General features: G+C 43.3%; 3 protein-coding genes and 1 long non-coding RNA gene across 8 annotated transcripts; 1 reads left to right on the forward strand and 3 right to left on the reverse strand.

Moving 5' to 3' along the window:
- Positions 1-639: 639 nt before the first annotated feature.
- On the reverse strand, positions 640-35,195 carry OTULINL (OTU deubiquitinase with linear linkage specificity like). Of its 3 annotated transcripts, none has more exons than XR_008651665.2 (9): positions 35,024-35,195; positions 15,792-15,951; positions 15,673-15,704; positions 15,475-15,566; positions 14,582-14,731; positions 9,262-9,390; positions 7,702-7,971; positions 6,602-6,903; positions 640-2,079 (listed from the first exon to the last, which is right to left on the reverse strand). XR_008651665.2 is itself a non-coding variant. In XM_055246043.2 (8 exons), the coding sequence occupies exons 1-8, from the start codon at positions 35,085-35,087 to the stop codon at positions 6,730-6,732; spliced, it is 1,071 nt and encodes a 356-aa protein (XP_055102018.1). In that variant the 5' UTR covers positions 35,088-35,195; the 3' UTR covers positions 5,952-6,729. The 3 variants fall into 3 exon arrangements, 1 of the variants encoding a protein (XP_055102018.1); XR_008651666.2 differs by lacking the exon at positions 640-2,079 and adding an exon at positions 5,952-6,554 and having other exon boundaries at positions 6,676-6,903; positions 35,024-35,172; XM_055246043.2 differs by lacking the exon at positions 640-2,079 and having other exon boundaries at positions 5,952-6,903.
- Positions 4,841-5,318, forward strand: LOC129464684 (cytochrome b-c1 complex subunit 7-like). The gene has a single exon (XM_055246044.2). The coding sequence runs from the start codon at positions 4,850-4,852 to the stop codon at positions 5,183-5,185; it is 336 nt and encodes a 111-aa protein (XP_055102019.1). The 5' UTR covers positions 4,841-4,849; the 3' UTR covers positions 5,186-5,318.
- A 74,880-nt stretch (positions 35,196-110,075) lies between the features above and the next one.
- TRIO (trio Rho guanine nucleotide exchange factor) lies at positions 110,076-475,514 on the reverse strand. 3 transcript variants are annotated; one of them, XM_055245954.2, is made up of 57 exons: positions 474,867-475,514; positions 347,276-347,350; positions 337,733-337,847; positions 331,122-331,314; positions 326,887-327,399; positions 325,000-325,122; positions 320,860-321,051; positions 313,821-313,952; positions 301,361-301,591; positions 287,381-287,503; positions 281,574-281,765; positions 260,068-260,237; positions 258,885-259,059; positions 254,504-254,699; positions 253,626-253,792; positions 251,472-251,591; positions 249,448-249,639; positions 248,821-248,970; positions 243,727-243,841; positions 239,915-240,030; positions 236,873-236,995; positions 230,694-230,888; positions 230,479-230,594; positions 229,626-229,692; positions 228,916-229,025; positions 228,013-228,082; positions 227,320-227,409; positions 224,214-224,306; positions 221,218-221,329; positions 219,284-219,474; positions 217,245-217,346; positions 213,463-213,605; positions 212,780-212,879; positions 199,439-199,682; positions 159,146-159,438; positions 157,565-157,735; positions 154,824-154,919; positions 149,002-149,150; positions 147,811-147,877; positions 146,071-146,174; positions 143,242-143,311; positions 140,854-140,943; positions 140,191-140,283; positions 139,075-139,125; positions 138,747-138,824; positions 137,608-137,799; positions 135,200-135,377; positions 132,203-132,996; positions 127,589-127,836; positions 123,236-123,374; positions 122,379-122,406; positions 122,002-122,164; positions 121,613-121,734; positions 117,614-117,692; positions 115,657-115,857; positions 113,014-113,152; positions 110,076-112,396 (listed from the first exon to the last, which is right to left on the reverse strand). In XM_055245954.2, exons 1-57 carry the CDS (start codon positions 475,021-475,023, stop codon positions 111,854-111,856), a joined length of 9,291 nt encoding a protein of 3,096 aa, XP_055101929.1. In that variant the 5' UTR covers positions 475,024-475,514; the 3' UTR covers positions 110,076-111,853. The 3 variants fall into 3 exon arrangements, with proteins under 3 accessions (XP_055101929.1, XP_063475650.1, XP_055101930.1); XM_063619580.1 differs by lacking the exon at positions 474,867-475,514 and adding an exon at positions 473,737-473,884; XM_055245955.2 differs by lacking the exons at positions 110,076-112,396; positions 113,014-113,152; positions 115,657-115,857; ... (16 more) ...; positions 149,002-149,150; positions 154,824-154,919 and adding an exon at positions 154,936-155,955 and having other exon boundaries at positions 474,867-475,059.
- Positions 389,650-461,349, reverse strand: LOC134732768 (uncharacterized). Its single transcript, XR_010116256.1, has 2 exons — positions 440,999-461,349; positions 389,650-436,753 (listed from the first exon to the last, which is right to left on the reverse strand). It is a non-coding gene; the product is annotated as an uncharacterized lncRNA (long non-coding RNA).
- Positions 475,515-576,716: the final 101,202 nt, after the last annotated feature.

Raw genomic sequence — 576,716 nt, forward strand, 5'->3', positions numbered from 1 at the left:
TTTTTTCTGAGGGACTGGAGAAATCCATGAATGTCTTCTCAAAACAGTATCCTCTTCCTGCAATGTGCACCTCGGCAGTGGGACTATCTGGCTGATCCAGGGACCTCCTGCCAATACAGCCCTTTATGCAAATCAGGAAAAGGCATCCCCACTGGTGCAGGGCTTGGCCAGTAGGCTGAGCCTTATTGGTAGAAAAAGACAATTCTTCCCTTGGGGCAGTTGATACCTCAAGCCCTCCATGGCTTGGAGAGATCTCAGCTTCATTCACCTCCTCAGTCAAGGACCACTAAGCAAGATGCGTGTGCAGAAGCCCACATGGTGGCCCTAGTTGGAACAGCAATAGCAAAAACCCAAAATCACTGCCCTCCTGCTCTAGGCAAAATCTCAGCCACCAAGTAACAGAATCTGCTGAATCTTGCCTGAAACTCGTATTTTAGTGCTACTAAAGTGTGGAAGTCTTTATTACCACACTGCAAGATTAAGTACAGAAATTGAAAGTGTTTAGAAACTTTTATAGCAATCTGATCTTGGTGCTATATTTTTATTGTATTTATAAAACTACCAACCTGCAAAGGATTAGAATTTTTAAAGCTCATTCTTTACCAAGAATAGTTTAAAAAGCACTGTTTGACAATGATGTTTCAAAAGGAAAAAGCTACTTTATTACCTGCTTTAAAAAGGATCTGTGGTGTGTCCTTCCATATAGTACAAAGAAGAGCACATCATTTCAATTTGCTTGTAAAGACATACAGGAGGAATGGTCCCAAATGCACTACTAATCTAACTGGTCTCACAAGCAGATTGGAGCACTTCATTGTTACCCTGTGAAATACACACCAAATGGAAAAATTAATTTTACTTACTTAACCATTTGCTGATAGATGAGTTAACCATAGATCAGATATACTCCAGGGCTGAGTCTTCTTTTAATGTTTATGGCTAAAGGTAGCTTTTCATAAGAGATGTAAATATTTGTCTGTTCTACTTACCCACAATGATACCAACATGTTACAACAAACACCATTTTCACCAGGCATCCCCTCATCTCTGCCTCTTTTTATTTAAGGGAGTCACAGATGTGCCTACTAGGAATCACATTACACTGAAACTTCCACCACACCCAAGCAGCTTTTCTGGTCCTCTCCTTTGTCATCAGTCTGTACCAGCTGCTTCTCCTCACCTTGCCCTGGGGTTCTTTCCATGAATCTCTTAGTCCAGCAGAAAAGCCAGCACCCAAAGGAAGTCCAGGTACGTGCTGGGCAGCGGACGAAGCCATGACCTGACATCTACTTGAAGCAGTTCCCAAGTTGTTTCCCAGAGTCTGTCTTTGGGGATGGCAGCGATGACAAGAAATGGGGCCAGGAGTGTCTCAGCCATTTGTGTTTGGCCCAGTAAGTTTGCTGACAAATGATAAGGCACAATGGGGTAAAGTCAGAAACCATCCTTAAAGCATTCCAGTGTCACTGATTGGTGCCTCATGCACCTTTTCAAACTTGTGAACAAGCAAAACAAAATCATGATTGCTGACACCTTCATGTTTCTGTTTTAAGTTTATACTCGTGTGGAAATGGGTTTAACAACCCATCTAGACTACGATGAAAATACTTAAAACATGTACTTCTTTATTCAAGGATATTCTCTCGACTAAACTTCCCAAGAATCATTACAAATAAGTGAGTGACTGTCACTAGTCTGGTGGCAGCAAAATGACTTAACAATCTAAGACCTGATGGTACTGACTATAAGGATCAATACGTCAATTAAATACAGAAATTTGATTTTTTTAAACAGAACAAGACACCAGCTAGGATTATAACTTTAGCATTCTACAGCAGTCTGCTCACACAGCCCTCCTCCATGCTGGCTCTTGGTCCACACTGTTCCCACATGGAGCTCGAGTCTCCTCCAACACATTCCATGAGCTTCAAGTGCAGAGACATGGTGTACACTTCGGGCTGTTCTACAGACCACTCCAGACCATAGGTGGCTGAATACGTGAGTGAGTGTTTTTCTGTCCACTTATAAACCATGTTGATATTAAGCATAAATATAATCCAAATGAGCTTTCATTTTCTTGGCCTAAAGGAATATGATGGGATTAAAACAAAAGTGAATTAAGCAAAGATCCACTATTCTGAACAAATAACATAGAAGTGATTGAACAATTTGGACCCACTAAATTTTGTGTGTAGCTGTAAAATGGACATTGTGATAAAAATAGGATTTGAGGGAAAATAAATAGCTAATTTGTCAATTAAATAATTAAAACTTTAAAAAAGTGAATGGCTATAGAGAAAAGTATACCCACATATAGTCAATAAGTTAATTAAATAATGTTCAACTATGACAAGCAACCCTATAGACAGTTAAAGTTTCAGATCCATGAAAATACATATGATATATATATATTTTTTCTTTGTTTTACACATTAACTGGTCTTATTAAGCAGTGTGAAAAACACTCTTGCAAACAGAATCATACAGCTTTGGGAATTTGCTATTTAAGAGAAAATTATTGCTAATTCTGGAATTAGTCATCCCTTTATTCATGCTTGTATATATTTTCACATATTGGGTTAGTCATCAGTTTAAAACAGTTACATACTTTGATGTGGAATTCTAACATTTCCAGAGCATTCAAAAAAGTCAGCTTGGACAGAATTAAAATTGTCTTTCTTTGGTCTCACTAAAATAGGAGAAACTCATCTGATTGAGAATAACAAATATTTCCATCCAATACCCATTTGCAGAAAAGTCCTGGGAAAATTAATGTTAATGCCCCCTGATCCGGGCTGCTCTTCTCTCTTGGAGGTTGAGCCCATCCTCCACCAGCTTAGTCTGGAGGTCTCCTGTCCCCTAGAGAGGGCCCTGGGGACCCTTTCACCTGACTCTCCCTTGGGTGGAAATAACTTTGGTTCAAGACCATGAAGACATTCGAGAAATTCAAGTCACCAGGGTGGCTCTGAATTAATAGTTTCTTGGGGACTTTTCAATGATAATATTCTAAGTTGAACCCAGAAGCCACCCATAGTTATCGTTTTACTTTGGAGATAAAACACGATTTTCCTGATCCATTTGGTCACCTAACTCCCTCTTAGGTTGTACTTCTCCACTGAGATCTTTGAAGCCCAGAGGAAATACTCAGATTAGAAGAGTATGATGAAAAGATAGCATGAAAAGGAAAAGGAATCCAGGTACCAGGTAGGGAATTAAAGTTGCCTGCTTTGAAAAAAAGTCAGTCTTGGAGAGTTTAAAAAGTTCTGAGGGTGGATGGTGGTGAGGGTCACACAACAATGTGAATATGCTTAATGTCACTGTCACTTAAAAATTGTTAAGGCCGGGCGCAGTGGCTCACACCTGTAACCGCAGCATTTTGGGATGCCGAGGCGGGCAGATCGCCCAGGGTCAGGAGTTCAGATCAGCCTGGCTAAATGGTGAAACCCCGTTTCTACTAAAAATACAAAAAATTAGTCGAGCGTAGTGGCGGGCACCTGTCATCCCAGCTACTCGGGAGGCTGAGGCACGCAGCCTCACCTGAACCCGGGAGGTGGAGGTTGCAGTGAGCCGAGATTGTGCCATTGCACTCCAGCCTGAGCAAAAAGAGTGAAACTCCGTCTCAAAAAAAAAACTGTTAAAATATAAACTATATGTTATGTATATTTTACCACAGTAAAAGTCAGCCTTGTACTAATATTCATACAACCCCTCAGTATGGACACGTAAGGCCGAAATTTAAGAGAGAAACTTATCCTAAAATAAAAAACCAACAAGGGCTTTATGTTTCTATTTTTGCTACAGTTCTCTCACCATTTAAAACATATACGATTAGAAAGACATTTAAATGTTGGCATCACACAGGAAGCTCACCTCAAGTTTATTGTTGACATTTAAAAGTGGTGCTAATTTATATGCAGCTCCTTCTGGCTACTTAATTTGTTATATTCATTATACAATTGAATAAAAACAAACAAAACAAAACAAAACAACACCTCATACCTCCTCCCTAAAAACCTGTTTTGACATCTTCCCAAAATTTAGCAACTATCTAAATGTCCTCTTACTTTTTACTTTCGCTGGATTGAAACCTTTTTCACAACTTGGTTCTCTAAAGAATTCTTGCCCCCCGCCCACAACACAACATGATAGGTTGAGTGAGGTCACAGAGCCATAGGCTGCCAATCCTGGTGAAAAAAATTTTCCTTTCAGTCCTGGATTTATGTGGAAGTAATTACATCAGTAAGGAGATCCAAGGTGAGTGGTAATACACAAATGCCAGGTACACTTCTGGACAGCTCAAGTGGAGCCAAAACTTCAGAGCAACAATTCTATAAGTATCAGCCACAGCAGCCCATGGCAGGCCATCACCAGAAGGGGTAGCGTTCATGCTTTCTTGGTTACAGTAACACATCAGGGGGATATCTTCTAACACTGTCAGTTAAATGACAGGAGTTATGCAAAACCATAGATGTTTCCAAACAGGCAGGGACTGTAGAGGTCAATGAAGAACTCTTGTTTGTGTGGCTGAGCTCATTAATCTTCAACCAGAAAACAAAATGACAGTGGGAACAAGCTACCGTCAGACATGGTTCACGTAGCACGCAAGACTGATCATCTCCGTTGCAAAAGAATATGAATGTAAATTTCAGACATGACAGCATTTGACACACTCCCTTTTAATTTACTGCAGAAATAATATGAACATCTGGGAAAATGTTAGTGCTAAATATCTTGTGAAGTAAGCCATTCTTAGAAAGGGATTTGTGACTTTGAAGTAATATATAATTAGCAAGATTTTAAAAATTATTCTTATGTACTGAAACTCAAAACAGACCAGCCTCTTTCTTGTCAAAATGGCTGGCAAGCAGGCCGTTTCGGCATCAGGCAAGTGGCTGGATGGTATTCGAAAATGGTATTACGATGCTGCAGGATTCAATAAACTGGGGTTAATGCGAGATGATACAATATACGAGGATGAAGACGTAAAAGAAGCCACAAGAAGCCTTCCTGAGAATCTTTATAATGACAGGATGTTTCGCATTAAGAGGGCACTGGACCTGACCATGAAGCATCAGATCTTGCCTAAAGAGCAGTGGACCAAATATGAAGAGGAAAATTTCTACCTTGAACCATATCTGAAAGAGGTTATTCGGGAAAGAAAAGAAAGAGAAGAATGGGCAAAGAAATAATCATGTAGTTGAAGTCTGTGGATGCAGCTGTTATGAAGATGGTTAAACTTGAAACAAACAATTTTAAGAATTATTTGGTCTGCAGATGTTTTACTTTAAATAAAAGTCTATTGTAATGGCTGGAAAAAAAAAACAGACTAGCAAAGTACCTCCAAAATAAAAATTATTAAACTAGAAAAGTATTTCCAAAATAAAGACGACCAAAAACTAGCCTGAGAATACTAGTTTTCTGTTGCTATAACACATTATCACAGACTTAGTGGCTTAAACACAAATCTATTATCTTACGGTTCTGCAGATTAGAGGTCCAACACAGGCTTCACTGGGCTAAAATCAAGGTGTTGGCAGGGCTGTGTTCCTTCTGGAGGCTAGGGGGAAGTTTCTGTTTCCTTTCCAGTCTCAATTCTACAGGCTGCCTGCACTCCCTGGCTTATGGCCCCTTCCTCCATCTTCAAAGCCAGCAATGGTGCATCTCTCTCTAACTGTTCTTCCAGATTTCACATTTCCCTCTGACTCTGGCACTCTTCCAATTCCCCCTTCCACTTTTAAGGACCATTCTGATTACACTGCGCCCACCTGGAGAATCCAGAAAAATCTCCCTATTTCAGCATCAGTGGATTAGCACCTCAGTTCCACCTGCAACCTTAATTCTCCTTTCCCATTTAACCCATTTAGCCCTTTACAGGCTCTGAGGATTCAGACACAGACATCTTTGGGGAGCATGGGGCATTATTCTGCCTGCCATAATGAGATTCCACACATTAAATACACATTAAATGTACCACAGTTTAATATTTTTGTGACAGTTCAATAACTGTCATTTGCTTTAATCTACAGAATTTTTAAAAATCTAAATAAAACTATTAAGCTGGCCAGATAAAACAGTAACAAAAAAATGTAAAGAGATATAAAACAAACTGTACAATATTACAAAGTAGTGGTTATTTCTCTGTATGTCTATGTGTGTATATGTATATATAAAACTATACACAGATACATGTGTGTATATAAACATACATATGTATATATACACACATCTACTTAATCAAATGGTTATCAAAAATTAATATACAACAAAGATTCCTGGGAAGGTAATGCTTATATAAAATAAGGCCATGTTTCTAAAAATACCCCAAATTAGTCCAAGATAAGATTTTTAATGAAGAACATAAAGGTTAAAGAAATTCTTTCTCAACAGGTTAGCCGTTTTTCCCTACTTGTTTTCTTCTTGCTTTTTCCTGTTGTTGTCCATATTAAACTTCTTTGTGCTCTTAAAGGCCCGCCATCACGTGAAGTGGCCACACCTCTTATGGACAAAGTCAAACCACCAACACCCAAATATATCAGTGCAGCTGCTTCAGAGAAATCACTGAAAAATAAAGAAAAACCATCCATGCATGGCTGCATCCAGTGTACCTGTAATCCTGGAGAAAAGGTCCTAATTCCTTCCATGCTGAAATGCTAGCTTTGGTTTCAGAGAGATACTTTACTTGCAACTGTGACCACTGTCACTGGTGAGCACTGCTGTTCAGCCCCCAGCGGACTTAAAAGACTGGAATGTGGTAGTTGCGGTCGTTCTCGGTCAGCAGGGAGATCTCCGGCCAGTCCCTGAGAGGCTCCTCTGGGTAGCAGACTTCAAAGTCTCTGGAGTTAAACTTGAACAGCCTGAACACTTTTATCTTTACTTCAAGGGAGTATCCAAGTATAAACATATCAATCTGTGGATGAGATGAAAGACAGGTAACAGATACACACTTGCAAATTCCTGCCTCCCACCACGGTGGGGGGAAGTGTTCCTCTGCAGTTTATGAAATAATCTGCTTGTTGACAGACCCACCCATACACCACTGAGTGGGCACAGAGTTCAGAACAAATGCTCATTGTGTGGAAGGAAGGGGACAAGCATAGGAACAACTCTGTAGACTAGCATGTAAAAATCACAGGAAAAAGCTACTTGAAAAAAAATTAGTGAAAAAATAAAAGAACACTCACGATAAAACTACATTATTTTCCAATCAATTTTATATCATTTTATAGCCATTTGTTTAAAAATGTCAGATAATTTTGTTCACCCTCTAGGAAAGCAAAACAAAAAAGAAACTCTTTTCTAGAGGGATAAAAGCATTTTCTGGCTTTAAAAAGTTTCAATTAATTTATATTTATCTGCAATGAGTAACCAAATGCTTTCCCAAAATTATCTCATTTTCTAACTGGACTTTTTCCTGGTGAACGTCTATGTGAGAGAACCTGTTGGCATCTGGGAAGCAGTGTGAGAGGTCAGAAAGGGCCCCAGAATTGGTGCTCTCTGGCCAGAGGTCTGATGAGACACAAAGCAGCCAGCACAGAACAATGAATTTATTAGTCTTTTTTCCTCATTTGAGGGGCGATAATATCAATAAACCACCTCTGTGCAGTTGCTTATATCACCACTGAAAAGTCAACCCCAGACACCTCTGTGTTCAAATAGTGCCACAGCATCCTTAATCAAATACAAGCAGTTCTTCCTCCCCGGTTACCTGCTCTAGTCCACACGTGTCGCCTACAGAATTCAGGTGATTCATCATGAAGCTCAAAGGATCAGAGGATGTCTCCCTGGAAAACAGGAGTCTAAAAAGACTGGGAATGGCCTTTTTAGTCTTCATTTGTTCATAAACTTCAGTGACTTGATACAGCATGATGAACTTTAAAGCTTCATAAAGTTTATATTCCAGAATGGCATCTGAAAAAAGGGTGTTGCACATACTTCCTCTCTTGTGATAATCTCTAATTCCATTAAATTCAGTCCACTAAAAACATAGATGTAAAAGTGAAATTCAGAAGGATAAAGGTGAAGACATATACCATTCCATAACTTTTAATGTATTTATAAAATAAACCAAAGATTAATAGAAAAAAGTGGAACTTTAACTCTTCACTTTTTATCTTTTGGCACTGTTTGATGTTTTTTTAACCATAAAAGTATACTGCAGTAGACTGAACATGTCTCCCCCAACTTCCTATGTTGAAGCCCTAATCCCAAGGTGATGGTATTAGAGGGTGTGTCCTTTGGGAGGTGATTAGGTCCTGACGGTGGAGCCCTCATGAATGGACTTGGTACTCTTATAAGAAGAGGCCAAAGAGCTAGCTAGTTCTCCTTCCACTATGTGAAGACACACCAAGAAGACAGCTGTCTATAAAACAGGAAGAGGGCTCTCACCAAAAACCCCACTGTGCTGGCACCCCGATCTCTGACTTCCAATCTCCAGAACTGTGAAAAATCAATGTTTATGGGTTAAGCCACCCAATTTATGGTATTTTGTTATAGAAGCCTAAGCTGACCATAAAATGTTTACAATAAGAAATTAGTTTAGATAAAATATTTTTTTCAAAAAGTATCACCTACTAGGTAAAATACAAAGCAAGTCAGTTTTCCAAAACTGCTTAGGACGGATGGGTTATACAAAGGATATTCCAGAGAATAGTGCTAGCGTGCTTTAACATTCACTGTGGATTCTGCACAGTTTAAGCACTCTGTGTATTACATCATTGACTCCTCACAATAATGGTACAGGATATACACTATTGATGTTTCTCTTTAATACATAAGAAAACTATGGACCAGAAAGGTTATTTCCCAAGGTAATCCAGCTAGTGGTAGGCTCAGGATTCATTTTGATCATCCAAAATCTGTGTCATTATTGAAAGACAGGAAGTCTTAGTCAAATTATTACATCTGTGCCATTACCAAGTTATGAATGGGGTGCATTCCAGAAGAGCATTTCTGAGCACCTTGCCTGGAACTTGCACCACATTTTTCTGGGGAAACGAAGGTACATGATTGGTAAGGTTTGCAGGCCAGCCCATAGAAGCCCCCGACCCTACAGGGCCTAATTATCATGTAGAACAATGTTGCTCTCATTCACTTCTTGAAGGAGAAGGAAGAATAAGGAGGGAAATCATCAGTTACTAGAAGCAGTTCTGCTTGCAGTTCTTACTTTCCTAACATAAAGCAATGTCCCTGACATCAGAGAAAACTGGCCCTATCTGGGATATGTGCTTTTATTCCTTGTCTTTTTATTTCCCCCGCAAACACTCACCTGTGTTTTCAGTAATTCCACACATTTCCGTAATTTTCCAAACACATTCGAACCTGTATACTTCTCAGGACCAAAACTGTATTGCTGAATCCAATTACAACCTTGTGAAAACAGCAGTTTTTCAGGAAGCTTGAAAAGGAAGTAGATGCCAACTATGATTACCATATGAATGTTTATTACACACAATTTGGTGTATAGCACAGCACACAACCTTATCTTTTTTTTTTTTTTCCGAGATGGAATCTCACTCTGTTGCCCAGGCTGGAGTGCAGTGGCGCAATCTCGGCTCACTGCAACCTCCACCTCCCAGGTTCAAGCGATTCTGCTGCCTCAGCCTCCTGAGTAGCTAGGACTACAGGCATGAGCCACCACACCCAGCTAATTTTTTGTATTTTTAGTAGAGATGGGGTTGCACCATGTTGGTCAGGCTGGTCTCGAACTCCTGACCTCAAGCAATCTGCCCACCCTGGCTTCCCAAAGTGCTGGGATTACAGCTGTGAGCCACAGCACCCGGCTCAACCTTACCTCATTTAGCAATCTTTATTTTAAAAGACTATAGCAACAGTAAGTATATTGCCTTCTTTTATATTTGTGCCTAGGTCTCTAGGCACACATTCTTACAATTTCCCAAGTGATGAAAACATAGAATTGTGTCCATAGAAACAATCTTTTTTGTTAAAATAGTTACCAAATTTACTATATGTAGCCCTTTAGAAATTATTTTTAACCAAATGATGTTAGGGCAGTATATTACATCAGGGAACAGGTGGATTTTAGAATGATGCACTCTATGGTTCAAACCTGGCTGTCACTTACCAGCTGAGAGATTACTTAACCAGCATGGATTACTTAACTTTTCAGCCTCATCCTCCATTGTAACATACCAATAATACAGTGCATTTTATAAGACTCTTGTTAGGATTAAATAAGATTATGGTGTATGTAAGAATCTAATCCATCATAGGGATCCAATACATTTTCCCATCCTACTCAGTTTGTTGAGCCTGGGAATCTCCGTTGTGGTTGTTTTGTTTTGTTTTCTTTTTTAAACACAAGATCTCACTTAATATGGTTTGACTGTGTCCCCACCCAAATCTCATCTTGAATTCCCATGTGTTGTGGGAGGGACCTGGTGGGAGGTAATTGAATCCTGGGGGCAAGTCTTTTTCCTGTGCTGGTCTCATGATAGTCAATAAGTCTCACAAGATCTGATGGGTTTGTTTGTTTGTTTTGTTTTTTTTTTTTATTATTATACTTTAGGTTTTAGGGTACATGTGCACAATGTGCAGGTTTGTTACATATGTATCCATGTGCCATGTTGTTCTGCTGCACCCATTAACTCGTCATTTAGCATTAGGTGTATCTCCTAATGCTGTCCCTCCCCCCTCCCCCACCCCACAACAATCCCTGGAGTGTGATGTTCCCCTCCCTGTGTCCATGAGTTCTCACTGTTCATGGTTTTAAAAAGAGGAGTTCCCATGCACAGGCTCTCTCTTTTTGCCTGCCACCATCCACATAAAATGTGACTTGCTCCTCTGACTTCTGCCATGATTGTGAGGCTTCCCCAGCCACATGGAACTGTCCCGAAGTCCAGTTAAACCTCTTTCTTTTGTAAATTGCTCAGTCTCAGGTATGTCTTTATCAGCAGCGTGAACACAGACTAATAGAGTAAACTGGTACCAGGACTGGGGTGCTGCTGAAAAGATACCCAAAAACATGAAAGCGACTTTGGAATTGGGTAACAAGCAGAGGTTGGAACAATTTGGAGGGCTCAGAAGAGGACAGGAAAATGTGGGAAAGTTTGGAACTCCCTAGAGACTTGTTGAATGGCTTTGACCAAAATGCTGATAATGATATGGATAATGAAATCCAGGCTGAGGTAGTCTCAGGTGGAGATGAGGAACTTGGAAACTGGAGCAAAGGTGACTCTTGTTATGTTTCAGCCAAGAGATTGGTGGCATTTTGCCCCTGCCCTAGAGATTTATGGAACTCTGAACTTGAGAGAGATGATTTAGAGTATCTGGTGGAAGAAATTTCTAAGCAGCAAAGCATTCAGAAGTGACTGGATGCTGTTAAAGGCATTCAGTTTTGAAAAAGAAACAGAGCATAAAAGTTTAGAAAATTTGCAGCCTGACAATGCGATGGGAAAGAAAATCTCATTTTCTGAGGAGAAATTCAAGCTGGCTGCAGATATCTGCATAACTAATGAGAAGCCAAATGTTAATCACCAAGACAATGAGGAAAATGTCTCTAGGACACGTCAGAAACTTCAGAAACTTTAACGGCAGCACCGCCCCCCACCCATTACAGGCCCAGAGACCTAGGAACAAAAAACAGTTCCATGGTCCAGGCCCAGGGTCCCTCTGCAGTGTACAGTCTGGGGACTTGGTGCTCTGCATCCCAGCCACTCCAGCCATGACTAAAAGGGGCCAAGCAAGGTATAGCTAGGGCCATGCCTTCAGAGGGTGCAAGCCCCAAGCCTTGACAGCTTCCACATGGTGTTGGGCCTGTGGGTACACAGAAGTCAAGAACTGAGGGTTGGAAACCTCCAGCCAGGTTTCAGGGGATGTATAGAAATGCCTTGATGTCCAGGCAGAAGTTTGCTGTAGGGGCAGGGCACTCATGGAGAACCTCTGCTAGGGCAGTGTGAAAGGGAAATGTGGGGTAGGAGCCCCCACACAGAGTCCCCAGCGCCACTGGGGTGCTGCCTAGTAGAGCTGTGAGAAGAGGGCCACCGTCCCCCAGCCCCCAGAATGGTAGATCCACCAACACCTTGCACCATGCACCTGGAAAAGCCACAGGCACTTGACACTAGCCCGTGAAAGCAGCCAGGAGGGAGGCTGTACCCTGCAAAGTCACAGGGGCGGAGCTGCCCAAGACCATGGGAACCCACCTCTTGCACTGGTGTGACCTGGATATGAGACAGAATCAAAGGAGATCATTTTGGAGCTTTAAGATTTGACTGCCCCGTGGATTTTGGACTTGCATGGCCTGTAGTCCCTTTGCTTTGGCCAATTTCTCCCATTTGGAATGGCTGTATTTACCTAGTATCCCCACTGTATCTAGGAAGTAACTAAACTGCTTTTGATTACAGGCTCATAGGTAGAAGGGACTTGCCTTGTTTTGGATGAGACTTTGTACTGTGAACGTTTGTGTTAATGCTGAAATGAGTTAAGTCTTTGGGGGACTGCTGGTAAGGCATGATTGGTTTTGAAATGTAAAGATGTGAGATTTGGGAGGGGCCAGGGGTAGAATAATATGGTTTGGCTGTGTCCCCATCCAAATATCATCTTGACTGTCTTTATCAGCAGCATGCAAACAGACTAATACACACTCTATCACCCAGGCTGGAGTACAGTGGTGCAATCATAGCTCAGTGTAACCTCAACTCCTAGGGTCAAGCAATCCTCCCATCATAGTCTCCCAAGTAACTATGACCACAGGCATGACCACCATGTCTGGCTAGACTTTTTTATTTTTTGGTGAGATGGGGTCTCGCTCTGTTGCCCAGGCTGGTCTTAAACTATTGGCCTCCAGAGATACTTCCAACTTGGCCTCCCAAAGTGCTGGGATTACAGGCATAAGCCACAGCACCCGGCCTCTGTTGTATTTTTATATCTTTGTCCTCAGCAAGCAGCAACTGGGCTAGCACATTGCATATATTGGACAAGCATTTGCTAGATGAAATGGAACTAATAGAAACAAGTTTAAATAAAAGATATTAAGAAAATTGAACATAAACACACACATACACACACACATACTTTATATTTTTTTGCACCTCTATCCTTAAGTGTAGTTCCTATATTAGACATACTGCATTTAAAATAAATACTCAGGTTACTTATCAAGAATGTACTGCCTTACATTGTTAAGAAAATCAGAAATAAGCCACAGACTGGAGAAAATATCTGTAAATCATACATCTGACAAAGCACTGTATTCAGAATATATAAAGAACTCTCAAGACTCAATAATAAAAATAAACAATAAAAAATGAGCAAAAGATTTGAATAGACATTTCTCCAAGAAGACAACAGGGATGACAAATAAGCACATGAAAAATGCTCAACATCATTACTCATTGGGGAATGCACACTAAAAGCACAATGATACCAATTCACACCTATTAGAATGGCTAAAAAACAAAAACCTGACAATATCAAGTGTGGAACAACTGAAACATTGCTTATACATTGTTGGTGGGAATACAAAATGGCTGGGCCACTTTGGAAAGCAGCTTGGCAGTTTCTTATGAAGTTAAACATGCACCTAGCATATAAGCAGGCAGTCTCACTCCTAGCTACTTACCCCCTCAATATGAAACCTATTGTTCATACAAAATCCTGTATGAGACTATTTATAACCACTTTATTTATAGTTGCCCCAAACTGAAAACAATCCAGATGTCCTTCAACCGGTGAATGGATAAACAACCTATAGTACATTCATGTAAAGGAATACCACTCAACAATAAAAAAGGATGAACTACAAATTCACAGACACATTCATGGATGAATTGGAAATGCATTATGCTAAGTGAAAGAAACCAGATTCAAAAAGCTACATACTGAATGATTCCATTTATATGACATTCTAGAAAAAGCAAAACTATAGGGACAGAAAATAGATCAGTGGTTTCCAGGGGCTGGGGTAGGAGGAGGATGGACTACCAAAGTATACAAGAGAATCTTTGGGGTGGTCACAAACTCCGCATTTATTAAAACTCACATTAACTGTAGAGTAAAAAAGTGAATTTTGCTTGATCACCTTATTTATAAAAGAACAGATGCCCCTCAAGAAAAGATGGTGGCATTAAAAACAAACACAGAGAATGACTATCTTCTGAGATGGTTTATTTGCAACTGACATGAGAGACAGAGGACTGGATTAAATGGCCTCTTAAAATTCCTCTGGCCAGACACGATGGCTCACACCTATAATTCCAGCACTCTAGGAGGAGGAAGTGGACATATCGCTTGAGCCCAGAAGTTCAAGACCAGCCTGGGCAACATGGCAAAGCCCTGTCTCTACAAAAACATACAGAAATTACATGGGCGTGGTGGCATGCACCTGTGGTCCCAGCTACTCAGGAGGCTGAGATAGAAGAATCACTTGAGCCCAGAAGGTCAAGGCTGCATTGAGCCATGATCACCCCACTGTACTCAATCCTGGGTGACAGTGAGATCTTGTCTCAAAAAACAAAAAAATCTCTTCAATCTCATGGTCATCTGAATACAAAGCCCCCAAAGACTAGGAGCCTCTGAGTTGCAGTTATTGTCAACATGACATTTCCCACATTTCCAGTGGGAAGACATACCTTAACAATGTCCTTTTCTTTCATCCATGATGGAAAAGAGATGCCCTGGCTGAATATCTGAAATAACACCGATCTGAGAGCATCATAGTTATCTCTCCTCACTTGTCGAACACATTTAATGTGATGCCGCCAAAATAGCTCCTCATAAGCCTAATAAAATAAAAAGAGAAAGTTGTTTATTAATTCCATTGGACAAGAAAATAAAGAAAGTGAATTCACTGTATTTTCAGTGAGGTGTTCTTCCCAACTAAAATGGACAACGGAAACAATGATAAATTACGAATATGACCGCATGGAATTTTAAAGTGACTCTCATTTGTGCAGGTGTATTTTAGATGATAAATCCTAGAAGCAGAGCCAGGGAATGTCACCTTGGGCAGATAAGGTATGCGACCTAATCACAGTGAAAAACTCTGTATACTTTTAGGACCATGCTAAGTACTTTATATGTACTCCCTCCACCCTTTTTTGCTTTTGCTAGTGGCAAGATTGGGCAGCACTTCTGGGGATATTTACCAAGATAGGTCCAATGAAAATTCTAAAAATCCTCAAAATATTTTATATCAGGGTGCCTGATCTTTTCAAAGACAGTCTCCACTGCACATGCGGATGTTTAATAGGCCTGGCCAGAGGGCGCTGAAAAGGCACAATGCCTGAGTTTCCTGGAACTACAGACCTCATCAACCTGAGCCCTTGAGGGCACGAGCTCCAGGTAAAAGCCCAAAGCCAAGGTCTAGCAGCCATTTGGCTTTTGAGTTAGAGCCACAGTTGTTACTTGATTCACATTTTGGTACTGATGGATCTCTGGATTTAGTAAAGCAGAAGGGAATGTTTGTTTCCTGATTTTGACAGACAAATTCTGTTTCTCCCATACCCTCTAAAAACAGACACACCTTCCTCATCAGCTTGTTACGGGGTGTCTCTCCTTTCCATTCTCTTGCACAATAACTGAGTAAATCAACCTCTGCCTCCACACTGAGGTTCCCTGGACCAAATAAAAAATAAAAAGCTGTTAATTTTCCCTTTTTTCTCCCTTCTTGAACCCTCTCTGCACCTTAAAAATAAAGAAATAAATGAATGAAAATATTTACTTTTGAATTTTCTCTGCAGATATCCAATCCACCTGAAAGATAAAGGGAACAATAATATCAGAATTCTGCTTTGAATAGTAAGGATATATTTGAAATTTAAGGATGATACAGTGACCTACCATTTCAGCTTGTGCCCTGAATATAAATGTAGCCTCCGGAAGTAGCAGACAGCAGCCACCAGAAATGAAACTGCCAACATCACAAAGCCTTTTGCCATTCTCCAGACAGTGTCTAAGGCTTGGCTTGTAGCTAGCGTCCAGGAGTGAACTTGGTCACTTCCTATGAAAATTACAAAAAAAAAAAAAAACAAAAAACACATCACAATTACACAAGTTTGATTTAAGAGAAAAAAAATGCAGAGAGAGACTGCATAATTTTACCTGCAAAGTATCTATCACTGATTTACATAAATATTTTTAAAGTATTTAAAAATTCAATCCAAAAATTAAAGAAATGTCTGGTTCTCCCATAATCAGCATCATATATAAGAACATCTTTGTTCCACAAAATTAAGAAGAATAAACATAAAGAGTATGGGCTTCAGAATCTCTCAAACTTGAACTCAAAACGTGCCTCTACTACCTGATGTGTGACTATGGCAACCTAACTCCTCTTCTGAATTTTCTTGACTGTACAATGAGTGTGAAAACACTGACTTGGCTAGGGAAAGGTGGAACAAAATTTTTAAGCAGTAGCACAATGCCTGCCACACACTTGGTTCTTGCTGAATATCTGAATTGGATCCCATGCACAATTACAGGGATTCAATCCAGACCCAAGTACACTGCAGGGAATCAAACCAGGTGACGTCTAACGATGCCTCCAGAGACGCCTCTGTATTAGTCCATTCTCATGCTGCTAATAAAGACATACCCGAGACTGGGTGATTTATAAAGGAAAGAGGTTTAATTGACTCACAGTTCAGCATGGCTGAGGATGTCTCAGGAAACTTACAATCATGGCAGAAAGGGAAGCAAACACATCCTTCTTCATATGGCGGAGGTAGGAGAAGTGCCAAGCAAAAAGGGGGGGAAAGCTCCTTATAAAACCCATCAGCTCTCGTGAGAACTCACTATCATGAGAACATGAGGGTAACCAGCCCCATGATTCAATTACCTCCCACTGGGTCCCTCCCATGATACTTGGGGATTATGGGAACTATAATTCAAGATGAGATTTGGGTAGGGACAGAGCCAAACCATATCAGTCTCCAATATCCACTTCTGCCCATTTATATATTTTTGATTCATTACAGGCCATAACATATGGCATCACTTTAGCAGCACAGAGCAAGTAACTTAGACAGCAGGCACACAGATATCATTTCCAGAAAGTAGACCACTTAAAAGGAGTCATGAGATCTATTTAGTGATGCTGCATATGATATACACTGTGATTCCTGATTTGACAAGAGAGAAAACTAACAGGCCTAGAGAGTTCAAACAGTGCACTTGTAATATTTTGCTATGTTCAGTAGATTCCTTATTATATTATGTTTGAGCACATAAAATGCTGAAGTACAAATAAGAAAGAGGACTTTAAATAATGACCAAACCTCTGGGGTTCATTGCAAAATAATTTCCTCCACAGTACATCATTTAGTAAAATTCCAGTGATTAACTGCAGTAAAAGATTCATCAATGTAGAATCTAAAATTTTGACATTTTTTATCATCTGGATACTTGATGTGATATTTACACTTATAAAGAAATAATTTGCCAGCAAATAAAGAAAAAAACACTACCAATTTTTTTTTTCTTTTTTTTTTTTGAGATGGAGTCTCATTCTTGTTGCCCAGGCTGGAGTAGCAATGGCGCGATCTCGGCTCACCGTAACCTCCGCCTCCCAGGTTCCAGTGCTTCTCCTGTCTCAGCCTCCCCAGTTGCTGGAATTACAGGCATGCACCACCATGCCTAACTAATTTTGTATTTTTAGTAGAGACAGAGTTTCTCCATGCTGGTCAGGCTGGTCTCGAGCTCCCAACCGCAGGCAACCCGCCCACCTCAGCCTCTCAAAGTGCTGGGATTACAGGCATGAGCCACTGCGCCCGGCCAACACTAGCAAATTTTAAAGATACATTTACAATTACTTAAAAGGATATTTTCAAAAACAAGTTCTTATCTGTTTAGAACGGTTAATTAGCTATTCAAATCATTATATATTTATTCCCACCTAGACATTTAGTAAAACTTTTTATGAAAGCTTAAAAATGTAATGCTATATTGCCTTTACATCTATAATTTAGATTTTTATTAATTCGGCTTGATTTTTCAACTTTAAAAATTCTGACACATGCAAATATTTTTAGTGAAACTTTAAATTCATGGAAGAACTAGAATTTTACCCACCTGATACATACTTTCTTTTACTGTAGGTACATTTTTTAGAAAAATGGACTATAACATGATTTTAGTTCCTATTACAAAAGTTGGACATCTTTTCATATCAGTACACATAAATCTACATTATTCTTTTTAATGATGCATAATATTTCAGTATACACTGTCCTACATGTAAGCATTGCCTTTTTTTGAGACAGCGTCTTGTGCCGTTGCCCAGGCTGGAGCATGGAGCACAGTGGCAGGATCACAGCTCACTGCAACCTCAAACTCTTAGATTCAACCCATCCTCCCGCCTCAGCCTAACACTGCCTTATTGATAAACACTTGGATCATTTCCCATTTCTCACTTTTACAAACAATGCTGTGGCAAATATGCTTTTCTAACAGTCCTTGTGGTAGCTTTTAAGGATAATTTCAAGAAAAGAAAATTCTAGGTCACAGGGTGTGCACATTTTCAGTTTTGACAGACACTGCCACAGACTCTCATCACATATACAAGAGCACCTATTTCCCTAAACCCCAGTACTGGTGTGATTTCTCACTTTAGGCTCCATTTACGAGGAAGGCTCTCCTGTACGTACTGGCTGTTCACATCCCTTCTTCTCTGAAGGCCTTTTGAAAGCATCTGCCTATTTCCCACAGGGTGGTGCTCACTTGTGGGTGGACAGGAAGGGCTTGCAGTCACTGAAGTGGGGATGGCTGCTGCCCCCTCCACGGACACATGCTCTCATCCGTCACAGGCTCCATCTAACCTGCTACAGTTACAACCCAGGAACCTACTAGTTGGCAGTTACCAACTAGCCCCTGTGGAATTTGAAGTGAGACCCTGAAGCTGGGCCATCTCACCTGAGCACAGGGCCTCTCTGGTAGCTCCCGGGCCTCCATGGGGACCCGCTACAGACCACGGCTCTCCCCACTCACACATACTCTTCCTAGCACATGCCCTTACCCTCAAATCTCAACCCCACCTACAATCCAAGAGATTGTGATATGATCAACCTGTCAGAAAAAAACCTAGAACACATGCCTGCACTCCTGGTCTCCCTCTACCCAATGTGTCCACACTGTTTTGTCAATTAACTCCAGCCAAGAAGGGCCAGGGAGCCTATTCATGCGGGTGCTGGTGTGGGTACCACAGAACCATCTGGACGTGGATGGGAGGGTACTCTGTAGGACTTGTGAAGTCACGTGGAAGCAGGCCATGGCCATTTAGCCATGTATAGGACCTATACGAGCTGTTCACTGATGACATTAGGAGTGGGGCTTCTGTATCAAAGGAGAAATACATTTTAGTAAGAAAGAGTATGACTTCACCAATAGCTACAATAGCTACAGTTTAAGCTTTTATTATGTTCCAGCCCCTATGTTAAGTGTTTTACAGGAATTAATTCATTTACTCCTGTGACCATGCCATGGAGCAGGCAGTAAGAAGTCTCTAGAGTCTAACAACATGGTCCCCATGCTGGCCCTGCGCATTGCAGCATGTGATATGGGGCAAGTGATTTCCCCTCCCTAAGCCTCAGTTTCTGAATCTAGGAATGAAGACAGCACATAGCAGAGCCTGGTGCACAGTGAGTGCTCAGTGCATGGTTTCTCTTACTATCATCACTGCATCACAACACAGGAGGCACAGCATGATCCACCTCTCAGGGCTGCTGTGAAACTGAAAGTAAATGTTGGGAAAGCACTTTGCACCATATCTGACACACACCGTAAGTACCCAATAAACATGAATTATTGTTTTTATTGTTATTACTCTAGTAACCCTTATTTTGCAGAGAAAACTTTGAGGGGGAAAAATTAAATAATTGCCCAATGGGACTCAGCCAGTAAGTAGAAGAGCCAGAATTCAAAAACAGGAGCAATGTGGTATGCTATGGTATGAATGTGTCTCCAATGTGTCCCACATGTTAGTTTTATGTGTTGGAAACTTAATCACAAAACTCATATGATGACTGGAGGTTGGGCCTTTGGGAAGTAATTAGGATTAGATAAGGCCATCAGCATGGGGCCCCCATGACAGGACTGGTGGCTGACCTGCATGCTAATAACCTCTCACCACACGACGCCCTCCACCACATTACAATGCAAAGAAGGCCCTCACCAGATCTGGTGCCTGCTGTGCTCTTGGACTCCCCAGTCCCCAGAACTGCAGGAAATAAACTTGTTTTCCTGATAAATCACCCAGTCTGTGGTATTCTGTTATAACAACAGAAACTGAACAAAGACATGATGCCAGAAGTTGCCTCCTTTACCACTTGGCTGTCCTGCCTCTGAATTAGGGAACCGTGGAAATCTTCAAATTAGTATTGCTATAGCAAGTAAATTAAGACTCTTTAAAATGAAAATTTTTAAAAATTTATCCTTCCTGGGCTAATAACTGAATTACAACTAAAAAATGATACAGAAGAAAACACCATAATGAGACATCTTGCAAAATAGTGTCATAATGACGGTTCTGATGACCTCCAGCATCAAATCTCATTTCCCCAAATACAACTGAGATAAAATTGCAGACATCAGAAGGTTCATAGGGGTCCCCCTTCCACCAGCCTGCCAAGGAGAATTCTGCAGTCCCTGGCCCAGCTTTCCCGCCTCATCCCTGGAGAGGGATGCCTGTGGAAGGCTTGATGATTGGGACCTTGAGAAACAGGAAGGGAGAAAAGGTTTCACCTCCACGAATTCAGTCATTCTACATAAAAAAAGAACAAAAAGGAGTGTGCTGGGAGGGGGGTAAGTTTTGGCAAAAAGAGTCTCCAGAAAGTCCACAAGGGAACTTCCAGGACAGTAGGAGCCTCAGGTCCACAGTGAAGTTTCACAAGTCCACAAGGAAGTTGCAAGGGGAAGTGGAAAAGAGCAGTGTTGCCAGAAATTACGGATTTGATCCTCTTTAATGCCTGTGAAGAGATACAAAAACATGAAATTTCTTTTCAATACTTTTGGACTGAACCACTTGGGTGGTGGCTGAAATGAGACCATATATACAGCACAATGCAGGTCTGTTATATTGCAAAGTGTATTACCTAGGTCTCATACATCCCCCTAGTCATCAGCATAAATGCATGCTGGGACCCCGACCCACACAAGCAGAAGTAATGCTTCAGCAGTGAACATGTCCTAGAGGAATTATACCAGGACCTCCTGAAATCAACAAAGTGAATATCAGAAACTAAAATCTGACCTGTGATCACTCGAACTATATTATATATGGCAGATGAGACTGGTCAGAACTCCAAAAAAAAAAAAAAAAAGGACCATTTTTGGTGATAAAATTCTAGTTAGTTTTTTTTTTTTTTCCATTCTCTACAATACACCAAAGCTGAAGTAATTCAAACATTAAAACAGGAAACCAAATACACACACACATACCCCAAAACCCTGAAAACAAAACTAAAAGACACTGAAGAGCCGGAAACCAAGTGATCATGCAAACAGCAGTTCTACCCCAGGAGCCTGAGGCTCCTATTGTCCTGGACATCACAGTCTCCCTATCTCATGGAAACTCAGCAGCGTCTGGTTTGCCGCAAACTTCCAGAATCTGTACTATCTCTACTTCCTAATGGGCCAGCTGCATAGTCCTCAACCTTGTCTACTTCCTCTCCTGATCTTATTCATGGTATATACAATATCAGTACCTCTACACTTTATCTCTACACACAGACTCTGTCACCTGCATCTGGCCCACTGACTTTCTCCTGAAGCAGAGGTGGTCTTTCAAGGGCTATTGAGCAGGCCAGGGAGCGGGGACATCAACTCTGAGCTGGGAGGACATAAAGGCAATTTAATTTAGATGTCTGAGGTAGCAGAGAAAGTGAAGAAATATACATACAGTGAAATCATCTGGCTAAAAGAACTTAAGGTAGAAGTACTACATTTAATAAACACAACAGGTATTTCTATCTGCTTCAATGTCCTATTATGGTTAGTTAGCAGACGATGGAAGAGAGAGTGGTGAAGAGAGGCTGATGGAATAGGAAGGAACTCAAGGGAGGGGTGAGAAAGGACACTCTCTGTGGCAAGAGAGGTAGGAAGATGGGGGTGGGTGAGCAAGCAGAGGACACAGACACTTCTGAGGTGCTGCGGAAACTTCACACTTTTCTGAGCTGTGCCATGGAACCCTGCTCCCTTTGAAAAGGTGAATATGGCTTTTAGGTCATTTGTAATCAAGGGCAGGAAGTGCTGCACAGAGGAATAAACTGAAGCCAATGGAACAGGCAGACAGGGACGGGCTGGGAAGGGCTGCCCCCTCCCTTCCCCAGACCCCTCACCAATTCCTCACACTTCTTCCCCCCAGGCTGGATGCCAGGCAGGGAGGCAGTGAAGTGCAAGACACGCTCCTTGCCCACAGGGAGCCCCTGGCCTGGGGACACAGTGTCCTCCTGTCAGCTGGTTGGGTGAGCACCTCCATTCCCCAGTAGGTCACTTCTCTCATAGGCTTTTAGTTTCTCCTTAGGCCTCAGTGTGACTGCAGGGAAAGGCTGGGAGCCTTCAGTGTGGGAACTGATTGTTTAATTCTGAGAAACTCAGCTCAAGAATAAAGCAAAATATTGTACGTTAGTCTAAACAAATAAATTAAGCACTACACAAACAGAAGGAAAAACACACAGAACAAATCCAGTTAGGCCATCAAGCTTTCTACATAATTTGGAGCACGTGGAGATTCAACAGATTTCTAGAAGTTAGCACAGCAGTGTGAAAGAGTGAGTTTAAATTGTGTTGGTTCTTGCAAAATCATAGATTAGTTGGTTGTTTTTCTACCAGTTATGGGGGAGATATTCAGAAAAAAAAAACACCCTCTTAAATCCTTGAAATGGTAAACTCAAAGGACCTTCTGAACTTCTGTATTTCAGGTATTAATTCTGCTCAATAAGAAATGACAGTCTTCCACTTAGTAGAATACAATAACCAACAACTACAAGATCAATATCACTGAGAAACAGAACCACCAAGTGGGAGGATTTTATCTTGAAAGTCATGACCACTAAGACATTCAACTGTAGGCTGTCATGCAACTCGCTTATGCTGTCAGCACCATCCCCCCAGGATGGGGCACACTGCCCCCAAGGCTCCCACTAAACTGAAAGTATCAATAAATATGACAGGAAGCTGCTCCTGGCCAAACACTGAGAGGATTGTGTGTGTGTTTTCTTTAATGACATCACAGCTCAGAGTCGTTTTTCTTTTTGACTGGGCCCATCTTCTAGAGATGTTGAATGCAACCCATCATTTTAAAGGTAAGTTTCATTTTCTAATCATCGCATTTTAAAAATCCACCCAACTATAAAACCACAAAAGCTATAGATGGGATAGGCTACTACTGAAGAGGAAGTTGTAATTCCTTCCCTGTGGAGTCACAGAACTCCAGCACTGCCACTGCTTTATCCAACCACACAGGCCTCCTCAGCCTGGGAGAGACAACTCATTTGACAAAAATGAGCAAAGGACTCTTGTCTTCATTCTGTCATTTTCTAGCTAGAGGACTAATCACTTAGCTTTGATGACCCCAAGAAGGTACTCCAATGGCCGAAAAGTGGTGACAGCACAGGGTTGGAACAAAATTAAACAAAAAAGCACTATCCGAATATAAACCATTTGGCTACCATCTCCCACCATCTGTCATCCAACCACTGCTTACACACCTCTCAGCTAGCAACTCGCTCCATCCGTGGAAGTCCATTTCCTTTTTCCCTTTTTTGGAATGTTTCTCTCTTTATTGATCAACTTTGATCATTATTCTACGAACATAGATTAAACTCCTCCCGCAGGCCAGGCACAGTGTCAAGAGCTGATGTTACAATTATAAATGCAACCAACTGGATTCTCCTGGCAGGGACTGACAGACAGACTCCTAGTGGGAACAGAGCACCACTGAGGCAACACTCCAGAGGAAAGGAATGCAGGTCCACAAGCACTGTAACAAGGGAATCTGAGCTAAACGAGGTTGGAGAATGCTTCCCTAGGACATGAGGCTGAGCTGAGATCCAAGGTTGCACAGGAGCTTGCAAGGCAAGAAAAGTGATGGGAGGCTGGAGAAGCCTGAAGGTCCTGTTCAAGAGACTGATGTTTAACTGAAGAGCAAGGGAAGGCTCTGAGAGTTTTAAGCAAGAGACTGAGGTGTTCAGATCTGTAACCACCCTGGAATCTATTGCTTGGGGTTATGAAGAACAAGTCTGATTCCTCTTGCATATGATGACCTTTTACATCTTTCATGGGATTGCAGAATGCTTTGGGCTAAAGGCAGAATTCTACTTGTTCTTTTAGGCTTCCCAGAGTGTTCCCTCAGCAATATGTCCACACTGTAGGCTAGTTCAGTGTATTCATGACTGTTTCCCACTAGCCTGCAAACACCTCTAAGGCAAATGCTGAATCTTAATTCACTGTGGATCTGATCATCTGATGAGCTGTCACAGGAATGCTTCATTTTTGAGGTGAAGAAACTGAAGCAGAGAAAACAAGTAGAAGTCTGAACTTGAACCCCTAGGTTGTGATGTAGAGCTGTGCCCTCTGAACTAACTACTGTACATTACTGCCTTCCCAAGTAATTATCTTCGAAGTTCTATCATTTCCATCATTTCCACTCTGCATCTTTCTCTCTTCTAGTCTAGACAGCTCCTGTTTTCTCAACTAGTCCCTACATGGTATCTTTGGGGAGTCTCTTCGTGGTCCTGGTCAGTCTTCTCTAAACTCATTCCACACTTAATGTGAGACCCCAGGTCAAACACAATGTCCTGTGTGTGATCCCCAGGACAGAATTCAACAAGGTGACCACCTTCTTCATTCTACATCGGGGTAAGTCTTCTGAAAAGGGTCAGAGAGTACATATTTTAGGTCTCATTGGCCATGTGGTCTCTGTCTCAACTACTCAGCTCTGCCCTTACACAGGGAAAGCAGCCACAGACAATACACACAGGGCTCCGATCCAATAAAGCTTTACATATGGACACTGAAATTTATATTACATCTAATTCTCACATGTCAGGAAGTAGTATTCTTTTTTTTTCTCCCAACCATTTAAAAATGTAAAAACCACTCTGAGATCATAGGCTATGTAAAAACAAACAGCAGGCCAGATATGACCCATGGGCTGTGGCTTGCTGAACCCTGTTTTAGATGATACATTCACAGCAATGCAGCCTGTGATTGTATTGCACAGCTACAAACAAACAACCCAAAAGCCACTGACTCACATTCAACCTGCTGTCAGCTTAAAGCCCTTTGGACCTGTGCTGGGGTGTGTCTCCCCATCTTCTGAAGGGAAGAGAGGGCCAGGGGTTTCACTCACACTCAAGTTTCCCAGTGGAGAGACCTTCCTGGAGGTGGGGTTCTGGCTCCCCTACTACCGCCTTTACTCCTTCCTGAAGGTGAGAGATTGATCTGAGTGGCAGAGTTTTTAAAAATGGCATGCCCAGCTCAGCCCCTTTCACCCCACAGACCTGCCCGCACAGAAGGAATCCTTGGGCCTGCCCTCTCCTTGGGAGGGAGGCCTAGAACTTTAGGACAGAGTTCAGCTTGGGCACTGCTAGCAAGCCCAACTGGCCACACAACTAAGACACGTGGATTTTATGTCACTGAGCTGGCTTAGAAAAATATATTTTTAATCTCTGACATCTGTATCTACCTTTCAGTTCAGAACATGGGCAGGGAAGCAAAGGGTTATCCAGATCATGTGGGCCAGTTCTGGGATCTTTAGACCCAGGCAGGACCTGACATTTATCTCTGCTAGGTTTCATTTACTGATTTGGCTCACTGCTTTGACCTGCCAGGGCTTTGGTGGCACGTGGTCTGGTTCAACTCTCAGGCCTTTAACATTAGACTCCCATATCCTAATAGAAATCATTTATGAACATGTTGACTAAAGATACACTTTGAGATAAGCCATTCTTCACTTTTGCCCTGGGGGTGACTTTTCCATTACTCAGAATCATTTGGGCATCGTCACTAATAGTTACTAATCCTTCTGATTGGTCTCCCTTCCCCAGTTCTGTTTTCTACTCCACAGCCAGCGTTGGTTTGTTTTTTAAACATTCGATGGATGTATCATCTCCTGTACAAAACTCTACAATGCAAAACTCTTTACAATGTAAAACTCTTTCCATGGCTTTTCTCATTTGTAGGAAAGACCCACATCCTGCTAGCCACTGATGTCAGCTGGAAAGGGCCCTAACAAATTGTCAGAAAGGTAAAAAATGGTCATTACCTATGGTAGCATCCTAGCCAGAGACCTCAGGAGCTGGTTCTTCTGGAACCAAGAATACTAGTGACAGTCAGTGGCTTATAAAGCCACAAATCACCCCATAACCTCTCACCCATCCCCTGGGACCAACTGAGAAGTCAAGATTTGCCCCCTGGGTTCAGTGTGATCTTGCTGATGGGACCACACTGCCGAAGCCTCCTTGGCCACCTCCCAGCCCTAAGTCTTTTACCCGTCTCCTATCATGGACTCATATACCTTTACGTGGGCCTGTAGATCTGCTCTCCTAAAGGGAGACCAGTGGCTTCAAAAACAACCTCATCAAACTTTATAGAACATTTCTACTCAAAGTCCACAGGACAGCAACACCAATACCATCTGGGACTCCTTAGAACTATAGATTCTCAAACCCATTGGAAACAGAATCTGCATTCCATCAAGACCCCCAGGACCCTGGCCCTGGCTCCAGTAGATTTTCAGATTTATTAGGCTGGGGCCCAGGTATCTTTTTTAAGCTCCCCAGTAATTCCAACATTGCCAGTGTTGAGAAATCCTGCTGTGGAGTAAGAGCATCCCCTACCCTTAGCTGCTTCTGTTATCTCAAATACATCATCAGATGCCAATTAATTTCCAAAGTTACCATCAGGAGAAATCAGGCCAGATAAGGAAAAATCTTACTGGTCAAGTAATCCAACTAAAAGTAAGTGTTGTGTCTGTTTTGTGCCCGTTTCCCTTTGGCCAAAGTAAGCGGTTACTTTTACTAGTCACAGCTGTTGTTTTTCTATGGCTGGAAGCTATGACTATCTAAAAAGGAACTTTTCTGAAAAAAATTTTTTTTTTTCAGATTGAGTCTCACTCTGTCGCCCAGGGAGTGCAGAGGCATGATCCGCAATCTCTGCCTCCAAGGTTCAAGTGAGTCTCCTGCCTCAGCCTCCCAATAGTTGAGATTACAGGAACCTGCCACCACACCTGGCTAATTTTTGTATTTTCAGTAGAAATGGGGGTTTCACCATGTTGGCCAGGCTGGTCTCGAACCCCTGACTTCAAGTGATCCACCCACCTTGGCCTCCCAAAGTGCTGGGATTACAGGCATAAGCCACCGTGCTTGGCCAACTTCTCTGAAATTAATGAAGAAAGGAACCTGGCCATTACCCTGGCCTCCAAGGAAGGTGGCCAACTCCTCCTGGTTTGGCTGGGACTCTCCCAGTTTTAGCACTGAAAGCCCCACATACTGGCACATCTCTCAGTCCAGGCAAGCTGGGACGGTTGGTCACCCACACCCAGTCCCCCTCATGGTCTGACCCTGACCCCTCCCTCTTCTCTCACCTCTTCCTCTTGCTCCAATATGAGGAGCGCCTTCACTTCCTCCTAGAGCTCACGCTTGCCTCCCTGCCTTGCTTTGCCTGTACTCTTCCCTCTGTCTGAAACATTTTTCCCTGTAACCATGCTCTAGTTCATTCCACTCATTCTCCAACTCTCAGCTCAAACATCATTTCTCTGTTTCTAACCCCCAGGCTTGAGAAAATCCCTGTTTTCCTCTCTCATAGCACACAGTGTCCTTTTCACAGCACTTGTCACAGTTTACACAATTGTGTTTGTGTTTGATTAGTGTCTGTCTCCCTGTGTAGACAGTAAATGCCTTAAGGACTGGGACTGAATCTGTTTTCACTCTGCTTTCTGAGTGCCTAAGTACACAACAGACAGTTTATATTTGTTGAATGAACGAAATGAATCCATGTAATCAGGATCCCGTCCATGTGTCTCCATGAGAGAGACTGCCAGCTTCCCCCAGGGTCCGTTCTCTCCTCCTCCCACCGAGATTAAGCCCTGACTTTGGGCTGGGCGCGTGGCTACTCAGACAAAGGCTCATTCCATCTTCCCTAGGTGCTGGGTACTGCTGTGTGAGTGAATTCTGGCCAAGAAGTTGTTGAATGTGCAACTTTCAAAAGGGCTTGTTAAGAGGGGTGTGTTCCTTGCCCTTTTTTCTCCCTATTAGCTGGAGTGTAAATGTGATGGCTGATGCTCCAGCAGCCATCTTGTACCCAAAAGTGACAGTGAGCACTGAAGCCAGGCATAGTGGAGAAACAAAGTGGAAGGAGCCTGGGGCCCTGACACCGTCGAGATCATCCCAGCCCTGGGGAGCTACCTCTCTTTGACATGAGAGAAATAAATGTATTCACCTATTTGGGGCTGTTCTGTTACTCCACCACACTTATCCTAACTAAGAGCCTCTATCCTGGTGGTCCCTTCTGACTTTTAATACGTATGTCAGAAATAATGAACCACCAGTGTGTTTTCTCTTCCCTTAATTACACCATGTAAATATAAAGCAGGAAGTGAGAATGTGAAGTGGTCATCTAGTAGGATGGTTTCAAGGTAGTGAAATGAGGAGGGAACTGAGGGAGTCAGGAACTCAGGGTCCGGTCCTAGACAGCTGAGCCATCTGGACCTCAGCTTCCTCCCCTGTGAGCAAACATAAGGAAGCCAGGCCATTAACTGCCATTTCCCTTCATTCTCCAAAGGCCTCCTTATTTTAATATGTTTCAGAGTTATGTTGGAGGAATAGTCACGTTGGGGCCAGGATTGGAAATAGTTGTGAAATAACTGACATTGAACTAAACTCAAAACATTACTCAAAGCTTGCACCACAGAAAAGATGCCCTAAGTGTGTATGGAAGATACATAAGATCTTGACAAATGCCAGCAAATACCCCAACCCTTAGAAGTTCATGCTGGGTCCTACAGATCTATTAAACCAGTTGACCCAAAAGCTAGTTCTAATAAAGAGCCTTTTCCACAAGGGCCTCCATGGTGGTAATCAGCTTCAAAAAGGCTGCTAGATGGGGAGGAAAAAGGAACATCAAGGAGACTGGGAGGGAAAGGGAGATGTAATAGGCTCCAAAATTCAAAATTCAAACAAATGAATCAATTACATATGGGAGAAGATGCAGCAAAGTGTGAAGAACAAGACAGTACAAGGTAGATCACCAAGCACAGACTCTACAAGTCCTCTATCATGACAGTCAACTAACCAAAATTGAGTCTAACAAATATTTAATAGTTAAAAAACAAAAATAGAGGGATATACCACGGATAAAACTGATCTAATAAGCTCTCTCTTGGTTCAAGGGATTTTTCTTTAGATCTCCTAGGAAGGAATCAATATGCCCAAGCCTTGCACTGCTTCAGGTACAAAACTGTGGGACCCAACATGTATATTAATCATTTCATTGGCTATGTTTCCATTTCAAGCTGAGCAGCCAACCTAACCTTAGCTACAAACCAAACTCCAAGTTCATTTTGTAAATGCCAAGTAAAATGACAAATTGCTGATCTCATCCACTGACATGAGTGCCACCAGCCCTTCCTATCTAGACGGTGACTGGTTACATTCAGCCCATGCTGGCACTGGCTTGCCATCTCTTCCACTTCCCCTTCCTATCAGCCATTCTGCTTGCTCCGCAGCATTTTGGCCTGTCCAAGTGGTGCATTCGGAAGACACAGAGCACCCAGTCTTTCTTAACTCTGGAGAGTTCACAAGCAAGTTGAGGCCTTCTTGTCACAGGTCAAAAAATACAACCCCAAAGTATCAGGTGTTATTCTAAGACCCAGGGACAGATTCTCTCATTACCAGGCAAGAAGGAATTTAGTTCACTTCTCTTAAACTTGGAGACTAAATGCTACAGAGAACAGTCTACGCCCTGGCTTAGAGGACAGACACAGATTGTTCAAAGTACACGCTCCGATGAGCTTCCACCATCATCAGCTCCACTGCCCACCTCCATTCCTGAGCCATTTGGAACTGGTTTGTACCCACCGAGGCTGTCTGAAGCCTAGAAAGAGGTGAGAGCTCGTCTCCACCGTGGTGGGTACAGGACAGGGAGGTATGCTTTTTTTTTTTTTTTTTGAAACAGTGAACGCTTGATGTTTAACGAGATTTTCACTTCTGATTTGAGGGAAGACTCTCTTGAGAATGACTTCCAACTACATTATCACTCCCTCTCCTAGGAGACTAACCCTAATATTCATTAACAACCAATAATATGGCAAGAAGAGAAAGAGCTGAGGTATTTATCACTCCCACTGCTAGAAGACTCACCCTAATATTCATTAATAACCAATAATATGGCAAGAGGAGAAAAAGCTGAGGTATTTTAGGTAACTTTGTGTCTATTTATCCAATAATTCTACAGACTCGATATCATAGTAACATGGTTAAATCAACAACAAAAGATTTACTATTAAATTCTTAATTTAGAGATTCATCAAGCATAGCATTTTATGTGCTACAGTTTCTGGGATTTTTGTTTATTACCTAGGAATCCCAGCAACGGTACTAACAGGCAACAGGCTTTTGTCTCCTAGAAATGAACATAAACATTTTATCATCCTCTTAATTTAAACATGAGGCCACCTGTCTATTCTGGCTCCAATTAAATGGGAAAGTAGAAAAGTGGACTATTACTAGCATAAAAGGTTATTGGAAAAATGAGAACATATACAAAAACTTTCTGTTGATTTATTTAGAAGTACCATTTAAATGTTCTTCCACTAAATTAATTACAAATCAGATAAATGTGTATGCAACCTCATTTTGAAAACAGATTGTCTTACCAAGTAGCTGAACATGTACCAGAGGACTCACATGGACAGGAGAGAATGGAAGGATTTACTAACCAAACATACTAATCCAATAATTCCTCTAAAAATTAAGTAGAGACTTTAATAGCCACGTATGGGGAACCACTAAGCTAGGAAGTTTTAGCCCAGTAATAAAAACTTTTTCATAATCTCTCTCCTGCGTTACCCAGACCTGCAAGAGTTGTCTCAAACAATAACAACAGTATACAAATGTTAACCCAACCTTAATTCAGAACAGCTTAAATGTAATAAGGTAACCTTGAAAACTATGGAGAGCTCTCAGGTAGAAGCTAGAACTCTGTTTCAAGTGACAGAAGCAGATAGATTGTTAAGAATCTGTTATGAGTGGAGTCCCATGCCAGGGCTTACCCTGGCCACCGCTTACTAGCGGAAGCCTTGAGCAAATTCTGTAGCCATTGTGAGCGTCACAGAGTGGTGATGGTAAAGATTATATAACACTATCTATGGTCAGTGTCTCCACATTTAGCACCCTAAAGAAAATCCAAATGTCAACTGTTTTTGTGACAGGGACAAGCACTAGGTGCTACAGGCACATAGGAGAGCACACCATTCCAGGCCAGGGAGGCAGCCAAGGCCTCCCAGATGAAGCTAAGTCTACCTTGAGACCCGAGCCAGAGAAAAGGTCATTTTCAAGTTAATAATTATACCCAGTCAAGACTTTCTACTGAGATAAAATACTTGGTACCAAAAAAGTTACATTCTATTTGATATTTATTCATCTCATAGAAATGTCAGAGTAGAAGTATAATAGGGCAAATGGGTGGCAAAACAACGACAACAAAATCAACTATGGACCATTTGGTTTTAAGCATTCTATTGTGGGTGCCTTTAACTGCAATGCTTTTTTCCCCCACAGCCCTCAAACTATTTTTTAAAGAAGGGAAATATTTCTCTCGACAGTTACAACTAGTTGTAACTAGCAGCTCTCAGGCCTCTTTTCCTTGGCACACACTTTCTACCACCAGCGCCCCCTCTACTCCTCCTTCTCCTCCTCGAGAGTAAAGACCTTGAAGGCACTTGTTCTAGAATAAGGTCACAATTCTCAGCACACTTTCGGCAGTCCATGTGGAGGGAATGCTTGCGCCCACACTTCTCATCACTCCTCTTGCCACCCGACCAATCACTGGGTTATTAACAGTTCCATCTGCCTACTCTCCTTTTGAACACAGAAGTTCCACCAGGTAAATTCACCTGCCTGCCTAGTGATTACCTGCCACTGCCCATGGGAACACGCCAAAGCCTGCTTATGGTGGCTCAGGAACATCTGCTTCATACATACAGTTGTGCCTGCTTGAATGGCTTTGGATTAACAAAATCCAGGGTATCGAGGAATATACCTTTCATTTAGCAGACACATCTACATAGGAGGTGGGTAACCTTGTACAAGTTTGTGTGTGACTTGGTTTCTTAAAATAAGGTTAAAAAATAACAGCTACTTCATAGTAGAAGGTAATATTAATAACAGTAGTGGCAGCTAACATTTGAGTGCTTACTCAGAACCACAACCAACCAGTTCTAAGCATTTTCCATGTAATAAATGAACTAAGACACAAGAAGCACCAAAAAAATTAGCCATTACCATTATTTTTAAATTTTTGATTTGGCATTAAACTCTTTCCTCCAAACAAAACCTTACCTAGAACAGCAAAAAACAACAAAACAAACCTAAAAGTATACAGAAACGAAAAAGCAGAGCAACTCCAAGTATAGCTGGAGTGGGTCCGCCGTTCCACACTGCGCATTCCTATTCCCCCAACACCAGCCCCTAAGAACCTCCAATGAGTCCTGTGGTTCCAGAAATCACGGTTGAAATGTGAATGCTACCACTGAACAGATGGACAGTAGTGGAGAGAACCACAGCAGAGCTGAGCCAATCAAGACAGTTAATGGCCCGAGTCTGGCCAGATGTGGGAAGAGCAAGGAAGAGTGTGGGGTGCACACATTCTCCCTGCAAACACAGTGGTCTGCCTAAGGTGTACTGGCGACTGTGAGCTTATTTCACTCTGTGACCACCTCTCCCTGCCTTCCTAATAGATGACAGCGTCTTCTCTGGGCACTCCACTAAGTGATCTTCCAATGCTTCTTCGATGCATCTAACATTCTGATTCAGACAGTCTTTCTGATAATATTATGCAGAGATGCTTAGTCCATGATTCTCAATATCCTAACATACCCTAACACTTTAAAAAAGAAATAGTAAGAATCAAACAAACAAAAAAAACCTCTTCTGTGGGTTTTCTTCTGTTGTCTGGTTTTATTGTCAAGTGTTACTTGCTGTTATTTCAAAAGCTAAAAAAGTTGTCCCTATACTAGCTTTGACAACTGATTTTAAAACTGGTTTTATTTTTGTTTTCCCAAACACCACTGGGCAAAGAAGAGAAACTATGCTTGTAAGTCATCAGAAGTTATGTTTTGGAGAAAAAAGTTTTCCATAATCTGATCCTTGAATCACATTCTTCCTCTGCTGCACACCAACTGCAAATCCCACAATTGGAGCAGAGGAAAGAATCTCTCCCTGGGCTCGCAGCGCTGGCATGCATTGAATTTGGTGCAAAGAAAGGAAAAATTCCGGGTGATGATGTTAACCCTGAAGTAGGCACCTTTCTGCCTCCCAAACCAGCCTTTCCAGCTGTGCTCCTGCCTCCATTTCCAATTTTTGTTTCTCTGCCAAACTAAGGCAGGGAGGAGAAAAGAAAATAACATAATAAAAAGTTCAAATGAATACACCCATAGGAAATATGTGGCTAATTTTATAATAACCCAAGGTGCAGAAAGGTTGAAAAAAATGAGTTCATTCTCCAAACTTTTGAGAGTGGGAGGTAGGACAGAGTTCTTCTCCACTGGGAGGGGCTGCCTGGATCCGCTAACCGGAGGCTCTCATTTTATGGATGAGGACACATCAGAATGATGTCCTCTGACTCCCAGAAAGGTGCTGTTTCCACTGCACCCAACAGTTTGCTGTGGGAATTAAAAGCTCATGCTGGGACCAAAAACAGCAATTCATAAGCAATCCCCGCACCTGCCAATTTGCCATAATCACTGCAGTTCCTGCAGCCCAAACTCTGTGTTTGGGAACCGGCATCCTCCCAAAATTCACTAGCGGGATCCAGACAAATACAGACACAGGAATGTGTCCCTTCAAAACCAAGCAGCAGCTATGCTCATCTTTTTCGGGGCTGGTAAGGAAGACATCCTTTGTGGACTTCAGAGGGGGAGAGGACCCCGCTACCGAGCCAGCGGGTGGAGACATCGAGACCGAGCGCCTGAACTCCCAGGCTGTGCTGCTGCCCTTGTTGGATGATTTTTTTTTTTTTTTTGGACGGAGCCTTGCTCTGTCGCCCTGGCTGAGAGTGCAGTGGTGCAGTCTCGGCTCACTGCAACCTCCGCCCGCCGGGTTCAAGCAATTCTCCGGCCTCAGCCTCCCAAGTAGCTGGGACTACAGCTACTCGCCACTATGCCCGGCTAATTTTTTGTATTTTTAGTAGAGACAGGGTTTCGCTATGCTGGCTAGGCTGGTCTCGAACTCCTGACCTCTCGTGATCCGCCAGCCTCGGCCTCCCAAAGTGTTGGGATTACAGGCGTGAAACCACCGTGCCCGGCCCCGTCTGGGTGAATTTTTTTTTTAGCCCGAGTATTCTGTTGTTAGCAAGTCTCGACTGCCGCGAAGGTGTGCGCCACATCCTCTGCCAGCAGGGCGCGAAACCCAACTCCCTCCGTCAGCGAGTCGAGCTCCCAGAGAGGATACGGGGCCCCGCGGGTCCACGCGCCCCGGGCCCGCTCCCAGGCGCAGGGCGCGACCTCCGCCGCTGCCTGGGCTCCCCGCGCGGCTCTGAGGGGACCCAGACCCCAAAAACCGGCTTTCTTCCAGGAACCTGCGTTTCCTGCCCGGGCAGGCGACATAAACAGCTTGGCCTCCTTTATTCAAATACTACTCCGTCCCCGACAGGGGCTCGACCCCCGAGTGGGGGTGCAGCCCCGCCCCACTCCCGCCCGGCTCAGGGGCGCGCACCAGCTCCCGGGCTCCAGGATTCCCAGCCCCCACCAGGCAGCGCCGGTGGCCGCCGAGGAGGACGCGTCCCTGGCTGCCTGCGACCCCGCCCGCCCTGGCGGTCCCTGCCCGTGCGCCCCGCCCCGCCCCGCCCCGCCCCAGGCTCACCTGCGGCAGGAGCTCGAGACCGCTCCCGCTCCCTTGCCCGCGTGGGGCTCCTTGGCGCCGCCATGCCGGCCGCGCTGCGGACGGGCGCTGGGCCTCGGCCCGTGGTCTGCAGTGGTCTGTCAGACGCGACGGCCGCCCGCCGGCGCCCGGGCTCGCTTCCCCGCGGCGGGCTGGGGACGGCGGGGGAGGCGCAAGGCGGGGATGGGCACCGACTGACGCGCCGGGCAGCCAATCAGAGGCCGGGGAGGGGAGGAGCGGGGCCTAGAGGGGCGGGGCCTCCGCACGCTGTCCGGGTCGCTGGCCGGAGAAGTGCGGAGGCGTCCGAGGCTCGGCAGCGGAGCGGGTAGCTACTCCTGGGGTCAAGGCGCGTTCCCGAGGCTGCTCCCCGGGAAACATCTTGGGAATTCCACTTGGGCGGATCCGGCGACCTCCATGGCACTTTTCATGGAAGGCTTGTTGATTGGGAAGCACATTGCCGGTGGGCCGGCTGATGAGGGCGAGGAGCCAGTGTGGTTTCCCCCCGCGGGCAGGTTGCTGCGTGATCCTGCTCTGTCACTGCAGGGGTGGGCGAGCCTGGAGTCCAGATGCAGCTGTCGGCCCAGGGCCTGTTCACCTGACTGGGGAGATTTTCTAATCTTTCTTCCCCCCTGGGTCAGCAGAACGGGGTTACGCTTACTTAGAACTCACAGTTTACTTTGGGAGCACGAATATGTGCATTATTGACAAAACTGTCGTCTTATAGAATGATTTATCCAAAGGAAAAAAATGTGGGAGTAGTTAACAGTAGAATAAACAGCCCAAAAAATGAAAAGGCGCTCACAACAAAGTTCTCCCCCCACTCTGCCAGTCAGATGGGCCTTTTCCAGAAGAAAAAGGAAGAAAATGAAAATCCTGTTGAACACTTCCTCTTTCTCCAATATACACAGTTCCAGAGACAAACTGACTGCATGGGAAATGTTTTGGCATCTTTTGAAAGAGAAGTTCCATAACTAAAGATGTGAGAAACAGCCTGGAATTTTGTGTGGCTTCAGTAGCCTGAGGGCAATGTCCACAAGTAATTGGATCGCTTTCCTCCCTTTCCCTAGTCTCAGAACACAGGTCTTTGGCCACTCCAGTGAGATTCTTTATCCCAGCAACAACAGTTAACTTAATGCCAAGCATTTACTGACAGCTGGCATCCAGCCACATGCTTTGATACGTGGCTTTTACATGCATTGCTTCATTTAATCCTCACTTGCCCATGAGGTAGGCACTGTTATTACCTCCAATTTACAGACCAGGAAACTGAGGTTCAGGAAGTGCTAGTGCGTAGTTTGAACCTAAGTCTGAACCCTCAACCGCCCAACCATTCTTCAATGCATGATTCACAGAAGATAATAAAAATGTTCCCAAACTCTACTGCATGTTTAGAAAATAATCCCTTTTATCTAAATCAGATTTTTAACATTGAGGGGTAGTTTTCTACAACCATAAACCATCGCTTGCGTGTATAGAGCCACGTTACTCATACAAAATAAATGACTTAAAATTGTTGCGCCTAATTAACCTAAACAAGCATATGAGCAGTGACAAGTACAAATTGTCTATTCTAGAAACTGAAAATACCAGGACTAATTTCTTGTGGTATAATAAAACAAAATTTACTTAGTCCTTTAACCACAAAACAAATTAGCCAGTTCCCCTTCCCTCCTCCCACAAGATAATATTTATGAACACAGCTGTTTGTACTTGGCCTAAAATCCTGTCAATTAATTCACATTTAGGATTTTGGTTGCCTGTAATGTTCGTTGTTACTCCAAAAGCTGAATGAGAGGCCTCTTAGTGTGGTACTTAATGACCAAACCTTGGAGCCAGACTGCCTGGTGTGCCTTCATATAAGCCGTATGGTCTTACATAAGTTAGTTAACCTTTTTGTGCGTGTTTCCTTATTTGTAAAATGGAGCGCCTAAGAGTATCTACCCCATGGGATTTTTATGGGGGTTAAATTACTAAATATGTGCAAAACTCTTACAATACTTGGCACATAAGCATCATATAAAGACGTATATACATGGAGATTTCTAATTGGCTTTCTGGTCTAACCATGAGTGATTACATGTCTGCACAATTACGAAGTTATTGGTTTTTTAAAAATACCTAGATCATGAGCTCTTTGAGGGCAGGAACTCTGACCTAGAATCCCTAGAACCTAGCTCAGAGCTTAAATATTTATGAATGGGTAAATTGAGAGTGTGGTGTGATGCCAGCTGAAAGTCATGCTAAACAGAGACCTCTGCAGCAACAGTCTCAGCTGAAACGTGGACACAAATCATCACACTCGCCAAAACATCCACCTTAGAACTGCCAGAAACAGACAGTGCCTAGCATTGTGCCCAAAAGCCACCTGATTGTGACTCTGGAAAGCTCAGAGTAATGGTTACTCCAGCTAGTTGCATGAGGATTGTAGTATGACCCAAATCAGAAGAAAGAAAAACTGGCCAGTAGTTCCCAGCAAATATTTAATTGGAGTTTTTGTTTTTATGAGGTTTTCTTGACCATTTGAACTCTGAAAATGGAATGTGAACATTCAAAGCCTTTCAAGGTTCACATTGCAAAATGTATTTTTTTTTGGCGGGGGGACAGAGTCTTGCTCTGTCACCCAGGCTGGAGTACAGTGGCACTATCTCAGCTCACTGCAACCTCCGCCCCAGGTTCAAGCGGTTCTCCTGTCTCAGCCTCCAGAGCAGCCGGAATTACAGGCGTCTACCACCATGCCCAGCTAATTTTTGTATTTTTAATAGAGGCAGGGTTTCACCATGTTGGCCAGGCTGGTCTTGAGCTCCTGACCTCAAGTGATCGGCCCACCTCGGCCTCCCAAATTGCTGGGATTACAGGCATGAGCCACCATGCCTGGCCCATTTTAACCATTTTTTAAAGTACAGTTTAGTGGCAGCCTGAAGGTCCCAGTGTGGGGATAGACAGAAGCCCCTGCCAGGGCCCACTGGAAGCTTCAGGGCTTTTTGCATTACTTCTGTGCCGGCCCCTTCTTCAGGGGTCTCCTGTTTCTCCCTATTTAGGCTTCACACCTTGCCCCTCACCATTCCAGCCCTGTCCCATTTGATTTCTTAGCATTGCCTGTGAAATGTCAACTTATCTTGGCCTCATACCACTTGTAGCATTTGTTCACCTTCACACTGGGATGCTGGAAGTGTGGCATCTCACCCATGCCCTGGACTGGCATGTAGCAGGGTGGTCCACACTTCTATAGCCTCTGCTCATCCAAGAAAAAGATCATACTGTGTCCAGAATTGGCGGGTTCTTGGTCTCACTGACTTCAAAAATGAAGCCACAGACCCTCGCTGTGACTGTTACAGTTCTTAAAGATGGTGTGTCTGGAATTTGTTCCTTCTGATGTTTGATGTGTTCACAGTTTCTTTCTTCTGGTGGGTTCGTAGTCTCGCTGGCTTCAGGAGTGAAGCTGCAGACCTTTGCAGTGACTGTTACAGCTCTTAAGGCTGTGCGTCCAGAGTTGTCCATTTCTTCCGGCGGGTTCCTGGTCTCACTGGCCTCAGGAGTAAGGCTGCAGACCTTCACAGTGACTATTACAGCTTTTTTGCAGTGCGGGCCTAAAGAGTGAGCAGCAGCAAGATTTATTGCAAAAAGCAAAAGAACAAAGCTTCCACACCGTTGAACACCGCTGGAGCAGGTTGCCACGACCACTCAGGCAGCCTGCTTTTATTCGCTTATCGGACCCCACCCACATCCTGCCAATTGGTCCATTTTATAGAGCACTGATTGGTCCATTTCACAGAGAGCTGATTGGTCCATTTTGACAGGGTGCTAATTGGTGCATTTACAATCCTCTAGCTAGAGGTAAAAGTTCACCACGACCCCACTAGATTAACTAAACACAGAGCACTGAGCTAGACACAGAGTGCTGATTAGTGTATTTACAATCCTCTAGCTAGAGGTAAAAGTTCACCACGACCCCACTAGATTAACTAAACACAGAGCACTGATTGGTGTGTTTACAAACCTTGAGCTAGACACAGGGTGCTGATTGGTGCGTTTAGAATCCTTTAGCTAGACACAAAAGTTCTCCAAGTCCCCACTTGATTAGCTAGACACAGAACATTGATTGGTGTGGTTACAAACCTTGAGCTAGACACAGAGTGCTGATTGGTGCATTTACAATCCCTGAGCTAGACACAGAGTGCTGATTGGTGCACAGACAATCCTCCAGCTAGACATAAAAGTTCTCCAAGTCTCCACCAGACTGAGGAGCCTAGCTGGCTTCCCTAGTGGATCCTGGGCCCGGCCGTGGGCGGAGCTGCCTGACAGTCCTGCGCAGCACACCGTCACTCCTCAGCCCTTGAGCGGTCGATGGGACCCGGCGCCGCAGAGAGGGGATGGTGCCCCTTGTGGGAGGCTCCGGCCACTTGGGAGCCCATGTGTGGGGCGGGGCTCGGGCATGGCGGGCTGCATTCCCAAGCCCTGCCCCAGTGGGTAGGCGGCTGAGGTCCCGCAGGAATTCAAGCACGGCGCGGGTGGCCCACAGTGCTGGGGGACCCCGCGCACCCTCTGCAGTTGCTGGTGCTAAGCCCCTCACTGCCTGGGCCGGCCACTCCAAGTGTGGGGCCGCTGAGCCCCCATCCACCCGGAACTAGTGTGCAGCCCCAGTTCCCACCCACGCCTCTCCCTCCACACCTCCCGTGAGCAGAAGGAGTAGGCTCCTGCCTCTGCCAGCCCAGAGAGGGGCTCCCACAGTGCCGCGGCGGGCTGAAGGGCTCTTCAAATGTGGCCAGAGTGGGTGCCAAGGCTGAGGAGGCGCTGAGAGCGAGGGAAGGCTGCCAGCACGTTGCCACCTCTCAATACGTGGCCTTTCAAAAATCGCTGGGTTCTAGCTGGGCATGATGGTTCATGCCTATAATCCCAGCACTTTGGGAGGCCAAGGTGGGCAGATCACCTGAAGTCAGGAATTCAAGACCAGCCTGGCCAGCATGGTGAATCCCAGCTGTTCTGGAGGTAGAAGCACAAGAATTGCTTGAACCTGGGAGGCAGAGGTTGCAGTGAGCCAAGATTGTGCCACTGCACTCCAGTCTGGGCAACAGAGTGAGACCCCATCTCAGAAAAAGAAAAACAAAAACATCACTGAGTTCCTGGGAGGTGATTTTTCTTAGGGGTTGGTTTCCAAATGGCCCCGGAAGCTGGGTTCGAATCATAGAATGTCATTTATTAGCTGGATGACCTGGAGCAAGATACTTTAAACCCTTTTTGCTTCCATGTCCTTACTTATATATTAGGAATAATAATAGTACTTACCTAAAATGGGGCTTGTAGAGTTGATTCGATGACTACATGTAGAGGCTGGCCGTCTGTAAGTGCTCAGTTAAGTGCTGTCATTGGCACCTATTGACGTCTATATACTGTCCTCTATTAGAAAAGTTGACACTGACTGATTTTGGTATTAAAGTTTTTGTAGTTATTCAGGGGCTTCGTGTGAATAAGAAGCAATGTATGCTCAGATACAACGCAAGAAGGAAGTGGAAAGAAGAATTTCTCAAATTCTAACTTTTATGGATATCAACAATGATGGCATAATGTTTTAAGGACAATGGATGGTCAAATAACCTGCATAGCTGCACAAGGTGGCTCAAACCTGTAATCCCAGCTACTCAGAAGTCTGACACAGGAGGATCACTTGAGTCCAGAGGTTCGAGGTCAGCTTGGGTGATACAATCAGACCCTATCTCTAAAAAAAAAAAAAAAAAAAAAATTAAAGTTATCCAGGCACGGTGACATGCATCTGTAGTCCTAGGTACTTGGAAAGCTCAGATAGGAGGATCACTTGAAGCCAAGAGTTTGAGACCAGCTTGGGCAATACAGCCAGGCCCTAACCCTAAACAAAAATTAAAAAACTAGCCAGCAGCCTGGTCAACATAGCAAGACCCTGTCTCTACGGAAACTAAAAAACCTTAACTAGGCTTGGTGGCAGGCACCTGTAGTACTAGCCACTCAGAAGGCTGAGGCAGAAGGATTACTTGAGCCCAGGAGTTTGAGGCTGCAGTGAGCTATGATCATGCCACTGCACTCTGGTCTGGGCAATAGAGTAAGACTTTGTCTCTAAAAATAAAAATAATAATAAAAAATTAAGACATTTTTCTAAAGAAATTATGTAAATGGATAATGAGCACATAAAAAGATGTTCAACACCTCTAATCATTAAAGAAATGCAATTTAAAACCACAATGAGATACCACTTCACACCCATTAGAATGGCTACTATAAAAACAAAAAACAACAACAAAAATAAAATGAAAAGTGTTAGAGAGGATGTGGACAAACTGGAACCCTCACTCATAGATTGAGAATGTTTTCCACTGTGAAAAACAGTATAGTGGCTCCTTAAAAAGCTAAACGTAGAATAACCATATGATCTGGTACTCCAGCCTGGGCGACAGAGGGAGACTCTCTCTCAAACAAACAAACAAATAAAAATAAATAAATGTCTTTTGAATTTCATTAATAAAATAACTGTAAAATGTGTTTTGAATGTGTACCATAATCTTAGTCAACTAAATTACAACACTGTCCTCTCAGCCATTCACACCTCAGTGCCACCCAACCTTGGTACTTTCTAAGAGCAGATGTTGACTGGAGGAGTGCCAGGAGGGCTTAGGAGCTGCCAGAGAGATTGAGGAGGTCAGCTTAGAGCCATAAAGGGAACTGAAAGATGTGGGGGTGTTGTGTGTGGAAAAGAACTTCATGATTTTGAGTAGGTCCAGACCAGAACTTAGCATTTCCTTAATTTTTCAAAAATAATTTTAGCAAATTAGATGGCTTCGCTCCTTCTCACATTCTTGACACCTGTCCAGCCTGCAGTTTGCATAGAGCTGTGCTCACTCACCATCTCTGACCTTTGACCTTGTGTTTGCACTGCCTGGGCTGTGCTTTTCTCTCCCTTTACCTGACTGGCTCCCATTGGTCCTTCCTCAACCTGCTCTCCTTGGGGAGGCAATTCTGGACCACCCAAGACAAGCTGGAGTTCACAAGCTGGCTTCTCCGCCCTCCCAGTTCTGCCTACTATTCTCACTGCACCTAGTACCCTGCACTTAGTACTCTGAGACATAACTTGTTCAAATTCTTGGCCGGGCATGGTGGCTCATGCCTGTAATCCCAGCACTTGGGGAAGCCAAGTCGGGCTGACCACATGAGGTCAGGAGTTTGAGACCAGCCTGGCCAACATGGTGAAACTGCATCTCTACTAAAAATACAAAAATTAGCTGGGCGTGGTGGCGGGTGCCTGTAATCCCAGCTACTTGGGAGGCTGAGGTGTGAGAATTGCTTTAACCTGGGAGGCGGATGTTGCAGTGAGCCGAGATTGTACCACTGCACTCCAGCCTGGGTGACAGGCTGAGACTCTGTCTCAAAAAAAATTAAAATTAAAAACAAAAATACTCCATGCTTGACTGTGAGCTCCTAGAGGGTAAGGACAAAGATCTCAGCCTCCCCTGGGTGTCCTGCACAATGCTTGGTAGCCATTCAATGAGTGCGTGCTGAGTACAGGAATGAGGTCTCTTCAAGGTCCCACTGCCCGCTTTCCTCCTCCTCACCGTGCTCTTGAGTCTGCAAATATATTCCTTGGCTTCCTGTACAAGGGGACTCGGTACACAGACATCCTTGTCAACAAATTCGCCTTCTGAAGGATGACACTTCCTCTTTCATGCTTGGTAAGCTGGTTAAGATTTCAGGGACAGCAGGACCCTTGCCAAATGAAATGTACAAATGAAAAGACAATTTTGCCAAATAATCTGACAACTAAGTAAAAACACATGGAGAGGTACAATCTCTAAAACCTTTTGGTTACTTTATTGGGCTTGCAGCTCCAATTAACCAACAAAACAAATTTCTTATGTTTTTGTCAAAGCAGAACCAGTAGCAGTCTTTCTGGCTTTGCCACCCCCACCCCACCCATTTTTAAAAATAAAGCCAAGAGTGGGAAAGAAAACCAGATTGCTCTTTTTTCTCTGAGTTGTCTATTTGTTTTTTGTTTGTTTGTTTGTTTGTTTGTTTTGAGATGGAGTTTCACTCTGTCCCCCAGGGTGGAGTGCAGTGGTGCGATCTCGGCTCACTGCAAGCTCCGCCTTCCGGGTTCACGCCATTCTCCTGCCTCAGCCTCCCAAGTAACTGGGACTACAGGTGCCCACCAGCACACCCGGCTAATTTTTGTATTTTTAGTAGAGACAGGGTTTCACCGTGTTACCCAGGATGGTCTCAATCTCTTGACCTCGTAATCTGCCCGCCTCGGCCTCCCAAAGTGCTGGGATTACAGGCATGAGCCACTGCGCCCGGCCTGTTTGTTTATTTTTTGTAGTGACTGAGTCTCACTATGTTACCCAGACTGGTCTTAAACTTCTGGCCTCAAGAGATCCTCCTGCCTCAGCCTCCAGAGTCACTAAGATTAGAGACGTGACCCACTGCACCCAGTTAGACTCATTTATTTTTGAGGATCCCAGGGGCTGGCACTCTTCATTAGTTGACTGCTTTTCTAGTCTAAAATTTTGCTTCAGGTTTGATCTGTGAAAGACAGCTGGCTGAGGAGAGTAAATCTTGGAAATGATTAGTTCTGGCCCTCCACCATCAACTACTTGAATGACAGTGGAAAATCACTTATTCTATGGGGGCCTTCATTTCTTTATCTGTAAAAAGAATAGAATGTCCTGGATGATTTCTCAGACTCCATCTAATCCAACGATTACAATTCTGAGATGAACATTTTCTCAAACAGGTTGCTTTAAAAACTTGTGGTGCATTTAAATGAATAAGTACCAAGCAACAATGAAAACTCATAGTCTCAAAAATATTGAATAACACTGTGCTATGGTCTGAACGTTGGTGTCATTGCTCCCGTAATTCATATGTTGAAACTTCATCTCCAATGCAATAGTATTAAAGGGTGGGGTATTTGGGAAGTGATTAGGTCATAAGTGCTCTGCCCTCATGAGTGGGACTCAGCCTTTAAGCGATTGAAGAGAGTGGCCTAGTCCCTTCAGCCCTTTTTGCCGCATGAGGCCACAGCAACAAGGCTCTATCTATGAAGCAGCGAGTGGGCCTTCACTGGACACAAATCTACTAGCACCTTGATCTTGGACTTCCCAGCCTCCAGAACTGTGAGAGATATTTTCCTATTATTTATAAATTGCCCCATCTGACGTATTTTGTTATAGCAGCCTGAACAGACTGAGACACGTTGGAAAGATGTTTTGTTTGTTTCCTTTTAAGAAGAAATGCTATTTTCTTCCATTTCTGCAGACTTTGGTCATTATGAGGAAAAGAGTCTGCCTGATGAGGAAATGTGCATGGAGGAAATAGAAACAAGAGATGGGGAAAAGGCCCTGGTACATTGTTTGAGCTCCTGGATTTAGCCATACCTGAAGCAGTATTACTCTCTCAGTTGCAACTGACATAATACTAATATAGTGTGAGCAGACAAATTTCATACAAAAATATTTCTGTACAAAAAACTTAGAAGAATAAGCCCCTAAATATTAATTATTATCTATGGGTAATGGGGTAAAACGCTATTTTTACTTTCTTCTGCATACTTTTCAGCATTTTCCAAACTTTCTCAAATTATTTACTACTGGCTTAATTTTTAAATGTTATTTTAATGCACTGTCCCCTAAGAAACTGTGGGAACTTTGCTGTGATGTAGAGAATCCTGCCTCCTCTGGTTTGACCCTTTTCACCGAGTAATAGTTAAGATTTGATACACTATTGTGTCTTGTGAAGTGGGTCTTTGTTCAGCCCCTAAATGCTATAATGGTGTTGGCAAACTTTCTGTAAATGGCCAGATTGTAAGTATTTGAGGCTTTGCAGGCCATATACTCTCTGTGACAACCAGTCAACTTCACTGTTATTGTGGCACAAAAGTAGTTGTAGATAATTTGTAAATGAATGAACATGGCTGTGCTCCAATAAAACTTTACTTAGGAATATTGAAATTAATTTTTTTTTGAGATAAGGTCTTGCTTTGTTGCCTAGGCTGGAGTGCAGTGGTGTGATCATAGCTCGCTGCACCCTCAAACTCCTGGGCTCAAGCAGTCTTCATGCCTCAGCCTCTGTAGTAGCTGGGATTATAGGCATAAGTCACTGTGCCCAGCTTAATTCTAATCTTATATAATGTTCACATGTCATCAGATATTATTCTTCTTGTGATTACTTTTCAACCATTTATAAAAGTAAAAACAATTCTTAGCTCATGAGCCATACAAGGGCAGATGCCAGGCCCCATTTTGTCCTCTAGCCATAGTTTGCTAAGGCCTATTCCATACTACTAGAATTTCTCATTGTATCAGCCATCACTGCATTTCAAATTTCTATGACCTTCTGGGCTGAGTCTCCAACAGGAAATTAGGCATGGTTTTTCAGCAAGCCTCATGGACTTGGGGGTTGTTTATGATGTCTGTGTCTCCACTGGATTTGTGCTTCCTTTTACTGAGATGCTTATAGGATCTTCCTCCTTTTCAACCTTTATGTTAGAGTTAGCATCCCTATACCTTTGCTCAAGACAGCAGCCATAGTCAATTCTCAAAGTTGTCAAAGCCCTATTTTGGCATCTGAGGTTGAATATTCCTATTTTGAAGAACTTTAAAGGATGTTTTGTTAATTGCTGCCAGACTGGCTTTCTTCTCTATGACCTCTAGGTGAGAGAAGTTTATTGCTCTGCCAAAAATATTAAGTAAATGACAAGTCAATGGCAATTTATATTTTTAGAAAATATTCAATTTCAGAATACTTTTGAAGTTTCATTTTAAGAAGGAAAAGAAGAGTGAAAGAGTTTATTTTGGTTGCTATCTTGTGTCAGTTAATAATGTTTTCAGCTATGACTTTTTATTTTTATTTTTTGAGACAGGGTCTGGCTCTGTTGCCCAGGCTGGAGTGCAATGGTGCAATCTCTGCTCGCTGCAGCCTCAACCTCTTAGGCTCAAGCGATCCTCCTGCCTCAGCCTTCCAAGTAGCAGGGACTACACGTGTGCACCACCATACCCATCTAATTTTTGTATTTTTTGTAGAGATGGGAATCCCACTATGTTGCCCAGGCTGGTTTCAGACTCCTGAGCTCAAGTGATCCACTTGCCTGGGCCTCCCAAAATGCCGGAATTATAGGTGTGAGCCACCACACCCAGCTCATTTTCAGCTATGACTAACAACAAACCTAAATTAAGGTGGATAAGCAAATACGGGTTTCAGGTCACAGAAAGTCAAGAGGCAGGCATTCTGGTGTTGCTCCTGCTTTTCAACCCTGTGACTCTTGGTCCTTCCAACATGATGGCTGTTGAAGCCAGGGAAGGAAGAAGGGGAAGAGTCAGCATTGGCTACATGCATCCTTCCATCAGATACAGCAAATTCCTCCCCAAAAGCCCTCAGCAGACAACTGATTAAAGTAACGTTACACAAAATGGTATCATGTGACTATTCTGGCTGCAAGGGAAGATGAAAAAGCAGCATTTAGCTTTTTCAGGCTCCATGGTGGTGGGGGGGCAGAAGCTGGCAATAGAGAAGGGAGTTGGGAAGAGCTGTTGGGTTGATATAACATTTACATGATACCGAATAAAATTGCCCATGTCAGGCAAAGCTTTTTTACCCTATACCATGGAATGCACAGACTTCATCTGTCTTGCTGACTGTCCAGCTCCTGGAACGTTGCAGTCACTCAATAAATATTTGCTGATTGAATGAATGAGTGAGTCAATGACAAGATCCCTGGGAAACTCATTGTTGACATTATCAGGTCATGATGTGACCTACTCTTTCTAGGATAATGCACTAACAAAGAGTCTTTTGGTTCACTCAGCTCCCTCCTACTTTCAGCTATGGTTTAATGCTGCACCATATGACAAAATGCCCTTACACACAGCCCCACCAGTGGTCTCTGCCCCATGGCTTAAACCAGGGGTGTCCAAACTTTTGGCTTCCCTGGGCCACATTGGGAGAAGAATTGTCTTGGGCCACACATAAAATATACTAACACTAACGATAGCTCATAAGCTAAAAACAAAATTGCAAAAAAAAAATCTCATAATGTTTAAGAAAGTTTATGAATTTGTGTTAGGCCGCATTCCAAGCCATTGTGGCCCATGGGCCAGGAGTTGGACAAACTTAGTTTAAACCCTTGTGAAATGCTACCTGTTTCCTAGTGCCTTTCTGGGGGGTTAAGAGGAGATGCACTGCTTCCATCACGTTGCACAGTTCAGAATGAAGCTTATTTAGTGGCTACCTAGAGCCAGAAATCCTGAGATGTATTAAGATCATAAGATGATCATAAGATGCATTAAAATCATAAGATGTATTAAGAAGATAAAGATAAAGGTAGGGAGGTGCAGAACAAATATTCATTCAGCCTTTCCTATGTTCCAGACACCATACTGGAGATTATATGTGATTATTCAAAATTACTGAAGAGGAAGAAAAAGCTCACACAATGAACTGTGAGCCTTTTAGTAACGTCATAAGTTAAATAAAACAAGATTAGGAAAATGTGTAATTACCAAATACTAAAAACTGGTCGAAAATGCTTAACAGTGCATTGAGTGCATTAATTACCTTTTCTACCCTAGATGACCAAAGCAATTAAAAAAGAAGGACATGGAAAGTCAAAGAAGAAACACTAGTAGGAAAAAAAATTGCAACACATTTTTGGATGAGAGAAGATAGATAGAGAAGGAGTAACTGAGCAGAGAGAGAAAGCTTCCTCACTAAAGTGGCCACTATAGAGAAAACCAACAAGAAGAATAGCTAATAATAATCATCATAATATTTATTGGATGGTTATTATATCCCTGGCACTTCTCGATGCTTAATATGCATCATCTCACTTAATCTTTGAGATACAGATAAGTTTATTGTCTCCATTTTATAGATGAGGAAACCAAAGTACAGAGTTGTAACAGAATGCTTTGAAATGGACCAATTAGAAAACAAGAAAGAGGCCAGGCGTGGAGGCTCATGCCTGTAATCCCAGCACTTTGGGAGGCCAAGACAGGCAGATTACTGAGGTTAGGAGTTTGAGATCAGCATGACCAACATGGTGAAACCCTGTCTCTACTAAAAGTACAAAAATTACCAGGGCATGGTGGCATGCGCCTATAGTCCCAGCTACTCGGAAGGCTGAGGTTGGAGGATCGCTTGAACTTGGGAGGTAGGGGTTGCAGTAAGCCAAGATGTCACCGCTGCATTCCAGCCTGGGCAACAGAGCCAGACCAAAAAAAAAAAGAGAGAGAGAAAGAAAAGAAAGAAAGAAGGAAGGAAGGAAGGAAGGAAGGAATGAAGGAAGGAAGGAAGGAAGGAAGGAAGGAAGGAAGGAAGGAAGGAAAAAGAAAGAAAGAAAGAAAGAAGAAAGAAAGAAAGAAAGAAAGAAAGAAAGAAAGAAAGAAAGAAAGAGAAAAGAAAGAGAGGGAGGGAGAAAAGGAAAGGAAAGAAAAGAGAAAAGAAAAGAAAAGAAAACAGGAATGAGTTCTTAAAAATGAAAAATGTGTTAATTCAAGTGAAGCCTTTAACAATGCCTGGCCCATCCACAGTAAAAATTTAATCAATATTAACTATTGTATTGGACCATTTACTTTCTGGTTCCACTTTTATTTTCCATCATTGTTTTGTGAACTATGCCTACCGTGAGTTGGACAAGCTTCTAACAAAACAACTTCCATCATTTTTTTGTGACATATGCCTATGTCTAAATCAGAGCAGCCTTCATATTATAGTCTCTTATTGGACAGAGGGTAGGACCTTAGAATCTTCAATTCTATTACAAACTTGAATCTAGATCCTTCCTTGGAAAGGAATTAACACTGAGGCAAAGAGGCCAATTAATTTTCCTAAGGTCATGCAACAACTCAGTAGGTGCAACCAAGAGTAGAACCCTGGCCCTCTGGTTCCCAAGAGAATGCCCCTCTATCTGTCTTTTCTTGGTCCAGCCCTGAAGTGGCCATGCAGGGGGAGTCTGATCAGCCTCTTTCTTTCAGGGAATGCCCACCTCTCCCTAGTTCCATGTCTTCTTACAGGGGATGCCAGTCATGGGTTCACCAGAGCACCCCTATTTCTTCTGGTCAAGAAGGGGCCATTGATCCACACAGGGCCAATTGGATCCTTCCCTGGGGTTGGAATATGGATGTTAGAAGACAGAAGTTATGGCCGGGCATGGTGGCTCATGCTTGTAATCCCAGCACTTTGGGAGCCCAAGATGGGTGGATCACTTGAGGTCAGGAGTTTGAAACCAGCCTGGCCAACATGGTGAAACCTCGTCCCTACTAAAAATACAAAAATTAGTGTGATATAGTTTGGCTCTGTGTCGCCACCCAAATCTCATCTTGAACTGTACTCCCATAATTCCCACATGTTGTGGGAGGGACCAGTGGGAGATAATTTGAATCATGGGGGCAGTTTCCCCCATATTGTTCTCGTGGTAGTAAATAAGTCTCACGAGATCTGATGGTTTTATCGAGGGTTTTCACTTTTGCATCTTCCTCATTTTTCTCTTGCCACCACCATGTAAGAAGTGCCTTTCAGCTCCACGATTCTGAGGCCTCCCCAGCCATGTGGAACTGTAAGTCCAATTAAACCTCTTTTTCTTCCTAGTCTCAGGTAAGTCTCTATCAGCAGCATGAAAATGGACTAATACAGTAAATCGGTACCAGTAGAATGGGGCATTGCTGAAAAGATACCCGAAAATGTGGAATTGACTTTGGAACTGGGTAACAGACAGAGGTTGGAACAGCTTGGAGGCCTCAGAAGAAGACAGGAAGAGGTGTGAAAGTTTGGAACCTCCTAGATATTTGTTGAATGGCTTTGACAAAAATGCTGACAGTGATATGAACAAGAAGGTCCAGGCTGAGGTGATCTCAAATGGAGATGAGGAACTTGTTGGGAACTGGAGCAAAGGTGACTCTTGTTATGTTTTAGCAAAGAGACTGGCAGCATTTTGCCCCAGCCCTAGAGATCTGTGGAACTTTCAACTTGAGAGAGATGATTTAGGGTATCCGGCAGAAGAAGTTTCTAAGCAGAAAAGCATACAGGAGGCAACTTGGATGCTGTTAAAAGCATTCCATTTTAAAAGGGAAATAGACCATAAAAGTTCAGAAAATTTGCAGCCTGATGATGCAGTAGAAAAGAAAAACTCATTTTTTGAGGAGAAATTCAAACTGGCTACAGAATTTTCATAAGTAAGAAGTAGCAGAAGGTTAATCCCTAACACAGTGGGGAAAATGTCTCCAGGGCATCTCATAGGTCTTCACGGCAGCCCCTCCCATCACAGACCCAGAAGCCCAGGAGGAAAAAATGGTTTAGTGGGCTGGGCCCAGGGTCCCCATGCTGTGTGCAGCCTAGAGACTTGGTGCCCTGTGTCCCAGCCACTCCAGCCATTGTTAAAAGGGGCCAAGGTACAGCTCGGCCCATGATTCCAGAGGGTGCAAGCCCCCAACCTTGACAGCCTCCATGTGGTGTTGAGCCTGCAGGTGCACAGAAGTCAAGAATTGAAGTTTGGAAAGCTCCACCTAGATCTCAGAAGATATACGCAAACGCCTGGATGCCCAGGCAAAAGTTTGCTGCAGGGGCAGGGCCATCATGGAGAACCTCGGCTAGGGCAGTGCAGAAGGGAAATGTGGGGTCAGAGCCCCCACACAGAGTCCCTACTGGGGCACCACCTAATGGAGATGTGAGAAGAGGGCCACCGTCCTCCAGACCTCAGAATGGTAGATCACCAACAGCTTGCACAGTGCACCTGGAAATGCAACAGACATTCAATGCTAGCCCATGAAAGCAGCCAGGAGGGGGGCTATACCCTGTGAAGCCACAGGGGCAGAGCTGCCCAAGACTATGGGAACCAATCTTTTGCATCAGCGTGACCTGGATGTGAGACATGGAGTCAAAAGAGATCATACTGGAGCTTTAAAATTGACAGCCCTGCTGGATTTTGGACTTTTCGTAGGCCCTGTAACCCCTTTGTTTTGGTCAATTTCTCCCATTTGGAATGGCTGTATTTACCCAATACCTGTACCCCCCATTGTATCTAGGAAGTAACTAACTTGTTTTTTATTTTACAGGCTCATAGATGAAAGGGACTGGACTTGTCTCAGATAAGACTTTGGACTGTAGACTTTTTGGTTAATGCTGAAATAAGACTTTGGGGGACTGCTGGGAAGGCATGACTGGTTTTGAAATGTGAGGACATGAGATTTGAAGGGTCCAAGGTCAAAATGATATGGTTTGGCTGTGTGTCCCCACCCAAATCTCATCTTGAATTTTCCTCCCATAATTCCTTTGTGTTGTGGGAGGGACCCAGTGGGAGATAATTGAATCATGGGGGGCAGTTTCCCCCTTACTGTTCTCATGGTAATGAATAAGTCTCATGAGATCTGATGGTTTTATTGGGGGTTTCCGCTTTTGCGTCTTCCTCATTTTCCTCGTGCCACCACCATGTAAGAAGTGACTTTCACCTCCCTCCATGATTCTGAGGCCTCCTCAGCCATGTGGAACTGTAAGTTCAATTAAGCCTTTTTTTCTTCCCAGTCTCAGGTATGTCTTTGTCAACAGTGTGAAAACAGACTAATACATAGTGGGATGTGGTTGAATCCAGGAGGCAGAGGTTGCAGTGAGCCAAGATCATGCCACTGCACTCCAGTCTTGGTGACAGAGCAAGACTCAGTCTTAAAAAAAAAAAAAAGAAGCGAGAAGTCACTTTCCACTGGGGTTGCTAGTTAGGGAGAATGTTTGGCCAAAATGGCCACAGCCATCCTATTGTGTTTAGTGTGACACCAGGCAGACCCAGGTAATGAAGAGAGAGAGACAGAGAACCTTGATAATGCACAGAGGATGGACAAGGGGAGTCCGCAGAAGACAGTGGCACAATTGGTACAGGAAACCAGAAGGGTCTGGAAGGCAGGGCTTCAGGGAGAAAAATAAAGTTGATTATTTATTAATGCATTTGAGCATTTGGAAAATAATATCCTGGGTACCTGGTAGAGCTGATGACACACACTTGGGATAAAAAATTAAATATGGGTACATAGAAAACCCAACATGGGAACAAAATGAGACAATGAACTCCAGGAAGAACAAACAGTTGTACAAAAAGGGAAACATTACATTACGCTTCTTGGCTCACCAATGGACAATATTGACATAGTCATAATAAGGTTAAAAAACTTGTGACATACTACATTGGTCAGATGAAAGGACACCAACATGTGGGAAGGGAAGAGTAACAGAGGCAAATTTTCATCTATTGTAATAGGAAGTCAAAAGATACTGTTTAAAATGATAAGGAATAGGGCTGGGCACGGTGCCTCATGCCTGTAATCCCAGCACTTTGGGAGGCAAAGACAGACAATTACTGAGGTCAGGAATTCAAGACCAGCCTTACCGACATGGTGAAACCCCGTCTCTACTAAAAATACAAAAGAATAGCTGGTGTGGTGGTTCACGCCTGTAATCCCAGCTACTCGGGAGGCTGAGGCAGGAGAATCGCTTGATTCTGGGAGGCAGAGATTGCAGTGAACTGAGATCACGCCATTGCACTCCAGCCTGGGTGACACAGTGAGACACCATCTCAAAACAAAATAAATAATTAAATAAATAAAATAAATAATAAATAAAATAAATAATTATTTTTAAATGATAAGAAATAGGGTATATTATGTAGAAATATGAAAAGAAATACCATAAGAACTAGGTAAAACAGGTGAAATTTTAGAGCAAGAAGCTCAGGGGTTTTCTTGTTATAAGGTTTTTAAAAATGATGTGGTTTTAAAAATCATATGAACTATTATTTTATATGTATAAAAGTATGTATATAAAATATATGGCATATATAAAAATTTCAAAAAGTATTTTGAAAATACTTTTTCAAATTTTTTTCAAAGTATGTATTTTGAAAAAAAATAACAGATAATTAGGAGTGGCCTCCATGACCTTAAGAATAAATCAATTATTTTATTCCTCTGTTAAAATTAGTCAGCAGATAAGCATAAGAACCAAAATATGCCTCCCTCAAGCACCAGGCTCTGCAAATACAGTGAAACTTAATGATACAGAGGAAAGAAAAGGCAAGAAATAAAGAGCTTTTATTAAAAGCCACTTCTTTGCAGCTTCATAGAAATGCAAGGAGAGGTCTTTATCGCAACGGTGGCCCTGGAACTTCCAGCTGATGGGGAGGCAGCCTGGGAGGTGGCCGAGGCAAGTGTCAGCCTCATACCCCGCACATCATGTTCACAGCAGGGCTGAGACCTCATTACATAAAAATTTAAACATCTTTAAAATAATGACGATGAATGTGAGTGCATAAATCTACACTAGAGAAAACAGTTTCCATTTTTAAGGAACTTGATATTCTCAAGTCTTTTTTCCTTGCCACCATTTCCCATAACCCTTTATCATCCCAGCCCTCTAAAGTCCTGCTAGTAATGCAAGGGACATTTGTAACTCTATCAGCTCAGCTCTGAAGGCCAAGAGCATATTCTCGAGTTGCTTGAACCCTCAGAGAGGACTGCCACTTGCCTTTCTACCGAGGCTGAACTCCAGAATCATGCAGGCATTAGGACATAGGAACACACTGGTCTAGGGCACCATGTCTCACTACACCAGGAGGAGAAACCAATGAGGGCAAATGATTTGAACGAGAATGGCAGAATCCACACTGTGGAGTGTTGCTTATACAGTAATGTGGAAATTAGGACCATACGGATACTAGTGACAGAATCCCATTGGGAACTAGCCTAGGTTAAAAAGACAATGCATTGATTCGATTAACTGAAAAGTCCAAGGGGTAGCTCTGGCTCCAAACAGAATTGTTTCCCAAAGTTCAGACAATGTCATGTCATTACTCTTGCAGTCTCTGTCTCTCAACACATCCAGGTTCCTGTGATCCTTAGCACACACACTCTCAAAAAAAGAAGATTCTCTCTCCAAGCAACCATGGTAATCTCCAAGAAAGGATTCTGGTCCCCCATTAAACATCACACATACACACACACACACACACACACACACAATTCTGAACTAATCATTGCATATACCATTGTATGAAGCTAGCCTGGATCGTGAACCCAGAGGAGGAGAGGGGTGGGCCCTGCATTTGACAACTCACCAATCAACAATTCCCAAGTGGACAGCCCAGTTTGTTACCAGAAGAAAGAGGGAGGTATCACAGGCAGGCAGAAACTGCAGAAATCCATGTAGTCCTAAAAAATATAACTTAAGCATACTTATGAAGTCAGCATAATTACATATTTAATAGAGTGTTATTCTTGTATTAAGTAATAAGTACTCCTTACTAGAGAATCAGTGAAATCCATGGCCAGGAACACACCTCTATCCTGGGCCTGTTCAGATTGTCATCTTTTGTCATTCTGACCTGGTAGCGTTTTCTGATTTTCTAGTCATTCTCACACAACCATGTTCCAGGCCATCTACAGAACTCTCTCCTACCAATACTGGGGCCTGAGATTTCTCAGTTTCTCTGTCTGCAATTGCTTGAAGTACATATTTTAGGGCCTCATTTGCTGTATTTCTGTGACTCTTGTTCTACCTATTCTGTGAGCTTTCACAAAAAACCTTACAGAGGTCAGAATAAAGGAAAGCTGGCTTTTTCCCAAATATTTTAATGAATGATTCTGTTTGTTTTTGGTATTGAGGCCATTGGTTTTCTTAGCAGGCAAGTAGATCCTGTGATTTCTCATTTCTTGGACCCATGGCACATTTCCAATGGTGCCACACTATCTCCCATCCCAATGCTATTCTACGATGCCACCTTGCCACCTCCTCTCCATCCCCCCAGCAAGAAGTGTAGTCTAATCCCACTTCTTGCATCTGGGTGGGCTGGTGACTAGGTTGACAATACACACAGTATTGAGGATGTGATGCCATGTGACTTCTGAGGCTGTCATAAAAGGTGATATGGTTTCACCTTGTTTTCTGGAATACTGGCACTTGGGTTGCTGAGCCATATTGTAAGAAGTCTGACCAACCTGCAGCTAGCATGCTGGGAGTAGGCTGGGTTACTTGGAGAGGCTCACGTAAGCACTCGAGTTAGCAGGCCTTAGTCTTTGGAAACTACCCCTGCCACCCCAACCATGCCATGGGAGACACCTTCTTATAGTCTGAATATTTGTGTCTGTCCCCAATCCATGTTGAAACCTAACCCTCAGAGTGATGGTATTAAGGGGTTGGCCCTTTGGGAGATGACGAGCTCATGGAGCGGGGAGCCCTCATGAATGGGATTGTGCTAAAGGAAGCCAGAGGGAGCTTCTTTGCCCCTTCTACCTTCTTATTGCCTCAGTTTCTAACTCCACAAAATGGGGATAATAGCAGTACCTACTTATAGGATTGTTGGGAGTTAACTTATGTAAACTTATGACTGGCACATGATCATCATTCAACTGTGTGATTGTTAGCTGTTTTTACTATAAACAAGTCCTATGTTTTACATTTGGAAGCCTTTCCTGGCTCTTGATAACTCAGATATTGCTGCTAAATCTAAAGGAATTGGCTTAAATTTAAGGCTAAATGTTAGAGTAGTGAGGGTGTGGCCCTGGTTTCCATCCTATAGGTGTGAGGTCATGAGGCTTCAGGGACAATTTATGTCCTCCCAGATGCTGCCACTGAAGTCTGCAGTCTGTAGTATCAAGGCTTGGATCCTTTCAGAGCATTGGAATGGACTCAAATCACGCACGTTTCCATTCAATAATCTCAAAAAACAGTTACACACAAACAACCTCAATATTTAAATTGATGCCACATACCATAAAGCAAGGCCCAAAGAAGTCCAGACTCTTGACCCTTGAGGGAGGTGAGGTTGCCCAATCGACACCCTCCCATTCCCCATGCCACACCCCTGTGCCCATCTCCCCTCTTAGCTCACAAAATCAATACCCTGGCCCTGCTTCTTTTCTTTTTTGAGACCGAGTTTTGCTCTTGTTGCCCAGGCTGGAGTGCAATGGCGTCATCTCGGCTCACCGCAACCTCCGGTGCCTGGGTTCAAGAAATTCTCCTGCCTCAGCCTCCTGAGTAGCTGGGATTATAGGCATGCACCACCATGCCCGGCTAATTTTGTATTTTTAGTAGAGATGGGGTTTCTCCATGTTGGTCAGGCTGGTCCCGAACTCCCGACCTCAGGTGAGCTGCCCACCTCGGCCTCCCAAAGTGCTGGGATTACAGGCGCGAACCACCAAGCCCGGCCGCCCTGCTTCTTTTCAACCTTCCTACATTTAAATTAGATCACTGCTTCCTTAACCCATGTGTTTCTCACCAGCTCACATTTCATAGAAGTTTTAGGATGTAAGAGACGTCAGTCAGTCTCAGCTACTGGGGAGATTGAGAGTGGGTAACAGCAACCTCACCCCCGACATGGGCACTCCTGAGCGGATTGTGAATGAGGAGGGTGTAGAACCTAGGCTTCATGTGGTTTCTACTCTAAGGTGGCAGCGTGAACTTCTATCTTCTGGTAAGTCAGTCTGTCCACGCCCATTCCGGATTCTACTTTACAGTTCGTTCCTCTCCTCATTGCCACCTCTGCAGGACGAAGCTATTGTTCTGGCCCGGACCATCTGCTGTTTTCCAAGGGAACAGCTTGGGCAAACAAAAGAGATAGCAGGTGGGGCAGGAAAGAGACCTAATTACCCCCCTAATAGAAAACACAGGGCAAAGATGAAGGACTTCAGGCTGGGTTTATAATAGGATAAGAGCGTCACTGATGGGAGGGAGCGGAGGCGACAGGGGTCTCTCCCTGAAGGGCCAACAGGAAACCAGAGAGGAACTGAATTTACCACACTGGGCACAGTTGGCTCTAACTGGTTTGCTCTGAAGCAAAGTCTTATAAAACATTTCAGCAATGACAAAAAGAGAAGAAAAACAGTGTAAGTTTTGGAGTAAGTATTACTATCTCCTGTTGCCGAATATCCTAGTTATGCACAAAGGTTTTTTTTTTCTTTCTTTCTTTGCTTCCAAAAAAAAAAAAAAGACAACTGTCAGTGACCATAGAAATTCAACTTTGTTTTGGGGGTGGATTTCAGGCTTGTTTTGGCAAACTGGGCACAATCCCAGAAGTCCCTCCTATGGCCACCTCCTCCAGTCAGTTGGAGCCCTCTATGTACAAAGACAAAACTCACAGCATCCACTTGCACAGGAGGAAATGTATTCTAAAGGCCTCTTTTCTTTTTGAAGATCTTGCCTCCAAACCTCAACAGATGAAAAGAATGAGAACCATCGTGACTGTACTAAGTTTGAAAACTACGATCTGAGGATTTTTTTTTTTTTTTTTGGTGGAAATCCACCCATGCAACTTGAAAGGTCAGAGGTAAATGGGCAACTTCTGTAACTTACAGACTTTCAATGTAACAGGGAGAGTCTGGGAACCACATAATTCCTCATGTGGTTAGAATTTCCCCAGAGAGACGCACAGACCTTCCAAGGGCTGACATCTTTTTTTTTTTTTTTTTGAGATGGAGTCTCACTCTGTCACCCAGGCTGGAGTGCAGTGACATGATCTTGGCTCACTGCAACCTCCACCTCCCAGACTCAAGCGATTCTCCTGCCTCAGCCTCCTGAGTAGCTGGGATTACAGGCGCACGCCACCATACCCGGCTAATTTTTTGTATTTTTAGTAGAGATGGGGTTTCCGCCATGTTGGCTAGGCTGGTCTCGAACTCCTGACCTCAAGTGATCCGCCCACCTCGGCCTCCCAAAGTGCTGAGATTACAGACATAAGCCATTGCGCCCAGCATCTAGGGCTGCCATCTTTGATCTCTGCTGGGGAAGAGAAAGAAAGAGGAGAGGCTCCAGGTCTTCAATCCCAGGCAAGGAGAGGGGCAGGGTCCCGACACGTGAGTGTCCTCTCTCCTTCCCCCAAGCCAGCGTTACACAAGTGCAGTTGGTCAGAATATATGCAGCAATTGAAGGGGAAAGGGGATCTTTAAGTGTAAACTGAGGCTGGTATATGGGAAAAGGAGTGAGGAGACCAGCCCCATCTCGGAAACGATGGGGGTTTTGTGAGCCCACTGTGTCCATAACCAGTGATGGCATTTGTGATAGCTGCCTGGCCTTCTGCTGCTCCAGCTGCTCCCTTAAATACCCAAGGTGGAAAGGAACAGACGTGAGAGAAGGAGCGTCCTAAAAGGAGTCTGCCATGTTAACTTAAAAAACGACATCTATAAATTTAGAAAGAAGAGAAGACTGTATTTATCTCTCTCTCTCTCTCTCTTTTTTTTTTTTTTTTATCTTGAGACAGAATCTCATTCTGTTGCCCAGGCTGGAGTGCAGTGGTGTAATCTCGGCTCACTGCAACCTCCGCCTCCTTGGTTCAAGCAATTCTCATGCCTTCGCCTCCCAAGTAGCTGGGACTACAGGTGTGCACCACCACACCTGGCTAATTTTTGTGTTTTTTTGGTGTAGACAGGGTTTCACCATGTTGGCCAAGCTGGTCTCGAACTCCTGACCTCAAGTGATTCACCTGTGTTGGCCTCCCAAAGTGCTGGGATTACAGACATGAGCCACTGCACCTGGCCAGAGACTGTGTTTCTGTATTTCTTATAAGGGGTTACAGCCTGCAAGGTGGCCATCCCACAGGCTAGGAAGCACATTGGGCCAAGACCAGAGACAGGTATTTTCAAGGAGGAGCGATTGGGGTAGGAGCTTTATGCTGAACAAGTTGGCCAACAATACATATTCAATGGGAGCTATGAATATTCATGACGGTGGTCCTGGCACATGTGTATTGAACAAACATGAATGTAACAGATGGCCCACGTTCACTTGGTGGTGGAGACTTAACATTTAAATGTATTACAGTTAGGCTGTGTATGTCAAAAGGTCTTTTCAGGACATGAAGATGTGCAAGAACACCATATCTGTAACCCAGCTAGGACCATTCATGGTCGGTGGTCTCTTATCAGATGAAAGTTTCTGAAATCAGTCTCTTGCTCAATCAAAACTGGAGTTCTGGCTGGTGGAACAGGAGTCAGTCAGTCAGCATCTCCGAGCTGAGGGGCTGTGATTATTCTAATGTTGCTTATCTCGAGGCTGGTGCTTGTTTAGCTGCTAGAGAAAAAGAAAAACCTTGGAGCAGTTAGAACATAGTTGACTCTAAGTGTAGGGGGTGCGTGACTTAACCCTTGCCTGGCATGGCCTTAGGTCCTGTTTATAATTTGGAATCTTATTCTTACAAAGAGTCTGTTCAGTCATCCTTATTGTTAGCAGTGGCAAATCCATACGGCCACCTCAGTTCTTGCTTCCTCGGAAGAAGGAATTCTACCGAGGAGCATAAGGCAGAGTGAGAGACAGAGGCAGGTTTTAGAGCAGGAGTGAACGTTTATTCAAATGTCTTAGAACAGTAACAAAAGGAAGTAAAGTACACTTGGAGGAGGGCCAAGCAGGCAACTTGAGAGATTCAAATGCGACTTTGACTTGGGGTTTTTTATGTTGGCATGCTTCCAGGGTCTTGAGTCCCTTCTCCTCTGATTCTTCCCTTGGGGTGGGCTGTCTGCATGCACAGTGACCTGCTAGCACTTGGGAGGGGGCACATGTGCTGTGTGTAGTACACAGGCTCCTTTGAGGCATTCTTCCCTTACCAGCCAAATGTCCCTAGAAAATCATATACCAGCTGGGCATTTTGGGAGGCCAAGGTGGGCAGATCACAAGGTCAAGAGATCGAGACCAGCCTGGCCAACATGGTGAAACCCCTTGTCTACTAAAAATACAAAAATTAGCTGGACATGCATCGTGTGCACCTGTTGTCCCAGCTACTCGGGAGGCTGAGGCAGGAGAATCACTTGAACCAGGGAGGCGGAGGTTCCAGTGAGCCGAGATCATGCCACTGCACCCCAGCCAGGTGACAGAGAGAGACTCTGTCTCAAAAAAAAAAAAAAAAAAAATACAAAGAAAAAAAAGAAAGTCATATAGCAGTTAAACTCCGCCATTGTGCCTTTAGTGCATATGCTTGAGCCTACTTGCCCAAGTCCTGTGATCTTATCTGAAAGCTGCTGATCACCAGCTTCAGATGTTTTCCATTTATTGGGATACTGCCTTTCTCTGGCACTGGCTGTGATCAAATATTATTTTAGAGAGGTAGTTTAACAACTACCTTACCATCGCCTGATGGTTGCCTGACATTCCTGGTGGGGGCAGGGGTCCCTTCTGCCTTGCTCATGTCTGACTAAATACCTACTGTAACATTATGATTATTTATTTATTTATTTATTTATTTATTTATTTATTTATTTTTGAGACAGAGTCTCACTCCATCGCCCAGGCTGGAGTGCAATGGTGCAATCTTGGCTGACTGCAGCCTCCACCTCCCAGGGTCAAGTGATTCTCTTGCCCCAGCCTCCCAAGTAGCTGGGATTACAAGTGCCCGCCACCACACCCGGCTAATTTTTGTATTTTTAGTAGAGATGGGGTTTCACCATGTTGGCCAGGCTGGTCTTGAACTCCTGACCTTAAGTGATCCACCTGCCTCGGCCTGCCAAAGTGCTGGGATTACAGGCCAGCCCCCAAAATATATTTCTTTGACATACTTTGAAATGGCTCTGCAAAGCTTTCTCTTGTGGGGAAAAATCTGCATTCTGTAGAGAATCCCCTTCCCTTTCTATGTCCTTTTTCTGATCCAGGAGAGAATTAGCTAAGAGTGTGGTACCTTTTTAAGTCTGATAAGAAACATTTCACAATCTATTCTCTTGGAAGCCTGCTACCTTCATGTGCATAATAAAACCTTGGTGTCTACATCTTTTTGTCTTAACCCAGACACTCCCTTTTATTGACTCCAGGTCTTTAGATAAAATCTTTGAACCAATTGCCAATCAGGAAATCTTTTAATCCACTTATGACATGGAAGCTCCTCCCCCACCCTCTCCCCACCCCCCTGCTTCCCCCACTTTGAGTTATCCCACCTTTCTGGACCAAGCCAGTCTTCATCTTATATGTATTGATTAATGTCTTATGTTTCCCTAAAATGTATAAAACCAAGTTGTAGCCCAACTACCTTGGGCACACTTTCTCAGAACCTCCTGAGACTCTGTCATAGACATGTCCTTAACCTTGGCAAAATAAACTTCCACATTGATTGAGACCTGTCTCGGATACTTCTTGGTTTACGACACCCATGATGGATCCGTTCCTGTGCCCTTCAGGTGTCTGGATACATCCTCAGCACCACCTTTCAGTATCAAGGAAACCCCAGTTGGATAGCCTTAAAGCAGCTTTAATGCTGCAGACTTTGAAGGCACCCCACAAGGACTGGCCCTCTGTTTTACCAAGTCTTCCAGTCTAAGTGCTTCCCAAACTGGAATCATCTGGGGGTTGGGCAATCTTTGGAAAACCAAAACCAGATTCCAGCCCCAGAGATTCTAAGGTAGAGATTGGAGTGGTACCAGGGTTTCTGTGGTTTTAAGTTTCTAGGTTATTCTGATAGGCAGATTCTCTGTTTAGAAAGTGTGAACCAGACCGGATATGGTGGCTCACACCTGTAATCCCAGCACTTTTGGAGGCCAAGGTGGGCGGATCATGTGGTCAGGAGATCGAGATCACCCTGGCTAACACAGTGAAACCCCATCTCTACTGAAAATACAAAAAATTAGCCGGGCGTGGTGGTGGGCACCTATAGTCCCAGCTACTCACGAGGCTGAGGCAGGAGAATGGCGTGAACCTGGGAGGCAGAACTTGCAGTGAGCCGAGATCGCGCCACTGCCCTCCAGCCTGGGCAACAGAGCGAGACTCCGTCTCAGAAAAAAAAAGAAAGAAAGTGTGAACCAAAGGTTAGTTGTAACTCATATTCTTTAGGCTTATTTTTCAGGCAGCTTCAGATTAATGGCTGGGGTGGGGTGGGGTAAATGTCAATCAGGTGACTAATCCTTTTGAGATGGCCAACACTTCTGAGAGGATCATATCAATATTAATAAAGATGTACACACAAGCTGGCCTGTGTAAGGAGGATGAAGAAACCAGAAAACTCAAATTTACCACACCACACAGGCTATTTCCTTCACAACTACTATAGATCTGCCATCCCCCTGAGGATTATAATTTACTCATCAACACAACAATGAAATTCAATGAAAAACCTTCATAAATACACATTCTTTTTCATTGACCAGAAGTTACAGACATAACATGCAACAAATAAGATAGTACAGTATCCTCAAAAAGGAGATTTTATTAAGTTGGGATATGGCATTTGGGTATAATTTCATTCTCATAAATAAGAGTATTTATGTGCAGGAGACTTAAAATCAATTTTTTAGGGGCTGATATTCCTCTTAAAAAGGTAAGATTGTTTACACAGATGCTTGTGGAGTTTGTCATACCAGCTGTATTAGTCAGTGTGAAAACAGACTGATAAAGACGTACCCAAGACTGGGTAATTTATAAAGGAAAAGAGATTTAACGGACTCACAGTTCCATGTGGCTGGGGATGCCTCACAGTCATGGCAGAAGGTGAAAGGCACATTTTATATGGCAGCTGTCAAAGAGAGAATGAGAACCAGGTGAAAGGAGTTTCCCCTTATAAAACCATCAGATCTCATGAGACTTATTCACTACCACAAAAATAGTATGGGGGAAACCGTCCCCATGATTCAATTATCTCCCACAGGGTCCCTCCCGAAATATGTGGGAATTATGACAGCTACAATTCAAGATGAGATTTGGGTGGAACACAGCCAAACCATATCACCTGTCAAGATGATGAGAACATAGCTGTTTTTAAAAAGCAAAATCCTCACAATAAAGAACAAAATCATGTATCCAACATTGTGCTGGATGTTACTTTTCAAAAAGTGAGAGTTCAAAAAAATCCATTTAATTTTTATTAATTGTGATTAAGGGGGCTAAAGAGACCCCGTTCCCTTCCCCCTTAACAGACAAGGGAGTATGGATACCTGCACTGCCCAAATTTAATATCACAGTGAATTAGGACAAAGGAATTTTTTTTAACTGAACCTGCTGTTTGTTTTTGTTCTTGTGTTTTTCAGTAATGTCCTCCTTAATTTTCACATTGGCTAAATGAATTTTCAAATACAGATATGTGAGTGTAAATATTCTAGGCAAATATATCGAAAAAAAAAAGCAGGCAGGCATTGCCCATCTTGAACCCGCTTCTAATAGAATGCATCTTTTAGACTTGGTATTGGCTACACTGCAGGAGCAACATCATGTGAAGGCAGAATTTTAAGACCAAGTTTGGGTAGTTCACCTCTTCTTTCCATGTTTCTTTGTGAACTTGTTCACCATCTCCAGCCCAGTACAGTACAAGCTCTCTCGTGAGTGACTTACTGGAATAGCCAGTGCTCTCATTCCTTTTAAGACACACAGATGCTGCTCAGTGTGCCACACACTCGCACTGGCTTGCCACCCTCCAGAACACCAGGCACTTCTGTCCCTACAAAAGGAGTTGAGTCACACACTTCCCAACTGTCAATGTCAGTTCTGGTTATCGTAATTTTATAATTAATTTTTTTTTTTGATGGAGTCTTCTTGCACTGTTGTCCAGGCTGCAGTGCAGTGGCGCCATCTTGGCTCACTGCAGTCTCCACCTCCTGGGTTCAAGCAATTCTCCTGCCTCAGCCTCCTGAGTAGCTGGGACTACAGGCACCCGCCACCATGCCGGGCTAATTTTTGTATTTGTGGTAAAGATGGAGTTTCACCATGCTCGTCTCAAACTCCTGATCTCAAGTGATCCGCCCACCTCAGCCTCCCAAAGTGTTGAGATTACAGGCAGGAGCTACTGTGCCCAGCCAATAATTCAATATTACAGAGCCACTGAAACATGATTACAGAAAGAGAGTTGCTTCTATGGCAACTAAGTTGGATGCTGTTGCTACGAATGAATGAGTCAATTAACAGGGCTATTAATTTGGGATGGTAAAGGCAATGGGATGAAGGGTTGGAGGGGAGAGTCCAACAAATCTATAATGATGCTATACTTAGACTGCTTGATAAATTCAGATTCTACTAAAAGTCTGAAAATGGAAGACAGTGCATTTCAGGTGTGGCTATTTGGGAACAGTGATTTAGAAGTCCAATTAGCAGACCCAGGTGCAAAGAAAGGCCTTTGGTCTCACATCACAAAATGGGAGAATAAATAGATATTTACATTCAGTTAATGTAAAATGTATAAGCCATGGATACATCTTTCTTTGTTTCAATTCCATGCTTTAACTAGCTTTTACAATAGAAAATGGCTACTCTTGTAATTCTGTCTTAGTCCATTTAGGCCCTTATAATAGAATACCCAGAATGGGTAGCTCATGAACAACAAACATTTATTTGCCAAGTTCTGGAAGCTTGAAAGTCCAAGATCAAGGCATCAGCAGGTTTGGTGCCTGTTGAGGGCCCACTTCATGGTTCATAGACAGCCATCTTCCCTGTGTCCTCACGTGGCAGAAGGGGTGAGGGAGCTCTCTGGGGCTGCTTTTATAAAGGCACTAATCCCATTCACAAGGGCTCCATCCTCATGACTTAATTACCTCCCCAAATCCCAATCTCCTAACAGCATCAAATGGGAATTGGGTTTCAACATACGGAATTTTTGGGGACCCAAACATTCATTAAACAGCAGGTTCCAAGACTCTTCTCTAGCTCTGTTCTCACCTGTTCTCCTGTTTGGTATTTCCAACACCACTAAGACCACCTCAAAGCTAACTCACTATGGGTTTGAATGGGAGGCAGATAGTATTGATAGTTGCCCTTTTACAATCAGACGGACATGGCTTCTATCCAGGTTTCATCATTCCCAGTTGCATGGCTGTGGGCCATTTACTCACTTCTCTAAATCTTAACTTCTTCATCAGGACAGAGAGTAACAACATTTCCTACTTCATTGTATTCTTGTGAAAACTAAATGAAATGGTGTGAGTAGTGTTCAGCAGTGCCCAGCACCCTGTAAATGCCTAATATATGTCAGTTATAAAAATAATGAACTACTAATTCATATTAAAAATATTATCTTCATGAGGTCAAGAGATTGAGACCATACTAGTCAACATGGTGAAACCCTGTCTCTACTAAAAATACAAAAATTAGCTGGGCGTGGTGACATACACCTGTAGTCCCAGCTGCTTGGGAGGCTGAGGCAGGAGAATTGCTTGCACCCGGGAGGTGGAGGTTGCAGTGAGCCGAGATCACGCCACTGCACTCCAGCCTGGCAACAGAGTGAGACTCCATCTCAAAAAAAGAGATCTTTAATTATTAATAATCCAACGACCTGTTATAAACTATTATTATCAATAATCCCAATAATTATTGATTATTGTTTATTAATATTATTATACATATAATCAAATGTGCATGTCAGGAACTATGAAGGGTGTGAGATTTTATGCTACTTGCAAGCTAACAAGTTAGCTTAGTTTCATAGATGCTGGCAGAAGACACAATGCTCCTGGGTTAGAGACAAAGGACTTTATTATTCACAGCACTGCAGGAACTATGAGCTTTATGTTCACACTCGTTCTTGTCCCTCCTAGTCTCATGGGGATGATGATGGCAGGGCCAGGTGGATGTCATATACACCTGAAGGACTTTGAGCTATGTCATAGCTGAGGGACTTTGAGCTTGAAAAACCTTGATTTTTATGAGGGGACTGCTAAAAAATCTGCCCAACCTTTGCTCCAGCGGAAGATGTTATCTTTATAAGCCTGGTCAGGAAAAAAATCTGCCTTCTGACACAATGGGAAACACTGTCTTTATTTTCCAAGGGTGTTCACTATACCAACATGCCAGAAAAGATTATTCAAGATAAAAGCTATCACGAAACATGTAGAAACACCATAGGGTGCAGCCACCCAACAATGTACAGGCTGTGTTTGTCATCTTGGTCTCAAAGACATTGTCCTAAGCCTTGTGGTAACTGTGGAATGTTGTGTAATGAAGTATGTGGGCAAATAACTGGAATGTGATCTCCTTGTCACACATGCAAAGCTTTCCACAATATGCCTTTCACCTGTCTGTCCAGCCCTACCCACCTGAAATGCACTCTCAGTGTTTCCAATTCTTTTATGCACACACCCCATTTCAGCTTGATGAAACCTTATGCAGCCCTTCAAACTCACTTATATGCTACCTCCTTCATGAAGACCTCTCTGATAGCCCCACTGCAACCAGATATTCTTTTCCATCACTGCACCTCCAAATCACTTTGTATCTCTCTTAAGACTCTTACTTTGCATTCATTGTGGTTGATTATCTGTACCTTATGCCCTTTCTTCAAGAGTTTATACATTCCTTTAAGGATAGCAACACGTAGATGCTTGGGGTCCAAGTTTTGTTCAGGAGCTCTGTAATATCAAGGTTTTGGGATGGTGTCTGTCATTCTTTTGGGTTTTCCTCCTTAGCTGCACAATGGCTTACAGAGCATTAGGTATCAAGTCCTCCCATAAAAGACCTCAGGCAAGAAGGATTATGTAGAGTTAAAAATTGTTCTGCTCATATTTCCTTATTATAGAGACTCTCTCCCCAAAACTCAAAACAGTGAGTCTGCCTCCAGTGTTCTCTCTCACCTGCTGTTGAAGATTTTTAGAAACTATTTACCACAGAACCATTTTAATTTTCTTTCAGCCCAGAAATATTTAGCAAAATACCTGGTACTATAGGTGGCCAACAATACAATTACTATACTGCATTTACTTGCAAACAAAAAGAGCATAAGAAGAGATACAAGGATACCTCGTTTTATTATGCTTTGCTTTATTACACTTCTCAGCTAGTTCATTTTTTTTTTTTTTTTTTGCAAATTGAAGGTTTGTGGAAACCCTGCATTAAGTCTCTTAGCACACATTTTTCCAATAGCATTGCTCTCCTCATGTCTTCTCTGTGTCACATTTTAGTAATACTTGCAGTATTTTTAATTATGCCATTCTTTATCTGTCAAAATAAGACTGTCATGTTCTTATTTTATGGTCATGTTACGGTCATCTATGATCAGTGATCTTTGATATTACTTACTATTGTGATTATTTTGGGGACACCACGAACCATACTTATATAGGATGGTGAACCTAATAAATGCTGTATGTGTTTAACTGCTCCACTGATCAGCCATTTCCCTGTCTCCCTCCCTCTCCTTGGGCCTCCTTATTCCCTAAGACATGACAATGTTGAAATTAGGCTAATTAATAACCCTGCAATGGCCTCTAACTGTTCAAGAGAAAGGAAGAGTCACGTCTCTCACTTTAAATCAAAAGCTAGAGATGATTGAGCTTAGTGAAAAAGGCCTGGAGAGCCAAGGTCAGTCAAAAGCTGAGTTAAACCAAAAGCTAGATCTCTTCACCAAATAGCCAAGTTGTGAATGCAAAGGAAAAATTCTTGAAGGAAATTAAAAGTGCGACTCCAGTGAACACACAAATGATGAGAAAGTGAAAGAGCCTTATTGCTGATGTGGAGGAAGTTTGAGTGGTCTGGATAGAAGATCAAACCAGCCACAACATTCCCTTTAGACAAAACCTAGTCCAGAGCAAAGCCCTAAATGAAGAGCAAAGCCTTCTGTGAAGGCTGAGACAGGTGAGGAAGCGGCAGAAGGAAAGTTGGAAGCTAGCAGAGGTTGGTTCATGAGGTTTAAGGAAAATAATCTGTCTCCATAACATAAAAGTGCAAGGAGACACAGCAAATGCTGATGTCGATGCTGCAGCAAGTTATTCAGAAGACCAAGCTAAGATCACTGATGGATGTGGCTATACTAAGCAGCAGAGTTTCAATACAAATGAAACAGCCTTCTATTGGAAGAAGATGCCATCTAGGACTTTCATAGCTAGAGAGAAGTCAGTGCCTGGCTTCAAAGCTTCAAAGGACAGGCTGACTATTTTGTTAGGGACTAATGCAGCTGGTGACTTGAAGTTAAAGTCAATGCTCATTTACCATTCTGAAAATCCTGGAGTCCTTAAGAATTATACTCAATTATCTCTGCTATGCTCTAGAAATTGGACAACAAAGCCTAGCTGACAGCATATTTGCTTACAGCATGAATATTTTAAGCCAACTGTTTCCACCTACTGCTCGGAAAAAAAATTTTTTTTCTTTCAAAATATTACTGCTCATTGACAAGGCACCTGGTCACCCAAGAATTCTGATGGAGATGCACAGGGAGGTGAGGGTTGCATCCATTCTGCAGACCATAGATCAAGGAGTAATTTTAACTTTGAAGTCTTATTATTTAAGAAATATATTTTGTAACACTATAGCTGCCACAGATAGTGATTTCTCTAATGGTTTTGGGCAAAGTAAATTGAAAATCTCTGAAAGCATTCATTACTTTAGATGTCATTAAGAACATCCCTGATTCACGGGAAGAAGTCAAAATATAAATATTAACAAGAGTTTGGAGGAAACTGATTTCAACTGTCATGGATGATTTTGACGGTTTCGAGACTCCACTGGAGGAAAGAACTGCAGATATGCTGGGAACAGCAAGAGCACTAGAATTAGAAACAGAGCATGAATATGGGGCAAAACTGCTGCAATCTCATAAAATTTGAAGGATGGGGAGCTGCTTCTTATGGACTAGCAAAGAAAGTGACTTTGTTTTTTCCTTTCTTTTTTTTTTTTTTTTGAGACAGAGTCTCGCTCTGTCTCCCAGGCTGGAGTGCAGTGGCCCGATCTCGGCTCACTGCAACCTCCACCTCCCGGGTTCTAGTGATTCTCCTGCCTCAACCTCCCAAGTAGCTGGGACTACAGGCGTTCACCACCACGCCTGGCTAATTTTTGTATTTTTAGTAGAGACAGGGTTTTACCATATTGGCCAGGCTGGTCTTGAACTCCTGACCTTGTGATCCACCCTCCTTGGCCTCCCAAAGTGCTGAGATTACAGGCGTGAGCCACCGTGACTGGCCAGAAAGTGACTTTTTTGAGATGGAGTCTACTCCCTGTGAAGATTCCGTGAACATTATTGAAATGACAATACATGATTTAGATGACTACATAGACTTAGTTGATAAGGCAGCAGCAGCAGGGTTTGAGAGGATTGACTCCAGTTTTGAAAGAAGTTCTACTGTGGGTAAAACTAGTAGCACTGCATACTACAAAGAAATCTTCCCTAAAAGGAAGCGTCCAACTTCATCATTGTCTTATTTTAAGAAATTGCCACAGCCACCCCAGCCTTCAGCAACCACCACCCTGGTGAGTCAGCGGCCATTGGCATCAAGTCAAGACCCTTCATCAGCAAAAAGATCACGACCCACTGAAGGCTCAGATAATTGTTAGCATTTTTTTAGCAATAAAGGATTTTTAATCAAGGTATGTACATCTTTTTTTTTTTTTTTTTTTTTTTTTGAGATGGAGTCTCTCTGTCGCCAGGCTGTAGCACAGTGGTGCGATCTCGGCCCACTGCAACCTCCAGCTCCCAGGTTTATGTGATTCTCCTGCCTCAGCCTCCCAAATAGCTGGGACTGCAGGCACACACTACCACGCCCGGCTAATTTTTGTATTTTTAGTAGAGATGGGGTTTCACCATGTTGGCCAGGCTTGTCTTGATCTCTTAACCTCGTGATCTGCCCACCTTGGCCTCCCAAAGTGCTGGGATTACAGGCGTGAGCCACCATGCCTGGCCGGTATGTACATCTTTTTAGACATAATGCTATTGCACATTTAACAGACTGCAGTATAATATAAACATAACTTTTATATGCACTGGGAAATTTTTAAAAATTGTGACTCACTGTATTGTGATATTCACTTTATTGTGGTGTTCTGGAACCAGATCTGCAATATCTACAAGATATGTCTGTATTTTAAAAAAGTCATTGAAATTCAAAAGCTGGAGAGTTTGATTTTGGCTGCAGTGGTCAGTCTAGAATAAAGTAAGTAGCATTTGAGATATGCCTTGAAGAAGGAGTTAGAATTCAGTTGTTTGCACAGGTGAGGTGAGGGTTATAGGCATTCCTCCAGGAAGAAGGGAGAAGAATTACCCCCAGTCTAATGCAGTCACCCGAACACCTCAAGCCTTTGTTTACTGGGATCTCTCCTCCAAAACCTCCTGTGGCTTGCTGAGTTGTAACATTTAGACATCTGCTGAGATGTCACCCGCTCAGAGAAATCTTGCCCCATCATCCTATCTAAAATAACCCCACCCCACGGCCATTTCTTACCCCCTTACCCTACTTACAATCACCTGAACCATATTTTCTTATTCATTTGCCCATAGTCTCATAATACAATGATTCTTTGTATCCATTTGCTAGGGCTTCCGTAATAAAATACCACAGTGTAGGTGCATAAACAATATAAACGTATTTTGTCCAGTTCTGGAGGCTGGAAGTCCAAGATCAAGGCATCAGCAGGGCTGGTTTCTCCTGGGGCCTCTCTCCTGGGCTTGCAGGTGGCAGCCTTCTGGCTGTGTCTTCACCTGGCCTTTCCTCTGTGTGAGCACACCCCTGGTGTCTCTCCGTGTCCTCATCTTCTCTTCTTGTAAGGACACCAGTCATATTGGATTAGGGCCCAACTTAATAGCCTCATTTTCACACAATCACCACTTTAAAGGGCCCATCTCCACATAGTCCCATTGGAGGTACTGGGAATTAAGGCTTCAACATATAAATTTGGGGGGACACAATTCAGCCCATAACACTCTTCTTTCATCTTTCCAAATATATTATCAACTCCCCTGCAGGGATATGGGCCACACAGGGACAGGGACTTGGTCTCTCTCATTGCTGAATCTCCAGTGCCTAGAATAGGGTCTAACACACACACACACACACACGCACACTAGGCACTCAATGCATATTTGTTGAAGGACTAAACAGTGAATTAAAGGGACCCAGGTTCTTCTCATTTGACTACAAATGGTTGATCTAGCTTAATACCGGAACCTCCCCACTCATGTCCAGACCTGCTTGATGTGTGTGGGGTGGTGCTGGCATGTGTTTCTGATGACTCTGGTCCCTGCCTCTTGCTTTGGGTTGGACATTTCTGCATTCTGCAGCCTCCTGCCCTACTCATCTGGTGGCTCACTGGTCTGTCAGCCCTCAGTGTCCTCCCATGGTGGCACACAAAATAGCCTGGGCTGACATATGCGTCTCTCAGGGTTGGTGCACTCCCCAAGAACTTTCCATCTGAATGCTTCCTTCTGCCCTCCCTAGGCTGAACCTGGAAAGCCAGAAACAAGCTTTCTGCTCAGGGATTGCCTTCCCCACCTGTCTGGCATACTCTGGAGTTTCTATTCATCCTGATGCCCCTGGAAATTTGACCTCAACAAGCAATGAAGTCTCTCTCCTTCCCCTTCTATCTGTTGGGACTTCCCTCACACCAGATCCTCCTTGGTTCCCTGCTTCAGCCTCATGGCATGTTCTCGGTAGAGGAGAGGCTACCAGAAGGGAAGGAGGAGGAGGAAGGGGAGGAGGATGTGGATTAAGAGAAACAGGAGGAGGAGAAAGAGGAGTGGAAGAAGGAAAAGAGGAAGCAGAAGAAGGGGAAGGAGGGAGGGGCAGACGGGGAGGAACACCAAGAGGAAAATTCTTCAGTAGGCATTTCAAAAATTGCTTCCTTGTTTCATCACAATGGATGGAAACTTTCCTAATTGGGAGGCAGAAGTTGGTAAGGAAGAAGTGCAAGAGCCCTGAGCTACTTCTGTATCTTTCTCTTGTGGACCCAGCAAGGTTTCATGGGCAGCTCAAGCAGGGAGATCAGGCACCATCAGCCATTCTGACCACCCCAGTATTAGGGAAATTGTGAATGTCCCACTTCCAACACCTGGAAGCACCAGCCACTGACCAGCTACGGCCCTCAGTCACCCGAGACCCAGAATAAGGCATGGAATTCCAACGTGAACCATGTGTATTTAAATGAGAAGGGAAGTCACTGAATCCAGATCTTTCTTTCTCAGCTAATGATCAGAAATAAGTTTTATGTGAAGCTTCAACAGTTGTAAATAGTAAAGCGTCATTGCTCTGACCTCAACCTGCTCTGAATTCTTCTTCTAATTAGATGTCTCTGGTTTATTCTTGTGGCCAAAGCAAGATCTCTCTCCAGATTTTCTAGGGTATTCTCCACCTTCAGCCTCCTGGCAAGTGTCCCACCAAAAGAAAATTGAAAAGTATTATGTAATGTTATCTTTGTTGAATGTCCTCTTTGAGGGGCTGCTGCCCATTGATAGGCAGTAGCGGTACAAGGAGAAGCTCATGGTGCTGTTTGTACCTTTCCAAGTGTCCCTACCTAACTTATCTAGGCAGTCATTGCAATTATGCTATAAAATGTCTGTAAAAGGGGGAAAATAATAAAATTTCTAGCTATGAATGAGCATCCCTAGCATCTTTAGGGATGCTCATTCATAGCTTAACAATTTGCATGTGATGGGAAAATGCATTTGTAATTTTATATAATACTATAGCCCACAGAAGACTGGGTATATAGCAATGAAAGTTGACTTCTTTGCCCCTGCCGTTGAGAGGATGCTTAAAAGTGTTACCCAGAATATGACACAAAATAGCCCAATGGGAGAGCCATTTTCTGCACAAACATTAAGGAGAAAGTGGTCCTGCAAACCCATGTGGTCTTAGGCACACAGAAGAAGGTACAAACAGGACTAGAATAGAGTCTGCCTTTTTCTGGGCACACTGGTTATCATCAGTCTTCCAGGTTGATTTATAACAGGCCCCACTAAATAACTTGTGCAAGTTATTGTTTACGCATGTGTGTGAACTACTTAGGATTCTTGCAGCTGTGAGTGAGAGACATAGAGACATAACTCAGACTGGCATAAACTAAAACAAAAAGGAATTTATCAGCTCCTGTTACTACTACATCTGGGTTACTTCTGGCTTTAGACGGAGGTGGATCTAGAATTTGAACTGTGTTATCACCACCCCTATCCCTCCCTCTTTAGCTCTCTCCTTCTCTCTCTCTGTTTTTCTCCACTTCACATCTCACATGGCTCTTCTTGGCCTCAGTTTTCAAATAGTTGGGGACTCTCTATATGGCTGCTCTAGACTCAATTCTCCTGGTTAAGCAACTGCATAGAAAGAGCTGTGCCTATTAGCTCCGGTACAGAAATCCCAGGAAGAGGCAGGCCTGTTTCAGTTTCCATACGTATCCTGTGGTTGCAGAGATAGAATACCCTCATTGGCTAGGACTGGGTCACCCAGGTGGAGAAGGGAGCTCTAGTCACATGGAGTAGACTTCCCATAGTAACGAAGGGTTCTGTTTCTAGAATAAGTAGAGATGGCACACTGGGCAAACAAGAACAATATACTCACTACAAATGTCTATATAAAATTATTTGTTTACAATTCTAGGTTCTGGGTTCAGATAGTCTCAGCTAATCCATTTTGTTTGTTTTCTTATTTATTTATGTGCTTTATGAAGACTCCATTGAGAAACTGTTATTTTAAAATATACATCAGGGACATCCTCAAAGATGGCTGACTAGCAGTACCCAGTGCTTGTCTCCTCCACAAAGAAAGAACAAAACAAATTAGCCAGGTGTGGTGGTATGCACCTGTAATCCCAGCTACTTGGGAAGCTGAAGCAGGAGAATCTCTGGAAACTGGAAGGCAGAGGTTGCAGTCAACCAAGATCGTGCCACTGCACCACAGCCTGGGAGACAGACAGAGACTCCGTCTCAAAAAAAAAAAAAAAAAAAAAAGAAAGAAAGACCAGAACCACAAATAAATAACTGCACTTTGAGTAGGGTGTCTAAGGGAGAATCCTGGAATTCATCAAGGAAGTGATAAAAACTGTCTGAAACACAGAAACTTGGGATAGTAGAAGCATAGAGATGGAAGCAAAGCACTCAGCCAGGATTGACTCAGAGTCAAGAGGGACTCCCTATTGCACAAAGGTAAGTGAGAGTTACCCAGCAGTCCTCATTACCAACACGAACAGCTAAAATCCTAGCTACAGGAGAGCCCCACGATCCTCACAGTCCCTGCGCCCAGTAGAATGAGCTGCCTGGAGTCCATGAGGCTGCATTGCTCTAAGAAGGAACTCATGCTACGTCCCTCCCACTCCCTGAGACCCAAGATGCCATTTTGAGAACAGATCTATGCTAGACTGCATCATGTCCTGGGGCCTAGTAGCCCCTGTATCTCCACATACCTGGGGTCCCACTGTTATCCCACCATGCTCACACGAAGTGTTGTGGTGCTACAACCACAGCTAGACACAGTGGTATAGCCATGTCTGCCACCTGAGACCATGCACACCACAAGGAACAGGAGGCCTAGCACAGCAGGGAGGCCACCCCTGAGATGTGGGGAGCCAATACATATGCTCCTCAGGGCCTGAGAACCAGCTTCCTGGTGATCCCACACCCTCAACCAGCAGAGCTGCCACATGTACTCCCAGGGCAGGGACCAGCATACCTGGCACCTGCCACAACCAGTGACCCTGTCCCTTTGACTGGCAGAGCAGAACGACCCAGAGAACAGGTACTGCCCTACTCAGCACCAGCCATTGCTGGCAACATCACCCCCATGACCAGAAGAGCTGCCACACCTGGTGTATGTCCCCCTAGATTCTGAGAACTAGCTTGCCCTGCAGCCCCCATCTCCAGTAAAAACACACCACTGCCACCATCTGCAGTCTAGGACAATGAGACCACACACCAGTGACATTGATTACAGCAGTGGAAATCACATGGAGACAATGCTACTGCACTAACCAGAACAAAAGCCAAAGGAAGGGATGGATGTGATAACACAGTTCAAACACTAGATCCAGACCTATAGAAAACTGGAAGTAACCCAGACACAGTAGTAACAAGAGCTGATAAATTCCCTTTTTGTTTTTGTTTATGCCAATCTGAGTCTCTATGTCTCTGTCACTCACAGCCAACACTATAGGACACATCTATGCAAAAAAGTCTTTCCCTGTGGAAGCTACTCCCTTAAACTGGAAGAGGTGACTGTTCCACCAGATGCACAGATATCAACATAAGGACACAAAAAACACAAAGAAGCAAAAACAAAACAAAACAAAAAACACACAAACGAATGAAACAAAACACAACACTTCCAAATGAACATAATAATTCTCCTGTTACAGACCCTAAAGAAACGAAAATCTATGAAATACATAAGAACTTGAAAATAATGATCTTAAGGAAATTCAGTAAGATATAAGAGAATACAGAATAATAATTCAACAAAATCAGAAAAACAATCTCTAAACTGAAAGAGAAATTCAACAAGGATGGAGATATCATTAAAAAGAATCAAACATAAATTTTGAAGCTGATAAATTCAATGGATAAAATGAATCCAAAGCTTCAACAGACTAGATCAAGCAAAAGAATTTTAGAACTCGAAGATAGTCTTTTGAAATAACCCAGTCAGAAAAAAGGAAAGAAAGAAAAAGAAAAGAAAAAAGAATAAAAAAGAATGAAGAAAGCCTATGGGGCTTAAGGGATACCATTAAGCAAATTAATATTTGGAGTACAGGAATTACAGAAGAGGAGATGGAAACAGGCATAGAAGACCTAATTAATGAAACAATAGCTGAAAACTTCTCAAGTCATGGGAGAGATATGGACATCCAGATCCAGAAAATTCAACAGTCTCTAAATAGATTCCACCCAAAAATGTCCTCTCTAAAGTACATTATAGTGAAACTGCCAAAAGTCAAAGCAAAACAGAATACTAAAAACAGCAAGGGAAATATGTTAAGTCACATGTAAGGGGCTCTCTATTAGACTAACAACAGATTTGTCAGCAGAAACTTTATAGGCTAGAAGAGAATGGGATGATATATTCAAAATACTGAAAGAAAAAAAATCTGCCATGCAAGAATATTATACCCAGCAAATCTATCCTATCCTATATGAAGAAATGAAGTCTTTCACAGACAAGCAAAAATTGAGGGAATTCATCACCACTAGATTGGCTTTATAAGAAATCTTTAAGGGAGGCCTACATCTGGAAGTGAAAGGACAATTACTACCATGACAAAAATATAAAAGTATAAAACTCATTGTAGAGCAGATATACAAAACAACCAGAACACAATTCACAAAATGACAAGAGTACATCTTCACCTATCAATAATAACTCTAAGTGTAAATGGATTAAATTCACCAATTAAAAAGGTATAGACTGGCTGAATGCATTAAAAAAAAAAAGACCCAATTATATCCTGCCTATAAGAAACTCACTTCACCTATAAGGATACACAGAGACTGAAAGTAAAGAGATGGAAAAAGATAATCTACAGAAATGGAAACAAAAAGGGAGAAGGACTATCTATACTTATATCAGATAAAATGAGATAAAATGGGCTTTAAGTAAAAAATTGTTATAAAGAAAAAGATGGTATCGGTTTGGCTCCATGTCCCCACTCAAATCTCATGTTGAAAGTTGAATTATAATTCCTAGTGCTGGAGGTGAGGCCTGGTGGGAGGTAATAGGATCACGGGGGTGGTTTCTGATAGTTTAGCACCATCCCACTGGTGCTGTTTCGTGATAAGAGTTCTCAAGAAATCTGGTTGTTTAAAAGTGTGTAGCACCTCCTCCTTAGCTCTTTTCCTCCTTCTCTAGCCATATAAGATGCCGATCCTTCCTCTTTGCCTTCTGCCATGATTGTAGGTTTCCTGAGGCCTCCCCAGCCATGCTTCCTGTTTAGCCTGCAGAACTGTAAGTCAATTAAACCTCTTTTCTTTATAAATTACCTCAGGTAGTTTTTTATAGCAATGTGAGAATGGACTAATACAGCTGATCATTATATAATGAAAATAGATCAATACGGCAAGAAGATATAACAATTATAAATATATATGCACCCAACACTGGAACACCCAGATATATAAACCAAATATTATTAGACCTCAAGGGAGTAATACATTCCAATATAATAATTGTTGCAGACTTCAACATCCCACTCATCATTGAACAGATCACTTAGATAGAAAACCAACAAAGAAACATCAGATTTATTCAAGACCAACCTGGCCAACATGGCGAAACCCTGTCTCTGCTAAAAATGCAAAAATTAGCTGGGCGTGGTGGTGCGTGCCTGTAGTCCCAGCTACTCAGGAGGCTGAGGCAGGAGAATTGCTTGAACCCAGGAGGTGGAGATTGCAGTGAACTGAGATTGTGCCACTGCACTCCAGCCTGGGTGACAGAGCAAGACTCCATCACGAAAAAAAAAAAAAAAGAAAGAAAGAAACATCAGATTTAATTTGCACTATAGACTCAAATGGCCCTAACAGACATTTACAGAACTTTTCATCCAACAGCTGCAGAATAAACATTTTCTCATTAGAGCACAGAACATTCTCCAGGATAGACTTCATGTTAGAGTACAACACAAGTCTCAACAAAGTTTAAAATAATGAAATCATATCAAATATCTTTTCTGCCCACAATGAGATAAAACTATAAATTAAGAACAAGAGGAATTTTGCAAATGGTACAAATACATGAAATTTAAACAACATGCTTCTGAAAAACCAATTGTTCAATGAATAAATTAAGACAGAAATTTAGGCCAGGCACGGTGGCTCACACCTATAATCCCAGCACTTTGGGAGGCCTAGGCAGGTGGATCACCTGAGGTCAGGAGTTTGAGACCAGCCTGGCCAGCATGGTGAAACCCCATCTTTACTAAAAATACAAAAATTAGCTGGGCGTGGTGGCACTTCCCTGTAATCCCAGCTACTCAGGAGGCTGAGGCAGGAGAGTCTCTTGAACCCAGGAGTTGGAGGTTGCAGTGAGCTGAGGTGGCGCTGCTGCACACTAGCCTGGGTGACAGAGCAAGATTCCGTCTCAAAAAAAAAAATAAATAAAAATAAATAAATAAATAAATAAATAAAAAATAAAAAAATTTTTGAGACAAATGTAAACAGAAATACAACATACCCAAATCTATGGAATACAGCAAAAGTAGTACTAATGGATGGTTTATAGCAATAAATGTCTACATTGAAGTATAAAGATTTCAAATAAACAACCTACTAATGCACCTTAAGGAACTAGAAAAGCAAAAACAAACTGAACCCAAAATTAGTAGAAGAAAAGAAATAATAAAGATCTGAGCAGACATAAACAAAGACTAAAAAAGTACAAAAGATCAATGAAATAAAGTTTGTTTTTGAAAAGATAAAATCAACAAACCATTAATTAGAATAACTAAATGAGAAAGAGAGAAGACCCAAATAAATAAAATCAGAAATAAAAAGGAGACATTACAACTGATACCAGAGAATACAAAGGATTATTAGAGACTTTATGAGCAACTATACACCAACAAATGGGAAAACCTAGAGGAAATGGATAAATTACTGGATACATACAACCTACCAAGATTCAACTGGGGATCGGGTGCAGTGGCTCACACCTGTAATCCCAACACTTTAGGAGGCCAAAGTGGGTGGATTACTTGAGGTCAGAGTTTGAGACCAGCCTGCCCAACATGGTGAAACCCCGTCTCTACTAAAAATACAAAAATTAGTCAGGTGTGGTGGCACATGCCTGTAGTCCCAGCTACCTGGGAGGCTGAGGCAGGAGCATCGCTTGAACCCGGGAGGCGGAGGTTGCAGTGAGCTGAGATTGCACCACTGCACTCCAGCCTGGGTGACAGAGTGAGACTCCATCTCAAAAAGAAGAAAGAGAGAAGAAAGAAAGACAGACAGACAGACAGACAAAGAAAGAAAGAAAGAGAAAGAAGGAAGGAAGGAAGGAAGGAAGGAAGGAAGGAAGGAAGGAAGGAAGGAAGGAAGGAAGGGAGGAAGGAAGGGAGGAAAGAGAGAGAGAGAAAGAAAGAGGAAAGAAAGAAAGAAAGAATGAAAGAAAGAGAAAGAAAGAATGAAAGAAAGAGAAAGAAAGAAAGAAAGAAAGAAAGAAAGAAAGAAAGAGAAGGAAAGAAAGAAAGGGAAAGAAAGAAGGTTCAACTGGGAAGAGACAAAGCCTCAACAAGTCAATAATGAGTAAGAAGACTGAATGAGTAAGAAAAAGTCTCCCAAAAAAGACAAACCCAGGACTAGATGGTTTCAATGTTGTATTCTACCAAGTTTTTAAAGAAAAAATAACACCAATTCTTCTTAAATTTTTCAAAAACATTGAAGGGGGGAATTCTTCCAGACTCATTGTATGAGACCAGCATCACCCTGGTACCAAAACTAGACAAAGACATAACAAAAAAGAAAACTACAGGTCAATAATACTGATGAACACAGGTGCAAAAATCTTCAACAAAATATCAGCACACTGAAGCCAATAGCACATCAACAACATTATACACCAAGATCAAGCGGGATTAATCCAAGGGATGCAAGGATGGTTCAACATATACAAACCCATAAACATGACACATCACATCAGTAGAATGAAGAACAAAAATCATATGAACATCTCAACAGATACAGAAAAATCACTTGATAAAATTCAACATCCCTTCAGGATAAAACTCTCAACAAATTAGTTATAGAAAGAACATACCTCAACACAATAAAGGCTATATGTGACTAATCTACAGCTAACATTATACTGAATAGGGAAAAATTGAAAGCTTTTTCTCTAAACTGGAACAAGACAACTGGATGCTCATTTTCACCACTCTTACTCCACATAGTACTAGAAGTCCTAGCCAGAGCAATTAGACAAGAGAAAGAAATAAAGGACATCTGAATTGCAGAGGAGGAAATTGTCCTTCTTTGCAGATGACATAATCTTATATTGAGAAAAACCTAAAGGCTCTACCAAAAAAACTCTTACACCTAACAAATTCAGTAAAGTTTGTCAGGTCTAAGAGTGTTTTTGGTGGAGCCTTTAGGTTTTTAGGGTATGAACTCAACATTACCTAACATTAAGAAAAATTAGTAATGTTTCTATACGCCAATAATGAACTAGCTGAAAAATAAATCAAGAATGCAATTCTGGCTGGGCGCGGTGGCTCACGCCTGTGATCCCAGCACTTTGGGAGGCCGAGGCGGGTGGATCACGAGGTCAGGAGATCGAGACCATCCTGGCTAACATGGTGAAACCCGCACCTCTACCAAAAAAATACAAAAAATTAGCCGGGTGTGGTGGCAGGCACCTGTAGTCCCAGTTACTCGGGAGGCTGAGGCAGGAGAATGGCGTGAACCCAGGAGGTGGAGCTTGCAGTGAGCCGAGATTGTGCCACTGCATTCGAGCCTGGGTGACAGAGTGAGACTCCGTCTAAAAAAAAAAAAAAGACAAACTTTTCATATGTAGTTTAATAAGCAGAATAAATCCATAAAGCTGAGGAAAGGAAATATCACGTAGAGAAAGATCAAAGAAACCAGCAACTAGTTTTTTTTTTTTTTTTTTTTTTTTTTGAGACGGAATCTTGCTCTGTTGCCCAGGACGGAATGCTGTGGCACAATCTTGGCTCACTGCAACTTCCGCCTCCGGGTTCAAGCAGATTCTCCTGCCTCAGCCCCCACTAGTAGCTGGGATTACAGGTACACACCACTATGCCCTGCTAATTTTTGTATTTTTAGTAGAGACAAGGTTTTGCTATGTTAGCCAGGCTTGTCTTGAACTCCTAACCTCAGGTGATCCACCTGTCTTGGCCTCCCAAAGTGCTGCGATTACAGGCGTGATCCACCACGCCTGGCCTAGATTTTTGTTTCTAAACACCAGTCTTCAATAATAGGAATCAGGGCTCCTTGGAGAAAAGCTGATTCTAGGGCTGGGGAGGGAAAAATATATGATGGAGCATATATCTTTGGAGCATCTTGTAGTACCAGGAAGTAAGGAAGTGCTCAAAAACAAAAGAATGTGCACGTGCCAAAGGGAGGCAGAAGCCAGCCAGAAAGAGCTCCACATGAACAAAGCTGGGACAATCTGAGCAGCAAATTAGGGTATGTTTAGTGGCAATACAATAAGCAGTCACTATAATTATATAGACCAACATTTTATGTATTTATTTGTAGAGACGGTGTCTCACTCTGTTGTCCAGGAGTGCAGGGGCACAATCCTAGCTCACTGCAGCCTTAAACCTGGGCTCAAGTGATCCTCCATCCTCAGCCTCCCAAAGTGTTGGGATTACAGGTATGAACCACCACTCCTGGCCATAAATATTAACATTTTAAAACACGTGGAAATAATTTACATTGAGTGAGAAAAAATAAACCGGGTTTCCAAACTGTACATCTATCTATATAAATATACATATGATTAATAGGGAATGGTCATAAATATTCAAAATGTCAAGTGTGGTCATGTTACTGGCAGAATTATTTCCTGGTTTCCATAATGTTGTATTCTTTTTGCATAGTTTTTATCATGATTAACTTTAACATGCAAATAACCACCCTCTAATGTCTTTTAAAACTATAGATTTTCTTGTTGGAGATTTGCTTAAGACACATTTATCTATAATTTCTTCACACTGCAAACCTCAGAGTCTAAATTTATGTCTCTCCATATGACACAGCAAGGAACCCCAACAGTCTTTAGTATCACCTCTGAAAACTGCCATCCTTATAGTTGTACAGATGGGTACCACTCCACTTTATTGTTTTTATTTTTTAGAGATGGGGTCTTACTATGTTGCCCAGGCTAGCCTGAAACTCTGGGCTCAAGTGATCCTCCCATCTCAGCCTCCCAGGAAGCTGAAACTGTAGGCATATGCCAGCACACTGGGTGTTACTCCACTTTGAGGGTGTAGTTTTTTATCATAAAGAATCTTTGGGCCGGGTGCAGTGGCTCATGCCTGTAATCCCAGCACTTTGGGAGGCCAAGGTGGGTGGATCACCTGAGGTCAGGAGTTCGAGACCAGCCTGGCCAACATGGCAAAATCCCGTCTCTACTAAAGATACAGAAAACATTAGGCAGGCATAGTGGTGGGTGCCTGTAATCCCAGCTACTCGGGAGGCTGAGGCAGGAGAATCACTTGAACTCGGAGGTGGAGGTTGCAGTGAGCTGAGATCCTGCCACTGCCCTCCAGCCTGGGTGACAAGAGCAAAATACCATCTCAAAAAAAAAAAAGAAGATGACTCTTTGGAAGTGAAGACAAGCATGTGGTAGGAACCAGGTAAGCAGCTGTGCTTGAACCAGACTCCAGAGCATGGGGAGGGGAATGTGAGCCATGGTGTCGTGTTGTGGAGACAGCTGTGTTCAGTGGGCGTGCCAGGCACAGCAAGGAAACATTCTCTTCGACCTTCCCCAGTGAGAGGATAATATAACCCTGAGATTTCCCTTCTATGTCAAATGCCAGGAAAGGAAAGCCACATGAGCTATCTTGTTGACATTACTAGTACGTGAGGACAAGTCCTGCCTGGGCATGTTAAGGGGAACGCGTTGTAAATAACCCAATCTGTGAACTTCGGGGCTTGGCTGGCCCGAGCTTCCCCCATGTTATGCTTGGTGAGTTTGGCTTTTAAACCAGCAGCACACCACAGGAAATGCAAATAAGCATTTTAAAAATCCACTGGGACAAAGGAGATCTCTAACTTACAACCTTCCCAGAGCTAGATATTTAACATTCTGAGCACATTTGACCATAAAAATAATGTTGTGGCCAGCCACTGGGACCCAGGCAGCCCACAGACGTCTACTTACCCCACCTGGAGCTGAACGCAGGCCATGGGGTGTCCTTGCCGTGGAAAAGGCCAGTAAGGAACCAGGAGAGTAATAAAACAGGACAACTCATCTTTGTCTCTTTCTCTGGAATCCGCACATTTGGGATGAATTAATGGAGAAAGTAAATGGCGGAAGTAAACGGCAAAACATTTTTTCTTTTACAAATCTGAAGGGAATTTGCCCTTGCAAGGACCTTTAGTAACCAAATCACCTGTTCTTTATGAAGTGTACTCTCACTTGAAGGAAGGCATGTGTGCTGTATGCAAATGGATATAGTTGTATAGATAATATACAGCTGCCCACACACACTCAGCTGCAATAAATGCTGCTCTTCATTTTCTAAATCATATGACTAATTTGGTCCCCCCCTGTATCAGTCTGTTCTCACGCTGCTAATAAAGACAGATCCCAGGCTGAGCGCGGTGGCTCACACCTGTAATCCCAGCACTTTGGGAGGCCGAGGCGGGTGGATCATGAGGTCAGGAGATTGAGACCATCCTGGCTAACACGGTGAAACCCCATTTCTACTAAAAATACAAAAAATTAGCCAGGCGAGGTGGCGGGCGCCTGTAGTCCCAGCTACTCAGGAGGCTGAGGCAGGAGAATGGTGTGAACCCGGGAGGTGGAGCTTGCAGTGAGCTGAGATTGCGCTACTACACTCCAGCCTGGGCGACAGAGCAAGACTCCCTCTCAGAAAAAAAAAAAAAAAAAAAAAAAAAAAAAAAAAAAAAAAAAAAAAAAAAAGAAATGCCTTGAACTAATGCTAAGAACTATAGGCAGAGTTTCTGGCACTCCCTGCAGGTAATACGAGTAGCAGTTGTTCCTTCCCAGGGCTGGATAGTGAACATGGTGAGCACATTTTATAGAGAAATCATGTTGAGGTCAGCCATTGGGTTCTAGGCTGACACTACGTGCCTGACAGTTTTAAAGAGGTTAAGGATGGAGCTTAACCTTAGAGATAGAGTTGCTCCATCTCTAAAGAGATGGAGAGGCCCCCGGCTAGGCCAGGATCTTCATCCCACCCTCCCCTGTTCTCTGCTGACTGGATCAGGAATCTCCTGACTCAAGGGCAACCAGTGATGTGGCCAGATGTGAACAGATGTGAGGCTTCAACCACATTGTCTTGCTCTTGGAAACTTTAACGTGGGAAATGTCGGGAGACTGAGGCAGTTAGAGGTGGGGCAGCAGCTTCTCTAGCAAGCTTGAAGGTCTGGGAGTCAGCCGATGGAATTTGTGCAGCTAAGATTGGGTGACCAACCTGAGGAAAAGAAAAGCCCAAGGGCAGAATAGGGGGCCTCAGGAAATTGCATCAACTGCAGAGTCCCAGAGAGGAGGTCCCAAGGTCTCACTGCTCAGGCCTTAGAGCTGCTAGGCGTTCCAGGCAGCTTCTAATTCCAGTCTCCACCTGGCCCATCTCCATGGATTACCAGGCAGTGCCGCCATGCTGGAGCCCCCGTTGCATGGGAAGACTTGAGTTCCCTGCATGCAAAAGCGTGTGGCTCACACAATCCCAGGTGTGGCCTTTGTTGAGACTGGGAGGGACCACAGGCCAGGTAGCCTGAGGCTGGGCTGAGCTCATTCTGTTCTTTAGTGGAAAGGTGTCAAGCTGAACTCAGTAATACAACCTACAGGGCCGGGGTGATGTCTTGGTTTTTGTTCCATTTTTAATGTGGTATGAGGATAAAAGAAAAAAAAAAACTCAACTAAAACAGATGCTATGAAGGCTCACGGAAATGTTCTAGAGATCTCCTTTATTAAAAACAGGAAGCATTTTCCAGGATTTTTCAAGAAGGCTTTGTCCAAATAAAAGCCGGGTTTCAAAAACATAACCTTCGTTGGAAGAGTTTCCATCGGGGACTAGCGGCTTGTGTGTGGGAAATGACACCCCAGCCCTTTTCTTCTCTAAAGTGCGCACTTCAAACAGCATCCAGCCAAGCACCGTGGATTTGCAGACAGACCTGGCAATGTCTGCAGAGTGTCACTGGGCATCAGGAACCCGGGAGCCATTCTGCACAAATGCCAGTTATTCCCAGTTTACAGGTTAGTAGGGTGACCAGATGTTCCAGTTTGCTCTGAACCGAAGGGTTTCCGGGGCATTAAAACTAACAAAATACCAAAGAAAGCAGGATGAATTGATCACCCTAATATGAGACGGAGACAGAAATGACTTTCTCCCTTTCCTCTTGCCTGTTCCATCCACTAGACCCACCTGTATGACTTGATCAAGAACACTGATGCCCCTTTTGACATCCTGGTCTCTCAATTCCTTCCTTGTCTTAACTCTAAGAAACTTCCTCTGCCGGATTACATCTTGCTGCTAGTGGGACTTCCTGCCAAATAAGAACATGAAGCTCCAATTATAATTGATAAATGAGATATTTCAACATTAGATGTTTTAATTTGATTGAGCACTTGGCTTTCATTATCAAACATTTAATAGCAACTCGATCACCAGTTCTATAGAGAAGGGATAGAGAAAGAGAGGGGCTGAGAAGCCTTTCGCTGTGTTTTGGGGGTGAATGCCAGCATCTTATGATTAACTTCCGAGGTCCTGGATGTCTGTATATTCCGGTAACATCATTCTTGAGAGTCTCGTCCCTGGCTAAAGACCTCAATTTGCTCCCAAGTTGTTGCTGTCATTTATGGATTAAAAACTCCTTCCTCTTTTAAGACATTGTTCGATGTGCTGTGTATAAGTCCTCTGGTCTGTTTATCACTCAAGACTAACAAAGCGTGGCGTGTTTACCTCACTTGAAGGAACATGGCTTTACAGAGACAGGACAAAGGGAGAGGGGCTCCAAGTCCATCCTGACTCACCTCTGCTCCCACAAACTCTGACTTTGTTCTATTTCTAACCCCTGTTTAAAAAAAAAAAAATCTCAACGATTTATACCCGGACATGTACACTAGGCATGCTTTGTGTTATGCCCAGCTAACTTTCCACTCTTAGCTTTGTCTTTTTTTTTTTTTTTTTTTTTTTAAGGCCGAGTTTTGCTCTTGTTGACCAGGGTGGAGAGCAATGGCGTGATCTCGGCTCACCGCAACCTCCACCTCCCGGATTCAAGTGATTCTCCTGCCTCAGCCTACCAAGTAGCTGGGATTACAGGCATGTGCCACCAGGCCCAGCTAGTTTTGTATTTTTAGTAGAGACAGGGTTTCACCATGTTGGTCAGGCTGGTCTTGAACTCCTGACATCAAGTGATCCATCCACCTGGGCCCCCCAGAGTGCTGGGACTACAGGCGTGAACTTCTGGGCCCAGCCGTCTTTGTCATTTTTAAAACTGCATTTCTGAGTGAGAAGTAAGCGTTCATCTTTGTGTTTCTTTTTGATGATAATGACCTGATCCTGAGTCTCGTGTGACCGAGCAACACAAATGCCAGTGGAGTTGCCTTTCACCCACATTGTGCCTTTCTGAGACTTTACTAAGCATATGCATCACCTGCAGATCTTGATAAAATGCAGATTCTGATTCAGTAGGTCTGGGGTGAGTCTGGCATCTGTATTTTTTTTTTCAGGTTGAAATACATTTTATTTCTTTATTTACTGTAGATATGCATGGATAGAAATACAAGGTCATGAATGAAGTAATGAAAAGACCAAGCGCAGATGGATCCTTTTGTGTGCGGCTCTCTTCCATCTCCATGGGTTTGATGGATGATAGGTCTCCTACAGTCTGAAATCCTAAATTCTTTTTCACCACATTGATTTTTACATTGACCACTAAGCTTTCTGCAGGTATCCTACGGGTTAAAGACAGCACAGTGGGGCCGGGCGCGGTGGCTCACACCTGCGGATCACCTGAGGTCAGGAGTTTGAGATCAGCCTGACCAACGTTGAGAAACCCCGTTTCTACTAAAAATACAAAATTAGCCGAGTGTGGTGGCACATGGCTGTAATCCCAGCTACTCAGGAGGCTGAGGCAGGAGAATCACTTGGACCCAGGAGGCGGAGGTTGCAGTGAGCCGAGATCACGCCATTGCACTCCAGCCTGGGCAACAAAGAGTGAAACTCCGTCTCAGCAACAACAACAACAACAACAAAAAGACAGCACAGTGATCTTTACTTCTGTTGAAAGAAGAAAATAATGGCTGGGATTAATAATCCAGGTAGGAAATTACCTTCTGCATCTTTAACAAGCTCCACAGGGAGGCTGATGCTACTGGTCCAGGGACCACATTCTGGGCAGGGGAAGGAGTAGAGGATGACAGATGTCCAGGATTGGGGGGGTGGGGTGGGGGGCAGGATGATGTTAACAGTCAAATTCTTCGTAAGACTCCAATAGAATCATATTGCCTAGGTTTTCTTGTAGGATTTTAATGGTTTTAGGTCTAACATATAAGTCTTTAATCCATCTTGAATTAATTTTTGTATAAGGTGTAAGGAAGGGATCCAGTTGCAGCTTTCTACATATGGCTAGCCAGTTTCCCCAGCACCATTTATTAAATAGGGAATCCTTTCCCCATTTCTTGTTTTTGTCAGGTTTGTCAAAGATCAGATAGTTGTAGCTATGCGGCATCATTTCTGAGGGCTCTGTTCTGTTCCATTGATCTATGTCTCTGTTGTGGTACCAGTACCATGCTGTTTTGGTTACTGTAGCCTTGTAGTATAGTTTAAAGTCAGGTAGCGTGATGCCTCCAGCTTTGTTCTTTTGGCTTAGGATTGACTTGGCGATGCGGGCTCTTTTTTGGTTCCATATGAACTTTAAAGTAGTTTTTTCCAATTCTGTGAAGAAAGTCATTGGTAGCTTGATGGGGATGGCATTGAATCTATAAATTACCTTGGGCAGTATGGCCATTTTCACGATATTGATTCTTCCAACCCATGAGCATGGAATGTTCTTCCATTTGTTTGTATCCTCTTTTATTTCATTGAGCAGTGGTTTGTAGTTCTCCTTGAAGAGGTCCTTCACATCCCTTGTAAGTTGGATTCCTAGGTATTTTATTCTCTTTGAAGCAATTGTGAATGGGAGTTCACTCATGATTTGGCTCTCTGTTTGTCTGTTATTGGTGTACAAGAATGCTTGTGATTTTTGTACATTAATTTTGTATCCTGAGACTTTGCTGAAGTTGCTAATCAGCTTAAGGAGATTTTGGGCTGAGACAATGGGGTTTTCTAGATATACAATCATGTCATCTGCAAACAGGGACAATTTGACTTCCTCTTTTCCTAATTGAATACCCTTTATTTCCTTCTCCTGCCTGATTGCTCTGGCCAGAACTTCCAGCACTATGTTGAAAAGGAGCGGTGAGAGAGGGCATCCCTGTCTTGTGCCAGTTTTCAGAGGGAATGCTTCCAGTTTTTGCCCATTCAGTATGATATTGGCTGTGGGTTTGTTGTAGATAGCTCTTATTATTTTGAGATATGTCCCGTCAATACCTAATTTATTGAGAGTTTTTAGCATGAAGGGTTGTTGAATTTTGTCAAAGGCCTTTTCTGCATCTATTGAGATAATCATGTGGTTTTTGTCTTTGGTTCTGTTTATATGCTGGATTACATTTATTGATTTGCGTATGTTGAACCAGCCTTGCATCCCAGGGATGAAGCCCACTTGATCATGGTGGATAAGCTTTTTGATGTGCTGCTGGATTCGGTTTGCCAGTATTTTATTGAGGATTTTTGCATCAATGTTCATCAAGGATATTGGTCTGAAATTCTCTTTTTTGGTTATGTCTCTGCCAGGTTTTGGTATCAGGACGATGCTGGCTTCGTAAAATGTGTTAGGGAGGATTCCCTCTTTTTCTATCGATTGGAATAGTTTCAGAAGGAATGGTACCAGTTCCTCTTTGTACCTCTGGTAGAATTCAGCTGTGAATCCATCAGGTCCTGGACTCTTTTTGGTTGGTAAGCTATTGATTATTGCCACAATTTCAGAACCTGTTATTGGTCTATTCAGAGATTCAACTTCTTCCTGGTTTAGTCTTGGGAGGGTGTATTTGTCGAGGAATTTATCCATTTCTTCTAGATTTTCTAGAAAACCTAGGCAATACCATTCAGGACATAGGCGTGGGCAAGGACTTCATGTCTAAAACACCAAAAGCAATGGCAACAAAAGCCAAAATCGACAAATGGGATCTCATTAAACTAAAGAGCTTCTGCACAGCAAAAGAAACTATCATCAGAGTGAACAGGCAACCTACACAATGGGAGAAAATTTTTGCAACCTACTCATCTGACAAAGGGCTAATATCCAGAATCTACAATGAACTCAAACAAATTTACAAGAAAAAAACAAACAACCCCATCAAAAAGTGGGCAGAGGACATGAACAGACACTTCTCAAAAGAAGACATTTATGCAGCCAAAAAACACACGAAGAAATGCTCCTCATCACTGGCCATCAGAGAAATGCAAATCAAAACCACAGTGAGATACCATCTCACACCAGTTAGAATGGCCATCATTAAAAAATCAGGAAACAACAGGTGCTGGAGAGGATGTGGAGAAATAGGAACACTTTTACACTGTTGGTGGGACTGTAAACTAGTTCAACCATTGTGGAAGTCAGTGTGGCGATTCCTCAGGGATCTAGAACTAGAAATACCATTTGACCCAGCCATCCCATTACTGGGTATATACCCAAAGGACTATAAATCATGCTGCTATAAAGACACATGCACACGTATGTTTATTGCGGCACTATTCACAATAGCAAAGAGTTGGAACCAACCCAAATGTCCAACAACGATAGACTGGATTAAGAAAATGTGGCACATATACACCATGGAATACTATGCAGCCATAAAAAATGATGAGTTCGTGTCCTTTGTAGGGACATGGATGAAACTGGAAAACATCATTCTCAGTAAACTATCGCAAGGACAAAAAACCAAACACCGCATGTTCTCACTCATAGGTGGGAATTGAACAATGAGAACTCACGGACACAGGAAGGGGAACATCACGCTCCGGGGACTGTTGTGGGGTGGGGGGAGGGGGGAGGGACAGCATTAGGAGATACACCTAATGCTAAATGACGAGTTAATGGGTGCAGGAAATCAACATGGCACATGGATACATATGTAACAAACCTGCACATTGTGCACATGTACCCTAAAACCCTGAAGTATAATAAAAAAAAAAAAAAAAAAAACTCCAATAGAATCAAACACCCATAATCACTCTTTAGGCCATAGATTCTACAACCCATGAGCTTCCATTTGTTCACCAATTCACGGGATTAATTATATGTCATTATGAAGGTTAAATAAAAAATAAACATTTGAACTCCTTCCCTACATTCAGGGTTCCATACAAACTGTCTTGTGCTCTGCCTTAAAAAAATTATTTTATTTATCCTAGTGATTTTTCCAACCCAAGCAGAGAGATGACTTTATTGATTTGATAAATAAACAGTACAGTATTTCCTTGTATGAATGTACTTTGATTTATTTAACTGATCCTATCTGAGTGATCCTTTAGTTTGTTTTTGATTTACCTTTGGAGGTTTTCGTTAGCATTATCAGTGTCCAATCAGTGACAGCCTGGGCTCATCGGGCCCTCTTATCTAGGAAGCATAAGGAACACTTGAGTATTGGCCTACTGCTGGGATCACACAAATCAATGCTAATCTAGTCAGCTGGTACAAACCATACATCTCCCAAGAGGAAGTTAATGAGAAAAATAGAATAAATATTCTTAAAGTAATAGTGATATCACTTTCTGAACAAGCTTATGGCTTCAGCCCTCTCTCTCTCTCTCCACTGCCTACCACTCTCTCTGCCTTCTTTCTTAACAGGAAAGTTTAACCATTCCGGGCTTCAACATTCTGATGGTTCACTGACCTATAGCTGCAGCCCAGGCCTTTCTCCCAAGTGGCAGTCATTTGCAGGGTGATGTTAATTCTAGGATCTTCTTCCAAGCAATCATGACTTCTTTAAATTTTAATACAACCTGGGCTGGGCACGGTGGCTCATGCCTGTAATCCCAGCACTTTGGGAGGCTGAGGCAGGCGGATCACTTGAGGTCAAGAGTTCGAGACCAGCCTGACCAATATGGTGAAACCCTGACTCTACTAAAAATACAAAAAATTACCCAGGTGTGGTGGCGGGTGCCTGTAATCCCAGCTACTCTGGAGGTTGAGGCAGGAGAATGGCTTGAACCCAGGAGGCAGAGGTGGCAGTGAGCCAAGATCATGCCACTGCACTCCATTCTGGGCGACACAGACTCCGTCTCTAAAAATAAATAAATAAATTTTAATACAACCCGGAAAAAACAAAGACAAATTATGCTGTCCCATTGGGTTGTCTGTCCTTGTATCAACACCATGTCCTGATGACTGAAAGTTGATAATAGGTCTTGATAACTGGTTGTATAATTGCTTGCAGCTTCATTGTTCTTCAAGATTGCTTTGGCTTTTCATGCTTTTTGCATTTCTATTCAATTTTAGAATCAGTTTGCCAATTTCCACAAGAAATCCTGTGAGGGTTTTGATTGCAATTGTGTTGAGTCTGTAGGTGAATTTAAGGAGATTTGACATCTTTATAACATTGAGCCATTCAATCTATGAACATAGTATTTCCCTCCATTTATTTAATACTTTAAAAATTTCTCAGCTGGGCGTAGTGGCTCATGTCTGTAATCCCAGCACTTTGGGAGGCTGAGGCGGGCAGATCACGAGGTCAGAAGTTTGAGACCAGCCTGGCCAACATAGTGAAACCCTGTCTCTACTAAAAACAGAAAAAATTAGCGGGGCATGGTGGCACACACCTGTAATCCCAGCTCCTTGGGAGGCTGAGGCAGAAGAATTGCTTGAACATGGGAGGCGGAGGTTGCAGTTAGCGGAGATCGTGCCATTGCACTCCAGCCTGGGCAACAGTGCGAGATTCCGTCTTAAAAAAAAAAAAATTTGTTTTCAACAACATGTTGTAGTTTTTAGTGAAGAGCTCTTACACTTTTGTTAGATTACACTTTATGTTTTTGTTATATTTTCCTAGGTATTTTATTTCTTAAAAACATTATTAGAATTGAGCCAGTTTTCTTTTATGAAGTACCCTAGCTACTACTCCCAAAAGCATCGCCTTCATGATTATCATTTCGATTGGCTTAAAACATGTTTTGGTTAAAATGAGCAATATATTCCTTAGTTTGGGCTTACTCACCCACCTTGAAACATGACTGCCTTGGAACACCAGGAAACATTGATGGAGAAGATATTTCATGATATTTCCTTGGCCTCAATTTCTCAATCCTTCTTAGAAGTTATTCTATAGGCCGAGCGCAGTGGCTCACGCCTGTAATCCCAGCACTTTGGGAGGCCAAGGCAGGCAGATCACGAGGTCAAGAGATTGAGACCATCCTGGCCAACATGGTGAAACCTCGTCTCTACTAAACATAGAAAATTAGCCGGGTGTGGTGGCACGAGCCTGTAGTCCCAGCTACTCAGGAGGCTGAGGCAGGAGAATCACTTGAACCCGGGAGGCGGAGGTTGCAGTGAGCCAAAATCACGCCACTGCACTCCAGCCTGGGCGACAGAGTGAGACTCCATCTCAAAAAAAGAAAAAAAAATTATTCTATAGAAACATCTTTAGATTTGCCTGGCAAGCAAACTTGGGAGCATTTTAGGATGTGAGGAGCAAATAGGTAATCAATGCTAGGGAGTTGGAAATTCTTGCCCAGAGTTAGGACTTTAATGCCACTGTGCTCAGCGTCAAGCCCGGGATCTGTCTGTTCTGATCATGGAGCAGAGCTCAATCACTGTGACTATTGCTGGGTGATTATTGCTGGGTAGAGCGAGCAAAAATTTCCCCCTGGGGTGAGACGAGGCTAGAAAAGTGTAGGTGCAGGAAACTTCTAATGGATGAAAACTTATTTCCAGGTCTCTATTTCAGAAACTGAAGCTATTTGCTCAAGCTTTTTTTTCTTGGAATTAATTTGCTTATATTCCAGGCATTGTCTTCACTCATGGCCTGGATAATATCAGTCATTTAACTAACAGATGACTGCCAGCCTTCCTGGCAAAAGACCAAATGCCAACTAAAGTTGATGCTAGGACAGATTGGTTCTGCTGAATGCCATGTCAAAGGGAAGGGCAGTGTTACTCATTAAAATGCATATGGACCCCACTGCAAGGAGATGGTCTTTTCCATTTGGTGTTATGGATGTTAATTTTTTTAAATTAATAAACCCATGCTCTTATTTCCCAGCACCTGCAAAACAATTACTAGCTCTATAAAAAATCTTTTTTCAAACATGGCGATTTTTAAAGCAAACATTTAAGAATTTTAGATCACTCATATAAACAAGTAACAAACAGGCCAGGTGTGGTGGCTCACGGATGTAATCCCAGCACTTCGGGAGGCCGAGGCGGTCGGATCACCTGAGGTCAGGAGGTTGAGACCAGCCTGGCCAACATGGTGAAACCCCGTCTTTACTAAAAATACAAAAATTAGCCAGGTGTGGTTGTGTGCGCCGGTAATCTCAGCTACTTGGGAGGCTGAGGCAGGAGAGTCTCTTGAACCCAGGTGGTGGAGGTTGCAGTGAGCCAAGATCTTGCCATTGCACTCCAGCCTGTGTGACAGAGTGAGACTCCATCTCAAAAAAAAAAAAAAAAAAAAAAAGAAGAAACAAGTAACAAAACACAAACACAAATATAACATTCAAAGCTGGTGTCCTCGTTGAAAACAACCTGCAGAGCCACTGTGCCTGCAGGATCAACATGTGATACATGGCTGGGGCTGCTCTGACGCTTGGAAGGCAGTTTCAGGAGGTTTACTGGCAGGGTTAGGATGAGTACAAGACCCATGATTCTTCCACCTCAGCAGAGGACAGCAGATCCCAACTTCTAAGCTGGGTTGTGGTCCCAAGGAAACGGGGAGCTGTGAACAAACTGTCCTGTTCAAGCAATGCTATAGGGATGGGGGAGCTTTTCCCAGAGGTCTACAGCCGCTGAAGTCAAAGGAACTGGAATTCCCTTTCTAGCCAGCCAGGGGGAGGTGGGTGGAAGTCTTTTTGAACCACAGGTTTGAACTCAGCCTGCTGAAGTTTGGCTTCTTTTTCCACTGAAAAATTTGTCCTGGCTGGGCTTTGCTGGAGTTGGGTCTGAAATAGGCCTCCGGGTGTGAAGTGCAAGGGATCACAGAGGGGTGGGTTGCAGCCTGGGGCAGAGGCTGGTGTGCGCTGGCATAGAGGGGGCAGGGGCCCCGCAGCTCCTGGGGACAGACATCCCGTGCTGGACTCACACTGGCCTAGCCATGGGAAGAGGGACGAAGAGGGAAGGAACTGGGGTTGAACGAGGAGCTGCTGTGGGCTTTAAGGTGAGGCCCAGAGGGAAGGAGAGGGAGGCTATTCCTGGTGTGCCAGTCCTGGCAGCCCTTTGTGGAGTGTTCATCAGTTTCGGGAAGCTTGGAGAGAGAAGGCCGCTCCCAGAACTAAGATGAACGTGGCCTAGAATTGTATCTGGGTAAGAATTACAGGCACAGAGGATCATTCGATTTAGTAGAATTCCCTGAGTTTGCATTGTGAAGAGCTTTGGAGTGCCGTCTGTTTCTACTTTTGCTTGCCATTTCTGGGATCCAATATGCTCATGCTTGCATTATTTTTTTCTAAAAAGAGATTTTATTTATTTATACTTTTTTGAGATGGAGTCTCGCTCTGTTGCCTATGCTGGAGTGCAGTGGCCCCATCTTGACTCACTGCAACCTCCGCCTCCCGGGATCAAGCGATTCTCCTGCCTCAGCCTCTTGAGTAGCTGGGATTACAGGTGCCTGCCACCATGCCCGGCTAATTTTTGTATTTTTCGTAGAGACGAGGTTTCACCATACTGGCCAGGCTGGTCTCGAACTCCTGACCTCAAGTGATCTGCCTGCCTCGGCCTCCCAAATTGCTGAGATTACAGGTGGAGCCACTGTGCCTGGACAAGACTACTTTTTAGAGCAGCAAAATTGAGCAGAATATACAGAGAATTTCCAAACGCTCCCTGCCCTCTCCCCGACAGGCACAGCCTCGCCTATGGTCAACATGCAACACCAGAGAGGCACATTTATTACAATCAATAAACCTACGTTAACACATCATTATCATTCAAAGTTCATAGCTCACATTAGGGTTCACTCTTGGTGTTGTACATTCTATGGTTTTTGACAAATGTATAATGACAAATGTACAACGTTAAGCATAATCATCATTATAGTATCTTACAGAGTAGTTTCACCGTCCTGAAAATCCTGTGCTCTGTCCATTTACCCTTCCATCGCCCCAGCCCAGGCAATCGCTGACCCCTGTACTATCTCCACAGTGTTGTTTTCCTGGAGTGTCATATAGTTGGAATGATACAATATGTAGGCTTATCAGATTGCTTTTTTTCCTTAGTAATAGTAAGTTTCCTTCCTTGATAGCTCATCCCTTTTGTTTGTTTGTTTTTAAGACAGTGTCTCACTCTGTCGCCCAGGCTGGAGTGCAGTGGTGCGATCTTAGCTCACTGCAGCCTCCATCTCCCGGGTTCAAGTGATTCTCCTGCCTCAGCCTCCTGAGTAGTTGGGACCACAGGCGTGCGCCACCACAACTGGTTAATTTTTGTATTTTTAGTAGAGATGGGGTTTCACCATTTTGGCCAGGCTAGTCTCAAACTCCTGACCTCAAGTGATCCACCTGTCTTGGCCTCCCAAAGTGTTGGGATTACAGGCGTGAGCCACAGCACCTGGACTTGACGCTGATTTCTTTTTAGTGCCAAATAATATTTCATTGTCTGGAGTCTGGATGTACTACAGTTTATTTATTCATTTACTCACTGAAGGACATTTTGTTTGCTTCTAAGTTTTGGCAACTATGAATAAAGTCTATAAACTTTCCTGTGCAGGTTGTGTGGACATAAGCTTTCAGTTCCTTTGGGTAAATACTAAGGAGGGCAATTGCTGGATTGTATGGTATGAGTATGTTTAGTTTGGTAGGAAACTGCCAAACTGTCTTCCAAAGTGACGGTACCCTTTTGCATTTCCACCAGCAATGGATGAGAGTGCCTGTGGCTCCACATTCTCACCAGCATCTGGTGGTATCAGGGTTCTGGAGGCGGTTGTTCTAATAGGTGTCATACTTGCATCTGTCTGCTCTTTCCTGTTTTCCTGGTGTCCGTCAGATGCACTCTGTGTCCCTCTCCCTGCCCTAGAGGCTGAAACCTGAGGGCTTCATCAAGGGACTCTCCTGTCCTCTGGCTTCTGGTTGGAATTGGCCAATGGGAGCATCAGCAGGAGGAGGGAGGGAGGGAGGGAAGGAGGGAGGGAGGGAGGGAAGGAGGGAGGAAGGGAGGATTATAAAATGTATTGCCCTCAGCACATGGGAGGAGCCAACCCTGATATCCCTGTCCATACCTTTCAATGGCCCTTTCTGAAACTCTCAACTTCCCCAAGGTGAGTGGGCTATCCGTTTCCAACAGGACCCTGATTGACAGGTGGCAATCCCTGCACCCCCCACCCCCACCCTCCAAGAAAGGATTTTGTATATTATTCACTAACTTTTGGTGTTTGGCCAGTTGGTACATTCCTCCATATGGTCATTTTAAAATTTCATTTCTAACAGTGGACTCCATTCATTCATTCACTTTAAAAATATGGAATGAAATGCATTTGCCTTTGGCAGCAGTGGGTATTCAGATGTATGTATCTGTGTGTTGGGAACTGAGCACAGGGGCAGAGCAGGAAGTATTGTCTTCTACCCCTGATGGGGTCAGCCTGCCCTGTCTCTGTTGGGTCCCCCATGGCCCCCTGACCACCTGAAAGAGTCTGGGGCAGACAACAGATGAAGAGCTCTGCCCCAGGTGGATGAAAGGACAGGACTGAAGGAGTCCAGGTGGACAAAAGGAGTTTCTGGGAAATCTGTGGAGCTCGGGCTGAGTGCCCAGGAAGGATGTTACGGGGTCTCAAGAAAGGCAGAGGAACCCACAAGAAGAGACCTTATTGATTATGCACTAATGTTTGCTGCTTGGCCATTGGTATATTCCTCTGTAGCCTCCTTTAAAACCTCCTTTCAGCCAGCTTGGTGGCTCACATCTGTAATCGCAGCACTTTGGGAGGCCAAGGCAGGTGGATCGCTTGAGGTCAGGACTTTGAGACCAGCCTGGCCAACATGGTGAAACCCCATCTCTACTAAAAATACAAAAATTAGCTGGGTGTGGTGGCGGACGCTTGTAATTCCAGCTACTTGGAAGGGTGAGGCAGGAGAATTGCTTGAACCCAGGAGGCAGAGGTTGCAGTGAGCCAAGATTGTGCCACTGCACTCCAGCCTGGGCAACAGAGCAAGACTCCCTCTCAAAAAAAAAAAAAAAAAAAAAAACCAACCAAACAAAAAAATTCTCCTTTCATACTGTGGACTTCTTGAAGCTGTGAGGGAGTCATTATCTATTGGGCAGGAGGCGCTGGGAAGAGTGATAAGTATGACAAGCAAGATCCCTACCCTCATGGAGCTTATAGTCTAGGAGGGACACAGACAGGAAACTAGCAAGCCACAAACGCATCCCTGAAAATAGGGAATGCAACACAGGTAAAGAGGGGGATTGTCAGAGAGACTAAAGGGGCACCCCTGAGGGGGTGAGGAGTCAGGGGGGCCTTTGTTTCAAGGACATTTGAGGATAAGGAACATCGAAGGATAAGGAGGCAGTCAGGTCAAGACTGGGGGAGCAGGGTGTCTGGGTAGAGAGGGGATCATGTGGAGAGGAGACAGCAGTGTGAAGTGGAGGACTGAGGAGAGAACACGTGGGGCGGGGCAGGCACAGCACAGCCACATCCTCAGGGCCCCGCTGGGGTCCTCACAGCCACGCTGGGCCCCATGAGGTTTAGGCAGAAAGGGACATGATCTAGTTTCCCCTTTCTCATGCTGACCCTGCTGCTGAGTGGGTAACGGAGTGAAAATGTGCAGAAGTGGGAGAAGGGAGCCCAGTCAGAGGCTTCTGCAGACACAGGGGGCCCTGGAGTGTGGAGGTGTGGGGAAGGGGTCGTTTTGAAGGTGGACCTAGAGCTGGATGAAAGGCAGAAGGTAGGTGAGAGGCAGGACGATGGCTACTAAATTTCTGGCCCAGCCTCTGGGTCAATGGCTGCCCTCTGGGAATCAGGAGAGACGCATTTGGGATGTCCATGTAGAGCGGGTAGTGACCTGGGGCACAGGAGCGTGTGCTAGAGCCATCAAGTTAGGAATTGTTGGCACAGAGATGGCTTGGGAGGCCCCAGAAGATATCCACAGCTGAGTCCCTGGAACCCATGAAGGTTACTTACCTTCTATGGCAAGAAAGAGTCTTGGTGGATGTGCGTAAGGATCTCAAGACAGGGAGATGACACTGGGCTATCCGGCTGGGCCCTAAATGTCATCACAAGTGTCCTTAGAGGAGGGATTCAGAGGGGGATTTGACACAGAAGACAATGTGAAGAGGAACAGAGGGAGACTGAAGATGTTGGCCTTGAAGACTGACCTGATGTGGCCACATGCCAAGGAGCAACAGCAGCCACCGGGCACTGGAAGAGGAAGGGATGGGGCCACGGCTGTGCAGACACCTTGCTTTCTGCCTCCTGATACTGACTTTGGGTACTGGCCTCCGCATCTGTTAGGGAGTTTCTTTTGTTTTAAGCCACCACATTTGTGGTGATTTGTAACAATTCCACAGGCAACCAATGCAAATACAAAGGCACCAGACCAGCTGAGGTCACCTAGGGAAGGAGCTCATGTTGTTAGAGAAGGTGACCAAGGGTTTCGGCCTAAGGAAGTCCCAGGGGAGAAGAGGTCTCAAAGAAAAATCCAGTGCTCCAGAGAAGTACGGGAAAGTGAATCAACACCTGCACAGTTGCAGTTCTTTTTGTTTTTGAGACAGAGTCTCACTGTAGTGCCTAGGCTGGAGTGCAGTGGTGCAATCTTGGCTCACGGCAACCTCTGCCTCCTAGGTTCAAGTGATTCTCGTGCCTCAGCCTCCAAGTAGCTGGGATTACAGGCGCCTGCCACCATGCCCAGCTAATTTCTATATTTTTAGTAGAGACGGGGTTTCACCCTGTTGGCCAGGCTGGTCTCAAACTCCTGACCTCAGGTGATCCGCCCGCCTCAGCCTCCCAAAGTGCTGGGATTACAGGCGTGAGCCACCATGCCCAGTCACACCTGCGCAGTTCTAAGGCCTCCTCTCATGTCTGTTTCCTATTTTGTGCATTTGGCCATAAAATTGAGAAAGGAAATCAAGGAACACTGATCTTCTCACACCTTTGGCTTACCCACTGTGATAACTGCTTGGAGAGCTTAGTGCTGGAGGTAATTTTCATGTTTGCAAAAAAAAAGTGATACTTTGCATCTTTTCTCTTTTGGAGTAAACATTTAAAAATAAATATGGAAACCAGGTCATTAGCATATCTTAACAATCCAGCAGTGTTGGCAATTCTCAAATTATCAACAGGGCGTGTCTCAGAAGCCTGTTTTAATGTCACTTGTTCTGACATACACTTTCCTGTAGATGCACATTAATAGAAGATAAATGTAGTCATAAAGACCAGTGGAACAGAACAGAGAGCCCAGAAATAAAGCCACACACCTACAACCATCTGATCTTTGACAAAACTGACAAAATCAAGCAATGGGGAAGGACTCCCTATTCAATAAGTGGTGCTGGGATAACGGGCTCATCATATGCAGAAGATTGAAACTGGACCCCTTCCTTATAGCATATACAAAAATTAACTCAAGATGGATTTAAGACCCAAATGTAAAACCTAAAACTATAAAAACTCTGGGAGACAACCTAGAAAACGCCATTCTGATCGCAGGAACTGGCAGATTTCATGACAAAGATGCCAAAAGCAATGGCAACAAAAGCAAAAACTGACAAATGGGATTTAATTAAATTAAAGAGTTCCTGCACAGCAAAAGAAACTATCAGCAGAGTAAACAGACAACCTACAGAATGCAAGAAAAGATTTGCAAACTGTGTTAATATATAGTAGACCTGGCAAAGGTCTAATAAATATCCAGAATCTATAAGGAGATTAAACAAATGTACAAACCAAAACTAAACAACGTCATTAAAAAGTGGGCAAAGGACATGAACACTTTTCAAAAGAAGGCATATATGCGGCCAACAAGCATATGAAAAAATGCTCAATATGACTAATCATTAGAGAAATGCAAATTAAAAGCACAATGAGATACCATCTCACACCAGTCAGAATAGCCATTATTAAAAAGTGAATAAATAGGCCGGGCGCGGTGGCTCACGCTTGTAATCCCAGCACTTTGGGAGGCCAAGGTGGGCAGATTGCCTGAGGTCAGGAGTTCGAGACCAGCCTGGCCAACATGGTGAAACTCCATCTCTACTAAAAATACAAAAATTAGCTGGGCGTGGTGGCGCATGCCAGTAGTCCCAGCTACTCAGGAGGCTGAGGCAGGAGAATCGCTTCAATCCAGGAAGTGGAGGGTGCAGTGAGCCAAGATTGTACCACTGCATTCCAGCCTGGGTGACAGACGAGACTCCGTCTCAAAAAAAAAAAAAAGTCAATAAATAACAGGTGCCGGTGAGGTTGTGGAGACAAGGGAACATTTATACACTGTTGGTGGGAGCGTAAATTAGTCTAAATTAGTTCAAACATTGTGGAAAGCAGTTTGGCGATTCCTCAAATAACTAAAAAACAGAACTACCACTCGACGCAGCAACCCCATTTACTGGGTGTTTACTCACAGGAATATAAATTGTTCTACCATAAAGACACATGCATGTGAATGTTCACTCCCGCACTATTCACAACAGCAAAGACATGGACTCAACCTAAATGCCCACCAATGACAGATTGGATAAAGATAATATGGTACATATATACGACGGAATACTATGCAGCCATAAAAAAGAATGAGATCGTGTCTTTTGCAGGAACGTGGGTGGAGCTGGAGGCCATATTCTTTGCAAACTAACCCAGGAACAGAAAACCAAATACCGCATGTTCTCACTTATAAGCGAGAGCAAAATAATGAGAGCCAATGGGCACAAAGAGGGAACTTGAACAGACACTGGGGCCTACTTGAGGGAGAGGGGTGGGAGGAGGGAGAGGATCAGGAAAAATAACTATTGGGTACTATGCTTAGTACCTGGGAGGCGAAATGGTCTGTACAACAAACCCCACCTGACACAAGTTTGCCCGTATTAACAAACCTGCACGTGAATCCCTGAACCTAAAATAAAAGTTTAAAAAATGTAATCATAAAGAAATGGATGGATTGGATAAAGCTGAGTAAAAGAGGTTTCTAACCTTCAAAAATGGAGCAGACAGGCATATGTTTTCTATTAAATATGCAGTAATTATAAACGAGGCAAATAGTTTTAAAGCCTCTACTCTTCTTGGACTTTCTCTTTTGATTTTTTTAAATTTTTTTATTTATTTTTTATTTTTGTAGGTGATTTTTTTTACATCATTTCTTTTTTATTATTATTATTATACTTTAGGGTTTTAGGGTACATGTGCACAACGTGCAGGTTAGTTACATATGTATCCATGTGCCATGTTGTTTTGCTGCACCCATTAACTCGTCATTTAGCATTAGGTATATCTCCTAATGCTATCCCTCCCCCCTCCCCCTACCCCACAACAGGCCCCGGAGTGTGATGTTCCCCTTCCTGTGTCCATGAGTTCTCATTGTTCAGTTCCCACCTATGAGTGAGAACATGCGATAGTTTACTGAGAATGATGGTTTCCAGCTTCATCCATGTCCCTACAAAGGACATGAACTCATCATTTTTTATGGCTGCATAGTATTCCATGGTGTATATGTGCCACATTTTCTTAATCCAGTCTATAGTTGTTGGACATATGGGTTGGTTCCAACTCTTTGCTATCGTGAATAGTGCCGCAATAAACATACGTGTGCATGTGTCTTTATAGTAGCATGATTTATAGTCCTTTGGGTATATAGCCAGTAATGGGATCTTCTTGGACTTTCACAGGAGACTTTGCCTTGCAAACTGTTTCACTTTCCTAGAGCAGGAAAATGCTCTGGGAATCTCAGCAGTCCTGAACGCAAGCCCCTGAACTTCAATAGGATGGTGGACACATCCTGAAAGAGAAACCCTGGTACAATTTTTGAATTGTAAATAAGAAATGGCCAATGGAGAAAGATATTCGTGGAAGCAAATGTTCTGTTGCTTCAAATTACATGAGAATTATGCAGTCCTCTGCCACCATTTGCTGTTGCCAGAGCAATTGACACCTGGACCTAACCTGAGCTCACTGCCTGGAAATCCTGCTCTCTCTTTGCTTTTTTTGGTTCTTTCAGAACTTCTGTTAGACAATTCATTGAATCCCCTCTTTCAGAAGTTATTTGGGTCCATTCTTTTCCCCTCTGGCCTTTGCATCCCCTCTGATCCTGCCTCATGGACCGCTCTGCAATGAGTGGCTAGGGCCTGCCCAGGCCACTGGCTCTTGGTAGCCTGGCCAGTCTCTTACTTACCATCTGTCATCAGTTACCTTTTTCTGGATATTCTGGTTCGGTTATTGTGGAATAGTAGACGAATATTATTACTGGTAGTTAAGTAAGACGTCGGCAAGAAATGAATCTGCAGAAAATGTACAAGACAGTGAAATGTGCAAAGAACTTACATTCTGACAGTTATTGGTTGTGTAGATTCCCCTTTCTATAACTGATACAATTGATCCCTTTTGAAAACAAGATCAAGCAGTTGTTTTATACCTATCTCAGGAAATCAACGTCACATAATCCTAAAACTAGCAAATAGAAAAAGAAGCACCGATGCTGGATTTCTGCTTCTGGGAAATGGAGTAGACATATTCTCTCCTATTCCTCCCACTACCTACAAGAAACAGCTCAATGTTACCTATGAAACAAACATAAGGAGACTCTGCAAGGTGAAGACAGCAGATCCATGTGGGGCTTTAGGGACGAGAAACCCCAAGGATGGTGGGTTTGCTGGGATTTCTTTTTGCCTCATGTATCCCAGACATAGAGCTAAAGAAGCCAGCAATGTGGAAATGCCATAGCTGCAGACAAAAAAGGTCCCAACTAAACCTTGCTCTCTTCAGACAAGGGCACAGGAAAGGGGCAGACTGCAGGACAGAAAACCCTTAGACATTAACTGCTGTTCTCCAGCCACTCATCACAGAAAAAACAGTGGCTCCCACCCTCACCCCACCAGCAAAGACCAGTGCACAGCCCAGACTTCCACTCTCACCCAGCTGTAATGGGGCACCTCTGCCGACGTGGTGTTAGAGAAGCCCAAATAGGGGGAAGCAGAACTTTCATCTCTGCTGAACAGTAACAAGACTCTCCATCCCCTTTGTTATTGGAGGGATCGTAGTTTCAGAAAGGATGAGCTGATCTTTCTCTTTCTGCATGTAGTAAGCCATAAAGATTCCTCTGGGAGGGGTACTGTCACCATGCCAGAGCAAGAAAATAGCTCTTATCAATAAAGGCTTGGAATTGGAGGCTGCAATGAACCTGAATAAACATACTTAATGAAGTAACCGTTACCTTCCACCTGTCTTATACCCACACCCCTCCACATATATCTCCTAGCGACTCCCTTAGAAAATTTATTGCCTCTGCCAGATTTTCTTTTCGAGACAGGGTCTTGCTCTGTCACCCAGGCTGGAGTGCAGTGGTGCAATCCTAGCTCACTACAGCCTTCGAGATCTGCCACTGCACTCCAGCTCAGGCGACAGAGCAAGACTCTATATCAGAAGAAAAAAAAAAAGCCTGGGCATGGTGGCCACGCCTGAAATCCCAGCACTTTGGTATGCCAAGGTGGGTGGATCACCTGAGGTCAGGAGGTTAAGATAGCTTACTACAGCCTTGAATACCTGGGCTCAAGTGATTCTCCCACCTCAGCATCCCAAGTAGCTAGGCAAAAGACATGCCAACACACAGCTAATATATACATATATTTTCAGAGATGGGGTCTTGCTATGTTGCTCAGGCTGGTCTTGAACTCCTGGCCTCAAGTCATCCTCTTGCCTCAACCTCTCAAAGTGCTGGACTTACTGGCATGCCCAGCCCAGATTTTCTTTATCCTGCCTGTCATTTCTTCTCAAATTTATCATTCTTTGTCTAAAAAGTATAAAAGCATCTTGCTTTGGCCGTATCTTTGCACTTAACTCTCTCGCAAAGGTCCTCACATATATGTAAAACTAATAAAATTTGTATACTTTTGTCTTGTTAATCTTCCTGGGGTCAGTGTGGTTTCTAGAGCCAGCTGAAGAGTTCACTAACAGCTAAAAGGAGAGGGAGGATTGAAGGTAATCTCTGCCTCCCCTACAACTGTCAGAATTTTATACCCAGCAAAATATATCCTTCAAAAATGAAGGGGGAGTCAAGATGCTCTCAGAGGAAGGAACACTAAAAGAATTTGTTGCCAGGAGGACTGCCTTAAAAGAATGACTAGAGTAAGTTCTCTAAGTAGAAAGGAAAGGATAAAGGAATCAATCTCAGAAAATCAGGACGAGAGAACAATGGAAAGAGGAAATGTATGGGTAAATACATTTTCTTTTTCCTCTTTAGTTTTCTAAATTAAGTTTGATGGTTGAGGTGAAAACATACAACCTTGTGTGATGTGTTTCTAAATTTATGTGGAGAAAATACAGATGCTCCTCAAATTATGATGGGGTTACATCCTGGTAAACACCGTAAGTCAAAAACATTATAAGTTGAAAATGCATTTAATGCTCCAAAAAACCCATTGCAAAGTCAAAAAATACTAAGTTGGCCAGGTGCGGTGGCTCATGCCTGTAATCCCAGCACTTTGGGAGGCTGAGGTGGGAGGATCACCTGAGGTCAGGAGTTTGAGACCAGCCTGGCTAAAATGGTGAAACCCTGTTTCACTAAAAATACAAAAAAATTAGCTGGGCGTGGTAGTGCACACCATTAATCCCAGCTACTGGGGAGCCTAAGGCATGAGAATCACTTGAACCCGGGAGGTGGAGGCTGAGTGAGCTTAGATCGTGCCACTGCACTCCAGCCTGGGCGACAAGAATGAGACTCTATCTCAAAAAAAAAAAAAAAGAAAGAAAAAGGAAAATCGAAATCCAAAAGAATCTACAAAAAATACTTAGAACTAGTAATTCAGTTCAGCAAATATGTGGGATAAGAGATGAGCATTCAAAAATCAACTGTATTCTGTATTTCTATATAGTGGCAATAAATGCATGAACACCAAAATTCAAAATAAATATTTATAATTGTTTAAAACAAGAAGTACTTAGGCATAATTCTAATAAAACATATACAATATATGAACTTGTAGAACTACTGATGAAAGAAATCAAAGGAAATATGAATAAATGGAGACATACCATATTCATGGATTGGAAGAGTCAACACAGTAAAGATGTCAGGTCTCCCCAGATGGATACACAGATTTAATGCAATGCAAATAAAACTCTCAGAAAGATATTTTGTAGATATAAACAAGGCTATTGTAAAATTTGTAAAGGCAAATGAACTAGATTAGCAGAAACAATTTTGAAAAAAAATAAAGTGGGGGGATGTCTACTTGCTTTCAAGACTTACTATATAGCTACAGTAATCAAGACTGTGTGCGTGATATTGGTGGAGGGATAAATAGATCAATGGAACAGAGTAGAGAACCCAGGAATAGGCCTACATAAATAGTCCCAGCTGATTTTTGACAAAATAAAAACAAGGAATCTTTTTTTTTTTTTTTTTTTTTTTTTGAGACAGAGTCTTGCTCTGTCACCTAGGCTGGAGTACAGTGGCACACTCTCGGCTCACTGCAACCTCCACCTCCCCAGTTCAAGCGATTCTCCTGCCTCAGCCTCCCAAGTAGCTGGGACTACAGGCATGCACCACCATGCCCGGTTAATTTTTTGTATTTTTAGTAGAGATGGGGTTTTACCGTGTTAGCCAGGATGGTCTCAATCTCCTGACTTCATGATCTGCCCACCTTGGCTTCCCAAAGTGCTGGGATTACAGGCGTGAGCCACTGCAGCCAGCCAAAAGGAAGCCTTTTTAAAACAAATGGTGCTGTAACAATTGGACATCCATATGCAAACAACAACAAAACCCTCAGCCTAAACCTTACACTTTATAAAAAAATTAGCTCAAAATGAATCACAGACTTAAGTGTAAAACGTGAAACTTAAAAACTGTTAGGAAAAGAAGCTTAGGGAAAAAAATCTTTTTTTTTTTTTTGAGACGGAGTCTCGATCTTTCACCCAGGCTGGAGTGCAGTGGTGCAATCTCGGCTCACTGCAGGCTCGGCCCCCCGGGGTTCACGCCATTCTCCTGCCTCAGCCTCCTGCATAGCTGGGACTACAGGCGCCTGCCACCTCGCCCGGCTAATTTTTTGTATTTTTAGTAGAGACGGGGTTTCACTGTGTTAGCCAGGATGGTCTCGATCTCCTGACCTCGTGATCCGCCCGCCTCGGCCTCCCAAAGTGCTGGGATTACAGGCGTGAGCCACCACACCCGGCCGGGAAAAAATCTTAAATATAGAACTAGGTAGAGTTCTTAGACTTGACACCAAAAGCTTGATCCATAAAAGGCAAAAGCATTAAATTGGACTTCACCAAAATTTTTCTCTGTGAAAGATCCTGTTAAGATGAAGAAAAGACACACTACAGAGTAGGAGAGAACATCTGCAAACCATATCTCTGACAAAGGACTAGTATCTAGAATATGTAACAAATGCTCAGAACTCAACGAGTAAAAACCAAACAATCCAACAAGAAAATGGGCCAAAGATGTAATGAGACATTTCAGGGAAGAGAATATAAAGATGTGCATATAAGCACATGAAACTAGAGATTCAACATCATTCGCCAACAGGGAAATACAAATTAAAACTACAATATCACTTCACGCTTGTCAGTTTGGCCACATTAAAAAAGTGACACCATCAAATGCTGGTAAGGAGACAAAGAAACTGGATTACTCATACGTTGCTGGTGGGAATGTGAAATGGTACAGTGTAGAACAGGGGTCCCCACCCCCAGGCCGTGGACCAGTACTGATCCGTAAAAATTACTGGTCCGCAGTCTGTTAGGAACCAGGCCACACAGCGGGAGGGGAGTGGCAGGCGATGAGCCAAGCTTCTGTATTTACAGCCACTCCCTACTGCTTGTGTTACTGCCTGAGCTCCGCCTCCTGTCAGATCAGCCTGGGAGTTAGAATCTCATAGGAATGCGAACCCTACTGTGAACTGTGTATGCCAGGGATCCAGGTTGCACGCTCATGAGAATCTAATGCCTGGTAATGTGAGGTGGGACAGTTTCATCCCGAAACCATCACCTACTCCTTCCCTATCCATGGAAAAACTGTTTTCCACAAAACTCGTCCCTGGCGCCAAAAAGGTTGGGGACCACGGGTCTAGAAAACAGTTTGGCAGCACCTTAAAAAATGTAATATGCGACTACAATATGATCTTCCAATTGTCTTATCCCAGAGAAATGAAAACTTATGTTCATATGAAAATCTGTACAGTGAATGTTCATGCAAACTATTTCTTAACAACCCAAAGCTAAAAAAAACCTGAGATGTCCTTCAATGGGTGAATGGTTCAGTTGTGGCACATCTACACTGTGAACTACTACTTAGTAATAAAAAGACAAAAAAAAAACTCTTGTTACAACAATCTGGATTAATTTCCAGATAATTATGCTTGGAGAAAACACCTATTTCAAAAGGCTACATACTGTATGATTTCGTTTAAATAACATTCTCAACATGCCAAAGTTACAGAAATGGAGCACATATAAGTGGTTGGCAGGGGTTAAAGAAGGGTGTGGTGGCAGAAGGGAAGTAAGTGTGGCCATAAAAGGGCAACAGGAGGGTCCTGGTAGTCGTGGAAATATTCTGCATCTTGACGGTGTTAGTGTCAGTATCCTGGTTGTGATAATGTATGATCGTGTATGTTATCACAGGTAAAGCTTACATTTCTTTTGTTTTTTTGAGACAGAGTTTTGCTCTTCTTGCCCAGGCTGGAGTGCAGTGGCATGATATCGGCTCACCACAACCTCCGCCTCCCGGGTTCAAGCAATTCTCCTGTCTCAGCCCCCCGAGTAGCTGGAATTACAGGCATGTGCCACCACGCCTGGCTAATTTTTTGTATTTTTAGTAGAGACAGAGTTTCTCCATGTTTGTCAGGCTGGTCTTGAACTCCTAACCTCAGGTGATCTGCCTACCTCGGCCTCCCAAAGTGCTGGGATTACAGGCGTGAGCCACTGCACCCAGCTTAAGGGTACCTTTCATAACAATTGGATGTGAATCTACAACGGCCTCAAAATAAAAGGTACGACCTACTTTAAAAAAGTATGTAATACATGATTTTTACTTGAAAGGCAAACATATCTATGAATGATAGAAATCAGAACAGTGATTACCTTGGGAGGGAGAGATTGACTGGGAAGGGGTGAGACAGACCTTCCTAAGGGGGATAATGGATAACAGAAACGTTCTATAGTTTGCTTTGGGTGGCGACCACAGGTATATACATGTATAAAAATTTATTGACGTGTGTAGTTTATTTTCTGTAAGTTAAATCTCACATAAATAAATATAATATGGCCAGGCACGGTGGCTCACCACCTGTAATCCCAGCACTTTGGGAGGCCGAGGCAGGCGGATCTCAAGGTCAGGAGATTGAGACCATCCTGGCTACAGTGAAACCCCATCTCTACTAAAAAAAAAAAATACAAAAAATGCAGCCATAAAAAATGATGAGTTCATGTCCTTTGTAGGGACATGGATGAAGCTGGAAACCATCATTCTTAGCAAACTATCGCAAGGACAAAAATCCAAACACCGCATGTTCTCACTCATAGGTGGGAATTGAACAATGAGAACACATGGACACAGGATGGGGAACATCACACACCGGGGACTGTTGTGGGGTGGGGGGAGGGGGGAGGGATAGCATTAGGAGATATACCTAATGCTAAATGACCAGTTAATGGGTGCAGCACACCAACATGGCACATGTATACATAGGTAACAAGCCTGCACATTGTGCACATGTACCCTAAAACTTAAAGTATAATAAAAAAAAAATTAGCTGGGCGTGGTGGTGGGCGCCTGTAGTCCCAGCTACTCGGAAGGCTGAGACTGGAGAATGGCGTGAACCCAGGAGGTGGAGCTTGCAGTGAGCCGAGATCACGCCACTGCACTCCAGCCTGGGCGACAGAGTGAGACTCCGTCTCAAAAAAAAAAAAAAAAAAAAAAAAAAAAAAAATATATATATATATATATATATGGAGAATTGATCAGTTCCAAGAATTACTCCTTTCTCTACAATTGTCTCAAAAATGTACAGGAGAAAGGGTCTTTCCTTCTAGTGGTCTAATATTTGTAGATATAAACAAGGCTATTCCAAAATTCATAAAGGCAAAGGAACTAGATTAGCAGAAACAATTTGGAAAAAAAATAAAGCGGGGGGGATGACTACTTGCTTTCTAGACTTACTGTATAGCTACAGTAATCAAAGACCTAATCGAATCTAATAGATTATTGCTTACTCTAAGATGAGGTTCCTAATTCTGCTAAAACACTGATTTCCCTGACTTGTTAGGGCTAAAGAAGATCCGAGTATTTAAAAGATTAGAATAACTTGCAGAATGTAAAACATCTTGGTATCTGAGAAAAAAAAATCTAATGATGGCGACAGACCAAACATCTGAGGCCCCTTCACTGGGCACACTGAGTTCTGCTAATCTTACAGGCAGAACCACTCCATTCAGCAAGTGTCCCGTTTAAAGGACAGCACCACACACCCCTCGCCTCCTTCGTGTTGCTCAGGTGTGGCACTGTGGTGGGCCAGGCAACTCCCCCGGGGCAGGATGCTGTGCTGGGCAGGTAGATTAGAACCAACTTTGAATTTCTGCTCCCTCCAGAGCCCACTGAGCCATGGGTACTGCTGGGACTTGGGCGGGCACACAACTCAGGGAGTTAGCTTCCCATGTCCTGACTTAGAGACTGCACAAGTGTCCTTTCATGTTAGCCTTCTATTCAGGACTTCAGCAAACAGATGAGAAAGAATACCTGTTCCTGATGGTGTGTTGAACAATGAAAGTCATCAGCCCAGAATGAAAACCAGAATCAAGAGAGAACATATGGTCATTGGAAAAAATAAGCTACTGTCAGCAGGGTGGCAGAGCTGTGGAAGCCACTTGGCTGCAAGTCCCCCTGGACTCGGTGTGCCCAGGGCCAAGGCTGAGGCAGGGCCACCACTGCGCAGTCTTCTCCCAGGTGCAGGATCTTTGGTTTGTTCTTAACCAAATGAAACTGTTTCATTTTCTTGAATCTATCTGGACATTACCTTTGCTTTTCTGAGGCCAGGATGAACGAGCTTTTCCCTCGCTCTAATTCTATGTTCATCAGGCAACAGGGTGCCTTAGCTATTCTAACCAGGACAAGCTACAGCCTCGCTGTGCACGGTCAGTCGACATTCTGGCACATACCAGGGTCTCGAGTGTGGTGTCTGTGAACCAGTCTGCAGGAGGCTGAGCAACTCCCATTTCTGACTGTGTACAGAGGGTTCTCAATCCTGTACATTCTGCCACCTCCCACCCACAAGAAGTCTCTGCATCAGTCTCTCCCTCAGCCATCTGTCTTTCCGATTCAACAGTGACCAATTTAAATAAAAAGCCTAACACAAAAATCAGGCAAATATGTTTAATTTTTTAAAATAACTGATGGCAAAATAAAATATTTACATCACATCATACTGTGTAAACATGTAAGGTCTCTGTACAAAGAAATATACATGCAAAATAATGTAAAAATTTAACTGAAATAATAAAAGAAACAATACACAAATAAAAATTATGAGGTTACGAATACACATCCAGTTTCGAATCCAATTTCTTTTAAAAAGTTTCTGTACAATTTTACAAGAAGAAACAAACAAAAACCCAACAAAAGAATAAATAAAATACATTGGAAGCTGCAAAGCTTAACTATGCCAGTTTATGGCTCAAGACCCAGGTGTCTGGCTGGCTTGGCAAGCAGGCTGGTCTCTTTTGTAGTGCAGTTCACACAAGAAAGATAAAAAGACATCCAGAAACCTTCGAGGGTGCCCAGAAACCCAGCCTCCTTGAGTTGAAAGGACTCCCCACACCAGTGTGAGTGCTGCCACAGTGACTCGGGCATTGGGTACCAGCCGCGGGGTGGCCAGTGCTTAATCGGCTTTTATTTCTTACCAAAAGCTCAAAACCCAGCCAATTTTTATACAGAAAGTTGAACGTCAAAAAGTCTAAAAAGTAGTAAATGTCCAGACTGATTTTGGGAAAAAAAATACTTTGGCATTCTGAATAATAGCATAATAAATTTTAAAACATTACCCTATTATCCAGTTTTATATTCAGAGTATGAAATCACTTTTTACAGTCCTCAAAACCAACAAATTTCACGAAAAGTCTCCTTGAACCGATGGCACAGGGCTACGACCCTACCCACCCACCCGCCAACCCCAACACACACACAAAACCATAAAGCTCACCATACGAAGTATGTGCTTTTTCTATATATTTATTACAGGTACAACAGAGGTCTTCATAAATAGTTGCATAAAATGTTAAAGCCACAACATTGCACATGATATGAAGTAAAACCAAAAAACCCCCAATGAGTGCATTTACAGTATTTTCATCTGACTGTGTACTGCTCAACAATCTGATCGACGGCTTGGGGCAGGAACAAGGGGAGGGGCAGTGGGGCAGGACCCAACCTGATGTCTTCATTTGATGGGCAGACCCTGGGACCCCCAGAGGAAGCCCCAGGCAGTGGGTGGGGGGTAGGTAGGGGAGGCAGGTGGGAAAATGACAGACCGAAGGCAGAACAGTCTTATATACAAGTAAGGCCTACATTTCATCAGAGCAAAACGATTCATTCTATTTTATGCAAAAGTTTGAGGTTGAATGCACGTTTCAGAAGCCACATCTGGCGTGAGATGCACACAGACGAGGCGCCTGGAAGCTCAGAGCCGAGTGGACTCTGAGCCCTAGACAAGGCCATGGGAGTGGCCGCCACCTGGGTGCGTCTTCCCCAGAGACGCACAGTATCTTTGTTCGTTAACACCAGTGGTTGAACATAGGCATTTTGTTTCCTTGAATAAATCTTGAAAACGTTAAATTTGCAAAATTCTATTCATGTTTGTTTAAAAAAGTATCTTTTTATTTTTTTGCAGAAACCTGAATAAAATACTGTGATACAGCAATGCGACCTCTGCCTTGGGCAGAGTGTAAGTGACGGTCCTCCACCCCAGCGCAGCTTGCAGCTCTGTGTCCAAGCACTGCTGAGCACAGCTCACTTGGAATGCAATTTCACACGATGAACATACCGGCAGCTGATCAGTTATGTTTGCTTGTTTTCTCTTGAAAATTCAGATTAACAGCTGATTGGCAGGTGAAAGAGAATGAGAAAGAACTTCTGGATAGGTCAAACTCTAGGCAGAAGCCTGCTCTGCAGAAAGTTTTTAATGCTACGGATAGGTCGAACATCATTCTGGTGTTTGCGCCGCTCAATGAAGGAAGTCAGTCTGGACGTGTCGAGGACGCCCGTGCTTCTGCCGTTGCCCACCTGCAGCCACTGCTCCTGGAGGGCCAGTGCAGCCGAGGGACGCTTGGCGGGGTCCTCCTGCAGGAGGAAGCACACGAACTCCTTGGCCTTCTGGCTCACTCCTTTAAAGTAGTCATCTGGGAAGCTAAAGTCTAAGCGGCAAATGTTCAGGCAGGTCTCTTCCACACTGTCGTCCAGGAAGGGGGACACGCCACTAAGAAGTACGTATGTAAGCACTCCAACACTCCACGTATCTGAGGTCAGGGAGACAGGGTTCCCGAGGATGATTTCAGGGGCTGCGAATTCAGGGTTCCCCAGTAATTGGTGGATGTAGTAGGTCGTGTTGAGTTGAACAGCATCTCCAAAGTCAGCCAGTTTGATGGTTGGCTTGGCTAAACTCTCATCCACCAGGATATTCTCAGGCTGGAAGACAGAATACAACTGTCATTTTCAGACCATCCAGTCTTAAGCTTACTCATGACGATGGGCGGGACTCTATGGTCAGGTGGAAGGAATCTATGTTGTCAACTAGGACAAGCCACGCATGTGCAAAGCCGGCAGGACCACGCAGCTGGCAGCCCAGGGTGAGGAGGAAGAGATGACACAGTGGAGCTGCGACCCAGATCCACACACAGCAGCTCTCTCTGGAGATCTAAGTGCCAAGGAGCCTAATGAAACCAGGCTGCTTTATGAAGCTGGGTATTCATTTTCCTTCCCAGCACCAAGGGGAATACTCTCTTTCCTGCCTAAGCTACCACTGCACCCGCCACACCCACTGGGCAAAACTCATGGGGACTTTCTGAAAGTCGTGGAAGGCTGGGAGGGCTCCAGCGTTTTACCCAGTGTGCTCCTGACCGTGTGCATCACTGAACGCAAACACTTAGAAAGAGAGATTAGCAATCAGTGTCTGCGCTGCCCCACCCACCCTTTTTGTCCCTAGTCACTTGGGGGCTCCTGGCCTGGCTTCAAAGGGGGCTGTGTCCCGCATGGCCAAGCCGGCGTGCTTGGACCCCCCTTCACCTGCCCGGGGCCTCACCAACCTTTAGGTCCAGGTGTGCTATCCTGCAGTTGTGCAGGTACCGGACAGCTTCCAGAACCTCCCCCAGGTGCACCCTGATCTTCCCTTCGGTGAGGCTTCCCCAACGCACCACGCAGTCCAGGAGGCGACCCTGGTCAGCCCTACAGAGGCAGGAACGGGTGACTGTTATGATGCGCTTTGAAGACCTCTTTGGGCTAGTAAGAAGCAAACACATCGGACCTGTCACCTGTTACGAATGTGTCATCAGGATCTCAGGGCCGTGCCTCTAAGGCGTGACTAGACAAGGAGGGGGATTTTGTAAAGCTCTGTTGGGAAGATGCGAGTGGGGAACGGGGTGTCTCCATCTTAAGAGGGAAGCCGGGGGTAAAGCGGCACAGTCAAGGGTCCAAACCCGCCTGCTGCGGGGGATGGCGTGGCCCGGCTGCCAGCAGTGCCAAGCGCAGCAGGCATCCTGCGGTATCTGCTGAAGGAAGGCATGTAGCTCATGCTTCTCGGAGCTGTAGTTTCCTCACCTGTAATATGGGCCACGGGAAGACTCACCGAGATCATGTAACCGCAGGCTGGGCAGGAGGTGACACACTGAGTGCTCAGTGTTGGACTCAGAAGGCTTCCTCCTCTGGAACTATTGTTCATACTAAAAAACCACTTACCCAGCACTGCCAAGTGCCAGGGGCTCAACGCCTTCTAAAAACTCATTTCATCCTTATGACTCTCTGTGAAGTGACCCTTAGTGTAGCCATTTGATACATGAGGAAACTCAGGCAGAGAAAGCATGAAACTTTCCCAAGGTCCCACAGCTCGAGTGGAGAAGCCAGGATTGGACTGAGGTGGTCTGGCCCCCGCCTCTCTCAACACCGGCCTATGCTGCTCTCTTTGCAAAACAGAAATCTGTAGGAAGATCAGCTGCGTGTCTAGTAATGGGGAGTTGCCGGTGAGAATAGGAGTAATCTGTCATGAAAACGGATCCTGTTAACAGGATGGTGAGGCCAAACCATGTTGTTTCCCAGAAATGACAGCTGAAAGCACTGAATTGTCAGTCCAGAAACGAAGGCCTTTAGGAGATTTGTGACAAGCACTCAAGCCACAGGCTTGTTAAAACTCCCCAGGGAAGGTGAGCAGTGGCCGTTGGTAACCAGCGTCTGGAGCCAGAAAGGAGACCTCCCAGGTCCTGAGGCTCCCAGGCCAGGCCTCAGCTTGGACGTCGGCTCGGCTCTTCCACACACATCGCCCCATTTCGGCCCCACGACAACCCTCCGAAGCCAGTGTGACTTTTAAGGATACCCAGGGTGAGAAACGGGCCGATGAGAGGCAGGGCAGGGACTGAGGCCAGGCCCAGGCCAGTGGACCTCCTCTCCATACACACTGCTCAGCCTCACTGCGCCCCACCGTCTGCCCTTCTGCCACGAGATGTGTTTTCTATTCTTGGGAGAGGGGTTGGAAGCACGTCCCCATGCTCTGGGGGAGGTTCTAGCTGTGCAGCCATGGGTGGGAGGCCTTCCTGAGACATCCACTGTTACCCATGGCACATGGGCTGCCTGAGGAAGCTGGTAAGGCTGCATGTGGGGCCATGTGGGACGCTGTGGCAGCCTTGCCCTAGGAAGGGTATGGGGAGGCATTTATAGTTTCTTTAAGAAAAAAATGGCAATAACTACAACATCAGGTACAGGGCCTGGAGGGAGTTCCTGCTGGCGAGGGGCCCCGAGCTTGAGTCTGCCCCTACGTGATCCCACGGGGCGCCCTGCTAATCCTATCCTTCCCACTGAAGAAGCTATGCCAACTTTCCGAACAGTGGCAAAAGGTTTTACCCTTCCCCATGGAAAAGCAGCTGTAAATGCAAGTAAATGTATAAAATGACTCCCCTAAAAAGTAGAAATCGACATTTTTCAAAGCTAAATGCATAGATGGTTGGGGCGGATGCATCCGTGGGGGCGTCCCTGCCTTGTAGGAGGTTGGGCGGCATCCCTGGCCTCCGGCCGCTCCCTGCCAGATGCACCCCCAGCCTATGCGCTCCTGACATTTCCACGCGAACCCACCCCTAGATGAGAACCGCTCCTGTGGGACACGGGTTTCAAACTCTCTTCTTTACGTGACTGAATTATTTTCTGATATTACACAGGAGCCCAGTAAGTACAACAGGGACCAGTGGGGCAGCTCTGGTTGGTGTGCCCGCGCCCCCTCTGCGGAGGACATTCTGCGGGGAGGTGCGTCTTACCCTCCCATCCAACTGGCCTTCACTTGGCAGGAAGCCTGAAGGGCAGCGCTGATCTGGGGTGAACTGGCCCTGCACGGGCTTGGGCTATCAGGTCAGCCTCCAACCACTAATGGGGGCTTGGGTTCAACACAGAGATGGCCTGGCCTCGTGGGACCTTCAGAAATGGGCGGGGCGTCTCCGGGTTGGCCGAGCATGTCAGGTTCCACACCAGCAGTGACTGCCCTTCATCAGGCAGCCGCCCCGTGGAAGGCCACACTGCTTTCTGCCATTACTGGCAGGCTCGAAAACTGCGGGCTCTGACAGTGAAGATGTTTTTTAGTTCTGTAAATTCTAAAAACCCAATTTCTACCCTTCTTAGAGAACAAACGGAACAACAAAACCCCGAGGTAGAGGCAGAGGGCTGGGCAGAGGGAAGGCCAGGTGTGTACGCACATTTCTAAGACCAGGATGTAGCTGGTGGGGGTCTCAAAGGTGTCGAGGAGGCCGACGAGCAGGGGGTGCTGGAGGCTCTGCAGGATGCCAAGCTCATGGGTGACCTGGTCGCGCTTCATCAACTTCTTGTTCACAAACTTAGTGGCCACTGCTCGCTTGGTTCCTTTCTGATCACATTTCTTAACGACAGAGAATCTGCCCCTGTAAAATATGTCAGGGGGACCATTTGCAGAGGGCTGCTGAGGTCAGGCACCGAGAAAGACTCTGTTATCCTAAAGGGACTGGCTGTGTGGTGGCCCAGCCCTGTCCAGAGGCCCTGCTCTCCCGGCCACTTCATGGAGGGGCTGTGGTGCCGTGGCTGTCCCCCAAATCTGCCCTTGTCCCCGCCGCCATGCGATTCTGCTGGTCCTTCCTCTCTGGCAGCCTTGGTCTCCTCACGTCGGTGGCTGCTTTCTCAGCACTGCGTATGGTGGAAGTGGCGGGAAGATCTCTGAGCCCCGGCCTTGCCAGGCCACTCCCTTCTGCTCCCTACGACATGCAGAAGCCAGGATGGCTGCTCACGCCTCCCGTCAGCCACCCTTCCCTGCACGTTTGAAAGGGGCATCTGCTGTGGTCACTGCCTCAGCCACGCCCCTGTGGGTGTGAGTGTGGGGCAGCCACGAGGACCCCGGAGCTGCCCCTGATGACCCACTCCTGGGGACTGGCCACACCTCAATGTGATCTGGACGAGGCCTTGGACCTCAGGTGGGGGCCTGGGCTGGGGGCCTGAGGTGGGTGAGTGCATTCTGCACACGTGAGGACCAGAGACGCGCCTGTGGCAGGCAGACTGTGTGGTTAAAGGCCACGGCTTTGCCACATCTCTCTCGGAGGTGGGGGCTGTTTGTCGCCTTGAATCAGGGCTGCCTGGGGCTGGCTCTGGCCCACAGGATGTGGAGGGCGTTGGTTGTTGATTTCTGAGGCTGGGCCTTCAGAGGCCTTGACACTCCCGCTCCTGCTGTTCTGGGATGCCATTGCCCTCACGTGGGGGAGCCCAGGGTGAAAGTCAATGTGGAAAGAGGTCAGTGTCCCAGACAAGGCCTCTGACACGCCTGGGGCATGGTGCACCAGCTGACCAGGCCAGGAGAGGCCAACAGAATAACGGTCCCATCTGCCCACTGCACTGAAGAAGGCACACATCACCACTGTCCTAAGATAGCATGTACTGGTGTGATTTTTATGCAGCCACAGACAGCTGACAGAGACAGCAACAGGAGCCACGTGACCAGTTATGGCCTCAGGAATGAACGCCAGAGGGTGCTGCTGGCTGGAGTTTCTGGGGGAGTTCTTACCAAGGGACAAAGGACAGCTGTCATGCTCCTCTGACCTTGCTCTTCCTGCCACATGGGACACAACACCTGGATGTGAGTGCTGTGTGGCCCTGGAGGTAGAGCCAAGAGAAGCCGGGCTGTCTGATGGCACTGCCAGGCCACCCCTGGCTTGGCTGCCTCTCATGAAGAGAAAGAACCCCTTTGATGGGGAAACCTCTCTCTTAGTTTGTGCAAGAGGACCCCGATACCCCATCTAATTTTGCTGTCACTCCTTGAAGTCTCCACGCACAAGTGAAACGTGAAGGGCACAAGAGGATTAAGAACTACAAGAAGCGTTTGAAAGACTCCTGAACTCTCCCAAGGATGGCACAGAGCTACCGCTATTCCACATGCACAGAGGGAAGCAATTTCTCCCCATTGAGGGGTGACTGGTGGCATTCGGCCCTCTCTGCTGGAACCCGAGTGGAAAACGGCTTCCTTACTTCTCCAGTGTTTAGCGTCTAGAGGCAATGAGAGTTACGATTCAAATGCAAGACACACAGCTTCCAACTGCTGGCAAGATAACACTGCTTAGCTTTATCTCTGCACTCTCTGCTATGTCTTCCCTACGCTCTGCTCTTTCAGAAGGCGTTCTGGGTTGTACATCATACCTGCCAAGCTCAGCCACTTCACTGTAGAAGGAGTCAAAGTTGTCTTTCCAGGTCACCATGATCCCATCCATCCCTGGACCTGCAAGAAGAACAGCACCTCCCTGAGCTTGTTTCCCGTGGAGCTTCTTGGGTAAGAAGGCTATCGCCACGGACTGTCCCTCACAGCAGCTGCGCGTGGCCACCGGGCGCCTGCCACATGGCTCACGCGAGAGGAGATGTGGTGGCTGCATAAAGGACACACAGACACTGGAGCTTAGTGTGAAGGAAGAATGCAAAATATTTCACTCATAATTTCTCAAATATTGATTTCATATTGAAATCTAAAACTTTGGATGTATTTCATTAAATTAAATACATGTTAGTAAAAACTGCTTTTACTTTTATTTTTAAAATGTGTTTACTAGAAAAATCTAAACTTGCGTATGTGGCCTCTTTTTGCTTCTATTGGACAGCATTGCTACAGATGGTCCTTTCTGTTCACCTGGCCGCACCGCCTCGAGGCTAAGTTGCTCTCCCCTCCCCATGCCTCCTTTCACAGCCGTGAGAGATCAAGAGTCCACAGTATTTACTTAATGTTCACAGGGTTTTACATGGTTAATACATCATAAATACACTACAAACACAAAGAGTATTTTATTGTAAAAGTGCCAACTGTAAATCACCTGTTAGTAATGAACCCTGTGTACACGTCCACAGGAACAGAAAGCATCCTTTCTAGAGTCTTCCTGTGAAAAGAAGCACTAAGTGGGGGAGCCCCACGTGGCCCCGCTGCCAGGCAGCCCCTGGGAAGCACAGCTGCCACTGTGATTCTAAGCCTCCACGGGAGCCTGGCCCTCCTGACCCCACTCATCCAGCCTCCTTTCCCCACTTAGTTCCTCTTTCGGCCCGCTCACCTGACCTGCAGTCCAGCCCAGGCCGAGCATCTGCCCATCCCTATCTTCACCTGGGCTTCCTCACCTCTCCCCAGGTTGTCACTGCAAATGCGTTTCCTTAAACCATGTCCAATCCAAGCTGACTTGTCTAATTGGGCTCCCTGGGGTGGTGGCCACCTCCTCCACGTGCCTTCCCTGACTCACTCATGGCTGGAAATCATCTCCTCGCATAGCAGTGGGCAGTCCTGGTGGGTGCCATGTGCTGCCAGCTAGCACTGTTGTCACAGGAGTACTGCTGACCGCTACACGACTACAAGTGAACCTGTGTCTGATCCACCTCTGCCGCCTCCCAGAAACCAGAAGAGTGCCTGGCACACACAGAGCCTCAAATCTTCACTGAAGGACACACGAGAAGCAATAATTTCACATCAATCACTTAAACCAAAGGCTACGTTTTATTCTGCAGTCATTTTGCTAATGCTGGCACATTTGCACCCTTAACTTTAAAGTGCTTTATAAATGGTAAGGCTAATTCTGACTGTGTAGGTGAAGGAGTACTGAGAGAGAATTATTAATAAAAATAAAATTATTTCACGAGGCAGATTTGAAGCATCTACCAACTCACATTAAGAAATATTGGACTATTACTTACATAAAAATATTTTTTCTTCTTTTTTTTAACTGAAAGGGCTTGTTTTTTTTTTCTTTTTTTAAATAAACATTTTTATTCGGGCATTACATATATACAGAAAAGTGGACCAAACATAAATGGCGACTCTGTGCCCACCAACCAGACCCAGAGACAGAGCATCATAGTGGGCAGGTGCTCCCTGGCTCCTCTAAAACACACCTTTCTTTTTCCCTGTGTGTTTTTTGTTTTTTTTTTTTTGAGGCAGCGTCTTGCTCTGTCACCCAGGCTGGAGTGCACTGGTGCAATCTCGGCTCACTGCAACTTCAACCTCCCAGGTGGCAAGTGATCCTCCCACCTCAGCCTCCAGAGTAGTTGGGACCACATGCACACGCCACCACACCCAGCTAATTTTTTGTACTTTTGTAGAGATGGTGTTCTGCCATGTTGCTGGTCTCCAACTCCCGGGCTCAAGCCATCTACCCGCCTCGGCCTCCCAAAGTGCTGGGATTACAGGCATGAGCCACTGCACCTTGCCCCCTTTTCTCATCAACAGAAACCTTGGCCCTGGCTGGTGGGATGATAGGGCTCTCTTTGGATGATTCTCTTGGACACAATTTGGGGGCCTGCACGTGTCCTCAGGGTGCAGGGCCAATGCCTCCAGCCTGGGGACTCCTTCTCGTAGCCCAGACTCTGACCAGCTCCCTGCCTTGAGCCGGAGCTGGACTGAGAATAAGCCTTTGTTTCCTGAGCATCTGAGAAGTGGGGCTCTGCAAGGCAGCCAGGGCCGGACAGAATGAGGGCACACACCCCAGACAGCTCGTAGGTGCAGGAATAGCCTCTGGCAGACAGGAGTGGAGCCAAGGGTAGGTTTAAAACAAAACACAAAATTACTGATGCCTGCAAACAAAGTGGCTTCTCTCAGAGAACAATTTGGAAATGGTTAAGATCATCTTGGAATAGTCCACATAAGGTAATTCTTCTGAAGACCTTCAGGGGTGCAGCTGAATTTGTGTGATAGAAGTAACCACACACTTGGATTATTTTCCCATTTGCATTTCCAGGGTATGAATAGTCTTTTTTTTTTTTTTTTTTTGAGACAGAGTCTCGCTCTGTCACCCAGGCTGGAGTGCAGTGGCATGATCTCGGCTCACTAAAACCTCTGCCTCCTGGGTTCAAGTGATTCTCCTGCCTCAGCCTCACGAGTAGCTGTGACTACAGGCACGTCCCACCACGCCGGCTAATTTTTTGTATATTTAGCACAGATGGGGTTTCACTGTGTTAGCCACGATGGTCTCGATCTCCTGACCTCGTGATCCACCCACCTCGGCCTCCCAAAGCGCTGGGATTGCAGGCGTGAGCCACCGCACCTGGCTGAATAGTCTGCCTTTCTAAAGTCCTTTAGCCTTTGCTAGTGGTTTATTAAAAAAAAAAAAAATTACCTGTGTGATTTCTGTGTTATTTAAAAATTAGAAAATCTTTACTTTTTATTGTTTACTGCCAAATTCTAGATTTTTAAATTTCTTGTTCCATGATCCAAAAAATCAGAGCATGTCTTCTGATTTAATGTTGTTAAAAACAGGAAATTAAGATATCTGGGACAAAAGTTCTAAGACAAATTCTGCTTATTGTCTACACACAGGGTGCTCCGGGACTCAATTTATCTTTTATTTGTCCTCCGGAAGCACCTCCATCTGTGGCGCAGCCCAGTACTGCACCGCTGGCCTTCTGCAAGATGGCAGCAGAGAACAGTCCACACCTTTCTCAGCAGCTATCTACATCAGGCAACTGCAGGCCGTTTTGAAACAGCCTAAGATATGGGTTCTGCCCCAGGGAGCTTGTGGTTTAGCTGAGGAGAGAGAACAAGCTCTTCACACCGGAGCAAGCAGGCCCCATGGCAGATGCCTCCTAGCCAGATGCTCTGGACAAGCTACTGAGCCGCCCTGGGCCTGGCTCCTCCTGGATGGGGTGAGGAGGGCGCTCATTCATCCAGAAGGGTTGCTGTTAGGGTCTCAGACAGGCACGGTGCCTGCGCAGGCCCAGGACTCACCCACATCTCCTTTCCTGCTTTTCCCATGCACATTCTACGTGAGACCAACCTGGATCAGATCCAGATTCAGCTGGGTAACTGGATATGAGTGTTTTGAGCACTACGAACACAGAAAGCACCCTGCTCCAACTCAGAGGCTGGTCGTGGGGGGCCCTGGTGCCCCATGATGGGCAGCCAGAGGCCTTCACCAGGCAGGCCCCCATCCTCCTCCCAGCAACAGGAGTTCTGGTGTCTCCCCTGACCTTACATAAGGTGCCAAGAGGTCACTCGCCTGTGACATCCCAGACACTCTGGTCTGCTACTTGCAACTGTCTTTTGAAGCCCCACAAATGACTTATTGTTCTATCTTTCAGGCCATGTGGAGTGTGAGGGCAGATTCAGGACTTCAGGAGACTCCTGAAAGACGTGCCCCACTGGGTCACGTAGAATCCTCGCTGCATGGTGCTTACCTAGGACCCTCAGGCTGGCCGACGATGAGGCTGAACCCATGTCATTGACAGCGATGCATGTGTAGATGCCGTCATCTTCCGTGGTCACGCCCACAATCTTCAGAGTGGCCTCTCCCAGGTCACTGCGGCACAGATGGGAACATACTGGGCGTCAGAAAAGCTGAGCAAGTGGCCATCAGCGCTGGCCTCCTCCTTCAGGATCAAGGGAAGGCAGGAGCTCAAGTGCTGATGAGGAGCTGTACACCCAGGTGTGAAATGTGCTCTCATGGAAGAAGTGGAGTGCCGAAGGCGGCCAAAGAAATCCATCCGTGAAGGAGGAATTTCCAGTTGCCAAGTGACAAGACGGTGCTCCCAGCCAGCGAAACCCACCAGGAGTGGGCCTCCCTCACCTGTAGGAGATGCTGTAGTGACCATCGTTGTTCAAGGTGTTGTGTTCAGGGCCCTTCCAGGTAATTGAGGCTTTGGGGCGGCCACAGACTCGACATCTAAGAACAACGGTCTCCCCTGTCTCACATGTGACCTCACTCAATGGAATGACGAATTCTGGGGGAACTGCATGGGAAAGGAGTCGGTAAAGGCCCATCAGCCCTGGCTCCTCCTCCCCACCCACCCACATGTCCCCGACAGACTGATAGGACCTAACCTGCTATGCACGCCTAGAGTGCCATGGAAAACTCATTTCCAGAGGCCACACTCAAGTGCTCTGAAACATGCCCCACAGATCTAGAATCATCTCTAGGACTAGAAGAAAAAGAACAGAACTCACCGTCATAAATGTAGTTGGGATTGAGAAGCTGAAACGGAAACAGCAAACAAGCATTAACTGAAATGAGCTACTTTAAGGTGTATTACTTTCATTCCAGGGCTACAATTATTGTTGAAAGATTTGTAGAAATTGACTTGCCTTGGCATCAATCAAAACAGACCACATTTTCACTGCACTCAAAAGCTTCATGTCACACTAATTTGGGTGGGTCTTTTTCTTCCTACCCACAAACACAAAAACACTGCTTAGACATGTGTTTTTCTCATGCTACAGGCTGAGTCCAGCCGGTCCTCAGATGCCTTCCTAATGCAGAGACGCCAATGCCCTGGCCCCTGGCACTCACAGCCCCTTTCAGGAGATACCTTCTTTTTCTCCAGGCAACCCCCGCCGCAGGTTTCAGGCAATCCGATTATAGGACTAAAGCTGACTGAAGTTGTCCCCAAGGGGATCTGTCACAGCCGGGGAGCCCATATGCGCCCCCACATCTAGCCACTTCCCCTCGGCTCTAAGGCAGGAACACTGAAGGAAGCCTGAGCCATAGCTTCTCTGCATCTTCGCTGCTTCTGAGAACCTAGGCTCTGTGCTTCATTTGCAAACCTAACCATATTCTTTAGAAGCCACATGTGCAGCTGCGGAAGTGTGCAGGGGTCTACCTGGTTCCTTGTAGGACGCACCCATCCCTGTGCCGGCCAGCGTAGTGCCCCTAACAAGACCCTACAGGACACGCAGGGCACGGGGCTGGTGGGTGGGAGGGAGGTCATAAGCAAGCCCAGCTTCAGGTCTGCAGAGTCTCTGCTCTCCCTGATCCCTTCTCTCATGCTGGGATGACACAGGCTCCTGAAGACCCCTGAACACACCTTCACAGATACCTTGTTGCTGAGTCCTTCCCGTGACTTCCGATAACCGTTCTCTAACTTGCCTTCCCTTTTGCCGTCTTTATCTTTTTTCTCAGATTTTTTCCTTAAACGGAGTGCTGTGTGCCAAGATGTTGACTTCCTAGGGGAAATGAACACATTGTGGGTATTACGCCTTTCCAACATTCACCAAGTGCTGCCTGGAAGCGTTAAAGAAAAGCTGAATATTCAACTTATGTGTGTGCAGGGGGATGGGAAATCCTCTACGAACAGTGACCTCTGTTAGAGAAAACATTCCTTTTTTTTTTTTTTTAAGAACCAGGAGATAAAACCAATAATCTCTTAAAGTTTGAGGATGAAAATATAAAGGTGCCTGTGATAACTGATTTTATGTGTAACTTGACTGGGTCACAGGATGCCTAGATATTTGTTCAAATGTTATCTGGGTATTCTTGTGAGGGTGTTTCTGAATGAGATGAACATTTTGATGGGTCCAGTAAAGGAAAGTGCCCTTTCTAACGTGAATGGCCCTCATCCAGTCAGCCGAAGGCCTTAAGGGAACACAAAAAGTCTGGTCTCCCAAGCAAGAGGGCGTTCTCTAGCAGACTATCTTCAGGCTCAGCCTGCACCACGTGCTCTCCGGGGTCTGAAGCCTGCTGGTCCACACTGCAGATTTGGACTTGCCAGTCTCCGTAACTATGTGAGCCAATTTCTTGTCATAAATCCATTTCTAGACAGGCATACCTTTTAGAGGTACTGGGGATTTGGTTCCAGACTACCACAATAAACTGAGTCACAATAAAGTGAGCCACATCAATTTTTGGTTTCTTAGTGCATATAAAAGTTATGTTTATACTATACTAGTCTATTATGTGTGCAATAGTACTATGTCTAAAAAAATGTACATACCTTAATTAAAAACAGTTTGCTAAAAAAAAAGCTATCATCCACGCCATCAGTGAATTGTAATATTTTTGCTGGTGGAGGGTCTCGCCTGGATGCTGATGGCTGCTGACTGATCAAGGTGGTAGCTGCTGAAGGCTGGGGTGGGTGTGGCAATTTCTTTCTTTGAGACGGAGTCTCGCTCAGTCACCCAGGCTGAAGTGCAGTGGTGCGAACTCGGCTCACTGCAAGCTCCACCTTGTGGGTTCACGCCATTCTCCTGCCTCAGCCTCCCGAGTAGGTGGGACTACAGGCTCCTGCCACTTCGCCCAGCCTATTTTTTTGTATTTTTAGTAGAGACGGGGTTTCACCGTGTTAGCCAGGATGGTCAAGATCTCCCTACCTCGTGATCTGCCCGTCTTGGCCTCCCAAAGTGCTGGGATTACAGGCGTGAGCCACCGTGCCTGGCCTTTTTTTTTTTTCCTAGTAGAGATGGGGTTTCACTATGTTGGCCAGGCTGGTCGCGAACTCTGACCCTATGATCCACCCACTTCGGCCTCCAAACATGCTGGGATTACAGGCGTGAGCCACTGCGCCCGGCCTGGCTGTGGCAATCTTTTCTTAAAGTAAGACAACAAGAAGTTTGCCACCACTCCCCTTGGTACAAAAGACTTTCCGGCAGCATGTGACACTGATAGCATTATACCCAGAGTAGAACTTCTTTGGAAATTGGAATCAATCCTTTCAAACCCTGCTGTTGCATTGTCAACTAAGTTTATGTAATATTCTAAATTCTTTGCCAATATTTCAACAGTGTTCATAGCCTTTTCACCAGGAGCAGATTCCATCTCAAGAGACCACTTTCTTTGCTCGCCCCTAAGCAGCAGCTCCACATCTGTTCAAGTTTGATGAGGAGACTGCAGCTCTTCAGCCACAGTTTCAGGCTCCACTTCTGATCCGATTTTTCTTGCTGTTTCTGCCACCTCTGAGTTATTTCCTTCACTGAAGTCTTAAAATCTTCAAAGTCATCCATGAGGGTTGAAATCAACTTCTTCCAAACTACTGTTAATTAATGTTAACATTCTGACCTCCTCCCATGATTCATGAGTGTTCTTCATGACATGTGGAATGGTGAATCCTCTCCAGAAGGTTTTCAATTTACTTTGCGCAGATCCACTGGAGACATCACTGCCTATGGTAGCTACGGCATTACAAAATGTATTTATGTATTTCTTTTTCTTTCTTTTTTTTTTTTGAGACAGAGTCTCACTCTATTGCCCAGGCTGGAGTGCAGTGGCATGATCTAGGCTCAATGCAACCTCTGCCTCCTGGGTTCAAGCAATTCTCCTGTCTCAGCCTCCCAAGTAGCTGGGACCACAGGCACACGCCACCACGCCCAGCTAGTTTTTGTATTTTTAGTAGAGCCTGGGTTTCACCATACTTGTCAGGCTGGTCTCAAACTCCTGACCTCAGGTGATCCACCCGCCTTGGCCTCCCAAAGTGCTGGGATGACAAGCGTCAGCCACCATGCCAGCCCAAAATGTATTTCTTTTTTTTTTTTTGAGACGGAGTCTCACTCTGCCACCCAGGCTGGAGTGCAGTGGCGCGATCTTGGCTCACTGCAAGCTCCGCCTCCCGGGTTCACGCCATTCTCCTGCCTCAGCCTCTCCGACCAAAATGTATTTCTTAAATAAGACTTGAAGGTCCAAATTACTCCTTGATCCGTGGGCTGTAGCATGGATGTTGTCTTAGCAGGCAAGAAAACAACACGAATCCCCTGGCGCATCTCCATCAGAGCTCTTGGGTAACCAGGTGCATTGTCAAAGAACAGTAATATTTTTAAAGAATTTTTGTTTTCTGAGCAGTACGTGTCGACAGTGGGCTTAAAATATTCAGTAAACCTTGCTGTAAATACATGGTGTACAGATGTGCTGTCAGCCAGGCTTTGTTGTTCCATTTCTAGAGCACAGGCAGAGTAGATGCTTCGACCACAGCAGGCATTCCAGGGAGATGAAGAGTTGTAAAAACCACCATCAAATTCAGTAAAATAATACTCAGTGCAGCAAAATCGGCTTCATGTTTCTTAACTGAATTCACCTTTTGGTATATAAGGTGTGATGATAATTAGCATGGTTCTTAAGGACCCCAGGACTTTCAGAAGCGTAAATGTGCATTGGATTCAACTTAAAGCCACCAGCTGCATTGGCCCCTAACCCTTTTATGTTACAGGATTAGCTTTCCTTAAGCCTCATGAATCAACCTCTGCTAGTTTGCAACTTTTCTTCTGCAGTTTCCTCATCTCTCTCAGCCTTTATAGAACTGGAGAGAGATGGGGCCTTGTTCTGGGTTGGGCTTTGGCTTAAGGCAAGGTTGTGGCTGGTCTGATCTTCTATCCAGACCACTCAAACTTTCTCTGCCTCAGCAAAGGCTGTTTCACCTTCTTACTATTTGTGTGTTTAGTGGGGTAGCACTTTTATTTCCTTTGCATTCACAATTTAGCTAACTGTTTGGTGCAAGAGGTGCTTAGTTTTCGGCCTACATCCACTTTTGACATGCCTTCCTCACTAAGCTTCTGGCTTTTGATTTAAAGTGAGAGACATGTGACTCTTCCACTTGAACATTTAGGGGCCACTGTAGGGTTATTAACTGGTCTAATTTCGATATTGTTGTGTCTCAGGCAGGCCTGAGGAGAGGGAGACACATGGCAGAATGGACAGTTGGTGGGGCAGTCAGAACACACCTTTATTATGTATGGCATCTTGTATGTGTGCAGTTCATTGTTCCTCAAAACAATCATAATGGTAACATCAAACATCACTAACTACATATCACCATAACAAATACAATAACAAAATGCGTGAAATATTTGAGAATCACCAAAATGTGACACAAATACAGAGTGTGAGCATACGTTGTTGGACAAATGGCACCGAGAGACTTGCTTGACATAGGGCTGCCACAAAACTCGTGTAAAAAAGGCAATGTCTTCAAAGCACATTTAAAGTAAAGCACAAAAAAACCCAAGGTGTGCCTGTGTCTGCACCGACATCTCTGCACACTCCCTACTGGTCCCGCTCCTCTGAAGGGCCCTAACTAACATGGGGCCTAAGAATGTATTTCAATGAAACAAAGATAGGGGACATTTTCCCATTAGGTTTCTTAAAAAACAAACAAACAAAAAACCCCAACACTTTCTTGAGTTATGACTAACACAAAAAGCTGTCAAATGGGATTCCTGAACAATGTGCTATAACAGACTATTTCTAAATGCAGATTATTCAAAGACCCTGTGAGACTGAGTGTGTGAGATGGAAGGCCACCCATCTTCCCATGTGCTCAGAGCTGAGCCTGTTCTAACATACCAGCGCAGCTCTCCCTTCCACATGCTTACCCCGTCTGAGGTCGTGTGCCTCATGGGTGCTGTGCCCCCTCCCTCTGCTGCCTGCCAGGCCGCCGTTACTGTCAAGCACTCACTTGAGAGTCCCGTCCGGGTTCTCCATGATGACTGCACTGGTGTGGCCCAGGACAAAGCCCGGAATCCAGCCCTCGGCTGCGGGGCACTGGTCAGTGGCGGCTCGGAACACCAGAAACATGTTCTGCTGGTTGCTGGCCAGAATTTGAACGACCTCTCCTTGGTAGACGTTGATCTCATCCTCCTTCACTGCCGTGTAATCGTGTGTCACCAACATGGTGGAGATGTTGCTACTGCTGCTGCTTTCACTCTGCAGAGGGGCAGATGAAGACAGAGAAAGGCAGGGAGGAACTGAAACGAGACCTGATCACATGAAATACCTTGTCAGTGTGCCCCATGGCACCATGACCCCGTGCAGGGCTCACCAGGCAAGCACCGAGAAACTTTCAACATCTCCTTTACCCTCTGGCTAACTGTGTGCATCTATTTCAATAACTGAAAATGCAATTTCTCTAGAAAGCAATTTAGGGACGCTCTTAAAAAATTCACTGCAATAATGACTCGTTGGTTTTGGAAGCTCGTTCCACTGTGGTCTTCCTTGCACCCTCATGGGAACATCTTAGTCCTCATGCTGACGCCATGTTAGGTTACTCCTAAGCAAACACAGCCACATCACTGTGAATCTCATTATCAGTTAAAAAAAGGTATTAAAATTAACTGATGCAAAATTAATCTTCGTTTCACGGACAGATTAGATAACAGAGAAGTCCCTAAATCTTCCAGATAGGATGTTATTGGGAATGCATACTCTAGAATCATGCTAAGTTGCTGACATGCCTAATCATTTCTACTTCTTCTCTTCAAAAAGAAGAACACGGAACCCCTGAACGTAAATCGATCACTATTCTGCTTGTATGGAGAGTGAACTCTGTCTCCAGCAATATGAACTTGCTGGGTGTCCCTCTTATGAACTTGCATGACTCAAGTGTCCCCAAGGCTCTGCTGCCATGGGAACACATCACAAAGCATCCCAGTGCTGCTCGCCACAGGTGCTGTGACTCAAGCTTTGGGAACGGACTCTGGTGTGGGATGCATACCCCCACCCTTATGCGGCTGCCCCCATGGGACCTGATCTCTTCAGTCACAGGGCTGACATGAAGCAGGAACTCAATATATGGTGAGTGACCCAGTCAGTGAGGCAGGATTGCAACAGCAAGACAGAGAAGATTTCTTAAGGCCCTACCCAGGCCACACACAGAGTGGTGTTAGCTGCTGAGAAGAAACACAAACGGCAGTGTTTGTCCCAGACTCTCATCTAGCGCGTGGCCTATGGTTCTGGGTGGAGAAGAAATGCAGATCCCCTGCGAACTCCTGAAGCTGCATCTTGCCCAAGTCCCCTCTATCGAGTTAGGATGTGAGAAACGGCATCCGGTGCCTCGTTCCCGTGAACTTGTGATCAAAGGCTTCCACTGAGGGTACTGTCGGGATGTTCATGGGTTCCCAAGGCTCCAAAGGTGCTAGCTTCTGCTGGGCTCTCCGACGCCCTGGGCAGATCCTGGGTCAGTGCAGATGCAATTAGTCAGACAACCCTGCTCTACCGCCTCTCAGCCCTGGTCTACTGAGCCAGTATCAGTACATGCTGGAGCAGGTGGCGGACTGCTATAGCTGGCCAAGAGGACCAGAGGGAAGAGAGACCTCTGGCCCTCTTCCATGAGGTCAAGCCTGAGAAAGCCAACAAGCCAGCCACTGGGAATTCCAGGTGCCAGGGCTATGAATCTAGACCTGTGATGCATACTTAAAAAAAACACGGCGGTGCTGCCCAGCTCCTGTTCCTTGTCTCTGCCATGGAGGAGTCTGCTTCCTGTTCTTGTCCCTGTGGGTGCCCACTGTTTGCCTGTGGCTCCTCAGCAAAAAAGCATGCTGTACAGGGCAGGCTTTGGCTTGTGCATACTCATTTATGCATTATACTTTTAGCATGGACTTTAGTATTCTGACTTATATGGCAACGTCCAGAGTTTTGAGATTACAAAGCTAAATTTCCAAGAATATGTAAACAAAAAACAACTTCTGCAGCACAGCTGCTTTTGGTAATATACCAGGCTACAATCTCATAATTAGAGTATTTTGCTACTATAATCGTAACTATTAGTATTTTCTGGGCATCTCCTATGTACTAGGCATTTCAAGTCTATTCTGCTGAATTCTCACCACCACCCCACCAGTGGGCGTAGTTATCAGTCTCTCAGAGTGGAAAGTCAGTGAGCTGGCACTGGCCACCTGGCCTGTGCAAGAAAGGCAGGGCTGGAGTGACTCCAATGTGCATGCACTTTTATTGCTGCTCAATAAAGCAGGCCAAAAGGCCAGACCACAGAGCCGCAGGAAGGACTGGTGCAGTCATGGTTTGGGTTGATCCACATCCATGTCACTCCTGCTCTCAGCAGAGCTTTGCAGAAGCTGCTCATCTAAAGGGGGAAGAGGGAGCTGGGCTGTGGGCTGGGCACAGCTGCTTGACTGTGACCACAGACAGCTTGACAGAAGTGATCAAGGAGGAAGGAGGCCTTTGCAGATCTCCAGGAGGACAGAAGTGCAAATACATAGGGGCTGGGCAGGGCTGCAGCCCCTTTTAACTGATATACTTCAGAGTCCTGGAGGATTTTTTTTTTTTTTTTTTTGAGACGGAGTCTCCCTCTGTCATTCAGGCTGGAGTGCAATGGCGTGATCTCGGCTCACTGCAGCCACTGCCTCCTGGGTTCAAGCAATTCTCCTGCCTCAGCCTCCCAAGTAGCCGGGACTACAGGTGCGTGCCACCATGCTCAGCTAATTCTTTTTATTTTTAGTAGAGACGGGGTTTCACCATGCTGTCCTCAAACTCCTGACCTTGTGATCCACCAGTCTAGGCCTCCCAAAGTGCTGGGATTACAGGTGTGAGCCACCGCGCCCAGCCTGGAGGGCATTTTTAAAGCCCCGCTTTGGAGCTCTGGAGTCTTCCTAGGCCTCTAGGGCATTTCTGTAAGGCATCTTGACTTGTCTGAAATCCTGTTCAGCAAGTTCCCTTTCCAGGTTCCCTGCCACATGAGAACAAGTAGGACGAGGAAGACAGAAAGCAAAGGCAACTTTCCCAACCTAAAGCTCGCGGGAACACGTGCCACTTGCAGATTGCGCCTTGGCCTCAGAGACAGCATTCGGGATGCAGCCAGGGTGTGGCCATTTTTCATGTCTTCTCATGAATGTCCAGAGAAGACTGGCATTGGCTCCTGTCTTGGAGCAGCTGAAGTGTTAATTTTGAAACACAGACTCTGACATGTCCTCTCATGCTGAATGGGAATGTGTCCAGGCTATGATGAGCTCTAAATGCGAACTGGCAGATTCAGTGAGGGTCACAGCTATAAGGCCACATCTGGAAATTGAGTATCCAACTAAGTGCTGATGGGTATAGCCCGTCACTGGGTTGACTGCATCTCCCTGCCACCCCACACCGGACTCAAATCTATGCTCACCCGCCTACCTAGCATACCTGCCTACCTGGCATGTCCAACCTAACTGAAAGGCCACCTTGCCCTGCAGGACACAGTACGGTGGCCATGACAGCGGATGCCTACCTGGCCACTTCAATTGTAAATAAATGTATCAAGACCCATTTATTAATTTCTTCCCCAATTAAAGTTTAACAAAATACATAACAAAAAGTAGTAGGAAAGGGTAAGACCAAGTCAAACCAATTAAGGCATTAATAAGTCCAGAGGAAAGAGACATGCAAAAGCTAGATTTTTTTTAATATAAAGAGAGACACAGACCCTTTTAGAGAAATGTATTTAAAAATTTATAAAGGGTTCAAACATACACTCATTAGAACAGTTCTATTCACTCACGCATGCCTTCAGGAAAGTGTTACGGGCCAGGCCATCTGCCCTGTAGGAAACAGGCGGGTAGGACAGTGAGGAAGCAGGAAATAGAGGGAAAACCCACCACAGCAACCCTTGTGCTTGAGACGGCAGCATGAGTGACGGGCCAAACGAGGCCAGAGCCCAGCAGGCCGCAGGGACCGGCCCCAGCCTGCACTGCAGAGCCGCCTCACCAGGTGCCCAGAGCAGTCTCTGTCTTCCAGAGCAACACGGTGACGTAAAGCGTTCCCAGTGGACAAGATTCTTTCCCCCCATTTTGTCATCTTAGTTTGCTTTGAGTTGCTGTTGGAAGTTTTCTTGAGGGAATGGTCTTCCCCAGATGAGTCAAAAATGCCGCAAAGATAATTTAAGGCATAAAAGAGCAAAACCAAGCGATGAGCAAAAAGCTTAAAGTGTACAGGTTTCAATTTAAACAGGAGGTAGAGAGCAGGGAAAAGGACCCCTCCAAAAAATAGGTGCGTGAGGAAGGCAGAGGTTAAAAAAGAAAGTTCCAAGAAGATACTCTGCTGGTTGGAAATGGAAGAAACCAAAAGACGCTGCGTTGAGAAGGTTAATGATCGGCTTGCTCTTATTAGAAGACACGAACAAAGCAAGGAGTAGTTAGTAGCGCCGTGGGCCGGCCCGCAGGAGGGTTAGCCCGGTCCCAGGTAGAGGCCGCAGCGGGCGGCGGAGAGCGCCGGGCAGCTAAGTTAGTGAGAACAGCCGCGGCGGCGTTTAGAGCTGGCGGGACAGAGGCAGGGGGGCGGGAGGGCGCGGGCCCCCCGTCGCGCTTACCCCGTTGCTCTGGGTGGACTGCACGGACTGCTCGCTGGCCGAGGAGCACGTGCTCATGCGGTCAGTATCCTTGCCAGGGGCCGCGTGGCGGGGTGTCTGCCGCTGGAGGGAGTCGCTGTCCCCCGGGAAGGTGAAGGAGCCCGGTCGGCTGGCGGGGGAGGCGGGGATGGAGCTCCAGAAGGAGCCCCCCTTCTGCAGGGGGCTGCTGGGGGGAAAGGGCTCCTTGCCGAGAGGAGAAGGGACCGCGCTGGAGAGCGGCGAGTTCAGCGGCGACGCGGCCCCGGGCCGGGGCTTCCCAAGCGGCAGGGTGCCCAGGCTCGCGCGCGCGTCCTTGGCGGAGGCGTCTGGGCTCGGCCCCGAGGCGTTCGCGGCGCATTTCCTGGGGCTCTCCAGCACCTTCATCTTGGGGATCGGCTCCGCTTCTCGCTCGGACCCCTCGGCGTCCGTGCCGGGGGGCCGCCTGCTGGGCGCGCTGGGGCCGGCCTCGGGGGCCGCGCCGAGGGGAGGCAGGGAGGGCCCGGGGGTGGACGTACCTGACATCTTGTCTGCCTCTGCCTGGCTCGAGGCTGCAGAGGAGACCAGCACGGGGGGGTGGTGTCGGACAGGCTGGGGGATCCGGGAGGGCCGGCTCCTGCTCGTGCTGGGGGCGCCGCCGCAGCTGCTGGGGCCGCCACTGTGGCCGCTGCCGCCACTGGGGGCCCCGCCGCCGCCGCTGCCCCCACCCCCGCCGCTGCCCCCGCTGCCGCCGCCGCCCCCGCTGTGGTTCCTCTGGTACTCGATTGGCGATGTCAAGGCTGTAAGACAAGACAGCGGGAGAGACTGGGTTAGGGCGCCAAGGAGCACGCTGCGGGGTGAGGGAGGAACAGGGCCCACCCTGGGATGGATCATGGGGCAGCCACCAGTGCAGGGGCGCACAGCAACCCCACCCATCAGGAGAGCTAGAAGAGGCCCCTGCTTGCCAAGGGACTGGGATGCCGGCTGAGTGCAGCGGGTGGAAGGGGCCGCATTCCTCAGCACATCCCGGACAAAGGGCCAGTGTGGACAGGAAGCCCAAGGCAACAGATTTGACTAGCACCCCTCCAGCTACCAACTGGCTTCCGCAAAGGTCTTTCCTAAACCAGAGTCCTGGGGTGAAAAAGAAACCCTGGGGCTGCCGTGAAAGCGGTTTCATAGACCACCTCTGCTCTGCAGGCTGAACACAGCCCCGAGGGAAGCTAAGGGGATCCTAGAGGCCCCTGGGGTGGGAAGCTGTCCGATCTCTTGACTTGGGTGCCTGAGTTTTCTTACATCTTCATTGTAGAAAAACAGAAATCAGGCCAAAATAACATATATAGAAACATGAACAAACTCTTGAAGTGTTAAAGCCTTTGAAAAATACAAGCAGATGCAGTCCCCCAGCCCCAGCCCCAGGCATGTGTGAGCAAGCGTCGTGGAGCCAGAGGCAGTCTACAAACTCTGTGCTGACCACAGCCTCTTCCAGGAGTAAGGGGGTGCAAGAAGCAGGTGAAAGGGTCTCAAGCTCCCACCCCATTAGCGATCTCCTTTAATCCTCTGGGATAGGTATTACTAGTTACTCAACTGAGTGGGTGTCAAGTAAACTCTGACATCATAGACCATGCGTGCAATCTGGGGGCAGTTCATTCTATTTTAAAGACAATGATGAAAATCTAGAGCATTCTCAATTCCAAGCTATGGATTGGAACTCAATGCACCACATAAGAACACCACATTAAACCTCTTCGCGCCTGAGGAACTGTGCCTCCCTATCCTCAAGCGCCCACCCCTAGCTGCAGATGTAAATGATTATCAGCTTGCAAGCAGGATAGAAACTTGGAGTTAACACCCAGGCAGCACATAACACTTCGCTAAAAATGCCATGAGGCTTGAGATTTTTCACTGAGTGCCTATGTTCCTGGCTCTTGAACGTCATGCAAGGTGTAGAGGTGGCTTTCTTGTGACAGAGAACATTACAACATCCTATTGAGCTTGGGCAGGCATAGATGCAGAACATGAATATGAACATGAAGCAAAGGACCCAGAAGACACAGATGACATGGGCACATAGCTTCGGACTGAATTCTCAAAGTTCTTTGCTGATCACCAAATTAAAAGCTAGTGTTGAAGCCAACAGTTGCAAAGAGATCAAATACATTAAGAGGCAATGGAAGGGTAGTGTGGCCACGCCCGCTGTGTTTTGCAGCATCTCTGCAATCCCTCAAGTCACGGAAGCAGGGAAGGACTGAACCGTCTCTTTTTTTTTGAGACAGAGCTTCACTCTTGTTGCCCAGGCTGTAGTGCAATGGCGCGGTCTCAGCTCACCGCAATCTCCGCCTCCCAGGTTCAAGTGATTCTCCTGCCTCAGCCTCCTGAGTAGCTGGGATCACAGGCATGCGCCACCAAGCCTGGCTAATTTTTTTGTATTTTTAGTAGAGACAGGGTTTCTCCATGTTGGTCAGGCTGGTCTCAAACTCCTGACCTCAGGTGATCTGCCTACCTTGGCCTCTCAAAGTGCTGGGATTATAGGCTTGAGCCCCCATCCTCAGCCCCCGTCTCTTATTTTTTTAATGGGGAAAGGAGGTGTGTGCAAGGCCCTCGTGAATGTCTCTGGCTGATGCCATCTCGTGTTCGCAAACTCCTCTTCCTAGGACTGGGCCCTCATACATGTTATGTGTGGGACAGTGCAGCTGTGAGGGGCACAGACCAAGAGCCAGATGGCCACTCTGCGTCCTGACTCTGCCCTCAACAACTTGTGGGACTCGAGGCAAATTACTAAGCCGTTCAGTGCCCCAGCTTTCTCATCTGTAAAGCGGGGATAATAATAGTACTGGCCACACAGGGTGGTTGTGAAGATGAAATAAAGCAATATCTAGGCAGTGCCTGAAAAGCAGTGAGTGCTAAGTTCTGTCATTACTATGGATATGAATGGGAGAGGGAAGATAAATACAAGTGAGTACATGAGGAAAGCAAGCACACATCTAGTAACAGAACACACATTACCATTTAAAAAATTGCGCTGATTTTCTAAAATTTGGTTGATTTCATGGATCCAAGTTTGCCGGACACTTGGACTAGATGAATGCAAAATGAAGGTCTCTACCACGTCACCCGTCCTTGATGTCAGAGCAAATTTACAGGGATCATTTTCCACATTTTCTTCCAGGCAAAGGCAACTCACCTTAAAAAAAAAAAAAAAAAAAAAAAAAGCATTATTCATAATAGCTAACAGGTGGAAAGGAACCAAGCCACGTGTCCACTGACTGATGAATGGACAAATAAAATGTGGGCTATGTGGACAGTTTTTCAGCCTTAATGAGGAAAGAAATTCCGACACACAATACGACATGTATGAACCTTGAAGACGTTATGCTAAGTGAAATATGCCAGTCCCAAAATACAACTATTGTTATGATTCCACTTACAGGAAGTCCTTAGTCAAATGTGGGGATAGGAAGTAGAGTGGAGGTTGCCAGGGGCTTGGGGATGGGGAAGTGGGGAGTTAGTGTTTAACGGGTACAGGGCTTTAGCTCTGCAAGATGAAGAGTTGTGAAGACAGATGATGGTGATGGCTGCACAACATGAATGTTCTTAATGCCAAGGAGCTACGTAATTAAAGATGGAACATTTATGTTATGTGTATTTTACCACAATAAAAAATTAAAGCACATTGATCCCCACTGGCCAAGTGCGAAGTGAAGTTCATCCTACCTCAATCCTGAAACAAGCACTTTTCAGTTGAACTGCCATTTTTACTGCCTCAGAAAACATCTGAAGCTTTTTTAATGCCTCTTAACTCAGGTACATGGGGATTACAAGGCTGTTAAACTAATAGTTGGAATTAACAGCCTGAACAATTAACTAGAAATATGGGTCTGGGATTACCTGTTTCCCAAACCCCTCTATGATGCCTCAGTATTTATCCTTACTTACTTTCTAGGGAGTAAATGACACCATTAAACAAATCTCAAATATCAATAAAACCTATGTTATAAAAGTGTATGTGATATCATGATTAAAATGTGTCAAATAATTTTATAAAAACAATATGTAAAAAATATATACGAAATTCCTACAGTGCTGGAGTGATTTTCTGCCAAAAGACTTGTGAGAAGAATGGGTAGGCAGTTCTCAGGGGATGGGTGCAGTGCAGGGGATGGATGGGTGCAGTGCAGGGGATGGATGGGTGCAGTGCAGGGGATGGGTGTAGTTCAGATGATGGCTGCAGTCCAAGGGATCGGTGCAGCTCAGCGTATGGGTGCACAGTTCAGGGCATGGGTGCACAGTTCAGATAATGGCTGCCGTCCATGGGACGGGTGCAGTTCAGGGGATGGGCGGAGGCCTGGGTGTAGTGGTGAGCCCAGAGGGTCTGTGCCTGACATGGCCTCAGGGTGAGGGGCCTCAAAAGGTGGAGTCTGGAGGGGCAGGGAGGTGGTGGGAGGTGCGAGGGCCCGCAGCGCAGCCTCATGCAGAGGCAGCCTCCTTCCCCACTGTCTGGCTCCAGAGCCCTCCTAGGTGCTGGTGGGCAGAGGCCCCCAACCTGGCATCTGTGCCCATGGACAGACCCACCCCGACTTTAGGCAAATGGAGGCTGCTGGGGACAGCCAACAAAAGCCTGAGCCAAGGGTCGGATGGGGGAGGATGCAATGTTCTGCCTATGTGCTGTGACGCCCGCAGGTGTGCAGAGTCTGAGAGTTCCCTGTCCCTGATGGCGTAGGGCAGGAGGCCCTACCAAAGGGAAGTATATCTCCCTTCTGACCTCAGGGTCTGCACAGCTGCAGAGCCAGGAGGACCCTGGCAGGGGCATGTATCTCCCAGGAGTCATCTGCTGGGACCTCAGGCCTGCCCTCTGCTCTTCTCTACTTCACCTTTGGTTTGTCCCTTTTATAGACTTGAGGGCCATTTGCAATTATTTTCTTTGTCCCTCTGTCTTCCTTTCCTATTAGAGGATAAGCTACGTCAGGGCAGGGAGGGCATCTAGCTGGGCCACTCCTGGAGCCCTCACAACCTGTTGCTGAGTGCTCAGTACCTCCTTGGTGAGTGGAGGAAGAGAAGAAGACACCGAGTTAGCTTTTTCTCTGATCATAGAGCCATCCCCCAAATCTGTGCTATCAAATTTAAACCAGTTTTCCATGGTCCTAGAGAAGGGGGTGCATAAACACTACCCATGACCAGTTCTCATAAGGTAAGAATGAATGGCTGTGGTCACATAGAGGTGTGTACAAGACATCAGCCACTCAAGAACACAGACAGTAAAAAGAGAAATGGGGTGAATTCAAAGACTCTGAAATATACTAGAAAATTCTCAAATACTTAAACCAAGCAGCAGGGTATGTCATCATTAAAAGGAAACAGTGTATCAGTGTGACGGGTACATGCGCTGGCACAGAGAAATCACAGACACACATTACCTTGATACTGTTCTTAAACAGGAATCCCGGCATGGAGAAGCCCTTCTTTTTATCAAGTGGCTCGCTGAATATGACGATCTGCTCAAAGAGGAAGATGCGCCTCTCTCTGCAGCGAGGCAGAAGTCCTGCATCTTGGTCTGTGACCAAGAATGTGTCCTGCAAGAGCAGTTTACCCTGGGCAACGATTTTCCCCTAAAACAAGAAATAAAGGGGGAAAAGGAAGGGGAGAAGAAAACATTGCATTCTAAGTTATCTGAAGCTCTGTTTTCTTTAGATTTCCTCCTATAGAATAATGTATTTTTCTTTTATTAATTTATGGAGCGTATTTTTTCTTCTTTTACTGTTCTTGGCTCTAAACAGAATAATTATCTAAATAAAATTCTTGCCAACATTTGTACAGACCTCTGGCGCCTCAATTACAGTCACAGATTAAAAGTGGAATTTTAAATGTCTGGTTTATACTAGAATGGTGGTTCTCAAAGTGTGGCCCCTGGGCCGCCAGCAGGAACTCATCAGGCATGCACAGGAGTTTTCGGAAGCCCTCCAGCGGCCTCTGTGTGTGCGCCAGAGAGAACCATAGCACTAGAACTTTCAATGCTAAATTCTCTAGCAAAACAGTAGGCAAGAAAATAAAAACTTCTCCTGCCTCCTTAACTCAGTAGTCACATTTTAAAAAGAAGATTCTGGACCTGAATTCATCTTGAGAATATGTAATAGGTAATATGTAATATGAATAGTCTAGCAACTCATGCAAACATATCTTAAACTAATGAGGAAGTATCAAGTCCCAGAGATGAGAGAATGGGGATCTCCGAGGTCCTACTACACAGCTACCATGGTCTTCAGTGCTGAGGAAAGGAAACTCAGCTCTTAGAGTACGGGGCCCAAGAGACAAAGCCCGGTCCTGCTTGTTTCTGCCATGAGACGCTGGGCTTTGAGCACAGGCAAGTCCCAAAAAAGCAAATCAAATGCACCAAAAAAAAAAAGCAAATAAAGTATCAATCAGATTGAAGTAAAGTGAGAGAAGCCAGAAAACCAAGTGAAAAGGATCAGCTTTCTCCATGTGGAGAGAAATAATCCAAGACAAGAGAAAGAGATGCAGGCAGAGGAGCTCTCTTAAAGAACAAGAGCCGCATTACGTCGAATCCTTGCAGCCGCCCCACGTTCATCATGTCGTTGCACCGCCTGGGTACTATGCACATGACTTCCACAGCTCTCTGTGGGAGGGGAGAGAGAAGAGGAAAAGCTCAAGTTCCTCTAGGGAAAATCTGACGTCCTCTGACCTGAAGAAGTTCTGTTCTTCTTCCCCACCCTCTAGTGTGCAGGGTTCATGGAGATGCACTGGAAAGACTCTGTCACCCACTGCTCTGACCTCCTCCCAGGGCCAGACCACTGTTAGGAGACACTCGGGGATTAGGAAAAGAGGCTGGTGGGGATTTGGGTGGGCACAGCTGCTGATGCACGTACCTCTAATTCTGATGTATCCAGGCTGGCCTTTTTGGAATACTTGAGGAAGTCCTGCAAGGGAAATGGAGAGGACATGATAATGGTGACAAAGACAATAGCAGCTGACCTTTTATTTATTTTTTTTTAAGAGACAGGGTCTCACTATGTTGCTCAAGCTGGTCTTGAACTCCTGGCCTCAAGTGATCCTCTTGCTTTGGCCTCCCGAGTATCTGGGACTACAGGAATGAGACATTGCACACAAGCTAACCTTTTTGGCCACTCACACTGGCCAGACACTGGGGTTCAGCACTTTAGTTCTGAAATAATTTTTTTTTTTTTTTAATAGACAAGCTCTCACTATGTTGTCCAGGCTGGAGTATAGTGGCTATTCAAAGGAGCAATCATAGCTCACTGCAGCCTCCAACTCCTGGCCTCAAGCTATCCTCCTGCCCCAGCCTCCCAAGTAGCTGGGGCTACAGGTATGTACCACCACACCTGTCTGGTGCTTTAGTTCTACTTTATCATATTATTCTCTCAGTAACACAACAAAAAGGCATTCCTATGTGGATTTCAAGCTGCAGTACACAGAGTCACACCAGATCTATCCGATTGTTCCTGTTTAATCCAAGACAAGCTCTTTGTCCCTCTCTATATCCAGATCCTAGGTGTTGTACATGAAGGAATCTCAATACACTTGAAGTCACTTTTATCACAGAAAAACATGTGACTCTGCCTTCAGTTATGCTTAAGAATTTAACTCAATCAAGGGCTAGTGTTAAGCCAACAGAGAGGAATACAAAGGGATTCCAAATTTACTTTTATCCAAGGTTCCAAGAAGATTAGAAAATAATTAAAGTTGATAGAGCAGAAGAAAAATCATTAGCATTCCAAGGTCTGTGGTGGGGGAAAAAAAAATTGACTTTTACTGATATTTTCATTCTGAACTTGATGTAAATAAAAAATTGAGAAAATTGTTTGAAGTATTTTCTTAAATTTTTAAGGATTAACTTATCAGAAATAATATACTTGTTACACAGATGATTCCCCTGTCCTACCAAATCCTTCTTTCCCCCACTGAGTCTTATTTTCTCAGCAAACTCACTTCTGACACCAGAGTCTGTCCCGCCACCTCCTCACCTTCAGTAACAGCTGATACTTCATGATTCTCTGCACTGGTTTGATCAACAGATCTGTGAGCTGCAACCTGTGGCCAAGACGCTGTTTTAAGTCCTGCAGTTTTAAGAGACAGAAAAGATCGTATGAGCTGTTCATTAAAGGGCAATTTTTTAGTCTTTGTAATTGTCAGAAAGACTACAACATTGGCAGTAAAAGCAACAAGGAAAAAAAGCACTAGACTAACTAGAGCTTTGCTAGTTCACAGAATTTCCAAGTTTTACACTTTCACCTGAGTTGTTTTTCAAAGCAGTCTTTTATGCTTGTTCAAAGGCATTTTTTCAATTGCATTCTTTTATTCATATAAATATATATATACTATTTTTAGGCTACAAGTTTAGATCATAAATTATTCTGAATTTGTAATGAGACTTAAGTGTAACACTTATAAAAACCCTTATTTTTAACAATGACTGCAGTCTTCTGAATGCCAGGGGTATGACCACAGACTAAATTCATACTCATTTCTCTGATTTACAGGAAAGAAATAAAGGTTCAGAAGTCTTATCACTGAGGCTAATTTTCTTTGGAAATTAGTCTCCTGGGAAACCGATGACACTTTAATTTTTGGAAATCAGTTGGAACGAAAGATTCAGAAATACTTTCTGTTTGTATCTTAGGTCTTACCTCAAAAAAGGTATCAATGTATTCTGAGACAATGTGCTCAGACTTTGGTTTATTTTGACAATAAACTATGTACATGTGCAACCTTCTCTCCTAGGAATAAAAAAGGCAAACAGTTGGGTTATAACAATGGGAAGTTCGATTAGAATACAAGAGTACACGCACATTTCAGCACATTCATAAAAGGAATCGTCGTAAAACCCAGCTGCATAGCAAAGGCTCTCGGGAGTAAATTCCAGATTCAGGATGTAGATCAGCATTCTACGGTGTGGCTCCAAAACCAGTCCTTCCCCATCACTCCCCATATACACCAAACCCTTCACTTTACAGTACCAAATACCAAAGGTAGCAAAAGAACTTTTTTCTTTTTTTTTTTTTAAAGAGACAGGGTCTCACTCTGTTGCCCAGGCAGGAGGGCAGTGGTGTGATCATGGCTCACTGAAGCCTTAAACTCCCGGGCTCAAGCGATCTTCCCATCTCAGCCTCTGAGAAGCTAGGATTACAGATGTGTGTCACCATGCCCGGCTAATTTAAAAATTTTTTTTTTTTTGGTAGGGATAGAGTCTTGCTTTTTCGCCCAGCCTGGTCTCAAAACTAGCCTCAAGCAACCCTCCTGCCTTGGCTGCCTAAAATGTTGGGATTACAGGCATGAGCCACTGCACCTGGCCAAAGCACCCTTCTTAATATTAAACAAAGAATTACTGCCATCACTCCAAACCCTGCCAATAGCCCTAGTAAGCCTGGTTGGTTTTAGTAGAGAAGAAAAAGCTCTTTAATCTCAAATCCTAAAGGCAGAGGAAAAAAAATGTAGACAATGAGCCTTCCCATAAATCAGTGATCCTCAAAGTATAGTGTGCAGATCCTCAGGGCCCCCTGAGGCCTTTCAGTGGCTCCATTCGGTCAGAACTATTTTCTAAATACCACTAAGATGTCAGCTGTCCTTTTCATTGTGCTGACATCTGTGCTGAAGTGCAAAACCAATGGCGGGTGAAATTGCTGGCACCTTGGCAAAAACTCTTCACTGCCACAAATATATAGAAAAAACAACAACAACAACAACAACAACAAAACTAGTTTTACTTAAGAATGTCCTGGATGAGTAAACATTATCCTTTGTATTAAAACTCAACCAGGGAGTATATACCTTTTTAGCATTCTTGTGACAAGATGATGTCCACATAACACTTTGCACTTGTTAAATGTCTCAAGAAAAAGCACTTATGTAACTGAGTTGTGAGTGGAACTAACCACTTTTTTTTATGGACCACCATTTTTACTTGGAAGAATGATTGACACAAACTATAATTATTTATTCTTGGGTATCTGCTAGACATTTTCTTGAACATGAACAAAATAAGCCTGTCATTTCAAGGCAAACAACTGGCAGTGTTTGTTAGTGAAAATTACAGCTTTCAAGCAAAAAATTAAAGTTTTGGAAAATATATATCTGCCACTCTGAACTTCACAACACTTACAGACTTCAAAGAGATGGGTGGTCAAGTTCAAAAACTGGATTTTTGGATACTGTGTAATGAAACGTGTCAACTTCTGGAAGATCTGCCTAAGTCTGTGACTTGGTATCTTCCAGTGGACTGATGCCTGATGTCACAGGACCACGCATGGCTGCAGGAGCCTCGAAGCCCAATAGTTCAATGTATTTAATGTCACAGCAAGGGAGAAGTTCATGGGTAGGTTTTCAGATTCCATATTGCAACTAACCTTTAAGAAATGACCAGTTGTCAAGTTTTGGTATAGTGTCTAAGAAAACTACATAATTACCTGAAAAGGCTATTAAAATACTCATCCTTTTCTAACTGTATGTGTGTGAGGATGGATTTGTTTGGATACTTTAACCAAACAACACAGCAATGAGTTGGATGCACAAGCAGATATAAAAATCCAGCTGTCTTTTATTCAGCGAGACATTAAAGAGACTGGCAAAAATGCAAAAACTCCTGTCACTAACTTCTAAAAATATATCGTGATTTTTCCAAAAAACAAAAAACTTTAACGTTAATACACTTATTTTCGATATACACACTATTTGGCTGTTATGTTAAACCCACTGCAGGTATAGTTACATCTCCACTCAACAATACCTGCCTGTTCACAGATACCCCAGATCCTTCTGTTCAGGCCTGGCTCTGCTCTTCTCTAACCAACTTGTACTGTTACTAGCCAAACAGCCAGCTTCAGCCAGGTGACTGGGAAAGCAGATAACTCATGTTGAAGAAGGGATTTTAAATCCAACTCATTAACACCATGCAGTTTGATTTTATCTTAAACATACGCACGCATGTAATGTATAAGTGAGTTCTCCTTTAATCTGACAAACCAATGACTAAGGATGCCACCATCAGAACAGGATAGAAGCAATGCTATTGTACTTACGTGTTTAACAAAAAGGGATCCTAGTTTTTCTGGATCTTCAAGGCACTTCTCTAACTCTCCTAAAAAAAAGCTGAAAAGAAAGGAGAAAATATTAGAACTATTTCCAGTGTTGCCTTCTAATTTCAGATTTAGGTTTACATTTTTTCTTTTTTTTTTTTTTTTGAGAGAGTGTCACTCTGTCACCTAGGCTGGAGTGCAGTGGTGTGATCTTGGTCCACTGCAACCTCCGCCTCCTGGGTTTAAGCGATTCTCCTGCCTCAGCCTCCCAAGTGGCTGGGTTACAGGAGTGCACCACTGTGCCTGGCTAATTTTTTGGCATTTTTAGTAGAGACGGGGTTTCACCACGTGGGCCAGGCTGGTCTCGAACTCCTGATCTCAAGTGATCCACCTGCCTCGGCCTCCCAACGTGCTGGGATTACAGGCGTGAGCCACCGTGCCTGGCCAGGTTTACATTTTCAATAGTCTGTTCTGACATGAGCAACTGTGAAGTGTGAAGTATATATTTAACAAATATATGGAAACTTAACCAGTACAAGGAAAACCTTTTGTTAAGCTACAAAGCATAAAGGAATACAAAGTCACAGAAGATGAGGCATGACTGTGCATCCCTTGGCTGGGGTAACCTTCCTGGTCTTTGGACAATAAACATTCTCATCTCTGTTCAAGGGCACAAGTGCTAATATCCTAGGCTGAATAATTAGTGAAAAACAGATGTTTCAAAGTACTTGGACATTTTTTATTTCTGAATACTTGGTCTTTATACCTGCGAATTTCATATTCATTCTAAGATAATTTTTAGAGACTCAAATTGGACAGCAGATATACAAAACTAAATATGTTACCTGTGCCAGCTTTATGAAGTTTTCTCAAATGTTATCAAAATCAACTTCTAGGTTATAAATATCAGCTCCCTTTAAGATTAAAATTAGGTATCATCACAGTGACAAAATAGCTGTAGGACAACAATGTTCACTGTTTTCTGGGCTGTAGTTGTCTTTTAAGATATATGTCCACCTTAGTTATCACTTAAGTATATTTTTATTTATGTTAATATTTGGTATTACATTAACCTGCAAACCACCATGCCAATCAATGTTTTACTAAGGGATTTACTATCCCCGCTGCGGCGGACAGCATCTCTGGATGCAGTGTCTCTGTCTGGACATCCCAGAAACACTGTGTCATTTTCAGCTTCCCTTCACAGCCTTAAAAACTAGCCTTGGAAGTAGGAGACTAAATCATAATACAAAATATCCCTTTTTGAATTGGTTTCACTGTAGATGTTCAGTAAGTCTACAGCACAGAGCTATAAACTGGAGTGCTGTTTCTAAAGTTTACCAATAATTTATCTGTAAATCCAAATAATTAGACATCACAGGGGATATGAAAATAAAAACCTCTCTGACCTGGGTTCAAGGGTTTTACATTCTATTAGGAGGGAGAAGTACAGAAATAACAACACTACTTCATACATGCCATGGTAGTTCCTCCTCATATCTGTCCAGTATTTCATAGTTTAAAAGAGCATATTCCCATCTGCTTCTGCAGAAGAGAAGGAGTCTGACTGGGAATACCCAGGCCTAACGGAGAAGCATGTATTGGAGCTCAGCTTCAGAGAGAGGCCAGAGCTTTGGAGGTGATGACATCGTGCTCCACCCTGTGCAGAGGGAGGAGCAGTTGCATCAAGACAGGAGAGCAGAAGGCCCAGCCAGGTAACCGGAGCAGACAGTGCATCTGGAACATTCCACTGGAAGACCAGTGGCCAGTATTAAGCAATCCTCAGATGATTAAGGATTTTTAAAGTTTAAGCGAAGTGAACTAAAGGGACAGGTATGTTGACAAGCTCTGGTAGCCAAGGTGAGCTACATAGCACCAGCACCCAGATGGATCGCCTCCTGATTAGGATAGATGTGGGGAATGTAGCGGGATCAGAGTTGAATTTCATGAGCAATCATGTCTACTTTTTCCATTAAAATTGAATTGGGCCAGGCGTGGTGGCTCATGCCTGTAATCCCAGCACTTTGGGAGGCTGAGGTGGGAAGACTGCTTGAGCCCAGGAGTTCAAGACCAGCTTAGGCAACACAGCAAGCCCCGTGTCTCTATGAAAAACAAAGTTAGCTGTGCATGGTGCCGCGTGCCTGTAGGCCCAGCTACTAGAGATGCTGAGAGATGCTGAGGCGGGAGGATCACTTGAACCCAGGAGTTGAAGGCTGCAGTGAGCTATGATCACACTATTGCACTCCAGTTTGGGGACAGAGCGAGACCCTGTCTCTAAAAAAATAAAAATAACATAAAATAATTGGACAAATGAGTATCTTCAAGGTCCTCTAATGATAACTTGTATTTATTCTAAAGATGGCTGCAATTCTAGTTAGAAATACTTATTGAGGCTTATTCTATGCAGACGTTGTTCTAAGTGCTTTGTAAAAGTATTAACTCAGTCACTCTTCACAAAAAACCCATGAGGTGGGTAACATTATAATGTGGGTGTGCAGATGAAGAATGGAAGTGTGCAGTAGGGAGGCCGCGGGCTCAAGGTCAGGACCAGGCCAGCAGCTCCGGCAGCTGGCTCCACGCTGGTGCTTCCAGCTACTCCCTTCCACAGACTCTCAACATGGACCAGCACGAAGAAGAGATGACACTCTCTCCATGCCACCAAGTGCTACTGCAGAACTCCTGGGTACATCAATATCTCCTTTGCACCAGCTCCCTCCAGGAGGCTACACAGGTAATACAATGAACAGAACAAATTCCCTTTGGCCTGGCCTGCCTCGGTTTAGCAAGCGCGGGCGCTTTGCACACCATCGGGCACAATGCATGTTTACGTACTCTCTGTGCCAGTCGTAAATCTGATGGATGTTGCCAAATACAATTTTGTCTTTTCCTTTCATGTCATCAGGAACACCATCTTCTTTCATAAGTGCCATGTAGCCCTACAATTAAACAGTTATGATAAGTGTATTTCATGGAATATGTCTGAATCAACTAGTGGCTTATTGATTAACAGTCACAGAGGGCAAAATGGACACATAACTGTCTTGTAACCAGTTCTTTGTCTAAAAACAAACAAAAAACCCGATATGAAAAGTATCCTTAACTGATACTTGGAATATACCCATTACATTCATTGCTGTAATTTTCTTTCCCTGGACTGTTCAGCATTCACAGATCAAAAATCTTCTAAGGAATTAAAGAAGTTTAAACAAATGTAAATGGTTTCATTAAAACAGTTTGAAAATATTAAATATTTGGTCAGAATCGTATCTCCTGTTTTCAGCATTTATCTCTAGAAACAAAGATTTTCTTTTCTTTTTGGATTATTTGTATAATCTGTTAAATAAGGGTTTAACAATATTCTTTTTATAAATTGATTTTTAAACAACAGTTGATTGAATATGCTGCTAAAATGTGGCTTAAAATTTCTATTTAAGTCTGTACAAGAACCTCTTAAGTACCCAGGTTGCTTATCTCATTGTGAACAATGACTGCAGACAAATCAAGCATGTTAAATCTTTTGTGTTACGCAATTAACTGTAATAGCTGGTACTTTTTTTTTTTTTTTTTTTGAGACGGAGTCTCACTCTGTCGCCCAGGCTGGAGTGCAGTGGCGCAATCTCGGCTCACTGCAAGCTCCGTCTCCCAGGTTCACGCCATTCTCCTGCCTCAGCCTCTCCGAGTAGCTGGGACTACAGGCGCCCGCCGCCACGCCCGGCTAATTTTTTTTTTTGTATTTTTAGTAGAGACGGGGTTTCACCGTGGTCTCGATCTCCTGACCTCGTGATCCGCCCTCCTCGGCCTCCCAAAGTGCTGGGATTACAAGCGTGAGCCACCGCGCCCGGCCTATAGCTGGTACTTTTAACGGGATGTGTAACCAAAAAGTATTGTCCTATACAAATTTGCAAAGATGAAAGAATACACATAAAATTTTATACCACAAAAATAGCTTTTTGATGAGTTGAGTTTCTTAATCTGACTAATCCCCAAATTGACTGGCAGGGATTAGCCTAGAGATGGCTCTTGATCTAGTATAAAAGGCAGCGGTTTGCTATGGCTACAGTGCTTGGCAACTTCTGTTCAATGGAAATGGCAATGTATTCTGTACGAAACTATCAGTAAATGACCTGGTGTAGCCACAGTCCAGGCTCTGAACCTGGGTGGATTCAGGATGGAACTGAACCCACAGCTGGCCCACACTGACTTTTTCAACCAATAAGGTCTTCATTTCTGTAGTGATACAATTAAGGCAAGATTCCTGTCTACTAACTACAATATACTTACTTAGTATCATTTAATAATAATATCAAATTATTTATAATAATTATAAATTTCAATTGTTAAAAAAGATTATGTCAAGATACACTATGCGAAAAAGAAGCATTTACAACCGAATACAGATGGTAAAGACAATTGGCTAAACTTGATTTTTTGGAAATACTTCGTTGGTCATTTTTTATTTTGGGTCAAAAATGTTTTTAAAGCTTTTGAGAGGTGTTCAACTGTCTAAAATGATATTACTTTGGACAACTCTTGGAACTGATACAAAGTTACTAAATTTCTGGCAATACACACCTCAACCACATAGCCAAGGTCCCGCACATAGTCACGCTCTGTCTCCACTAATTCTTGCAAAACGTAGCTGGAGAGAGAAAAAGTGTTTATCACGCAAACTCTGTTTTCTAAATGAATTTTTTTGTACCTTTGCTCCTGGTCAGGACAGACTCCTTCCAGGACTGAATAGTAATGTATCAAATTTGTACATTTAGGTGTTAAATTCTGGAGAGTCCCAAATCACTTACAGGTTCAAGTGGGTAACCCACGAGAGCTCTGGAGGTCAAAAGACACTTAGGTACAGTGCATGAGGGCAATCAGGGTGAATTCACCCTTCTGGATTCTGATCGCATACAGGGACAACAATGAAGCTTAGACATAACTTTCTGACAAAGCCATGACAGTAAAGGAAGTAGCTTTTAAAAATGATTAAGTCATTTTAACCTTCACTGGCTATACAAGAAAAACTTTTAAATCAGATGTTTAAAGCCTTCGGTCTAATCACATCACTCACAAGTATTTCTGTTTGTAACATTCAGAAACCGTTTAAGGCCGCTCAGATAATAGAAGACAATCATTTGATCAGTATAGTAAACAACCTCAATCGGCCTGAAAAGGTTCATCCATGTGTTGTTCAGTCATTCATTCAACCAACATCAACCTGGCACCTCTCACGCGCCCAACACCATCGGAGGTGCTGGGATACAGTGCTGAATAAAACACCAAGTCTCTGCCGTTAAGTAGCTTGCGTTTTTTTTTTTCTTTTCCAAAGGCAAGTTTAAACCTTTTGTAACACTTTTCAGGACTCTTTTCACCATATGCTGCTTTACTGGCATTGAGAAACCAGTAAAGTATGTTCAAAGAATATTCAAGTTTTGGGGACTGGTTCTAATTTTACATTACTTTTTCTTTCATAATCACATGTACAATAAAAAGTCTAGGAGTTTCTCACCAGATGTGGCAGAAGACATTTTTGTCTTGCATCATTCTTACTTGTGAAGTATCATATACAAATAAAATAAGAAACTGCAGCTATGGAATACTGTGCCCTTATTAGGTCCTGAGTCTTCTACATACGTACGGTTACTCAATGAGAGGCCCTGGAGCTTCTCATCTCAGTAATTCAGAGCTGAATCTCAGTCACATTTTTGAAGGCACCAAAGACAGGAGAGAACCCGGAGAACAATAAGAATGAAAACATTTCTGTCTTACTGTCTTCTCTTTAAAGAGCTGGATTTCCTTTCTTCCATCTCATCAATGGGCGAGGAGGAAGAGAGAAGGGAATTATCCGAAGGGTTGAAGGAAGGGCTGCTACTATCTCCCTGGTCAACAAGGAGTGAGCTGGGGCGATCCTCCAGTGCCTGGAAGAAATTGAGATAATCAACAACACTTACTGCCCACAGCCCATGATTGGCTGAAACTAAGACAAGAAAATACCCAAACTCAGAAAATACAGAAAACCTATTTGTGAAATTATAATATCTTTATGTTTGTGAAATTATAGTATTTAATAACACAAAAAACCCAACTATTAATAAAAAAATAGAGTCAAAGGAGGTGGAGAAAAGAGGAAAGTTGGAATGAAAAGGATAGTGAATTTACATACATTAATATATTCTATTTCTTGTTATCAAATAAGTAGAAATGTTATACTTGCTTACGTCAGAGTGCTGCACCCATTTTTGGACAAATCACACATATTTAATATCTAGCAATTTTCTTACTGGTTATATTCCTGCCAAATGAGCTGCTGGGATGTGCGTGGGTTCAGGCCAGTGTGGCACCTGGACATGATGCCTGCATTCCCTGTTGGTGGACTATGTAGCAACATCAGCAGTCCAACAAACTTGGTTTCCTGATTATCCTGTTAGAGCTTTGACTCATACTTCAATGCATACAAATCACCCAGGTAAAATTAATCTCCATCTAGCAACTTGCATTCTATCCCTCTATACAAAATAGTAATCGTGCTTGTCTTAATTACTTCTGCAATACATTCTTTCCCCCACTGGCTTTTGGTTTCTATAGGTGATTGTTTTCATTGCTGTATCCCCAGTAGAACCTCATGCAAATCTTTGCAAGTATTCAGCAAATCTGTAAGTTGAATATTGGTGACTTCTCTCCTTGGATTAATGTGACAATGACTGGTGACTGATTGCTTTTAATTTGGTACATATTAATCTCGTTGTTTTACCTGGATTCACAGAACACCTAAGATTTATAGTTCTTTTAACATTCCCAAAGCAATAAACTGGATATATAGATATGATTGAACTGGAAAAAAATGTGATGAATTTATTCTTGGTTTGAATAGCACAATACAAAATGCAAAAAATACCTCACTTAAAACATTTGATATTAATAAACTAAAATCTCTAATACTTGTTCTATTTTCTCCTCTTAACAGTAACAGACTGAATCTGATTTCATTGTTAAGCAGAGCTTTGAGGACACAAAGTATGTACTGTACACGCAATCTTGTTAAAACCCATGGAGCTATAAAAAACACACCAACTGCTAATCTTATTTTTGAAAAACAGGACATTAAGTTAAGGAGCAGAGTTTGATCTGAAAAATAAATGCACTCTTTTAAATAAATAGCCATTGAGCTTTACCGGAAGCAAACATTTTGCCGGGAGTAGCAGGGCTTGTTTCACGCTCATCAGATCACATCTGTTTTTGAGAGCGAAGGGAGGACGTTCTGCACCCACCCCCCATCCCCCCAGCTGGACAGCTGAAGCCTGTTAGATTGAATTCTGTTCATTTGAACAGCGAGAAAAAAAGAAAAGAAAGAGAAAGGCTCCAGATGCCCCTGATGCTGCAGAGGGCAGGGAGGTAAAGTCACGGACTTCATCAGTGTCCATGGGGACCTGTCTTCCAGCTTTCTCAACCTGCAACAATGGAGTCTCCAGGCCCCTCGGCTGCCTGTCCTAGATCTGATCTTTCCTGACAAGATGGGCTGCCGAGAGGGTGCACACACCCTGAAGCGGTGCGGTTGTGGCTAGACGTCCTTATCGCCTTCATGAGGCCCATTTGCCTCTTCCACAAATGTGTGTGAGAAGGCTGTCACCAGCATAAGGCTGTCTCAAAACTGCAGCCACTGGGACTTCACAGATTTTGGATGAATTATTTGTGAAACTCTCTTGTTTTTTGTGTCCTTGTCAACTTCCTCTTTCTTACATGAAGATAGGTCTACAGAAATATTCTACCTCTGATGAGATTAATTTTGATAAATTATTTTTTCTTAGAAAATTGCCCATTTCATTCAGGTTTCATTTTAAATTTACTATCAAAGAGATGAACAAAATAACATCTTATGGTTGCTTGAATTTCCTCATTTTTTCCTCTTATAATTTCTTAATTTTGGGAATTTGTGTTCTCTATTTTCTTGACATGGTTACCTAATGCCTATATTTAAAGAACAAATTTTTGGTTTTATTACGCTACCGTTTTCCAGCTCATTAATTTCTGCTTTTATCTCTATAAATTCATCCCTTCTGCTTTTCTTTGGTTTATTTTGTTGTTTTTCTAACATCTTGAGTTAGATGTGATTTCATTTATTTTCATTCTTTCTTGTTTCTCCCTTTATATTTTGATTAGTGAAGAGAAGAAAACCCCAAAGTCAAGTTCACACAGTCACTGTGGTGGCAGGGAACTATTACTCTATTGCCAACATGCAGGAAAAATGCACAGCCTTTAAAATAACCAGCTGCATCAAGAATGTGGAGGTAAGCCAGACGAGTGAATCCAGGGAACAGTTTTCAGGGTGGCTTTTATTTTTCGAGTCAAATCCTCAGGTTTTAGGTTTAGGTAGGTTCAGTTCCTTAAACATCATACTGTGTAACCGCTGAACACCTTCTCTCCTCTCCTCCCTAACCCAATAAACATACACAGCTTCTGATGAATAAACAATGCAGTGTTCAAATCCAATTATGAATGAGCGACAGCCTCAGAAATCACCCACAAGAAAACATATATGGATGCTTAAGGATCTACTGCAGAGTCAGTATAAGCTGAGGATATTACAATGATGCATTAGTATTTTCTGACAAAAAGTAGTTCCCATGTGATGTTAGAGCATTAGTGACAGGAAACCAACACAGCGTGATGCTCCTCTTGAACCAGAAAAAGAGGGGAGAATTTAGATCGCATTCCCTGGCAGAATGAAGACGGGATGAACCTATCACATAAAGTACAAACATGGTTCTCCAAAGGGAGGGGAAGGCACCAGTGAACGCCCATGTGGATGGAACCTGGTTGCGAGCTCCCATGTGTAGCTGAAAGACAGTCTCCGAGGCTGAAGGACTTGCCTGGTGGAACTCACCGTAAGGAGACTGTGAACCCAAGTCTATCTGACTCCAAAACCTATGCCTTTCCTATGCCAACAGCTTTATGCCCACTGAAGTGAGCAGAAATAACTCAGTTTCACTGAGTAAACTGAGAAAGTTTCATTCCTCAGAATTGAAAAAGGAGATGAAGCCAGTAAGAGTCAAAATTGACCATGCCACAGACCACCTCTCCATTTGGAAGTCCACGGGAATTAATTACAAATGAATCACAGACCACATAAAATGCAATACGATTTAAACACCTGCAGAATAGTGGCCAGATCTGCCTCACAGCATTCCCTGGGAAACCATTTCAGCTATTTGGTAAGAATGATTTTAATGGTCATTTAACTGATGTGTATAAATGGCTTTTAAAAAAAAAGTTTAAGGATGCTTAAAAACTCACTGGATACAATTTAAGCACCCTTCATTTAGACAGTTTTATCAACTTGTCTTTTAAAGAGATACCAAGGATGTAGCTGAACTCAGTACATACTGGCATGGTTCCAAGCTCCTTTATTTATTTATTTATTTTTGAGATAGGGTCTCACTCTGTCACTCAGGCTGGAGTGCAGTGGTACAATCTCAGCTCACTGCAGCCTTAACCTCCTGGGCTCAGGTGATCCTCCCACCTCAGCCTCCTGATAGCTGGGACTACAGGTGCACGCTACCACATCCAGCTGATTTTTGTATTTTTTTGTAGAGATGCAGTCTCATTGTGTTTCCCAGGCTGGTCTCAAACTCCTGGGCTCAAGCAATCTGCCTGCCTTGGCCTCCCAGAGTGCTAGGATTACAGGCATGAACCACCACACCCGGCCTGATTCCAAAATCTTAACCAGTGGAGTCCGAATTCGCGAGTTATCTACCACGCCCTAGCAAGCTTCCTGTCCAATTTCAAAGCTCACTGGGTCTTTTCCAGAACACCACATGATTACCTGGGGAGAAATTTCTAGCTATGGCAGGGTGACACGTCAGTCCAAATTTTTCTTTATATAATTCCCATTTGACTCAGTCAATCAGTTTCATTAGAGGCTGTCTGTGGATGAAAGAAGAAATGGGAACGATATATCTGGTACCTAGTTAACGCCCAAATGCAGGAAGAGAAACTTCTAACTTTAAAGAAGTATACTCTGATTTAGCAATTCCAGTGTTGAAAATTCACCTGACAAATGTAATCACAAACATGTAATGGATGTTTAGAGAAATATGGGAAACAAATATATATTAGGAATATATTTAAATAAATTATAGCATAATCTTGTCTCTGACCCTTAGTGGCTAGTCAAGTTTTTAAATGTTCTGTGTGCCTCAATATCCTTATCTGTAAAATGGGACAACAATAGTGCATAACAACCTCATAGGGTTGTTGTGGGAGTATATAAATTAATACGTGCTCAGCACTTAGAACAGCGCCTCGCTTAGAATAAGCACTCGGTGGTGTTATTATCATAGAATCCACGTAAAGGAATACTATACAGTTATTAAATAAAGGAAAGAGGTAATCTGTATGTACTGACGTGAGAAGATCCTCAAGATGTGTTAATTTAATTAGAGTCTTAAAAATTGAATGAATCCATTTGGAAAGAAAACGCACACACATATATATGTTTGCACCAGCAAGGAAAACGTCTGGAGGGAAACGGAACTATTCGCAGTGGTTACCTCTGGAGAATGGATTGCTGAGACAGACTGAGGGCTTTTACTTTGGGAGGAGTTGCTTTTAAAAGATGTTGTCTTTATAGGGATAGTAGGATATACCAGTCTAAAAAGTCGTTACCATTGGTGGTTTTTCCACTTCCCAGTTAGGCAAACTACAAAAACAGAAATTGATTGATTTGAATCAGAAGCAACATATGCCTGTCTTACTTCAAAGAACCAACATTTAATTTGGAGCTTTTATCAAATGAACCCACGTTGGCCAACTGGCAACAAAGAGATCACTAAGAAAATAAAGCCCTTATATAATAATGCAAGCCCTTCTCTCTTACACATTGTAAACCCAAATGAAAGATCTCAGGGGTTGCAAAACAAAACTGAGAGTCTAACTGTGGGTACCACTGACCCTGGCACATCTTCAGACAGACTAGAGCTGACCACATTTGCAGTGACTGCAGGCAGGGTATGTGCAGCGAGGTTTGCCCCCAGCTTCTAGGAGGGAACTTGTAAGTCCTTGGAATGTTCTGCTTGATGAGAATGTCTGTTTACCTGGGGGCCTGGACCAAGGCAAATAGTCTATGCTAGCAATGTGACAGTGTCTTGATCTCTGGAGGGGCAGGAGACTACCTAAGGTCAGCCACACAGAGCAGTCAGCCATGTGTGTCTGAGCCCAAACAGACACTCAACACCAAGGCTCAGGTGAGCTGCTGTGGTTAGCAATCCTCTGTCTGCCTGACTCCATTGGAAAAGCATGGCTGGCAGCTTGAACCTGGCACTCCCTGAGACCTGCCCTATGCAGTTCTTCCCTTGCCTATTTTGATCTGTGTCCTTTCATGGGAATACACTGCAAATGTGGGAATAACGGCTTTCCGAGTTCTCTGAGTCCTTCATATCAGTGAACCTGAGGGTGGTCATGGGGACTCCTGAGATGTGCCATAAGCCACAGCCACATTCTGCAGCCCAGAGCAATACAAAGACAAGCGCAAATCCATCTGCAAGTAGCAACACAGAGCAGCTTCCAAAAGTCAGACTTTCTCTGGGAGGCCTCACCATCTTGCTTTTCACGAGTTCCTCAATTGCACTGACGAGCTCGGCTGCACTTGGTGTTTCGGAGCTGGTGGGGCGGACTAATAACCGAGAAGAGGCCTACGGAAGAAATTAAGAAAAGGGGGGGTGGGGCAAGGGCTCACATTAGTAACTGGTCAGACAGTAAATTCCCCTGCAAGCTCCATCTCTTTTTTAAGTAATTCCAGACAAAAAGACCACAAGTTTGTCTTTGTTTACATTTATTTAAAGTTATCCTTTTGAATTTACAATATTCTGACAAGAAACATTAAATAAAACCTGTCTGAGATACATGTGGGAAGCAGACAGTGTCTGATTTTAATCGCAGTCATGTAACATCGTAGTGTTTTTTTTCAAAGAGGTGACTAGGCAAGGGAACGTTCTAACCGTAACTTTCGCAAATGCTGGCAAGGTTCTGGGCTAGGGAGAAGGAATAGAGAATCTGACCTACGGCAGAATGAGAGGCTTAGGGTCTAGTGAGAGAATCCTGGAATAATCAGGAAACAAAACAGGATACTAAGAAATGGCTTTACTGTGTTTATGGGATTAAGAAAAAAAGAAATGAGGAAGAGGAAAGGAGCGGGGTGCGGTGACCAGACAGGGAAGGAGGGGGACGAGCTCACCATTTTCTGTGCCATCCATTTCCCCATGATTAGTGCAGAGTACAGAAGAGCTGAGGCCTCACAAGCTATCAGATGCCACTTATGGCTAGAATCGAGGGCGTAAAGGGGTTGACAGGAAATCTGGGGGAAGGGCTACTAAGTTCGAGTTTCAGTAATTAGCAAACACGATGTGTTTGCAGATTACTTGAGCCGTTAATTAACTGAGAACTAGAAGGGGCATAATATGAACCTTGCTTCATATTAAGGACAGCGGCGAGGCATGCGACCCACAGCGGGCTGTCCTGGCCATGCGTGTCTCACAGCAGACAGATACAGGCTCATACACTCACAACAAGGCTTTTACACGTGTGGGTCAAAATATGCACTTTGCAAAACAAATGTTGGTTTGGTCTAATGACATTTGGAATATGGGGTGAAGAAAACAAAGAAAAAATTCAAACGGAAAGGTAAGGAAATTGAGCCAAAACAGACACAGAACACAAATCAACATAATGCTGCAGTGAAAGTTTACAAAAAGAGAAAACAGAACAAAACAAAAAATTAGTCACGAGATTATATACTGTGTGGGAAAATCACTACAGATTTTTGTAAATGAAGAACTGCTACTGATAATACTCAGCGAGGTAACATAGTAACCAATAAATGGTTCTAGCAAACAGAAGAATACAGTGCAGGTCACTCTTTAAATGGAGAAAAATGCTCCCTTATTGAGTGAGTAAGTCGACAAGGCCCAGCCCCTCAATGTTTGGATAACCACCCAGATTTAAGAAATGCCAGTTTTCTGCTTTCAAAAAGGCATGGCTTAGCGTATTACAAAATAGCTTAGGAAATGTCACAGAAACCACACAGCCCCATGTCATAGCCAGGTAGTCCGTGCACTGGGTGGGGTGGGGGGCCGTGGTCCTCTCACCTCAGGCTCCCTGTTCCTTCTCCCCCACACACACGGCGGGAGCCTGAACCTCAGATGCACACAAAACCCCAGGACTCCAACCTGTGCTCAGTCCTGCAGCTCACAGCCATCATTGCAGGTCCCACGGCACCCTTACAGTGTGCTGGCCTCGTGTTAAAAAGGGAGGAGGGAGTAGCTTTCCACCAACAAGGGGCGGTGGACAGCTCTGCCTCGGGTTAAGAGGAGTGCATGATTTGACTTGGCCTCACAGCTGCCAAGCACTGGCTGAGGCCAATCCCAGGTCGTAAAATAGAGGGTGATTAATCTGGCAAGTGACTGTGCAAGTACTGACAAGGGAGTCAGGGAAGGAAAAAGGGAAGCCTGGGGGAAAATGTTGATAAAGTTATGTTTTACTCAGAAAACTTAGTTACTGCCAAAAAAAAAAAAAGCATCACCAGTAATGGCTTCATAGTGTGATTTTCAACACCTGACCATTTTGAGGGGCACAACGGGGCCAGAATGCTAGAGGATGCGCAAGCCACACTGAGCAGGTTTCCTTTCTGCTATTTTATTTTTTAGGGCTCTATAATTGGGCTGACAAAATAATTTTAGATTACATGAGAACTCAAGAAAACAAATGACTTTCGTGGCTTGAAGCCCCTGGGTAGACCCAAAGAGCTTTCAACTGATTCCTACACTTTGACAACTATGCCTGCACTCTAGTGTAGGGATCCTACAAACTAATGTCTGGCATGTTGGAAAAAGTAACTGGACAGTGATGTAACCTCATCTCAAACCAGAAACCTGCATGCAAAAACCTCACAGAGGGGAGATGGCCAACTCTTCATTTAGTGATGCCTTCAGGCAGACCTGCATGGGATATCTCTGATTGTTCTCTCAGGGATTCAAGTCAATACATTAGGAAACTTTAAAATTACTTTAAAAGCAGCAATTACTGAAGCATCATTAAAAATGCATTGAGCCACATGTGTAGGAAAAACTGCACCCGCTGGCCTACTGCTATTCTAAACGGCTTTGTTACTCATACTTTTGGGGTACAACCAGGCTGACGCTGCCTTAAAGAGCAGTGCACTGCCCTTTTCCACAACTTGGGGCCTCCTGTCTCCTGAAATGAGGCTAGTGTGGAGCAGCTACCGAGCGTGCCCTGTCCCGGCGCGGTAGGCATGGATCCCCCAGCCCTCATTCCCCTTTACCTTGTCATCCTGTGAGTCCGGCTGGAGGAGGCTGTGCTGCTGGATGGCCATGGGCGGCGGCAGGGGCACGGCGTCCGCCCCCTCTTCGCCTTCCTCTTCTCCACAGCTCTGCATCCCCGAGGAGGAGGATTTGGAGAGAGTACCGCTGCTCAGGCCCTCGTTCCGGCCTCTCTGAAATCCAATCAAGATTTGCTCATTATATTCCAGGCCAGTTCACAAACATGGACCAAGGGTTACTTGGAGAAACAAGGTGGGGAGAGAGACTGGGATGGCAGAAATCAGCAACAAAGCTGTTCTTGACCTTGATGGTAACTTTTCCTCTCTTCCTGCTACCCAATGGCCTTGCTTGTCAACTTGGATGACAGAATGGCCACTGAATGTGTCATGCGTCATATAAAGGGACTGCCAATGTGATCTGTTAGGCTCTGAACACAGCTCATCTTTGAGAAGCCAATTTTTAAAAAGGTTCAAAAATTTGAGCTACAACCCTCATGTTGATTTAGTTCCTTTGGTCCAGCTGATTTCACTTTGGGTATCTTGCTATAGAAAAGTTCACTGAAATAATAAGGGCATAAAAAATATAACCCAAGACGCATTTTAAGCACTGGATTTGAGTATCCTTTTCCTCTATTCTCACTTTTAGAAACAAATTTCAGTTTTAGTTTTCCCAAGAGGACAGATGTTTATCAAGCAGGTACATAGTACATCCCAACCCCTACACTGCAACAAAATCTCATGGCAAAAATATGCCCAGGAAAAAAAACAGCAGAAAACAGCTATCTGCCAAATAAATCAAATAACACAAATCTCTTCCCCACTCTCTGCCTTTTCTTTTTCGAACCTGTGTGGGACTTGAGTCAGGGGTCGATCCAAGTTAAACACTCTGAGGACCCCTCACTGACACCACCAGTGCTGAAGGCCATCTCCAGCATCCTGAAGGAATTCTGCTTCTTGCAATATAATTTAAAGCCTCCCCTTGTCAATAGGACATAAAAAATCCCTGGCTGACCTACATGCACTTATCTTTGGTGACATGGGAATAATCCAATGTTTACTACTGGGTCAACAAAGTAAATTAACTGGTTATTTTCTACTCAAGACAAGCTGTAAGTATAATAAATATTGGGGAAAAACAATTGGAAAATGCAAACACTCCACAAGTCCTTCCAAATTTCCAGTTTGAGCTTTCTCTGCAAAATGCTGCTACAATGATCAGCTCAGAGACTGCCCAAATCTTCTGCAGACTACACAGAGCCTCTGGCTTTGCCTCATGGTGGAGTGGGGAGGAGAGGGTCCCGAAGCCACAGTCTGGGCTCCCTCCTGGCCCAGGCCTGGGGGCTGACTGGGCCTGGGGCACATGGTGGTCTGTTTTGTTTGTTGGTTTTAATCAGAAGCCACACGTGGTCCTGAATGTGCTTACTGGGTTCAATTTTCTTTCAAGGTGCCCCCACTAAATCACAGTCTGCGAAACAGAGACTTGAATGGTAATTTCTGAGTAAGCGTGGAAAACAGAACCAAACCAGTTTACTCATAAGATAAGCAACTATTCTTGCAGCAAAAGCCCAGCAGGCAGAGCCTCACCTCCTCGACCGTCTCGTCCTGCGGGGTGGCCGCACTGTCGTCAGAGTCCTTCTGCGAGCCGGCGTCGGCGCTCTTGCGGACCTCGCGGCTCTTCTTGTGCTTGTGCGCCAGCTTCTTCACGTGCCCATCGGCCTTGCCGCTGCTGAGCCGCCGCACGGGGCTGGTGAGCCACTTGCGGAGGGTGTTGCCCGGCCGCTTTGGGCCCGGCGAGCTCTGGGCCCCGATCATGTGAGGCTGGAGGGAAGCCACGGATGCGGGTGGACTGGCATCATTGCTGGAGACGGAGAGTGAGTCTGCCAGGGAGAAGAAGAGGGAGTGTCACTGACTCGCACAGACTCTCCGGTGGGGAGACCGTGCCATTAGCCCGCAGGCTGCAGGGAAGCCAGTGGGCTGGGACGCCTCGCCTGCGGGCTTTGCCTACGGGGTGTGAGATGACGGGCTGATGCTTTACACGCACTCTCTTCTCAAATGTGTAGCAAACCTGAGTTCTGCTAGAGATGATCATTCTCAAGATGCACTGTCCTCTCCAAAATCACCCATGTCACCAATCCTGAAGACCAGCATCGTTACCAGCCAGATTTAAGATGTCATTCATCACATAAAATACTGTGGACATTGGTACTGTGGACATTGGAGAGCAGAATTTTAAAATCATTTTCACCCATTTTCTTGACAAAAGCCAAGAAAGAAGAATGAATTTAAAGGAAATTTTGAGAAGTTTTAGCTTTGCCAACTGACATGCTTACTGTAAGCTAATCCTGTCGCAGAAATGCATTAGTTTGATTCTCTACCAGTGAACAAAAGCAGAATCGTGTAATTATTACGGATAAAATGACAGTGATTTGTGCTGGTGAGACTCTGACCAGCAGCAGCCTCTGGGAGACCAGCATCCAGGACAAAGCCGGTGACTGGAAAGCGGCAGAGCTGGTGGGGCTCTCGGAGGAGCGGCCCTCAGCCTCTTTCCTGATCACGGCCAGGCCACGGCGGCACACAGGGACTTTGCTCATAGCCTTGACAAACTTACCGCATGTGCCAAAGTAAGTATCAGCAACAATGAACAAAAATGCCACCACATTTTAAAAGAAATGTGAGGGGGCTGGGTGCGGTGGCTCACGCTTGTAATCCCAGCACTTTGGGAGGCCGAGGCGGGTGGATCACAAGGTCAGGAGATCGAGACCATGGTGAAACCCCGTCTCTACTAAAAAAATACAAAAAATTAGCCAGGCGTGGTGGCGGGCGCCTGTAGTCCCAGCTGCTCGGAGAGGCTGAGGCAGGAGAATGGCATGAACCCGGGAGGCGGAACTTGCAGTGAGCCGAGATTGCGCCACTGCACTCCAGCCTGGGCGACAGAGAGAGACTCCGTCTCAAAAAAAAAAAAAAAAAAAAAAAGAAATGTGAGGGGCCAGGTGTGGTGGCTCACGCCTGTAATCCCAGCACTTTGGGAGGCCAAGGCAGGTGATCACGAGGTCAGGAGATCGAGACTATCCTGGCTAACATGGTGAAACTCCATCTCTACTAAAAATACAAAAAATTAGCTGGGCGTGGTGGTGAGCGCCTGTAGTCCCAGCTACTTGGGAGGCTGAGGCAGGAGAATGGTATGAACCCAGGAGGCAGAGCTTGCGGTGAGCCAAGATCGCACCACCGCACTCCAGCCTGAATGACAGTGAAACTCCGTCTCCAAAAAGAAAAAAAAAAAAAAGAAAAGAAATGCGAGGAGGAGAAGCCTTCCTCAAATAACCAAAATGCTCTATAGAAAATATATCCAAATCAGCTTCTCATTGGATCTCAAAAATTAAATATAGTCAATCTGGAGTGGATGACATTTCGAGAGAAAAAAAGAAAAAAAATCCAATTTTCCTTTGTTTTGTTTTTCAGACGGAGTTTCGCTCTGTCACCCAGGCTGGAGTGCTGTGGCACAATCTCAGCTCACTGCAATCTCCGCCTCCCGGGTTGAAGAGTCTCCTGTCTCAGTCTCCCAAGTAGCTGGAACTACAGACGCCTGCCACCATACCCAGCTAATTTTTGTATTAAAAATCTGAAATTTGGGTGACAGCGGACACTCAGCCAATCCACGGACTTGTGTGACGTCTACTGTACAACTTGCAAACCAGTGAGCGTGAAGGCTGCTGGGCCCCTTCCTGAGCTCTTGGCTCAGGGGCTCCACCATGGTGGCATGGAATGAAGTGACCAACTTTAGAAAGCAGAACGGTGACGATGGTGGTCATTCGCTGTGCTTGCTATCTTCTCAAGTCAAGTAATCTTGCGAGCTACTCCTTTGCGCAGATACCTGTAGGGGCTACACTGCCTCTCTGGCTCTGGATGCCCTTCCCTGCTGCAGGTGAACCCTGTGATTACAGGAGCAAAGTCAGCAGCAGTTTCCCACCAAGTGCTCCCGAAACTGGGACTAGACAGCACACGCCCGTCACTGCTGTCCCGTTCCTTCCTTCGACCAAGACACAGATTAGTGAAGGGTATAATCTTCCAGAAACAGATGATGTGTTTTAGGCAGGATCATTCATTCTTCAAAATCTAGATTTTTCTCAGAGGCAAACTCTGGTTCAGAACCCATCGATATCTGTTAAAGAATGATAACCCTTTCCCCTCTGTATGTGTGTCTATATTATGTTTGTGTACATATATGTATATGGATTTTCTCATATATTTACTCTATTTTTAAACAAGAGTTACTAAAACATTTCCCTGTCAGTCTCACTTTCCTTCGGTATGGTCTGGAAGAGGTAGGAAAAGAATGAAATCCATTCCCAGGGACTTTCTCGGGTGCTGATTTAAGATAAAATGCAAATGAGGTAGACACAGTTCCTAGCCTCAGGAAGGACAAAGAGAAGGCGAGGGTTTGGATAATCTCTATGTCAGATGACAATTTATTCAATGAATATTTTTTAAAGCACCAACTGCTAGCAGAACCCTGCACTGCTCACAGCAGGTGGAGTAGGTGGCAGATTTCACAGTCACTTACTGTGCTGTGACTTGGAGCCGAGCCCCCGATTTCCCACTGGACAGAGATAAGGAACACCTAGTTTCTTCATCCATGTGACTCACCACACAGTGGTATTTGGATCACAAAATTATCCTGTACTATAGGCGAGGTACAAACCCTGTTAGGGTTGAGAAGGGGCAACAGGAGGAGGAATCATGGAAGGGTCCCTGAAGGAGATGGCACTGAAGCTGGCCTTTGAGGGAGGTGGGCACAGGTAACCCAGGCACTGGGTCAGGAGAATGAATAAAAGCTCCAGGAAGGCAGGGGCCTCCTCTGTCTGGGACCTGAGGTACTTCCAGGGCTCTGCACAGTGACTGGCATACAGTAGGCACACAAGTATTACATGGAAACATCAGAAATCAATAGTCTAAAGAAACAGCAAGCTGGCCCACAGCTCATATTTTAAGGACAGTCTTTTCTTTGACATAGATTCACAACTGCACAAGACAAGGAACTATGAGTGTGGCCCGTGGGGAGGTCGGGAGACACCCCGGATGCCTGAGATGTGGTGAGGTGTCACCACGGAGCTCCGCTGTGCCTTGGAAAAACTGATGGAGGAAAAAAAAAAAAAAAGACCCAGGCCCACTTATTTTAGTAAAATGAAATCAAGTGCAGGTCTGAACATTCATAAGCAGAACACTTACACATCACAAGTAGTAGGACTTCAGCCAATAAATCAACCTCACGGACATTTTTGGGCCTGTAAGTTACAACTTGCGGGGAGTTGGCAAAGGAGTGGTATGAAGCCTAAGTGACTCCTACCAAGTGTTCTGACCTGGTCCCTCTATCCATCCAGACTTGCAGGGCTACAGAGAAGCAGGCGTGCTCTTGGAAAAGAGCGTGCAGGGCAGGAAGGGACGCAAGGCAGCCCTGAAGCACACAGACCTCCCTACTGTTCAGCAGATCCAGCAGCCTCTGAATGCATGAGAGAAGGAACCACAGCCAATTAATAATGCTTTGTGGCACCCAGCTGGCGTTACGAAGGATTCCCAGGACTCTTAGCCTTGCCTGGGAAAGGAGCTAGTTGTTGTAAAAATGGTTCAAGAAGAAAAGGAAATTAAATACGTCATTCCCCAGCTTCTCTCTGTAGGCTCAGCTGCAAGGGATTTGGTTCTTTGCACTTTGGGAAGCTGGTTTGAAAGAGATTTCCTGCTTACCTGGCAGGTTAAGCATTAAAAATGTGGCTATAGCCTAAATGATCCCTCCTAGTATGGGGCAGGGGGAGGTCAGGGCTGCCCAGGCGGGAGCTCATCAGTGCCACAGATCAAATGCAAAGGACTGTGTGACAACTGCCATTGACGAGAAGAAGCAGTTCTTGCCCCGAGTTCCTACTTACCAAATGATGGAAGTGACATTCTTTCATTTCACCAGAATATTTATGACTTAGAAAAATGCTAGCAGTGTTCATAAATTATGAGAAAAATTTTGTGGAATTTAAAAAATTTTACCTTGAAAAAAATTTTGTTTCAGAAGTCTGCAAATATAGAGGGACAATTATGACCCTTTCTCTCTCTTTTTTTTTTTTTATTTTAACAAGAATGCTCAATACTTCATGCTATTTGACTCTCTCTGGTGGAGAAAAAACTCTTTTTTTTTCTTTTCACAATAGAAATTCCTTTGGCCTAAATCGATGGAATGTAATAGCCCATGTCTATGCTCTTTGCTGGGTTGTAATACAATGTACACATTAGGAGTTTAAAAAGCTTTAAAATTAATACCATCATTAACAGAATGAAATAACATATCTATTATTTTTAACTACCTGAAAATATAGACTTTGCCCACTAAATCTGCTACTCTGATGCGAATTTTGAATTAAATCCCATGTCCTAATGGTATCTTGAGTAGAATTAAGGTCTCCAAAGTTGCTAGACACAGGATGATACATCACACCATAAACACAGAGCTCTAGAATTCTGAAGTCTCCGTGGGAAGATCTTAAATTACTTTTGTGCACACAGTTGCCTTTCCCCAGAAGAGGCCTTAATGGCTGTGAACACAGGAGCATGAAGCCCCCTGCCTAGACGCCCACACTATGCAGGCATGCTCCTGTCCTTTTGGCACTGTGTCCTTACTTTTTTGCTCAGGATTTGATTGTGGATGGCTCAAACCCATAACAAGAGTAGCCCTCAGGAGGAGAGCCCTGTGGTCAGAGCCCTGTGGAATCGGCTCATGATCACACTGAGAGGTGACAACGTGCTGGCGGACCTCGCTCGCTCTCAGCACCGCCTTGACTTCTGCTCTGGCCACGCCTAAGGAGCCCTTCAGCCCACTGCTGCACTGTGGGAGCCCCTCTCTGAGCTGGCTGAGGCTGGAGCAGGCTCCCTCTGCTTGCAGGGAGGTCTGGAGGGAGAGGTGTGGGCGGGAACTGGGGCTGTGTGCAGTGCTCTCAGGCCAGCGAGAGTTCCGGGTGGGCGCGTGCTTGGCCGGCCCCGCACTGGTAGCGGCCGGCCAGCGACGCCGGCCCCGGGCAGTGAGGGGCTTAGTACCTGGGCCAGCAGCTGCAGAGGGTGTGCCAGGTCCCCCAGCACTGCCGGCCCGCCTGCACTGTGCTCGAATTCTCGCCAGGCCTCAGCCGCCTCCCTGTGGGGCAGGGCTTGGGACCAGCAGCCTGCCATGCCCGAGCACCACACCCCCTCCCGCGCTGGGCCTCCGCATGGCCCCCGGTGCCATCGACCGCCCCAGGGCTGAGGAGTGCAGGTGCGCAGTGTGGGACTGGCGGGCAGCTCCGCCCGTGGTCCTGGCGCGGGATCCACTAGGCAAAGCCAGCTGGGCTCCTGAGTCCAGTGGGGACTTGGAGAACTTTTATGTCTAGCCGGAGGATTGTAAATGCACCAATCAGCACTCTGTGTCTAGCTCAGGGTTTGTGGATGCACCAATCAGCACTCTGTATCTAGCTAATCTGGTGGGGAGTTGGAGAACGTTTATGTCCAGCTAAAGGATTGTAAATACAGCAATCAGCATTCTGTGTCTAGCTCAAGGTTTGTAAACACACCAATCAGCATCCTGTGTCTGGCTCAAGGTTTGTAAACGCACCAATCAGCGCTCTGTGTCTAGCTAATCTAGTGGGGCCTTGGAGAACTTTTACTTTTACACCTAGCTAAAGGATTGTAAATACACCAATCCACTCTGTGTCTAACTCTAGGTTTGTAAATGCACCAATCAGCACCCTGTGTCTAGCTCAAGGTTTGTAAACGCACCAATCAGCACCCTGTGTCTAGCTCAAGGTTTGTAAACGCACCAATCAGCACTCTGTGTCTAGCTTAAGGTTTGTAAATGCACCAATCGGTGCTGTGTATCTAGTTAATCTAGTGGGGACTTGGAGAACTTTTACGTCTAGCTAGAGGATTGTAAATACACCAATCAGCACTCTGTGTCTAGCTCAGGGATTGTAAACACACCAATCAGCACCCGGTCAAAACAGACCAATCAGTTCTCTGTAAGATGGGCCAATCAGCTCTCTGTAAAATGGACCAATCAGCAGGATGTGGGTGGGGTCAGATAAGGGAATAAAAGCAGCCTGCCCGAGCCAGCAGTGGCAACCTGCTCGGGTCTCCTTCCACACTATGGAAGCTTTATCTTTGCAATAAATCTTGCTGCTACTCACTCTTTGGATCCGCACTGCCTTTATGAGCTGTTAACACTCACCGCGAAGGTCTGCAGCTTCACTCCTGAGGCCAGCGAGACCATGAACCCACCAGGACGAATGAACAACTCCGGACACGCCACCTTAAGAGCCGTAACACTCACCGCGAAGGTCTGCAGCTTCACTCCCGAAGCCAGTGAGACCACGAACCCACCAGAAGGAAGAAACTCCGAACACGTCTGAACATCAGAAGGAACAAACTCCGGACACGCCATCTTTAAGAACTGTAACACTTACCGCGAGGATCCGCGGCTTCATTCTTGAACTCAGTGAGACCAAGAACCCACCAACTTCGGACACATTTTCCTAGCTGGGCAACTGTGAAGGCAGGAAGCCAACCACGATCTTAGACTCCAGGGCACCATGTCTGGTTGTTTCCAACTACATGCCCAGCTGCCAGCAGGCAGCCTGGCATACACCTGGAGCTTAATGAGTATACACTGAATAAATGACAAACAGGTGAGCCAACAAACCAGCTGCAAGCTATTATTTCTCAGCCTATGCATACTGACTGATAAGTCAACCACTATGAATGGTGATGTCCTGAGTTACTGGTATATCCTGATCAGTTTTGAAGTGAACACAAGTAACATCTAATTTTAGTCAAGTTCATGAGTTTGTGAATTATTTATTCAAAGATGATAATTCAAAGCAAATAAGGCAACCTTTCTAGAGACTCATCTCTCACTTGTGTTACTGCTTTGCTGTCTCAGAAGGCAGAGTCCAGACTAAGTGTATGTGAACACTGCCTGTCAGGTAAAGCAGTGTGGGGGTGGGGACTCAGGACAGAACTGACCTGAGAAATACCATGAAAGATCAATCTGGGCCAGGTGCAGTGGCTCACGCCTGTAATCCCAGCACTTTGGGAGGCTGATGCAGGTGGATCACTTGAGGTCAGGAGTTCGAGACCAGCCTGGCCAACATGATGAAACCCCGTTTCTACTAAAATTACAAAAATTAGTTGGCATGGTGGCGCACGCCTGTAGTCCCAGCTACTTGGGAAGCTGAGGCAGAAGAGTCGCTTGAACCCAGGAGGCAGAGGTTGCAGTGAGTCAGGATTGTGCCACTGCACTCCAGTCTGGGTGACAGAGTGAGACCCTCTCTCAAAAATAAAATAAAAGACCCATCTGTTATGCAAAGAAATAGTTACTCATCTCTTGCCTTTCCCTGAACTCCTACCACCTTGGAAGAAAAAAGTCAACTAATTCTCAGTCCTGCTTTTTCACCCCATCGCTAACTTTCTCATCAGCAAGAATGCCTTCAGTTCCCACTAGGCCTGGTTTGGGAATGTGCTTCGCCCTTTTCAGCCTGGGGAAACCCACTGATCCAAGGCCCAGAGGGATGATCCATAAGGGATGTCAGAAAGAATGCTGGACTCGTCAAAGGGCCTGAGTGAACTTGGCACTCCCACTCCACAGCAAACATCCTGGCATGTGAGTTTCCACATCTCACAGGGTTATAATAGGATTAAATGAAATAATGAGAACAAACAAACTTTACAAACTGTTAAGTGCTGTTTATAAATGTAGATGGCTGAGGCACAAAGGACTCTATGATAGCACAGAACTCACTATATTGTATTTATATCAACTATGAGTACCCAGAAAACGAGAATTAGCTTTCATCACAATTAGATTTGTAACTGCAGGCCGAACATGGCGTCTAGGACGTACTAAAAATCACTTTTAATATGAAGGATGAATGAAGCAATCTAGATGAATTACTTCAATTCTATTTCTATTTTTAAAATAGAACAAAGTAAACTTGAGCACAAGATACTATCAGCACATTGCAGTCACTTAAAAAGATGTTCAGCTGTGCGCATGAGAAAGCCATCTGTGATCTGCTTGAAGCACCAAGAGAAAGTCAATTCAAGTTCATTCCTTCTTATTTTGAGGAGGGAAAAATCCTTAAGTAGATGGCTTCCTTGCTGAAATAAGAGTTCAAAAAAAGTCCATGCTAGATTTCTTTTTAAATAAAAAAAGAAAAAAAAGGTAAAGAAAGAAGAGAAAGCAGAAGTGCTGACATTCAGCCCCACGCAGGAGAGAGTTTCACCACGTGAACACACAAAACGCGGGGACTGCCGGGAGAAGAGAGGCTGCTTTCTAGGCCCAGTCTGTAAATTTGAGACATCTGTGATTAATAAAAGCCTTAAATTTTTTTTTTTTTTTTTTTTTTTTTTTAAAAAAGAGGGAAAGGACCATATCCTGCTCGTCGCAGACCAAGGAGGATCATGTTTCACTTTAACCCTCCCTTTATTTTCACAATGGTAAAAAAGTCTTAAAGACTTCTGAGTGTTCTAGAGTAACAACTGCATTGCTGAGTAGAGTAGTAAGCCTCTGAATTTGAAAAGGTTTCACCCAAATCTCTGCATGTCTTCCATTTCTCAGTCTCACCAGCATGTAAGCACCAGGAGAAGTGGCTTTTGCTGCCTTGTGTGTGCTGTATACCTGGAGTTTAAAGTCTGCCTGGCACATGCAGCTGTTTAATAGGTATTTGCCTGGTGTGGTCTTTACAGAAGAGTGGACACTAGGCCACAGGGCCGGGGTTCCACTAACACCCCTGCCACCTGCTGGGTGTGGGTTCTTATGAGTCAATGACCCCCTTTTTGCTTCAGTTTCTTGTGTAAAATGACAGTGATTCCTCTAGCCTTAGCAGGCTGCTGGGGGGAAAAGTATGAAAAAGGTCTTTGTAAACTTACAGCCTAACACAATATGAGGCAATACTCACATTGATGTGTAGGAAAAAGCTGCAAAAGGCTGAGGAAGAAAGCAAGATGAAGCAGAGAGGCGAGATGACGAATCAAGGACAAGCGCCCCAGGCCCAGAGTGGGAAGAAGAGCCAGGGCTGTGAAGGCCGGGCCTCCTTGGACAGCCGGGGTCACAAATCCCACAAGGTCACCATGCCTCTGCTGTGACTGGCAGCCCTCATGCCACATAACGTCAGCCAAACATGCACACATGTGGGGCTGCTGCTGACTGACAACCAGGGCGTTTCTGATGAGGCAGAGCCACCACATGGATGCCCTGCCCAACAGCAGGACAGTTCCGGTGAACATCTGTCTTGCATTTCAAATTCTCCACGCTGTCTCCCCCAAACGATTTTAGCTAGCTTATGTTAAAGACAGATATTCCCATCTTACTGTCCATTGTAGGTGTTCAAAAACATCTGCCAAATGAACAATGAAATGATGTCTTGATAAAAACTCTTAACCAGGATAAAGCACAGCTCAGAGGCAAGTTCTTGAAGCAAAGGGCTAGTTTAAAATTATAGTTGTAAGGACTTAAAGAAATGTCCACTTAGCAGTTATTGCTGTGTGCTGATGAAAGCTAATTCAAAGACACTTTGCAGCAACTGCTTCTAATGTCTGAAAATAACTCCATCGGACTATTTGAAAAGAGGGCAGTCACGGTGTAATCAGGTATAACCGCCCTATAGCAATTTCTCAAACTTCTGTCTTGTCAAGAATTTGAAGCAGTAAATCATATTTTTATTCAGGAAGTTCTTCCACCATACAAGGGAGGTTGTAAGGCAAATGTGAAAATCAGATCTATAAATTACTTAGAAAGAATAATCAAATTCTTAGCTTATGACTGTTGACTGTGTTTGTTCAAATATTTTAGAGCAAAATTTCTGAGTAAATGATTGTCATCTCTACACTTTCAAACTGGATTTGAAGTCCATGCTTTTGGAATCAAGGTGGCCTTTTTTTTTTTTTTTTTTTTTTTTGAATAAAGAAAAGACCACAGTGCACTAGAAATTCTCTTGCAGATCACATAAAAACTGAGTTAATCTGTAAATTAATCCTCTGGATGCAACTTCCAGGGACTGCATCTTCTCTTCATCTTACATAGTGATTATAATCATCCCCTGGGCAATGCATATTAATTTAAAATGATGATGATGAGACAAAGCTGGGGTATTACTTGGGAAATCTTAAGCAACTGACTTGCCCAGTGATACAGTTACCCTTTTGGTGGTTCGGAATATACAGGTATTTTTAAAACATTTCTCCAAACTTAAATCTATATTCTATTTGTGAGCAAGTATCTGGAAAGGTTTCTTGGCTGACTTCTACGTGTTCATTCCAGTTACCTTGCTCTTACATATGTTTCGTGTATCGTCTGTCTGTGAGTACTAGTGAGTCTTAATTTGTTCCTCTGGAAAAGAAAGATTCATCGGGGTTGAAACACCAGATTTAGAATGGACACTGCATCCCCAGGGGTTCTCTGCTTCTCTGCACATACCTGGGTTCCAGGGCTTTATTCTGGGCTGCAACTGTTTGTTATGCTGTCATGGGAAATCTTTACAACAGCCAGAGAGGCACTGAGCGTGAGTCTGGAGAATGGTAATGACTGAAAATGTGGCAAAAGACTATTAAAAGCAAATTTTACATATTGCACAGTGGGTCCTAAATGCAAAAATATGAACTCTGTCTTTGCTTTCAAATATGAATTGAACACAGAAAACATGAAGGAGAAAGTTAAATTCCCCAGCTTTTTTTTTCTTAAATAATCCCAAGATTCAACCAGAGGCCCAACACAGCACTGCCACGGCTCATGCTGTAATGAAGAACACATGGTCTTTGCCGCCTGAGAAGGGCCAACACTTCCACTGTTCTCTGCGCAGCCCCCTCCCACGAATTCAGTGAGGAGCTTTCACCAGCAGACACCTCCAGGTGACCCTGAATGCCAGAACACAATGTAATCACTGGCATCAATTAAAACCAACCCAGTGAAAAACAAATGCTCTTCTTTGTGAATTCTGAAAATGAGAACACACAGCAGTCTCCTCATTTTGGGCTAGTCTTCATGAGTCATGTCATGAGAAGAGAATGGCCTCATCACCGCTCAAGAGTGAGGAGTCCTAGAGATACGAGGCTGGCCGCATCGATCTCACCAAACAGAACAAGCCAACGGAAGTTGCACGTACACACTGGCTCTCTCACTCTTATTCCCAGCGTCGTTTCTGAAAACACTGAAAACATGACAATAAGCATTGGAAAATGTAGCTATGTAGACAAATGCAAGACTTTGAGCATCATTTTTTCTCTCAAGCTGATTCTCGGAAGGGGAATGCTAATCTATCAGCATTTCTGGTCGGGAAACCATTTCATTTTAAAGGTCTTTCTTTTTATTTTCACCACTGAAATTTCCAATAAAGAAACGTGAAGAAATTAAATGTAAATGAAAACAGACGGTAAGATCCTTTGCTTGGTTAATCAGATGCACAGGATCTCACATATTGCCAAAGTGAAAGTGTAAAACACCTCAGAAATAAAATAAATGAAGAAAGAGTCCAATTACTGATAGTGGATAACAGTAAAAATGGGCTAGTGTGGATCAACGTAAGGAATTAAAACAAGGCTAGAGACTTGAGTTATACATGTCTTGAACGGAACAGGACCTGGCTGGCCTGAGGCTCAGGAATGCTTTAGAAACACGTGGTCTGCAGCTGGTGGACAGTTGATCACTAGGCTGTTGGCTTCCAGGAAAAGATGAGCCTATAGCTGTTCTGCCTTGTGATCAGCAGCCGAGCAACAAGAGGCCAACATATGAATCAAGTGGTGGTTGTTGGGCTAGTCTTAGTGAGTCACGTCTTGAAAGAAAATGGCCTCATCACCACCCAGAGTGAGAAGCCCTAGAGAGAGGAGGCCGGCCGCATCGATCTCACCAAACAGAACATGCCAGTGCCAACGGAAGCCGCCTCCTGGGACTTTCTCTGCTTCCCACTACACTGCCTCCCAGCAGAGATGGGGCCGAGAGGGTGTCTTCATCCCACCGGCTGCGGAAGCAGTCTGTTCTGCCTGCCTCATCTCCCATTTCCTTCCAGAGGTGAGATGGGGTGAACCAGGCGGACCCAGGTTAATGGCTCGCCTGGCAGACAGCCACACATTGTTAAAAACCACGATGCCAAAAAAATCACTAGGTTGTAAAAAAGTCTTTTTTAACCCAACTCTGTAGGCCGAGGCTTACTTTTTAATGTGATCTTCCTCTACTCTGGACAAATACCGACTTGACTGGAGGAGAATGTCTAGGCCATATTGCTGTCTTGAAATGACAGGGCTATTTTCACTGCTTTTTAAGTGAGCCAGCCCCTAAAATATATTTTTTGGGAAGATGAACAGTATGCTTTTTCTGTAACCAAAAGTCTAAGCTATAACAAAAGGAAAAAATCCCCAAGGAACTATGTTACCAGTGATTACTGGGAGGGAACTTGGACTCATTCCTGACTTTTACACAAGGACAAAAGCAGATAGCCTTGCTGGGTGAAAGAGAGACACTTAAAAAAAAAATCCATATAAATGAAACCAGAAACACACACACACATCCTGCCAGCTGAAGACATCCACGCCCAGTAACTTTCCGCCCCCCTCCTAATGCGCAATCCACATGGCTCTTTAGCACTGGCTGGGGGTAGTGGGCCATGGAAAGGTGATGTCGCATCAGCCCTCGTGGGGAAAGTTCTCCAGCCAGGGAGTGGCCCCACTGCCCCCATTGAGCCCCAATGTGGCACTGTTCCAGGATCCTCTTTTCAGTCTGACAGCAGAGGTCAGGGGAGATCCGGTTCCCTGTGCCTCTCCTGCATGACAGAACAACAGGCATAAGGCCACGTCTGGGCCTGCTGTGAGACAACCCATGCTCTGATGGAGGCTGAGGGCGAGGATGCAGCATGTGACCCCATATTCCCCCAGCTCCCCCCACCCCAGGCAGGCAAGGAGCAACAGCCTGCTGCAGCACTCTGGGCTCTGGTCTGTTTAAACGCTCAGAAAGCAAGAACTTCTGAATGCTCCTCTAGTTGTGTGGCTTTTTCAGATGTTTCTGATCCTCTGTGTTCCCAAAAAGTCAAATGGCTGCTCTTTTCACAAAATTACCCAAGATTTGTATTACTCATACAGAGAAAGATTATTAAAAACAAAACAAAACAAATTCAACATGCGTATGAGACTATTATTTTGTGTACTGCTGACTGAGGGATAATGAAGTTCTCTCTGTTATAAAATAATGGGTTCTTGATTCTTAATTTCTCTATATGGGAAGTTATTCCCAAGGCAATACAGTACTTATTATTGTCCTGAATAGACAACCATCATGTAAAGAAACAGAAAGTTAATTTTGGGGGAAATAAGCAGTCCCACGGTGCTCACACACCCTTCTGTCCATCTGAGTCTGCCTTCCAGAGGTGCTCACCCAGCTAAGAAACACGAATGTTGAACCCATGGGCATAATAGTTCTTGACATTAAACACGGAATGTTAGCAATGAAAGACCTAATCTTATGTGAAGAAGGCATATGGAAGTGTATTCTTCATAATGAATATTTATTTTTGGCTAATGTCTTCCTATGATTTGTTGAAAAAAATGAAATCACTCTGGCTGCTTTGTTAAAGAGGATACCAAAGACGGTGGGGGCAGGGGGCTATATACAGATTTTTTAAAAAGTTGAAACATGTCTTTAAATGAAGCAGGTGTCATAAAAATACTCTCCCAGGCAAAATGGCTTTAAAAATTGTGCAATTAGTGGTTTAAACTATATGACTGATTTATTTCAGGGGGTGAATGATTTCTCTTCGTTCATGTATACATTTATTATTATTTTAAAAAATTTATACCAGATTCAGAATGCTAGCATGGAAACATCTTTTACCTACATTCAAGAAAATGTACTATAAACCATGCTAACTTATACATGTTTTCACAGAGCCCCATGACAACATACTAATTTTAATACAACATTAAGGGAAAAAAACGTGGCTTTGGAGTATTCCGCAATGAGCCTGTCAAGTACTCTCTCTAATTAATTAATTAATTAATTTATGGGACGGTCTCACTGTGTCACAACCAGGCTGGAGTGCAGTGGCTTGATCTTGGCTCACTGTGACCTCCGCCTCCTGGGTTCAAGTGATTCTCCTGCCTTAGCCTCCCGAGCAGCTGGAATTATAGGTGCCCGCCACCATACCCGGCTAATATTTTTGTATTTTTAGTAGAGACAGGTTTTCACCATGTTGGCTGGCCTGGTCTTGAACTCCTAACCTCAAGTGATCTGCCTACCTCAGCCTCCCAAAGTATTGGGATTACAGGCGTGAGCCACCACGCCCAGCCACTTTACATTGTCTACAGCAAAGGTTAGCTAAAGTTTCAGAGTTTCAAGGGATGGAATATTAGCTTAGAAAGAACTACAGCTATGTTGAATGAGGAACCAGAAGATTATTTCCCCCCAATAAACCACAAAGCAAATATCTAGTACATTATATTATACAGTCCCTGGTTGTTTAATTCAAAAACAAAGAAACAAAAGATGTAACCAATTAGAAATTCCTTTTACAATTATATTTGAGTAACTCCCCCATCAAAAGCAAAATGCTGCTCAACTAAAGCTAATAAGTACTTGGAAACAGGATGAAGACATGTCGCACAGACTGGAGGAGGTAAAGTGCCCCCATGTGCATGCACCCCGCAGGTACCGTCTACTCCCAAGCACACAAAGCATTACGGGATGCAACGCCAAGACCTGAACTAATTTGATTTTATGACATCTTGTCTCCCTCTCTTCCCCCTGCCCACCCACATGCACTGAATGGCACTGCATTTTATTTTTCAAATCACCATTTTGTCATTGAGGGCTGTCTTCCACTTTTTTGGGATATCACATACTAAAACCACCACAACAATAAAGGCCAAAGACAAAAAGAAAAGTGGGCTGGAGCAACTGCTTCTGGAGTTCTCCATGTATCCCACACGGGGTTCAAACGCTGTCTCTCCCATGCTGCCAGTGCCTCGGGAGAAGGCGGCTTTCTAAGAATCTCCTGCACCTTCCCGTCGTAAGTCTTCCTGTGAGGAACTCTTCCCTGCCTGTCAAGCCTCGGAGTAATGACAGTGAGGAGAGAGGAAGGGAGCGAGAGAGGAAGGGAGCGAGGGAGGGAGGGAGGGCTGGAGTTATTCCAGGCAGAAACAAAGCAGGCTCGGAGATGGAGACAAAGGGAATGAAAGGAACGCCTCTGCTAAGAACACCAATTAACAGCACGGATCTTGTCCTTGGCTGAATCAGTGCCCATGGTGTGATGAAAGGCACGGCCACGGACCGGCGGCGGCAGTGGGAAACAAGCAGACCGCCCCTGCGTGGGGCCGGGGCTCAGAGTGCCTGGGGTGGGCACTGTGCTGTCTTTCTTTTTAACTGGAGAGAGACAAAGGGAAGAACATTCCATGTTCAGTTCCTATGTCATAATAAGCACATCCCCTTTTTATTATGGAAGAGTTCCTTACTCAACTGCACGCCTCCTTCTGTGCCCTTGGGCCACTTCTTACCATAATCCATCAGCTTTCAAGGATAAAAGAGGAAGGGGAAGTTAGCTGCCTTAGGGCTAATATATTTTGTCTCAGAAGTTTTTCAAAGACTGTATCCTTAGACAGAAGAATAACTCTAGTCTTCTCATGTTGATAGGTACAGGTCCATTTCACCACAGTAGGAATTGTTGATTTTAACAAGAAGTAACAATAGCAAGGTTTCTCAACTGCGCATCTGAGAAACTGGACAATGGATATGATTGAGATGGTTTCTTATAGTCAAATATTAAAAGTATCAACAAAAGAAGCCTCATTTTACATATAAATAGACTAGAAGATGTGTCCAATGTGATTAGTGGCTGCCTAAGGGTGCTATGTTCCCTTCTGCTGCTCGCTCTGTCTGGGAGTTTTCCACTTAGCACACAGTTTCAGAGAAACTAGGTATTTGGCAGGGGATATGTGGTTTGCTCATATTTGTATGGTTTTATATGAGAATTGCAAAAAATTAATAGGAGCATCTTTATGGCTGCCCAGCCCCCACTGCTACTCCTTGGAGACAGGAAGAGGAAATGAGGAAGCCTCCATGGATGAATTCCACGGCTTGTTACCCAGCTCCCAGGCCGAGTCACTCTGTTTATGGACTTGCTCACGTGCCCCTGAGGCCAACTTTGAGCACCTGGAGGAAATTTTTCAGAATGAAAAGCTATAAATTTGTGTTCCCCCGAAATCTAGCTGAAGAGATATACTTAGAAAGAGCACATACCAAAGACAGATTACAGTTAAACGAGGAGGGTGCCTGCTCCTTGCCTAGAAACAAGAAAAAAATTCCAAAACTAGGAAAAGCCACTTTGCCTGAAGGCTCCTAACCTGGGACCTGTGGGTTTCTTGGGGACTTTTGGGGGAGGTTTCAGTCTAATTTTAGTGTTAACTTCAAAAACATTCTAATATTTCAACATTTTATATTCACTCTAAAAAAGGCTATGATACCAAATAACTTCAAGTTTCTTTGCTTCTTGGCTAAAAATATATACAAATTCAATGTGTAACACTCTTTGTTGTTGTTTAACATGGAAGCAAGGGAACAAAATTATTTTAAAAATGCAGTTTGCTTAAAATGAAATAAAAAGAACCTTCACTGTAGATTTTGGAGAGCATAATAACCATAATAGCGAGCATTCTCTATCTTTTTTTTTGTTTGGTTTTAAACAGATGAGGAAACTGCAGCTCAGTGAGATTATCAAGAACTTATAAGATCACACAGGTAGGGGTGAGCAGGGACAAACTGGCTTCTACAGCAACACACCATTCCCACTATCCTATAATGCACATCCTGTCTTAAACCATTCACTTAAAGACACTTAAAGGGCAAAAAACGATTTGAGATAGAATTTAGTTTGCACAGCAACTTGTGTGAAACAATCAGTCTTCACAGTTGAAACAATCCAACATTGTGACAAGTACTTCTGTGGTTTTTGTTTATTCATGTGAAACTGAATATTCCATGTACTGACAGCTTTAATTTGAGGCAGTACTGTTCATCCACTTGGATACTTTCAGAATAGGTTCATATTATGTATTTTTTCAGCAAAGAAATTTCTTTATCCTATATTTAGTCTTTGGAATGTTTCCCTTTAATTTATAAAAACAAAAGTTGCAGTGGTGAGAATCCATATTCCTAACCAAAACAGAAAGAAAAAAAAAAAAGACTTCAAGAGAATTCAAGAATTATAAAGCACACAGTTCACTTTGTATAAGAGTCTGTTTAGTGTTAAGAAGAGTCACCAGATTATGTTTTTCCTGAGCTTGAGTCAGGGGAATACGTATAGCACTGGAATAGATTCCATCTGTCCTATAAAAGGGCATACTGATTTCAGAATGAGAACCAACCCAATAGTTCCACTCTCTTATCCATAGAACTAGGCTCTCCCATTGGAAACGTCATAAAAGAAGATTTACAGTTCTTCTTGACCTTACCTTCTCTTATTTTCTTAACAATCGCTTAGCCGTAAAACTCCTGGCTCATATCTGTGTAAGTTATTGACGATGGCAATGTCAGCAAATAAAACAGGCTTCTGTGCAGATTACTCCAAGCAAGACTGGTTCACATTTGGACAGGGGGATGCCCCACTGAACGTCAGGAAGTAGGAAAACTGCCTTTTCCCAAAGTACTCTAACACATGAAGCCCCAGACTGCTTGCAGGTGTAAGACGGGCTTTGCAATCACACTCAGTGATTTCATGGGCACTGTAAAGTTACTTTGGGATTTATTTCTTGGATATTACCCAGAATCATTCTTCCTTTTAAAATGTGATGCATATATATTTCCCCATAATCAATTTAGTAGGTAAAATCAGAATATTAAAACATCACTCTGATATAACAGCATTCAGGTAATTGTCTTGAAATTACTATAAGGGTTAGAAAAGGATGGGCAGGCACTTTCTACACACACACAGACACACACACATGCATATGCACGAATTTCGCTTTGTCTTATCTATCCTTTATGGTGAAGTGATCATTTTTTGTTCAGGAAATTCCACACGGGTCATCAATTTTTCTTATGAATTTTTGCTAGCTTAAAAATTCTGAGGTGACAGCTTGAAGAACATCACCTAGAGCTTCTTAATAGTTTAAGAATTACCAACAAAAATATATAGAAAGAAACAAAAAATGTAACAGCGCAATTATCCTCCAGTACTTTAAAAAGCAAATTTAATAATGTCCCTTGAGAAGAATTCTGAAGGAATTAAAATACCGCTAAGATTCAAAAATTCCCTCTACAGAAAGAATGCTATGTCTTAAGATCCATTACTCTTCAGAAAAATTGTTCATTAAAATATTTTGTTCTAAACTTTGGGGATGTTTATGGTATCCCGAGGGGCATGCTCTATTGTTACTCCCACTTTGCAGACAAAGAAAAAGTTCAGAGAGAGAAGGTAATTTACTCAAGATTCAGAGCTAGCTAGCGGCTGAGGCATCAAATCAGACTTTTCATGTGACCAGTTGTTCTTTGCACTGCACAGAAATTACTACATTCAATTAGGAGAGCAGACGCATCATCTACTTTAACCCACCCAGTGCAGGAATTCCTAGTGCACAGGGTCCCCGAGGGACCTACCCAGCTTGCACACCTGCAGACAGGGAGGTCACCATCTTTGAGTGGTAAAACAATTAGCATAAATATGACAAAAAGAACCTAGGGTCAAAGACTTTTTAAATGTTTTGTGAACAAAAATACAATGAGTATTACTGAAAATGTTGAGAACCACACATGCAACATTCACACAGCCAACTCTTACCTCCTAGTATTCCATGAACAAATGGGTAGAGTTAAGCAGCGCCACTTCCCCTTCTGATGCCCAATACATATTTTCTGTGCCCCCCTTTTGATCCAACACCCTACCCCCTTTCTTTGGGGGGTCCCTCCACCCTGAAAGACCCTTCTCCACAGAGCTCTTAATAAACTGGAAGTGCCCCGTTAAGTCTCAGCAGATCCCCTTGGCTCTCTACGTCTTGCCGCCCACTTCCGAAGCACATAACGCGGATAACGGCTGGCAAGAAAGTGAAGGCAAACACTGCAAGTGACCCAGGCCACGACCCAAATTCTGGTAGAGAGCGTTCCTGCTGGCATGCAGGTGGTGCCCTGTGAGAGACTCCTTTTTTCGGCTCTATGGTCTGGACAGAGAGCTGTCAAAGGTTACTGAAACAAAGCTGGCCTCTGGAACAGGGCAGCATTCCACGGGCATCTGCAGACCCAACTCCCCTCACCTTGTCTCTTTTGTATCCTGTTGCCTTTTCCTCAAAGTGAAGCTTACTGACCTCTCAAATAACCTTTGCAGGAATCACATCTTCACGTCTTTTCCCCAGTTCAGCAGATAAAGCCAGAATCTGGCACAGACACTCCCTTGAATACAATGGCAATGTTGGAAGCATCCCTCTCCCCAGCTAACTTTGTATTATCATATGGCTGTAGTTCTCATGGAGAGCCAGAGTCTAAATGTGTTAGGACATGTCGTTTTCTCTAGTCTGAAAAACTCCAAACAAAATTAAACCTGAAACAGACATAAGCCAACTAAAATCATAAGGCAATTTGTAGCATAGATTACTTTAGAGTGTTTACATGCCATTTATAAAAAAAAGGATAATCAGAAGCAGTCCCCAGATATCAAAAAGGTCTTACAACACACAATGGATGTGCAGTGCTCTGTTCCCAGTTGCTCCTCACATTCCCAGTGGCCCCCCACAAACCATCTCCGAGACACAGCCCCCTCCCAAGGTGGTCAGCACAGAACACGTTTCAGGTTCCAAGCACAAAACATTTCTGTTTTCAAGCACATGTCAATCACTGAGCAGCCACCGGAAAGAAAGCAGGCAGAGAGAAAGCAGCGCCAGCCCGAGCATCTGCAGAGAGCTTGTGTACCTAGGTCGAGGATCCAGTACTTGCAGGTGCCCGGCTGCCCGCCGCTGCAGTAGGCTGAACTGACAGAGGACAGCGAGTCCAGCGTGTCCACTGGCTTCAATCCGTTGGGCATGGTGACCGGAGCCGACTGGAGGCTAAAGGTGCAGAACCCCTATCCTACCTCTCCCTCCACAGCAGCTAGAGCCACCCGCTTGGCAGCAAAAGCAGAGACCAGCTAAACAGACACTCAGACACAGACTGGGACGCGACAGGGACAGGCACACAGACTGGCAGTGTGTAGCTCGGCCGGCGCCAGCCCACGGCCCGGCCCAGCGCGCGCCTCTCCCTCGCTGGCGCGCGCGCGCACTGCAGTTGGGTTTCACAAGTGGGAATACCCAGACGCGGTGGATTTCATTCTACCACACTGACTCTAATTGGAGCTCAAGAAAATTCTTCAGGCACCCTGGAAACCAGATGTCTCTCCCCGCCTGCACTAGCCAGAGCTGCAATTGCCTTACTCAGTGAAATGTGAAGTGACAGTTGCCCTCCCTACACAGGCCGTTCTGAATGGCTTCCCTGACTTGGGCTTTGTGTACATCTGGAGGGAGGTCCGCCCTGAGACTCACACACCAAACAGCACCTCCTGATGTGACTTGATAAAAAAAAAAAAAGAAATGTAATGCGGTCTAATAGCCAACTGGTTACATCACTGTGCTGTAATGCCGCTCCTCACTTATTAAAAACATATCTTCATTCTTCCTCACAGGAAGCAGCCAGAGAACTGAAAATGTAAATTGCTGCATGTGAACTATAAGGAGTTTTTAGGAAAGCATATCTTAGAAGTTCTTTCTTGTCTTCCTTGGAAATTGGATCTTTTCCTTAGCTGAGAAACATTCTTACTCTCTTTGAAAGTTTCCTTATGTTCGCTCCCTTGTCCCACACCACACAATGGCTTCAGAGGAGAACGTCCACTGCATGGGAACTGCCGGGTCTGACTTCCAGCCTCTGTGGTGTGTGTGTGCTCCCCTGTTCCTCGGTGCCCTCCACGCTAGACCTGGATGCCCTTGCCTTGGTCTGACGAAAAGTCACCTGGAACATCCTCCACATATCTCAATCTGTAATGTGGCTCTGAGCTGCTTACAATTTCTTTGAGGAAGTGCTATTTGTTGAACCTTAAAAAACATGTACTATCTTGAATTCTTTATATTAATAATTCTTATGTCTGCTTTATCTAACTTGACAGTATAAACAATTTTATTTGTGCTGTTTTATATGGCTTTGCTAAGAAGAATGTTGCCTTTTTTTTACTTCCTTAGTTTAAAAAAAAAGTTAAAATTTTGGTTTTCTCCCCACCCCCACATTTGTTGCAAAATAAAATTTTAAAATCCTCAAAGGAAAAAGAATGTGAAAACAGCACAGACCTCTAGTTTCTTTCTGAGTTTAAGACAATTAACTACTATAAAAATCAAGATGCTATATATCCAGGGCACCCAGAGAAAACTGTCTCAGGTACTGCAACGGCTCTCTCACAAACTGCTGCAGAGGGGAGTCTGGCATTTATGGGCCCACGTTAGGCTTCATATTCTTCTTTAAACACCAAAAGCAAAGCGTAAGGTTGTTTTTCCCTTTAAATGGTCCCATGATAGATCCAGATGGTGTACTTATGCCGGGACCCAGCGAGAGGCAGAGTTCTGCACAGAGCACATTTTATGTAAGAGAAGAAAACTTTATTGCCAAATAAATAACCTCCTCTTTTGTTAGCAAAAAGCACTAAAAATTATGACCTAAAGGAAATCAAGTTAATTGACATTCTAAGGTCTCAGTTACTACAACCATTATTAAAAAGTTGACTTTGTCCCTTTCCAAAAATATGGACTGCCAACATGGGCCATTAATTTAAAAACTAAAAAACAGCTGTCAGGGAATTTAATTACTTTATGTGTAATATAAGTTCTCTATGAAAGAAAAGAGGATTAAGCTTAAAAATGAGTACAATAATTTTGGCTAAAGATGTATGGGAAATTTCCCTAGGGACTGATTACTTCAAATCTCAAGTTTAGGCCGGGCGCAGTGGCTCATGCGTGTAATCCCAACACTTTGGGAGGCCGAGGCGGGTGGATCATGAGGTCAGGAGTTCGAGACCAGCCTGGCCAACATGGTGAAACCCCATCTCTACTAAAAATACAAAAATTAGCTGGGCATGGTGGCACATGCTTGTAATCCCAGCTGCTCAGGAGGCTGAGGCAGGAGAATCGCTTGAACCCAGGAGGTGGAGGCTGCAGTGAGCTGAGATCGTGCCATTGCGCTCTAGCCTAGGTGACAGACTCCATCTCAAACAAACAAACAAACAAACAAAAACAAAAAAAACCCTCAAGTTCACATCTGTCAGAGGTGTAGCATCGCAGAGATGAGGGAGTGAGGAAGGAAGACGCCTTCTGGGTCCCCTCCCTCCTTCCAGTCATGTAGGTGAGAGACTGCGGAGCGTGTCAGATGGGACAGGGCATTTTATACAGTAAGTAAAGAGAAATTATCTCAAGGGCACGCCCTGAAGGGCGACAACCTGAGCCACTAGACAGAAACATGGAACCAGCAGAAATGCAGAGGTGAGTAAATGACCGATGGGAGAGGAGGCGAGGCAAAAGGAAAGGGGGGAAGTCCAAACCACTGGCAAAATTTCCCTGGAAATAAGTTTTGATGCCAAGGCCTATTTCTACCATGGTGGCATGGCCAGGGATCTGGTCTCAGAATCTGAACAGACTCGGTTCAGGAGAAGACGACACAGGGGTTAGTGACCTCAACAGACCGTGGGAAGAAACGCTGGTTCAAAACCATGGCCATGAGGGTGGGAAGGAGAAGGAGGTGAAAACAGATGGGTGACTCGGTTAACTGGGAACAAATTACAGAAGCGACAATGTGATGTAACCAGAAAGGAAACTGGAAGCTACTGAAAGGCTTGAGAAAGGGGAGAATGAGGTTAAAGCTTTGAGTCTTTAACCTCATTTGATCTGCTGAATGAGTCTATCTGCCATGTCAGAACATTAGCAAGTAAGTAAAGGGGGTCAGGAAATGATGACAGAGGCCTGAATTGTCAATGAACAGGACCTAAAAAAGGAATGAAACAGTGAGACAGGTTTAGTGCAGATGGAGTCGAATTTTGCAAAGAAAGGAGAGAGATGTGAAAATGGAGCGAATGAGGTGGGTCAGAGACAAACGTCACAGGCACTTGGTGGAAGAGAATACGTGTAATGTACAAATTTAACGGAGTTTGTGAAGGAAAACAAGAACTTCTGTTTTTTGGTATTTTTGATAATTTTTGGCATTTTAATTTGATGGCTGGACATACAATTTAAAATGTCACAGAGAGAACAGAAGATCCATCAAGATAGTGCTGCTGTAAGGACACAACGTTTGTCTCTGAGGACCAAAGCCAGAGATGCTGGGAAGGAACAAAAGGGTGATATCTATGTCAAGCAAATTGGGCACTGACTCTTAACATCATGGCCATATTTCACATCCCCCCAAAACAAATCATTACAATCTACCAGGATGGTGGGGTTACGGGCTGAACTGTGTATTCCCAAATTCCTATGCTGATGTCCCAAGCCCTGGACCTTGGAATGCGACTGTGTTTTGAGGCGGAAATTTAAAGAGGTGAAAGAGTTAAAATGAGGTCCTTAGGGTGGGTCCTCATCCAATATGCCTGGTGTCCTCACGGGAAGAGGAGATGAGGGCACAGACATGCATAGAAGAAAGTTCTCGCCTCTGCAAGCCAAGAAGAGAGGCCTCAGGAGAAACCTACTCCGCTGACACCCTGATCTCTAACTCTCAGTCTCCAGAAAATAAATTTCTGTTGCTTGAACCAGGCAGTGTGTGGTACTTTGTTACGGCTGCCCCAGGCACAGCTCATCAGGGCATGAGTGTGTGAGGGGTACTATACTCCAAATGGAATATAAATACACAGAAACCAATGAACGCAGCTGAACGACATCACCCCGAGGTGGGTGGGGAAGAAAAGAACTAACCTAACTTTGAAAAACAGCTTTTTGATTGTATACTGTAGAACCAAAGGAAAAAAAATCTGTAAGTTTCTTCCATGAGTATGGGTTAGCAATTCTGAAACTACTATAGTGAGAATGGGTGGAGTTGAGTCTTAAAGTCATAATTAGTAAAAAATTCAATTTCCAAACAGGAGAGGGAAAAAAAGAACTTTTAGAATAGGACGGAACAAATAATCACATTCCAGAGAATAAAATCCAAGTGTCTTACTATCAAAGAAAGAGGTTACAAATGAGGAAAGGAAGAAGGTTAGAATACAGCCTTTGTTGACAGATTGCAGTTGGACATTTCAGTATGATGTCAACTCATACACACACATACAGGAGCCTAGTGGAGCTGTGAGAAGAGGGCCACCACCCTCCAGACCCCCAGAATGGCAGACCCACTGACACAGCTTGCACTGTGAGCCTGGAAAAGCTGCAGACAATGCCAGTCCGTGAAAGCAACCAGGAGGGAGGCTTTGCCCTGCCAAGCCACAGGGGCAGAGCTGTCCAAGACAGTGGGAACCCACCTCTTATATCAGCGTGACCTGGATGTGAGACATGGAGTCAAAGGAGATCATTTTTGAGTTTTAAGATTTGACTGCCCTGCTGGATTTCAGACTTGCATGGGGTCTGTAGCCCCTTTGTTTTGGCCAATTTCTTCCATTTGGAATGGCTGTATTTACCCAATATCTATACCCCCATTGTATCTAGGAACTAACCTGCTTTTGATTTTACGGGCTCATAGGTGGAAGGGAACTGCCTTGTTTCGGATGAGACTTTCGACTGTGGACTTTTGAGTTATTGCGGAAAGTATGATTGCTTTTGAAAGGTGATGACATCAGATTTGGGAGGGGACAGGGGTGGAATGATACAGTTTGGCTGTGTCCCCACCCAAATCTCATCTTGAATTCCCACGTGTTGTGGGAGGGACCTGGTGGGAAGTAATTGAATCATGGGGGCAAGTTTTTCCCATGCTGTTCTTGTGACAGTGAATAAGTCTCACAAGACCTGACGGTTTTACAAAGAGGAGTTCCCCTACACAAGCTCTCTCTCGCTTTGCCTGCTGCCATCCATGTAAGATGTGACTTGTTCCTCCTTGCCTTCCATCAAGATTGTGAGGCCTCCCCAGTCACATGGAACTGTAAGTCCAATAAACCTCTTTCTTTTGTAAATTGCCTAGTCTCAGCAGTGTGCAAACAGATGAATACAAGAAGAGATGGAGATGGGAGTGGGGAGGATGGAGGAGGGGAAACAGAAAATACAGATGTTTATGTACGCATGGGTTGGTACACACACATCTGCTAAGAGGGCCTGAAGCCATGGCAACACACAGCAATGAGCATACCTAGCACCCAAACCTTAGTTTCTGAGACCATTCTCCAATAAAAGGGACCAGGAGGGCTTCTTGGAGAAATGGCTGACTCCAGGACTGTGGCAGGCAAAATACAATATGAGCCTGGAACATCCTATAGTGCCAGAAAGTAAAGGAGTGCTCTAACACAAGTTGGGAGCATGTCAGAAGTTCACAGACAGGGCTCCTGATAGCCACAGCTGGAACAATCTAAGAAGAAAACAATGACAGCACTGGGTTATGATCCACACAATAAGTATCCAGGACTCCAACTGATACAAGTAAAGAATGGAATAAACTAAAAATGAGGCAGAGGGACAGCTCTTATAGAAGAATTCCAACTGATAAATTCAGAAGGAATGACGAAACTATGAAATACCATTAGGTAAGCACTACAGTGTTGTAGGCAAGAACTACTGAGGGATGCCAAAATTAGAGGGTAAAGGTAGGATGAGAAACAGTATTGCACAGTTCAAAAATATTTCCCCATAAGGTATTTATTAATTACAAAGAGAAAAACAGTAACTTTACAGTGGGGGAAATGCTGCAGATGCTACTGTGACAGCGAGGTGAAAGGGGGTCCCTGGAAACACTCTAACCAGCCTGCACATTGGGGTGGCGCTCGGGAAGTCTGCACCCTTTGCAGCGGGGAGGAGCCCAGCTTCTCCTCTTCCTGTATGGAACCTGGGATTCAAACTGCGGGTGCTCTAGCAGGGAGTCCAGCCTCATGGAGGATCCTTGTTTCCCCCTTTTTTTCCCTTTTCACCCAATAAAACCCTGCTTTACTCAGCCTTCAAACCATCTGCAAGCCTAAATTTTCGTGGCCGTGGGACGGACGCGGACCCTGTCTTTAGCTGAACTAAGGAAAAGTCCTGCGACACTACTTTAGCCAGGTGACCAAGGTCCACACACCGGCAGGGAGACGTCTCAGGATACCCTGTACCCCTGAAGTAATGCACGGAGAAGGGCACAATAGCATCAGTGCTGTTCTTGCCCAAAATGCATGAGCTGAATTTAAGAGAAAACATTGCTTTATTTACTATTAGATAAACTCAAATTGGGAGGCATCTTATGACAGAAAGGACCAGTATGCCTTAAAATTGTCAAGGTCATGAAGAAGAAAAAAGACTGAGGAGCTGCTACAGATTGGAGGAAATTATTAGGTCGGTGCAAAAGTTAATTGTGCCTTCTGCCATTGAAATGGCAAAAACTGCAATTACTTTTGCATCAACCTACATAAATACAATGTGGATTCTTAATTGGATATTAAGCCAGAAAGAGGATATGAAAGCAAAATCCAGGATAAAGCCCAGGGCTTAGTTCAAATGTTTTAGAGCAAAACACTGCATTCGGGTTCATGCCCTGATTTTCATCACTGTATGTGAGATGTTACTATTGGGGGAGCTGGGTACAGCGTGTATAGAAATTCTCTGAACTATTTTTGTCACTTTTATGTAGGTCCAAAATTATTTCATAATAGTTTTTAAAAATAAAAAAAACTGAGTGTTGTGTTATTTAAACACAAATAGCTGAAGAAACTGAGAGTATGAAAAAGTTACCAGAAAAAAGTAGGTAAAGTCAGAGAAGATCTTTGTAGAAAAAGAAACATATCAGACAAATTAAAGATCTGTGAATAAAGGGGTTTATGATTATCGAAAAAAATGTACTGAAGGAACACAATACAAAATGTATTATTTCCACATACTTCTGTGGGGCAAAAGAGTGAACAAAATTACAATAGTCAATCTTATTTTCGTGAAAATAAAAGTATTTTTATTTAGATTAGTTGAAAAGCAGCTCATATGGTCATGGTCAAAGTTAATGCCCATGAAATTTACTTTTTACGTAGCCTTCTCTTGTAATAATTATTTCTCAAATATTTAAAATTTGGACTTCAAGTGTCTGTTATTAATCTGCCCATAAATAAAAATGAGACAAGTCATTTTGGCCAAAAGGAGTCTAAAACAAAAGCAGTGAAAAGGATCAACATACAAATGGTGCTTTAAAAATGAAGACTAGAAATATACTTAAGGCTAAAATTAAGATGAGCCAAAGGACCTGAAGTCTTTCTATTGAAATTATGATGCTTTTTGAGTAAACATATATTTATAATTAAGCAATTAATATAGAATGAAAAGATCCTCAAAATCAAAATTGAAATACTGGATATATAAAACAACATTAGCTGAATTCTGGGATTAGATCTTAAATGATATAATGATTAGGAATATTATAATTTCCTCTAAAAATCAGAAGTGTTTTCTGAGACTTGATTAATACTGATAAAATTTCAGTATTCTACCTTGAAGTCAGTCTTCAAACCCCAATTATTAAAAGGCGCACACAGCTCTGCAGCTGAGGATGCTGGGCCTCTGAAATGCCATACCATTTCTTTAAAGTAGCAATTCTGGACTGTTTTCCTTTCGCCACCTCCCCGGCCCTCGTTTTCTTCCCCGTGCGTTTCCGCTCTGCACAATATGTCCACAGTGCTGGCTTCAAGCACAGCTGCACCACCAGGATTGAGTCTCTCAGGTTCCATGCACAAAGATACTCCTGTTCAGAGGAAGTTTTCTCCGGTTTCTTTACCCCATAGATAATACCTCCTGCTCTAGAGGGAAAGGGATGACGAAACCCCTGCTTCTTAGGGCTCCATTCAGCACAGGAGTTCCTGCTGCTTTCTAGCACAGTCGCCAATCCACAAAAGCACCTTTATGGAGGCATTCAAACTCTTCATGTGGGTGCCAAGAATTCGATAGGCTCCTTTTCATTGCTTTATTTACTATCTTTTCACAAACTATGTGAGTTTTTCTCTTTCTTTAACAAACCAAACATTCAAATAGTCCTTTTTTACATTTCACTTTAACTATGTGACATTCTCTGTTTGCACCAGCATTGTGGATTATTTGCAGAACTGCAATGCGATATGGTAACCTCACAAATCATGTTTTTCAAAAAAGTAACAAAAACAACAGTGCTCAAAAAATTAAGAGCCATGTAGCTAACCCTTGACTGCCAATATGTGCTTTTGATGTCCCAATTCTGTTAAACTTCAGCGAATGAGAGATATAGGGCGCAAATTCACAGGGTTGATGGCGGTGGAGAGCTGACAGGAAGTTGAATTCTTCAGCTCCTTTAAGGAAGAGCAAAGGAGAACAAGCAGCTGATTTTGATTTAGGGAAGGGGGCAGAATAACAGTTTTGGGGCAAAGATCTTTTACTCCTGGATGCAAACTGATAAAGAAAAAATGGCTTTTCCTTTGTGATTGCTTTTTCCATTTATTCACTCATACATAACACACTCATTGTGAGTAAAGTTCTGTAATTAACTAGGGGAGTAGGAAGAGGAGAAATCTGGCCCCCAAAGATGAAAAAAAGATTTCCATTAAGATGACTTCTCTGGGCAGTGGAATGCATTTGGAATTATTAGATCATAATTCAAACTGGAAATCTGAAACTTGATCCTTTTCGTAGAGACGAATGGTTGGAGGGCCCACGGCCTCTCAGGAATGGTCAAAGCCAGAGTGCAGCAAACTCAGGACACCAGGTTCTAGAACTAGCTCTTCCATAAGTGATGTCTGGCCTTGGGCAACTGAATTTGTCTCTACAGGCTTCAGCTTCCTCCCTGCACCAAAGGTTTCTTCCAGTGTGCACAGACAGCAGTATGTACAGTGGCTAAGAACTTGAACTTTTAAGTCTGACTGCTATTTTGAAAATCTCACTTTACATCCCCTGCTATGTTTGGTTACGTGATTTTTCTGTGCTTCCCTTTTCCTACCCTAAAATGGGGATGATAATGGTGTATGTCTACGTTGTCATGAGGGTATGTTGAGGGTGGAACATAGAGAACAGCACTGTGGCTGGCAATGGCAAGTCCACACCCCATGCTCTCTGTTACTACTGTTAATTTCTTAAGGCTCCAATGGCCCCCTGCTATAGGCTGAAGTGTGTCCCCCCTAAAATCCATGTTGAAGTTGAAATCCCCAGTATCTCAGAATGTGACTGTATTTGGAAACAAGGTCTTTTAAGGAGGTGATTAAATTAAAATGAGGCTCTTAGGGTGGATGCTCATCCAACCTGACTGGTGTTCTTACAGAAAAGGAAATAGGGAGACAGACAGCCATACAGAGAATCGGCAAGAAGGTGGCCATCTGCAAGCCAAGGACAGTGGCCCCAGAGGAAGCCAACCCTACTGACTCCTTCTAGACTTCTGGCTTGCAGAACTCTGAGAGAATAAATGGCTGTTGTTTAATCCCCCGGGCTCTGGGATTTTGCTATGGCAGCCAGCAGATGAATACACCCTTCTCCCCCTTCTGTTAATAATCTTCTCCATGATCCAGGACTGAAATGATCTAAATGTTTTTGAGACAGTAGGAAACACATCTGTATCTAAGAACAGAACTTTAATATTCTTCCCCTCTAGCATTCAAATTCTACAGACTCCTGAAAAGGGGTTGGGGAGAGAACAGATGAGACTGAACACACAGGGCTTCATTTCTTGACAAAAATAATAAAGAATTCCAGAGCCGCCGTGCAATGCAGCCAAGGCAAACAAGCCTGTTTACTGTCCTCTCGAATGTTTGAAAGGACCTTCAAATAATAAACACTTTGGGGGCCCTGTCCTATGTTTGGCTAGAAAGGTTTCAGGAAGATGATGCCCCCCTGAATAGTCTGAGATGTGGAATGACCAACTGCCTGAAGTCTGAGGTGTTCCAGCCACTGCTGGTCAGACCACGATGAAGCAGGGCAGACCCTGAACACGTCTCAGAAGCCCCAGGCAGCCAGCCCAGCGTGAGCCACGCAGAACCCCAGGAAGGGGTGTGAGGACGTTCTCCTGGGAGAGGTGGCCACAGGGACAAGAGCTCAAAGGGTAGCCTCCTACCCCCCTGCCTTTTTCTGTCCCCTTCAAAACGCTTCCACAATGTCAGGAAGGAAGTTAGATTTGGGAGAGCTTAAAAACTGTCTTATTCAAAATTCAGGCCAGGCGCAGTGGCTCATGCCTGTAATCCCAGCACTTTGGGAGGTTGGGGCAGGCGGATCACCTGAGGTCAGGAGTTCGAGACCCGCCTGGCCAACATAGTGTAACTCCACCTCTATTAAAAATATAAAAATTAGTCGGGCATGGTGGCGGGTGCCTGAGGTCCCAGATACTCAGGAGGCTGAGGCAGGAGAATCCCTTGAACTTGGGAGGCAGACGTTGCAGTGAGCCAGGATCATGCCACTGGACTCCAGCCTGGGTGACAGAGCAAGAATCTGTCTAAATAAATAAATAAATAAATAAAATAAAATGAAATTCACTGTGAAATGTTTGTGGTAAGAAACTGAATCCTTCAGAAAGAGCGGAGATTATACGGAGACTCCAAGGCCCGCTAGGAGAGCCATCAACAGCCCAGCCTTGTGAATGTATCTCTCACAACTGCATAGCTTGGATTCATGAAGAACTTTGCAAGGATGGAAGGCGTACGGGGCACCATGAAAGCTATTTTATATACATACTGAGGGAAGAGAAGTTACTTGCTCTTTGGAAATCACTGCCATTTATTTTTTATGTGGAGAATCCCTAAAATAAAAGTGCAAAAATGTTGATGAAAGATTATTTACATAAATATTTCATTGCATGCTCTTGTAATTCTGTGGGAAAACATCCATCCAAACCTCACCTCCCAGACAGGTCAAACAGAGACTCAAGATTTAATTTATATGAATGGATTTAAAGTGGCCCATTCAAAATGGACAATTTTTTTTTTTTTTTTTTTTGCTATCTGGGTAAAAAAAATAAAAAACACACAAATATCATTACACGCAAAGTTTTATACTGATTTTTTTCCCTATAAATGCATTTAACCCATCAATTCTACGTCTAGAATTCTATCTTCCAGACACACCTGCACGTGGACCAAACAATACACACGTGAGGGTATCTCTCGCAGCGCTGTATATATCAGTGAACAAACTGGTCCCAGCCCGATGTCCCTGCACAGTGTACAAGTTAGTCACTAAGGCACATGCACACATGAAGTACTACACATCTAAAAAAAATGAAGCAGGTCTCTAGGTACTGGAATGGGGTCAAGGGATAAAAGCCAGGGGCTAAATATGCCATCTCTCATGTCAGCAAAAGGAGGGAGAAATGCATATCTATTCACTTATTTACATATGCCTAACAAACATTGGAAGCACAAGCTAGAGATGAATAAAAATGGTTATGTGTACCTGGCACATGGGGTTGTGGGAACAAGACTTCTCAGTTTATACCGCTTCATGTCTTGTTTTTTGAACCATGTAAAACACCTAAACATAACTTGTAAGTCTTAAAATTTTTCTCTCTTATTTAGAAAAAAGTTCTCCATATGGGTGGGGTGTGTGAAATGGTATGTAGAAGTTTTGTGCCTATGTGCATTTTCTGGAATAGGTACCAGAGCTCCCATAAGATTTGTTCAGGGACACATGACAAAGACTTCCAAGGCCTGCTGCTCCTAAATTAGCCAGAATAATTTAAGGCATTTTCCCTTCTCTTCGCATTTTCAGCTCAGCTATCAGGATCTGTAAAACATTCTGTGCATGGGAAAGTCAGCCCAAGGAGTACAATGTAATCACAAAATCTCATCTCACGCTTCTCTGAACAGAGAAAGGAACGTAAGGCAAGAGGCAAGCCACACTCGGGTCTGTTCGGCACACACTTCTCAATCAGCGCCTGGCTGCTGTGTTATCAGGTGTCCTCAGAACCATGAGCTGCTAAATACTATCAGAAAACAAGTTTAGACCCACCCTGCGGAATTATATGATTGTTCCCCTCCAGGAACACCACTTACTCATTTTCAAGACACTTAATGAAAAACAGCAAGCTGGACTTTTAAACCATCTCTTACCCAACAAATCATCTCTCTGTAATTTTTCACAGCTTCTGCAAATGCTAACTAGAATGAACAAATTTAAAAGGGAACCCCGTTTGTGTAATAAGTAGCAAAGTCTGATGTCTACGAAATGTCAGAAAGGAGGCAGTAAAGGAAGTCCAGTCTCCAGAGAGTGAGAGGCAGGAGGGGATGCAGCGGCCCGGTACCTGTGCGGCCCTGCTTGGCCGATAAGTCACCCCCGCAGAGCCCGTCTCATTTTTCCCACGAGCTCCTCGCTGATTTTACTGCTTTCCCTAAACACTAGGTCATGGCCATTTAACGAAAGTGTGGGAAGACCGTTTCTCATTGTTTATGACTCTGCTATATATATAATTTTGTGATGATCTAATATGGATAGTGTCAATACCTGCTCGTGGATTTTTCCTGTTTTAATAAACACTTTAATGTAAAGTTGGAACATGAAAATACCTCAAACATGAAGCACTCAACAGAGTAATGGCCCACTTGTGTGGCTCCATAATTATATGCTACGTAGAAAACACTCCTTAATCACAGGTCTCAGATTGATCTCTCAGTCTTGGCTGCACGGTGCTCAGGAAAGGGACAGCGTCTTTGTTTTAAAATTCTTGGTGTAACTCCATGTTCTTTGGTCTTTCTTCCCACAGGAATTGACATTAGCAGCTGTTCAAACAGAATACAACTGCTCTTTTCCAAGCTAATTAAAAAAAACCTGTATATAGATTTCTCAGTATATGTATTTTTAAGAATGTGTGGGCAGATACGGGTTTGAAACATCTAGGCATTAATGTGCTTGGGGTGTGTTTTCTGATAACAGTGGCAATTTGGCATGAATCAAATGTCTAAATATACCTGAATCATGATATTTTCAACTAAACTTTTTAATGTTATTAAACTCTTCTTAATACCCTACATTTTTGGAAAACTTATTAGGTCACCGAAATGTTACAAGCAGTTTCAGTCTCATATGACTCTGAGGAGACTCAGATTCACCTCTGGGGCAGATCATTTCATGACCCGGGAAAGACCACATTTGGGGTGAACAAATTTAAACCAAGTCCTCTGAAAAACACCTGGAGAAATGCTAGAGGCCTCAGAAGGGCGAGCTCTGTGTTTGGTCACAGAGGCTTCTGTGAAGGTAGAGGAGAACCTTGGTCTCTGCAAAGCTGGAGTTTTTGGGTGATGAGGTGACAGGGACTTTCTCTGCTCAGTGTGTGGCTGGCTCTTGTGTTGGTGGCTGTATGTGTTGTTGCTCCAGAAGGTGGGTCTGTGGCATGAATCCAACTCAAGTCAGAGCAGGCACCAAAAAGGCACCCAGGCCCGGCTTCCCTGGCTCAGCCTGGACCGCCCGCAGGTCATTTCAGAATACGTGACCCCCACCAAAGAACTGGCTGACATGGGACTCCTCCATCCTGACGTGACTGCCCAGGTGAGAATCCAGGACAAGGCTGCAGCCCTGTGGGTAGAGGTGAGGCTCCCCTCCAAGGAGGGCAGCCCTCTGTCAACTGCCCTGGGTGGGCCAGTGAAGGGCTCCTCTGTCCTGGCACCTTGGAAAGTGGTTGGAGGGGTGAGGTTGTCTCTGGTAACTGGTTGTATTCTGAGCAGGGAAACAGCACTGGCGTATCCTCCATGCTGGGGTTGGCTGGGAACACAAGCAGTGAGGCCTGGGCTGGGGGTTCCTGAGAATGGACACACCTGGCAACCTGGAGTCTTCTCTTCCATCATCTGCAAACTCTGTGAATGTCTCATCTGTGCCATGGGGGGTGAAGGGGACATAGGAGCTAAGGGGAGAGATCTGGCCTCCTCCGATCTGCACGGGGGAAGGACGGTGGTGGGGCCACTGGCCAACAGGCTGAGCCGTGACCTCACCAGGCCAGATGTTTAGATGAGGAGCTGCAGAAAGGGGTGGGGTGAGGAGGCAGTCCTGGAGGGAGGACAACAGGGGCACATAGGCACTGTCATTTGGTGTTGATGGAAACACACCCTGGCTTTGCAGTCACACAGTGCTTACCCCAGTGGTCACCTGTTAGAATGTGATGTAGATGAAGCTCCCAACCTCCAGGCATAGGGCCTGGCACATTCATTCATTCATTTAAAGAAGTGACAAGTGATTCTGAGGAGTAACCCCAGTAAAAAAGCTGTGTGCATTTCTAGGAACTCTGAGTAACGGTCCCAGCAAATAAATAAATCTATATAAAGTGTATACCTTTAAAGTTACGAAGCAAACCAAAAAACCCCAGAACTCAACAACAGGATTCAAATGAACTGCACTCACTTCCCCATGACCGTCTGTGCTGAGAGTCTCCCGCTGAGCAGTTCTGCCATGTTTACAGGGCTCAGTTTAAAGCTCCCCCCGCAACCCTCTGCTCAGGGCCCATCTCCTCCGCTTCTCGCTGGCTCTCAGTGCCGGCCATCTGTGAAGACTCGCTGCTTTCTCTACCGAGCCTACTGTCTAAAACACCTGTGTTGTCTGCAGTTCCTCTATGACATTTTTAAGTTCAACAGTATATCTGCAATCATCATTCCTGTTACAATCTGTTTAAGGTGCTTTCAGTGAGTTCCTGGACAGTTCCTTGTGGGTCTCCAGTGTTCCTTGGAGTTCATCTAACTGGACTTTTTCAGCTGCCCTGATGGGAGCCTCTGTGTGGAAATACTTGCTAACTAGACCAAGATTTATTCTGCTCTCTACTCCCCTCCATGAGCTCATTGAATACATTTATTTTTTCCATGAGGATTTTGTATTTGTATTTGATGAGATGAGATGGGGACTGTTAGGTAGGGGTGAGTGAGAGGGAAAAAAGCCCCTATGTTACCCGATGCACAGCTCCAAGAGGAGAAGGTGTATAGGTGTGTGTGTGTGCACGTCTGTGTTTGTGTGTACATGTGTGTGTATGAGACAAAAGGTCTTTTTGGACATGTGAGGAAGCTGAATTTTATTCTCTGACCAAAAGAAAGTCGCAGCAAGAGAGTATGGTAACATTTATGTTTTAGATGAAACGAAAAAGGGCAAGAAGTGAGGTCGGGTGATCAGGTGGTAAGAGTAACGGTAGAAATCAAAAGAGAACATACTTGAAATATATTATTGAGATAAAGTTAACAAAACCGAGTGGGCAGCCTCAAAAAATTAAAAATAGAATTACCATATGTCTCAGTCCATTCCTGCTGCTATAATAAAATACCTTAAACTGGATAACTTATAAAGCACAGAAATTTATTGCTGACAGTTTTCGAGGCTGAGAAGTCCGAGATCCAGTCGCTGGCAGAGTTAGTATTTGAAGAGGGCCTGCTCCTCAAAGACGGTGCCTTCTGTGCCCTCACATGGTGGAAGGACAAAAGGGCTCCCTGGGCCTCTTTTGTAAGGGTAGTAATCCCATTCTCAAGGGCTCTGCCCTCATGACCTAATTACCACCCAACAGCCCACCTCTTAATACCATCACATTGGGGGTTAGATTTCAACACACGGATTTTGGAAGGACGCAAACATTCAGACAACAGTACCATATGATCCATCAATTGCATTTCTGGGTATACACCCAGAAGGACTGAAAGGAGGGACTTGAAGAGATTACTTGTAGACCCATGTTCATAGCAGCATTATTCACAAGAGTCAAAAGGCAGAAGCAACCTGAGCGCCCATCAGCAGATGAATGTTGAACTCAATGTGGCATCTGCATACAAGGGGATGCTATTCAGCCTTAAAAAGAAAGGAAATTGTGATGAATGTTGAACTCAGTGTGGCATCTGCATACAAGGGGATGCTATTCAGCCTTAAAAAGAAATTCTGACACAAGTCAGAACACGGAATCTTCTACAAGAAATAAACAGTCCCAAACGGACAAGACTACATGACTTTCTACTCACATGAGGCACCTACAACAGTCAAACTCATGGAGACAGAAAGGAAAGGGGCAGTGCCAGGGGCTGGGTGGAGAGAGCGGAGGGTTTTGTTCCATGGGCACAGAGGTTCAGTTCTGTAAGATGGAAAAAAGAATTCTAGAGGTGAATGTAATGACGGCTGCACAACAATGTGAAGGTACTTAATGCCACTGATCTGTAGACTTAAGAATGGTTAAGATGATACATTTTGTTATGTGGAGTTTACCAGTTTTTAAAAACTGTGGTGGGCAGTGGAGAGACCCTCACGTGTGTTGGCCATGTTCTTGGGTGAACAAGTGGGGAGATGGAGGGAGAGGGAATTTGAATACTTTAGATTTGAAAAGTTGCTAAGACAGTCAAGTGGAGAAGTAAACTATTCGGGTGGACAAGAAAATCCTTGGGAAAGAGCTTGGAGAGAAGCAGGGTGGACCCAAAGAAAAGTCAACATTTCGGATAGTTTCGAATGAAAGTATGTCTCTTTCTCATTTTTAACTTGAGTTAGAGAAAATGTCCCATTTGATTAACAGCAATCATGTATCACTACACTTAGGAAAGACAGTCCCTGCGTCTTCTCTTAACTACTGCAGCCAGTCTGGTCAAGCCTGAGAGCTGATCTTGCTAGTGCCCACTGGAGTTGTGGTAAACTATGGGGGACTGTTTTTGGCACAGATTTTACCATAGTAAAAGGTAGCATCCTGAGTTAAAGCCCCTGGGTTTAGAGGCTCAAGTCACCCATAAGCAAAAGGTTTTATTTCTCATGCTTTTTTTCCCCTTAATTTTCTCATTCACTGCAGATGACTCATACTCTGAACTTCGAAATAAAATGCAGGTACTGAACCATACTTTTTCTCTATCCAAAGGAGAAAAAAAACTTTAAAATTGTGAATGACTTTTAGAGTGGTAAAGGTTAATTTTTATAAGTGAGTGTTTTCTTCTAGACATATTTGAAAGCACCAACAAAAAGGCCACCTGTCATCACATTATGGGTTGGTGTAAGGAAATGGCAGTTTTGAATCGGCCTTTGCTCATAAAGCCTTCTAAGAAATCTGAACTCAGAATGTCAGAGCTGGCAAGGCCCTGGGAGGCCATCTGCGGCCGCCCCATCTCAGGCCTCCTGACAGGAAGAACGTACCCTGCAAGCTCACCACTCACTCCTCCCTTGCCACCAAAAGGTCTCTTCTTAAAGCCCATTTCATTTTATTTATTTATTTTTTAGAGATGAGCTCTCACTCTGTTCTCCAGGCTGGAGTGCAGTGGTTTGATCATAGCTCACTGTAGTCTCAAACTCCTGGTTAAAGCCTTATTTTAGGAAAACAAAAAATAAATAAAAAAACAAAAAACAAAAAACAAAAAACCAATTCCATGGGGGCTGAGAGGGGCCTTCCAGATTTAACTACGCATGGCAAAGGCTCTGGGCAACAGTAGTGCGGGACACAGGCCTTGCGGTGGTTTTCCAGATGTCCTGAGTGGGGAGTGTGACGGAAGGCCCTCCCCAGGCCAGGGTATGAACTCCTGTCCCACCCTCAAAACACTATCAGTCAAAAAGATTCATGCCAGGCACTCCGGAAATGCATCCGGCAGAGAGTGAGAGATGCTCATTTGCCCAGGTTAGCGACAAGACTATTTTGCTCTTTCCTTACTTTTCCTTCTGATCACACTGGAGCTAAATCCCCAGGGACCATTGTGTAGGGCGACTCTTGGTTGGGAAGAAAGGGAAAAGGTGAAAAAAGCAGGGCAGCGTAGGGCAAAGAGGATGTTTTGAACTGGTCTCACTGGAAATATACACATTCTTGATATTTCTGTTTACTTCCTGTGACCAAGACTGTCAATAAATAGATAAAAGTGGCAAGTTTTACAAGTTGAGACAATGGGAAGGGAAGAGAACTTGGATTTACTGAGCCATCAACAATGGTGACGTGACACCGATTTCAACAGTGAGCCCATGTACTACACGCTCGAGTGGAGGAGAGTGAAGGGAGGTGAGTGGGCCTCAGCCCGGAATGCACCAGAGACTCGCTGGGGGCACAGACACAGTCTCCAGGCCTAGGCCCCAGCCCCAGAGCCTCTGAGGTAACGGCAGACAGCATAAACGACAAACACAAATAAGACTGCTGGAGCACAAGGGTTTGCTGAACCCTTATTCAATCCTGCTATGCCCGGCGTCTGTTTAATTCATGACCAAGATGCTAAGATGGAGGAAGGACAGCCAGAGCAAGAGCAGAAGGAGCCATCAGACACGAAGGCTGGCCGGCCCAAAGGACACCCGGACATGCAAGCTTCCAAAGCAAACTTTGTCCACAAAACAGACGGCATCTTTTAAAGAGACTGGGTCTCACTATGATACCCAGGCTGGTTTTGAAATGCTGGCTTCAAGCGATCCTCCCACCTCAGCCTCCCGAGTAGCTGGGTGTCTGCCACCACGCCTGGCTAATTTTTCATATTTTTAATAGAGACGGGGTTTCACCGTGTTGGTCAGGCTGGTCCAAACTTTTGACCCCAGGTAATCCACCCGCCTCAGCTTCCCAAAGTGCTGGGATTACAGGCATGAGTCACTGCGCCTGGCAGGGAACAATCTTATGAGTTTCCTTGCATTACAGGAAAAAAAAAAAAAATTATAATAAATAAATAAATAAATTAACAAATAAATAAATAAGGGAAAGAAGAAAAAAATGGGATACAGTTCTGAGCCCCTAACCACTGGCTGGCATAAGTTCACAGCAGGTCTTGCTCATTAAGAAACACCTTCTTGGTAAAAATAGTGCACTGGAGGGTTTGTGAGGGGCAGAGTGACTTTCCAGGTACAAGAATGTCAGACAGTATCATAGGGAAAAACAAAATGGTACAACGTACCAACATTAAAAAACCCAACCTCCACCAGAAGTTTTCCGGACAAAGCCAAGTGTGATGAATGCCTAGTTCTTTCGTCTTGGCTAGCCTGCAATTGCGAACACCAGGAAGTAAGAACACACCACAGGAAAGGCACATGCGGAAGAAATCTTTCAGAGCAAGTGTTATTTTAGGCATGCTTAAGTTCACCAGGGCTCCTCTGCAGAACAGACTAATTTCAGGAAAAGCTGTACTTTATTTTCAACTCAAATTCAAGGACTTATGCTGATGCAACTTTAGAAGCATTCTGGCAACAGGCTAAAAGCCAGCATGGCCCAGATCTCTAAACGCAAAGGCTCCACGAGAGGAAGCCCACCGCTGTTCCGAATGCACGGGCACCTTCACCAGAAATGGAAGTGGACACCTCTGGCTTTTGGCCAAAGCCTGAAAATCCTCTGCCTTTCGCTTCAGATTTCTGGAGAAACAACAGCCTAATTCTTCCTGTTTCTTACCGAGGTGACAGTAAACTCACATTTAGGCCCTGAGAAATCTGGAACATGGCTTGGCCTATAATCAATCAGGGGAGCTGATCAGCAGCTGTTTTCTCTTGCAGCTTCATTAGCTCCCTGGAGTGACTAACCCTCTGGAGCCAGGGGATGGCCTCCAGGAGGTGTCATGACACACAGAAGAAGGCACAGATGATAAAGGAAGGAAGCAACTGGAATGTTCCAAAATCAGTGTTCTTCTCTAAACTGATGTCGTATCTCACTACACCACCCTGGAAGTGAGGAGATCACTCATTCTTTCTGAGTCACGGGTGAAATCCTCATTTCCTCTTCAGGTGCTGATGGACTAGAAATGCCCGGACAGTCAGTGACCATGTGCTGAAGGCATAGCTGACAAGGAAGCTCACGCACACTAACAGGCAGCAAAGGCGTGGAGACAGAGTGCTCCAGGGCCACTTCCAGTAGGCGTCTGCCACCCACACCCTACTGATTCCTACCTTTGTGGTTGAAGATGCCCTCCATTTCCATGCTACTTCGGGAGTGGGCGATGCACAGTGAGCCACAGGGGACCAGGCCTTCTGCCGCCGGGGAGCGGTCAGTGGTCCGCACTAGACACCAGTCAGGCTTGTCATGCGGCCGCTCTAGAACTTCCACGGTCTGGCCCCGTCGGATGGTCAGCTCATTGCTGTTGCAAGCGGTGAAGTCATGGATCACCACTGTCAGCTCACAGCCACCAGAGAGCTGGGGGGAACAGAGGAGGAGAGGACAGGTCAGCCAGTGTGAGCCACGGTGTCTTCAGGTACAGCTGGGGACTCCTGCAGGTGGGTTCCTGCCACCCTGCCCCAGAGTGAGCTGAGTGCTCCGAGGCTGTGCGATCACTGCACTCCCCATATGAAAATATGATTTTCATAAGTGCTTCCAAATTTCTTGAACCTGAGACATTCTATTTCCTTCCTCACAAAGTGGTATTATATATACACTCGTTTTTTAACTTACAGCAAACTAAAAAAAACTCTGCTTGAAGGCTATCTGGGGGATTAACATGAAATACGGTGATAAAATGAGATAAAGTTCTGTTCCAAATTTCTGTTCTGACCCAGTGTTGGGCGTTCCATGCTTTGGAGTATGTGGACTCTTTAAGCATCCCTTGGGTCAGGAAAGAGGCAGCCACAAGAACGGGACTGAACAGGCAATGGGCTGTGACCCTGAAACCGAAGCAAAGCACACCTGTCTCTCTTCAGAATCCTTCAAGCGCCCCCTCCTGCTTGTCCAGGGCTCCCCTTGGTGTGGCTCCGGAGGCCCTCTGCCCTCTGCCCTCAGATTCCTTCTAGGCCCCCCCACTCCAGGCCTCAACACGCAGCAGGCACCACAGCCTCTGCAGACATCGGCTCGTTTCCCAGAGGTCCTGGATTTTCTGGCCTTCTGTTCCTCCAGCCTGACGTTCCTTTCCCTCCTTCTCTCCTTCTACCACGCTCACTCTCACCTATGCCTGCTGAAACTCTTCCAGTCCTTCGAAGCTCATCCATCAACTCTCTAACAACACACACCCCATGGCCTCTGCTGGTAAAACAAGTGCACGGTCTTCTCATGACTGTCTGCTTCAGATGGCCTGAGCCCTGGTGTGTGTTCCCTGAGACAGTAAACTCTGTGGGGACAGGGCTCATGTGCTCATTCACATCCCTCCTACCTAAGAATCTCTTCATTTATTTTTCTACGTAAGAATCCTGAGAGCAGCTCCTGGTCTCTGGACTGTCCCAGGTTCTGTCTCTGCTGTTTCTCCACTTGTCCCGCTGCACGGACTCTTCAACCACACCCTCAAGCTGACTCCTCCCCAGCAAGCGTCCCAACCGCAGACTACTTCCGATCCCTGCTGGGCAACTGGATGCTTCCCTGTCCCCACAATGCAGAGTCTAGGACATGACTCATGATGCCCTCCCACCGCCTAAATCTCTTTTTCTTCCGGTGTTGTCTTTTGGGTAACAGTATCACCACCAAGTCACTCAAGCTAAAAAAACCCCACTCTTTTCCCTCCAAATGCTGTCGAGCAGATGCTGGGCAGTGCTCCGATCACTTCCTTTCTCTGCACCCCCATACCAATCACTTCACTGGGTCCCGCAGGGGCTCCTGAGCAGCCTCCCTGACAGACTCCAGGTTCTCCTTCCAAGCCATCTAAACACTGCTGGCAGGAGACCTTCTAAAAACACGTCATCCTCTTATGCAAAACCCTCACACACAAAGGCCTTGGCATAGGATGCAAAGGTCCCCCCAGCGGCCAGAAGCACCTCCCTCCTCCTCCTGAGGGGTCCTGCCTGTCAGTGGCCCACACCATCCCTCTTGCTGAAAGCCCCCATGTCCCCTCTATTCTAAGCTCCCCACTGGCTCCGAGAAGTCCCTCTCGTGCCTGTCCTCCGTGGCACCTCAATTCTGAAGTGAGCCATAGCTGGAGTTACACGTGTATGTGTCTGCCTTCATCACCAGAAGCAGGCTCCCCCTGCTCTTCTGTGAACTTTCCATCCCTGGCCTGGGAGGGCGGAGATGGGGCTGGGCACAGTCACCCTGAGTCCGCCAGTGCCAATGGTGGTAGGCATGTGACTTAGAGAAGCTGTTAGGAGTGGGGCTCCTCCTCAGCCTGCCTCGCACTGTGCTCTGCATCTGGCTAGCATTCAAGTATTTGTGAAATGAAAAAGAAAAGATACAAATGCTCTAAAAATGAAGGCACTGCATTTGAAAACCCGAAACAAAGCCTGGATTTTCCTCACTGGCTTCAGGAGCTCACTCTGCCTGTGCTTAGCCTGCAGACGCTCAGCTCTCCCCTGTCGCCTCTTGCTAAAGGGCAGCAGCCCAGACAAACCACAAGGACACAAGAGTGTGCTGTGGGCTATGGGGCTGGCTGTGGGAGTGAGAGAAGGGAGGAGGAAATGGCCCAGCCTCCTGCTGGGAAACATTCCTGTTGGGAGTCCACTGAGCACAAGCCCACACCCAGAGACCCAGGAGCCCGCGCATCCTCTGATGGCTCACACTCCCGCTGTGTTCTGGGGCTGCCCCCTTGTGCTGAGGACCTCTGGGAGCCTCTGCCATGCTCTGTGCTGTTGATTATCCTCCTGTTGTAGGAGCCTGTCTTTTAAGAGAAAGTTCAGATATTCAGAATAAGAAACACATGTCCACTAGACAACCACAAAGATCAAAACAAAACCAAACTCTTCCACCATGAAGCACAGTATCGACAAAGTGAATCAGCTTTGCTAGGCCACAAGGAAAATTTTCATAAATCCCCTTCTCAGTCTTACAAACTTCTCTGTGGAAAACCCATGCTAAATTTTACAGGTCTCTGGACAATCAAAGATGCTAATGTTAAAAGCTCAAAGGCAGAGGCCCAGCCTAGAAAAGAACTTTCCTTATAGAACCACACTCGTGGAGTGGTTAGTCCTGTGACTTAGAGCTGGGGTGCTTCCTGTTCTGGGAACACAGGACCGGTCTGCAGGCTGTGAAGGAGGGTCCAGATTGCCACGGCCCCTTGGACCTGCCCTTCCCAGGCCTCTGGGTCTGGCTACAGCTCCCCAATGATGCCACCCGCTGCTTCACTGAACGCATGTGAGAAGCTCCCAGCAGAAACCCACTGGGCTTCCCTGACATTCTTCCAGCAGCCCCCACTCCCAGACGCTGGGAAGTGCACTGTCTCATCACCTGCCCTCTGGCTGCCTCATTCTCCAGAGTCTTATTAATTTTCCAGACAGCTCAAAGCCATGGGCTGCGAGTGGGGGAAGGGTGGGAAGGGGAGAGAGGGGCTGCCCAGGAAGGAGGATTAAGCTAGACTTTATTTCTGGCACTGACTTTTTAGGCCCTTAAAGAGTAATCAAAAACTATTGGAAACATCTGTGTACTTGACAGGCCATAAGAAATAAAAATCAAGCATGTTCTGCCAAAGAATCATATACAATATTAAAATTCCTTTTTAAAGGCTTTTGAGAACTTGTTAAGAAAATCCAACAACAGAATAATATTTCAAACGGCGTTACAATTATTTTAAAAATCTTCCTATCTCCCAGTAAATCAACTGGCTTTACCCGAAAAGAGAGGCCCCACACCACTAAGGGGAGGATTAAATGGGTGTTTTCTAGCCCAGAGAAGATCTGTCCTGTGGATGTGCCTCAATGCTCACATTTGAATATTTTTAACTTATTGCTGCAAAACATCTTTGAAACCAGGTTTGCTAATTTAAAAAAAAAAAACTTTGTTGTGTACAAAAGACTTGTAATAACTATTTTGAGGAAGCAATGCAAATTGTTACTGCTTTTTAAGAAAAATTAAACTCCGAACTAGAAAACATTCAGCCACTATCTTGTATGTTGCGTCTGACAGAGGTCTTGGCTTTCAGAGAATTTCTACCCCCAGCTGAAAGAGTTACCATTTTATTTATCTAGTTTAAAAATTCCCTTTTCTTTCTAACCATATTTTGTGCAAGTTCTCATAGTATCTTTGTTGCTTCTATATATTTAATGGGTTTCTATCATGGGCCCCCACCACATGCATTGAATTTAGGATTGCAATTTGTGAAAATCTCACTTTCCACGACTCACATTAACACTTGCAAGATTCATATCAGAAGACACATTTTTTTAAATCTTTCAACTTTTCACTATTAAAAAAATGAATGTGGTGACTAACAAGCATGACAACAAAACAGCCTTAATTAGACCAGGGGCCAGGGACCCACCACCAATGTGCCTCCTCCAAAGACTACACCACGTCCCTCTTTAGGCCCAGACATATGGACAATTAGCAAAATCAAATCGGTTCCTTTTCCGAATTCTTCCCAGAATTACTGAAAATAAACAACTTACTGTGTTTCACCAGAGAGAATGAAATACTCATCTCTGGTTGCAAGCATGTGAACCTTCAACAATTACCACACAGAATAGAATTCTACTTTTCATGTTTTCCAAAGAAACCATGTCATATCACTGTCTTGGACGAACGTAGTTAATGGCTGTAACTAACAAGAATGTGGCTGGGGACTTCTCACACTGCGAGTTGTCACGTCTTCCTTTGCTCCTTCGAACACCCCCGCCCTGGACACTACAATGAGGCATGTATGGCTCAAGAACATATGGCTCTCGATAGACAGCGGCAACACCTGGTTTCAATTACCAAGCTCTGCCTGAGGAAGAGGGGGCTCTCTCAGACTGGTGTGGTGGGTGATGCAGTCTTCGCTGCAAACAATTCTACTTCAAGAACAAGAGTCTAATGTGGTAAAGATCAATTGCAGGTGGGTTCTGACCAATTTTCTGAGAGCAATTCAAAAGCAAAAGGGGAATGTGGCCTAATAAAAGCCATTTTCCCCTAAAGAACAAAGTGTATTAACTCCCGTGAACTGTCACATCCTACAGCCCACTACAGTTCAGTCATTCAGAAACCTCACAAAAGGGTCTTGCAGTTCCGTGAAGGTTTCACACAGAGTAGGCCAAAAAATGATTACTTGGTTAAAGGGAATTAGAGTACAGTGCTATTACTAGCAATGGTTACAAAAAAGGGCAACTATAAGCAGCCAGAACAATTTCCCTAATCAATGCTATTATGCCCCAGGCTCTCACCCACCCAAGCTTCTCCACAGGGCAACTTCACGGAGACTGGGGCTGATCAGCAGCTGTTCTAACGTGAACAACAGGCCCTCCGTGCTCACGCCAACGCCCAAGCTGCTTTACATATGGCCAAATTCCAAGAAGAAGCGTTCACTAAAATCTGCCACTTAGAGTTTAAAAGAGGAGGACTATTGTGATAGGCTCCAACACACTAGGGGTACAGAAAGAAACCTGTGAGGACATAAAAATGGTGAAGACAGTAAACTTTATGTTACTTTTTTTTTTAACCACAATTAAAGTAAAGAAAAAAAATCTGTGAGAAAAAAGTTTTCAAAACCAGCAGCTCACCATACTCAACACTGTACCTGGAAAAGAATGAGTGAAGACAGTGTTTGAGGATGCCAGTCCCTCCACTGTCTACTCACATGCTCACACACTGCTGTTCTGATGTGAAAGTTGATCTTGGAAGACTTGAGTGTGTTATGTTATATACATGAATTGGAATGAAATAGATGAAAAAAGGCTGCATTTAAAAGATACAACTGAAAAATTTAGGCAAACCAGAGACATGGCAGCTCCCATGCATTAGGCTTCGAGGGTTCACAGAAGCTCACCTGGACCAACGTTGTATTCTTGCTTTTAGCATATCCCAGTGAGAAATGCCGGAGGTGCTGTGCAGGCCCTACAGGCGGCCCTGCGGTGTGCCAGGTAAACGCTTTTTGGCCATGAAGTGGAAAAGGGAACGAGCACGGGGAAGAAGCAAACAGTTGAAAAACACCTGCCTCACTTAGTGCACTCCCCTAGGCTCTGGAAAGCAAGAAACTTCTTAGGACAATTTAAGAAGTTTCTTAGCCAAAGAAACCTGTTGGCTGTATTTCCTGAGTGACCAAAGCCATCTTTTATTCAGGAAACTTAATTTGAAATATCTCTTTTTGTCTTTCATGGAGGGACAATGATCTGAGATCTAATGTTAACTAGCTGACCTCAACCAGCTAATGTTAATCAGCTGACTGGGCCCTCACCAGGAAGACCAACCAGAATAAACACCTGCTTCAAGTCTGAATCATAACTTTATCACTGTCTCCAACTGTAACTTTGATCATGTTATGTAAAATTTACATTAAATAGCACTTTTCAGTGCTCTACTATTTTACAAACACTTAATTTGTAATATTTCTAACCAAACTTAAAAAAAATCTGTCTTTTCTTAGAACTGAGGCTTTCTAATTCTGCCTGGGGGATTTTGTTTTTCTGATTGGGTAACTGAAATGATCAAAGATAACATTCAGTTTGTGGTTTTATGAGAGAACTTAAAAACTCATCTAAAAAATACTACAAAAAGCCACATCACTTAGAAAAACAGAAAACAAAGATGAGTAAAAGAAGGAAGCAGACGTCACATGGAACCCATCACTCAGAGCTCGCCAGGGGAGAGGGGCTCTGTCTCCTTCATTCATTCTTGTGTGCTGAATGCCTATCAAGGGGACGGCACCCAGTGGGTGGCCAATACATATCTGAGAATAAATGAACCCACCCTTTGAATATTAGGTCACTGTATACGCATGCAGCTAGATGAAAGATGAACAGCTGGAAAGATGCTTTACGCAAGACTCTCCCCCTTCTGCAGTAATTGTGCCCATTCTACACACAGAATTTTGCAGTTGAGCCACCACAATTCATCAGGCCAGGCACTGAAGTAGAGCATTTCATTCTTAGGACAGCTTCCAGATCCTAACAAGTACAATACGATCAACAGCTAAATCCACTGTAGCCCCACGAGTGTGCAGATGAAGGAAGGGGAGGCTGAAACTGACAGTAACCTGCAACAGCAGCAATGCCGGCCAACAGCCCGAGTGAGGCAGGAGGAAGCCATCAGTATAACAGAGACGCAGAAACTGAATATTTATTCAGTGCTTAGAACATGCTAGTCACTGATCTAAATATATTATACGTGAGCAGTACTATCATCCCCATTTACAAGTGAGGAAACTGAGGTTCAGAGAGGTGAGGTGACTTGCCCAAGACCACCAGCTGCTGAGGCAGAGGCCAGAGGTTTGCTGGTAGGTACATCCTCGCTTTTGATTGCCTGCTCTTACGTGTGTTGTATATGCTATGCCACTGCCAGGTACACTCTGAGCAGAGGAAGGTCAATGCGGTTGGTAGTGCTCTTTATAAAGGATGTTAAAATAAGCACCATCCTATGAAAAAGGCTTCTGAATTAGATGACTCAATTTCATGCTTGCATGGGGCAAACTTATCTGAGGTCCTGGGAAACTCGGATCCCTGGGCTGGCCAGGAGGCAGACAGCATCCTCTCTGAGCAGCTGCAGCCAGAGGGGAGGGTGTGGGGCACCTATGTGCCTGGCCGTGCAGCCCTATGCCTTCCATGAGGTGAATAGAGGCAGAATGCAGGATTCCAAGACAACCTCGGGAGGCTGAATGCAAGCATCATTAGATATATACCCTTACCCAAGATGGTGAATGAGGCCATATTTCAAAATGTATTGGTATTAACTACTTTACATACTACCTCGACGCTGCAATTTATGTAAGTCCAACCAAGTTCCTGGAGTGTAGAATGTCACTTGACAGAAAGAGCTGATTGCTTTCCTAAATTTGAAAATACACGAAATCTTGGCCAGGCACGGTGGCTCACGCCTGTAATCCTAGCACTTTGGGAGGCCGAGGTGGGTGGATCACCTGGGGTCAGGAGTTCGAGAGCAGCCTGGCCAACATGGCAAAACCCCATCTCTACCAAAAATACAAAAATTAGCTGGGTGTGGTGGTACGTGCCTGTAATCTCAGCTACAAGGTGGGCTGAGGCAGGAGAATCACTTGAACCTGGGAGGCAGAGGTTGCAGTGAGCAAAGGTCGTGCCACTATACTCCAGCCTGGGAGACAGAGCAAGACTCTATCTCAAAAAAAGAAAAAGAAAGAAAAGAAAAACCAATACATAGAACCTCATGTCTCCAACACAGTGCTAAGGCTTCATTAAGAATAACTGAAACTGGCTGGATGCAGTGGGGCTCACAACTATAATCCCAGTGTTTTGAGAGGCTGAGGTGGGAGGATTGCTTGAGTTCAGGAGTTTGAGGCCAGCCTGGGAAACACAGTTCGGTCCTGTCTCTACAAAAATAAAAAAAAACTAGCCAGGCATAGACCTTGCCTGGTCCTAGCTACCTGGCGGACCAGGCAAGGATCACTTGAGCCTAGGAGTTCAGGACTCCAGTGAGCTCTGATCACACCACTGCACTCCAGCCTGGGCGACAAAGTGAGATCCTGCCTCAGGAATTTAAAAACAGAGTGACTGAAACCAGTTATGTTTTTAAATATGTGAATCCATATATTCATGTTATAAGCTTGGGACAGGGGTTCCACATGAAGTTATCAGTCTCAATGGAATTTCTCACTCATTAGAAATAAGAACCATACGGCTTAAGATTCGAAAGACAGCTCACACCTGGGCTCTGCTGGCTCGGGCCAGCTTTTCCACAGGATACCTCATCTCGCCTCGGCCATTTTTCCATGTTGGCCTCAAGATGCTTTGTTCTACAATACAGTTTGAGTCCCATGTTTTCTATTTTCTTTGTAATATGGATTTTAGTTTAATGATTATAAATCACAGACTAATATGGAAGAGACAGGGAAAAATTTTTAAAGATGTTTCTTCAGTAAAAATACTGAGCTCCAAATTCAGCTCTTGCATGAAATAATAAGGCCTGGAAAATGACAGATGATTAAATGCATGTTCTGTGTCTAGCTGTGGCCCTCTGCTGCTGGGAGGCCTTGCAGAGGGCCTGGATCTTTGCAGTGCCCCATGCCTGGCTCAGCGCTCTCCTCCCTACCGCAGGGAGATGCACTCAGGACAGATGAGATAAGAATCTGGAAAGCGCTTGATTTCTTTGGAATCCAAATTATATTTTCATAAGATCATTGTATCAGGCTAAGTACCATGGAGATCAGCAAGAATCAGTACTAAATTCACTTCTGGAACAAAGAGAAGGCATATTTTAAAACTGATGTTTTCGAAGTAGGAAACGTGCTGCTGGGGCCTGTGGCTCACGGCCGTGGCCTGGCTAAACCCCGCTCTGCTGACAGTGCTCCCTGGAAAGAGAGTGTCTCCAGGGCCCCTCCTTCAGACTCTCCCTAAACCTTGTGTGCCTCATCTGAGAATTACTAACAGCCCTGGCAGATAACTTTTGCCTTCAGAATTCTCCAAGAGGCCGAGTCAAAAACATCCCCCCGCCCAGTTTCTGAAATGAAACCAAATTCCATGATAACAACTAACTAATAACAGACATCATAAATTAAGTCAAACAGACAGAATGTCGTTAAGTGATTTCCCTTGCCAGATCCATCTGCCTGCATTATCAGAGGCTGCTTAAACTTAAACTACGTAGGGCAGAAAGAACTTCGAGACTCAGGAAAATTACCGTCACCGGAGATGGGGTTGCTGGTTAAGCTTAGTTCGGAGGGACAGTGCATTTTGCAAACTGACTAGGGAAAGGATGGAGTCCTTGATTTTCAAAATGTATTCTTGAGTCATCTAATGACCCTCAACTGTTCTATTGGAGAGGCATAAGGAGGGAGATGGCTAAGAGAAAACCTCACAGAAGCAGAGCACACACAAACGCAGGCACATGTGGGCAGCAAACGTGCACCTTCTTGTTTGTAAGGCCGCATGGGTACGTCCTCTCCAAATTCTGACTGATTGGCAAGTCTCATACGCCGTTTAATCCCAAATGCGGGTCTCCAGGACAGAATAAGACACCTGTTGTGGTTCTGTTCTCACGAGACGACATTTCATCCTTTCTGTGCTTTAGAGCCTACTAAGGACCGATGCTCTCAGCAAGTGGCATTAAGAAAATTCGCCAGGTCTGTTTAAGAAACTGAGTCTGGAGTGTCATTCCTTCAAGATGGTTAACAACCATGAGAATACCAGGGTGAGCATCGCTGCATGGCAGGCTGCGGTCCTCAGTAAGAAAGAGCCTCCCAGGAGCGGGGCTGGAGAGGCGATGGCGGAACTGGCAGGAGAGACCCTTCAGGGATTTCTTTTTCTTTTTATTTTTATTTATTTATTTTTTTTGAGAAGGAGTCTTGCTCTGTCTCCCAGGCTGGAGTGCAGTGGCCTGATCTTGGCTCACTGCAAGCTCCACCTGCTGGGTTCACACCATTCTCCTGCCACAGCCTCCCGAGTAGCTGGGACTACAGGTGCCCGCCACCACGCCCGGCTAATTTTTTATATTTTTAGTAGAGACGGGGTTTCACCATGTTAGCCAGGATGGTCTCGATCTCCTGACCTTGTGATCTGCTCGCCTTGGCCTCCCAAAGTGCTGAGATTACAGGCGTGAGCCACTGCACACTCGGCTGACCCTTCAGGGATTTCTGAGCTCAGGAGTGAAGTTTAGGGACAACACATCAGATGACGTCAAGAGAAACTGGTGAATTATCTTCACAGATAAAGAGTATCTCATAGGGAGTTTTCTTAACATTTTCATACCCTAGTGGACTGCTAGTGTAAAATTATGCTTTTTTTTTTTTTTTTTTTTTTTTTTTTGGCAAACCTATACTTTTCTGGTAGATTTATTCTTCCTCTCTCATTGGATACAAATATAATTCGCTGTATTCCCAGTTCACGTAAGCCCTCCCTAATATGCTATAACAGATGTGAAGTCGTGCTAATTTCACTACTCCTAACTCCAGGATAGAGACTTATTTCTGTTCAAGCTGCTGGGGAATCCCAATCAGCCATGAGCCTTAGGGGCCAGGGCTGTGCTGGGGCTGAGAGGAGGTGGGTACCAGCCAAGGAATTCTCCACACGCAGGAGATAAGTCGTGGCACCAGCAACTCTGTCCGGAATAATGAACTGGAGACTCCAGAGCCCCTTCCTGGATAGAGGGGTCATTTCCAGACTCCCAGGCACCCATTTATCCGTAAACTACGCAAGGAAACAAGTTACTCTTGCCTCTTAGACCAACTTCCAAAAAAGGAACCCTCCAAAGCTAACTTTTCCACTTAGTTCTTTAGCAATTTCATTCAAAAAATTTACTTTTTTTTTTTTTTTTAAAAGAATAAACTTTTGAACTCATGTCTAGGGTAAATCCAGAGCAGACCCCTAGGAGTTTATCTTAAGAATGGGAATTTGGGGCTTAACGGTGATGTCAAATGGTCTGGAAATGCCCTGAATGCAGGCCACTTTCCCACACACTTGAGCAACTATGATTCAACTTTCCTTTCAGGTGGCAGCCTCACGTAAATTCACCAGATAATCCCCTTGATAACTTTATTAAAAAGTAAAATAAAATAAAAAATTTATCAATATTACTCTAACAAAGTGTTTCCAAGCTCAAACTTTATTTCTTTAACCTCAATGGCCATAGGTGGGGTCTCGGGGAGAAATGCTATTAGGCATCAGATGCCTGAACATGTCATTTATCTTATTTCTTTTTACTACATGCCAAGAAATATTTGCTGAATGCCAATACATAGGGCCTTGAACAAAATAAAATGAGAAATTCTTTTTATTCTCTGGTCTTGTCATTCTAACCACTCTAAGTTCTAGGACCTATTGTTTAGTGAACCCAAAAAGTATAATGAGAAAAAAATCTAATCACTTAAACTAGGATATTGAAAATGGAATCACTGCAGCAGAGCAAGATTTTAAATCTACTGACTCCTGTCCTAGAAACTAGAACACTACGTATCATGAAACCTTCTGCAAAACCAAGTCAGAAAAGGCCAGTCTGGGACTAAAAGATGTGCCATGGAAATAACCTTCCAAATACTGGACTCTGTCGTCTGTCTGAATCAACTCCTAAGGACGGTGAGGTCAGGGCATTGTTCCCTCCTACCAATGAGTGGGCTGCGGAAATGATGTGCAGAGAATAGACTCCCGGGTCTCATGATGGGGACAAAGATCTCATGAAATGAGGTCTGACTTGTATTGGAGAATGAGAAGCTCAGTAATTCTGGGCTCATAAATAAACCCCCTATTTACTGTCAATTTTTAACAAAAGAATTCAGTCTAGCATTCTAGGAATATAACAGAACACACTAGTCTTGGCAGGAACAGAAGACTTCATTAAGATCTACGTTCCCCACTGGCTGACAGAGAACATTTTGTCTTTTGTCCATCACGTAAACCCAGGATTCCAAATTCTACTAGCAATTTACTTTGTGGGTTTTTTTATTATATCAGACAAAATCATGAGACACTCTAGGCTGCTTCTGAAGAAGATATACCTATACAAACTTTTTTGATAAAAATCAGATCTAGCTCACAGTGGTCATCACTGTTGCCAATTCCAGGGCAGGTTTTCTATGTTCTGCTGCACATTATGGTTCTGAGAGGGCATCTCAAGGCCACAGCCCCCACTTCCATCAGAGCAGCTCCGCTTCTACATTGCCATGAGTTCTTACTATTTTACGCTGCCTTGGCATCACTATGAACCCCGAGAAGCTGGACTTTCTCATAACAGGAGCATCTCCTCCCAGGCCTTCAATGTGGTAGGTCCTGATCTCTGCTTCACAGAACTTCCTTCTGGTGACCACTCCTCTAAGGGATAGCCATATATGACCTGCTTAACTGGCCCTGCTGACACTCACACCTCATGTGGACTGTGCAGATATGCCAGAGTGACAACTTCCTAGTCACAGCATGACCTCCTGAAACTCGTGCCTGCTTGCTCTAAGCCCACTGATTGAGATACCCTGTGCCAAACCTGTTTGGATAATGTCCTGGACACAATAAGGCACCTGGCCCAAGGACTCCTCTCTCCCCACATGCTTCCTGTCCTCCAGGGGTGCCGTGTGATCCCCAGAACCTGTAAGCAACACTCTTTATTTCCATCTTGTGTCTCTCCTAGTCACTGGAGGGGTGCTGTCCATCTTAAAGATCCTAAATTAAAACATATGCTGGTGTTCTGTGTAGGATTTTATTTTAAATGATAGGTTCTTCTGCTTAGGAGTAAGATTAAAAAGTCTAAGTATGCTGCCCTCAAATGTCCCGTAACACCCTTGGCACCGGCAAAGGGCAGGATGGAAAGAGTTGAATGATTTCTCCTGAATCCTCAGGGTTCAAGTCTTCTCACCCCAATCCCCCAAGTCTCTGCCCCACCACGGGATCCTGGCACTACTCCTGGCACGTATCAACTGCTTGAAAATGTTGAGGACAAACTGTGAGTAACAGAAAGGAGGGGGCTGCTTTGACCAGAGACTAGCCACATTCCCCTCCACACACAAAGTGCCGTCAATGACTCACCTTATCGCTGTCCAGCGTGTTCTGAGACGTCCGTGAGGCGATGGAAATCGTATCAGGCTGGCTGCTGCCGTCTCCTTGGCTGTCCAGATCCTCTCCATCCCTGGCGGTGCAAAGAAACCTTTAGTTCCTGACGCTGCTGAGCTGGCAGTCACTGGAGAAGCAACTGATTTGTTTAATGAGGTGCATATCAGCCTTCACGAGTGCCTGCTGCTGCCAGGATGTGGACAATGGTTAAGGCACCCTTCACTGAACACAGGCTTTCTGCTAGGCACTGTGCTGAGTGTTTAAAATATATCATCCTGTTGGATTCCCATCACCATAAAATATAGTTGATATGATCGTTGCCATTTGAAAAATGAGAAAACAACAACATCTCGATGCTTTATAACTTATCCAAGGTCATGTGCATGATTTACACATGTGCCCTGTATGATGCTCGGGGTGAGAAAGGCAAAAACAATGAGAGGTTTGCATACAGCCCTTCATTTACTCTAAAACAATAGAGGCTCTTATCTCTGACAAAGCAGTTTCATTACTAAGAATGATGTTATCCACAAATGGCAGTTTTAAAAACATATTCCTCAAAATGTTTGAGAGAAAGGATTTTTGAAGCAGGGTGAGCTAACACCGCCTCGCCCCTCTCTCCCACATCCACAAACCTCCAGTGGCGCCCAGGCACGCACCTCCTTCCCTTCTGTCTTGTGGCGGGAGCAGTCTTGGGGATGTGAATGGGCTCCTTCAGGGCTCCCTTCAGGTGGATTGTCCGCTCCTGGATGACTTCGCGGATATGCTTTATCCAGTCCTGCTTGTTCTCTATACTGGAAGCCTTAACAAGGTGTTAGCGTTGCTTAGGATACGGAAGGGCCCTTTCCAGATCTTGCACTAACCACACCCAGGTTTCCTGCATTCCTTGAGTTTCTATTTTCAAAATGACTTTTCAGCAGAAAAACAACCACATCCGATGTTTAATATGCTACCAAATAAATGACTATTTAAAAATGTTTTCATCAAAACCTTTTTTGTTTTATAGCACGTATATTACTCCAGATCTCTGACTATTGCAATAATCCATCATTCTCCAGCCCCAAGACCTTTTAAGCAGCCCTGGGCAAATAAACCAACACAGCCAACCTCACTGCCACCAAAACACCTTTGAGGCTATTGAGGCAAACACTGTGCACTGGTCAGCAGCAGGCAAACTGCCAGCAGGAAACTGAACAAATCCCCACAGCCCTGCGGCCTCCTCTGCTGGACTCAGGGAACAGCAGCGCAGCTGCCGCCACCTCCAGCCCCCTGTGCCTGGCCGAGGGCTTCCCGCATGCTGTCATCCACTCCCATCAGGACGCTCCGGGTGGGAGACTCCCGCAGCCCTGACTTCTAAATGAGCAACTGAGGTGTGGACAGAAGAAATGTGCCCAACATTCCAAGCTCACCAACTGCCAATCCCTGATGGCAGATTCACCTTGACTCCATTACAACTCTCAAGAAATGTCCTCTGAGAACCACACAGACTAGATTCTTAGCAAGCACCTGCGGACTGAGCATGTGCGGCATCACTTGATCCAGACTTTTTTTTAACTCTGCCTCAAAGGAGTTATTTTTTTTTTCTTTCTGCATGTTCTGGGCCTTACTAACAGCTTTCTAATTTCCTCACAGAAGATATCAACCTCCTATGATATAAGCATAATTCCCTGCAGTTATAATTAACCTAACTGTCATAACTCATCGTACATCAGGTCACAAAGTGGGGAGCACCCAGCATTTCTCACTGTGTATCCTGTTTTTGAAAACAGAAAATCAAAGCCCATGTTGGGAAAGGATATTAAAATTGATCACCCTCTTTCTATAGAAACCGTTTTAACCAGAGGACACGTCTTCAACGTTACTAACAGGTAGTGACAGGGAAAAAAATGATGGGTAAAGGCAGCCTCTTGCTCCCTCTTCCTCGGGGTGACATAGGACAGCAGGAAAACCAATGTCTTCTGGCGAGGGGACAGGAAGGAGGCAGGGTGACCGGGCAACGGGTGTGCAAAGTAAGTGACTCAGGAGAAGAAACTTTTCTAAAAACTACAAATCGGTTGGAATTTAAATGCCTGATAAAAGTATTTGGAAGGTCAACTAAAGAGAAGTACCTGCAAAAGAACATCTGGCAGAGTTGGGCAACAACTGAGGAAAATTGTTAATATGGTTCAGAAATAAAGAAAATTATCATATGAATTGATCGTTACGCTTAGAGAGAGTAATTCTCCTAACCTTAAAGAAATTAAACAAGGAAAAAGGATGTCAGTTTTTCAGAAATAGTAAGAGAAAGGTAATTGAGGTAAAGTACTAAATACCAAGGTCCTACCTGGCTAAGAGAAGGGATAGTTCATTTCATACTCTGGGTAGTCGCAATCTGTTTAAGACTTAAAAATAAAATTCTCCTTTCCAAAATTTTGTTTTACAACTACTGGGACATCATCATCGCCATTACCACCATTCCCATCACGTTCTCCACCACCATAAGCGCACACACCAGCAGCACGGTACCTCTACTTCCACCACTGCCTACACCTTCACCACCACAACCTGTACCCTCACCACCAACTCCAATCTTACTACCATCAAAATCTAAATTATCTCCATCTACATTCTCACCACACCATCTAGACCAACAAAATCTGTACCCTCACCATCAACACCTAAACCCTCACCACCATCTACACTACCACTACCACCAAAATCTACACGATAACCTCCATCTACAACCTCACCACCACCAGCACCACCAAAGTCTATGCCACCACCATCTACACCACTGCCACCACCTGGACCAATACCCCCATCACCAAATCTATACCACTACCTTCATCTACACCCTTACCCTCTCACCACCATCTATACCACTGTGACCACCAAAATCCATACCACCACCATCTCGACTCTTACTGCCACCTAAACTTTCACCGCCACCACCACCGCACCGTCTCCACCACCTCCACCTACATCATCATTACACTACCATCCCCACCATCACCATCACCTGCCTCACTACACCAACACCATGCAGCAATCCCTGAAATTAATGAGAACATCGTTTCCTTTACTTTCTCCTTGGAAGTCAGAAAGGTATTACCCAAAATTCCCTAGAAAAATTCTACCTGGCGAAGCCTGAGAAGAGTCTTATTTGTCAACTGTACCATGAGCATTTTATGACATCCTAAATGAAAGTCCACATCTGGCTAAAGTATCTGTCACTATTTTTTGGAAGCACCTTTTGGCATCTGCCACTGTAGCTAGTCTGGATAAGCGATTTATATAAGTTGCAAGTTTTCAGGTTTCGAGTATACCTTAAAATGTTAGACCTTAGGAAGAAAATACGGTTATTTAAATTTAGCTATCGGTGCAATTGATATCAAATAGGGCTTTATGCCAGTACTAGCCAGAACACATTGGGCTAGTAATCACATATTCACTGCAAAACAACCCACTATCACATATGAACAAAGATCTTATGAACACAATGGCTTCCACTGAAGAACAGGCTCTAGAAGGCTGACGTACAGGGGAGTAACCCACAGTCACTGAAAATACCAAAGAGATGAAAAGGCATGCAAGAGACACAAGGGATGACATGCAGGTTCATACACCAGAGTCCCATTACACTCTGGCTCATCTCCCAATGCTTGACAAGCCTTAGCTCCACCATCCCCCAAACATCCCAAAGCCGCTGATGGCATTTCCAGATGGCTCCAAAAGTTCCATCTGTATTTTCTCAAACACAGAGGAGGGAAGTACATAAGACAACCTTAGAGCTCTTGACCATTCCCAGGAGAGGTTAGTATAATCAAAACAGAGTTCAAATCAAATATTCCAAGATATTTTTCTCCCCCAAAGACTATATACCCTAAAGCATCCCTAGTGGTTTTGAATTTTAAATCATAACAGTATCAAACCCTGTCACTAATAATCATTCCTCTTTCCCTCTGTCCCCAAACTATTATGCCACACAGAGCTGAGGACCCTGTAAGGACTGTGGATACGGTTGGCCTCGACTTCCTGTCGCAGGTCCTCAGAAATGCACCAGGTGACCTTTTCCCTTCGAAAGAGAAGGTCAAGTGCGCAATGAGAGTTGTTGGTCAGTATCTCATTCCTCCTGTACCCTGACTTCCTGCATCTCTTATAGAGTCAATGAATTCAAAGACTGGAAAAATGGGAGAAGTATAAAAAGACCTTGCTTCATTTGCCCTTTCAGGAGTCAAGTGAAAGTTTAGCTCAAATTGTTTCATCACCAGAACACCAAACTGAATTCATTCCACTATTCTTTTTGTGGTAGTCACCAATCTGAATAGAACACACACACACACACACAATAAATAATAATAAAATAATATGAAAACCAGTATACTTTAACAACGGAAAAGCAAGCATGGATGGCCACAGTAAATGTTTCAAACAGCACATTCCCAGCTTCAAATGAACGTACCTTAAGGACAATTTTATTATCTGAAGTTGGTGTTCTCCCCACCCACAGTGCAAATTTGCAAGGGTCTCCTTCAACATGTTCTGTGACACCCAACTCTGAGGTCTGGATAAAAAGACAATTATATAATTAGGTGACAGTAAAATTCTAGAAGGATGCAGAACAGAGACCAAGGAAACAGGTTTTGGTTACTTGTGGCCATTTTAGGTTATAAGAATATCACTAGTGATCTCAGCTCTCATGTGAGTTATAATGAGGACATTGTGTTCTTAGGCTACAGGTGACTGGTTTCATCCTTCACTTGCTGTGAGTGTCCCTTATTGGAGACCCCAATGCAGGTCAACGAGCAAAAAATTCAGGGGAAGGAAACCAACATGTGAAAATTCTACTATCTGACAATCTAGATTTGACTATTTAAAATCTTGCAAGCAACAAACTGCAAAATGAGTCTTTCCTGGTTGCAAAAGGGCTGCCACCATGTTCTCGTCAGCATTAATGACGCAGCTTCCCAGAGGGCAAATGATGTTTTAACAGCTTAGTTATTTTCCAATTTCCTTACCAATAGCATTAGCTTTTAGTTTTTCATCAATAATTTTAATGGCTAAGAGGCAAAATCCCTCTGTAATATATGCAGAACACGGAAGCATGCAGAGAAAGGTCAATAGCTTCAGCCCCTCCCCCACAGTCAAGGTCCCCCTGATGCATTCTCCACCCCAGCAAAGGAAGTGATTCATCATTCAGAGCTCCAGAGGTAGCCTCTGAGGGAATCTTAACTTCTAAAAGATAAATTAAGTGAAGACGTATTGGCTGCTAAAACAGATAAGCTTGGTCTCTAAAGGCTGATTACAGCCAGCTAACGAAATTACTAGCCAGCAACGTTGCATTTTTTTCTTTCCAGTCAGAATGTGACCTAAAATGATGTCAGGCAAGCTGTGATCCAAAAGACGATCTCAAGGAGGACATAAGCCAAACAAAATGGTATGAAAACCATCAGTTGGAACCTGTGAATTCCAGATTATTACTCAGATGACTTCCATACTTGGGGACATTTTATTACTTGAGGAATTTTCATTATATATGGACGTCACAAAAAGTATGATGTGTAAGTTGTCCAAATTGCAAACATCTACCAGTATTTATAAGAGATCTGCCATAAAGAAACCCACCTTCTTGGCATTTTCTATTCTTTTCTGGATGATGATTCCTCCTTAGTGCCACCCAGTCATCCCCTCTGCCCGGCCCTGCCCAGCGACTCTGCATGGATAAGCCTCTGAGAAACAGCCCACTAAGTTAGATGGAAGTACACTGGATCCAGAGACGATGCTGCCCTTGGGGAGGCTGGTAAGGCTAGCTAGCGGTCACAAAATGGCAGCAGGTATGTTGCTCTTGCCAAGAAGTACAATGACAGGTTAAGTATGAATTAAAATGCGTCACCGGATCTGCCAAGCACTCAGGGGCAGCTGTCTCCACATAGCTGGGGCTGTGGATCTTTCAAACTGTACTTTGGCTTACATATATTTTCTCTAATAATGACATTTCACTGTTATAAACAACCATAAATTTACTTATGCATTTATATTTCATACATTTATTTTTAATGAAAAAAAACATCAAACCTCAGCATGGTGAGTCTACAGTGAGCCACCCAGTAAGGCTGTTTCCATATACTCCAATGTTGATAGTTGAAAAATTAATTATAATAAGAACTTAGTCATAGACATGATTATTTTATTTATAAAGCTAGTTAAGCACACCGGAGATAAATGATTTCACTTATGAAATGTTTTCTTATCCTGCAGTTATATGATATGGGATTTAAGAAACGCAAGTTTCCTAAGTCTATAAACTACAGAGCACCCTCTAGTGGACTTGAAGGTGGCAAATAATTTCACTGAAGATGAAAACCCTATCACAATTCAGACTTGGACATTTCAGGACAGATTAGGAGGTTAAACTGAAGACGATGAACAATTCTTCTCTACCTACAAAAAGACTGCAATTGTGTTACCTTTAGACTTACAATTCTAAATGCCTATACTTACAAACAATTTGCTTTTGTAAAGGTACTTGCTTCTCCCACTGGAATCTTTCACTTCTTTACTAAATACTAAGGACATTTCAAAAAGGAAGAGATGCCGTTCTCGACCCTTTCGAATTAAGGTTTTTGGGTCCCACACTTGGAAGGATTCCTGTAGGATGAGTTCTCCCTGAGACTCAATGTTTTCATCAAACCCTACAACATGAAAAAAGGGAGGCAAATCAATTTAAAAGGAAAATAAAAAATGATGCACAAAAAGCATTATTACTATTTTCAACATTTTAAAAATGCCCATCAACCAACCCTAGATAAGAGTTTCGCATCTGATCCTGACTCCACGCCACTGACCAATCCTACAGAGGATAATTCTTCCTAACACACGACTTTACATACATTTTCCTTTGTTCAAAAACATTCTGCGATTCCTCATGGCTTTATTCTTTGAGTTCTACCCCTCTGGTGGGCCTTTGCAACAGTTGAGATCTGGTTCCACCCTCTACTTCTCTTCAGCTCTCTCCTGCAGCATCCCACCACATAAACCAACTCCTCGGGAACAGTTCTGAGTCTCCTCTAAGCCCCCACCTACTTCCCAGCTTTGGTCTTGATTCTCTCTGCTTCCTCAGCCCAGAGCATCCTTCCCAGACATTCTGCTCAGGTCCAGCCTTTCTTCAAGGACCTGTCCTGGTCTTGCTTCTTGGAGAAGTCCCTGGCTGCCCATGCTTGGTGCACCCTCCCTCCTCTGAATGTGACACTGTGCACGTGAATCAGTCGTGCTCTGGACTTCACTACTGCTCCTCTCTTCATGGAAGTGGCCTGCTTTATCACCTGGTTATGAAACCACCAGGGCTTAGTAAAGCCAGCCCTGGGGCAGAGGCTGCCCATTACCTCCTGACTTCCACTCTCTCCTTTTTCTCTCATAGTAGAAGCTCCCACTAGGGCTGCTCAAAATAAGCACTCCATTCCCCGGCCCCATGCACAGTTAAAAGCAGCTGGGTACCTACGCTCTGGGGAAGTGAGCACAGCAGCAGGTACCACTGCTAGTGTCTGCCCATCTGGAGTTCCCTCCCTGACCTTCTTCCCCACTTCCTGCTAGATGCAATGTTGGCATGGTCTTGAAACACCCCGGAACCTAGCCAGCCAGAAAAACAACTAGAATGGAGAGAAACTAGCTGGAACACAGCCTGAGTCCTGGATGACATCATGAAGGGCTGCCATACCAGATCAGCATTTTACATCAGAGAAAGAAAAATCTGTTTTGCTTGGCCTCTGAGTTTTGGGTCTTATTACCCACAGCAGCACCTATGTTCAGTGTTACCCATAAAGACACAGGCTAGCGAAAGCATTTGGGGCAGGATTATAACTTATTCTGTGTAGCCTGGCAAGAACCAAGCTTTGCACCACAGGAAGAGCTTTCTTAAACAGAGGCATTTATGGAAATTATAATTGCTATAATTCTGAAACATATTTATCTAATTTTCTCTTGGTACCATGTTACACACCAAATTCAACGACACAAAGAAATATCTGGTGCCTACTATGTTCCAGGCTCTAGCAAGTGATGCAATGGATACAGAGATGGGGAAGCAACACATTCTTTTAAGGATTTTACTGTCCTGGGGTTTGATCCATCCATACACCCACCTACGCATCCCTCCAACAGGGAGAGCAGGTGGCCTGCAGCAAGTAACACAAAGTGCTATTGGAGTCCAGAGTGTGGAGAGGCTGTTTCCCAGTGAAGGGACCAGAAAGGCTTTCAATGAGTATAGAAGCATTTTATGTGGTCTTTAAGAAAGGCAATGACACCGATTCTTTAAGAAATGTTCTTAATCACTAACATAGAGACATAAAGCTGGGATTTTTAGGGTTCAGGAAATCCATTTACAAACAGTGTCATTAGAAACTGCATAAATGCACATTGGGGTATGGAGGGTCCTTTACCTTCCAGCATGCTGAGGTGCATGGCGTCATTGGCTCGCTTCGGCACGCTGAGCATCACCTCCAGGCCATCTTTAATCTCTCCCTTTCCTTCCTCACAGCACGTCAGCAGCTCCTGCAAAGATAAACAACAGAAACTAGGTAAAGACTGCAGAATGCTCTGCCGATGAGACCTTGGCAGAAACAGTTTATGAAAGCCCATGGCTTTCAAGATAAGAACAGAGTGTGGTCAACTGGGCATATGTTCTCATAGAAATGAACTACTACCTCTTTATTCAATGGATGGCAGGGTTTGTCCTGTTCTAATCAGAGTAAGCCAGATGTATTCATAGTTTTAGATGGAATTAATACACCTGTTAACAATCAAGCCTCAAAAATGATAAACAGAGGATGGGTGTGGTGGCTCATGCCTGTAATCCCAGCTCTTTGGGAGGCTGAGGTGGGTGAATCACTTGAGGTCAGGAGTTCGAGACCAGCCTGGCCAACATGGTGAAACTCCGTCTCTACTTAAAAAAAAAAAAAAAAAATTAGCTGGGCGTGGTGGCATGCGCCTATAATCCCAGCTACTTGAGAGACTGAGGGAAGAGAATCACATGAACCTGGGTGCACCCTCCCTCTTTGATTGTGCCACTGCACTCCAGCCTGGGGGACAGAGCAAGACTCTGTCTCAAATAAATAAATAAACAAATAAATAATGAACAAACAAATAGAAATATTTAATTATTATGTAACACATGATCAGCTACTGGTTACAGCTGATGGCCGTGCCAGGTCCAACTGTGCGTTTACCACACAATCCCAGCATGACTCTGCACCCTGGAGCCACGAATGCAACACCCCATCTAAACTGGACCAGCCAATCCATGCAGCAGGAACAGTAACGCCGCGTGAGTACTTACAGTCAAATGCATTTCCTTTTCACGTAGGATGTTTAGAAAAGCTCTAATGGTTGAATTACATCTCTCTGGGGAGCCCTATGTGTGTGATTACATTGCAGAGCTATTTAGAGAAACATCCGTAATTAAATGAATGATAGCAGGAACAGTAAGTTCACCTTCTGGTGGGCTCCAAGATACTTTTTTTTTTTCTTTTTTTTGAGGTGGAGTCTCACTCTGTCGCCCAGGCTGGAGTGCAGTGGCGTGATCTCAGCTCACTGCAAGCTCTGCCCCCCAGGTTCACGCCATTCTCCTGACTCAGCCTCCCAAGCAGCTAGGACTACAGGCGCCCGCCATCAGGCCCGGCTAATTTTTTTTGTATTTTTAGTAGAGACGGGGTTTCACCGTGTTAGCCAGGATGGTCTCGATCTCCCCACCTCGTGATCTGCCCGCCTCGGCCTCCCAAAGTGCTGGGATTACAGCCAAGATACTTTCTTACCGGTGTATTAATAATTACTATCAGTCAGTAATAGCAACAGCAGTGTTTTGTGTCTTGGTAGTCAACAAAAGAGAGGTATGACACTGCAGCCAGCACTGGTCTCCCAGTGGCTGCTTGAGAGGAATTCAGCTGCCCGATGGGCACCTTCCCTCATCACCAGATGGTGTTTACCTGTGATTCTAAGCAGCATGGCAAACACTGCTCACAAATGCAGTGTACTGAGCCTACTAACTAATAACTGGCAGAAAACCTTCCTTGTTGGGGAGCTTAAGGGAGCTTATTACTGTTCTCCTGAAGAACCTCTGGCAGAGTAAGGTGAGGTTTACAAATTTAAGCACCAGTTTAGTAGAACTACATGCTGAAAACAAAATCCTTACATCTTGAGGACACTAAAAGGTAAACTGCCTTTGCAGAATTAGATAGCAAAGGACAAATTTGAATACGAACAAATTAGCCTCCTGACTTATTTTACATTCATAGTAACTATATATTTCTGCGGGGATGGTCACAAAATCACTTAATGGAATTTTGATATGAAAGTACAGGAGAGCTTTTCCAATTGAAAAATCCCATAATAGTATCACTTTCACAAAACAATGTGGCCACTTGTTACTGTCTCTAGATTTTTCCTACTAACAAAAAGGGTAAAGAAGAGTTTCAGGCATTCGTAACTCCATCTTCTAAATTTCTTTTATATCTAGACAAATTACATAATAACTTCCCGTTGTCGAGCCTAGGACAGTACCTGGAACACAGCAGGATTCATAGAATACCATCACTGGGATGAATGCATGGTTTCTACATTTTAATGCTTAATAACATTCACCAGCTGAGAAAATGGTATGCTGAACATTACCAGACAAAAGCGGTCAATTTTTATGTAGTCAAGGAAATGTGTATTGATTATATATAATACATTTTGTGACAACTCTTAGCACTACTTCTGTTTTGTTTACCTTTCGATTGTCAAGACTAATTGCTACTGTTTCCTTAAATGTGATTTTAATTATAGTCATTCACAACTAATAAAAAGCAGAGGTCAGCCTGACTCCAATACTTGTGATCTGTATGAACAAGGTGTGCTGTGAGGGGTGTGACATCAGGGACAAACAACAAGACAGAGGAAGCCTCCTGGGCGTGGGTTCTCTGTGGCTTCAGTGGAAGCCCTGGGCATCAGCCAGATCTGTGTTCAGAGCTGAGCCTGTTAACAGGTGTGAGTGATGATTCTGGGCACACTCCTTACAGACTGAGGCTAGTTTCCATTCCTGCAGACTAGCATTGTTGGGAGGTCAACATACGCGAAGTGTACCAAAGTGCACCATGCCTGGCCCGCAGTCAGCAAGCCACAGCTGGGAACTGAGGGTACTAAAATATCAAGAACTGATGATTTCTCATTTTACGTTTAGGGTCAGTCAGTGCAGTTCAGATGCATAATCATGACACACACTCTCATTTAACTCCTGCAATGAGAAATTAGGCAAGGTAATAAATACTAATGAATTAAAAAGTAAAATTAATTGACTAGGTGTTTCAAAAAAGTCAGGGTAATTATATAAATATATAGTAAATGTCAAAATAATACATAATTCATAAAATTTCACAGGCCGAAGATGCATTATACATACTTTCAAAAGCAGCTGATACTTCGTTATTCGCTGAACCGGTTTAATAAGGTAGGAAGAAATGGAATTGGCTAATCCATGTCGCTGCTGTATCTCCTGTATTAAAATCAAACAAGAAACAAGCCTTATCATAGGGCTACACTATTAAATCATGGCCATAAGACACATTACTTTTCCAAATACTGTACCTGACAACTGTTTAATCATGCTGAAATGATAAAGTTTCCTTTTCCTAAGAGGCTTTTAAATTATTAACACAAACTTCTTTGCTTCTAAAATGTTACTTCTGGTGAGGAAGGGGTACTTTGGAGCAGGAAGATCTACATTACTGTTCAGTCCCACATTTAATGCCACAATTTGCACTTTGCATTTTGTAATTATGTCCTTTACATGCAATGATCTATATTGCATGTAAAGGTTGTATTCCTTTACAACTGGTTGTATTCCTTGCTGTATTCCTTGTTGTGAAGACAGGCCCTGTCTGTGCTACTCACCACTTTACGCTAGCACCTAGGACAGAGCTTAGAGTTAAATGAGCACCATACAGATGTTCAATAACGTACTGGCAAGAAGCATAATCAAAGGTTATCAGATAGCCTAGAGAACAGAGGAAGCTGTAGCAGAAAGCCTCTAAAAAAAAATAAACCAACTGTACAATGAATACTGAAAGCATATAAATTGTGAAATCTCTCAGGCATGATTTCTCTTATTCTTGAAGATATGTTTTAGGGCATAAGGGTTTCTTTTTAAGTTCTGGGATACAGGTGCAGAACATGCAGGTTTCTTACATAGGTGTACACGTGCCATGGTGTTTTGCTGCACCCATCAACCCGTCACATACATTAGGTATTTCTCCTAATGCTACTCCTCTCCTAGACCCCCACCCCCCGACAGACCCCAGTGTGTGATGTTCCCCTCCCTGTGTAATGTATTCTCATTATTCAACTCCCACTTTTGAGTAAGAACATGTGGTGTTTGGTTTTCTGTTCTTGAGTTAGTTTGCTGAGAATGATGGTTTCCAGCTTCATCCATGTCCCTGCAAAGGACATGAACCCATCCTTCTTTTTTTTCTTTTTGAGACGGAGTCTCGCTCTGTCACCCAGGCTGGAGTGCAGTGGCGCGATCTTGGCTCACTGCAAGCTCCGCCTCCTGGGTTCACGCCATTCTCCCGCCTCAGCCTCCCAAGTAGCTGGGATACAGGCACCCACCACCACGTCTGGTTAATTTTTTTGTATTTTTAGTAGAGACGGGGTTTTACTGTGTTAGCCAGGATGGTCTCGATCTCCTGACCTCGTGATCCACCTGCCTTGGCCTCCCAAAGTGCTGGGATTACAGGCGTGAGCCACTACGCCCAGCCCAAACCCATCCTTTTTTATGACTGCGTAGTATTCCATGGTGTATACGTGCCACATTTTCTTTATCCAGTCTATCATTGATGGGCATTTGGGTTAGTTCCAACTCTTTGCTATTGTGAACAGTGCCACAATAAACATGCACATGCATGTGTCTTTATAGTAGAATGATTTATAATCCTCTGGGTATATACCCAGTAACAGGACTGCTGGGTTAAATGGCATTTCTGGTTCTAGATCCTTGAGGAATCGCCACACTGTCTGCCACAGTGGTTGAACTAATTTACACTCCCACCAACAGTGTAAAAGCATTCCTATTCCTCCACAGCCTCAAAAGCAACTGTTGTTTCCTGATTTTTTAATGATCGCCATTCTAACTGGTGTGAGATAGTATCTCATTGTGGCTGATTTGCATTTCTCTAATGGCCAGTGATGATGAGTTTTTCATATGTTTGTTGGCTGCATAAATGTCTTCTTTTGAGAAGTGTCTGTTCATATCCTTTGCCCACTTTTTGAGGGTTTTTTTTTCTTGTAAATTTGTTTAAGTTCATCGTAGATTCTGGATATTAGCCCTTTGTCAGACGAGTAGATTGCAAAAATTTTCTTCCATTCTGTAGGCTGCCTGTTCACTCTGATGACAGTTTCTTTTGCTGGGGCATAAGGGTTTCTAAAATGGCTTTGATTCCAAACATTATATGTGCTATGTGCTCTCACTGTTTAAGTGAAATACTTAATACTAAAATATTTCTAACTCCATATACAGGTGCTGAATTTCGTCTGATGGCAAAGACCTAGAATCATGCGAAATATTAAAAAGAAAAGGCCACTTTGGCCTGGGAGAAGGCGTCCTATTTACAAGACAAAGGCAGTGATGTGTAATGTGCAATGTAATGATCAAGAGAATGACAATTAAAATAGGGTCATCTACAGGTAGGGCTTCATCTCAAAGATAGAAACTGAAAAGTTTATTCTACTTCCCCAGACTTTCAGATAAGAGCTGATGATCCCACCTGTCCATGCACAAGTGTAAAGACAGAAAACAAGTCCAACATCCTCACAACCTTATGCACCAAACTATGCACACTATTCAACAGCACCTTATCCTTCAATCAAAATGTACTGACACATATTTGACCAAGTTCTGGAAACCCAGAAAGCACTCTGTGTATCACGTTCTAAAGCTCCATCCCTTTTGTGCTGAATAATCTGCTGCAATAGCTTTCAAAACACAGATGACCTGTATCTACGTTTACTCCAATGAGAACACAATTAGTTAACCTTCTAATTATCCTAGTTGTTATGGCACTATTTGTAAAACTCTACTGGTAGGTTGTTTTTGAAAATCCATAACATCATGAAATTAAAATAGGAAAAATATAAAGATACACAATTATTTTTGTTTTACTGAGGGGGAAAAGAAGCTTAATAGTTTATACCTTCTGTGTACAATATTACATGTGAAAAAATGTATTGAATATAAATAGTAATGACATTATAAATGATTGAATATAAATAATATATACACACACACAAACATACATCTATATATTACAATCTGAGTTTCTTACAGATATAAGGCTTCCAGTATTTGTGTAGGATCTTTTAAAAACAGAAGACAATAGAAGAATAGCCCAATATAAACATGATAGACAAAAATGAAAATATTGTACTATCAATTAGATGAAAGTTATGAGTAATGCTACATTTTATGTACACAACTTGGAAAATTATGGTCTCTTTAGGAATCTATTACTCACGTCAAAATAGGACCCTGCATGTTCCAATATTAGCTGAGTAGAATCAGGCTTATTTTTGCAATATGTGACATACATCTGAAACTTGTCTGCCTATAAGCCAAAAAAAAAAAAAAGATCTCATTTAAACCATAACAAGTCAACGCATGATAAACTTTCATATAGAAAAGCAGCAGTATGGATAATGGAAATTTAAGCCTCAAGTTGAAGACACCCTATTTTAAAAAGAAAGCTACTGAAATAAGAAACACATCGTTCTGACAGCATGCAACTGCAGTAGCCTCCCCGACCCCGGCACGTCAGGCTGAGAACCTGTCCTCTCTTTCCATAGCGGCGTGTGCAGACCTGGCTGTGGGCTTTGGACAGCATGACCGCACGTTCACCTGTCTGCCTCCCCTCCAGACTTGACGATCCCCCAGAAGGACTGGGAACTCACCTATCAGCAAATCCCCAGGGTCAGGCGGACGCCTGGCACACTAAATAGTCTATTTCAAACCATCAACAGGGCCAATAAAAAAACTCACTCCACAAAAACAATTAGTTGAAGTATGCAATTCTTTGAGGTAAAGTCTATTTCTCTGCAAGTATGGATATGAGTAGAAGATAGTGACTTAAAGGAAATGAAGACCATCCCTCCTAACTTCCTTCAACGTCACCTAATAGCTGGGAGAGAACAAACGGTTGAAGCTTCATTACCCAAGTAACAAAACAATGTCCAACATCCTCTGGCAACTGTTCATATTTTTCCAGCTCCTTTAGGAATATGCTGCAAAGAATAAAAATGGTATCATATTATGAAGGTGTTTTAAAACATTTTACTAGTGAGATATGCCAGAAATTGAGAAATCTGTGCCCCCTAAGGAATGAACACAACATGTAGCTCTTAACTAGGGTAAGTTATTGTGACTTTCAAACAGCTAGCCAGTTTAGCCTTCAAACACTTTCTAACAAATTTATTTCTGGGAAAGTGCTAGTGTGTTCACTAAGGATATACTTTAGAGATGTGAACATTTGGCTGAAAACCCATTTGGTCTTTTCTGCCTTCTGCTGAGGAGTGAGGGGACTGCGCTCTCGCTGACCCCAGCATCATCTCACCACAGGCCACCTAAAGGAGCTTCTGCCACCACTGCTTTTAAAAAATTAAAAGAGAATCATGTACCTCCTGTGGCCAATGGAAAGTGCATTTTATTTTGGTCAGAATACACTTCTGTTGCTTCTTCAGTTCCTATCTCTTACTATTAGAGACCAAACAGCACAGGCCTGCAGTCCCAAGGGGGCTCCACTGTCTCTCAACCCTCAGAAGTAACTCACAGGGGCACCTGACAGCTCAGCTTCAGAGAAATCAAGCTTCCTATGAAAATATTTCCATAGTTTTCCTGATCTTATTTCTGTAGAAGATAAGTACAAACATAAAGTTGAGTCTGTATTAAAAGAGTTTCTAGAATGTCAGTCTTTTTGGAGAAAGTCTGATAGGCTTCATTCAAATGGCAACAAAATCACTGAAATCTGCTTAATTCAATGGGAATGGTTCATTTCTTGTGATGAAACTTCAGCATGTGGATTTCAAGAGTAACTGCTTCAAAAGAAAAAGCCACTCACTTATTATGAAATTCGTAGATTTCCTGCATGTTTCCGAAGATTATGAGTTCTTTGTTTACAATGCCAGGTGGAATCTCTTCCACACCACTGGTCATTTCCCACAGGTAGGTCTGGCCGAGAGGGAAACAGGAGTTAGACAAAAATAAACACCACATTTTCAAGAAACAGCTGTTTCTGACATCTGTAAATACACAGAGTTAATGTATAAGTGAAAGTATAACTGAGGACTGGACCCTTTTACAAAACATAAAAAACCCTCCTACAAAAGGCCCTCAGTTGCTGTTAATACTTGAAAAGAGTTCCTATACTTTTCAACTGTAAAATGATTCCCAGCTTCAAATTTTGGAATTAACCTACTCCACAAGTACAACCAATATTCCTGATACCACTGAGTATTAGTTGCCAGTCATAATTAGTAGGCACATTTCTCTGAAGCTGCTGTACAATTCTATACAAAGAGAATGTCAGCCAGGCCATCATGTGATAAACAGAATGAGAGGATTAATGCTGTATCATCTCTGTAATGAGTGAAAAACAAACCTAGAACTCTACAGAAGTGCAGAAACACGAAACCGGCTGCTGAAGCATACTTTACATTTAAAAAAATGACAGAAAAAAATTGTGATTATTCTAAGGACTACCAACAGGTAAGAATAAAACAGCAAGCTTATGCTCAATCTAAATAAACAAGCAAAAAAAAACTTACTTACATCCATACATTCCCGGAGGTCTCTTACATAAGCCTTTTCAGTTTGAATGAGCTCAGCCATTATGAACCTTCAAGAGAGGAAGACAGCGAGGAGTACAGTCAGGGTGCAGCTTACTTCACTATCTACTTTTATGGATTTATGAAATAACAAGAGTGGGTCTAGAAGTATTAGTCTTAGAGTGATCATTTTGGAGAGGTAAATCACGAATAGACAGAACAACAGTATCCAGCTGCTAATTCAAAGGGGAAAAAATATTTCTGCACACATTTTATTGAGGTACCGACAGATCAGGGTTTCCCAACCTGGCACTGTGGACATTTGGGGCCAGGTAACTCTGCTGTGGGGCTGTCCTCTGCACCGGAGAGTGCTCAGCAGCTTCCCACTAGAAGCCAAAAGCACTCCCTCCCCCTCCCCACTGTGACAACCAAAGTGTCCCCTCGCATTGCCAAGTGCCCCTGGGGGACGAAACTGCCAATTGAGAACCACTGGATTAGAGCACTCTTTTTTATTTATACAGAGTTTACTAACTGGCAACTTTCACACACCTACATTTGTTTTAGGTGTGATAAAAACTATTAATTTCCTCTCCTTAGTATCACTATCTATCAATGACAATTCATCAACTCCACATGAAACACAGGCACAGGGATAAAAACTAGATGCTGTTTCTGAACCAGGTGATAAGAGGACAGTGAACCCAGTGAAGTCTGTGCTGACACAACTAAGTCTACCCAGAGCAACACAAAGCCTGGGTGCCATGTGACTTCAAAGCACACACAGCAGCATGTCTGTCCAAATGACATTCTCTTCACTTTTCCAATGAATCCTGGTAGATTCTGAAAGACTGGCTTACTCTTTTCTGCGGGCAGATTTCCGCTTCTCTTCGTTAAGTTCATGAGCAGCATCTCGAAGTTTCACCTCTGAGCCAGGGATACTGGCTGGAATGATATCGAGCTGGAGACTTTTACTCTGTGGAAAAAGAGAGCCAATGAACTCAGTTAATTAAATCAGCAGAGAGGGCGTTAGGAAGAAGACCATAATTTATTCAGTTTGCACAAGGCCATTTACCGATTTGTTGGAATCTGAAGAAATCCCCAGGGCTTTTTCCAAAGAGGTCCTGTACTTCTCCATCCGCAGAGAGAAATCTCTGTACCTCTTATCCACAGCAGTAACACATTTTTTTATCTCTGCCGCATGGGCATGCCCTTTTTCACAAAAGCCATCAGCCAGCTGTATCAATAGCTTCACTCTCTCTTTGGTTTGCTGCAAAAAACAACAGGAAAGTATTGCATGGCAAATGAACCCGACTGCCAGAAACCTGAAACACAGTGGCGACTTGCCTCCAACTCTGAGCTCTGAACAGGAAAACCGGCTGCTGGTAGAAACTGAGACCAAAGCCCCAGGTCCACCCACTCCATCTCCTGGATTCCTGACCAGCTATCTCTCCTTAGCTCTTCCACAGTGAATGGCACTTTTATGACCTCAAAGAAGAAACTTAGACTATTTTTCAGCAACGTCTTCATCTAGGAGGTGCTTAGTAAAAACGTGTAGAATGGATGCATGAAGGAATGCATGTGAAGAACGCGGTCTTCACAGCGCCGTTACTCTCCTCAAAGCCGCTGAGCAAAGACAGCTCCTCGCTCTATGCACGTTTACTTTTTGTACCCAACTGGACCCACGGCTCTTTCGGGGCAAGCAGCCATCTGACCTTTTGGTTTTCCTGAAGCACATGTGGCCAAGGCTGTCCCCACAGCAGGCACTCAACAAAATCCCTCATGAAGTTCCTCTGCATCATGCTGATTGCTTTTTTAACTCTTAGAAAATGTGAAGGAAAATTCACTAGTCAGGAAATTATCTATATAGAGGTACTGTAAATTTTGTTTCCCTGTTTTAAGAGCTCTCTCTAAAATTATCCTATTTTATATGTACACAGAAAAGATCTTTCATTAAGTTAAGCATAATTTATTATTTTTCACAGAGATACATGGACAACCATACAACAAGTTATATATACCATTTGGCAACCTCACTCAACTCTGATTTCTCAACAGCTCTCTCTCTTCACATTCATTTCGATGGTTATTACTATTAGGCTTCTTTTGTTATAGTGTTTTCAAATAAGTGAGTTACTCCTCTTCTATGGAACCTGCTGTTCTCCGTTAAGTTTTAACTAGAAAATCTTTTTAACATATATTCAGGTAACTGACTTTAAAAATCCCCAGAAGAAAGAAGGTCAGAGTTCAAAACCCAGATAAATGATCTTAGCTTGTAAAATCAAAGTTCTAAGACATAATTCACTGCGTAACCTGTGAAGTCAGCCGTCAAGATCCTCCAGACTCTACACAAATAACCCCAACACTCCAGCCAGTCCCCAGCCACCCAACAGCACCCCATCCCCCAGCTGTGGCTCACCAACTCACCCCTCCAGGCCAGCACCCTCCTCGGGGCCTCTGCACTGGTGCTTCTGCCTGGAAAGCCACTCCCCCAGATACCCCTATGGCTCCTTCACGTCTCTACTCAAATAAACGCCACTCTCTTAGCGGGCCCTCCCTGGACCCCCTTAAACTGCAGCTTGCCTCCCTGCCTATTCTTCTGCTCTGCTGCTTCCGATAGCATGCATGGCCCTCTGACAGAGGGTGCAAGTGATTTTTTACAATCATCATCTGTCCTTCTCCTGTGAGAACGTCACCTTTACAGCCCAGAAATCTTTGCTTGTTTCGCTAACATCTCTTACGTTGCCACAGGGGCCATCTGTGGAAGGCATTGTAAACTACCTGTATGTTTATCTTTAAGGGGTTAAGAAAGCTATTGAGTGTTTTAAGTGATGGGGACACAGAAGTGAAGATAAAAAGATAACGCAGCTTGCCAAAATTAAACAAGAATTATCGAGCAACTGAATGGTGTGATAAAAACTAAGTACCATAAATCTGCTAACCTAAGAACTTTAAAAATATCTCAATATATTTTTACTTGCATTGGTGATTTTTAAAATACATTTACAGGATTCAAAATTCCAAAGGTAAAAAAAGATACAAAGTAAAAACTCTTCTCACCCCACCTTCCACTGTCACCAGTTCCAATTACCAGCTTCTTGCTATCACTTCAGAGACATTTTATGTGCATGTACAAGCAAGTGCACAAATGTACATGGTATTTTTCTCTCTCATATTTCTTACACATGTGCTTGCATACAACAAACACTGCTCTGTATTAGCATTTTCTACTGAACAAATCCTAGTTGTCCCTCCTGATCAGAACTAAAGTCCTCGCCTGTGTTTAGAGCTGGGTAATATTTCACTATATGGATGTGAACTGTATGGATGCACGTAAGTTAACGTCTCTCTATCAATACGTCTCTGTGTTGTTTCCAAATTCCGTCTACCACGGCAACAATGCAAGAAATCAATCAGTTGCATGACCAGTGGTTAAGACACGTGCCTGAGTGCTGCTGCCGTAACACACATTGTGAGACCTGCAACTGCTGGGGCAGACAGGAAGTGCAGTGCGAGCAGGCAGGGGTGCGAGCGGGCAGGAAGATGCCGCCAGAGGCCTCTGAGGGGCTGCCCTGCTCCATTCCCCCAGCAACGGAGCCTCGTCCACGCAGCATGGGGTCCACCTTTTTGATCTCGGCTAATCCACTGGGTGAAATGAACTCAGTGTGGTTTTGATATATGCTTTTCTTATATTAAGTAAAGTTGATGATCTCATGGTGAAAGCCATTTATTCCCTTCCTATGACATATGTTTAATATCTTTTGTCCATTTTCTTGGTCTTTTTTTTCCTTATTGATTTGTAAAAGTTCTTTCTTACTGGGAAATCAGTCCTTTGTGATATGAGTTGCCTATATATCTTCTCTATTTGACTTTTATCTTTAGATGTTCCTTATGGTGGACTGTCTTGTGTAAAGTTTTACATTTTTTTGTGTAGGTGAATTTATTAACCTTTTCTTTCATGGATTTGGATTTTGTGTCATTTAGACAAATTTCTCCATACGAGGATATAAAAAATATCCTGTTATTTCTTCTGGTACTATTAGGTACCACTGCTGATATTTAAATCTTCTTCTGGTATTTATCTCGGTATCAAGGTGAGATATAAATCCAACCTAATTTTTTTTCCAAAGCCATTTACCTTGGAAAACATCATTAAAAAAACTATTCTTACATCTTTTAAAGTGAGATCTTATAAGGATTTTCATTCTTATTCTATTTGTTATCTCTAGAGATTGTTACAGCACTTAAAAAGCACATAAACATTTTAACTGAACAACCTCATCTGTAGGCATAATCGAGGAACTGGAGAAAAATAAAAGCAAATTGAAGTCCTAAGTCCACAAGCTCAAGAAAGCTTTGCTCATCATGTTCTTAGACAGAAATTAAATGGTGTTAGACACTTTCTAACAAAGTACGGTATTTGGCACTGGGGACGTTGATGATTAGGACCACAGGAAGCCCTATAGGAAGAAGGTTGTGGCGTCAGTAAGGCAAGGGCTTCCGGACCTCAGTGTGTGCAAAAATCACGTGGTGAGCTGTTCAAATGCTTATCCGCAGGCCTCACTCCAAGAGAGCCTACGTCAGTAGGTTTGGAGTGAGGACAGAAATCTCTCTTAAATAAACACCCACAACCTGGATGCAGGTGGTGCCTGCAAGACCCGTGGAGAAATGACTGCACTGAGAGCTGCAAAGGGACCCAGCCGAGTCTCAGTGAGCCAGTGATGGGAGACTCTTGTTTAGCCTTCCAGCTTCATTTCCATCAACACTAAAAATGTTATAACATCGTAACAAGTGCGCTGAAAGACTTTCCTTTCAGAGCTAAGAATTCTCTATACGGTAAAAGCAAAATGGTTTCTTAGAAGATTCTAAGGTCGGGTGACAGAAGGCAAGTGAGGGAGCCTTAGCTCATGATGAAAAATCAAAGGACATCTCCAAACACCAAAGTAGGTGTTTTCTGATTAAGGGAAAGGCAGTCAGAAACCAAAGAAAAAGATTGCTAAGAAAAGGAAAGGTGAGGGGTGTTCTTTTCAAAATCTACCAGTTCCTCTTAGTAGAACCAATTCGACAAACCCAACAAAAGAAACAGTTTTACATATTTGAGGATCAGAAAGGTCATATATCACTCACAATTTTAGACATTTCTTATAAAATACAAGAATAAAAATAAGCCTATCATTGCCCAATCTTTCAATAACCACACATCAAACTTGAGGAAAAGGAATATTCAGGAATGGAAGAATTCTTTCATATACACTTTATTAGTGGAGCAGGCCGCCATGTTACTCAGTTCCAGACAGTGCACATCACATCCCCCACGCACCGCACCTGGAGCTGGGCAGTGAGCAGGCTGTCTGGCCACACACAATGGCCTGCAGAGTGGAGCAGAGGTGAAAGATGGCAAATCTTAAATCTGGCTTTCAGTGTGGTATGCGATGTTAGGCATTTTCTTAATACCTTTATAATCAAACAATATTCAAATAAGCAAACATAGCTTGGGAGTTTAGGCACACACACCACCACGCCCAACTAATTAAAAAAAATTCTTTTTGTAGAGACAGGATCTTGTCATCTTGCCCAAGCTGGTCTCAAACTCCTGGCCTCAAGCGATCCTCCCACCTCAGCCTCCCTTGAGCTCAGGAGTTTGAAGAGGATCCCTTGAGCTCAGAAGTTTGAGGATGCACTGAGCCATTATGGTGCCACTGCATTCCAGCCTGGGTAACAGAGCAAGATCCCATGTCTAACACACACACAGACACACACACGCCCCTAAATACAGATCATATAATGTGCATAACTATTACTTAATATCTAAATATTAACAAAAAGTGAAAACTGTCCAGCCAGGTGTGTATGTGGAGGTGGAAAAGCCATGATCCTTACCTGCAGGGGAGGGTGGGGCGGCCCTCCTTAGTGCTCATTGTGCCTCTGGGGGCAGCTACTGTCCCATGGTCCTGCGCCCTGCCCTCCCCCAGTGCTCACCACACCCCCACCCTGGGCCGGGTCTTCTTGCTGCGCCCCCCATGCCTGGTCTCTCTGCAGCCCTGCGTGCCTGTGTGAGCCTCCAGGATAGGAGCCGTGGAAAAGGAGAGAGCCCAGCACCTCAGGGCTGAGGGAAAAGAGAGCTTTGGGGACCAGGAGCAAAGGGTGGCAAAGAAGAGCAGGAGGAGTCAGCAATAGTAACAGAAAACATAAACATGGACAAATAAACATAATACAAAGTAGCTGTCCTCTCTCTACATGATTGAAAAATTCCTGTTATGTTTAAGCCAGGGTAGGGGCCACAGGAGATAACCAATCTTGCTACTTTATAGATACACTTCTTTTTAACCAAAAATATTATCCCACTTGTAATTTATTTCCCACTCTTATACATTTGAAATAACTGTCAGATTTTTCCAAAAACTCGAACTCTGTCATCAACAATAGAGGCACTTCAGAAAATACTACAAAGGACGTATATTCAGACTTTGAAAAACAAAAACCCCACAGGTTGCAATGGTGACTTGACAAGAGTCTCAAAACTGTTGTGAGTTCTTGGAAGGACTCAGCCTCTACAGGTATAAGCCTTAATTGGGACAACATTCAGGTCAATATGCAGATTCTTATATTTTTCCTCAAAAAGCCATATTTACTCACATATATGGCATATGCCATAAAGATAATTTGATTTCATAATTTTATTTTTATTTTCAGGAGAAAAATGAAAATGCCTCAAGTTTTAGACACCTCTGAACAAGCACTAACAGAGGCGATGACACAAGACTCTGCCAACCATAAAACACACAGACAACTGCAGGCTGGACTGAGCGTGAGCAAAACGACTGTAACAGTTTTCACCATCTAAAGACGGTGAAACACCCCCAGGTGTAGGAAAGGAAACACCCCGAGAATACATAAAGGTCAACTTGGGGACACCAAATAATGTTTCACAAAAATAGCAAGTCCTGGGAAAACATCTTAGAGAAGTAAACAGGAAGGGGAAAGTGTAGAAGGGAATAATGGGAAGGACAAGGAAGAAAAGGAGAGAGATGGCAGTATTCACAGACATCAGAGGGACAAAGGACACAGATGAAGGGAGGAGGTGGAGGACATGGAGGGACACACGTGAACGGAAGGAGGAAGCATCCCCCAGTTAATGTGGAACAGCCCACTGGGTCATTCTTTTCTCCAATCTCATGAGGTATTTCTTTATGATATTTTTGAAGACTCACTTTCGACTTAGAGGCCACTACACAAAGTCCACTCTGAACCCACCTTTGCAGTTATCTGGAACTCCTCGTGCTCTTTCAGGAGCTCCTGGGTGTGCTGTATACTGGAGCCCGTGGAGGTGTGCGTGGAAAGGTAGAACTCGCCATTATCATGGATCCATTCCAAAGCCTGGAATGGGGAGGAATGAATGGAGTCAGAGGGCTAAACATTCCTGAGAGGAGCCTAAAGCCCCAAGCACCTCATTTAAAGGTCAAATCACAAACCAAGGCTGGCAGCATCGAGAAGCATTCCCTCCCAGACAGACAAGTTTCTGAAATAAAACTGAAGTCTGATCACAATTACAAAATTTTTAAAAAGGACATTCTAGATGGTTATGATGGTATCGCTTATGTTGCAACAATAAAAAGTTTGAGTTTCTTAGTATTCCATGGTGTGTATGTGTCACATTTTCTTTATCCAGTCTATTGTTGATGGGCATTCGGGTTGGTTCCAAGTCTTTGCTATTGTGAACAGCGTTGCAATAAACATACGTGTGCATGAGTTTATAATAGAGTGATTTATAATTCTTTGGGTATATACCCAATAATAGGATTGCTAGGTCAAATGGTATTTCTGGTTCTAGATCCTTGAGGAACCGTCATACTGTCGTAATGAACTAATGTACACTCCCACAAAAAAAAAAAAAAAATACTTTGAGTTTCTTGTAACTGTGAACCTAAAGGCACAATAAAAGTACAATCAAAGAAACCACTACTATGAGCCTTTCTCAGGAAGGGACTAGAGTGGAGACAGAGGGGAGGCAGCCGCCCTGGGGAGCGCCCTGGAGCAGACGGGCAAGGGGACATGGCCAGGGCAGCAGCGGGAAGCAGGACGGGATGGGACAGGACGGGGCTGAGAAACCCAGAGGTCTGCGCCTCCTGGACCTGGTGCAGGAACAAGGAGCGAAGGAGGAGGTGGGGCGCGGGGAAGAAGGAACTGAGAACACCACACCTAGTTGTTTCTAACAACAAGTAAGACAAGAGGGACATGGAGACAGGGAACCGAGAGTGAAGTTCTGCTTTTCATAAAGTCACTGTGGAGCGATGTCAAGGATGTAACTGGGATTTATGAATCTGGAGACCAGAAATGGAGGCCTGGGCTGGGAGACAGCACACAGAAAGAGACAGAAGAGGAAAGAGAGATGAGAACAAGCCACAAATGAGCGCCAAGAAAGGCAATGACCAGAGTGGGAGATAGGAAGGAGAGCAGCGAGGCCTGGGGTGGGTGGCCAGCAGGGGAGGGGCCTGCACCAAGGCAAGATCAGCGAGAGCCCTGGAGGCCAGTCTGCGGAAGCACTGGGTATCCGCTGCATATTGTGACAGTGAACAGAAGCGGAACGGCCGGAAGGCAGACGGGGCACCACCTGCAACAGCACGCACTTCAGGATTTTATTTTCGGTAAATAAGCAGACTTTAGGAAAATGCAACAATACATTCCATTATCTTTCTCTGCCAACAGAATTATGTACAATTTTGCTTCTCTATAGCTGAGGGATTGTCTTTCAATGGAGAGATAATATAGTTATGTGAGAAAAGAACCTGAAACCATCTCTAATTAGAAATCCAACCGGGCCTCCAATGATCTTAAATATGGTTAAACTGTCTAATAAAATGTTAAGAGAGTGTAATTTACCAAACATGACTGCATGCCACCTGGCTGTTGGGAACATGCTGGCTACACCTGGGAGGAGAGAAGGGCCAAGGTGGGGCGCCAGATCCCTGGCCTAGGAACCCAGTTCATCCAACTCTGGGAACTGAGCCGTTCTGAGCACAGGCTGCGTCCTTCGAGACTTACATTTTTCAAAATGGAACAAAAGCTGTTCCTTAAGTGGGAAACCTCTGCTAAGAAAGTTAATTTTTCTTCAGCTAAAAAGCATGTATCCAATGCCTGCTCTGGATCAGCTGCATATGAGGCTGCAAGCTGGATTCAGAAGATGGGTCCGTGTCATAGTCAGAATGTGGGTCAACACCAACTGTCATCACAGAATTGCCCTGGGTGACTTTAAGGCACCCAGACCAGGGTCGGGCCACACACAGACGCTGGGGGAATCACCTTCTCCCCTGTGCTTCCCTCCAGATCCCCCAAATTCTGGATGAAAGTTTACGGATTCTTAAGCTATCACTAAGGCAAAACAGAAGTGACAGGAATCTTAATATTTAAGATGGGGTCAGATTTTACAATAAAATGATCTTCTTCCATGACTGATGATACAGGCAGAAGCACTTCATCCCAAAATGACTTAAGAAGGGGATACTCCAAATGTACCCCCTTGATACATCAACACTTTTTGACTATACTAAATTATTAGAAATTCTGGGCCAGGTGTGGTGGCTCATGCCTGTAATCCCAGCACTTTGGGAGGCCAAGGCGGGCAGATCACCTGAGGTCAGGAGTTTGAGACCAGCCTGGCCAACATGGTGAAACCTCATCTCCACTAAAAATATAAAAATTACTCAGGCGTGGTGGTGGACGCCTGCAATCACAGCTACTTGGGAGGCTGAGGCAGGAGAATCGCTTGAACCTGGGAGATGGAGGTTGCAGTGAGCTGAGACCACGCCATTGCACTCCAGCCTAGGCAACAAGAGCAAAACTCTGTCTCAAAAAAACAGAAAAAGAAAAAAGGGAAGATATTCTGTCACATTTCCTACTTAGTTTTAACTTTATTAATCGGAAAAATAAAAACTTTGTCTTGAAAATATAAATACATCAATATAAAAAAAAAATCCATGGTATTTACCTAAGTATAGAACCAAGATTCCCCAATAATTTTTAAATAATCCTCATCATTATTACTTGTACTTTGCTGTCTTAGAGATGAGGTAAAGACAGTAGGGGAAGGCACATTTGCTGAGGGTCAAAATCACTGAGTGACATGCTTTTACCAGGCTGTGGGGTTTTCTTTTTATAACAAACTTAACTAGAAGGCTATACTGTTTGTCATTAGAAAGTGGTTTTCAAGATGGCAGAAATGTCAAGCTCGGCCTCTCTGTGGAGACAGGTGTGAGCACGGGGGTGTGGGGGGAGGCTGGGCACCAGGTGTGCACTGACCTGCTTGGCACTCCTCTCAAAGACCACGTACTGCTGACACTGGTCTAGCCGTCTCTTCCTCATGGTCCAATAATGCAATACCCTGTTCTCCCGTTGGAAGAGCTCATTCAAGATATCTGAGAGGAAAAAGAAAATGATGTATGTTGGTGCTTGCAATCAATTAAAACACCTGCAAAATTCCATTCATTTTTATTTAGACTTTAATGCAAATGCCATGGCAAGACAGCGCGATAAATAAAGAATCACTCTGCTTTCCTGTCTCAGTGAGCATGTCGACCAGACCTCTTTCTCACTCTCACCTCCATTCGATCATCTTACGATAAAGAGACCACTGGAAATTTAAGATCAGTCTATAATACCTCTGGCTGGATGGATTTGTGGGATATGTGTATTTTGTAATATGAATTCGACATAATGCACGATTTTATAATATGCAATTCGACAATGGCTGAAAAAAAAATCAGCATTTTTTTCAAGACTATTAAAACCTTGTGTAGATGGAGTTTTATACAGATTAAAGGTTGTATCAAAATGGTGGAGTAATAATCAACAAGGGTGGATTAAAAAAAAAAAAGAAAAACCAGGCCAGGCACGGTGGCTCACACCTGTAATCCCAGTACTTTGGGAGGCTGAGGCAGGCGGGTGGATCACCTGAGGTCGGGAGTCTGAGACCAGCATGGCCAACATAGCGAAACTCTGTCTCTACTAAAAATACAAAAATTAGCAGGGCGTGGTGGTGGGTGCCTGTAGTCCCAGCTACTTGGGAGGCTGAGGCAGGAGACTCGCTTGAACCTGGGAGGCAGAGGTTGCAGTGAGCCAAGATCACGTCATTGCACTCCAGCCTAGGCGACAGGGCAAGACTCTGTCTCAAAAAAAAAAAAAAAAAAAAAAAAAAAAAAGAAAAGAAAAAGAAACACAAAACCATAACCCCTTAGGAGAGGAAAGGACATGAAGTGGGGAAGCAGAGAAGCATGAAGTTATAAAGGCAAAAAAAAAAAAAAAAAAAAAACCCTCATTATACAAACATTTAAAATGTCATAACCAAACAAGAACCACCAAAAACTGGTGCACAGACAAAAAATTTTTAAGAATTGGGAACATATGACACAGAATAGTCAACAGAAAAATGATGAACAATTCTTTAGAAGAATGAGCAAAGCCTACAAATGTGAAGTTCACAATTTAAAAAATACAGTCACTAAATATACAGGAACACATTTAACCTCAAAGGATGAGACCATCTTTCACTGCTTTCCTGGCAGACGGATAAGATCCAGTGTTGGAAAGAGTAAGGCAACAGGTAATCACGATCCTCTATTATGGAGGGAGAAAAACTGAGTATGATGACCCCGGGGAATGACACTGAAAAGGTGCATGCATACCTTTGAACTGGGAATCTATCTCTCAGATGAACAGTGCTCACACAAGTATTCAAAACTGTTTGTACAAAGATGTTGGAACACTGACGCGCTGGTTAGAACAGTGGAAAATGGGCAGCAATGAATGACCCATCAATTGAGGGACAGGTCAAATTAACTTCAGAAATGCTATACTGGGTATTATAAAGAATAGCAGATCTTTAAATTCTGACATAGAAAGATGACTAAGATATATTATTAAGTGAAAGATGCAAGTTGCAACGTAATATAGTCCCATTTTTGTAACAAATTAAAGTGGGATGGGTGAGTGAAATATACATGTTTATATAACATATTTACATTTATATGCACAGACAGGTTGCACAAAAGTCTTGACAGTGGTTACCAGTAGCTAAGGAATTAGGTAACTTATATACATTTGTACACTTTTTGAGTTTTTGACACTAAGTCTGTTTTGCTCTAGAAGTTTATGAAACAAACAAAAAACTTAAGAAAAAAATTCCCAAGACTGAAACTGCAAATCAAATAAAGGGCTCCTGGTAACTTTATTGTATTGGAAAACCATTAATATAGGAAGTTTTCCACAAACACTTACTGAGTTCCTAGCAGGCTATACTTTGTGATAAGTAAGAACAGAAGAGCAGCATTTACATCCAGCCTAACAACAGACTCTCTCAATACTACCTCCAAAATGAACCCCAGATTTATTGACTATTCTCCATCTCTACCGTTATCACCCTAATACCACCACATTCTTCTGGTGACAATATGGTGTCATCATTTTTGATAACAATAAAAAATGCCTTTAGACACTGCCAACTATCCCCCAGGGACCAGTGGTCATGCTGTTATTTTCACTCCACTGAAGAGGTAAACTAGTTTAGTGAAATAAATTAAAACTTTGAAATCTGAAGTCTGCTAAAAAATTAAGCTATCACTTACATGAAAATATTGCACATGAAAATGAATACAAGCTAACGCATTTTTTCTAGTCTCTCATTTCCACAGTCTCTGCCTGGGCCAGTACTGATTTTGGGCAAGTGGGCAGCCAACAGTGCTAAGTGCCCTCTTGGATATGGGGCTTCCTCAAGCTCCTGGGGGTCCTCTGACCACGTGGTCTGAGACTCTTCCTTGCCTGTGCCCTGGGGTTATACTGTCTCTTCTGCCACCATTACTCTTACAGGAACTTAGTGCACTGATTCGAGCATAAATAAACCTCTCACCCCCAAGTAGGCTCTGAGGGAAACAGAACACTTCTGTTTTAATTCTTCACAGCATCCAACATTAGGATATACAACAGCAAAGGCATAATGAAGATCTAATGAGGGAATAAACGAAACACAGTCTCCCTCTCACACACAAACGTGTGTCAAACTAGCGCAACCTAGAAAGGACAAGATCTTCAATCAGAAAAGACAGGACACAACCAACAAATAAAAGCAATATTGAGAGATGGGTGAACTTATTTCTATAGGCAATGAGCCAAGTAAACCAATTATCAATGCAAATAACTTGCTGGCCCAGAAGACTTATTCATGCAGAAAAATCGTTGCTTTTGTGAGCTGCACATTTTTCCGGAAGAAAAAGCCCATCAATAAATATGTTTTACTGAACTTAGAGAATTATAGTGGTGTAACAAAATTATTTTGTGACAACTAACAGATGAATCAGATGAGCAGACAGTAGAATGTAACGTAGAAAGTTTTTGCCAATCATATTGTTTTGAAAAGTGTGAGATGAATCATTTGCTAACTGATTATCACAATTTTTTTCCTATAAAACTAAACTCAGGCTGTGCAGCCCTGGTCAAAGTTACTTGCCTTGTGCCTTAGTTTCTTTATCCATTTTCCTTCCACATCAATCCTATTACGATTCAGTATACGTTTTCCCAGACCTTTTTCTAAACACTTACATATATGCACATACACACACAAACATGGTTTTATAGGTTTTTATATTCAAATGATATAACCAATAGATTATTATTTTTCAATTTGTTTTTATTAACTATGCCTTAGATATACAAAATTAATAATACTTTACAGTGATAAAATTGGGATTATTTTCTCTATTTGAGCTTTTAAAATTACTTTGCCTATAGATAACTCTGGTTTTCCCTTTCCCCCTATTTACTTTTCACTTACTTTAACAAAATAGCCAATGGCAGTAAACATCATCCTGAATTTGCATTTTCTCCCTGTTTATATTCTTCAACTTATTCAATAAATTATCAACCTATTCAATATAATATCAGCCTATAAATGTTTAATCTTTTTATTATTAAACTAAGATCATTAGTAAGGACTTCATTAACATGAAACGGACATTTAAAATGAAACTGAAGTTGAGAGTTCAGAACACATCGTGCAGGCTCCTTTTGTCTCTTGCCAGGCATGCACTGGGCCACCCCTGGAGATTCCCAGCTCTACTCACTTTTCACTTGCTGTTCAGGAGCTTTGATGTGCGTCACCATTCCTGGCATGTTCACACTGTTCCTATGCAGGTATTTCAGGAAGACATCTGCATTCCTCCGAGCAAGGGTGCAAGCCTAAAAAACAACGGAGAGCAACATGTTGCTAATTTGACTTCTACAAATGTGTATTTGGAGTACACATCACTGGACTCTAACATATGTCTTTACCTAAAACATTTATCTGGACACCTTCTGGTTTAGAAAATGCATAGGAAAAAACCTAATTCAATTAAAAAAAAACTCTCTCTCCTGAAGCCCTCGCTCTGATGACACCTGCTGCTACATTCTGCCCTATAGAGAGGCCCATGGGGCAGGAAACAGAGGGCAGCCCCTGGCTTATGGTCCCGGAGGAAGGGAAGCCCTGTCTCTGTCCAGTCTAGAGAGGTTTGCACATCTGGCCTGCCCCTGGATCACGGCCTAAGGAGCGACTTTGAGCTGCAGAACTCAGCTGGGCTGTGCCTGGATTTCTACATAGGGTAGACAGTAAACACTTTCAGTTTTGGGGGGGTCATATAGTCTGTTTCTCCGTCACAACTCAAACAAACAACAGATGAAAGCAGCCACAGGTGACAGGTAAACTGTATCAATGCCCAACCTTAGCCCTCAGTTCAGAGTTTGCCAACCCTGGTTGAAACTTTGTTATGTGATGTTATTGTGGTAACAGACAATATGTGTTTATGTTTATGCAGCAGGATAAACCAAACCAGTTTCATTCATATATTTTAAAATAAGGGTTTTAGATAAAAGAATACAAATATAAAATCAAAGAAGGTAAGGAAAAAACCTTTAATTACATGTGAATTGGAAACATCTTGTGCATTTCCTGTTTTGGGTCTGGAATTAATCTTTTCTCCAAAGAGCTCTATCTCCTTCTAGTGTGAAATGGTATTTAGAGCCCACAGTCTAGTCATTCGGGATGATCAGGGCTTTGGGGTTGGTCACTGTTTCCAGACTTTTTCAGTAGATGGAGCGAGGCTATCTTTTTTTCAATTAAGAGAAAAACACATCATGAGTCTCCACTGATCTGTGTGAAATTTCAAGTTGTCTGATATGGCCTGGCTCTGTGTTCCCACCCAAATGTCATCTTGAATTGTAATCCGAACTGTAATCTCCACATGTCGGGGGAGAAACCTCGTGGGAGGTGACTGAATCATGGGTGTGGTCCCCATGCTGTTCTCGTGCAGCGAGTGAGCTCTCACAAGATGTGATGGTATTGTGAGGGGCTTTTCCCTGCTTCACCCTGTACTTCTCTCATTCTTCTCCTTCCCGCGCCACGTGAAGAAGGACGTGTTTGCTTCCCCTTCTGCAGTGACTGTAAGTTTTCTGAGGCCTCCCCTGTCCTATGGAATTGTGAGTCAACTAAACCTCTTTCTTTTATAAATTACCCATTCTCAGGTATGTCTTCATAGCAGCATGAGAATGGACCAATACACTGTCAAACCAAACAACAAGAAAGATGCTGAAGACTACGAGGGTGATGGCTACGGACAGCTAAGCAACCTGCCTTGAAAGGGCTCCTATGGATAGGATGAGCTGCGTGTTAAAAGATAAATGACAGTGACTGCTTTGAAACACACCAAATATATTTAAATCCATGATGATACTAAAAAAAAGTCATATGTAGAAGTTGCTATGGCAACAATTCATTATCCTGAAAATAGCAAATAAAAAGGATCAAGAAAGTATTTACTCTGCCTTTTCTGGACAAATTCTATTTTAGAATAACCAAATAGCTGAGAGGGAATAATTCTAGCTAACAGAGGCCAAAGGAAATGATAGAATTAGAGTATCACCATTTTGCAATTTCTAAAAAACAGTTATTACCACTGGGTACTAACCCCATTAGCTGAAAGGCTGATGGGAAGTACAGAGGGATGAACTGCACTCACCATACTTGAACCACTGATCAATCTTCTTACCAATCACGGAGACAAAAGAGAGAACTAGACATTATATGTCTCCTGAGTAACCCCATAGGAAGTACAAGCACCACTGGCAAGGTTTTCCAAGCTCGCTCGCACACTCTCTCTCTCTCACAGCCCTGCCTCTCTTTCTTCCCCCCGCAACTTTCAAACCAGCTCTGATCAAGGCTCACAACCTAACAAAAATCTAGAAATTGTGGATGGTGCTAAATGACCCCACAGGATGTAATTACCAATCTGGAATGGGGGAAATGCCTCAATCTGAGGAACCTATTTCTTCAATTAATTAAATAGTAATGAAAGAAGGGAGTATTGTTTAGATTAAAAGTGATTCAAAAGACATAACCAACCAAATCAATTTTGTGGATCCTGTTTGAATCTTAATTAAAACATGTATAAAAAGACATTTATAGGCCAGGTGTGGGGGCTCACGTCTGTAATCCCAATACTTTGGGAGGCCAAGGTGGGAGAATCACTTGAGCCCAGGAGTTTGAGACTAGCCCGGGCAACATAAGGAGACCCCATTACTACAAAAAAACACAAAAATTAGCCAGGTGTGGTGGCAAGTGCCTGTAGTTCTAGCTCCTAGGGGGGCGGAGGTGGGATGATCACTTAAGCCCAGGAGTCTAAAGCTGCAGTGAATTATGATCACACCAGTGCACTCCAGCTTGGGTGACAAGGCAAGACTGTGTCTCAAAAAAAAAAAAAAAAAAAAAAAAAAGACATTTACAGAACAATCAAAAAAATTTTTAACAATGCTGGATTTCAGATAATATTAAAGAATCACTATTAATTTTAAAGATACGATAATGGTATTTTATTTTATTTCTGAAAGGGAGAATTTAATGTTTAAATTCACAAATAAAATGATATATCTAGAATTTTAAATAATCCACTGAAGGTGAATATATGCCCATATATTGATAATCAGTATAGCTGGGTGAGGAGTAAAATAGGAGGAGAATCCATTCTCTCTCCTTTTGTACATATCTTCAAATTCCCATAATAAAAAGGTACTTAAATATCCTATACACAAACACCACAAAATTCTAGTTGAACAAAGGGATCCAAAAAGGCTTGTGATTACAGGTGCTCCTTGATTTACCCTGATAAACCCATTGTAAGTTAAAAAAATCGTAAGTCAAAAATGAGTTTATTGCATCTAATCTACTCAACATCACAGTTTAACTTAGCCTAGTTACCTTAAATGTGCTCGGTTTAAGCATACAGTTACCTTGGCCTGCAGTTGGGCAAAATCATCTAAAACAAAACCTATTCTATAATCACATGTTGACTATCCCATGTAATTTATTGAACACTGCACTGAAAGTGAAAATCAATGGTTGTACAGCATTTGACGTACAGGTTCTACTGAACGCACGGCGCACTGGCACCAACAAGTTCAAAAATCACAAGTCAAACCATCGTAACTTGAGGACCGCCTGTATTTTTGTTTTGTAATTTTACCTAAATAGCTATCTTAATTATATGAACTAAGTGGCATTCATTTTTCTTTCATACTAAACAGATCCTGGACAAAGAGGGGAAAATTCTAATGATTCCACCTCGAAATCCTAACAGTGGTCGGCATTTGGTAAACTTAAGCAGTAAGGCATGTTGGGGGCAGGGGCTTTAAAAAGGTGTTGACATAGTTATAATGAATGACCGTGGAAACTGTGATGGTTTTTTCACCCCTGGAGCTTGCTTAAAAAGAAAATCACGGCCGGGCACGGTGGCTCACACTTATAATCCCAGTACTTTGGGAGGCCGAGGCGGGTGGATCACGAGGTCAGGAGATCAAAATACAAAAAAAAAAAAATTAGCCGGGCATGGTGGCGGGCGCCTGTAGTCCCAGCTACTCAGAGAGGCTGAGGCAGGAGAATGGCGTGAACCCGGGAGGCGGAGCTTGCAGTGAGCCGAGATTGCGCCACTGCACTCCAGCCTGGGCGACAGAGCGAGACTCCGCCTCAAAAAAAAAAAAGAAAAGAAAAGAAAAGAAAATCACTATGGTGGGAGCACAAAGTAAGTTACCAGATATAATTTCCAAAGAGTTACAATGTATCCTCCCAGACTAAACAATAACTCTGTCAGATGATGGACTTCAGAAAAAAACACAAAAAGTGTTAAGTATAAAAGGAAAGTGGTCAGAGAGGTGAGAACGCTGAAGCAATGAGAAGGTAAGGAGGAAAAGTGACCACCACCCCTACTTTTAATGGGTCTGGGTGGTGATAACAAGCAGAGCCTCAGAAATTCTGTAAGAGCCCAAGAATGCAACATAGAACATTCAGCACCAAATGTTGCTACATGTTTCAACTACTTTGAAAAATTTAACTGTTCCAAAGCACATCTGTGACTATATATGACTAAATGTGACATATATAAAAATATGACAGAGCACTGTAGTCCCAGCTACTAGAGAGGCTGAAGAGGGAGGACCGCTTAAGCCCAGAAAGTTCAAGGCTTCAGAGAGCTGTGATTGCACCACTGCACTCCAGCCTGGGTGACAGAGTGAGACCCTTTTTCTGAATTTTAAAAAAAAAGAAAGAAAGAAAAAGCAGTCTTGAAAAATTCCTCATTTAAAGCTTCTCTGAGAGAAAACTCCCAGCCTGGTCTGCATGTGACACATTTCTCGTCGGAAGCGTTTCCTGAGTAGGTATCAGTGACTGCCACCACAAGCCATGTGGCGCTCACACCGCGTCTACTCCATGCTGTGCGTACACCTCTTCTGAGATGCAATCTTCATTCCCTATGAAGGGAATGAGGAGGCTGAGTTTCCAAAGGAAGATTATTTTAAGTTATAGGTATTGTTTTTCACCAAATCAATCAACCAATCAATCACTCTGTCTCCAGAATCACTTGGTATTGTGACTTCCAACCAATCCTTATTCATACAGATCTCTAGCTATTTCCCTGTGAAAACCAGAAAGACAGGGCAATCACACATGAAAAAGATTTTAAGGTTTTCTTTCTTCAGCTGACTTCTCACTGACGCGACACTGCCCCTGTTACATTCCACAACAGGCAAGAGGTGTGGGATGGGGCAGGCTCCCTTGGGAAGTGATGACTGTGCCACGTGCGCCTGGCAGGCAGGAAGCCTCTGATGGGTGCACCGTCCCGCAGCACTGCCCCTACCTTCAGGAATGCCTCCTTCTGCTCCAGGTGCTTGCTGATCATGGGCGTCACGTGGTCTGTCTCAGAGTTTGGGCCCAGCTTATCCGCCCCGCCACACCAGTCTTCTTCTCTCTTGTACTCCTGTTCCAGGCTCTCAAGGACGCTGCAGACCTGTGAGCAGGAAAAGTTTGAGGCTCAGACTTGGCATCTGCCATTGCTGACTGGTTTCCCTGGAAAGCCCTTTCAGTCGGGCTCTGGGGATGAAGGTGCTGTCAGGAGGATCAAGACCATAAGAAGAAGCCAAGGGCTCTACCTAGCTGGAGAACAACTACAGGGTCAAAAGCAGCCAGATCTTTCAGAGCAAGAACAAAACCAAAGCAAATATCCTGTCTCTCTCTAATGTGCTTCAGGTCCTATGTTTAAATGACAAGAAGAGAGGTGTCTTCTCAGCTACTTTCTAGCTTATTACTCTTTGACATCTAAGGTGCGCAGGAATAACTTTAACTCCAGAATGCCTTTTCCCTGCTTGACTTGCAACTGCTTGGTTCAGTAATGATGAATATGTTAACAATGATTGAGTTGTCCAATAAATTAAGCTCAAAATAAAGTATCAGTGGAGAGTTGAAGGAAGGGAACCTCTCCCCTGACCTGCTCTGAGGTTTTGTAGAAAGCGACAGAGGCGTTGACGAGCTTGAGGCGATCTTCCATCTTGAGCATGAGCTGCTGCCAGTGAGACGCCACCTTCTCGGCGCAGTCCCGGATCATGTCCATGTCATAGTGGTTGGCCTGTAGCATGGCTTCTGCCTTCTGCTGCACCTGCAGGGCGCTCTGATGGGTCTTCTAGAGACAGAGAAGAAAAGGGAAGGCTTATTTGTCAGTGTCCCCACTGACTAGAAAGGAACCAGGATGGCTACAGTTACTCTGTTCTTCATAATTTTGTGGAAATACCTTCAGTTAATACTCACTAGGCCGCTTCTAAAAGCACAGCAGACAGTTTAGCAAAAAAGGTTTTATGCCCACAAACAACTAGGTCTATGTTTAAATTAGCTAATGAAGGATGAAATTCATCAGGACCTCCCAGAATGGGTCTCAGTTGTAGGGTTCTCAGTCTGAGAAATAGCAGGAAAGACCCTTAACAGCCAAAGAAGCGGTTGAAATGTTCCAAGTTTATTATTCCTATTGATCCTTCTCATAATAGCTGATGGAAGCAAATGAACAAGTAGAGAAAAGGTGGCCAGAGTGAATGCTTTTTATTTTCACTTGCAACTTAAACTCTGGACTCCAGTGAAAAGTTTTCAAGAACTATTGATTTTAAAAAGGAAAGAAAAAACAAAAGGCTAAGAATGAAACAACTGTGTTCTCTGGAGGTCCATGCCATCTGATAAATCTATGCAAATGGCATGGCAAATGCAGTAAGATTTTGCTCATCTGTCTTCACTAGAAGAGCCAGGATGGGCTGAGAGGTCAGCTTCTCTCCAGTGAGGCCATAGAGCCAAGGGAGGGGGTGGTCAGGGAGAGCCAAGGGAGGGGGTGGTCAGGGAGAGCCAAGGGAGGGGGTGGTCAGGGAGAGCCAAGGGAGGGGGTGGTCAGGGAGAGCCAAGGGAGGGGGTGGTCAGGGAGAGCAAAGGTCTCTAAGGACACATTTTTTTTTAAACAGTAGCAAAACCTCTCATTTCACCTGAAAAAGTACAAATGATCCCATAAAACACTACATACAGTATATTCTAACCCTTTACCCAGACACAGTGATTTATTAATTGCAATTTAATTACTAGAAATCCCTTGGCACAGTATACAGATGCCCAGAGTCTGCACCTCAGGAAGAGGTGTTAATGCCTGTCCAATGGCACCAAGCAGTTGACAATAAATTAATCCAGGGAATACATTAGTGGCAACTTCTATAGCTTTCTTCTCTGGCTGACAACATGTATGTGAGCAGAGCAGGAGATAACATTTCTGTAATTAAATGTTCTTTTTCCTTTGACATTACCTCGCCACTACCAATCAGAACCATTACCCATGTGCCCTACCCATACCAAAAAAATAAAAATAATTAGTCCACATGCTGACAGTGAATTGGATCAGGCCTGGAATTGGCCTGAGTCATTTTGTGACAGTTCTGGCATGGCAGTGACCCTTGTCAAGGTGAACGAGGCTGCTTTTAAGCAGGAATCTGAGGAGTTTTGCTGTGGGCATCGTTTACTGACTGATAGTGAATTCATGAAATACACCTGGTCTTGCTGAGCTCTCTGCTTGGTTGAGGTTGGTAACATAGCAGAAATATGCTTATAAGACCAGCAAGATTAGAAAACCTCAGCTGAGACTGCAATGTGGGCTCTATGGTTCTGAGCTGTTCCAGATCAGAGAAAGTGCATCTTGCCAGGGCTCCTACAATAGGAGAACAGGGACCCCCTAGCCTCCAAGACCTTTGGGATCCTTGCAGTGAGGCTGTCTGGCTGGGATGCAGATCCTCATCTCACCGTGGCACCACACTGTCTCCCTCTCCTGCAATCAACTGCAGACTTAGAAGCATTGTCAATTTGGGTCCTCTTGAGTCGTCTTTACCAAGCCAGCCCCATGTGGTTCCCATGGTCAGTGCCATGTTGGGGGATTCAGGATATTTGTCCTAAGGAATGAAAGAGCCAACACACAGACAGGCCTAGCGCCCTTACCTCAATGGCATGCTGGAACTGCTCGTGCTCTCGTTGGAGCTGCTCTGCCTCTTGTAATGAGCTGGCTGTGATAAGTCCGGCATTTAACATGGACTCTCCGTTGCGGATCCAACCCAGCACCTGAAACATTACACAGGATAACTCCAAGCAGGGGACTTTCCAGAGAATCCTGTGGACCACCAGGGGTGAGGTACGAGCATGCAAGATAGTCCAGTTGCTCCTGGAAGGTACAAGGCACTGATGCCTTCATCATCCTAAAATCCTGGCAACAGCCTGATGTTCTTCCATGGTACCTGACTGCAAGTGCTGCATCTTTTTAATTAGTTCTGCTATTTTTAGTAGCAAATGGGAAATGAAAAGGTGGAGGGTCCAGTGGATTGTTGATAATTAGTCCACGAGTCAAAACAGATTATGGGCCACATTTTAGAAAACCTACTGACACCAAGAATTCCCTGATAATCAAGAAAAGCATTTTTCATTCCCTTCTATTACTTTTAGGACTGAAAAATTGGCAAATGCTTGAAAAAGGGGAACTAATTTATTTCACGAACTCATTTTCCAATTTAACTGCAGTGTTGAATGGCATAATAACCAAGGCATGAATAACACTGTGCTGCAATGATCAGGTTCAAACCATGGGCTTCTCAACTGCACACACACTCAGAGGAAGTAAATTCTGACAGTGGAAACCACAGATTGCGGGAGGTCTTCTGGAGAGTTAGGTATGGCAGAGACCTCAAATAACCTATATAATACCTATTGCCCTCTCGTTTACTTAGCACAGAAGTACTTTTATTGTCTAAGCCCTCTCCCAAAGTTGGGGCTTTACTTAGAAAAACTCCAACTAAGTAAAACCCCAACTTTGAGAGAGGGCTTAAACAATAAAACCACTTCTGTGGCTGGGGTTTTCTAAGTAAAACCCCAACTTTGGAAGAGGGCTTAAACAATAAAACCACTTCTCAGCTCCTATTACAGCTTGGCTACAGTAATGTACAAGTCTAGCCAACGAAAGCAAAGCAGGAGTCTCTGGGGAAGTTTGTGAAAATATTTCTTTTCTGATAGAGGGGCTGCCTCTTTCTCATTATGCGTTCCCCTTCCTGATAATTTGGGATATGGAGGTGATGGCTGGAGCTACAACAGCCACTTGGCAACCAGAAGGGAAAGGCCAGCCATCACCAAGATCTCAGCCTAATGTACCATGCGACCACTAAATGCAGACAAGCAATCTTCTATATCCTGACTTGTCACATGGGGAAAACACCTTTTCAAAGTCACTATTTTTTAGTCTCTGTTACAGGCAAAGGTGAATCCTAAGGGATACATTTATTTATTCCGTTATTTCTTAAATAAATTGTATTGTGTTTTGGCAAGAAGGAGCACTTTGTTAGCAGGTCACAACACTTATTTATATGTAAAAATACCCACACTACAGATGGCATGTGGGAGACTGAAAGGTGCTCTTTTCAACAGTTCTGACTGAAGAGGCTACCTGCTCTGATGTGAGTGCCACCTACTTCTGCACCACCTCCTGCTCATGCTTCAGAAGCATCTTAAGTCCCCTCCAACCAAACTTATTTTCTGTTTGCTTTCTCTGCATCTTTCAGGGCACCATAAGCTTTTCTCTCCCTCCATCAGGCCAGTTAATAAAATGTCATATCCATGCATAGAAGCCCACTGGCACTGAGCCAAAAGCAATCCCTTCCCCATGTCCCATTTTCACTTTGTCATGCCATCAGGGTGTAGTATTACGGTAACCTGATAACACAAGAAATGCCCCAGGCATCTGGAGTCTGAGAAGCAATCCAGATCCTAGCAGTACTGGGCAGAAAAAGTCATATAAGAAGCAACATGCTCAGGGTTTCAAGCAAGAGACAGACTATCAATACTGAAAGAAGCCAAGGGCTGTTACCTTCAAGTGCTGCCCGTGCTGGGTGAACAGCCAGCCAGCTGTCCTGGCCACTGGCTCCCTTTTCACACATTAGGGATGGCTGTAATGGAGGGTGTGTGTATGTGCGCATTATCTTACATGTCAGGACAGCTGTGTTCTGAGCCGGCACAATGCTCCCCAACGCTACAGGTCAGAATTTCCAGGAAGTCAATGAGGTATCAAGCGTCTGCAGCGCAGCCTCCCCAAGCATCTAGTTGTTTGCTCACCTGTTTCACTTCTGCCTGCAGGTGGCGCAGCTGCACGCACTGCTCCAGGTGTTTCCGATGCTGCTCTGCGGCTAAATCCAATTCCTGCTGTTTTTCATGAAGAAACTCCAGCAGGTCCTGGACCCGAGTTGCCATATCGACATCTCTATCACAAAGCAGCTCCACGCCTGTGGACATTAAAGGGAGATCCTAGAATTCAGCTAGCACTTCAACCTTCTGTTCTCAAAGGGCAGATGGCACAAAATCTGCTTTTGTGAATGATCTGCCCAGCTGGGGGCCAAGCCATTATGCTGAAGAGCAAGTTCAAGGAGGGCAATGTGTGTCAAAGGATGTATAGGCAATCAATCCACATCCACATCCCATCCGTTTCTACTCCTGCACTGATAACTGGGAAAGTGTAGCATTCTTTACAAATGAGCGAATTTCAGGGTTTTTTTGTTGTTATCCTCATTACATGCAGTTTCCTCTTTAGTAAGCATTTAATTTGTGTAAAATAAATAATGCACTATGCAGGTTGTTGCTAAGTTTCTAATACATTTCTGAACCTATAGTGACATCTGCTGGTAAATAATAAACTAAAAAAATAAAGAATGTGAAAATGTTTTCCTGGGATTTATAGTTCATTTACAGAGATACAACATATCATTGTGTAAAATTAAAGTTCATGATACTTAAAATAGTATGTGAGAATATCATTTAACCATGTTAAATGTGACTGTATTACATAAAAATGCAAAACATTCTTTTAAAGAACAGGTATCTATAATACCTATATCATAGGAACTAACAAAATTTGCAGTCATCCCACTGAAATAAGCTGACTTGCCATGACGACATGAAGAAATCACAACGGACACAGATGGAGTGAGCCCTCTTACCAGAGGCCTGGACCTCATTGACATACTGCAGAAGATCTTGCCCTTGGTGGATGACATCAAAAGTCAAGTTGTTCATGGTCAAGGCTTTGTCTGCATGGTGCTGGAGGCGCTGCTCTGCGATCGTGAGATCTTCTGTGTCGAAGTCATTCATCTGCTGAGAAAGCTCATCATTCCAAGACTCGAGGTCTGAGATAATCTGAAAGAAGAAGGTATTTAAGATCAAGACGAAAAATAAATATACGCAGCCACCTCTCACTCTGTACCAAGTAAGGAAGGAAGAGATGTCTCTCTGCCAAAGGACAGAGACGTCGAACACTTAAGATGCATGAGTTTGGTGGCATAAAAATCACACCTCAATAAAGCTGTTTAAACAAATTAAACATAAATAAATAAATGGATACAGAAGCCAGATGAAGGGGTTCCCAATGGCCAAAGATACTGAAAGAGAAGATAAATAATTTTTCTCTTTGGGTATCTAAAGAGAAAAATTACCAAAACTATGTAAAATATATTGTATATACAAAAATCCAGTAATATTCCTAATGGTGTTCAAAAATAGTAAGAGAAGCTAAAAGTCAAAAAAAAAAAAAAAAGAAAAGAAATATTTGGTCTCTACTAGAAGTAGACAGTAAATCGGCTGGGGGTGGTGGCTCACACCTATAAACCCAGCACTTTGGGAGGCCAAAGTGGGCGGATCACTTGAGGTCAGGAGTTCAAGAACAGCTCGGCCAACATGGCAAAACCCCATCTCTACCAAAAAATACAAAAATTAGCTGGGTGTGGTGGCATGCGCCTGTAGTCCCAGCTACTTGGGAGGCTGAGGTAGGAGGATCGCTTGAACCTGGGAGGCAGAGGTTGCAGTAGGCTGAGATGGCACCATTACACTCCAGCATGGGCAAGAGTGAGACCCCGTCTCAAAAAAAAAGTAAACAGAAAACCAATCATTATCCTAAATATTGGTACTTAATTAAAAGATAAAAGAACATTTCATAATGAAGAATTCCTCTTTATAGATGAATCTAGCTATTAAATGCAGAAAGAATAATAAAATTGGAAAATTGTTTTCACGTTCTCATAAGCAATGATCATCAGCGCATAGTAAACTGTCGTGAGAAAAAGGCTGAGGGGATTTAACCACAGAAGGCTCAGCATAATGGTGCCTGAACCGGCCTCAGGGTCCCAAGGGAAGTGGGATTAGACAGGCCCAGCCTTCACATGGGGAACTACGATGCACCACCTCGCAAAGACTCGTGCACAAAAACAGAACCAGAATCAGGTCTTTGCATCTAACTTCTAAGTTTAGAGGAAACGCCAGGGAAACTAAAAGTTACACAATCTAAAATAATACAAGTGAACAAACACTGAATGTGGGATCTGGTTCCTTTGACAACCGATCTAGTTATTTCAGCAAATGATGGCATGAAAAGAAGAGGAGGAGGACAAAGGAGAGACAATTCTAGATTAAGAAACTGACCATTAAACACAAAAGCCAACCTCACGTGCCTCCTAATTGAAGCACCCACATCAAAGATCTGAACACGCTGGGAGTCGATGACAATAAGAAATGACTGTTAAATTGGGGAGATGTTTAGTTGATTGTGGGGATGTAAGAAAATGGCCTCATCTTTTAGAAAAGCCATTAGGAGTGAAAGAATAAGCTGGCAATGATTTTCTCTAAAATACTATAGCACAGCCATAACCAAAGAAGGTTAACCAGGCTGGTATAACTATGCTGAATTTGTGGGACAGGCACACGGTAGTTCCACTGTACTGTCCTCTGTACTTCTGTATAGCTTTGAAGACATTCATTCATTCAGAGATGGAGTTTCACTCTTGTCACCCAGGCTGGAGTGCAATGGTGCAATCTCCCCTCACTGCAACCTCTGCCTCCAGGGTTCAAGCAATTCTCCTGTCTCAGCCTCCCGAGTAGCTGGGATTACAGATGCATGCCACCACGCCTAATTTTTGTATTTTTAGTAGAGACAGGGTTTCACCACGTTGACCAGGCTGGTCTTGAACTCCTAACCTCAGGTGATCTGCCCACCTCGGCCTCCCAAAGTTCTAGGATTACAGACGTGAGCCACCACGTCTGGCCATAATAAACTTAAAAAAAAATTATAAAATCTAAAAAGCAGGAAAAGCTTCTTGCGAGAGATGATGACACCACCCACTTCAGTGGAGTGACATTTTCCGTGGATCCTATGCACCTTCTCCAGAGGAGGACTGTCCACACTGGATCTCCATCCACTTCTGAGATGGAGACACTACTCCAATTGAAAGACAAGAGACATGAGGGACTTAAAATAAATTAACCAGGTAACAGATCAATTCTACCATCGACATAACTCCACAATCCTATGGGCCGTCAGATGTGGCATCTTCCTGGATGAGAGGAAACCCAGCCAAAGCCTGAACTGCTCAGATTTTCATTTTTCAGGATTAAAGAGAACAGAGGTCCTCAGGCTGTGATCTTCTAACAGCTTCTGAACCGTATCTGAAGCTGGCCTGAGACTGGACTGCAGGTACAGCTTCCTCTGCTCAGGATGCACTCCCCCAGGCTCTGGCATGCTGGCTCTATCTAGGACACTTGTAATTCTGTGGCTTCGTTGGGGGAAAAATGTATGTTTTTGTTTCCTAATCTGGTTCAATGAAAGGGGAAGTACTTTCATATACTTACGATAAAAACAATTTTTTAAATATTAAAAATTTTTTTCTCTTTAAAGTAGTATTAAGATAAATGAATTGATTTTTTTTTTCAAGTATCAAAATGTCCTGGAAGAAAAACTGCAATTAATGCTTCTGGTTGGTGTGTTTCCTGGCTGAAAATATTCAATATGCAGCCAAGTTTTACAAAAGCGAGACCTTTGAAGTCAGAGAGGAGAGTGGGCCTGGGTGGCCTCCCGCTTATTCTGTGCTGCTACCTTGGGGAGGACATGGCAGGCCCTCACAGGGCAGAGGCTGGCGTGCAGGTGCCTCTTCTCTGCATGGCTTCACGTGGATCTAACTGTCAAGACTTTGAGAGTATCTGAGCAGGTTTCACCAAGCCATGTGTTTAGGGTTTGACTCTTTTCTTGTTATTCACTAACGATGAGAATGAGCAGAGCCAAGAAGGTCTGTTGTTGTTAATGAAAACAGTGCCGGAGATTTAGACAAGTGGCCAAGCAAAGGCACCCAGGAGAGTACTGTGCAGGGCTGGTCTGGTCCTTGCACCACAAACCAAAACCACTCCCCAGGGCAGGCCTATAGACAGGCCCAGGAGAAGCCACACGGCCCACTATGGGCAGAAGGTCCCTCCTGTACTGAGGTGACTGAGGGCAGGCTACGCACAGCCCTGCCATCCCCAGCCCAAGTGCCAAGGACTGCTGATGAGTTCTAAACCAGAGACAAGAAATAAATATTGAGAGGGTGTGCTCTACAGGTGTCCATCAGCAGTCACAGAGGACCCACAGGGCAGCCCAGAGGTATGCGGAGGAGGCCTTCGGGCTGTCACAGCCACCAGCTGTATGAAGCGGCCAGACTCCAGGAGAGCAGGCTCACCCGCTGAGGGGAGCTTTGGCTCCTTTCGTCATGTTCCCAGGTAAATTTGCGTTCATGCGATTGGACTTCTGCTCGCACGGTGTCAAAAAAGCAAGCTCCTCTTAAGCACAGAACCCAGAGCCACTCTCTTTTTGTTGAAGAACGATAAAAGACACCTGTAAGTTCCTTCTCCGGTTCACGTATAAGGTGCAAAAGTCCACGTTTAGGTAAGAATTATGGACAATCTAAGAACACCTCTTTGGGGGGAAATTGGGTTTTCTATTATCTAAAATGCTACGACCACAAGTCAGGATTATTCCCACTCTGGGAGAGAGAAGGACAAGAGAAAGATGGAAAGAGAAAGGGAGGAAGCAAGGAAGATAGAAGATGGGAGAGAGAGAAAAGGGGAGGGTGAGGACAGGAGGAGAGGGGGGAGGATGAGAAGACGACAGGGAGGAAGAGGAAGACTTGCTGCCTGAAGCTGATGCCTGTGCCTAAGCTGAGGACAAGGGAGTGCTGTGTGTGACCCAAACAAGGTTTAAACACCCCAAGGCCGAGAGAAAGCTGTGCTGGCTTCCTTCTGTTCCGCTCAGCGCTTGCTGGGCTCTGCTCTTGCCACGTGAGCTGCCTGCTCTATAGTTTCCAACATTAGCGCCCAGGGCTGAGCATCCCCCAGCCTCACAGGGATGATCCAATTCCAGCCTCCAGGGACCCTCTCTCCCTCCCACACCCCCTCCTGGTGCAGAGGGTGGGGGTGTGGGTGAGGACACAGGAGCTCAGCGGGACAGAGACAAGAGGGCGCCAGTGCTGTGGAGGAAGCCAAGGGCTCCCACAGGCAGGCAGGCGCCAGCCACGGGACACTCACGTCGATGGCGTCCCTCTCGAAGATGCGCAGCTGCAGGAAGAGCTCCAGCTTGATCTTGCGCTCCTGGAAGAGCTCCTCCATCTGCGACTGCGCCTCGTCCAGCTGCTGCAGCACCGTCTCGATGTGGTTGATGGAGCTGTTGTGGGGGGTCTTGTTACTGGAGATGGCAGAGTCCCTGCGAGTGCACACAGAGGAACAGGAATTGGATGAGAAAGTCACACATTGTTAGATACCAGATCCGGCCACGCAAATCTTCAGGGGAAGAAAGCTGGCAGGAAGCTGCACCGCTTGTCTCAGAAAATGGAATGGGCTGCTCCCCTGCAAAACAATATTAGGCTTCCTCCTTGGAGCAATCCTGCTGAATCTGAGGATACACTGAAGAATTTCTCTGGCATTTTCTGAAATCACTCGGTAAGAAGGCTAATAATTATAGAAAATTACTTTAGAGTTGTATTTTTAGCCACTTTTCTTCTTAAGTAAAAAATGGATGATACCTGGTTAGTATAAATGACAGAGTCATATTGGACATGAGAGGTTAACCTTTAATGCAATCAATTACGCCTTTATTAAGTAACTGCTGCCTGCCTCTCTCAGCAAAGTGAACATCACGTAAAGTTATCAGTCAACGATCTGATAAATTTTCCTGAGTGACACAGTAGGGGGTTAAATGGTCCCCCTGACCCAATAAAAAAAACTTGCTTCCAGAGGAAACAAAACCAATCCTGGCTCTGCCTCCATATCCTGCTTGGAAGAGCACTTGGGGGTGGGCGTCCGCCCCATGCAGGCCTGACTGAGTCTGGACTTTGGGAGGTGAATACTGCTCTGCTCTAGACCAGCCTGAGGGCGCAATCCTCGGAAGCTCACATTAATCTGGTTTATAAAGAAGTGTCAATCATTACTAGCTGGATGTTAAGAGAAAATATTAAAATTAAATTATGTGGTTTATTAGTCGATGTTATAATGAAAACTATTATGAAGTTAAACTGTAAGGAGGGAGAGAAGGGAGGGGAAAAGAAGAGAGAGAAGAGAGCCGTTTCTCTCTCCTTTGCCTTCACAGACACTACTTGCTCTGCACTCGGCTGGACAGAGAATCAGAGCTGACAACTCACAAAGGTAAAAGGGGAAGGGGAGTCACAGGCAGGGTTTCAGAATCTGTTTGGACCAGGAGAGGGGCGAGGCCCACCTGAGCTGCTGGATGAGGTCCTCCCCTTCCTTGATCACGTTGACAGTCACCTGCAGGGTGGTCTGCTGCTGCTGGCCGAAGCGCTTGATGAGGTCCTGCACCGCCTCCACCGACTCGGCATACACGTCGTCCAGCAGCTCCTTCTGCAGCTCCTCCAGCCACGTCCACAGCTGGGGAAGGGGAGAGGTGGGTAAGGCCGGCCGGTCTGGCTGCACCACCAGGTGAGCCGCCCGGTGTCCAAGGGGCCCCAGCAGAGATGGTGTATGACTTGCCCTGGGAGGGGACTGGTGACAGACCGCTCCCAGAGGGAAGGAAGGAAGGACAGGAGGGAGGGGCATCCAGTCCCACTGCCAGCGGAACACATGCACAACAAAAGCAGCATGCCACCGCTGCAGGGAGGAAAATAAACAGGCGAACTGCGGGCAGCACTGTCACAAAAGAGAAAAAGGAAAGGGAAGGGAAGCTGCTCTTTCCCATTCTCCCGAGGCTCAATCCAGAGTGCGGTGGAAATAAGAAAAGACCCTCAGTCCGCAGAAACATCTACTGACATAAGACAGCTTCTCTGACATGAATCGGGCTCTTACTTAGCAGGTGGACACTTTTATTTCAATTTTTCATTATTAAACCACCGATTTCCCCCGGAAGCACACAGAAGGAAGTGCACAATGTGGTGAAAGGAATTCACCACCGAGCCTGGCCAGGGACCAGGGTGTGGAGCTAGGGAGGTGACAGCACTAGCCCAGGCCCCACGGTCAGGCTGCCAACAGTTCAGGCCTTCGACAGAAAGAGTGTGCATGCTGAAAAGACGCAGACACCTCCACTGCCACCACCATAAAACAGGCTGCTGGAGACCTAGATGAGCAAAGACACCCTGGAATGAGAGCGGCAAGAACGACTTTGGGCCTGGTAGGAGCTGGGGAGCAGAGCCTACTTCCTGAAAGTCCATTACCTCCTGCAGATCTCTGGGGTACTGTTCATGGAACCGAAAAAGACAATTAATTACACTAAGTGGGCCCTGGTGGCTTGGCAGTGGTTTGCATGTAGAGAAAATGCTTTCAGCCTCCTCAGGGACTAAGAGTCAGCTCACGCATCTTCTGTATGTCTAGTGGGGACAGCCGGCTCAGCTGGCGAGATGGGGCAAGTCGGGACCTCCCGCTTGACACCCCGTCCAATGCCTGCTGCCTCAAGGCTCATAAGTCAAAACCGTACTTGCAGAAAGAAACTGTGTGTGCATGTGGTCTTCTGTTTCCAAGCCAAGCTTTTTACAAAACGGCTTTACTGAGGACTAACTGACATACTATAAGCTGCACAAATGTAAAGTGTCCAACGTGAGTTCTGACATTTGTCTACACCCAGTTCACCGTGAGCCTCTCCCTCACCCTAAAGCTGGCTGATGCCCTCTGTCATGCTCCTTCCCTGGCACTGACCTGCTCTCAGCCACTGGAGATTACCTTGCATTTTCTAAAATAATTTCTAGAACTGGAAAGCGACATTATGTACTCTTTTTTTTTTTTTCTGTCCAGCTTCTTTCATTCAGCATAATTACCCTGAGATTTACCCACCCTACTGTATGTATCAAGGGTTCATTCCTTTTTGCTGTCGAATAGCAGTCCCTGTATGTGTGAAACCACAATTTACCCCTTCATCTGCTGGTGGACATCTCGGTTATTTCCAGTTTGGAGCCACTACAAATAAAGCTGCTATAAACATTTGGGCACAGCTTCTGTATGAACTTACGATTTCCTTTCTTTTAGATAAATACCTAGGTGTAGAATGGCTGGATCATATGGCAGGTGTATGCTCAACTTCTTAAGAAACTGTCAGGCCGGGCGCGGTGGCTCACGCTTGTAATCCTAGCACTTTGGGAGGCCGAGGCGGGTGGATCACAAGGTCAGGAGATAGAGACCACAGTGAAACCCTGTCTCTACTAAAAATACAAAAAATTAGCTGGGCGTGGTGGAAGGCGCCTGTAGTCCCAGCTACTCGGAGGCTGAGGCAGGAGAATGGCGTGAACCCGGGAGGCGGAGCTTGCAGTGAGCCGAGATTGCGCCACTGCACTCCAGCCTGGGCAACAGAGCGAGACTCCGTCTCAAAAAAAAAAACAAAACAAACAAACAAAAAAACTGTCAAGCTTTCCCAAAGTGGTGTATCATTTTTTACCTTCCCACCAGCAGCGTATGAGAGTTTCAATTCCTCCACTTCCTCACCAATAACTGATGTGGTCAGTCTTTTTAACTTAAGCCATTCTAAATGAGTAGTATATCTCACTATGGTTTCAATTTCCAATTCCCTAATTACTAATGATGGCAAATCCAAGCTAAGCTTTTAAGTGTTCTTTTGCTGTCAAACATAACTTTAAAAACACACTATTACCAGATGACTTTGTTTCTCTGAAATATGCATAGAGAAACTGACTTCCATTTTTAACACAGAAAATCTTAGTATCAATTCCATACTACAATTTGTTCACTGAGCAATATTTACATACACAAAATATACTTTTATTGTTATGTGCAGGTCAATACACATTTAAAATATAGCAGGCCAATTTTAAAATAAGAAAAGTGCTGGCAAAGAAGTTATTTTTCAGTCCTGTTACCCAGGGTCCTAAGAATTTTACCGAAAATATTAAAGTAAATAAAACATTTGTTAACTTTTCTCATATTATCTACCTATTTTTTGAGTCTAAGTTATCAAATTTCATACAGTTAAAGAATTTTAATCAATGGAGTTTTAGAGATAGGCTAGTTCAAAATTTTCATTTTATAGATTAAGGAAGAGAAGCCCCAGGTGATGAAGTACTATGCCCAAAAGCTGGTATCAGAAAGAATACTCAGCCACAGTTGGCATCAATATTTAATTCCACATGAAAATACCACTCACCAATTCATCAAATTTGAACTGATGCTCTGCACCATCTATAAAGGGTTTATAATCAATAAGATGCTTTCTTGTTCTTTTGTTTTCCTCTAAATTCTCATGAACATGGCAACTGCATTTATAAATAGGAAAGATCATAGCATGAAGGACTCTTCCAATTTGCACTAACATTTCCCATGAAAAACATTCTAAGTTGCTAAGTCACATAGTATAGTAGTAACAGTATTATAAGATTTAGAGTAAGGCGATCTGGATTTAGGAAATGCTTTACAAAGCATTAGCTGTGTGACCTAAGAGATCACTTAATTTCTCAGAGACTCAGTTTGCTAAAACAGGGATCCTAGGAATACCAATGCCACCTAAAGGCGTCGTTACGAGGAGCAGATGAAAGAGCACACAGCAGAGGGCTTCACATGAACAGCAACGCTCTGGACAAAATTATTACCCTGGTTATAAGGATGGAATTAAATTAACTGAACAGGCAAGATTTGCTCAAAGAAACCAAGTATGTGCCAACTTGGCTGCACTGAGCTATAACCAACCATTTACCAGAGCAAGGTTGTAATGTTTCGTGAAAGAGTCAAAATATTTAATCAAAAACATCCATGACATTATCCAATCCACAGACATTTCTACTTAAGATGGTAACCTGCCTTCCACATGCAGGTGGTGGGGTGGAATGGGCAACTGGCCACACACAGAGGGTGCCCACTCACTCCCAAAGCAAACCCTTTGAGTCGCACAGAGCCACTGCAGCCTCCCACCATCCGATTCCTCTCCTCAGTTGGACACTGATGAAAAAGCAATGCTGTGCAACTGCATTGATTCTGCTCACAAAGAAAATAAACCATTTATTTCACTCCTTTCTCTCAAAAATCTCAACTGTGGAAGGGGGACATCACACTCCAGGGACTGTTGTGGGGTGGGGGGAGGGGGGAGGGATAGCATTAGGAGATATACCTAATGCTAAATGACGAGTTAATGGGTGCAGCACACCAACATGGCACATGCATACATATGTAACAAACCTGCACATTGTGCACATGTACCCTAAAACTTAAAGTATAATAATAAAAATAATAAAAAAAAATCTCAACTGTATCTTCGGCCTGAATACATTTGCTTCACTGAAGCTGCGCCCTCCCTTGTCACTGTCCAATGGGACCTAGGAAATGGAGTATTCCTGGGTCTCCTGCCTGTGATAACTATAGTACTAATCAATGGACGAAAAATGGAGAACACTTAAGGAATCAACAGGGGACTCTGCACAGTCAACTTATTATTCTGTCCCACTGCCAAGACGCTAGCAACGGTGCTGCCTCTGCACTTTATGTTCAAACCTGGAGCAGAAGTGAATGATTTAAGCAAATGCACATCTGAAAAAAGTCCTCAGAAAACAGGTGACACTCTACCATCCTGCAGCCCATTGCTCTCCTCTCACTCCAATCAAATTGGAAGAAATGTGGCTGAAAATAAAGGTAAAGGAGCCAACTCTGACCCAAATATTGAACCTGCAGCACAGCAGGAGGGCGTCTGGCTCACTCGGTGACAAGCTGCCCTTCTGGGCACTGAGAAACCAGGTCCCCTGCTGGCAGGAGCCAATGGTGGCCTCTGGCTGTAGCTTTACTCCCCCCCTTTAGCTAGGTTCTTATGCCACTAATGGAAATTAGTATCTCTTCTTTTAAATCTGTTGAGAAAACAAAAACACTTTTTTAAAAAAAGCCTACTAGAAAAACAGCAAAATCAGCAAAACAGAACAAAATTAATCAAGGCAGCAGTAGAGAATCTGCATACCCTGGACAGGACACACCTCATAACAGGGCCCTGAAATACAGGTGTCCCAACCACCCTCCCAGCCCTGCTCAGACAGTAGGGGTCAGGCCCCCAGCACTGCTGGGCCCTCTCCCTGAAGCCCTGCCAGCTGAACCTCGGGGATGTCTGGGCCCTGAACTGGGAGATCAGCAGCCTGTCCCCTGACTCACTGTGAGGCCTCACTCAAGGACCCAACTTGTGGTACAGGAAGGGGGGCAGGCTGGCTGTTTGGGTGAGGACCTCTGCAAAATTCCTCTTCTCCAGCAAATACTACCAAAAATACCATTTAAGATACAAAACCATTTTACTAAGTCTTATTTTTATACTCTGGTGAAGAGAAGATGAAAAATGACTCGGAACTGGCCGGATGCACGATGCATAGCTGTGCTTCTATACAACTCCACTGCAACAGCCTAAGAGTTACTATTAGTGCTTCTTCCATAAACGATCATTCAAATCAAACACTTCTCATAAGAGGTAATAGACAATAATGACTAAGAGTGTAGGTTGCGAAGCCAGACTGCTTGCGTTCAAGCATTGACTTAACACTTCCTAGGGTGTAACTTTGACAAGTTACCTGGATCCCGTTCTGTTTTCTCACCTATAAAATGGGCATGGTAATAATGCCTGCCTCAAAAAGTTGCTTGGGGCTGGGTGTGGTGGCTTACGCCTGTATTTCCCAGCACTCAGAGGTCGAGGCGGGCAGATTACCTGAGGTCAGGAGTTTGAGACCAGCCTGGCCAACATAGTGAAACCCTGTCTCTACTAAAAAAACAAAAAAATAGCTGGGCGTGGTGGCACATGCATGTAGTCCCAGCTACTTGGGAGGCTGAGGCAGGAGAATCGCTTGAATTGGGAGGCAGAGGGTGCAGTGAACTGAGATCATGCCACTGCACTCCAGCCTGGGCGACTCAGTCTCAAAAAATAAAAAAAGGTGCTTAGAAGTTTCAATGAGAAGACAATGCAGAGTGAAGAAATAAGTAAATGCTAGCCACTGTTACTGTTTTTGTCCTAAGAAAAACTCTTCTCATAATAAGAAAAATCAGTTTTAAAATCTTCTTTCTCTAGATATTTTTCAAAACACATTCGGGTTCCTACCAATTGCTCAAAATATGTCACTAGGTCTAGTAAACTTAACATCATCCCATATTTAAATCTTTTTACTCCTAAAAATTGTACAGTATGAGGAAAACGTGCTAGAATTAGTCTGTTAGACTCTATAGAAATCACTTCCTCTCAATTCTAGGGGAAGTGCCATGAATCTTTAGGGGTCAAACGTTTTCCCTTCCACCTGGTAGTTAAAAAAAAAAAAAAAACTAGCGTATTCCCCACAACATCCTGGATATTTTACCGCACACTGGATGTGCTCACCCTCCTGCTGGCCGGTGAAACCGGTGCGGGTACTGAGGAGACCGCGAAGGAACTGATCCTGGGATCATGACATTAAAAAAGGACAAACTAAATGAGGCAGAGGGAGCAAGGCTTCATTTTAACCATTTAAAATATTTGCCCCTTTGGAATTTTTCTGCCTGGTCCTACAGGAAATATTCTCATTCAATCTGGAGAAAAACGTCTTAGATAAAGGTCACTTCTCATATCAACTGGGGATGAATGGGCGCACATCATAATGAAACATCACTCAAGGAAAGTCTGTTTTTAAGTTTTTAAAATGGTGTATATGATGCCTAAAATATCCCTGAATAAAGAAATGAGAAAAAACCTCTAGGATGCCTATAAAATTCTTACCATAAACTTCCTAAGGGAAAAAATTGTACTTCTGGGCATGCTGCAAATTTATAATAAAAAGACAAACCTTTGCCCAGCAGCAAGAGAGTTGTGTCCTACGGAAGTTCACAGCAGTCTGGATTCTACTGAGAAACACGAGCAGGTCTGGCAGCAGCAGGGTTAGGCAAGGCTGCCCCCTGGAGGCCATCAGAGCTATTGCTGGCCATCTCTAGTGCTGAGAGGTACCCAGAGGATCTGCAGGCCAGAGGGCTGGGTGGAAGAGGACCTGAACTCAGCCCACAAGTGGGCTGCAGGTGTGTACCGGACCTGGCTCATGGACCAGGATCCACACAGAAGGATGATTAGGAAGGGACATGGAGTTCTGTGGTGAAAACCCGAGTGATTAAGATGTGGGAAGCCTCCCACAAGCCTCTATGGGCCCCGCAGCTCTGCTGGAAGAAATTCCCTTGAAAAGCTAGCTTTGAGATGAAAAGTCCCCCCTCACTACCTGGAAAGGGAGACCCGCCACAGAGGACGCCTAGAGGACCTGGCTGGTGTGGGGGACCCTAGGAAAGGACCAAGCTTCCAGTTAAGTCGAAAGTAGGATCAGGGTCCTAAGCTGGGAATTGTTGTAGCTGCAACCTCTCTGTGCTCCCCAGTGGGGTACATGCTGATGCAGTTTGAACCCAGGCTAAAATCAGTGCCTGTCTGGAGGTGGGGTATGGAAGGAGGGGCCCAACACATCTCCTGGGGTCCTTATCCCATGTGTGGCCTTGGGAAATTCTTGGAGCACTCTATCTTCAGTTTTCTCCTGTATGAAATGAAAGCATTTTACTATATGCATCTTCTCTCAAACTGGGAAGCCAGAGTGAGAATCCACATGTTAAGTATTCAACTTCTACAAGCACTTGGTGAACAGATGCTGTTGCCATTGGTATCTGTTTCCCTACTCTTGTTTTTGACAAAGACAATCATCCGGGTACTTGTGGGAATGGGCGAGCCATAGGGCCAGCAGGGGAAGTATGAAAGCCACAGCTTCCCAGAGCTGCTGCAAGTCAGAAGCAGAAGTAGAAGTTTCAATGGCAACTTGCAGGTGGAATCTCAGAGGACAACGACTATGCACATAAAATGTGACTCAGTTTCAGGTATAAAAACCAGGGATAAAAACGGAACTGCCTCATCCATGTGCAGCATGTTCCTCTGTCTGAAATGACAAACTGTACTATGGGTCCACATGCCTGCTGTCCTGATAAAAAAAAGAGTATGAGTTCGGGAAGCACCTTTTCATTCTTGGGTAGGTGGAGTAAAAGATCCCTTAATACAGGGGTCACCAATGTGTGGGCTGTGGACCAGTACTGGTCCGTGGCTTGTTAGGAGCAGGGCTGCACAGTGGGAGGTGAGCAGGAGGTGAGCAGCAGGCGAGCGGGCATTATCACCTGAGTTCAGCCTCCTGTCAGATCAGCAGTGGCATTAGATTCTCACAGGAGTGTGAACCCTACTGCGAACTGTGCATGTGAGGAGCCCAGGTTGTGCACTCCTTATGGGATGAGAATCTAACTAACGCCTGATGATCTGAGGCAGATCAGTTTCACCCTAAAACCATCCCTGCCCCCACTACCATCGCTGGTCTGTGGAAAAATTGTCTTCCACAAAACCGGTCCCTGGGGACCACCGCCTTAATACGATCAAAGACAATTTATGAAGGATGTATGGGATGGAGGTGGGGAGGAACAGAGGGCAAATCAAAGTTAGCATCATGAAGTAATTATCCATGCAAATGTATTACACGTAACAAAGGAGGAAAAAGCAGAAGAAACACAGGGGCATATTCAGGGCAGCTATGCATGTTAAGATGGGACAGTGCGTGGACACTCCAGCACCAGAGGGTGGACGCCCTGCAGAGGCGCGAGACTGAGTACAGATGAGGCACAGGGGATGTGGCGATGACACCCAAGTAGGACAGAAGATGGACGTGACTAACCTGGGGCCAAAGCTCACAGAGGGAACAACATGGACTTAAACTAAATCAAATAGTATCAAGTCTAAAAGAAGAATTTGACTTTGGGAATTTTTGACTTTCTTTCCATTGCCCAACATCCTCGCAAGATAAGACACTCTCTTCAGCAAAAGTTGTTATCCAGGGGTGTCAAGTTTGGGAAATGCTGCTCCCCCACTCTCGGGTCATTTGGAGAGCAGCCATAGTCTCTCACCGCGGTTGGCCAAAGCGTAATTCCTCTTTGCCGTGACAAGTCTTCAAGTACCTGCAGATAGTGCCCATGTTCCTGCAGCCTGCCTGCCTTTCCTTAGGGTGACATTTTATTTCTTGAACTCTGCAGGCAGAGCATGACTTGGACCTCCTTTGACACCAGCTCACTCTCCCCCCAACACTCTCCCCTTTCAGAGTATACTATGCAGTCATAAAAAAGAAGGATATCGTGTCCTTTGCAACAACATAGAGCTGGAGGCCGTTATCCTTAGCAAACTAATGCACGAACAGAAAACCAACTACCCATGTTCTCACTTACAAGTGGGAGCTCAACAATGAGAATACATGGACACAAAGAGAGGAACAACAGACACTAGGACCTACTTGAAGAGGGGAGGCTGGGAGGAGGAAAAGGATCAGAAAAAATACCTATTGGGTACTATGCTTAGTACCTTGGTGAAGAAATAATCTGTACACCAACCCCGTGACATGAGTTTATCTATATAACAAACCTGCACATGTGCCCCTGAACCTAAAATAAAAGTTAAAAATAAACATTTTTTTAAAAGATGGATTTTGGTTTATATTAAATGGAGAAAGGTAAAAGTTCAACTCGTATGTTGAAAGCAAAAGATGGAAAACAGGATTGGCTTCTTCAAAGGCTCAACTTGTAGAACTGCCTCTTGGAACTTCCTGGTAATGTACTAAAGAGAGCAGTCGCCATGACTGTCAATTCCTAAGGGAAGAGCACAGCTTAACCTTCCGCCCTGTGGCTTCGGTGGGATTCCTAAAGGTTTAATAAAATGACTCCTCTAAAAGAGTCTGAAAGTAAAAGTCTTTAACATTTAAAAAAAAGAGCAAGGAAAGAGATATGGAATAATGGGGTAAAACACACACATGCTCACATGTGTGCACACACATGCAGGAAAAACACATGCTCGTGTGTGCGCACACACGTATACACACAGGAAAAACACACATGCTCACGTGCATACACACATAAACACGCAGGAAAAACACACATGCTCATGTGCATGCACACATATACGCACAGGAAAAACACATGCTCACGTGCATGCACACACATACAGGAAAAACACATGCTCACGTGCTTACACACACATAAACACGCAGGAAAAACATGCTCACGTGTGTGCACACACATATAACAGGAAAACACATGCTCACGTGCACACACACAAACACACAGGAAAAACACATGCTCACGTGCATACACACATAAACACGCAGAAAAAACATGCTCATGTGCACACACAGGAAAAGCATACATGCTCATGTGCGTGCACACACATATACACACAGGAAAAACACACATGCTCATCTGCATACACACACAAACATGCAGGAAAAACACACATGCTCATGTGCATAGACACATATACACACAGGAAAAACACACATCCTCACGTGCACGCACACGTACACACAGACGCACACGCACACAAGCAGGAAAATGGAAAGGGCATTTTCCTTGCCAAGGAGATGTTTCCAGTAGAAATAAATAGAACTGCGGCCAGTCCTTACTGAAAATGAAACACAAGCATGACTCCCCAGAAATGACATTTCATCAATTGCTGAGCACTAAGAAGTCTAAAGAGTGTATCAATAACCAGTGTAATTTGTTCAAGGATATTATAATTATAGTTTCCAGGGCATGTTCTTACTAGATGATCATTCTGGAATATATCCTGTTTTTATTACTCTCACACTCCTCCAGTCAGTTCTGCCCAGTTTGGACACATTAAATTGATCTGACATTCATTAAGCAAAACAAAATGACAAAGGGCTGGACAATTGAACACAATACCCACGTGATCCAAACAGCAGCCAGAAAGCAAGACGACAGCTTCCCTTGGTCACCACAGTGGAAGGAGTTATTTGGGGGCATGACAGCATTGTGGACTCAATCAAATAACATACGTAAGCCCATTTCTTCGTTAAACACATGCTGTTGCCACCTGTGTGATTCTTATTCTGTACTGATTCAAAACACTCATATATTAAAACTGATTAATGAAACTTTCTGTGATTGATTTGGTGCTGAGATCTGTTGGGATCTAAATTCTAGCACCTGACATATCTGACAGGCCCTTGTCTAGATTTGATGCACACACCTTCCAAACCAATTCAACCACTCACAGGCTTTCTGCATGAGAACAGACATCTGAAACATGATGCTGGAAACTCCCTCCAGCACTGCTGACGTCATCCACTCACCAACCTCTGCACTGACAGTCTCACTTGCAAAGCTTTTAATGCAGCAACAATTATTTCAGCTATGGCACTAAGCCTGTCCTTGATATATGCTGGAAATTTGCCCATTTTTAAGAAAAATCACGCTGAACACAGCAAAGTAGTTTTCTGGACGCCTGAATTGGGATGAGCAATCTCTCCAGATGTCACATACAGACATAAAAGTTCTGAATAGGTTACGTGGAGTCAGTTAAAAGGCAAGACTACATTCTTCTCCCCTACAGGAGGTGACACCAGGGATTAAACTAGCCTGTTCTGCAGGACGTCGGGTCCACCTGAGATAACTGGTCTATCATCGCCCATCACTCCCTTTGTCGGTCAGCATGTCTGATCTAAGTGGCTCTAGACTGGAGGTGACTTCCTTACTGACCTGTGGGGTATGAGGACTGTCTTACTATCAGAAGCTTGCCTCCCGCCATCTTCTACCTGGAGATCAGTGTGGGAGGATGAGGAGAGTTTTGGTCTCGTGCTAACACCCTTGGTTGGTTCTTTTGTTATAGCCATTCAACAGTCTAATTCTAGTAACTATACTAAGAGATAGCCCATAGTTTCCTTTCTTGTCTACAAATTAAATGTTGAAAGGCCTGGTCAAATGCCCGCCCACTAATTCCACCACATGTCCTTCCTCAAGCCAGAAACCTAGTACAGAACAAAATGAAGTTAACATGTTATAACTTGTTCATTCACTTTTCCTGACCAGCGGTTTAAAAATTGTCTCTAGAACTCTGCCTAGGATTAACCTCACTCTGAGTAATGCGTGAAATCCACCTTCTTTAAAAAGCACAAGTGTGTTTTCAGCTTCTGGCATCCCCTCACTTTCCCACAGTTGCTTGGACTGATATGCTCAATATGGTGATATAATTATCAAGTTCTTTTGGTACCCAGGGATCTAATTTGTCCTAGAACAGAGGCTTGAACGTGCTTAGATTAAATAAGTCTTTCCTTACAAAGCCTTCACCATCTGGGGCTTTTGCTTCTTCTGGCCTAGGTCTGGAGAGTGGTCCCCTCGAGGAGACCAAGAGGCAAAGTGAGAGATGATGGGGTCCGCTTTCTGCTTGTTGTCCATCAACATCACAGCTCTCAAGCAGAAAGCTCAACCCTTCCTTGATCTTCTGGTTCTGAATTGTGTACTTCAACAAATGGAAGGGAAAAGAAACAAATGATAACAAAACCCAAAAAGCCTTACCAGTCTCTCCAAGCCTGGCTTATCTGGAGCTTTTAAGCTGTCCTGGCAAAACTCTAGCTAATACATTGTTGGCCAACCTTCCTCCCTATTCAATAAGAACGGCAACGATCAGTACAAACGTGTCAGAAATACACACGAAAATACATACAGGTAAGTTTACCTCTTTCCTCACTAAACCAAAGACTTGTGGTTCTTTGATAATAAAATACTTAGTTTATGAAGCTCAGTATCAAAATAAGAAATAGAGAATCATAAAATGCCCTTAAAAACAGAAATTTAACAAGTAAACAGGGCTGGGCGCAGTGGCTCATGCCTATAATCCCAGCACTTTGGGAGGCTGAGGTGGGTGGATCACTTGAGGTCAGGAGTCTGAGGCCAGCCTGGCCAACGTGGTGAAACCCTGTCTCTACTAAAATGGTGGTGGGTGCCTGTAATCCCAGCTACTTGGGAGGCTGAGGCAGAAGAACGGCTTGAACCTGGGAGACAGAGGTTGCAGTGAGCCAAGATCACACCACTGCACTCCAGCCTGGGCGACAGAGTGAGACTGTCTCAAAAAAAAAAAAAAAAAAAATCAAGTAAACAGGGCTATTCATGTACACCTATTTCCAACTGGGCATTTTAAGGCCTTAACACTGCATCTCTTGACCTCGTGTTGAAGTGCCTCACCTTTTACATTACATTAATCAAGTCCTACTGACAAACAGCTAATTAAAGCAGATATTTACAACCCTCCATTTAGAAATGACCCTCAGCAAGAAACTATAAAATCTGAAGTCAGTGGACAGTCTTATATTTTCAATCAATCCCTACTGAAAAACTGCGTTACAAATGAAGATAATATATTGTTAATTCCTTCACCCGATAATCATCTACTTGGTGACTATGATGTGTCAGGTATATCAGCGCTGCATGATCTTCCACCATAACTTCTAAGTTGTCTGTTGGCATAAAACTTTTCTCTACTTGAAAATATTGAACCGATGTTAACAAATAAAAATTGTATAAATTTAAACCACAATTTACATCACCTTACAGAAAAAAATTTAGTGTTTTAAGTTATTCTGATAAAAGGACTTTCCTTTCAGATAATATTATAATATCACTCTCTTCCCACTGGCCAGTACAAATGCTTTATACATGTTTATTTGGAGGAAAAAAAATCACTTACTTCTGTTGAAACTTTAGCTGGGATCTAAGATCTAAATACTTTGTACTTAGTGATATGTACAAAATTATTTTTGCCAATACGAATGGAACCATGGGTAAGGGTTCTTCCCAACAGTCTACTCTGCTCTGAGGGGCAGCAGCTAGAGATGGACAGAGTTGTGTATATCCCACGAAAGCTTTTGGTTTTGATGTTAAGAACAGGATCAGAGTGAGGTTAGTACTCGGAGGAAGACAGGAAGTAGATTAAGCAGTTACTGTTGCTCAAAGATTAATGAGGTAGAGACAACATTATACCTAGATATTTGTATCTTTGCCCCTTACCTTAAAGTCTGCATTATTTTATCTATATCGGTAAGTTACAATCAGGGTCGAGACAGGAAAAAAGAACACTGGCCAGCAGCTACTCTAAGAAAAGCATTCTGAGGTGCTTTCCATGTGTAATTTAATTTGTCTCACATTCCTTAGAGATTGTATTATTCCTATACTGTAGCTAAGGAAGTTGAGGTACTACACAGTAACTTATCCCAGATCACTCAGCAAATTTAGGGGGGGTGTTTGTTATACTATATTTTCTCAATTATTTCAATAAAGATTATACTTTTATAATTGACTAGATCTATTTTTTTGGATATTCCCACCAATAGGAAGGCCATCTGCTTTTTAAAATCAGTATGCCACACTAGATACTGCAGTCTATGTAAAGACATAATGCTATGCCAGTAGGTGCCAAGTGATGCCAAGGTCAAATCTAATGCTCAGTCACACAGGGGCTGATGATGCAGTCGACAGCCCTAGGCTGTTAGTTTCCTCTTGCTTTCACCAGCTGGTGGACATATTTAATTACTCATTTGTATCCATGTCAGAAAAATAAGTTAAAGAAATCAAATGTGTAAGAGCATATAGAGAGTTTAATGCACTAAAGAGTGCAGCTAAATAATTCATATTAAACAAAAATTACTGAGGCTTGATCACATACGGTGAACTTTCTACTCTAAAATATCACATGCTGGATTTTAACCATTCTCACTGACAAGCTTAAAGCAATCCTGGACTTGTGAGATGCTAGAAAGCTGAAGATCACTCATACATTTCTGGTGGTAATGTAACATGGTACACTCATTCTGGAAAACAGTTTGGCAGTGTCTTTTAAAAACTAAACGTGTGCTTACCAAAGGACCCAGCAAACGCACTCCTGGGCATTTATTCCAAAGAAATGAAAACCATGTTCACGCAAAAACCCAGACAGGACTGTTCATAATTTCTGTATATTTCCCTGTAATAGCCAAAAACTGAAAATAATTCAAATGTCCCCAATGGAAAAACAGTTAAATAAACTGTGATATATCCAGACCATGAAATACTACTCAGCAATAAAGAGGAAGGAACTACTACGGATACATGCAACAAAGTGGGTGTATCAAAGGAATTATGCTGAGTTAAAAAAAAAAGCCATCTCAAAAAGTTACATGCTGCATGATTCCATTTATGTAACATTTTAGAAATAACAAAATAATAGAAGCAGAGAAGAACAGATAAGTGGTTGCCAGGGGTTAGAGATGGAGCAGGGGTTAGATATGACTGAAGGAAGCCAGCGCAGGGAACCCTTTGATTATGGGAACATTCTGTATGGTTCTGTATCTTGAAAGTGATGGTGGTTACACAAATCTATACACGATAAAATTGCATAGGACTAAACACACACATACACACGGGCACATATACACATCTAAACCTCGCGGAAAGTGAATAAGCCCTGTGGGCTGCAGCAAAGTCAGTGTCCTGGTTTGACTGTGTACTGAGGTTATGCAAGATGCTACCGCTGTGGGAGGCTTGGTGAAGATGCACAGGACCTCCTTGTCCATTTCTCTCTCTCTTTTTTTTTAGCAACTTTCTGTGGTTCTATAATTACTTCAAAATAAAAAGTAAAAAGAAAAGCTAGGGAGTATGTTTAAAGATATGACATCTTTGGAGGTACAAACAAACGGTCCTCAACCTAAGATGGTTTGACTTTGATTTTTCAACTTTACAATGGACTTATTTGGGCATAACTCTATCACACATGTAAGTCGAGAAGCATATGGACTTAACAATCGTTCAGCCTGTGAATTTTCATCTTTGCAATAGTATTAGTGCATTTTCAACAAAAGATTTATTGGGATGTAACCCCCTAAGTTAAGAAGCATGTGTATATATGTGGGGTGGAAACAGGAATGAATGAAACAAAAAACAAATCATTTTAGAGAATAAAGACAGACGACTCATCAACAAAAATACTTCCAGGAAGGCCAAAGGAAAAGGCTTAGAAGCTGGGAACCAAATTTTAGACAACTTTGCACAACAGATATAAGGCATCTGGAGGAATCCAGGGCACATGAGAGACTGGGATAATTCAGAAAACGACTGTGTTCTGTGGCTGCGGAGAGTCATTCCATGTAGAGCAAAAAGCCACACCTCCCCTGGGAAAGCCCCCAAGGAGGAAGTCAGGCCTGCTTAGTGACAGGCTCTGCACTGGAACCACTGATAATCAGAGCACCCATCGGAGGGCAGCTAGTCTACACAATGAGCACTGTGGACCTTTAGTCAGTTTTCCTGTTTAGTTTAAACACCAGATGCCCGATGCAGTCTCCAGCTCTGCAAAGGAAAGAAGGAAAAGAAATCTGGGCCCTCTAAGCAGTGGGTGCTTGAGAGAGCACTGGGTATGTTTTCAGAATACTCCTGGAGCAAACTCGGTGAGGACCTGAGGGTCAGAGGAGAGGCAGCTCCGAAAGCCTCACACACCAAGAAGCCAGAGCGCACCTGCTTCCCAGGAACCCTCCCCCGGCCCCAGTGCAGAAGCCTGGCAGCTCTGGCTTTCTCCCTCTTCTCCCCTTGCAGAGCTGAGCAATGGTCCCAGCACAAAGAAGCCTGGATGCTTAAGTGTTAGGCATAAAGACAGAGCCAGGCTGGTGTCTGCAACAAAACATCTCCAGGTGGCTGGGAGGCCTTTGTTTTTGACTTCTGAATAAAATGAAAGGTTCCTCTTTTCCCAGCCATTACTCAAAACAAAAACTTGTCCCAGTTCAGTGTGTAAGTTTGCAGAAACAGAACTAAGAGGCTTCCTTTACTTAAATCCAGCAAGAATCACAGCCCAATTCAAGTGGGAATGATTTTTCCTGGGAAACCTTGGCTTCTGAGAACAAAAATCAATGCAATGGCACTGAATCAATTCCAGAAACAAACTGGCTGAGAGCTCAATGTCACCACCTGGTTGCCTCAAATAACCCACACATTTCAAAGGTAATTATCAGTTAACTCAGGACCTAATTTTGAGAATGAAGTTGACTGCATATGAATGAATGAAAACAGTTATGCTTTTGCTGTATTTGAAAATGGAAATCTCATTCAATCACTAAATCTATCGTTAAATCTCAGAATAATGTGCTAGAAACAGACATCACTTATTTCACAGGCTTTCACTGAGTATCTGCCAATTCCAGGAGGTAGACTAGTTAGTGGAAACACAAAGGTAAGTAAGACATGGTCCTGGGCTTCAAGGCACTGAAAGGCTACCAAGAGAAACAAACAAATGTCTAAAATGTAGGAGACACACAAAAGCGGAAGCACGTTCCTCTGGTCATTCATTTAGTATCACCTCCTTGCACATTACCATTGCCTTGAGAGACCCTTGGAACGAATGAGTGAAAACAGTGAATGAACAAATAAACAGTGACAAATGAATTCAAAAGGAAAGGAGGACAAACAACAAAGGACAAATAGCAGAAGCATTATCAACGGAACTGATGTGAATAAATGCCAAACACAGGACTGAAGAGAATGCATACTGCAGGGGGACTGAGAGTCGATGACAACGTGTAGGAGGAGAAAGATCCCCCTCAAATCAAACCCAAACTTATGTCAGGCCCATCACCATTCCTTTCAAATACTTAAAAAACAAAACAGAAACAGAATAAAGCACCAGGCTACAGGCATTCTGAAAGGAGGCTACGAACCTCAGGATTCTTTTTAGAGAAAACGGCGTCTTGAAATACTTCCAAATCTGGGCTTGAGGGGCAAATGGGCTGAAATTTCTATCAACCACCTGCTGCATTCTACCTCGAGGTAGAAAATAAGTGTCCCCTAGGTAAAATGTATCCCCTTTTCTCTCTTCTCAGGAACAAGTGTCTATTCTGTTGTCTGGGGTAAAAGAATGAGTCCAGAGGTCTCAGCTTTTGGAGTCTAAGAGCTTGGTCTTCAACAAGACTTCCGGCAGCCACCTTCTTCCAGGGGTTTCTTAAAGAGATTCCTGAGCTAATGCTCAGTAAACATCACCTTGACTTCGCACCTTTTTAAAGTGAGTTGTTATGACCTCATGTTTGTATTACTTGTTCATCAGAGGGCCAGGAATTTATTGCAAAAAGAGATGGTGACAACTATACTCCAGATCAAGGGAGGACGAGAGCCACTGTGGGATACAGGGCAGTGGGGAAGACTTCTCACTGTCAGGAGAAGCCCTGGGCGGGCAACTTCTAAAAAAGCTTCATGAATTTGCCTAAATGAAAAAGACACGCTACTTTTTCTTTTCTTTTTTTTTTTTTGAGATGGAGTCTTGCTCTGTCGCCCAGGCTGGAGTGCAGTGGCACGATCCTGGCTCACTGCAAGCTCCGCCTCCCAGGTTCATGCCATTCTCCTGCCTCAGCCTCCGGAGTAGCTGGTTCTACAGGCGCCCGCCACCATGCCTGGCTAATTTTTTTGTATTTTTAGTAGAGACGGGGTTTCGCTGTGTGTTAGGCAGGACGGTCTCGATCTCCTGACCTCGTGATCCAACCACCTCGGCCTCCCAAAGTGCTGGGATTACAGGCGTGAGCCACCGTGCCCAGCCAAGACAAGCTACTTTTTCTATCTTCCTCTATGTAATTTTTAATTGTATGATCTGCTTAAGAAAAACAGATTCAGATAATGTGTATCTTTTAGGAATTTTTTGTTCATCTGATATGTAAATACATTTAGTGACTTTATGCAAACACCTAGCAAATTAGCATGATTTCCTCTTCTTGGCCCATCTAGCTTTTCATTTTAAACTAATTAAACTTGTTCTAAGCTTATCTTAGTTTTCATTCAATAACCAGCTTCAAAATACGATGACTGAAGAAACCATTCTTTCCTGCATGGAACCTACCAAGGATTCCTGGGAGTTTTAGGGCTTTTGTGCAGCACAGAGAAAGAACTGAGGGAAATTCTCAGGCTGGTCAGGGAAATACAAACCTACTGAAGAAAGAGGCAGCATTCCAGCCTGCGGGCAGCGTCCCTGAATGCCAATTACACGGGCACACGTGTGTCCTGCTACGCCCTCCCTAACTGGGCCCCGATCCCTCCTTGGTCCCAGGTTATGTGAGGTGCAGTAGACGGAGCAGACCAGGGAAAACATGCCAGTTTCTCTGCTACCAAGATGGCCTTTCATAGATTGCACTAAAAATCCTGCAATTGTAAAAGTGAACCACTTAGTCCTTAAAACTGATTTAAGGTCTCCTTAGTCTACAAACTCATACATACTAGAAATTCCTATTGTATAAGTCAATGAAAACAAAATGTATTTTTACTTTTAAATAATTTCCAAACCTAGTGACAATACGGACTCCATGGTCTTATAAGTGGATGTTCTTATTAGAAGATTTTTCCTTAAAAACGCTACTGTTACGAAAGTCAATGAGCCCAAACGAAGCCTCTGGACAAGAGCTTTGTTTCTGTGTTTGAGACAGGGTCTTGCTCTGTCGCCCAGGCTGGAGTGTAATGGTGTGATCTCGGCTCACTGCAACCTTCATCTTCTGAGCTCAAGTGACCCTCCTGCCTCAGCCTCCCAAGTAGATGGGACTACAGGTGCCACCACACCCAGCTATTTTTTTTTTTTTTAATTATTTGTAGAGAACATCTTTTGAAAAAGCACTTTCCTTCCAGTTATCCTTTAGCGTCTGGTTTCTGAAAACCACTGCTGAGTTGAAAAGGTGACTTAAATCACAACTACTGCTTGGTGCGAAGAGTCTTCTGTCCTATAAGGAAGCTAGATCCTTACCTCATACTGCTAAGCTGCTACAGAATATGGCCAGGCATGCCACACAAATACCAGCTCCAATCACCTGGCTCCGGAACGTGCCACAGATACGAGGCCCTCTGCCCTCTGCCCCTTCCTCTCGATTTGGCCTCTCCACCACTCCCAGCTGCCTGACACTCTTCCTGCCTCTCCCTTATGGCATCTATGGCATCCAGGGCAACTGTGGTCACTGGGCCCCAAATGAGGAACCTGCAGACTGGACATACCTGCCCAGGCCCCTGCCCTCAGAAGGGTCCAGTCTGCCGTGGTCCTGGCCCATGTTCTGTCAATGTCACGACTTAGTGAACTATGCCACAATCTGTTTTCATACACAGATCACCTTAACCCTTTCCTTCTCTCTCAGCTAGGGTGTAAAAACATGTAAAGTAACACACAATCACATGCATGACAACTGCCGTTAACAGGTGCATGTGGAGGGAACTCTAGAAGGTGCAAGGGAGAGCAGCTAACTACGCCCATCCTTGTCTCAAAGGTGCCAGAAAGTCCTGGATCGGCGGATACTGTGTTGAGCGTGAGGGGCCCTGGAAGAGGACATAGCACAAGACAGGCTGCAAGGAAAAACGTGGTCTATGTTGTGAGGACACGGAGGTATCAGGCTGCTCCCCACATACAAGAAGAACCACTGATAGTTTAAAAGCAGGGGTACGGCCTAGTCAAATTTCTATTTCAGAAAAATTACTCTGGTAGCGGTGCCACAGGGAGGCTGGGGCAAGGAGCTAGCAGAGGCTGGAGGGCAGCAGGAGACAAGCTCGGTTCAAAGTGAGTGGGAAACTTACAGTCTAGTGGCACATGCAGCAATGACTAGAAACTGCCACAGAACAATGTCCACTTAATGTGTCTCCTCAGAAAAAAATAGCCTCTTTGTAAGAATTTTCAAGAGCAATCTGAGTGATGGCATTCTGAGGAGCAGGAAAAGAAGCTAGTTGTGCCAGTTTCTATCCTGATGACCATCTCGGAACCAAGAAGCACCAGCCCCTTGGCAGAAAGGACTGAGAGAGCCAGCTGCCAGCCCGGGGCAGGACTGAGCGTAAACCCCAGGGGTCGCAGTGGTTTGCTGCGTACTCGCCTCCACTCCTTCACAGCCTCACAGGGTTTCAGAGGGAAACCCGCAGTCCAAACATTCCAGCGACAAATGATCCAACTGAGGACTAACTGCCCAAGATCTCAGAGCTGGTAGTGCCGTTCTTTTCCTTTAAAGGAACTGATGGGTCTTCGAGCGCTGATGCCTTGAAATGAGGCAAGTCAGGCCTCGCCCTCCCCTTTTTCCCCAGTAGTCCTACTCTTCCAGATCCTTCTTCCCATCCTATCCTATGAACACAAGCTTCCATGTGCATAATCCCCAGTTACCCAGAAGGGCCCCTCATTTCCAATTCATCAAGAGCTGCATCAGAATAAGTTATAATCCTCTGTGAAGGTCCTCGGTGAAGCAGGGAATTTTCTTTTTTACACAGAAGTAAGGTGTGGTAAGTTGACATCCCTACTCAATTTGTAGTCACCCTGAATATGAACTTTTATTTTAAATTCTTTTTTCCTCAAAAGCTACACAGTAGTTTCTTTCATGTAACTTTATATGATTTCTACCAAGAACAACATATATATACAAGGTATAATTAGTACCTACCTATTTTTCACACACCAAATAACATTATTTCTTATCATGAGATGGGCTGATTAACAGGTGCATGCCTATGACATTAGCTTTAGTATTATTTGTACCAGGTTGGCTCTGGCACATTTAAACTCAATATTACTCAATATTAGGTAACACTCACGTTTACTAGCATCTGAGAGAAGTCTCATAAAATCCAGAGGCAATCATGACGGTAGCCATGTGACAGGTTCACATCCAGGAAGGAAACCCAACAGCTCTGACCAACACCACACAGGTCCCCTACTTATGGAAATGGACGTTCTCTGTCTCTCCCAATCCTCATGGGTCCTCTCGTTATGGACAGCCCCAGCAAAGGCAGCCATGCACTCATACAACAAGGAAGGCCAGCACAAGGCTGACTTTTCCCTGTCCACGCAGACACACTCAGCACTAATGGGCTACATCTTACAACTTGCCACCTTTGTCCACTTTCTCACATTATGACCAAATTCAGGTTCCTCCAAAAGAGTTCAAAGACCCTTTCAGGCACAGATCATGTTTTGGTCTCCTGGTGCCTTACCTCTTTCACGTGGGTGTGAAAGGACACTGACATGTCCAGTAGGATCTTTCGCTGCTCAACACGCCGAACAAAATCTTGAATCCGGTCTTCCAGCTGATGGGCAGCCTGATAAATCTCTTCAGGGTCACATTCTCCAGTCTGAGCCAGCTGTTCTGCTGCTTCTAGTAATTTATCCGCGTTGGTGTATGTGTTCTGCACAAGAGAACATCCCAGAGAAACAGAAGGTAAATGAAAAGCAAACCGGCCAGGCTGGGCGCCATAATATATAGCAACACAGTCAATTTGTGGTATTTCTGATCATTCAGATGAATCAAACAGAAAAATATGATGGGGAGAGATGATTTTAGGAATGCTACGCAGAATTCCTTTCCTGCTGTTGTTTTAGACTGTTAAACTTTGAACCCCATATCAAAACCCTTGTATTGAAGGTAGCGATGGACTATCTGCAGGCAATTGCTGGCTGTCTTATGACTCAAGAGCTTTCAGATTTTTGCCAAGGTGGAGTCAGGAGACGGCCCCCAGCAACAAATGCCTGCTTCACTTTTTCTTCCAGTTTTATCACCAAGCAGAGAGTTCCAGTCTGTGTCTTTCCATATGATACAATGCTTTATGATAATTCTCGAAGTACAAGTTAAAGGTTAAATTCCAAACAAACATAAGTTGCTATCCCTTTTCACACATTTCTACTCGTTGGTAATTCTGTGCTCGTCTTCTTTCTGCTTAAGGCTATATATTTTTTATCTTTCTGTTTTGTTTTCCAGCTTGCATGACGGTCTCTCCCTGTGGCCCAGGCTGGAGCACAGTGGTATGATCACAGCTCACTGCAGCCTTGACCTCCTGGGCTCAAGCAATCTTCCCACCTTAGCCTTCCAAGTAGCTGGAACCACAGACATGCGCTACCACGCCCGGCTAAATGTTGTATTTTTAGGAGAGACGGGGGTTTGCAATGTTGCCCAGGCTGGTCTTGAACTCCTGGGCTCAGGTAATCCTCTCGCCTTGGCCTTCCAAAGTACCAGGATTCCAGGCGTGAACCACTTTGCCTGGCCACATTTTTTGAGAAAAAGGAAATAATAACTATAATGGCTCTAAAGCAGCCAGAGTTTTAAGGAGCTCAAAGTGTAAACACATGTCTAAAAATCACCTTAATTCCTAATCATCTGAGGCTGTAAGTGGGTTCCTCCGACAGGAAGGCATGCAAGAGCCCTGATGCTGTTACAGGAAGCTGCTGCGGAGGGGCCCGCGGGTGGGAGGGGAGCCCCAGGAGAGGCTGGGGGATGGCAGGACAGGAAAGAAACGGAGCTCAGGCCTTCTAAGAAGGCCCCAGGAAGTCAGCTTCTGGTTTCCCTTGAGAAACAAGGTGAATCCTTATCCTTCTCAGAGCTGTAAAGTGAGCAGGGAAGGCGTCTCATTGGTGAGGGTCTGAGCAGGATGTGAGGGCGTCATGTGGGGAGGGGCGGCCTCCAAGTTGGAGAATGGTTACATTAGCAGAATGGAATTACACAAGTAAGCCAATACCTGAGGGATAATCGGAGCAGGTTTCTCTGTTTGAGAAAAGGGAGTTATAAATATAGAGAAGGAGAAAACTTGAGTGAACTCTTGGCATTGGGCTGGAATTGGAGCTATTCATGTGAATACATGGTTTTTAACAGACTGATGTGAATGTGCATGTGTACACACACACACACACACACACACACACGAGACAGATCTACAAAGCAGCTTTCACCTATGGAACAATTCCTGACTGCTTTCCAGGGCGTCTCTCATCCAGGCCCTCCCCTCCTATGGCTGCCACCTGGGCCTCTGGGCACAAGAGTGGGTACTCCTGTGACCGTGGTCAGCCATGAGCACCAAGGGCTCTGCTGTGGAGGGTCTGCATGCGCTCTTGCCTACAAAGGTTCTCTAACCATCAGAGGCCGCACCTGCAGGTGGCTTCCTTCCAGGGAAGAAGGCTTGGAAGTCCCTGCTTACCCCCGGCTGAGCGTCACCTCGGAACTCCTGTGTCTGCATCCCTATCATGGGCACAACGGGGCCTCCATGCTGAATGAAGCTAACGGTGTAGCAAGCTGTACCGAGAACCCAGAGTGCCACAGACACACATTTCTAAAGAGCTGAATCCTGTTTTCCTACGATCACCACTACAGTTTTGGAATCGTGAAATTCTCATATTTGATAAGTGGATCTAAAGATGACAGAACCTCCCAACAGCCAAGTATTATGTTTCTGAAAGCCTTCCCATCTCTATTCCAACAGGTAAAGATATTTTTTTAAATGTCCCAAAGAAACAAGTGCATTTCTGAATGAGATGTGAAACAGCCATCGTTTATTTCCCTTTTCATGAAGGGAAGAACTTGAAGAACACGAGGCAGCACAAAAGGTGCCAGGGCTGGTGGGGCCTGTGTCAGCACTGGCGCCTCTGAAACCCCTGGCCAGGTTTTCCCGGGAACGAGACCTTCCCTGGGTCCTTCTGCGACTGGAGAACGGAGATTTCCTCATGCTAGCATCAACCATACTCATCAGAAATGCTACCTTTTTGGCACTTAACACTGTGCCTCACAAAAGCGGTGGGACATGGATACTACCTTATTCCCATTTCACAGGCGAGGAAACCGAGGCACAGAGGGGTGCAGTAACTTGTCCACCAAGTCAGTCAGTAGAGCTGGGATTGTTATAACAACCAGTACCTAAGCCATAGTTCCTCATACGAGGGGAAACTGAGACACTGGACTAAAGTGGGGAGGGCATCAGGGTCGGAGAGCATTTGAGAGTCTGAGCGACTGGGCTTCTCCTGTCCAGTTCCTACTATCCTGTTTCCGAGGCATCTCATGCTGGACCCGTTTTCTGATCTGTGGTGTGGGGGTCATCCCTGCCACAGGGATTAAAGGGAATAAGGTAAGGCCAGGCCAGGCCAGGGTGGGGGCCTAACCGGTATCCTCTTTTTCTTGAGAACTTGGTAGGACTCAAGCAGACAGAAAGAGCCACTAGAAGGCAAATGTGCATGAGACTTTGCTCTTCCTGCAATCCTTGGCTGCAGGGCTGTTTCTCACTAAAGATGACCAGAGGCTGTACTTAGAATTCAATGGAAAATAAGGGATTTTGGGATATTAGAACAGATAGGAAAAAGAAGGAAAATGAGCATTTGAGGCCTAAATACTTTCATTACATTTGCTTGGTTTAAAAGAAAACAAAGTCTGCATATTGAAAACCTCCAAGTTATTTTATTAATACAGAAATGTAATCAGAAGAATGATGGGCCAGTACATCTACAGTGCAAATTAAAAGCCCCAGGTAACTTAAATTATCACCTAAAAGGCACACAAATTCCCAGGGATCATCTTTTCATCCGTGAAGGGAAAACACAGCATCCCAAGAGACAAGCTCACCGCCCCTGCAACATGTGTGCACAGGACAGAGTAAGCAGCACCACAAACGCTAACTAACAGTGGACCCAAGAAGTGCTGTGGATTTCTCCAGACACAGTAAAACACAGACAACTGTCTATGTCTCTCACCATTTGACCAGACACACGCTGCTGTGTAGTGTGGGAGTGGGAGGGTTTTAGTGAAGTGAAGTGGCCCGCGGGTGATACAACTCCAACATCCTCTGGTGCTGCTTTCCAGTGCTGCTGAGGATTGCAGGAAGAGCCAAGTCTCATTATTTTCCACTAGATTCCAAATACAGCCTCTGGCAGTCTTTAGTAAGAACTGGTCCTGCAGCTGAAGACTGCAGGAAGAGCAAAGTCGCAGGCGCATTTGCCTTCTAGTGGCTCTTGTCCCAAAACGTAAACACAAGGCTAGTATTCACCAAAAGATCTGAATAATCTGAATGATCGTACTGTTCTAGGCAAAGACAGCACCACAAGCGCCTGCTGAGTGTCAGGCATTTCTACATGTATTCTCATCACAGCAACCCGGTGAAGGTAGGTGTTAGGCATCATTTTACAGCGAGGAAAACAGGCTCCGAGAGATAAAGTTTTCCACTGTCTTGCAATCAGAAAGCAGTGGAGTCATACTGGTAAATTTTAGAAGTATTTTAATAAGGAAAAATAAGCAGATGAGAAGATTTGGCATGTAAATACATGCCAGTATAAAGGAAATGCTTGATAGCAAATAATTTGCCCTGCATTTTCCACTAGTAATTTATTTTAAAAGATTAAAAACAATACATCTTATATTAGGAACCAAACTTATTGCAAAACAACAGCCTATTTTGTACATATGCATGCTGTAATGGCTGTCACAAATCAGAATTTAGAGCATGCTACACATGTGGGGACATTCTGTATGTCCACGTGTTACGGAGGCAGTTATCCTCCTTGCAGAAGATGAATGAGTTGAGTAATGACCAGGGAGTCACTGGTCTGCTTTTCTTTTAAAAATCAAGAATGAACTCAAGGTCTCCTGCTTTCCTAAATGACACACTCTTTTATCCAAGAAGACAAGATAATTACGTGGCACATACGAAAAGCTGTTGAGAGAAATGGCTTCCTGGATAATAACTTTGTGACAGGTTACATCTCTGAAAGGTAATTTGAATCCAGGGGGATAAGCAGAAAAGAGCGACGGTGGTTTAAGAATTCACAGAGCAGGTACTTAGGAAGGATGCTATGCCAAAGATTTACTAATGATAGTAAAGATACCTTCTGTGCTCTCAAAACCAGATTCTTCCTTGAACCTGAGTTTTCTGGGCTTTACTGGCTGTTTTAATCATAACTTTTTAAATCTAAGACAGGAACATTAACATGAAAGAGTATCTTCCTTTCTGACAGTCATTTGCAAAAAGCTTCGCATGAAAAGTATTTTTTATTTCTTTTTTTACACTAGCCCAAGAAAATGCACGACGGCTATTCACACCACACATACACATCAATTAGCATGGATTCATTCAACAGGATAGAGCTACTCACAATCACTGTACAAAATTAAGGAATGGACCTTCAAATTAGTCACGAGGAAGTTCTTGACTCTGCAAAACTGCATGCAAAATGGATCCAAGTGCTTCCTGAGGCGACTGCAGCCATGTCTAAAACAAATTCTGAAACCCAGGGCTCCTGCAGCTAGGTCTTGTGTCTGCAGAAGTTACACTGTATGACTCGCTTCCACTACCTAACCATGAAGTTCGAATTTTGAGTTCCTCCTTCTCAGAACACCAGAATTGTTCTATATAATAAATCTATATTTAGTACATTATTAAATGAATTCAACCATAACATTTCACCACTTCCTTTCTGAATCTCTGCTGTGTTACTTCATCAAGCCGCAACTCACTAGTTTAAAGAAGTTGACTATAAGAAAAATCTTATTAAATAAATTACTGGGCTTATTTTTCAGATCAGAAAGTCAATCTTACAAAGGTTAGGTGGCTTGTCCAAAGTCACGCGGCCAGTGCTCAAATCCCACAAATCCCACATTCGCAACACCCTGGACTCCCGGCTCCAGTTCCTAAGCACATACATTTAAAGAAATGCAAACAGGACAAGTAAGGCTTAGCCTACTATTATAGAAACGCAGAAAGAACTGTTATTTCCTGATTATAAACTGGAATTTCACAAAGTAGTCAAAAGGCACTGGTATAATAAACAAGACAAAAACACCCAAGCCACATTTCTGTTCCAAGAACATCATCTTTTAGAAAGGGTCAACTTACCAAATCATGTTTCTGCCTAGGCAATGACAACTTCACTCTGAAATCGGAGGTGTCGAACACATCGAGCTAATGCTAACTTATCTCAAATGTGGTTAAAACTGTAATCCAAAATCAACCACATGGGTATTTATGGGATAAAATAATAGAAGCCATTGTTTTACCTGTGCCACTTCTTCAAAATCTTCATGACGTTTCTGCAACGCTCTGGCCCGATGAAGAGATTTCCCCACACCTGTATGTTTGCTCAGAAATGCTTCTCCGTGGTTCTCGATCCAGTCTAGCACCTACAATGAAATACAGGTACATATGCCATAAAAACAATGTCCTGCCATGTTCAATGTTTAAGGTTATCCAATGAAGACACCTTCTGTTGTCAAAACTCTGTAAGAAACAAGAAGCAAACGAGAAAAAAAAAATGGGAAGAAGTAATTGGATACTAATTTAACACACTTGATAATTACAAGCTGATAATTACATCAGCTTTCCCACCAGGACTTTAATCATCTCTTACATTAAAAGTGTAAATCTTTCTATGTATAAACGTTACATGCAATAATGATTAAATTAAATCTCAACTTATCTATGCACCACTGAGCCACCAAACTGACTGGGTTTTGTATAAGACAGTCATTAGGAAGTCACACAGGGCCAATTTAACTCAGCAATTTTATAAGGCTTAAAGCTACACTACTAAGGCAATTCAAGTTTAACTACAGTCATTTTTTTTCCATCTCTTCTTTGGAAGACTCAAACACATGAAGTAAAACCTAACACTTACATGCCTCAGTCTTGAGCTTGGATAATTTATTCTTTAAACTAAGATGCTGCAAAAGCTAAGCATTTCATGAATTTAATTACTTAAAAGTTCTTGCTCGGTGAAATCCACCACACCAAAGAAAAAGTAAAAGCAAAGCAGTACAATCTGATGTTCTAAACTTTGTAGTTGGAACTGAGTAGTTCATTGGGTCTCACACTTAAATCACAAAACACTGACAATATCTAACAAACCAGAGTTGAGCCATGAACAATATGGGTTTGAAATACACAGGTCCATTTTTATGTGGTTTTAAAAAATAAGTACAGTCGGCTCTCCGTACAGAAGGGTTCTGCATCCACAACCAAATGCGGACTGAAACTACGGTATTTGCAGAACGTGAAGCCCACATATACAGAGGGCCAAATGCAGGACTTAGGCACCCATAGATTTTGGTATATGTGGGCGGTCATGCAGACACTGAGGGACAACTGCATTTACGCTACATCAAATGACCACTTTGTCCTCTTTGATGGATAGGAGATAACTAGCAAAAAACTAAGTCAGTGATGTCTTTAGCTAAAAACTAAAAACTTTAAAAGATTTTAAATATTTAAACATATTTGTTAATGCACAGCTATAGTATTGAAGGATCACTCATACTTTGCATGTTATAACTCTGGTGCTCTCTTTGTCCATTCAGCCTTCTCTAACAAAACACCTTAGGCTGAGTAATTTATAAACAACAGAAATGTAGGGCTTCATAGTCTGGACACTATGAAGTCCAAGATCAAGGAGCCAGGAGCCTCAGTGACTGGTGAAGGCTTGTTCCTCGCTGAAGGCACCTTCTATGTGTCCTCACATCGAGGAAAGGGCAAACGAGCTCTCTCAGGCCTCTTTTGTAAGGGCACTAATGCTATTCACAAGGGTGAGGCCCTCATGGCCTAATTCCCTCCCGGAAGCCCCACCTCTTCTGGAGCATATTTCAACGTGAATTTGGGGGGACACAAACATTCAGACGATGCAGATCAAAATGACCCTGGACTAAAGAACAAATGGGCACACACAGCAAAGACACTGGTCTAGAGGGCAATTTGGGAAGCCAACCAGCCATAGCTCTGCTAATGGCAAAATAAAAGGGGCTTAGCTTGTGGTTCCTTGCCCTTGATCAACTGTACTGTAGAGAGATCAGCCATGTTCATAGATACAGGGGAAAAAAAGCAGCAGCTGGTGAGCATCAGAGCTTGACATGTTCTTCATTGCTCCAAACCACTGACCTTCACACCTGAGGGCCTGGCAGAAGGTCCTTTCTGCTCAGGGTCTAGCAAAGTTGGTATTACAGGTAAATTGCAGACCTTAACAAACCTCTCGTGGTCCTCTGTACAGACCCTTCTAGAATTGGCAGGCACTGAAATCAGACGTGTGGGAGGTGTGCGGTGGGGGTGGAGGCCGGGCCTGGTCTCATTTCCACCCCTCCATTTCCAGCCCCCCATACAGAGACATCGAATTTAGCTGTGTGCTCTTGGGCAAGTTCTTTATTCCTTCTCAGCTTCAGGTTCCTCACCTGCCCAGTGGTGACAGTCACAGGTAGTTGTCAGCATTCGATGCCTCTATGTCAAGCATCTTAACGTCAATGTGGCAAATGGCATCCCCGCCTCTAACCAGAACTCATGGCAAGCTTCCATCTCATTTCAAGCTCCTGATGGCACAGGCTGTACATATGCCATTTTAACTAGTGTATTCAGTACATTATTTTAACTAGAGTATTGAATGCATTGTTTTAACTCGTGTATTGAGCGCATTGTTTTAACTCATGTATTGAGCACACGAACTAGTGTATTGAGCACATTGTTTTAACTAGCACATTGGGCGCATTGTTTTAACTAGTGCACTGAGTGCACATTACTTTGACGAGTGCATTGTTTTAACTAGCGTATTCAGTGCATTGTTTTAACTAGTGTATTGAGCACATTGTTTTAACTAGCGTATTGAGCTCATCGTTTTAACTAGTGCATTGTTTTAACTTGCACATTGTTTTAACGTATACTGAGCACATTGTTTTAATTCATGTATTGAGTGCTCTGTTTTAACTAGCGTATTGGGCGTGCAGTTTAACTAGTGTATTGACTGCATTATTTTAACTAGTGTATTGAGCACGTTGCTTTAGTGTATTGAGCACATTATTTTAACTCACGTATTGAGTATATTATTTTAACTCATGTATTTAGTACATTATTTTTCTTTCTTGGGATTAAAAAGAGAGTCCTATAAGGTATTGCCAAATTCACCACCTGATTTCGAGGCAGACAAAGAGTTGCTGAGTTGTTTGTTCCACAGTCTATTATATTATAAAACACAGGTCCATTCCACGGCTAAAGAAATGTCTCAAGGACAACTTCTGGACCTCTCAGCCTTGAGAATGGATACATTTAATGGAATGTGCTCCTGGGCATGAGGCCAAACCATGCAAAAGAGAAGTATCCAATATTTCTAGCTTGAAAAGAATTTAGAGGTACATAAGTAACACCTCTGCTACAGTTCACCTGCCTGTAAGATCTACAGGAGGGCTAAGGAGACTTTTTTAAAACTATATAGTATATTCCGTATATTACTCAACTTACGTAAAGAGAAAAATTAGGTCACCCGTAAGCAGCAAACCTGATGATTACTGGAAAGTCCACAGAGGCTTGAAATAAGGGCACAATTTCAAAAAATAAAAGATAAACATTATTTGGTAGAAAGGGCTAGAGGAAGCAAAATGCAATATTTTTAAATTAATAAAAATTTGTTTCCGGCCAGGCACGGTGGCTCACACCTGTAATCCCAGCACTTTGGGAGGCCAAGGTGGACAGATCACCTGAGGTCAGGAGTTTGAGACCAGCCTGGCCAACATGGTGAAACCCTGTCTCTACCAAAAATACAAAATTAGCCGGGCGTGGTGGTGCATACCTGTAATCACAGCTGCTTGGGAGGCTGAGGCAGGAGAATCGCTTGGACCTGGGAGGCGGAGATTGCAGTGAGCCGAGATCATGCCATTGCACTCCAGCCTGGGCTACAAGAGCGAAACTCCATCTCAACAACAACAAAAAAAATAAAAATAAAAATAAAAAAGAAATTTGTTTCCAAGTGGAAGTTTAAAGTTGGAAATAAAAGCTGCTATAAACCAACCACTCAGGATTATAATGGGCATTTTTCTTTTATCGGTGATTCCTTCAGACAGAAATGTAAATACTAGGTGAAACTGTATTTCCAATAAACATGAAAATAATTCAAAGGAATATGTACAAATTCCAATAATAATTTCCACTTTATTAAAATATTGCAGAAAGCTATGAAATCCAGCTAATATTCAAAACCAAACTCCCCATGAGGCTGTTGATTCTAAGTATGGGTAGATTACTCAGATTACCCAGTGATCCTGAGTCAATATACCTGGTCTAAGTAACATTTTAAAGACATGCTTGTGAAATCTTCCCATTTAAAACATACTAAGATAAGCAAATTACAGGCCTTTATCTATCCAGTCCAGCCAGCTGCACCTCCGCCCCCTTCCCAGACAGTCCTGTCATCTATTTGCTCTGTGTCTTCAACTCCACTGACAATAAGGCTGGTCTGGGGCTTGCTGCTTCCCTTCCAGATGAAAAACACAAAAGCTGATCCCTTCCCATGGCTACTCTGCACAGAGGCAGAAGAGCAAAGCTGGAGACCACCACCACCTTCCTCTCTGTTCAGAGGGTGTGGTGTGGGCTCATTCCTCAGTACACCAGTGCCCTCTAATGGACAAAATGACAGTCCCAAGGTCATGGTTTTTCCAAAGTGGACCGCCCACACTTGAAACAGCTACCATCGCTCAGCACCTAAGTCAAACGTCAGAAGGCAGAAAGCTGTTCAGAATGTTTAGTTTAGCTCCCTGTTTGTAATGAAAAGGAAACCAAGGCCCTAATTGCAAGACTGAACGTGATGGTGGTATATGATTATGATCATTTGACTAGCAATCATCTCGCCATCCAAGCACCTGCTGTGGAAGCAGCCCCTGACCTAAGGCTGTGCATGCGGTGAGCCATCCACCCTCACAGTGAGCCAGGGGTAGGGCGATCCCTATCCTCTTACAGATGAAGACACAGGCAGGGCCCTCCGTGACTTTATGAGAAAGCCTGAGTGTGCACTAGAAGCCAGGATGCCTGCCTCAGGGCTCATCCTCCCATCTACACTGCCTCTGCCCTGACATACAGGTGAGATGAGAAAGGAAAGAGCTCCGCTTTTATTTCAGAATGGTTCAGGCTATTGGGTAAGCAACCTCTTAGGAAATGACGCTGTTACAATGCTCAGCAAAATTGAGTTAGGGTAAATCTGCGAATAGTTACCAACCCTTGATTAGATGCAACAGGAACTGGCCACAGGTAATGCTTCCCCTGAGTCCTGCTGCAGAGTTCTGGCCATCCTGTATAAGCTATTTGTAAAATTATTTTCTGTAGTAGGTCCCTACTATCTAATACTCAGTATTTGTGGACTTGTAGAGTATTTATGGATTCCTCTCTCTCAGTAATTACTATTTAAAAATTTGTTTAAAAATTTCTCTCTCTTTCTCTCTCTGCTATGGTTTGTTTGGCCCCGCCAAGTCCCACACTGCAATATGATATCCAGTGTCAGAAGTGGGGCCTATTGGGAGGTGTTCCAGTCATGGGGGCAGATCCCTCATCAGTGGCCTGGTACCACCTCAAGGGAGTGAGTTCTAACTCTTAGTTCCTGGAAGAGTTCATTGTTGAAAAGAGCCCAGCACCTCCCTCCTCCTTCTCTTGCTTCTCTCTTGCCATGTGTTCTGCACACGCAGCTCCGGCTCTCCTTTGCCTTCCATGCTGAGTGGAAGCAGCCTGAGGCCTCCCCAGAAGCACATGCTGGTGCCGTGCTTCTTGCACGGCCTGCAGAACCGTGAGCCAAATAAACCTGTTTTCTTTAGAAATTACCCAGCCTCAGGTGTTCCTTTATAGCAACACAGACAAAGAAACACATACTAAACCCTCATCAAATAGGAGAGTACTTCAAAGCCTACCTCACAACAACATACAATGTGAAAAACAATGTAAATGATATTTTCCCTTTGAAATGCAGAGGTGTTGATTGCAAATACTTCCTAGAATGGTTTTCTATCATGGTCAAGCATCGCGTCATTGCCATCGGCTCCATTTATTGAATGACTGTTCTATGCTCTGCTTGGGAGGGCAATACAGGTCCATGATCTCAACCACAGAAAGCTCTGACATTCCAAATATTTTTTCAAAACTTGGTTCTAAAAATTCATCTGTCAATAAAACCTAACCTGAGGGTACTTATAGTCTTTACTGAGTCCTTAATAAGTGCAAGTCCTTGAACATTCAGCTACAGAAATAGCCATGCATTTGATTATGGGGGGCTGTCTAGATGCCACTAGAAGTGTTAGTATTATGCACTGTGTTACATTTCTAATCTTTGAGAAATTCTGAATTCTGAATCACAAATAAAAGCTACAAATAAAAAGAGAGCAGACTTTTATCATTATTTCTATTAAGCAAGAAATTGAGGCTCGGATAAATAACCTGCCCAAGAAAAGAGATTCAAATGGAGGTCTTCTCAACTCCAAGCTCACCACATTCCACTTCAGTTTGTAAACACCGTCTTTAAAATATTTCTAAAACTAGAGTTCCATCTCTAGAACTGCCACTTGAAAAATTACATAATACATCTGACATAAAGCAACCAAGAACATACTAAGCTAGTTTGTTTTTACAGGTAATTCTGGATCCAAAGAGCACACAGAGAAAATAGATAATCACCTGTCAACTGCAGCCACTGTCCTCAAGATACAATACATAATGAATTAGTGTGTTTTAAGTCAAAACAATGAGAACCCTTCTAAGTCACATCTTACACACACAAAAATGAAAATAAGCTCCTCTGATTCTATAACCCATTTAAAGAATACATGACACAAATGAAAAAGGTAAATCTAAAATACTCTGAATTTGTTCTTTTTTATACAAAGTCAGATTTTTTTTCCAGTTGAAAAATAAAGATTTCCTCCCTGCCAGCCCACATTCTCTATAAAACCAAAATTAACAACCTGGTTCCATTTACTTTAGTTACTCAATCACTGTCTTTTATTTAAATCACTGGGGAAACTGATAGAGAAATGAACATATTACATTCTGAGCTTTCTTGACTATCAAATCAATGGTATTTTACGGATATACAACAAAAGATGACTCACTGACTAAGCAACATCATTTCGGATCGGTTAAACAGAAGTAGGTGGCCATAAAGGAAGACTTTCACGTAGATAACGTTAATTTTTATTAAAGGCTGGTGTTTGGCAGTGCTACATGTAAGGACAGTCAACATTATGCTACTAATGAAATTTACTTACAAAGTGAAAATCACAAATGAAGGAATCCTTCTGAGTTTACATTACTGGAATTCATATACTCATTCTGTGTTAGTCTAGCTCACACTTTCTTTCCTAGTACTCTGGTGTATTTTACTCATGAAATCCCTGGTCTTATTTTTCCCTCTCCCACGGAGGCCAAGCTCAGGAAGACCCCAGACTGCATCTTTCACCCCCAGCTGTCTAATCGCCATGAAGCAGAGCAAGGGAGGCCTGAGATAGCTGGGTGGGGCTGGAGAGTGGTCATGGGAGCTCCTTTTCCCTTTCCATTGATTCCCTCCCTCCTAAAGGACTAAACTCCTCTCTCTCTCTCTCTTCTTAAGTGGCTGTTCTCCTTCATAGTCGCGGGCAATTGCAACTTCTAGGAAAGCCTCTTCCCTGTGACTAAAAGCACCACTCAAAGATTCTTTCTTCAGTATCATGTTGATTTTACTCTTTGCTTAGCTCAGAAGGTAGGCATCCTCCTCAGACCCAGAGCAGTGACACAGAAAAAACACCAAGAGGTTCTCGGTGCTTCTGCCAAGCCATTCAACTTTTCCAAGGCTTGCTTTTATTACCTGGAAAATGAGGTGGCTTCAGCTTCAAATTCTACTGTGTGTGTGACTACTTTTAAAAGTGAAACGAAACAGACACAGAATTCAACACACATTTGTGGGCTTTCGGGACTAGGGGAAGAGTGGGAACTTCTGAGGTCTAGCATTCACCACGGACTGACAATGAAGATGTTTTAGGTGAGGGGTGTGTGGGAGGGAGCCAGCCCTTTCCCCAGCCTTTCTCCTCTCACTGTTAAATCTGCAGCTCCTTCCCGGCTGTGGTTCCTGTGATGGCTGGATTCCAGTCCCGCCCCCTCTGTGCTCACTACTGCAGAAGGTAATTAGGAGCTGGCTCCAGACCCACCAGAAGATCAGCAGGCGGCCTCTACCTGCGCCCAGTGGTTCCCAATCCAAAACCAAGCCTGTGCCTCCACTCAGCACTCCCTAATTCTAACAGAGAACTCAGAGAAGATGGCAATCCTGTAGCCATTCTAATTAAGAGACACAATCAAAACTGCAAGTGTGGGAGTGTAAACAGAAGCAAGTGTTAAACAGCTAGGGCTATATGATTCTGACGAGTGGAATCAGAAAACTCCCTCCTGACTCAGTGAACAGATGACAAGGGAGTTCAGGAACTCAAACTTCACTTAAAAGCTAGGTCTAGTGTAGGTGATGCTAAACCTAGAGCTCCTGAGAGTCAGGATTCCTGCAGAGCTGGCTTTTGCAGGCTGAAGGAATAGGCTGGGACCCGAAGCAAATCTGTGAAATGACTTCTCTATAGACCTGGGATGTGTTGCTATGCCTCTTAGGCATATGCCAACTTCCCTCCTGCAGCTGGAATTCAGCGTAAAAGACCCTCATTTTGCATTCAAATGACCGAAATCCTCATGAGAAATCTCACACTTCCAAAATTCCCATGCACTGAAATTATCACTTCCTTCCTTGGACACCCCTAGTTCCCCAACACCAATCAAAGATTCCATTCCTTCAGGCATATCTCCCAGATATAAGACCAACCCTCCCCCATTTTAGAATAAATGAAGCAACTTTTAACCCCAAAGATTCTTTAATTAGCAAAATTGGGGAATTCCTTAAATTCCTTCAACTACTCATTCAATCATTCACAAATACTGACATCTGCTCTTCCAGACACTTGGGAAACACCAGTGAATGAAACACTGATGGCTGTCTCTGTGGTCCTCCCGTTCTTACTCTCCAAGACTTACCCACCCATGACTTGCAGGGGCGTTGTATTAGTCTGTTCTCAGGCTGCTAATAAAGACATACCCGAGACTAGGTAATTTACAAAGGAAAGACATTTAATGGAGTCACAGGTCAGCATGGCTAGGGAGGCCTCACAATCATGGCGGAAGGCAAAGGAGAAGCAAAGGCACATCTTACATGGCAGCAGGCAAGAGAGCTTGTGTAGGGGAACTCCCCTTTATAAAACCATCAGATTTCACAGGACTTATTCATTATCATGAGAACAGTACAGGACAGACCCGCCCCCATGATTCAATTACCTCCCACTGGGTCCCTCCCATGACATGTGGGAATTATGGGAACTACAATTCAAGATGAGATTTGGGTGGGGTCACAGCCAAACCATATCAGGTGTCCACATGGGAACCTAATGAGGTTCCTGGCCTTCAGGTTTGCTCCTGCTATCCACCCTCCATGGCCTACAGCATCAAGTTAAAAGGCACAGAATAGGAGATCCTTCGAGCTTTGAACTCAATGAGGTGAAATGGGTAAAGTTCAATGGGCCAGCTGTGAGCATGCAGAGAGGAAAGACACATACATGGCAGTGAGCACCCACGAAGCACCAAGATGAGCTTGGTGCTGTTCAGACATCACACACAGCCCTGGCACCATGCACTGGCATTCAGTGCAGGTAAGCAAGAGCTCCTTCAATAGGGGCCCAAAACCCTCATCATGGGGGCCACGTTTTCTGTGCCTGACCCCACGTTTTCTGTGCCTGATCCCATTTTCTGTGCCTGACCCATGTCACCTTGCCGGCACCAGCCCCACCTCATACCTCCCCATCCACACTAGGCACTTGCTGCTCCTTGGATGGGTCCTGCCTCCTCTTTCCTACTCTTGCTGGAATTCCCATTGCCCACTCCTCAATCTACTGACCTTCTCATCCTTCAAACAGCTGCTCAAACTCCACCTCTTCCACGAAGATATTCCTAGTAGCCCTCAATATGATAGCTGCTACTTGCCCCTCTACTGTAGGACCTTTCGTTTTTCCTTGTGCATTAGACCCTTGACGTTTGAGAAGAATTCAGAAAAAGCTCTCAGGAACACCCAAATTTGCACAGATCACTAAAGTGTAGATATGCCCCATCAAAATGTGTATGCTGCAAGGCAATCAGACACCACAGAAGAGGTCACAAGTTTCATTCACTCCTGATAGCATCTCACTCCTGATAGCACTTTGACAGGCAGGATTCAAATTTATGCCTGAGCAAATTATACTCCACATTAACCAAAGACATGAGTGTTGCAGATGAGCCTGACAGAGTCAAATTTAGTAGACTACAAAACTATCTGCTAAAAATAATCTGCTCTTATCAGATTATAAATTCCTTGAGAAAAGGAACTTGGACCCTGTCAACATATTTATCTCTGAAACTTTCAGAGTATCGCACATTCAATTAAGGTATTTTGGAAAGAGAAAAAAAGAATAAAGTCTGGACAAGAAGAATTTAGAGTGGACTAGGTTTGCCTGATCATTTTTTTTAAGAATATTAATTAAAAAATGGTCCAACATGGCCCTGGAGGGGCCTGCCAAGAGACACTTGCAAGGAGGTGGCGCTCACACATGAAGGGCTGCAGGGGAATGGGGGCTTTGCAGAAGGCATCCCTGCTGAGGGGCTTCCTCTAGGGGACTCAGCCAGCTTCAGGAAAGCAAACCTATGGGGCCACTCACTGCTCCTGACATGCTGGCATAACTAAATCTCAACAATCCAAGAAGAGCCAGGACAGCCGAACAGGTGAGGCAGAAAAACAAGTCTGATGGCATCCTCTTTGGACCACTTCTACCCATCTGAACAGGTAAAGCAAAAATAAGTTACCTTCTTAGAGAAAACTAAAGCATACTCTAAACTAGAAAACAGTGTGTAGCAGTAACACAGCTATTCATTCATTCATTCAACCAAACCTTCGCTGAGAGTTACTCTGATAATAAACATAAGGCAATGGAGAGATGTATATTATTTGATCATTAGGAAATGTGATAAAGAATTTCCATTTTCTTTTTAAGTGAACAATGGCAAAGGCAGCCAGCACGTGCATCTGGGAAAGTCCTCAGCAGGTCTTCCCAATTCCCCGCCCAGCTCTAAATTGGAAGCATGGTAAGTGTGCTACACACAGCAGCTTCAACCACCTTTCCTGCCATGCCCGACTACCATCCAAAATGCCTTCTACACAGAAGTTATGAATTGGTCCCCGTTTATTAAGAGGGGAAAAAATTAACCATGAAACCAAAATTAACCATGTTTTACAAACCAAACTCCCTCTGTCATCCTCCCCCATTCAGCTCCTCAGGGCCCACTAACAGACATATTTGCTCCTTCAAATATTTCTCAACAGACAAGCATTTACTCCTCTGGGGTTGCTTTCATAAAACTGTGATCATTCCATGCCTCGCCTATTGTTCAGTAACTTGCTCTTCCTTTTTCTCAATGTATTTACAGGTGCTTTTGCATCACTCAAAACAATCAAATGAAAACCACTGTGGTGTCTCTAACTGGCTTACTACGTTCTTATGGATTTCGGTTACTACTGTCTTTACAAATTTATCTTCTGCTGGTAACGTCCTTCTAAAACACTACTGTTTTTCTTTCATTTATTCTTAACTTGCCTCTCCTACTCTATGCTTAATATGGCAAAAACTTCCCTATGTGTCATTAATTCCTTGAGTTTCAGAAACACGTTTTTGGTTTTGACATCCTAGTGTCACAGTACTTGCTTTGATTAATCTTATCAGCCTCACTCTTTACCTCACAATTTAAAGCCTACAGAGCAATTTCTTGTTCACACAGCAAGTTCAAACCATTCCAGATCATTCATCAACAAAAATATTTACCTTAATGAGCAATATCTGTTTTCTATAGAATGCTAACAGGACCATATATGCATTATGTGTATTGCAAAAAAACACTTTCTCCTGCTGACATCCAAGCTGTTTGAGAGGGGAAAAAAAGCTAGCTTAAAGAACTGGCCTCATAATTATCATAATTACCTTTCTACATGTTTGCTGTTTTTAAATTCAAGCACATTAAGTATTTGGCACCAAATTAGATGGCCAGATTCAGCCTATTCCCAAGGGCTTCCTTACCTTGTGCCCTTTTCTAACCTAAGCATGAAGTTAGAGAAAGAAGAGCCACGAGAAATGGGGTGTGGGGGGAAAGGAGGGGGTGCCCTTGCTGCTGCTCCCTCAGAAGAGTTAATGCGGCCCCCTCTTGGGAAGTGCATCAGTCCACGGATGTGGAATTATGCTCGACCTAAGGGATACAAGGAATGTGGGGAATTTTTCAACAATTAGATTTAAACTGCCAACATTTCATGGTTTGTAGAAGTTTTTGGACAATTCAAAAACACGATTATTCATGATTTCATTCCCACAATGTCTGTCCTCTCAATCCCTCTTCACCACTGGCTCCACCCTCTTCTTTCCTGCACTGTATTCTTTCTCTGGCAATTATCTTCTTGGATTAAAACAACATTGTTAAGAAGTATGAATAATAACAAAATGATCACTCCTGAAGCACTCTGTATATGTAACCTTCAGAGAACTCAAAAAATAAAATTAGAATCAAAGCACGGTATATGAAAATTAAAAATCACAGGGCCACTCAGAGTCTTTTTTTTTTTTTTTTTTTTTTTTTTTTTGAGACGGAGTCTTGCTCTGTCACCCAGGATGAAGTGGAGTGGTGTGATCTTGGCTCACTGCAACCTCCGCCTTCCGGATTCAAGTGATTCTCCTGCCTCAGCCTCCTAGTAACTGGGATTACAAGCATGTGCCAGCGCGCCAGGCTAATTTTTTTTTTTTTTTTTTTTTGAGACGGAGTCTTGCTGGAGTGCAATGGTGCGACATCGGTCCACTGCAACCACTGCCTCCTGGGTTCAAGCGATTCTCCTGCCTCAGCCTTCGGAATAGCTGGGATTACAGGCATGCGCCACCACACCTGGCTAATTTTTGTATTCTGAGCAGAGACGGGGTTTCACCATGTTGGGCAGGCTGGTCTTGAATTCCTGACCTCAGGTGATCCACTCCCCTCGGCCTCCTAAAGTGCTGGGATTACAGGTGTGAGCTACCTCGCCTGGCCTGATTTTTGTATTTTTAATAGAGACAGGGTTTCACCAGGTCAGCCAGGCTGGTCTCAAACTCCTGGTGTCAAGCGATCTGCCACCTCGGCCTCCCAAAGTGCTGGGATTACAGGCATGAGCCACAGCACCTGGCCCATTCAGTGTCTTTTGAACTTACCAGATTCACGTGAAGAATGATGAGAGTGACGGTGAATGACATAGAATCTCACTCTCATTAGAACACAGGGCGACTCTCCAAATTCCCAGCCCACTCAGCAGAAAACTCACTCATCTTCGCATGACACTCAGGGAGATGGAAACCTGAGATCCTGAGAGTGGCTCTCCTGCAGGCTTATCACTGCGGTTCCCTGCCAACTTCCTGAGGCCATGGGCTGCCCTGCACACTCCAGGATTCCTCCTCCCCCGAGGTGACACCTCATTCATTCCTTTGTCTTTCCCTCTATTTGGGGGCAAGGACATGGCTATTATCTTATTTATCCCTAAAGCTATGTCATATTTTACTCCCACAGCTTTAATCCTGAAAACTCTTATTCTGTAATAAGGAAGCAAATCAATGGGGAACTGGACTTAGTCTTATTTTTGTTTCTTTAAAACAAAAGAGATGTCAACTGCTTAGAAATGAATAGTCATAAAAGTCTACCTTTCATCAAGGATGTAACTAATTACAATACACCTACTGTGTGCCATGGACTGCACTATCTACCATGTGGGAAGTGAAGCATGACCACCTCACTGTTTACATAGTTGGAAAAGCAGACAAGTGTTAACTAAATTATAACAATACACTGGTGTGAGCACACCAGCATTATTGTCACAAATAAATATAAATGAGAATGATCCGATTCCAGAAGAAAACTAAGACACTTCCCAGTGCAGGCCCCACATCCACTCCTGGGTTCAGTGCACAGGAGCTACTGGCTGAGAGCAGCCTGAACATGCGTTCTTAAGCCCAGTTTTCACTTACAGTCAACAAAAAAGCTCCTCTCCTTACCTTCTAGTCATCACTCCTTAAGCACAGATCTTCCCAATATGATGATGTATTCAAACTCTACTCAATACAAGCCATTTCCCATGCAGAAGGGCATGAGGCGAAACTGACCTGCTGAACGTCCTGCTGGAAAACACACAGCTGCAGCCTCTGATGAAGCCGGACCTTGCGGTGTTGCCAGATGTTCTCAAGCTGCCGCTGGTGGTGCAGTACCTCATGGATGACATCCAGGACATGGTGCACAGCCTTGGAGTAGTTGGCAGAGGCCGTCAGGGAATCGGAGCTGCCGGGAGTCAAGGGCCGCTGGAGCTTGTCAAGGAGCGACTTCCCATCTTGGCTCACCTGCCCACAAAAGAAATGAGTGATTCTTCACGATCTGAGGTTTGGCCTAGGCTGTGCCACAGATGCTGTCCTTGGATACATGTGTGTGCACCTATAGGCACACACGTACATGTACACACATTACACACACACCCAGACATTCACACACCACAGTTTTACTCAGAGGCAGTTTTATATAGCATAAAATTTAAAACAATCCATCAGCTATCCAATGACATCACAAAGCCAAATGATGCAAAACACTAGGTGAAAATAAAAGAACATTAATTACTACAAAACACTGTAGTAGATACTACTCAAGGAATAGGCATACTATTTGCCTTAAATGCCATAAATCAACGAACAGAAACTGCATTCCTGGGATATCTGCAAATTAAAATTTAAAAGTAATAATTTTATCTTGAGGCACGTTAGAGAGAATACAACAGATCATCACAATGGAACAAAATTGTTCCTTAAAGCCTCAGTTAAAACAAAAAAATCAATTTAGCACTAGGCAAAGAATATGTACTTAAACTTTCTCACATAGCTGGAGAGCAATTTAACTTCACAAAAGAAAATTTAAAATGCCATTCTATTTGGTTCATTAACTTTAAAAAGTAGTTTTAATTAAAATGCCATCAAGTGCTATATTACGGCAATTTATTATCAAACTACAATTAAATGAAAGCATTTGGGTTAATCAAAGAAAGAAGAAAAGGTGAGGGCGCAATTTAGAAAGAAAAGCATTACGTATTTTTCCTACTTAAAAGTGGCTCATAAGACTTATGAGTAATTAATTATGCCAGATGTTATTGGGGAAAAAAAAGTGACAATCAGACAACACAAACTGTGTGTGATGCATAAGGTAAACAGGTGTGGGATGCAGGTGTCTTAAGTAGGGCCTCTTCACATGATCCTTCAGCTTAGATACTTCCAAATCTAAAAACCTCCTTGGGTTTCTAGTAAGAAGAGCAGGCCGGGCACAGTGGCTCACGCCTGTAATCCCAGCACTTTGGGAAGCTGAGGCAGGCGGATCACAAAGTCAAGAGATCGAGACCATCCTGGCCAACATGGTGAAACCCCGTCTCTACTAAAAATGCAAAAATTAGCTGGGCGTGGTGGCGGGCACCTGTAGTCCCAGCTACTCGGGAGGCTGAGGCAGGAGAATGGCATGAACCTGGGAGATGAAAGCTGCAGTGAGCCGAGATCGTGCCACTGCACTCCAGCCTGGGCGACAGAATGAGACTCCATCTCAAAAAAAAAGAGGAGCAAGTTCAGGGGCACTTTTAACAGACACAAGCCCAGTTTAGAAGAAACCCTTAGAATAAAAAAGAGCACACAGAGAATAGGTAAATGGGAAAAGCTAAAACTGAGAGCCTTTAAACCAAAACCTGGTGGCAAGTGACCCTGCAGAATTTCCTAATCGCTTCCTTTAATCCTCTTCTAACTGTAGTTGTGCCACATTGTAACACGTTTACTTTTCAATACCTGAATTTGAGACGTTGGGAATGCTGATTATTCCTTACGAAGGCTTCAGGGTTTAAAATTCACTTAATACAGCCTTACAGCAAAACTTAAGAGGAAATGAGCTCAGCTGACATAACCAAAGATAACAAAGGAAAAACGAATCAAGTTAACTGCTGGGTTAGTGTCAGTTAAAACAAAAATGGAAAATTTAAAGAGTCTTCTAAAGCAGGGTTCTCACTTGTGCCCAGAAGTCACTGAAATTGGTGTGGACATTGTTGATGCAATGATTTTGAAGAGAGGAGGCACCATGATTGATTTGGGTGGTGGATTCAGAGAAGCAAGGTACTCTGAAATCAGCAGGGTATTAGCACATGGTGGAGAAATGTCCTGCTTTTTGTGATCATCTAAGCAAGGCTGTTTTTAACAGATAAATACACAGTTTTTCTCTTTTTGCCCAGTTTTAACATCACTGATCTTTCCACAAATCCAAAAACCATGTTAATCAAAGAAAGACAGTGTTTGGTTTTCTTTGGAACTTTACGAGAGCTGTTTTCCCTTTCAAAATATCACATGACCACAATAAAACCATTCTCAATACTTGCATCACCAAGATGCCACATGACCAGGCTACAGTTGTAGTTGCTATATTCACAATGGTTTTATATATATGACCAGCATCTGAATATCTAATTTTTTCACCTACAATAGATGTATTTAGGCATTTATCGACTGAAAAACATTTTATCATAAATCACCTTTGTCTCCAACTTACACTGTAGCATATAATTTTTATGTACACATATAAAATATATGCAAAGGTAGATTAAACTACATATGCATTTTATTTCAGGATCATAAAGCAGGTGTCATAAAATTTGTGTTATATCATTGGAGTGCTGCATCTCTTAGAACTGAGAGCTACTGCTCCAAGTCATACATTTCACATTGTGTTGACCCTAAGAAGAATTCCTTACAAATAGTTTCTCTACATTTTACTCCTTGCAATACTGTTGGAAAATGCACACCGGAGCGTATGATTTGGTGAACATGTGCCAGAAACTGACAGCTGCTTCCCCAAAGTCCACTTGCCCCTCCCTGATAGCCAAACCCCTACAGTCAGAAACAGCAACACTCCAGCTATAATGCCACGTTTCCCAGCCTTGCTTACATATATGAGTGGCCAATATACAAAAGTAAAAAATGTTGAATGGGAATTCCAGAAAAGCTGTTTAGGGGCTAAGCCGGCAGGTATGCTCATTCCCCTTGTCCCTTCCTCCTCCTTGCCGCCAAGAACTTGAATGAGGTGGCTGGAGCTTTAGCGGTTATTGATGACTCTGAGGCAATCTTAAAAACAGCAGCCTACCTGCTAAAAAAAAGGCAGCACAGAAAGACAGAAGGATCCAGAGATCTCTTACTAATAGAGCTAACACACTAGCCCTGGAATGACAGCCTTTGGATTTCTTTTACAGACGGAGAAAGCCAATTTCTCTCTTAAGCCATTGTTTTGCAACTTAAACCACCAAATGCAAAAGGACAAGATGAGTCCCCAGCCCTCAGCAAGTTTCCAAAACGCATCCCTGTGACACCATTAATATTCTTCTACTGAGAATGGAGTACTCTGAGCAACAACATTCCATGGAATCTTTCATTCCTTGAGTGTCTCTGCAACTGTGTAACAGATCTCCATGCCAGAGATCACGACTGGATTTCGAAGGACACACTTGCTCATGGCGGTGGAGGGGTAGTGGGAAATGCCTGCTGAGGAAGTCAACACACAAATACCTTAACATAAAATAACTCATTAAGGAAAGCTCCACCTTCTGAGAATTCATAAGCAGGGATTAATGTGTCTGTTGGTCCCACCACTGGTACTGTCATTTACTGATAGTGACAGTGGCAGTAAAGACCCTGGGCGAGAAAACACCTCTTGTACCCACTTTAAAACCAGACAGCATGGAACTCCAAATCCATGTTCAAAAACAGCATTTCTCCAATAAACCTTTCCAAATATGATTCTATATTATTCCAGTACAAGTTTTGTAGACTTGGCAATTAAAACGCATGATTTAAGCACATAAAGGACGGCATATATAGTTTCACCTTTGGCAAAATGTCTTAGTCTTTGTAATTACAGTAATATTATGTGGAAAAAATATGCTACAATTTTATGAAGACTGCTGTTCTGTTGTATAGAGATAATAATTTTTAAATGGTACAGAATAACCAGGAGAAAATTAATGAAAGAAGGGACTGTATAGAGCAGACAAAAAAATTCATATAAAATGTAAGTGCTAAAACAAGTAATGTAAGTTTATGGCATGTAGTGTACACCATTTCTTAACTACAGAACCAGGTGACTGAATTTACTTCAGTTATACGTTTTGTTTAAAACTCTGTTTTTAGCTTCCAGGCACTGAAACTCAGAGCCACAAAGAGACAACAGCTGCAAAAAGAAAATCAAGCTTATTAAATAGCAGGACTTTCCTATAATAATTTTTTAACCAATCAGATCAGCTCATTTTTCAGTCTGCTCTTTGTTTTTCTTAGAATACACAGCTGTGGAACTTGAAGGGCAATCAAAGTTACATGTTACAAAGATTAACATTTTATAAATAGAGAAACTAAAATGCTCTGATATCCAAATGAGTTCAGAAAAATGCAAGTACTAACTAAAGCAGAAAAGGTAATTAAAGGCAAGTTTAAAATTTTACCATATCAAAGATATGTTTGTTCCTAATATTTAAAAGGAAGTGTAACTATTTAAAATGTAGAACAATGGGCTGGTTCTTGAATATTTACTGTTCATCAGAACTGCACATAGACTTGTAACTTGGATTTCTGCATGCCACCCTTAAAAACAGCCATAAAACTTCAGAGATTTGCCTATTCTTGTTTCTGGTACTGGGATCTCTACATTTCCTGTAAAATCAGATGAGGGCTGAGCGTTTCCGGCAGGAATATTCTTCACCTGCACAAGGGATGAACGTGGCTCTGACCTAAGGAAAGACAGCAGCATCTAGACATTCTTGCTTACCACTGCAAAAGCAACAACTGCCCAAAGACCAAATAAAGATGAGTGACAGCATATCAACTAGGTCCAAATGCAGTGTTTTAGATCTAAAAAGTGCTAGAAAATGGCATTCCCAAGATACAACAAAAACAGGCAAAATACACCAAGACATTTAGTCTGTAATAAAGAAAAAGTGTTCCTTCAAAACTTTTATGAAATGAATTGCACTGTTTCTGCTGACTCAAAGCCAGCACTGTTTTAATTCTTTTTCAGGCTTAGCTCGCCATGGCCTGCAGAGCATAGACCTCCACCCTAAGCCTGGGAATGATTTCTCTCTCCTCTCCAACTCTTGCTGAACTTATTCTCATATCAAGGTTCTAATAAAGCAGAAAAGAATGAAAAGGAGTCAGAAGGTAACTACCCAGTTTATTCTGCAGCAATAGTTGACATTCCTCAGCCAAATAGTTGAACCCTTCTGAGTAAGAAGGTTCCAATCTGCCTTCAGATGGCTACATAAGATGCTCCTACCAACAGTGCAGGTCAATTACCTCCTGAAAGGTCATGTGTTCCCAACGACAGATACTTTCCCATGCTTCAGGGAGAACACAGAGAAAGCTGGTTCCTTCTCCAGGCAAAGTTCTTATAGGATGGACCTCCAAATGCTGATTTCTATTTCTTTCAGCTATTCAGTTTCTTATTCAAAACCAGATCAGTTTACCTTGGTTTGACTCTCTGACACCTGTAAACCTGGGATTATCAGAAAGGAAAAACTAAAATAAGACCAAAACAGGAAACGTCTGGAGCAGCCCAGTTGGCGTGAGTCAGGTACATGTGCCTGACATGCATGTTCCATAGACTGCACCTGGGCTCTACTTTTGCTGCTCTTATATTTCAAGTGCTTGCAAGGCCTCAAGCTGAGTTTGGGGTGAGAAGAAGACAGCTCTGGGCTGTCGTATGGGCTGTTGGCTCTGATACTATGGCAGATGCTGACTACAGCACTGCATGTTGCTACAGCAACACTGCGATCTTTAATGAGGCTTTATACAACTGTGATAGAAGTGACAGCTGGGCGCGGTGGCTCACGCCTGTAATCCCAGCACTTTGGGAGGCCGAGGTGGGCGGATCACTTGAAGTCAGGAGTTCAAGACCAGCCTGGCCAACATGGCGAAATGCTGTCTCTACTAAAAATATAAAAATTAGCTGGGCCTGGTGGCACACGCCTGTAATCCCAGCTGCTCAGGAGGCTGAGGCACAAGAATCGCTTGAACTCAGGAGGCAGAGGTTGCAGTGAGCCAAAATGGCATCATTGCATTCCAGCCTGGGCAACAGAACAAGACTCCACTCTGCAAAAAAAGAAGTGACTCGGGCCGGGCGCGGTGGCTCACGCTTGTAATCCCAGCACTTTGGGAGGCCGAGGCGGGTGGATCACGAGGTCAGGAGATCAAGACCAGGTGAAACCCCGTCTCTACTAAAAAAATACAAAAAATTAGCCGGGCGTGGTGGCGGGCGCCTGTAGTCCCAGCTACTCGGAGAGGCTGAGGCAGGAGAATGGCGTGAACCCGGGAGGCAGAGCTTGCAGTGAGCCGAGATTGCGCCACTACACTCCAGCCTGGGAGACAGAGCGAGACTCCATCTCAAAAAAAAAAAAAAAAAAAAAAGAAATGACTCTACCGCAAGGGAACTGAGCTTCCACACACATCACAGAGAGGTGGTTTTTTGGTTTTAAGAAGTTTCCTATCCAGGTGACTCATTTTGCTGTGTGTTTTCATCTTATGCTAATAGCACTGACCCTGCCATCACCCACTGATACAGTGCCTTTAAACAGGAGCTCAACCAGCTTTGCAGGCAGCAAATCAGTCATTCCCATGAGGCCCTGTTGAGGCACATACTAAGTTGGCACATTTGTTAAACTGAGAAATGGATGCAGAAACTAAGCCCTGAAGTCACATGAGATCCAGCAAGCCAACGCCCCACGGTACTTCGCCTTGCTTGTGCTCCATGGCTGCAGCAGTAGCCCTTTGGTGGATGTGTGGCTGCTTACTATGCAGTCTCACCTTGCAATCCAAACACCTGGCATTAAGGCTTGCGAGGCAACACAGGCACACTGAGATGAAAATCATTTTTATAAATTCAGTTTGTTGAAAAACTGGTAGCTGAGTTGGCTTACTTAAAATGTTAAAAATGACTATAACTTATCTCCGACATTTACACTGCTTCACTCTCTTGTGATCAACTGTAGCCAACAAGATTAGCTCAGACCTGGCAAGCTGAAGCAAGTGAGTGTTCAGGAGGCCCAAGTGCGTTCCTGTTGCTAAAGCACAAACAGGAGTGACACGGGCAGGTCTAATTAAAGCACAGCAGAGCAGGTGCTTGCGTCTTGGAAAAAAAAATGCTGGGAAAGTTTCCCAAAGCAAATTTATATGATCAGAGACTAGAAACTATAAACACTGTTCAAAGAAAAAAAATCGTAGAGAAAACGAAGGGAGGAGGAGAGAAGAAAGGGAATAAGGAAGGACCGGAAGAGAGAGGCAAGAAAAAGGAAATAAAAAAAGCAAAGCAAGCCCTGTTTATAAGTACTCCTATCCCCACATGACCCGGCATCCAGCTCGATGTCTAGCACTTAGCAGGGGCTCCGCATCTGTGACATGGACGCCTCCTCAGCAGACCCCCAACTCTTTAGAGCAAGCTCAGGAGTGCTGCTCAGCATGTGATCTGTGTACCATCGGCATCAGTCGCTGCAGCACTAGGGAAGGCCTCTGAAAATAGAGATTCACTGTCTCTGGGGTAGAGTACTGCCGCATTTTAAACCAAGACACTCATGTCTGCAAAACACTGATTTAGGAATATAAAATAAAAATTACCTACAAAACAAAAGCAGTCCTTCCCTTCCCATCTTCCTGACACGTTCCTTCTTGGCATGAAGAAAATGAGGAAGTGAGGGGTGGAGGTGCCAACAGAGGTGTCCCTGCACCAGGTTAAGGGAGTGGGTGGTAGGAGCTGAAGGTGGAGAACCCAGACAGAATGGTTGGGAAATGGAGCAAATACACCAAGTGAACAAATAAGTTAACACATTAAGGACAATAGAAGCCAGGTTTCTTGCTGCCTGAGAATAGATTAACAAACTTAGAAAGGGAAAGGATGGAAAGAACCCTGAGGTATCGGATTCGAAATGTATAAACACATGTATTTTTAATACAGATAGATACAGATAGACACAGCAGTAATTTTATATGGACGTGTATGTGCATGTGTAGATAAATGTGTGGATGGGTAGGTGGGTGGGTGGGTGGATAAGTGGTTGGGTAGATAGATAAATGAATGAGTGGCTGGGTGACTGGGTGGGTGGATGGATGGTTGGGTGATGAGGTGGAGATGGACAGTTGGGTGACTGGGTGTATGGATAGGTGGCTGGGTGATTGGGTGGATGGACAGATGGACTAGACAGATGTGGATGGGTGGTTGGGTGACTGAGTCAATGGACGGGCAATTGAGTGATACGGCAGACGGATGGATATGGGTAGATGGGTAGATTGATGAATGTAGGTGGATAGACGGAGGATGGGTGATTGGGTGGTTGGTTGGATAGATGAATGGATGGGTAACTGGATGGTTGAATGGATGGATGGACAGATGAATGGGTGGTTGGGTGATTAGGAGGATGGATGGATGGATGGATGGATGGATGGATGGATGATGAATGGGTGGTTGGGTGATTGGTTGGATGAATGAATGCATTAATGAATGAATGATTGGATAAATGGACAGATGAATGGGTAGTTGGGTGATTAGGTGGATGGATGGATAAATGGATGGGGGTCGGGAGGGTGGATGGATGGATGGATGGGTGGTTGGGTAATTGGTTGGATAGAACAATGGATGTGTGATTGGATAAATGGAGGGATGGATGGTTGGATGGAAGAATGGATGGGTGACTGAATGGATGGACAGATGAATGGGTGGCTGGGTGTGTGGATGGATGGATGGATGGATGGATGGATGGATGGATATAGATGGATGAATGGATGGGTGGCTGGGTAATTGGGTAGGTGGATGGGTGGTTGGGTGGATGAACAATGGGTGGTTAGGTGGAGCGATGGATGCATAGATAGATGGATGGATGGGTGAACGGATGGCATTCATGTTTCCTAACTCTGTCTGCTAAGAGGGCCTAGAAGCAGTGACACCTCACAAACAAACAAAACTCTGAGAACCCAGGTCTTTAAAATTCTAAACACCATACAATACTGTAAGGAACCATCCCACTTAGTGAGACGAGTGATCCCAGGGTAGGCAGGGAAAATACAAAATGAGCTGTGAACAAGTGCTCAAAGGACAATAAGGACATATCAAAAAGATACAGAAAAAAGCTCCTGCTGGCCAAGTCTAAACAATTTAGGAATCAAAAGAGGATCAAATTATAACCGACCGATACAGTAAGATTTCATACATTCATATTGATATAAACAAACAAAAGAGAAAGGAAATACAGCTCATTCTTATGTTAGAAAGCCACCTAATAAATACAGAAGGAATAATGGAAATAGGTGATCATCATCACAGTGGTGGCTGCTATGGGGCAGAAATCCTCAGTGGAAACTATGGCTGTGAGAAGTCTGATGAGGAACAGAGACTGGTATTCTATTAGAGTAGCTGCCCACAAAATGTGCGGCAAAGACTAATTTTTTAAATGGTGACAGTGCATTGGAGAAACCCTGCAGACACCAATCTGACCAAGTGGCCAAGATGAACACTACTCATAGCTGGAGAGGTCAGTATCCTGTATCCACTGGGATGACATCCAGAGAAGGACATGCAGTGCCAAAAAGGCACAGTCCGAGTCAGCCTACGAGAACTGGGGGCAACCAGAAGTAGAGGGCCATCTAAAGAATGAAAGGCCTGTACTCTTTAAGTATGTCAAAGATGTAAAGGCAGAGAAAGACTAAAGAATGTTCCATTTTAAAGGAGACTGATGAATAAGACATGGCAATTAAATGTAGTGCACATTGCTGGACAGTGCCCCAGACCAGAAGAGAAAGCGGCATCGTTGGAACACTTGGGGAAATAGGATCAGGGGCTGTAGATAGGATGGTCATGTTGTATCAATGGTGCTTTGCTGACTGGAGAGAGAGGCAGTGAGGAGAGAGGGTGGAGCAATGTAGTGAAATTCTACTATTTGGAAAATCTGGGTCGAGGCAATGTGGGAGTTCTCTGTGCTATTCTACCACTTTCCTGTAGCCCTGAAACTATTTCAAAATGTAAATAATTTAAGAGGCAAAATAATTCATTCTGTTCTACTGAAAATCCTTTCAGTTCATCCAGTTCAAATTACTGTCTCCTTGTTTATAGCTCAGTTGCAAACATGTTCTTAGGCTAAAATTCCATCTAAGACCTCAGTTTGAGAGGCTGTTTAACTTCCTATCAAATTACTTTGAGATACTAGTACCAATGTAAATCAAATAAAACTACACCACAGGTAAACATAAGTTCCTGTGTCAAGATGCCCCATTTTTACAGAATGCACTGGTAACAATTAGGAGATTCTATACTTAACGAAAACTGCCAAGAGCAACAAGCAGACTGAAAGAGCCAGCTTGGCTGGAGGATGACACTGGCTGGGTTAAGGTGATTCTGATTTAAGTTATGCACAAAGACTGTATTCCCAGGGCCTGCGGATCATCTTGTAAATGAAGGCTATTCTATCCCATCTTGGTCTGGCAAGGGCAAGGGCATGCAGACAGCTGGCTGCAAGCCCACCGCTGCATTCAAAGAATAGCTCCAAAGCAAGAGATTCATATAAGCAGATGAGTGGAGGCCTCACTACATGTGTAATTAACAGGGTCATTTGCTTTCTGTGTTACAGGTCAAAATTAGACAATGCATAGAGATGGCACATCAGGGGAAAGAACTTGATGGTTTTTAGAAGTGACATAATCCTCATGAGCTAATGTGATTTAAAAAATTATAAATGTGTTCAATTTTCAGTTTTACTATAAAAAGGCTATCACTTATTTAAATAGTTTCTAACAGACTAGACAACCAAACTAGTTAAGAAACATTGGTGCAAAATTAAGAAACAATACAGAGTTGACTTTCTTAATTCCATAGCCAACACAAAATGCTACTTGAAAAAACTTATTTTCAAGTAGCATTTCAAGTACCTTATTAGGCAAAAGTGGCTAGAGAAACAAACAAATATCAGCTGCTACAGGAAAGAGAAGCACTGCCCACATTCTGAAGCAAATATACAGTTAGACATCACGTGGTATCAGGGACACATTTCGAGAAATGAATCATTAGGCAATTTCGTCCTTGTGTGAACATCACAATGTGGACTTTCACAAAGCCAGACGATGCAGCCTGCTGCACACCGAGGCTATAGGGAGCAGCCCACTGCTCTAGGCTACAAACCTGTACAGCATGTTACTGTACTGAATACTGTAGGCAACTGTACCACAATGCTAAGTATTTGTGTACCTAAACATAGAAAAAGTACAGTAAAATACAATATTATAATCTTATAGGATCACTGTCTTATTTGTAGTCCATCATTGACCAAAACATCTTTATGAGACACAAAACTGTAGCAGCAAATCACATGTCCATCTAATTCGCTCATGGACACTAGGAGGTCAAGAGAGCCAGGCCCAAGGATATGAGAGTGACAGCTGGGCAGTGAAGCACAACAGGAAATATCAGAATGAAATGCAAATGGCCAGTTTTTTCCCAACAACTTTGACAAGTTTGGATCAAGATTTAGATTTAAACACAGAAAGTATTTATTAAACATCTACACTGCCCAGCACTCTTCCAGGTGCTTTGAAACTCTTATAGAAGCCTTGCAATAATCTTTCATATTAACATAGAACATTGTAGATATAGATGCTTCTTACTCAGGGAGAAAACCCTGCAGAAAAGTAAGGACACAGAATTCCTCTCTACGCCCCTCACCTTCATCTCCAGGAACGTAACTATTATCACAAAGGCAGGCTGGTCTCAAGGGCCAGATGAACAAGGCATGGGCAAGGGTGGTACTCGTCAACCCATCTAAAGTTGCGTCATCAAGCAGCTACCACGTGGTATGGCACAGAGGCCACGGAGGGTGGTGACTGAGAACAGGCAGCCTGCCTGCCTGGGCTAACCCTGCTCCACTAGCTGCTGACCTGGCACAGTCATTTATCTCTGTGACTCATCTTCATTTATAACAGCAGGGACAGATACAGTATGTGAGCATTAAGTCAGTCATTACATAAAGCCCTTACAACACTGTAAGGTCTGGCATAGAAGGTGGCAGAAAATAAAACAGGGATTCACTAAGTAAATAATGTAACATACCCTAAAGTAATAAAGAAAATGTTACACTTATATTTCTAAAATAGACGCATGTGTGCCTTGCAATCTAGACATCTTCTCTAAAAGGTTTCATTTGGGAAGATTAAATTGAGTTTGACTAGACTGAAGAGCACACAAAATACACATTTTTTTTTTAAATACATGTAGAAAAAAAGACTAGGCTTTTCTTGACTGTAGCAGATGAGCACATAAGCGCTCTATCGGAAAGGCTACTGCCTGCACACCATTCTGCTTCCCCTACTGCCCCACCCCACCCCACACACACGGAGGGGTTCAAATGCTAAACAATTAAACTGCAGCCTGACTTGAAATCTATAAACTTTTTCTGGGCTACCCAAAACTTTTTTTTTTTCTAGCTTCCGGTGTACTGTGATGCAAAAATGATGCTGCTTTGCAATGTAAGTAAAATTGGCCACTTACCTCAGAATAAGCAAGAGTGATATGTTCATATATTCCCTGGTGGTGATGAATGGCATCTTCTAGGTCCTGCAGCTCTGAGGGAAGGTCTACCTCACCGCAAGCTTTACACCATGAATCCACGTTGCTCATATACTTGGAAGGTTAAAAAAAGATTATTTCTATCAATGACAATTTATATTGAGAAGTGGACATTTTTTAACATGGTTTTGAAAATTAGGGGACTTGAGGGAGATCCTAAGAATGAAACACAGTTGACTCTCCACCTCAAATCGCATCCTCAACTCACATGAGACTCCTGGACTCCACTCCCAGAGTGGGTTCCAGCAGGACTGGGGTGAGTCCGAGGAATCCGCATTTCAGAGGAATGCCTCAGCTGACTGCTGCCCAGGTCTGTGTGTGCCCCTGGAGCAATGCAGTCCTGTTTTGGGCATTCTGGTAAATTCTCCCAATCCACCTGTGAATCCACGTTTCTAACTGCCCTGCACTCCTAGCAAGGGAGGACAGAAAGATGACTTCCCCACATGCCCCTTCACTAGGGCTCAACAGCAGGATGCTCCTTCTCCCTGCAGCTACACGTCAGCCTTATTCCTTTCCTTTTACATTGAGATGTAATGAAAAAGTTCCAGATATCTAAAAATCATGTATCTGAAATAAGGAAGAGCAGCCAGTCCATTCCGCTATGTTTCAAAAGGAAATTGACACCAGAATTAAAAGGAGACCAAGAAAAAGGGGCCTGAACTTCTCTGTGAATCTTAGGAAAGGCTTAAGGAGGCAGGGGCATCATTCCCATCCTTCCCAATTTGCACGGAAATGGGAAAAGCCTGAGCCATGCGAACAGCCCTGCGGCTGCCATCCCAACCCTGGCTCAATCTCCTCCACTGCCACCCTCCATCTCCAGGACCCATCAACAGCCCTGCGGCTGCCATCCCAAACCTGGCTCAATCTCCTCCACTACCACCCTCCATCTCTAGGATCATCAGTTCCTGCGGCTGCCATCCCAACCCTGGCTCAATCTCCTCCACTGACACCCTCCATCTCCAGGATCATCAACAGTCCTGCGGCTGCCATCCCAACCCTGGCTCAATCTCTTCCACTGACACCCTCCATCTCCAGGACCCATCAACAGCCCTGCGGCTGCCATCCCAAACCTGGCTCAATCTCCTCCACTGACACCCTCCATCTCCAGGATCATCAGTTCCTGCGGCTGCCATCCCAACCCTGGCTCAATCTCCTCCACTGACACCCTCCATCTCCAGGATCATCAACAGTCCTGCGGCTGCCATCCCAACCCTGGCTCAATCTCTTCCACTGCCACCCTCCATCTCCAGGATGCACCAACAGCTGAGAAATCACTGCCAAATTTCCTAGGGAGGTCCTATCGAAATCCATCACAGTTAAGAGTGAAAGGCAAGTGCGGAAGGCCCAATTAAAAAAGCTAATTCAATTAAGCCAAACAGACATCAACACATTTCCCTCGGTTTTAACCTCTTTATTCCTGTTCCTCACACATCTTTTTACTTAGCAGGGAATGCAGAGGATGACTATTTGAAATGCAATACTCGACTGGCCAGAAAGAAATGTGCTATAATTCCCTTAAAATATAAGAACAAACTCCCATTTTACTTTTAGGACATTAAAATAGACAAGTCACCCAAATAATAACTGTTTATGAAAATCCTTTTATTATTGAGTGCGGAAAAATATCTATGCAGACCTTAGGGCTTGAGGCCAATTCATATGGCATTAAGTGTCAACTGAGTATTTCTTGGGTGTCATGTTCTATAAATGTCAATTTGGTCAGGTCAGATGATTGTCAGTATTTTTGAGCTCTATTTCACTCTACCATCTTCCCATATTGCATTTAATACCAATTATTAAATTATTGTGTTTTTCAAACACAAATTGATTGCGGTTAACCATCATCATTAATAAATCATCAGGTCTAAATAAGCAGTTAAGTGCTCCCGGACAATGGCCACTGCAGAACACCCAAAACCAAGAGGAGCTGCAACATATTCTTAAGATCAAAACGCTCTGACAGAACATGGTGGAAACACATTTCAGTTATATAATACTTCATAATTTAATGAACAGAAGCATCAGACTAACATATCACTGTATCGAAATCATTAAAGTCTATTGGACTCCAATTTTTGAAGCAACAACCAATAAAGAAAACATTCAAGAAGTTTTACATATTCCTGTAATTAGAACTTATAATTTCTTAAAGTATCCAGAGACGGCACTGATTATACTTCTCTGAAAAAGTATAGCCAGGGAAAGATGGTGTGCTACATGAAAACCTTGTGGACAAAGGATTCTGCCCTTTCTCTGGGTTAATAACAGCCCAGTGACAGAAATAATCCTAGCCATGGTTTTACAGAGGGTTTTGCACAGCATCATTTTTCTGTTCTTTATTTCTGAGACACAATCCTAGACTCCACAGAGCAAGCTCTAGGCCTGATTGTTTTCTGAAAGGCTGAATGCTCAGAGGGTCTGAAACCAACAGCACCAGCACAGCAATCCCCATTCCGAGATGCATGGAACAGGGAACAGGGTGTCAACAGGTATTCCACAAAGAAAAAGCATCCTGAGGTCAAGTTTGGTGTTGAAATTCAACAGGTACCTTCATAATAGAACCTCTTAGAAAAGCTTCTAATACGATACTTATATCATAAGAGGGGGGACCTGGTACTTCCCTCACTCCGATACACATACACACACATATGTGCTACCATCCTGAGTAACCCAGGTTGGGACTGCAATGCTGGGGGAACACATCTAGCACAGAGCCTGACACCTAGGAGATGAGAAAGACAGAAGGTGGCTACTGCAGTCTAATGAGATCAGAGCAGCTGGCTTAGTATCTGATGCTTTAAGTGCTCCATAGATCAAAATATGTGAACACAAAGCATCTGGTGGACTGGGGGTAAAGGCAGGAGAGTGGGAGAGAATGAAATGTTGCTCTGTCAATTCAGATCAGGAGCCTACTTCAGATCTGGGGATCCTGAAGCTGAGCAGAATGGTGGTATTAAGAAAGTGTTGCTGAATAAACGACGAAGGAAGCCTGGATCACCCAGTTTGCAAAACAGAGGCAAGCAGAGGAGGGAACAGTGATTCATATACATAGCTTTAAGAGGAGAACTTGGATAAATAATTAACAGATTGCTTTTCCTAAGCATTTACTCTACTACTCTCTGTCTGCTGAGAGGGGCCTCCAATATGGGAGCCACTCATTTCTTCTGCCTATTCTGGGTACCACCAACCACAGCTGGGATCCTTGAAGCTAGTGAACTGCACTCCCATCCATCTCTCACCCCCGCCACCTCTTAACGGAGCCTCAGCTGAGCACAGGCACTCAGCTGGACTTAGGAGACAAAGGGATGGAAATTTCCTAGATTTAGAACTTGCGTTTATGTCATGTTTATAATAAATGTTAATTCTAAAAATATTTATGGGAAGTGAACTTTTATAAGAATATTAATGCAACTGCGAAATAGTTTGTTATTATGTCAGGAACTGAAAGACCTAGCCATAGACCTCAGCGAAAGTTCTAGCTTTGTAAACATGGCCAAATCGCTCCCCATACAGATTATCAGGACAATAATACTACAGTCCCATCTACTCCACCGGGCTGATTTAAGGATGAAATGAGATTTCATGTTAAAGAGTTCTCTAAATATTAAAGAACTATACAAACATTGTTACTTTATTTTTGGTTATTATCAAAGTACAGAAGGCCTAAAGTCATAGACAAATTAAAGTGATCAGATGTGTGGTTCACTCTGTAGGTAAGCCTCTGCACGCAGTATCCGGGCGGATAGAAATGTGTATCTGTGCTGTCAATTACAGTAGCCCCTGGCCACATGTTGCTCCCGATACGGTGAATAAGCAACTACATTTTAACTTAACTCTATTTTTAAAAATGATTTTACCATCTTGTTATTTAACTCTGAGTAGCTTCAATAGCCACACGTGGTGACAGGCCATCACAATGGGCAGTGCAGCTTGAGATCACAGTAAAAGGATATTTTAAGCTATAGCAAAATCAAGTCACTTTGTTTTATAAAAATGTAATTCTAATGGTATCTGCTGTGAAAGCTTCTTACTATAAAGGGTCTGTCCTGTGGATATACCACATGACCAAGACAAGCGAAGGCTGGAGCCCCTAAGCAACATCTACCAGTAACAGCATTAACACTGTGGTTGCGTGTCCACATACCTGCAAACGGATACTGTGATCCCACACCTTCACTGGAGATGACACAAGACAGACTGGCTGACACATCTATGGAAGTTATAGCATCTATGAAACATCATTCTCATCTAGCTTTAACTTCAGTTATGTTTATAAAGCCAAAGCAAATGCTAGCACAAGAACACTCATGGAGAGAGGGGCAGGGCCGGACAGTGCAGCTAAGAGCTGTAATCCTTACAGAGAAGGCGGCTACCGTTAGTAAGCTCGTTAACCATGGGTCACATATTTGAGCCTTATGTCCCCCAGTCAGATTTAAATTCCACATGAACACTCTGGATGTGATTCAAAGAGGTGACTATGATGGAAACTGAACTTAGGATGTCCAAGTTTCTGGTCCTTTCCAGACTGAGTTTATGAAAACAGCTTGAGCATAACTAGAAGGCAAATCATTTAAAACGAGGGAACAACGTTGACCTAGTCTTGGGATTGCTCTCTTGGGAAAACAAAACTACTTTAGTGAGGAGCATCAGAATTTCAAGGATCTTACTTTTCTTCAGTGAGGGGGATGAGACACAATACATTTTTACTTGCAAGTAAGGACTGCCTTTCGGAAGACGTCCTAATCTCCCATCTGTGCATTTCGGTTGTCTACGTGCAGGCCTTGTTGCTTCGTTAAGGTCTGGAATACACGCTGGGCCCCTTCTTCATTAGGCTACTGTCCCTTCGCTCCTATTTGGCTTCTTCTCTGGCCACCTCACATGCACTGAGACTTCAGGTGCCCTTACAGTTTATGCAGAGTCCCATGAAATTCTGTTCAATAATGTGTTCACCTAGTTTCATTTCCTTCAAATCCATAAATTACAGTCATTCACTTTATCCAGATGAGAATACCCCAGGCTCTTTCAATTTTGCTGTATGTTTAAAATTTTTTATAATGAAACCCTGGAAGGAAAATGCCCCATTGGCACCCATGTTTCTAGATTATTTTCAGGCAAGTCACAGTAGCAATTAATCTCTGGGTTTATTTACAATTCTGAATCTTGTCATACTTATGAAAGATGTTCTCTGTGTGTTATGCTTCAGCCTGACATTCACCCACGCAGCTTATCCTGCTTCAAATTCATTCATATCACCTTGATGATCGAGTGTACTGCTACTTTGCAAAACGATAAGGATCAGAGATGGCTACAGGGTCATGAAGATGGTTCTATTTACGCTGAAGGAGTTTTCCTGTTACTTTAAAAAGTTGTTTTTGTGTGTGGGCTTTTGTCTATCTTTTATCACAAAATTAGTCAAATGCAAAAAGTTAGAAAATAGAAAAATCCTTATCATTGAAACTCTCAGCTTTTACATGGTGCTATGAAGGTTTCTCTTTATATATCACTCAGCTTCCTCTCTTGCTTTATACTTTAAAGGTTTCTAGAGTTGAGATCACTGCTAATTAGTGTCTTGTGCAACATTCTGACTGCCTGCCAAAATCCTAGGCAAGCTGGGGCCTCTATCTTCCTTTATTGACTTCTTCACTCTTCAACAGAGACTGTTTCTAGATTAAAGAGATACTATTTCCTTTTTAAGAAGCATCCGTGCAAATCCCTGAATCCAGTCTTTCCCCAAAAAATTAACCCTGAGGAAGATATACTGATATTTTTCCTTTTTAAATTAAGCAACCGTTTTCCTCTTCCCCATATATGTGTCTTCTGGTGGTTAAAAGTTCCTATGCCCTTTCTCCACATCCTGAAAAGGTATTCACTGTGCTGCTCACCTTCCAATAATAAAGTCTGAGTCATGAGCAAATCTCTTTCATTTTGCTGCTTTCAGAGTGTTTGTTTAAGCAAGTTTGCTTAAGTGGAGGTGTGGGGAGTGTTGGGGGCGTATATTACCCATTACTTCTTAAACTAGAAATTTTGACACAGCACATCTGTCAACAAATGAAGCCAAAGTCAGATGCCATGTAGCCACGTTTATAATCATGAAAGACATGACACTGTCAACTGTGTACCCAAAAAAGCCATTTTCCTCCCTCACCCTTGCTGGCAGCACCTCCCTAAGGAGGCTCAACACCAGATCCACCCTTTCCCCCACCCCTTGCAGCAAGGCACGGATGTGTACCCCAAGACTAGCCAATGGGAGCTGAGGGGAAGTGTGCTGGGGGCGGGGCCTCTGGAAATAATGTTTCCCTTATAAAGTGGCAGGCAAAGACAGCTACAGCCATCCCTGCGGAGGGTGGGCACTGTGGCTGAGGAGGAGCTGGTGCGTGGAGCTGAGGTGTGCTGCCCTGACTGTGAGGGGAGGCCCAGCAAGCCTGAGGGCAGCTGACACCACCCCTCCATAGCCATGCAGCTAGAGGTGCCTTCATCTTAGAACTTCGCAGTTTGTGAGAAAACTAAACCCTTGACATCCGCACCACTGATGGGCGTTCTGTTCCTTGCTACCAAAGCATCCCAATTGGAGTAATAAAGCACTATCAACAAAGAATAAGAGGAAAGAAGGAGCCAGGAGAGGAGGGGAAGAGAAGAGCAGCTGCCACTTCTTAGTGCTTACTGTGCCGGGCGCTGTGTAGGGCACCTAGCATCACATTTACATCAACAGTCCACTGAAGCAGGTACTTTTATTTCCACTTTACAAATGAAAAAACAAAACAGAGAGGCTAAGTCACTTGCCTAAGGTTGCGCAGCAAGGACTAAAAGAGCTGGAATTTAAACTCAGGGCCGAGTGACTTCAGAGTTCACATGCGGAGCTCACAGTATGTGCTACACAAGAGTGTTTGCACACACATCAATATTCATGGAGGAGGAACTATTCTAGTTACCACCTCATGGGCTGGGGGTTCGAGGCACTGACCTTTTCCGCCTTCTGGTGGAAAATGGAGGACATGTCCAGCAAGGTGCTCCGCTCATCCAGGGCTGCCGCAAACGCCTTCCACTCCTGCTCCAGCTGACTCGCGATCTGCCTGATCTGCTGCGAGGCATAGTGGCCAGACTCCACGAGGCGATTGGCCACCGACATGATGCGGTTTATATTTACATACACGTTCTGCAAAGTGGGCAGGAAAAGAGGGCTCCTCAGGGGAGAGCAAATAGGAGGCTCCCTTCTAAGAAGCCCAGATACCACCTGCTGAAACACAGGCTTCTACCAGTGATCACATCTCTCCCAGGAGCATCACCTGATATATATAATATTATACACATTTGCTCTCTAGATTTCCATAAACTTGAAGTATTGGTTTCCATTTCTGTTTTTAAAACTGTAAAATTACAAATCAACTAGCTGAAAGGCATAATTGTTCAGCACAAAGCAATCAAATACACAAGTGGGTGCACACAAATATACTATTACTCACTTCTTGGCTTCAAATACTGAACAGGGTCCAGATGGCAAGCCTGCTGCCAGGCAGTCACGGAGAACTGAGGGACCCAGTGCTCTGGTTTTTAACTAGAACCCAGAAACCCAAAAACACGTACCTAGCAACCAAAGGCTATTTGTGTGAAAGCAAGCTCTCCTTTCTACATACGCCCAAGTCATTTTTTGGTGCCAACAGAAAATATTCTGCAAATAGATCCACCTTCTCCCAGGAATATGAATTGCAGTAAAAACACAACAACACTATGCCCAAATTTTAAAAAAAGCTTTTTTACTCTGTCAAAATTCATATCTTCAAGTCTATCAGTTTATTGCAAAAATAGGGATTTTTAAAAACCCACCCTTTTTGCAGAGCAAGCTCTCACTATGGAGTTTCCCTTTCCACCTCCAAGGTTCTTTAAGGCTCAGTATCGCATCGTGTGGTGTGGTGCGGGATTCAGACCTTCAGCAAATCCGAAGTTGCTGTTGTTCACGTATTTTTTATTTTTTTCACGGTTACCACATTACTCCTCCCCCATGGGTCCCCCAAAATCATAGATACCTCTTTGGCTCCTCTCAATGTTGCCCCAATCTGATTTCCTGATCTGTCCAAACTCCTCTACGCTTTTCCCCCTTCTCTCACTTCCCACATAACCCCTCTGAGCCAATCTCCCACTGCCTCGAACAGGGACCCCACAACAGCCTCCTTCCTGTCCCTTGCTGCCTGCAGTCCACCCAAGTAAGCAGCTGAAAGAACTCACTTGTTCATTCTTTCTTTGTATCTTCTTTTATTCATCCTTTCCCTCTATTTCTGACCCAAACCAGAACTTGGTGGAGTTGCCTCTGTCTGGGATTAGAGCCACAGGACTCCAGCCTCAGGGTTACATCTCCAGGCTGCATCTGAAGGCTAGAATCAGCTAACAGACATCACATGTCTGGAGTCGCAGAAAGAGGCTGCAACAGTCAAGCCATGCTCAGTGAGGTGACCTCTCTGGCTGGTGTGGCATTAACGCTCTAACTGGCATCTGGTAAATTAAAAGCAAGGCCTCCCATTCCCAAGTGCATTCTTTCTCTCTTTTCCTCCGTCCTAGTAAAGTGACAAGAAACTAGATTTGCTAATTTTGCTTTCTCTATATCCTTAAAAGAGAAAAAGCCAGTCCGACAGGTCTGTCAGGAAAAGCACAAGATACACTCTGTTAGGATCTGGAGAATAGATGTCCCTTTGGATGGCTCTATTGTGACAACCACTGATCATACTCACCCATTCCTAAATTGTTACAGCTTCCTGTATTACTTTTATATAAAAACAGACTTTACTAGTCTATGTATGATGCTTTTTCCATCTCTCCATCACTTCTAGTATACATAAAGGAGTATGGTGGCATACAGCCTAAATCTACAGCCTGGACATAAATATGGTAATGTGCAATTCCCTAAATTAAAAGTACCGACACCTACAGGCTTATCATCATAGTTTTTACAAGTATCTGTTACAGTAGAACGTACATAATTGTTGGTATCCCTTAATATGCTTTCTTTAAAAGCTGTTAACTTGGCATATTGGTATTTAGTATCCTTATTTTGTCAGAAATTGTTCAAAACACTATAGTGAGCAGAAGGGGCTGCAGGTTAAATACCCTTGCCCTGCATTATTAAATGCCACAGATACTAGGGATTCATGGAGGTATTCAACACGAGGAGCAGGCCTGGTCCAGAAAGCTCCCCAGCAGGCATCACCTTCATGGCACCAAGCTACTCAGATGTGTTGTATTACAAGTTTAACTCAGAAAAGTAACAGAAGTATATTGTAGAAAATTAGAAAAAATATTCAAACCCCCACCCCCCAAAGAAATAGCTGTTAACTCATACTTTTAAGTTTCTTACCTGCTTTAACTGCATCTTTAATTATATTGATAACATCACTGGTAAGAATTAACATTTATACAGTACTTACTATGTGTCAAGCAATATGTTTTGCATTTTACATATACATGTAATACCATGGAAGGCAGGTATTACCTCCAGTTTACAGATTAGGAAACTGAGGCTGGAAGAGGTTAAACAGCCTTCCCAAGGTCACATGGCAAATAAGAAAGTCAGAATTAAAAGCTTCTATGTCCAAAACCCATTTTCCTGTCTTCTACGCTATGGTTCCTATTCCCTTGAGTCCTAAATCTGCCACCAATAATGCTGAAGAAAGGGGGAAGAGAGAATATATTTTTCTATTCATTTCTAGCACATATTTTAGTATTTCTAGTTTTTAAAGTATGTGGCATAGCAGACTGAGTGGCCTCTTGCCAAAAGTTTCAGAAAATTCTAAAAAAACTGACAGTAATTTTTTACAAACAAATTTTTATCTATGCCCAGGTCTGATGATTCGAACCAGAAATTCTCTTACTTTAAATTCTAGAACAGATGTAAAACTTTCTGATGGCATTTATTACTAAAAATTATATTGCAAAATCTTATCTTCGAAACTAGCTAAATTGTAGCACCTAGTTGACTACATTTTAATTAAATGGCATCTTACTGAATTAACTTAAACAAAAACCCTGTCTTCATATTGCTTTATTTGTATTTTTGTTTTTGAGACAAGGTCTTGCTCTGTCACCCAAGCTGGAATGCAGTGGCATGATCATAACTCACTGTTGCCTGCAACTCCTGGGCTCAAGCAATCCTCCAGCCTCAGCCTCCCAAATAGCTGGGACTATGGGTGTGCACCACCACACTTGGCTAATTTTTTAATTTTTTTTTTTTTTTTTTTAGAGATGAGGTCTTGCTGTGTTGCCCAGGCTGGTTCATACTGCTTTAATGCTCTACAACAAATGTTACAAGGTTAAAGAGTGGACAATCCTCACAAGGCTGGCTTAAAGTCCAAACCAAAACTCCTTGTCCCTCAAGAGGAAATTTCTAGAAACTTCACAGACTACAGAGGCAAGCAAATGTCCTATAGAACATACAGTTTTAGTAACATTAACTATAAAACTGTAACAGAAGTGCTACTCAAAATTCAGTGTTTTGGTTTGGTTTTGGTTTCTGTGATGTAGTCCTACAGTCGTCCCCTATCTGGCCTCCAAGATTCTGACGGAGTCACGACAGCCAAGGGTAGCAGATGCAACAACCTTAAAGAGGGCCAGGGGATCCCAGGCAAGGCTGAGGGCCAGACCCCAGTCCTCCAGCTGAGCTTGGAAAGAAATCTCACACCTCAGGAGAACTAGCGAGTGCCCTGAGGTCAGCAGCGGGCTTGCTCCTCTTGCTGTCACGAACAGCAGCCAGCAAACTGACAGCACTCCGTCCTGGGGACTCACTGTGCCTCCCAGCAGCTTTGCTGGGGCCCCCATGGGCTCCTATGAGGCGGAGCACAGAAGCCGGCAACCCAAGTGTCTGTGCTGAACTAGACAAGTCACTGGTTCAAGTTTCACTGGTTCGTCTGTTTGCTTGTTTTCATTTTTGTTTAAAACTTGAAATGTGGGATACTGAGACAATGGAACCCTAGGGAACACCCTCCATGTGAAGGTCAGCTGCTACAATCAACAGCCACTCTGAGGGCCCCTTGAAAGCCCCAGCACAGCATCTGCCAAATGCCTCCCATTTGCTAAAACACTGTCACATGCCAGGGTCCAGCTGTTCTGAGTGTCTTACCATACAGTTCATGGCAAAGTGATTGTGCTGCGTCTGAAGCTCCATGGCATGAGGGTGGCTGGTCCCAATCTCCGTGTAGCTGTTTAGAAACAGGCCTTTGTTGTGTGTGATCCAGTCAAACATCTACCAGAAGGAAAAAGACAACCTGCAATCACTCCAGAAAGAGAAATTGCTGACACAGGCCCACAGATGGGGCAGTACCAAGAAAGGGCAATTTCCTTCCTTGGACAACTTCAAGCGCTGTCTGACTCTCTCAGAAGAGTCTTTACTTCGAAGAACAAGTCAGCAGTTCTGAACTTGCAGGACCTACCAGAAAATCTTATCTGATGTGTTCCTCTTACAGACAAGGAATTAAGAAGCAGATAAGCAGAGTTACTCTAATCCCCCAGGCTGATTAAAAACTGATCCTCTGACTCTCAGCGCAGTCTCCCTGCCACGCTGAACTACTTAATTTGCCACAGTGAGCTTCAATTAAAGACCCGTTAGGGTGAAATTAGGAACTTATGGGTCTCTGGATGGGTTCTGCTGTACCCACAGGTTACTGACAGAAATATCAATGACTAAAAGATTCCACTGTTTAATCAAGAAGTACATAGACACCTGTGCAGATTGCAAAAACATAAAATTTATTGTAAAAATAAAAAAAGGTGGGAAAAACTAACAATGACATCTCCCTTAAGGTTCAATATAGATGTTACTTGGACAAGGATGTCAATTAAGACATTTGCAATGAAAACATTTAAGAAAATATAGATGACTATCATCAATTAGCATTGCTACCATGACTTGAACCAGAATCCCAGTGACAGTAACCTGGTCTTCTAGTAATTGAAAGGAACGTATTCCAGTCTCTTAGACAAGGCGCTACTTAAAAGAACACTGACAGATACGTTAAAAGCTTTAGTAATAAAAACACTGGATTATCACCTTTTGAAAAGTCCTTTTACATCCAAGAATTCTAATGTGGATTTTTACTTTACAAAATATTCTCCTGTCCATGTAATATAAAATTCAATGAGCTCAAATAAAACTCAATAATTAATTCACCCATGTTCATGGCTTGCAACACATACCTATGGGTAAGTGCCCAGTTTCCACATTGCTAAGATTCAATTAGCCAGTAATTGATAAGGATTCACTTTGACCAGTTGGTCTGCCTGGTACATAAGAATAAAACATGAGACTAGAGGTGATTACCGACTATATTACCCAGAAACTGTTACTTTTAACACATTACTCGTCTTGATTTTAAAAAACATACTCAATAGATTGGAATGGTGTTCTGTCAATAACATAACCCTGTGAAATTTTCACTTTTTTTTTTTTTAAGACACAGTCTCACTCTGTTGCCCAGGCTGAAATGCAAAGGCACGATCTTGGCTCACTGCAACCTCTGCCTCATGGGTTCAAGCGATTCTCCTGCCTCAGCCTCCCGAGTAGCTGGGATTACAGGTGCGTGCCACCACACCCGGCCAATTTTCATATTTTTAGTAGAGATGGGGTTTCACTATGTTGGCCAGACTGGTCTCAAACTCCTGACATCGGGTGATCAGCCCACCTCGGCCTCCCAAAGGGCTGGGATTACAGGTGTGAGCACGGCCGAAATGTTCACCCTTTTAAGTGAAAACATCGTTCCTATCTTATAGGCATCCTAGACCAAAGCATAAGTAATTTGAACTCAAAATTTCTAAAACAGCACCATATTGCACAACGAGTAAAACTGGAAAACAGATTTCAGTGCCATTTCTGAAATGACTCTCGCTGGTTTAGAGCACACATGGTGAGTATAGCCTTACCATTCTCCACCTTTTCTCTTTCCTTCCACCCAAACCCACCAGCGCTGGCTTCCCCCATGTCCATTGAGGCATTAGCCTCCCCCGTCTTTACCTTCTCAGCATCCTGTTCAAACAGCCTCAGCTGGAAGCACTGGTCCAGCTTCAGCTTCCTCACATGCCACATCTGGTGCAGATGCTGCCGTGTTGAGTGCAGCCGGTCCAGCATAGTGGACACCTTGGGCAAGAGGTTCTGCAGGTCCGCATTGCCTGAGCCTGAGTTCTTTTTGGGAAAGCTTTCACTGCTCTGTATCCTCTGAAGCAGCTTCTGCCCCTCCAAATCCAGGTCCTCGATGGGGGCCTTAATCACCTTCTTCTTCAGCTGAGAATGTTCCTCGATCATATTCCGAGCCCCCTCTAAATCCTGAGGCAGCTCCTTCTTAGCTAGGATGTCCTGAAGTTCCTCCAGCCGAGACAGCATGTGGGTGGCATTGCTAATGTAGTCTTCAAAAGCAACTCTGATTTCAATCCATTCTTCATGGTTGTATTCCAGGCAGCCATCAAACTCAGGAGTTAGCTGAGAAGGATCAACTACTTTGGTAAGGCCTTCTAAAGAGACCATATTTGTCTTAAGGGAAAAAAAATCACGTATGAGAAGATGAACCAATTTTATATAGTTTTAACATAATGCAATTTGCAATGCTCAGTCACAGGTTTTCAAAGTTAAAGTAATCTATTTATAGAAAACATAACATACCTGGTTCTGGCCCCATAAAAATAAATGCGGATGAAAGAAGCATTATCAGTACAATGAAAGACAAATCCATTATAGCAACACATATATGTCAGTTGGAATACCTAAAATTGTAGAATTGTGTATTTCTTGAGAGCTAAAGAAAAGAGATTTCTTTCCAAGAAGGTGGGATTAACCCACTATAACAGACATATTAAACCAGGAAACAGGTTAAATTGCAAGTTCAGAGCAAACAATTCGGAAATTTCACTTACATCAATGCATTCTTCTCCCCATTCTTTTTCATCCATGCCAGAAACTCTGTGGAGGTTTTCTAGTACTTGCTATTACACAAATGTCTTGCTCACGGACATCAAAACCCTTTTAAGTGCAACATCACTCTAAATTCAATTACGTGTGGGCTGCCTATTAAACGATGAATGCTGCTCCAACCAGACCACCCTATCATTCATCTTGCCTACACCTAACCCCACTGCCCATCAAATAACAGATGATGAGATATGAATGAGTTTATGAAAATTTAGAAAATATTCAAGAGTTGGCAAGAAAGCTGGCAGAGGCTCATCTGACAGAGCTAAGGACAGAGGCAATGTTTTATTCATTGCAATAATCTGCTGTGATTCTGAACAGTCTTAGAGTTGTATATAATCTGTACTACACTGCAATTTAACAGTGACAAAGTTTTAGTCAATTACAGTCTAAGCAAGAAATCTTTATATTTATTATTATTATTTTTTTTTTTTTTGAGATGGAGTCTTGCTCTATCACCCAGGCTGGAGTGCAGTGGCACGATCTCAGCTCACTGCAACCTCCGCCTCCCAGGTTCAAGCGATCTCCTGCCTCAGCCTCCTGAGTAGCTGGGACTACAGGTGTCCACCACCACGCCAGGCTAATTCTTTTGTATTTTTAGTAGAGACGGGGTTTCACCAAGTTGGTCACGCTAGTTTCAAATTTCTGACCTCAAATGATCCACCCACTTCAGCCTCCCAAAGTGTTGAGATTACAGGCGTGAGCCATTGCATACGGCCTCTTTTTAAAAAAAGAAAGAAAAAAAGGCAGGGTCATGCTCTGTCTTCCAGACTGGAGTAGAGTGTGGAGATCACTGCACACTGTAAGCTTAAATTCCTGGGCTCAAGCCATCCTCCCATCTTCAGCCTCTCGGGCAGCTGGAATTACAGGTGTGCCACCACACCTGGTGATTTTTTTTTTTTTTTTTGAGACAGAGTTTTGCTGTTGTTGCCCATGCTGGAGTGCAGTGGTGCAACCTCAGCTCACTGCAACCTACGCCTTCTGATTTCAAGCGATTCTCCTGCCTCAGCCCCCCACGTAGCTGGGATTACAGGTGCCTGTCACCACGCCCAGCTAATTTTGTATTTTTAGTAGAGACGGAGTTTCACCATGTTGGCCAGGTTGTCTCGAACTCCTGACCTTGTGATCCGCCCACCTTGGCCTTCCAAAGTGCTGGGATTACAGGCATGAGCCACCGTGCCCAGCCACACCTGGCTATTACACAAATGTCTTGCTCACGGACATCAAAACCCTTTTAAGTGCTAATTTTTAAAACAAAATATAGAGACAGGCTCTTGCTAAATTTCTCAGGCTGGGCTCGAACTCCCAGCCTCAAGCAGTCCTCCTCCCTTAGAATCTCAAAGTACTGGGATTACAGGCATGAACCACTGTGCCTGGCCTCGGCAAGAGATATTAACTTTGCCTTATCATGATGTGAAGCAGATTACTATTAATATGCCTCAAGGAAAACATGGAGGGGGATGATTAAATGCAAAGACAAAGGTGAAGGAGAAAGAGTCGTGACCTAGAACCAAAAGAGAAAACATGAAGGGCTGGTCTGGCGTGCTGGTTGGCAAAAGAAACAGCAGAAGGCAGCAGAGCTAGAAAGAGGGATGACTCCTGATCCAGCACTTCTGCCTACAATCCTACCATAGGCCCATTCCTCTCTCGTTGGCTGGACTTTTTTTTTTTTTTTTTTTTGAGACGGAATCTCGCTCTGTTGCCCAAGCTGGAGTGTAGTGGCACAATCTCGGCTGGCTGCAAGCTCCGCCTCCCGAGTTCACGCCATTCTCCTGCCTCAGCCTCCTGAGTAGCTGGGACTACAGATGCCCGCCACCACGCCTGGCTAATTTTTTGTATTTTAGTAGAGACGGGGTTTCACCGCGTTAGCCAGGATGGTCTCCATCTCCTGACCTCATGATCCGCCCGCCTCGGCCTCCCAAAGTGCTGGGATTATAGGTGTGAGCCACCGCGCCCGGCCCTGCTGGACTTTTAATCATCTCCACAGAGGCAATCACTGGCAGAGAGAGAGAGGCTGGTAACAACCTAACAAGTTTCATAGAAAAACCGGTGCCTTTAAGAGCTCTGAGGGAGAGATCAAAACTGGACTGGAAAAACCTGTATGAATTGTATTGCCAGACCATTATTTTTACTTAAAACACTTATAATTAAATACAATGCACTTTCAATTCTGCATCAAGAAAATAATTAACACCCAATAAACTGTCCTCCAAAATTAATTCCTATTCTCTATGAAGATAAAGGCTTACTGGGTTCATCTCTGTGATGGAGTGTAGTAAACCTCCTGAGTAGTTTCAAATTTAAAACTAAGTTCAGATTTCAGATAGAAAAATGAGTACTATGGAAAGAATTTAAAAATGCAAGTAATACACCTGTGCAAACACTTTGAAAAGTATAGCATTGTAACCTAAAGATTAAGTATTAACACTGTCTGATGTTTAATATTATTACTGCTGTTTACCTTAAAATACATGAATACATCCACTGAAACCTAACATTTGAGCAGATTTGCCAGAGGAAGCGATCTATTCAACCAAAAAGTATTTCTTATTAGAAAATATTAAAATCTTATTCCAAATGGAGCAAGAATCAAGTTTCATGCTGGCAGGAAGACTTTCCTCCCATAATCATCTCATTAAACTAACTGCACTGAAGGCCTTGTCAGAACCTTGGTAGCTTAAGGAGAGGAGGTTACAGTGGGAAGGAAAATAATTAGTGGGCTGAGGGTTTTATTTTGTTTTTACCACTGAAAGACGGCAATGTTCCACGCCTAACTGAATTCAGGACTCCGCACAGTTTTTAACACACTATCTCCATTTTCAGAAATCAGAGGCCTAATATGTGCATTCTCTCCATTATCCATGACAGGATGAAACTTAGGGACTCTGAAGTTGGGCATTCTCCCTAACATTCCCTCATCTCCAGGGCTGAGGCAAGGAGAATGAATCTGTAACCATGCAAAGCCACAGTGCTGCCTGGTAAAGCTGTTTGTCAAGTGAAATACAAGGCAGCCAGCAAGCTTCTCCGCCAAGGCCTCACAACTCAACAGCCCATCACCCAACCCAAGGGAACTGAAACCTAAGCCCATGTGGGTAAAACAATCCACTCGGATAATGAACGCAGCTCTGTTATTTCATGCAATAACTAATTTTACGTATCACATGTTCATAAGATATGCAGCTCCTGTTTAATATGTGGTTTAAAAAAAAAATCTCTCATTAGCCTCAATAGCTTTTAGTAAACCACACCAACTTGTTTAGTGGGTCTAGCCACACAGGGGAAGTTACCTCAAATTCAAATTTAGAACTGCCAAAATTAGTCCTCTGTTTCTGCCAGAAGTTGTCTGGCTTGATGATCAGGGCCACATGGATGCAGCAGGGGAAGGACTCCTGCAGGATCTTCAGCAGGGGCTTGATGGAGTCCCACTTAGATCCACGCATGTCCACGATCACCGTGAAGCCACGCTTGCAGACCTCCTCGCTGCAGAGAGAGAAAACATGGCTGAAGACGGGTTACATCTCTTGCCACTCTGTCTGGTCAGAGTCCCACTGGGTGCCACAGAACCAGCTTCCCTCCCCTGCCAGCCATGTGCGGAGGCAGGGGAAGGGGCACACTGTGCTCAGCTCCTTCTCGTCCCTCCCTTGTACCATAAAGGAAGAGACACAGGCTACACACGCTTCATGTTCAACCTGCAAAACCTGTTAAGATTTCAATTTTTATTAATGGTTTTGCATCTCGTCTTCTTTTCAGGAAAACAACGGTCACCGTGCCCGTTTCTGTTGATTTTGGTGCATTAACTGATTACATGAATTCCTCCAGTCACTCCTGCGAGCAAAGGTCTCCAGGGAGCATCGGGCGGGTACAAAACCCTGACAGCCTGCAAAACCCAGACTGCGGACAGTCTAAGACCTGTGGACGGCAGTTACCCCAGGACTCCCAGCACCCCAGGTGCTGAAAATGACCCCCCACTAGCGTGGCTGGCAATGATGAGAGCTTTCTTATGTTCCATTTTATTCCCTTTACCCTATCCCTGGTCCTGAAGCTATCTCAGTGGTTTTCCATACCATTCACCCGTCCCTGGGAGTTCTTGGCACCCTTCTGGCAGGCTCTGTGGTTTTAATCTAGTTCCACAACTGTACTAAGCCTTTATGTGGTAGCAACACTGGCTAACACTGCTGGCCTCTGACACACGTCAAGGCAGTGCTAGGAGTCACTATATTCTTCCTCTCCACATTATTGCACTTAAAAAAAAAAAAAATGCCAGCTTCTAATTTTATTAAATCTCAATCACTGGCTACATGGGAAACACATGCAATGCAAATCTGCAATAAAGAATGAGCAACAAGAGTCAAGGTGTCCTTAAACACAGGTTAAAAAAATACTTAATCTCACTTGGTTACAACTTCAGTGATAGAAGCTTCCGAATGGCCCTACACTAAGGAACAACTGCAACCCTCACTGTTACACAGGGGTCTCTGACAGTCTATGCAGGCTGCTGATGCCTGCACCAGACAGTAACCAGGTAATGACTGCCTACAAGGTCTTTTTTGGAAATATACCTAGGACGTACGGTACTCAATACGCATATGTGGTTTCCCCCAAACATAAATGTACCTTAGGGTAGAAAAGACATTTGACATTTTTCTGCTTTGGATAATTACCCCCCAAAAAAACTAGTCTAAATTAAAAACCTGGAAAACTAATTGCTATCATTAGGTAATGCAAATAAAATTAATTCAAAATTAAAACCAATGTCATGCTCTTACACAGGCCCACTCCCCTGCCCTCCTTCCCCCTCCCAACTAACTCACACCCACAAACCCCATTCCCTTCTTATCTTGATTCAGACTATCAGACTAACTAGCTTTCCACGTTTTACAAACGCAAAGTACATATGACATCTACATCAATAAGAGGGTGTATCACATAAACACCCCAAAAAAATGCGTGTATGGTTAGAGCCCAGCAGCAGGACCCAATCAGAGGGCGGCTCACAGTCAGAGGAGCAGTGTTTAAAGCCAGGAGGAGAAAACAGATCCAGCAGCCTAGTTTATCACCCAAATGCTGAAAACTGATTAGGAATGATGTGATGAACTTCTAATAACTATCCCATAGGGATGTAAATTGAAATGAGTTCAAATACTCCTCATGCCATCACTTCTCCTCCACATCCCAATTAGGTCCTGGGTCACAATCCAGGTAACATCACAGGCAGAAACATCACTTGTTTTCTGACCTCCTTCATGAAACCTAGAGGCAAATGGGACTCCCAGAAACGTCTCCTGTCATGGAAATTAAGCATTCTAGACTTCCCTGGGCTCTAAGGGGGGTTGCAATCCTGCGGGATTCCATTCCACAGAAACTCCAGGGCCCCGGAGGCACTGGGGTGAGGGCAGCCTAAGCAGGAAGAGGCAGGTGCCTGGAGGCCAAGAGCTCTGCAAAGGAAGGCTGCTGCCCTGTAAGGCATTCTACCCCAGATTCACATATTCTGCTGCAGTACACCAAAGACAGGAGATTGCAAAACGGTGGCAATAGGTTTTATTTGTTTTACTAGTTGCTGTTTGGTAGACTGCACTGTAACCATCAGTCTTCACCATATCAAGATAAATTCCCTTGAAGCCCGTCTTTCTCCTAACATGGCCTTACACAGTATGCACATGAACTACAAAGCCCCTCTACTTGAAAGAAGCTTAAAAGGAATCCTGAATGACTCCAGGCTTAACAACAGGAATAAGCGGGAGAACAACAAAACCAAAAGCTACGCTGAGCTTGCAGTTTACAGAAGGATTAACTATTCACCTTCCTCCGTGATCAAACTGCTCCCACCCAGCGGCTTCCTAAGTAATGAAAATGGCAAATGAACTGGGCTGGGAGTGCACAGCATTTCAATCCATCTACTTTTATCAAGTTAAAAGCCAGTCATCATTAAGACACCAGTGACTTGTAAACATCCCCAAACCTGGGTCCTATTTACGAGCACCTAATAAACAGCTGCCTACTGGAGAAGGGCCCCCAAGCCCTTCCACCACCTAAGAGACACTGTTCTTTGGGAAATGTGACTTATTAACCAGTTATTTTAGCATTTTTACCGAAGAGCCTCATGTTTATCTGTGAGATAAGGAAAATTTACATAAAAATAAGGTCCCCTTTCAACACAGGTCCCTAAAAAGGAGAAACTCTACTTGTTTGGTTCCTAGAGGAAGGAAGCATCTTTTTATGAGTATTTATGAATGAATCAATTAAAAATCTTCGTATAATTTCATTAGTGGACAACAAGGAGTAAGAATGGTTTATCTATTAATATTTAGCAACTATAAATCATTCTAAAGAAGGCAGAATGTTCTAGAACATAATTAGTATTAAATACAATTCAAGTAACAAGAGCAACAGCCACCGAGAGACATTCTAAGATTAATGTCACTGTGCAGGACTTGCAATGACAGCAGCAAGAACTGCTGCTGCTTCTTATTTCTCCTACACACATTTAGTGGAAAGATTCATTGCAAATGAATCTTACGAACTCACCTTGTTACTACAATTGTTTGTTTGTTTTTTTAAAAAAAAAAAAGGGCAGGGAGGGGCAACCCCAGGAATAATACTCAAATCACTCACAGCTGCTCAAGTCATGTTTCTGTTGAACCGTGCGGGACACAGACAATCTAGAAGGCATGCAGAAGAAAACAATGTGATCTGCCTCTAGAAATCATGTCAAAAGGAAAGTAATTGAAGGAATATAGAAGGGCGAATATGAAATCAGAAAATTATTGCACTGTATCTGAGCAAGCTACTGCATGTCAAGCACCATGCAGGATTACAGGAATAATTTTACTCAATACTCACAATGATCTCAAAATGTACAGGTCATTATCACATTTTCAGATCAGGAAAGCAATGAAAGTGAAGTCATGTGTCCGAGGTCACAGTCAGTCTGATTCTGAGGCCCATGCTCTCCCTTCACATATGACACCAGCCCTGTGACTGTCTAACTGAGGAATGGCCGGAGGGCTGCCTTCAAATTCAAATCTGGGAAGCACGAGGGAGCACTGGACACAGCAAAAGGTCTCACAGGCCCCAAGACATACACACAAATGTACTGCTGGGTAGAAACGCCTTGTGTTCATACCACTCTACTACAACAAACCATCAGACTTACAAACTACACATAAGCAAACTCACAAGTCCAAAGAAATTCACACACCAGTAATTTGCTGATGATTTTTACAGACTGGTAAAATCTGTATCACATAATTTGTTTGGTTAAAACCAAACAGCGCTCCTGCTGCTATGCACTCACTGGGGGTAGTGCCTGCAGGACCCTGGGAGGGAGGGCCCAGAGAGGACTCACTTTGTGGCCACTTCTTTCAATTTGGACTACTCTGAAATCTTTCTCCATTATCACTCAGCAAATGCATCATTTACATGTTAATTCCATCTCTCTTATTTGCTCATTAATCAAGGACAAGCAAAATGGCATTTCTTGTCACTTGGGACTGCAGTTAATGCAAACGCAAACCTAGGTACTGACATGAAGTGACTGTTCAGTGGCTGGAGGGTCATCCTACACACTCAAGAATTTTTGAGTGACATGATGTGACCTTTGGGATTTGCTGTAAAATACACCAGGGGAATAATTAGAGAAAAACAAGCTTGGCAAAATTTGATAAACGCTGAAGCTGGGTGATGGGTATATGTGTGTTCATGATATTATTCGTATCCTCTCCACTTTTGTGTATTCTCACAATTTCCTACCAAAAAAAGTTTTTTTTTAAAAGTGGGTCATCCAGATTATCCAAAATGTGACTGAACCAATTTCTATATCAATAAATAATTTTTAATATTTGCTATTAACATAGGTTTCAAGACCAAAAGGCAAGTTGTCAAAGTTACCACTATATAGTATTCAAATTATGTAAGTTTTTAAAATCACACAAGTGAACATAAAATTCAACTTTAGTTTTTATTAAACTATATGACAAGTATCATTTTGATTGGCAGTGATTTTTTTTTAACCCTGCCCTTCGTATTTCTTTTTCCATCATTATCACAGACCCGGCACATAGTAAAAGCTTAGTAAGTAGTAGTTTACACTCTATTTTTATTTATAAATGATAGTGAGTATAAATAACTTCTAAACTACTTTCCAACTCTAAGATTTCAACAGGTCAGCTGCCAAAGAAACACCAGAAGAAGAAAGGGAAACTTACTCCAGATAAGTAGGGCTCACTCAGTCGCTGATGCCACACAGTGATAGTTTTCTCGTAAAGGATACTCTGACAGAAAACGCAAGAACTTCCCCAGCAAGTCAAACTATCAAGAGCAAAAGCTGACTGCCATCAGCCACAGCCAGCCCTGTTATGACGGGGCATGGCTGCCTTGTCCCGCTGGTGTCAACCTACACAGGTTGAGTGCCGTGAACCACGTGCTGTGGTAGATCTATTACCTTTACCACAACCCTTGAAACCCATTATGCTGTTACCATCTTACATCATTCTCTTGTAGCATGTTCCTTAAGGTTACTACCTAGCCAGCCCATATTATGGCCGAGTCTTCTCTCACATATCCTCATTTAGTCTCTTAGGAAACACCTCCTCTCACTCTACCATGGCCGCCACTGATGCCCTTCAGTATGTGCCTTTCTGGAATAAAACAGACACCTGAGGACTCACCCTTTCCTCATAGATAGGCACCCCTCCAACCTGCAACACACACCGAATCTCCTATCCTGGGCATGACTGTATCCTTAGATTATATCAGCATGGTATTATATTTTCCAGAATATAACTGGAACAATTAAATGGAGATATTAATTGGTGTGATCTGGCTCTGTGTCCCCACCCAAATCTCATGTTGAACTGTAATCCCCAGTGTTGGAGGTGGGCCTGGTGGGAGGTAATTGGATCACGGGGCAAGGGGTGGTTCTAATGGTTTAGTACCATCCCCCTAGTGCTGTCCCCGATGGAGTTCTCATGAGAACTGGTTGTTTAAAAGTGTGTGGCACCTGACTGCCTACCTCCACCCTCTTCCTCCTGCTCCAACCATAAGAGGATGTGCCTGCTTCCCCTTTGACTTCTGCCATGAAGGTAAGTTTCCTGAGGCCTCCCTAGCCATTAAACCAATTAAACCTCTTTTCTTTATAAATTACCCAGTCCCAAACATTTCTTAATAGCAGTGTGAGAAAGAACTAATACATTAATATAGGCAGGAAATTTCCTCCACCAGCTGTCAGCTAGATCTACAAATAAAACTCAAGTAATACATTCCCAGAGCAGAAACATTCTAAATTCCTCAAGTATACACACAGGCCAGCTCCTAGTAACTCACAACTCCCCACTTGCGGACTCTTCGGAAAACACAACATTGCTTGTTCTTGGTGTTCTTTGGCACCTATGCTAAAAATTCCCATTACCAATGCAGTCTCAATTTTGATACAGATTCCCAGATCTACGCCCAATATATAGATAAGGATTTTTAATGCCCCACAAACTTCATGTTACATATCAACAGACTATTTTTAAAGAACTAACGTTTGCCAAGAAGGCAGAAATGCATTATCAAAAGCAGCACCCAATTGTGATCACCCAGGCCTCTGTGTCACAGTATTAGAATCATCAACGATGGCTTTCTAACTCAGGCACCACATCCTGAAATCCCAGCTGAGTATCCCAGATCCACTGTCAACACACAAAGCTCTTACCTACCTTCATGTCCCTGCTCCCCAAAGTGTTTTACACTAGACAATAATGGTCACAAAACGGTAATAAGGAGAAAGATAATGATTTTTGTTTTATACTACTTGCCCTGGAATTCAGGCTACCATTTAGCTGATTTCTAACGAGTACAGCACCACATCTCTTGTAAATGTGACATGAGTGACAAGCACAAGCCACATAGAACTAACCTGGGAATACAGGCCAGATAGGAAATGAGTCTCCTGAGATCCTCCTGTCGTATTCTGTCATGATTGCTGCGGGCTGGAAACGTTAAAATGGGACCTCCACGTTTATCTCTACCACCTGAAAAACAAACATTAGGAATACACTTAGACAGAAACAAGATAAGACACATCCTATGTTATCATCCATTCACTCTGTCAAAATTATTCCTGAAGCAACTCCACAAATTTGCACAGGGCAGGAGTCCTTGTTTCACCTGAGGCACAGTGAGGACAGGTCATCCCTTCAGGGATCTGGGAGAAAATGTCGGAGCTCTGCAGGCCACATGGAAGGTACTACATATGGCCTTGTCTTTTTTGGGAAAAACTCCTTTCTTCAGTGTTTATGTTTTGGACAGAATGAAAAGTTGTCACGTCCATGTGTTTCACTCACCTCAGACAACCACCTCCCTCACAGCTGCCCTCTATGTCAGTCTCCCCCACATTCTTCCCCATTGCCCTGCATTCAAAGCTCTTTCTTTCCTATCAACAAGATGGGTCTAAGTCTTGAAAGGAAAGCGAAAGGAACATTCTCCAAGCTATGCTGATGACGACTTTATAATCTGGGACGGATGGCACCTGACCCTCACTGGTCCAGCTTCGCCAATCTCTCACACGGAACCACACACATGCATGTGAGAGAACCACATGAGAATTTTAAAGCTAATTAGCTTAAGGATTTTAGAAAAATTCTATCACACACTAAGAGGACAAATCTCAGAGTATGTGACTTTGACAGACAGGCAGGCAGAACGATTTCTTGTTAACATATACAATCCTAATGAAGTCAGCTTGGTATTACTAAACGCTTGTGGTAAAACTGTCACATTTATTTTATTACTTCCATCGGGGTTGTCAGGAAAATAGAGAAAGAAAATTTAGCCTTCTCAAGTGGATCCTTCATTTAGTTTTAGAACTCTGATGATCTCTCTTCGGGAGACCTCAAAATTCAAGTCACAATGCAAAACTCTTCATTATTTTCTATGCACCAAAAATCATAATCTAAAATTAGAAAGAAAGCAAGCAAAAAAATAAAAAATAAAAATAAATAAACAGAAGATTCTTTCCTTTTAGAAAAGCCAAAAAACATACAGCAGAAGATGATGGTATTTTAAAAACATATTTTACCAATATGGTTTTCATAACTTCATAGGAATTACATACTCATTCTAAATAATAATGAAGCTTCATTTTGATTGGGAATACTTACAGCAATCCACATGTATTGTTCAGTCTTGTAATCTAGAAAAGCCTTAAATTATTTCTAAATCCAATAATTTAGGTATTATATGGGAACAACAATTATAGGTAACAACAGATCCAGGTAGGGTATCACGTGCTCTGCATACACTTTCTGATGTGATTTTACAATGACTCTGTTAAGAGGTTTTATCATTCCAGTCTTATAGAGATACTGAGGCTCCAAAAGCTTAAATAAAGACGAAGGAACTATGCAACATTGTCATCGCTAGGTCTTCACCCAGGCAAAAAAAAAAAATTGTATGATCTTTCGAACTACTGGCTTTAGTTCTTTTCTAGTAGTAAAAATGTCATAGGGATAACTAAATAACGGGTTCCTGGTCCTTTGTGGGGGCTAACATTTATGAATGCAAAGTACTATTAAAAGTGAGAAGCAGTACTGCTCATTACCAAGTGATCTTCTAAAACATCTGATATGATTTTTAGGGTAATACCAATGGCTCTAATTTTTTGGAATACCTCTTATCCCCAAGATAAGACAGATTAACAATTTCAATATTTTTCATTTCCCAATACCTTTCATTCTTTTCAAAAGAGTCAATCTCCTTGATTGAAATTATCATAGATCAACACATATTATAGAAACTTGAATTATTAAAAATACAGTATATATTATTTAAATTAAAACATTCCCCTCACTTTTGCTAAAGAGAAAGCTAGCATCTAACGTTTTTTCTAGACCACAATTCTGAATTTTTAAAATGTGTTTGAAAAGCAGCATAATGTTTGATTCCATAGGGACCCACATTACACTCTCCTCCCTCCTGGGTCACCGTAGCTCACAAGTCAATCAAGGCATGCTCCACCACAGGTGTGAGAAGTAGAATCCACAATCTGCCAATCTAAGAAAGTTGCATGGGAAGTCAGTAGGTGTGCACAATGCGCATGGCCATTCTGATCACCCCAGACGTGAGAACCAAAGGCAGCTCTGTGCAGAAGTTTTGACAGCCTTTACTACACTTTTCCAACTTTCAACTACAAAGATTTCTCCCAGGCTGGTAGCACTAGCGAGCAGTATCCTAAGACTTGACAGCAAGTTCATCCGCTTAGGTGCTGAGTCATGTCCTAAAAAAAGCATATAGACACCTGAATCTGAATTCTAAGATAGAGGAAAAATTTTCACTTTCCCTTTTCCTAGAAAAGAACTTCAGAAAATTCACTGGGATATTTTTACAATTTTATCAAAAATCATTTATGAAGTAAGAATCTTTTCACATGCTAATCTCCCTGCTAAGGGTGCACCTTCCAATAGATGGTGTAACACAGTTAATGATCACTTTCTGCTGACTCCTCCTCAGGGAGGTATGAAGAAAAAATCTTAGAAAGGATGAAGTATACTTCAGAGGAACATGGTCACTAAACCTCAAGAGCTTAAAATCAGCTACACAGGTGTCTGTTTAATTCTATTCCCCAAGATTTAGGTTGGTTTCCAAAATCACAGGAAGTACCCAAATGAAAATAGCATCTGGGTATAAAGCAGAAAAGTCACAAATGCAAAGTTCTGTTCCTGTTCCTAAACTAGTAAAAATAACAGCACTGCAGTTCATAAAAACTTCACCTATTAGATACACCCATATGTGTGTGTTATCAACTCTAAGCCACATGGTGAGGCAGGCGGGATAGATGTCAGCCTCATTTTATAGATAGGAAATCAGTGCCTTAGTTTCTACAATGAAATGGAAGTTTTTCATGTCTGTAACCAAACAACAGCTCATTGATTATCTGCTTATCCAAATGCTGCCTTAGTCAAAAAGCAAAAAAAAAACAAAAAACAAAAAAAAAACCACACACACACACAAACCACACAAACAAAAAAAACACCACACAAACAAAAAAAAACACCAAAAAACAGTTTTTGTTTATAATGATGGTGTTTTACTTTCAGTTCACATAAACCTGCATCCTCTCCTATACCCAATTTTACTTCTCTAAGGCACTTCTTACCTTCTAGGAAATGATACAATTTACATATTCTTTTTGTCTATTTGTCTCCTCCACTAGAACATAAGCTCCATGAGGGCAGGCATCTTTGTTTCATTTGCTGATTTAAGAATACACAATGCTCTCCATGTCCAGTGAGACTGGCACCCAACAAACATTTGCTGAATGGATTATTTTTCCATATTCCACACAATATTAACTAAAAATACCTCCTATCAGGTATTAGTTAGCAGAAATGCCTGACGGATATCCTACGGATGCTAAGGGAACTGAGGTTTATTTTAATAATAGAAAGAAGGCTGAAAGGGTCCTACACTACAGCTACACATGTCTGTGTGACACTTATTTCCTTAAACCCTGAGACCTCATTTCCCTCTTCTTAAAACTCCAGGAGACTTGGTCTCTTGAGCAATGTGGCCCAGGATGACCACAGAAACAGCTAGATTCACAATCACCTCTTTCTCTTTAAATGAATTAGAAGCTCACCTTTCACTTATTTAGAAAGAACTTGCATGAAAGCCATGCTTGCTTTGAGGAGTAAAATGTAAATTTCAACGAACCAACTGTATCTTTCTCTCCATAGCCCTTGTTTCAATTGAAACTATTCTTTAGCCGCTGTCCAACCTCCCACTCCCAACTCCCAAGGAACAGTCTAACTCACACTGACAATAAAAAGCAGCCTTTGCCAAGGAAATCTCTGAAAGACATAGTTTGTAGAAGACAGAAATGATGGCTAACGTCTATTAAGTGTGCCATAAAATAATACAACTCTGTTAAAAGGAGCCAAGGCGAGCATCTCGCCAGCCCTGCACCTTCTAGGCTCATCTCTTGCTGCCTGGTCCTGAGAACTAGGAATTGGCTCATGGAGTATTTCTACTGAAAGCTGAGAAGACTCAGCAGCCTGCATGAAAAGTCCCGCCAGTTCCTGCCCTCTCAGTCAGTCCCTGCCCTCTCAGTCAGTCCCTGCCAGCTCCCACTATGCTAGGATTCTAACAAGATATCCAAGATGAATGGAAGGTTCCCCTTCTCTTCTGGGGAAATGCAGTACTCTGCAAAACTGGACCATGAAGAGCTAAGGTACCAGCAAACCTTAAGGCATCAAATCCCACATTCCTGTCAATACCAACTTGATAAGAGTGAATGTTCACTGCACCCCAAAAAGCTATTCTAAAAGAGAAAAAAAAGTCCATCAATGGGCATCTGACTGAATTAACTATATATATATATACATATATAGACATACATGTATATATATAACACATATACATAGATATAGACACACACATATATATAAACACATATATATAGACATATATATACACACACACACACAGAGAGAGAGAGTTGTGTTTTACTCTGGTATACATATATTTGTGTATTACTCCGCTACACACAAAAAAACACAGTAATACACAACTGTAAAAAGCAATGAGAACTCTATTATGTGCTGCTATATACTGATCTCCAGAATATTCTTTGAAATAAAACAAGAAAAGAATAGAAAATGAGGCATATTACGTTTCTGTTTATCTCGGGGAGAAGAAGATGAAAACAGATGGGAAGATCAATAGAATTGCTCATATTTTAAAAGCATAAGGATTAAACCAAAAACTTAAAGTTTTCCTATAAGGGAGGCACAGGGTGGAGAAGGCAAACACAAAAACTAGATTTTTTTTTAACCATACCTTAACTTTTAACTATTTTTTAGTTATTACTGTGTAATTATGCTAAGTTTTACTCAAAACTGAAGCAAGTTGGGGTTTTTAAGTCTTACAAATGTAAAGCAAAATAAAATGATTCCAGGTTTCAAGCTGATGGCATATCCACATGGAAAGGAAGTGTCTCATGTGACTTTAAAATACAGTAATAGATCTGTATTTTATTTATTTATGCCATTTCTAATGGCATACATCCTCAAGACAACAAGAAAAATACTAAATTGCATTTGGTAGTCATACACTGTGCTAATACCATTAGCATTACAAAGTAAGTAATTATGTCCACATAAGAACTAACATTTTTAGATTAATGAAATGGATATCCACAAATATACAATTGAAAAAGTAAAATGAAGTATCTATAATCCTAAATTTGAACTATGAATTTTAATATAAAGTCATGATATCATTTCTCATTAAAATGTGTGTGTGTGTTTTCCCCCAGATTTGTCCACTAAAGACACACAGAAACAACAACACACCCAGTGGATATCCCCAGCAACCCATATTGTTTCGCACTAAAAGGAACCAGGGCTCTTCAGAGAAATGGCTGATTCCAGATCTCAGGCAGGAATTATACAAGATGGTCCTGAAACATCTTGTCACATCAGCAAACAAAACTTAGGAGCCAATTTGAAAAGGTTCCCATTGGCCAAAGATGGGACAATTTTAACTTCATAAGAGAGAAAATGTGCAATGAATCAAAACATCATATATATTTAAAATCATGCATTTGAAATAAGTCTTTATCGGGGGAAAAAACAAACAAACAAACAAACAATGGTCCTTTTTCAACAGCCTGAAAACTGGTTACGGACAAGAACCAATCACTTATCCTACTTCTCCTGTATGAACTCTTTCTCAGGACAATCAAGTAATTGGTGATGGGACATCTCTCTTTACAGGATATCCAAGTTAATAAATGAAAAAGAAACAACATAAGTAGAATATCACTATCTTGTAACTCTTAAATACTAGATCTAAGCAATAATCATCAATGAACACCATAAAAACGAGACAACACTCTCCTAATAAAACTCCCTATGAAACTAAACAATCACACCCATTAAGTATTTTTGCCCCCTTCCCTGCCAGATCAAAGCTCAGTCTAATCAAGCCTCAAGACCTAACTCCTAGTCTGCAAGAAACACGGGGGAAGTGAACATGTTAAATGACCACCCAGTGACACAGCCAGCAAAATCTACACTACAGGAAAATTCACAGGAAGACACCTGGATTCCTCACTTCCTAAAACATCAGGAGGTAAGACACAAAGAGCCTACAGGTTAAAAGAGCCTTACCAGGCATCTCAACCAGCTGCAATGCATATGAGACAAGCATAAAAATTTGAATACCCACTGGGTTTTTTGGGGGATATGAAATAATTACCATTCAATTTTTAGGTCTGTTATTGGTATTGCAGGGGTTTTTTATAACACTTACGTTTAAGAGATAAATACTAAATACTTATAAATAAAATAGTATCTAGAATTTACTTCAAAATTATCCAGAGTGAAGAGAAGAGTAAGTGGAAATACAGATGAAGCAAGTTGCTGAAGTGGGCTATGAATTCGTGCAAATTCATTATACTATTTTCTTTCCTTTGATGTTAAAATGTTCCATAATGAACAGTTAAAAAAGAATGTGTTCTTAATTCTGGTGGTTGTCTGTGAAATTTTCTAAGGCTCAAACCCTAGTGGCATAGGAACCACACTAATAGTTGACATTATATGTAAGATGCCATTAGACGGAAACTCCATTAAATATAAACTACGGGGCATTTTTACAAGGTTTGGTAGTCTTGTGAGGGCTGCATCCTCCACGGGCAGAAGAGGAATGCTGCTTCCTCACATGGCTGAAGGGCAAGGGTAAAGCCTCTTTACAGGGGCCTTAATCCCACACAAGGGAGGAGCCCTCATGGCCTAATTGCCCCTTAAAGGTCCCACCTCTTAATAGCATCACATTGGCAACATCTGAATTTTGGAGGTGATCCATCAAACCACAGCACTGTCCTCTGACTTCAAACACCAAGTTAGGTAAGACATTTAACCTCACTGTGTTCATCCTAAATGAAGGAAGTAGTACGTTCTATCTTACTTAAGTGCAATCAGCATTACTTTTTAGAAGACCTAGACACTAAGGATTGGAAATATTCAAGTTCAAGAAATTATCACTGGGTTCTTAGAGATCTTGACCTAATAAGTGTCTTTTAAATTAAATCACTCATCTTTTGGCCTACTTTTACAAAGCCCCTGCCATTTTACTTAGATTTAACTACTAAAAGCCATTCACATGGAGAGCTTTTACAAAAGTATCATAATACTCCCTAAAATTTTTTAAAATGGGGTCAGGGCAGAAAGTAGATTAGTGATTGCCAGTGCTGGGGGCTTGGGGGGTGGATATGGGGTTCTTGGGAGGTGATGAAAAGGTTCTGGAATTAATGGTAACGGTTGCACAACCTGGTGATACACTCAAATCCACTGAATCACACGTTTTAAAAAGGTGGATTTTAGAATATGTGAATTAGATTTCAATAAAAAAGAAACAAAAAAATGAGTTAGAGATAAATTTTATTTTGTAAAGTTTACTCATTCTTTGTAATTTTCAAAAACTGTAATACAACACAAGTAGTCAATTTCTACTTAATTTTACTGTTTTTCTCCCTTCCTAAAGGAGATAATAAGCCTAAAACAAGAGCAATGAGCTCATGCTAATCAGCTTTGCCAGTTCTGGTCATAAATTAGGAATACTGTAAAAGTGAGGTGACACCTACTAATGTCATTTTGCTAACACTGCTGGAAGCTCTACCATCGCTAATATTTTAAACAGTTCCTACTAATCTGTGGTAAAAGCAGAACTTCCCACCCCACCAAAGATATCCAACTTTATGTAACCCTGAAGAATTTAAGGTTTTATTAAACATTTAAGACAAACTCTGAAAGACTGTCGATTTTGTTTCTTTGATTAGTTAAAAGGTAAACAGTTTTAGTGTTGACTGTAAACTATATAAAAATGTCAGCTGATAATATATTCTGTATTAACTGCCTAATAAAAGCATGAATACAGATAAAACCCACCAATCTTAACCTCCTACCTTTCTTCACATGTCCATCTCCACGTGCTAATGAAAGAATAAAATGGAACAAAACGTTCAGAAACACAAGACGGGTCGGGGGAGCAGGTGCTGTTATCACAGACCCAGACTTTAAAAATAAAAAACTGATAAACACATGGACTCGGCTTTAGGCCTTCCTTACAGATACCTCTAATTTTTGTAAGTAGAGTCTTTCAATTATTCTGTTTGTAAACTACAAAATCAGGGGTTCACAAAGCTGACATGAGTCCTTACAATGCAGTTTGTCAGCAAATGATTAGAGAAGAGCAAATAAATGCTACTTTTAAAACTCAGTGTACTGTAAGCCAGTATTTGTTTTTCACCATGTATTTCCAACAATTTAAAGCACCTTCTTTTCATGAACTTCTTACACTCTTCTGTGAACCTTCCAAATACATAATGAATTAGATTTACTCCCACAAAATCAAACCATATTAACAGGGGCCAAGAAATATTACTGAACATGAAGCAAAACAAGATTAGCAAAAACACCATCGGAAGCTGCATCTTAAATATACAGCAATATCACATGTCCAAAGGACACAAAAAACTTACAAAAGCAGCTAGCAGTGTTATAAATTAAAAATGATATGTGTTCAAGAGGATACATAGATCAGCACAGAATGCCTATTTGAGAAAGATAAAAATTCTCAAGAGAAATTCATCTAAAAGCACATGACCACAATCTACAGATGTACTTCCTGATAGAGCAGAAAAATCTTGCAAATCTTTATTTGGTAACAAGTGAACTGGTGCCCAAAAGGTATAATACCCAAGGTCTGCTCTGTTTATGTGGGAGGAAGGTCCCAAGAAGACAGTCCGAAAAAGCCTAACGCTGACTATCTATGTGCAGAAGAGAGGGCAGTTAGGTGCCCCCAAGCCCAAGGGACTGGCCCAGAGTCTGTCTGTGGGCGGGCCAAGGCCTCAAAGACTGGGTCTACAGGGAAACGGACTCAGCTGGTAAAATCACCAGGGCTTCATCATCCACGACACGGGTCCTAGTTACTCCATGACCAGAGAGCCACAAAGGAGCAGATCTCAAGGAGAAGCAGGCGTCCTTGCCTCCCAAAAGACAAGGCAACAGAGGCAGGTACAGAGTACAAGAAACAAAAGTGAGAAATTCAGGACCCATCTACATACCACCACATTCCCACTACCTTTGTTGAAATGATCGGATTTTTAAAGTCAGTTTTTTTACTTAACTGATTGGGGCAGAACAGCCGAATTTTTCTTGAATGGCAGAAACAAAAGTATTTTCATCACCAACACTAACTGACTTATCATGTGCCTCCTAGCTGGAAGAAAATGCTTTGGGTACTAGTTTCTCAGGAACAGTGCTACAAGAATAAAGCAGTTCAAAATTCATAGAAATGCCAATGTTTTTATATGTTGTGGCAGGTGAGTTCATTTATTATGTCAGACTCTGAAATTGTGTCAGAGCAGTTGGATAAAGCAGAGTTGAAAGTTAAACTTTACCTGAAAGGTATGCAACTTTTTCCTTCAAAATTGGCAAAACATCCATAGCTTTCATTTCATCGTTTTTTCGAAACCCTGAAATACAGGAGAAAATAAAATTACTGGGTTGCTAGAGTGACAGTTAATTCCTTAACCAATCTATCCAGTGCCAACACAGCAGCTTTATCCACATCCATTAAATCAACTTAAGAAACATGATCATAGGACAACATTTAAATTCCATGTCTGTGATCACAAAACTATCTTCTATTTTAATGTTGAATAATGATTTGCACACAGACCCAGAGGTTCATGTCCCCAAAAGGCTCACTCTCGGTCATTTCTAGCAATAACAATTTGGTCCCAAAAGGAGACAGGATATGAAATCAGTCCAGATTACTTACCAAATCTTAATTTTTATGTAGATTAATGTACATAAATCTTTGCTGGTGCAAAGAAAACAGCAACACTGCTTTATAAAAATGGCTGCTTGTGACATCCTAAAACCTCTAGGGGGAGCTCAATGCCTCATTCTGTCATACTTCAGGGTCTGGTTAAAAATACCCAGTGGCAAGGCAGAGAGAGGGGATTATAAATAGCTGGGGCCTGGCTCTCTCCTTCCAGGCTTTCTGGGTCATGCCCCCTGGAGGAATGTCAATGGCTAATGTGGTCATACGGCCCAGTGCCACTCCAGCTTCAGAGGTGGCCAAGGCCCCTCCCCTCACTAAAAACCAACTCTGCCCCTACTCCCAATATCTTAGAAGGCCCAGTGGGAATACTGTAGAAGAGGCGCATGCAATACGCAATTTAGGCCAAAATCCATCTAAGCAAAAGGAATTTTTGCAGCCGAAAAATATCTAGCCCAGCTCACCAGGGGGAATGTCTACGTGGGAATTTGGGGTCCAAAATGTCCATACTCATCACAATAACTGGCTATCTCTCTCGGTGATCTCTAACAGAGGTAATCTAGGTTCAGGGATGCCTACCAAAACTAGTAACTAACATTGTTAGCAGAACAATCTCTAGGGAAAAACAAAACACCACTTCCCCATCCCCGTTTGTGTTTGTTTTTGCCAAAATAGTACAAGAAAAGCATCGCAAATGCTAGCATGGTAATACAACTACAGCAAGATGTAGACTTGGAATTAGAAGGCAAGGAAAGTACTGAAGTGAAGGAGTGAACATTTCACTTTTGGTGTCCTGAGCAGCAACTCGGGGCAAGCCCTGCTACAGGGAACATTTATAAAAAACGACTCTCTCCAGCCACTAGAGAAAGACAAAAGCTGAGAGAGACACCTTGAAAAGGAAAAGACCCTGGGTACACATCCCATCATTAGGGCTGTTAGCCTGAGGGTAGGGCCCCATCTAAGCAATGTGGAGCTTTTAAAACAAAAACCAGGTGAATTCCAAGCAGCCCTGCTAAGGATTAAAGATCTATCAAAATCTGAGTTGCTGCCCACTGTAAACACAGAGAATATGTAGTGTGGGTCAGGCCAAATTACATGCCTGCTAAAGCAGGCAAACAAGCGGCAACAAAATCAACATCTTCGAGAGGAATATAGCAGAATTCAGTCTCTACAACATTATCACTCATAGAAACAAAGAATGAATAAATCAGTGGTGTGATCTGATTTCTTAATGTAAATCGCTCCTGTCCATAGAATACATCCACGTGTATAATGAACCCAGTTTAATGAGATTTAACTATGACACTGACAACCACCACAGACTTCACAGCCAACACATCGGCTGAGGACCATGAGGTCCTAGGAAGGCTGCGTGGAACTATTCGGCCATTTATGGGTAGATTTGACCGAGCTGGGGCCTCCACAGCACCAGGCCATTTTCCTTTCCAATGCACCATGCTTTGTGCTGGCAACCCACCAAGCTTTGAAAACAGTGGCTATTTATAAAAGGCAAAACATCTGAGCCAAGAGTTCTGCAATTTCATCCTCAGGTTCCTTCAAAACTCTTGAATGGATGCAATCTAGTCAGCAATTCACTGCCAGTCACTGTAACTCACTGAATGTGTCTACAAAGACTGACTTCATCTGCTGTGGCTGCCGTGGACACAGATGGCACTGGGGCAACTGCAAGGCAAAGAGGACTAAGTCTCCTCAGAGACCCTCAAAGAGACAAGCTGACAAACACCTATAAAACAAGGCAGATTCTGAAATGTTCATAGGCAGCACGAAGTGCCATGAGACCCGGGCAAATGAGGAGGAGACAGATCACATGATAGACAAATACTAGGAAGGAGTAAGCGACAGCTGTAGATCCCTATCTACAGGTATTTGAAGGGAGGATTCCCCTTCTGTTGCTCAGATGAGAAAATGCATGCCTTCTATCATTCCCACGTCCACACCCACACGTCATGGCCAGGACACAGCACAGCCCTCAGAGAAATGTCACCACCAACTGCAGCCCTGGCTCCTACACTAGAGAGACAGAGCCCCACTTGTGAGTCACACAGCCATCACCAAGAAGAATGTCCTGATCCCAATGCTGATATACCAAGAGAGAGCTGTGTGACTTGAGTCATCATTCCAAAGCATTTTTGACAATTACTGCTAACTTTCTGAATCACACCTATTTACTGATACCCACAATGGAGTGGAAGGTGGAAGTGAGGGCTGCCATATTCCAGGCCACCTCACAGGAGGAACAGCTTATTGATTTGAAAGCAGGGTGCAGAAAACAGAACTCAATGAATGTCTCAATTTCCTATGTCCCACTATGAGTCACGGACTCACTCCCATGTGGCCTTTCATTTCTCAGAGCTCTAGTTATGTTAACCTATGGGTCCCTCAGTTTCCCCCCAAATTAAGGAAGACTCAGTCTTTCTAGAGGAAGAAAAGCACATGAATTAATGAGAAACTGATGTGAAAAGGTGCTTCACTTTTTATTGCGATGTAGGTACATGCCCACGCATAGACCAGAATATAAATTCTAACCAGTTTAACTATATTTTTGTAGACTGTCACTGAAAAAGATGTTAATTTTATTTAAACCATCAATTAATACTTCGAAAACAGAAAAGAAAATATAAAAAGGGCAGAAATATAAAACCAACCACACAAAGAAACTTGAGTTTGTGGTTACTGTGGTGACTGGTCACTTAGGTATTATTTTAGATCTCATTTCCATTTTTTTTTTAAAAAAAAAAACACCCAATAAGCAAAGGACTCAGGAAGCATGTATAAATACTAAAACCAGATTAAATATATCGTATGTTAACTTTCAATAAAAAGCAGGAAGAACCCAACCATGAAAGTTCCTCAGATCAAAAAGGCAGGCTGTGTTCCATGCCCTGAAGAGCTATTTAGGAAAACAGTGTAGGACTATAAAAACGTTCTAAAAAATTAAAAATAAATGGCTTCTGTGCTATTCCACAGAGTCTAGATTACACAGCAGATAAGACTCAACTCCTAATGCTTTCTTCATTCATGCATTAAAGGATCTAACTGTGGTTCCCAAACTTACTGAACAACAGCAAATATAGGCTGCCCTCGGTGGCCGCCCCCTGGAAGCACACACTTCTCACCATCACAGAGAGGTTCGGGAACAGCAAATACCACGGCAGAGAGGCCCTGATGGGATCCCAGACCTTATCTTTGTACCAAAGACCAGACATCAGCAACATTTCTACTTCTCAGTGCCACCAGGGGGGTTTGTCAATGCTACTTAAATGGATGGAAGGGGGTGCCACAAAGAAAAATTGGGTAAAATTAGGATTAACAGAAAGCCTAGACAAAGAAGAGCAACTTGAGAGCAGATAACCAGACGGTAAGTGGCCCAAATCGGGGGACATTTAGTTGTACCCGTTTTTTGAATTATATAATTTTTAAGTTATATAGAGCTCATACTAAACTGTGCAGAAAAGACAGACTGGATTCCATCACAATTTGAGGCATATTTTGCTACTATCTGGAATACAGCAACCATTATGGACTCTAATGAAAAGCTAGCTTCAGGAAACAGTGAAACAGCAAGAATGGAGTCAGTCGAGGCTTATCTCTAGGTGCAGAAGATGTTTCCCAGGGGAGTCCTTAAAGACAGGCAACAAATACACTTCTGAGCCAAGGCTACAATGACTATCTATGTTCAGAATGTTTACACTAATATTTGTTGAATGCTACTGAGGAAAACAGGCTTAGGTAAAAAAATCGGATTTTATAGTTGTTAACTAAATATAAATATATAGGTGGTGCTTGATGATTTTCTTCCTGGTTTCAAGCCAACACACAAAAACTGCCTTTCCCTAAAACAAATTGGAATGTTTAGAGATTTTAATATACTCATTTTAAAATAACCACAAGTTTCAGCATACTACTTGCCAAAATTCTGTTACCACCTTTCAAATTACTATTAGGTTCGATAGCATGTCAGTGTGAGCATAAATGTTAAATCTGCCCCCCAAATCACTTCTATTCCTTAATAATAAACATTATACTGTTCATCAAGTGAATAGTTGCCTCTTTTTCTCTAGATCAGCCAATTTGCCAGAGGACATGTCTGTTTTGCTCCCTGCTGTATCCTAGATACCTAAGATAGGGCCAGGCAAAGGGCATTCACCAGATGTGGGATGGCTGGGTAGAAAGATGGATGAAGGGGGCCGCCGAGGCAGGCAGATTGCCTGAACTCAGGAATTTGAGGCCAGCCTGGGAAGAATGGTGAAACCCCATCTCTACTAAAATATGAAAAAATATTAGCCAGGAGCTGTGGCGCACACCTGTAGTCCCAACTACTAGGGAGGCTGAGAAAGAAGAATCATTTGGACCCAGGAGGCAGAGGGTGCAGTCAGCCAAGATCATGCCACTGCATACCTGGACGACAGAGTGAGACTTTGTCTCCAAAAAAAGAAAAAGAAAAAGATGGATGGATGAACAAATCAATCAATCAACGAATAAACTCAACCAACAAATAAATACATTGCTACAGCATCTCGCCCCTGACCCCTACCCAAGAACCCCAAAACTCCTTAGTACTTTCTATTTTTGTTTTGTGAAATGTTAGGTATAGTTTAGCCTTCAATCATAGTATGATTTATATTCATAAGATGGAAAATTAATCTCTCTGCCCTAACAAGAAATATTCTGCAAGTTATCATTCAACAGTGAAATATCTTTCCACTGAATCAACAGTCTGGAACTTCAACTATCTAATACCTCACTGACCAAATCAATTACTCATCTTTCATCCTGAAACCCTGCAAAGAGATGCTGCACTGAGACAAATACCTTTCTAAGCTAGTCACTGATGACCAGAATGCTCACTCACTTGGTCACTTCTGTGGCATTAAATTTAAGACAACAATAACAAATAGTCCAGGAACAACAAGCCCCTCTCCGATGTATTTATAATAAAAAGCACCCTAGAAATATTTTCACAATGAGCAAAAGCTTTTATATAGCATATTATGTTTAAAATGGTATTTTTACATAATCGGCAGAAAGATGAATCAAATGAGTGAAACCATGAATCAAATTTTAAAATTTTTTAAGTAAAACATAGGTTTTATTATTTTTTTAATCCTGTATTTCTCCCAGGACTACTGGCAGATACTAGTAATCTCAAATTTTACATAATCTTCAAATTAAACTAGTCAAATGAGTTTTCCAGTAAAAACTGTTAGAAGAAACACGGTTATTCCTTGACCATTTGAGCTGTTGAACAAAATGAACTGATACGGTTCTAAACTGGCTGCGTCTCCTCCTTTAAAGGCAGCCAAGCCCACAAGACAAACTGTGCTCCTCACCCATTCTCAGGGGTTTCATTGGCCTTTCAGCTATTCCGAGTTAGTGTTTACTAAATGGGAAAATAATCTGTGGGAAGTGATTGAAAAAAAAAAAAAAAAGAATCCTACATACTTAACAAAACACAGGTTGCAGCAGTAACAAAAATGTTAATAAGCCAGTATTTTTAAACAACCAGAAAAAGAAGGTTAAACAGTAAACTAGAGCTTCCTATTAGTACTGGGTCTTGGTGGTAATTACCGAATTTTACTTATTAGTTAATTTGGGGGAAACTTCGCGCGCGCGCCTGCACACAAAGAGCAGGGTGATAAATCTGCATCAGTTTGGCAGGCACCGCCCTCGCTCCAAAAGCGCATGCGCAAAGGGAGGTGACGTCACCTTCTCCGGGCCAGCCACTTCTCTGCGGAGCCCGCAGGATTATACTCTCAGCACAGGGAGCGGCTGCGCGTGGCTGCCCGATGTTTGTGCTATCAAGGGTTTTAGCTGTGCACACATCTAGAAGTGATGCATAGGAAGGAGGCATTTTAACAAGCCTAGATCCTCTATGAACATGTTAAAGGGTGGGGGGGAAGATACAAGGTTATAACCCTCACTTTTTCTAATATTTAAAAAAAAAAAAAAATCAAAACATAATACAATGCTTATATTTTTAACATAAATATATCACAATCCACACTTATAAAATGTATATAAAATGAATTAAGACTTACATCAAGAATATGGACATGTTCACAGACAAGACCACACAAGAATATGGATGGGCTTCATAGTAGAGCATTACAATTTTTACCTATAACCTTTACGGTTATAACTGTTGGACTGGCTAATTTATCCCTTCACATAATTTTAGAAGCAACAGCCTATAACAGCATACCTCAAAGAAAGAGTATTTTTTTTATTAATTCAAGGGAGTTAAAGAAATTTCAACTTAAAATAGTTCTAGTTTTTAATGTCTTATAAAATACAAAAGAAAACCAAAATAATCAAAAAGACCATAACAAAAAAAAAGTTTTTTAAACAAATACATATATTTTTAATGTAAATGAAACAATCTGTAGAACTCTTAAGGTTGGATGTTTTAATTGTGTATTAATTGTGCAATGGAAGTTAATTTTAGCATCACAGACCAATGGAAGGGAATATTTTGATAGTCAAAAAGTATTAGTATTATAAAGGGACTCTATTTCTTACAATCTCATAAGTCAAAAAAGAAACCATATGCCCAGGTGTGCTGTTCATGTTTGGATCCCCAGGGACGAGCACAGAGCTACGTACAGAGAAAACTGATCCCGTTTGCCTGATGCCAGAATAAAGACACACCTGTCTGTGCATGTCCCTGTAAAGCCTGTCAGGGATGCCTCTGAAGCTGTATTGTGGAACTGGAGTTACCCCACCCTTATCTACATATATACATCCCCTTACCCATACACATACACATACACACACATGCACATATGGGGTTCTGTGATGCTGCCCTGCCCCAAAGACTTGCTTTACCGAAGTGTCTCAGGAAAGTCATTTAGAAATTTAGTGTGTATCAAATAAACCAGAGGGACAGAACTGCTACAATTTGATCATCATATCAAGTGGTTTGATACACATCAGATCAAGAAGGTTGACTGCTAAAAGAAACCCTATTCAATCATTGTATCAGTCTGCTCACAAATTTTAGCACTCTTACTCTTCTTCAGAAAAAAGAAAAAGAAAAAACTCAATGATCCCATGTGTTTTAATGCAGAAGAAAATCATATTCTGTAAAAGGCTTCAGAAAATAAAGCTATAATTCTCCTTTTCCTCTATTATCTTTTTGATTACTACATAAGGAACTGGGGCCAGAGGGGCTCTCAACCACAGAGAAGTGATATAAGCTAATTATCTGAAAACCTCTCTCAGTGCACATGGACTAGCTCTGCATGGAGTTGGGGGTGCTCATATACAAAGTGTAATCTAGAGCCTTTGTTGACCTTAGCCTGTTTGGGAAAGAAAGCAACACATATGAGTTGTCAGTTCTGTGGTACAGATATTTGGTATGGAAAAATCAGGGCCAGAGGGATGAGAATAGGAGAAGATGTCCTATCAAATAAAAGATCTGTGCGAAGTGTGGAAGAAGTAGTCCAAAACCGGGCAAACTGGAAAACAGACAGCACTCCAGCCAGAGCAAGCAGCATCAATAGATGCAGACAAACAAAAACACGAAACATTCATGGAAGAAAAGAAAGCGGGGGTGGGGTGGGCTATTATAGTGGGTTTTGACTGATAGGTAGGAAACTGTCCATCACTGGAACAAAGAAGTGCCATGAAGAAGAGGCATCCACATGCCTATAGGATAGTCATGCCCCCCTCAACGTCCAACCCTGCCTCATGCTCATGCCCACAAACCTGCTCCCCACAGTGTAGGGCCCAGCACAGTACCTGCCTCATAAACCATCGACCTCGTGGCCAAACCAGGAACCAGGCTTCTCCCTGCCCTCCATCCTCTCTCCCATCCCCTAACTCCATTAAACAAGGAGCTGTAGGGACTCCACAGTCCCACGAAGCACCCGTCTCTGCCAGCATTGCCCTCATGTGCTATTCCAGCGATCTCCTAATAGATGTTCATAATTCCCTCGAATGCATTCTGCCACTGTCCCTAGCATGTTTCTCAAACAAACATCTCATCATTTTACTCCCCTAAAATTCTTCAATGGTTTCTTGGTGCCCTCAGCTACAGTTCCTCATGATCTGATGTATGCTGCCTCCACAACCTCATTGGTTCACCATTACCCCTCTCCCCAGGCTCACTCCAGGAACTGCAATCACCTGCAGGGAAGCCACACCTCCCCCCTCACCACTGTACCTCTATACACATGCCTTCCCCTCCCCGCCCCCAACACACACCTCTTCTTCACCTGCCCCCAGTCTGGAGTCCCCACTGCTCAACTAAACACCCCCAGGATGCACTCCCACAACACCCCAAATCCTTATTGCACTGCAGGGAAAATATCAAAAGACCTCTCGGTGTTCCTATTAGCAGCTGGGCTCCTAAAGGAAAGGAGCTATGCTGAGTCCCACTGCATTGCAGTCTCACTGAGCAGACTGCCATGGCGCAGAGTATGAACTTAACACCCAGCTAGTTAAACCTCAAGATAGCAAACACAGGGTACTCTACAATTCGCGGTTCTGGGCAGAGTATCCATCTAGGCACAGAGCAATAGCGACAGCTCCAACGCATGCAACTGGCTATAAAAACTCCTTTGAAAAGCTAAAGTGACTCCATTCATTCTCTGTCTAGTATATTTGGTGACTGATTAGTACATAAAATTACATTTACATATTATCAATCTATATTTTAAAGGAGAAAAGGGTTTTTACCTTAAGTTTTTACAACGTAATTTAAAAGTTATCTGCCCAAACCAAAGAAACAAACCAATCTTCTCTGATGGAAAGAGGAGACTGTGCTTTGGAAGAAGTGAACTGGGAGGCTTGTCGTTCCAGCACCTCCACAACCAAAGGAAACGCAAGCCTCCAGGGAAGTGGTTTCCAAGCGGGAAACACAGAGCCTCACAGCTCTGCTTCTCTGCAGTCAGTGGGCTTTCCCCCCAAGAATTTAACGTGACACTGAAATGTTTTCATTATGAGATTTTGTAAACAGACCAAGCATGATGGAAGCAGCAAGCCAAGTCAACTCTACACACCTCAAAGCTAAGCATCCGCCTTTGTTCCTTCTGAATGTTAGCCCACACTGCTGTCTCAGGTCCCTCAGCCCCAGAAGGCTGGCTGGAGGCAGCCTACTGAGGGCTCACGTGACTCCATTTGCTGCCACATTAACTGAACACAAGCTAAGCCTCTGTGAGGCCTCACAGCACAAACAGTAACTCCTCAGAACATCTGTACTACTTTACCCACAAAATCCTGCCTGGGACTCACTGTGAGTACTAAGGGTACAGAACAAACACTATACAACAGGTAGGCCAAGCCAAAGCGTTCCAGACAGTCTATACATTTCCAGAAGAAAAAGGAACTGAATTCCCAGCACTGAACCACGATTTGGGTTTAAAATTTGGCTTATTCTAGCTTATCTCCACATGAGTATCCTGTACCCCAGCCTTATCTCCTGCCGACCCTAAAACTCAAAGGTTCTGATTCTGAATGAATGTTTCCTCCACAGATAAACAAAAAATGGTTTAAGGAGGGGTAGGTGCAGGTACTCGTCACTGAAGCCACAATCCTCATCCAGGGGCCTTGCTCACCAACAAATGCCTACCAATCCTCTCTACTCCAGTATTCTGTGTTGATTCATTTTCCAGCCCTGGGGAAAACATACACCAAAGTTGAGTGTCTAAACAAGCTATCAATTAATCTGAGTGACCAGTAATTATGTCTAATTTAAAATACAGTATTCAGAGTTACTAAATTACACATATAAAATACCAAAGTTTCTCCTAATGTACTCCACAATGTTAAGATACTTTAGGTCCATGCCCACTGCAAAAATCCCGTTAATTCACTTACTCCTATTAATATATAACATAAAGTAAATGCCACAAACAAACATCAGAATTTTTAACCGAAGGTTTGAAAAGTTATTTCCACTTCAGTAAGCATGGATTTGATTCTAACATGAAACTCAGTACAAAAATAAATCTTTAATAACATCAAAGAATTTGGCAGAACTTTCTGCCAGTCAGTCCCTTGATAAAGCTTAGAATTGTGTTTAATCGCTTGGCATTCATAAAAAACATATTTATGCATGGTACTCTCTTAAACCCCAGAGATTTTTCCCCTAAATGGCATGTTCCTGATTTTAAGAAGCTTATACTCTAAAATAAAATAAAACACACATTAGACTAACCAGTAGCCTTAACCATGTACTCAGTAAGAGCTGACAAATGTCTTCCAAAATACAGTTATGTACAAAGAGATATACTGTTATGATTAATTAGACAAATCCATTTAAAAGTGTTATTTTTCATTGAAATGCTGTATCTATCACTGAGACTAAAAATAAGTCCTTAACATAAAAAAGGTGTTCCAAACCATTCTGAAAGGGTTGGAAACGCTTGCTGTAGAGATTAGAAACACAAAGCACATTAGTGAATAATAATGTAAGTAACATGTTCAAAGATTAATACTGTGATGTTCTAATATTAGAAACCCACATTATAGCTCACATATAAACTGCCTTGCCTTGCCTAAGTTACTTCGGTTAATCTACTTTGCTTTGACAGCTTTGTTCCTTTTCCTCTGAATGTAATTTGCAATACATCTGATGCTCTGAGGATTCATCCGATCAGAGGCCAGCCAAGTCCTGCTCTTTAGATGTTTATTGACCCGCAGAGGCCAGACCAGCCTTGTAGCAGTCTAAGAATCCCAGTAGGAGCAATCCTGTTACTGTTACGACAACTCAAAAAAAAACAAAAACAAAAAAAAAAAACCTGGCACTTTGGAACTTGTTTTTAGGCTGAATTCAGAAAATAATCTACAGTTAATTTGGAAGTTTTCTTCCAGATCCTTCTATTTGTTGTAAAAAGATTTGACTTCTCAACAAGTATGTTAGCCCGGAGGCCATACCTGTCCAACTGTCTCAGGATTATACTGATGCTGGCAACCACTGGCTTTTGCTCCTGTTAACTCAGGTGCTGCTGTCCTGCCCTACACCCTCTTTTCCCAAGCAGAAAAAGAATTCAGGTAGATAGGCCCCTATCATTTACCCTCCTACTGAATTGCTAATGAGAAATTTAAGAAATTACAAAGAGGGCTGAGAAAAGTAATGCATCTGCTAACACAGAAAACAAAGAGAAAAGAGAAATTCATTTCTTCTCCTCCTACCTCTTTCCCCTCAAATTCCCTTCTGCATACAGACAAAAGCAGAGTGGTGGGTTTTTGTTTTTTTTTATTCTGATTAAAAATGTGTTTATTAAGCCAAATAATCTAAATATACTGATGGGAAAACAACTTTTGACACAGAAACAGATTTGCTGTGATGGACTCACCCCTCTCTTGGCATCTGTATACATATTCAAGCACATTCACTGGTCAAGAGAACGATGCAAACACACACACTAAGGAAGACCGAAGTGACCGCTGGAGGCGTGGGGACCCTCCAGGAGCCAGCAGAGGGAAGCCTCAGGAGGAAATCGCTGCTTGGAGACCCAAGTGAGCTTGAGGAAATGACCAGCTCACTTGTGGCCTGGTGGTGTCTCCTCCCTTGGATTACCCCAGGGGAGGTTGGTACTTAGGAAGTCAAAGCCAGCACAGGCTCAGAGCACCCCGCATCAGTGCCCTGGAGCCCACCACCCAAGCCCTCATCTGCTTCCGCCATCTTGAAATGACAGGGCACAGCTAATCCAGTGATCACAAAAAGTTCCCACAGAAGCAGCTCCAACTGTGTGACCATCTCACTCATTATCCCCCTGGGCCACTGCTGTGGAGCAGGAGGCTGGGATGGCTAGAGGCAACTGGGCTGGTGCTGGGGCTACAGGGTCTCCTCCTGCTTGCTACTGGGGGGCCCTCAATAAACACTGGGGAGGTAGAAGGCGAGAGGCAGACCAAGCTCTTCCGCAGTTTTATATCTTTAGACACCTGCCCTGCAGTGCCCAATCTGAGTGGGATAAGAGCCTAAAAGACTCTACAAAGCTGAACGTCTTGGAGGCTGGGGAATCTGTTTTCCTTTTTCCAGTCTCCTAATTGCTACACTCCTGATGGGACATCTCAGTATCTTATCTACTAGAAAGCACAGGGAACATCGTTTTCCAAATTAAACTCAGTACAGTATAAAAATGGCAGTGCAGTAAGGACATTTAAATAAGGTGTGTGGCACTCACTTACCGGCCAACTCTCTGCCTCAGCATCATTCCAGTACCCTGCAGGGAGACCTCAGGGTCCCTGCTGCCCCAGGAGCTGGGATCCAGCAGAGGAGATGACACAGGGTTACAAGCAGCCACCTTAAAAGGGAGCTACACACCTGGGGACGAGGTGTGGAGAGGATTCAGGAGCACCCTCGCTGTGGGGACAGGCAAAGCTGCACTTCACTAGCATTGCAAGTTTTAAGTACATTGGCTGCAAGCCACAATAGTACCACAACTCAAAATGAAGTTTTGTGTCAAGAGTTACTTAGGTGTCTAGTTAGGAGCCTGGCCTTGCCACCTCCCAGGCGGGTGACTGTGGGCGGGTACCTAGTCTCTCCTTACCTTCGCTTCCTCGTCTGTGAAATGGACAGCCTGAGAATCACAACTCACAGAACTCACTAACAAATGCTATCAGTAGCAGTTGTAACAGTATTATAGTATTAATATCTGAAACTTATTCTTAGCTGTACAAGTTTGGTAAGTGCTTTAAATAACTGAATTTTGGGAATTTTTCCCCATTTACCTAAAATTATTGTATTCTATAAAGACAGACATCTTTACTTAAAACTAAAAGAATAGACTGAGACATGTAATTATTGTTAAAAGCCACTAACAAATAGACATATTTTTAAAAATCCACACAATCATGGTAAATTAACCTGACTATAATTTCTCCATAACTTCTCCCAGGTGAACTATAAATAATTTAAGGAACTATAACGCAATGGGAAAGTCAGGCCACTCCGGAAGATCTTTCCCACACCCCGTCTGTCCCCCTTCCCCACCCCACAAGCACCTAAGCACTCTCAGGGTCCTGCTCAGTCTTGCTCCTGGCTGTGAAAAGGGCCAGCCAGAATACAACCAGAAATGGAAACACATGAGCCAAAAAAAACCACGTGAGCAAATTTTTTTTTTTTTTTTTTTTTGGAAGAGACTACTGCCTCTCTCCCAAATGGTGACAACAAAAGCTTCAATAACCTGAGTTTTCCCTTTCTGCATCTTGTTACTTGTGCTAAGAATTCCGTGTCTCCCTTGAAGGATGGAGGTGGGACAGGTGAGAGTGAATGCTATCACAACACTTCGCAGCTGGGGCCTCGGCCTTGTTAGTGGCCCCTGGATCTGGTGGAAATGCCTGCGGGAGCCTGTCTGGTGTCCAGAGGGCGGAAAGCCGCGACTGGATAGCAGGAGGTCGCCAGAGGCACAGATAGACATCATTCTCCTCCCATCTTCGGCTTCCACCTTTGGGCTCCCTTTTCAATAGGCGAACATTTGTCATTTTAACATACGATCAAAAATAAACAGGATCTTCCCACTCTACTTTGACACAGAGGCAAACACCACAGTGAACAGCGACTGGACACACAGACAAAGATGCCGGCCTTCGTACACACACTGCCCTTGGTGCCACACCCTTGGCCCACTATGCTAAATGCTGAACTCATTTACTTAAAGTGATGAAAAGCCACACTAAGTTTTCCTTCTTTATTCTTGCAAAAGCCAGGCCAGATGGTTTTGTGAAAGCTCACAGTATGGCATCATCAGTCAACTCTGCAACCAAAACACTATAACACCTTCAACACCTCCAAACAGGAGAAGGATGGGCAGTTGCCATTATAGTAAATAACTTCTAAGGGGCCTGGTGGTTTTAAATATTCAATTACTCACTTTATGGTAAAACAAAAAGGCTTTTTAATCAATCCTTCTAATTCTTTCCGCTACTAAAATGAAAGCCTCAGCAAAACAGATCCCAGACTTGGAAGAGAATTGGTGTGACCTGTAAGAAGGTGTGTGTATTTATTACATATGTTTGAAACCACTATCCAGTTTAAGAACCAGAACACTGACACTCCCCTAGAAGCCTTCCCCATGCCCCTCCCTGATCATACACACCTCCCTGGCTCTAGACATAACCACTATGCAGACTTTCAGCATAACCGTTTGATATAGTTTAGATGTTTTGTTCCCTCCAAATCTCCTGTTGAAATGTGACCTCCCATGCTGGAGGTGGGGCGTGGTGGGAGGTGTTTGAGTCATGGGGTGGATCCCTCATGAATGTCTTGGTGCTGTCTTTGAGTTCTCACTTGGTTCATGTGAAACCTGGTTGTTTAAAAGAGAGTAGCACCTCCCACTTCTCTCTCTTCTCTTTCACCATGTGAGACACTGGCTCCCCCTTCACCTTCAGCCACAAGTGGAAGCTTCCTGAGGCCCTCACCAAAAGCAGATCCTGGCACAGTGCTTCCTACACAGCCTGCAGAACAGTGAGCCAAAATAAACCTCTTTTCCTTATAAATTACACAGTCTCCAATATTTCTTTATAGCAACACAAGAACAGACTAGTATATCATTCATTCCTTACTTTTCTTTACAGTTTTGCCATTTACAAACCTAATCTGTTAGTATACAATATATTGCTGTGTTGCCTGTTTTCGAGCTTTATATAAATGCAATCATGCTACCGGTTGAACACCTCTAATCAGAAAATCAGAAATGCTCCAAATTCCTAAAGTCTTTGAACACCAACATGACTCTACCACAAGTGGAAAATTCCACACCTGATCTAATGTGACGGGTCTCAATCAAAGCACGTCAAAACTTTATGTACAAAATTATTTAAAATATTGTATAAAATTACCTTCAGGCTATGTGTATAAGGTATATACAAAAGACAAATGAATACTGTGTTTGGTCTTGAGTCTCATCCTCGAGATGTCTCATTTTGTATATGCAAATATTCCAAAATCCAAAAATATCTGAAATCCAAAACAGTTCTGGTGCCCAGCATTTCAGAGGAGGGACACTGGAACTGTACTTGCGTTCTCCCATGACTTGCCTCCAGTTTGCATGACTCATCTACATTGATGTGCGTGCTGAGTTTTATTTAATACAATTTCACTGTTGCATAGTGTTCCATTTGATGACTACAACTTGAACTTATTTTGGCAATCTTGTAAGTGAACATTTGTTTTGTCTCTCATTTTTGCTATTATAAATAATGCTGCCATGAACAACCCGGCCGCTACCCGAGAACCCACGGTCAGTGGATCTCTATGCCTAGAGATACGTCAGGGTTAAATGGCTGGCTTACTGTTTATGCACTTTCCCAAGTTTACGAGTTAATATCAAACTGTTTTCCCAAAGGGTTGTACTCCACATCCTCTTTAAAGCTTGTATTGTCCGTCAGACCAGTCTTGTATTTAAGGCTGCAACCATTTGCTGCCACCTTTTACCAAATGAGTTGAAGAACAGTACAGAAACAGGCATATTAGTGGACAAGAGATTAATCTGAAATCAATTTTGGATTCTAAACTCTCTGAACTAATAAAACAGTAAACTAGATTTTCATATTTTGCTTTAAAAGTGTGAGACTGAAAGAACAGGATACCCCATTGTTTCCCTTTCTATTTCTGTCTCAACTGAATTCCTCTAATAGTTCCTCCCATTTAAGATTCCCTACAAGTAAGTGCCAGAAAGGAACTGCTGGGGAGACCTGCCCATAGACTCAGTCTCCAACCTCCAAGTGGTCTGGGTTCCAAAACTTTGTTAAGAAGACTGCTGTTTCTCAATTTAAAAAATATATTTTCCCATATAAATAATGCTACAGGTTGGTAATAGGGTCTGAGAGGAGCCCACCAAAGCCTATTTAATATACAATAACCCACTTATGCTACTGGTGTGGTTGGAGAAGAAAAAGGAGGAGGAGGGTAGAGACCAAAAACCTTCCTGCCTTTCTCGCGGGAGAACAGGGCCAAGACCAACAGTAGAAAGATGGCCTGGCCATCCACAGGACTCCCCACTTCCTACATCCTTCCTTTCCAGGCGCCTCATATGGCACACTGCTGGAATGCACTAACCAGACAAGGCGATCACGGTCCTCCATGCAGCAAGCAGTTTCTGAGGGTTTGAGGCCCAAGACTCCTTTATACCTCTTAAAAACTACTGAGGATCCCGGAGTTCGAGACCAGCCTAGCCAACATGTTGAAACCCCGTCCCTACTAAAAATACAAAAATTAGCCGGGCACCTGTAATCCCAGCTACTCGGGAGATTGAGGCAGGGGAATTGCTTGAACCTGGGAGGCAGAGGCTGCAGTGAGCCGGTATCATGCCATCGCACTCCAGCCTGGGTGACAGAGCAAGACTCCATGTCGGGGGGAGAAAAAAAACTACTGAGGACCCCAAGGAGCTTTTGCTTTATCTGGGTTCTATTTATTGCTTACTTTACTATTCTGTCCACCTAATATCTAGATATCTCAGATATATGGGTATTTACCACATTAGAAATTAAATCTGAGAGAAAATTTAAAAATAATTTCTTCAAAATAAGGCAAATTCATTACATATTAACATAAAATACTTTTTCCAAAAAAAAAAAAAATCAGAAAGAAGGCCGGCACTGTTTTACACTTTTGAGACTTCCTTTCATGTGTGGTTTAAGAGAACTCATCTAAACTCTCACTTATGTTTCTGTCTTTAATCTGTTGTGATGTCACATGTCAGGTAGCCTCTGGAAGACTTCAGCATACACTTTGGAGAGAATGAGAGTGAGAAATAGCTAAGACTTTATTTGCCTGTTGTGAAAATAGTTTTAATTCAGAGGTTCCCTACAAAGGTCTTAGGGAGCCCAAGGGGTCCCTGGGACCACACTTTGAGAATCACCGCTTTAGGGGCATAGTCTTCAAACACTTTTGATCAAGAATCCCATCATTGGCCAGGCGCGGGAGTTCATGCCCGTAATCAATCCCAGCACTCTGAGAGGCCGAGGCGGGCAGATCACCCGAGCTCAGGAGTTCAAGACCAGCCTGGGCAGCATGGCAAAACCCTGTCTCCACCAAAAAAAAAATCAGCTGGGCATGGTGGTATGCATCTGTGGTCCCAGCTACTCAGGAGGCTGAGGCAGGAGAATCACTTGAGCCCAGGAGGCAGAAGGTGCAGTGTGCCGAGATCATGCCACTGCACTCCAACCTGGGTGACAGGGTGAGCGATGTCTCAAAAATAAATAAATAAATAAAATCCTATCACTAAAGAATTTCACTACATACCCGCAATCCTAAATTACACATGTACTATTCTGTACTAGTAAAGTATGTATGCAGTAACATATACCCCTAAATAGGCATTTAAAAATAAGCCATAAATAAGTATTTCTTAAAAGATTTTTCTATTTTCTTCCCATACCCAGAAGACCATGGTGCACATGGCAAGTGTAGAGCTCCTGTCCTCCTTGAAATCAGCATTTCCTTTTCTTGAGCAAAGTCTGTCTTGACTACTGCTGGAGTAACAGTGATATGACCAGAGTCACTTGCATCAGTGGCTAAAAATTGTGCTGACACAGAAGGTATTTCCCTGGTTAAATGAATGGCTAATTGTAATTTTGGGGCCAGGCTGCCCCAGTGAGGCAAAATGATAGCAGTGTGCATGGTGGTACTGCAAGTCCAGGAGCCCCAAGTATACAAGCCAGTCTTGCTGGGTCTGCCCTGGGGTCAGCTCCCCCATGGTTTGCCTGCCTCCACTCCCCTCAACCTCTCCCCCAATGAATGGCACCTAGGGAGGCTGGCCAAGGCAAGAAGGCTGCACAACCTTGTCCCTCTGCTCCCCGGCAGGGAGCTGCAGAAAGCCAGGGGCCAGGCTGCTTCAGAGGGCTGATGCCCTCTGGTTTAAAAATAAAAACCTGTATTCCTGGTTTACATTCAAGTAACCCCATTTAAAGGGAGTAATTCAGATCTAGAAAGGTCAGTTTGAAAGGAGATGTCTCAGGGATGGTTTTAATTGTTGCCTGGACTCTCCTGCAATCTTTTGTTCTTTTTATGAGAAGCAGCAACAGGAAGCACAGGTACCATTTAAAAAGGACACAGATGAAGTCCCTCGGGGATACAGTTGAGACCTGTTGTAGAATGTGAGTTTAACCTGCTGGGGCATTCCTGCCACTCTAGACATCCCATGGCAGGCCAGTTACAAGGGCTGCCTCTCAGTGGGCACCTAACAGCAAACATGGTTGAGCAGCCACCCTGAAAATCACCAAGAAGGTGGCAAGCCTGCAGGAAGGAAGTCTAGTATGGTGGCCAGGTGCTCGGTGAGGCCACAGCTGGAGAGACAGTGAGCAAGGAATCGATGTAGAATTATCAGGAAGGAAAAGCAACTGGATCTATCAACAGACATGGCATGTAAAGCAAAGGCCTTGACATACTGAAGTGTCTGCAAAGAGTCCTACATAAAAGATGCTTAATTTTTAATGAGACAAAATCTTGAACAAGGCACAAAATTGCCAGGAGTGAGTTTACAGTAAGAAAGTAACCTTTTCCTTCTGTAAACAAGTATAAACAAAGCCAAACTGATTACTGTTTCAATGTCATATTTTACAGCATCTGGTTAAGGAGGTACCACAGCTTGGGAAGGGCATTTTTTTTTTTTAAGTTGCCTCTTTCAAAACCATTTGGTAAGGCTCTGCTGTCATTTCAAAAGTTGGTCAAATGTAGTCACATCCAGTCACCTCTACCTCAGCCTCCTCTCAGGTTGTAGAGAGAAAACAGATTCAGTCTTTCTCAAATAATCTGTTCCTGATCCCCTGGCTTCTGTTGACACCTGCTTCATCTGTTACTTAAGCCGCCCCCATCCTCACACCTTCCCTCTGCAGGTGAATTCAAGGCCCCAGTTGTTCCTACCTCCCAGGGTAGCTTTGAGGCGAGCAAGGGTGAAGGCTCAATAAACGAAAAGACGCCCCACCTCTTCTCCCCCTGCACCCAGTCAGTGAGGAGCCTATGCTGTCCAGAGGGAGAAAGAGGGGCCTTTTCAAAGAGGCTGCCCAGCCTCTGGTGCCCCAAGGCTGCAAGTGGCTGTGGAGAGGGAGGAACAGATACACAGGCCCAGCGCAAAGGTGGCAGCACCAACAAGTGTTCTTGCCATCTCCAATTCACTCCATCTCCCAATTCTCCAAAGACCATGGTAGTTTAAGAATCTGGGATTTAGGTGCTATGATTTTTAATTATACAGGAGTTAAGCTCTGTCAGGTTACGTGCTGCCCATGAGTGCTGATCAAAATCAGTAAGGACACAGCTTAACTGAGAGTCCCTAGAGGCATAGGGCTGGAAGCGTGGGCCATTCCATTGTGTTCCTAAGAGGTTCTACTAATACAATCAAGAAGTTTCACTTTTAAAATCATCAATTATGAAATCAAGGAAACCTTGTAATTTCTTATATCTAACATGTAGTAGCACCTGATCACCATAATACCAACCCCAAGAAAGCCAGGCCCAAGAGCAGAAAGCTGTCCTGGCCTCATCAAGCCTCAGCGGCTGAGCGCTCACACCCCCCACCCCAAATCTCATGTTTCCTTTAAAGAAAAAAATAATGGGGATCAAATTCAAAGGGTTCCCCTCGCCCCCTCCTCTGTCTTCTGTGTGTTCCCTTTTCTGACATGGAAGGGCCTGAGCAAATCATTTCACCTCTCCTGGTCGCAGCTTCCTCCTCTGTTAAGCCATGTATTTCAAAAGGCTGCTGGAGAAGTCAGTGAGAAAATGCATGTAAAGTGTTTAATTCAGCTGAGCAAATCTGGGCACAATCCATGGCAGCTATTAAATCAAACTGCCCTAAATCAAACAGGATGCAATGGTGACCACAGAGAAAGGCACAACCAAAAAACAGCACCATAGGAGGATCCAGTTTTCCTTGAAAAGGATGTGCTTCTATGTACACACAGCTGAACACAGTAGAGCCTCTCCATCCCTCTCGTGTGTACAGGCTCGGGTGCTCTCAGAACTCATGGGAAAGCAGGGGAAGGGAGGGAGAAGCCCAAGCTTTGAGCATTTTACTCCTCTAATAAATAGGCAAGTGGTTGCTAATGGCAACAGAGCATCTCCTCCCCCAGTGCTAATTTGTGGGCATACACAGAGGCTCCATAGCGCTGTACAAGAGGCTACTCTGGTCATTTTTCTGCATAAAAGCCCCCACTGCAGTTCAGCTGTAAAGCCAGCCACACACTACCCTCATTAACAGGCCTACCCAGGTGAGGGACAGCCCTGGCCAGGGGGAGCAGGCATGCAAGGAAAATGCAATTTAATTACAAACGCACAGTCGCTCTGAGCTGATAAAGTGCTGGCAGCGCAGAGGTGGCTCAGAGGTATCCGTGAAGACAGTGACGGCATGCTGGCCACGTGGCCGGCAGCTAAAGGGATTACATCATCTCCTTTGTGCAAAGATGAACTGTGGGAGGAGCAACTGCTCGCTGGTTTAAGCACCTCACAGAGCTGCGCTACAGAGGGCTGCAGTTTCTGTCGGTGTGAATGGCCCTTATTTCTCCTTTGTGTCAAAAATAAAACATGCTCCAAAAGATGAGACAATCAAGCAGCCTGGACTTCTCTAACAAATTCGTATTTGTCATTTCCCTGTGCCTTTTCGAGCACACTATTTAACAGGATAATTGCTAAAGTGGAAAGGGGGAAAATTGGTCTTTTTATGAACTTGGTATGAAAATCAGTAGAACACGCATGCTCGTTCCAGATCACTCCAGCTTTCCATTCTGAGGGTGGGTGATTTATACCTTGTCTCCATGTTCTCTCCCACCATCAAATGAAGCTGCTCTGGGTGTCAGGCAGCTTGAGGATGCAGGTTTTTCAACCAGTCCTCACGCAGGGCTGTCACTGGGTCCAGAATGCTGTTCTGCTCATTTTTACATAATTCTATTAAACCAGCAAGGCAGGCATCAGCTCAGAATGATGTTATCACCAAGAAACCTGCTCACAAAATGTGTCCTGCAAGTAAACATGCCTGCCCTTTATAGCTGCTCTCAATCTCACCATCCAACAAGGTATTTATGCCAAGGGGTTGGACCAGCTGCTTAACCTCAACACATGCAAATTAAACTTACATAAAGGAACAAATGAAGCCTGAACCGCATGAACCCATTCTCCATTGGCAATTCCCTCCTCGAAAGTCCAGAAAGTTCAGTTATCTTTCAAGCTGAAGTAATGATGGTGCCTCCCTCCCTCCCCCACTCCACTCACTCTGTAAACTGGCATTTGCCTGGAGTGATGGGTAGTAGCAAATGGGTAAGCCTAACCATGGGCTGGCTGTCATCAGCTTCCTACCGACAATCTCCCGCACCACAGAATTTCAGGATGGCTCTGGAACTCAGAAATCAACTAAATCAGAAATCATTTTCAACCTTTCCAAATCTGTTTTACCAACAAGACTCCATTTCTATTTCTCTTGTACATTTCCACTGTTTTCCTTCATAGGAGAAGCCACACATTTACCTCTGAAAAACCAACAAGTCAGCCTGTCTCCAGCCAAGGTTAGCACTGCCAAGACTGCCCGTCTATTCTCAGCCTATGGGCACCTCAGGCAGGAACTATGTACATCTAGCTCACCTGGACCCCTGTGTTGAGCATAGTACCTCACCTGGACAGAAGCTCAGCAAATCTTTTTTGAGGGCTCTCAGTCTGGTGAGAGAGATCACCACCTTCAGGAAGACAGCCAGGCTTGGAATCAAACCCCAGAAGTACCACGTCCAAGTTAATACACTCCTTAGAGCTTTGGAGCCATTGCCCATCAAATGGGAATCAGATTTTCTTATTGGTGGGCTTGCTCTGAGGATTACAGGAGAAGTCTGTAAAGCACTGAGCACCACTGTAGCACACACCAGCAGTGTCCACCAATGTCAGCTCTGATGACCTGTTCCAAAGCAGAGCCCAGGGTAGCAGTTCCTGACAGCGAGGCAGGGTGAACAAGAGAGGTGGGCAGCACTTGGGGGCCCTTCATGGACGGCGCTTGCAAGGGGCTCCCCTCAGGAAACTGACTCCCAGGCCCTGAGCTGCCTTCTGTTCCAGGCAGGCCTTGTCCTCCCCACCTAGGGCAGCAGGTGCAGGGACACTGCCTGGGGCCCCGGGTGTATTTAATCCACACAGTCAACATAAAACTAAACATTCAAGTAATGAATGGATCAAATCACTTTATTTTACTTTCCTAATCTACTCAATGTCACTTCAAATTGGCAGTGGATGTTACTAAAATGCATTCAACACACTTCACAAGAGCAACTGTCTGAACAAAAGGGTTTGCTATAAGATTTCAGTTACCTAATGCCTAAGGTTTGACATTCCACTTGTAATTTTTTAAGCGGGAAGGTAGTAACATTAAAGAATGATTCCTTCAAAATCTAATTTTGATTATTTTAACTTGGTACATTACCAAGTTCTAACTCTTTCCTAATATACCATGAGGTACAAGACCCATTGAAACTTCCCACACTCATAAGCTAATAACCCCAGCTGCAAAGAAGGGGCAGTGGTCTGTATTTCTTTTCTTTCTTTTTCTTTTTTTTTTTTTTGAGATGGAGGTCTTGCTCTGTTGCCCAGGGTGGAGTGCAGTGGCACGATCTCAGCTCACTGCAACCTCCACCTCCCAGGTTCAACCCATTCTTCTGCCTCAGCCTCCCAAGTAGCTGAGACTACAAGCACACACCACTATGCCCGGCTAATTTCTGTATGTTTAGTAGAGATGGGGTTTCACCATATTGGCCAGGCTGGTCTTGAACTCCTGACCTCGTGATCTGCCTGTCTCGGCCTCTCAAAGTGCTGGGATTACAGGTGTGAGCCACCATGCCCCGCCTAGTGGTCTGTATTTCTTCTGCTTCCCTCTCTATATTTAATTTATATATCTAAGCCCATGTATTCCAACTTATCAACTTTATTGTCAAAATAGCATGCTCTTCTTAGCACAGACTATTATGTCCTAAAACAAAATTAACACCTATTTTAAGTGCAATATAATGCAAAATCTTATATGACATATACCAATCAAATATGTATGTGTCCTATAAGGAATCTACCATAAAATTCAGTAAATTTTCCCAAACAGGGTTCAAATGATCGAGAGCTTCTTCAACATCACTTCAAGTCTTGAGTTAATCTAAAAGAACATATTCCTTAAAAGACTTTTATATCTTACCATAATAGGACATACGAATTAGTAAGACTTTATTTAAAGCTGAAACCCTCATTTAAAAGTATATTTCTACATTTGGAAATAACTGAAATGCATATTAACATGTTTCATAGTTCAGGCTAATCTTCCCCTAATTCTGAAGTTTACATCCACACATCACAACAATGGATTACAGCATCCAATACCCAGCTGTGACAGTGACAGGACATTTCCATGTCGTGACCTGGCCCAGGCTCCAGCCGAGGGCAGTAGAGGGAAGGGACCACACAAGCTAACACCAACGTGAAGAAAGCACACGAGACTCACTGAGAGGCCACCAGGCCTGCACAATGCAGGTGCCAGCCCTTGCTCAGCAGGCTGAGCTGTGGGAAGGGGGGGGAGGGGTGGGACAGACAGCGGTGGCCTGCTACCTGTAGTTTGGGAGGACACACATTGCTGGTGTGGACAGAGGAATACCAAGGAGCGAGGCCAGGACGACTGCCTACAAGGCAAAGGGACTCAGTGAGCGGGGTGGAGAGGGGAGCACCTCCAGGGTGCACTCTGAAGGGGAGTTGTGAAGGTGGCCAGGAGTGGGCACCACCGTGCCGAGGAACATTCCAGGAGGTGGTGTGGGGGGTGTCTCTGAAGAACCTGAGAGACAGGTGCAGAGACAGAAGCAGAGCACAAGACAATGGCAGGGAATGGCTGAGTCAAAAGAGTGTTACCCTTTTCCTTCTTCCTTGTCCCTAGCCCCCAGATGGAGGAGCCACAGGGAACAGGAGGCCAGCGGTGACTGGAGAGGGAAGCAGAAGAAATACAGCCCCTTCCCCAAGGCTGGCCCACAGAAAGGGGGCAGGCCTGAGCTGGGAAGAAGAGGGCTTCCAGTGGGTCAAAGAGTGACATTCTGGTTGAGATTGGCTTGGGCTGTTAATGCCTACAGCACTGACTGTTCCAATATCCAAAACAGAAGTGACAGCCACAGGGTCTGCCTGAGAAGCAACTAAGAGCAGAGACAGACAGGGAAAGTAAAGCCCATTCCTGGCTGTGCTTTCCAAGTTCCAGTAAAGAGGTTATGTGACTTTATTCATGGTCTTGGTATTTTAAAATATTAACAAAGTTCCACAAACACATGTACCTCCCAGCCCTGACTGATGTTAAACCCCAGAGCTCCCCCTAGTTTAATGGCTAGTAAATCAGGTTTTAAATTTAAGAAAAATGAAGTAGCAGAACTTTAATACTGTTGTTCCTATAATTATTTTTTATTTTCTATCTTTAAAAGGCATTATTTTGAACTTTCACCTTCTGATTTAAATTGTTTCAAAGGATACAACGAAACTGTAACTGTTTATCAGATAGAAGAAATGGTTTAAGGTGAGAGGAGAAGTAAAATTTATCAGGGATTTAACTAAATCAAGGGAGTGGATAATGAGTGTTTTTCCCCTTATATCATTAACCGGGAGTTACTTCCAGAATAATAAGCAATGTTGAATGTACACTCTAACCTAGGAGGCTTCAATCTTGTCTTAAATGGAATAGACATCAAAAATATTCAACACCCTAATAGGCGTCTAATTCCATTGCCTGTATCATTTACCTGGAATGGACATCACCTGACAAACTGTGCTTCAGGAAGGTCAAATTCCTGGCAGGAAATGGTGGCTGCACGCCAGGGGTCACCAGCTATTCTGGATCTGTGGCACTGGCCAGAATATCTACGCCTGCCCTTCATTTGCCCCATGTTCTTCTCAGGGACCTCTGTGTGCACAGGTGGAGAGAGCCTCACAATCAGTCCACTCAGGGTGCAGAAACGGTCAGGAAGAGTGTGTCTATTGCAAAGGCCACTGATCTGCAGACAAGACTCTCCACGCCGAGGCATCTCCAATTCAGTAGCGCAGAATTGTCACCAGCTTGGTCTGACATACACTATCTTTAAGCAATGACAAGCACAGCTCTCAAGAAAACAAGTTTTTTGTTAGCAGCTGCCTCAAAAATAATATAAGCCTTTCTTTTCTTAATCCACAAGTGGAGAAGGGGAATGAAGAGAACTGCAAGCACTCCCCTGAATAAGAAACTTTGTGGTTGCAGAAAAAGACTGAACCATTTGAAAACTGTACACTGATCCTATCACACACATTCAAGAAGAATGTTCCAGTTGAAATAAGAAACTTCAGTGAAAGAGAGCTCAGATTTCTAGGGTTTACTAATGGAGAAACTGTGCCAGCATTTTCAACAGGTGCAAAGGAGCTTTCACAATAACCTAATTTCAATACTAGGGACAAATGGATATACCACCGAATGGCGAGTGGATGTTCTAAGTTGAGAACAGTGAAACCCTTACAGAGGAACAATATTAGAGAAGCTGATCACAGCAAACGCTATCTTTTCATTGACTCAGAAGACTCACTGGCTTTTCCCAAGTCTGTCAGTAATATTTTAGTGTTTGCTGTAGAGTATTGTGGATGCATAGCTCCCGATGTTCAAGTACTTAACTTGGAGCTGCATCCCCTGGGCCTGTCTCACTCTCTTTTCCTGGGGCTATACCTCCCCTAGCTGCCCTTGCAGCCCACCCCCTCTGCCTATGCCTCTCACAGACCCCAAACCTCATTTACCCTGTGCTCCCTGCTCCAGCAACTGCAGCCTCCCTGTATGAGCCTGACCCAATCCTCATTGATGCCACCTGAATACACCAAGGACCCGCTGCAATCCAGGCTGACAGCAAGGAGTGGAACATGGAGTTCCCAGGTGCTGCTTCTTGCCGCTGTGGGCTGTGGTGAGGAGTCAAACATGGTCCCATAAGCTCAGCAGAATTTCAAATTTATTTTAATGATTAATGCTTATTTTCTCTGACATTCTTAGTACAGCAGTTCAGCAACATTATAGGACATTATAGGACAAGACAATTTCTAGGGCTGGCCTGAGAGCCCAGCCATACAGATAACAATTCTACAGAAAAATCATATTCTAGAATGTAAAAACCAATTTGGAAAAATTGGCCATAAAGTGCTTGTAAGTATTCTACATACTACTATGAAAACCCAGTATCTTTAATAATCTCAAAAGAAAGCATCTGATTTCTACATTCTCTATAGCTTCAAAGATAGCCTCTTCCATGATATTTGCCCAATTTACAGCAGACAATGCCAAACCATCAATCAGAAATCCTATGCATTTCTATATTAAATATCATAAATTAAACAGGAAATTACAACTTCGAAGTGCATTCCCCAAATTGGCAACTTCAAATGCAAAATATAACACATTGTAAATATCTTTGTGAAAAACAGATTATAATTTTAAGTTATTAAGATCCACCTTCATGAACCTAAAAGATCAATCCCTGTGTTAAAGTGTACTACCCAAAGACCTCAAAATGTTCCGTGATGTTTTATTTTCCTTATTTTAAGCAATGCACCCAAAGTGTAAAATGCTAAGTTGCCTCCCCTTGGTCAGTAGTGGCTGAGCTGCACAGCCAAGCAGGTCCTGGCTGCAGGACCTGAGTCACTCCTCCCTTAGAGGAGCCCTTCTGCCAGGCGTGGCCCTGCATATGGTGCTGTTATTGTACTAGCTAGTTTGCTTAACAGCAAGTGGTAGGCTCCTATGAGGCCTTTGCTATTTTTCTAGAAATACCCTCTCTTTGATGAATTAAAAGCTCTAGGCTATTGGTATGCCTATACCAAAAATGGATCATACTAGACAAAAACTCATGAAAAATGTACACGATTAAAGAAAAAATGCCAACACAGAAAGTCAATATGGTCTTTTAATGCACCTAATTATTTCCATCCCATATGTCTTCCTTATAAATGTATGAGGAAAACAAATGCTGGGGAAAAACTAGTTTGGCTTATATCCTCCTATGGAATAATTTTTTTTAATCCAGAATATTACATTCATTATAAGATATTATGTTTTGTCATTATGACCTCTATTTGACACACACCTTTCCAAAAACTGTTTTCTAATTATTTGAAGAGACTCTCATAATAAAAGTTACCATTATAACAGATACATGGAAACTTAATCAAGTACCATAGACATAAAGATCAGCCAGGGACTCTACACTAGAAACAACCGAATTGGGAGGAGGGGTGGAATTTTACTTCCATTAAGGAATATAATCTTTAATCAAATTTAAATCTAACTTTTTTAAAAGAAAAAAAAATTCATGTCTAAGTTGTGAGCAAAACATTGAGAAAAAAGACAGGGTACACACGAATGGAGAGGGAAGGGGGAGTAACAGCAGGGGCAGGGACCAGGACACGGACACACCCAAAATCCCACGAGCCGGAGAGGGGACACAGAAGCAGCAGGAAAGAGCCATGGCAGTAGTGGGAGTGCCCGGAATTCTTCACTGGCTTCAACACAGGACTGAGCTCCTCCTGAGCTCTTCACACTGAGGGGCCTGATAAAGTCTCCAGCCAAGCCCTGCTGTCTTTGCAGATGTGGCTGTGAGAGAAGAGACTCCCTGGCTGGGCCGCCAACCGTTGCATGTGTCTATTCCCTCTGCCAGAGCAAGGTGTCCCAAAGCTCACCTGCAATTTACCTTCAGGAGTAGAGAGGGATTTAGAGAAGGCAGGGCCTGTGTTTCCCATTTCTGGTTCATCCTCCAACAATGCAGAGCAGAGTGGGAATATAAGGGCTGGCTGACTTTGAGCAATCAAATAATAGATCAAAAGGCCCAAATAACCTGAACAACACAGTGAGACCTCATCTCTGTAAAAAAAAATGTTTTAAAAGATTAGGCAGGCATGGCGGCACGCCTGCAGTCCCAGCTACTCGGGAGGCTGAGGTGGGAGGACTGCTTGAGCACAGCAGGTGGAGGCTACAATGACCCATGATCCTGCCACTGTACTCCAGCCTGGGCGACACAGTAAGACCTTGTCTCAAAAGGGGGCAGTGTGGAGCATGTTACCATCTTTTCCTCCTGATAGTCATTCGTGAAACACTATGGATACAAAAACCAGAAACCCCTTTATGCCTGGTAGGCAACACTATTTTCTTGTGAGGATCCCCAAAGAAAAAAAATCCATCAATTTTAATAATATTTTAATCATAAGAATTGACAAGAGCCCTGATTTGTATAACATTGGTATCTTTTGTGTTTTACATCAATGATCTTTACTCTGCACTCAGATTTGTAGGTTAAGATGATTTGGCATGTCTTTATTATATACATTATTATATACATATAATACATACATTCATATCTGAGGCCACAGTAAAGAAATGGAGAAAAGAGCTTTCTGTTCGTCAACGGAAAACGTGAAGTAGAGCCGCAGTAGCCCAGAGGCTAAGAGCACAGAAGCAAGGCCTCCCTGCTTGGATTCCAGGCCTGTCTCTGCCACTTGGCAGGTATGTGGCCTTGGATAAGTTACTTAACTTTTCCACATCTCAGTCTCCACATCTGTAAAATAATATGCACAACTACTAGCACTGTAGTAAGGATGAGAGTTGATACAGGCAAGAGTTTTGACCAGTGCCTGGCACATGGCAAACACCATTAGTGACTATGATCAGTGTAATTAATATTTACAGTGTCGCTGGAATAATATAATTTACTTTTAATTTCAAAAATCATAGCACTCAAGTGTATTGAACTGCTACAAAAAAAAAAAAATGTTCCAAGCTTGCAATGGAATATAATTTGTCCCACATCTTTGGCATGGACAGGCTGTACTGCTAATCTAACTGGTATATCCTAACGTGTAAACCTAGAAGCAAATCCAATTATAGAGTGTCTGGGGGAAGACAGAAGAAACAAGAACCCAAAGTGAACAAATCCATGTTTGAATTGCTACTGTTTTGCCTTCTTGAAAATTGTGCTATTTTAAATAACATAAAATATGAAGCATCCTAAAATCAGAGTTTTAGAGCTGACAATGCCTCTATATCCACAACAATATAAAATTTAGCCTATAGTAGGAATCAAGTTTCAATTAAATAAAGGGTTTTAAGAACATTTTTAAAGCACATGTTTTAGTCTTAAGCAGAAACCAACAGCTTACTCTATTGCTCCCTTCTCAGACCAATCCCATAGCATCTGATAACGAAAAGCTTAATTCACTAGCTTGCTTTACTACGTACAAATTGTATGATCTTACCAAACAATTACTAACAGATTACAGAAACTTCTGCCTAAACCATAATTTCTACCTCATTTCCCCAAATCAGTATCATTCAATTTCCTATTATGAAATCATCAGGCAGATTTATGATACTCATAGGACACAGTAACTATAAATTTGAATATATATGAGGAAGGTCCCCCAAAATGTCTGTATTTGTAGTTCATATGGAAAAAAAGGCATTTGGAAAACATCCTTCTTTGAAGAAAACTCAAATTGTTTTAGCAAGTCTTCACCAAAAACAAAGTCAGTAGGATTTTAAAAGCCTTAATTCTAACACTGATAAATAAAAAAGAGAATCAAAGTGGCATTTTCGTTTCTTTCAACGTATTGACATATAATGCTATTTCCCTAAAAAACCTCACCAGTATTTTAATGACTCACTCTAGGGACCCAAGAACTTCGCTTAAAAACTTATTTCACGATTCAAAAGAAAATAATGTAAACTTCAATCTTTTACCATATTAATTCCAAAACAGATTTTGCCAACAGTTTTAATGAATACCATCTCAATAGTTAAAAAAGGGGTGGGGGAGGGAAACACCCAAATTTCAAATACAAACCAATTAGTAGATTTGCAAAATGTTATCAAATATTGACAACTGAGGTCTTGTTTAGAACTTTTCACCTTCAGTGAAATGTAAGTAATCCATCTTGTCTGAAAATCTACAAAAGGATGCCACCTCTCTGGAAAAGGCAGCAAGTCTTCTGATGTCAGACTTGCACCCCATGGAATGATACCCACTCCCTGCAGCTGAAAGGGTTTTGGAAAGTGGCTGACTGGTTAACAGATGCTTGGCTTAGATTTCATCCCAAATATGTTTTTAATGCTGATAACGCTTAAATGCAACTGTTCACCACAAGGGAAAGAGAAGAAGAATGAAAATCTGCTGTGATGTAAAAGAACGGGAAAACAGCTTCAGGGTAACAGCTTAGCTCAAATTTTACAGTGATTTTCACAGACATAAGAATATCGGTCCTTCCCAATCTTTTCACCACTGAGAACCCCCTTTTCTTCCTTTATCCCCACTGAGAAGCTCATGATTTGAAAGAAATCTCCCTACCAAATTGCATTTAGTAGATAATAACTGACTCCATTTTTAGAAATAGTTTATGTTAAAATAAACCAATGTAAGCACACTGTGTTCATAAAAGGAAATAAACTTCAGGCTTCACTTAGTTTCTCAAGCCTCATTCCACAAACCTGTATGAGTCCCTTTAACTCTTTTTATTACTATTTGAAAACTTATTAGTCACAGACTAGACATAAAATCAAAAACTGAGGTTGCAAAGGAAGGAAAGTCAGGCAAAAGCTAATTTAGGAAAGAACCGCTGAAGAGACAGGGAAACCTAGGGGATGTTCTACATGAGAAAAACAGGGTACCCTGAAACGACTTCTAAATTACGTAGAATACTTTTAAATCAAGAAAATACTCCTCCTCCTCCCATGGCAGTTCCCTCCCGTGAAAAGCATCCTTCATTAAAGGCATCTCAAACTTCATGAAGCCTTTCCTAGTGATCAAAAACAAACATTCTCCTTTCAGATCCATTCTGCATTGCTGAAGTGAATTTTGCGCTTCTGTTCTAAATCTCCTAGTCATTCATGTTCCTGTATTATCCCTCCATGCAACAAGAATGCATACAATAGTGGAAAGAATGTGGGTTTTTAGAGTTGGCTCAAGCTGATCAGAATTCAGTTCTGCAACTAGGTGACCTTGGGCAGGCTGTTAACGCTCCATGCCTCAGAATCCCTACCTGTAAAGTGGGGCAGCAGCATCTGATGAGGTCAGCGAGGATCAAACAGGGAATCAGTTCCCAGTGGAATGCCCAGTGAATACAAGTCGTTACGTGAACGACACCTCTAGGGGTTTGTGAGGGTGGGGAGATGAACGCTATTTCTCCCATGTTGCTGTGCTTGCGTATTTCTGTTAGTAAAGAGACCAAGGAAACAAGAAAGCTGGCACTGCAGATTTGATTCACTGCATTTAATTCTTATTCTATACATTTCAACTAAGTATAGAAGGAAGAATAACTACATTTTCAAGAACACTTACATAAGAACTAAGAATGGGGGGGGGAGGTTGAATCCTTACTGCTAACCAGGATAGAAATAATTTTTAGACTTCTTATCAAAAAGAAGTATTTTAGCATAACAGGTCAGAATACCACTTATATATTCTGAAATTATTCCTGGTATTTTAATATTTGAATTTTTCAATATTCTGAACTCTGTTGACTACATATGTAAAACACCCTGGGCATATCTCAAGCCTAGAGCCAACAGTCTTAGGTTATACGTCACCTCTTACCATCGTTGTGTGGAAAAATAAGTCCAACAGCACCAGCCTCATCAGCGTCACCCTTCACTGCAGTGATACAAGCTGGCAACTCCCTTAATCCTACGAAGTACCTGTTTTTATACTGATTTTCCATGAGAAAATGGAGATTTGCAAGGATTAATTAACCTGCACAGTTGACAAGGCAGCCAGACAGGTGGCAAAGATGTGGGATGTAAAACCAGGTTCGTCTTAGCTCTGCACAACGCTCTTTAAGATCAAGTGGAAAACATTTTAGTTGCACCCCTCACCAGGGCCTTTCCAAACTTTTCTCTTTAAAAAGAACCATCCAATAGTATCCTACATTGTAAAATTTTAACTTAAAGTAGCACTTTATGAATTATTTAAAGAAAAAAAGATGAAATATGAAAAGTTACATTAACACTGAATTCTCTTTAATATCGTCTGCTATTAAATGCACATGGAACATAAAGGAGAAAGATTCATACCCCTTATCTCCTCGGGTGTCCCATGCACAAGCTGCAGGAATTCATGGCAGGTGGTGCACGGGGCCCACAGGGACCCAGGAGGGCCCACATGGGCTGGTGGGGCCCTGGAGGCTGCCAATGCTCTGGCACAAAGATGAGACAGAGGATATTTGGCTTCGAGTTTACTTAACACCATACCGTGCAGTAGGGAAAAAACCCTATCATTGAGAGTATAAATGTTTTAAAATAATGAGCAAATTAATGACCACATTCAAATCAGCATCAAAGAAAACACTGGAATGCTTCTCTTCACTTAGCTGCTGGAAGTCCCTCCCAGCATGCAGTAGTCAGTTCACCTCCAGGACCCTATCCCTCCAAAAACAAAATCTCTGTGCATTTTTCTAACTTTTATTCCTACTAAAATCAACTACACATAGACTGTTTCAAGAGAAATGACATAAACTTTACTTTCTCATGTGTAAAGTTCACTATCTCTAACTTCATCTAAATATTATAATCACTTAAATTCACAAAAAGTAAAAAGGAAAATTCCTACATGTTCTGGTGGATAATAGGCAGGATATGGGCAGTGACTACATAGCTGCTCAGAATAACATTCTTAAGGTAAATTTGTCCAACAAAGAGTAATAATGCTAAATGTTAGAGGAAAGAAGAAAATTTGATGAGTCATGAATTCTACCTCAAATAGTAGCAACCTCCAAATTAAAACCAAGCAAGCAGTTTTGGGCTCAGCTTGTAACCTGTTTCTCTTTTCAAAACCTAGCTATCAAATCTTGAACAATATTATTGGCCAACTAAGAATCTATCAATCAAAAGATCTACTTAGAGGTAGAGAAAGTGGCTGAGCCTGGGCGTTAAGGCATTTTAAACACCATGCTGGTCAATGTAGAGGGTTTTATGCCTCATATTCAACTGTATTCACATTCACTTCCATCTGTGTCAAGGCTACAACTGTTGATTTCCACCCAACAACTGCTGTCTGCAGCAGGTGTGCGTAAGCCGTGTGTGCCCAAACATCTCTAGCGTGCCACCAAAGCAAGCAGACACACATGCCAAGTCATCCTGCCTTCACGAATCCAGATTCTCTGGTGTTCAAGGCAACATGCAAGCCATTTCTTACGGGCCCCATAACACGACACTCACAACAGCCCCACAATATCACTGTCCCCTGTACTTCTTCATCACTGTACTGACAATCGCATTAACACCAAGTTACATGTTGAATGTCCCAAATCCAAAAGTCCAAAATCTAAAATGCTCCAAAGTCTGAAATATTTTGAGTGCCGACAGGACACTTAACAGAAAATGTTCACTGGAGCATTTCAGATTTCTGATGTTCAGATCTGGGATACTCAACAGGGAGTATGTGTACATATTTCAAAATCTAAAAGAAAATCTGAAAGAAAAATCTGAAATTCATAACCCCTCTGGTCCCAAGTATTTTGGATAAGTGACACTCAACCTGTACTACCAAAGCAAAATAACTCTTGCTTCCTTTAAAGGGGAGAATAACTCTCTAATGCTGACAGGCAGGTCTCATTCCTCTCTCAGCAGCTTACAAAGGTGCACCAGGTTATCACAGCGTGCAGCAGGAGAGGCTGAGAAGCTTCCCTGTGGATACCTCTCTCAGGTTATAAAAACAGGTTGTTTCACAGGCAAAGCCACTGAGACAGAAAGTCGCCTGGTAGTTGCTTGGGACTGGAAGGAATGAGGAGGCTGGAGGGGTGAAGGCTAAAGGCTGTGGGGTTTCTTTCTGGCAATGATGGCTGCACAACTGTGTAGGTGAATATACTAAAAGCCACAGAACTGTGTATCTTAAACGGGGAAATTGTATGCTATGTGAATTATACTTCAATAAAGCTGCTACACAAAACAGGTTATTTGGAAATGTTATTATACTAAGACATTCCACACAAAACAGTAATTGGTTATTTAAAACATATATATTGAATGAGGGAAAAACCATTTTGGGTAGATAAGGTATGATTACTTCTTCTCTCCTAAAACCACACAAAGTTTTGGTATGTACAATAGGAACTAAAATGGTAACACTGTTTAATACCTTGGTCAAGTACTCCTCTAGAAAAATAAGTGCATATATCCTAAGTAAATCATTTCTGAACCCAAGAGTTACGTTTGGTGTACTGAGAAGAAAGACAGTTATTTAAGTATTCATTACCTTCAGTTTGGCAAGTAGTTTACTGTAAGACTATGCCCTGAAGAAGGAACGTTTAAGATTTAATAATCAGGACAATTTTTTCATAAAATGTTTTTATCACTGTATAGAAAAAATGAAAACACTAACATTTTTAACACATTTGAAGAAAATACTGTTAATCACCATATTTTTCCTTTCTGGGGACCTCTGATGTTCTGGGGGTGGGGTGGGGAGGCTTTATTTTACTGCATCCTCACAGGCCAAACCACAGTTCCAGGTCATTTGGACTTTCACTCTGAGAAATCAACAGTGCAGTAACACAAGCTTGGTTTCTACCACAAACAAATTATTTGTTAAGTAGGTGATCTATCTAACCAACTATGTGAGTTGGTTGAATCTACAATTATAAGTTTTATGTTTCATCGAAAATGTACAGTTTTATAGGGCTGGGGCATGGTGGCTCACACCTGTAACCCAGGCACTTTGGGAGGCCAAGATGGGAGGAGATCGCTTGAGGCCAGGAGTTCGAGACCAGCCTGGTCAACATAGTGAGACCCCAATTCTAATAAAAAAAATTTTTTTAATTAAAAATTAAAATGTATAGTTTTGTCAGTGAAACCACAAAAAGCCTATATCCCCTACCCATAAACTTGTGACAACTTTCCCATGAACTGTTTCCCAAATGCATGCTTGTGGATTCAAATGGGTGTAAAGGCACCCTAGATCTCATCTGTCTAGTGTAGTTCCATTCTGTGTCCAATTCAACCACCTGCAGACCTAGCAGAACCAAAATTCCACCATTAAAAGCTAGTAGTTGTAACTGTAACAACAAACATTTTATATAGATCTTTGCAGTTTTCAAACTATTTTCCCAAGCCTTATTAACTCACTTCATGCCTAAACCCATCCTGTATGACAGACATATTTATTGTCTACACTGTAGAAACCAGAGACTCCAGTGTCAAACATGAAACTAGAAGACTCACTAGAGAAAATACAGCCAGGAAGCAATCATCAAACCCAGGTCTTCTGACTTCATGCTACTTACTGTACTCAACCCAGAGCCTAAAGTTTTGTTTGGATCTCATCAATTTTATTTCTGGAATTTATATTAGTTTGTATTAATGAAGTTGACTATTATAATGCTTAGAATATACTTCTGAAGTATTAAAAAAATCTGAAAAGAAACATTTCATAAATAGCAAAATACACTTCCTAGGTTTCCCTTATATTTTGAATAAGTTATGCCAGGATGGGTAGGGTAACAAGTTTTTACTTTGGTTTGTTTTCTATAGATGCCATTTTTTCTCTTAATTCCCTAAGTCAGGGTTTCCTCAAAGAGAACAAATGTTCTCAAAGCTTCCGCTAATATTTAGATCAAAATTTCCAAATTATTGGACTATAATTTAAGGCAAAGTAGAATGCCTGTTATATACTTTTTAAATAAAATAACATTTTAAAAGAAAGAATAATACATCTTAACTTAAAACAATTTTTTCTTAACTTTCTTAACATTCGGGACTAAAGACATTCCTTGGAAATAATCTAGTTTGATTAGATGAAAATTTTAAAGTAAGTCATTTCAAATACTTTTTGCAAATAAAGTACTTTTTAAATGTTCCACACCTCTGTGAAACAATCTGATGCGGCAATTTAGGCATTTCTCTTAATTGACTGACATATTTGCTTCTGTGAAATAGGCTAATACGTTTTGCATCACAATCTGCAATCATTAAAGCATTACAAGGCTTCCTTTTACTTGTATATGTAATGTAGGAACAGAAACAATTTTCACTATTTTACTCCTTTACCACACCAAATATGAATTTTTTAATATTGCTTCTGTAAGTACAGATCACAGAACATTTCCTCTGACTTGACTGTGGTGTAAACCTTCCCTCAGACAGGTATCTACTGAGATTACAAAACCTGCTCACGGGGCTATCTGCCTCTGGCAAACATCAGACTTCTGACTAGCATTATTAGCCCATCTCTCAACAACAGGGAATGTTAAAAATGCCAGGGCAGCTACCACCCTACCCACAGATTAGCAAAAGCAGGAGCATTTCCTCAACTCACTGGTCTTGCTACAAGCTTCTAAGGTCTCCACTGCCCGGCACCCCTATCCACTGCCCAGCTTGTCCAGCTATCACCACTGAACTGTACTTTTTTATCCTCTGCCATTCACTCTACCTCTGAAACAACCAGTATTTCCCTATGGGCCTAAAGTAGTCATCATCGTCTTTGTACAGGAACCTTATTGGCAATAATAATGACAAGGAGTAAATATTTTAGATGTCTCTGGTATAGGATAAAAAAGCTTAACCAAGGCCAGACATGGTGGCTCATGCCTATCTCAGCACCTTGGGAGGCCTGAGTGAGAGGATGACTTGAGGCCAGGAGTTTGAGACTAGCCTGGGCAAAAGTGAGACCCTGTCTCCACAAAATAATAATAATAATAATAATAATAATAATAATAATAATAATAATTAGCTGGGTGTGGTGGTATGCACCTGCAATCCCAGCTACTCAGGAAGCTAAGGTGAAAGAACACTTGAACCCAGGATTTCAATTCTGCAGTGAGCTCTAATTGTGCTACTCCACTCTAACCTGGGTGACAAAGTGAGACTCAAAACAAACAAAAAACAAAACACACAAACAAAAAACACAAAACCAAAACAAAACAAAAAATAGCCTGGGCAACATAGGGAGATCTCGTACCTACAACAGATATTTTTAATTAGCCAGGAGTGGTGGTGCATTCCTGGAGTCCCACGCCTGTAGGAGGCTGAGGCAGGAGGATCACTTTAGATTCAATGTGCCACTGTGACATAATAAGAAATACATGTTTTGGTATGTATTAATAAGATAATAGGAGAAGGAAGAAAGGAAGGAAAAATATTTACTAAAGGAAAAGGGGGGGTACTTACATTACTCCTTTTTTTTCTTTTGAGTGGGTCTCATTCTGTTGCCCAGGCTGGCATGCAGTGGCGCCATATTGGTTCACTGCAACCTCTGCCTCCCAGGCTCAAGCAATCCTCCCACTTCAGCCTCCCAAGTAGCTGGGACTACAGACACACACCACCATGCCGGGCTAATTTTTTTTTTTTTTTTAGAGACGGGGTCTTGCCATGTTGCCTAGGCTGGTCTCGAACTCCTGGGCTGAAGTGATCCACCTGCCTTGGCTTCCCGAAGTGCTGGGATTAAAAGTGTGAGCCACTGTACCCATGATTCTTTAAGACCCTTCAGCAGCCCATCATTTCAAGATGATATGGTCTTATCCCCTGAACTAGGTATCTGACCTCAATCATAGCTGAGTCCCAGACTTCCAATGAACCTTACACCCCACCACTCACCACTCCCCCAGTGATCCTTCATGTTGATGCACAATCACACACATCCTCGCATAAGCCGAGCACTTCCCACCCTCCACCATGCTTTGATCAACTGCAGTCTGGTTCCCCTGTGGCTATGGATCTTGTTTATTACATGTATTCCCACAGGACCTGCCCCAGCACCCCCAGCTCCAAGTGTAGTGGGTCCTGGATACCAGTTGATCCTCTAACACACAGAAAAACATATTAGAAACTCCATGTTTTAAATATTTTTATCCTTTTTAAAATGCCAATATCATGTATTTTTACAATATGCATGTATATTAAGTAAACACATATATTAAAAATATATGTGTTTATTTCTGGAATTTATATTAGTTTGTATTAATGAAGTTGACTATTATAATGCTTAGAATATACTTCTGAAGTATTAAAAAAATCTGAAAAGAAACATTTCATAAATAGCAAAATACACTTCCTAGGTTTCCCTTATATTTTGAATAAGTTATGCCAGGATGGGTAGGGTAACAAGTTTTTACTTTGGTTTGTTTTCTATAGATGCCATTTTTTCTCTTAATTCCCTAAGTCAGGGTTTCCTCAAAGAGAACAAATGTTCTCAAAGCTTCCGCTAATATTTAGATCAAAATTTCCAAATTATTGGACTATAATTTAGGGCAATTAAAAATATATACTCAATTCTTTTCTAACTTAATGGGCAATTTTTTAAGTTTGTCATCCATAGCTCAAAGGATATACACCTCTCTCTTACAGCCTCTCTCAATTTCTACTCTGTGTGTACTTAGCATAAAACATGGTGGACAAAAGTATGAACATCCATTCATTTATTCATTTAATAAATATGTACATCCACCAGGCATCATGTGCAGCAATGATGCCAGACATTTCCTGCCCTCGCAGAGCTTAGAGTCCAGGACACCAGACAAACAGAGCAACAAACACCATAAACGTAACCAAGCATAAAGCTGAGCATTAAAGAGGTCAAGGAGTGGGGGTGCTGTAAGCTGGTGCAGGGGCCAGAAAATGCCTGTCTGCAACAGTAACGACTAAGACCACCAAAGATGAAACTTAAATGATGATTAGAACTTAACAGGAGGGGTTGCGGGGAGTGGTATGGAAGGTGTATTCATTGAAGGAAGAAGGAATGGAGGCTATGGCAGGAGGACATTCCTCACTCAAGGAACCGGGAGAAGCCCCATATGGCAGAAATATGCTATCAAGTGCCACAAATATGTGGCAAAAACACAAACTCTGCCCCTACCAGCCATATGACCTCAGGCAACCACAGGTCTCTCATCTTCAGTCTCCAGCATTAAAAATGAAGATAACGAGACCCACCCTCCACGGGCTGTCATAAAGATTAAGTGAGATAACATACGTATACTTTTATCACAGGGGCTGGTGGAGGCCGTGGCTGCTGTTATAATTCAGTCCTTAGGTTCTCCAGTAGACTTTAACACCTTTAAGACCAGAATCTTTGCCTGAATGATCTTCTACATATAGACTCCCAACGAGTATTTGTTTTATTCCCCTCAAATGGCCTATGATAGTATGAGAAAACAATCAGGGAAAAGAAAATCAGTCACTGGCTTATGCCTATGTAAGACTCTCCAAGGAAATACAAGAAATCCCCAAGATCAGAAAGGTTCACCTATTATGAGTCTACAATAAAATACATAACTTTCTATAACTTCGAATAATAAAAGTTTTAAGTAACTGTGTCATCATGACACATTTTATTCTTGCATACTTTATATGTTCTAATCACATTATTAAATAAACTCATAAAGGTGAGAATGAGGCTGAGAAACGACTCTATGCCTCCAAGGCAGAGAAGATGGGAAGTGGCAGCCCCTAGCAATGAACCTGCTAAGGAGACCAAAGAAGGCCCAGAGAGAGGTGTTAACAACAGGTTTTCAACTTGATTCCAAAGAAAGGTTTTCTCTCTTCATTGACAGCCTGGAGGGTCCAAGAATAAAATGCATATTCCCTCTGGTTTGGGAAAATTAAGTAGTGATTATGACTCATTACTACTCAATGTGAAATCCATAAAAGTGAGTGGCCAACATCTGTTGAAAAAGCCAAAACTGCTCCATAAAATATAATCTTAACTCTTGTTTCAGACACAACAGTAGTAACACCCCCTCCACTTGCAACACAAGCTTTAATACCAAAATCCACCAACCATCACAGGGTCTGGCCTAAAGACGGAAAAATGGATGCAGTAGGTGCCATTATTTTAAAATGAACTTTTTCAGCAACACTGAGTATAACGGGGTCACAAGAGGATAGAGAGGGTCATTAAATCAAGTAAATTCCTAAACCTTTGGATTGTTAAAAAAGCAAACAAAGACAAGAATTCTTTTTCCTTTCTTTGTAATGTCTACCATTTAAAGAACTAAACACAAGAATTAGGCATTGGCAAGTAATCAGCAGGCACTAACTTGCAAATTTAATCCTCCAACACCCCTATGTGAAAGGTACTAACAGTAGCCCCATTCGCAGAAGTAAGACGTGCAGGGGCCATAACTCCATCACTTTCCAGCTCATAAAACAATCAATAAGCAAGTAAGTGATATTAGAAACAGTACACTACACATTTCCAGTGCTTTAATTACAATTGGTATACATTATTTTCAACACACCTTACAAGATAATTAAGACTCACCAATATGTTGAAACAGCAAGATGAAAAAATTTACCCTAGAGAATGATACAAAGGAGAAATGACCAAATAAAATGGGGTCGTATTAGGGGAGGGGGGCAAAAAGGAAGAGATGAATATATATGTATATGAGAAGAGATTCATGGAAAACAAGTCAGAAGTTCTGAGGAAGCACAGGAGAGAGTTCAGCTGCTTTTATCATCCCTCTGTGGTTCCTCTGCACTATGAGAACACAGGAAAGTATGATCCCCACGCGTAACCACTCTTCCCAGATCCTCACCTGCATGCTCCTTTGTTTCATTTTATATTTGGAAATCTGTGGGGGTATCTGCAGTTGTCACAATGATGGGGGACAGACATTGTGTGTGACAACCTCCCATCACCCAACACACACACACACACACACACACACATCTTGCCTGACCTCCCAATTTCCAGACATTCTCCAGTAAGCAAAAATCCTGAGCACAGACCCAACTCCATTTCATGCATTTTTAGGCACAGGTTTTATACACAACATTTTTCAGGAGAGGAACTATCACATTAAGTGGAGGAAATCTCTACTTCAGTTTGGAAATGTACCAAAAACTGTCCACCTCTTCAGAAAACCATGTCACCAGTGGCAAAGTGGCTCATGATGTATGAGTCGCCAATATGACCCCTCTAAGGACGTCCCGTGCAGGGGGATTCTATGTGCAGGCACTAGCAAACGTTACATCTTCTGGAGTTCAAAGTGTGATCTGCAGACTGGTCACAAGTCCTTCATTAGGACCTCTTGGTGCTTACAGAAGGAGTTTGCACCTCTTTAATTCTTTTTTCACAGCAAGACTGACTCAAAGAAGGCAGCTGTTGAGTGGTTTAGAGATGACACTCTCATAGCAGACCTGCATTTCGGTACCACTGTTTTAGCAGTCAGACCTAAGCATTCCTACATTTAAATAAGTATTTATAAATGATATTTCCTTTCATTTCTTCTTTGTGAGTTAAAGCACTATTTTAGAGTTTTCAGCATGTGTTAATCACACTTCAGGACACTACAATGAGCGTTACACAATATATCATAAATAGGGGAGCTGGGTCCAACAGAGTCGCCACCGCTATCACCAAAGAGAAGAACCACCTGGACCACCCAGCCTTGAACGTTGTCTTCCTAATGGTACAGGCAAACCTATCAAAAAAGGCATTATTACCCAGGCTATTCCAACATGGTCAAATTATATAACACCAACTCTAAATTAAACTCCTAGGGCAGATTCTAGAGACTGCTCATGTTTAACAGTTTCACTGACTAGTAGTAGAGAAAAAAGATCCCCTCTCCTCCAGGCCTTACAACAGTACTGCAGGTGGCAAAGGAGGACCTGCAGGCCAACTCCGCTCCGTCAGCATTTGTAAGTGAAGTTTCACTGGAAGGCAGCCATGCCATCTTATGTGTACTGTGTCCATGCTACTAGGTGGCCGCCTTCCCACTACAACTGCAGAGCTCAGTAGCTGAGACAGAGACTAAAGTATTTATCCGGCTATTTACAGAAAGTTTCCCAACTCCTGTTCTAGATCAGACATACCCTGGTGTGTTTTAGTTTTATCTTAAACCTATTTTTAATTTTAAATAAATCTATATATCATAATCAATATTACAAATGTAAATACTATGAGGGATGTTTGAGATAAGCAGGATAGTCTGAGCTTCAATAAATACTCCTAAATTTTAGTCTCTTTCATTTTATGAACACATACCTAAAATTCTCTGCCTAATTTTGGTTATCACGGCCTGAGATCAGGATGGCTTGACTCTGTGAATTATAATTTGGTATATTCTTTTTTCTTTTCTTTTTTTTTTTTTGTTTTTGTTGTTGTTGTTGTTGCTGTTGTTGTTTTGAGATGGAGTCTCACTCTGTCACCCAGGCTGGAGTGCAGTGGCATGATCTCGGCTCACTGCAACCTCCGCCTCTCGGGTTCAAGTGATTCTCCTGCTTCAGCCTATTCAAACAACCTTAATAACAGAAAGGCTTTTTTTCTACCAAGTAAGGTTTTATAAAGCCAAAATAGCCCAATAAGTACAAGTAGTGATAAAGCAGATATCAATTTCATTCCAAAAAACTTAGTCAAAACGATATGATTTGTGCCTATACAAATTATCTGCTTAAATCCACATGTGGCCTCCCTGATGGAATCTGCTACTCTAAAAGTTCAAAGAATTGCATCCAAAACACGAGACGGGCTACTGAGTGACTTTAAGTCCTCAACAGCTTTTGCGCCCAGGAAATTCAGTCATGTGCTGCTGCAGTTATGCTATGCACTTTCTGTGTGACATTCTCAAGCCATTTGTCCCGATTCCTAATATGCCCTCTGAAATGCATGGCTTACTTTTGTCAACCACAGGCTCACATGTTTGCGGCTGTTCCCCCGGCAGGGAACAGTGTCCAACTCTGGATGGATTTTTCTTTGTCACAGGTATCAGGAATTGATTTCTGTCCATCTGTGCCCCATAAAACACATCAGAACTGGAGCTCCAGGTGTGGAACACTGCATTCAAATACACAAATATCATTTCCCCCAAGCCTAACCAGGCAGTAATAAAAACAAACCTGTTTTTCTTTTTTCCTTTATTGGAGTTGGAGGTACAGTTTCCTCCACTAGGAAATCGGACATGAGAAACCCTGAACAGGCCCAGCTCCCTGGCCTCCTCTCCACACAGGCTCCCACACCCTCCCTCTGAATCCCCCCAAAAGCTCAGATACAAATGCTCATAGGCATCTATCAATGGAATACTTGGCTAGGCTAAGTATTCATGATGAGCTGTCCTCATTGTGAATATCAAATATATAACAAGTATGATATTAGCAAAACTAGATTCTAATTTTACTCATAAGAGACTTTTTCATTACACTGAAAAGCTAACATTCTTATACCATAACCTTTCCATTGAGACTAAACAACAATGCTACAGTTGTTTCTCTAAATTTTATATCTAAATTAGTAAACAACCTAAGAGTTAAGAGTCCTTATCAGATTACTTAAACCTTCCCAATGCAATTGCATCATATCTAATACAACATAATCCGCCTACCCTGTACTTAGTGAAAAACACTCTGGGGCTCTACATGTATCTCCTAAACTCAGGTCTTCCTTCCTAACCAAATTCCTCAAAGGGTAGTATCTTTTATTTGCCATGTCCTACAAATCTTAGAGGAACAAAGTTCTGAGAACACGATAGATAACTAAGAAAGTACTCCCCAGCAGACCGCATTAAATAAAAAACTGGAGTATGCCACTTAGTAAAACAGATCGTCAGTATGACAACCACAAATGAGGCGGTCCATCAGAAGTCTAGAGTTACACTGTAACCAACAAGCTACCCAAGGATTCAATTTCCCACGCACAAAAGGAGGTCCCTGTCCTTTATCACAAACGTCAAGTTTTTCCACTTTCTCTTCCTGCTACGACTGATAGAAAATATCCTCATTTTAACCTTCCAAGTGGTGGCCTTGGAGTGAGGTCCCTTAGCCTTTGTGATACAGCGGGAGCAGCTGGCATCTGTGCACTTCCTGAAGGCTATCAAGGGTAGAATGACCAAATGCCTGAAATACCTCAAGGACTGTGGGCGTGGAACAAGACAAACCTGGCTGACAAACTGAGTTGTTAAGATAACACAGTGTTTCCTATTTCTGCATGATTTTCCCAAAGCTGTCTCATGTGCCTCAACTCTCCACGTCCCAGCAGTTGGGAGTTTATGAAAAGCTTTCCTATGATGTTTTTCCCTGTTTTGAGGATGCTTGTCTTCGGATTGTGTTCCTCCCTCCTGGACTCCTACTTTAAGCACACGGCAATGCAAAAGCCAGGGAGGAGAGCTGCAGAAACCACTTTCCTCCCCTTCTTCCGACTTCCCGGCCATCAGCCACTTGTGGCCTCCATGTCTCCGAACCCTGGGAAGATATGGAAACTCTCTACCCAGCACCTCCACTTCAGGGTGGGGCCTTGCACGGTGCTGGGTTAGCGAGGCAATTGACTGAACAGGTTAGTCACGTAAGTGAAGACTTAGTAACGCTTCACCAAGCTTCGGGGACAATGTTAAACTATAACGTTGTGATTATTATACATTCTATGTCTTACAGCCTCTTATAAATGCATAATTTGGAATAAAATAATATTGTGCAAAAGAAAACTACTTTTATAAAAACCCTTCTATCTAGCTACCCTTAGTTTCAAAAATAATGTTCATATTCCTGGTTTACTAAAACTTGAGGCTCCGTAAGTAAAATTATTCTGTTTGTCGTCCACGCTCCACTCCACTCTCAGGGTAAGTCTTGTCCATAACCAGAAAGCTGCATGAAACTGGCAACACCCCAGTTTTCAACCTCCACAAGGTCTTCTAAAAACACAGCTGCACTAGCAGGGCTGGCAAGGCTGTGGGGTTCTACAGAAAAAAGGACTTGAAGTTCCCTTCTTCTAACTTGGTGACACCAATCAGACAGGCAGTTGGGAACATCAACAACATCATCATCATCATCAAATAACCTAAGTGGAAGGACTGGAATCTTCCATGCTGGTCCCATGAAGACCCACCCATCAGGAGGAGCCCATCTCATCTGCACTGTGTATGCTTAGCCCACCTCCTTGCCTCTCCTGTGTGAGCCCCGGCATTGACCAGGTGCCTCCCTGAAGTCACTTACGGTCCCTCCAACCTCCCACCCTCACTCAGTCAAATGCACAGGAAGCAGGAAGGAAAGGAACAGGAAGCATCAGCCCTGCCACGGCCAAACTCAAAGCTGACTTTTAATTTATTTCCCTTTCTTTCCTTCCTCCCTTGCTTTCATTCATTAGTTCAACCTGCAAGTATCTAACACAGTGACAGGCAGAATTCTTAGATAGCCCTAGGACATCTGCCCACCCCCGGTGTTATGCCCCTTGTATCATCCTTTTGGGTTTGTGGGGGGGTGGGAGCAGTGAATATGATGGGATAGCATGCCTGTGATTAGGTTACTAATGAGCTGACTCTGTGTTCATCAAAAGGGAGATTTCCCTGGTGGGCCTGACTCATCAGGGGAGGCCTTTAAAAGCAGGTGCAGTGTCAGAAAGATGACCTGCTGGCCTCAGAAGAGCAAACTGCCATAGGGTGCAGCAGGCCGTGTGGCAGGACCTGAGAGTGGCCTCTAGGAAAGAGTGACCCCTGCCAACAGCCAGCAAGAACCCTGGGACCTCAGTCCTACAACCACAGTGAAGGGGATTCTGCCAGCACCCTGAATGGACCTGAACAGGACTCCAAGCTTCAGATGGAAATTCAGTCCCAATGGCCTTGTGAGACCCTGAACACAGAATCCAACTAATCAGACACCTGACCTACAGAAACTGTGGGGTAAGAAATGAGTGTTTTAAACTATGTTTGTGGTAATTTGTTAGGCAAAAATAATACAAGCACCTAGATTAGTTTCAGGTTCCACAGATTTAATTCCATCTGCTTTTTACTTTTTTTCTCAGAAGTATACCAAATCTCCTCCCTCCTGTCTGCACCACGCACCTCACCTCAATCCATAAAACAGCCAATTAATGTTTTTGATCAGCGTGTTACAGCCAATAACTCTACACTGATTCTCTACGATTCAGATAAACTTGAGGGAAGGCTATGCTTTAGGGCTGTAGGGTCCTGTCAACAAGGAGCACATCATCTCCATCAGGCTTCCTAAAATAACAGAAACTGCTCAGGAGCTCTACATCAGACATGAGGTAGCGCAACCCCTTTCATTCTCAGGAACAAGGAACCAAGGCTCAGGGAGGTGAAGCATTCAAAGACCAAACAGCCTTTAATTTTTACACGTGATATTAAAAACACCTATTGTGTATTTAACATAATGTCACATTATCTTAACCTATGCATTCTGGTATCCTACTTTTTTCTCTTTCATTTAAAAATTGGTGGTATGTCCTGTTTCTCAGTTCTTCATTATTCTCTCATGTCTATAATTCAACTTTCATGCCTAGATCCATTAGGGTTAAGTCCTCCAAAAACAACTAAAGACAATCATTTCTGGCAACTGAACTATATTTTAGCCACTGAGTCCTTCCACTTTGCCTTTTCTTTCTGTAAAGCTGTATTTACTAATATTTGTTTTGGATGCCTGCAAGCAACTTAGGACTATCCCTTATAACTCATTCATGAAAGCAAACAACCATCCAGCCTTCCCAAGCTAGTCTCCATGCTTTAAAATATATACAAAGTAAGTGTCTAAGATGGTGCTAATATTAGACTATGTCACCTTCAGTGAATCTTTTAGTATATTCTTTCTTCACTTAATTCTGTGCTCGCCCAGAACCTCAGACTTAACTACATCTTCTCAGCTAAGAGTTCTTCCTTACTCCAAGAGTAACCTAAATTTGAAAACAGCTTATAACTTATATTGTAAACTATTTTGGAATTAAAATTATTAAAAATTATTTTTAAAAGACAAACGCAGGAATTTCTACTTAAACAGCATGTGTAAGATTAACCTGCCGATGAGATAGGGTTCTGGTTTCACATACTTTCTGAAAACAAACAAAATAATAATAATATAATAGTAATATGTTCTTCCATTAAAAGAATCAAGAAATGAAAAATGGATAAACACCTTAACATTAAATAAAATTAAACACAAAATTCTCAAAATAAAACATGATTTGGTAGCATATATCAAAAACTATGGCTGCAATCTCTGCTTGAAAAACATTTACTTCTATTAATACTATTTTCAGGCCAAATGTGGGTTCTGTCTCTAACTACGTACCGCCTGGAGATCAAGACAAGCATAACGAATGTAATCACTTGTGAATGCAAGTCAAGACTTTGGGGATATCAAACACTGAATACCAGTAAAATGTAACAGTAAGACAATATGTACCTCTATAATCCGACTTAGATTAAGACTAAAATAAGATAGGAATTTGAGCATAAAATATTACACATTTACAAAGAGAGGAAGCACATGTGCCAAAGGGAGATGATGACCTTCAAATTAAAAACAAAGTGCCTGTTTAGGGCCACAGAATGCACAGCTGCACACAGCTGCCCTGCTTCCCGGAAACTTGGCCATTTCCTCTTGTTCTCGCAAATCTCACTGGATATGGCTTCCCACCTAGACACCATCAGAAGGAGTTTTGAAAGTAAATCCTTCTCCGTTTCTTTACATAGTAAGATTAACTTGAAGTCAAGCAGGGTCACCTAGGCTAGTTGCTCCACCTCCCTGTTCCCAATGCTTCCCTTGATGAATAGGACACAGAGGACATGGCTGTGATGCAATTTACACCAGCCTCCTATGGGGAAGAAGGGCCTGCTCCTGGAGGAGCTCTCAAAGTGCACGCTGAGATTTGCTGTGTCCCACACAAACTCTGAACTGAACTGCAGGGTGCCAACGAATGACTGTTTACATCGTTTTTCTGGAGGAACTCAAAAGACGTGCATACATTTTGTTGACCCACTCAGTATCTCTGTCAAGGTAAGAGACAGGAAATACTATTTTTCCAAAAGATAGAATCACAGAATTTAAAATCTGGAAGAACTCTCGGGGATAGACGCTGTCACATAACCCTCTGCCACTGCCCAAGATTTCAAAGCTGGGGCAGAGCTGGAACTACAACTCATAAGCAGCAGACACGGCTACCTGTCCTCTTACTTGCCTCTTTGTCAGCCGCACTCATGGAAGGAGGAGGTCTCAAAGGCTATCCCAGAGACAAAAGGCTTCAATGCCCAAGATTCCAACACTATCATTTTCAACAATCCTATTTATTTTTGATCCAGGAGACGCCCTCAATCAGGAACTTCCATCGTCCACACTGCATACCATCTGATTCTCTCCGAGTAGGAAAGGCAAGAGGAACGGCAGCCTCGTGCTGCCCTACCAAGCCCTTGCCTTAACATCTCTGCGATGTTATGGAAGTCACCCAATCTAATCAACTGGGGCTTCAGGATTCTTATCTGGAAATGGGGAAAAGTGGGAGGGAGAGGAGGTGCCCCTCAGAGAATTGTTACAAGGTTTAAAACTTCACATGTATTTCTTAAAAGGTGGTCCCATAAACACCTGCATCAGAATCCTATGGAACAATTACTCAAAAGGCAGGCTCCAAAGCCCCGCCCCAAAGATACTGAGAAAAGAGGTCTGGAAGGGGCTGCATTTTACTGTTTCCAAGACAATGCTTAGGGCAAGTTAAAAGCTTCCCAGCTTCTTTTATTCTTGGTGTTTGTCTCAGAGCAGATGATTTACTGGCTGGGGGTCTGAGCTAAGGATTCGAAACAATACAAAATGAGGTTGCGATGAAAAGGAACTAAGACATCATCTAACCTACTGGGTTTCAAACTTTTGTGACCTTAACCCACATTAAGAAATACCTTTTGCAATACAACTCAATACTGAGATATATCAGAGATATTGCTTGTGGGTTTGGTTCCAGACAACTGCAATAAAGCGAGTCACACAACTTTCTTGGTTTCCTAGTGCATATAAAAATTATGTTTACACTATACGTTACACAGTACATTTATCCTATACTGTAGTTTATTAAATGTGTGGTAGTATTTGTCTTTAAAAATGAACATACCCTAATTTAAAAATACTTTATTGCTAAAAAAAAAAAGAAAAAAGAAAAAGTGCTAACATCATCTAAGCCTTCAGAGAGTCGTAATCTTTCTGCTGGTGGAGGGTCTTGCCGCGATGTGGATGGCTGCTGACTGCTCAGGGTGGTGGCTGCTTGAAGGCTGGGGTGGCTGCAGCAATTTCTTAAAATAAGACAGTGATGCAGCTGCATGTATCGACTCTTCCTGTGATGAAAGACTTCTCTGTAGCATGTGATGCTGTTTGATACCATTTTATCCACAGCAGAACTTCTTTCGAAATTAGAGTCAAGCTTCTCAAACCCTGCCGCTGCTTTATCAACTAAGCTTGTAGCATATTGGAAATCCTTTGTTGTCATTTCAACAAAGTTCACAGCATCTTCACCAAGTGTAGATTCCATCTCAAGAAACCACTTTCTTTGTTCATTCATGAGAATCAACTCTTCGTCCCTGAGGAGTTTAATCACAAGCCTGCAGTAATTCAGTCCCATCTTCAGGCTCCACTTCTAGCTCTAGTTCTCTTGCCATTTCCACCATAGTTGTAGTTACTTCTTCCACGAAGTGCTGAACCCGTCAAAGTCATCCATGAGACTGGAATCAACTTCTTCAGAAGAACTCCTGTTTATGCTATTTTGACCTCCTCCCATGCATCACAAATGTTCCTCATGACATCCAGAATGGTGACCTTTCCAGAAGGTTTCCAGTGTACTGTTTCCAGATCTATCAGAGGAATCACTATCTATGGCAGCTATAGCCTTACAAAATGTATTTTGTAAATGATAAGACTTGGAAGTCAAAATTGCTTTTTGATCCATGCGCTGCACAACGGATGTTGTGTTAGCAGGCACAAAACCAACATTAGTCTTCTTATACATCTACACAAGAGCTCTTGGGTGACTAGGTATATTGTTAACGAGCATCAGTATTTTGGAAAAAACATCTTTTTTCCCGAGCAATAGGTCTCAAGAGAGGGCTTAAAATAGTAAACCATGCTGTCAACAGACGGGCTATCATCCAGGCTTTGTTGTTCCATGTACAGAGCATAGGCAGAGTAGATTCAGCATAATTCTTAAGGTCTCTAGCAATTTCAGAATGGTCAATGAGCACTGGCTTCAACTTAAAGTCCCCAGCTGCATTAGCCCATAACAAGAAAGTCACCTGTCCTCTGAAGTTTTAAAATCAGATGTTGATTTCTCCTCTCTAGCTATGAAAGTCCTAGATGACATCTTCTTCCACTAGAAGGCTGTTTTGTCTACACTGAAAATCTGATCTTAGGAAGGTCTTCTGGAGAACTTGCTGCAGCTTCCACAGCAGTTGCTGCTTCATCTTGCACTTTTGCTATGGAGATGGCTTTCTTCCTTCAATCTCAGGAATTAACCTCTGCTAGCTTCCAACTTTTCTTCTGCAGCTTCCTCACCTCTATCAGAATTTGCTGAGGCCTTGCTCTGGATTAGGCTTTGCCTAAAGGGAATGCTGTGGCTGGCTGGATCTTCTATCCAGACCACTAAAACTTTCTCCATGTCAGCAATAGGCTGTTTTGATTTCTTATCATTTGTGTGTTCACTGAAGTAGCACTTTTAATTTCCTTCACATTCACAACTTGGCTGTTTGGCACAAGAGGCCTAGCTTTTGGCCTGTCTCAGCTTTCAACATGCCTTCTTCACTAGGTTTAATCATTTCTAGCTTTTGATTTAACGTGAGAGATGTGCCAATGTTACTTTCACTTGAACACTTAGAGGCCATGGTTGGATTTATTAATTGGCCTAATTTCAATATTGTTGTCTCTCAAAAACAGGAGGCCTGAGGAGAGGGAGAGAGGCGGGTTAACAGCTGGTCAACGGAGCAGTCAGAACACACACACTTACTGATTAAGTTTGCCACCATATACGGGTGTGGTCCATAGTGCTCCAAAACAATTACACTAAAAACATCAAAGATCACTGACCAGAGATCACCATAACATATAACAATGAAAATGTTTGAAATACTGTGAGAATTACCAAAATTTGATACAGAGACACAAAGCAAGGACATGCTGTTGGAAAAATGTCATGGATACACTTGCTCAACACAGGGTTGCCAGAAACCTTCAATTTGTTTTTTAAAAAAAAAAAAAGAAAGAAAGAAGAAAAAGAAAAAACAAACCCACAGTATCTGTACAATAGAACAAAGTGTAAAAAAAAAAAAAAAAAAATTGCCTGTACATGAACACTTGTCTTATACATACTGACTTTAGAGACTCACAAAATCACTCTTGATATGTGCAATGAACTCTGTTATTTCTGTACTATTTTAGGGCATCTTTTAGTTTGAAAAAAAAAAAAAACTGCTGGACTCTACCTGCTGCTTGAAAGATACTGATCTATTTTACTTCCTCCAGAAATGGTTCTTTAATGTTAATCCTCACGTAAAGATCCCGGAGTAAGAGTGAACTCTGAACCCTATCCCAAAGATTCTGATGCCTCAGGTGGTGCTGAGGATTCTGCGTTTTCACAGGTATTCCAGGTGACACTAATGCAGGTGATCCCTCATCACAGCAGAAGACCCGGCCCATGTTGCCACCCGCAGTACTGTCCTAATAATACGGGATTGGTGGTAAAGACACTGTACTAAAACTGGGAATCCACAAACCTGGAGGGTCCCCTATGACTCCCGCCAGAAACAGCCTAAGGCTTTGATAGAGCCATCCAAACACTCGGGCAGCATTCCCACACGGGTTGGAAAGACAGGCACACTTTAGAAAGCAGCAGATCTTTTTTCAGCACTGAAACAGGACACAAAGACTCTCTGGCTGAGTATTTTCAACAAGGAAAGCAACGTTTGCAGAGGCAGAAGTACAGGGCAAGGATCTAAATGGAGTTTTCCTACTCCACTGTGGGCGGGGGTAAGGAAAACAATTATCTGGTCAGGCTTTTGCAGAGTAAACAACAAAAAAAAATTATAGAAAAAGAAAGCAAATCAACCTCATCCTTCTCCACTTCACATACACACACAAAGCACTTGGCCTTAGTTTCTTATGCCACTGGATCTGCTAAAGTCTAGTAGTACTTTTCCATCTCACAAACGTTCACCAATGTCACACCACCACACTGGCCTCGTCACAGTTCTATAAACTGAGCTACCAGATTTCACCTCGACCAAGTCTCTGACAGCATCAGAAATCAAGGCACTCGTCCTAAATCTTGTAAACTAAACAAGAAGGCGCAGAGCAACAGCTTCCCTAGCTCAGTAAGAGCCGGAGAAGGGTTGCTGCTGGCACTGCCGGCGGCACATGGATCCCACTTCCACATCCCAGTCCTCTTCAGAGGCGTTTACTGCTATTGGAAAGTTCACAGCCTTTGGAAATTGTCATCTGCCACGTTTCAACCACGAATCGGTGCCCCATCTAATGCAGGAGGGCAGTGGCCGCGGAACCCCCACAGCAGCCGGGTGTAACCCTGGCTGCACAGGCTGTGCAACACTCACCTGCCCCACTGGGCTTCTTGTGAGGAGCACAGGAACCACAGGAGCCGCAGCGCTGTGGGGAGGAGCCCCTGCTCCAGCCCCACTGCGCAGCCTCGCCCAGGGCCCGCCTGCTCTTTAAGACTTGCCTGAGACTTTCTTTTCAGTTCTAAACTACTCTTACTATGTTGTTGGGTTTTGGGTTTTTTTGTTTTGTTTGTATTTCAACATCAATTTTACAGTAGAGCTAACTCTTAGAGACTCAGCTCAGGTCCTTGGATGCTAATTGTTGGAAAAGTCAAGAATTTTTTCAAATTAAATGACATAAACATTGCGACTATTTCTTCTGTGGTCTTAATATCAGCCTTCTATGTGGGTTATTACGATTTCATAATAAAATTAAGAAAATTACTTTAGCAATCATTAGACACTCACCCTGTCCAGGCACCACCCTAAGCTCTCTAAACCGACGACTTCACTAACTCATCCTAACAACCTGCCAAAGTGGGGTCCAGGCAGGTCTGTGCCACTTAACTGCTTACTGACACAGATGACAAAGTGCAGAGATGAAAACATGCCCCTGTGCTGAATCTTACTTACTTTGCAAAAGTCGCATTTTAAAATCCAATCTGTTGTGGGAAGGTAAACGAGACTCTCCCCCCAACACACACATGAACTATAGTTATATTCAAAATCATTAATAACACTTTTATTTATTTAATCAGAAAAGCAGAGTCTTCTTTCAAAAAGTTATTGAATGTTTTTTTAAATGCTTGACTTCAACCATACATGTTATTCTTTTACTATTTTCTCAAACTTTGGACTGATCAGTACTGGCAATACGGTGTAAAAGACAGAGACACTTTCCTATAACCTTATGCAATTATTATGCAAGCCATGTGTCAGGCTGGGAATGCCCACACATACAGCCCCACACATGCTGCGACAATCACACACCAGAGGCCCTGACACCGGGAACCGAGTGCCAGGACAGCCACACAGGGCTGCAGCAAGTGCCACACACACTTCTAGAACGATACTCACATTCACATAGCTGCCCAGGACTTACCCTAACCATTTTCTCATTAATTTAGTCAGGTATGCCCTTGTCATCATTGATCAAGACAATCTTCCTATAAATCAGAAATCTAATTTTAATAACTGAGTGTGCCTGTGACTGAGCAGGCTGCAGCTATGGTGGCTGGCATGGGAAAGCCCCAGAATCCTAATTCCCAACCTTCTGTATACTTCATACCTGGGCTGGTGGGGGACAGCAGGAAGGAGAGGAAAAGCTTTATGGTCATTTCAATGCAATAACTCTCGCTCTCCTGGGGACTAGTGCCAGGAATGAGGGCAAGAAAGGGGCCCAGAAAGAAGCTGCAGCTGTAGGGATGGCATTTCCTTTCTGTGAACGCTCCTGGTAATCGTTTAACAGGACAGTTAGGACACCTCAGAGAGTTGACCTGAATGGCCTGGGTATAATGACCACATGCTGTACAGTGGCTCTCAGGACACTGTAGGTTCTGTTGTTTTGTTAATTCCTGGCTCCAGGTATGCTTAGTAACAAACATCCTTTAGTAAACAATGGGAGGAATGAAGTATGTAAAAGACTAGTAATGAGAGAGCTCGGTGACGCATGGGGCATCGTGCTGGAGGAGGAATGCATGACCTGGGCCTCTGCCCACATACCAGGCCACTTGGCCCTGCCGTCTTCAGCTGGGCTGTTCCCAGCGTGCCTCCTCACCCTGTAGGAGGTTTCTAAGATGTGGCAGAGCAGTTAAGAGCCTGGCTCTGGCCAGGCTGCTGGATTCCAATGTTAGCTTCCCTTCCTAACGATGAGACCTTGGTCTGGCTATCTACCTTGTGAGGCTATTACAAGGATTTGATGCAGCAAGGCAAATAGGCCAGTCATGGAAAACAGGAAAAACAACTGTACCGACCAGGTTCAGGACCCTTGGAGGCGGTTTCCCTGGAATCACTGAATCATGTTAAACGATAAACATGCTTTTATAATACTGCTCCCATCCTGGCACATACCAAATGGAATGACATTGGCAATAATACAATACACAGAGTCTTTAAAAACCAAGGGGTATGACTCCAATCCACTGTACAGATGTTTATGGCATGCACTGAAATACACTGACACCTTGATGTCAGTATTATGAGAACAGACCACAAGTTATTTCTAAGACATAATCAACTCAATGACCATTCAGCTCTTTCGGAATGGTTGGATACGCAACACCAACTCCAACAATCCAAGAAGGTGAAGCAAATACAAACAAGAAGAGAAAAACCACCTTGTTGTTTGAAACACCACGTCTTTTTTCAAATAGGTGTATAAATAAATGGGCAGGCAAAACTAACAACAATGGTTGGACAAGTGTGAATTCTATGGCTAGGTCTGAGACAAATTCAACTCTAATACAGCCAAACCCATTCATAAACTACCTAAGAGAAAACAGAATCTGCAGCATTTCCAGATCATAAAACTAGTGCTATGGGCAGACTCAAAGAACTCTTGAACTTAATGGAAGGAAAGATGTCTGTGCAGGCTTGCTACTACCAGGAATGAGTCCCCATCACAATCTGAGGAGTCAATCCTTGTTAAGCTCTTGCTGTGAACCAAGCTTTGCATGGATTATCTCATGGAATCCTCACAAGAAGGCCAAGAGGTAGATACCATGACTACTCCTAATTTACAGACAAGAAAGCTGATGCACAGACAAGGAAAGTAGTGTGCCTAAGATCAAACGGCTTGATTAAGTGGAGGGGATGGAATTCAAATTTGATTCCAGAACACGAGTTCTTAATCGCTAAGGAAAATTTTTTAAATAATGAAATCAACATAAATAAGTGACCAACTCTCAAAACTAGCTTCTATTGTCAAAATTCAGTTGTCTATTTAGAAGAACAAAAACTAGTTTTATGGTTTCTCGATTTCTAGGCACTTTGGAGTAGTGGAACTTAACCCAGGCCACTGGAGAAATTGCAAATAGATTTGTACATACAAGTAAGATCTCACACTTCATGGAATCACTGGATCTTGGAGCTAAAAGATCTCACACTTCATGGAATCATTAGATCTTGGTGCTAAAAGATCTCAAACTTTGTGGAATCATTAAATCTTGGAGCTAAAGAGACTTAAGGAATCATTTAGTCTAAAGCCATTTTATGGATGAAAAACCAAACTTTGCAGAAGTTCTCAAGGCCATATATAAAAGAAGGTTGGTCTGAATAAAGAAAGCTGAAGGAAAAAAATCAAGTTTTTATCACTAGCATCTTCACTAATAATATGTAAAATCATTATAAACTGTGACAGGTTTCCAGATCACAATCAAGGTTTGTCATTATACACCAATAAACACTAACAGTGTGCATTGGCAGACACGAATAACAAAGTCACTATAAAAGAACGTTTGTGAAAGAAATGTAGTAGAAGCAACTGCCACAATTCAACCATCTCTTAATTAGCATCATATAAAAAACGATGCATGCTTTTAGTTAGGTTTGTTATGGTTTTCTTTTTCTTTCACCTAAAACAGTTGTGAAGAAGATAAGCTCCAAATCATCTTTATCAGTACAGAAGTCGAGAAAATCTAGGCTGCTTTTTTTGGTCAAAATTCATTTCTCCATTCTTATTATTGAACTAGACAGTCTGGCCTCCTTTTTAAATTACACATGGTAAACACCAAATACAGAAAAGATTTACTTTTCATACAAAATAAATTTCTCATCATTTTACTTTCTTCCTCCAAGTTTTTAAAGGCACTTCATTTAACACAATTTTTTTAAACTGTAAAAGGAAAAAATAACATCATAACTACTGATTTGAAATCAATGAGTTCAAATGATTTAAGGTAGGATGTGTTTCATTACCTAAGGTGTTTCTTTCACCTCTGTCAGAAATAAATAGAACACACACTTGTCTACACACGTACATTGACTGATGTCACAGACAAATCAATGAGGTCCTGTATCATCAAAGTGAAATATAACACTCGGTTTCATTCATCCATTAAAAAATAATTAGGTGAACTGAAGTGACAATGAAATTGATTTCTGATTTGTATTATAATAGGTCTGCACCCATTCTGCTATGTTCTTTCAAATTTTCTGGTGAGCTACGGTAGATGCCAATAACATCTGGTAGATTTTAAATAACAGATTTTTTTCCCCTAACCTTTGCAAAAAACTGTGTGTTGGTCAGACTAACCTGTATTTCCAAACCGAGATGACCCTGCATCCTTTCAGAAAACAGGAGGTAAGGAAACACCTACTGAGTTCTCAATACTGGAGTCTCAGTTTTTCAGTGTGTGGTCAAACATCTGTGAGTCTTGGACAAACAGTCTTGGTTCTCTGCCTGTGAAGAGAGGAATTCTCCAGCGGCCCTCCCTAGGTGACTCATGGCATCCCCTTCCACGGGGCCTGAAGGGCTCTGTCTCTAACCATGAACACCATGGCTTATGGATCTGTCAGGGTAGCAGAGAGCAACTGATGCCACCAATTTCAGCCTTCAAGATGGCCAGTCCACCCAGCCCTTCTCTAGGTTTCCACCTGTGTGCAATTTAAAGATTAAGGAATCTGATCGATTTCCAGCAGGAGCACATGACAGTAAACTCAAGCAGTGACAGCCCTGACTGCGGCTTGCCTGACTGCATGAAGCTCTCTTTCTCAAGGGGATCACTTGTAGTCAGGTAAGATAATTTTTAACTAAGTCAGTTAAAGCAGAGAGTCATTAGAAAGCACACATTAAATATGGTTTTCTTTCATCCTCCCGCTCAATACAGGCACATTGCTGAGTGCCGCTTGAACAGCCCCGTCCCTCGCTGTCAGTCTCCTGCCCTGGGCCCGTACCATGGTCTTTTTGTGAATGAAGGATGAATCTCTGGACAGAATCTCTTCATTGTCTTACTTGAATAAACCCTAATACTCCAATTCTGGCATTCATCCTTATTAAAGTGGAGTTAGAATACAGACACACTCTGAAAGAAACTAAGGTCAGAATGCTCATAGATGTTTACAAAATTCTCCCTGACTTTACAGTTCTCTCCCGTGCTTAATATGACAGCTTAATTTAAACATATCATCTTTAACAAGTCATCCCAAATCATTCAATTTAGCCTTTACAGAAATACTTTTCCCACTCATATCTGAAAATACTCAGAAAACATTTAATTAAACTACATGTGATAGTAAAGGTGTACTTGGCATAAACGGGTTAGAAACAAGCACAGCTAACTTGTGCATCAGCTTAGTATCTAACTGGTGAGTCAAGCATGTGAAAGTAGCCTGCTCGCCTCTGCTAGCAGCTAACGTTAATTATCAGGTTAATATATATACATAATGCATATATTATAAATAATTTTATATATTTATATATTAATATAGTATAGTGTCATTTATATATACCAATATATTAGTTTACATATATTAACCTGATAATTTAGAAATAAATAATTTTTAAGAGAGAAGAGGGGAAGAAGAGTGAAAAGAGGAGGGAGGAGAAGGAGGAAGAAAATTGTACTTTTCTTCTCCTTCATTCCATCCAAAGAAATCCTTCTACGCTCTAAGTGCAAAGCAGACTTGTTTCCCTCCCAACCTCAGTGTTTGCAAGGTTGTTTGTAAAGAGCACACAAACCTCCAGGAGCAGAAAGAACCTCACACCTGCTCTGAATTCCCCTAGTGTACTTTGTCCGTGTTGTTAAACAGCAACTGAACTCTTCTTGGTCAGAAACAAGAAATTACAAATCAGATCCGGCCATGAGTCTTAACTAACCGTACAGTGTTTTCATCAGGCAAACATGAAGAAAGTACAGGCTACCCTATTTGGTCTCCTGATTGCTAGAAAATAAATGAACAAGTATGAGTACTATACAAATATAAGTCATGAGAACCACTTTCTCAAAAGTTGATGCAAAGCAAATTCAATGTGTAAATTACAAAATTGAGCAATGAAGTGCCAAACCCTAACTTCCTGGCTATAATCAATCAGTGGACCTGATGTACACTGGTCAGGATAGGGTAATTTGCTTTGTTCTCCATTTTGGGGATGGGGGGACATAGCTCTTTCCTTTTTCTTCGATAATGCCAACAATTCTTACCCCCCCACCATAGTCCTTCCTCAGGCACTTCTGCTATTTTTATTGGCACAGGTTAACATTTAAATTTCAGACACCTTATTTTAGGTGTCTGAAATTTAAAACACCCTACATGCCTGAGACATCTGAGGTTCAATGAAAGCAGCATCTGCACGTTTGAGCAGGTATGTGAGTCTGGAGGGAGAGTTGGGGTGGAAACAAGGTTCGGAGAAGTTGGCTGGAGTTCTCCGAAGGTTCCACAGGAGCCCTGGGGAGCTGCACTGGGGTGTGACTTCAGAGGGAGCCACCAGCCCAGGCACCAAATCAACATACTTGGGTGAGCTGGAAATCTTTCTGGTCCTCAAAAACCCGCCTGTTGGTCCTTATAGGGATGGAAGCTGTCCATGCCACCTATTTATAATTCTATCCTTCCTGAGTACTCTACAAACTATAAATAACACATTTTAACCATTAAACCATTAATTTGCCTTTTTTCTTCTTTTTAAGACAATGTCTCACTCTGTCGCCCAGGGTGCAGTGCAGTGACAGGATCATAATTAACTGTAGCCTCAAACTCCCAAGCTCAAGTGATCCTCCAACCTCAGCCTCCCAAGTAGCTGGGACCACAGGTGCATGCCACCACGCTTGGTCTTTTTTTTTTAGAGAGCTGGGGTCTCACCACTGTGTTGCCTAAGCTGGTCTTGAACTCCGGGGCTCAAGTGATCCTTCTACTTTGGCCTCTCAAAGTTGATGGGATTACAGATGTGAGCCACGGCATTTGTCCCCACTAATTTACTTTAATCTACTATATTTCTCTTTATACTTTTTATTTCATTGATAATTTTTTCTTCATAGTACTATTTGATCAGAATACCAAAAAGATTGCCACATTCTGTTTCTTAAGAACAAACTGTTGCTCTCTGTATGCAGATCTAGCCAAGAGAAAACACATGTGACAAAAAGATTGTTCTTATTAATTTCTAAAGAACAGACCTTGAATTGACAAAAAAAAAAAAAAAAAACCAACTGAGTGTGCTCAGGAAAGCTCTATATATAACACTTCAACTGGTAGATTCGTGTTTTAATATATACCTTCAAGCACACATGGCAAAATATTTTATTGTTTCATATTTTAAATTATTGTATGTTTTATTGTAGGTTAATTCACAGCAGAGGCAAATTTATAGTAATGACTGCTTATGTCAGTCCATTTAAAGTTAGCAAGCCATTTAAAAATATGAGCTTTATGCCAGGTTTGCTTATAAACAGGTCTAAATTACTCATTCATATTAAGCATTTTGCCGGCCCAAATTATTATATGTTAACAGCTAAGCTTTTTACATCAAATCTTTGAGATGATGATTCTTTCTGAGATACTAGAAACCCAACTCTCTGATTCTCCTCTTTTTGAGGAAATGATTTTGGCAGTGGTTAAATATATGAATCATCGATCTAACTATAACTTACTGTTCTAATTGGAAAGTCAGAAGAAGGTAAAGTCAAAAGGTCTAAAAATAATGTTAATGTGACCTTTATTGTGATTATTATTTGCAATTGGCATGGCTTCAAGTGGTCTCCAGTAAACCTCAGCAATTCCCAAAAATGTCAAGGAAATAGACCTAAGTTATCTAGGGGCTCATGGCAAACTTACAAGGGCAGGAGTGGGAAGGATGGAAGGAAGGGAAGGGAGAAAGAGGACAGAGAGGAGAAGGGTGAAAGAAGGAAGGGAGTGGAGGGTAGGACAAGATAAGGACAGATGGACTTTTTGAATATGTGTCATCCTCTGACATCCACTTCATTTCTGCTGAATTCAAATTTTAATTTTAACTGTACGTAGAACTACCGGACAATAAGGCTGAATAGAGTAAGCTGCACTTTAAAAACATAATGCTACAATAACTGATGAAAAAATAAGAGTGATCTCTATGATTCATGTTGAAATAAAAATTTATTTCCTTTTTCTTTCATGGTTTTTCCCCAAAACAATCATAAAACCACAACAAAAAAAAAAAAAATAAAAAAACACTTTCAAAAGCGGTTTGAAAGGAAATTTAGAAGAAACAAATGCTGCAAAATAACCTCCTCTCAATTGCTCCACAGATCTGGAAAAGAGAGACCTCTAAATGGGCTCTGACAGATGCTCCCATAAGTTAAAGGGCACCTGGACAGCAAGAAGCTAAACACAGGCCACAAAATGGCTGGCTGCAAATAGGTCCCCATGGGGATCACGGCAGAGGGTGCAGAGCCTGGAGAAAGCAGGACACCCCTACTCTTGGCTGGGGTCACTGGACAATTACCTCGGTGGCCTCAGACAAGCCAAAGCTTCCCTAGACTCAGTTTCTACATCTGTCAACAAGGAAGCTGTCCTCAAATGTAACCAGTGGTTTAATTTCATGCCATTTCACACTTCCAACCTTCTACACAGAACTTCCCCGTTCATCTACCATCTACTTGTATTCCTTCAAAACTCAACCAAAGGGCCCGACCGCTCCTCCATCTGACTCCCCCTGACCCCACCTGGGGCGCCATACCCTGCACTCACTGCCCTAGTTGTGGCCCCAGCTGGGCTCCTCCAGCAACCAGGGCTCCCATGGCACCAGGACCCCGCTTGGTCCACGCTGCAAGCTGGATGCTAGGCCTGCACACGGGGAGCTCCGCACACAGGGAGCTCTGCACACAGGGAGAAGGGGAGCAGCCAATACCCTGGGGACCCCACTCTGGGGGGCTGCAACGCTCTGTCACTGCCTCTGTCCCTCTGTGCAGAAGCCCTCCTAAATTCCTCTCACCAGAAGATCTGAGTCTGATAAAAACCTCCTGACAATTTAAAAATACTGCCTTGAGGGCCAATACTGTGAATTCTGTTGAATCTTTTCTTTTTCTTAGAGTACATTTTAAAGCATTTAATTTAAAAAAAAAAAAAGTGTGCTGCACAACCTCAAACAACACGGAGTTCCTCTAGACCACGGAGCTCAACTAACAACGGCTGCTCGGGAGAGCCAGCTAACAGGGTGTCTGTGGCTGCACCCCCAAGGCCATACAGAAGAGTCAACTCAAGTGACCCACTATCAACCACTGGTTTAACCCAGTATGATACAAGCATGGAAGAGTAAGCAATCATTTTAAAAATAATGACATTACACTAAACTATTTACAGGAGAAAGAATATATTAGTAACTGGGACTTGCCTCAAAGTAATTGAGGGAGTAGTGACATGACACGTGACAGGCCACAGATGGTGACTGCTGAAGAGCTCACGGGTGGCATCACCCATTCTTTCTACTTCTATGTATGTCTAAAACGTTCCAATATGAATTTTAAGAAATGATGGCAAATATAGTTCCTGACATAAAGGATGTTCACAATATGGTCTTTACAACGTCATGAGGTATTTTGAGGTATAATTTACATACCATAAAATGTACTAATTTTAGCAGATAGGGTTCTATGGTCAGAACACGAGAATGGGACCTACTGGCTCTGAGACCTGTAAGTTACCGGCACTAGCCCTCAGTTTCCTCTTCTGGAAAACAGGAATGTAATCTACCTCTTAGGACTAGATGAAACAGAAAATGGCAAAGGGTTTTGTAAACTGCGACCTGACGAATAAATTCTGGTGCACTATTTTTAAAATATTCACCCATTTTACATGGACTGTAGTAAATTTATAAATGCACAACCAGCATCACAATCCAGTTTTACGACATCACAATCCAGTTTTACAATCCAGTTTTACAAACAAACTTTATAACAGAGTTTAACTGAGAAAAGGATGATTCGAAAATGAGGAAACCCTTAGAACCAGCAGAGGGTTCAGAGAGTTCCACTTCAGGTAGGCAACACTAATGAACAGAAAATAGAAGTGAGGTATAGAAACAGCTCAACTGGTTAAAACTCAGCCTTTGCCTTATTTGAACAAGGTCTGATGAACTGGCCACTTGTGACTAACTGAAGCCCAGCTGCTGTGATTGGCTGAGAGTCAGCTATTTGTCACAGAAGTATACTCTTCAGTCATACTTTCTGTCAGTTTACATACTAAGTTAGATTACAGTTGCTTACATAAGGACTCGAAGCACAGAGACATCTTCAGGCTTTAGTTTGGTTTAACACTTTCTTCACTCTGAAATGTTTCCTTGTGACTCTTTGCAGTCAATCCTCTCACTGGCCCATACCCCAAGGCAACCACTGAAATGCTTTTTGTCTAATTTTGCCTTTTCTGGAAATTTCATAGAAATGGCATCATGCAGTATGTAGTAGTTTGTGTCTGGCTTCTTTCACTTAGCATGCAGTCAGTGAGGTTCACTCAGGTTGTGGCATGTGTCAGAAATTTGTTCCTTATTGCTGAGGAGTATTTAACCATCTGGATATGATGATGATATACCACATCTTGTTTATCCATTCTAGTTGGTGGACATTTAGATCATTTCATTTTTGGCTATTAGGAGTAATACTGCTGTACATTCGTAGAAAAGTCTTTGTGCAGACATGTTTTCATTTCTTTAGAAGGACATACACAGGAGTGAAACTGCTGGTTCAAATGATAAGCCTATGTTTAAACTCCTAAGAAATTGCAAACTGTTTTCCAAACTGACTGTACAACTTTATATTCCCAATTTATGAGGGTTCTAGTTTCTCCACACCCTCATCAACACTTGGCAATGTCAATCTTTTTTATTATAGCTGTTCTAAGTGAGTAGTGGTATTTCGTTGTGATTTAAATTTGTACTTTCCTAGTGACTAATGATATTGAACATCTTCTGATGTGTTTATTTGCCCTTGTTTGTTGAGTGTCTATTTAAATCTTGTGCTCAATTTTTAATTTGGTTTTGTTCTTTTTATTGTGTTATACAAGTTCTGCATATATTCTGGATTAAAAATCCTTTATTGGATATATGATTTACAAATATTTCGTCTTGGTCTGTGGCTTGTATTTTCATTCTCCCTCTCTCTGAGACAAGGTCTTGCTCTATTGCCCAGGGTGGAGTTGAGTACAGTGACACGATCACAGCTCACTGTAACCTTGAACTCCTGGGCTAAAGCAATCCTCAACTTGAGCCTACCAAGCAGCTAGGACTACAGGTGCATGCCACCATGCCTGGCTGTGTGTGTGTGTGTGTGTGTGTGTGTGTGCGCGCGTGCGTGTAGAGACAGTCTTGCCACCATGCTGTGTGTGTGTGTGTGTGTGTGTGTGTGTAGAGACAGTCTTGCTATGTTGCCCAGGCTGCTCCTGAACTCCTAGCCTCAAGCCAACCTCCCACCTTAGCCTCTCAAAGTGCTGGGATTACAGGTGTGAGCCACCATACCTAGACCATTTCCTTAAAGGTGTATTTTGAAAAGCAAAACTAAATACAACAAAGTTTAAACTATAGACGTTTTTCTTATGCTGTTCATACTTTCTGTATCTTATCTAACAAATCTTTGTTTAATCCAAGATCACAAAGATTTTCTCCTAAGTCTTATAGTTTTAAATTTAGACTTGTGATCCATTTTTACACATCACTTGACAGAGAAAAAACTAGTGATAAAACTACATTGCAAAATGACCCCTTTTAAAAATATGTAACATGATTATATATGCTTATATGGAGTTACAGGTACACAAACAAATAAAAAGAGAAAAGCCTAACTGGACATGCACCAAAACAGCAGTAGGTACTTATATCCTAGGAAGTTTTATTCTCTTTTTTGGCAGTACACGGAAATAGCATATAATGAAGTGGCTGTAAAATACTATACACCAATCTGTACTGTCTCACCCAGATAATGAATATGCACTTTAGTCATGCACAGGTAACACACAGGCACCATCGAAATGGAATGACAAATTTCAGGAGCAAGGCAGCAACTGTCAGGTTAGGCACACGCCAGAAAAGAAGGGCAGTGGGACCTAAGAAAGAGGCTGCTGGGACCTCAGAGGCTTACTGGGAGAAAGAGGTTGAGTTAAACTTCAGAGGATAAGAAACATCTGGAGAATCTGACCACAAGTTGCGTTCAGAGGATGCAAAGTCAAGACAAGAGCAAGAATCTAGAGGAATTAAGCAGTATGCTTAGTTTTTTTAAAAAGAAGTTTCTTTTTCTAAAAAAGTACATTTTAGACCAGGAGCAGTGGCTCATGCCTATAATCCCAACATTTTGGGAGGCCTAGGCAAGTGGACTGCTTGAGACCAGTAGTTCAAGACCAGCACGGGCAACACAGTGAGACCCGTCTCTACCACAAATACAAAAAATTAGCCACATGTGGTGGTGCGATGCTGTGGTCCCAGATACAGAGGAGGCTGAGGTGGAAGGATCACTTGCGCCAGGAGGAAGAGGTTGCAGTGAGCTGAGATTGCGCCACTGCACTCTGGTCTGGGTGACAGAGTGAGAAACCATCTCAAAAATAAAAAGTACGTTTTTAAATGTACACAGTAGCTCATACCTGTAATCCCAACACTCTGGGAGACTGAGGCAGGCAGATCACCTGAGGTCAGAAATTTGAGACCAGCCTGGCCAACATGGCAAAACCCCTTCTCTACTAAAATACAAAAATTAGCTGGGTATGGTGGCACGGGCCTGTAATTCCAGCTATTCAGGAGGCTGAGGCATGAGAATCACTTAAACATAGGAGGCAGAAGCTGTAGTGAGCAGAGAGTGCGCCACTGCACTCCAGCCTGGGTGACAGCGTGAGACTATGTCTCTAAATAAATAAATAAATTGAAAAACATTTGTATAAAAGTATTTGTATGCGTATATGTTTTCATTAGTAAGAAACCAACTGGTATCTTCTGAAACACTAATAATTCTTATATTTTGCGTTAATAACACAGTAGCCAGATAATAAAAATTAATGTTATTATGAAGTATGATATGTAGCATTCATGAATTAAATTTAATTGTAACTACAGCTGGATAATTCCTATTTTTGCCAGGGGCTTTTATCCTGTCCCTGGCCAAGGAACCTCAGATACAAGATAGATCTTCATTTTGAATCTAACGAAACGAACAGTGTATTGACTTGTAATGTTACTTCAAATGCTGAGGAGCTACTGTTCACTGTTTCAGGTACTTCTGAATGAAACTGTTAGCTGCTCCATTATGGGGACAATTATTTTATCCTCTGTTCTTATTCTTTTCCCTAGATTGCATGTTCTATTTTCCAAAGAGTTTGCAATCCACAAAACAAACAGCCCAGGAAGCATGTGGTGGATGTGCTCAGTAACTCCACCTCCCTGGCGCTGAGGCCAGAAAGCAGACACTTCCTGCAGCTGCAGTTACACAACGATGTTCTGTGGATTTTTCTGGCAATAGTTAATGATTTAAGACAATAAAATCCTGTGCCCTCCTGAATCCGTGGGCACTTCCCTTTGCACCACAAATACTGGTCTCTGTCTCTACTGTAGCCACGGTGGAAACAGAGAGCAGGAAAAAGAGCTTGGAAGAGGAACCCTGAAGAAGGGGTGACACCACACATCCCAGACTTCTACACGGCTAGAAACACCCCTGACTAATATTATTACTAAAGTGTATACATGGTGGCAGGCCCTGTTCTAGGCTCTTTACAAACATTAAATCACTGAATCATCAGAACAGCCCTGTGAATGAGTACTATTGTTATCTGCATTTTACAGTGAGGAAACGGAGGCAACGAGGAGAAGGCACTTGCCCAGGTCAGGGTCACTGCTTTAAGCTCCTATATCCTTAGGTTAACTCTCCATGTTACACTGTACCTGTTACTTCATCTCTGTTCCCCAGAATCTGAATAGCATTTTAACGAGAGACAGGGTTCAGGACTTCATAGGATAATATACAATAGTCTTATTTTGGGCAATATCTTCCTCCAATCCTTTGTTTCTTGAAATCTCTACTTAATTAGCTATTTTTCCACCATACTTAAGTACACATTCCCATACGACCTAGAGACCAACATTGGCCATACAATGTTAGCATGTGGTCCACTCACTCAACCAGGGGTGCCAGGACCTTGCTTGTCCCTAAGCTGCCCACCATCATAAAGACAGACCAAGACAACCTGCAGAACAAAAGGAGCAAGTTCACACTCTTCCTCCTCCGTGACCATCGACCAAGGAAAAGAACTCCCCTTTCTCTCTCACATCCATGAGGCTGGCAGTGCAGAACTCCTTCCCCAGGCACCCGCCACTCCTGTCCCAAATTACCTCTGCAGTAAAAAGACAGGCTGGTGCTTTCAAAATCAGTATTTTATTGTGAGGTCAAGGAGAAATGTACTAGCAGCACAACCACAGATGGCACTTGTTTGGCTTAAAACAAGACACACAACTCAAAACAAGCATTTCCCAAGAAATAAAAAGCATAAGCAGCTTTTAAAACGTCTAGGCTATTGACAGGCTCAAGTACTTTTATCAAGGTCTAGAAACATTTGAGACATCCATCAGGATCCTGAAAAGAGCAGTTCAATTCTTCCTATATTTGTTGCTTTACTTAAAAGTACCAGGCATCTTCTGAGGTGCAACGTAACGATAAGAGAAAAATAAAAAGGAAAAAGCTACTAGCTTTGAGTGTACAATCAACAAGGGCTCACTTTCCTCCTTGAATTTTACACGCTATTCCTACTACGTTTCTCTAATAAGCCATCAGCCCATCCCCACCCCTTTCCCTGGTCTGCTGAGAAAAGGACTAGGCTTTGTACAGCTTCAGCACCTAGCAAGGGGCAGGTGACTGCCAGGGGAGCGAGGCCCCCTTGTACAGAGTACAGGAAAGGGTCAGTCACAGATGCCTGACAAGGGCTCCATTCCCATGCTTGAGGGCACTGAATGCCACACTGGACAGTTACTACATACATTTTTTAGAAGACTGTTGCTTAGAATTTGTTACTTTTTATTCTAAGAATATAAAAAGGTCATTTCCATAAAACTTACAGGTGAACATAAGATCTTTGTCTTAATATGCTTATTTCATTATTAAGTACAAAACCAGAAATATCTGACCAGGAAACATGGTCTGTAAAAAAAAAAAAAAAAAAAAAAAAATTACCTTCCTACTTGATTCTAAAAATACTGTGAGAATGATGATGATGTTTTGTAAGGCTTTTGTAGTCCTTGGGGGGAAATGTTTCTGGACACAAGGAATGAAGCTGCTTTACTTTTAAGATACCAAAAAGTAATCACCTTGGGATGCTACAGGCTTATTCCATAGGAATACTGCCAGGACTCAACGCCTGCTGGAATCTCTCTTTTCAAATTGCCTATTTTATAGGACATTCTTTGGAAAAATCCTTAACGCAGTAAGCCATTATTTTTTAAGAACAGATTAGAGTCTGGGAAATAACTAAATTATTCAGTGCCAAATATACATAAACAGAATAATCAAACTTTACTCCATTTTTTAAAAAATTATGAATATACCCGATGTATCAAGTATCTAATTACTACAAAACGAACCACCACAAAACTTATCATGGCTCAAACGATAACGGCTTATCATTTCTCATGACTGCAGGTGGACTGACTGGATCTTAAAAATTATAAATAAAAGCATAAATAAAAATTATAAATGACCAGAATGGTATATTAGGCCTTTTCACGTGGCTGATAAAAACATACACGAGACTGGGTAATTTATAAAGAAAAGGAGGTTTAATGGACTCACAGCTCCACGTGGGTGGAGAGGCCTCACAATTATGGCGGAAGGTGAAAGGCACGTCTCACTGCCAGGAGAGTGAGGCCCCCTTGTACAGAGTACAGGAAAGGGTCAGTCACAGACGTCTTGGCGGCAGACGAGATAATGAGAGCCAAGCAAAAGGGGAAACTCCTTATAAAATCATCAGATCTCATGACACTTATTCACTACCACGAGAACAGTATGGGGTAAACCACCCCGAAGATTCAATTATCTCCCACCAAGTCCCTCTCACAACATGTGGGAATTATGAGAGCTACAAGATGAGATTTGGGTTTGGACACAGCCAAACCATATCAAATGGAGACACTGGTAATCACAACATGAGCTACAGCATTCAAAACCACTTCAACTTGCTCATAGTAATAGGTCAGGAGTGTCCAATCTTTTGGCTTCCCTGGGCCGCACTGGAAGAAGAAGAATTGTCTTGGGCCACACATAAAATACACCAACACTAACGATAGCTGATGAGCCAAAAAAAAAAAAAAAAAAATCACAAAAAAATTCATAATGTTTTAAGAAAGTTTATGAATTTGTGTTGGTCCATGGGTTGGACAAGCCTGGTATGGCTCCTTAGAACTGCCTAGCAATGCTGGGTTTCTATATGCTATAATGCTGTTTTCACAAGTTGATAACAGAACTTTTATTTTCACCTTTTTTCTTTTTTCTTTTTTATTATACTTTAAGTTTTACGGTACATGTGCACAATGTGCAGGTTTGTTACATATTATACATGTGCCATGTTGCTGTGCTGCACCCATTAACTCGTCATTTACATTAGGTATATCTCCTAATGCTGTCCCTCCCCCCTCCCCCTACCCCACAACACGACCCAGTGTGTGATGTTCCCCTTCCTGTGTCCATGTGTTCTCATTGTTCAATTCCCACCTATGAGTGAGAACATGCAATTTTCACCTTTTTTCTTGAAACTGTCAAAGCCAAGTAAACGTGACTGCCATTCAGGTCCACCTATTTCCTGGGGCCCAGATTTTTAATCATTTCTGTATTTTTGCTTTTATATAAATGTAGGCCTGTGACTCACAGACAACTTAGTTTTAAAAAGATGAGCAATTTATTCAGAGTTAACAAATGAGCAGAACAAATCCATTAATATTTCCAAGTAAATCTGACTAAGTGAAGTAATTTTTACAATCTCTCCTTTTATCCAGATACAGGACCATCTTAGAACACAGCTTGCCTCCTACCCACCAGGAAAAGTTTCTGTTATCAGAATAACTACACGTAATCCTCAAAGTTAACAATCAATGCTGCCAAATGTTCTTAAAACCACAGGATATGACCTTAGCAAAGCATTTCACTAAAAATGCTATGTATTTAACTTAGTGTTGGAATTCCTACTTAAAAGTGTGTTTTAATTTTTTTAAAAAAAAGCTGCTATAACCAAGGTGTGATTTTAACTCATATCGTACTTTATATATAAGGTAAATTACTCTAAAAAAATAGATGAAAATGTTTTATTTTTTATTTATTTTTTATTTTTTGAGACGGAGTTTCGCTCTTGTTGCCCAGGCTGGAGTGCAGCGACACGATCTCGGCTCACCGCAATCTCCACCTCCCGGGTTCAAGTGATTCTCCTGCCTCAGCCTCCCGAGTAGCTGGGATAGGAGAACGTGGCACCACGCCCAGCTAAAATTTTTGTATTTTTAGTAGAGACAGAGTTTCTCCTTGTTGGTCAGGCTGGTCTCGAACTCCCGACCTCAGGTGAACTGCCTGTCTCGGCCTCCCAAAGGCTAGGTTACAGGCGTGAGCCACCGCGCCCAGCCGAGAATACGTTATTTTTATATACTGTTATTTTTGAAAGAAAAATGATTTTTCTAAATCATTTAAACATGAAAATGGAATTTTTGGCTAACTTTGAAAACAGCAAGAACTCAGCTGTTTAACAAGAGAAGAAAAATTTACCCACTAAGCCAGTGATTTGTTTATATGCTTATGCTAGACAACAGCAGTAACCACACCAAAGCAGAAACTAAGAGTAGGAATCGTCTATTTCCATGAGTAGCTTTATTCTGCACTATGAACCAAAACAACATCAACGACTCCCTCTCTTACTGCACTTATATCTACCTTCACCAGCCACTCCACAGTTGTTAGGTCCTTCAATCTCTACTTGCAGGTTCAGTTCACCAATTTCCAGGTCAATCCAGGTCCAATGGGGGAAAATGCTAAACCTGATCTATTTATTCAACAAGTTATGTACTGAATACTTACAATGCACCATCATGTATTAGACCCTGGGAACACAGATGTGAATGACATTCAGTCCCTGCCTCCAAAAACCTGCCTGTCTTACAGGGGAGACCAAAATTAAACATGTCATCAGCACAATTAGGATTCTGTTCAGGCGACAAGCGCAATTACAGACAAAGGACAGGATGGTAGAAAGTATCTGGGGAGACTTACATCATGGGCGCGGGCAGGAAGCCTTCTCTCTTGAGCAGGTGGCACTTAAGCACGACCTCAGGGTGGGGATTCATGGGGAAGGGAAGGGCCCTGAGAAGGATGGAGGCACATAATGGATGGCAGGGAGGGGAGGGGCAGGGCACGGCCACCTGGCTGAATGGCACAGTAGGCCAAGCCCCTAGTACATAATGCCTGGCACCCAGAGGACACTGCTGTCCTGGCTGGTTCTCTCACTCTCTTGCAGGGGAGAAGCCCAAGTATGAACCGCTGTCTAGTTGCCAGGACACTAAGATCTCACAACCCTGGTATAGTCACTAGAGAACCAGCTGACGCTACTTCAGCCAGGCCTCCTAATCATAACCGTTGGCCTTGAACACTCCACATAGAGAATGCTGTCTATGTTCTCTCTTTTAAGTCTGTCTCGGCTCATTCTAACAGACCTGGCCCTGACCTCTCCTCCCCAACTCCCTGTCTTGGAACAGGTACAGCCTTACGTCCAACTGAAGAAACCAAGGTCTGGCAATGGTCGGACCCAGGACAAGATAAATCTCAAGATGCCACCTGGAAATTAGGCTCGCTTCAAGGCCAGCAAAGCTTTGGTAGTAAATGCCATCATTCTATAAATCCCCTGCTTTAGGATAGAAGGGGAGGGGGAAAGAAAGAGGAGAGGGGCAGGGAACAGAAAAAGGAGATGGTCATTAGGATGCAGAATGCCACAGGCCCAAGAAGCTTCTCTGCCATCCTCTCCATAAGCCCACTGACACCGGGAGCAGAGCTGATCCTCAGTAACAACAGTTTCTTCTTAGTACAAAAAGCTGGAACTTGTTTTACTGTTTGAAGGCAGCACATCCTTAAAATTTTCCAAGAACTAATAAGCTTAAGTCATTCAACAAAGAATATTTTCTTGAAAGCAAGATAACACAGCTTTGTGGCTTTTGAAAGAAAGCTACCATTCAAAAAATTATTTAGCAGTTCTACATTAATAATCCAAAACCTCATGGTCCTGAATTTTTTTAAGCAAGGCAAATTCCATTAATATAAATACCTCACAACTGCCTTTAATGGACTCTAGAAATATGAATAGTTAACACTTTGAGTTGCAGTTTTAGGGAGGTACTTTTTTTTTTTTTTTTTTTGAGTCCCACTCTGTCGCCCAGGCTGGAATGCAGCAGGTTCAAGCAATTCTCCCACCTCAGCCTCCCAAGTAGCTGAGATTACAGGCACCTGCCATCATGCCCGGCTAATTTTTGTATTTTTGTAGAAACAGGGTTTTACCACATTGGCCAGACTGGTCTTACACTCCTGACCTCAGGTGATCTGCCCACTTCAGCCTTCCAAAGTGCTGGAATTACAGGCGTGAGCCACCACGCCCGGCCTAAGAGGTACTTTTAAGATAAGATTTTTCCATTGTTTTTAACAAACTCCAAGAAAATACATGCCTGGAAACGAACTATCTAGCTACTATCTACAAGGAATTGAGTCAGATTGACAGAATAATTTTTAAAACTCTCTTTGGGGCAAGTACTTCCCAAGGCCATTTTGATTCTGGAGGTGCTCTCAGGTGATGGCCATAAGCAAAAGTGGCCCTTGAAGTTCAGCCCCTACAGTCACTATGGACTTGACTGGGCAACATCAAGGGGCTCAAGAGGTTCTAAGAATGAGGCTCAGGTTTACAGAGCCCAGTCAGAGTCTAATGCAACGGCCCTCACACCTTACAGTACAATGTTAGCAAGGGAATCACCCAAGCAATGTTGCCAACCCAACTTCTTCCAATGCCCCAAATTCCCACCATTGCAGTTCCATATTAAGGTTTTCTTGTTGGTTCCAGAAGGTCTCAGTGAAATGTAATTATGTTAAATGAGAAAGTTAACACACATGTTAAATGAAAAGGTTGGACCAGATGATCTGAAATCTCTGCTCTTCAACCTCTAAAACTCTGATTCTATACTTAGTACAATTAAATGTTAGGCAGAGAGCAGGGCACAAGGGAACAGAAGATTGGGCAAAGATGCTTCACCACATCAAGGAGAATACAGACAGCAGAGAGAGGGAAATGGGCATGGTACAGTGGCAGGTGAAAAACATCACATCACAAGATAGAATGTACAGTATAAATCAATTTTTATAAAATACATGCTATATGAAATCATTTATATTTATGGCTAAAACTCTATATATTTCAAAAACCTTAACAGTAAGAGTGGTAGGACTGTAGTGACTTATCTTCTGTTTTCTAAATTTCTACGATGCATATTGTTGGTAGATAATTCTCTGTGGGTCTCTTGCAATTCTGTACATGATTTAAGCAGAGGCAATGACTACCTTTGTTCTTGACTATCATTACAAGGATATTTTTATAGTGAATAGACTTAGATATAGTGTCTTCCTCCAGAGCAAAGGGCAGGTATGCTTACAGACTTGGAAGACAGAGACAGCATCTCCCTTAAGAACAAAAAGCAGGCATGCTTGCAGTCCAGTATAAGAGATTAGGGTACCTTATATTCAGGGTTCCTTTCCTGCAATGCAACCCACTGTGTGTACACAACTGGCCTTCTGCAAGTCGCTCTGTGAGAATCAGGGCTTGAAGAACTGGTGCAAAAAACAAATGCTGATATCATGACTACTGTTACCACTGTGAGTAATAAAGGCCTCTGTCTGACCCAGGAGTCTCATGTCTTTTGCCAGCAAACTAAGGCAGGTTAACCTAGCTTGCAAATAGAGTAAAGAAGCTCAGACCCTTCATAGTTCTTGGCAAATAAATACTACTGTTGCCATATGAGATGCTTATAATTGGCTAGGGACAGTTTTGACTGCTTGTAACCAAAAGCCCTGACTAATGATATGACTGCTTTAAAAATCAGAATATTTAAAAATAAGAAGAAGAAAAGAAAAAAGAGGGATACAGATCAAGAGAAGACCCATCTCCACAAGACAGCCTGGACAGGGTAAATTCTCATTTTTCCTGAACTCCTGCTGTGAGAAAGGCTCTGTGACTGGGGCTGAGGACGGAGCTGGGGGTAAGACAGACAGGAAGCACCTCAATACACACTTTATGTAATTACCACCACAGCAGGCACAACAAATCAGTATCTGGTGCTCAGAGGGGACAGGCCAGGGGACTCATAGCAAGTGAGAGGGGCGGGGAAAGCTTCCTTGGCAATCTACAGATAGCACTTAGTCGTGCCCAAGTAGATTTTTTTCTTCTGGCAGGCATGTCTTGATTCCAGAGAAAGTTCACGAGTTTAAACAGTCGGCACAAATTTATCAGGCCTCCATTCTTTCAATCCAACTATGTTTTTTACAAGTATAGAATAACAGTGTAATTACACATTGAACACCAGGCAGTAGACTAATCACAGCACTTCACAGCTATGGTCTACCAAGAAATCAATTTAGACTCACTTGAAGTTGTTAATCATCAAGCATGGCCAAATGGCCTTTGATAATTTTCGGATATAAAATTTTGGAACATGACTCATCGAACGGCACATGCAAATTTAAGCTAAAGGATCTTTAAAACTTCATTCAGTATCTGGTCATTAGAAGACAGTTAACAAACAAAACATTATTAAGAATTTTCTAAGAACACTGGACTCAGAGCCAGAACATCTATCTGCTCAATTAACTCTGTGACTTTGGGCAAGTCACCTAACTTCACAGGGACCAGGTGCCTCATCTGTCTTAAGAAACGGGGAGAGCACAGGTTATAATGACTTCCCAACTTCTAAAGGTAGAATAATTATTTCAAGTCATGAGATCAGCATTTAGTGACAGTGCTCCATTTCACATATGATGTGTGCTGGAAAACATGAATGCTCTCAAATGACAGGTGCAAAACACAAAATAATCTCAGTCAGTCTTAGAGGCACGTAATTTCCACTACTCACAACAAATCTTTTTTTTTTTTTCTTTTTTGAGACGGAGTCTGGCTCTGTTGCCCAGGCTGGAGTGCAGCAGTGTGATCTCAGTTCACTGCAACCTCCACCTCCTGGATTCAAGCGATTCTCCTGCCTCAGCCTCCCCAGTAGCTGGGATTACAGGCGCATGCCACCACGCCCAGCTAATTTTTGTATTTTTAGTAGAGAGGGGGTTTTCACCATGTTGGCCATGCTGGTCTCAAACTCCTGATCTCAGGTGATCCACCCCGTCTCAGCCTCGCAAAGTTCTGGAATTACAGACATGAGCCACCATGCCTAGCCTCACAACAAATCTGTGCAATGTTTTTAAAAAGCCTTTCTTCCTTGATATAAGTAATACTTGTGCTAGATGGCTAATTTTTTTCCAGAAAAACAAATTAGAATAATCAGTAATCCCACAACCCAAAGGCAACCATCATAAACATTTAAATAATGCTCAGTTTTTAAAATTTATACAAATACAGATATGGAGAAAAAGCTGGATAAAATCTAGTAAAACAATCCACAACTGCGCCTCTCCCCACCCCCACACTGAAAGAGAACAGACAAAAAAATAAGTAAGGGCTTGGAAAAAGACAGGACAAGGCATAGCCTGAACTGTCCCCGCTGGCCAGCCTGGAACAATTGGAGCAATCCAGTCAATCATGATAATAACAGATCACAATCAGCAGAATCAAATAAGGACCCACGAGCCTGTTCTGAACAATTAAGTCAATGAGAAGGGAAAGCTCTTCCTTACAGAAGGACTCAAACTACAAAAGTGGAATAAGCGGAAGAATTTAAAAATTACCATTTGACGAACACCACACTAACAACCGGTTCAGGCAAAAATCATGAATGAGTACAAAATTAATGGGTAAAAGTGTGATGAGGAATAAGATATTTGCATACTTTCATAGAGAATCTCAAGACACTTCATTACAAAGAAAAAAGTTATCAATTTGACAATGGAGTTGGCAGACACCATCTTAACTATGCGACCAAAGTTTATGTCATCACCCATAGGACAGGCATATCAACACCTTGCCTGACAAAATGCACAGAGAGCACAATACCACCCTTCTGTAGTATTCCCACCCACATCACAAGGAAACACCACACAAATCCAAATCAAAGGTCATTCAGCAAACTTGCTAGAATTAACTAGATTGTATTCTTCAAAACTGTGAAGGTCCTGATTGACAGACTGAACAGTTCTTCCAGACTAAAAAAGACTAAAGCGGGCTGCAACTAAATGCAACATGTGCTCCTGGAATGGATACTGCACGAAATAGAGAACATTAATGGGCAACTGGCAAGATCTGAATAAAGTCTGTAAATTAGGTAACAGCATTGAATGTATGTGGTATTCCCAATTTTCATCATTTTACTGCCAGAAGAGAATGTCCTTGATTTAAAAAAAAAAAAAAAAAAAAAGACACTGAAATATTTAAAAGTAAAAGAAGTACTATGTCTGCCTTAATTATAAATGTTTCAGAAAAAATGTTTAGGTGATACATGTACAAATACAGAAAGAAGGGTATAAGTGGTATAACAAATGACAAAATATTAACATGTAAGATATCTGGGTAAAAGGTATATAAAAATGTGTAATTTTTGTAAATATTTTTAAGTCTGAAATTGTTTCAAAATAAAAAGATGTATGCATATGTGTGTATGTGGTTACCTTTCTGTAAAAATAAATACAGACCTAAATCATTATCTGCAAAGGCTATACACTATTCCTCTATTAAACATACCACAAAGTAGCATTACCAACTTTGCCACTGGCAATGACTAAATATTCAGAGATATGCCTCGGTGTACTGCTTATTTCAGCAGAATTCCTGGAATAACATCCCTCCCTTGAAACATAGATTTCACTGAATTTCAAAAGCTAAATTACTAGCTAGATATCTAAAGATATCTAGCAACCTAACATTTAACTTAAAAACAAATCAAGCCCTTAAATCCTTCACCCTTCTCCACCTCTTCACCTAATGGAGCACCTGTATAACAATAAAGAAAGAAAACAATTATTATGAAACCTTTTATACTGCCAACAAGAGATCACATAATATGAGCCTTAGGTATTTTATTTCCATTTAAAAACTTTACAGAGAAAAAGAGAGCAGAAATACAAAAGAAAACAATCTACTCCCACCTGCTTACATATTTTGACATCAAGTTGTAAGACAAAATAATATGAATCCGATCAATGTATAAAACTACATGCCATGAAGTAGTAAAAAGACAGCTCTTTTTTTAAAGGAACTTCTACAGTTAGACAGGTACCGAGTAACGGGTACAATACTTGCTGGTTTTGACAATGCAGGGATGTTCAACATTTGAGTGGACAGAAGCTACGTCTATGTCCCTGAACCTGAAGAAGACTCACTGCGTGGAGGGTTTGGACAGGCCAGGACAACTGCTGATGGGACGAGCTTCCTTGCTGAGAATACTGAGAAACTACCGGAAGCTAAGACAGACTACTGAGTCTAGTGAAAGGAGCAGGTAAGGACTTGGGGGCAGAGTCTGTACCAGGCGCACGAACACGCAGTAAACGGTCACTGTTATCTACAGTAAGGTCAGCATCCTCATCATCATTGCCATCACGTGTAGTATTTTTGGAGGCTGTACGAATGTACATGAGGTCTTATTCTCCAGTTTCACGTAATTTAGTCACATAAATGTATGTGGAAATAACCAAAGTGTTCAATGAGATACTCTCTGACAGCTGACTTTGCAGAGACCTAAAAAACAAAAATGGACCTGAAATGTTGTAACATTTGCCAACCACATGGCTGCCTAACTGGTTACAAAACATTTTCTAGAGGAATATAGTGACTTACCCCTCGTTTTTGACCCTAAGAATGAGATGAGGGAATGATTCCATTATTTGAAAACACTATCTTGAACATAAAAAACTAGCCAGCTTCAGAATACACACCAGCACTTCTATAAAAGGAAACAGGTTAATGTTTATGTTTTCATATTTTTAAAGTAAAACTAAACAGAAAACATGGTCAATTTATTAGTTACAAGGAGATAAAGTTAAATCCCACTAATCCTCAAATAAGCATTTAAATTTAGTAAAATATCCTTGCAGTATTTTATCTGAATATGTGTGCCCACAGATACTTTTTCTAAAACAAAAAATGAAAACAAATAATAATACTGTTTTCTAATTGCCTGATTTACTTATTTACAGTGAATATCCTTTTGTGTTACGATATATTGCTTCAGTATTACTCTACTACACATATTTTAATAACTGCATTAAAATATTTTAATCAAAAATATGCGTCACACAATAACTATTAATTCAAAATTGTTACTAACAGAAACTGCATGGCAACACAGATTTTCAGACAATCTTCCAAATCTGAACTCTCATAATTAGAGTAATTATCGACATATCTGAGTTTCTTCCCAGCAGGGTCTCCACTTCATTCCAGCCAACAAGAGAAAGCTTTCTAAAATATCCAGTTTTCCAAATTTCATAAGCTGTTAAGAAAAGAACAATGCCATATGTGGCATTTTTCCTTTACTATAATCACTCTTTTTATCTTCAAAGTAAACTACGACTTGCAAAGTAATCATTTCTAACTTGTAAATCATCATAAAAATTAATAGATACCACACTAAAGATTTAAGAATTTTTTATTTTAAGGGTAGTCGAAATTCAACTCTGAGGCTAGGTAATGTCTACACAGAATTTTAATACAATTTAATAGCAACCCAGAGTAGGTCAGTGAGTTAATGTACTCCACTTACTAAGCAGACCTTCCTCTCTTGTATTCTTGACCTGTAAATGTTCAAAGACATCTGTTTAGTGACTAAGTAGAGTCCCATTATATTCTTTTTATCAACTGCCTTATAAGCACCTGTTATCCCAGCATACTGATAGTATTAATAGCATTCCCTCTCATTCTTAAAAATATGCTGAGAGGCCAAAGTGGGAGGACCACTTGAGACCAGGGACTCGAGACCAACCTGGGCAATACAGTGTGAGACCTTGTCTCTACAAAAAATTTAAAGAATTAGCTGAGCGTGCATCCACTACAGGTGGACATACACCTGTAGTCCCAGCTGCTCAGGAGGCTGAGGTGGGAGGATCACTTATGCCCAGGAGGTAGAAGTTGCGGTGGGCCAAGATTATGCCTCTGCACCCCATCCTGGGCGACAGAGCAAGAATCTGTTCTTGGGGGAAAAAAAAAAGAAGAAGAAGACAAAGACGAAGACGAAGAAAAAAGGGAATAAAGTAGGAGTTTGTAAAATAAGTAATTTGGAAACCTCCTTGGCATCCAAGAAGTTGCTGGGGGCACTTCTTTTATACTGGAATGAGATAACATATATATAGCTCAATGCAATCTTTATTATCGTCATCATTATTGCCACTGCCATTACTAATGCTAGATATGTTCTTCTTTACAACACAATCGATGCAACTACATTATCTCCTGGATATTAGATATATCATTCTTTCCGAATTCATTTTTCTTCACATCTTTGATATGCCAACATCTCCTAATTTGTTTGGTATAAAAAAGAAAAACAGAAAACATTAAACAATAAATGAGCCATTTAGAGTTGTTATTGAATACAAAAAGGTTAATCAACAAAATCAGAGTTTTATGGTGACGGAGCAGAGCCACTAGGTTCAGGAAGACAATTTATTAAGAACCACAAGAACTCTTTACTAATAATTATCTTTTCCAGTCTGCAATTTTCCTGACTGGCTGTGACTTACTTCTCTAAGTTCTGATTACTGTCAACTTTAGTATCAGAATTAACTTCCCTATTCACTTTACCTATGATTTTAATCTTCTCTAAGAAAATATCATAAATTACATTTAATATGTTAATGATGAAAATAAGTGGACAGTTTGCTGTGCCCATTCTAAAAACAGGAGTAAAAGATGTACTACTACTACCACTTTTTTTTTTTTTTTTTTTTTTTTTTTTTAAAGAAACAGGGTCTTGCTCTGTCACCCAGGCTACAGTGTATGGAGTGACATAATTGGGACTAAAGGCATGTGCCACCGTGGCCAGCTAAATGTTTTCATTTTTTTGTAGAGATAAGAGTCTAGCTATGCTACCCAGGCTGGTCTTAAACTCCTGACCCCAAGCAATCCTCCTGCCTCAGCCTCCCAAAGCACTGGGATTACAGGTACAGCCACTGTGCCTGGCCTTTACTTCTTATTAATTCCTAGAAAACTCACTTAAATGCTTGTGAATATAGAATGCTATATACACATACACATTTATATATACATGTTCCAACTAGGTCAAATTGGTCTTTTTGAGACATAACATCAGAACTTTAATATACCAGCCTTGACCCACTAGGTGGGAACCAGACCCAGCCATGCAATGAACAGGAGCTGCTGGTCAACAAGGATTCACAGCAGAGGCTGTGGTATTCCCCCTGCGGCTGCCTCTTTGGAGAACACACTGGGCTAGTTATTAATTATATATACATATCAATCTCAGGGGAGGGCCTCATTACCTAATGCATGAAGGAAATCCTAGAAGTGCTTATGTGGGTACAAACTGATTAAATGACTATCCGTTATCTGGCTTTCTTTTTAAAAGCCACAGGTGTCAGATGAAGGGGTGTGTATGTAAATTTGTCCTGAGATTCTTCTGAGGTGATCAGAACAGCCATTCACTTCTTTTTTAGGTGGTTTTTTTTAAATTTGGTCAGCTCTTTTAAGACAGGACAGCATGGTATTTGCAAAGGACTAGAAGCTCTACAAGTCACTGTCCCAGTCATATGAGTCTGTCTTTCAGTGAATAAGGGGCAGTCGGAGAAGACAACTTAAAGCATTCTTTATACAGACATTTCATGGGCCTAAATCATTTAAACAGGCAGGAACAGCCACAGGCATGATGCTTCCAAGGCACCAACTGCACTCTCCTCAGACTGACTCAGATTTCTTTACAGGAATAGACTTATCTTGCACACACATATTTTGTAAATGATCTCTTATGCACAAAGGGGTTCACCAAAAATAGTTTTCGATATTTGCATATATGGTTGATTTTTCTGGATTTTTTTTTTCAGATTGAGTTTGCTGTTAGCTCTGTCATCACCTCAGCCTTCCTTGCACAAAGACTCCTGGCTCACTGAATGGCTGTGCCACTAGCTGGACTGCCTGCCCCTGTAGTCCACCCTCTTGCCTGGCACTGCACCAGCAGTGGCCAGTGGGGATTGAGGAAGCAATTCCTTTGGAATAGATTTCTCTCCCTCTATTCAAAAACTAGTAGCCTCTCCTAGATGGAACCTGTAACTTTCCATCTCCATAGACCCACTTACAATCTCCTGTGCAAACCAGCTCTGCTGACTGAAAAAAGGTTAACTGTGCCAGATATGAATGATCTTCTGAAGATATGCCGGGCATGGTAGCTCACACCTGTAATCCCAGCACTTTGGGAAGGCCAGGCGGGAGGAGTACTTGAGCACAGGAGTTTGAGACCTGCCTGGACAACACAGCAAGACCCCATATTTCTACAAAAAATAAAAAATTAGCTGGGCATGGTGGGATGCGCCTAAGTTCCAGTTACTGGGGAGGCTGAGACAGGTTGAGCCCAGGATGTCAAGGCTGCAGTAAGTTATGATCAGGCCACCACACTCCAGCCTGGGCAACACAGCAAGACTCCACCCCATCTTGAAAAAAAAAAAAGTGAAAACGAAGACGTTCAGAACAGCAGCTCCTCGGCTCTCAGCAATCCCAAATGCGCTACAGACCTTTTTAAGGCTTAGACTGGCAGAAACAGTACTAAACACGTTCCTAAGTGCATGAAAATAAACAACACTCACATGTGAATTTATCCAGTGCCTTGGTCATACATGTACAACCTAAGATGAGAATTATCCAACACATTCTCCCAGGCCACACATTTACTTTATGATAAAAAGGAACTGCTGTATTTGTATTTGGGGAGATTAACCCTTCTTTCCACCCTCCTCAATCCAATTCTACAGAAATACTAGGTGTTTCAAAGGTGATGAAAATTTCAAAAACATTTCACTTGTATTTAGGCTAGTGATTTCATTCAAAATTTGATAATAAATATAGCATTCAAGGTATTAAGTACTTCATCAAACCATGGGGACAGGAGCATCAAAGTGTTACATGTATTCAAAAGCGGACAAATGCTCCAAGTACAGGACAGTCACGTACCGATATCCTCATTAAAGCTTAGGCTTAGTGTAGGATAACATACAGATACATTTTTACAATACTACTACAATATTTTAAAGCTCAAATATTAAAAATAGAAATAAATACAATTAAAAAGCAATGTGATTCCTTAATGCTTATACCAAACTGGCAATTTGTATGAGTTTTTCAAGAGACAGGCATGGCCAAACCCGTAACATCTGTGGTAAAAACCCAAGACCAACATTCAAGAATTGCTCATGGAAAAACATTTTCACTACAATGAACCAAAGCTCAACTGCTAAAAACATAGTTAATGTGCACACAAGTGTATGGGCTTCTGAAAGTATTCATATTCTAGTATTTCGACTTGAACTACATCACCTTATTCTCCCCACCCAAAAGTTCCCAGGCTAAAAGGCAAAAAAATACACTAAAAACCATAGAATTTGATGCGAGGGACAAATCTGGAAATTAATGAGGAATTATAGTGGGAAAACTGAAAAGCATTAATGGGTCAAAGAGGAAAACTGTACAGAACCAAAACCTATGATTGGCATGCTTATCTTTCTCCTGGTCTTTTACAATCGTTATTTGTAAGGTTATCAGCAATGGTGCAGGGGAAAACAATGAAAATAAGGAAAGAAAAATCATTCAAAAATAGAAACACTTTTCATAACTTTAGTATGTATAAGGCATTGAAAATAAACCCATGGGGCTAATTTCATCAGTCATATAAAAGACAAATTGTGTTATACTCAAGTCTACTATATGATTTAGTTAACAACAGTTATAGCTAAGTGGTTAAGAGAATGGGCCAAGAACTAGGTTCAAACCACCCCATCCCTTAACGAACTCTGTACTTTGGGCTACTTAACCAATCTCTCTGTACCTCAATTTCCTCATCTGTAAAATGGAGAAAATATGACATTTAATAAATAATACAAGCAATGAGAACAGTACACTCAAGGACAGTTAGCTGGCATCATAATTATTCTAAGATCACTTGAAAACCACATCACAAAATATTCAGCCCAGAACTCCAACAAGTACACGATTTGTCCTTTCCACAAAAAATGGTTTTCAAAATTTTAATTTTAGGTAAACTGGCAGATGTGACAAATAAAACACCAGTGGATATTATAAAGTCTGTGTTCACTATTCAAAAGTTACAGCCCATATTGAAGTTGTTCTAGTCTAACTCCTTGGCTGGCAAGGAGAAACGCAAAGACATCCAGGTTTCCCATCAGCAAATTTAATACAGCAGGGTCTGCTTCTAACTCGAAAAGATTGGCTCAGTGATAGAACAAATAAAAACTTCAGTGACAAAACACACTTATCCCTGTAAGAAAGCCCTTTCTCCCATTATGTTAGTAATTCCTTCCTCCCCTCCCATATGTCTCATTTTGCCATTGTTTTGTAAACAAATACATTAATGAGGAAACTCCATAGAATGCAACACCTAAATAACAATAATCACTTAAAGTACTTCACATAAAATAAACATTCATATCACCTTTTACTTAACTGGACTTTTATGTGGTATCTACTTAAAAATTCACATGTCAAATCTTGTTAGAAATATTCGCTTTTGCTCTTAAGTTCAAAAATCTACAAACAGAAGAAATAGAACTTACTTAGATTAAATAGGATGGCCTGTGACTGTTAGACCCACTCCTTGGTACAATGGTTTTCAAAAACAGAGTCAAAGGCACTCTCTGACTGAGAGTCAATTATGGGGCAGATACCATGTTAAAGACTGCAGGGAATAAAAATAAACAAAGCCCACAACACAGATGTTTACAATTTCTCGGTAATACAGAAAGACTGGCAATTCTCTCTGTACCTTAAGAGTCCCAGCCATCAAAAACACAAAACAAAACAACAAAAACCATCTAGCAACTTCTGCTTTTTCGTAAAAATCCTTATCTCCCGTTAACTGTTGGCTGGGCATTAGATCTGTAGTCTTTGTTAATGCTATATACTACATTTTGAAACAGTGGAGTGGGGAAAAAATATAATACATTTTAGTACTTATCAACTTATTGCAGTTGACACTATAATCAGACACATAAGAGATACCAAAACCGACATTCCCTAAAATACTAGCATCAGGTTCTGGTTCATCACTTTAGGCTACCTTGGACAAGTAACTTTTTCATCACACGACTTCTCCACATGTACATATCTTGGTATTACGAAGCCCTCATGCCCTATCTAATTTGCACAAATATTACTAAACATTAATATAACATTATCCACCATGGGAACAGGATATTGGTTCACACTAGCATGACAAAATCATGTGGCATTGTGCCCAAGAGTCTCAATCATTAGAAATTGATCACTAGCCGGGCGTGGTGGCTCATGCCTTTAATCCCAGCAATTTGGGAGGCCGAGACAGGTGGATCACCTTAAGTCAGGAGTATGAGACCAGCCTGGCCAACACGGTGAAACCTCATCTCTACTAAAAACACAAAAATCAGCCAGGCGTGGTGGCATGCACCTATAATCCCAGCTACTTAGGAGGCTGAGGCAAGAGAATCGCTTGAACCCGGGGGGCAGAGGTTGCAGTGAGCCAAGATCACACCACTGCATTCCAGCCAGGGCAACAGAGTGAGACTACACCACAAAAAAAAAAAAAAAAAAAAAAAAAAAAGAGGGAAATTGGTCACTAATGTGCAAATGAGAGGCCGACTCATTCAGAAATGAATGCAAGAAACCCAGTGCCTCTGTGCAGGTACGGCTGTCTGTCCCTGCCCACCCACCACAGCAGCTCAAAGAAGGCAGCAACCAAAAAGGTTCCATCGGGGCCTTTCACTTCCATTTCCAATGAGTCCAAATTTAGACTGCGCTCTGGAACAAAATGGAAAAACTATCTTGAAGCATGTTTTTGGAGTTCTTTAATATCCACTGGATGACTCATAGTTATGCATCATAGAGGCCAGGTACTTTTATTTCTATAAAAGGAATATGTTTGAGAGTTGGGAAGGCCAGCCTAGAGCTCAAAAGCCTGGTGATCAGGCCAGGAAAACAAGGGAGAAATGGCTGTCTCCAGCTCAGGCAAGGTGGTTTTAAGGATCAAAAGCTAGTTTAAAATGTCACACTTGAGTTTGCAATTTATTTTCCAGCATAGTCCCATGAATCTAGTCAACATCTAAATACTACTCAGTAGTGCTAATTGGGTGTACCTCTTAAAAGTCTGTTTAACAAGCTATTCAAAACACACTGGTCCCCAGCTGCCTAGAAAAATATTCTGAAAACATTTACTAGGGCACAACTAGGAATCAGCCTTTTGCACAGTTCTTCACTGGCAGAGGTACTCAAAATTGCAAAACAGTCTTCTCCAATTGGAAGATGAAAAACTCCACACTCCTCACCCCACCCCATGTCCACCACCCATAACTAGACTGTCCCTAGGTAAGATTCGAGAAGCTCCAGTGAGTCACCAAGGACTCACATTTGTCCATTTCACTTTACAAATGAGAGAAATCAACCCGTCTGTAAGAGGGGCAAGCCAAGTCTGAATGTCTCTCACCCACCACCTTCCTAGCAACTTGGCCTTTTTTCCCTCTGTCTTCTCCCAATCATTTTCACTCATCCTTCAGCCCCTCCCCACCCTTTCCTAGGCATTTGGCCTGAGAAGAGCTGCCCCAGTTTCTCCCTGCTCTTCAGCCAGGAGCCATCTCTGCCTAAGTGCAGGCAGGGGCAGGTGGCAAGAGATCCAGCCAGCTCCAGTGCGTGTGTGGCCAATCTGGGCCTGGGAGCCCGCTCAGAGCCAGCAGACATGCTGTGGCTGCCATGTTTAACAACTATGCTGGGCACGTTTCTCACCACAGCTTTGCAAAGGGTGCCCACCCCAGTTAGGCCCAAGAAGAACTGTGCCATTCATGTTTTTAAGTATTCACCATTCAGTCTGCATCAGGAGTTTTCAGGATTCAATTTGAGTGAAAAAAAAATAGGACCAAGTGCTTCTGTAATCCTCCAGAACTTTCACTGTTCTGGTTTCAAGGGTGAGAACACCCATTATTAGCCTTTATAAGAAACAAGAAGGAAAGGAGAGGGAGAACGGGGTGGGGTGGGGGGTGGGGGGCGGCAAATTTTATGGGGGAAGTGGAAAGGCCCAGATGTTCAGGATTGAAAATCACTGAAAATCACTAAAATGCCTCTGAGATGTGGCAGTCCACATAAGTTTTAGGGAAATCCTAAAACTGTCCATGAGTCACGGACGACTGAGCTGGACCCGAATAAGGAGGTATTGGTGACGTCCACCCAAGCCTGGCATCAAGTACGCTGCTCCAAGGAGAAGCCCGATTTTGGGTTAGGAGTGAGAACACTAAACGTGATTAATGAGCAGTAGGACTGCCCTTGTGCATTAGATTAGAGTACAGATGCCAGGAGGGAAGCACAGCAATGGCTGTAGGGCACCAACCCAGCAACCGCACTGGACCCAAGGGGCGTCCACACTCACACCCACTAACCTAACTTCATTTTTTTTCTGAAACACCAAGACTAACTACATAGGCTATGTACTAGAAAGAAACGTGCTAGAGCAAGTGTTTTACAATAAGACTTTGTATCAGGAGCATTTAAAAGATGCTGAGATGCACTCTTTCCTCTAAGAATATGTGGTGTTCATATGAGGACATAAACAATTAGCGAGGGAAATTAGACTCCATAGCAATGAAGTCCTGAATTACACTAGAGGCTAATATAAAGAAAATGCAAACACTTTTCCAGTCCACTGGAGCTTTATAGTTTGCTCAGTATTATTTTCTAAAAACATATGTTCAAAGTCTCAATAACATTGCCAAGTGCCTTTAGTAGAGTGCAGGGCACCTTGCAGAAGGGAAGCTGTGATCCCATGGCTGTACAGAGGCCATGGGACAAGGTGGCCTTGCAGCCTTGGGACACAACATTGCAGCAGCTTCCCGTTGTGATTTTGCTGACAGGATACACAAACAGCGCACAGTGCTCCCTTCGGCTCTCAAAACAGAACTGCTGTTGCTAAGCTGAGCAGCAAAGCTCTTTTAAAAAAACATTTCTGAATTCCCACAGGATGATTTCTGCAAGGCGTTTCGTTACTAGCTGGCTGGATTTTCAACAGACATGGCACCCAACCATCCAAACACACAGCATTCTCTGGCATGGCTGCTCATCTGGCCTAGGAGCTCTGTGGTCAAGGTCCACCAGTAGTCCTCCTAGAGAAACCCTGGAGCCACACATCAGAGAGCCAAAATAAGAACTGTATTTTTTGGCCGGGCGCGGTGGCTCACGCTTGTAATCCCAGCACTTTGGGAGGCCGAGGCGGGCGGATCACGAGGTCAGGAGATCGAGACCAGGTGAAACCCCGTCTCTACTAAAAATACAAAAAAATTAGCCGGGCGTGGTGGCGGGCGCCTGTAGTCCCAGCTACTCAGAGAGGCTGAGGCAGGAGAATGGCGTGAACCCGGGAGGCGGAGCTTGCAGTGAGCCGAGATTGCGCCACTGCACTCCAGCCTGGGCGACAGAGCGAGACTCCGTCTCAAAAAAAAAAAAAAAAAAAAAAAGAACTGTATTTTTTAAAGTCTGGGATACATCCTTCCCTTAGAAGCCATGTCCTCTTGGGTAATTTATTAATTTTTTTTAAAAAATGGTTACCATGAAAATAAAATCGAAGTAAAACAGTCACTATCTGCCAAAGGTTAACAGTTGGCAGTGTCCCTCAGGATCCCAGAACACCAACAAACAACCTCTAGAGATCCCAAATGGGCAGCGAGGAGCAGCCGGCATGCTGTAACTGCGGCCGGCCCTGTGCCTTCCCTCCTCAGCAAACGGGAGGGGCAGAAACAGCACAGAAAGTTTTGTTCCAGTTTTTGATCCAAGTCTGAAACCAATCCAATTATGGAGGGGGAAAAAATGAGACTCTGATGGTTACATAGCGATGTTAAATTCTTTTTTTTTTTTCTCTTTTTAATTACTTAGAGTTTCTTTAGGGCTTTTCTTAGGGGGGGAAGGGAGGAGTTTATTGTTTTCAATTTTAGTCAAAGAAAGTAATACTTTATTTGTTTACATTTTTAGGGGATGCAATAATTATTCTGAAAGAGTACTTTAACAAATTGATCCCTTTTATGCATCTTTTAAAACAACAAGTCTCCAAGGACGTTATTTTTTCATTATGTAAACATACACGTTTACTGCACACTTACTATTAAAGGAAGGGGAGAGAAAAGCCCCCACTTACATCACAATCTTGCTGATGGAGAGAAGTCACAAAAAATGACTCCCAAGGGCACAACATACGTCCCACAGAACTGTAGTTCAGAGACTTTCAACGGAGGGAAACAAGGGAAAGCCTCACTAAGGTTGTAGCGTCTGTAAAAGTCCAGGCCACCGGGAACAAACCTAGCTGTGATGAGTTAGCCACAGGAGGCCAGGAGGAACAGGCATCCTGCTGAACCCTAACGAAGACCCCACCTCCCCAGCTCATGGAGCAGCTGGGTCCCATCCTAGAGTTGCTCTGTTGTCTACCTGGTGCTGCCCGGAGGCCTGCGGAAAACGATGGGGCCCTGGCCCAGCTCAGAGGAAAGAGAGCACAAAGGATGACGCGCTATGGCCAGGGCTGGAGGCAGGGGCACGCAAATGCCTGTAGCTGCCACCCTTGCTCTAGAACAAAGTGCACACCAAAGTGGGGGGGTCGCCACTGTATTTGGTCCAATTTTCCTTAGGAAATCTCTGGAAAATCAGGGAAGGATTTTTAAAAATCATCAGAACTCCAAATTCATACCTAGGGAGCACTTCACCTGTCAGGAGAGATTAAGTGAATTCTTAAAGGCTAGTGAATGTTCCAATAGATAATGTCTTAGTAAGAAAAGCAAATCATGAGATTTAATCAGAGAAAAAGTACAGCAAGTGTAATAATTAATGGCATTTTCTTACAGTCCAAGCTCCTACATGTAAATTTCTCACTAATTTTTAACACTTTAATTCTCAACAAAACTAAGGCATAGAATTCATACTGTCATTGAATCATATGTGTATTATCACAAGATTTTTAGCTACGTCTATGGACAAGAAGAAACTTGCATTGTATTTGATAAGGTGATTATTTCTAAAACTTTGCTATTCCACCTAAACTCTGACAACATTTTTTTTTTAGTATGCGTTACATTATTTCTGTTTGTTTTGTATCTCTTTTTTATTATTATTATTATACTTTAAGTTTTAGGGTACATGTGCCCAACGTGCAGGTTAGTTACATATGTATACATGTGCCATGTTGGTGTGCTGCACCCATTAACTCGTCATTTAGCATTAGGTATATCTCCTAATGCTATCCCTCCCCCCTCCCCCTACCCCACAACAGGCCCCGGTGTGTGATGTTCCCCTTCCTGTGTCCATGTGTTCTCATTGTTCGATTCCCACCTATGAGTGAGAACAACAGATATAAATTCGTCCCAAGGTGGAAGCATCTCTAAAGAGTGAGCCGAAGACTAACATTAAGATCCAGGGAACCAAGATGCTCTCTCAGCTAAGAGGGAACCAACAGGAGTAACAGGCGGTTCTACCAAACAGGAGGACGTGCACTCTCTCTCCCTGAGCCTGACAGCAGAGCCGGGGTCCTTCCCACTTCCCAGAGGAGCCTGCTCCTGAGGAGTAACACAGAGAAGTCTCGTTTATCAAATCTTCAGGCCACACAGCTCAGAGACGTCATTACTGTGTTGGATGAAAAGAAAAAAAAAATGCCATTCAAAGATTTGAACAGGAAGAACCGAAAGTAGTAACATGAAATTCAATGATATGTGGGAAGTGGTGTTCATATTCAAAATATTAATTTCTTAAATACAGGTCAGGGAGGACGGGGGGTGGGGAGAAGGAGATTAAAAAACAGAGGACTGAATATTCTGGAGAGTTCTATGAGGTCAGACCTAGAATTTCGGACCCACATCAGCCTGGAGCGTGGAAACTACCAGAAAAGGAACAGTGAGGGCAAGTGGGGATGCAAAAGAGCCCAAGCCGGGAGGGGCGTGGCCACCATGTGGTCTTTGGACTTTCTCTTCTTTCTCCTGCCATCCATTCAAGACTGTGAACTTGGCCTCAATCCTCTAATCCACCTTTACAGACCCCTGACATTGGTCTGTAAGTCAAGCAGGGGGCAGCCAGCGTTTTCAGGACACTGAAATGGCCCTCAAGGGATTTCTGCAGTGCAGCTGCCTGGGGGCAACCGTAGACACAGGTCCTGTGTGAGTGGTCCCATGTGCCATCTCACAGACTACGCCCCCCAGAAATGCTCCACATCCACTCACAGGCCTGCCCATGACCATCTGCAAGCTGGCACAAAGGCCATCACAGATTCTGAGATTGGGCAGGCCACAGAATGGCTGTGAAGTTCTAACAGACAGTGCCAGGGACCCCCCAGGCAGGAAACAACAGATGACGGTGACAGATAACTAGCTCTACAGATTTGTCTGGGCTCAGGTGAAGCAGCCCACCACAATTTTAGTTTCAACAAACGCCAAAAACTTCAGAGAGGCACTAACACAATTTCAAGCAGGCCGGTATCTGAAAAGACATTTCCTTTTCATGGTTCTCTAATACACTTTAAGGCATCCAAGAATAATACGGTATTTGTAGAAATTACCAACATTCATTCTATATCCCTTAAAGATGTCGTTTATTTTTTTAAGTCTGCAGTGTTAGCTGTATGTCCTACAAAAAGATAAGAGCCTAAGAAATACAGATAATAGAAGAATGAAACAAAAAAAAATACATTGTAGTATTCCATTTTTTTTTTATAATCCATATAATGGAAACAAGGAAAATTCTAAATGTGAATGTTTGTGAACACGATTTTCTTGCATGTTCATTATACCTTAACTTTTTTCTGAAGGATTTCCCTAGACAAAATTAAATATTTTAGTATATATAGAAAATAAGCCAACTCAAATCATAAATTTCAAAAGAAAATTAAAACTGCCTACCTACCTACCTATATTTCTTTTTTTTTTTTTTTTTGTGGGGGCACTGGGGGGACATGGGACCACTCACTCTGTCACCCAGGCTGAAGTACAGTGATGAAATCAGAGCTCATTGCAGCTTCAAACTCCTGGGCACAAGAGATCCCCCTGCCTCAGCTTCCTGAGTAGCTAGGACTGCAATTGCATGCCACCACGCCCAGCTTACTTTGTATTTTTTTGTAGAGATAGGATCTTGCTATGTTGCCCAGACTAGTCTCAAATTCCTGGCCTCAAGTGATCTTCCCACCTCAGCCTCTCAACTCGCTGGGATGACAGGCATGAGCCATTGCGTCTGGCCTATATTTTCATATGCAAAGATCAGACACTTCTAACAACATGGTCTGCCTTTTTTATTTAAGTTAAAAATGAGATTCTTACAAAGGAACAATTTAGGTTATATTCTTTAGAAGGCAAACAATCCCTATTTATTTAAGAATACTAACAGCTTTCATTTCACACAATACTAAGTCTCAGCACAGTTTTTAGAAAAAGTTGTAAAGTCAGTTATCTTCTTTTGTCCCATTCCCTTCAAAATAATCTTTTTTTAATCCAATGAAAATAGGAAGCTCCAGGCAGCATCTAATGATCAGTTTGGAAATTTAGGCCACACAGACTGAAAATATCAGCATGTAACCAGCTTTTGATCCAGGTTACTTTAAGAGTTTGCGCCAGCAAACTAGGGAATATAATGCATATAGGCTTTACCACATCTATATTAGTTAATTTTTTTTTTTTTTTTTTTTTTTTTTTTTTTTTTTTTTGAGACGGGAGTCCTACTCTGTCACCCAGGCTGGAGTGCAGTGGCATGATCTCAGCTCACTGCAACCTCCGCCTCCCGGGTTCAAGCGATTCTCCAGCCTCAGCCTCCCAAGTAGCTGGGATTATAGGCGCATGCCACCATGCCCAGCTAATGTTTTTCTATTTTTTAGGAGAGACGAGGTTTCGCCATGTTGGCCAGGCGGGTCTCGAACTCCTGACCTCAGGTGATCCACCCACCTCGGCCTCCCAGAGTGCTGGGATTACACACCTGAGCCACCATGCCCAGAGAGTTAATCATTAATTTAGCCAATACATGTTCAAAAATCAAATGAACTTAAAATATGTGTAAAATTCCAGATTGAGGCTGGGTGTGGTGGCTCATGCCTATAATTCCAGCATGGTGGGAGGATGGCTTGAGCCCAGGAGTTCGAGATCAGCCTGGGCAAAACAGTGAAACTGCACCTCTCCCAAAAAAAATAAATAAATAAAAAATAAAAACTGAGCTGGGCTTGGTGATGCATGCCTGGCTGAGGCAGGAGGATCACTTCAGCCTGGGAGTTCAAGGCTGCAGTGAGCCATGATTGTGCCACTGTTCCAAATTGGGCAACAGAGACCCTGTCCCAAAAAAAAAAAAAAAAAAAATCCAGATTTTAAGAAAAAAAAAAAAAAAGCTTTGTTGACTTATTTAAATCTTTATATTACTGAAGAATTCTGAGGGCAGAAAAAGTAAAAAGAATACATTTTTATTTTAAAGTAGTTTTAAAATTGTAACGTAGTATTACAGAGTAATTAAGAACAAATACAAAACAATTCCTCTAACTTCACCATATGTTTGAGTCTAGCATATGGTAAAGAAGTCACAGGGTACCTAACTGCTAAACAGGATTTCTCCCTCCATTCTGAGACACCAGACCCACAAAGGTGGGGGTGGGGCCAAAGCGGGGTGGGTGGCAGGACAGGACACCAATGTGCTGGCCGGGAGCAGCAGGGGACTATGACCAAAACTCTTCCCTCACTCCAAACGGGAAGGCGGTGACAAAGGCTTTCTCACCACCCTCCAGTCCCGGCTTCTGCGGGGGTGGGGGGAGTACAAAGACCCCCTTCTGAGCTCTTGGTAAAGAAGGGTAGGACGCAAGCCAGGTCCTGGGGGCTGACAAATCCTGATTCATGGCTCAAGTCACATTTAGCTCACACACAAAATGAGCGATTCAGCCACTGCAGGCTACCGGGAGGAGGCTTCTTCAAATGTGCTGTAGGTCTGTTTTCAAACAGACCACCGACAGGAGCTGCTGACTCAGCAGCACCCCTGTGACCACTCTTCTTGGCCAACTGTCCATGCCTTTATGTATCCTGGACTGAATCAAACATCATTTTATCCAAGTTAGGGGTGAGCCACAAAAAATGACCATTGGGAGTCATAAATATCTTCACATGACTCTCACCCTCTACATACTGAATTATGAAACTGTGGTCAGTCAGTAGGTCGAGTCATCACACATCCTAGCTTGACAGACACAGTCTCAGTTTACCCCTACTGTTCTAGAATAATTATTGGTAACACCCTCTTTCACTCTCAACACCATCTCTGTTTAGACAATAAATTACGTGGTCAGCTTATCAAGAAATGTGAAGATATCAAAGCATCAATATTTGACAGCAACACCTGTCACCTTTCTAATACCAGGCAGGCACAGGGCTTTTTATCCACATCATAAGAGGGTTCTTAACATGAGGCCAGAACACAAGATTAACAACCTACGTCTCTCACATTGAATCTGTACAAACATCTCTATGCCAGTAAATCTGAATATTATTCATTTTCTCCTCTTTTTTAATTGACAGCATTCCTGTGTCGACAACCATCACCTACAAATGACCTCTCTTAAAAATCCTTGTGGTGTAGGACCACACATACAACTCTGTTTCTGCTGCTTGTTTGGCAAATCCAAAGTAATAAAGGCCAAATGGAATCTCTGCCCTAGCAGACTATTTTTAGGGAAGAATGGTTAAGAGAAGTGGCAAAATGAATTACTCCATGAACAAGGAAAACCATGAGTACAAGAGTATTTGTTAAAAGCAAACACAAAAGCCAAACACATGACAAACAGTATCTGTAATATTAAATTAAATGGTGAATAAATATAAAATAATCAAATAAAAAAAGGAAACAATGTTGATAAAATACCTGCAGTGCATTAGAAACAGAGCCAAGCCATGGTATGGTGAGGACTGATTTTGCTTTTCTGTTTAATAATGGGCCTGTGAAAATTCCAGAGAAAGTCTTGCATTAGCATGAAGATGCAAAGCAGCCCCTCCTTCCTGCAGTCCATATACTCAGCCCTCAAGACAGGCAGAAGGGAAGCTCCTAGGCACCCAAGCCAAGGGACTGATGAGAAGTGGGAGACCTCTGGGCAGGAGACAGGAGGAGTGGTTCTTCCTCTCCAAGGGGTCCTGGGCTCTGGGACCCAGCGAGAGATGGAAGCCAGTCAGTCCGGCAATATTCTCTCTAGCCTGTTAGCTTTTTTTTTTTCTTTAATTTCCTATCTGGTCATAAACCACAAGCAGCAGGCTTAAAAGTACAAGAATCCTAGGCTATCCTTGAAGATACCCGGGTTCCAGAACAGGAGCTCCAGCAAGGATGGTACAAACCCAGTATGGTGTGTCTCAGAGCAGTCAGATACCAAGAATTATCATGAAATTCACAAAAGTGCCAGAAGTGCATGCCACTAAAAAGACAATGTTTGAAAATCCCCATAACAAGATTTTCATAACATCTACTCATATCCCGGTGATTACCAAAAAAATTTAAAAGTGCCCTTTAAACTTGTGAAATATAAGCCACTAAAAGCAAAACTTAAATGTGGCGGCTTATAAGAGTTTTCTCATATATGTAACATAAATAATAATCTGTTTTCAACACTCAAGTGAATTCAGAATAAATCACCTGCCCTCCTGGAGCGTAACTGTATGCTCACCACTGTTAACCCATGAGTGCCCTGGACGCTCAAACCTCAGGGTAGAGTCCATGGAACCCAATTACAGTATGTAAAGCTGGACACACAGTGTTTGAAAACAGGTTGTTTGTGCTTACCTAAGAATATTCTTATAAAAACTAAGTTTAATGGTCAAGTGTTTCATTTCTAAAATGAATCTATTATAATATTATCAATCGTGTAATATGTGCATAAAATATTTAATGGCCATAAAGAAAAGTTAAAACCAGATTTTTAACTGCCTGTGACTTAAGAAAAATTAAATGTTTTGCCTCTTTCCATTTACTCAACAGTAAGCAAAAAATGTTACTTTTGAAAAGTTCACATTTCTAAATTTTAAAATCATCTTTAAAAGAATGAACTGAGGCTGGGCATGGTGGTTCTCACCTCTAATCCCAGCAGTTTGGGAGGCCAAGTGGGTAGGAGTTCAAGACTGGCCAGGACATCTTGGTGAAACTCCACTGCTACAAAAAAATACAAAAAATTAGTCAGGTGTGGTGGCACACGGCTGTAATCCCAGGTACTCGGGAGGCTGAGGTAGGAGGACTGCCTGAGCCTACAAAATCGAGGCTGCAGACAGCAGTGATTGTGCCTCCAGCCTAGGCAACAGAGCAAGACTTTTTTTTTTTTTTTTTTTTTTTTTTGAGACAGAGTCTCACTGTGTCACCCAGGCTGGAGTGTAGTGGCACGATCTCAGCTCACTGTAAGCTCCGCCTCCCGGGTTCACGCCATTCTCCTGCCTCAGCCTCCTGAGTAGCTGGGACTACAGGCGCCCGCCACCATGCCTGGCTAATTTTTTGTATTTTTAGTAGAGACGTGTTAGCCAGGATGGTCTCGATCTCCTGACCTCGTGATCTGCCTGCCTCGGCCTCCCAAAGTGCTGGGGTTACAGGCGTGAGCCACCAGGCCAGGACTGACTCTGTCTTTAAAAAAAAAAAAAAAAAGAATGAACTGAATTTGTTTTTAACAGAGACATGGTGGGTCTCACTTTGTTACCCAGGCTGGCCTTGAACTCCTCCTAGACTCAAGTGATCTTCCCACCTCAGCTTCCCAAAGTGCTGGAATTACAGACATATGCCACCCTGCCTGGCTTTTCTAAGGCATTAGCATAGAATGTATTTTTAAATAAGAATTATGGTTGATATTTGGTATTCTCAAATGCATTAACCTTCAGCTATTCTTCACAAATCAGTATTGATGCAAAGGAAATACTTTTATTGTAACATGACACTTTGTGAACTTTTCTCTCATAAGGTGTACCTCCCCAACCCAGGACATTAGCAGCCTAGGTATCCTGTCTATTTTCATGACTCTCACAGATTTTGCGGAGCTCTTACTAAATGCATGTACAGTATTCTATACTAGAAATAGGCTACATTATTGTACAGGGGAGTTCCCCAAATATTTGTGTAATTTTCAATGTGACTAGTTTTAAATAAAACTAGTTTTATTTAAAATGCCCAGGTCGATATAAGTAAGCTTTATTCTGAGTCTCATCATTTCTAACCTTGAGAAACACAAGCTTGCAAAATATATGGTGCTTCCCCATCTGGGGTTATGTTCTAAGATCTAGTTTTGTATCTAGACATATCTCTAACTTTCAATACTGTAATAATCTAGAATCTTTAGCTCCAAAGAATGTATAATTTATGTAGCAAAAAGCAAAAAAAAAATGGAATCTATTACTAGATATTAAAACATAAAAGGAAGTAGGAATTGCTGAAAGGGACAAAGAAGTTCTAAGTAAGGAGTGGAAAAAACTGGAAAGGAATTAGAAAACACCTTTTAGAAAGCATTTGAATCCTACACATGTATACCTATGTAACAAACCTGCACATTGTGCACATGTATCTCAAAACTTAAAAACGAAAAATTTGAATCCTAACAGCCATAAAGAGAAAACTGTAATCTCAATTCCAACCAGCAATTTTGGGGGAGTAGTATATTTCTAACTAGTGGCAATCTGGTGAAACTTACGGAGCTCTTCTCAGAACACTGTTTTTAAGTGAATCGAGAGACTTAAACAGAAAACCAATTATATCTAAAAAACTAGTAATGATCAAAAGATTTTAAAGTAATATGTGCGTCTTTACCACACATTAAATGAAAAGATCTAGCAGTCATTCTAGTAACTACTATAGTTTTGAAGTGATGAGCATGAACAATATTTTGAGATCTGTAATAATTAATGTCAATTAAAAATATCTGCAGTATCCACAGGTGAAAAGTCACAGATACTACCAGAACTACATTCACAATTGAAAGAAATGCTGTATTTTATTTGAGATCCATGAAAATAAAGATATAATTCATTTATTTCCTACAAAAATTCATAGGTCTTGACTGCAGACTAAAATCCCTGACTCTAGATACTATTATTTATTTGGTGATCTGACCTCTACCTGTGGAGGGAATGTCACAAAAAGTGATCAAAGAACATCTTCTTAACTGGGGCCATAAACTCTGTGGCAGAATCTTCTCTGGGGCAAGGGTTCAGGCCTGCAGCCTTGTGGGTGTTGTGCATGTCCCTGATGACAGCTGACCAGATGGCCTGACCCATCACGTGACCATGAGAAATGTGAAACTTTTCAGGGTTGCTCATCAATCCTGTCTTGAACTAGGAAGGTGACAGAAAGTTGACTGGGTAGACAGAGAGGCAGGCGGGCATAAAGCCGACCCCTAGGGAGAAACAGGAAACAGAAACAAACTTGGAGCAGCTTTGCTGGGGCCTGCCTGTTCCCACTCACAGCAATTCCTCTTGGGGTGAGGTGGGGTTATGCCACCTTCCCTCGGGTTAGCTCAGAGGATTCTTTACTCTGAAAATAATTTTCCTTTTTTGCTCCAGCAACCAAAAGTGCCTTAACTAAGTCAGGCTCCGAAAGCCTAGGGCAAACTCTGCATGCTCCTGCTCAACATGGGGACTGTTAACAACCACAGCCACAGAGGGTTACAACCACACAGGTGGAAGGCAACTAGTGCTCACTTCTCCATAAATCAGCAGCTCTATAAAGTGGATCTTTCCAAACAGTACACGAAGAATCTATACTTTAGTGACCTTACATGTCAGCAGACATATTTCTCTGTCTTACTTTCCTACGACAGCCTTGTGTAAGCGGACTTGCAGCCGCTGGTGCTCACTGCTGGCCATTTGGGCAGCATTATTGGGTATTTCAAGAGAACAGCCAAGACATACAGACAGCATGTGGCTCTACATTTATACTGACCACTACAGGAGAGTAACAGTCACAGAGACAGATGCTTCTAATTTACATGTGGAAAACAAAGCAAACCTCTGTGCTCTTCTATCAGTGTTACTGCTTTTAATTAGCAATAAGCAAACATAGAAAATCAAAATTACATTATCAGCCTAAGTGGGTGAAGTCGGTCTCTTAATCTGTCCTAAGCATAGAGCTCTTCGATTCTGTTCTTACTGAAATGAAGGGTGCCCCCAATCCTTGTCCTTATTGCCCATAGCCTCCTAGGGAAAACAAAAAAAACAAAAACAAACAAACAAAAAAACAGTGGGCTTATTGCTTCTGTAAATGAAGACAAGGTGATTTTTATTAGTGGCCCACAGAATACTTAAGAACATACCAGGCCAGGTGCGGTGACTCACACCTGTAATCCCAGCACTTTGGGAGGCTGAGGCGGGCGGATCACCTGAGGTCAGGAGTTGGAGACCAGCCTGACCAACATGGTGAAAGCTCGTCTCTACTGAAAATACAAAAAATTAGCCGGGCATGGTGGTGCATGCCTGTAGTCCCAGCTACTCGGGAGGCTGAGGCAGGAGAATCACTTGAACCTGGGAGGTGGAGGTTGCCTAGATCAGCCTAGATCTCGCCACTGCACTCCAGCTTGTGTCTCTGTCTCAAAAAAATAACCCCCACCCCCCCGCCAAAAAAAAACAAAAAACGAAAAAAAAGAACATACAATGTGAGCATCTGAGATGACTGTTCAGCGATTTATACTCCTGGATCTCCTAGGGGCTGAGGGGAAGGGGAGGAAGACTTCTCACCACCCCAACCGTAACAGTTCTCATAATTACCTATGCATAGTGATCAACTTCCCCTGAAACAAGAATTTTTTAAAAAGATTTTGCTGCTTGCAAATGTTCAGAAGCCATCAGAGGGGCTGGTGGGTGGGCCACCCCATTCCTCCCTATACCCTAAGTTGCAGGCTTGAGTGACTATTTGCTCCACCGCTGATCTTTCACAATCCCACTCAAAGGCCAGCTCTTCTAGAGTCCACTCTGATCTCTCAGCAGGCTCAAGGATATGACACCTGCCTCAAGATAGCACCTATGTCATTCTATATACTGTAAAATTTGCTGTATCCAGTTCCACCTCCAAAAAATCTGTTTCGTAAAGGATGGGATTACTTATCCCTCAGCTTACCCACATTCTACAGCTCATTTGCTTAACTGAATCCAATGGTCTTGAAACAGCCTTCCACCTCAGTGATGCTACGAAGGCTCCACCTCTAATTCTGCACTTCACTGCATGGCCACAACCCTCTGGTTTGATATCATCTCCCCTGTTATTGTGACCAAATGTGTTTCTGCCTGGTTAGAGTTGTGTTTTGGTTTAATCAACTGTTGTTAACCTGTCCCACTCCATTAAGCCAGTTCTTCAACAGAAGGGGCTTTATTCTGTGTGCCTAGTCAACACTCTGACTGCTACTTGAGAGTGACTGTCACTCAGAAGACAGGAGCCACTGCTTCTGAGATGAGTCTGAATGTCACTACTCTCTGTGACACTGTTTAGTTATTTTAGAACTTTAGTCAATTTCAACCAAGATGCTAGATTTGTTCATGCATTTCTACTCCTAAGTCTGCTGCACTTCCTGCTTCTCAGGGGCAAGTACTGCTTGGCTATTCAGTTACAGAGGTATTTTTAAGCCCAAAATCAGCCCTAAAGACAAATTAAAACAAAAATATGCACAATCTTTCTAAAACCTAACTGACACTGACTTCAAGCAAAAGTAACTCACAGCTTGGTAATGCTGCGGTGCTTATTAGTGTCCTAAGGAATATAAAAGAGAGAGAGAACAGATTGGCAAAAAATTAACAGTGAATTGAAGGAAAGGGTATTCAGATGCTCAATGCACTACTCAACTTACCTGCAGGTGTATGTAATTCTTTCAAAACATAAGTTAGAATGCGATTATGACACTTTGCATACAAGGATATCTTTGCTCACTTTTGCAAAATGGAAAATAGAGTGTGTACACATAATCTTCTATAACTACAGAACTTGGCCACATAAGCACTCAGCAGTATTTCACAACCCAAACTGGCTGAAAGGCTACTCTAGGTCCACATATCTACTAACCACTGACCATCCCCACCCCGCTCCTCCCCACCGTCTCTTTCTGGCTTTTTAATTTTATAACCAGGGAAGAAGCTTAAGACTGAATAATACCCAGCAACAGCAACCAAGTAGTCCTTAAACACAGTCCAGTTTCAGATACTCTATTACTTAATGATTTCTTTAAAAATTAATTCTGAAGCAACCTACCCACACCTCTGTGGGTGATATCCATCCGTACCACCACCGGTGATAAGACTACATAAGAACAGTTTTTGGCTAAACTCTACCTTTGTCCTTCATTAGCCCAAGTAATTTACAGCTATCTAATTTTGACCTCCGGCTCATCAGCTTATGGTCTACATTCAAATGTTATAAAATTGCACCATACAAAGCATTACCTTATATGGTGCAATTTTAAAGTCTTTCAAACACTGAAAAACGTAGATTTACATTCCTGCAGTTTTGGTCAAAAGCCGTGATTATTTACTGTGACCAAAGGCCGACTTAGTCAACAGGTTTTTCTCATAATGGCATGATATTTTTGGCAAACTATTATAAAATATTTTGTTTCCTCTACAACAATGTAATAATTCACTGCGCGTACAGTTCTTTGTAGTCATGCAAACTGAAGTGACAAACTAAATGATTTACTTATTTTCTTGGGCAAGTCAGGCTCGGGTGCATCCTCTGAATGTTCTTGGTATCTTTAATACTCTAGGACTGTAACAATTTCCAACTGTTCACCCAAAATATCTTCATGATATCTGATTTTAGGGCAAGGAATATAATTTAAGATTTGGAATGCTAAAACAGAGTCAAGTTTCAGTAATTTTTCATTATTTATACGTTGTTAATATTCCATCTTCATTTCATCTAACACTGAAATTTTATATTAAGTTAAAAACAAATAGGTACTTATATTTTGTTCTAGTATTTTCAATGTAAATAGTTAAATAAAGTGATAAAGATATTTCCCTAGATGTAATATTATCTTTCAAGAGAATATATTACATCTCGAGCCAGGCGCAGAGGTTCACTCCTGTAATCCCAGCACTTTGGGAAGCCGAGGCGAGAGGATCACTGAAGTCAGGAGTTCCAGACCACGCTGGCCAACATGGTGAAACCCCGTCTCGACTAAAGTACAAAAATTAGCCAGGCATGGTGGAGCACGCCTGTAATCCCAGCTACTCGAGAGGCTAAGGCAGGAGAATCACCTGAACCCAGGAGGTGGACGTTGCAGTGAGCCAAGATTGCACCACTGCACTGCACCAGGCTGGGTGACAAAGCAAGACTGTCTCCAAAAAAAAAAAAAGAAAGAGAGAAGCTTTACTTTTAGTGACTGTTTAGCACATAGCAGGTTCTCAGCAATGTTCAATGCATGAGTAAGAATCAAAGATTGTTTTAAATAACAGTTAAACTGAAGGGTGAAGGGTTCAAGCAACTAAAGATTACCAAAAGCAAATGTACAAAAATTTTAAACAAAACCAAACCTTTCTAACTACAGTATATACAAACTACTACAATCTCTCCACTGAATTTTTTAATTATGAAAGAAAAAAGCTAGATATTATCTATATTATAAAGCTCTCACAAAGAACTTTTTTATTAGTCTCTTTTATATGTCCAGTAGGAAACTTACCAAAAAAGAAAAAAGGCTTTCCAAACATGTTATAACAGAAATCACTGGTTTGGATAAAATAAAGAAAACGCATCCCAGGATTACAGATGAGCTCCGTAAGTCAATTCCCTCGGTGCCTGCCAGGCAGCCTGACTTCAGATCTTCTTTCACCTTTTCCCTCTCCCTCTCCCCAACTTCATGGCTTTCCATTAAATCACCTGGAACCCCGCTTTTCTAAAAGACTGTCTCCTTTGCCTATGAAAACTAGCTACCACTTGTTTTTAGTAATAGAGCCTTTCCAAAATGCTTTGCCTAATTACCACATCACTCTACAGATCGTCACAACTGTATGCTTCAAGTACAATCAACTTACAGATATTCTCAAGCTAATCCGAAAATGCCATTAAGTGCTTATCACTTTAATTTTCCAAAGGTAGATTTGGATCTATCAGTGGGTGATCCTTTTTTTTAAGAACTCACAGTGAATCCAACATGAAAAACCATAATTAAGAGGTTTAAAACAATTTTATTACCACCACTGCACAAAGTAAGGGTGAACAAGTTACACTTCATGTCACAGACATGTGTTTGACGAATAACAACTCAAGTGGTCCAGGTGAATAAAGCAAAGAACACCAAAGACTTGACAATCACAAGAGAAACCAACGTCTAAGAATTTATGAAACTGGGCAAGTTATTTCCTGGGACTCAATGGTAAAGACAGAGCAGCAACCCAAATTTTCCATCTTTGAAATTTTCCACCTTTCAGTCAATATTAATAATACCTGGGTCAAAGGGGAGAGTTAGGCATACCAATTAATGATCATCAGAAATGACACAGTCCTACAAAAGCAAAGGAAATATAGAGACACTTTCTTAAAAATACAACTCTTGGTACTGTTGAAGAAAACTGTATGAGAACATGATGTAAAAATAAAAATGGGGAACCTTCCATCTAAAAAAGAGAAAAGTGAAAAAAAAAAAAAAGGCAGTCTTATTGCCCATTAAGAAAGAATATAATGGAGTTGAACAAAAGTAGACAAGGATGTCTCAAATTTCCCTTTAATTCTGTCCAACACAAAGAACGAGAAATTTAAGCCATGCATTCACCTCAGATAACCCAATTAAAAAGCCAAATCAAACAGCAGTAGTCAAAAAAATAATCCCCTAAGTAGAGGCTCCATGTGCAAAGTCCAGATTGCAGGTAGGACAGTCGGCAAGGCCTCCCTGTTTCACAGCTCTCTTCCCAACCCGTGGACAAAGACTACGGTCTGCCGCCAGGAGTGGAATGCCAGACAGACCTTGGGTTTCTCGGTGACACTTTCAAAGACACATTTGCACTACAACACTATTTCCAAAAAGCAAGCTGACACGTGGATCGGTAATTAAAATGAGAAGATGGCCACATAGATGGACATATAGTAACAAAAAACTGAAATGTTTAAACCACAAATGATAGCATAACTCACAAACCATGGCACTCACCAAGTCAAAGAAGTCAAATAAAGCCAAACCAACTGAATGCTAGCTAAAAAGGGCAGAACGCAGAATCAGAAGAAACAGGAAGAAGACATGCACCACAAACACAGCAATAGAAAACAGCACCCAGAGCCATACAAGTCATTCTGCTGCAGAGAAACAATAAATTGGACATCAATCCTTCTGAAAATCAACTACAGTACAAGGAGAAATGAACCGATTTATATCAGGTTGTGTAAGTCTCATTCTGTTGGCCAACAGCCAGATCCACTTAGGAATCTCCTATTTTAAAAATATGACAAGTAATGTACTTCTAGAGAGCCTATTTAGTTCACCTATGTGGGACCCCCCTATTTGGGGGATTTCAGGGTAAACTTCTTCAAGTGAATGAACAGCACATAAAACTCGGTCATGAATTAAACACATGACATATCCAATTCTCACGGATGATAAGGTCCATGAAATCAGTGAGAGCATTGAACTGACTTCAGGATGACACACTTGAGTGTGAGGCTGTGAGTGTTTACACTTGTGAACACCGCCATTTTTCACAGCTATTCTGGCTTCTTTTCCAATTGTTCTAGAAACTTTTCCAGGGATCCTGCCAGAAATTAGTAACATTCTTAGGGGTACTAATTTCAGACACATGTGAAGAACTATCTTGTAAACCCCATCTTAGCTTCTTCCCTTCCTGATTTGCTATGGCTTAAATACCTCCTCAGTATCACACAATTATCAGATGATTCTGATATATAGATTAAAAAGCACAATTAAAATGATTTAAGTCAATCTCTACTAAGTAAGAAATGAATGTTCATTATTTAGGTAAAGCAAGGGTACTTGTTCCACTGGTGGTGGGTCGGGGGGACTAGTGAATGCTGCCAGTAACAGCCCTTCATGGTGCACCCACCCAGAACCACGCTCCTCTTCAAGGGCACCAAGAGCTCCTTAGGGGCCCTTGCCCAGCCTCTGACTCACACCTATCCCCACCTTAGTCCATGTGGCCTGCAAGCTTTCTCTTCATCATGTCTGGGGCAAGTCTCAGTTCTTCCAAGGCAGGCCCCAGAAATCAGCATTTTCTAGTACTAGTATTATCCCAAGCCCTAGCGACAGGGTTAAGATTTAAACAATGGGTATCTTTTCTTAAAATACTTTTTCTTTAACAAGACTGTTTTTGGAATCCTGCTTTATAGAAACAATCTGACCTATTTATGAAAAACTGGGTTGGCCTCATATTGACGTGTGTGATTTCAAACAGCCCTGCAGCCTGCTTTCAGGTTCGTGTAAATAAAGTTTTGACGTTGGGGAGAAGTCCTAAAAATGGAAGTGAAGTATGGAAATGGGGAGACAGGGCAAGACCTGGAACATTCTTAATGGGCTCATGGAACATACTCCTGTAAAAATATACCCAAGAACTTAGCAAATCTTACCAATGCCATCTTCCCCCCAGAGTTACTGTTCCACAGCCCACTCATGAGGAAACAGAAATCAACTCATTAACACAGAATAGAAACACCAGAGCCAACTAGATCTTAAATCTCAAAGGAAACCTGATAATGGATGCTTCTTCACCCTCCATTGACTGATCAAACCCAGTGATCGGTCAGAAAATATTAATTAGGGTCCACGGGGAGCCTGGTCAATCTAGAGACTGAGGAAGTGCACAGAAGACATAAGCCCAAGAATGGGCGCTTGAGGACTAATTATTAACAGTGAACAGCAGTTAGATCCACAGCAGCCAAGTGAACACAGCCCAACAAACAGGGGCAGCTGCTTTTGCTGAGACCTCCCTTCTCCACTGCTGCCTATGCCCATATTCCACAGACACGCACACCTCATCCATGAATCTACTGTCTCCCTTTCTCCTTTTTCCCCTCTCATGAATTTCTACTGGAGAGGACATTACACCATAAAATGGCCCAGCCTCTGGCCCAGGTTTGCTGGCTCAATAGTTACCACGTCACACCAGCCTCCTGAGACAGACAGGGAAACTGGCCACTGGACTTGGGGATGCAGCAAGCGCTTGTTCTTGCTTTTGGCGAACATTTACTAAGCACTGACTATGTGCTGAGCACTCGGGGCAGAGGGATGAGTAGGAGTTAACCTCAACGTGAACTGCAGCTCGGAAAAGAAAACATCAAGAAGAAATCACATGACGCCAGGGCAACTGAGCCAAAATGACTTTTAAGGAATAATATACCACAATTTAGAAGAAGGGATTAAATTACCCCGAAATTAAGAAGCATCACACTTATTTGCTAAGCCAAATTTATTAAGATCACCATAAAATGCAAATTTTAAATTAGACAAAACTGTGCTTAAAGGGGATTGGGATCAAGCAGAAAGGGAATTGTCAAGAGACCCCACTAAGTGACGGGACGCCTGAGAGGCAGGAAGGGGACATGCAGAAGAAGACAGGCTCAGACCCAGGGCCTTGGGGCAGAAAAGAAGGGGGTGCCCCCAAGGCACGGCTTACCCCCAGCTGAAGTCTGTAGTGAGGTGCTAATGCAGAATCCAACAGACTCTCCACTGGGAGCATCCCCCTAAATTCCTGCCCCAGAAATCAGACTTATCTCTAACTGCCTCCAGCACAGTTTAGCAGTGGGCAATGGCCATGAGTGGCACTGTCACTCTTAAGTGGTCAAAGAAGAATGAGAGACAAGAGAAATGCAGGAGAAAGGAAGAAATGAGAAAGCGAGGAGCTAAAACAGAATGGTAAGGAGTCCATTTACAGAAGAAAGGCATTCATTCACTCAGCAGGTCTGGGTGCAGTCCATGTGGGCCTAGCGGCTACCTACCATCCCAGGATGGTTGGCGTTCCTACCTCTGGGGGCTGGGAAACCCAGACCCACAAGGCTAAGAATGACACCACCGGTAGAGTTCACTGTGCAGGAGGGCACCTGGGATCCAGGGGCCTTTATGAAAAAGCTTACTTCTGGGCAGATGCAGCTCTGTCTGCGAAGGGCTAAATACCTTCCCAAGGAAAGGTTAAGAATGACCTCAGGATGAGTCATTCTCCTAAACAAAGGGAAGTCCCTTTGAAAGGTCCACAGAGACACAAAGCCTCAGAAAGACAGACAAAGGGTCAACAGGAAGAATAAAATAAAAATACAGCTGCACTATTCATAACATCAAAGACATTAAGTCAGCCCACGTGCCCACCACTGGTAGACTGGATGAAGAAAAGGTGGTACATATACACCATGGAATACTACGCATCGATGAAAAAAGAATGAAATCATGTCTTTTGCAGGAACCTGGATGGAACTGGAGGCCATAATCTTAATTAACACAGGAACAGAAAACCAAATACTGCATGTTCTCGCTTGTAAGTGGGAGCTAACATTAAGGATGCATGGACATAAATATAGGAACATCAGACACTGTGGACTACCAGAGGGTGAGGGTGTGGGTTTAAAAACTACTCATCAGGTACTATGCTCACTACCTGCGTGACGGGATCCATATTCCAAACCTTAGCATCAAGCAATATTCTCACATAACAAATCTGCTCGTATATCCCCTGTATCTAAAATAAAAGTTGAAATAAAATAAAAATAAAAGTAGAGCTACTGGGAAGCTTAAAGGGGCAACACAGGTAGGGGGACGGCTTTGATCCATTTGATTTCCCTGAGAGTGCCCTTCCTTTGTTGAGAGATGTCAGCTCCACAGCCACTGTGCACCCAAGGACCACCTGGCAAGGCCCATCTGTTCTGTGGCCTGTGCCTGTTCCAGACCCAGGGTTCTCAGGGGCCTTACATGCCATTAATGTTTGTAAAGTAACTAAACAGGCAAAATGACAGCAACACTTCAGGGCATGGGGCCTATATGTGAAGAGCTGAACTGGACTTAGACATGCAGATACTCCAATGATGAAATTCCTCTGGCAAGAGTAACTGACAAGGCAATACTACAAGGAAAAGACAATCATAATGACACCAGGGGGTCAGTTGACAGGAACAAAATTTTGACCAAAGGTAAAAGTTTACATTTGCCTACTAATGAGAAATAACATCATGGAGAACTACTTACTCTTTAAATCCAGTAGGTTGAGAGGCCATTGTTTAAATCTGCCTGAAGCAATCTCAGGAAAACAAGATCCTGAGCTTGGCACAACAGAGCCTTTGTGCCCTCAATGAAAATCGGATTCTTGAACAAATATTACCATCAGTCTCACCTCACTACCATGACATGTGGCTTTACAGAACCAAACAGCCTCTCCTGAAGCCATGCAATTCAATACCCAGGCAATCTGATGCCAATTTATTTAAGCTGCAGCTAGCCCATTCTGCTGCAGGACAGTTACCAGGAGGTTGAGCCAACCTTGTCTTGTAGTATGACATGCTCATCAAGGAAATTATAGCTTATTTCCACACTATTTCCCTCACTCCTGTAATGGTCCTAAGCCCTTCTGATAAGACTGTTTTTCAGATGCTTTCTGATATAATTACCTAGAACTTTTATAAAAAATTTTCTAGCACTGACACAGAAGTGTCAAAGAATTTAAGTCACGTGAATGTGTCATCATGAGGTAAAAACTGCTACATCCAACAGGGTCAGGCTCACAACTGACCTCTCTGTCCCACTGCTGAGTGGCATCAGAAACCCCCATTAGTATAAGTAGTGTAGGCTAGTAAAAAAGGAGTCAAAGAAAGTGCTCACTACTATGAATGTCTGGATTCAGTTAAAACACACATTCACACAAGAGCAACTCAGGAATTATTTGGAGATCGGAAAACTTACTTACTTTCCTACTGTATGACACATAAGAAATGAGGCTCATGAAAATGTATGTAGGGAGAGCCTGTTTAAGATTCCTGAATACTTCAAGCATGCGAGAATAAAACCATATGAAATAGTCGTGTTAATATATGTCTAACTACAAGTACTTTAAAAATAAGGTAAGTTTTACTAGATTTTTAAATTACACTAACAGGATTATGATTTTGCTAATTTGAAATGTTTTAGGTACATATCTACTCTGGTCATCTACAACAATGTGCATGTGTGAATGTGCCAGAATCCCAATCAGGATGCGGCTCCCTGCAAGAGGCAATAGTTGTCCTTAATGAAGGATACAATCTTTTAAGACTTACACATAAGTCCCAGGCTAGAATAAAGAGACAGAAAAAATTTCAAAGAAGTCTCCTTTTAGAAAATACGCTTTAGTTGGCCAGGCCTGGTGGCTCACACCTATAATCCCAGCACTTTGAGAAGCTGAGGCAGGTGGTTCAAGACCAGCCTGGCCAACATGGTGAAACCCCGTCTCTATAAAAATATGAAATTTACACCACAGAATACTATGCAGCCATAAAAAAGAATGAGTTCATGTCCTTTTCAGGGACATGGATGAAGTGGGAAGCCATCATTCTTAGCAAACTAACACAGGAACAGAAAATCAAACACCACATGTTCTCACTTATAAGTAAGAGTTGAGCAATGAGAACATATGGGCACAGGGAGGGGAATATCACACACCGGACCAGGGCCTGCCCAGGGACGGGGGGCAAAGGGAGGGAGAGCATAAGGACTAATACCTAATGCATGTGGGGTTTAAAACCTAGATGTTGACTTGATAGGTGTAGCAAACCACCACGGCATGTGTATACCTATGTAACAAACCTGCACGTTCTGCACATGTATCTCAGAACTGAAAGTAAAATTTAAAAAACAAACAAAAAACAAAAATTAGCCAGGCGTGGTGGTGCACACCTGTACTCCCAGCTACTCAGGAGGCTGAGGCGGGAGAACTGCTTGAACCTGGGAGGTGGAGGCTGCAGTGAACCAAGATCGTGCCACTGCACGCCAGCCTGGGCAACAGAGAGAGACACTGTCTCAAAAGAAAAGAAAATACCCTTTATGTGGTTGATGACATATAAAAACACCTTGGAAGTGACTATGCTGCCTCAATCTACATGATCATATAATACTCGCAAGCAGAACTGCACTTGCACAGGAACACGATTATTATCAAGCCAGGAGATAAAAATGATCCCTGACCAGTGCTATCAAAATAATAAGGAAGACAGGCTTATTATTCTATCTATCCAGGGAACTGAGGGGAAAAAGTAACAAATTATACAAGCAAAGTTAAGGAAGCCACTCCTAAAACGCTTTCACATACCACATTGTGTATGTGGCATATATAATACCCATTTTAGATCTTACTCAATATGAACTCTGCCATTTTTATAGGTAAAAGAACAAAGTAAAAACTGATACCTTCAATGTTCTCAAGTGTCAGTACAAAGAATATGGGCTAGAAGAGTGTTAAATTACAAGCCATCTGTTCTGATAATCTACGACATGATTTCTCTAATCTCCTTCAACACTACACAACATCTCTATGGCAACACAGTGACTTCAAATGAGAGTTTGAAGGGCCAATTGTGCCTTCAGTATGTTCACAGAGCAGGAAGCTCTTCCACAAGCCAGGATCTTCTCCTTCACAGAGCACATCCTCATCATAAAGGCACTGCATTCATTTTCTCCACTCTCTCCAGAAATGTGAATGGAATGATTCTGCAAACTGCACTTACACCTTACTCCAAATTGGCCATGATTCCATAACCCACAACTAATACTGTGCCTTGGCATAACTCGGTGGTTCCTAAACCTAGCTGTGCATCTAAATTACCAGTAGAGACCAGGCATGGTGGTTCACACCTGTAATCCTAGCACTTCAGGAGGCCAAGACGGGCAGATGGCTTGAGTCCAGGAGGTTGAGACCTGCCTGGCCTCCATGGCAAGACCCCATTTCTACAAAAAACTAGCCAGGCATAGTGGTATATACACCTGCAATCCCAGCTACTCAGGAGGCTGAGGTGGGTGGATCACCTAAGCCCGGAAGGTAAAGGCTGCAGTAAGCCATAATCATGCCACTGAACTCTAGCCTGGGTGACAGTGAGACGCTGTCTCAAAACAAACTACAAGTAGAGTTTTTGCAAAATACATATTCTATGGGCCTAATCTAGAACCACTAAATCAGAATCTCTAGGGATTCTGTATTTTTAAAGAAAACTTTCCACGTAATTATGATACGATCTGAGTTAAGGAACCACAGGCATAAATCACAAGCATCTACTGCACTTCTACTTGGGGCCTGCTCTGGGCCGGCGCTGCAGTCAGAGGTCCCAGCAACTCGAACTCACAAGTGAAGGAACAATTATAACCCAAAGGAACCAGTCCAGAATCCTGTTCTCACAAGGTGCCATGCCAACACCAATGGGCCTCAAGAGGCTGGGACAGGATGGTCAAGTGCAGTTTTCCAAAGGAAAGGATGTTTGAGCTGAGTTAGAAAGGGAAACCAGGAAGAGGAGGGAACAGCAAACACAAAGAGGTACAGGTATAAGAGCACAAGACACACAGGCCAACAGGGGCAAGAAGTCCAAGTTTCCCAGGAGGTCCGTCCAGCTACAAAGGACAGGCTGATCTGCAACTAAGAAATGTGTGTTTGAGCCGGGCGTGGTAGCTCATACCTGTAATCCCAGCACTTTGGGAGGCCAAGGCGGGTGTATCACTGGAGGTCAGGAGTTCAAGACCAGCCTGGCCAACATGGTGAAACCCCATCTCTACAAAAATACAAAAATTAGCCAGGTGTGGTGGCGCATGCCTGTAATCCCAGTTACAAGGAGACTAAGGCAAGAGAATCGCTTGAACCCAGGTGGCAGAAGATAGAGTGAGCCAAGATCACACCGCTGCACTCCAGCCTGGGCGACAGAGCGAGACTCCATCTCAAAAAAAATAATAAATGTATGTTTGGGCCTCACGTGTGGCCTTGGTTACAAAGTGCCATCCTAGACCATGCAAACAAAAAGAGAAGCTTCAGTGGGAGAAAGGGACGAGTAGGGAAGGAAATCTGAGAATAATTCTGCACTAGTCTTCACCAAATTCCTCACCTGTAACACAAGTAAAATAGGCTGTGTACCAGTAAATGTGTGATAAATGGGAGCTAATACATGATGTCTTTTTAAGAGCATCTCGAATTTCATTTTCACCTTGAGGGCAATTTCAATTAGGTAGACTTGAGCTAGTAGATCATCTTTTATAATTTTAATTTCTACATTATTCCCCAGTACATTTTTAAAAGAGGCCAAAAGAGAGAATCTGCCTAATCATCTTGCCCCTTTAGACTATAAACTCCCACTGGACAGAGTATTATTTTTGTCTTCTCCAGCTGTATGGCACCTGGCATGTTGACGCTGCTCAAGGGATAAACAGCTCATTCATTACACAGTGTCATGTATATTAAATAATGTCCATAAAGTCCTTTGAAGATGAAAACCACTTCAAGCGCTAAGTAATTCTGAGCTAGGCATTTGAAACTGGGAAAACAAAGATGACAGTCCAAACATCATGAAAAGGTCACCCCCCGGCGGGAGGCACTGCACTAAGAGACTCTTGTTCCGGCAGACCTCTGGTCCCTTTGCAGGCACTCTATATAGCAGACCAACCCCAACCTGCTCTACGTGTTCTTAATGTATATAACTGGGGAGAAGGTTTCAAAACACCACAAAGAACAAAAGTCCTTAGAGGCTCATTTCTTTCAGGGACTGTGCCCAAAATAAATTTCAAAGCCACACAAATTCTTCTTTCTGCGATGTCTCTTTTTTAATTGAGTTGGAATACTCCGTATGAAGTGTCAACTCAATTCTAAAACAGGCACAATGAAAATTATTGCAACAGAGCATATGCGATTTTATGCAAATTAATGCCGTTTCTGTTTTAGAGTCTAACAACATACTCTATGTCTCGGTCTATATGCTGGTGAGCAGAGGTGACTCCAATATTCAAGAATATAAAGCTCGGCCGGACACGGTGGCTCACACCTGTAATCCCAGCACTTTGGGAGGCCAAGGCGGGCAGATCAGGAGGTCAAAAGATGGAGACCATCCTTGCAAACATGGTAAAACCTGTCTCTACTAAAAATACAAAAATAAATGAGCTGGGCGTGGTGGCGCATGCCTGTAATCCCAGCTACTCAGGAGGCTGAGGCAGGAGTATTGCTTGAATCCAGGAGGCGGAGGTTGCAGTGAGCCGAGATCGCGCCACTGCACTCCAGCCTGGCAACAGAGCAAGACTCCGTCTCCAAAAAAAAAAAAAAGAAAAAAGAAATATAAAGCTCACTCTAGCAGAAAAACAATGACACCGATTTTTAACGTTAATATCACTTTCAGTAGAAGCATAGCAGAAGTTGCCTTTCCCTTCAGCTTTCCCAGAATGTTTAAAAAACAATAAAAGCTAAAGCATCATCAGTTTCCACTTTTTCAACTATGCTCTTCACTATCTCAAAAGACACCACCAGGACTGAAACAATCTACAGGGAAGCAAAGTCTCTCTTTTTTTTTTTTTTTTTTTTTTTTGACTGTGATTTCCTGAAAAATTAACCCAGGTTTTTCCACAAAATTTCCAAATATGCCATCAAATCACAACTGAAACCTGGTCAAATCTTATCCATGATCCCCTCCTTCAAATAGAGGTGATTTCACTTTTTCTAACACCAAAAAAAAGGAGAGTGAGAGTAGAAAAAAATTGAGTCAAATTCCTCCATAAGAGATGCACGTCAGAGTAGGAGACACCAGCACAGGCAGATTCCACCTCCAGCAGAACCCACTGTGCGCGTGGTAACCTTGTCCCTATAGCCACCTGAGCTGGGGCAAGTTAAAAAACCTCTCTGAGTTCCATTTCCTCAGGTATAATGTCATCACTGCCTACTTTGAAAGGGTAGGAAAATTAAGTGGCTTATACATAGTAAACACTCAATAACTGAAGCTATTTCAAAATCTGAAATGTATCACAAATTTAGCCATGACTTTTTGTTATTTTTATTTATTTATTTAAGAGACAGGGTGTCATCGCTCTGTTGCCCAGGCTAGAGTGCAGGAGCCCAATCGTGGCTCACTACAGCCTCAAACTCCTGGGCTCAAGCAATCCTCCCACCTCAGCCTCTTGAATAGCTGGGACTACAGGTGCATGCCACCAAGCCTAGCGAATTTTAAATTTTTGGTAGATACTGAATCTCACTATGTTGCCCAGGCTCGTCTCAAACTGCTGGGCTCAAGAGATCCTCCCACTTTGGCCTCCCAAAATGCTGGGATTACAAGCGGAAATCACTGTTTCTAGCCTCATCACTATCTAATTCCAAAACATCTCCATTAGCTCAAAAACTTTCCCCAGAATATTTGACCTATTAGCAGTCATTCTCACTATGCCTAGTCATGACTTTTTACTCCCGGATTTTTTTTTTTTTTTTTTTTTTTTTGAGGCGGACTCTCACTCTGCCGCCAGGCTGTAGTGCAGTGGCGTGATCTCAGTTCACTGCACCCTCTGCCTCCCGGGTTCAAGCGCTTCTTCTGCCTCAGCCTCTCCAGCAGCTGGGACTACAGGCGCGCACCATCATGCCCAGCTAATTTTTGTATTTTTAGTAGAGACATGTTGGCTAGGATGGTCTCAATCTCTTGACCTCATGATCCGCGTGCCTCGGGCTCCTAAAGTGCTGGGATTACAGGTGTGAGCCACAGCGTCTGGCCTACTCCCAGATTTTCTAATATCAAAAGCCTTTCTCCACTAAAATATTAATAAGCAAATTATGATTTTTTTCTTGCTAAAATGTGTAATCATAGAAAGGGTTGCTAGAAATACAGAGGCCAAATTTTCCAGAATACAATCTAACAAACATGAGGATGTTTATGGGCAGAAAAGAACATAATATGTGAAACTGAGACTGTCTCCCCAAGTCAGGGACATAATATCCATGTCATCATTTAACGTAGAAAAACACAGAACAGGCCGGGTGCAGTGGCTCATGTGTATAATATCAAACCTTTGGGAGATTGAGGCAGGTGGATCGCTTGAGCCCAGGAGTTCAAGACCAGCCTGGGCAACATGGTGAAACCCCATCTCTACAAAAAAAGATACAAAAATTAGCTGGGTGTGGTGGCACATGCTCGAAATCCCAGCTACTTAGGAGGCCGAGGCAGGATCACTTGAGCCCAGAAGGTGGAGGCTGCAGTGAGCAGAGATCATACCACTGCACTCCAGCCTGGGCAAGAACAAGACCCTGTCTCGAAAGAAAGAGAGAAAGGGAGAGACAGGGAGAGAGAGGGAGACAGGGGGAGAGAGGGAGACAGGGGGAGAGAGGGAGACAGGGGGAGAGAGGGAGACAGGGGGAGAGAGGGAGACAGGGAGACACAGGGAGGGAGGCAGCCCGGGGGGAAGAGAGAGAGAAAAGAAAAACACAGAACAGCAAATGAAATCATAAGATCTCACCCACCATTCCATGATTTCTGGGACGGAGTGCACATAAACTCAGTTCCCAGAAATCCCGCACTGAGGCAGAAACATAGCTGCTTTGAATTTACTACAGGTGGTTTCTGGGAAGAAATATTTAGTCAATGAAGGGCAGTAAGCAACAGTCTTTCAAGTCATGACTCACAGCTTACTCCAAACACGGACTCAGCTTCTTCTCCTCCTTGTAGAATGTACTGGATCCCTGAGAAAGGTCCGCTCGACCCATCCTCCTCCACACACCCATTCTCACTGGCTCAACACTTCCCTTTTCATTTCTTCTCTTTGGCAATTTGTACGTTGAGATGAAGATGACAAACTGTTTTTCCCACAACAGGTGTCCTTTTTATAAACTGTACAAAATTACTCTCCCTTTCTTTTCTGGCGACTCCTGATTTTTCAATTTTGTGCTCCGACATCACCAGAAAGTAAGCTGTTGATGGAGTCTGGCAGCTCTTTTCTTAAACATGCCCCTGGGGAACTGCAGAGCATTACTTCATCTGTTTTGTTTGGATGACTAACTGACAAGGCACTGAGCTGAACAGAAGCTGACCACTAACTGCTGATGTGAACAGTTTAAACTTGAGGGTGGAGGTTCATTTATCGCCGTGGTGTGGGTTAGCATTCTCAAATTACTTTCTGCATATTCTAGGATTGAGTGAATAAGTAAAGATACGGAGGATAAAAGGAGACAGGTTTTTCACTGTCAGAGAAGGGAATTACAAATACGGAAGAGGAAAGACTAAAATGCACCCTGTGGTACTGTACTGGAATTGGAGACACTGAGTATAAACACATGGTTTTTATTACCGAGAGGTGCAGAAAGAGATCTCAATCACATGTGCATATGTGTAATTAATGTCTATGTGTATGCGTACATACACACACACACGCATACACTTCTTAGCTCTGTCTACTGAGAGGCCCTAAAAGCAATGACAACTCTGTAGCAATGAGCACGCTTAGTGCCTAGATCGTGTTTCTAAATACCATTCTCTACTAAAATGAACCATTTCTCCAAGGGCTCCTTGGAGAAATGGCTGATCCCAGCCCTGGGGCAAGGAAAGCACAAGGTGCACCTGGAACAGTTTATTGTGCCAGAAAGTAAGAATGTGCTCCAAAAAAATGATGGAGACAGGTCACAAAAGATAAAAGAGCCAGGATGAAGGGGCTCACACTAGCCAAATCTTAGATAATTAGAGAATCAAACTAAGTGACAGCAAAGGATCATAGCTCATTGCATAAAACAGGAATTTCTGAGGCCATACTTATATAAATAAATAAGTGGAAGAGAAGGAAAGCTCTTCCTTACAGTACAAAGTCAACTAAATACAAAAGGAACTATAAAGTTAGAAAAAAAAATCAACATTTCGCAACCATCATATTAATAACTAATTCAGTTGAAGATCATCAATGGATGCTACAACTAGCAAATGAAAGAAGGGAGAGGAACAGCCTTAAATTATCTCCCCACAAAATGCTAACTAATGACAAAGGGACAAATAGGGTGGAGAGACCTGCAAGTCATCACCGGAACCAAGTGTTCAAAGTGCACATCACCACAGTGGGACAGTGGGTATCACATGTTCCCAGACATGATGCTCCAAAAAGGATGCGGCCCTTCTGCCAAAAATGCACAGCCGGAATCTAGTCATGAGAATCAGGCAACCCAAACTGGGGGGTAGTCTTCAAAATAACCACGCTGTAATCGTCAAAACTATCAGGGTAACGAGGGAGACAGGCTGAGGAGATGTTCCAAATTCAAGGAAACCGAAGAGACACAACAAACTAAATGTAACATAGTCCTGAATGAGATCCTGAACTATAATTTTTTTAACTGCCAAAAAGGACAATCCTGAGACAATTGGCAAAAAGGTGTTATAGTTAGTGATTTAGATCATGATATCGTATCAAAACTAATTTCCTGATTATGATCACTAGTATGAGCATGTCCTCACTCTTAGAAAATATGCACTGAACCATTTAGAGGTAAGAGACATCATCATATCTGTAACCTACTGTCAAATGGTTCAGAAACAAGATAATAAGTAAATTAGCTATATCCAGAGAGAAGCAGAGGAAGACAAAGCAGAAGTGGTGAATTACTTACAACTGTGGATCCGAAGCTGTTCTTGCTTCTTTGAGCATGATGAGTTCTGCCTTCTCAAAGTAAAGTTTACACCCCTCCCCCCAAAATAACTTTAGATGTAATCCACAATTAATATGTGGACAAAGTAAATGACCAAAAACTACACAGCAAAATCACAATTGAACTAAGTTAATTCGGACCTGAGCTTTGTATCACCTTTATTAGTTTAAAATAAAAGATACACTACAATAGCAGGTCAAAAGCAACCCAGGGTCTTAAAGGCCAATCCTTTTAATTCTAGAAATCTTCAAACGGAAAGAATTACATAAAAATGTAAAAGCTTGAAAGTTTTAGAAACTCCTAGGGCAAACTAGGAGGAAGTGACTTGTAAATGTTTAGAGCGCAATCTACCTTCTGATTATACAGTGTCTGCCTTCAAGACCAGCATTTCAATCATCCTGACTGAAATATTAAAACTCCAAAGTAAACGTGGAGTCACACAGAAAAACAGAGCATATTCCCAGTGTGGAAATGATGCTCGAAAACAACAGCTCAGAAGTTTTATGTGGGCACAAACCTGAGCGAGCATCCCATAAAATCATGCCATTGACTGTGAGGGGACCACATGAGGTGTGGCTGATGAGAACGCAACCCACACACAGAACAGCCTAGGACGCGTGCCTAAGACAGTGGGAAAAAAATGACCCTGCTTCCCCCGACTAAATATCATCTACGTGCACATTTTGATGAATAACAGCAAAAAAATGAGTGGCTGCAACGAAACGGCTATATATAGCAAAACCAGGAGTGACCACACCCATTTTATAAAACCAACCCCAAAAAAGCAGCTCAGTGGCGCCCTCCTGCCCCTCTCACTCCCCGGCCCTGTTCCTTTCCTAAGTTAGAAAGGAGGCCCTGGTAGTGTTCTAATGTGTCACACACAGCAAGGGCTGAGAAACCTCCCTCCCTGGCCAGCCTCTCCCTGCCCTTCCCGTACTCCCCACCCCCACATTAACGGCCACAGAGATTTCCTATCCAACACTTGAGTCCAAGTCCAGACAGCCAAGAAAACAGAGGGCCAAGATTTCAATCAGGATTTCTCCCCAGACTGTGAGCCGGGGGAGCCTGTAAAACAACACAGCCAACACGCCTCCACTGGAAAGCTGGGACTGCTAGGGTTATTTACGTAAAAGGTAACATCAGTTTTAATTAGGTGAGAAGAGGAAAGGCACAGAAACTGAATTACAGGGCCCAAACCAACATGAGAAAAATACTTGCTATAGCCTGGAATCTTTCACTCAACTTTTATTTGGTGTGAGACTTGTAAATTATAGCTTTGATCCTCAACACACGAGTATACACAAATTCAGTTTTCGGGATTTTAAAATGAAAATCCAGGAGGCTGTGGGATGCTGTATAGAGGAGGGGTCACTCTACTCTCTCCTTCCATTAGAGAGGGAAGGTGCATGGAGGGGGCTTTGTAATCTGCCAGCCCTGGGCTTACATTCCAACTCAGGCCCTCACAAACAGAGTCAAATGGGGCAGGCAGGTCGCTTGCCCTACCAGAAGCAGAAATCCCCATCCACAACCCAGGAATGGCATCCACCTGCTGAAGGAGGGGGAGCTGCTTCTATCCAAGGAAAAGTACATAAAACACTCTGCACAGTGCCTGGCAAAGTACAGGCCCTCGGATGGTAAAACCAGTGGTGGCAATACAGAGATAACAGTGAAGAGGAAGATTTTACCAGGTTTTCTTAGAGGACAGGATGGCACTTACAGCTTTGGGAGAAAAAGAAATAAACACAGTATCTTAAATCTCATCCCATGACATTGCAAGCAGGTTACTACTTTGCAGATGTGCTTATTTTACTTTCCTACGGAGCACAATTCCAAAGGTGTTATCTCATTCCCGGTGACAGGGGTCCTGGCCTCTCGTGCTACTCCCTGGCAGCTGCTGTTAAAGATTCAGAGGATAGCATGCGTGTGGCAAGCATGGCCAGGGGCAGGCTGTTGCAATGCTGCCATCCTCCTTTCCAAAGCCTCCACTGTCCACTCTGCAGGTTATCACCGAAAATCTATGTGATTCCACCTCAATCTTGCATGGCTTTCGAAGGCTTCCAGCTCTTCGGTTCAGTGGACAGCTTCCATCTTACAAACAGGCTGAACCTTATGAGAATTCAGCCTCCAGCAGAGTTGAGGCTGGACCTAATAAACAATGCCATGAGTTATGAGAGAAAGGCCTAACAATGAATCCTGCAAATTCTGCAATTAAATATTGGAAAAGTAACATGTATACCAACCAACTAACAAAATTCACCTACTAACAACATTCTGGCACTAAATGACTCTACAGTGAAGCCCCGGCCATGAAGAGCTGCTCTCCTATGGGCAACCCATCAGGATGCACTGATTTGAATTGGCACGTGAGTAAAAGGTACAGCCTGAAACCATCAAATTAGCACCCGTTCTCCAGACTCCTGGACCCAAGACATATTAGGATAAGTGCAACAAAATTTAGATGGAGGTGAAGTGACTCTTAAAAAGTGTGAAATACGGGCACAGTGGCTCACGCCTGTAATCCCAGCACTTTGGGAGCCCGAGACGGGTGGATCACGAGGTCAGGAGTTCAAGACCAGCCTGGCCAAGATGGTGAAACCCCGTCTCTACTAAAAATACAAAAAAATTAATCCCAGCTACTTGGGAGGCTGAGGCAGAGAACTGCTTGAACCCGGGAGGCAGAGGTTGCAGTGAGCCAAGACTGCACCACTGCACTCCAGCCTGGGCGACAGAGCGAGATGCCATCTCAAAAACAAACAAACAAAAAAACTGAAACACATCCTGACCCTGTGCGATCTGGGTTCGTTTTTTTTGGTTTTTGTTGTTGTTGTTTTTTTCAAGCTAGTAATGCTCCCTCGCATGCCAGCTTTCATCACTCTGATACTGAAATGGGCGGCAAACGCTGGGAAGAATTTCTCATAATCATGAATTTAAATTTTTTAAAAAGCTACCTAGAAATGAGAAATCTATTTGCTTACTATTAGACTAATGAGGGATTTATTCCAGTTATTTACATGTCAAAATATTGGGCAATTTAAACTTTAGAGATTTTATTGTGTGAAGCTAGTTAGGTGGAAATATTTATAACACTCCAGTCAAAGCATTGTTTTTCAATATTTGTGTGGTTCGGCTTCAGAATAAAAAACAGGAATTGTAGCTTCGGGTCCTTATCATTTAAAACTTAAACTAATAAAGTTATCCAAAAAACAACAGAATTTTTATGCTATTCCTGCAGGCCCTGGCATATCTGTCATGCAGAACAAGGATGAACTTAAAAAGTAAACACAAATAAGAAAATGCAAAACTTTCAGAATGCAAATGCCAAAGAGTGCCCTCACAGGTATCAGTGGCATCCTTCAATGGCAGCAGCAATAAAGAATCATTGTGAACTTGAAAAAGTGGATGGGTCAATGCAAGAGGAAGCAAAGCAAAATGAATAAACAATGGAGATCAATTTATACACACACTGTTTTGACCAACATCTTAATGACTTCTCATATGCACATCATTTTCAAATTACAATCTAAACATTTTGCTTGAAAGCATTCATGTCATTTATACATGTCACTTCATATATACTAGGAAACATGAGTTCTTTGAAAACAGATTTCAAGTATTAGTCTCCGATATATTCATTCATTCTTGCATTGAAACCACCTATTCCACAGAAATCCAAAGAGGGGTATTTTATGACTTTCCAAGAGATATACCTACATACACACACACACACACACACACACTATGAAAAACCAGGCACCAACAAACCCCATTTAAAAATATTTTAGGATTATACGTTTAAATTTGAATTGTGTTTTTCTCAAGTTCATGCATAGCTTTATTTTATGGTTATGAGTCTTAAAAGTAGGTGGGGCTAACACTTCATAAATTCATTTATTAATTGTCAATACTGTGAAATAGGTAGCTGTCAATTATATACAAGAATGCCTAAGAACAGAGGGCAAATGACCTCCTATAGTTACTCATGTAGGAACGAAGCCCTCCAGATGAAACCTGTCCTTCTTTCGCACCAGGAACTGTGAGGCGCTGAAGATCATCCTGCACGGGCTACTTGTCATCTTCCATCTGGACAGCAGCACAGATTATAAGAGTGGGAAATTTTGAAGCAGCAAAAATGGTAACTGTCTATAGCTAAAGATTATTGTCTTTTAAGTCAAATTTGACTTATACACCAGATGGATTTCCAAGTTAACACGTATTACAGAATCCCAGGAAAGAATCTTTATTTCCCCCATCTATCTTTAACATTACCCTAGATTACCCCCGGGGAATTATAAGAAGCTAGGTCCTACATAGCAAAGTATGAACACAAGTATTACTATCTTTCAAATCGATATAAAATCTTTCCAAATTAACTCAATTTTGTTCAAGTTTACTTAGAGAATAATTAGTTATATGAGCTTTGGCTTTTGTTGGTATCACTGGTTCTCTCTGCATTTCCTTGATTATGAGTGAGGCTGAATATGTATTTTTTGGCCATTCATACTTCTTTTAATTGTTTGCCTGTTTTCTTTCTAGATTGTCTTGTCTTAATTGATTTGAGGGAGCCCTTTACTAATTACATATATATAATCCTTTGATTTGTAATAGTTTTTCTCCCAGCTTATTATTAGCCTTTTTTTAATGTCACATTTTAAAACAACATACAGTTAAACTGTCTGTGTGTGTGTTGTGTGTGTGTGTGTAAAGGTTTGTGAATTTTAACACATGTAACTGCCACAACCAGAATACAAATCAGTTCCCCATCCTTCACCTGCCTCCTGCCCCCTTGTAGCCATACTCCCCCATCCCCAAACTCCTGACAATCAATGCCCATCTGTTTTCTGTCACTACGGTTCTGTCTTTTTGCCAGTGTCACATAAAGGAACTCATACAGCATGCAGCATTTTGAGACTGCCTTCTTTCACTCAACATTGATGGAATGGCTGTACTATAGTTTGTGATCTATTCACACCTACACAGTTTCAATGCTAACAACAACAGACAGACAGCAAGGGGCCCCTTGGCCTTCCCTGCAGTGAGGCAGTAATGGAGCAGCACTAGCTCCCCCTCCTTTCAGGAAAGGGGGTCCACAGAGCGGCCAGGACAAATCTGCTGCCACTCACTGAAACCCCTCCCCAAGAGAAACCTCCTGCAATTCATCCCTATCCATAGCAGGGCTACACACTGTGAGAAAACAAGCCTGATCAACTCACGTGGACACCACAAAGTCAAAGTACCCTAAACCTAGAATCCAGTCTTTGTGTTGAGTAAGTTTTCATGAAAGCTTTCTCTGTCGGTGTAACTTTAAAAATGCACTCATTTATGACAAAGCCCAAATAGGAAGATGCCTCCAAAACACCAGCTCTAGACTACTCTACAATCCTCCCCCACCAGACAAGAGTAGACATGTGGCCAATTAAAAGAGCCAGTAATCTAAAACTCAAGTATGTTCACCACCAAAATGAGGTTTTACAATTCCACAGCCCCTCTGCCATCAAATGGTACTAGGAGAAATCTCAGAGGTCAACGCCCTCTGCCCCCTGCTCGTAGCCTCACTCTGGTTTGCTCTCTCTCCCCACACATAACCTTTCCCGGGGCGGCAGGTGATTAGTAATTTGGGTTTCAAGGGGCTTCCTTATGTGGAGAGGGGACAGAAAAGAGGAAATTAAGTTAACAACACAACTATTCAGTAAGCAAATTGTTTCCATGAGTGAATGAGAAGTGAAAATGAGTGTTTACGCACTTGTTAACCATTAAACGTGACAGCAAGATTTCCCATAAGCAAGACTGTCTGCACAGAAGGCTCAGTAACATCAAAAAGCTGGGAGTCCCCACTGGAGAGTCTAGCCAGGTATCTCCCTTTGAGATTTACGAACTGGCAGGGAGCTGGGCACCTTGGCAGTGAGAGCAATGTCCTGTTCTGCGGGCACAGGGGGAGGAGACCAGGGGTCCAGCAGGAAGCCAGAAGCACATGCAGGGCCCCGCAGGCCTCTGCCCACTCCTCCGTGCTCCCTTCTCCCCAGTTCAGAGGCACAGCAATAGGAATTCCCAGAACAGCTCCCGCTGAGTAACAGCAGCCAGAATTCCTAAGTGCAAGGGTCACTGGGAAGTCTCCCTGCTCATTCCCTCTCCCAGTGGCCCACTGAACAGCACGTAAGCAGAACTGGAATAGGACAAAGAGAACCCTGTGGCTGCACATCGAACCCGCTTACCCCTTGCCCCAGCTGGGGACCCAGGCTGGTCCCTGCAGCCCATTAATTAAAATGAGGCTGAGAAGATTCAAAAGACAGCATCTCCATCCACCAGGCCAACCACACCATCACCCTTGTCAGTTTGGCAAGTCTACATAGCTGAGTACTTGGAAAAAATGGGAGGACGAGGTCAGAGCACTCACTTTCCACCAGAATACACTGGGATTCTCCCGCAAATCCAAGTCTTCACTGTCCAGGGAGTCGCTACTATTTCCTGCCAGCGGTGCTGTTAAAATTTTGTCAAGACAATGCACTTAAGGAAATAAAAGCCAATTTATTATAGAATTGAGGAGGAATGGGGGCGGGGTGTTATCAGTGCTTTTTGTAGTAAAACACAGCTCATCCCTATCAACATCAGTGAGTTTACTAGGCAGTAAAGTGTGGCTATTGATTAAGAATTAGACTTTTCTCTGGAATTCTGCCAAGGTTATGAGATAAAATTTTACTTTCTCGATAGTCAAGTAAATAAACTTAAATATTGAATACAGCTGACTTAGATTATGACAGCTTCAAACACATCTTTCACTTGCAGTTCAGAACAAATCTCAAATTTATCGTAACATTTAAAAGGTCAAAAAAGACCACTGAAATCACATATTTTTAGGATACATTTAGGAAACATATTTAAACCACATGCTTCATTTTGAACACCACCACCGACTTCATTTAAATCTGGTTAATCATTTAAATAGTGAAAATGGCTTCTTTAAATTTTCATTTGAATCTTAAAGAGTTAAATTGCGAAGGGAAAAAATACAATATCCCACATCAATATGTCGGTTTACAAGGTCTCCATGAAAAGCTCCTTTCATTGATGACTTTACTGCACTTCTTTGATTTCTCGAAAGTCACAGGAGTTTTAGAAATCTTGCTTTCCTCTAAAACTGACTGTGCCACCTAAAAAGGAGAAACCAACATTCACTATCAAATTACATTTCCTTCAGTTTCTGTTTTTGAAATATTGAGGGTAACAAGGACCCACTTTGTACTACAATCATTATTGGTGCTCACAACGACCAAAGCTGCCAGGCTTCTCAATACCAACAGAAGTAGCACAGCCCGCCAGGGCCAACTACCTAAGCAGCATTAAAGGCATAAACATGAAGAAAAGCTTCCCTCAATACTCCACAAGGAAACCGTCATATCAAAATATATAAAGGTATGTGTGCTTCTCCCTAATAGACTTGATTTTCTTCACATGTTACCTGGAAAGAGAGGGGCTGCAGGAGGAGTCCAGAATAAGATTTAATAATGAAAGAAACCAAGCACGACAGGATGTGATGCTTCAGAATAACCACAAACCTTTATTCTCTAGATATTCATTTAACGCCAACCTAAAGCGTGCCAGGCAGGTTAAAAATAATGCATTTATGTAAGCACCCCCACCACACACACACTCTCTCGCAAGGTTAAATAGGGAGCTCTGAAAGAATGATTTATTGCCACGAGAACAGAGCCCCAAAATAGATTGGCAATAAAAATGATTGGTCCCAGTGGGGTTGAGAACTAATGTAAGCAACGTCCTGGCTATGAGAGGCGACCAGGAAAGAGCACCAGGGACCAGGGCCCTGACTCTATCTCTACCCAAGTTCCACTCTGGGGGGGGCAAGTCATGAAACCTCCCTAAGGCTGATTCCTCATCTGTAAAATAAAATTAAAACAAGACTAGCTCATTTTTGTGGTGTCTTTTTTTTTTTCTTTTTTCTTTTACATTGAAATTGGTTTTACTGTGCTGAGCTCTGTGCAAAGGAGAAAAGTGAAGTTCAAAATTCACTAACACCTGCAGAAAATCTCTTACTGCTCTTTAACACACAAGCACCAGGACTTGACTCACACTATTACAACTCAATCCACTTGAACACTAATTGGCCTGCCTGCTTCATGCCAGGTCTATAAATAGGTGATCAGGATCGTCAAAATGAATAGGGAGTGCCAAGGTCCTGAGCAGAGAAAGGAATGACAGCATAGGAAATGAGACCTTAGGTGAGGTGAACCCTGGGTGGACGCTCAGCAGAGAAGAAGGGCACCAGGGCTCTGGAGCCTGAACTACCCAAAGAAAAGCAGAGAACAATGATTAGGCACTGAGGGCTCAGAGAAAGCCAGAGTCCATAGGGAAAGGGGAACAGCCCCAAGGTCATCTCCCGGACCCCTCTCCAGGACAGCAGTCCTGTCCCCTGAGCCCAACTCCAAACCCTGCCAGGTGACAGCACCTCTATGTGAGCACTTCCAGTAATGGAGAAATCACAGGACTGTTCACTCTATTTCTTAACTTCCCTTAATTGTTTAAAAGTTCTACTAAAGTCTTCTCTTTCTTTCATCCAACCACTGGTATTAGTTTTCGATCTGTGGCTACAAAGACGAAGTCAAATGCCGGCAACAAGAAGGAATTTAAAAAAAGAAAGAAAATCAAGCAGCCAAGCAAACAGAGTTTCAGGGCTGAGAAAGGAAAGGCAACCAATGGAAAGCCTTTGTCTAAGTCAGGTTGGCATTTTTAGTACCAGGCTCAAAAACACACCCTGATCTGTCCTCCCCAGTCAATGAGAACCTATTTTCCCATGTTTCTGAGTCTTAGAAAAGAAAGCCAGGTTTCTGATGGATTTGACTGCTCCATTCTCCTCAGCTTCCTTGCCTGGTCAGCCCTGACTGTTCAAACCCCACCCCCACACCCACCCATCCAAAAGAATGACCCCTCTCTGCCCCCTGCTAGACATCGTTGGCCTAGATGCTAGAGCCAAGATCTAGGTCAGGGACTCAGAGCTGCCCAAAGGAGATTTCACTTTTAAAAAGACGTTCCAGGCTATCCCCGGAATGGGACGCTGCATCTGATACCTACTTAAGTTCTGCCCTGGCTCCCGATTCTAAGTGAAACAACTAAAAGTTAAGTTTGTCATTTTGGAGGGCAGAAGAAAGGAACAAGCCAATGAGCAACATTACCTGGTTCAGACCCAAACGGAACATGAACAGGAGCCCTGGCGGCGGGGGCAGCACAGGCCTAAGCAAAGCCAAGAGCAGACGACAGCTCCTGGAGAGAGCCACGCCGACAGGCAGCAAGTCTTCGGTGTCTTTTAGGGAGGGCTCTTAGCAGCAGCAGAAGTGATTTTTGTACTATGCATAACAGAGATGTAAAAAAGCCTGGTCTCACAAGCACCAAAAAAATCCATCTCCAACGCAGAAGAACCTTTCTAAAGAGAGGAGCTGAATTCTGCACAGAATCTATTATTCTGTGACAGGTGGTAGAGAGAGAAAGCTAGACTTAGCTTCAGGGCGTGAAGGGCATACGTCCCAGTTCTGCTATTAAGAGGTAAGACGGGGCTGCTCTACCTGGCCAGTCACACCAAAAAAAAAAAAAAAAAAAAGGAGAGGGGGGTGGTGGTTTTCTTTAGAAGGAGCTCATGTTTTCCTAAACCTTTGCTTTCTGCAGGGACCTCACAAGGAGAGTGAGCACTGGGGAGTAGATTAACCCCAAGCTAACACTGGACAGTCGGCTGTGTCACTCCCAGCCACAACCAATCTGCTAAAATGAATCAAAAATAACCCCGCCTAGCAAAGATCAAGACAACCCTGGGAAGACAGTACTAAACCAGGTATCTACCAGCACTGCTAAGTTCTGCCTCTCACCATCGCCCTCCCGCTGCAACTGCTCCTTGTGACCCGGATTGGGGAACTGATCTCACCGAATCCGAGGAGGTGATTTTCAAAGAGGCCACGGAAAAGCGTGAGCCGCCGACCTCCCGCGCGTCCCCCAGCGCAGGGCCGCTCGCCCGGCCTGTCGGTGTCCCCAGCCCGGCCGTCCTCCCCGGGGCCGCCACCAGCACCCCCGCCCGCCTCTCCAGGCCCAGACCTGGCCCGCCCTCCTCCGCTCTCCAACGCGGAGTCTGCATCCTCCCTGCCCCGCGCCTGGCCCGCTAAGGACTGCGCTCTGGGCTGCGGGCCCCGAGGCCGCCGCCGCTGCCGCCGCCGCCGCCTCCTCCTGCTACTGCTCAGCCGACGCGCGAGCAGACCGGACTGGGCGCGGGGACGCAGGACGCGGGGACGCGGGCCCGGCTCGCGCGGGATCTGGGCCGGAGCGGGAGGAGGCGCCGCCGCTGGGGTACCGGGGACGCCCTGTCACGCCCCCTGCGCAGCAAACCCGGCGCCCCTCCCGCGGACCGGTCGCCACCCGCGCCTCTCCCACGGCCACACCCTCCGCGCCGGGGTGGACTCCGGGCCACCTGGCACTGCCACCACCTCCACGCCACCCACGCAGTGCCCCGCGAGCCCCAGCCCCGCGCCGCCCCCGCGGGGCCACGTTCCCAGCTGACCCTCCTGGGTTGTCCCCGGAGACAATGGCTCACCGTGCCTCCTGGCCCTCTGAGCTTCAGCTCGGCCACCGTCCCCACTCCCTGGGCAGTGAGTGCCGTGACTGCCCCGTTTCACAGAAGTGTAGACCAAGGCCGGGGAGATGACACACTAGAGGGCCAAGCGAAGAAACCCGGCTGCTAATGGGGTCCAGGTACAAATCAGCCAGAGACAGGCACAGATCAGAGGCCAATTTCCCGTCCCGGACCGGCCCCGGCTCAGTCCGCTCGGCCTCCGAGGTAAGAGCCTCCGCCCACGCCATCTCCGCCACCGCCGCCTCGGTCCTCCAGCGAAAGAGACAAAGAGCCGGCGCCCCAACCCGCGAAGCCGCGGCTGCCGGGAGCGGCAGACGGGGGGATTCTGCCCTGGAACGAGGGGCGGGCGCAGGGAAGGCGAGGTGGTGGCTTTCGGGCCAAGCTGCCGCGCGCCTGGCTGCACGGGCAGCGGGACACGCGGATGTGGGGCGGGCAGCCCCGGCGCGTGGAAGCAGTGGTCCCAGGCGAGAGCGTGCGGGCCCCGACGGACGGACGGGCGGGCACCAGCGCGCGGTGGCCGGAGCTCGGCAGCTCCGTGGCGGGTCGGCCGAGCGCTTGGGGCAGCGCCGCTGGGCGGGCCGACCGCAGTTGCACTCACCGGATCGGAAGAAGGCCGCGATGTCGGCCAGGTCCTTGGCCGCCTCCTCGGCCCCCTCGCCGGCACCGCCCCCGCAGCCCGAGCCAGCCGCGCTGGCCGCCGCGGCGGGGCCGGAGGACGCGGCGGGGGCGGCGGCGCCGCCGCTGCTGCCGCTCATGGCTGCGGCGGCGCCCGCGGCCGCGCCCGCCTCGGGCCCCGCGCCCCTAACGCCGCGTGCCGCCCGCTCCGCGCCGGGCCTGGCGGCGCCGAGCACCCAGCTGCCCGCGCCCGGCGCGCGGACGCAGAGCCCCGGGGCGGCGGGGGGCGGCGGCGGCGGCTCGGCCCAAGGAGCGCGCCCACATAGACGAGGACTCCGCCCGGGAGCCGCGAGCTGGCCGACGGGCGGGGGCGCGGAGCCACGGCCTCCGGGGTGCCGGCCGGAGCGCGGGCAGCAGCACGCGCCGCCCGGACACGCAGTCGCGAGGGCGGGGGCCCGTGGCCGGCGAGAGCTCCGGGATCACGGGCGCCGGCAGCTGCCGCGAGCCTCCATCTTGATTTCAATGGGGAAGGAAGGAGGGGGGAGGGGGAAATCACGGCCGAGGGAACCCGGGTGAAAGGAAAAGGGAGAGCAGGGAACTGAGAGGAAGGGAAAAAAAGAGGGGCTTCGGGAATTTCCGGCGAACTTCGTCAGGGGCCGTGCCTGGGCTCGGCGGTGGGCGGAGCCTGGGGGAGGGGCGGAGCCGCGTTGGGCGGCTGGGCCCCCGCAGGGCCGGCGGGGAGGCTGCGGGAATGTTCGGTTTGGTTCGGTCTCCTTCCCCGGGGCAGCTCCAAGCCTTGGAAGGAGCAGGAAAGCTCTGACCAGCCCGGGCGGACCTTCCCAGGCCCGGCATTGCGCCCCCCACCGGGGCGCTGGCTCCTGCACCGGAGCGCCGTCCCCTGATCGCCGAGGCGTTTCGTCGTCTAGCCCGCAAGGCGGGGTGACGCGGGCCGGGGCGGGTGCCTCCCTGGTGGGCGCAGCGCTGGCCCTGGCTCGGGGAGGGGGCCTCTTAATAGTTGTTGAGTGAACAGAGAGGGCCTGAAAACAGGTTATCTGCTCCAGTCCCGGAGGCCACGGTACTCCTACGGATACAAAGCTCTCCTGTAAAATGGGATTCCTCTCGGTGTATCCCCATCTCCCGGGGGACTTTCGGCTGCTGAACCTCGGGTTCACGGCTCCTCAGTCCTTACTCCGCCAGAATGAATGGGGAAGATGACGGGGTCTGGGGAGGCCAAAAGAAATGTTCCTTTGCAGAAGATCCGTGTCAAATCAGCGCTGGACGAATATTCTAGTTCAAAACGCCTATGCCCCGGCTACAAGGAGAGTGAAAGGATCCCGTGCCGGGAGAAACAGGCAGAAGCAAGAGAGATGAAAAGCAACTGGGTGATGAAACCACCACACAAGTATACTGGAAATAGACAAATATAAATGGTGGATGGTGGCCATCAAATCTTCACCGTTGGAGTGGGAGGTTACAGCCAGGAAGAGTGATCTTTGTGGTACAGGGTTAGAGTTGGAGACATCGGTATGGACTCATGTTTGGGGTCTATATCTATATTATATATTCATAATGTATATAATGGGTCTGTACAGAGATTTGTAGATACTGGGTAGTACACATACTTGTATCTCTTTGCTTTGTCAGCTGAGTGGGCCTGGACACAACACTCTGTAGCAACGAATACACCTAGCGCTCTTCTCTTGCTTCTAATACCATTCTCCAATAAAAGGAGCCAGAGCTCCTTGAGGAAATGGCTGATTCTAGGACTGGGACAGGAAATATTCCAGGTGTGCCTGGAGCACCTTGTGCCAAAAGGTAGGGAATTTGCTCCCCCCATGAAAAAAAAAATTTTTAATCAACATCAGCAATGGTGGGGGTACCTCAAAGGGACACAGGAGCTAATTGAAAGCACTCCCAGTGGCCAAAGCCGAAATGATTTGAGCAAGAAAATAAAGCAGAATGTGATTATAACCAAAAGTATAAAATAAATTATCCATGAGTCCACAGTGATGAAAATAAATGATTAAGCAAATAAGTGGGATTAAGTAATATATAATATAGTATTTTTAAAATTAAGTAAATCAGTGGGATTAAGTAAATACATTAGGAACAATTCTAAATAATTTATGTAGATACTGTGCCTTCCATGAAATGGAGGAGCCCTCTCCTAAACTGTGGACTGCACATAGTAACTTCCTTCCAAAGAATACAAAATGGAAAGGAGGGGAAAAAGAGTAAGTTTACAGTGGAGAAATGTGACAAACACTACCTCAGCCAGGTGATCAAGGTGAACAGCAGAAGCAAGAAGGCGCGTTGATACTATGTACCCTTGATATGATGTGATGAGACCAGCATTTTACCTTTGTGGTCTTCCTCTCGAACACCCATAACTCCAATCCAATCATGTGAACAACAGTAGATGAATCCCAGCTGAGGGACATTCTAGAAACAACCAGGCCAGTACTCCCCCAGACTGCCCAGGTCATCAAAAATAAGGAAAGTCTGGAAAACTGTCACAGCCAAGAGGAGCCTGAGGAGACAGGATGACTAAATGGAATACAGTATTCTTGATGGGATCCTGGAACCACAAAAGAACATTAGGTAAAAACTAAGAAAATGTGAAAAACATATGGACTTTAATCAATAGTAATAAACCAACATTGCTTCTTTAATTGTGAGAAATGTACCATATGAGTAAAAGATGCTAATAATAAAAGAAACTTGGTGTGGGGTATATTAGAACTCTGTACTGTCTTCACAAATTTTCTGTAAATGTCAATATATCCTAAAATAAAACTTTATTTTAAAAGTTATTGAAGAATTGCATGGGCATTATATCCCAAAAAATAATGCAGTAGGTCCAAATTTCACAGGACATCAGCTCACATGTGCTGACAACATTCGTTTGATTTTTCCCCTTAGTTAATTTGAGTCTCCAGCTCCCACTGGCCCTATGGCAGAAAGCTGAGTTTTAGTTTAGGGAAAACTCAATCTCTTGGGATTTTCTTTGTCAATTAGATGTTCTTCCCTCCCGCTATCTTCTCCCCAAGATTGTAGCCAAGCTCTCAAGGCTTTTGCTCCAGGTGGCAACAGAGAGGTACCTGGTCCTTGATCATCATGGATTTATGCTGGCATGGGTGTATAACTGTGTCCCTCCACCCTGGCATCCTGCCTGGATTGCAGGAATTGCTCAGGCCTTGCCTTCTACTGTTACTTCTCTCCCAACCATGGGAACTCCGGAGGTCGGCTGGCAGTCAGTGCCACTCCTGAGCTATTCCCAGCCACCCAGGGAAATAATCAGCTGCTCACTGGAGTGCTCAGACCTCCCCCAACCACCAGCAAGGCTCCCTTCCCAGCCAGTCTCAGAAAACAAGACTAGGGCGTGGCTCATGCCTGTAATCCCGGCACTTTGGGAGGCCGAGGCGGGTGGATCACAAGGTCAGGAGATGGAGACCTCCCGGCCAACATGATGTCTCTACTAAAAATACAAAAATTAGCTGGGCGTAGTGGCGCGTGCCTGTAATCCCAGCTACTCGGGAGGCTGAGGCAGGAGAATCGCTTGAACGAAGGCGGAGGTTGCAGTGAGCCTAGATCGCGCCACTGCACTCCAGCCTGGCGACAGAACAAGACTCTGTCTCAAAAAAAAAAAAAAAATTAGTCGGGTGTGGTGGCGGGCGCCTGTAGTCCCAGCACTTTGGGAGGCCGAGGTGGGCGGATCACGAGGTCAGGAGATTGAGACCATCCTGGCTAACAGGATGAAACCTCATCTCTGCTAAAAAACACAAAAAATTAGCCGGGCCTGGTGGTGGGCGCCTGTAGTCCCAGCTGCTTGGGAGGCTGAGGCAGGAGAATGGCATGAACCCATGAGGCAGAGCTTGCAGTGAGCCAAGATCGCGCCACTGCTCTCCAGCCTGGGCAACAGAGCGAGACTCCGTCTCAAAAAAGGGGGGAAAAGAAAAGAAAGAAAACTAGACTAAGATCTCTGCTCTCCAATCCCTCAAGCCTATCTGGGTACAAGCTCTTTTCTCAGAGGCTCATCAGGGTTTGACACTATCCATCTCCTTTCCCCCAAATTGAAGAATATTTATGTCGTCTCCAGAAAGAAAATCTCACTCCAGTTTTGTCATGCTTTCTTCCAAATCTGTTGGGTTTTTTGATATAAACTTTGTGTTCCAGTGGAAACTCAGCTCCTAATATTCAACAATGTTTTCCCCCCAATTATTCCTTCTGCCACGGATTCCAAAGTGTCTCTTAAAATTCAGAAGCCAAGTGCCAACTTATTTTTTTCTCTTTGCATCCCTCCCATGATAACCCTACCCTGTGGATAGTGAATACAGAGCTCCTCTCTGCTGCCAAAATGGTGGAGAAACGTCAAGAATTTGAAAAAGTCAAAACTGCTTAGGAGAGAGGGACAGGCTGGATGTAATGCAGCCATAGAAAGATTGGCAATAACTTAGTGGTGGTGCCTAGGAAGTGACAACTGGAAAAGGCTGACTTGTGTTGGAGGATTCTTGGGTGGAGGCAAGTTCTGGGGATGGGAGTTGGCCTGAAAGGGAATGTGGCTGAGTGGTAATGACGGCGAAGGGTGTTGGGAATCGCCATGTCTGGGGAATGGTGTGGATTTGGGCAAAATGAGCTCTCTAGGGTTGGGACTCAGATACTGACCAATTCTGTCTCAGGGAGAGTCAGTTCGAAGAACACCACATAGAAGATTTGTGTCTGAGTGTGGGACTTGCTTGCAGGCTCACCCAGATTGTAGTAAGAGAAAGAGGCCACACACAGGTTTTTCCCTTCTGCTATCTGAGCATGTGGAGGGGGGATCTAAACAGGGTTTCATGACAGCTGCCGTTGCTCCTGCACAACCTTCAAAATTCAGCTCAAATTTCATCGCCTCTGGTGAACCTCTGAAGCCCTATTCACAGGCACGGGGCCTCGAGAATTGTCAGCTGGTCATCAGGATGTATTGGTAAAGAATCTTTTGGGCTCTTCTCACCAGTGGTTTTTCCAGTCATTGGAATAGCTCTGAATATACCAATCAAGCAGAGGACTGGGTGAGAGGTAGAAGAGGGAATTAGGAGGAATGAGCCTAGGAAAGGACCAGGGGATGGAATTCGGGAGCATTTGAGGTGTGTGTGTGTGCACGCGTGTACGTGCGTGTGTGTGTGTGTACACTTGCTTTTGCTTCCATAGATGTTGGCTTGGAGTTGATGAAGATCTTGATCTGGTAGCAGGTAAACTCAGCAATTCAGGGAAAAAAAAGATAAAGGTAGATTTGGCTTTGAAGTGAGCTGAAATTTGGAAGTTGCCAGGAAGGTTTTATTATGACTAGTATATAAATGACAGATGTATAGGAGAAGTGACAATGTCTGTATTTGCTGCCTTGGCTTCCAATTGATCCATTTTCCAGGCTTGTTGCTTAAAAACAGCTGACTTGCTGTTCTTGGCCAGTAATTCAAAGAATTCTAAATTGAGCCTCTAGCCCGAAATCTGCAGAATCTGAAATTCTACCTGATGAGATTCATTCATTCTGATCCTGGCCAACTTTTGGTCTTCCAGATTTCTCTTTAAAGGATAAATACTCTTGGGAATGCTAACACCTTAAGCCTTTATCACTTAATACCTCATAGAGAAGATTAGTGGATTAGCCGAGCATTGGTCCAAAGTAATGAGGGATAAAAGAAAGAAAAGAGTGATGGAAGGCACCAATAAAAAAAGTACTGGTGGGGTACAGTGGCTCATGCCTATAATCTCGACACTTTGAGAGGGCAAGAGGATAGCTTGAGGCCAGGAGTTCGAGGCTGTACTGAGCTCTGATTGAACCATTGCACTTCAGCTAGGGTGACAGAGTGAGACCCCATCTCAAAAAAAAAAAAAAGCAAAAAGCACTGACTTTGCTTGTGCCTAGAGCTGGTCTTACTGCTTCTGTCTAGTGTAGAACCTGAGCAAGGTCTTCCCTAGTGCATTTGCAACAGTAATGAGGGTTTTTATATTCGAGGCTCACTGATTACTTACTGAAGGCCTCCCATTGCATACAGGAAGCCATCTAAAGACTCTATGTCCAGTTTTAGACTGTTCTAGAAGCCTTGATTTATTCCTGCCATAAACATGTACTGAGCCCCTACTATATGGAAGATGCTCTTTTAAGTGCTAGTGAACAAAACCAGCCAACATTCTTGCCCTCGTAGAACTTACTTTGTCATAGGGTGGGATGGGTATGACAGACAATAAGCAAATAAGTAAAATGCATTGTGGCCAAATGACAGTAAGTGCAATGGAGAAGAATAAGACAGGAAAAGGGGTGAAGTCTGAGGGAAAAAGCAGTGCAACATTTGATGCAAGATTTGAGCAAAGATCAGAAAGAGATAAGACAATGAGGGTGTACATCTGTGCCAGGCATGATGGCTCACGCCTGTAATCCCAGCACTTTGGGAGGCTGAGGCAGGTGGATCACCAGAGGTCAGGAGTTTGGGACCAGCCTGGCTAACATGGTGAAACCCCGTCTCTACTAAAAATACAAAAATTAGCCGGTTGCGGTGGCGCGTGTTTGTAATCCCAGCTACTTGGGAGGCTGAGGCAGGAGAATTGCTTGAACCTGGTAAGTGGAGGTTGCAGTGGGCTGAGATCACACCACTGTAGTCCAGCCTGGGCAACAGAGCAAGATTCTGTCTCAAAAAAAAAAAAAAAGAGTGTACGTCTAGGGGAAGAGGACTTAAGGGAGGTGAAACAGCAAATACAAAGGCCCTGAGCAGGAGCGTGCGTTGCTGCTATTTGGAGAATATAGGGGATGCCACTGTAGCTGGGGGAGGTTGGGTGTGAGTGATGAACAGCGGATCTGGTTGGTGAGGTACAGGAATCTCAGCAGGTGCTCTGTAAGGATTCTGCCTTTTCAAAAGAATGTGGTTGCAGGTGTGCATTGTTGTATGGGAAGATTCTAAGTGATTTTAGATTGAAAGTAGATTATGTGGACTCATTAGAATGTTCGGGGATAAAGCAGAAGTTTGTAAAAAGTTTTGTAAAAGACGGCCGTGGGGCTTTTTCTAGAAACCAGCTACTGTCATCTCCCAGGGAAGAAGTCTCAGTAAGATGCTCAAGAACCACCACACCAAGTGGTGGGACCCATGCCCAGGGCTGGGAGAGCAGGGATACCCCCTGTGGAGGTAACACCAAGGCAGTGGGAATTGGCCCCATCATTGCTCATCACCCCACAGCCAACCTAACTGGGTCTGCAACCACACCCCAGAGGACTTCTTCCCCCACAAGGTGAGGGGACCTGCCTGCGGACCTCCCTCCTCCTCCCACCACCCTGCCAGTTCTCAGGGACCAAGAGAAGAGAATGCAGGCACAGCTCGAAAATCACTTCTTAGAGAGCACCTCCTCTCCAGCCTATTTTTACTTTCTGTTCATTTATCTTCTGGCCTCAGGGCAAAATCATGGCTGCACAAAGCAACAAAGAAACCCAGTGAGTGGATTGGATTTGTTTTCAAAACCAGTGCAGTTAACTACCTTCTTCTAGAGACACAAGGGTAGATATTGTCATGGAGGGAAAAGAAGCCCCAAGAAGAAGCGGTTTTCAGTCCCAGCTCTGACACCGACTAGCTATGTGATCCTGGGCAAGTGAAGTGGAACTAGAGAAGTGAATCTTGTCTGTCTGGCCCCCACCTTCAGGAAAGCCAAGTCCTCAGGGAAAATCACACTTGCAGTCATTAGTTATATCACATAACTCTCATCTGCCTCCTCCTCCATCCCTGCCTCCCTTCATCAAGGGGTAAGAAAGCACCTCAAGACTGAACTCAACACTGAAAGGAGTGGAGCAACTGGGCAGCAGGGGAAGTGTGGGGGTGGAAGGAATGGGCATGGGGAGCAGGGAGACGGGGCACTGCCCTTGTTCTAACCTGGGTATTAGTCCAGTCTCACACTGCTATGAAGAAATATCCTACACTGGGTAATTTATAAAGGAAAGAGGTTTAATTGACTCAAAGTTCCACAGGGCTGGGGAGGCCTCAGGAAACTTACAATCATGGCAGAAGGGGAAGCAAACATGTCCTTCTTCACAAGGCAGTAGGAGAGAGAAGAATGAGACCCAAGAGAAGGAGGAAGCCCCTTATAAAATCATCAGATCTCGTGAGAACTTACTATCAAGAGAATAGCATGGGGGAACCACCCCCATGATTCAATTACCTCCCACCAGTTTCCTCCTATCACAGGTGGGAATTATGGGAACTGCAATTCAAGATGAGATCTGGGTGGGGACACAGCCAAACTATATCAGTACCCATCCCCTTTGCTTACCTCCTTCTAATCACCTCCCTTTTTCTGAGATCGTCTGGGGGTTCTATAGCTATAAGCACCTCACTGGAAAGGAGATCAGTTCCAGGGAATGGTTCCAGGCCACAGACTCTTACTGAACAAATGGCTGTGGCTTCAGAGCAGAGTTGGGGAGGGGGCAGATAGCTCCTCCTCACATCCTGGGACAGAGTTCATGTAGCTCACAGTTGGCGGGGTGGAGACAGCTAGTGAGCCATCACCTTTGCTTCTCAAGGATGGCCTATAGGCCAGCTGAGGGCAAGCCGGGAAGGGGGAGTCATGGACCAAGAGCAACTTAAAGGGGGCAATGAATGTGACCATGACCAAGCACTTGAATAGCCCTGCTCCTAGCCCTGATTGCCTTGCACACTGTTGACTTGCCCAATTTCAGCATCAGTTGAATTCTTCACTTTTCTGTGTTCCTGTAACTAGATTTAAAGATTCTTTAAAGTGCAATGGGCATATCTAGGAGTAACTGCAGGTATTAATACCTGCCCCCACTCTATGCGTCACAACCCTCCCTGCACCCCCACTCTCTCCCTCTCCCGAAAACACCGCTAGCTGCACTTCTATCTCTGGAAAAGCAAGGTGACCTCAGCTAACCTGAGGCAACTGTGGGGCTAAGCTGAGAATGCCACTCAGGTCTTGAGTGAGGCACCATGCAAAGTCAGATCACGGAGGAAAGGTGCCTAGGCCCCTGTCCTTGTACTCTGCTCCCTGCTGGACCCTGGGGAGGGTCCCTGAGGGGTCATGCTAAGGAGAACCATGCTTATGGGCCTCGTGGAGGGGCAGCAGTGGCACATCTGGATGGCTGCCCGTAGCACAGTCTTTTGTTTTGTTTTGTTTTGTTTTTTGTTTTTGAGACGGAGTCTTGCTCTGTCACCCAGGCTGGAGCACAGTGGCACGATCTCGGGTCACTGCAAGCTCCGCCTCCCGGGTTCACGCCATTCTCCTGCCTCAGCCTCCCGAGTAGCTGGGACTACAGGTGCCCGCCACCACGCCTGGCTAATTTTTGTATATTTTAGTAGAGACGGGGTTTCACCGTGTTAGCCAGGATGGTCTCGATCTCCCGACCTCATGATTCGCCCACCTCGGCCTCCCAAAGTGCTGGGATTACAGGCGTGAGCCACCGTGCCCGGCTTTAGCACAGTCTTAACTGGAACCCAGGAGCATGTACAGGTGCTCAGTCCCTTCCTTATGTTCCTAAAATCCAAAAGTTCTCAAAACCAGCATTTTTTTGTAACATTTTGGGTGTCAAAAACTGACTTAATATCACCTGGGGCCATATACACTTTATCCCATTTAGGTTGAATCACAGTATTTTTGCAGCAGATATATTGAAGAGTGTCTATGAACTTCAGAAAGCGTCAGAATTCTGAAATCCATCAGGCTCCTAAAGTCTTGAATAGGGAAACGTAGACATAAAGCTTGTGTACAAATGGCCAATAAGTACATGAAAGGATACTCAGCATTACTAGCTACCTGGGCAATGCAAACCAAGCCAGCATGAGATACCACTTCACCCCCACTGGAATGGCTAAAATAAACACAACCAATAGCAAGCGACAAGGCTGTAGAGAGCCTGAAACCCGCATTCATTGCTGGCAGGAATGTAAAACAGTACAGCCACTTTAGAAAACAGTTTGGAAGTTCTCCAAAAGTTAAACATAGAGTTAGCATATGACCTAGCTTATCCACTCTTAGGTATTTATTCAAGAGAAATGAAAACATACATATGTCTACACAAAAACCTTTGTACACAAATGTTCTTTGTTTTTTTGGTTTTTGGTTTTTTGAGGTGGGGTCTCACTCTGTCATCCAGGCTGGAGTGAAGTGGCACAATCGTGGCTCACTGCAGCCTTGAACTCCTGGGCTCAATTGCTCCTCCCACCTCTGCAGAGTAGCTGGGACTACAGGCACGCACCATCACACACAGCTAATTTTTTGTATAGCTTTTTTTTTTTTTTTTTTTAAGAGATGGAGTTTCACTACATTACCCAGGCTGGTCTCAAACTGCTGGGCTCAAAGCAATCCGCCCACCTCGAGCCCCCAAAGTGCTGGGATTATAGGTGTGAGCCACTGCGTCCAGCCACAGATGTTCTTGGTGGCATTATTCATAGTAGCCAAAAAAATGGAAATAACTCAAATGTCATTCTGCTGATGATTGTATAAAGAAAATGTTGTATATTCATATAATGGAATATTATTCAACCATAAAAAGGATAAAGAATTGATACATCTACAATGTGAATGAACCATGAAAACATTGTGCTAAGTGAAAGAAGCCAGATACAAAAGGTCACATCATGTATGATTTTGTTTATATGAAGTATCTAAAATAAAGAAATCCATAGAGGTAGAAAGTAGATTGGTGGTTGCCAGAAGCTGGCAAAGGGAGGAAAGGAAAGTGACACTAAATCAGAGCTTCTTTTATGGGAAATAAAAATGTTCTAAGATTAGATTGTGGTGGCTCACACCTGCAATCCCAGCACTTTGGGAGGCCAAGGAAGGTGGATCACTTGAGGTCAGGAGTTTAAGACCAGCCTGGCCAACATGGTGAAACCCCGTCTCTACTAAAAATACAAAAATTAGCCAGGCATGGTGGCGGGCACCTGTAATTCCAGCTACTTGGGAGGCTGAGGCAGGAGAATCACTTGAACCTGGGAGGTGGAGTTTGCAGTGAGCCGAGATCATGCCACTGCATTCCAGCCTGGGCAGCAGAACAAGACTCTGTCTCAAAAAAGGAATAGATTGTGGTGACAGCTGCACAACCCTATGAATATTCTAAAATGTGAACTGTACACTTTAAATGAGTGAATTGTGTGGCATATAAATTATATTTCACAAAAACTGTATAAACGTATATCTATAAAGGTCCAGACTAATAGATTACAGCTCTGGCTAATTCAAAATAAAGCAGTAGAATGTCAGGGAATCTCAGAACATTCTCAGGCCCAAAAATAAATGACAAAAAGGTCAAACTCGCCAGAAACAGACTGCCACAGTAGTACAGGCTCTCACACGGGATTCCTCCCAGTAGCCAAAATAACACACCAACAACCAAACAACCATGAGCCTCACCATCCTCAACTGCCGGGCCTCATGGGGTCAGCTGAAAAATCTCCCTTGGTAGATGCTGTCCTTGTTCAGCTGCAATGTAGGGTGCTATCCTTCCGACAGCCAGAAAGGGTGAAAGGATCTTTTATGTGCTTTCCTAACGGAGAGGTATGTGCCAGTTGTATCCACTGAGCTCTGCAGTCTTATGCAGGCTGTGCAGCTGGCAGTTACATTCACTCTTCAGCCCGGTGCCGAAGAAGTTGCAGAATGGCAGGAAAGGATTGTAACAAAACCTGAGGAAGCGTGGGCGTTCCAGGAGATTGTGGACTGTGAGGCTAATAAACAGTTAGGGATGTCTCTTGATGCAGTGGTTTTGTCCTGACGACCCAGAGCTTGCAAGAGAGGAAACCAGGGGAATGAATACTGACCTCTCTCTCCTCCCGCTATCACTTCTCCTGCTGGCGTCTCCCACTAGTGGCACCACCGGGAGTCAGAGAGGGAGGGAGCCTGTGAATGAGTCCACAGCGGTCATCCTCCTAAGGACACAGCGAGGTGGAGGAAGGCAGAGAGCAGATACAGTGGGCTAAAGGAGGATATCCAGTGTAATCATGAAATGGCTCCAGCATTTGGGGTTAATAAATCAGTCAACAGACACTCAACACCTCTCTGAGCATGACACTGTGCATGGAGCTATAAGTGACAAGACATAGTTGGAAAGATAAGACACAGTCACTTGGCAAGACAATTATGATTACAAAACAGAATATACATTCAAATGAGTAGAAGACACAATAAATGTCAAAAAAACTCAGAGAGGGGGAAACCCTTCTTGCACTGGGGTGATGACGGAAGAACTCCTAGGTCAGAATTGTAGCTTTTGGCCAAAGACCAAGACTCACAGTACAAAGAATAAGTACAATGTGATCTTTTAAATAAACTTGGAGATAAGCTATCTGTGTGGAATAGAGAACGTGGACTTCTGAGCATAGACATCAGTAAACATTTAGGCAGAGTTTCATAAAGAATGCATTAGGCTGGACGCAGTGGCTCATGCCTATAATCCCAGCACTTTGGGAAACCGAGGTGGGTGGATTACCTGAAGTCAGGAGTTCAAGACCAGCCTGGACAACATGGTAAAACCTCGTCTCTACTAAAAATACAAAAATTAGCCGGGCATGGTGACGCACACCTGTAGCCCTGGAAGGCTGAGGCAGGAGAATCACTTGAACCCGGAGGTGGAGGTTGCAGTGAGCCAAGATCATGCCACTCCATTCCAGCCTGGACAACAGAGTGAGATGCTGTCTCAAAATTAGAAAAAAAAAATGCATTAGATCAATCTATCGCTGTATCATTTTACCTTACACACCCTTCAAATATATGCCTTCAGGCCAGGTATGGTGGCTCATGCCTGCAATCCCAGCACTTTGGGAGGCCAAAGCCAGAGGATCCATTGAGCCCAGGGGTTTGAGGCCAGCCTGGGTAACACGGCGAGATCCCATCTCTACAAAACCTGAAAGAATTAGCCAGGTGTAATGGTGTGCTTCTATAGTCCTAGCAGCTCAGGAGGCTGAGGTGGGTGGATTTCATGAGCCTGGGAGGTTGAGGCTTGAATGAGCCAAGATCATGCCACTGTACTCCAGCCTGGGTGACAGTGAGACTCTGTCTGAAAAACAAACAAACAAACAACCTTTGGCAAAGGACTTTGGTTTTCTTGAAGAGGTAACATAACATTGTGGTTCTGAGCAAGACTCTAGTGATTGAATGTCTGAATTCTGGCTCTGCTACTTCATCCCTCTGTGCCTCAGTTTCCTTATCTGTAACATGGAGATAAAAAATAGTGGTTACCTGACAGTGCTGTTGTGGGGATTGAAAAAACTCATGCAAACTAAGGATTTACAACGTGCTGCACTTTCCAGTGCATGATATTGATTAATATTATTTTGTTATTATTATTACTTGAATTGGCTACTCAAATTCATCCCAGCAAACTTCTGCCAGGGTTCCAAACACAGAGCTGACAGTAAGGTTACGCAGGGTGAGGTGTACCACCATTGTCCCTTTTCTCTTTCATACTGAATGTGGCGGAAAAAGAGACTATTTATAGGAAGGTCAGATTGTCTTGTTCCATGATCGGATTTAATTAGCTTTTACTACCTGGAAATTTGAAAGAGCTAACTAAATTTGAGACTAGAGCCTATTTGAATATGACCTGCAGGGTTCCAACTGTGTGTTTCCAAAGTCTGCTTTATAGAACCAATTCCATGGGAAGTTAATAACTGTTATTGTTCAAAAGTTCTGTGCTGAAATAAGTTTGAACAACTCAGGGCTAAAATGAATGAAATAAATTCCTCTTAAGCAGATATGTGTTTTGCATCATCAAGAAGGGAATATATGCTGCGGCATTTCCTGAATTTATTGGACTGGTTAAGTCTGGCTTTTCATTGAATGTTGAGAGACTGAAAGGGACTTGGAGAATAGTGGCCTACAAGATTGGAAAAGAGGTTAAAACAAAAACCCTCAGAAGCTGAGTTACTGGACAGCGTCATAGAGGAGACATGGTATGATCTCGATCTTGATGTACTGTAGGCAAGAATGGAGAATAGGCCTGACAGTATAGCACCATGCTAAAGGCAGAAGCGTACATGTGGAGGAGGCAGCCAGTTCAGGTCTGGACCTGACAATCCTGGGAAAGATAAATAGGGGCAACATTGGGGGAGGTCTTGACTGCCAGGTCAATAACTTTAAAACTCCAATAGGTGCTGGGGAGCCACCGCTTGTGAGGTGAGCAGTAAAACAACATAATGAAAATGCTGAATTGGGGAAAATTAGCCTGGCCAATGTGTACAATGTGGATTGAAGCAAGAGACCAATGACGGGGAAAAAAATGAAGCAGATATTTCTGTGTTCCAGATCAGAGCTTCCAACTGGTGTGCCTAGGTTGGACTGCAAGCAGGTCAACTTAATTGGATCCTTGCACCTACCAGTGCAGCCTGGGGCACGGGTCCGGGGGTATGGAGTGGCCACAGCCATTTGCCTCCAGCCTGGATAAGCCCAGTGGGCTGAATAAATCATGTTATTTCCTTTGTGTGCCATGACATGAGCAAGGCTGTGGAGCACTAGTCTAGTTGTAAAGGCCTATGTAGGCCAATGATGGTAGCAATGCAAAGAAAGAATGGCTGGTGGAGATACCATAAGAAGTGAACGCCAGCAATTGACTCTCCCCACGAAAGGAGAAAACAGGCAGCCACATTGTCATCCAATGGCTGGAATACCAGTTCTCAAACCCAGGAATAAGAGGAGGAAAAACACGATAGCTGGCCTCCTTCTCCATTTTTTTTGAGTGTGATGCAATGAATCATCTTGAGATGACCCAGGAGGCGGAGGTTGCAGTGAGCCCAGATTATGCCCAGCCTGGGCGACAGAGCAAGACTCCATCTCAAAAAATAAAAAAAAAAAAAAATAAAAAAATAAAATGATCTTCTTACTCCTCAGTGTGGATATGAAAGATCCTCCTGGCTAATGCCCTGTACCTCAGAATCTCCTGAGGACCTTTATTTGAAGCCTGCTTCAAGCAGAATGGCTGAGGTTGTCCCCAGGGGCCCTGCAGTTGTAAGGATTTGAGTCACACCTGGTGTAGGATCTGGGCAGAAACATCCCTTGAATGCCCTGACCCAGGCAGCTGGGGACCTCATCCGCTTACCTATATAGGGTCTGTGAGGACAGCCAAGGAGCACCCATGTCCCACAGTCTTCCACCAACGCTGTGCCCACCATAGGGCCTTTGTTCTCGATAATGTGAGATGAGTACCCCTCCCTCCCCAACTCCATGCAAGTTTTCTCATTACTCTATTCAGAATCACTTTCCCTTATAATCTAATAAGATTTTTAAGTGACTGACTTTCCCACTAGCTATTTGAGAACTGGGACTAGCCCATTTATTTTTTATGCCCTTTACTGTATCTGGCATAATACTTTGCAGAGTTAGTAAATGTTCAATAAATGTCTGTTGAAATTGCAAAATCCGGTTTTTCTCATTTATTTTTAAGTAGGAATGTTAGTCAAGTGATTGCTTCCCTCAAGATGGCTTACACTTTTCCTTCAATTATTTTCCTCCAATTATGCAACAGCATGTCTTAAATAGGTTTCCCACATTAGCAGGCACAGGAGTTTAGAGCCATGGGAACCACACCAGTGGGGAGTGCATCTCTGCAAGCCACATGCCTTTCCTAACGTTCCCCTCTGAAAACAAAGGAAAGAGCAAAGTCAAATCTACCAAACCAAGACTTTGTAGTGGCTGGGCTTAATCCAGCTGAACCAGCCCACTTGTCTAAGCATCTCTTTTCTTTGCCCCTGGTTATTGCCTCCGAACCAGCAGCCAAAAATATAGGATGGGGGAAAACTTGACCCAGAGAGCAAAACCGGAGCATTACAGCCTTTGGAGGGAAAAAGCCTTTTGCTGTAGTTGCATCTGTTGTTTTCTCTCTCTCTGTGAAAGGTCAAGATTTATCAGGCATCAGCTCAACTGATCAACAGATACTTATTGAGCCCTATGTGCTAGGGACTATGTTAATGATTTTCTGCAGTGGATCATAATCCCCATTTTAGTAGTATTTATCTCTTTCAACATTTGTGCCTATTGAAAAAACCTTGTCGGGCGCAGTGGCTCACACCTGTAATCCCAGCACTTTGGGAGGTCGAGGCGGGCGGATCACCTGAGGTCAGGAGTTCGAGGCCAGCCTGGCCAACATGGTGAAACCCTGTCTACTAAAAATACAAAAATGAGCCAGGCATGGTGATGGACACCTGAAATCCCAGCTAATTGGGAAGATGAGGCAGGAGAATTGCTTGAACCTGGGAGGCAGAGGTTGCTGTGAGCTGAGATTGCACCACTGCGCTTCAGCCTGGGCGATAAGAGTGAGACTCTGTCTCAAAAAAAAAAAAAAAAAAAAAAAAGAGAAAAAAGAAAAAGAAAAAAACTTCTTCAAGGTCAGTGAGGAATCGCCTTACTTACATGAAATGCAGCTGCTATGTAAGTAAGGTGATTTACTTACATAGTGATTTACATGGTTTCAAGGAATGTGGCTTGCAGGGATGCACGGCCACATCGTGTGGTTCCCATGGCTCTAAACCTCTTTAATGCCTACTGTGATGGATTCTGCTGGTGCTCACCAGTGCCCATTTTTCTCCTCTTCAAAGGCCCACAGACTACAATTCCCATATTTCCTTGCAGTCAGGTGGGGCCATGTGACTATATTCTGTTCCTTGTGATATGTACACCCCTGTGTGAGCCTCTATTCTCCTTCCCCATCCACATCAGCCTTGAAGCCCACATGAACTAGCTTGGAGCTGCAAGATGGAACACAGCTACCCATCCTGCAGTAGACATGACATGAGTAAAATAGACTTTTACTCTTGTTAAGCCACTGAAATTTGGGGGTCTGTTTGTCAGCACAGTGTTTTGATTAGTACATGGTCTTTCTTTAATTTAGTGGGGGGTTTGGTTTGCTTATTTGTTTGTTTGGTTTAAATTCTTTCTAAAGGCTCAGTGTCCTCCTTGTCTCTCTTTTTTTTTTGAGATGGAGTTTCACTCTGTTGCCCAGGCTGGAGTGCAATGGCGCGATCTCAGCTCACCACAACCTCTGCCTCCCGGGTTCAAGCGATTCTCCTGCCTCAGCCTCCCGAGTAGCTGGGATTACAGGCGTGCACCACCATGCCCGGCTAATTTTGTATTTTCAGGAGAGATGGGGTTTCTTCATGTTAGTCAGGCTGGTCTCGAACTCCCAATCTCAGGTGATCCACCCACCTCGGCCTCCCAAAGTGCTGGGATTACAGGTGTGAGCCACTATGCCCGGCCTCCTTCTCCATTTTTTTTGAGTGTGATGCAATGAATCATCTTGAGTAGAAATTCACATGCTTAGGCCCCACTGCTGTCTCTCAACTCTCCTTCAACATTCCGTGAACTGATCCTGGGTTGTTTCCTTGTTAGTCTACTGGCCCCAGGTCCCACAAAACACATTTTCATGGCTTTATTTCATGTGTCTTTCCCTAGGAAGTTCATCAGGACCTTATTTCAGCTCCTCAAGCCTGGATTACCCTAACATATGCTAATGAGATGAAATTAAACTTTGCAGATGGTAGCTCTAACCCCTTGGAGTAGTTGTCATAACAGCACTCCTTGCAAGTGCTCTACGGCCTGGTTGTCTCCATGCCTCGCCTCCCATTCTCTCTCTAGCCCGCTGCAGTCTGGCTTCTCCCACTACCACTCCAGGGAGTTTACTACCAGCAGCATCAACTAACAGACACTCTCCAGTCCTGGATTTTCTTGTGTGAACGGGAGAGGTGAGAGAGACGCTTGTTCTCTAATCCCAGTGTCTCTCCTTCCATACAGGTTGAATTACCCGATTGGTGGCTTTGGGAGGAGGAACTGGGCAGGTATAGTCCTGCCTCTCCCTCTTTTCCTCTTGGAAGCAGTTGCTGTGGGGAGCTGGCATTCTGCCCTTCTCTTCCTCCAGGCCCCCAAGTAAGAAGGCCTTGCAGGGTTCCAGCACTGCCTGTGCCTCAGCAAGGAAGGAGTCCAGGTTTTGCAACTGGAGAGTTCATTACTGCCGCATACCTCCACCATAGTCTTCACGATCAATTTCATCAGTAATGAAGGTGGTGGCCAGTTCTCCAATGGCCTACTCCTGTATTTATCTCATAATCAGCTCAGAGTGCAGTTAGGGAAACCGGAAAGATTTGTGGAGCCCCCACAAACTTCAGTATGGTTTACCAACCTCCCTTCTCTTGGCTTGTGACCCTAAACCTTGGTTATCTTCCTAACATTCCCTAGTCTTCAGAGATGTTTGTTTCCTCTCCCTACAACCATTCCTTAAATCGCGGTGCTTCTTGTAGTTCTAGTAATTCTAGACACCATCTGTTCTCACTGTTAACAGAAATTTGTAGGAGATTCCATCCATGCCTAGGACTTCTTTTCCCATATAGATGCTAGTGACCCTCAGCCTGCATCTTTAAGGCAGGAATCACTCCTGAGCTTCAGACACACATGGCAGCTGCTTAGTGGACAACTGAAACAAAACTCAAATCAACGTATCCAAAACTGAGTTTTTTTTGTCATGCTTCCCCACTCCTTTCCCACCAAAACCTCCATTTCAATGAATGCGTGGTCATCCACCCAGACTTCTGGCCACCATCCCACCCCCTCCCTCAGCTATACCTCCTACATCCAGTCCATCATCTAATTCTCTTGATTTTACCACTTGAATATATTTATTTGATCTGTTTACATCTTTCCATCCCCACATATTACCGTCACTTTCACCTGAGTTACTACAACACTCAAAAATGTTACTCTTCCCTTCGAGTTAGCCCTCCAATTTCTTCACCATACTGCTATGATTGCGATCTTTCCTAAGTGCTTTTTTTCATCCCAGTTAGAGTCCCTCAGTAACTCCTTCCTGATAGTCTTGATCTTCAATGTAGCCGACAACATCAGGTCCACATTTTCCTTTTTTTTGGAAATGGAATCTCACTCCATTGCCCAGGCTGGAAGCAGGGGTGCAATCTCAGCTCACTGCAACCTCCACCTCCTGGGTTCAAGTGATTCTCCTGCCTCAGTCTCCCAAGTAGCTGGGATTACAGGAGCATGCCACCAAGCCCAGTTAATTTTCTTTTTTTTTTTTTCTGAGACGGAGTCTTGCTCTGTCACCCAGGCTGGAGTGCAGTGGCTCAGTCTCGGCTCACTGCAAGCTCCGCCTCCCGGGTTCACGCCATTCTCCTGCCTCAGCCTCTCCGAGTAGCTGGGACTACAGGCGCCCGCCACCACACCCGGCTAATTTTTTGTATTTTTAGTAGAGACGGGGTTTCACTGTGGTCTTGATCTCCTGACCTCGTGACCCGCCCACCTCGGCCTCCCAAAGTGCTGGGATTACAAGCGTGAGCCACTGTGCCTGGCTTTTTTTTTTTTTTTTTTTTTTGAGACGGAGTCTCGCTTTTCTCACCCAGGCTGCAATGCAATGGTGCAATCTTGGCTCACTGCAACCTCTCCCTCCTGAGTTCAAGGGATTCTCCTGCCTCAGCCTCCTGAGTAGCTGGGAATACAGACACCTGCCACAACATCTGGCTAATTTTTGTATTTTTAGCAGAGACAGGGTTTCACCATGTTGGCCAGACTGGTCTCGAACTACTGACCTCAGGAGATCACCCACCTCGGCCTCCCAAAGTGCTGGGATTACAGGTGTGAGCCACAGTCCTCGGCCAATTATTGTATTTTTTAGTAGACATGGGCTTTCACCAGGTTGGCCAGGCTGGTCTCGAACTGCTGACATCAGGTGATCCGCTTGCCTTGGCCTCCGAAAGTGCTGGGATTACAGGCATGAGCCACTGGGCCCGGCCCCCCATGCTTTCCAACACACCAAGCTATTTACACTCTGGCCCTTTATGCTTGTGTTTTCCTCTGCAGTCCCCCATGCCCTTCACAACCAGGTTACAGGAGACTTTCTCCTGAAGCTTCCCTCATCCCTTAAATTGTGTACAATACGTTTCGTAGATGTGCTGATAGAGTCCTGTATTTAACTCTACCCTATTCCCATCACAGTGTATTATAACATCCTTTGCACTTGTGCATATCTCTTCACAGGACTGTATATTTGTGGTGGACTCTGTGTTGCACCATCCCCCAGCCTCCCTTCATGAAAGATTTGTTGCTCCAGCTGCCGGGAGCACTATGACCTTAAGCTGCCACCCTCCTCAGGAATGACCTCATTCTGCCCAAGGTCATGCCCACTCCTGGGGTAGCCCATATACAGATTGATTTGAGAGTAGAAAGGCCTGGCCATCTCAGCCAAACTCAGGATGATTCTGATAGGCTATTCCAAGTCTGCCTTGGAGCTGACAAACATCCAAAGATCTTTCATGTTACTAAAAGATGAACAGATGGACGGGGCCATTCACTCCTATGTTAAAGGTCACTGTCTCTGGAATCGTAATACTTGAAGATAGAAATGAAGAAACTAGTTGTATTGCAACAATCATAATGGGACACTTAAATTAGGTAAATTGAACCTGCACTAAGCTGTACCCTTGTGAGATAATAGAAACTAGTTCTATTTCACAGCAAGCTAGTTTCAGAGCAAGGAAAGAGTTTCTGCTCAGTGTTATGTTTTGCCTTGTGTCTGTGACTGGTCTAGGGCCAGCTTACATCTATTTTATTTAAAGACTCTAATGCACTTTGGTGAACTGGCAGCCTTTCCCCCCCAGAGATCTGTAGGTAATGATTATACCCAGAACACTATAATTTAATGATATAACAGATATTGGCATATTAAAGAGTAATAATCTGATTTGAATTCAGGTCTTTGTCAAAAGTAATAAAGGATGTGCATGGTGGCTCACACCTGTAATCCCAGTGCTTTGGGAGGCTGAGATGAGATGACGAGGTCAGGAATTCAAGCCTGGGCAACATAATGAGAGCCCATCCCTTTAATAATAATAATAATAATAATAATAATAAAATAACTGGGCCAGGTGCAGTGGCTCACACCTGTAATCCCAGCACTTTGGGAGGCCGAGGCGGGCAGATCACGAGGTCAGAGATCGAGACCATCCTGGTTAACATGGTGAAACCCCGTCTCTACTAAAAATACAAAAAATTAGCCGGGCACAGTGGCGGGCGCCTGTAGTCCCAGCTACTCGGGGGGGCTGAGGCAGGATAATGGCATGAACCCGGGAGGCGGAGCTTGCAGTGAGCCAAGATTGTGCCACTGCACTCCGGGCTGGGCGAAACAGCGAGACCTCGTCTCAAAAAAAAAAAAAATAATAATAATAATAACAACTGGGCGTGGTGGTGCATGCCTGTAGCCCTAGCTACTGGGGAAGCCCCTTAAGGTCAGGAGTTGTAGGTTACAGTGAGCTATGGTCATCACACCACTGCATGCTCTGGCCTGGGTAACAGAGAAAGATTCTGTCTCTGAAAAATAAAAATAAAAAAGCACTTAGGTAATGTTTCTCAGGACAGAGAGGAAGCTTAGTGTCTTAGTGTACTGGGGCACGGTTTCACCTTCTTCACAGTTCTCTCATTGAAGATGTAGTCTGAGAATTTCCTATCAGAAGTAAATACTTTTGGTGGCAATATGACAATATGTCTGATTATTGTCAAAGAAATATGGTAGAAATGCAGAACTTTCAGGAAAAAAACTATAATTGACGAATTGTGATAGAGGCCTATTTACCTCTTACTTGTCACTGTCACTTGGTAATCTTGCTGCAGACATGGGAAAAATTTTCACTTTCAAGATAGGGCATAAAACATGTAACACGGAGCTTGGCACTTCTGTATGAGCATTAGTTCTCCCATACCTTCTTTGGTCAAAGAACGCCAACACAGTTGAGACTTAATGCCTGTTGAAAGCAGCCTAATAGAGGTGGGGAAATTTTCCAACAAGCCCCTCATTGGAAGATCCAGTTCTCGATGGATTTTTTTTTTTTTTTTTGAGAAGGAGTCTCACTCTTTTGTCCAGGCTGGAGTTTAGTGGTGCAATCTTGGCTCATTGCAACCTCCGCTTCTGGGTTCAAGCAATCCTCCTGCCTCAGCCTCCCAAGGAGCTGGGACTACAGCTGCACACCACCACGTCCAGCTAGGTGTTTTTGTATTTTTACTAGGGACAGGGTTTTGCCATGTTGACCAGTCTGGTCCTGAACTCCTGGCCTGAAGTGATCTGCCCGCACTGAGCTTCCCAAAGTGTTAGGATTACAGGTGTGAGCCACCGTGCCCAGGCTTCTTAATGCATTTGAAGGACCTTGGGGTCTTGGCTCCATCTTGATATATAATAATGGCCACATGGTAAACTGTTGGGGCTGCATTTCCCACAAGTGACCTCTTGAGGATGCCTCAGCAGAACACTGCCCTGGCAACCTTGGGCACTGGGCATGTCCCAACCTCCGCTGTTGTCTGGGCTCTCCCTGGATGGGGAGATGCACAGGGACAGGGCTCAGGTGTGGCAGTTTCTGTGAACCATCTGGTGCTCCCACAGGCGGGCAGGTGCCAGGTTGGCCCCTGAAGCTGCCCATCTTGGCTGCGAGCGCTGGGAGGGTTGTGGTGGGAGGAAAGAAGAGCACTAGAAGGCTCTGGGGCAGCAGCCATTGGCTGTGATTTCACCAGACCGTGACTTCTAGATATCAGCTGCATGTCAGGGCACGTTCTGAGACCCTTCCATGCTAAATGTCATTGTGGTTTTGCAGTTTGCTATACTCTGAATGCCCGGCTCTGACCCAAACCCTTCACAGCACCACCAGCCCATTGCTGTGGCCACAAGGAAGCCAGCTTTAGTGTGCCTCCTTCCCCGTAGGGTGGTCTTCAGCTTACAGATTAGACTCTCTTATCACAAGGCCCTTTGAGGGTTTCTTTAGCCAATTTCCTTAAAGGAGGTGTTAAGATACGTCAGTCTCAGAGTTCTACCCATGGTGGTATAGAAAAGCTTTGTGTGTTAGTGTTCATTTTAACATTCTTTCCCTTGTCTCTTTTTAGGGGGTGCTTTTGAAGGAATTGCCCTCTCCCTCAACCCAGAGCGAAAACACAAAACGTTAGGCTGAACCCACCAAGCGAGAGGTCATTCCCAGTTTTAATCCTGCAGAGTGCTAACTGGACCGTCCTTGATGCCAACATGCAGGCGTGACCCTTTGTCCTGGTGGCCCACTCCAGGGACCATGTCACTTGTCATGTGAAGGCTTTTGATGTGTTGCAGAAACTGCTCAGGGAAAGCTGTAGACAGAAACCTGGAGATTCTTTTTCTTTTCTAACATACCTGTGATACCCATTTCTCTCCACCAAATGCTTGCTCTCTTCATCCATGTGCTCTGCATGTTGATGTCAAATATCTGCCAAAGAAAATGACAAGGTGTCCAGCCAGAAAGTGTGTGCTCAATTTTGAACAGTTCACAGACTTTTAAAATGTGTTCCTCTTTTTTCTAGGCCTTACAAGAGGGAAGATAAAGAAGTCAGACTCTCTGCTTATTCATCCAGTCCGGGAGTGTGTGCAGGTGGCTGTTGGAAAGTTTTCACTACAATTTACTACAGTTTCCAGGGAGTTTCAGACCCATGAGTGTGGGACGTGCAGTAAATGCCAATGCCGGGCAGGGGGAAGCCACAGAGAGCTAATGGCCCATTGTCTGTGCCTGTCACGTGGTCTCCTGGGACCAGGCCCTCTCTGGAGGGAGCCTTGGCTCTTGGTAGCAGCCCCTCAGCTGCTCCGTCAGCCACTGGCAGCCATTCTGGGGACATAGGCACTTCTGTGTCCCTTCCCTCCCGCTAACTCTGCCACAGGCTAAGCTACTGACCCCGGAATCAGCAGCAGCTTTCAACTTGAGCTTTTGTGACGGAACAATAGTTAACTATGGCTTTCAAAGGAACTCGGAGGCAGCTCCTTTCACAGTGGGATTTCCTTCCTTGTGGGTTTTCCCAGCTGTTTTTGTCTTGGGTCATGTCTTACAGATGTCAGAGGCCTTGGGGAGCCTTCCAAAAAACCAGTGACAACTAGACCTGGGGGGCCTTCCGGGAGGAGTGCCTCAAGGGCCCTTCAGGGGTCAGCTGAAGCCATGGCAGGAATGACATTGGCAAATCACAAGACACCACTCGCCTCCTGCCTCCCCTATGTCCTTTGCCTCCGAGGGTTGCTGTGGAATGCTCTAGGGGAGATTTAGGAGATTGCTTTGATGGTGCTCTCGGGTGGAGATAAAAATCAAATTCTGGGAATCCCTCTTTCAGAGCCTGCCTGGTAAGCTTAGAAAGAACTCCTCAAACATGGAAAAAAACTGCAGACTATTGGTGTTTTGGAATCAATCTGATAAACGTGATATATCCAGATCAGAGTCATCCTTCAAAAGGGCTCCCTGGGAGTCAGTGTACTCATTCCAATTATGGTTTCACTGCCTCATACATAACTGAAACTCCCCTTTTGGAATTGTTTTCTGAATTGGTCAATTCAACAATTAATAGTGAAAAGGTTGCCAACAAACCAAAGGGCTAATAATAGAGAATGAGTAAGTAAAGAATGTCATATTCTATGGTCATTAGAATATTATTTGCAAAAACTGTGGGACTAAGATAAAATATGAAGTGAGAAAGAAATACATGAGTATACATAAATGCTTTCTAATTTAGAAAAAAATATAAAGTAGACACAAAGATTAGACAGGACGAAAATACCCCCAAATGCTAACAGTAGCTGTGGAAAGCCAGTGGAATTATAGGTAATTTATTTACTTCCTTCCATTTTGCAGGTTTTTGGTAGTGTGATTATTTACCCATGTAATGAAAAAATGTATAATTTTAAGAAGTCTTCTGAAAATTATTGCCTGGGAAAAATAGGCAATAATTTTCTCCTTTAATAGGTCTAGGAGAAAATCAGTCTTTATAATTGCAACTTACTTTGGGTGAAAATTCCTATTATGGAATTAATTGCACGTTCTCTGACTTTTGGCTATTTCTAAAAGCCAGATCTCTTTTAGAAACTGGTGAAATTTGCCACAACTGAATATTTCCATGAGGGCATATGTATTTTTGCCTTTTGTTCAGGGATATATTCCCAGGTCCTAGCATGGTGCTGGACATAGAGTAGGACTCAATAAATAATTGCTGAATGGATGAACAGGCTGTAGATGGTATAAGGGGCTAGGATGCAGAACAGAGAATGGAGACCATAGAGTGAAAATGCCAGTCAGAGAATGAAATCCTCAGAGAGGTTTAGCAGGTAACAACTGTGATGCACACCACAGGGCTCCCCAGATCCTCCCAGGTTCCCCCCCGACACCTGCCACTCTTTGTGGGGGACTGCGCTTGGACTCTGGGAACTTATTTGTCTGTCAATGAAGAGCAGGGAGTACTAGGGGATTCTTTCCCCCAGGTAGCCCAACACTTCTGAGATACCCTGTGGGATTAGGGTGAAGCTGCCCCTCCTGGGACTTTGCCTAAAATCACACCTTTCCTTGTCTCAGGGTCTGCCTTTGAGAAACATGACCCAAGACAACAATACTTTCATTTATTTATTTATTTTTGCGATGGAGTTTCACTCTTGTCACCCGGGCTGGAGTGCAATGGCGTGATCTCAGCTCACTGCAACCTCCGCCTCCCAGGTTCAAGCGATTCTCCTGCCTCAGCCTCCCGAGTAGCTGGAATTACAGGTGCCCACCACCATGCCTGGTTAATTTCTGTATTTTTAGTAGAGACAGGGTTTCACCATGTTCGCCAGGGTGATCTCAAACTCCTGACCTCAAGAGATCCACCCACCTTGGCTTCCCAAAGTGTTGGGATTACAGGCGTGAGCCACCATGCCCAGCCGACAATAATACTTTTAGCAACAGGAAGGCATAGCATTTATGGTCTGTGTTCTGTGCATCAGGCACAGTTGTGATGCCTTAGTGAATTATTTCAGGGGGTGCTCTCAAGGACCTATGGAAGAGGGGCCATTATTATCCCCATTTGCACTTGAGGAAATGGAGGCACAAAGCTTCTAAATAACTGGACTTTATACATTTAAATACTAGTCCCACCTTGCATGGGACATTTCTGCTCATCTTCCATTGTGATGGATAATTTTATGTGTCAGCTTGGCCGGGTAAAGGGATATCCACAAAACTGATAGAATATGGGTGTGTCGGCTGGGCGTGGTGGCTCACACCTGTAATCCCAGCACTTTGGGTGGCCGAGGTGGGCGGATCACGAGGTCAGGAGATCAAGACCATCCTGGCTAACATGGTGAAACCCCATCTCTAGTAAAGATACAAAAAATTAGCCGGGCACGGTGGTGGGCGCCTGTAGTCCCAGCTACTTGGGAGGCTGAGGCAGGAGAATGGCATGAGGTGGAGCTTGTAGTGAGCTGAGATGGTGCCACTGCACTCCAGCCTGAGGGACAGAGGGAGACTCCATCTCAAAAAAAAAAAAAAAAAAAAAGAATGTGGGTGTGTCCCTGAGGTGTTTCTGGAAGAGATCAGCATTTGAATCAGTCAACAGAGTGAGGCAGATCATCCTCACCAATGCAAATGGCATTATTCAATCTGCTGAGGGCCCTGAAGGAACAAAATGTCACAGACAGGATAATTAATCTACTTTTTTGTATTTTCTGTCCTTCTGGAGCTGGGACCTCTATCTTCTCTGGTTTTCAGACTTTGGATTCCTGGTTCTCAGGCCTTCAGACTCACCCTGAATCCCACCCCTGGCTCTCCTGGTTCTCCAGCTTGAGGATGGCAGGCTGTGGGACTTCTAGACCTCCATAATTATGTGAGCCAATTCCCGCAGTCAATCCCCTCTTATTTGTCTGTGCTTGTCCTATTGGTTCTGTTTTTCTGGAGAACCCTCACTGACAAGTCCATGAAGGGACTGGAACTCCTCTTGGGGTCCTTTCTCCTGGTGGAAAACACCAACCCAGAGGGTGGAATGGGTTAGGAGCCCCGTGAGGAGCATGGGGGAGTTGCCCAGCCCAGTGTGGACAGAGCAAAAGTGAAGCTGTCCTCATAGGCTTAGCAAGAATTCTGGACAGAAATAGAGTTGTAATTAAGCATTAGTCAGGCCGCATGGTGGCCCACTTCCTTGTCACTGAGAGCCATGTAGTGCTAGATACTGATCATCTGCGTCCCTGCTGTTCTTCTAGATAGCATTTCTGATGTTAGACTCCTAAGGCATTTGTTTAAGAATTACCTAAGATGTTTTCCATATCCTGAATTCCAGCAAAAACAGCTCACATCACCCAGTTTGAGGACCCCCACAAAGGAATGGAATCAGCATGAGAATAGTTTCTCCACTCCTGGTCCCATGACTTCACCCCCGCAACTCTTGAACCAATCAATGATCCTCACACTTCAGCCGACTCCAAAACCCTTAGAAATCCTAGCCCCAAACTCCTTGGGGGAGATAGATTTGAGGTCTCTTCCCATCTCCTCCTTTGGCAGCCCTACGATTAAACCTCTTTCTCTGCTGTAGCCCGGTGTCTCGGCATATTGATTTGCCCTGCACATCAGGCAATGAACCTATTACAGTTACAAAAGCAGAATCAGGAAGGGTCAGCAAGAAAGTTCCCACATTTGTGAATGGGAGCAAAAGAAGCAGCATTTAAGACTCAGCCCAACGTCTGGCTGCTGAAGACATGCTGGGGAGAAGATGGGAAAGCCTGGCTCCTCCCGCAGAAGCTGCATTCTGGTCTTTGTGGACAGCCACGGGCCCACCTCCAGGGAACATCTCTTTTGGTCTTTAAAGAGCCAGAATGTGGAGGAAACATGTGACATGCGATGCCTGTTTCCTTTGATAAGATAATTTTGCTGGTAGAAGTGAGATGATTTAACTTGAATCGAGTTATTTCAAATATTCTTTTGGCTTAACACTCAGACTTTATCCAGTCCATTTTGGTTGAGTTAAGGAGTGGATGAATGTGAATGAAGACAGTTCCCCGAGGGTGAGTGAGATCTTTTTCAGCCCAGGCTATCAGAGGAAATGACGATAGGATGAGAATGGCATTCCTGGAGGTTCGATCCACTTTGAGGCATATTCATGAAACACCTGTTGTGTGGAGGTGTTGGGCCGAGTTATGCAGGGAGTGGATGCAAAGGTACAGGGAGGGAAGTAAGAGAGACAAGCCCAAATAGGACTGTGACTCCAAGTAGAAAAGGTGAGTGTTGGGAGAGGCGGCAGGCAAGAGTTACAGAGGCTCAAAGAAGAGTGAAGTCACATTCATTTAGCAGGGACATTCATTAGGAAAGGCGATCCAGAGGAATTTGAGTTTGCCATGAAAGAAGTAATATTTCAAAGGAAGAGGATGCGGGAGTGAAATCCAGTTAGGATGGGAGGATGTGGACATCAAGAAAACTGAATAGGCTTGGTGTGGTGGCTCACACCTGTAATCCCAGCACTTTGGGAGACTGAGGTGGGCAGATCACAAGGTCAAGAGATTGAGACCATCCTGGCCAACATGAAACCCTGTCTCTACTAAAAATACAAAAATTAGCTGGGCGTGGTGGCGCACACCTGTAGCTCCAGCTACTCGGGAGGCTGAGGCAGGAGAATTGCTTGAACGCTGGAGGCAGAGTTCGCAGTGAGCCGAGCTCACGCCATTGCACTCCAGCCTGGCGACAGAGCAAGACTGTCTGAAAAAAACAAAACAGAACAAAACAGAAAAAAGAATAAGGCCAGGATAAGAAGTCTAATATGATTGGCACGTGAGTGCTAAAGAGAGGTAGCTTTGGACTTAAAAAAAATGTTTTCATTATCGTGATGAATTTGAACCGATCTATTTTTATATTTTTGCCTGGTCCTCTTTGAGCGGCTGGAACTGGGCGGAAGTACAAGTAACTGTCGCGAATGTAAATAAAACAGTGGCAGCTTCACCCATGCCCTGGACCCCATGAACTCTCTTATCAATGAGCTAAAATACCTGCTTGAATTAGAATAGCCTTGGAAGGTATTAAAGGATATGAGTTAATAACAGTTCGGGCCCCAAATGTAACCATGCCAACAGTTAAAAACATAAACTGAACATTGTTCTGTGCCCAGTTAAACACAGAATAACAGTGTGGAAATGGAAATTTATCTGCAACCGGGTAGCTTATAAGTTGCAGGTTAATTACGAAGCTGAGTGTGGCAGGTCATATTTTCCAAAGATGGCTGCAACAACATCTCCCATCCCACATCCTTTTCAGGAAGATGACCTTCCCACTCACCCATCAGGAGGGGGAATTTATTTCTCCACACCCTGGAATCTGGGTGGGCCAGTGGTTGCTTTGATAAATAGGATACAGTGGAAATATCGTTGTAACAGTTCTGAGCCAAGCCTTCACTGGCCTGGCAGCTTCTGCTTCCTGAACTTTGAAACATCCACTCCTGGGATGCTCCACTGGAGTGAAACACCCAGTATGAGAAGCTCAAGCCACAGGGAGAGGCTCACGTAGGTCAATAGCCCTTCATGAGCCTGCAGGCCATGTGAATGGGCCTTATAGGACATCCAGCTCAGATGAGCCTTCAGATGATTACAGTCTTAGCTGATGTGATATCAGGCTGCAACCACATGGGAGGCTTTGTGCAAGAACCACTTAGCTGAGTCCAGCCAACCTCCAGAACCATGGGAGATAATAACAACGCATTGTTGTTTAAGCTGTTAAGTTTGCACTCCACAGTAGATACCTGGAACACCAAGATCAGAAGTTGGGTTATAGGCCAAGGATAGCTGTGAATGCAGGCCCACGGCCATGAAGGGGATGGGGCAGTGAAATGTGAGTGGTCAGGGGGCATCTAACCCCATGACTGGCAAGACACTCTAGTGTGAACGCCCACAGTGCGGGAATGGGTGAGAGGATGTAAGCCTGGATTCTGGCAGTCGCTAAAGACTGTTTTCTCAATAGCAAAGTGAAAATAAATCCTCATAGGGTGGTTATGAGGATTAAATGAGATAATGCAAATGAAAACACTTTATAAGCCTTTGTTGTTGGAAGGTATCATAATGATTTCCGGCAGATGGTTGAATGTTAATCATGTTAGTATCTGAAGATCTCACATCCTACAAAGCTTTATTATGAATGTATTTTTCCTTGGATGGGTCTGCTGCTCATGGCAACCCAGAAAAACAATTCTTAAAACATGGATCCCTTGTACCTGGGAGTACTGTGAAGTTTTCTGTATACATTCACTCATTCGTTTCTTCATTCATTGAATAATTACTTGAGCGCCTATTACATGGCAAATAGTGTTCTAGGCACTGAGCGTAGAGCAGTGAACAAAATACAAATCGTCCTTCCCTTCTGGAGTCTGTAGTCTAGATCTTCTAATCATAGTGTTTACAGAATGATGTTGCTTGTTATAAACTACTGGGGCAGTATGGTGTGGTAGTTAATGGTATATGTTTGGGAGTGAGGAGGGGGTCAGACAGACCTGAATTTACATCCTGATTCCACCGCTAACCAACTGTGAGACTTTGGCAAGTCACTTCAGCTCTCTGTACCTCTGTTTCTTCATCTGTCCAATAAGCATAATAATAATAACAACAACCTACTTCAGAGGCTTGTTACGAGGATTGAATGAGTTAATACAGCAGTCCCCAACCTTTTGGGCACCAGGGACCAGTTTCATGGAAGACAATTTTTCTGAGGTGCCGGATGGGGTGGGGGAGATGGTTTTTGGGATGAAACTGTTCCACCTTAGATCATCAGGCATTAGATTCTCATAAGGAGCACACAGCCTAGATTCCTCACATGCACAGTTCACAATAGGGTTCATGTTCCTATGAGAATCTAACGCACCGCTGATCTGACAGGAGGCAGAGCTCAGGCGGTAATGGTCGCTCACCACTGCTCACCTCCTGCTGTGCAGCCTGGTTCCTAACAGGCCACAGACCACTACTGAGTTACTACATGTAGAGGACTTGAAAAAAGGACTTGGAACAATGACCACCTAGAGAAATCTGTGCCATAACAAATGTTACGTATCATTACCAATGTCAAAAATGTTGCTTGTCATTATTACCAATGTTATTCTTTTATTTCAATGAGAAATAATTTTCCTATATTAATTCTTGTTTTATGATCAATAGCACATATTCTATTCTATTCTATTCTTTTGCGGTAACTTTTCCCTTCTTTATAGCTTCTTTCTTTCTTCCCTTCTTTTTTTTTGTGCTGTGGAAAGAAGCATTATAGATGGTTCATGACATTCATTTATCTGCCAAAGTGATCCATGGGCTGGAAGTTTGAGAAATCTAGTTTAAATTAGCCCTTAATAAAATTGTAATACCATAGATTGTATTAAAGATTGTTTAACCAATATTTGAATCTAAAATAACATTTTTACTTGTATCCCTGAGGATGTAACTCCAAGAAGGTCGAAGGTAAGCAGAAATTCTATGAAAGTGGGTGAGCTGGGACCAGAGGATCCAGCGGACCCTATTCACACTGTCATCTAAGTGAGAGTGTCTCATGGCCCATGATATAAGAAGGGTCCTCTAGAGTTACATAACGTGGAGGACTCGGTGAACCTATCTTAGAAAGTCAAGGAAAACAGTACTGACTATGCCTCCTCAAGAATCAAAGACAGTTTTAGAGAAAGTTGAGTCCTAACACCTGTTGAGTTGGCTGTATCAGTGAATAAATAATGAAAAACTCAAGTAAGAGACTTCCTGTTAGGTAAAAGAAATCCCAAAATAGGCAATTCTGGGTGGGCATGACATCAACTTGGTCATCAGGTATGTAGGTTCTTTTTGTCTTTCTTCTACCCCCCTCAGAGTGTGGCTTTTTTTCTCAAGGTCTATCTCAAGATACAAAATGGCTGCTGGAATGCCAGTCATCATGTCTACATTTCAGGCAGGAAGAAGACGTGGGTGGAAACATGAAAGAGCTCACCTCACAGCTGAGTCAGCCCTCTTTTAGGAACTTTTCCGGAGGCCCTATCCAACAAGTTCCACTTACATCTATTGACCACTTTGGAGTTGAGAAATTGTTGCATTCCTAGGATATTGTGCTTTTTTGAGACAGACTAGGCTGAAGCCTCTGTGATGACTTTGACTGCTTCGGGGGGGCTGCAGTGAATGCTCTGTGTTGGCTGAGACTTTGCCCCTAAGTTCCTTTGAAGTCAAAACCCATCAAATATAATATAAAATATCTGAAGCACTTAATTATAACGACACTTCAAGTCTTGCAAGTAGGGAATCTTTCTCTGATTTCAAATAAGAATCATCAATATTTAAACAGTCTTTGTCTGCTTCTCCTTCCTTTCTAATTCCCTCCCACCCATCCTCCTACCTCATCCCAAACCTGAATTCCTAGATTAATTTTTAATAGTGATAGTTCCAGGAAGAGAATCTTAGCTTCTGTATTTTTTCTTTTGAAGTTGCTCTATTCCCTGTTAGGTTGCCTCACACATTCCACTCCTGGAATATCAGATGATGTTTTATGAGGGTTGTTTGTGTGAGTTTTATGTCAGGAAGCCAGAAAAGTTACTGCTGCCTTGGAATGAGCACAGGACTTTTGAGTTTAGATCCTAAGTCAGATCTCTTTATTTATTTAATTAGAATTAAATGTATTCCCAACAAGTTTTTAGCTAATGTACAAAATTAGGCATAATTAAAAATAAAAATGTTAGGGCTAAAATCCCACTCTCTAGATAGATTTTAACAGGCAATTATCTTTCTTTCTCTGACTTATCAAAAGGAAATCACAATGATGCTTCTTCAGAATAACACTGTGTTGAAATGTCATTGCCAAGTGCTTTGAGATCCACCACGAAAAGTGTTACAAACCTCAAGTGTCATTGTTATTAAGCACTGTCATTTTAACACAGCTTTTAGCATTTCCTTCCTATCTCTAATGCAATGGGAGCTGTAGGTGTTATCTTTAGATTCAAGGGACGAGTAACTGACTAATATAATAACACACTCTTGTTGCATACTCCACCCAATAAATAATTGCAGGAGAGATGTATAGGATGTGTGCTAACACGTGCAATATTCACAGTGGATGGATTTTGCTTTCTTCCTTGAAGATTCTTCTTACAAGGACTTGTTTAAAAGGTGTCAATGTGGTAGCTGTACGAAGCTTGAAGTCTGGCTGGCTGCTTAGAGAGGCTTTCTTCAAGTTGACCTGGTGTTTGCATTGCCTTCTTAGTATATCTCTAAAGGAACTGGGCACAAAAACGATCCTTTTAAGATATCATCTCTTGCTGACACTGCCAAGGAAGTGCAGTGAATAGTGTTTGTAGATGAAGATCATCGGAGACGTAACAGATCCAAACACTGGACTCTAGTCTCTGCTTCATCACTAACCGGCTGTGGTCTCTTGAGAAAGCCACTTTGATCTCTCTGGATTTTACTTTTCTCATTTATGAAATTGAATGATCTCTTCCAGCGTCATTAATTTTTAAGTTTACGAAGCCCTGAGCCTTACTAATTCTCTGTGAAATCTATCCGCCCCTGTGTGAGAATGGGCGGGGCTACCATTTTGTTCCCTGTGGTGTGACACAGTTTGTTTCATGATGACTGCTCACTTTTGGTTTGTGATCAGCATGACTCAATGATTAACAGTGAGTCAAATCAAATCCCATGTTATCTTAAACTTAGTACATAAAAAATGATTGCCGTTTGGTAGACCATTACAAAACATTTTTAAAACCTAAATGGTGCTAAGAAGTGGGTGGAGATGGAAAAGAAGTAGGCAGTACAGATGTTTTTCTTTTGAACTAATCTCTGCATCTGGAGGGCAAGACGTTCAACTTTCCATTACTAGTTCCTGATTCAACAAAACGGATTTAACATTCAATATGTGAATAGATTTTTATGGATTAAAAAAAGTGAGGATGCAAATAGAGTGAGGTCCTTAGAGATGAAAAATGGTCATTTGTTATTTGGGCTTAAATTACCATGCTTTGGTGAGCAGAGATTACTCAGTTTGTAATCAGAGGAAGGAGTTAGCTGAACTCTTGTTTATTTCTTTAACCTAGAAGACGTTTTCGTAAACATGGGGCTTCTTTAAAATCTCCTGGGCTTCAGAAAGGCCTCAGATTTAGTGAAAGACTTATGGGCACGCCTCCCCCTACTGGGCACGATTTGCAACTGCTTATTTTATGGTCCCTGCTGACCAAGGCGGCGGATGGTGGTGGGGGCGGCGGTGGGGAGCCCCGGGAGCAGAAATCTTGAAACTCTAACTCTCGTTCAGGAGTTGGGGAAAATAAAGATAGCGGTGTGTGTGCCTGTGCGTGTGTGTTTTCTACCAGACTGGAATAATATAACAGATAAAAGGATGGAAGTTAGCAAAGAAGAATTTAACTGAAGGAGAGGTATTATGTAGGAAAAATCACGAGACTGCAGTTGGAAAACTAGGTTGGAGCTCCTCGTGGAAGAGTTTGCATGACAAACTACAAAGCAGGGAGCCATTGAAGCTACTTTGGAATACAGGAATTCACCTGTTTATCTACCTACTCAGCTGCCGTGCGTTGAGCCCTTCCCACAAGCCAGCCATCTGCTAAGTGCTGTGGATCAGCAAAGCTAAAAATCACTTGAATCCTGACTTCAAGCAGCTTAGCGTCTAGCAGTTGATATTAGATATGTATATAAGTAACCATAACACTAAATAGAAAGTGGTGTATCATGTGAAGTAAAAACTGGGAAGCAAGAGGGATTGCTTCTTGCCGGGGATGAGAGCAAAACGTAATAGAAGATTTTCAGGTGATGGGAAGGTCGATCTTGGCAGTAAGGATGTACTGAAGACATGAGCAAGAGAAGCCACTTAGAAGCTACCAAGACTTTTTGCATATCATCTTATATTGAATATATGCAATTTTATAATGTAACAATTTAGATTGCTTATATGTATGGAATAATACGTATAATGTATGTGGATAGACAAATTGTGGTGTATTCATACAATGGAATACCAATTTATGGCCATAAAAAGGAACAAATTACTGACTCGTGCAACAACATGGATGAATCTTCCCCCACGTTATCGTGAGTAAGAGAAACTGGAGGTGAAAGAGGAAAGCCTGTATGTTTCTGTTTATAGGATGAAGTTCTTAGAAATCAGAACGGGGTTGACTAGGGTGTGGTGGTGGGGTGTTGATTGACTGAAAATGTGCACAGGAAACTTTCTAAGGAGATATTCTATGTTTTAAACGGGGCATTGGTTACATGGATATTTGACGGAATTTATCCACTTCCTCTTAAAATTTGTGAATTTTGTTGTGTACATTGTAGCACAGTAGAGTTTACTTAAAAATTAGGAAATGATAAAGCATAAGAAGTAAGTATGGTGAGCATGGTCCTTAATTTGCAATTGATCATTTCTAAACTATGTTAATTCATGAACTACGTTAAAATAGTTTAGTAAATATACTCTAATAAAAAATTGTGTTTTTATGCAAAGCAAAACAAAAAGAGATATGGTGGATAAACTGAGTCGGTTTCACATATTTCCTGAAGGAGTGAATGGAGAGAAGGAAATAAATGAAACATATAAAGAAATAAATGACAATTGGAGAATTTACTAGAATTGGTGAGATACATGGTTCCCCAGATACAGAAAGTACAATAAGCACCAACTAGATAAATACAAATGTTTATCTCCATTTGTAGATTTAATCTTCCACAGAAAAATAAGAAACAGTGGGAATTTCAGTGGAAATAAAAAAGAAACTGATGAAACCAGATAACTAGAGACAATTGGGTGGTAATGTGAAGATATGTGAAGATTGATCGATAGTTTCTCCAATCAAGACTTTCAAATGCTTCCTGAATACGCCCAAATGTTATTATTCGTGGTACTTTTATTAGAAAATCAGAGTCAGGTTTTCTTTGGTTTTGGCTGGGCGCAGAGGCTCACACCTGTAATCCCAGCACTTTAAGAGACTGAGGCAGGTGGATCACCTGAGGTCAGGAGCTCAAGACCAGCCTGACCCACATGGTGAAACCCCGTCTCTACTAAAAATACAAAAATTAGCCAGGCATGGCGGCACGCCCCTGTAGTCCCAGCTATTTGGGAGGTTGAGGCAGGAGAATCTCTTGAACTTGGGAGGCAGAGGCTGCAGTGAGCTTAGATTGGGCCATTGCACTCCAGCTGGGGCAACAGAGTGAGACTCTGTACCCTCCCTCCCAAAAAAAGAAGAAAAAAAGCAGAATTAGGTTTTCTCTGGTCTCTAAAAAAAGTCACTTTTTCAAGTGAAGCTTGAAATAGACTAGAAATTGTAAAGGGAGTTTTAGTAGGTCTGAAGAACAGTTTGATTTTCCACTTAAGTGAAAATTGAAAGGATATTCCTTGATAGGCAACATTTCCTACAAAATCTTGCTATAGAAGTAGATACAGTGGGAGATTTTGTTTTCTTCTGCATAGGAAACATGTAGATGGCAAACATCCTATAAACTAGGAAAGTTGTTATAAAAATGGAATTGTGATAAAAGATTACACGTAGATTTGAAGCTGCTTAAAAATAGAATAGGGAACCTTGCCATGGGTTGATGGTAATGGAAATACTTTGCTTTGGACATCTGATTTTATTATTCTATAATCATTTGCATAATATCTGCTTAAGCCATGCATTCATGTGTGTTGCACTCAGATTTAAGGGATAATTTTGTTTGCTATAAATAGACAAGAAAGGAGAATAGGAAGAGATGAAGAAAAAAAAGGCAGAACAATAAAGTCAGGGACACAGTATCTTCTCTTATGCCTGCCTGTGTCTGTATCCTTGTCTTTATTTAGTCCTGCCATTGGCAGGCAGCCCAGAGACCACAGGTTCAGTTATTAAGCAAATTCCTTACCAATGACTCTGAGAAGGGATTTTGGTTGTGTCTAATCTGGAAGAAATGTGGTAATTTCCATCCAACTGTCAAAGCTCTGCTGAGGTTAGGGTGCCCATCAAGGCCATTCAACATTCTAAAAGGGAATCTCTTGCCTCCTTTTCTCTAAAACAATAAGAGTTTCAGGACACAATCTGCCTTTTTTTTTTTCCTTTTTTTTTTTTGAGATGGAGTTTCGCTCTTGTTGCCTAGGCCTGAGTGCAATGGTGCAACCTCGGCTAGGCGCAATCTTTTTTTTTTTTTTTTTTGAGACGGAGTCTCGCTCTGTCACCCAGGTTGGAGTACAGTGGCGCAATCTCGTCTCACTGCAAGCTCCGCCTCCCGAGTTCACGCCATTCTCCTGCCTCAGCCTCTCCGAGTAGCTGGGACTACAGGCGCCCGCCACCACGCCCGGCTAATTTTTTGTATTTTTTAGTAGAGACGGGGTTTCACCGTGGTCTCGATCTCGTGACCTCCTGATCCGCCCGCCTTGGCCTCCCAAAGTGCTGGGATTACAAGCGTGAGCCACCGCGCCCGGCCGGCTAGGCGCAGTCTTGGCTCACTGCAACCTCAGCCTCCTGGGTTCAAGCGATTCTCCTGCCTCAGCCTCCCAAGTAGCTGGGACTACAGGCAGGCACCACCACGTCCAGCTAATTTTGTATTTTTAGTAGAGACGGGGTTTCTCCATGTTGATCAGGCTGGTCTCAAACTCCCGACCTCAGGTGTTGCACCCACCTTGGCCTCCCAAAGTGTTGGGATTACAGGCGTGAGCCACTGCGCCCAGCCCAATCTGCCTTTGAACTGATCAAAAGTGTATGGAGTTAATTTCTCTTCCCTGAAAAAGGCAGCTTGTTTCCAGACATGCAATGTGGACCCAGAGGGAGAAGTTCTGAATCCTGTGTGAATGAGCTCCCATAGACTCCATACCATCTCAAATTTTTATTTACTTTTATTCAAGAATTCCCCTTCCATTGCTCATCAGTCAATGGTGTCATTGTAAGAAATTTACATAATTATATTATCTGCTTGGGGACAAGAAAGAAGTGCATAAGCAGTAGGTTCTCCTCCTAAGGGCAAACCCTTAAAAAAATGTACTTTCCTTAGTAATGTGAAAAATACCCTTGAGTTTATTGAGATCTTGGACCAAAATTTGCAGAAGCATCTTCTCATTAATTCCTATTCAATTTTTTAGTGTCTGGGTTGTCCAGTGTCTACTGGTATTAGCGAAGGTGAACAAGTGTCTTTTTCTTTTCTTTTTGCATTAAGTGAATATTTTAATTCCTTTAATAACTTTTTCACTATTTTTTGAGTTTTTAAATTGGTTTCTTTAGAGATTACCATATATATCTTATCAGACTCAACTTCAGATTTATGCTAACTTAATTCCAGTTACATATAAAAATGTTACTCCTAGCCAAGCGCCATGAATCACGCCTGTAATCCCAGCACTTTGGGAGGCCAAGGTGGGTGGATCACCTGAGGTCAGAAGTTTGAGACCAACCTGGCCAACATGGTGAAACCCTATCTCTACAAAAAATACAAAAATTAGCTGGGCGTGGTGGTGCGCACTGTAATCCCAGCTACTTGGGAGGCTGAGGCAGGAGAATTGATTGAACCTGGGAGGTGAAGGTCGCAGTAAGCTGGGATCATGCCACTTCTCTCCAGCCTGGGCAACAGAGCCAGATTACATCTCAAAAAAAAAAAAAAAAAAAAAAAAAATGGTACTCCCATAGAGCTTATATAGCTCTATTACCTCTTCCTTGTTTTGGGGTCATTATTGCTATATATAACAATATACAACAACTCGATATAAAAACCCAACAATACAGTGCTATAATTGTTACTTTATATAAGTCTTTCAAAGAAACTGAGAGAAGAAAGAACAAGCATATATTTATAAAGTTTATTATATTTGCCTTCTTATTAACCAGTTCTGGTTCTTTTCATTTGTTTCTGTGGGGTCAAGATACTGTCATTTCTTTACACCAATCTATCTTTACTTCCACCTACATCCTTTGTGTTATTGTTAAATATATTACATTTCTGTATGTTATAGGCCCAACAATACAATTATATATATAACTGTAGATATAATTTGTTTGTTTGTTTTGAGATGGAGTCTCACTCTGTCGCCCAGGTTGGAGTGCAGTGGCGCGATCTTGGCTCACTGCAAGCTTTGCCTCCCAGGTTCACGCCATTCTCCTGCCTCAGCCTCCTGAGTAGCTGGGACTACAGGTGTCTGCCACCATGCCCAGCTAATTTTTTGTATTTTTAGTAGAGACAGGGTTTCACCGTGTTAGCCAGGATGATCTCCATCTCCTGACCTCATGACCCACCCACCTTGGCCTCCCATAGTGCTGGGATTACAGGCGTGAGCCACCGCACCTGTAATGACAGTTTTGAGGTCTTTGTCTGTTATGTGTGACATCTAATCTTTTCATAGGCAGTTTCTGTTGCCTGCCCTTTCTCCCTGTGTACAGGTCCCACTTTCCTATTTCTTCACATATAGCATAATTTCTTTTGGAAAACTAGAAATTTTTAGTTAATGTTGGATATAAAATGCTCCAGGAATAAATGCTTGGTGCTGTAAAGTAAAACCAATATTCAGGCAAAAGTTTAATTCTCTCAGCAAGGCAATTTACTTCTGCAGAAGGGTGCCACTTGTGTCAATCAAGATCGTAAGAGCACAGGGAACAAAGGAGACTAGGGGGTTTTTATTTCCTTAATGCAATCCCTACTTCTGTGTCCCTCCGCCATGGGCTGGGGTCAGACTGCACAATCTGAACTGACCTGATTGGCTACTGGTACATATTTTTCTAAATATAGAATGGGAGGGGGATGTAAGGTACAGAGGTAGAGTGTGTGAGATGTGCAGTTTTGGGGGAACAAGGGGTACAGGTAACGAAGGAAACAGATGTGAGTTATTGATTAGAGCTGATGGGCAGTGGGTAGGCTGTTTACAGTAACTAGGGGCAAGGAGGAACAGGAAAGTTGAGTTTGAGAACAAAAGACAAGAAAGTTAGCAAGCTAAATTTTTGAAGAGAAACTCAGAGAAATTCATTGTATCTTACAATGTCTTGTAGCAATTCTGGATATTGACTTCTTCCAACTTCAAGGCTTATAGTTGCTGTTTGCTTGTTTATTTGTTTAATGTCTTGGCTGAACCTTTTTTAGTAAAGTCTACTTTCCCTGCAGTGAGAAGTCTTTGATGGCGGAGAGCAGAGCCTTGGTCATATACGTAGTCACCCTGGACTGGACAGTAGTTTTATCAGGGATCTCTTTGACTGTTGTTTCTCCTGATTTCTCAGTTGTCTTGTCTGTTGGTATCACATCCCATTTGTTGGATTCCACTAATAGCTGGCTGATTGCTCTCTGTTTTCACAATGCTTTGGGGCATAAATTGCTCCACAGTTGGATCCGATTAAATGTGGATCTCTTTTCAGGGATGGTTTCTGAGGCCAGTCTTTGGAGTTTGTTCTTCCCCCAGGAGTGCTGTTATTAACTGTGTCTTTTCCAGATTTTCTCTGGGAAACTAGCTGGTTCTGGTGTAGCTTTTCTCTCTCATGAAGCTACCAGCCTCCTCTTAATTGCTTACCACCAAGACCTCTGTTGTTTTTGAGAGTATCCTTAGGCTTCAACTTCCCCACCAGCTAGTTTTTAAAAAGTCAGTCTTTTGGGGGAAAGCTTCAGAGCTCTGTTTTATAGCCTGCCTCTCCTCTTTGGCAAAATCTCTGAACAATGACTCCAGAGCTGATGGCAGGGGCAGTGGTGTGCTTCTGAGTGACCCTCTGCTCTAGGGATGGGCTGCTGGGCCTGGCTGGGGGTGTGAGCCTCTGATCTTCTCAGTTTGCCTTTTTTGGTGTGGACCTCTGACCCATGAGCAAATTGGGGTGAAGGAGAGTGGGACTCTTATGTTCTCAGCCTGTTGCACTTAAGATAGAGCCTCTGCCCTGCCTATGAAGTGGGGCTTGGTAGAGAAAAGGAGCTCAGGAACTCTCAGCCATGCTTGGAATTCAGGCTCTGCAACAAGACCTGGAGGCAGAATGAGAAATGCTGTTGGCTTAAGCCTCCCAGGGAGATATTGTAGCAACTGATTGAGAGCTGAGAGTGAGCCCCATCTTCTTGGCCGTACCCACCTGGAATAGAGCTTCCATCATGCTGAGCAGGACAGAGGGAGGGGAGAGTGACTTCAGTGCCACTGATTCTTGCTGTTCTTACCCAAATTTAGGACATTGAATACATGGTTCTTCATTTCCTTTGGACAATTTCCTAAGACTTTAAATGACTGGGTTTTAGTTTTGTTTTAAATACAACAAATTTCTTTAGAAATAGGGTCTGGCAGGCCAGGCGTGGTGGCTCAGGCCTGTAATCCCAGCACATTGGGAGGCCGAGGCAGGAGGATCACCTGAGGTCAGGAGTTCGAGACCAACCTGGCCAACATGGCGAAACCTTGTCTCTACTAAAAATACAAAAATTAGCTGGGCGTGGTGGTGCACACCTATAATCCCAGATACTCAGGAGGCTGAGGCAGGAGAATTGCTTGAACCCAGGAGGCCGAGGTTGTAGTGAGCTGAGATCACGCCACTGCACTCCAGCCTGGGCGACAAAGCGAGACTCTGTCTCAAAAAAAAAAAAGAAAGAAATAGAGTCTCACTCTATTGCCCAGGCTGGAGTGCAGTGGCATAATCATGGCTCATGGCAGCTCAGCCTCAGACTCCTGGGCTCAAGTGATCCTCCCACTTCAGCTGGGACTAGAGACATGTCGCCGCACCTGCCTTTTTTTGTTTTTTTATAGAGTTGGGGTCTTGTTATGTTGCCCAGGCTGATCACAAACTCCTGACCCCAAGTGATACTCCTGGCTTGGCCTCCCAGAGTGCTGGTATTACAGACATGAGCCACCATGCCCAGCCTGTTTTATTATTATTAATTTTTTTTGAGACAGAGTCTCACTCTGTTGCCATGCTGGAATGCAGTGGCGCGATCTCAGCTCACTGCAACCTCCGCCTCCTGGGTTCAAGTGATTCTGCTGCCTCAGCCTCCCGAGTAGCCGGGACCACAGGCGTGCACAACCACACCCAGCTAATTTTTGTATTTTAGGTAGAGACAGGGTTTCACTGTTAGCCAGCATGGTCTCGATCTCCTGACCTCGTGATCCACCCGCCTCGGCCTCCCAAAGTGCTGGGATTACAGGCGTGAGCCACCACGACTGGCCTAGCCTGTTTTATAAAAAATAATTTTCATCCATTTTGATGGTTGCACTGGTGAGTGCATTCATGATGCTCACATTGTTATTCTCGAAGTGGACTGCCCAACTGTCTTTATAAAATTTGAACATAAAATAACAACAACAGCAACAGTTAAACCTGCCTCTGTGGCATTAATTCTATCACTAAAAACAAGTTGAAGTTGTCTTATTGTTCCATATCAAAATTTTGCATTTATTTAGGTCAAATCTTGGCACTTAAAACAATTATATTTATAAAGAATTACATAACAATTACGAGACAAGTGTAAATCTGACGCCTACAGGTTTATAAAGAAGTTTCATTATAGCATTAACAATTGTAGGTATTTTCACACATTTCTTGGACTATTAAGATAAACAATTTAAGGAAGAAAAATGGTAGTTTTCTTTCAGAATTACTATGTTTGCTTTTCTAGTATGATTTCTGTCTTATTCACTTTGCAAATAACATACCAAATTCTCTTAAACGGTGGATGCCAGGATATTGTTCAAATTTTCATGAAGAATTAGACAAGGCCGGTCATGGTGACTCACACCTGTAATCCTAGCACTTTGGGAGGCCGAGGTGGGCAGATCACTTGAGGTCAGGAGTTCGAGACCAGCCTGAACAACATGGTGAAACCCTGTCTCCATTATTAAAAATTAAAAATTAGCCGGGTGTGGTGGTGCAGGCTTGTAGGCCCAGCTACCTGGGAAACTGAGGCAGGAGAATCACTTGAACTTGGGAGGCAGAGGTTGTCGTGAGCCAAGATCGTGCCACTGCACTCCTGCTTGGGTGACAGAGGGAGACTCTGTCTCAAAAAAAAAAAAAAAGAAAAAGAAAAAGAAAAGAAAAGCAACATAGGATTTCAAACTCTCTAGTGCAGGCCCCATCAAAGGCTTGTCCTGCCTCCTGGACAGGGGACCCCATCAGCCTTCCTAACAAAGGCTGATCAGCCTCTGGTCCACTTTACATCTAGAAGGCTGTTTCTCCTATCGAGCACAGTGCTTTCTTCTTGCACCTTTAAGTGACTCAGTGCTAGGTCTGTCTTCTGAAAAAGTCTAGATCAATTTTATCTTCTAAAGACAAACCTTGATATAGGACTGAGCATGTAATTTTGTGAGTATTCACAAATAAGCCCATTTAAGAGAAAATACATTAACAAGTAGGCTTTCAGCTGCAGTGAACAGCCTCTTTGACAGAATGTGGCTTAAACAGTGAGATTTATTTAAAACTCTTGTTTTCTGCCGGGCGCGGTGGCTCACGCCTGTAATCCCAGCACTTTGGGAGGCCGAGGCGGGCGGATCACGAGGTCAGGAGATGGAGACCATCCTGGCTAACACGGTGAAACCCAGTCTGTACTAAAAATACAAAAAAATTAGCCAGGCTTGGTGGCCGGCGCCTGTAGTCCCAGCTACTCGGGAGGCTGAGGCAGGAGAATGGCGTGAACCCAGGAGGCGGAGCTTGCAGTGAGCCGAGATCGTGCCACTGCACTCTATCTAGCCTGGGCGACAGAGCGAGACTCCATCTCAAAAAAAATAAATAAAAAAATCTTGTTTTCTAAGAGGTCTGGTAGCAGGTGGTTTCAGGGATGCAGCTCAAGGCAGCTTCCCTGTCCTCAAGATTATCACATGACTGATGTACCCCCAAGCATTGCTTCCCCCAAAATAAAGTCTAAAATCAGGGAATAGAGAGAGCTAGCTTGCCTGCCTGCCTGCCTTCCTTCCTTCCTTCCTTCCTTCCTTCCTTCCTTCCTTCCTTCCTTCCTTCCTTCCTTCTTCTTTTTCTTTTCTTTCTTTCTTCTATCTCTGTCATCCAGCCTGGAATGCACCACGTGTGATCAGAACTCACTGCAGCCTCAAACTCCTAGCCTTAAACAGTCCTCCCTCCTCAGCCTCCCAAAGTACTAGGATTACAGGGATCTGGCCTGGGATCTTCCTTTTTTATCCAGGACTTTTTAACCTGCTAAGAGTTTTAGCAGAAGACTACTCTTTTGTGTCAATGGCCAGGAGTGGAACACGTGCCACTCCTGAATGAATCACTGTGAAAGGTAGGTGAGGATATCATGATGGGTTTGGAGTTAGGGGAATCAGTACTCAGCACTTGCGAGAGGCACACTGTTTCCTCTTACCTGGACAAAATTGGGATTTGGCCCCCAGAGACAAGAGGAGAATGGTTGTTGGGTAGCCAACTCACAATGGCTACCACAATAACTTAGTCAAAATTTGAAAATCCAAGGCCAGCTGCAGTGACTCATACCTGTAATTCCAGCATTTTGGAAGGCTGAGAGGCGTGGATCACTTGAGCTCAGGAGTTTGAGACCAGCCTGAGCAACATGGTGGAACCCCATCTCTACAAAAAATACAAAAATTAGATGGATGTGGTGATGCACACCTGTAGACTCAGCTATTCAGGAGGCTGAGGTGGGAGGATCACCTGAGCCCAGGAGGTGGAGGCTGCAGTGAGCCAAGATTGCACCACTGTACTCCAGTCTGGGTGACAGAACCAGATCCTATCTCAAGAAAAATTTGAAAATCAAATTGTATGACAGGTGGATTTCTTTTTCCTAATAGAGCCTATGCTAAAGTATGTTTTTTTAAAAAAGATCCATTGAGATATATTTTATATACCATAAAACCCATCCATTTATAATGTACCATGTTTTATCATATTCACAGCCATGTGATCATCACCATAACCTAATTTTAGAATATTTCATCACATCAACATTTCTGAAGAGAAACCCTCTACGTATTAACAGTGATGCCCCATGTTCATTCCTTCCTCCTTCCCTGAGCCCCAGGCAACACCTTATCTACTTTCTGTCTATGTGTTGATTCACATAAACGGAATCATATAATTTGTGATCATTTGTAACAGGCTTGTTTCAGTTAGCAAAATGTTTTTCAAGGTTCACTTTTATTGTAGCATGTATCACTACTTCGTTCTTTTTTATTGCCAAATAATACTCTATTTAAAAAAACCCTCACATTTTTAATCTATTCATCAGTAGATAAGCATTTAGGTTTTTTCCACTTTTGGGGGTTATTATGAATAATCCTGCTGTTAACATTTGTGTGCAAGCTTTTGTGTGAACGTGTTTTCGGTTCCCTTGGATTCCTAGGAATGCAATTGCTGAGTCATATGGTAACTCTGTGTTTAGCAATTTTAGGGATTGCCAAACTATTTTCCAAAACAGCTGCACCATTCTACATGCCCAGCAGCAAAGAATGAGGGTTCCAATTTTTCTACATATTCACAAACACTAGTTATTGTCTTTTTTTTATTTTTATTTTTTTGACAGAGTCTCACTTCTTTACCCAGGTTGGAGTGCAATGGCGCGATCTTGGCTCACTGCAACCTCTGCCTCTCGGGTTCAAGCAATTCTCCTGCCTCAGCCTCCCCAGTAGCTGGGATTACAGGCATGTGCCACCATGCCTGGCTAATTTTTGTATTTTTAGTAGAGACTGGGTTTCACCCTGTTGGCCAGGCTGGTCTCGAACTCCTGACCTCAAATGATCCATCCACCTCGGCCTCCCAAAGTGCTGGGATTACATGTGTGAGCCACCGGGCCCGGCCTAGTTATTGTCTTTTTAATACTAGTCATCTTACAGGATGTAAAGTGGTATTTCATCGTGGTTTTGATTTGCATTTCTCTTATAACTAATGACTTTAAGAATCCCTTCATGTGTTTGTTGGCCATTTGTGTATTTTTGGGGGAAGAAATGTTTGTTTAAATCCTTTGCCCATTTAAATTGCTTTATTTGTCTTTTCATTGTTAGTTTCTAATAATTCTTTATATATTCTGGATAGAAATTCCTTGTCAAATATATGGTTTGAAAATATTTTCTCCCATTCTGTCCATTGTCTTTTCACTTTCTTGATAGTGTCACAAAAGTTTAAAATTTTGATATAGTCCAATTTATCCATTTTGTCTTTTATTGCTTGAGCTTTTAGTTTATATCTAAGAAGTCATTGCCTAATCCAAGGTCACAAAGATTTGTTTCTATGCTTCCTTTGGAAGTTTTAGAGCTTTAGCTTTCACATTTAGTTCTGATTTATTTTTAATTGATTAGTGTGTGTGCTGTGAGACAGGGATTCAACTTCACTTTCTCACATGTGAGTATTCAGTTGTCCCAGAGGCAACTGTTGGATAGACTATTCTTTCCATATTGAATTATCTCTTCTAATCTTGGTCAAAAATAAACTGACCATAAATGTAACGATTTATTTCTGGTTCAGTTCTATTCTATGGATCCATATGCCTATCCTTATGCCAGTACAACAATGTCTTTATTAACTGTAGCTCTGTTGTAAGCTTTCAAATTAGGAAGTGTGTGTCCTCCAACTTTATTTTTCTTTTTCATCATTGTTTAGCTATTCTGGTCTCTTGCATTTCCATATGAATTTTAGGGTTATTTTGTCAATTTCTGCAAAAGATCCAGCTGGAATTTTGATAGGAATTGCACTGAACCTGTGGATCAATTTGGGGAGTACTGTCATCTTAACTTAAAAGTTTTCATCTATGAACATGGGATATCTTTTCATTATTTAGATGTATGGTTAAGTTTTGCACTTCTTTTGTTGAATGTCTTCTTGAGTATTCTTTTTTATGCTGTTGTACATAGTCTTCTTATTTTTGGATTATTCCTTTCTATTGTATAAAAATACAATTGACTTTTGTATATTGATCTTGTATCCTGAGACATTGATAAACTTATTAGTTCTAATAGTTTTGTAGAGGATCTTTTTAAATTTTCCATATATAAGATCATGTCCTCTGCAAATAGAGAGCATTTTACTTCTTGCTTTCCAATCTGGATGCCTTTTATTTCTTTTTCTTGCCTAGACGCTCTGGCTAGAACCTCCAGTACAATGTTGAACAGAAACGGTGAGGGCAAAGATCTTTGTCTCATTTCTAGTCTTAGAGGGAAAGTTTTCAGTTTTTTTTTTTCCATTAAATGTGATGCTAGCTGTGGGATTTTCACAGATAGTCTTTATGAGGTTGAGAAAGTTTCCTTCTATTCCTAGTTTGTTGTCAAAGTGCCATATAGCTGCCTTTTGTAAAATCAAGAAGTAAACATAGTTAGTTTCCATTTTTCCTTCTCCTCTCCCCATCTTCAGTTTTCCATTCAGTTTTAATTTACTTAGAAGATGTTTATTGAGCTTATATTCAATAATAAAGTAATTTTGGCTGGGTGCGGTGTCCCACGCCCGTAATTCCAGCACTTTGGGAGGCCAAAGGTGGGCAGATCACTTGAGGTCAGGAGTTCAAGACCAGCCTCACCAACATGGTGAAACCCCGTCTCTACTAAAAAGACAAAAATTAGCTGAGTATGGTGGTGCACACCTATAATCTCAGCTACTCAGGAGGCTGAGGCAGGAGAATCACTTGAACCCAGGAGGTGGAGGTTGCAGTGAGCCGAGATTGCGCCAGTGCACTCCAGCCTGGGTAACAGAGCAAGACTGCTCAAACAAACAAAAACCAAAAACCAAAAACAACAACAAACCAAAAAAGACCCAAAAACAATAATAGAGTAATTTTAAGAAATTACTCAAGAAATTAGTTGTCTATAGAGTATTCTCTTTCCCCACTGCAGGCACTGTATTTCTCTTTCCTCTCCCCTTCTTTCTCAGTAGTATATGATGAGTTACTAATAATTTATACTTAGTGTAGAGCTAAATCAAGGTAGTAGCACTGACTGAGGGGAACTGCCTTTCAAACCTTTCTCTGATGTATGAAAGGCATTTTCCAGTTAAGGAACTTCAGGCATTAGTAATAATCACTTATGCTGCCACCTACTCTGGTTAAAGAGAATAAATTTGTATTTGATATGAAGATGCCTTCTGCAAAGCAGTAACATGGAAGCTCTTTTAGCACTGTGTAGAGCAATGTAGCCACTTCAGTCTGACGCTCAGCTTCCCATCTCTTTATGTCAGCTAGTTTTTGAAACCATCCTCTTGAACTTTGAGTATGGGTGATGTTCAACTTGGCCACTAAATAACCAGTGGCATAAACAAGGTTGGCAAACCAGCTTCAATAAATCGGAGAGGTGCTTTATTTCTTTATGTCCAAATTTCTTTCAGAAAGAAGATAATGCCACCTGAGTGAAGTCATGAGGAGACTGCTACTTTGGGAAAGTGAGGGCAGGAAAGACAAGTTGTGCTGGCTCTCTATGGCTGAATGAACCCCCCAGTGAGGGTCACTGGAAGATTTTGCCCCTTCTGGAAATACGTGCCTCTATCCTTGCTGGCCAGGAAATGTGGAAGGGGATGAGGTCCCCTCTTCAGTTGGCCCAGATGAGAAGCCAGTTTGAATCTCACTCGGAGAGTGGCAATAGTTGCTCTCTGGAGTTCCGGATATGGTGCCCATCCTGGAACCATGAGGCGGGAAGAGGGGAGGGGCAGCACAGCCATCCTCCAACATTGTGCTTCCTTTCTTACCCCAGGTATCTAGAGGTCTCTTAGGGCACAGATAAGGATAAGACTTCACAGTCACTGCCAGCTAGAGCCGATGAGTGTTAAGGGGTTTGGGGGAGAAAAGTTCTGAAATCACACTTTCTAGATGTGTGTTTGGGAAGCATCAAATCATTCTAGTTAAGTGCATGAGCTATGGAGTAAGACTGCTCAGTTCAAATCCTGGCTCTGCCATCTAAGCCTACTGCCTGGCATAGAGTAAGCGCTCAGAAAAGAACACCTGTTCTTAGACGTGTGAATAAGGTCATCTTGCCTCTTCAAACAGGTGGAGTGCAGTGTCTCACCACTCTTCAATCCCAATTCAAAAAGGGGAAAGAACCTCAAAAATGTTAAGAATATAGGCTTAACCTACACATATCAATAGTGTTTAACAAATGCAATATACATTGTTTATTGCAGTGTTAAAATGTCTACAAATTTATATTTCATGTATATTCCTTTTCAGATAACTTAGGTTTACCATAACCAGAACATATATAACGACTATCTCATATTTTGTGATTTATTGACCATACCAGATTACTTCTACTGAAAAGATTAATTCATGATATCAATTGGTTTGCAACCAGAAATCTGAATTCCAGATGGCATAATGGATTCTTCCTCTTAAACATGTTTTTATGACCTCTTTGATGTTGAAGGACTTTGAAATTAATCTGCATAACATTAGTTCCACCGGTTTGTTGATAAATTTTTTCTAATACGTTTTACACCATTGTGGGATAATTTATGTGTTTTCTGATTTTTTAATGAGACCCTCTTCTTGGTTCGTGAGGCAGGCCACAGATGCACATTTGCTGCCTCGCCACTTCTGATATGGTTTACATCTCATTTAAAGTTTCAACATTTGCTAACTATTTTTCCACTTCAATAGTTGTAAAATCAAGTGCTGACTTCTCTTCTTATAAAAATATAAATGACCTGTGTCATATTAGAAAAAACTGGAGGCCATTTAATGGGACCAGACCCTTGTCATGAAGTCAAAATTGCTGCCATTATTCTTTTTTTTTTTTCTTATCTAAGAATAGCTGCTTACATACGCTGCAAAGACAAATTAAGAATGAGAAGCAATGGGACATCATTCCTCTTTGGAAATTCCCAGCTCCTGATTCATTGCTTTGTTTCAGGCTTTTGAACAGGGATCCCTTTTATCCAGCGAAGATGGCAGAAGAACGTCTATTTTTCTTGAGAGCATAAGAGGAGACTATGCTATCTAGCCCCTAAAAATGAATTACACTGTTACCAAAGCTTCATTATTATGAAATTAGCTCAGATGTCTGCTTTATTGACATCTTCATGAGCCAGTGGGAGAGCTTTTGCATTCTATTCTTTTAGAGTGTTTGTTTTCTCACTCTTTAATTCACACACTTTTTGTCTTGTCTCATTAATGAGAGTATGAAACAAAAAGAGAATCTTCTGCTTTGTAGACAATATCACCAGAGCTATTTTTAATGCCAGTTTCTGCAAATAATCTCCCTTTCTTGTATGGGAGGGGGAGAAAAACTCAGGCTTTAGAAAATAAGGGTATGTTTTAGGGAGTTCACTTTTATGTATATTATAGGAGATTTTTAAAGGAGTCAAAAAACCAAGTTCTCATAGTATAAAATTTCCCACACCAGGCATACATGCAACAGCATATTGTTGACTGAGCATTAACTTTATAATCTTTCAGTTTTTAACATCTTCTTCTCCTTTTTTGCTGGCTGCATCTAACTTGAATGAAAGTTGAGAGCGCTATCACAAAAGAATTAACAGTGGCCATTTTTTCTTACCAGAAATTTGCTCAAAGTAGATCTATTAATGATCCAGGAACTGTTGCATAATGGAATTAATAGTTACAAGCCAAGTCGTAACCATTGTGCTACAATTCTAGATGCTTAGATGTATTATTATTTTTTTTTTGAGACAGAGTTTCACTCTTGTTGCCCAGGCTGGAGTGCAGTGGCATGATCTCGGCTCACTGCAACCTCTGCCTCCTGGGTTCAAACAATTCTGCCTCAGTCTCCCAAGTAGCTGGGATTACAGGCGCTTTCCACCATACCTGGCTAATTTTTTGTATTTTTAGTAAAGATGGGGTTTCATCATGTTGGCCAGGCTGGTCTTGAACTCCTGACCTCAGGTGATCCACCTGCCTCAGCCTCCCAAAGTGCTGGGATTATAGGCGTGAGCCACCGCACCCGGCCACCTAGATGTATTTTTATTATAGGGTTTGCTCTTTAGCTAAATGTTACTTTAAAAAAGACTCTTTGGCTGAATATAGTTCATTTGTTAGTATAAGAAAAAATGTTTCAATATGTTAGCAAAAGCATAACAATATCTTTAGTCATTTGGAAAAATGAACAAACAAACTTACCTTTAGATTTAAATTGGAAAATTTGCTTTGGATGTAAGATTTGAGAACAGGTGTATTTTTCCATCTTGGGTTCTGTGGAAGACTAAAACCAGAGACTCAAAATATCCAGCAGAATTCATTCTCTTCTGTCTTAGGACACAGAGGAGTAAAAACCCTTGCTAGGAAATTCATCCCAATTTTTACAGAATTGATTTTTTCATCTGACATCAGAGACTGGTGATTATTCAAGCAATACCTCCACTCCATGCCACTTAAAATCCATGCATATGGAATATTTTGATAATTATTAAAGTTGAAAAATAGTAGTACCATATGACCAGGACGGTAAACAGAAAGGTTAATTAAATATGCCATGATTATCAACTTACTGTAAAATAAAATAAGACAGATTTGTATTTGATGCTATAATTGCTTTTATTCTATGATTCAGGAGGTATGGTAGGCATTTACAGGGTGACGAGTTATCATTGTGAATAAGAAGGCTATACATATTTGGAAGTGCTCTTGATAGAGCAATGGCATAAGGCACCATGACAACATGGCTTCCTGGCTCTTTTTTTTTTTTTTTTTTTTGAGACAAGGTCTTGCTCTGTTGCCCAGGCTGAAGTGCAGTGGCGTGATCACAGCTCCCTGCAGCCTCGAGCTTCTGAGTTCAAGTGCTCCTCCCACCTAAACCTCCCGAGTAGCTGGTATTACAAGTGTGTGCCATCACACCCGGCTAATTTTTTATATTTTATTTGTAGAGATGGGGTCTTGCTATGTTGCCCAGGCTGGTCTTGAACTCCTGGGTGCAAGTGATGCTCCTGCCTTGGCTTCCCAAAGTGCTGTGGTTACAGGTGTGAGCCACTGCTTCCGACTGGCTCTAATTCTTGCTATCTTTGTGATTTCAAACATGTTAGTTGTATCAGTTGTCTATTGCTACTGTAAAGTTTTTTTGTTTTGTTTTTTTTTTGTTTGAGATGGAGTTTTGCTCTTGTTGCCCAGGCTGGAGTGCAATGGTGCGATCTTGGCTCACTGTAACCTCTACCTCCTGGGTTCAAGTGATTCTCCTGCCTCAGCCTCCCAAGTAGCTGGGATTACAGGTGACTGCCACCACACCCAGCTAATTTTTTGTATTTTTAGTAGAGACGGGGTTTCATCATGTTTGACCAGGCTGGTATTGAACTCCTGACCTCACGTGATCCATCCACCTCAGCCTCCCAAAGTGCTGGGATTACAGGCATGAGCCACTGTGCCCGGCCTGCCACTGTAGAGTTATATGACAAATGACCCCCAAACTCAGCAGCAGCTAATAACATGCATTCATAGGTTGGCTTGTGTTGGTTGATCCAGGCTGGGCTCAGCTGGCCTGGCTTTAAGCTGTTGCTAGGTTCAGGCCTGCTCCACAAGACATGTTTTTCTCGTGATCACGGCAGAAGCACCAAGGGGTAAGCACAACCAAAAAGACAATCACATTTCAAACTTCTCATGCCTGGTCCACTAACATTCCTTCCCCAAATTTAGTCCCATGGCCCTCACCCAACAAATATGGAATAGGGGAAGTATATTTCTCTCACGGAGATTAAGGATGGGGGTCAACATTGACTGAGCAGCTGTCTAATCTAACATATTATTATTTGGCCTTTCCAAGCCTCCATTTTTCTCATCAGTAAAATTGGGACAATAGTAATTGCCTACTGCATTGTGGTGAAAATGCCATGAGATACTGTAGTGTAAAATCTGTAAGGCAGTGGTCATACCAGTAGGAAATCCTGAGATGGTGCTGTTACCATCATCAAAAGAAATATTGTAGACACATAGAACAACATGGCTGGAGGGGGTGCTAAGGGATCAATTAATAATTTCAAATGTTTGGAAGAATTGCCAAAATAGTACAAAGAACATTGGTATGCATTTTGCCCAGATTGACCAATTGTTAACATTTTGCCACATTTGCTTTTTCTGAACCATTTGAGAGATAGTTGCAGATATCTTGTCCAGAGTATACTCCTAAGAACAAGGAGGGTCTGTTATACAGCCAGAGTACAAATATGGGATCCAGGAAATTTAACATTCATACAATGTAATTATCTACTAGAATCTGTGTTTAGATCTCACCAATTGTTTCAATAATTTTGTGGCAATTCATGTCCTCCATCTCTTTTCCCCACCCCACCTCCTTTCCCCACAATCCCGAGCCAATCAAAAGCTCAAATTGCCTTTAGTGATAATGATTTTTTACTTACCTTTGATCTGGAACAGTTTGTCAGCTTTTTTATTCTTCATGTTATCACTTTAAAAAAATTATAGGCCAGTTATTTGCTAGCTGCCCTTCACTGTCCGTCAGTTTTTTTTGTTTTTTTGAGACGGAGTCTCACTCTGTTGCCCAGGCTGGAGTGCAGTGGTGTGATCTCAGCTCACTGCAACCTCCGCCTCCCAGGTTCAAGAAATTCTCCTGCCTCAGCCTCCCAAGTAGCTGGAATTACAGGTGTGTACCATCATGCCTGGCTAATTTTTGTATTTTTAGTAGAGATGGGGTTTCACCATGTTGGTCAGGCTGGTCTTGAACTCCTGACCTCAGGTAATCCACCCACCTCAGCCTCCCAAAGTGCTGGGATTACAGCACCGTCATACCAGTAGGAAATCCTGAGGTGGTGCTGTTACCATCGTCAAAAGAAATATTGTAGACTCATAGAACAACATGACTGGAGGGGGTGCTAAGACCTCAGTTTGCTTTTTTCTGATGTTTCCTCATGATCCCATTCGGATTATGCATTTTGGACAAAACACTGTATGAGTGACATTGTGCTCTTCCCATCATATCACATCTGAATGCACGGTAGTCATGTCAGTCTGTCCTATCAACTTTGATCTGTTGATTAGGGTGACGTCTTGTCAGGTTTCTTCCCTAGAAATCATTATGTTCTCCTTTGTAATTTATAAGCGATCTGCCGGGAAATACTTTGAGAATATAGAAATATCCTATTGTTTGTCACATACTTACTCTACTTTTCACAGCCATTGATAATTCCTACTTGAATCAATTATTACCAGGATGGTTACAAAAGAGTGATTTTCTAGTTCTGTTTTTTCTACACTTATTAGTTCTCATTTTACTATGAGAAAGCATGTTCTTTTTTTTCTCCCATTTATTTTTAAATCAGTATGGACTTTCCCATTCTTATTTGATTCAATGGATGCCAGGATAGCATGCATTTTTTTTTTTTTTTTTAAGACGGAGTCTTGCTCTGTCACCCAGGCTGGAGTCCAGTGGCACAATCTCAGCTCACTGCAGCCTCTGCCCCCCAGGTTCCAGCGATTTTCCTGCCTCAGCCTCCCGAGGTAGCTGGGACTACAGGCACTTGCCACCATGCCCGGCTAATTTTTGTATTTAGTAGAGATGGGGTTTCACCATGTTGGCCAGGCTGGTGTCGAATTCCTGACCTCAGGTGATCCACCCGCCTCGGCCTCCCAAAGTACTGGGATTATAGGTGTGAGCCACCCTGCCTGGCTGGGTATGCCTAATCTCTTAAACCTCCTACTAACGCAGCAGTCTTTTCACCATGCAATCTGCGTAGGAAGTGGGTTAGTCATTTAGGAACTGATGTTTTCTAACTCCTACTTGCCCTCCCTTCTAGATTACTGTTCTGTTTCATTCCCATGGATGTCATACACAGCACCCCTCTTCATCTCGCATTCCTGGGGATGCTGACTTCTCTAACAGGAGGCTGAGTTGCCCTGGGTTTCTGTAAGGACCGGAACACTTCCAGTAGCAATCTGTGTCCTTTGCCTGTGACTCCAGAGCTCCCAGATAGAAGTGGTTGGATGGAGCCAGGACCAGCAGGGAACTCTGGCCAAGGGGTGACCCACCAGCATCGTTCCACCAGCCTCCAGCGATGGTGGGTGTGGACTTGAACTTCCAACTTCAGTCTGGGCCAAGGGGAGGGCAGTGAGAGGTTCGCATACCCATCATCCCTTCCAGGTCCATAAAGGTTCCTAAAATATCATTTGTTAGCCCCAAACTGTATGAGACCCTCCCTCCTGGTGTTCCCCTGTGCAATTGTCACAACACGATTAATCTAATTTGTAGTATTGTTTGTTTGCTTGTCTTATCTCCCTGCTCTCTAAATTCTTATGTAAGCACCTTGAGGTCAGGGACGTCTCTAGATGATCTTTGTATAAGTGATTGCATGAAGAAAATGCTCAATAAATATTTGTGTTTTTTTGTTTGTTTGTTTTGTCTTGTTTTTTGAGACAAGGTCTCACTCTGTTGCCAAGGCCAGAATGCAGTGGCACAATCACGGCTCACTGCAGCCTCGAACTCCTGGGATCAAGAGATCTTTCCACCTCAGCTTCCTGAGTACCTGGGACTACAGCACAAACCCACCACACCTGGCTAATTTTTTTTTTTTTTTTCCAAACTTTCTGTAGAGACGGGGTCTCATATGTTGCCTAGGCTGGTCTCTAAGTCCTGGGCTCAAGCGATCCCACATCTTGGCTTCCCAAAGTGTTGGGATTGCAGGCGTGAGCCCCTGCACCCGGCCAATATTTGTGGACTTGAAATTGGATTGTCTCCTTTATCCCTAATATCTAGTTATGCAATATGTTCTTTTGCAATTTTTTTCAGAAACATTCTTTCTAACTAGGCAACACTCCAACTTAGACCCTCATTACTCATGACTAATTACATTGCTTTAAGAATGGTGATTAGGCCCTAGTGGTCACCTCAACTAGCAAGTGTATTAAACACTCAAGAGTGAGGGATGGTGGCAGGGATCCTTGCGGTGCAATTAGTAATTGTCTGTTCTTGAGAAGTGGGAAGTTTCCACAGGTTCACAGATAGCACCTTTCTGAATCCAACGTCTCATTTATGGTCCTAGAATATAGTATATTTACTTTATTTATTTATTTATTTATTTTGAGACAGAGCCTTGCTCTGTCACCCAGGCTGGAGTGCAGTGGCGTGATCTCAGCTCACTGCAAGCTCCGCCTCCTGGGTTCCCCCCATTCTCCTGCCTCAGCCTCCCAAGTAGCTGGGACTACAGGCACCTGCCACCACGCCTGGCTAATTTTTTTTTGTATTTTTAGTAGAGACGGGGTTTCACCATGTTAGCCAGGATGGTCTTGATCTCCTGACCTCGTGATCCACCTGCCTTGGCCTCCCAAAGTGCTGGGATTACAGGCGTGAGCCACCACACCTGGCTCAATACAGCATACTTACTTATACATGTTTGATTAATTTTGTGAAGCCCCTAAGTCCCAAACCCTAAGTGCTTAATACATGCTTACTCATTTAAATAAGTGATTAAAATAGGAATCGGAGCTTTTCTTGAAAAGAAATAATGGTTGAGTATAAACCAGAAATCTGAAGGCTTTGTTCTCTTAATCTCATCATCCTTTGACCCTGTCTTGGCTTTGGGACCCAGGTTCCAGAGACTGACCAACCTGCTTGGAATCCAAGCTCTGCCACTTTCTGGCCGTGCTGTTTGTGCAAGTTCTCAACCTCTCTCATCCTGTATTTCCTCATCTTTAAAATAGGCATGCATTGGAACAGTTCATTTGACCCATAATATTGCTGTGAGGCTTATATCAGTCAATAGGTATTAAAAGCTCACCACAGAGCTTGGTGCGTGGCAGGCACCCATATCTGAGCTACTGGTGAGGCTACGAGTTGTTCTGTGAGCCTCTGTGCCAAGCCTTCCACCAGGAGGTGTCAGCTTTTGGAGACTATTTTGGTTCTATTCCTAATACTAAAAAGAGCTGAAAGTCTGCTGATTGTGGAGGTGGGAAGAGGGGTAAATTAGCCCTTTGGAGCTTGGAAATATTTCTGGGCTGAGGTTATAGGTTTATAAAATGGAGTTCACTCCCACTGGGTCTCTGAGTTCCTGGTGGCCATGATAGATCCAGCTGGTGCCCCGTCGATGGGCAAGCTGGCTTCTGAGAGGACACAGGGGTGAGGTGAGTCAGGCTGCGGGGATACTAGCATCAGCGGACTCATGAGGAAGGAAGCCACAGGGGAGGGCAATGAGAAGGAAGGAGGACTGAGGTACCAAATGTCAGGCTTTTAGTAGAAGTGGAAGGGTGCTGTCAATTGTGATTAAGAGCCTGAGCTTGTAAAGACTTAAGTGTACATTAAGCAGATGCCAGGGTGTTACTCTACAAGGGCAGCAAGTCTCAGGGATATTGTAAAAGCTCTTTTAAGGGGCCTCTCCCACCTATTAACATTCTGTAGCCTCCCTTTAGGGAGCCTCGTGACATCTTGCCCTGTGATTTCCAAATGTGAGCTTACCCATTCGTCTCTAAGCAGGTCCTGGGCAGCCAGGTGCAAACTGAAACCCAAGGACCATGAAAGATAATGGCACACAGAGTGGTCCGGGGCTTCCTTTTTGGCTAGCAGCCACGCCCTTCTCGTTTCTCCCCTTGGGGCTGGGATGCTTTGCAATCTCTGGCCTGCCTGAGGAAACCATTCCTGGGATATTGGAGCCCCAGATATTTGATGAACCCTGAAAGCAGGCTTTGAGGTTTATGAGAGAAGCAACGTCAGTTCTGCAGTGAGTGAGTAGCATCGGTTATGTGTGGTCATTTATTGTATTTCCATTCCCATTTTTATATGTGTTTACTTCTCTTTGACCTGTGATGCTTCAGCGTATTTCGTTTTATCTACTTGGCTTCCTTGACCTAGAACCAACATCTCCAACACTGCACCAGTAATTAAAATCAAATATTGTCTGTCTTCTGGAAGAAAAAAGAATCCGTGTATTTTTCACTGAGCAAATGGCCACCACATTTATCTTGATACTGCCTGCGTTTCAGAATAACTGTTTCCTTCACTTCATGTAATAGGAAGAAAATGAACACTTTATATTCTACAGTGGATTTGAGGAAAGATTTCTGATTTTACAATGCTGAATTGTTAAAACGGCGTGGCACATGAATGATCTCATGTCACTAATACAAAATGAAAATCCCCGCAGGCAATTGCTTTTCCTAATTCTGTTTGATTTTCTGAGCACAGATACCATTATTCAAAGCACATATGAAATCATGCACCTGGGCATATAAATTTGGCATGGAGTCTCCTATAGGCCTGAGCTTGAAAAAGGTTTTGGGGCATTAGCATTTTCCCAGCAGTAGATTTAATAACCCTAGAGAAGGCTTTGCCAACCCTACTGTCCATCATGGAGCTCGGTTCTTTTAAAATGTCACATCAGGGAATTAGATTTTATTATAAAAATTCTACTCTACTGACAATGTATTTGAAAATTATAATAGACAAAAAACCCTAATCATGTGTTATGAGATGATTTGTAAGGTTTCTGTTGAGTTTTTCTTCTGGGTTTTTCTATTTGTCTGGCATTGCAAATAAGCAGTTCCAGAAACAAACAAACAAAAGTCTTAGACAGTGGCTTGCTATGGAAAAACAAAATCCAATATGCATGAAATCTAGAGAGGAAAGTTCCTTCCACCATCCTATGCTTGTTCTTATGCATCACTCATTCATTCATTCTTCATTTGGATTTTACTGTTGCTTCCATGTGAGGCATAGTTTCATGGCCTATGATGGTGCATGTCAGAATTTGGAAGGACACATTGAACATCTTTCTCTGGTATTTCCTTTTCTTGTCATTCTAGGATCATATGTTCACATGCCCATGTGCTTGTGGGATCAGTGTCCTCGCAGGGCAAATAGGACCTGCAGTGTGCCAGGGGCAGAGGGAGGCAATAGGGGGCTGCAATTGAGCCATGACACTCTGTTATCCAGCTGCGACCCCACACAGGCCAAGGCTGTGATACTTCAGGCGCTTTGAACCAATACTCAGCTATTGAAGAGGATAGTCAACAGAGTGCTTGAATTTTCTAGAATGATTACCTGAATTACTTGCTTTGAATCACCACTGGAAATTCTAGCTATGTGCCTTTTATGTACTTTCGTACTTATTACCCATCCATCCTCTCGACAAGTGTTTGTTGAGTGTCCACCATGTGCCAGGCATGTTCCAGGTGCTGGAGATGCAAGAGTGGAAAACAAATCATGGACACAGTCCCCATCCTCATGCTATAGAGATGTTGGGTTAGTGGGAAGAAAGGCAGTAAATAAAGAATAACAAAAATATAAGAATTACAAACTGTAGGAGGACTCTCTGAGAAGAAAAACTGTGTGTGCTTTTAATGACTGTGCCAGGGGAATCTGTTTTAGAATTGTGGGGATAAAAGACAGTCTCTCTAAAGGTGACACTTGTCCTGAGACCTAAAGAATGAGTGGGCATTGGCCAAGCAAAGAGCTGGGCACAAGATGGTTCCAAGTAGAAGGAATAGCACGTGGGAAGACCCCAAGTCACAATGAATAAGGGATAGGGGAGGTCTCCACAAGCAGCCCCTAGCCAGTGGCAGTGAGTGTGGGAGGATAAATGCCCCAGCTCCCTCACCCCTTGAGTCACATAATCTTGTGGCCATCCTACTTCATCTCCTGCAGGACTGAGCTCCAGTTGTCTGCAGGGGTAAATCGCTCATGAACAAATACATCATGCATTGGTTTCCTTCTCTTCTTCATGCCACTCTCACACTCCCCTCCCAGTACTTCCTGAGGTCACTTAGCAAATCAACTACTTGCTTTTGAATCCTTGTCTCCTGGTCTGCTTCTGGGGAGCCCAAGTTAAATCACTGAATGAGGAGGGGGCCAACAGGCAGGCAGAAGTCAGAGCATGAGGGCTGCAGTTCTCAAAGCATAGACCAGGAATCCTAGTGTTGCCTGAGACTCTTTCAGGGAGCATGAGAAGTCAAATCCATTTTTCATAATACTACTAAGATGGTACTTGCTTTTTATATCATTTTGACATTTCACTGTCAAAATGCAAAACAGAAGTAAAAATGATGGGGCTTTAGCCCACACCAAGGCTATACCAGGTGTCATTGTATTTTTTTTTTTTTTTTTTTTGAGACGGAGTCTCGCTCTGTCACCCAGGCTGGAGTGCAGTGGTGTGATCTCGGCTCACTGCAAGCTCCGCCTCCCGGGTTCATGCCATTCTCCTGCCTCAGCCTCCCAAGTAGCTGGGACTACAGGTGCCCGCCACGATGTCTGGCTAATTTTTTTGTATTTTTAGTAGAGACGGGGTTTCACCGTGTTAGCCAGGATGGTCTCGATCTCCTGACCTCGTGATCCACCCGCCTCGGCCTCCCAAAGTGCTGGGATTACAGGCGTGAGCCACTGCACCCGGCCTGTCATTGTATTCTTTACCACCTGCATTTGCAGAAAAAAAAATCCAGTTTCATTTAAGGATGTTGATGAAGTTGTAAAACAATTACTCATTTATTAAATCTCGTCTTGAGTATACTTTAAAAAATTTGGATGCATTGAGTGCTTGGCTGCATACCAAACTCCAGCAGTTTTCTCAGGGAAAAGCAGTTGGGTTGCGATTGAGTTGCAAGCCCCACTAGCCCTTTCTTCATGGAATGCCAGCTTTCCTTGAAAGAGTGATGGCAGACAATTGAACTATGACTATTCAGACTTGGATACCTGCCAGGTATTTTCTCAAAAAGTGAACAAAGGGAGCCTGTCTCTTCAAGAAATACAATAGTCATTATTTGCAGCCAGTAATGCAATTTGAGTTTTCAAATGAAAACTAGAATTTTGGAAAACTTGTATCTGTCATGCTTAACTTGCATAATTCTCTAATACTTGAAGACTTTTCTGATGAGATGGGGATAATTTAATGAATGTGATTTTATTGTTTTGATAATGTTGGCCGGGCGCGGTGGCTCACGCCTGTAATCCCAGCACTTTGGGAGGCTGAGGCGGGAGGATCATCTGAGGTCTGGAGTTCGAGACCAGCCTGACCAACATGGAGAAACCCCGTCTCTACTAAAAATACAAAATTAGCTGGGCGTGGTGGCGCATGCCTGTAATCCCAGTTACTCCGGAGGCTGAGGCAGGAGAATGGCTTTAACCCGGGAGGTGGAGGTTGCTGTGAGCCAAGATCGCGCCATTGCACTCCAGCCTGGGCAACAAGAGCGAAACTCTGTCTCAAGAAAAAAAAAAAAAGATAATGTAAATATGTACTGCGACAATATTTGGAAGATCTGCTTAACTCAGCGATCCAATATTTTCCAAATGACATGATGATAGAAAATAATGTATGTGTGACAGACCCATTCAAAGGACAAAGGACAAGATAATTTCATGGATTTTAATATAATTGAGTCTGAAAAGGTTACTGATATGGTTTCAGATTTCACATTGCAACTAACCTTTGAGAAATGACTATGTGCTGAGATTTGACGTCGTATCAAAAAGGAATATTCACCATTATCTGAAATGCCTATTAAGTATTCTTCTCTTTTCTAACTGCGTATCTGTGAGAATCCAGGTTTTCTCTAGATGTACTGACATAATTTATCACAGCAGTTTGAGTGTAGACATGAGAATCCGGTTTTTTCTGTTAAGTCAGACATGAAGAGATTTGCAAAAATGTAAAATAATGCCAGTCTTTTCATTAAAAATTGTTTGCTTTGAAACATAGAATTAGGTTTCATAAATGGGTTATTTGCATCAATAATATTTGTTAATTATATTTATTTATGTTAATTATGTTAACAAAATAATATGTTTATATTATATATGTTAATTATATTTGTTATATGTGTTATATTTGTTATAGATGTTAATTATATTTATGTTAATTATATTAACAAAAGTTTTATTGTTTTTAAACAATAAACATTATTAAATTAAAAACTGTTTTATGGCCAGGTGCAGTGGCTCATGTCTGTAATCCCTGCATTTTGGGAGGCCAAGGTGGGAGGATTACTTGAGCCCAGGAGTTCGAGACCAGCCTGGGCAACGTGGTGAAACCCTGTTTCCACAAAAAAAAATACAAAAATTAGCTGGGTGTGGTGGTGCGCATCTGTAGTCCAAGCTACTTGAGGGTGTGGGGTGAGGCTTAGGTGGGAGGATCCCTTGGGCTTGAATTTTGGAGGTCGAGGCTACACTGAGCCATGACTGTGCCACTGCACTCCAGCCTGGGTGACACAGCAAGATCCTGTCTCAAAAAAACACCCCAAAATTGTTTGATGTCTGGGCGTAGTGGCTCATGACTGTAATCCCAGCACTTCGGGTGGTTGAGGCAGGAGGATCGCTTGAGCCCAGGAGGTCGAGGTTGCAGGGAACCATGGTGCACTCCAGCCTGGGTGACAGAGTGAGACCCTGTCAAAAAAATTGTTTTATTATTGTTATTTAAAAATGAATTCATAATTAGAAAGAAAATGTTCTCAGTTTAAATTTCTAATATGGTAGATGTTGATAGATATAACTCATATACACAAAAACCCTTTGAGGTCTTAAATATCTTTTATGAGTCTAAACAAGTTCTGAGATTAGAATGTTTGAGAACTGCTGATGTAAAACTTTGAAGATTTCAGGATTTTGGATATTCTCAGGAATGAAATCAGGAGCCCCTGAGAAGTTTTAAGAAGGTGAGTTTCAAGTCGAAGGAGATCGTAAAGATCATTAACTTTGCATGTATGTTTATGTGGGTGATTAAAATATGTTAACAACTTCTGCAGCTAGGGAAGGCTAGCAGACCCTAGCGGGCATTTCCAATCTGTTCCAACAATCTCTGCTAGACAGAAAAACACCTATACAACTGCGCTCTCCAGCAGATCACACAGGGGTGGGGCTCCATGATACATGAGCTTGCCTTTGTTGGTCTTCAGTTAACTGTGTGCAAATCATCTGAGGTGTACAGAAAGCATTCAGTTAGTCATAAGCCACATAAAAAGTACTCACAAGGTACGTTGTGGTGTCTGAGCCAATGGAGATGAGACAAAGTCCTTACCCTTGAAAAGTCCAGGGTCTAAGAAGGGAGAGTGGAATTTGCTTTCTAGAGGGCAATGATTACCATCCTACTTTCCTCCTCATTTGCCTTTGACCTGATAATACTGTATCCTTTTAAAAAAATTGTATAAATTGCTGGTGCGGTGGCTCATGCCTGTAATTTCAGCACTTTGGGAGGCCGAGGTAGGTGGGTCACGAGGTCAGGAGATGGAAACCATCCTGGCTAACACGGTGAAACCCCGTCTCTACTAAAAATACAAAAAAATAGCCGGGCGTGGTGGTGGGTGCCTGTAGTCCCAGCTACTAAGGGAGGCTGAGGCAGGAGAATGGCGTGAACCCGGGAGGTGAAAGTTGCAGTGAGCCGAGATCACACCACTGCACTCCAGCCTGGGTGACAGAGCAAAACTCTATCTTAAAAAAAATTGTATAAATGTAAGGGTACAAGTGCAGTTTTGTCACATAGATATATTGAGTAGTGGTGATGTCTGGGCTTTTAGTGAAACCATCACCCAAATAATGTACATTACACCGAGTAAGTGATTTCTCATCCCTCACCTGCCTGATGCCCTCCTGGGTCTCCAGTGTGTATGATTCCACACTCTGTGTCCATGAGTGCACATTGTTTAGCTCCCACTTATAAGTATTATTTATTTATAAAGAAATAATATTTATTTAAATATCATTTAAATAATTTTTAAATTTATGTTAAGTATTTAAATATTTATTTAAAAATTATTTAAATAAATAAATAAAGAGCGGGGTTTTCGCTCTTTTCCTCCAGGCTGGAGTGCGATGGTGCAATCACTCACCTTGCTTTCTTTACACCTTATAGGTGTTGCTCCCTCAAAATACCCCAATGAACTTTTTTTGTTGTTGAGGAGGAGTCTCGCTCTGTCGCCCAGGCTGGAGTGCAGTGGTGCAGTCTCAGCTCACTGCAACCTCCGCCTGCCGGTTTCAAGTGATTCTCTTGCCTCACCCTCCTGAGTAGCTGCGATTACAGGCGCCCACTACCTCGCCTGGCTAATTTTTGCATTTTTAGTAGAGATGAGGTTTCACCACGTTGACCAGGCTGGTCTTGAACTCCTGACCTCAGATAATCCCCCACCTTGGCCTCCCAAAGTGCTGGGATTAGAGGCGTGAGCCACCGCGCCCACCAAATATTCTTTAAAATTGTTCCTGACCTTACACTTTGCTCTGGACAGTGGGATCCACTTGAGCCAAAGGAGAGTGAGAAGGAAGATTTAAATGGGAGATGTGGGGAGGAAAAAGAGAAGAAAAAAAGAGCAAGGCATTCTAGCTGAAACATCATGTAATATTTTTAGAGATATGGTCTTATTCTGTCACCCAGGCTGCAATCACAGCTCACTGCAGCCTTGACCTCCTGGGCTAAAGTGATCCTTCTACCTCAGCCTCCTGACCAGCTGGGACTACAGGCATGCACCACCACACTTAAGTAATTTTTTTAACAAGATTGTTTTGTAGAGATGGTGTCTAACTATATTGCCCAGGCTGGTCTTGAACTCTTGGCCTCAAGCAATCCTTCCACCTTGGCCTCCCAAAGTGTTGGGATTACAGACGTGAGCCACCCAGCTTCTAAACAGCATTTCCAATGTACAAAGAGTACATTGTTCAAGTTCCCAAACTTGGCCGGCTGCTCTGACTGGGGGATGGCTTGTGAGTTTAGAACACGGTGCTTCATGAGCTGAGTGGAGGATGTTGAGTGCTTGTCTCCCAAGCAGAGATCAGCCTGCTGCAGTTCCTCCAGGCAGCAGCCGGGAAAAGAGAGGGAATGGTTGTAATATGGTCCACGTCACACGGAAGCAAATGCTAACTTTCTGGGTTACAGCTCTACTGAGCGACGAAGAATGTGCATCCCAGGGTGAACCCACTACATGCAGAGCTGAACTCTCCGCCACACAAACAGAGCCCTCAGGCCTCTGCAGCACAGCCGTGTCCTGCCTATTGCCTGGAAAGCTTTCTACCTGGAAGAGATCCTCAGCCTTGCCTCCCTTCAGGGAGCTAGGAGCTCCTCTTGAACAAATCGATCCCTTTCAGCCTTGTGTTTCAAAACTCCTTAAAGGACTATAGTACAGGTCGATTCCTTTGGAACAGACAGTAGAATGGGAAGCAAATACATGTACATGAAGCTTGTCCAGCCTGTGGCCTGCAGTCTGCATGAGGCCCAGGATGGCTTTGAATATGGCCCAACCCAAGTTTGTAAGCTTTCTTAAAACATTATGAGACTTTTTTGAGATTTTTTTTTATAGCTCATCAGCTATTGTTAGTGTTAGTTTTTGTTTTTGTTTTTGTTTTGAGTCAAAGTCTCGCTTTCTTGCCCAGGCTGAAGTGCAGTGGCATGATCTCGGCTCGCTGCAAACTCCACCTCCCAGGTTCAAGCAATTCTCCTGCCTCAGCCTCCCAAGTAGCTGGGATTGCAGACACATGTTGCTATGCCCGGCTAATTTTTGTGTTTTTTTGTAGAGACGGGGTTTCACCATGTTGGCCAGGCTGGTCTCAAACTCCTGACCTCAGGTGATCCACCCACCTGGGCCTCTCAAAGTGTTGGGATTACAGATGTGATCCACTGCACCCAGCTGTGTTAGCGTATTTTATGTGTGACCCAAGACAGTTGTTTTTCTTCCAATGTGGCCCAGGGAAGCCAAAAGATTAGACACCCTCAATGTACACGTTCCCCAGGAAGGGAAGTGGCCAGGGTGCATGAAAGGCGAGACTCCCTCCTTCTGGAGAGCTGTTTATCTTGCAGGGCATGGGCGTCCTGGGGGAAGTTACCCCTGAGAACACAGAACTCAAACGTGTCCGTGGGAGGCCGTCCCCTCTAGCTTGCATCTGGTGTGGACGTGGTCATCCCTGGGGCTTGTTCCTTTTACTCCCCCAGGAGTAGTGCTGAACTTTTGGCATCATCTTGCAGAAGTGGCATCAAAGTGGAAACATGAAACCTCCAGGGTATTTTTCCAAAACTTGTTCTTTTCTCTGTGATCCCCTTGCAAAAGAAGGGAAGTCCTCAAAGAGAGATTTCTGGTTTGACTTTGCTCCTTCATCTCCTCTCTAGGTTTCATTATGTGCAACTCTGCACTTACTTCAGTGCTATCTACTATATAGATAATTTTAGCAAAATGATCTGGTTTGGGACATTTACGAAACTTTGCGAACTATTCGGAAGGGTTTCTCCAAAGCTGAATGCCTTCCTTCAGCTCAAACTCTTTAATATTTTGATGTGAATGGATTGTAAGACAGATAAATGATTCCTTCTCTTTTCTCTCTGTCTGGTTCTCTGAAAATTTCCTCAAAGCGATTTCACCCTCTCTCTTCTCACTAATCCGAAAGCGATTTCACCTGCTCTTTTCTCACTAATCCAAAAGTGATTTCACCCGCTCTCTTCTCACTAATCCAGCCCTGTTGCAGGTCTTCATCACCCTCCCTCTGTGTCACTTTGACGGCGTCTTCACCCATCCGATCTCCTGGACTGCTCCTGTCTAACCCGTTGGACACAACCGACTGCTGCTCACTTTACCCGCTCTTCCCCTCTCCGTCCCCACACTTTTGGCATTCTGTTGCCTGAGGGACAAAAGCTGAAGCCTCCTGAACATGGAAGTCACAGAGAACACTGTGGATACTCACTAGACATTCACATGCTCCTCTGCACTCCCCTTCTCTAGCATTAGACCAAGACCACCTGACCAGATTCTGACCAATAAAAGTGATTGAAGTCACTTCCACGCTTGGCCCTTAAAACATCCTGTGTTTTCCCCGAGCTCTCTCCTGTCCTGCCGTGGTGACCTTGTCGGCTATGTGTGTGTGTCTCCTTAAAAGTTATGTTGAAATCCTAACTCCTCACACCTGTGAGTGTGGCCTTATTCGGAAATAGTCTTTGCAGTTATCATCAAGTCAAAATGAGGACATTAGGGTGGGCTCTAAATCTACTATGACCGATGTCCTTATATGAAGAAAAAAATCTGGACACAGATGGATACAGAGGAGAGAAGGTCGTGTGAAGACAGAGGCAGAGATTGGAGTGATGCTGAAAGCCAAGGAACAGCTGGGGCCACCAGAAACCAGACGAGGCAAGAAAAGATCCTACCTAGAGGCTACGGAGGGAGGAGACAGCCTGCGGTCTTAGGCTTTTTGTGAGTGAGAAATAAACCTTTACGGGGCTAAGTCACAGAGCTCTAAGAACTTTGTGGTCATTGCAGCACACTCTGGCCCATCCTGATGGAAACAGTAGTAAGTACACTCATATGTTGGCCCTGCCCACCTTTTCAGCATTTTTTTGCTACCCTACTCTCAAGTGATATACTTTATGCCTCTGAGATTTGTTGTGGGTTTGTCTTTCTGTCTAGAATGTTCTCTCTTCTCTTAAATTTTTTTTTAAGATACAAGATCTTGCTCTCTTATCCCAGTTGGAGTATAGTGGTACAATCATAGTTCACTGTTACCTTGAAGTCCTGGGCTCTAGTGATCCTCCTGCTTCAGTCTCCCAAGTAGCTGGGATTACAGGTATATGCTGCCATGCCTGGCTTTTTTTTTTTTTTTTTTTTAACTTTTTGTAGGGACAGGGTCTTGCTATGCTGCCTAGGCTGGTTTTGAACTTCTAGCGTCAAGCAATCCTCCTGCCTTGGTCTCCCAAACTGCTGGGATTACATGCTCAAGCTACTGCACCTGGCCTCTTCCCTTCTCTTATCAGGAGAAATCATATCCCGTTAAAGCCCACCTCATGAATCACTTTCTCCAAGAAGCCTTTCTCACTGTCCCTTGTTCTTGTAACATGTTACCTACATTTCTACCTAAGTTAATCGTTACCAGTGACACATGTCAGGATCTGTTGTCTGTGTGTACATACCATGCTAGAAAGTGGGGCAAAGGATAGTACCTTTTATTTCCATTGAACATATCTCAAGTTTCTAGCGTAATGTTTAATTCATAGAATGAGAGTAAAGGCTTTCGTGAAATTAATTCTAAGGGGAACTTTTGCTAGTCTGGCTCTAAGAATGTCTGGGGGGCCCTGCCCAGTGAGGTCTGAGATCTTCCCTTGTCCATTTGCCGTATGTGATGCCCAAGACATGCCTTGGCCTCCTCTGAGATGGGGATTCACAGCAGTGGTCAGTCCCTGCATTGTGAACACTTTATGAAGCTGGTTTCCTTTAGGAAGGCCTGGTGGAGCTCTGAGATCTTAAGTTCCATGTATACTTACCCGAGCTCAACAAGGGACTGAAAGATCCCTTGTGCCCTGCTTGTGCCCGTGTTGTGTGTGTGCATGTGTGTGTGTGCATGACCATTTTCAGGGGTCACTAAGGGATTCTGCAGGCCAGAGGTCTGTGATTACTTTTCTTAAGATACCAGTCAGACAACAGTCCATGAGTTCAGACTGGATTATTCTCTTATTTCTTAAAAACTGTTGAAGAATTAAAAATATGCAGAAAAGTACAGATTAGAAACCTAAATCAGTGTACACACAATACATCCAGAATTAACACATGCCGACATTGTTGATTTGGCTTTGCATTTTTTAAAAAATAAGAGACAGATCATTGTGGATAATGTTGAAGTTTCCATTTGTTCCCCTGCAGAGTTCCCTGGGTCTGTCCCGCATCCAAAGTCACCACTTTCCTAAATCTGTCTTCTTCCACTTACATAAATAGGTAGTTTTACCCTGTGTTTAAAATGATCTAATATGATGTATATCTTCCTAAAACTTACTTTTTAAAAAACCCAAAAAACTCAGCAATTTTATATTTGAGACACATCCACATCGATATGTATGAATTTAGTCCAACCTTGCAACTCCTGGAAAGCATGCACTGCATCCCTTGATGTGTCACAGTTTGTTTATCCGTTTTCCTAGTGATGAGTATTTCAGGTTGTTTTCACTTTTACTATCACTGCTACTCTGGGTATCCTAGTGCACGCTCCCTTGTATAGGTGCTGGAGACTTTCTCTAAGGCATATTCCTGGATGCTGAATTGCCTAGTGATTAAACACATACATTTTCAACTTTATAAACAGAGTCCTCATTTCTCCAGCTGCTGAGCTCACAGATTTCGGCCAAGGGGAGCTGCCTTACCCGAGGTTACACTCCTTGGGTACAGCCTGTAGGCCATGGTAGGGAGATAAAGGAATACATAGGCCTGGCCTTATTTCAATTTAGAACAATCTTGAAATGTCATTCCAGCTCCATAGCTCCCCTGGACTGGCTGAAATCTCTGCTGGAAACTGCACTGCAGATCGACAATTCCCTCTGCTCTTGCTTTCTTTACACCTTATAGGTGTTGCTCCCCCAAAATACCCCAACCAACTTTCTTATTTTATTTTATTTTATTTTTTTTTGAGACAGAGTCTCGCTCTGTCACCCAGGCTGGAGTGCAGTGACGCAATCTCAACTCACTGCAACCTCTGCCTCCTGGGTTCAAATGATTCTCCTGTCTCAGCCTTCCGAGTAGCTAGGATTACAGGTGCCCACCACCATGCTTGGCTAATTTTTGTAATTTTAGTAGAGACGGGGTTTCACCATCTTGGCCAGGCTGGTCTTGATCTCCTGACCTCAGGTGATCTGTCTGCTTCGGCCTCCCAAAGTGCTGGGATTACATGTGAGCCACCAGGCCCAGCCTCCCCAGTCAACTTTCCACATGCCAAGGTCTGGCTAAGAGTCTGTTTCAGGAAACTCACCTATGGCACTAAATTGTGTTTTCTAAAGTGCATGTCCTAATTTACCTACACATCAGCAATTCCTCTTTACCCCTATATTTGCCAACACTTTGCATTGTTAAACTTTTAGATTTTTCCTGTTTCATATCTAATGGATATGACATTGAATTATAGTGTGGTTTATACTTACATTTCCCTAATTACGGATCATATTCTTAATAATGAAAACAAAACATGCTAGCAAGTGCAAGTTTATTCTGTGGTTCCATTCTCACCCTGATGAGTTTATTGATTGGGCTCCTTCTAGCCACAAGACCCTTTAGGGTGAAAATGGAGATAGAAGATGGGGAAGGATGCAACTTGTGATCAAAAGGCTTGCCAACTGTGAACCATCTGCTTTTGCTTTGAGACAAGTCTCCAGTTCTCTGATGCTGTTGCTTGGTGCTTCTGGGTCTCCAGGCTGGTTGGAGAAAAATCTAGTCTAGTGTGTTTGAGTGGGTGATGCTGCCCCCAACATCACTTCAGCTTTTTGCACTGATATGCATAGTTTTGCTTCTCAAGTCACAGATGACCAGGAGCAAATGACATGGTAAACAAAACAAAACAAGACAAAAAACAAAAAACAGAACCACACATTTGCTGCCAGGTGATGATCCGGGAAGGGAGGTGCCTTTTATCAGGTCAACAGAATGTCTTTCACTGAACTCAACGTGTGGAAATGGATTCAGGACGGGAGACATCTCTCAGCCTGGAATAGGCTGTTATGGCTGGGTCTTTAAGGAGGATAGGGTTTTCCAGGAGGAAGTGAATGTTGCTCACTCATCAGCTCTGGACTTAGGTGGGAGATTCTCCTGTGAAGTGTCTTAGTGTCTTTGGGCACTGACATGCCCTGTTTTCAGACTAAAGCCCAGGTGCTAACCTAGACCAATTGATGAAAAAAAAAAAAGAAAAGAAAAGAAAAGAAAACCACTCTCACCTAAATGTAAATCCAGCAGGAACAGCAGGCTATTGAAGTTGAGTTTGGATAAATGAGCTCTGAGTCTCTGGAGTTCTGCCAAGAGATATCCATGCATCAGGGTGTTGGGGGGGAGTTTTCCTAACAAAATGTTCTAACCCACAGGTCTGATCACATTGCTCCCCTGATGACATGCCTCAAAGGCGTCTCACTCACCAGGGGATAGAGGGAAACTCCCCAGTGCGGCATATAGGATCTTGCGTTTCATGATCCTGCACTTGCTGGGCTCCGTATGTGATTTTCTTTATCTTTTCTTTCTTTCTGGAAAAATGTGTTCGTTCCTTTCTAAAATCAACCAAATTGTCACTTCCTGTGTAGAACTTTCTCAGACATCTTCAGGTGGGATTGGCATTGGCTTCTGTGAGTTCCCTGTGACCCCTGCTGTCCATGAGCAAGTCATCATTGCCCGTAATCCTGAGCCGATCACCTGTCTCCATACTTCAGGTTTGGGGTAGTGAGCGGGGACTATGTCTCCTCATCTTCACGTTCCCAGTGCTGTGCCTGACACAGTAGACAATCAATGAGTTGCTTAAACAAGTCAATGGACAGCTTCTCGGAGACATAGTCTGAAAAGCAAATAAAAGTTTGTAGTTTGTTTAATATAGTGGGAAGACTTAAATCACTTCCTCAGCTGAGAAACTTGGGCATTAGAAAGAGACTACATGGGCCACAGTAGTATTCCCTCTGGATGGCTCAGGAAAAAGTCATTTACATGAAGGAATTCCTTCCCAGAATTTCTTGAAAAATTTGTGTGATTTTTTAAAATTCCAAATCTTGATGATAAAATCAGACAAAAATTGAGAAAATGAGAAAAGCAATAATAATTCTCAAGTGAGAATGAAAGCTTAATCAACATGGTGACATTACTGTTTAAAAGAAATCCACTGACATCAAGTCAAAAGTCAGAGCAGGAAGCACTGACGAGTTGGCACGAAGGGTAAGGTGGACTCTATGGTTTGAATGCATCTCCGAAAGTTGATGTGTTGGAAACTTGATCTCCAATTTGGAGGTGTTGGAGAGAAGGACCTTTTAGATGTGTTTAGATCATGAGGACTCTGCCCTCAAGAATGGATTAATGCCGTTATTGTGGTAGTGGATTTGTTATTTTTGGAGTGAGTTCCTTATAAAAGGACCAGTTCAGAACCTTTTGCTCTCTATTTTTCTTTCTTTGCCCTTCTGCCTTCCACTGTGTGATGATGCAGCACGAAGGCCCTCATCAGATATCAGCCCCTTGATCTTGGACTTCCCAGCCTTCAGAACCACAAGCCAATCAACTTCTGTTCATTATAAATTACTGCATTGCTAGTATTTTGTTATAGCAGCACAAAATGAGCTAAGAGAGTTGACATTTCCAGAAACTAGGACAAAAGTCCTAGTTTAGGAGAGAAGTGGTCACAATTTAATTCGTCAGTGTTGCTTGTAGCTGTCATGTGTGTGTTCATGGTCCTGTCTCCTGAAAACAGCAAGTCGTTTTTGCAACTAAAATAAATACTAATAAGTTCATATGCATAGTGTACTTTATATAAATGCTATTAGTGGGTTACAAGAAAAATTAACTTTGAAACAAAATTCACCCTTACACTGCAATTTTGACACCTGAGAGTGGTGTTGTAAACCTTGCTAGTAGATCTGAGTGTAATATTCAAACACCTTCCAATAGTGTTTGCTGGTGTCTTTCAGTGATTGAATATTGCTGTAGGTTACAATTCTTTGTGAAACTGACCATGTATTTTCATCATTAAAAAAAAAAAAATGAGCTGGCTGGGCATGGTGGCTCAAGCCTGTAATCCCAGCACTTTGGGAGGCTGAGGCAGGTGGATCACTTGAGGTCAGGAGTTCAAGACCTTCCTGGCCAACATGGTGAAACCCCGTCTCTAGTAAAAATACAAAAATTAGCCAGGCATGGTGGCACCGCCTGTGATCCCAGCTACTTGGGAGGCTGAGGCACAACAATCACTTGGAGCCGGGAGGTGGAGGTTGCAGTGAGCTGAGACTGCACCACTGCACTCCAGCTTGGGTAACAGAGCGAGACCCAGTCTCACAAAAAAAAAAAAAAAAAAAAAAAGCTTATGTTGAAATTTTTTTTTATTGTAGTCACTCATTGTGATTTTAAAACACATCAACAAAATGTTATGAAAATTATGTAATAGACTGGGTATGGTAGCTCCTGCCTATAATCCCAGCACTTTGGTAGGCTGAGGCAAGAGGATTGTTTGAGCTCAGGAGGTAGAGGCCACAGTGAGCCACAACTGTGCCAGTGTACTACAACCTGAGTGACAGAGTGAGAGTCTTTCTCAAAAAATAAAAAAAAACTATTTAATAGCTTATGCATTTAAGAATGCCTGAAGATTCCTAAGAATTCTTATTTTTCAATCTTGAATCCCAAAGATTAGTATGTGTTGGAAATTTGGGAACACTGAAGAAGCACTGTCTATTAACGTGGGAGACCCTCTGTAAGTGGAAAATCACCCGAGGGAGAAGCCAATGTGCTGGAACAGAGCCAGGGCACAGGAAGTGTGTCACTTACCGTGGAAGTGGGGCCACGGCCATCATGATAGAAGGAGGTGATGATTTTCATGTGGATTAGTCTGGGAGGTCCTCCAAAGAAAACCAACTTCTGTGCTGGCAGATTATGTTTGCCTTCAGGTACTTTAGGAGAAATCTGCCCCCAGCACTGCTGGGGAAGGCAGAGAGAGGAGAAGGGGCAGAGCTGAACCCAAACCCACTGTTTGAGCTCCCATTCTGGGTAACACATGTGCCAGAGTCTGTGCCCTCTCTCTGCAGAGCCAGGAGAGTGAGAACTAATGAAGAAGACTCTGAGGGTTTGTAGGACACACGAAGGGGCTGGATCAAAGAGCTTTATTTTCAGACAGGCATAGAGTGTCTTGAAGGGGGATGCTGGGTTTGCAAGGGCATAAAAGAGAATGTGCTAAATTGTGCGGCAGGGATGATCTCACCCTCTCTGGAAGTCTAGGCTGTGAGGCCACATATTGGCTTTGTGGGGTTCAAGGGAGTGAGCTGCACCAACAACCTGCCCCATTGTAGATTACATGGCAAATCCAAGCCCCATCCAGCCTGAAAAATCAGATCCAACTATTTAATGGGGAGTGGTTCTGCTTTGGGGTTACGTTTTAATTTACCATTTGTCTCAGATGCTAAGATCAAATTCTTGGAGGAAATGTGGCATCCCTTTTCAGAGGGAGACCTCTCACTCAAACCTCTATGCCCTTCTCAGGTTCTTAGAAAAGTGGGAAGATAGAAATGCTATGATGCCAAGGAAGCTATAACACTATTAGCACCAAGGAAAGGAGAGGAATTTCCATTGGGGTGGGATGCTAGGCAGCCTGTCCTCACAGGCTAGGTGGAGTTAGGTGACATCTGGCTTTGATCATAAACCCCAAACTCTCCTGAAGACCCAATCATTTACTGTGCATTCCAGAGTGCAACTGCTGTAAGAGAGCCCTGGCTCTTGATAAGACAGTATGATTGCTGGAGACTGTGGCTACACATTCTTACACATTAAAGCAGTTGACAGGGATTGAAAAGTAGGTGAGATTTCAATGGCTTGTGGCGATAGCTTGTCTGGAAAGTTCAACAAGTAACAAGCTATGACACAAGCCACTCACTCCTCGTGTGTTCTCAGGACCTGCACACTCTCTTCCTCTGTACCTCTCTTCTCTTTCTGTCTCTTTCTTTCTCTTTCCCATCCTCTCTTTTCTCCATTTCTCTGTCTGTTTATTTTCACTTTTATTTTATTTATTTATTTTTTTGAGACGGAGTTTTGCTTTGTCACCCAGGCTGGAGTGCAGTGGCATGATCTTGGCTCACTGCAACCTCCGCCTCCTGGGTTCAAGCGATTTTCCTGCCTCAGCCTCATGAGTAGCTGGGATTACACGCATGTGCTAGCATGCCTGGCTAATTTTTGTATTTTTAGTAGAGACAGGGTTTCACCATGTTGGTCAGGCTGGTCTCGAACTCCTGACCTCGTGATCTGCCTGCCTCGGCCTCTCAAAGTGCTGGGATACAGCTGTGAGCCACTGCGCCTGGCCCAGGAGGAGCAATACTTGAAAGTGTTACTATCCGTCCTTTGGCAGCCCAGTGATAGTTTGTGGAAGGAAAGGGAAAGTCAGTAGTGGGACCACTCCTGGGAATGGATTATTGGATTTGGAGCAGCACTACCCAACAGAAACAGAATGCAGGCCACATGTGTAACTTCACATCTTCTAGTAGCCATATTTAAAGAAGTAAAATAATTTTAATAATAGATTTTTAATTTTAATTACATATACATTTTAATAAATATATTAGGCACAGGAAGTGCCTCTTGCCTATAATCTCAACACTTTGGTAGGCTGAAGCAGGAGGATCCCTTGAGCCCGGAAGTTCAAGATCAGCCTGGGCAATATAGCGAGACTTTGTCTCTAAAAAAAAAAAAATTTAAAAATTAGCCAAGTGTGGTGGCACTTTCCAATAGTCCCAGCTACTTGGGAGGCTTAGGTGGGAAGATCAATTTGAGCACGGGAGGTTGAGGCTGCAGTAAGCCGAGATTGCACCACTGCACTCCAGCCTGGGTGGCAGAGTGAGACCCTGTCTCAAAAATAAATAAATAAGAAGGGCACGGTGGCTCACGCCTGTAATCCCAGCACTTTGGGAGGCTGAGGAGGGTGGATCATTGAGGTCAGGAGTTTGAGATCAGCCTGGCCAACATGGCGAAACCCCGTCTCTACTGAAAATACAAGAATTAGCCAGGAGTGGTGGCACGCAATTGTAATCCCAGCAACTTGGGATGCTGAGACCAGAGGATCGCTTGAACTCAGGAGGGAGAGGTTGCAGTGAGCTGAGATAGTGCCACTGCACTCCAGCCTGGGCGATAGAGCAAGACACCATCTCAATAAAAAAATAAAATAAAATAAAAAAGTAAATATATAATGTTTACCCAGACACACCAAAAATGTTATTTCAAAATAAATATTATTATTGTTATTATTATTATTATTTTGAGACAGGGTCATGCTCTGTTGCCAAGGCTGGAGTGCAGTGGCTCGATCACAGCTCACTGCAGCCCTGACCTCCTGGGCTCAAACGATCCTCCTGTCTCAGCCTCCCAAGCAGCTGGGACCACAGGTGTGCACCACCGTGCCCAGCTAATCAATATAAAAATTATTAACAAGGCATTTTATATATTTTTTGTACTAAGTATTTGAAATCGGGAGTGCATTTTACACGTTCAGCTCATCTCAATTAGGACTAGCTATACATCAAGTGCTCAGTAGCTTCATGTGGTTATTGATGACCACATTGCCCAGTAGAGCTTTTGAGCACTCTGCACTGAATCACTCTCTCTAGTCTCTGATCACTCATGTGGAGCACCTAAAGCTGGAAGGTCCAGGGAAATCACCCTGATTCTTGATAACCTACAAATAAGGGGATTGTATAATTTATTAAGCAAACCAAGACACTGTTGAGGGTGAAAGAAAGGGAGCACTCTTAATAATTGTGTGGACAACAGGCATCCGCCAGCACTGGACCAGCAGACAGGACAGATGTTATAAAAGGACTCCCATCAGAGGAGGCTCAGGCCATGACCCTGAATACCAAGGTTGTTGTGAGAGTCATCATTTAGCCCTAGGTAGTCAGTGGGCATCTCGAGAGATGAAAGACACCTGAACAAAGGCATCGACGAGGCATCAAGGGGCACCTAGCAGAGTACTTGCGATTTAATCCAGGATGAAGGAGACTTGGATCAACCGTGGAGGTATAAAAAAGTGGAGGCAAGCTAAAACTGCAAAATGTGAGATTGATGTCAGACCCAAGAAGAGCTTCCTGGCTCTAAGAAAGCATTTCTGAGCCTAGTGTGCTAGTGCCTTCTGGGGGCTTTAAAGGCAGCATAAATTCAGTTCATCCAGGCAAAGAATTACCTGCTGCAAGGAAGGAAGGTAAAGTCGCAGATGTCTGAGCCCCTTCCAGCTCTAGATCCCAAGATAAGACAAAACTATTGCTTGTAGGAAATGTTCCAAAGATGAAACAACTTTTAGCTAGGGAAAATTCGCTGCAAACATTTGTTAAAGGGTAAAGCACAAACCTTGAGGAAAATAAAGGGGGAAAATCACCCAACATAAATTTTGATGACTATTGGTACTGTAGAGCGAAATGATTCTTGTATTTCCTTTTCCTAGAGTTTATGATGAAAAACTATGAGAAAGAATCTTCCCAGCAGCTTTTTCTTGCATGTGTTCTTTTTTTTTTTTTTTTAAAAAAAACCAAACTACATCACTCCTTATATTTTAGTCTGACAATCATGAGGTTCAGATTCCCATAATAAGGTTCTACTCTTTTATAATACTCAGATCAGAGGCACGTGGTTAGCCAGAGAGGCATAGTAAGGACAATGAGCTGTTTGAGTAGACAGACTGGAATAAAATCACAGCACCTCCACTTAGTACCTGTGCAACAGATCCATGTACTTAACAGCTGTGGGCCTCAGTTTCCTGATCAGTAAATGAAGAAACTAATATCTATCTCACAGAGTTGGGGTGATTTCATGACAGAAAACTGAAAGCGTTAATTGTAGTGTCTATCAGAAAAGCAGATGCTTAATAAATGGTAGTCATATAGGCTATACAGGAGGTAGTTTCAAGTTATTACTTAATAATAACGATAGTGTATCTGAGAAACCTTCAAGTCTCAGCAAATTCAGTAAACCCAGGTGAACAGACACTTAACAAGCATGTACTCTATGCAAGCTAGTGTATACCCAGACACCACATTCTTCATTTGTAATGGTGGATCATGCCTACAAGTGCCTTTTAAGTTCTTGTGGCTTCTTTCTTGCTGTTCAACTTGGGTTCACAGCATTCCCTCATATCTGAATGTTGGGGAGGGGTAGGAGACAGGGGAAATAAATAATGAAAGCATCTTCAATTGTCAGGGGTGGAGAAGAGACAGGGAAAGGAAGGAGGTAACGATCAAGTCTAAGAGTCAGCTAGTGGGGCCAATCACAAAATATAGTGCAGCAATTCTATGAACAAGCAGAAAAAGGAGTGGGCCTGACTGTGTATGTGAGGGGATACGTGAGCATACAGGAGACATGTTTTCATACTCAGAACAGATATCTTTGGGTGTTATTTACTTTTATTTTTAAATTTACCTTTATTTATTTTTCAAGACAGGGTCTCATTTTTTTTTTTTTTTTCTTGAGACAGAGTTTCGCTCTTATTGCCCAGGCTAGAGTGCAATGGCACGATCTCGGCTCTCCACGACCCCTGCCACCCAGGTTCAAGCGATTCTCCTGCCTCAGCCTCTTGAGTAGCTGGCATTACAGGCATGTGCCACCATGCCTGGCTAATTTTGTATTTTTAGTAGAGATGGGGTTTCTCCATGTTGGTTAGGCTGGTCTCGAATTCCCGACCTCAGGTGATCCACCTGCCTCGGGCTCCCGAAGTGCTGAGATTACAGGCTTAGGCCACCGCGTCCGGCCTGGGTCTCTCTTTTGCCAAGGCTGGAGTGCAGTGGTGCAATCATAGCTCACTGCAGCCTTGAACTCCTGGGCTCAAATGATCCTCCCAGCTCAGCCTCCTGAGCAGCTGGGACTACAGGTGTGCACCACCATGACTGGCTATTTTTTAATTTTTATTTTGGTAGAGACAGGGTTCTCCCTATGTCGCCCAGGCTAGTCTCCAAGTTTTGGGCTGAAACTATCCTCCTGCTTCAGTCTCTCAAAGTGCTGGCCTTTAAGTCAACTTTGTTAAGGTATCTACATCTAACATCTAATAAAATGCATCCATTTTAGCAATACATTTTGATGGGTTTTGACAAATCTATGCAAGAATGTAACCGGCACCACAATCAAACTTTAGAGAAATTCCATCATCCCAGAAAGTTCCCTAATGTTCCTTTCCCGTAGCTCCAGAAAACCATTGTTCTTCTGTCAGTCACTAGATTAATTTAGCCCCATGGTCCTCAGACTCTGCGGGGGTACTCTGGGGTGCTACAGCAAATTCATGGTATATCATGGATGTTTTAAATTTTTGAGGGAAACGCGGATCTGTTGCATGCCACAGGAACCAGTATTTTGAGGTTGTTTGGGCCTAACGAGTTAATAAATTGAACTTTTATGTATTTTGTTTGGTTTAGGGGCATCATGAAAAAAAGACTGAAACGCTAATAATAACATTTTCACAGCTCACCTATGTTATTGCATCTACCAGTATATCATTTCTTTATATTGCTGGGGATATATTTTAGTACATGGATATAACACATGTTTTCTAAAGAAAGCTGCTTGAGCATTTATATACAAATCTTTTGAGTACATATGTTTTCATTTTTCTTGCGTAGATATATAGAAGCAGAATTTCTGGGTCATATGTTAAGTATATGTTTCACTTTTAAAGAAAACGCCAAACTATTTTCCGAAGCACAATTTTACAACCCCAGTTGCTCCACTTTTTTGCCAACATGGTACTGCCTGTCTCTTTAATTTTAGCCATTCTAGTGGGTGTGTGATGCTAGCTCATTGTGCTTTTAATTTGCATTTTCCTGATGACTAATGATGTTGAGAATCCCTTCATGTGCTTGTGGGCCATTTGTGTATCCTCTCTAGTGAAGCTGGTTGAAGTCTTTTGCAAATTTAAAAAAAATCAAGTGGTTTGTCTTAGGACTGAGTTGTAAACATATCTATATGTTCTTAATACAAGTCCATTGTCAGATGTATATGTATCTACTATAGTTTACAACTCAACCATAAGAAGAAAAACCACTAGGTTTTTAAAATAATTTGTTCCTGGTGCATTGTTTGTCTTTTTATGGTCTTAACAGTATCTTTCTTTCAAAGAACAAGAGCTTTCAATTTGATGAAGTCCATTTTATTAATATTTTCTTTCATTGTTGGTGCTTTTCTGTATCCTAATAATTTTTTGTTTATTTCTAAGGTCACAAAGAATTTCTCCTGTTTTTTCCTAGATGTTTTATAGTTTTAGCTCCTACATTGTGGCTTAGGAGCCTTTGTGGAGTTAGCTTTTGTGTATGGTGTGAGGTAAATGCGGAGGTTCTTTTTTTTTCTTTATGGATATCAGCTGGTTAAGCAGCATTTGTTGAAAAGACTGAATCATGTTGGCACTTTTGTTGAATATTAATTGATCATATATGTGTGCATCTGTTTCTGGGTTTCTTCTTTTCTATTCATCTTATGATTATCCTTTGCCAATACTACACTGTGTAGATTACTGCAGCTTTATAGTAAGTCTTGCAATCCAGGTAATATAAGTCCTCCAATTTTGTTCTTTTTTCCCCAAAATTGTTTTGGTTTAAATTAAGTCCTTTGCATTTTTATATAAACTGTAGAATCAACATGACATTTCTACGAAAAGCCTGTTGGAATATGATAGACTCTTTATTGAGCATGGATAAGGCCATTAGGCCAGACCTCTGGAAGGCTTAGTCAATTTTGGTGGTGATTTAAATGGTAGTGCCAAGAGAAACATTGCCCACTTCAGCTTTGTTTTAAAAACCACAATTCAGAATGCATCTTCTCATGGGGCGCATTGCCCTAGTCCAGTTAAGCAGAAAGGATGGAGCGCAAAACCTGTGATCTCAGCATGACTTTTGGAGAGCTGTGGTGACTTTGTGTTTGACAGGGACAAATGGTGAGATTTCCATGGTGTTTGTCAAGTTGGGAGTAATAAAAATAGAATAAAAATAGAATTAAAAGTATTAATTATATTAACCAAAGAGAGGCAGAGGTTAAAAGGATGATAATGAAGTTGGAAGACAGTGTTTATGAGATAGGAAAAAACTGTGGCTATTGGAGCCAAAATATCCTGGATTCATGTCCTATTTTTTCCACATTCTTCTTATGTGACATTAGAGCAAGTGGATTTTAACGTAGATTTCATAGTTTGCTTTGAGGATTAAATGAGATCTCTCCAGATGCCTCCTGGATATCATGGGCACTGCTCATTCAATGGGTCCAGAAATAAACCTCTATTTCCCTTCTCAAACCAGCTCCACCTTTGGTGTTTTCCTTCTAAGTGATCTCAGCTAACTCTAACATCTAACCCTCACCCTAATTCCCTGCTATCTGCTATAGCAGGTAGGTATGTGCCCTTTGAAGCAGCCCAGAATCTTTTATTTTGAGACAGAGTCTTCTTGCTCTGTCACCCAGGCTGGAGTGCAGTGGCGCTATCTCGGCTCACTGCAACCTCTGCCTCCCAGGTTCAAGAGATTCTCATGCCTCAGCCTCCTGAGTAGCTGGGATTACAGGCGTGCATTGCCATGCCCAGCTAATTTTTGTATTTTTAGTAGAGGCAGGGTTTTGCCATGTTGGCCAGGCTGGTCTCCAACTGCTGGCCTCAAGTGATTGGCCCGCCTTGGCCTCCCAAAGTGCTGGGATTACATGCGTGAAGCAGCTCAGAATCTCTAGAACATCTTCTCCACATTTGATTTTTCCCCCAACATGCAAATCAAAACACAAAAGAAAAGTGAACTGCATTTCCCAGCCTCCCTTGCTGCTAGGATGCAGTTATGTGACCTAGAATCCACCAATCCAACCAATCAGATGCACCAGAGCCTTTGCTTCTCAGTGGAGCTGGAAAGGGTAGGACAGGGCATCTCCATCTTGTTGAGACAGATGTGAGCAGAGGCAGCTCTGTTCTGGAGTCTCCTTGCTGTTTTCACCAGGGAGTTGTCCCTGGAAACTCAGCCTAGACCTTGATCTGCTCTTTCTAACAAAGATTCTCCATACCCCTTTATAACTCTCTTTGTTTCCAAACTAGCTACAGCAGATTCCATTGTTACAGTTCAAAACCCAGACCAATATGCCAGAAGCAGTACATACTAAGTACCCAAGCCAGAAACTTGGATGCCTAACCATGACCCCTTTCCCTCTCACCACCATAGCCAGTCAGGCACCAAGTCTTACTGATTCTGCTCCATTCCCCTTCTGAATCTGTCTCTTCCCTCTCCCGTCCTAGCCCTGATCAAACCACCACTGTCTCTCATCTGGATTTTGGCGATCGTTTCTAATGAGTCTCTCCTGCTTTTAGTTCCCATATCCCAAGCTTGTCTCCACGCTGTCCAGAGCCACCTTTGAAAAAAGGCAAATCTAATATTAGCATGTTCTTGAATAAGACCCTTCGATGGCTCATTACTGGTCTTAGAGTAAGGTTCAAAATCTTCAACCTGGCCCACCTGACCTCACATCATCTACCTCCTGCCTCTCCCCTAGGCCCATCTGTCTCCAGCTACACTGTTCCTGGAATGGGCCAGCCCTTTCCCATCTCAAGTCCTTCATTCACTGTTCCCTACACCTGGAATGTGTCCCATTTCCACTCCAACTCTTCCTGACCCTTTAAATCCTAAATCTTAGCCTCGGTTGTACAATTCAGTGAGGTGCCACATACTCTTCTGTTGCACAATATTTTTACAGTTGTTATGAAATGACCGTGTATTTGTTTGGGTAGGCAGAATAGTATAGATTGTAAAGCATGAGTTTTATAGCCAGACTAAACTATAGATTTGTTTCATTTTCTACATGTGTGACTTGGAACAAGTGACTTTGTCTGCCTGTGCCTGTCTCTTCACGTGCAAAATGAGCATAATAAGAGTACTGTACCTATGTCTAAGGACAACTCCTGTTGTGCTTAGAGCAGAGGTTTAGTATGCTTTTCCTGTAAAGGACCAAATGGTAAATACTTTAGGTTTTGTGGGCCTTGTGGTCTCTGTCTCAATTACTCAGCTCTGCTGCCATAGTGCAAAAGCAAACATGGACGATAATACATAAATGAGTGGATATGGTGGTACTCCAATACTATTTTATTTATAAAAACAGGTGGTGGGCCAGATTTGGCTCATGGCTCATAGTTTTCCAACACCTGACTTAGAATAGTCTTGGCACAAAGCATGTGCTCAGTATATGTTAGCTATTACTATTAATTGTTTTATGGCTTTCTTTCCTTATAAGCTTCCTGAAGGCGGGGACTGTGTGAACCCTGAAAATCTGAGACAGGTCTCAGTTAATTTAGAACCTTTATTTTGCCAAGTTTGAGGATGTGCGCCCGTGGCACAGCCTCAGGATGTCCTGAGAACGTGTGCTCAATGTGATCAAAGTGTGGTTTGTTTTTATACATCCTAGGGAGATATAAGACATTGATTGACATATGCAAGATGAACACCGGTTCAGTCTGGAAAGGCAGGACAACTTGAAGGAAAGGCAGGAAGACTCGAAGCAGGGGAGAGGACTTCCAGGTCATAGACAGCTAATAGACAAATGGTCGCATGGTTGCATTCTGTGGAGTTTCTGATGAGCCTCTTCAAAGGAGGCAATCAGATTTGCGTTTATCTCAGTGAGCAGAGGGGTGACTGAGTAGAATGGGAGGCAGGTTGGCCCTAAGCAGTTCCCAGCTTGACTTTTCTCTTTAGCTTAGTGATTTGGGGGCCCCTAAATTTATTTTTCTTTCACAATAGTGTCTCTGTTGTTCACTGCTGTATCACCAGGGCCTAGTTCAGTAAGTAGTAAGTAATATAGGCTCAATAAATGCAAGTTTAATGAATGAATATGTCAAGAAGTTAACCCAGGCCGGGCGCGGTGGCTCACGCTTGTAATCCCAGCACTTTGGGAGGCCGAGGTGGGCGGATCCCGAGGTCAGGAGATCGAGACCACGATGAAACCCCGTCTCTACTAAAAATACAAAACATTACCTGGGCATGGTGGCGGGCGCCTGTAGTCCCAGCTACTCAGAGAGGCTGAGGCAGGAGAATGGCGTGAACCCGGGAGGCGGAGCTTGCAGTGAGCTGAGATTGCGCCACTGCACTCCAGCCTGGGCGACAGAGCGAGACTCCGTCTCAAAAAAAAAAAAAAAAAAAAGGAAGTTAACCCAGAACCCAGGGCACAGCTGGTGCTGAAGAACTGGTTTTCTTCATTTCCTTCTTGCTTAAGAATGGTACTATTGACTTATCTATAATATGGCATATATTTTGAAGGATATTTTCCTTAGTAGAAATGGTAGACTTGATTTTCTTCACATAGGTTTTCAAGGGCAGAATTTTCCAGTTAAATAACAGGACTTTTCAGTCTCTTTATACATTCTAAAACAGTGTACATTATAATAACAATAGCTAGAACTTATAGGGTGCCTATCAGGTGCCAGGTATTTTGACAAAGCTCTTTAATCTTTACTATCATACTATGAAGCAGAAGAAGAATACCCATTTACAGAAGAAGAAACTGAGGTTAGGGAAGGTTAATTGTTTTGCCAACTACTAGTCAGCAGAGCTAGATATTGGACCCCAGGTATATTGGATTTGAGTTCCATCCTTTTTCTATGAAGCCACACTGTTCCTCACACTGCCAGATTGTTTTGCAAATGGGCCAATGGCAATGCTTCCCTATAGTTCTAAGTATTCCTATTGCTTCCTAATTCAGTTGGCAAAAATCCATAACAATTCAAATGTTGCAGCTGCTGTGGAAAATAGATTGTAGCTCCTCGATAAGTTAAATGGAGTCACCATATGCTTCAGCAATTCCAGTCCAGGTATATATACAAAAGAATCAAAATGAGGTGTTCAAACAAAAACTTGTACAAAATATTTATGGCAGCCCTATTTACAATAGGCAAAAGGTGGAAATAACCCAGATGTTCATCAACAGCTGAATGGAAAAGAAAATGTGATATATCCATACAATGGAATATTATCTGGCCATAAAAAGGCTAAAGTTCTAATGCAGGTTACAACATGGAGGAACCTGGAAAACATGCTGAGTGAAAGAAGTCAGACATACGCCACGTATTGTGTGATCACATTTATATGAAATATGCAGAAGAGGCGAATCTGTAGAGACGGAAAATAGATTAATGGTAGTTAGGGAACTGGTAGATGGAGAGTGACTGGTAATGGGGCTTCTCTGCGGAGTGATGAACATGTTCTGGAATTAGAGAGTGATGATGGTTGCACAAGACTTTGAATGCAATAATGCCATTGAGTTGCATGCTTTAAAATGGTAAATTTTATGTTATGTGTATTTTACCATGACAAAAAAATCCAGAACAAATCTGTAAGATGATAGGGAAGGAATTTTCCAGAAATATCAACATCTAGGTACTCACACAGCCCTTTCTTATGGCTCATCCTACACTCTTTTTCTTTCTTCTTCTTAGGAGAAATATTTATTTTTCTCCCACTTTACACTTAGGCGTCCAAAGACCCAAGGACAACCTCTGCCAGATGTGTCGCTTTCCACTTCTTCTGGACCTGCGGGTGTGTTTGCTGCTGATCAGGGCAATGTCTACTTTATCCTCTTGGCTGTCCTCATTAGACTTGCCAAGCACTGTCAGAGAGAAGCAGGCTTTCTGCTGAAACATGAGGCTTTCTCCCAAACCCATGGGTTAGCTCTCAAACTCCTGTTCACCTCTTTGCTTGGTTTCCTCTTGTGGCTAAGGGCAGAAGTTCTACAGGTTACTTTCTGAGTCCGCATCAACCTCCACAACAATCTTTTTCTCTAACCTGGAGTTTCTTTGGCAACCAAGTTAATAGTCCGTCACTCACCGCCTTCCACTCTTCAACTTCTTATTAATGCTTGTTCAGTTTTGAATAGTTTGTCTAACTTGAAAAGAAACTGCAGAAGCTGCACTTTTGTAGTCACTAATTTTTTTTTAAAGCTTGGGTTTCTGTCAGGCTTTTTAAAGGGCCCGTGCAGATTTCCCCTATGATCGCTTGAAAACACAGTTAACGACAACCACGAATTGTACCTACTGTGTTTCAGGCAGTATTCTTGGTGTTTAACATATAAGCATTCGTTGAATCTTCATACTTTCACGAGGTAGGTATAATTATTATTCCTGTTTTACAGATGAGAACAGTGAAGCACAGGGAGGTCAAGTACCTTGCCCAAGGTCAACAGACAGTATCAGTCTTAGACTGTATGTAATTTGTTTTCAAATCTGTATGGAGTGCCTGCATTTTCATAGGATGCTCCTCAAGCGAGGAAGCCATCATCCACAGGGGTGGATTCGTAGTGATGGAGTCCAGGTACTGTGGCAGGTTAGTGGGAGAGAGAGTTTTGGGAAGGGGATCTTTCAGGACAGCCCTTCACATCCCACCATCTGGGCATTCAGAATGCCACAAGTGCAAGGTCCATGTTTTTTTTTTTTTTTCTTTTAAGACGGAGTCTCCCTCTGTTGCCCAGGCTGGAGTGCAGTGGCGTGATCTCGGCTCACTGCAAGCTCCACCTCCCGGGTTCACGCCATTCTCCTCCCTCAGCCTCCGGAGTAGCTGGGACTACAGGCGCCCACCACCAAGCCCGGCTAATTTTTTATATTTTTAGTAGAGACAGGGTTTCACTGTGTTAGCCAGGACGGTCTCGATCTCCTGACCTCGTGATCCGCCCACCTCAGCCTCCCAAAGTGCTGGGATTACAGGTGTACGTCCCTGTTTTGACTGACCTTGGCATATGACAGAGTGGTTTAAGAAGCACAGACTCTGGGCTCAGGCAGAGCTGGGAAAAAATCTTGCCTCCATGACTTAGTCAGTGGGCAAATTACCTTGGAAATTATTTTTTTCCTTTAATTATTTTATATTCAGGGGTGCATGTGCAGGTTTGTTACATGGGTATATTGTGTAATGCTAGGGTTTGGGCTTCTATTGACCCCATCGGCCAAATAGTGAACATCATACCCAATGGGTAGGTTTTCAACCCTCCTCCCCCTTCTTTCCTGCCCGCTTTTGTAGTCCTGCGTCTATTGTTTTCATCTTTTTTTTTTTTTTTTTTCTGAGATGGGGTCTCGCTCTTTCACCCAGCCTGGAGTGCAGTGGCGCAATCTCGGCTCACGGCAAGCTCCGCCTCCTGGGTTCACGCCGTTCTCCTGCCTCAGCCCCCCGAGTAGCTGGGACTACAGGCTCCCACCACTGCACCCGGCTAATTTTTTAGAGACGGGGTTTCACTGTGTTAACCAGGATGGTCTGGATCTCCTGACCTCGTGATCCGCCCGCCTCGGCCTCCCAAAGTGTTGGGATTACAGGCGTGAGCCACCGCGCCCGACCTGTTTTCATCTTTATGTCCATATGTACCCACTGTTTAGCTCCCACTTATAAGTGAGAAGTGGTATTTTATTTTCTGTTTCTGTATTAATTCACTTAGCATAATGGCCTCCAGCTGCACACGTGCTTTGGCAAAGGACATGGTTTCATTCTTTTTTATGGCTGCATAGTATTCCATATTACCTTGGAAATTCTGAAGCCAAGGCTGGCTGAGTCAGGAGGGAGTTCTCTGAAGAATTGCATGCCTAGGTAGAATTTTGGATTTGACTAGGATCTCTCAACCTTGGCACTATTGACACTGGGGAACGCACAATTCTTTGTTCAGGGGGGTCATCCTATGCATTGGGTGATGTTTAGCTGCATCCCTGGCCTCCACTCACTAGATACCAGCAGCACCTCCCAAGTTGTGACAATGAAAAATGTCTCCAGGTGGGATCAAATGTTCCCTGAGGGGCAAAATTGCTCTCGGTTGAGAACCACTAAATTAGATGACCTGAGGCCTCTTCCCATTCCAATATTATTTTATAATTCTGTCAACATGAAGAGCTGTTTTATATAGCATGGCTTCATTTGCATGTAGAACAATGAGAATTTAGAGTCACCACTCAGATATGCAGAAGGGTAACCAGACTTCTGGAATTTGTTATATGAGCCTTTTCCTTTCAGTGGAAAAAAATCTCCGTAACAGTCATTCTCTGTTTTCACTCAGAAAAGCAATCTTGCCACTCAAGGTAATTCTGTATTTTCTGTTTAAGACGAAAGCCTCTTTTGAGTAAATTTCTCACTCATTTCAAAGTTTGAAGTTCTTATGAAAGTTTCCCACCTTCATAATTTCTCCTCTCATCGGAAGTCCCTGAGTAATCCTTCTCCACCCAGAGAAGTCCCTGGGGCAGGGAGAAGTTTCTGGAACATTGAGGCATTGTCCTCAGGCAGCTGGTCCTCTGAGCTGGCCTGGGAGGAGCTATGTGTCCTCATACTTGGTCTCTTCTTTGGGTGGAACCTCGTCTTACTTTCTCTGCACACTGGGTACTCCCAGGGAGCTTGCGCCCCTGCCCTGCTGCCTGGACACCCAGCCACAACGTCCTTCTGGCTCCCATCCCTTAGCTATCACCCCTGGCCTATGTGCTCCTCTGCTCCAGTACAGGTGACCCCCAGCAGGCACCCTGAGGGAATTCTCAGTTACTACTTGGCCCTTTCAGGGCTATGGGAAAGTCCCTGGAACTCCACGATGCTTGGTGGAGTGTGAGTGGCTCTCCTGGGCCCTTCTTACTCCACATCTGCACTATTGCTGAAGGCAGCCCATTCCCTTCCCACCTCCCACCCCAACCTTCTGAGGCTGCCTTCTGCCTGGGTTCCAAGAGGGAAGAGCGGCACTGTCTGCCAGGCCTTTGTAGCAGCAATCTTACCTTTGCAAGTCTGGAGAAAAGTGGAAACAGCTGTTTCAGTATTTATGTTGTGTAATGTTAATTGGAAAGTGTTTAGAATTGACTTTGTAACTCCCTATAATGCCACCCTCCAGCAATCCTTCAAGCCCACGGGGATCACAATCCACTACAATCCACTGAGCTTACCCCCAGGAATTTCCCCTATCACTCCTGGGTCTTCATGTCCCTCCTTATCCTGCTGAAATTGCACCTTCAGTTGGTTGTAAACACCTCTGTACCTTCTCTCTCACTTCATTGCACTTGCTTGATGCATTAGTCAGGGTCCTCAGTAGAAACAGAACCAATAGAATATATATACAGTGATGGGTTGCTTAACCATGGGGATACTATTATGGGAAATGTGTCGTTAAGCAATTTCATTGTTATGCGAAAATCACGGAGTACTTACACAGACCTAGGTGGAATAGCTTACTATACACCTAGGCTATGTGCTATAGCGTATTGCTCCTTAGGCTACAAACCTGTACAGCGTGTTACTGTACTGAATACCATAGGCAATTGAAATACAATAGTAAGAATTTGTGTATCTAAACACATCTAAACACAGAAAAGGTACAGTAAAAATGCAGTATAAAAGATGAAAAATGGTCCACATATACAGAACATGAATGGAGCTTGCAGAACTGGAAGTTGTGCTGGCTGAGTTGGTGAGTGAGTGAGGAATGAATGTGAAGGCCTAGGACTTGCTGTACATGACTGTAGACTTTATAAACATTATACACTTAGGCTACACCAAACTTATAAAAGATTTTCTTTCTTCGATAATAAATTAATGTTAGCTTACTGTAACTTTTTAAATTTATGAACTTTTAGACTCATTTGCAATAACTACTTAGCTTTAAGCAGATTGTACAGCTGTCCGAAAATATCCACTTTTTCTTTATATCCTTATTTTAGAAGAGTTTTTCTATTTTTACAATTTTTAACTTTTTAACTTTTTTTTTTTTTTGAGATGGAGTTTTGCTGTTTTGCCCAGGCTGGAGTGCAGTGGCACAATCTCGGCTTGCTGCAACCTCTGGCTTCTGGTTTCAAGCGATTCTCCCGCATCAGCCTCCCGAGTAGCTGGGATTACAGGCACCTGCCACCATACCTGACTAATTTTTGTATTTGTAGTAGAGACAGGGTTTCACCATGTTGACCAGGCTGGTCTCAAACTCTTGACCTCAGGTGATCTGCCTGCCTCGGCCTCCCAAAGGGCTAGGATTACAGGCGTGAACCACTGCACCCAGCCAATTTTTTTTACTTTTTAAACTTTTTTGTTAAAAACGAAGTCACAAATACACACATTAGCCTAGGCCCACACGGGGTCAGGATCACCAAGGTCACTGTTGGTGATATTGTCCCACTGGAAGGTCTTCAGGGGCAATAACATGCACGGAGCTGTCCTCTCCTGTGATAACAATGTCCTACTGCCTACTCACTGTCTCCATTTGGAAGTCAAATAGTTGTCTCAAATGTAACCTGTTCAAAACTGAGGTCCTCATCTTCCCTCTATATCTGCTCTTTTTGTAGTCTTCCTCATCTCAGTCTCCATCCTTCTAGTTACTAAAATAGAAAAATCTTGGAGTATTTCTTTTTTTTTCTTTTTTCTTGTATTTTTTTGAGACAGAATCTTGCTCTGTCTTGCTCTGTTGCCCAGGCTGGAGTGGAGTGGTGTGATCTCGGCTCACTGCAACCTCCACCTCCTGAGTTCAAGCGATTCTCCTGCTTCAGCCTCCTTAGTAGCTGGGATTATAGGTGTGTACCCCCACACCCAGCTAATTTTTGTATTTTTAGTAGAAACGGGGTTTCACCATGTTGACCAGGCTAATCTCGAACCCCTGACCTCAGGTGATCCACCCGCCTTGGCCTCCCAAAGTGCTGGGATTACAGGCACGAACCATTGTGTCCGGCAGAGTCATTCTTGAGGTCATGTTTTTCTCTCCTACCCAGCGTGTGACCCACCAGCAAATGTCATTGGTTCTATCTTCATATATATTCAGAATGCAACCACTTCTCCCCACATCCACTGCGCCCATCCTGACCCAAGGCACCAACTTCTCCTAGGTGACTGCATAGTCTTCTGACTGGGCTCCCTGCTTCCACCTGTCTTCTCCAGTTCAGTCCTAACCCATCAGCCTGTGCTCTTGTTAATGGGCTGGTCGGATCATGTCCCTCCTCTGCTCTAAACCCTTTAACAGCTGTCTAGCTCACCTCAGAGTAAATGCCAAATCTTCATCATGACCCTCTAGCCCTCCTCTTCGTATCTGACCTCGTCTTCCACAACTCTGCCTTGTTCACTGGCCTACAGCTACACAGACCCCTTTGCTGTCCTTGAACTCTCCAGGTGTACCCCCACTTCAGGGTCTTTGCCCTTGCTGTTTCCTTGGCCTCGAATGCTCTTCCCTCTGTTATCTGCTTGGATCAACTTCTCATCTCCTGTGGGTCTTTTGTCAGGTGTCACTTCTCAGCACCCCGTATGAATTTGAGACTCCTCCCCTGCCTCCTCCTCTCTACTTCCTTGTTGTTCCCTGATTTGTTTTTCTCCTTAGTATTTCATATCGTCTAATGCATTATAGAGAGCGTTTTAATAATTATTACTTTCTTTCTTTCCCCATTGCTGTATTCCTAGTCCTTACAATGGAGACTGGCATATAATAGATACTCAACTAGTATTTGTTCAATGAATGTGTTCCTTTTTAGAAAGTTGGTAAAACTGATATTTAGTAAATTAAAAAAAATTACAGAGTACAAAATATCAAATAAAGATGTAATATTAGAAAATACAATGGTTGGCCGGGCTCAGTGGCTCACACCTGTAATCCCAGCACTTTGGGAGGCCGAGGCAGGCGGATCACAAGGTAGGAGTCTGAGACCAGCCTGGCCAACATGGTGAAACCCCGTCTCTACTAAAAATATAAAAAAATTAGCCGGGCGTGGTGGTGGGCGCCTGTAATCCCAACTACTCAGGAGGCTGAGGCAGGAGAATCACTTGAAACCAGAAGGCGAAGGTTGCAGTGAGCCCTGATGACGCCACAACACTCTAGCCTGGGCAACAAGAGTGAAACTCTGTCTCAAAAAATAAAATAAAATAAAAAAAAAGGAAACTACAACGGTTAAACATGGATGCTACTGTAATACAAATGAGAAGCTACAAGCTCTGTGGCTCCTTCCACATCAGCCAGCAGACAGCTGCTGCCTCTCCCAAGTGGAACTCTCAGAAGGACATTCTTGGGCAGCTCCTTCCCTCTGCTGCAGACTTGGATTCCAGCACTTTGAACTCCCTGTGCACCTTGGATGGAGAGCTCCACCCTTTTTTTTGAGAAACGATCTCACTCTGTCACCCAGGCTGAAAGCAGTGGAGTGATCATGGCTCACTGCAGCCTCGACCTCCCGAGCTCAAGTATCTTCCCACCTCAGCCTCCCAAGCAGCTGGGACTACAGGCATGAGACACCATGCCTGGCCTTCAACTCTTTTGTTAAAAATAAAAATATAATCAATTTTATTGAGAAGTAATTTATATATAATAAAAATGCACAAGAAGTGTCTAGTTTGATGAATTTTAACAAATGTATCCACTCTAGTAATCACCATTTTAATCAGATAATCAATCAATTTCATCACCCATAACTGTCTCTTATCCTCTATGCAGCTAATTATTCCTCCCTCTGACCCAAGTAAACCACTGATCTCTATATTAGTTTTTCCTGTTGTAGAAATTCATAAACGAAACCATACAGTATATATTCTTTGGAGTCTGGGTCATTTTGTTTAATATAATGTTTTTGAGATCTGTACATGTGGTTGGGCATATTTGCTTATTTTTATTGTATTCTATTGCACGAATATACCACTATTTGTTTATCCATTCATCTTTTGAGGGACAGTTGTTTCCAGTTTTTGGTTATTATGAGTAAAGCTGCTATGAATATTTATGTATAAGTCATTTTGTGGACATATATTTTCCTTTTTCTTAAGTAAATACATTGGAGTTTGATCGTACGTAAGTATAATATGTTTAACTTCATAATAAACTGTTTTCCAATGTGACCATGATGTTTTACACTTCCACCAGCAATGTATAAGAGTTTCAGCTGCTCTAAACCCTTGCTAGCACTTGGTATTATCAACCAGTCTTTTTAATTTTAGTCATTCTCGTGTGTAGTAGCACTTCACTGTGGATTTAATTTACATTTTTCTGATGACTAGGGATATTGAACATATTTTCACGTGCTTATTGACAATTTGTATATATTCATTGGTGATGTGTCTGTTTAAATCTTTTGCCTATTTTCTAGTTGCCTTGTTTTCTTACTATTTTTTAATAGTTGTAAGAGTTGTTTGCATTTTTTCAATGCAAAATATTTGTCAGCTGTATATGTTATGAATATTTTCACCCAGTGGTTTGACTTTTCATTTTTGTAGTGGTATTTTTCAAAAAGTGCAAGTTTTAAATTTTAATAAAGCACAGTTTATCAATTTTTTTTTTTTTTTGAGTCGGAGTCTCGCTCGTTGCCTAGGCTGGAGTGCAGTGGCGCAATCTCGGCTCACTGCAAGCTCTGCCTCCTGGGTTCATGCCATTCTCCTGCCTCAGCCTCCCGAGTAGCTGGGACTATAGGCACCCGCCACCACACCCGGCTAACCTTTTGTATTTTTAATAGAGACAGGGTTTCACTGTAGTTAGTGCTTTCTATTACTTGCCTAACGAATCCTTTCCTGCACAAAAGTCATAATATTTTCTCCAAATATTATGGAAAACTAAAAGCCTTAGCTTTTAGGTTTAGATGTATAAATCAATTTTTGTAACTTTCCAGGGGTACCCTCACTTTATGTGTGGTACAAGATGGAGGGTGTACATTTTTTTTTCATATGGATACTGTGTTTACTTGTTCCAGTGGTGTTTGTTGAAAAGACTGTCCTTTCTTCATTGAATTACCTTGGAACCCTTGTCAAAAACCATTTGACCCTATAAGTGGGCTCTCTCCTATTTCATTTATTTTTCTGCTTTTATGTGAATACCACACTGTCTTTGATTAGTGTGGCTTTATAGTAAGCCATGAAACTATGTAGCCTAAGTCCTTCAACTTTGTTCTTCTTTATAAAAATTGTTTTGGCAGCCATAGAGATACCCTACTCATGCTCTCTCCTTCAAGGGAATCTGCCATGGAGAGCATGGCTGATTGACAGCCTCCAGAAGCTAACCATTCATCCACCAGGGCATTCATACCAGGCCACTCTTCTCCAGTCTGCTCCCAGCCAATGGCTGATTATGGTGGGGTTATTTTAAACAGGCCATCTTGCCCAAGGCAGGATTCCTTTAAACAGCAATTTGACTTGAAAACACTCTGGCAGTACATTACTTTTGTATCAGGCTCTTTCTAGTCAGTCCTTCCTTCACTTTCTCCTTTCACGGGTGTCAGACCTGTATCATGGTCTAAATTCTCTCCCTGGCTGCTGCTCCTGCTGCCTCTCCTTTAATTAACTAATTTATTTGAATTTTTTTTTTTGTTTTTTTTTGGAGATGGAGTTTCACTCTTGTTGCCCAGTCTGGAGTGCAATGGTGTGATCTCGGCTCACTGCACCCTCTGCCTCCTAGGTTCAAGCAATTCTCCTGCCTCAGCCTCCCAAGTAGCTGGGATTACAGGTGTCCACCACCATACCCAGCTAACTTTTTGTATTTTTGGTAGAGATGGGGTTTTACCATGTTGGCCAGGCTGGTCTTGAACTCCTGACTTCAGGTGATCCACCTGCCTTGGCCAACCAAAGTGTTGGGATTACAGGCATGAGCCACTGCGCCTGGCCTCCTTTTATCTTTCACAGGCAGTTCTTTCAGTACATCTCTCGTGCATCAAATCTGTTGACATCTGTTTTTGGAAGGTCTCAAACTAATACAGTTTCTTACCTGTTCTAAGTCATTTGGATTTCCATGTAAAACTTATAATAAGTTTTACATCAATCTCTTATTTCCAAAAAAGGCTTTTCAGATTTTCACTGGGATTGTGTTGAATCTGTAAATCAATTTGAGGTGAATGAACATCTTAACAATATTGAATCTTTCAATTCATGAACATGGCATACCTCTTAATCTGTTTAGATATTCTTTAATGTATCTTAGCCATATTCTGTAGTTTTTGTCATGGAATTAATATCTGTTAAATTTTTCTAATTACTTTATGTTTTAGTAGACTACAACCTTTTTTAAGGAGTAGCCAATGAAAATGGGAAGTGATAGCAGTTTGCCTGAGCTTAGTGGTGAAGAAGAGTGGTGGAGTTCTTGTATGTAGGGTACCTGGGTTGAGGTAGGAAGGTAAATAAAGGGCAGAGATAAGAGAGAACTAAGAAATTGGAATAAAGCTGGTGACTCCAGCTGAGTCACCTGAAATAGCGTAATTATACCTCAAAACAAAACTATTCCTGGATACTTTGTCCTTTACACAAAGAATGGAATGCTATAATACTTAAATATCAACAGTTCTTATTGCAAACACTGCCTCCGATCTATCTGTGGGATGGCGGTCATGGTGAATGTGTCTACCACCCATGCCACTTATCTCCCAAGGTTTTAATTTCCTTTGTGGGCCTTTGGTTATATTTCCCTTATTCTCTGCTTCCTCTCTCTGTCCAAGTGCCTTCCTCCTAGCCACTAGGATTTTTAATCTCTTCCTTAAGCTCTGTGTCTAATGTTTGTAAACACATTTCCAAGGAAAGTTCTTTTGGAATTCAAAGCAAAATTATTTTTCTATAAGAAATCTGTTTCTTTCCAATTAAAAGTGTTTTACTCACAGACAATTGTGTCTACTGTGTCTTAGGACATTTATATATTGTAACACTTTTACATTTTATTATTTTATGCGACATCCACTTTTTTTCCCCAAAGCAAAAGATGATATTGATCTGAGGAGGAAGAATGATGGGGCAACAAGAATACTTTTAGAGAAAGAAAATACCGCTTTTAACATTAATTGATTTCTTGGGTTTTGAGTTTCTGGGGCCACACAAATAGTGCAGAATTAGAACCTCAAGTCATCATGAGGATGAGACCATAATTTAAAAATTTTAGGGAAATTCTTAATACTCTTTTTCAAGTTCAGGCAAAAACAAGACATTTCCTTATCATCTCCACAGGCTAATGGGTATTTCTTTTTCCTATACTACCCTAGGGACCTCAGTTCCAATTCCTCACCTGGGACATACCCAAAACCTTCTCTACTGTTCATGTGTGGCAATTAAAACATAAATTCCCTGGTTACAAAACTTGCCACCTCCCCAGTTCCCACAGACCAACCCCAGCATCAGGTCATATTCACCAGGCTGGCTTTCTGTTCCCTTATTGGTTTTGGCCCTGGGGCTATCCCTTCCTTGCTTAGGAGCTTGGCTATGAATTAAAAAGATATTTGTCATATTTTATGCAACATTTCTAATGCTTGATAGCGAGACGATATTTAGGTTATTTTGTTTGCCGTGTTTTCAGAAACGGAGATCTGTCTCTTGTCTCTGCACTCAGGTTCTCATATCCACTTACAGTCCTCCTTGCTTTGGTGATGTATCTGGACCATTCTCCAACTTCAATTTTTGTCTCTCTCTTAGACATGGATCAGTACTCATCTTTTATCTCTCCTGCAACTAACAGCAAGAAGCATTTTGTCACCTTGGCCAGGCGCAGTGGCTCACGCCTGTAATCCCAGCACTTTCAGAGGCCGAGGTGAGTGGGTCACGAGGTAAGGAGATTGAGACCATCCTGGCTAACATGGTGAAACCCCATCTCTACTAAAAATACAAAAAAAAAAATTAGCTGGGCGTGGTGGCGGGCACCTGTAGTCCCAGCTACTCGGGAGGCTGAGGCAGGAGAATGGCGTGAATCTGGGAGGCGGAGCTTGCAGTGAGCTGAGATCGCACCGCTGCACTCCAGCCTGGGTGACAGAGCAAGACTCCGTCTCAAAAAAAAAAAGAAAAAAGAAAAAAGAACTCGTATTTTGCATGTGAGGCTGTAGCCTGCCAGTTAAGGTGTAGCAGGCTGAATAAATCCCCTCCTCCCCCAAGACGTCGCTGGAACCTGTGAAATCCCTGGAACCTGTTCCTTTTCATGGCAAAGGGACTTTGCGGATGTGATTAAGCTAAGAGTCTTGATATGGGGAGATTATCCTGGATTATTTGGTGAGATTGATGTAATCACAAGCGTCCTTGCAAGACAGGTGGATGCAGGAGGAGTCAGAGTGGGAGAGAGAAGGCCATGCGGTGATGGAAACAGAGGTGGAAGTGATGTGCTTTGAAGACAGGAGACAGGGCCACAAGTTAAGGAATACAAGTGTTCTCTAGGAGCCAGAAGGAAAAGGAAAGAGATTCTTGTCTAGAGCCTCCAGAAAGAACACAGAACTGCCAACAGCTTAATTTTACTCCAGTGAAATTGATTTTGGACTGTAGGAGAATATATTTATGTTGTGCTAAGCCATGAAATCTGTGGTAATCTGATACAGCAGCCATAAGAAGCTAATGCACAGGGGACGCAGATCAACTAGATGAGGATCTAGCTCCTTGTTCCTTCATGTTAACACCTTCCAATGGTGTAAGGGAGGTGACTGGAAGCTGGAGACCAGCCTGTGGTGCAGGTGGTCCTGGGCTTGGGATGCCTGCAGGGATAGGACACCTGCGTATGCTTTAGTGCCTTGCTAGAAATGGGTTTGTTGCCAGTTTATCAGTCTGAGACTCTAGGAAGTGAAGCCAGGTGAATACTAAGCCAGGAGAGGGGTGAACTGATGTCTCCGGCTGGAGGGCTTCAGTGAGGGCAGTTGCTGGTAGTGATGGAGAGTGATATCAGTTCAGGGTGGCCAGGGACAGAGAAGTAGAGCAGGTGGAGAGGAGAATTCAGTACTCTGAGGACTGATATTCTAGGGCCTGCCATTAAGAAAAATGTGGGACCGAGCACGGTGGCTCATGCCTGTAATCCCAGCACTTTGGGAGGCTGAGGCGGGTGGATCACGAGGTCAGGAGATGGAGACCATTGTGGCCAACATGGTGAAACCCCATCTCTCCTAAAAATACAAAAAAATTAGCTGGGTGTGGTGGCGCGTGCTTGTAATCCCAGCTACTCAGGAAGTTGAGGCAGGAGAATCGCTTGAACCCAGGAGGCAGAGGTGGCAGTGAGCCTAGATTGTGCCACTGCATTCCAGGCGAGGCAACAGAGGGAGATTCTGCCTCAAAAAAAAAAAAAAAAAAAAAAAAAAAAAAAAAGAAAGAAAGAAAAGAAAAAGAAAAATATGGTAAGTTACACGTAACATAAAATTTACCATTTTAAGTGCTGTAAAGTGAACAGTTCAGTGGCATGAAGTGTATTCACATTGCTGTGCAACCTTCACCTCCATTTATCTCCAGAACATTTTCCTCTTTTCAAATTGAAACTCTGTGTCCATTAAGCATGAATTCCCCATTTCCCCGCTTTCCCTAGAAACCCCCATGCTACTTTCTATTTCTATGAATTTGACCTCTCTAGGGACATCATAGAGTGATTCATACAGTATTTGTAGTTTGTGAATGGCTTATTTCACTAAGCACAATGTCTTCAAAGTTATTCATGTGCAGCATGTGTCAGAATTTCATTGCTTTTTAAGGCTGAATAATATTCTATCGTATGTGTATGTACAACATTTTGCGTATATACATACATTCATGTGTTGATAATGTAGATCGTTTCTACCTTTTGGCTGTTGTGAATAATGCTGCTGTGAACATGTCGCATACATATCTGTTTGAGTTCCAGGGCCTTTTTTCCTTTTTTTTCTTTTTTCTTTTTCTCTTTTTTTTTTGAGACGGAGTTTTGTTCCTGTTGCCCAAGCTGGAGTGCAATGGCCCGGTCTTGGCTCACTGCAACCTCTGCCTCCCAGGTTCAAGCGATTTTCCTACCACAGCCTCATAAGTAGCTGAAATTATAGGTGCCCGTCACCATGCCTGGCTAATTTTTTTTTGTATTTTTAGTAGAGACGGGGTTTTACCACGTTGGCCAGGATGGTCTCAAACTCCTGACTTCAGGTGATCCGCCAGCCTCGGCCTCCCAAAGTGCTGAGATTACGGGTGTGAGCCACTGCGCCCGGCCCAGGGCATGTCTTCAATGCTTTGCTTCGTTAGTTGGGGAGTGAGCTCTGAAAGGGGTAGTGTGGACCTGACATAGGACCACAGTCCCTTATCCAAAACTTGCCATTGGATGTGTTCCAAAATTCAGAATCTCTCTCTCTCTTTCTTTCTTTCTTTCTTTCTTTCTTTCTTTCTTTCTTTCTTTCTTTCTTTCTTTCTTTCCTTCTTTCTTCTTTCTTTCTTTCTTTCTTTCTTTCTTTCTTTCTTTCTCTCTCTCTCTTTCTCTTTCTTTCTTTCTTTCTTTCTTTCTTTCTTTCTTTCTTTCTTTCTTTCTTTCTTTCTTTCTTTCTTTCCTTCTTTCTTTCATTCTTTCTTTCATTCTTTCCACAGGGTTTCACTTTATTGCCCAGGCTGGAGTGCAGTGGCATGACAATGGCTCACTGGAGCCTGCACATCCTGGGCTTCAGTGATCCTCCTGCCTCAACCCCTGGAATGGCTGGGTCAACAGACACGTGCCACCATGCTTGGCTAATTTTTGAATTTTTTTATGGAGATGGAGTCTCACTATGTTGCTCAAGCTGGTATTGAACTTCTGGCCTCAAGTGATCCTCCTGCCTCAGCCTCGCAATGTGCTGGGATTACAGGTGTAAGCCAACATGCCCAGCCCAGAATTTTTTTTAATTTTAGAAAGATAATTCAGTATATACGAGGGATGTGATGTAATGCACACAGTATGATTATAAACGACTACAAATCGCCCCATATCAATTTTAGGTTTGGTTTTGTCGCTAAATATATTTGCAGCAAGTTTATTTCCACATTTTTAGAGCTTTATAAGTGACAGAATTGTGGATGAGGGATTGTGGACATATATCAAAGGTTAGCAGTTTGGGGAGATAAGAAAAAAATTTCTGTTTGTAACCCAATATTTTCCCCTGTGTATTGTTTACTTCTATCAGCCTTTTGATAAAATTGGTCAATTCATGGAAGAAAGGTAAATTGGAACAACAGATTGAATATTTATTAGTATGACCAAAGGACTTTATGCGTACAGTTCTCAAGTCAACAGGAGCTGTTGTGGAGAGGATCAAATTTGACAAAAGTGATAGGGAGAAAATAAAGCAAATCATGTCAACGATCTGGAATTTAAGATTCAAAGTTGAGGTCCGAGATGGATGCATAACATTCATTAAAGAAAGTTAAGCAGAATTTAAGTTATGGTATTTAGATTAGATGGGTAAGAAAATACATTTGTTTTAGATTTAACAACCTAATCAGGGTGATTATACCATCGTATTTATTTATTTTTATTTTATTTATTTATTTTTTGAAACAGGGTCTTGCTCTGTCACCAAGGCTGGAGTGCAGTGGTGTAATCTCATTACAGCCTCATTGTAGCCTCAACCTCCCAGGCTCAAGCAATCCTCCCACCTCAGCCTCCCAAGTAGCTGGGACTACAGGCATGTGCCACCACATCCGGCTAATTTTTAAATTTTTTATAGAGATGGGGTTTCGCCATGTTGCCCAGGCTTGTCTCAAACTCCTGGGCCCAAGAGATCTGCTTGCCGTGGCCTCCCAAAGTGCTGGGATTATAGGCATGAGCCACTGAGCCCAGCCAGTTATGCCATTTTAAAGTCCTTATTCTGTGTGAAGCTTTGTGTTATATTTGTGTTTAAGTACATTTCCCTACCTAATCCTTATAAAACTCTGTCTAGGTTATGTGATTTGTGGGGCCCAGTGAAAAAAGGAACATGTTGGACCCCTTGTTCAAATTATTAAGAATTTCAAGATGGCAACAGAAGAGCACTGAACCAAGCACACAGCACTTTGCAGCTTTGCAGTGTGGGCCCTGCATGATGGCACGAGTCAGACGCTGTGAAGCTGGGTGTTATGTCCTCATTTATCACAGGAGGAGACTGAGACACAGAAGGGCTATGTCTTACTCAAGGCCAGACAGCTTGGATGCTGAAGGTGAGCCTTATTGCTCATTGTACCCTGAGTTCAGCTCAGGGTAGATGCTCAGTGAATTCTATAGGACAGCAAATCGGGACAATCCAGCACGTGTCAAGAAGTGTCTAGAACTTTTGTAGCTGTTGTTGGGGCACGAGAGAGCAAGGTAAAACCTGACAACATGCACAAATAGTTCATGTGAGTAAATCACTGCAAACATGCAGGAGATCCTTCTCCCGACTCCCCTGCCAGGCTTTGTGGGGCATGTTTGTTCATTCCTCTGGGTGAGTGTATTAGTCTGTTCTCACACTGCTAATAAAGACATACCCAAGACTGGGTAATTTATAAATAAAGAGGTTTAATTGACTCATAGTTCAGCATGGCTGGGGAGGCTTCAGGAAACTTACAATCATGGTGGAAGAAGAAGAGGAAGCAGGCACTTTCTTCACAAGGTGTTAGAAAGAAGTGCAAGCAGGCGAAATGCTAGATGCTTATAAAACCATCAGATTGCACGAGACTCACTCATTATGACGAGAACAGCAGGGAGGAAACCACCTTCATGATCCAATTACCTCCACCGGGGTTCTGCCCTTGATATGTGGGGATTATGGAGATTACAATTCAAAGTGAGATTTGGGTGGGGACACAGAGACAAACCGTATCAGAGGGTAACATGAGCCGTCTCACTTGTGAAGGTGGCTCATTAAACAGTGATTTTGCTTAACTGAGGTAAATCAAACTTAATGCTAATTAGTGTCTTCCAAAGAGTAAAAATAGATCTTTAATCACTCACATTCTTGCTGAGCACAGAGAGGACTGGGGAGCTGGGCTTTCAGAACCCACGTCTTATTCCATATTTTACGTATTTCATGTGAAACCTCAGGTCAGTTGCATGGCAGTTGCTGACATGCTGCTGAGATGCTTGGACATGGCTCATTTTTAGAAGCTGTTGTCATGAGAAACTCCATCGCTAATGGCTGTAACTGTGCTTGTGCAACTATGACAAAGAATTTCCCCCACAATGCTGTGGCTGGAATGATGCTAGTGAAATTCAGGTGGCAGCTGAAGAAAAGAAGATGGAAGGAGAACGGCCTGAGATGTGACAAATACTTGCATTCACCACATATGATAATTTGGGATCGGCCTTGGCATAGGATGGCGTGTGAGGACTTCGGTGTTGTCCCCTCCTCCTGCAGGATTCCAGCGAGGTTGGAATGATCACGACAGCTGACACATCCAGCTGAGACTCCTGGCATTGCTCACTGGCCTAACGTGAGGACATTTCTTTTGCCTCCTACTAGCATGGAGGCTGTGAAACAAATGCCACTGCGATCACTTAGGGTGCTCCAGGGAAGGTGCCCTAGATGATGGCATGGGGTCTATCATCTCTCTCCCTGCTGTCCCAACAAGCACGGGGAAAGGAACCAGCAGGTGAGGGGAATCCAGCCTCTTAGGGATGTCACCAAGGCCTCCTAGCTCTTCCCATGCTTCCATCCCACCATCCCCAGCACATTGACTTTCATCCTCAGCTTCGTCCTCTCAAATCCACAAGACATTGTTTTCTCATAAAATTATGCCCAAATACAGGAAGAGTGTCTTATTTTGGGTTCACCTAAAAGCAGAGCCTGATATATAATTTGGGAACTGGTCCAGAAGTGAGAGTGAGCAACTGGGGACCGTGAGGCAGGAAGGGAGGAAGAGGCAGCGTAAGGGCTTGCTGTGGAGGCAGGTGCCATGGTCTCTGGGAATCATGCAGAACGTGGTCAGATTTTGTTCATCTGAAGATGACGCTCCCAGAGCCTTCTTCCAGTGCCCCTGTTCCCCAGCAGCTTGGAGGGTTTTGAATGCCGGTGTTTGGCATGGCAGTGGGGGCAGTGCAGGAGAAAACTCAAAGGCAAAAAGTCAAGGTGCTCAGTGTGGGCTTGGGGTGGCGCTGCCGGCTCAAGGTGCGTCTGAGCTCGTGAAGATGCTCTCCATTAGGGTGGTCTGAAGTGAAGGTTCAGTACTACGTGCTGCCTCAACACCTGACAGTGCGAGGGTAAGCTCCCCTCCACTCTGCTCCTACAGATAAGGTTCCCCAGCCAAACAATCCTCCCTATCACTGTGACCAGCCACACTTCCTCCTTATTCTTATCCTGAGTATAGGATTCAGTTCCCTGCCAGACCAGGGAATTAT

The sequence above is a fragment of the Symphalangus syndactylus genome, chromosome 16 (genome assembly GCF_028878055.3).
Source record: "Symphalangus syndactylus isolate Jambi chromosome 16, NHGRI_mSymSyn1-v2.1_pri, whole genome shotgun sequence".
NCBI classification, from domain to species: domain Eukaryota; kingdom Metazoa; phylum Chordata; class Mammalia; order Primates; family Hylobatidae; genus Symphalangus; species Symphalangus syndactylus.

Coding starts and splice junctions, on each gene's coding strand:
- LOC129464684 (XM_055246044.2), top strand. CDS start 4,850: ATGGCTGGCAAGCAGGCCGTTTCGGCATCAGGCAAGTGGCTGGATGGT.
- OTULINL (XM_055246043.2), bottom strand. CDS start 35,087: ATGGCGGCGCCAAGGAGCCCCACGCGGGCAAGGGAGCGGGAGCGGTCT. Junction 15,705..15,791: donor TCAGGGCACAAGCTGAAATG/GTAGGTCACTGT, acceptor TTTATCTTTCAG/GTGGATTGGATATCTGCAGA. Junction 7,972..9,261: donor TGGAATTACTGAAAACACAG/GTGAGTGTTTGC, acceptor CTATGTTTTTAG/TGGACTGAATTTAATGGAAT.
- TRIO (XM_055245954.2), bottom strand. CDS start 475,023: ATGAGCGGCAGCAGCGGCGGCGCCGCCGCCCCCGCCGCGTCCTCCGGC. Junction 143,312..146,070: donor ATTTACGACTGGCACAGAGA/GTACGTAAACAT, acceptor CTTTCTTTTCAG/CTTTTTTTTAGGAGAGTTAG. Junction 113,153..115,656: donor TACATCCTGGTCTTAGAAAT/GTGCGTACACAC, acceptor CTGCCTCTGTAG/GGCTGACCAGGGTCGCCTCC.